The sequence below is a fragment of the Phoxinus phoxinus genome (assembly GCF_949152265.1).
Source record: "Phoxinus phoxinus genome assembly, chromosome: 7".
NCBI classification, from domain to species: Eukaryota; Metazoa; Chordata; class Actinopteri; order Cypriniformes; family Leuciscidae; genus Phoxinus; species Phoxinus phoxinus.
Window position 1 is genome coordinate 37,484,378 of NC_136882.1, and position 414,544 is coordinate 37,898,921.

The 414,544-nt window shown below is 36.8% G+C and overlaps 6 protein-coding genes and 1 long non-coding RNA gene across 17 annotated transcripts in view; 4 read left to right on the forward strand and 3 right to left on the reverse strand.

Annotated features, from left to right (window-relative positions):
- Positions 1–58,216, forward strand: part of rbms1b (RNA binding motif, single stranded interacting protein 1b) — a 91,182-nt gene extending 32,966 nt beyond the window's left edge. For all 3 annotated transcript variants that reach the window (XM_079618661.1, XM_079618662.1, XM_079618663.1), the window contains exons 3-14: positions 13,079–13,137; positions 19,517–19,608; positions 32,260–32,417; positions 35,067–35,146; positions 38,720–38,835; positions 41,184–41,233; positions 42,125–42,212; positions 44,588–44,638; positions 45,853–45,963; positions 49,117–49,197; positions 50,323–50,401; positions 53,492–58,216. In XM_079618661.1, coding sequence (XP_079474787.1) covers positions 13,079–13,137; positions 19,517–19,608; positions 32,260–32,417; positions 35,067–35,146; positions 38,720–38,835; positions 41,184–41,233; positions 42,125–42,212; positions 44,588–44,638; positions 45,853–45,963; positions 49,117–49,197; positions 50,323–50,394 — 958 coding nt within the window. In that variant the 3' untranslated portion in view covers positions 50,395–50,401; positions 53,492–58,216. The remainder of the gene's footprint in view (positions 1–13,078; positions 13,138–19,516; positions 19,609–32,259; positions 32,418–35,066; positions 35,147–38,719; positions 38,836–41,183; positions 41,234–42,124; positions 42,213–44,587; positions 44,639–45,852; positions 45,964–49,116; positions 49,198–50,322; positions 50,402–53,491) is intronic.
- Positions 58,217–60,834: 2,618 nt separating this feature from the next.
- On the forward strand, positions 60,835–69,680 carry cd302 (CD302 molecule). Its single transcript, XM_079617945.1, has 6 exons — positions 60,835–61,339; positions 63,189–63,314; positions 63,407–63,517; positions 66,813–66,995; positions 68,478–68,501; positions 68,713–69,680. The coding sequence occupies exons 1-6, from the start codon at positions 61,249–61,251 to the stop codon at positions 68,913–68,915; spliced, it is 738 nt and encodes a 245-aa protein (XP_079474071.1). The 5' UTR covers positions 60,835–61,248; the 3' UTR covers positions 68,916–69,680.
- A 16,753-nt stretch (positions 69,681–86,433) lies between these two features.
- On the forward strand, positions 86,434–182,602 carry baz2bb (bromodomain adjacent to zinc finger domain, 2Bb). Of its 8 annotated transcripts, none has more exons than XM_079618689.1 (38): positions 86,434–86,648; positions 103,731–103,782; positions 129,769–129,855; positions 133,187–133,375; positions 136,640–136,789; positions 139,790–139,947; positions 142,283–142,501; positions 143,204–143,551; positions 144,840–145,281; positions 146,705–146,974; positions 147,726–147,780; positions 150,890–150,998; positions 151,089–151,190; positions 151,855–152,068; positions 152,535–152,627; positions 153,334–153,395; positions 153,602–153,667; positions 154,242–154,307; positions 154,944–154,988; positions 155,256–155,288; positions 158,858–158,923; positions 159,165–159,305; positions 159,571–159,825; positions 160,850–161,073; positions 162,654–162,728; positions 163,059–163,290; positions 164,197–164,259; positions 164,701–164,845; positions 166,830–167,383; positions 168,619–168,886; positions 169,924–170,079; positions 170,151–170,311; positions 171,241–171,533; positions 175,416–175,551; positions 177,725–177,871; positions 179,633–179,916; positions 180,001–180,144; positions 181,289–182,602. In XM_079618689.1, exons 3-38 carry the CDS (start codon positions 129,771–129,773, stop codon positions 181,464–181,466), a joined length of 6,228 nt encoding a protein of 2,075 aa, XP_079474815.1. In that variant the 5' UTR covers positions 86,434–86,648; positions 103,731–103,782; positions 129,769–129,770; the 3' UTR covers positions 181,467–182,602. The 8 variants fall into 8 exon arrangements, with proteins under 8 accessions (XP_079474815.1, XP_079474820.1, XP_079474817.1 ...); XM_079618694.1 differs by having other exon boundaries at positions 171,241–171,425; XM_079618691.1 differs by having other exon boundaries at positions 155,256–155,282.
- A 12,056-nt stretch (positions 182,603–194,658) lies between these two features.
- Positions 194,659–206,838, forward strand: LOC307001613. The gene is made up of 3 exons (XR_013798275.1): positions 194,659–194,760; positions 206,548–206,617; positions 206,728–206,838. It is a non-coding gene; the product is annotated as an uncharacterized lncRNA (long non-coding RNA).
- On the reverse strand, positions 199,263–387,831 carry tanc1b (tetratricopeptide repeat, ankyrin repeat and coiled-coil containing 1b). 2 transcript variants are annotated; one of them, XM_079618343.1, is made up of 27 exons: positions 387,716–387,831; positions 367,098–367,187; positions 331,211–331,390; positions 319,278–319,370; positions 299,835–299,956; positions 297,646–297,817; positions 292,332–292,592; positions 268,006–268,125; positions 264,340–264,621; positions 263,284–263,435; positions 248,878–249,109; positions 241,448–241,614; positions 235,751–236,358; positions 230,038–230,146; positions 228,215–228,337; positions 224,777–225,013; positions 223,789–223,971; positions 221,344–221,422; positions 211,289–211,422; positions 211,076–211,199; positions 209,739–209,914; positions 208,764–208,896; positions 206,960–206,989; positions 206,719–206,810; positions 205,284–205,430; positions 202,598–202,698; positions 199,263–200,942 (listed from the first exon to the last, which is right to left on the reverse strand). In XM_079618343.1, the coding sequence occupies exons 2-27, from the start codon at positions 367,153–367,155 to the stop codon at positions 199,835–199,837; spliced, it is 5,223 nt and encodes a 1,740-aa protein (XP_079474469.1). In that variant the 5' UTR covers positions 367,156–367,187; positions 387,716–387,831; the 3' UTR covers positions 199,263–199,834. The 2 variants fall into 2 exon arrangements, with proteins under 2 accessions (XP_079474469.1, XP_079474470.1); XM_079618344.1 differs by lacking the exon at positions 206,960–206,989.
- A 7,359-nt stretch (positions 387,832–395,190) lies between these two features.
- On the reverse strand, positions 395,191–400,378 carry dap1b (death associated protein 1b). The gene is made up of 4 exons (XM_079618406.1): positions 400,222–400,378; positions 398,316–398,403; positions 397,843–397,906; positions 395,191–396,391 (listed from the first exon to the last, which is right to left on the reverse strand). The coding sequence occupies exons 1-4, from the start codon at positions 400,280–400,282 to the stop codon at positions 396,275–396,277; spliced, it is 330 nt and encodes a 109-aa protein (XP_079474532.1). The 5' UTR covers positions 400,283–400,378; the 3' UTR covers positions 395,191–396,274.
- A 277-nt stretch (positions 400,379–400,655) lies between these two features.
- LOC307001284 (proteinase-activated receptor 1-like) lies at positions 400,656–410,675 on the reverse strand. The gene is made up of 8 exons (XM_079617580.1): positions 410,525–410,675; positions 407,510–407,575; positions 407,213–407,284; positions 406,837–406,899; positions 406,527–406,598; positions 405,653–405,724; positions 403,993–404,052; positions 400,656–402,922 (listed from the first exon to the last, which is right to left on the reverse strand). Exons 1-8 carry the CDS (start codon positions 410,580–410,582, stop codon positions 401,937–401,939), a joined length of 1,449 nt encoding a protein of 482 aa, XP_079473706.1. The 5' UTR covers positions 410,583–410,675; the 3' UTR covers positions 400,656–401,936.
- Between the last annotated feature and the right edge of the window lie 3,869 nt (positions 410,676–414,544).

The window sequence follows — 414,544 nt, forward strand, 5'->3', positions numbered from 1 at the left end:
GGACTGTTAAATTCACACTCGATGCAAGTCAGCAGCATCTTTGGCATGATGTCGATTATCATCAAAAATATATATGTTGACTTGGTTTTTGTTGGTTTTTTTAATAAAAAGGCACAATTTGTGGTTACAGCGAGACCGCACAAACCTATGGAGCAACATTTAGCCATCTTATTCATTTATTTATAAGTTAAATTTCAACATCAATTTCTGGCTTTAAAATTAAAACAATTATCAACTAATTTGTATTGGCCAGAATTTGAATATTTGTGCATATCTAGTATTTTTGAATTTCTATTTAAACCCTGAACTATGTTCTATAATATGGCTTTTTTTTTTTTTTTTCAACTCAAATGTTTTATAATGTAAAGCAGGGTCAGAAATTTACGGTACTTTTCCATTAAGGTGCAATATTTGCCAACTAGATTTTTTTTTAAACCTTTGTACGGGAATTATCTTATTAAATGTATCCATGTTGTCTACTATACTACACTTTCTATTTCTTGTGTTTTAATGCATTTTTATAAACTAAGGAGTTATGCAACACATAATTATGCCACATATTCTGTCGATTAATGCTTTATTCAATGGTGTTGGATGAAGAAAGAGTCATTGCTCTGTTCTGGGGTCTTAGTATTGTAATCTCACACAGCCTGGCACTGCGGCTCGATGAACTCTCATATTTCGGTCACTCCGTGTCAAGGGCTGGAGGGTGACTTTCCCCTCTAAGAGGTCTGGGATGAATGCCATCAATAAAAGATGAGGCATATGCTGTGTCGCTTTGAGTCCATTGGATGATTTGATGTGATTTTCGAGCAGAATCACAGGACCGGTCCTCAGAGGACTCCTGTGAGTGAAGGCGCTAAGAAGATTGACAGATAGGCCGTACTGCATTGCTGCGGAGAGAAAGGACACTTAGGAACAGAACAATCCAATGTTGTTGGTGTTGCGTCTAAGTTAGGGTGAGTAATTATATATCGGCTAGTCATTTTTGCTGAACATTCAATGCAAAAATATATTAAATCACCATGTTTGTGAAGACTTTTTGAAGGATAGTCAATCGAATTAAATCATTTTATTTTCATTTGAGTTTTGATTTGGGCCAGAAATTGACATGGGATTGGGGCAAAAATGCAAACAAAACGGCCCCCAAATTCAAGATAACGGGACAAAAATACCAACTTTGCAGTGTATAGATGGCTATTGTTGATGCTAATAACATTTTATTGCTAACAATCTTTAGTAATTGGTTAAATTTAAGTATTTGGCATAGTAGACAACATGGATACATTTAACCCTTAAAGACCTAGAACATTTTTGGAGCACCACACATTTTTCTAACCCATTATAGCAGTCAGCATCAAGTGCCATATATCATTTTAAACAGGAGAACCTGAAGTTTCCATCTAGCTCATTTCTATTCCCAATTTTACATTCATTTTGTCTTGGAAAGGATGATTTTACCAGATTTAAGAAAAAACGGTAGCACATTTTTAGTGATTTTTTTTTTTTTATATTCAACTCAAACAAATCCTCCTGAAGTTTGGATTTTGTTCCTTTAGAAAGTTTTACTTGGATATTCTAGATATCCAGATGCAATTTTGACTACATGTAACAATCCCTAAGCAAATATAGCCATTTATTACAACATTATTATAGGCGATTTTTAGTGAAAAGTAGGTGTGTTTTTCAATTTACTGACAATAGATGTGTCCAAAAAAGTTAAGTTAAATAAATAGAAAACATTTTAATAGAACACTGAAGCAAAAGTGACATATATATAAACCAATCTGGGCATGAGGATGGGACTAAGCATCAACAATCATCCCTGTTTGGCTCGGAGAAACAAACCACATGGGTTTCTATGACGAATCAACGCTGATCAAAACCTGATGACGCAATCATATTCACTACGGAGCCTCTGAATGTCCAAACGCGTCCTCTTTACTGGACTTTTTAAAGCATACAAATTGGATTAGCGGTTCAAAAGTTATTAAACATTTAAGATCAATAGTTATTTTTAGCCGGCGACGGCTGTATAGGTCTTTAAGGGTTAATAAGCTAATTCCCTAACAAAGGTTTTAAAAAAATTCTAGTTGGCAAATATTGCACCTTAATTTCTGACCCTGCTTTACATTATAAAACATTTGAGTTGGAAAAAAATAAATGGCATATTATTGAACATAGTTCAGGGTTTAAATTTCTATCTACCGGTACATTTAAAAACGTTTTGAAGCACATAATTTGGCTTCTATATTATAATACGGCACATTCCAACCATGAATATCTAACCTTTTGATTTATTTAGGACACATCCCGCTGTGAATTTCTGCAAGTACTCTGTGTTCCTTCTTAGCTGTCACACGTGCATCAGTCCTGTCCACTGGTCGTGGTGTAAAGGGTGTAGAAAGCTATACTGTTTGCTCAAACCCCAAGAACAAGCGTAACATCTTTAGAGGTGTATAGTTTCAAAGGACCACAAGGTTTGTTTTGGTGCATCGGTAGCAGAAGCAGAGCACAGAACGATCCGGTTACTGAATCTCGGATGGTGACTGGATGAAAGACCACTGATGTGACTTTGAAGTCTCATTTTCCTCCTCTGAGCCCTTCATCAAACTTCCTCCCACTCCACACACACACACACACACACACACACACACACACACACACACACACACACACACACATCAACAAACATCGACTTTGTAACACATTGCCCTTTGTGTTAGCTAATTAGAAGATCTCATTACTCAGGAACAGAAGCAAGACCTTTTTTCTTTTCTTTTTTCTTTTTTTGGCCAAATTTGCTCTGGCCTGAAATTTTAATTGTATCTATCAAAAATAAATAATATATAGCCCTATATATATTATTAATGTATGAAATGCCTAAGAAGTCATAAAAAAATATAATAAATAAATATAAAAAATTAAATATTAGATTTTTTTCTCATACCTAAAACTATTGTATTTTAATTTATTTAGGTATTTGTTTATTTAGTTAATTATTTTATGCAATTGCGTTACCTTTACATGCATTCATACTTGTGCACACTGTTTCGCCCTTTTTTATGGTTACACTTTTTATGGTGTACTTACAGTGTAATTATACATTTACGTATTGAGTAATATCAGTTAACAACATGTACTGTACATACTATAGGGTAGGGTTAGGAATAGGGTTTGGTTTAGGGTTAGTTGCCTTTAATTATGCTTCAAGTTCATGTATTATGTAACAAGTACACTGTAAAATAAAGTGTTACCCCTTTTTTTTTTTACCCAAAGTAGTCTAAACTCCTTCACATCACATTGTAGTTGGTCTTTGTAATAACTAGTAATGACCTGATGTGTCCTGGTCCTGCATCTCAAGCGTCTGCAGTGAAGAGACACATTTATAGGGTTAGTACAGAGTCCAATGTCACTTTGTTTCTTTAAAGGGGTGGTATAATGCCCCTTTCACATGATGTAAAATAAGTCTCTGATGTCCCCAGAGTGTGTATGTGAAGTTTTAGCTCAAAATACCCCACAGATATTTTTATATATCATGTTAAAATTGTCACTTTTTGAGGGTGAGCAAAAACGCACCGTTTTTGTGTCTGTCCCTTTAAATGCAAATGAGCTGCTGCTCCCGGCACAGGGGGCGGAGCTTCAAGAGCCTGTGTCCTTTTACCTCACACACACACACTGAACATTTCAAAAACTTTTATCCTTTTTGTTCAAACCGAAGTCAGACAATAATGGAGAGACTCAAGAAGAAGTGACAACATGTAGAAGCAACAGGACATTTCTGAATGGTTAGTTTGTAAATTTATGTATCTTATGTGTATTAATCTTCTAGTCATTGATTAGCATATTCTGTCTTGATAATCAAATCATGTTCCGGGGGGCGGGGTTTATGTAAATTTTAGGGTTAACCCGGGAGGAATGTCGTGTAGTTCCTACCAGCTGTTTGTTGTAGTCTTTAAAGGATTAGTTCACCTCAAAATTAAAATATCCTAATAATTTACTCACCCCAATGCCATCCAAGATTAATTTTTTTGAGGAAAACATTTCTGGATTTTTCTTAAAAAAATGGCAAACGTTTTGAAGTCCAAATAAATATTATCTAGCGAAACAATAGGTCATTTAAAAAAAAAATATATATATATATATATTAGGGGTGTGCAAAGCAGCCGATATTTGTATCTGTATTTGTATTTGTTGAGGGGGGAAAAGTATTTGTATTTGTATTCGAGTAAAATTCAAAATAGGCGTAAAAAAAGAAAAATAAATTCGTTACACTTCTAATTTACGTTATAGTGTAAGTATTCTTTAATTATATACATTCTAATAATGATGGATATGCAATATTGGTTGATATTTTTCCATAAATCCAGCAATGAAACAAGGAACGTCATTGAAAAGAAAATAACGTAACAGCCTTTACCTCATCCATGGTTAAAACAACTAATAAAATACCATTGTGAACATTATGAAGCCTACATCTTGCTGTCTGCAAAAGACTGAGTAACTTAAACGTACCATATAACTCCCACACATGCATACAATTCGACACAACTAACGTTACACACGCATTTTTAACCGAACGTAAACGTTACTCTGTAAACAGCCTATTGTCTAAATTACCGCGCTAAACAGCTGACGTTACGTAAACAGAGCGAACATGAGAGCACCCGAGTCCAGACGTCAATAATGCAGCGTAATGGAATAATCTCCCGATCAAACTCCGCTTCTCGACAGTTATAAACTGCCTCAGGAACCCAGTTAAGGTACAAAAATCTATTCAACAAAAATAGTGATGGAGTTAAGTGTTTTTTCGCTCAGCCGAGCCCTCTCTGTTGCAGTGTGGAGCAGCCTGCGTCCGTCACTCACTCACTCACTCACTCACTCACTCACTCATCCGGGCGTCGTGCAACTGCGGTCTCATGAGGAAACGCAGCTTTTTGATATAAAGTTTTTCCTACCCCCGAATACAAATATTTTTTACAGTATTTGTTCGAAATAAGTATTTGTAAAAAACACGTTATTTGTGCCTTTCCGAATACCGTATTCGGGTTCGGCTCCACCCCTAATATATATATATATATACTTTTGTTACAAATAAACTACAATTGTTCGGATTGAGCTGATCTGCAACCCGCCGAGAACTACGTCATCACGTTGAAAGGTCACGCTCGATGGCGCCGGCGGAAGTACAAATAGTTTACAGTATTTATATATAGAAATATAGTTTACAAAGCGACTGTGCGAAGACTAAGACAAACTCCCTTCAACTTCAAAATCGTCTGCCATCCTTGTTGTACCTTTTTCTGTAAATTATTAGGAAATTTTCATTTTGAGGTGAACTAATCGTTTAAAAAACGAGTTCTTTAAAAGAAAATATCTCCCTTTGCTTTGACCTTTGAGCGTTGTAACTTTGCAGATGATCAAACCGCAACATTACACACCAACTAAAGTTAGAAAAGTGAAATCATAATCAACCACCCCTTTAAAAAAAAAATCAGCTTTTTATACTGTATATGCATCACCTCAAATAACTTTTCAACTGTATGGCTTGTGATGTTCACAGGCTTGTCCTCGGAGGAATTGAAGCACTGTCTTTAATTAGAAACCGTGTAAAGAGAGCACAGTTCGTCTATGAGGCTCTGGATTAGCGTTGGGCTTTTCACTGGAGGGTCAGTGGTGTGATCGTCTAACCCTTCACTGTATTTAGCTTAATCTCATCCTGATGGCTAAAGAGATTTGTCCTTTGACCTTTCTGATGTAACCTTTTCCAGGGCATATCCCTGGGAAATATGTGAGGTCAGAGGTATCAGTGTCATAACACAAGTTTATGGGGCTTTGAGCATCAGATAATGTTGAACCATGCAACATCCGATGTGTGTGTGGATTTGATCCTCTATTCTTTGGCTGCTTTTTTGACTGCCGATATGATTCTTGTGGGCGATATAGTTACATTTGTCTCAATATTTTTCAGCCGTTTGATGCTGTTCAGTATCTCGATATTGGTGTATTTGCTCTGAAACTGTATTAAACTAAGATTATTTAGCCTTTTTATTAGTTTGTAGCCAAATATATTCAAAATATGTAATGCTTATGAATGTCGAATAATTATGTTGTCCATCAAATTGGACATCAGCAAATGACATGATCAATAAGTCATGACAACATATGTTTTTACATTAATTAACTAATCAAAATAAGTTCATATAACCTTTTTTTTATGAGATTCAACTTTTTTTGAAGTCAGTTTAATGTAATTTAAGTTGAAATGACTTACACAGCTATAGTTTTTTGTTTGTGTGTGTGTGTGTGTGTGTGTGTGTGTGTGTGTGTGTGTGTGTGTGTGTGTGTGTGTGTGTGTGTGTGTGTGTGTGTGTGTGTGTGTGTGTGTGTGTGTGTTTTATGAGATTCAACTTTTTTGAAGTCAGTTTAATGTAATTTAAGTTGAAATGACTTGCACAGCTAAGTTGATTGTAGTTTTTGTGTGTGTGTGTGTGTGTGTGTGTGTGTGTGCACGCTCGTGTGTGTGCGCTCGTGTGTGTGCGCTCGTGTGTGTGCGCTCGTGTGTGTGCGCTCGTGTGTGTGTGCTCGTGTGTGTGCGCTCGTGTGTGTGTGTGTGTGTGTGTGTGTGTGTTTTATGAGATTCAACTTTTTTGAAGTCAGTTTAATGTAATTTAAGTTGAAATGACTTGCACAGCTAAGTTGATTGTAGTTTTTGTGTGTGTGTGTGTGTGTGTGTGCTTGTTTTTTTTAATAAGATTACTTTTTTTGAAGTCAGTTAAGTTGAAATGACTTACACAGCTATAGTTTTTTGTTGTTGTTGTGTGTATGTGTGTGTGTTGTGTGTATGTGTGTGTGTGTGCGCTCGTGTGTGTGCGCTCGTGTGTGTGCGCTCGTGTGTGTGCGCTCGTGTGTGTGTGTGTGTGTGTGTGTGTGTGTGTGTGTGTGTGTGTGTGTGTGTGTGTGTGTGCGCTCGTGTGTGTGTGTGTAGATTTTGGTTGCAACACCTCATGCTGAAATTGAGATTCAAAAATGCATCTCTTTACACATCATGCCACAAATGCTAAATATATACACTTGGCAGCCTAAAAATTGCCACCGTAAAACACACACAGTGTGAATATGATCTGTTACTGGAGTCAGTCCAGTTTGCTTTGTGTTGATTATCCTGAGAATCTTATCATATCCGGATATCGTCTTCATTTTACCATACTCTAAAAACCTAAGTGCATTGTTTATTTGTAAAAAGCATGCTGGGGGTGTAAAATAATTTTTCATTTTTTATTCTCTTCTGTGTGTTACTGAAGATAGAAAAAAAAGCATGAGAACTGCGCTGAGAGGATTTTACTCTCCAAAAAAAAAAAAAAAAAATCCACTTAACATAAGCGCCTGTAAGTCGCATTTTCATGCAAATCAGAGTATGGCTTTCAGGACCCTTTCACCTTTGCATATATCCAGACTAGAATAGATTAAAGAGCCTGTCCTTAAGGAAACGCTGTCTAGTTGGAAATGAACCAAAACCAGGGCAGGTCTCCAAGGGAGGGAACATTCCTCAAACATTCTTCAAGGGTTGTGCGTTCCTACGTCGGGTCACTTAGCACGGCATCCTACCCAGACATGGTGCAATAAAGTGACTAAATAAAAGATATTTCTTCCTTGTTCCTCTGAGTTTTTGTCTTAACCAATGCCATGAGTGACACGAGTTTCCATTTCTGCAACGTCATGAAATCTCATTGGCCTAAATCCTGTACATACCTCAGACCCCAGAGGGTTAAACATCAGATAATTCAATTATTGCTAACAAACTTGAGTATTGTATGCGCTTACGCACTAGAGAAAGCTCTGACAGAGCATTTGATGGATATTAATGTTTAAGTATGTGGATTTTCTCAGGTTTTGTTCATGATGGAGTGTCTCTTTCCTCCACATCCTTACGACACACACCATTCCCATTGGATCCGTGGATTTTGTAGTGACTTTAATGGCATCTTTAGAGTGTTACTTTGGGAACGATAACAGTTTAAAGTTGCTCTTGAGAAAAATTGTGTCATCTCCATCTTTAAGAAGAGATGTGTTTAAAGTCAACAGAAATTTCTAAAATTAATGTCAGTGTTTGTTTGCTCAGAGTGTTTATTTTGTTTCATAGAGTTATGCGATATACATATATATATATATATATATATATATATATATATATATATATATATATATATATATATGTATATGTATCGCGATTAATCGCATCCAAAATAAAAGTTTGTGTTTACATAATATATGTGTGTGTATTGTGTATAATTATTTTGTATATATAAATACACACACATGCATGTATATACTTGAGAAATATTTGCATTTATATACTGCAAATATATTTTTATATGATTTATATTATATATAAATATTTTATATATAAATAACACCTTTTCTGAAATATATAAATGTATGTGTGTGTATTTATATATACAAAATAATTATACACAATACACACACAGATATTATGTAAACAAACTTTTATTTTGGATTCGATTAATCGCGATTAATCGTTTACAGCCCTAAAATATTTATACATAATTTATATTATACACTCTAAAAAATGCTGGGTTTTTTCAACCCAATTTTGGGTAAAATATGGACAAACCCAGCCGTTGGGTAAAATTTTGTCCATATTTTACCCAAAATTGGGTTGAAACAACCCAGCATTTTTTAGAGTGTATATAAATAGAACTATATAATATATAAATAACACATTGTTCTTAAATATATACATGCATATGTGTTTATTTATATATACAAAATAATTATACGTAGTACACATACATATATTATTTAAACACAAACTTTTATTTTGGATGCGATTAATCACGATTAATCGTTGCCCATCCCTTATATATATATATATATGGATGAGCTCATGGATTTTATTTATTTAATCAAGTTTTGTAAATGCATTAATTCAGTTATGGAGCTAGAATAGTCTAAAAATTAATGTATTTACAAAAATAAAACCCATGAGCTCATCCATAAGGTTTATATTTTTGCAAACAGAAATTCACATAACTCACATATTCAAAATATGATACAACCGAAATAAGATATTCATAAATGCATAAGAATATTTGCAACTTTCTGAATGTTTCTATCTATATGATGAATTGATTGTTTAAACTGCATCCTCGTGTGTGTGTGCGGCTCTATATATTGTAAATGCATTAATTGTGAAAATATTTTAGCATCTTTATGAAATCTTTTTTTTTTTTTAAATCCTCATCCAGTATTCGCAAAAGTCTTGGAAATTCATTAGTCTAAAAAGTGTGGGAAGCATGTGTTTGTATTGTAAATCTATACTGTTGTTTTTTAACATACCAATACTCTTATGTTCACCAATAATCTCAACAAATACAGGAAGACTGCGTTCACAGAGCAGCTGTTTGCTTAAGCCGAGTTATGAAGCATCGCCCTGAGCTCGTACTATAGAGATCAATACGCTTCTGGTGGAGAGTAACCGGAGCTGCCGTCAGGCGCTATAATGGGATCAAGACTGGGGCTGAAATGGCAGGTGAAACACCAGTCACATTGTTCTCTCGGTCATTCAATCCGTCTCTCTGCCTCTCCTCCACCGTCTGGACGCTGCAATTCAATTGTAATAGATTTTCAGGGGAAGCTAATGGAGAGCCGGCCTATTAGGACGGGTTTTTCCTCCTGATGGCCTCGTCGTTTTCCGGTAAACCAGGCGATGAAGCGCATAAAAAGGCCCATAAACGCTGTTGTGCTGTCTCTCTGTACACGAGATTAATGAATGACATTTATCAACTTTTCATAACGCGTTGCTAAAACCTAGTGAGCTGCCTACGTAGGCAGCATTTAAAGGGGTCATGAAGAAGTGTTTCAAACATTGGCTAAATAAAAGGCAGCTTCATTTTCAAACGATTAATCGCATCCAAAATAAAAATTTGTGTTTACATAATATATGTGTGTGTACTGTGTATAATTATTTTGTATATATAAATACACACACATGTATTTGAGAAATATTTGCATTTATATACTGCATATATATTTTTTAGGGCTGTCAAAAGATGAATCGCGATTAATCGCATCCAAAATAAAAGTTTGTGTTTACATAATATACGTGTGTGTGTACTGTGTATAATTGTTTATATATATATAAAAACACACACAAACAATCATGTATACATTTAAGAAAAATAGGTTATATTTATATATAAAATATTTATATATAACATAAATTATATAAATGTATATAAATGCAAATATTTCTTAAATATATACATAAATTTGTGTGTATTTATACATAATAATTATACACAGTACACACACATATATTATGCAAACACAAACTTTTATTTTGTATGCGATAAATCGCGATTAATCTTTTGACAGCCCTAATATTTTTATATTATATAGAAATATAAATATTTTATTTATAAATAACACATTTTCTTAAATATATACATGCATGTGTGTATATTTTTATATATATACAAAATAATTATACACAGTACACACATATTATTAGGAAACACAAACTTTTATTTTTGGATGCGATTAATCGTTTCACATTCTTTGTTTAGAATGCTTTAAATTATTTTTTATTTGATATGTGTGTGTGCTTTTAGATATTTTTAGTGCAACAAAAGTAAAAATCCCATTCATTTTCTCCATAGGGGAATTGATTTTGAACTATAACTTTTAAACTGTTAAAGACAGACCTACTGTGAGCTACAAGGTTGTTAATCGATCGTATATGCTTTTGATGAAGCAATCAGGCCACATTATTGTTAACATTTGCTTTTAAATAATCTCCTTTAACACTGGATTTCCTGGTAAAAAAAACAACAACATGATTCCGCTTCGAAATCTCCACCAATCAGAGAATCAGAACAGAAAATTGTGCCAAAATGCCCCCCCCCCCCCCCCCCCACTATTATTATTGTTATTATCACTTATTTATGCGTTTATAAACAAAAGAAATTTTATGTATTATTATTTTTACTTTTTCTTTCACCCTGAATGTATAGTAAAAATATATAAATAAATCACAAAAAAAATTGCCACACTCAACCACACCGAATTACAGTCTCTACACTCTCAAACGATTTAAATATTTGTAGATGCATATTTTGCATTAAACGTTTCTATAAATATAGACAAATATATGGGATTGTTGTCATTAAGTCATTAAGTGCAAGTTTGGTTTGTTTTTTTTCATTGCAAAATGTAAATATATTATCGCCCAGCTCTTCATATTAAGTTGTATATACAAGTATGTATACATGTATATAAGGCATGAAAATATTAATTTATATATAATAATCATTCATTAACATAGTGATTTTCTCCTTTGAAACAATGTGTATTGTGAAAAGTGCTATATACCATTTGACTTTATTACATACACAGTCTTGTATATTTTACTTTCTGTCCCATTTTCAAGCACTTTTCAAGTTTGGGTCCCACTTTAGATTAGGGTCCAATTCTCACTATTAATAACTACGATTTTTCCCTCCATAAACTCCTAATTACTGCATATTAATAGTTAGTAAGGTTATTAAGTTTAGGTATTGGATAGGATTAAGGGAAGTAGAATATTGTCATGCAGAATAAAGCATTAATATGCTTTATAAGTACTAATAAACAGTCAATATCCTAGCTAATAAGCAACTAGTTAATAGTGAGAATTGGACCGTAAATTACAGTGTTACCAAAGTTTGTAATGTGATGTGATTTCTGGTTGGTTGGTTGATTCCTGGCTTTTGACTCTTTAACAAAAAATCCTTATGGGAAAAAAAAAAAAAATTAATGGGAAAAATTCTTGCTGTAAACGTGTCCTGCGAGTCTCTGAAAGCATTGAATTACTTAATTTTTCCGCCACCTAACACCTCCGAGCTTTTGATTGAAGCACGGCTTCCATAAGACACTCGGGAAGAAACGACGGGAGGCAGGAGAAAGACGCGAGATCCTCGTAATTGATTAATATTGGGTCAATTGGTGCAAAAAAAAAAACCTTCACCCCCCCTGGAGAAGCGGAGCTCGAGGTCACAGACTTTAGGAGTCTGCTGTAATTGGATTTCAAATCTCATGAAGGCTTTCCTATTTGTGTTATTAATTGAAAGAGCTTAATGACCCTTTTTTTTTCTTTTTTTCTTGCCATCGGTGGCTGTGGAAGTATTCGTGAGGTCATATTGGTGCCGAGGTACCCATCCTGTGAGGTCAAAGGTCATGTTTTCACTCACATGTGCCTCACAGCATTCCACTGCAGTTTTTATGACCTCCTCATAAATCAATCACGTTTCTGGCTCTGTTAACCTCCAGAGACACTTCCTCCTGCAGATCTCGTTTCTGGCCTATAGAAGTGTGCAGAATAAACCTCTATACAATCAAGCATTGTTAAAGATTCACTTCTTTTACATTTTTTTAGTTTCATAGGCTTGAATCTTAAAGGAGTAGTTCGCACAAAAATGAAAAAAAAATTTTTTTTCATATACTCGCCTTCCTGTTGTTTCAAACTAAATATTATTGTACGACTTTTGTTCGTTCAATTTGCAACTGTGATACAGAAATGCATTAAATATTTTCACAATTTTTTTGCTGGCAATTAAAATTCAAGCAATTTTGGAAAATATATATTTTTTTACTAGTTTTACTTTTAAACTGTATCATCATCCCACTCTAATTCGCACATATAAGGTCATTCATATTCAATATTCATATGCAAATACATATTAGTGTTATTTTAGTATAGTATTTGGTTATTATAGAAATGTTGCCTTTTGCCACTATCTAAAATAAAATAAGTTGTTTTATAAATTTTATTTTATTTCTGTGAATGGTTATTTTATTTCAAGTAATGAAAATATATCTTATGGTTTTTGTTGTAGTTAACAATATTAACCCTGGTACATACAGTACATGTTAAATGTTTAATGTTTCACGTGTTTCGTACATGATGTTATGATTTTTTTGTTGTTGTTCAAACTGAGTCATTTATATCCGTGTGTGTGGGTGTGTGTGTGTATATGTTTTAAAATCCATAACACATCTCTGTTTGTTCTTGTTATAGGTATGGAAAAATCGTATCAACCAAGGCCATCTTAGACAAAACCACAAACAAATGCAAAGGTATGTATGTTCATATTCTGCCCTCTAATGTGTGTGGCTCAAAATCTGTGCAGTTTACGGTTTTGCCCTAAAATGTGATTTCATATTCCTCTGAGAGCTGCTTATTGTATTAATGTGCACACCAACTTTCAATTCAAATAATAAAAAAAAGCTTTATATGGCTGAGATAATGAGAGAACACAGTGCAACAGTGTGGTGATAATTAGTAAAATCCCATTAATTTTCTCCATGGAGAAACTGATTTTTAAATGGTTAGTTCTCCCAAAAATGATAATTCTGTCATTATTTACTCAGCCTCATGTCGTTCCGAACCCGTGAGACTTTCGTTCATCTTCAGAACACAAATTAAGATTTTTTTTTAATGAAATCTAAGAGCTTTCTGTCCCTTCATTGACTAAGGTCTATTGCAAGAACTAAAATGCATTTAAAGATACAATATGTAAGTTTTTTCACCGCTAGGGGTCGCTAACCTCTTACAATAACAAAGGCGTAGGTTTTGATGACGCGTAATTTTCTGCGGAATTATGGAACTTGTCGTCATGCTTCATTCTACCGAATTACCCGCACGTGCTGAATTAATACTCACACGTCAGTTTATTAGACGAATGAAACTTGTGAGGTAACTCTCACTCGCTCTACACTATTACACTAAACTGCATTTGAGTAAGTTATAATGTTATTCTATGTGTTAGTTTGTTGGCTATATGAGATTAGCAGTAATCTAGATCAACATTCGAATATCATACTGATCATATTCTGACATTTCATCATGTTCATGTTTTATAACATTGATTAGTTTTATGTACATTTCCTCACCTGTCTAATAAAGTACATGCAAGAGCTCTGTCAAGTCGAAGTTTGTCGCGGACGCTAGCTCTCGGCATCGCCACGCTGATATTGATCCTCGTTTTAGTTCTCCTTTTTCTCCTAAGTCTGCTCGCCATGGTCCATAATAGGGCTGCACGATATGAGGAAAAGCTGTGATGTGCGATAACATTGTTTAATATTGCGATGACGATATGACTTGCGATAAATGTGATTGTTAACTATACTGTTCCCATGTCTTAGTGCTTTAATAGGTTTTTTGCGTGATGGGTCAAACGTTTATTACCTGCCTGGTTCAGAATATACGATTTTAGCGCGATTTTGGCACGATCCGTTTGACGTATGGGTGTCAAGGAGATTCGTAATAACGACAACGGGCGTCGGGACGCAAGATTCGATCGTTTCATCACGTATAGCGTGTCATAGTGGGCGACAACCTACCTTGCGTCTGCGATGCTTCACGACAGAAAGACTTTAGCATGTTTAATTCTTTAACGGTCCTCCACGACGGGTTGAATATGTGAGCGAGGCGAGACGTGAGTAAGTGCAACAGTGAGTGTGTGTGTGCGCCAGTGAGCGTGTGTGTGTGTGTGTGTGTGTGTGTGTGTGTGTGTGTGTGTGTGTGTGTGTGTGTGTGTGTGTGTGCGTGTGTGCGTGTGTGCGTGCGTGCGTGCGTGCGTGCGTGCGTGCGTGCGTGCGTGCGTGCGTGCGTGCGTGCGTGAGTGAGCGAGGGACAGTGAGTGAGCGAGGGACAGTGAGTGTGTGTGTTTGTGTGTCTGTGCGTGCGAGTGAATGTTTGCGAGTGAATGTGTGTGTGTGACGGCCAGGATGACTGGTCGGAAAGCAACGTGTTGTCTGACATGTTTCTTGTCCACGACAAGATTTTAGGAGTCAAAAACGTGTAAGTTAGTGCTAATCTGAACCAGGCATTATTCATCGTGTCAGGCTGTCTGTTGCGATGTGTTCATCGCGGGAGTTCATATCGTGATGACGATGAAAATACGATGTATCGTTCAGCCCTAGTCCATAATGTTTGAACGAAATAACAACAGCGTGCCACTAGACGTTATGCACTACGCAGTTGTCCACGTCTGTCGCCATGGTTACTATGGCAGTAAATGGTTACTATGAGCGGAAACCAGGGATAACGCAGATATTGCCAGTGACAAGTGAACAGGGATTCCGGGACGGCTAATTATTTAAAATGGGAATTTCTCTGAAATTAACAATCTTTGGGAACTTTTGAATTGTGAGTTCACAACTGCAGGAAATATCACTGTGCAAGTGATTTTTTTATATTTTATTACAAAATTCTTACATATTGTACCTTTAAAGTGCATCTTCTACACTTAAATGTAAACATAAAATAAAAACACATTGCATTATATTACATTCCAGTGTTAATTCATTTGATATTGCCAGCAAAATCATCGCAGTAGTGTGTGTGCAAATGTGTAATGCGACGTGTGTGTTTACGCCCTGCTGTCGTGGGTGTATCGGGAAGCAGATACGCAGTCAGTCTGTCGCTGCTTCCCAGACCCCTCGCTGTTATTCCTGTCCTGGCCTCGCTGTCTTGACTGAGGCCTGTGGGGTTTGTTCCAGGATCTGGCTGGGTTCCTGGGCTTGGCACCTCGGGGCACGCCTGCCCTGGAGCATGTGGCTTAGTCACAGCGCTGTGGATTATTTATGTGCTGAGTAATTTCAGTCAGGCCCGAGGAGGGTGTTGATGGACCGGCTTCACGTCTTAGTTTCCTGTCGTCCAGCCCTTCTCAACCCCGCAGGAATTTTAAAGAAGCCGGATGGAAAAAGTTAACCCCCGAGTATCCCTGTGATGCACTAATGCAAATGATCTAAACCCAACCCATAATCTAACCAACCAGTGAAGCCCGACTTTCACTTTCACATCAAACTGCTAAACAATAAGCTCATTGTATACTTGCAATATTTTCGACGTGATTTAGCGGGAAGTGTAAAAATACGCTTTTCATTTGACTAAAGATCATGTCATTACATTAATTTCACAACCACTAGTTTCACATTTAAGTTGATTGACCCTGTAAAGACGTGGAATAATAACCTAATAATCATATTTTTTTATATGGAACAGTTTATTGAACCTTAAAATATTTTGAGAAATCGAAGTTTCAATATATCATATTTGATACATCAGACTTTTATGGCTCATTAGTATGATGTAGTGAGAATATGGAGCTCATACTTGAGAAGGAAAAACTTAATTTTATTCTAACTGAGCAAAACTGTGCAATTTGGTGCAAATACTGATATTTATATGGATAAAAATATTGCTTGTAATGTAAATCAATGAGATTTTGACATCGGACTGCTTGCATAAAATGCATATAAATATCAGTCGTCACCATATATCTCCCAGTATTACTAATATGTTTTAGTAAGATTATATTTAAAAAGCTGTTTTATGACCAAAGCTCTGTAGTTTTTTTAACACCTGTGCAATGCAATACTATGATGATTGAGAGAATTTAAAAATAAATGTTTCTCAAAAGCCTGATCATATTCGAGACTCACATTTTAACAGATGAACATTTTTACAATTATACTAATCAGTATGACAACAAAAGATAAGCATCAATTTGAGGACAAAAGGCATGTAGTAGATTTTTCAGCAACGTTTTGATCATGTTGATCATTTAGAGGCCTTAGAAATTCATGTATCAAATATGATTCAAAAGCTTTATATGCTTCATTATCTATAAGAAGAAGATAAATGTGTCAATTTATGCTTTTCTGAAAGATATGACCGAGGGGTTAAAGTTGATTAGCTATTTTATTTTTTATTTTACTTTACTTTTTTCCACGAATCAGTTCAAAGTGTCAGTTTCAGTGAATCATTTTGAACCTGATTCAATGAATCATTTGTAACATCACTTAACATTGCTCAAGAAGGCTCTCCATTTTTCATACATTAAAATGTTTTAGTAAAAAATATATATTTAGGAAAACATTGCTGTTTATTTCTCTGTGTTAGATTGACCAATATAAATGTGTTTATATTTATAAATTAGGGGTGTGCCAAAAAAATCGATTCACAGAAGAATCTAGATTCTCATTGGCAACGATTCAGAATCGATCTGAAATGTCCAAGAATCGATTTAATAAATAAATAAAATCAGCTGGCTGTTCGCCTCCATTTTTGTAACTAGCCTATACGGGACGTGAGCGGCAAATCACTAAAACAAAAAGAAAGCAAATGGATGAGAGGGAGATCGTTCGTTCCTACCATTTGCATGTGTTTTAAGTCCTGCCAGTTTAACAGGGCGCGCTTGACAGGGCATAAGAACGAGCAGAGAGAGCCGGCCGCGCGCGCGCACTCACCCGAGCGCTGTCTGCTCTCTCTCTCTCTCCCTCGCGCATATGAATCAAAATCAATTAATACGATGGTGTCGGGAAAAAAACTCTCCAGTGATGAAATGGTTTCTGTGTTGACAAATCTTGTGCGATATCCTAAACTGCCGAATGCATTGCTTGTTTTTTCTGTTTACATTTCATTGTGAATGCTGCTACGTCAGAGCGGCCAAAGCGTCAACAAGATTCCCCGTACTTTTTGACAAGCGTCCTTGACAGGGCGGCCATAGCTTTTTTGCAGCTCAAGTCGGCGGCGGTGTGAAATCAGCCGCCAGCTGCAGACCAACGCACACTGCAGTGCTTCACGAAACTCCCTGCCAACTCCGAGAGGGCAAAAAAAAAAAAAAAAAAAAAAAAAAAAAACTCGGTCTATTGCTTCATCGCCAGGTAGCTTAGGGGTAGGACTATTATTCATTTTGAAAGAAGCACTTTATTTTCATAACTTGTTATTCTTTAAGTTACTGTGTCTGACTGAGAAATATAGATGTTTTTTTTGTCTTCATAGGTTGTGTTCTACATGATATTTGTGGTAAACTGCATCTATTTTCAACCATTTTGTATTATGAAGAAGCACTTTTGTTTTGTTCCAACTTATTTTATAGCTAGATACAAATGAGTAGCAATTGAGAACCAGACAATGTTTTTGATAAAAGGCACTTCCCTGAGAATTGAACTTAATAAATGTGAAAAAGACACTTTAAAGTCTCCGTTTGTCATTCTGTATAGCAAAGCAGATGAGAGTAGATCATGATCAGAAACCCGATTAGAAATCATTATGGATAAAATCGAATCGAATCGTTTTGAATCGAAAATCTTTTTGAATCGAAAATCGATTTTGAATCGAATCGTGGCCTCAAGAATCGGAATGGAATCGAATCGTGAGATGGTAAAAGATTCCCACCCCTATTATAAATGTATTTAACTTCTTGCATTACACATTTTTAATCTACTTACACTACAGTTTTGCTAAAATGTTGGTTCCTCTGATTAAAAAAAACACTCTTTTATGCAATTTCAAAGCTTAAAAGAGTTTTAAATCAGATTTGCTAAACACCATGTGTTTTCTCTTACATCTAAACGATTTGATCTGATATGAAATGATGTCCGTAGCAGAAGGATCATACCCGTGGCTGCGTTTAGTGAGTGTTTCTCTGTCCTGTACGTCACACATATATTTGAGCTATTAGTCAGGATGTTCTGTGCTGGCTGTGTTTGTGGTTTGACCTGTTCGCTGATTAAATATAGGGACGGTCTGAAGGGAGGAGCTGAACGTAAGGACTTATCTCGGATCAGCTTCCTCGTGTCCATTTAATTGTTCTCATTAGAGGAAGCAAACACTGATAGTGCAGCGGTTTTCTCACTCTGGGCTCGGTGATAGATTACTCACAACACACTTACTCACAGATAAGATGCTCTCTTGAACCCGCCTGCCCTTAAAGTGGCAACTGCTGATGTTTTCAGCCACGCTTTGCACACGCAGGTCCTGTGTCCGTTGGCGTTTTGTGCGTTAAAAACGTAAATACCCATCAAATGCTGTCATTTAAGATCTTTTGCAAGCATCTTTAATTTCTGGTGAATTGCATCACTTTTCCTGTAAATTACATAATTTCTTGTCACAATTTTCTTTAAATTTTTAGTAACGGAGTTGCACCTTCCCAAAACGTTTCGTGAAATTACATTTTACATGAATAAATGTGCACTAAATCGATTTATGTTTTTCTGGATGATATGACTGAGGGATTAAAGTTGAATAGCTAATTAAATAGGCAAAAACAACATCTTATTTCATGAATAAGAACGCTAACTTTCTATTCTATTTCTATTCTATTTCTATTTATTATATTATAACTCTTTGGCTATGACAGTGGTCTTATACTTTATACTGTCGTCTTTTTAATATTTTGTTTTATTTTATTTACTTTACTTTACTTTTTATCACCACAGATAATAATAATAATAGAAATAACAGAAAAAAAGCAAAACAGCAATTAATTTTTGGAGGTTAAATTGTATTCCTTTTTTATTTATTAATCAATTATATTCATTAATTTATTTTTGTACAGTTTTACGCTATAGATTCACCCTAGTACGCCTTGTTTTTCAGGTTGAAACTGTGTGCTGTCTCTTTAAAGGTGTATCTAAGAGCATGTTGTGGTTGTGTGTCTCTCAGGGTATGGCTTTGTGGACTTTGACAGCCCTGCTGCTGCTCAGAAAGCCGTCAGCGCTCTGAAGACCAGCGGCGTTCAGGCTCAGATGGCAAAGGTAAGCGCACACCTGAGCACACCTGTTCTTCCTGTCACCTGCAGCTCCTTCTGACACGCTCCACTGAATCCAGGTGACGTCAGCTGACTGTGACGTCAGAGGCAGACGGGTGTGAGTGTGTGTGCATGCATCAGCTTGAGGATTAAGACACACCCTCACAGGTGCAGCATCTAGACAAACCCGATGAATGTTTCAAAGACAAACCTGCCAGGAACATTACAAAAAGGCTAAATTAGAAGAACATCGTGCGAAAGTTCATTTATTTCAGTAATTCAACTTAAAAGGTGAAACTAATATATTATATAGACTCATTACATGCAAAGTGAGATATTTCAAGCCTTTATTTGTTATAATTTTAATGATGATGGCACAATATTCTCATTTTGAATTTGGGGTTTTCATAAGCTGTAAGCCATAATCATCAAAATTATAACAAATAAAGGCTTGAAATATCTCACTTTGCAATTAATGAGTCTATATAATATATTAGTTTCACCTTTTAAGTTGAATTTCGAGTTTCATCTGTAAACATCCTTAAGATTTCTTGCATTGTGACATTTTCATTACAATTAAACACGTTTTCTACCAAATTCTCTTTTTTGCAATGCAAAAAATAAATTATTTTGGAGTTTGGCAGAGTGTTGCTTTACAATTGTGTGCAATTGTACATTCCTGCGGAAGTAAATGATCATGGTGACGTCTCGTCTCAAAGCCTCAGTCCGGGTGTGTCTCATTGCACTCATAGTTCCCCATCACGTGACTCAAGGACTGTCAAATCTAGTGAGCCACCTACATTTTAAGGCATGCTCCTTTCTCTCCCCCCAGTTTTATTTCTAAACTAATTAAAGATGTTTGGTTTCATTGCCGTCTGGTTTTTGTTAACGTACGGTTTATATTGCGAAAATGCATTCTTTTTGTAAAGACAACTTGTATTGACTCTGACTTGTTGTTCTTGGTCTTTTGTGATGATTCACTAACAAGGTAATTAGAGCATCAGAATTTGCATGCGTATTTATTTAAAGGGCAAGTGTGTAATTAAAACTGAATTGCAGTCTGTCTGAGCGTGGGATATGGTTATGTTAAAGTATATCAGTACTGACAGCGTTGTTTGTGCTGAAGATATCATTTCAAGAGCACGGTTATCTGTGTTTAATTATGGCTTTTTCCTAAAGGAGTAGTTCGGCCAAAAAAATTAACGTTTTTTTACCTATAAATGGAGGTGCTTGGACTGATTTTTCATGCCTTCACTCTGGCACAGACATCTTGGCGTGTTGTCCTTGGATGTTTCGTCCTTTCACCTTGTTTATGATATAAACAGATGGTTAGGCATCAATATCTCAGACAGGAAGCCCCTAGAGTAACCTAGTGACATGGCACTGTGTCTGAACCCTTCACTCCGGCTTTGTTTGCAAAACTTGCTTACTATTTTTATGTACTTTATGCTGCCTACATTGTTTTAAAAATATGTACACACTATGCAACGATAAATCTCTCAAAAATATATTGTACTGCATTGTTGTCACATAACTTCATACTTCTTTCTTGCTGTTATTGTATCAGACTTTTTATTTTAGATCCAGTTTTGTGTAAAAAACATCTTGCATTTTATTCAAATGTTGAGACAAGAAAGAGACATTAATGATCATTGCTTTTGCATTTGCATATCGTCGCTGTCGGGCGGAAACCTTGTGTGTTCAAAGCTGCCACACTTCAGGAAATGAAAAAAACCACTGTGAAAAAAAACCACTGTTTTTTTTTTATAATTAAACGATATGTTATCAAAGTTAATATTGTGCCTTTGTATATCCGATTCCTCAGACACTTGCATGTTTCATTATATTATTAACATCTGACCAAAATAAATCTCAAATGGGAGTTTTTTAAAGGTTTTTTATCAGTGAATTTTTGATATATGTGTTTTGTTCATCATTAGAACGACCACATCTGAGGCAGTAAGTGCATCGCAGTAGTTTTTCATCAACCTACAGGTTATAAAGTTTATTGTAGATGTAACTATGTGGGTGCTCAGGTTTTTTTACTGTCATTTGGCCAAAATCTCATGTTATAAAAGATTAATTATTTAAGACCTTATTGGCTATGAATTGACGACAGATGCTAGACTGTGTGTGTGTGTGTGTGTGTGTGTGTGTGTGTGTGTGTGTGTGTGTGTGTGTGTGTGTGTGTGTGTGTGTGTGTGTGTGTGTGTGTGTGTGTGTGTGTGTGTGTGTGTGTGTGTGTGTGTGTGTGTGTGTGTGTGTGTGTGTGTGTGTGTGTGTGTGTGTGTGTGAGAGAGGGTAAAGGGAATGCTGTACTTATTCAAACAACCAGTTGTTCTTCATTTATCCTTGCATTACAAACAAGCAGAGAAGTTTGAGATACGAGGTTCAGTCACAAGCTGTTTTGAATACCTTTCATTGGTAAAATATTTGCAAAACCCACATAGAGATGTACAGGGTGACCAATAGTAATGATTTATGGTAAAAAAAAAAAAACATTATAAAAAAAATAATTATATATATATATATATATATAAATGAGATTTCTTCCCAACAGCAACAATATACTTCTGCACATAGTGTTTTCTGTATTATACTTCAGATTTTGGCATTGTAGGTCATCTGGGTATTCTATGAATACATATAGAAACTTCACATACATGGTATACATACTAAATAGTGCAGGAATAGTAAGAGTAATATCAGAGCCCGTCTACGGAGAGCCTGTTCACTCCCTATTAAGTCCTATTGTACCGAATTTTGGTTGTAGTTCCACCAGAGTTCCACTGGGGGCGATCACCCCCGAGTGCAAAATGAATGGGAGTCTATGGGGCTAGACGGCTAAATTTGTCCCTTTCAGCCGATTGCCGTTGAGAAATCTCAGATTTGATTGTAGGTTTGGCAAGTTAAACATGGGTTATAGGTCGAAAACTGAATGAACGAGTACTTATGTCCTTTCGATTTCTTACAGGTTGAGTTGTTGTTGCCCATAACACGCTAGCATTCTGCTAATGAACGCTGATTGGTCAGTGAAGGACTGGTTACGACCAGAGATACCGCTTGATGGCATCATGGTATCTGAAGCGGGAACAGAATGTATTCTTGCAGAAACTCTTCTAGCACGTGTGTTTACCTGTGTCAGCTGTGCTGGCGATGCCTCGAGAGAAAAGAAAGTGCAGAGCGCGAAAGCACCACAGTGACTGAAGGATTGCCGTAAAGCAGTATCTCTGGTCCTACGATGTGTATGACGTCATTGACATTTTGAAAGACTTTTTAAAGCAAATAAGTGACTCTAAAAAATCTAACACCCAGCAATGTGCAATTTCTTTGCATCTCCTTTCGAATACAACATTCAAATTACTAGACAAAAAAATATATCTTGAGAAAAGTGGATTTTGAGGGGTATAGCTCCATAGACCTCCATTCATTCTGCACTCGTCCTGTGAGCGCCCTCATACGGAATCAGAGTGGAACTGCAACCAGTCAGAAGCCGGAAGTGTAGCGAGAGTGAACCTTCTCCCCTTATTAGACATTCTCTGGTAATATATTCTGAACATAGTCTTCTTACACCCTCACATATGCCATGCATTCCTGTTCACACACTTGAGTTTTTTTCTCTTGTACCATCTGTGTCTGACACACACTTACTCCATACGCATATTCTGTGCTTTTTCTGTCGAAGTCACATGGTTCATGTTGAGTAAATTGTTAGCAGGTGACACACATGCAAGCCCACACACCCTGAAACCAATGTTTCCTGCATTGCTTCATACTACTATAGTATGATATTTCAGACTTAATTATTTAAAAACTTGATGTGTTTTTTTGTGCTGGAAATTGGTATTTGGTGTCTAATGTCAGCTGATCGGCTAATAGGGATGTGTGTGAGATTGTCTTTCCTCAGTATCTGTGTACTGATATCAGCGTAAAGCTCTTAATGCCTGACCTGAGAGATGTAATTCAGCGTTGCGTGCCTGCAGTGGCTCAGCGTCAGAACGCTCCAGCGCTTGAGCTGATCTCCATGTCTGAACAGCCTCGCTCTTTCCGGTAATCTGAGGCCAGCTGCACCAGCCCGGCGTAGCTTAGCCTATAGGTGTATGTAGATTTTCAACACATTTTTTAATAATAGTCATGAAAATGCCATGAAAACCCTGAAAAAACACTAATGGAAGAAGGTGAATGATACACACTTGATGATGCTTCTGCTTAACTGTTTGCTCCAACTTACCCAACTTATGTTTTAATGTAACATGAATTTAAGATTTATGAAGAAATTCATATGTACAAAATGCATATGATAGCTATATATATTTTATATTTGTATTTCTATATTCAAATATTATGCATTTAATATAATATATATTTAAATACATATAAATACATAATTCTCACTATGTACTTAAACCATAAATCAATACTTCATATTGATTAAAATACATGTTAAATAAATACTTGCACAGTAGGGCTATTGCAAACAGAATACATGGATATTTAATATTAACATATTTTCTCTCCAATTTTAGTTTCAATAAAAGTGGTTATTTTATTTTATTTTATTGGCTTGAATTCAGTATGATTAAAATGATTGAATTTCATTAAAAAGTCTAATATTAATTAAATTATACAAAAAAAATGCAAAATTAAGATATGAAATAGTTTCATAATAAGATATGAAAAAGCATCCCACACACACACACACACACACACACACACACACACACACACACACACACACACACACACGTGGTCAGCAAGGTTTTTTTAATCTTAGGCTCAACAGGCAGTTGTTAGGACTATTTACAATAATATATTTCATTATTTATTCCCTGTCATATCAAAGCTGAATCATTCTAATATGCTGTTTTGCTGCTAAAAAAAAAATATATATTTTTTTCTTTGATAATAAGAAAGTTCAAAAGAACAGCTTTTTTTTCTGTATTGTCACTTTTGATCAATTTAATCTTGCATCTTGAATTTTTCATATCATTCTACATATTTCAGTCAATTTTTAGTACATTTTATTCATGCTATTTTGCTTCCAGCACCTTTTAAATAAGCGCTTCCGTATGTCTGGTGTAGCCCGACCCTGATGACCGGGGTTAGCACCGGTATGTGGCTCTTGTATTAGATTTCAGGTCCAGGATACGTCTGTTTAAAAACCACACCAGCCTTTTAGTTCTCCCCTGGAGCAAGCCAAGCACATTGTGAATTTATTTGCCATTCAAAACCGGGCTCATAAAACACCCGCTTAATAGCTACAGTGTTCGACCTTCGGTGTGTAGTTATGGACATTGTCATTTGTAATAGCTCCATCTTTTTATAAAAAAAAAATAAACATTGTTATTGATGACTCTTAAGGATCTCCAGCACTCGTTTGCTCTTCCATCCGTTATCCCCGTGATGGAGCATCGTTCTCTGGGTACGACAGCTCAACGCCGGCCCTCTGCCATTGTTCCTTAATGCTGCTATGCTGATTTTTTTTCTGTCAGCGTATTACTTTAGTAATCCAATCCCGCCTCTCCCTTGTCTACTCTTTGTTCTGCTCATTTTTCCTCCATCTCTTAGGGGTGGAGATTGAACGCAGTAGGATGTTAATGAATATTAATGTAGCGGCCCTTTTGTCCCTGGGGAGAGTCTCTCTCCCTGTTTCTCTTTTGGTTTCTGCTGATGGAAGGGAAACCACGGCAGAAAATCAGTCGACGTTTCGCCGCTTGGATGGGGGGTGGCCGAGAGCCGCATGCAAATGAACTGCTCATCAATATTAATGCTCACCCTTTATTAGCTAGAGAGTGTGGAGAGGGAGACGTGTTTTCACTTTAGCCTCTTTTATGAATTTAATTCACCTGTGCTATGTGTATTTATATATTATCTTAATTAACAGTTTTACCAAAACTAATGAGCTGCCTACCCTAGTCAGCATGTTAAGGCATCGACACAAAGCCTTTCAAAACGTAGGCAGCATTGCAGAGATACAAGTTTCCCCGAGATATGAAGCAAATATGATACCCTGGACCACAAAACCAGTCATAGGTCTTATTAATAGTTAGAGCTGCTAATATCCTAGTGATATGCATGATAATAAGCAACTAGTTAATTGTGAGAATTGGACCCTAAATTAAAGTGTTACCAAGCATACATTAACCACAACACAAGTTATTCATATTCCACTGGTTCTCTCTTGTTTTTGCATGTGTTCTTTGTATGACAGCCTTGATCAAAATTATATCGGCTCAATCTGGTGACCCTGGATCACAAAACCAGTCTGGAGTCGCGCGGGTATATCTGTGGCAATAGCCAACAATACATTGCATCGGTCAAAATGATCGATTTTTCTTTTATGCCAAAAATCATTAGGATATTAAGTAAAGATCATGTTCCATGAAGATATTTTGTAAATTTCCTACCGTAAATACATAAAATATATATTTTTGTGAGTGAATGCAGCACAATCGTGAACATAAATGCACAACTTTAAAGGAGATTTTCTCAATGTTTCCATTTTTTTGCACCCTCAGATTTCAGATTTTCAATAGTTGTATCTCGAACAAATTTTGTCCTATCCTAACAAACCACACATCAATGGAAAGCTTATTTATTCAGCTTTCAGATGATGTATAAATCTCAATTTAAAAAAATTGACCCATGTGACTGGTTTTGTGGCCCAGGGTCCACATATGTATGTAAAGTATATAATCAGCCCCAACCAATGACGATTGACAGGGTTACTTTAATTATATTTGTACGTGTTGCACTGGGTTGCTCCGCCCACAGTCAAATTCTATTTGTCCACATTCTTGTTCCACATAACTCTATATTAAAAATCAAATTCTGATTGGCTGTGATTTTATTGTATATTTTGCTCTAAAAGTCTAGGCAGACAAACTGCTTGTTGCTTTGAGTTTGTTAGGAAGTGTAAATCCCGGGACACACCAAGCCGCGCCAAAGAACTAGCGTATCAAGAGTCTGTTTTCGCCATTCAAAAAGGGAAACCGAAACTAGGACTGCAGATATACACACACCGTAAACAAAACAGCGCTTGCTTACCATTTTGAATATCAATCACGCTGATCACTTTCTTCATTTCCAGTCGGCTCATGTTATTATGAAAATATTCACGCATTCGAATGCTCAGGTAAGATAATGTAGAATTAGAAAAGCCTTCTGTATGTGCCGTCTTGCTTTCATCACTTTTGCTCTTATTCTCGTGCACTGACTCGTTCGCTAAGCTGAACAGCCAATCAGAGTTCTCTCTTACTCAATGACGGTCCGACGCCGATACTACATGCTAAACTGGCCCAATAGAACCCGACGGCATACGACTAAAGCTAAGCCAACCGCTCAAAAACGCTCAAAAACAGCCCGACATTGTCCATCGGCCGATAGTCAGCTTGGGGTGTCCTGGCCTTAAAGGATTAGTTCACTTTCAAATAAAAATGTCCTGATAATTTACTAACCCCCACGTCATCCAAGATGTCCATGTCTTTCTTTCTTCAGTCGAACAGAAATTACGTTTTTTTGAGGAAAACATTACAGGATTTTTCTCCATATAATGGCCTTCAATGGCAACCAATGGTAGCTTGGTGAACTTGCTTACCGGTAACTTGCTTGTTGGACTTGCTTATGTTAATTTAGCATATTTAGCCTCCCAGGTATATGTTCTTTATGCTATTGTGTCGCTGAATAACTGTTAATGTGTTACGCTAACATACCGGACACTATTCAGCCTGTTGTTCTGTGTGCTGTTGTGTAGCTGAATAAATTGCCTTTCCAGATTAAATGTCTGTTCTTGGTCTTGGATTTTGTGAAATAAATTTCTAAATAAATGCGACTTAGGCAAGGCAAGGCAAGGCAAGTTTATTTATATAGCACAATTCATACACAATGGTAATTCAAAGTGCTTTACATAGAAGAAATTAAAATAATCAAAAGAAATAAGAATAATTAAAACAGTTTAGAATAAAAAATAAAATAAAATACAGTGCAAACAGTCGGACGCACAGTGGCACAGTGCTCATTCAGTAAATGCTAAGCTAAACAGATGTGTTTTGACTTATAGTCCAGTGCGACTTATATATGTTGTTTTCCTCTTCATGACGCATTTTTTTGACTGATGCGACTTATACTCCGGAGCGACTTATAGTCCGGGAAATACGGTATATACTTCTTAACCACAAATGCCCCTCTTGTACCATTTCTGAGATGCCTCGCATTACGTCATCACGTTGGAAAGGTCACGAAAAAAAAAATAATAATAATAATAAACGAAAACAAAGATGTTGGATGATTTTGAAGTTGGAGGAGAAAATGAGATGGAGTTTTTCGCCCTTCCCTACCTTTATGAACCGGAGTACACAGACAAATAACTTAATGACGTGACACGTGACCTCAGAGATGGTACACGATGGGCATTTGTGGTTAAAAAGTATATATATATTAGGGCCGGGACTCGATTAAAAAAATGTATCTAATTAATTAGAGGCTTTGTAATTAATTAATCGAAATTAATCGCATTTTAATCGCATATAAATATTTGACCTGAGAACAGTGAGAAGTAATTTTTTTCAAATGGATTTTTAGTATACCATTGAATAATGACTGAATACATAAGCTTAAGCAACAAAATATTGTTTATTTTTGTTCAACCAAGTCAAGCAGACCAGTGCTATTTTTGCCATTAAGTGTAGCAATAGCCGTTCCGAATTCCTTGTTGCACAGCTTGCACACAACCATGCTCTTATCGACGCTTCCATCCGTTCGTTTTTTATAACAAAATGTCCCATCCACGGGGCCAACCAAAGCGGTCTCGTCAGCTTCTTTGTTCATGTTCACTGTGGTTTGTTGTTGTCTGAAGTTATCGTTTAGTTAGAACTGTCTATGGAAGATATGAACGCTAGTTGGTGCTCCAGTATAATCGGTCCGCCTAAACTCATCCAGTGAGAAACGTTCCGCGGTGCAAAAATAAGTGCGATTAAAATGCGTTAAAAACATTTTACGCGTTATTTTTTGTGTAATTAATTAATCTTAATTAACCTGTTAAAGTCCCGGCCCTAATATATATATATATTTTTAAATGAAAATAACCTATCGTTTCGCTGGATAAGACTCTTATTTCTCGGCTAGGATCATGTCGAGACTTTGAAGCTGCACTGAGACTGACATTTGAACCTTCAAACCGTTGGTTTCCATTGAAGTCCGTTATATAAAGAAAAATCCTGCAATGTTTTCCTCAAAAACCTTAATTTCTTTTCGACTAAAGAAAGAAAGACATTGACATCTTGGATGACATGGGGGTGAGTAAATTATCAGGACATTTGTATTTGATAGTGAACTAATCCTTTAAGAAGACATCTATGTAGGCAGCTCACTAGGTTTATGAATAGGGCGATTATTGAATGGCAAGTGTGGATGGTCAGTGATTTCTGTTGTCAGATCTCCAGGTGTGCGTCCGTTAACTGATAAAGTGTGTATATACTGTGACGGAGCTCTGGCAGTGTGTGAATTGAAATAAATGATAAGATCTGAGGGCCTGGTGTGTTTTTACAGGTGTGTGTAACTCAGGTGTGACTATTAGCACCCTTTTAAACTAAAACCTTAAAGGGATAGTTCACCCTAAAATGAAAATGAAGTCATCATTTACTCACCCTGGTGTTTAATGCAATATATATATATATATATATATATATATATATATATATATATATATATATATATCGCCTATAGTCGGGGTACGGTGTTGCAGTGGTTCGGCTCATACTTAACTAATATGAGATATGCGGTCCGCCTTGGACATAATTTCTCTGAAATTCATGTAACATCTGGTGTTCCTCAGGGCTCAGTTCTCGGCCCGTATTATTTTCTCTTTATATGCTTCCTTTGGGATCTATTTCAAACAGGTATGGAGTGTCCTTTCACCTTTATGTGGACGACACCCGAATGTATCTGCCTTTAAAGCGTGAGAATAAGCATGTTTTAAAGCCAATTTTAGACAATTTGGGTGAGTTAAAGCTCAAATTTGTTAAGTCTTAAAGAGAGTAAGTCTGAAATTATCGTTTTTGCCTTGAATGAACGCAGTGTTCATGACTTTGATCTTGATTCCCTGTCACCGTACAGTACCACATGTGTTAGGAATCTGGGAGAGATTAAATCTTGTTTTTATCATCTTCGTCTTTTAAAAGGGTTAAGCCATTCTTGTCTTTAAAGGAGTTTGAAACAGTTATGAATGCCTTTATAGCGTCTATAACGTTTGGATTATTGCAACTCACTGTACGTCGGTGTTCCCTAGTCATCCATCTCATGTGTACAATTAGTTCAAAACGCAGCGGCCCGACTTCTCAAGGGGAAGAGAAAACACCGATCTTGATTTCACTTAATTGGCTTTCCAGTTAAATATAGAATTGATTTTAAAATTATATTATTTGTATTTAACTCCCTTCTGACTTATGGCACCCGTACACACAGTCGAGATCACTTAGATCAGGTGATTCTGAATGACTTATGTTCCCAGGAGTAAACTCAGAAATAGAGCTTTTCCGGTTGTTGGACTTAAATTATGGAACAGTCTCCCGGCTTACATTAGAACTGCCCCAAATGTATACATTTTTAAAACTTCTCTTAAAACATATTTATTTTGTTTGGCGTTTAATTTTCTTGATTCTCTGCTTCTATGAATTTATCTAGAACCTTGCTGTGTGAGAGAGGGTGTGTAAGAGTGAGTGAGTGAGAGAGTGTGTGTGTGTGTGTGTGTGTGTGTGAGAGAGTGTGTGTAAGAGTGAGTGTGTGTAAGATTGAGTGAGTGAGTGAGAGAGTGTGTGTAAGAGTGAGAGAGTGTGTGTAAGAGTGAGTGAGTGAGTGAGAGAGTGTGTGTAAGAGCTAGTGAGTGAGTGAGAGAGTGTGTGTAAGAGCTAGTGAGTGAGAGAGTGTGTGTAAGAGCTAGTGAGTGAGTGAGAGAGTGTGTGTAAGAGTGAGTGTGTGTAAGATTGAGAGCGAGTGTGTGTAAGAGTGAGTGTGTGTAAGATTGAGTGAGTGAGTGAGAGAGTGTGTGTAAGAGTGAGTGAGTGAGAGAGTGTGTGTAAGAGCTAGTGAGTGAGTGAGAGAGTGTGTGTAAGAGTGAGTGTGTGTAAGATTGAGAGAGAGTGTGTAGCTAGTGAGTGAGTGAGAGAGTGTGTAAGAGTGAGTGTGTGTAAGATTGAGAGAGGGTGTGTGTAAGAGTGAGTGTGTGTAAGATTGAGAGAGTGTGTGTAAGAGTGAGTGTGTGTAAGAGTGAGAGAGTGTGTGTAAGAGTGAGTGTGTGTAAGATTGAGAGAGTGTGTGTAAGAGTGAGTGAGAGAGAGTGTGTGTAAGAGTGAGTGTGTGTAAGATTGAGAGAGTGTGTGTAAGAGTGAGTGTGTGTAAGAGTGAGTGAGTGAGAGAGTGTGTGTAAGATTGAGAGAGTGTGTGTAAGATTGAGAGAGTGTGTGTAAGATTGAGAGAGTGTGTGTAAGAGTGAGTGAGTGAGAGAGTGTGTGTAAGAGAGAGTGTGTGTAAGAGAGAGTGTGTGTGTAAGAGTGAGAGAGTGTGTGTAAGAGTGAGTGTGTGTAAGATTGAGAGAGTGTGTGTAAGAGTGAGTGAGTGAGAGAGTGTGTGTAAGAGTGAGTGTGTGTAAGATTGAGAGAGTGTGTGTAAGAGTGAGTGTGTGTAAGAGTGAGTGAGTGAGAGAGTGTGTGTAAGATTGAGAGAGTGTGTGTAAGATTGAGAGAGTGTGTGTAAGATTGAGAGAGTGTGTGTAAGAGTGAGTGAGTGAGAGAGTGTGTGTAAGAGAGAGTGTGTGTAAGATTGAGAGAGTGTGTGTAAGAGTGAGAGAGTGTGTGTAAGATTGTGTGAGTGAGAGAGTGTGTGTAAGAGTGAGTGTGTGTAAGAGTTAGTGTGTGTAAGAGTGAGTGTGTAAGATTGAGTGAGTGAGAGTGAGTGAGTGAGAGAGTGTGTGTAAGAGTGAGAGTGTGTGTGTGTGTGTGTGTGTGTGTGTAAGAGTGAGTGTGTAAGATTGAGTGAGTGAGAGTGTGTGTAAGAGTGAGTGTGTGTGTAAGATTGTGTGAGAGAGAGTGTGTGTAAGAGTAAGAGTTAGTATGTGTAAGAGTGAGTGTGTGTAAGAGTGAGTGTGTGTGTGAGTGTGTAAGATTGAGTGAGTGAGTGAGAGGGTGTGTGTAAGAGTGAGTGTGTAAGAGTGAGTGTGTAAGTGAGTGAGTGAGAGTGTGTGTAAGAGTGAGTGTGTGTAAGAGTGAGTGTGTGTGTAAGAGTGAGTGTGTGTGTATAAGAGTGAGTGTGTGTAAGATTGAGTGAGAGTGTGTGTGTGTGTGTGTGTGTGTGTGTGTGTGTGTGTGTGTGTGTGTGAGAGAGAGAGACTGAGTGTTGCATTGCATGCCATATGACAAGTACCCGATGTCAGACAACCAATAAATTATGAATTATTTACTGCCATTGTGTGAATAATATGTCTGTTAATGAGTATTTTAAAAGATAATTTAATTACAAGTCCTTACATTTTTTGATTAATCTGATAATGTAATCCAAATTACATATAAGTTACTACCCACCACTGATGATCAGTGACGGATAACCAATAAAATGGCAAAAGTTTCATAGTTTTTGTCTCTTTTTCTCCCTGTCACACTCCCAACAGCAACAAGAGCAGGACCCCACTAACCTGTACATCTCGAACCTGCCGCTGACCATGGATGAGCAGGAGTTAGAGGCCATGCTGAAGTCTTTCGGACAGGTCGTCTCCACACGCATCCTACGGGACAGCAACGGGGCCAGCCGAGGGGTCGGATTTGCCAGGTGAGGTCCTCATATCTGAACCCAAATCACCATATCAACTCCTGTTGTCACGCTATCATTCTTTGTGAATTCCCCGATCATGGTTCAAGACTGTAGCGTCGAGCAGGGCACGGGATTCAGACGTCCTGGAAAGCCCCTGGCTTTCTGCCCACCACAACACAAACACCTCAGACCCTCCCATGATGCTCAGTGCCAGTCAGTTGCTTTAAAATATATCTGTGTACATCTGACATATCAGCAAGGCAAAGCCAGGAAACTAAACTCTCTGAACTCCTCTTTGGTAAATTCATGAGACAGTGCAAGTAAAAACTTGTAAAAGAAAGTGTTATTCGCTTTCAAGAAATCTGAACTGGTTGATTTAATCAGAGAAGCAAGTTTTTAAAATAACAACGATATAAATAATGACAGTGGTTTTTAATGATAACACAAAACTTCTGTCATCTAAATTTCTACCCCCTTTTGATGATTTTCAATACAAATCTCTATATTTGTTTTGAAATTGATTTTTTAGTTAAAATAATCTAGGCATTCAGGAAGAATGATATTTAACCATTTTCATTTATATGCTCAAATATGTTAGCCTGGCTAACGCCAGACCCAATTCTCGTTGAGACTTGGGTCTGGGAACCACGTGCATTTTCTCGTATTTGAGGCGTGGTTTACGAATGCCCGGCGCCGTTTATTGGGTGCTAAGAATGTCTATCAAATGTGCCTGTACGTAGCTCATAGCCAATCGTTTCCATTATACCAGATGACGTATGTAGAGCTACAGAAATTAGACAAGGAAGAAGACGATTGGTAAGATATTTTTGTGTAAACAATGACGTTCAGCGACTATTGCCGTTTGTGCAAGATAAACATGAGGGTCGAAGGTATATATGGATATAAACAAACTGCTTAGTTGTGTCGCATAGATGTCGTCATCGTCTTGCTGCTCCCTCCCCGTTCTGTGATTGGTTCCCTAGATGAGGCGTAAATCTGGTCCATGGTATCCAGACTGCCTTTCAGCGTGAATAAAATCGCGCTGCGCAAAGGCAGTATGGGGAAACCCAGGCTACAAATATGTGACCCTGGACCACAAAACCAGTCACATGGATAAATTTTTTAAAATTAGGCATCATCTGAAAGTTGAATAAATACGTTTTCCAATGATGTATGGTTTGTTAGGATAGGACTATTTGTTTACCGTATATATTTGGCCGAGATACAACTATTGAAAATCTGGAATCTGAGGGTGCAAAAAAATCAAAACATTGAGAAAATCTCCTTTAAAGTTGTGCATTTATGTTCACGATTGTGTTGCATTCACTCACAAAAATACATGTTTTATATATTTACGGTAGCAAATTTACAAAATATCTTCATGGAACATGATCTTTACTTAATATCCTAATGATTTTTGACATAAAAGAAAAATCTATAATTTTGGCCCATACAATGTATTGTTGGCTATTGCCACAAATATACCCGCGCGACTCCAGACTGGTTTTGTGATCCAGGGTCACATATAATAAAATATAAAAATAAACAGCAATATTTAAATACATATACATGCATATTTGTATACATTAAAATACCATGCAGCGAGTTATTTTAGTATCATTGAGATACTATTATAGTTATAATAATAAATATATAGAAATAAATATATTTTTAGTTAAAGTTTTAGTCATTTTTATTGTAGTTTTAGTTATTTTAGTACATCAAGTTAAACTAAATTAAAATAATAAATATTGCCTCGGAAGCTAGCTGAAATAAAATAATTATATTACATTTTATTTTATTTCAGTTAAAGGTTGTGTAGGTAAGAATTGTCTAAATAACTTTTTTTCAAATTGGCTTAAACTGTCTTTATATACCAATACATAATTAAAATGTAAGTACTTTGAAAAAGAGAGTATAAAAATTGAGTGACTATAGTTTATTTAATCTTCAAAAAACACAGCTCATTAATTCCATTCGGGACGAAACAAGTGATTGGCTTGCACGACTGTCACTCTCCGTCGCCATGACTACTATGAGCTGTGTTTATTGAAGATTAAATACACTAGAGTCACTCAGTTTTTTATACTCTCTATTTCAGAGTACTTGCATTTTAATTATGTATTGGTATATAAAGAGAGTTTAAACAAATTTGAATAAAAGTTTTTTTTAGACAATTCTGACCTACCCTACCTTTAACGTTTATTTTATTTCAAGTAACAAAAGCGTTGTTTTTTATATAAATATATTCTTAATTTAAGTTTTTGTTTTAATTTACCATAAACACTTGTTCTTTGAACATTTTTTAGTGATGGCACGCATGAATCATCGAATCAGAGATTTAAATTGATTAACTAAATTAAATAGTTTGAAGTGATTCACTGAAATTAATCAATCTTTCCAAGTCTAACTCTAAATGAAATTTAAATGCTGTTTTTAAAGGAGAGATACTGTTAAAACCTCCTAAAAAAAGGCGAGTCTAATGACCAGTGCATTTATACTGCATTAAAAATGGCGTGATCTTAGTTTATTTAATATATTGTAAAAAGCCCTAGTTATGCGTTATATGACTTTTCATTTGACTTGAACACATTTCTCAACATTGACAGGTGGTGTAGATGTTGGGAATGATTCTCAAATGTGTAAACCGATAATATGTTTCTCTAGGATGGAGTCAACGGAGAAATGTGAAGCTGTCATCTCTCACTTCAATGGGAAATTTCTGAAAACACCAGCTGGAGTTATGAGTAAGTGTGTGTCTGTGCGTACGCGTGCTTCACGTTTACTTTAATGGAGTAGTTCACGGAGAAATGAAAATGCTGTCATTGTTTGCTCACCCTCATACTGTTTCCAAATCCTTTTCTTCCACAAAAAAGACTTTTTTTCCCATACAATACGAGTAAATGATGACAGATTATCATTTTTTTGGGTGAATTTCTCCTGTAATGTGTGTTTTATCTCTGTTTGTTTGTGCATAAAAGCACAGCGCGGCTCTGTTCGAGCACATTCATTTATTCTCTGGTAATGATTCTCCTCGGATGGGGTCTAAATGGAAACAGGCTTTCGGGCATGTGGCGCAACCATTCAGCCATACCAAACGGCTCTCGCACGAATGTAGATTCAGACTCGCTGCACGAAACACTGAAAATCTACAAAGCTGGGTGGAGCGAGATGTTCATAACGCTGCAGTGAGAGCTTATTTTATTGGTGGAGGGTTCGTTTGGGGCTCAAGTGAAAGCAATGTGTGCTAATTTTCCTTGAGTGGAATCTCGGCCTTGCGTGGCCTCTCTAAAGCATTTTAATTGGATTATTAGACTGAAATAGTCTCCACTGACCATGTCAGAAAGGAAGGAAGGGGATTATACGAAGACAGCTTCCACATTAGATGCCCGTTCTCCAAGCATTGTGGGAAAGTCATTGTGGATGGAGCCAGGAAGCCTGAGAGGCTTTAAGACGGAAATCTGCGGTGTGTAACTGGTTGAGATTTTGCTTATGCATTGCATGTGCAACAATGAAGCATAGATGCTGAAACTCAAAAATTCAAATATCGTGCAAAAGTTCATTTATTTCAGTAATTCAACTTAAAAGGTGAAACTAATATATTATATAGACTCATTACATGCAAAGTGAGATATTTCAAGCCTTTATTTGTTATAATTTTGATGATTATGGTTTACAGCTTATGAAAACCTCAAATTCAATAGAATATTGTGAAGGTTTTCATAAGCTGTAAGCCATAATCATCAGAATTATAACAAATAAAGGCTTGAAATATCTCACTTTGCATGTAATGAGTCTATATAATATATTAGTTTCACCTTTTAAGTTGAATTACTGAAATAAATGAACTTTTGCACCATATTCTCATTTTTCGAGTTTCACCCGTACATAGTGGGTTAAGTCAAGACGAGGATGTTGTTTATTAGGCACAAAGTTTAGTTGTTTACTTTAAGTCGCACCATGTTGCGACCCATTTTACTTCCATAATCATGAAACATGATATTCAGAGAGAAAATACTTGATTGTATGTCAGGACTTAAGGTAAGGATGAAAATTTGGTAAGGTAAGGTAAGGATGATTATGGTGACATTTTATACATGCACGCAGCCTCCTCCATCTTACGGAGCCTTGATTCAGTTTATCATGCGTCTCTACGCTTTATTACAAATGCAAAGTCCCTCACTCACCATTGCATTCTTTATGATCTGGTGGGTTGGACAGCACTGGCCACCCGCAGAAAACAGCATTGGTATTTTTTTATATATAAAGCCATGATAGGTAAACTTCCAGCTTACCTCTATACCCTCCTCTGTCTCAACTCTGCTAGTTATCAACTACGCTCCTCCAAGTGGTTGCTTTTTAATGTACCCAGGGTCTGGACAGATTTGGGGAAAACTGCATTTTCATACTATGCACCATGGGCATGGAATAATTTGCAAAAATAACTTAAACTGGAAACATTTATTTCAATTGGTAAATTTAAGACCATCATAAAAAATGTGGTAAAGGAGACATGTAGTTGTTTTTCTTGATAGGCCATTGTATTTGAATGATTTTTGCATGATTGTATGTATGCATGTATGTATGAAGTTTTTTTTTTTTTTTTTTAGTTTTTTTTAACCATGTTGTGTTTATGTATGGCTGCTACCTTGTATGTAGCATTTAAATATGCTGTGTTGACTGCTACCTTGGCCAGGTCTCTCTTGTAAAAGAGATTTTTGATCTCAATGAGACTTCCTGGTAAAATAAAGAATCACTGAAAAAAAAAAAATCACTGAAGGATGCACAAATAGTGAAAATAGTCTGATGCAGTAGTTATTTTCTTACTATGGCTGGTCAAAATTTGTAAGGCACTTCAGCGTCTGCTGAATGAATAAATGTAAATATGAATTAATGTAAAATGTAACCTTGATTTGTAAAAAAAAAAAAAAAAAAAAAGGAAAATGACTAACTAAAGCGTTTTTTCTTTAAGGGTGCATGTAATGTTTTAGTCAAATAACATGAAATGCTTTTTTGAAGAGAAAGCACTCTTTAAAAGGGTTTCATCTTTTCCATGAACTACTGTTATACATTTACATTTATGCATTTGGCAGACGTTTTTATTCAAAGCGACTTGCATTGCATTCAAGGTATGCATTTGATCAGTTCATGCATTCTCTGCAAATCTATAATTTCCATTATTGTTTAAAATTATTGCTTTTATTTAAGTGCTAGATGATGAATCTTAAATCTTAAAACAGGTCGAAACCAAATAGATCAACAAAAACAAAATGTAATCATCATGGTATTGATATTGAAAGCCATTTTTGCTTTCCTGTAGCTCAAACCGTAGTGTGTTGGCGCTTGCAACGCCAATGGCATGGGTTCGATATCTCCTAGGGAAAGCAAAATGTGTACCTTGAAATGCAATGTAAATCACTTTGGATAAAAGCATCTGCCATGCATAAATGTAAATGTGATATCTTGTTCACTCCTTGTTTAATGTACTTTTTTTGGGAATAGGCTCATTTTCCGACTCCCCTAGAGTTAAACAGTTTTACCGTTTTCGAATCCATTCGGTTGATCTCCGGGTCTGGCGGTAGCATTTTTAGCATAGCTTAGCATAGATCATTGAATCTGATTAGACCGTTAGCATCTCTCTCAAAAAAATGACCAAAGAGTTTCGATATTTTTCCTATTTAAAACTTGACTCTTCTGTAGTAATTTAGGAATAATCAAGGAACTGTTGCCGTACAGCAGCGCAATGATATTACAAACTTAGTGCCGGTCACGTTGGAAGTTGCTGGGGGACTATTTTCAGGCGCTGTGTAATATCATTGCGCTGCTGTACGACAGCAGTTCTTGATTATTACGCAGGAATGAGAGTATTTCCTAGTCATATTGGCCTAGAAAATCGCAACTTTTCATTTTCTGTCGGTCTTAGTACACGATGTAACTACAGAAGAGTCAAGCTTTAAATAGGAAAAATATCGAAACTCTTTAGTAATTTTTTTGAGAGAGATGCTACCGGTCTAATCAGATTCAATGATCTATGCTAAGCTATGCTAAAAGTGCTACTGGGGCCAGACCCGGAGATCGGCTGAATGGATTCGAAAACGGTAAAACTGTTTAACTCTAGGGGAGTCGGAAAATGAGCCTATTTCCAAAAAAAGTGGAGTGTTCCTTTAAAGTAAAGCAGTCCTACTGTGGTACAACAAAATCTGTAACGCTCAAGCCATGTCTGCTGTCACACTATGATGGCTTTGGTCGTATCATGAGTGTTATGAGTGAGCAGTGAGCATCACGCTGAGAGTTCATGCACCTCCTCCGTGTCTCCGCAGCGCCGTCAGAACCCTTGCTGTGCAAGTTTGCGGACGGAGGCCAGAAGAAGCGTCAGAGTCAAAATAAATATGTGCAGAACGGACGAGCCTGGGCCAGAGACGGGGACAGCAGACTCGTGAGTACTGCTCTTTTGCTCTCGGTGTCCGGATCACTTTTTACAGCCATACATCACCTGCCACCGCTTGTCAGCAAACACACGCACAGCAGAGATGTTACACAACGCTGGTCGTGTGTGGGTGTGTGTGTTTACACAAGCTACTCTAATACAGTCATATATTGCGTGCCATGAGCCACACAAGTGATACTGAGAGTGTGCGTCTCTGTGTGTCTCTGTGTGTGTGTGGGTGTCTCTGTGTGTGTGTGTCTCTGTGTGTGTGTGTGTGTGTGTGTGTAAACTGCTGAGTCACTTGATATTGCCCATCATGACACTCACGCTCTGTCCTAAATCCTAGTGAGCTTCCTACATAGGGAATGTAGTAATGTAGACCTAACCCTAACCCTGATTTGAAATCCACAGCGTATGTGGATATTTTATTTAAAAAAAAATTATATTATCAATATACTTCGGGATTTTTATTAATCATATTTAGGTTTTTTATATATTTTATTTTTATTTTGATCAGTTTGGGATTGAATTAATCATATTTATAATCAACATTTTTCTTGCTTCGTCACAATGCATTCTGAGATTTGTATTTATCAGTATTTTATTATATTTATTATACAAAATTAGATCCAATTAGATTTAATTTTTCACTTTATATGTTATTTTATTATTTTTTTTATGTCTTGAGCCACACTCGCTGACATAATTGAATTATTGCATTAAAGGTACACTATGTAACTTTTGGCCCTATAGCGGTTAAAAACAACAACATCTGCATGCAGTTTGAGGAAGAAGATTGTTTTGGTTGTGCTTCGGCTCCGCGTGACTGTGAGGATGAATATGACTATCCTACTGTTGCTAGGCTTGAAGCGGTCATCGGATGCAAAATTTCACTTTTATATGGTGTTTTGCATATTGTCTTTGCAGTGTGTGGACACAACCACTGTACAATGAAAAGAAAGGGGAGGTTGGAGATTTAGCGGCTCCATGTCAACATTTACCGCTCGTTTTGACAACTAACCTCTGACATCTCACACCAGACAGACACACACACACACACACACACACACACACACAACTAACCTCTGATCTCTCACACCAGACACACACACTCACACACACACACACACACACACACACTCAACTAACCTCTGACCTCTCACACCAGACACACACACACACACACACTCAACTAACCTCTGACCTCTCACACCAGACACACACACTCACACACACACACACACTCAACTAACCTCTGACCTCTCACACCACACACACACACACACACACACACACACACACACTCAACTAACCTCTGACCTCTCACACCAGACACACACACTCACACACACACACACACACACACACTCAACTAACCTCTGACCTCTCACACCAGACACACACACACACTCAACTAACCTCTGACCTCTCACACCAGACACACACACTCACACACACACACACACACACACACACACACACACACACACACACACACACACACACACACACTCAACTAACCTCTGACACCAGACAAACACACACACACACACACACACACACTCAACTAAACTCTGACCTCTAACACCAGACACAGACACACACACACACTCAACTAACCTCTGACATCTCACACCAGACAGACACACACACACACACACACACACACACACACACACACACACACACACACAACTAACCTCTGACCTCTCACACCAGACACACACACACACACACACACTCAACTAACCTCTGACCTCTCACACCAGACACACACACACACACTCAACTAACCTCTGACCTCTCACACCCCACACACACACACACACACACACTTCTCACGCCCCACACACACTCACTCACACACACACACACAGAGACACACTCAACTAACCTCTGACCTCTCACACCCCCCACACACACACACACACACACACACAAACCTCTGACCTCTCTATTTACGGGTAAAAACAAACACACGTGTTGGAAGAAGGATTGATTGATTGATTTTTACCAAAAAAGTTACATAGTTCACCTTTAAGTTACAAAATATCCAAGCAAGTGTCTGTGTCTGTGTCTTTAACACTTTTCTTCATCAAGCTCAGTGTATTTTAGTGGATGATTCACAAGCACAAAGTGGCACAACACTTTGTTTTCCTTTTTTAACACTTCAAAGTGAACTAAATAGTGTAATAATTGTTTTATTTCTCTCTCTCTCTCTCTCTCTCTCTCTCTCTCCACTCTCTCTCTCTCTCTCTCTCTCTCTTCTCTCTCTTTCTCTCTCTCTCTCTCTCTCTCTCTCTCTCTCTCTCTCTCTCTCTCTCCACTCTCTCTCTCTCTCTCTCTCTCTCTCATAGGCTGGCATGACCCTCACGTACGACCCCACCACAGCTGCTATGCAAAATGGGTACGAGACAATAAGAGTTCAGAAAGAAACAGTGTTACTGTAGTATTTGTAGAGTATTATACAACCCCTGAAAAATATTCTGGAATCCCCAATTAATAAATAAATAAAAATTAAGTGGATTTGTTTGAGGTATGTTTCATAAAGCCAGAATGTTAAGTTATTGAACAAAACCTTGTCATATCTGTGATTTGTTAGTTTGCTATAAAGTAAAAAATCTGAGTGAACATCCTCTAAGTTTATTGATTCCATATTTTTTCCCAGGGATTATAGTATTCATTAATATTTTTTTAATTAGCTCGTATTTTTTATATTTTCAGCTTTCATTCTAGTTTATTCGTTTTTGATTCTATTTAGCTTTATTTAATTTTTGTTTCTATTTTAGTCATTTTAATATTTTGACGTAAACTTATATTGCAGTTAATTGCAACATTTCAAATTTTTATTTAAGGTTTTTAGGTTTAAAATCTTAATTTCATTATTTTAAATCCGCTTTATTTCATACTTATTTATGCTCTTTATAAGTTTTGGTTTCAGTTAACAATAACAACACTATTATTAATATTATTTATTACTTTATTTTATAATTTTTTCATAGAGTTGCCATGGCCAAATAAAAAACAAAAAAAGCATCTAATAATAATTTTTATTTCAGCCTTATTTCAATTAATGAGTTATTTTCAATTAATTTAGTTAACAATAACCACACTGGAGAGAGCATGCACTACAAATGCTTGAATGTTTTTAGTTGAGTAAAATAGTCAAGTATTATATATTTATATATATGAACGAATTATATTTACAAATATTAATCTATCAGAAGGTATCTTAGAAGGCAGCTTACTCATACTCAATATATAATTGCTTAAATATGTCCTTTTCATCTCTCTACAGATTCTATCCGACCGCCTACAGTATTACAAACAGAATGATCACACAGGCGCCCATGTCTCCATACATCTCTCCTGTGTCCACATACCAGGTAACACAATATCCAGTTCAGCTCAACAGACCGATCGAGGTCCCAGAACTGTCTCATGCCTGGTTCAGATCACACGATTTGTTTGTCTGTTACGATAGTCACCGTGTCAGATTACACGATCGTTTTTGACTCCTAAAATCTTGTCGTGTAGTGGACAAGAAACATGTCAGACTACACGCTGCTTTCCGACCAGTCATCGCACATATATATACACAACCGCACACACACGCATGCACATTCACTTTCACACACTCACACACTCTCTCTCGCTCACACACAAACGCACTCACTCACACACACACACACACACACACACACACACACACACACACACACTCACTCACTCACTCACTCGCGCATATGCACACTCACTCTCACTCACACACACTTACTCTCGCTCGCGCACATACACTCACTCGCTCACTCACTCACTCGCGCACACGCACATTAGCTCTCGCTCACACACACTTACTCTCGCTCACTCACTCACTTGCACATACACACACTCACTCGCGTACACTAGCTCTCGCTCACATACACTTACTCTCGCTCACTAACTCACTTGCACATACACACACTCACTCGCGTACACTAGCTCTCGCTCACACACACTTGCTCTCGCTCACTCACTCGCACACACACTCACTCACTCTCACTCAAACACACTCTCGCTCACTCACATACTCACTCGCGCATATGCACACTAGCTCTCGCTCACACACACTTACTCTCGCTCACTCACTCTCGCTCACTCACATACTCACTCGCGCATATGCACACTAGCTCTCGCTCACACACACTTACTCTCGCTCACTCACTCTCGCTCACTCACATACTCACTCGCGCATATGCACACTAGCTCTCGCTCACGCACACTAGCTCTCGCTCACACACACTTACTCTCGCTCACTCACTCTCGCTCACACACACTAGCTCTCGCTCACACACACTTACTCTCGCTCACTCACTCTCGCTCACACACTCACTCACTCACTCACTCACTCACTCGCGCATATGCACACTCACTCTCGCTCACACACACTTACTCTCACTCGCGCACACACACACTCTCGCTCACACACACTCTCGCTCACACACTCACTCACTTGCACATACACACACTCACTCGCGCACACTAGCTCTCGCTCACACACACTTACTCTCGCTCACTCACTTGCACGCACACACACACACACACACACACACACTCACTCACTCTCGCTCACACACACTCTCGCTCACTCACATACTCACTCGCGCATATGCACACTAGCTCTCGCTCACACACACTTACTCTCGCTCACTCACTCTCGCACACTCACTCACTCACGCATATGCACACTAGCTCTCGCTCACACACTCACTCGCACACACACACTCACTCACTCTCGCTCACACACACTCTCACTCACTCACTCGCGCATATGCACTCACTCTCGCTCACACACACTTACTCTTGCTCGCACACACACACTCACTCGCGCACACGCACATTAGCTCTCGCTCACACACACTTACTCTCACTCACTCACTCACTTGCACATACACACACTCACTCGCGCACACTAGCTCTCGCTCACACACACTTACTCTCGCTCACTCACTTGCACGCACACACACACACACACACACACACACTCACTCACTCTCGCTCACACACACTCTCGCTCACTCACATACTCACTCGCGCATATGCACACTAGCTCTCGCTCACACACACTTACTCTCGCTCACTCACTCTCGCACACTCACTCACTCACGCATATGCACACTAGCTCTCGCTCACACACTCACTCGCACACACACACTCACTCACTCTCGCTCACACACACTCTCACTCACTCACTCGCGCATATGCACTCACTCTCGCTCACACACACTTACTCTTGCTCGCACACACACACTCACTCACGCGCACACACACATACTCTCGCTCACACACACTCACTCGCGCACACTCACTCTCGCTCACACACACTCTCACTCACTCACTCGCGCATATGCACACTCACTCTCGCTCACACACACTTACTCTTGCTTGCACACACACACTCACTCACGCGCACACACACATACTCTCGCTCACACACACTCACTCGCGCACACTCACTCACTCTCGCGCACACACACACACACACTCACTCGCGCACAGACTCACTCACTCACTCACTCTTCACAGAACCCGTCGTGGAGGACCGGAAAAAACAATTAAACATGCTAGTCTTTTTATGGTGATGTCGTGAAGCATCGCAGACACAGCGTCGGTTGTCGCCCACTATGACGAATCTTGCGTCCCGACGCCCGTTGTCGTTTACGAATCCCCACGACACCCCGCGTCAAACGAATCATTAAGGAACTGTATTTTTATCTCTCAGGTCCAGAATCCCTCCTGGGTCACCCATCAGCCCTACATCATGCAGCATCCGGTGAGTCCCTACCACTGCGTGTGTGCGTGTGCGTGTGTGTGTGTGTGTGTGTGTGTGTGTGTGTGTGTGAGAGTGCATGAGTATGGTAAGCAAAAGTGTGTGTGTGTGTGTGTGTGTGTGTGTGTGTGTGTGATCAGTGATGATCAGATTGCAGGTACTAAGTGAAGCTCAGCTGCATGAATGACACATTAAGCAGGATGTGTGTTTTTCTATTTGAGTGGGTGTGTATAATGTATATAAGTAATGTGTGGTATAATGGGCTTATGATTTTGTATGAGTCAGTACGTATAGAGCTGAGTGCGGTGGATCATAAATGCGGAAACTGTGGCATTTAAAGGCCAGTAATGGCGCTGATGGCTCATAAATATACGGAAGATTTTCAGAGTCTGACTCACAGCGTAAGAAAAGCAGGACTCATCACACACACATCCCAGACAGACCCCAATCTCTGACAGTGTACACTTCACAGATGCCACACACTCTCTGTCCCATTTACTTCATATTAAAACATCACAAACCATCATCTATCATACATTTCAATGAAAACTATGTTATTACTAGGATCTGTTTGGTGGTTGTTTTTAGTGAACATTATTATTTTTTTAAAGCACAGCAGTGAAAATTAGCAACAAAAAAACAGTCGGAAACTTTTTTTCTGTAAGGGAATTATTTTATTTTATGTAACAAAATGTTATTGGTCAAACATTATAAAGACAAAGTGTGAACAGTAATTGTGATTTTTCCAGTACAAAGTTAAAAAAATTAATCTAATATTTATATTTCAGCTTTATTTCAATTAATGAGTTTTAATAATTTTAGTTAAAACACTAAAAACACTAGAAAAAGCAAATTCATACTGCAAACGCCATATTTAAGTTTATTTAAGTTAGTTGCAACGTTTCTTCATTTAAGTTTTTCATTGAATATTTACCATTTTTATTTGATTTCAGCTTGACTTCAATTAATGAAATGTTTGTTTCCTTTTGAAAAGAGCATGCATATCAGCAAATTATTTAGCTTGAAAATACATAGTACACACATATAGAGTAAAATAGTCAAGAAGTATTATTTTTTTTATTTTATAAAATGGGCCAATTATGCAAGGAAGTGTATATACTAGTATGTATGTGGATATGTTCCTTATATGTGGCTTTCTTGCCTTTTTTCTTCCTATAAGTGAATAAATGTAATGTTAATGTCCCGTTCCATCACAGGGAGCAGTGCTATCGCCCTCTATAGATCACTCCATGTCTCTGCAGCCCACGTCCATGATGAGTCCTCTCACTCAGCAGATGGGTCACCTCTCTCTGGGCAGCGCAGGAACGGTGAGCACAACACTTCTCACACTACTGTCTCATACGTGCTGCTTAGTGTCTTCAAAATCTGCTAAATCACTTAAATCAACTGTGTTTCGCCTTTATCCTACAGTTTTTTTTTTGTTTTTTTTTTTAACAGTATACACTATGCCATCAGGGGGGTCGCGTCATATTTTGAAAAGTTTTGAGCATTAAATAAAAGTCCTTAACTTTTTTATGTTCAAAATTTACAAAATGTATATAATGAGCGAGTTCATCATGAATCCATTTTCTAATCCGTGTTTTTGTCTTATCCTGAGGCACTATGGTACTCCTATAATAAGTGTTTACATTGGGACTATTACACAGAGAGAAGTAGTTCCGGCTACAATGTTCTTCCCGAAAGACGCATTATTCTGTTAATAAACGCAAGTTTATTATCGCTCGCTATAGCGCCAAAAGCGTAAAAAATAAAGCCTCACAAATAACATGCAAGTATTGAGGTCCCAGACAGCCGTCATTTAGGAATAGCATATTCTTTATTATTTTTACCTACACACCAGTGTGAATATTTTTGTTATTGCATTTCAAATAGGGCCAATTTATAGGCTTACGTTTTTAAATTACAAAGGGCCTACTGATGTTTTTGTTATTGTATTTTCAATATTATAGGCTATTATTTGTGCATAAACATATCTGGTTATAGTAAACATACCGTTTGTTTGAAAACAACATATTTTGTCATCCTTGCTGCAAGCTTACAAGAGCGATAATATCATTAAATGTGAAGGGGGCCCTAAAATATTTTCTTTGGGAAAAAAAGGGGGTCTCAGACAAAAAAAGGTTGGGAACCAGTATGCACAACGCTAAATATTACAAAGTTGTTAGTTGTATACTGCACTTATGGCAAAAGCATCGGGTATCCGTGGATACAAATGTGCATACTGTTCAGAGTATAAATACTGTATACTGCAGAAATGGTGTGTTAGTATGGTATTCAGAGCAAGAGGTATTATTTATTTTGAATAAGATCATTATTTTGAATAAGTACGTACTTTGCAACCTCTAAAAAAGTGCATTCTATGTTGTATGAATGCGTGTAGTATGAATGTAATCATGTGATCTACCAGCGTCCGTTGCGTCCCTTCACTAGCCGCGTTTCCATTACGCGAATTGAAAATACGCCCGATGGAAACGCGTCAATTCTGCAAAAACTCCCATTTATCACAAAAAAGTTTTTACGCTCGCATTAGTTTTTTTTTTTCAGGCAATTAAAAATAATAATATTTCGCAAAACTGCAATGAAAACCGTTTTTTTGCGCATTTACAGTCACCTGACGTAGTGTGTTTAGACAGAATACGAGACAGAGTTCTTTATTAAATGCATAAAAGACAAAAGAATTGCAGGAATACTGGATTCTAAACCTCAAAGAAACGCCACAATCACGACCTCAAAGCAGAAATGAGGAGAAACACTCAGAAACACTCTCAGTATAAGAGTCTTTCCTTGCCGTTAATGCTTGGATAACACACACACATCTCCTTCCATTAATAATAATGGCCAGTGCGGTGGATGGGATATATATAAACCTACCAACGTCCATTGCCATGATTTTTGCAATGACTTATCACGAGAGGAAAAAAATTAAGTTTTAGTCGCATAACATCGCTTAATGGAAGCGTCATTTCGCAAAATTGCAAAAGTTTTGCGCAAATCTGTAATGGAAACACGCCTATAGTCATACACAAATCCTCTCCCGTGGCCTCATGGGATAGTAGAGTTTCCATCTAGGTCATCTGGGTACTTTTTGCGTACTCTTTTATGTGAATTCGGACATACTATTCGTCACATACTGTTTTTCACCTGCCATAAAGTAGGGAAATATGCAATTTTGGATGCAGCCCATGACTCACCTTAAGCGCCACCTACTGGTGAATTATCAAGTTGCAATTAAAACATAAAGGCCACAACATGGAAGAACATATTTTCTGATAATAATAGTATTGAACAATTTAAAGGTACACTATGTAACTTTTGGCACTCTAGTGGTTAACCCTTTAGAACCGAATGTGTCGTCGCCATTGTACCGTAACTCTTCAACCGTTTGCACTATCAAAACCATTCAAATTGCCCCTGACAGTAGACAACATGCGCTTTTCGGCAATATACAGCTTATTACGGTAATTTCATGCTTTCCATCAGCAAATGACAACGGGCTTTCTGGCAGAGCGGAAAGGAAGGATTTGAACCGAGAGATACGAAGCGCGGCGGGTTAGAGTGTTTTGGATTGCATAAAATAATAAAAGACACAAACAAATACATGGAGAAAGAAGTGGTAGACGGCAGAAGAGGGGACTGGGATGATTTTTAATGAAACTTGGGAGGCGGATGGCCGTTACTTTTTCACGTATCTTTACATGTGGTGTGTGTATGTGTATGTGTGCGTGCCTAATATGACGCATTTGTATGTGTGCGTGTATGAACAAAAGTGTCCTAAATGAAAACTGTGCAACCCAATGTCACAAAAAAAGACTTGTATAGTTGTATTATACTTCATTTTTCAACTTGAAAGTGTTAGTTACTTTCGTTCGTGATTTTTCTATTTTTTTCTAAATAAAAATCGGAAAATCTATTCTCGTTTTTTTTATTTTTGTCTATTTAAATTCTATTTACAAACTCACCACACACAATAATGGTCAATAACTGTAATTTGTTGAAAGCTATATTTTTCTGAAAAAGATGACACCTTGCACATGACACATTGTTTGCAAATTGTTTTAGAATTTTACAATCAAAAAATCAAAATATGTGAAAAACACCCATTTTAGCTTCAGGTTCTAAAGGGTTAATGTACAAAACTGCATGCATTGAAGATGGATTCATGATGTACTCGTTAATTGTTTGAATTTTGAGTAAACAAAACATCACATTAACAAACTTTTACACTGATTCAGCATATAATGGCCAAACGCTGCAAAACAATGTATAGGCCTATATTTAAACATATACAGGCCACACATGGATCATGCACAACAGTTGATCTCAGCAGAAATACACAAAAGTAACCAAATAAAAAACGCTGACAGAATGAGAGCACAAAACACTACAGCAGAAAAGTGTGCAGGTTTGTAGCAGCATATGTTGATGTTTTCTGTGTGTGTGTGTGTGTGTGTGTCCTGTAGTATATGCCAGCCAGTCAAGCTCTCCAGGGGCAGTACATCCCTCCATACACTCACATGCAGACCACCGGAGTCTCAGTAGAGGTAGGTTCATGTCCACACACACTTTCCCAGACACAGATTTACTCAACAACTTTGTGAATTCACGATCACCATAAATGGAGAAAAGTTCAAGAACAGACTGGGCTTGTGCAACTGTGCTGAAATGTTCTCGAGAGTTAAGAACATGTCCTAGGAACATTTCACTCCAAAATCAATGCTTTAAAGAAAAAGCATCCACTATTTTGTTAAAAAAAAAAAAAAAAAACTTGTTTTTAGGACTATCGATTTTTTTTTTTTGTACACTGTGACGTTTTCATGGCAATTAAGCACATTCTCCCTAAATCCTAATTACTATGATGCATAATAATAATAACAATAATAATATTTTATTTGTATTAAAGTATTTATACATTAGGGTAGTATTTTGTGTATTTCCTTTAATTTCTGCAATATTATATTTTGAATATTAAGTATAAAAGTAGGGCTGTAAACGATTAATCGCGATTAATCGAAATCCAAAATAAAAGTTTGTGTTTACCTAATATATGTGTGTGTGTTGTGCATAATTATTTTGTATATATAAATACACACACATACATGTATATATTTGAGAAATATTTGCATTTATATAATGCATATATTTTTTTATATGATTTATATTATATATAAATATAACTATTTTATATATAAATAACACATTTTTCTTAAATATATACATGCATGTGTGTTTATTTATATATACAAAATAATTATGCACAACACACACACATATATTAGGTAAACACAAACTTTTATTTTGGATTTCGATTAATCGCGATTAATCGTTTACAGCCCTATATAAAAGTATTGATTAATATTATTTAATTAATAAATTATACATAATTGTATTGTAAAAGTATTATTTTTACAGTATTACAGAATGGAAAACCTATTATGTTGTTTGTTTTTCAGTGACATGAGCATGTTTTTGTGACCTTCATCCATTAGCGCATGTTAATTGCCATCAAAATAATCAGCGAAAGATGCAGTGAAAAAATTCAGTCATTGATATTCGGACTTATATTATATTAGTGAGATCAGATCTCTGTTCTGATTTCAGTTTTTATGATGACTTGCTTTGATTTGGTGCCTGAATGTGAGAAATTGAAGCCGCATGTTTTGTTGCAGGAGAACAGTCCACAACCTCAGGTGGATTCGTCCAGTGATCATTCACCTTATACCTATCAGCAGGCCAAGTGATGAAGAGGTACTATCACTCACTTCTTCCACTGTTGATCTGTACACACAGATACAGTGCCTAGAATAAGTGAACACTCCCATGCTAAAGTTGAGTAATAAGAGGAACACAGTTTCTGATAATAATAGTATTGAACAATTTAAAGGTACACTATGTAACTTTTGGTACTCTAGTGGTTAATATACAAAACTGCATGCATCTTGAAGATGGATTCATGATGTACTCGTTAATTGTATAAATTTTTGTCAATTTTGAGTAAACAAAACATCACATTAACAAACTTTCAAAGTTTCTATAAAAAAATAAAAAAAATCATATTTTGGAAATTGATCTTAATGCCTTAATTGAAAAAATGAGGAAAACTCCAACCTTTAAGGACACCAGTTTTCTTTTTCTACATTTCTGAATAATGTATCGTAAATAAATAAATGTTCTTCCTTAAAATACAGGGTGCATAAGCCAGGACACCCCATGTTAAATTCCCATAGAGGCAGGCAGATTTTTTTTTTAAAGGCCAGTTATTTCATGGATCCGGGATACTATGATCCTGATAAAGTTCCCTTGGCCTTTGGAACTAAAATAGCCGCAGATTGGCATGGTTTTATATTTCTGTTCGGCTAATAGCTGGTTTGATTTGCATTGAGAGATGATCTTATGGAAAGTACCCCATGCCAATTTCCAAAAGATGATTTTTTTTATTCCTCTTTTTAGTCAACTTTAGCATGAGTGTGTTCACTTATTCTAGGCACTGTACATCACGTAATTTTTTGGGGAGCTTATGCTCTGCTTTAAAAATGTCCTAGAAACCATTTAAACATTAAGGAGGACCTATTATGCCCTTTTTCAAAGTCTTGATTTTGTTTTTGGGGAATAGGTTTTCATGCTTGAATGTTATTTTACATATATTTTTCAGTCTGTCAGTAATGCTCTGAGGTGCGTTTCCCTAAAGCATCATTAGCCAAATGTGGTTGCAAGTTCCATTGACAGACTTTTATTTTGACGGCGCTGAGAACGCCTGAGCACACAGCGCTGCCATTCTCCATCTTCATTAGTTTATGATCCGCTTAACAGTCCTATCTAATATGTTATTAGATAGAACTGTTAAAGAAATTAAGCTGTATATAAAAATGTATAATAGCAGATTTGCCATATGTCACTAGCTGAGCAGAACTTAAAGGTTGGAAAAGGTCCCTCGTTCCATCTATCGCTGTTTTCCATGTTCGTGGAGTAAATATAGGCTATAAAATGGCGGGTGTCAGTGTTTCGCAAGCATCGGCCAATCAGCATACACTTGCGTCACTGGTCATTCCTATTGTGCTGGGTTAAAGCCTACTCAGAAATAGGAGCTTATTTAGTCCCACCAAATGGCGTTCCTAGAACTAAAATCGATCCCAGTTCCTGCGGTGCGAAAGCCCCTTATGAAGCCCCGCCTTCTGAAAGCACACTGTGCTCTGATTGGTCGGCTGGACCGGTGTGTTGTGATTGGTCAAGCGTTTTGAGTGTGTTTGGGAAATGTCCCGCCCCGTACCATAACTGCCAGTTTAACACACTACTAACTAACTCAACCAGGCCCCGCCCCTTTATTATGCGCATATATTATTTAAATGAGGAATATTGTGATGTTTTTGTTCCCGGAAGAACTAAAGAAAGCCCTAATTGGACCCCTTTAATGAACAGAAGTTGTTGTCAAACCCAAATCTATTTGGTATCTTATTATTCACAAAAAACTAACGATCAAAATGAGTGTCTGGGTTCCATGAGGAGGAAGGCTTGTGCATGCGGATTCTTATCTAAATGTTTAGAGGTCATTTCAAGTGTTGATGCATCATCGGTTTACATCTGTTTGTAATGATTGGTCTGAAGTGTAAACCGGTTTAATGCGGTATTAGTTTGAGCCACCTGCAGTCATGCTTTACTGGTCCGTGTGTGTGTGTGTGTGTGTGTGTGTGTGTGTGTGTGTGTGTGTGTGTGTGTGTGTCTGTGTGTGTCTGTGTGTGTGTGTGTGTGTGTGTGTGTGTGTGTGTGTGTGTGTGTGTGTGTGTGTGTGTGTGTGTGTGTGTGTGTGTGTGTCTGTGTGTGTCTGTGTGTGTCTGTGTGTGTCTGTGTGTCTGTGTGTGTGTGTGTGTGTCTAACTTAAAGGGATAGTTCTCCAAAAAAGTACAATTCGGTCCTCAATTACTCATGCACGCCTCATTCCACACTTTTTTATTAGTTTATTATTCGATGGTCAATCTTACTGTCAAGGTCCAAAAAGGACAAAAAAGTATCTTAAAAGTTGTCAATACAACTTATTGGTTTTGACAGAATTTTTATTGAGTTTTATGGAGGAATCAATGATCTAAAACCTGCTTTTGATTCATCCATGGCGTGATTTATTTATTTTTTAATTGTACAGTCGTGAATAAGATTTATGAAGTTTTGCAGACAGGAAGATTCAACCTCGTTTTGTGTGTCAAGGAAGAAAAAAATAAGAGGTTTTAATGAGAGTGAGTAAATTATGAAAAATAAAAAAAAATACTTTTTTTATTGTAAGTTTCATTCATGGAAATTTTAGTTGAAAATTGGTCTTTGATTAAAGACTTTGGAAAATATATTCATTAAAAAATTTGGGGATTGGATTTTTAAAATGTTTTTGACAGAAGTCTCTTCTGCTCACCAAGGCTGCATTTATTTGATCAAAAAATACAATAAAAACAGTAATATTGTGAAATATTATTACCTTTTAAAATGAATTGTAATATATTGTAAAATGTAATTTATTCCTGTGATCAAAGCTGAATTTTCAGCATCATTACTCCAGTCTTCAGTGTCACATGATCCTTCAGAAATCTTTAAAATATGATGATTTGCTGCTCAACAAACATTTATGATTATAATAATTCTTCAAAACAGTTGTGCTGCTTAATATTTAATCTGTGCGGTCAGTTCTTTGATGAACAGAAAGTTTATTTGCATTTATTTGAAACCAAAAAAATGAAACCAAATTGCATTTATTTGACAAAAAGTCTTTTGATAAATTGAATGCATCCTTGCTGAATAAAACTCTAGATGTTTTGTATCAAACTATTGATTTGAAGTTTTGCTTTTCTTCACTTCTAGGGTTGTGTGAGGTTGAGAGAGAAGGAGACGACTGCTAAATCAATAACAGCTTCCTTTGAAGGACCGGCTCTACCGACGAATCAACATTTTGCACAGGTTCTACGATGAGTTCCTTGGTTTTATAATAAAACTACTTCAACTATTTTGGTATAAGTTCCATTAGGTGCAAATCAAGGATTCGTTTCATCAGAGGATGCTAACAAAGAAAAAAGAAAAAAGAAATGAAATGGAAAGTTTTATTTTAATAAGGAAACTGATTATTTTTTACCAAGGATTGTCGCATAGATGCAGGAACTTCATCATGCGACTCAATGTGCATGGATATTATTCTTGTGTTTTATGATTTCAGATTTGTTTTTGTTTTTCTCTCTCTCTCTCTTCTTTTTGTACTGAAGCAGATGTTTGTTCTTAGAGATTTGTCAGCCGGACATCCTGAGAAAGATGCGTTTGTGCTTGCGGTGTGAGTGTCGTTGATGTGTTTTTCTGTTGTGTGCTTCATCTTCGGTCTGACCGATCTGTCCGTCTTATACGATTTGCCTTAAACTCTTTCCCGTACAGTAGCCGAAGAAGAGACGTGCGGCTACTGCCTTGTACATCAGCTGAATAGGGCTTTTTTAGCATCTCGCAAAAAGGAAGATTTCGCTGCGCTTGGATTTCGGTGTTTTGCTTTTTCGGATCTTTTAGAGTACAAACCGTTTCGAGTGACAACATTGATGGAGTTTTTCATAGGATTTAATGTTTTTATAATCAGAGGTGACGATCCTTTGGTTGTTTGAATGTGGTAGAAATTCTGCTGAACGATCACATTTTTGATAATTGCCTTTTACTTTCGTTTATAAATCTCGGTGTTGTAGGTTAGCTTTAGATGAACTCGTGTGGGAGGGGGAGGAGCTTCGACTCGTATTCTAATTTTGGGGGCGGGAGGGAGGCGTGGCCTGTCAGTCAGACCGAAAATCGTTTGATGCGTTCAGAAACGGCAGCGGTTCGGCGGGAGAGCTGAAGGTGTGTGGATTATAGCAGGCAAACGAATCGAGTTTACTTCACCAAAGCGAGCGGATTCTCTCGAGACGGGCCACGCTGAGACTTTTTAACAGACTAGATTGCAGTCCTGGAGAATGTGCCTTCTTTGTACATATGCATTCAGCTGTCTTTAGTCTTCGAGGTGCGGACACCGATAGCGTGAAGGACGATTTGGATCCAGCAAGTGCCACAAACTAAACAAAAACATCACTACAGAGCAGAGACAACTGAAACTGACACGTGGAACGAGGACAAGTTGAAACGACGGCGCTGTTTTAAAACCCTAGTGAGCTCCCTGCATAGACGGCTGCCTTCTAAGGGGGCATCATAACTCATAATTATGATTTGTAAAAAGAAATGCATGCATCATACAGTACAAATAAACTTCAGGAGAGTTTTGCATTGGCATGTTGCAGTAATTACAAAGATTAGTGAAAATTATTAGTGCTTTTTCATTAGAATCAACTATTTTTAGGACTTTTTTAAAACTCGAAATGCATTATGGGATTGCCTTCTCAATGAAGGATATATCTGATGCTGCCTTAGGATTTGTAGGCATCTTAGTGCACTTACTACCCTATTTTTCGGTAAATAAACCGAAATATTCACAAATATTATGAACACAAAAAACGTGTTTTATTTCCCGTCACTCCACAACCAATCCTTAAAATTTAGCGGTATTCAGAGGAGAACATGAATGAAAAACACAAGTATAAAACAAACGTAAATTATAGTGTGCATTCATTATAAACAACATTTAGAATAAATTAAAAAACACCAAATCCTAAAGCAAAACTGAAACTACCAAAGAATCCAAAATGTTTTGCAAACCTGACTTTAAAAAGGCATTATGAAATCTATATTTGTTAAGGAATATTTCCGTATTTGTTATAAATGAATTATCCGTTCACATCATTTTTTTTTTTATCTGCCTCATAATCTTAAATTAGATTGAATTAGAATAACTTAACTTTAAAAAGTCAACGATTGATTTAGAATAACTTGACTTTAAAAAGACATCATGAAATCTATATTTGTTATGGAATATTGCCGTATTTGTTATAAATGAATTATCCGTGCACATCTTTTATTTAAAAAAATGTTTGATGTCCATCATAATCTTGAATTAGAATAAATGCAGCATCTCTTCTCTGATGACGAGGGCGGGGCAACCTGTCACTCACATGAGATCAGCCAATCAATTCTCCATGGACAAAATCAAGCCCCGCCCACAAATGTTCCTGTTCACTTGGATATACGTCACAATAGGGAAGAATAACTAGCGTAAAATAACTTAAATTGCAGTATAGTATAAGTCTCAGCATGTTTCTGATGATAAAAACGGGAAATATGACAGGCAGCTCACTAGGTTTTAGGACGCGGCCTTTGAAACAATAATCGCATCCATTACAGGAAAACATTTTATTTTTATCTTCTAAACTCACAATATACTTTAGTAAGGCTTTATTCATTAATTTGTCTTCCAAAAGACTGTGTTTTTGACCTGGTGGGTCTTGTTGACCGGTTATCTACCTCAGAGTTTTGTTGTCCTCTGTTTTAATTGGTCGGGCTAGCAGGTTCAGCCCGCCCCTCCAGACCAAACGGACCGCTCAGGAGCTGTCCATGTACACTTGATTTCTTTCAGGTTTTTTCTTTTCAGATACTTTGATCCTTTTCTCCTTCTTCTTCTTCTCCTTCTTCTTCTTCAAACAAAAAAAGTTTTTTTTTTATTATTGTTATCGTTATAAGGAAAGTTGTGCGTTTGTTTTAGTGTCGTTTAGCATTCAGATTCATCGTTTCGAAAGCAAAAAACAATGCTGCTTTTCATCACAAGATATTCCAGTAGTCCATAAGAAGTAGACAAGAAAGTGTGTGTGAGAGAGAGAGAGAGAGACAGAGAGAGAAAGAAAGAAAGAGAAAGAGAGAGAGAAAGAGAGAGAGTGAGAAAGTTGAAAGTTACGAGACATCACTGTTGTATGAAGCCCATTTACCACACATAACACAAAAACATTACATTTTATTTTAAGGTAACATGTTACTACATGTACTAACTATAGTAATAACAGTAAATTATGCATAATTAGTATAATAATAATCCATAATAAGTAACTAACCGTAGTAAGTACATGTAGTTAATTAATATTACTCAGTATTTATTTGAGGAAGTGCTATGTAACAACGACATCTTAAAAATAAGGTGTACACTTTACAGTGTAATTATACATTTAATTCTGAGTAATACTAATTAACTACATGTAGAGTTACGGTTTAAGTTTGTTTTAGGGTTAGCTGCATGTAATTATGCACAATTTATAGTTATTATTACTACAGTAACTGCATGTAACGTGTGTAGTAACAAGGACACAGAAAAATAAAGTGTTACTAAATTAAATGTAACAAAAAATCATGCTCTGGTAAATCATATTTTTGGCATAAAAAGTTAAATTATGATTTTAAAAAGTCATATTCATGAGGTTTAAGAGTCATAATTATGACACAAGACTTAAAAAGACGAAAATATGAGATAAAAAGTCAAAATAATGACTGTCAATTTTAAGATGGAAAGATAAATTAATACTTAAGTCATAATTATGACTGTCAATTTTGAGATGAAAAGATAAATTAACACTTAAGACAAGTCAAAATTATGAAAAAGTTGAAATTATGAGATAAAAAGTTGAAATTGACCCAAAAAAAATCTAAATTGACAAAGTTTTTACATTTTTCCTCTGAATTATTTCAACGTTTTAGTAAAATAATTTTTTTATCTCATTTTTTAAATCTCATAATTTAACTCATTTTTTGACTGTCAATTTTGAGATGAAAAGATAAATGAATACTTATGACAAGTCAAAATTATAAAAAAGTTGAAATTATGAGATAAAAAGTTGAAATTGACCAAAAAAATCTAAATTGACAGTTTTTTATTTTTCCTCTGAATTATTTCGACGTTTTACGTCAAAATTATTTTAAAATCTTACTTAGTATCGTAAGTTTGACGTTTTATCTCGTAATTATGACTTGTGTAATAATTATGATTTACCAAAGCACTTTTTCTTCTTATGTGTCAGAAATGGGCTTCCATACTGTTGCTTTCAGACCGAGTCCAGACAGAGTTTAACGGCGTATCCGTGGTGCTCAGCTCACAGCCGAGTCCATTCTTGACGTGTGTGTGTGTGCGTGTGTGTGTGTGTGTGTGTGGCAGCGAGTGTGTTTCTGTGGAGTTCTTGTGTGGCTCATGCTGCTAGTAACATCTGAATCCGAAGTGCCAATCTGTGTCTGGGTCAAAGAGTTGAAAAGAGTTGTTGTGCAGAGAGAAATTGCTCATGAATATGAAAAATCATGTACTAGACAGCCATTAAGTTATATGAAAAAAAAAAAAAGTAATAATTTATGAAGAGAGAAGTTTTGTACAGACTGTTTGAAAAAATAAAACCAATAAAAAGATTTTCATAGAGATATCTATATGAGAGTTGATTTTGTAATTTCTTTCTCTCTGTTTTACGTGCCACACGCTTGCCAGTGGTATCTTGTACGTTCGGTTTATCAGAAACCTTCCTCTGTATATTTTCTTTTGTTTTCTGGAGTGTTTGTTGAAGCCAAAAAAGCTCTTTTTCTCCCCTTTGTTTTCAGTAGATTGTTAATTAAGCTTTATTTCTGTTCATTTCTTTGAGAATTTTTGAATAAAAACACATTTTTGTTTTATTCATGTTGTCGTTCATTCATGTAAAGCATCACGTCACATGCATTACTGTTATTATATTTTTATGGTATTTTCTTTAGACAACATACAAAGTAAATGATGCCAGACCTGTAATTTTTGGATGAACTAAGTTGGTGTTTACCACGTGACCAGTGTGTCCCTCTCTGCAGTTCCTCACTTTGACCAGCAGGTGTCAGTGTCTCCGCTGAGAGTTAGATTTGACACACTGCTTCACTACAGACAGCTTTACCTGAAGGCCAGGTGTGATGCTTTCCTGTCCTCACTGTTCCAGAGACATGGAGAAGAAAGAGCAGAAGCGGACATCTTTGCTCCAGATCCATTAGATGCGCTGTGTACCTGATTGACTTTTATTCAGTAAGGTTAAAAACATGTTAAAAGAATCAAACATACACTGTGATATCAGGCTCCAATTGTTTACTCAAAAATGTTAATTTATATATTAAAACATATCCATCGATCTAATCTACAAGACAAAGCCTAACCACATACACAAATGCTCCAGGTAAGTAATTCACATAAATTACTCTGGTGTGATTTCTCTACAGTCCAAAATTGTTCATAAAATAAAATAAATTGAAACAAACTATAGTTACATTAAAGCATGTAAATTACAGTTTGATATAAAATTTTATGAATTTAACTAACAACAATAAACGAGAGAGAGACATGAGCGGTTACTTGCTGTCTATAGTGTGTGTGTGTGTGTGTGTGTGTGTATACACTATTTATTAAACTTCTATGTAAATTATTGGAAATATTGTGCAGTATGAGTGTCAGCCCTGCATCAGTACAGGGATGTGTTTGTGTATGTTTTTTTTATAAATTAGTTATTGGTTTACTATTTATATTTAGCTTTAATAAATGTATTTAGTTTTAGTCATTTTATACTTCAGCTTATATATATTTCAGTTTGTTTTATTTAAACAATTTTTCATCTATTTTAATATAATTTTTTTCTGATTTATTTCAATTGGCGTAACAATTTTTTATCGTTTTAGCTAACAATAATCACACACACATACATTTTAAAAAAAAAAAATATGAATCCAATTTGTTTTTTGATTTTTCAGGGCATCCTCAAAGTAAGGTTTTCTTAGATTTAGTTCACAATTTTGTCCCCAAACTAAAGCAGTACAAGTAAAAAGAAATAGTATGTAAAATGTGTTCAATATTTATAACTTTATAAACTGTAATCAGTGTCTTCCGGCAACAACCGTAGGCGCGTTCACACGAAAGTCGTTCTGGCGGAAGAGTGACCTCTGACCTGACGCATGACGTAGCTCCTCTTATATCGAAATCCTCTTGACATTTTTCTTTAAAACTTCGTGTTTTCGACTTGCTCTGTCCTCTGCGTTTCCTCGTTCGCTTCTCCAACATCATACGTCAGGTCAGAGGTCACCCTTCCTCCAGAACTCGACTCTCTCGTGAACGCGCGTACGGCCTGTAAAGTGACCATGTATAGGTGATCATTTACATTTACGTTAAGTCAGTGATTATAGTTTATAAAGTTTTAAAAAAATTGACATATTTCGTACAACAACCCATCAGGCACTGGAGTCGTATGGATCACTTTTATGATGGATGGATGCGCTTTTTTGAGCTTCAGAAACTCGGGCAATATTCACTCCCATTATAAAGCTTGGAAGACCCAGGATCATTTTTACTATATAACTCAGATTATGTTCAACTAGGATTATGTGATGGTTTCATTTTTGGGTGAATTTGCCCATCAATCCACGCAGCGAGAGCGCCATCTACAGGACCGTCTGAGATCCACACCAAATATTGCTCTGGCAAATAACTTAAAATTGAAGTAACTATAAATTATTTATCATAAGTTAATAATTTCAATCATTTTTCTTTGCTTTTAATGTTCTGAGTAACATTTTTTAAAGACATAATGCACCTAAAAGGTAGACTATCCCCACAATTCAGTGCGTTTCTTTAAAAATGTGAAGAACAACATCTCAGCACCATGAGCTGGCAATGATCACACATTTATTTTATTAATGTTATTATTATTATTCCACAGACGTCTGGGGAGTGAGAGATTGTTTCATTTCTTTAAACAACTGTAACTCTGTTTATTTTTGCACTATGTGTCTCAGACTTTGATATATAATATTCATAATATTTCCATGCGTGTCTGCTTAAAATGAAAGTTTATATAATAAAGTTTCCTTTAAAATCTTAAAAATATTCCTAAACCGTGTAGTGTTGATTCAATGCCAATAATGCTGAGGTGGGTTAAACACTAGCCTAACTGGCCTAATATATATATATATATATAACTATATATATATATATATATATATTGTAGGCTAATATATATTGTATTTTTTTACATTAATACATTTTATAATTAATGACACTCCCATCTTACTTAATTTTAAACATTTAATTGGGGAAACATTTTCATATGTCCTTTTGATTAAGAACAATCAAATTTTCTGACGTATTTATTATTATTATTTTTATTATGTATCAACGCCACTTTTAAAAAATTAACTTAAAAGCAAACAAACAATAAAGGTGTCATCTCTGTGTTCAGTCAGACTGGTTGTTTTATCTAAATGTGTAATGATGGTATGAGTTCACTGTTGTAGTCACGTGTACATGGCTCTTTAGTCTAGTGCCAAAATAATATCTGAAAGGTCATCGGTCTCTGTGCTTTAATATAGGGTACAGTAATAAAACTTAATAATGCACAAAGTCTAAGATTAGCTATATGTGGACATAGCAATAACAATACCACTACAAAACCTAGAAACAATGCATTTAATACCTTAAGTTAAGTCATTGTTGTGTGTGTGTGTGTGTGTGTGTGTGTGTGTGTGTGTGTGTGTGTGTGTGTGTGTGTGTGTGTGTGTGTGTGTGTGTGTGTGTGTGTGTGTGTGTGTGTGTGTGTGTGTGTGTGTGTGTGTGTGTGTGTGTGTGTGTGTGTGTGTGTGTGTGTGTGTGTGTCGCGTTCAGCGCTCAGGCTCAGCCATGATATCTGCACTTGTTTGAAAACATGGAGTCCAGTTTTCGACATTTTACAGTGTTTTGCGCCGTTCTTCTTGTTCTTACGGGCCGTTTCGCGCGAGGAGAGGACAGTTCTGGCGGTGAGTAGTTTGCGTTAGCGAGTGTTTGATACGCGTTTGAACGCTGAGCTCGTTACTGTATTGTTTGTTTTAATGGCGATGCAAACAACAGGAGTGAAGTTCATCTGAGATCTCCAGTGTTCTTCTCGCCACGATAAACAGTTACATTGTTTCTTTTGAATTATATTCGAAAGTTCTAAAATGGAACGTCAAACTTCTCTTCGTGTCAGTAGCTCTGCATCACAATGTCACGAGCTTTGACTACTAACTTAGCAAGACAGGGAGAAAACAGTCAGGCTCTAAAATTGAAAGGGGAAGCTCCACATAAACGTTGTTTTGTTAGTAATACCTAGAGTTAGTAATAATTATCGATACTGTAAAACTACAATGATTTGGCGCGTGATTCCTCAATGAGCTTTCTGAAGTTTTCTGTCACGTTGTTTTAGTTTTTGGTGACAGAACTTTCTGGAAATATGCAGGGGATTTTAGTCCCCTTTTTTATAGTTTATTTTAGTTTATACTTAAAATAAGAAAATATAGTTGCCAATGGAGTAAGAATTTGAAAACGTACAACTTAATTCAAAAGGGAAGAAAAAAAATAGTTTTCATCAAAAACTCACTTTTAATTTTTTAATTTTACAGAAAATAAAAATGTAGGCTATCTTATAGAATTGTGCATCTCAAGTAAATGTATCTTGATTGTAGAATGTTATTTGTACTGGAAAACAAGATAAAATACTGAGGAAGAGCTTTTTATTTGCAGTGTGCATGTCATTACGTATTGTCTGGTACTATTTTTGATTTGAGAACTTAAGCCGCTATTATTCTTGTTTCAGAACATTTTAAATACAGTTCATAGGTCATGTGAACTACTGCTAAGATACTTTTATGAGGTTTTTATGTCCTTTTTGAGTTTGACAGATGTCACTATGAACTGTTGTTCAAGTTCAAAAATGTCTTAAAGGTAGGGTAGGTCAGAATTGTCTAAAAAAAACTTTTATTCAAATTTGTTTAAACTGTCTTTATATACCAATGCATAATTAAAATGTAAGTACTCTGATAAAAAGAGTATAAAAATCGAGTGACTCTAGACCGTTTAATCTTCATTAAACACAGCTCATTAATTCCATTCACTCCCACCTAAAAACGGGTGCGCGACTGCGCGCACGTGGGCAGAGCCAGTAATAACAGCGGTAGTCATGGCGACGTCGAGTGACAGTCGCGCAAGCCAATCCTGTGATTCGTCCCGAATGGAAATAATGAGCTGTGTTTAATGAAGATCAAACGGTCTAGAGTCACTCGATTTTTATACTCTTTTTATCAGAGTACTTACATTTTAATTATGCATTGATATATATAGAAAGTTTAATCAAATTTGGTAAAAAGTTTTTATATAAATCCTACCTACCCTACCTTTAAGTGTTAAGAAAAAAAAAAGTGTCCTCGCTGAAACCAAATGCTGCATGATATAACACAATCACAGTTAATGTAACCTCTCCGAACCGGCATTGGAGGCGAGTGCACTAACAAGACGGCTATAGACCGCGGCCTAGTGCTCCTCTTGAGGTCAAGGAGTGAAGTTTACTCGCACATCTCTTACTAGCTGGCCTCTGTTAACACTAACCCACCTGAACCTCCCTCCCATAATCCGGGTCACGGCACCAATGTAACCAATCCTGTTTTACTCGCACCGTTCAGATTCGAACCACACCTCTGTTAAACCAGTCCATGACAAATTTGATGTTCGGTGTGCTGTTCAGGTTCAAACAAAACCTCAAATTAGCATAGAAGTGATCGTTTTCATCACTTGTTACCTTGTGTACAAACCTGGTTAGGACTTGTTGAACTAAAAAATGCCTTGTCTGCACAGACTGCCCTGCGGATGGACGAACGTGGTTGCCGTTCGGCCTCAACTGCTATCATTTCGTCCACGGAGATGAGGACGTAGCCAAAAGCTACACTTTTGGAGATGCAAAAGACAAGTGTGGAAGATATGGTAAGTGCTTTTTGCGAAATATAAACATCAAAACTTGTGTATTGTTTTTATACACTATATGGTAGAGTTTAACCTTCCCTTTACGTTTTTAGATCTCTTGACGGTAAAAAGTGCTGAGGAGAATGACTTCATCGTTAATTACAGCCCTTTTGTGTGGAAAGGCAAAATGAACGTTTGGCTGGGAATGTATTATGACAGCGACGGTAAGTTTATTACATACAGAAACACGTCTGCGTCTCAAAACCTAGTAAGTCTCGAAACATCAGAATGATCTTTATTTGATTTCCTAATGCCATATCTTACTGTGAATGTTTCATCTGTGCGTGTTATTTTAGAGAGAAAACCTTTGTTTTCATAATCTTTCATCAAAATGTAATAATCTGATCCACCTCTGAAACCAATTTAAAGGTATTGTCGGCTGACATCACAAACCCCTCCCCTCAAACCATCAGCCTTCATTCTAGACTAGGGGCCTTTCTCAATCTGTGTTCTTGTCTGTACTTGTGTTCTTGTGAAACGTCATCTTTTGTGGCCCAAGTACTGTCCCAATACACAAGTTTGCATTTTGGCAAGAACGGTTAAAAATCCCGGAAGTGTTCTTGACACGTCCATTTTACCGAGGATGCATCGGTTGGTAACTTGTGTGAACTTGACGGCAGAAATATCCCAGCATTCATTTCAGATTTCGAAGGAGAGGCAGGTCAATACAGAAAGTTGTTTTTCTACAATTTCGTACGCTATTTCATCACTAAATTCACTTCTGAGAACATTTGATGCGAGAAATCAACTGTGTAGATTTCAAATATTGGCATTTTTACGAAAACTTATGCCGAATTGAAAATGTGCTCAAACGTTTTCGTAAGTGAGAATCTCCATAAGCGCCTGCGGGTGTTACGTTATAAAGAGCCAACCGTCCAGTCTGCTCACAGACTCGTTTTACCCCACAGTCAAGAGACCATTGCCTTTTACCGGCGTTTTTTCCCGCCGTTGGCTAGTGATGTACACAAACAAACAACAGAAGCAGAATAAAAAGAAGACAGGCGTTGCTTTATTGTTATGAATATACATTACATTGTTGTGTACAGTTGTAGAGTAATCCCTTGATCCCTTGTGTGCTCGTTCATTCTTCCAAGAACAACTAGCAAGAGCGTTCTCCCCAAGAACACAAGTCCGTTCTTTGCGTTCTTGGTTTTGAGAAACACCCTAGGACTGGGCGATAAAAATGACATCGCAATAATTGTCACTATCATTTTCTTCTATAAAAGAATAACAAAAGATCTATAAGTGTTTGATATAATGTTTATGCACTATTGGTGCTTTCAAGTCATCTCATATAGATCGTATTTACGAGTTGAACACACTTGAACGCCACCACAATGTCTTCTGCAACTGCAACTGCATTCTGGGAGTTGTTGTCTTTCATCCACATGAGCCAAAAATAAATTCTGGCTTTTCTCAGTCTAGAAGGCACCAACTTCTAAAATAATTTCACATTTCTACATAAATGATCCAATTTAAATACACATTTATCTTTCCAGCGGTGAAATATCCCTGTAAGCATGTTATTGGACGTGGTCCAGCTTCTCTGCACTGGAATGCAGCTGAACTTCACTAATCTGCTCAAACCAGGGCCGTGGAAAAGAGTTGTTTACCAGACTGTTGATTAGTCAGTCTTTAAGTTTAGACTGTTAAAGGGGTGCTTTGATAAATCTCCACCAATGTGTTTAGTTTTAGAGGATTATATGCCTGGTGTTGCTGATCGTTTGTATAACTTCTAAATGAGTGAATCATGAGTAGCTACTTTCGGTTTTAAACGGTTTAGGCAAACATTTTGGCACCAGTTTCATGTCGTTCTGAGCTCTTCTTTCTTTCATGGATGAATGTTCAAGCTGTTCTTTTGTGTTTGTTCTGAGTCTGACTGCTGTGCCAGGTTTGACATCACTTACACTAAAAATAATATGGGTTTGAATGGCATGAGAGTGAGTACATGATGACAAATAGTCCTTTAAAGTTGCTCAGTCTCTTCATTATACAGGTGAAACTCAAAAAATTCGCTCATTTATTTCAGTAATTCAACTTAAAAGGTGAAACTAATATACTATATAGACTCATTACATGCAAAGTGAGATATTTCAAGCCTTTATTTGTTATAATTTTGATGATTATGGCTTACAGCTTATGAAAACCCCAATTCAAATTTAGAATATTGTGAAAAGGTTTTCAAAATTATAACAAATAAAGGCTTGAAATATCTCACTTTGCATGTAATGAGTCTATATAATATATTAGTTTCACCTTTTAAGTTGAATTACTGAAATAAATAAACTTTTGCACGATATTCAATTTTTAGAGTGTCACCTGTGTTGCTAGTCCATACACAATGTACATGTAAACACACATTAACTTTTCGAGCTGTTTTCCTCCAGTGCACTTTTCACACGTGCCGTCACACAACACGAGGAAATCCTGTTATTTTCGGGGGATTGAGGGATTCAAAGAATACATCATCCACACCCAGAGTTCAGATGCTTTCAAGTGAGAACTATAGAAACATATTCCAGACGCCACATGTGTGCATCACACTGTCTAGGCTTCGTGATGAAAGACTTCACTTAGTTATTGAACAATGAACCAGAGGACAATGTGAACTTTGATCATCTGAATGACCCAGTGAGCGGTGTGCCTGAGATTCAGAAGTGCTGCACTGTTGTTTCCTTCATCATATATTTGCATGTACTTCAAACCTAAACATTTGGCGTCAGGTTTTGTTGAAGATTGCAATTGGGTATCGTAAGTTACTGTATGTCATTGTTTTACAGCAACAAATATGTGCATGAATTATAATTTCTGTTATTTATTTATTTATTTATAATAGAGTATAGCGTTTTAAATTAAGGTTTTGGAGGACCTAATCCTGTCAATCATAACTCCTTAGTTACAATCACAACACGTGTATATGTACAGGTGAAACTCGAAAAATTTAAATATGGTGCAAAAGGTCATTTATTTCAGTAATTCAACTTAAAAGGTGAAACTAATATATTATATAGACTCATTACATGCCAAGTGAGATATTTCAAGCCTTTATTTGTTATAATTTTGATGATTATGGCTTACAGCTTATGAAAACCCCAAATTCAAAATTAGAATATTGTGAAAAGGTTTTCATAAGCTGTAAGCCATAATCATCAGAATTATTACAAATAAAGGCTTGAAATATCTCACTTTGCATGTAATGAGTCTATATAATATATTAGTTTCACCTGTAAACAGCTACCAATCCATATCCACCTTTATTTCTTTGATTTATTCATATTATTAAGCTGTGCAGACGGGCTTTAGTGATCAAATTGTGTCCCGACAGCAAACTTATGTGTTTACATTATATTAAAGGATTATATGATCTTGTGAAATAGATTTCACAGTGAAAGCTATCCTGTTATTTTGACTGAGAATGTGTGATGAAACCAGCATCACTCTCTCACTGTGTCTCTGCAGAAGATGTCTTCAAGTGGCATGACGATAACAGCGTGCTGCGCTACAGTAACTGGGAGGACGGCGGCTCGGATGACACGGATCTGCCTCTCATGGACACGTGTGTCGCTCTTCACTCCAACACCGGGAAGTGGGAGAACATCAGCTGCACGGAAGAGCCAGAGAACGGGGTCGTGTGTCAGACCAGTAAGTGCAGAATTATGAAAAGTGGGATTTTAGCAGCACTGAGATACCATTATAGTATAAGTATATATATATATATATTGAATTGTGTTTTTAGTTTAGTTTAGTTTATTCTAATTTTAAAGTTTTAGTGATGTTGTTGTGTGTGTTTTTGGTCATTTTTAAGTTATTATTATTATTATTTTTATTATTTTTCAGTTTTACTTATTTTAGTACATCAAATTAAACTAAATGAAAATGAGAAATGTTGCTTTGGCAACTCGTTACTTAGTTTGAACTTTAAAATGTGTAAATTCTCCTTTGGCTTCTCATAAAAACCCAAGCTATACACACACAATATACAAAATGAAAGTTATTCTCACAAAAGAGACGCTTATACCCTCATAATTATGAAAAGTGGGATTTTAGTAGAACTGAGATACCATTATAGTTTTTAAATATATATTGAATTGTGTTTTTAGTTTAGTTTCCTTTATTTTTTCTAAAATAAAGTAAAACTGGAAGAAAAAAAAACTTAAAAATGACAACATCACTAAAACTTTTCAATTAAAATTAAATAAATAAAATAGTTTTTTTTTGCTTGAAATAAAATAAAATATCCAAAAACAAGAGGGTATAAGCGTCTCTTTTGTGAGAATAACTTTCATTTTGTATATTGTGCATGTGTATAGCTTGTGTTTTTATGAGAAGCCAAAGGAGAATTTACACATTTAATAATTTAGTAAAGGTAAACTAAATTAAAATGAGAAATGTTGCTTTGGCAACTAGCTAGTTACTTAGTTTGAACTTTAAAATGTGTAAATTCTCCTTTGGGACGCTTATACCCTCTAGTTTTTGGATATTTTATTTTATTTCAAGCAAAAAAAAAGTATGTTTTTGGTTAGTGTTCCACAAATATTGGCTAAACCTTCACAATCTCACCCATGCAATCTTATTACCACGTCACAAACAGTTTTTAACCACACATTGTCATTATTCTGTGTTACAATAATTAAAACTGAAACAGAAGTACTGGGATAAAAGTTTATAGTTCGGATATAAACTGATGTTTATCGGATGTAAATCACCTTTTGAAAGTTACTTGATGCTTCAAATTAATATAACATCAATTACATCGTTACACCAGTAGGTGGCGGCAAGTGACCGTTAAAAAGATATTTCTCATTGAATCATTCAAGAGATCCGTTAAAAAACACGGATTCATCCAGTAATGAAACAAAGTCTTAATGAGCAAGTCATAAATTTTTTTTAAATATAATATCTGTTTCTGAAATTAGTTTTCTGGTTTTAGTTGGGGGAGGAGGGAGCTATAAAATTTCTAGCGAAATCTCACTGCCAATGTGCCATTAACTGTAATAATCTAGTGAGATTTTTGTATGGACAAAGAGTCTGTCTAACTGTCTAAAGAGTCTGTCAACAGAAAATAAATATCAATGCTCATAAAAATTAGTAAATTGACCCCAATTTTTCTGATCTGTTTTTCAGAGGCAGTCTGGATAAGCCCACCCAGTAAGTATGATCTTATTTTTGTAATATTATTTCTTGTCAATGCTATCTTACTCGTTTACTTGCACATGAGGTTTCCTCATTTTTTTCCAGTCAAGACACAATAAATTTAAAAATGTGTGTAATGTTGTTAGTTCCTGATCCGGCTTTTTTCATGTGTCTGGAGCCGTTCTGACCGGAGTGAATGGTGTTGTTGTTGTGATCTCGTCTCCAGAGAACAGTCCTCTTCTCTCCGCGCTGGTCATTATCAGTGTGGTCCTGATACTGGTGGTTTCTGCTGTGATCTGGTTCCTTCACCAAAGAAACAACCCGGATTCATCCATCCTCAACCTGATCGAGTACCACCCGCCCTTCAGATCCCCGTCCAACGATCAGACCTGCTTGGTCGAAGCTGAAGAAATCGAGGAGATGCCTTAGAGCTCTGATAAGGATGATGATGATGAAGATGATGTTCCCATGTTAGATTAAGCAGCAAGTGTTCATGGAGATCGTGAACTCTTCCTCTGGTTCCTCAACTACGGTCCACACAACAGGCGGTCGTAACTCACACGATCTTCTTCTCGTGGGTGGAATGGAGAAATACAGTATTAATGCCATAAAAGAGTTGCTGGGGTTTCATTACACAGCATCTTTCTTTTCTTTTTTTTAATCTCATCTGGTTATTGACTCTTTTTGCTTTACTAATATTTCCTGCATTGTGTCAATTTGCTGAGATTAGTGTCTTTATCAAGCTCTGAAAAGGGCAAAAAATGCCATGTATTCGTGTGCACTATAATCCAGGTCAGTTTATAGATCAGTGTGAGGATGTTTGAGTGGTAATTCAGTGAAATCTCAAATCAAATGTTGTGAGTGCCAAATCTGCCTCTCTTTCTGTTGTGAGATTCACGAAATTGGAAGTTTTGTTGTTTTATTCTCAGTTGGAAAGGTTACAAATACACGTTTGTCACTGCTAGCACTACAGAAGCACCTCGAGTTTTTAGATATGGATACTTTCTGATTGCCAATCACAATATTTTATAAATGTTGTTGTTTTTATGATTTTTGGATTTGCCACTAACAGTCGTCTGTATCTATATTGTTACGAATGATTATGAATGTGTGTCCATACATGAACAACAAGCAATTTCTCAAAGAGAAACTAATCAACTGTTGGTTAAAGCGAATAAAGATTCGTCAAACGTTTGTTTTCTGTTTTTTACTGACCTAGAATTCAACCAAGCAAAAACAAACTCGTCCCATACACACATGAGCTTCGATTTAATGCTGTGTAAGCGATTTCTGGATGACGTCAAGCTCACGGCGACTCAGTGAAACCTCAGCAAACACAGAATTAGCAGACAGTTGCTGAATAAAGAAGCTCCTAAACATACAGGTGAGACTCAAAAATGTGAATATCGTGCAAACGTTTATTTATTTCGACGCATTGAGGTAGTAATTCTTGCAAAAGCGGCCAAAACCAAATACTGAGTAGCCTACAATTCGTACGAATTTTACGAGGTGGCTAATTCGTACCAATTCACACAACGACCACACTCGTACGAATTTGTAAGTTTTTTGCTAAATCGTACATATTTTACGATTTTCCAAAATCGTATGAATTCATACGAATGACCTGACCCCGCCCCTAAACCTACCCATCACGTGGGTTTAGACAAATCGTACAAATTCGTACGAATTAGCCACCTTGTAATCACTCGTACAAATTCGTACGAATTGGTCGTGAGATAGCGTTGGTACATAATGCATGATTATACTTTTCATAGGGCTGACATTTCTGTATTTAAAATAATTTTTTTATTGATTTCATGTAATTTTCTGAGATTTTGAATTTGGGGTTTTCATAAGCTGTAAGCCATAATCATCAAAATTATAACTTTTGCACGATATTCACATTTTTTGAGTTTCACCTTATTCAAGGACCGCTATAAAGCCAAAACAACATCTGTAACCTTAAATGATCCGTTTATCAAAGCCGCTTTGAAACAATCTGCATTGTTAAAAGCCCAATATCAATGTAGATGACTTGACTTAACTATATAAGCAGACGCTTGTGTCCAGATGAATCTGTGTGCTGGATGTGTATTGTGTAATGACTAATGAGAGAGAGAGAGAGAGAGAGAGAGAGAGAGAGAGAGAGAGAGAGAGAGAGAGAGAGAGAGAGAGAGAGAGAGAGAGATCAGGATGAAGTAGGACAGCTAATTGAGGGCAGATGAATTACCCTCTGGGGTTTTTATGCATCACTGTCATTATTCTACCCTGAAAGTGTCAGTTTCTCTCTGTGTCTCCAGCTGCTTCTTCTACACATGTTTGGTCATGTTATGACTGTGACTGCGTAAGGATTTATCAAGTCAGATCTGTATTTAAACCAGTGCAGTAATTCAGTAGCACAATGTGTGAGGTTGATAATCAATAGGTTTCACAGTAGGATCCTGCTATCATCATCATCGTCCTGGAAGTGACATTGTTTTGTTGGGAAAACAACACAAGCACCAACATCAATAAGTATTGTCAATGGATTTGATGAATTCTGAGATGTTTTGCTGTTATAGTTGTTCTGATCATTTTACAGAAAATGCAATAATTTGATATGAATCAGTTTAGTTATAAAGAATGTGCATTCACCATTTCTGATGGGGGTAGGATATAATATATTGTTTTATATGTTAATACATCGTCTTTTCATTTAAATCAACATGGTTTCAATGGTGAAAATAACACAGATCCTCATAAAATAGGACTTGTAAAAGTATTTAGGGTTGTTTACATTTATTTAGTGTGGGGGCGGGTGCGTGCGTGCGTGCGTGCGTGTGTGTGTGTGTGTGTGTGTGTGTGTAATGATAATGCTGGTAGTGTTGGCAATAATGAATTAAACTTTCCATCGGCATAGGTAACTGATCTGCAGCTATAAATGCACATTATTTAAGATCCATGCAAAATAGTTATCTTTGTGAGTAACCCGCTGACGGGTTGTCACTGGTGACCACTAGAGGACGCTGTTACTCGAGAAATTATCCCTGTAGACCAGAGATGGGCAACTCCAGTCCTGCAGAGTTTAGCTAGCCCTAATCAAACACACATGGACAGGCACATCGAGGTCTTCAGGATTGCTGGAGAGATAAAGATGTGTTTTTCAGGGGTGAAGCTGAACTCTGCAGGACCGAAGTTTCGCTTCCCTGCTGTAGACAGAGAAATCAGGCAACAACTGACACATGCATTTTGTGCATAGATCGTTTGAAACAACCTTTGACATCAACAAGAACAGATATGTGTTGTGTTGGATATATTTTCTCCTATAATGATATAAAATGCTATGCACGGTTTAGTTGCATTTAAGCATTGCATATCCACAAGCTGATCAGACATTTTAATTGAATATGCAATAAGTTTCTTCATCCTGATCCTTTCTCTTGTTTCAATGCATTTCTAGATGCATGATATGAATGTCTGTAAATGTGTCCGGTCTGGATCGGGATAGTTCTCCGCACAGGTAAAGAGAGAGAGTTCAGAAGAATGAGCGATACGCCTCTTTGCACAGATTCGCATAGAAAGATAAAGCGCGCTGTTGTTGGCAGGAACTGAAAGCACTTGCCTTGCACATATTTCTAGGGCTTTAAGTTTATGCTGGGTGAATTAGTAATGACTTGCAGTCACGTCAACAACACAAAACCTCAGCAAGATGGAACAAGAAACGAAGTCGCTTAGAAAGACACAAAGTCTGATTTTTATTGCACTTGTGGTAAATAAACAAAACATTAATGACTATATCATTCATTCACAAATCTCAAATCCAATCTTTAGGACAGACTCTTGTCACTGTGAGTAATGAAATCAGATCCATTATTTTTTTTATTTTTTTTTTACACCTGAGATGCAGAACTCATGAAAAGTATCAGATTATAAGTCTTATGAAATAATATTATTTTATGTGGTGTTTTGCTGTTCAGTATGGAAGCTTATTTTCGCCACAGAATAAAAAATACAAAAGGTAATTGTGACTTTTCTCTCACAATTGCGAGTTTACAACGAGTTTCCGCGATTCTGACTTTATAAAACGTAATTCTGTAAATGTAAACTCGAGTTAAAAAGTCTGTGGCGGAAGCAAGCATCCATAGTTCAGACTATAAGTCAACATTTATTTCCATAGCACATTTAAAAACAGCACAAGTGTTAAAGAGTCAGAGATATCAACACACTTACAGACACAACAGCATCAAACACCATATAATGTTGTCAACAGACTGAAGTCAGATTCTTATCTCTTGTGTGGTTTAGACATTGTGAATCATTTTGCAAGTAACTGTCAGGGCAAAGTCCAACAGAAGACACACACACACACACACACACACACACACACACACACTTCAGTTTGTGCTTCCCCTGCATGTGTCTCCAGTCTTGTGAAACTGTTTTGAACATCATAAAAAACACTAGGCCTGGTGTGTGCATGTGCAAAACTCAATATCACAATGCTGGAGCATTCCGGGTGGTTGTCAGGGCATTGCTATGTGGTTGCTAAGGTGTTCTTTGTGGTTGTGTTGGTGTTGCTAGGGTGTTTGGGGTGGTTGACATGTGGTTACTGAAGTGTGCTGGTTGTTGGTTACTTGATTTGTGGTTAAAAGGGTTTTCTGGGTGGTTGTCAGTGTTGCTATGTGATTTCTAGTGTTCTTTGTGGTTGTCAGTGTGTTGCTATGGTGGTTCTAATGTGTTCTTTGTGGTTGTTGCTGTGTTGCTACGTGGTTGCCCGGGTGTTCTGGGTGGGTAGTTGCCACGTGGTTACAAAAAAGTGTTTTCCGATTGGTTGTTGCTGGGTTGCTAGGGTGTTCTGGGTGGTTGCCAGGGCATTACTACTGTATGTGGTTTCTAATGTGTTCTTTGTGGTTGTTAGTGTTGCAATGTGATTTTCAGGCCTTTATTATGTGGTTGCTAAGGTGTCCTGAATGGTTGTGTGTTGCTATGGGGTTGCCAGGGTTTTGTGGGTAGTTGCCATGTGGTTTCTAAAGTGTTCTGATTGGTTGTTGGTGTGTTGCTATGGGGTTGCTTGGGTTTTCTGGGTGGTTGCCAGGGCATTGCTAATGTATGTGGGTTCTAAGGTGTTCTTTGTGGTTGATAGTGTGTTGCAATGTATTTGCTAGGGTGTTCTAGGTGGTTGCAGTGTGGTTGCTAAGCTATTCTAAGAGGTCATTCTGGGTGGTTGCCAGGATAATGCCATGTGGTTTCCAAGTAGGGTGTTCTGAGTTCTTGTTAGTGTGTTGCTGATTGGTTGCTAGGGGATTCTAGGGGGTTGCTAGGGGGTAGCTATGTGGTTTATAATGTGTTTGTGTTGCTAGGGTGTTTTGGGTAGTTGCTAGGGCTGTATGTGGTTTCTAAGGTGTTCTTTGTTGTTCTTGTTATTAGTGTTGCTATGTGGTTTCCAGAGCGTTGTCATGTGATTGTTAAGGTGTTCTGAGTGTGAATGTGTTGCTGTGTATGCCCTATGTGGGAAGGTGTTAAGAGTGATCAATTGTGTTTTTCTATGCAGTTGCTAGGATGTTCTTGGTGGTTGCCAGGGCGTTGCAACTGTATCTGGTTTCTGAGGTGTTCTTTGTTGTTGTTGTTAGTGTGTTGCTATAAGGTTGCCAGGGGTTGTCATGTGATTGCTAAGGTGTTTTGAGAGGTTGTCAGTGTGTTGCTGTGTGAGAAGGTGTTACGCGTGGTCACTGGTGTGTTTATGCAGTTGCTAGGGTATTATTGGTGGTTGCCAGGGCGTTCCTACTGTATCTGGTTTCTGAGGTGTTCTTTGTTGTTGTTGTTAGTGTGTTGCTATGTGGTTGCCAGGGCATTGTCATGTGACTGCTAAGGTGTTTTGAGAGGTTTTCAGTGTGTTGCTGTGTAAGAAGGTGTTACGTGTGGTCACTGGTGTGTTTCTATGCAGTTGCTAGGGTGTTATTGGTGGTTGCCAGGGCGTTGCTACTGTATCTGGTATCTGAGGTGTTCTTTGTTGTTGTTGTTGTTGTTGTTGTTAGTGTGTTGCTATGAGGTTGCCAGGGCGTTGTCATGTGATTGAAGGTGTTTTGAGTGGTAACTGGTGTGTTTCTATGCAGTTGCTAGGGTGTGAAGGGTGTGAAGGGCATAAATGCTGTCAGACTCCAGGCAGCTGAGGATCGTTTGGTGATTTGTACTGGTTTCTCACACTTTCCCAGGGTTCGGCTCGCTGTCTGGACCTCTTAGGACATGACAAAAGCCAGGTCAACAAAGCCTAATTTATTAGAGGAGGACACAATAGCTGCTCTGGGGGAGAGGGGAGGCTCCTGCATCTGTGTGTGAGAGAAAGAAACGGGGCCTAATAATAATAATGAAACAATAGGCAAACCCAAGTGTTTCGTTTGAGTGGCTCCGTCCGTTTTTTTCTTTCTTTCAGATTTCAACTTGGCAGCAGTATTCTTAAAAGAGTAAGTTTCACAAACCTGAATCCTATTAGATCACAAGAAATTATGTTAAAAAATATATATAACATAGATATAGTGATTTTCCTATTTTTAAAGCAGAAAAAATACATATTGTGCCTTTAAAGGATAAGGATAATTTTCTAAGATTTTTTTTTAACCTTCCACTCAAGTTTTTGAATAAATACGTGCATTTTTCAGCAATTTTATGTCTTGTTTGTCATCATTAAACTGTATTACAGGGTTTCAGCCAATCTGCTCTCACTGTATTGGCATTAAGGTATTATAAAAACCCATATCTGTCAGCCATTATTGTCATAACAATAAAGCACCCCCCCCCCCCCTTCCACAAATTATAATTACTATAATGCAAAACAATCTAATTCTCATTACTGTAATGTGAAAAAATTATATATTATTTATATTTCAAATTATTTATGCATAATAGTTATCTACTGCCTTCCATTTATAGTGCTGTCAAATCAGTCAATCGCGATTAATCGCATCTAACATATATATATATATAATATAATATATATATATATATATACACAAACTTTTATGTTAATTATTAACATTAATTTAATTTATTAATTTATTCTGATTTAAATATTGTTTTGTAATACAACAAAAAGTATGCATTACAGAGAATCTAATGAAAATTACAAAAAATAGTCATGAAAATAATGCACAATTTAATTGACCGAAAAATAGATTTCCTGTTATTTATGCAAAAAAAAAAAAATATATATATATATATATATATATATTTAAAAAAAAATCTTTTTTTTTTTTTTAAAGTGTGAAAAGGTTTTGGTTAGATTCAGAAACGTTTATAAATTACTGTTTATTTGTGATGATCTTTCCACTGTTTGATGAATTAATTTTACTCTATAAAAAAAAAAGAATCCCTCCTGCTGCTTAAAAAATATTATAGCATTGGAAATTAACAAATGCATTGCTTTTTTCAAAAGGGATGATTTACGTGATTAATTGAGCTCTTGGTACCAAATGCACGAGAAGCCCGAGTCCTCTAAAATGATGCCACCCGCTTCCACTTTAATTATACGGTGTCACGCGGTGCTTGATTTCTCAAACAGACCTTTGCTTTTGTCTTCCGTCTCCCTCTTTACTTTTTTTCCAGCCGTCTGTTGTCCAGGAGATGGATGGTTTCTGAGGAGCATACATTACGGAGAAGCCTGCCACCATTGTGATTATGGCTGTAATGGCCTGTTTTTGATCAAATAACACCAAAGGCATCTCATCCGCACGTCTCTCGCTGTCTCATGCTGGTGCACGAAGGAGGAAAAGGTTAGCGTTGACCTGACGCAGCTAATTAAAAGGGACAACGATCAGCGGTAATATGACAAGACACAAACTGACAGTTGGCATGGAAATGTGCATACCAGATGCTGTGTGCACACCACCAGACATGTGCCGTTTTCTCACGTCCTTTGTTAAGACAATATGGTGTTTGCACACACGGCATGGCAGATTTGCATGATTAACCTAGAACTACATGATTTTGATTTTACATTTTCTGAAGAAAAAGAGTGGCGCTTACCATGCAAAAGTCACCTGCACAATCGTAGGTTGTTTTTATTCAACAACATAAAATACAAAAGTAATAGGCTTACTCTCTTGTGATTTTGCTAACAAGTCTAACTGGGACTACACAGATTTTCAGAGACATTAAACGTCATCACGCTGTCAACATACTAATCTACTTTCACAGCCTTATTGTGTTTATAGTCACGCTCTTGCAAACTTCTAACTCAAACTTTCAAGGGAAATGTTTTGCCTGAAGCTTAATGGTTGTGATGTTGATGTGGTGTAATTTATTTATATGTAATAGCCTACCAATTTCATAAAAGTTGTGTTCATTTGTGAAGATTGTCATTTTGAACAACATGTGTAAGAATCACAAACTTTTGTTGGTCACAGAGTTTATTTTCTGCAATAATCCAAAGGCCACGATTGGAAAAATCCAGTTGGGTTTTGTTGAGGGAACTTGGGTGGCCTAGAAAAACTGTAATGCTCTAGTCTATAGCTAATAGAAAGCTTTGAACACGCCAACCTTTTGTGACTTTATCTTATTCACCGTATCCCCCAGAGTTAGATAAGTCCATACACACCCTTCTCATCTCCGTGCGTGCCGTAACTCAGTCTGACGCACCCACCGCTAGCCTAGCTTAGCACAAAGACTGGAGGTAAATGGCTCCAGCTAGCATACTGCTCCCAATAAGTGACAAACTAACGCCAACATTTTCCTATTTACATGTTGTGCTACATCTGCGGAGTATGAGCAGTATGCTAGCTGGAGCCATTTACTTTCAGTCGTTGTGCTAAGCTAGGCTAGCGGTGGGTGCGTCAGACTGAGTTACGGCACGCACGGAGATGAGAAGGGTATGTATGGACTTATCTAACTCTGGGGGATGCGGTGAATAAGATAAAGTCCCAAAAAGTTGGCATGTTCCTTTAAAAAAATTAGATTTTCCTCTGAAGCACTTCTGTGGCGTTAGAGGGACAAACACACACAGCTAATCAGGACATAATGAAATATCAAAAATATCATTGAAAGTGAGTTTTCCGTTCACATCTGTATCTTTTGGTCGCGGTAAACTCATTAATATTTCTTAACAATAGTGCTTCTCCTTCCTTTTGTTCTGTTCCCGTGCTCTGCCGTCTCTAGCATTGGTCTTCATCTGTGAGCGTGCCTCAATTACCAGAGCCAAAACAAGCAGGACCATTAAGACGGACGCCCACTGGAAGGAACCAAGAGGATGCTGGGTAATACAAGTCCTGTGATCCTGTACTCATTCATCTTATCAAATCAACACTGCGCTTGCTGTTCACTGGATGATATGTGTTTCCGTTTGGAACATTCCTTAATAGACAAAAAGCCAGGGATTTTCCAGGGTCATATGATAACACTTGATTATTGCAGTGTGTGTGTGTGTGTGTGTGTGTGTGTGTGTGTGTGTGTGTGTGTGTGTGTGTGTGTGTGTGTGTAAGAGAGAGTGTGTGTAAGAGAGAGTCTGTGTAAGAGTGAGTGTGTGTAAGAGTGAGTGTGTGTAAGATTGAGTGAGAGTGAGTGAGTGAGTGAGTGAGTGAGTGTGTGAGTGTGTGTGTGTGTGTGTGTGTGTGTGTGTGTGTGTGTGTGTGTGTGTGTGTGTGTGTGTGTGTGTGTGTGTGTGTGTGTGTGTGTGTGTGTGTGTGTGTGTCGCTGTTTCAAGACAAACATGATCAAAAACAAAATCATATCTGGTTGATTGAAATAATATCCCTAAAATGGATTCTGTCCAGATGGTTCATTTAGAAATATGCATGCATCATGATTAAAGGCTATATGTAAGAATTCTTCATGTATTAATCGTTTTTTGTATTGCCAATGTCAATGTGTGCACAGTTTGTAACGAATCATAAAAGCAAGATGAAATTATAGACCCCAACCTCCTAGATTGTCTATAAAAAGCCTGTAGACTGATTTTTATGTGAAGGTTTCTCTGGGAAAATCCAAAGGATGTGACGTTTACACTCCCGAAAGCCCCTCTTCCGTTCAATGACAAATGAGTCAAATGTTCAGGATACGACAAAAGAGCCATTGTAGCCTACAGTAGCCTAATATCAATGTGTCATGCAAAAAATAAGGGATTTATTCAAACTATAGTCTCACATAGCCAGATATATATAGTCTCAAATATAGCCTACTTTATAATCCAACTATAATAACAGTGTAATTTTAATTACCTCATCTGTCGACATGATGCTGGTGAATCGCAGAGTTGGTGCAAACATCCACATCTCATCTCTATGATCAGATGCTTTCAGGACTACTGTCATTTTTGTTGTGTGTTTATTTTGTTATTGAGAGGAAAGTGCAGCTCATATTTACTAGGCTACTGTAAAAAAAAAAATGGCTACTACTCATAAACATCGCGTGGAGTGGGCGGCGTCTAGATGTTAATTAACAGTATATCACTGCAAAAGTATTCCCAACTCCGTTTTACTTCTAAGCAAAGAACAAAAAATAACCGTGAGTATTTTGGTGCATTGAATCACGTGTTCAGTCTCTTGTACGTTACGTTGTGCACAAGCGCGATCACGGAGAAGGGTATTCCTGCACAACTGGAGGCTGCAGTTTCAGGACCCCAGTTTTAGGACCGCAGTTTTAGGACCCTAGTTTATTGTGACAGCGCCACCTACAGAACTGGATTACCAAAAACACAAATTTAACCCCTTTCGCGGCAAAGATAAAAGATCACATTGTTGATCACATCAGATTGTTGTTCAACATTCATTACTCGTTAAAACATCACACTCTTACTTATTTTATCTGGACAAACTGAGCATCATTAGAAAGATTTAAGACTCTATAGTGTTTATGATAAAACTCAAACAGCGAACACAGAGAGATCTGGGTCTCCTCTTCCTGATTTGCGTCAGTAATGTACGCAAGTCTCATTCGCTGTACAGCTGTCAATCATCTCACGTGGTTCAACGTGACAATAATCCTGCCCTTCTGCATGACGCGGTCCTGTTATCCGTGATAACAAAGCTAAGACACATCTCTTCACCTGAAACAAGAAGCTAATAAATGCACGATTTCGAGTATATGTGGTTTGTGTGTGATTTTCGTGCAATTTTGGGTATTTTCATATGAATTAAGAATGTTTACAGTATTGCCAAGCAAGGTGTAGCCATTAGCTGCATATAAATTGCTTTATTATACCATATTTCAACATCTTTTTATGACTTAAAACCATTTTAAACCGCGACCGGAATATGGTACAAATATCCTATACTCGATGGTGGTTTAAAGTGAGCTTTAAGTAAAAGTTTAATATTAATCTTTTAAATTGTGTCGTGTAGCTTGATGCTACTTGCTCTAATCCACCTGCTGCAGGAGCTATTCTATTCCATAATCTTATTTGTTAAAATATATATATTTTTTCTATTGAGACTTAGGATCAAGGTGGATCTTGATGTACAAACTAAACCACCTGGATCCTAGAACTGCGGTCCTGAAACAGCAGCCGCCGCTATATCATCCAGTTCGGTAGGTGGCGCTGTCACAAAAAACTAGGGTCCTAAAACTGCGGTCCTAAAACTGGGGTCCTAAAACTGCAGCCTCCGGTTGTGCAGGAATATACTACTGGGATCACGAGCAATAATAAGTTGCTGGCTGCAGTTCACTTAACGGCCACCGGTGTCGCTAATAACAAGTGTTTCTGATTTTTACCATTTTTAAATAACATCCACCAGGGGTCATTGTTATATTTTCCTTTAATTCATGTTTTTGGTGAGTTTGGAAAAAGTAAGGGCATGTTTTAGCCATTTTTAAATGTCATCACTTTTTTTTTCTTTTTTTTTTAAGCAGCCAAGTGAATGATTAATTTCTAGATGAATGTCTCGTTTCTTCTCACGTACTAAGATCATTTCAACCCATGTTGATATTTGGTAAGTGCATTGGGGTCCTGATCAACCTGTTTGGGTTTAGTTTGTGATAATGACCAGCTGACTGTACATTTTCTTAAAAATTAGTACAATTAGTAAACAGTTACTACAGATCCCAGGACTCGACGTCTCAAGAGGTCAGAATCTATATTATCTAATATGAGTATGATTTTCTCCATCTAATAATAAAACCTAACTCAAATGCTCTTAATGCTCATCCTGCTTTGATGCCCAATCAAAATGTACTTGCTTTCATTCATTTTCAAATGCATGAATTATTAAAATGCATATGTAAATTGTGCAGTGAAATAAAAGGGTATTTTTTATTTATAAATACAAACACAAAACCACCATTGAGAGATGAATCGTTTGAATATTTGAATACATTATCCATGTCAGCAAGCAGCTGAATAGTCACCCATCCAAATGATACGCAGCGTACAATCTCTTGACAGTAATTAATTCCTGCCACTGTCAGATTCATCCGCAATAATAGAGCAATTACTTTATTTAAGAGAACATTTACCGGAGAGACAAAGCCATAATTACTCTGTTATTGATCTAATGCAGGTTAATAGCACAATATAGCAAACAAATGACGTGATTGTGTTGTGGGTTGCTTAATTTAGAAATATTTTAGGGTCGAAATTTTAATAAATGAAATGAACTGTGTAAATGGTTGTTCACCATCTGCTTAAGAAGAGTGTATATGGGTCATTCCTACTGTATTTGTCTTTCTTTTTTTCTTTCTTTCTTTCTTCATCTTAACTTGTGTAAACAATTATCATCATCCTCCAGGAAGTGACATCATTTTGGTGGGAAAACAGCAGCAATATTCTCAATGATTAAAAAAACTAATTTTGTACTTTTTCTACATGAAGTTATACATTATATTAATCTGATTACTGATTCCAACAACAAAATTAGGCGATTAAAACTGTCAGCATATGGTCCTCTTTCTCCTTGTAATGATCCATAAGCTACCCTGGCTAAATTGTATTGTTTTCTGTTTACGTGTCATATTCGTGTGTATGGCTTAAGTTATGTATATTTTGATTAGTCACTTGTGATTTGTACCCTTTTTTCCAATAAAAAAAAATATATATATATATATATTCTCAATGATTTGATGAAATGAAATCTGTGATGTCTGTGTCACTGTAAAACATCCCAGCCGATTTGATCAAATGACACAACTCAAATTTACAAAAGGTTTGGAAGAACGAGAATGATTAGTTTGTTTTTCTTCAACCTTTTAATTTGTCCTCTTCCTTCTTTTTGTGCTGGATGGTTATTGTTTTTGCTTGAAAAAAAAAGAAAAAAAGAAAAAAAGATTACTCTGCATTCCCTTGATGTGTCTACAGAAAATCAATAACTCTGTCTGCATGGGCTCTGGTGGTGGACGACGATGACAACTGCCATGGACTAATGTGGAAAAATAGGAATTAAAACAAAATAGCTACATTCATTTGTTTTCCATCAGCCTCAGGAGAGATAGTGTGCAGCGTTCCTCTCAGTCTCATTATACTTTCTAATCAAGACTCTTTTAAAAATCCTTTTTAAGGCGACAGGCAGATTTGCCCTTCCCCCCGTTGTGCTGCTGCGCCTCGCCGTCATTGTGCTTCTGCTTATTACTTTACAAATGACCGAGGTGAAGCTGACATTTTCACTGCATGCAGAAAAGCTCGGTATGTATGGCCTCTGCGGTAATGAATTTGCTTTGAGCTCTCGCTTCCCCCTCTGCTTTCCCAATCAAGATTCCCCAATATAATTACAATCACAGCATCTCACTGCTGTCCCCAACGCCACTCCAGAAGCTGAGCTCAGACCAACAACCTCTGTGAAAAGAATACGAAAGCAAAATCAATGAGCTCGCAGGAAACCTGCTTTAAATTCTGCAAGCTGAATAAGGATTTTTTTTTTTTTTCACATCTTTAATTCAGGAGTGACTTTGTCAGTAAATTGGTCTCATACTGTTAAAAGGAGCGAGGTGTGAAATCACAGGCCTTGTGGAGAAAAAACACTGTATCAATATTTTAACAGTTAACTTGGTCATTTTCACCTTCTCATAAATCGACAAATATTACACACCATTTGTGCTGGTAAAAAAACAGTCTAAATATAGCCTATGTATAGGCTTGTGCTCAAAAATGACCCTGGCGCTTTATATTAACATATTAATATATTCATGAATCCAATTGTTTATTGAAAATCAGCTGCAGCCTAAGATGATTTGCTGGTCTGGCCAAACTGGTTTTGAGGGGTTTGGGGCACTTGTCTGCTGGTCAGGCTGGTTTAAATCAGGTGTTCTTTTCATTACTTCATGATATGTCACATTTACATCCATGTTGTCATCATGTGCCTAGTCTCAGCCTCAGACGTCACGCCCACGGAACGTTGGCTAAACGTCTGATGCATATGGTACTTAACTGGAAACACTTCGGGAATGTCGAAGTCGTCATCTGATTGGATGAATTTCATCGGATTTCCAGGGGGCGTGAGTGTCGCGTTTATTTTCGGTCCGCCGGGAAACAAAGCGCAGACGTGTGATTGCGGAAGAAAAACTGTTGTGTTTACATGAGTGACAATGAGCATTTATCAAGATCAGCTAAATGTAGAAAGTATGCGAGGTTCACGGCATAGACTCTTTAAGAGATGTCCAGCAGTTTTGTTTGAGGCACTTAGTGGAGACTTGTTGCACGCCGGTCTGTTGTTGTGGGGACATTTCCACGCCCCGAAACGTGACGCTGAACGAAACGAACTGTAATTGGTTGTTTGACATGTCGGTCAAACGGCCTTATGGGCGGGCCTTGGGCAAAGAAAGCTGCTATGAATTCCAGACCTTCAGCCGTCAGTCTTAAGGTCTGGCTACGCGAGACTATCATGTGCCTGACTACACTTCAGGATTTTTTTTTTGGACCCACCCCCCCACCCCCCCCTTCAAATGCACACGTGACCTTAAACGGATAGTTCACCCAAAAATTTAAATTCTGTCATTAATTACTCACTATCATGTCGTTCCAAACGTCTAAGATTTGTTCATCTTCGGAACACAAATTAAGATCTTTTTGATGAAATCTGAGAGCTTTTTGTCCCTCCATTGACAACACAACTGACACTTTGCCACTTCAAAAAGTTATAAAGAGATCGTAAAACTAAAATCCATTTTAATTGAGCGGTTTAGTCCAAATTTTCTGAAGAGACTCGATGGCTTTATATGACGAACAGATTCAATCTAGGCTTTTATTGACATTTAGACATTGATCAGCGAACTTAAACAGAAGCTCAACCGAACCTGCTTGACGCGTGAGAATAAACCTCTTGCAGAAGCTCAAACGTGATGCGTAACATGAGAATGAACCTCATTGGTTCTTGCTGAAGCTCAAATGTGATGCGTAACATGAGAATGAACCTCATTGGCTCTTGCTGAAGCTCAAACGTGATGCGTAACATGAGAATGATCCTCATTGGTTCTTGCTGAAGCTCAAACGTGATGCGTAACATGAGAATGAACCTCATTGGCTCTTGCTGAAGCTCAAACGTGATGCGTAACATGAGAATGAACCTCATTGGCTCTTGCTGAAGCTCAAACGTGATGCGTAACATGAGAATGAACCTCATTGGCTCTTGCTGAAGCTCAAACGTGATGTGTAACATGAGAATGAACCTCATTGGCTCTTGCTGAAGCTCAAACGTGATGCGTAACATGAGAATGAACCTCATTGGCTCTTGCTGAAGCTCAAACGTGATGCGTAACATGAGAATGAACCTCATTGGTTCTTGCTGAAGCTCAAACGTGATGCGTAACACGAGAATGAACCTCATTGGTTCTTGCAGAAGCTCAAACGTGATGCGTAACACGAGAATGAACCTCATTGGTTCCTGCAGAAGATCAAACGTGATGCGTAACACGAGAATGAACCTCATTGGTTCCTGCAGAAGATCAAATGTGATGCGTCACACGAGAATGAACCTCATTGGTTCCAGATGTGGACAGTAACAAAGTACATTTACTTAAGTACACTTTTTGAGTATCTGTACTTTACTTGAGTATTATTTTTTCTGGAAACTTTTACTTTAACTTCACTACATTTGAAAGACAAATATCATACTTTTTACTCCACTACAGTTCTGTCAAGGTCCTTGAGTAGAAAGTAGTAACGTCAGGGATGACGTTGGGTTGCATTTTGGTTGTAAATGAAAGTCTGGTTGACGTCCGAACTCGACTGATGTTGGTTTCTGACGTCAACCGATTTTCAACCACAATACACCGTTGGAGATTAATGTCAATCTGACATTGGATTCTAACATCAACATGATTTTAATTTTCAACGTTGGGTTTGGTCTTCTAAATGTGAATTTTGCCATTGTTTTGGAGCACACTAGCTTATAGATAACAAGGCTAACATATTCATACTAAAAGCCAAAAAACTGGGAACAGCCAATTGGGTGTCCGAACCCATTGTGGACGTTATTGAGTGACTTATTCAATCCCACGACTGGAACTGTGTTATAGAAATACATGTGATATTGATATGAGGGTAGGCATAGATTCAGAGGCATAAGGTACTGTAAGTATTACATGCAACAATGCAACAATAATAAAACAATGCATTGACATTTACTTTTATACTTAAGTACTTTTAAAAACGAGTACTTCTGTACTTTTACTTAAGTAAACACCGGTCTTTACAACTTTTACTTGTAACGGAGTAATATTTGACCAGTAGTATCTGTACTTTTACTCAAGTAAGGAAGTTGTGTACTTTGTCCACCTCTGATTGGTTCTTGGTGAAGCTCAAACGTGATGCGTAACACGAGAATGAACCTCATTGGTTCCTGCAGAAGCTCAAAAATGACACGTTACACGAGAATGGACCTCATTGGTTCTTGCTGAAGCTCAAACGTGATGCGTAACACGAGAATGAACCTCATTGGTTCACGCATGTCAAGCAAACAATTTTGACTAAACCGCTCAATTTAAATGGATTAGTTTTACGATCTCTTTATGAACTTTTTGAAGAGTCAAAGTGGTAGTTGCGTAGCTGTCAATGGAGGGACAGAAAGCTCTCAGATTTAATCAAAAAGATCTTTAGTTTATTTGTGTTCTGAAGATGAACGAAAGTTGTACGGGTTTGGAACGACGTGAGGGTGAGTAAATGATGAAAGAATTTAAATTTTTGGATCTAACCCTTTAAGCCTGTTGCATTTTTTCCCCTTAAACTGAAATCTCTGCCTCAGACAAGCAAACAAAACTGGTATGGTGTCCTGTGCCCGCTGAAGAGGACTTTACTTAAATAAAGAACATGTCCTTTTCATTTAAATGCATTAGTGTGATCACTAAGGTATAGTGCATGGAATATGAATATTCTGCCACTCATGCATGTTCCAATTGTTCCAAACCGGTATGCTGTATTTAATAAATAAATAAATAAAATTATATATATATATATATTTTTTTTTTTAAATACAGCATACCGGTTTGGATATATATATATATATATATATATATATATATATATATATATATATATATATATATATATATATATATATATAGCTATACATTCCCCAGTGACACGTTTATCAAGCTCCAACAAAAGAAAATAAATAAATAAAAAACAATGATAAAAAAATAAAAATAGATTAAATAGATTAAAATAGAAAACCATTATTTTAAATTGTAATAATCTTTCACAATATTAAAAAAAATTCTGTATTTTTGATCTTGACTTATCTTTGACTTGATAAGCATAATACTTCGTTCAAAAACATTAAAAATAGTAATGTTTCCAAAATTTGACGGTACTGTAGCCTATATATAAGTGAAAATGAAAGGAATGATACACTGATTTATTTTTATTATTTATTTTTATTTATTTATTTAGTTTTTATTAGACATTAGGAGAAACATGAAACATTGACAACTATAACAAGACATCCAAAAAAAATTGTAAACCTAATTTCTTTCTTGTTGTTATCTTTTTGGATGTCTTGTTATAGTTAAATTAACGATGTTATGTTGTGAATAAGCCCTTTGGTGACGTCACGCCGCTTCCTTCAAGTGCAAACGAACGTGAACCGTCACTCTGCCGTTGAAGATTCACACACACACGCGAGCTCTGAAGTCACACACACACACACACACACACACAGCACTGCTGTGATACAGATCTTCACAGTGCTGTCGGACTCTAAGAAACCCTTAGGAAATTATCTGTTTTCACATTATACGTTTCCTGGATGGTCTATATTAAAGTGAAAGCAAAAGGTGAGTGATTGTTTTCATTAATCTGCCGGAGATCGCGCGTCCTCGCTGAGCGGCGCGCGCGTCCGTGTTGGCTTGTGGATAGTAGTTGCTGTTGTTTGCGCTCTGAACCAGATTGTTAAGTCACAAACTCACCAAAAGATGTGTTATTAATCATAATCTGTTGTTAAAGTGATCGATTGTCACATGTTTAAAAAAGTATATGAAGCCTGTCCAAATATTTAAATTAAAACGCGGCTTTTAAATCTTAAAATCCTGGGTATAGTAACGTTAGTTAGTTAACGTTAGTTGACGTATGACAGGCACGTCAAGTGCTCCGAGTTCCTTTGTTTACATTAGCATCATCTTGTTAAAGGCTAGTTTACATGTCAGTGAGGCTTTTCTTCTCATTCAGAACCAATTTTTATGTTAACATCTACATATTTTATGAAGGAAAGTGCATACAGTAACTGTTTAACTGTTCATAAGTGATCCTTTTGTTCGACAGATGGTTTTTTAAGTATAAATATTGCGTCTCTCAAATAAAAAGAGCTTATAGTAAAGCCTAAATATGGTTAAGATTAATTTCTTCCTACCCTCATCTTTGATGTCAACTGCAGTTAGTAGTAGAGGAGTGAAAAATGAAATCGTGTAATTTTTCTTAGTTTTTTTAGCTTTGCTTTCAGTCAGAAAATGTTTTTTAGGACTCTATTGCTAATGCTGATATTTGGTCTTTTCTGTTTTCTATGAATTAGCCTTTACCAGTCAATACAAGCCTTAGCAATACATATTATCTTAAACAAAGCAGCTTCACCGACAAATTGTCTTACTGTCGTAGTGGAAAGGAAAAGACTTAACGTTAGTAGGAGTGGTTTGATTTTACAGATGTTATTCTGGGTGTGATATTGTTCCTTAATGGATGATTTATGACAATATGACTGTCCTCTTTAGATGTAATTTTGTTTTTTATTATTAGATAAGGTGGTAATTATGCATAAATGCTTGATCTAAATCTTCTAATGCATAAACTGTGTTTGTACCTCTTAAAATGCATAATTTTGGAAAAAAATCTGAGTGAGAGAATCTTATTTCTAACTTAAATATACTTCTTTTGTGATAATGATTCAGGCATCAGAGGGTTAAAATGTCCATATTTAAGAAGAAAGCGGCGTGTTTATGTATTGTAAACTCAACAGTTTTAGAAAGTTTTATAGTGATGTGTTGCTTGCTTGTTTGTGAGGAAAGGTTGTTGAAATCTATGGGATGTTGAAATGAGTTATTGAGCCAGATCACCTTGGTCTGTTTGACTTTTGAAGAAGTATTGTTAACATGCCTCCTCTCTTTAAATCCTATTAGATATATTGTATTGTTCGTTTGACCTCTTGAACTTATGTTTGCTTGCATAGGATTCGTCCAGTGAGATATGGTGATCAGACCTTGAGACCTCAAAGGGTGACGTACTCACAAGCCAACAATTCAGATTCAATCCTGTGACCGAGACTTGTTGTCATTGGCCATAAAGATAAAAGTGGGTGTTTTATTGTAAAAAAAATTGCTGTGTCTCTGGATGAGAAAATGTATCATGAAAATGTCAAGGCTTTTTCCCCCTCTATAAACTTTGGGACTAGTTTCATCCAATGGGTTTCCCTCATCCCTCGTCTTTGCCCCCTTTTTATGTTTAATTTTTTTTTGTAAATGCTCGGCTCTTTTGGGTGACCAGCTGAACTGAAGACGCCAGAGAGCCGAGCGTCTTCCTAACAGCATGACATTGTGCTGTAAGCCACGAGAGATCCGTGAAATGAGCTTAAATCTCGCCGTATTTGAGCTCTTTATACCAGCTGTGAATGAAGTCTCAGCACAAGACCGGTTTCAACACTGAAGCTTCACGAAGAAGAGCTCAAATGCATGAGAATTTGCATCTGCGAATAATTTTTTAGATTTTTTTGGGGAGGAAAAACAGCCGTCTCACTTTTGAAATGGGTATTTAAGTTTGAGTCAGTGCTACATTTAGTTAGTTATTCCCCAACACTGCATCAGAACAGCGTTCAGTGGTTGTTATTGATGATAAGTGCTTTAAAGCGCAGTTCTGCGTGGCGTTTCTTTGAGCTAATGCAGGGGAGCAGCTGTATTGCTGAGTGTCTGTGTTCTCCGCATCTCTACTGGGAATGCGCATCTCTTCTCGTCCTCGCTGATGCATCGACCGCGCAGCAGCTGCCTGATTGTGTGGAGATGCTTGGAAACCATTAGTGGAAATGAATTGAAAGAAACCGAAAGACCATGCTCTTTTTTTTTTTCTCTCTCTTCTCTCTGCTTAGACACACACGCTCGGAGACATGGATTATACTAATACATTCTCTCAAACTCGCGTTTTGTAGTGCAAACAAATGCCTATTGTTGCTTTCTGTAGAGCTGCAGTTGCACACAAAAGCGTCCTGTGATGTACTTGTTGTATCTCAGCTGCAGGAAGAATCCACAGCTGTCAGGACTTGTTTTGTGGTTGTACCTTTATTTTGCCACTTGAAAGAAAAAATACAGTTTCACAAACAAAGTCTCTGTTGAAACCAGTTTGGACGCGTTGCTCAGAATCATTTATGAAAGAAAAAAAAACTCTTGAGGTAGTTATTTTGAATATTTATATGAAAATACAAAATAATAATGAATTAACTAATAGCAAAACATGCAAGGTTTAGACTGTTTACTTCAGCAACTGCAAATGTAATGGTTATTTTCAGTTTATGTGTCATGGGAGTTGCATTTCCCTTGATCTTTAGAGATATAAAGACACATTTGCATTAACGATGCATATTTGGAGTTTAGAAAAAGTTTACTCAAGTCTCACGGTGAGGTAAAGAGGAAGTAGTAGATAATATTATTCTAGAACCAACAATAGCAGATGAAGTAACGATAAGAGAAAAGTGTGTCAACGCCTGTACTGTGAGTCTGTGTGCTCATATTTTCTGAATCCTTAGTTGTCGTTGTCGTTTTTTAAATATGATATCTCATAAATTAAGGTCACTATAGCCCAGAATCTAAATTAAAGTTATATTTTGCAAACAAATTGAAGCCTATTTTTGGAGATTTTTATGCATTTAATTAATTACTTATTTGAGACATATTTATTTCATGACAATTAAACACGTTTTGCCCCAAATCATCATTTCTGTAATGCTTTTGAATTTTTATTTATTAATTATTCTTGAAAGGTTCTCATTAGATTCCATTTACAGTATTAAAATTACTGAAAAGAAAATCAATTTTTAATTTAAATCAGTGAAGTCAGTACAACAATACTAGACATTTAGGCTGAATACTTTAAAAAATCTTTCAATATGATATAACATTTATTTTATTTGTAATGGAATGGCATCTGGACATGTTCTTGATCGGTTTCCCCCGCAGACAACCTGATTGTGAATCGAATTAAATATGTAAAGCACACACATACACACACACACACACACACACACCGATGGATTCTGCTTTTGAAATGCTTGACTTAAACAGCTGGAAGACCCGCAACGATGAGGGAAATTAGATTATACTGGCCGTTCTGTGAATTCATCTGGCCAGAGATTCAAATAATAAAGCAGAGTTGCAGTCAGAAGGTCAACGCAGATTTATTCAGAACTGTCATCCTTGAAAGTGCAACAACCGCCCATGAATACAAACCACTCTGCATCATAGTGTGGTATTTAAGGGGATGAAAAATAACACGGTGCCATTTGAATGTGGCGCATGTTATCAGGCTCTGCTCTCCCGACAACATTAGCTCAAGGTTACAGTAATAGTGCTTGAAGCAGCACTTTTAAATGCTATAGCAGAATCCCTGATTATTCCAAATGTTACTCGCATGCATTCATATTGAATTCAGAATGAACATGATGCAGCTTCCGATCGCAGTGTCACATTTGTTTGTTTATCGGCTTTAGTTTAATACAGTGATAAAGCCACGAGATTAGAGTTATTACTATTTATGTTCTGAAACTGACTGGCTTATTGCTTTTATAAAACAGCTGTATAATAATAGAAACCCATTTTTAATTAATAGTTACATTTATTTAAATAAAAAAATATGATTTTGGCACATTTTTTTGCAGTGTTGTTGTAATCATTCACAGTGATTTTTAATTTAATTAAATAAATAGAGTATGTGCTGCGTGTTTCAGAGTGAAGCATGCCACTGTGTACCTTCTTGTAAACGGCTAATAATAATAATGGTATTATTATTATCATTCATGTAATATAATCACGAAATTTTGGCCAAATTGTGCAGCACTAAACCTACACTAGTCACGCAGGATTACGAGGGTTTGTCAGATTAGTGGCTTTTGATCTAAAAATGTATTTGTTTCCTCACATGTCAGTCAGATTATTATTAATGTACTTTAAAAAAAAAAATTCTGATTAAAAAATTTGATCGCAATTTAAAATACTTTTGAACAAAATATATAAAATATTTTATTTTAATTGCATTTTAAATCACAATTTCTATCAGAAAAAAATCCCCAAAGTGTGCAGTCTGTTTCAAATAAACCCGGCCTTAAAGGGATAGTTCACTTTAAAATGAAAAATTCTGTCATCATCATATGCACACACCCTCAAGTTGTTTCAAACCTGTATAAATTTTAAAGAATATTTTGAAGAATGTCGGTAACCATACAGTTAACTGGTCCCATTGACTTCCATAGTATTTTTTTTCTTCCTACTATGGAAGTCAATGGGACCAGTTAACTGTTTGGTTACTGACATTCTTCAAAATATCTTCCCTTGTGTTCAGCAGAAGAAAGATATTCATACAGGTTTGAAACAAATTGAGGGTGTGTGTATATGATGACAGAATTTTAATTTTACAGTGAACTATCCCTTTAAAGAGCACATCAAAACAATCTGTGATTGTCTGCTTTTTAGGGATGCATAACGATTAATCACAACTAATCGTTTGCACAATAAAAGTTTTTGTTTACATCATATATATGTGTGTACTGTGTATAATAATTATGTGTATATAAATACACAAACATGCATGTATAATTTTAAGAAAAAAATCTATTTATATATTAAGTATTTATAATTATATATAATATAAATTATATTTAAATATAAACATGTAAATATTTTTTTAATATATACATGCATGTGTGTGTATTTATAAATACATAATTATTTTACACAGTACACACACATATATGATGTAAACAAAAACTTTTATTCTGCAAACGATTAGTTGCGATTAATCGTTATGCAGCCCTACATGTAATATAATAACAAAATTTTGGCCAAATTGTGCAGCACTACAACAAACCTACACTAGTCACGCAGAATTATGAGGGTTTGTCAGATTAGTGGCTTTTTATCTAAAAATATATGTTTCCTCACATGTACTTTTAATGTACAAGTGGACAGTTTAAAATTGATCAGATGTTAGGGCTGATAAAGATCTAAATGTGATTTTTTTTTTTTTTTTTGATTAAAAAATTTGATCGCAATTTAAAATGCTTTTGAACAAAATATATAAAATATTTTATTTGAATTGCATTTTAAATCACAATTTCTATCAGAAAAAAACCCCCGAAGTGTGCAGTCTGTTTCAAATAAACCCGGCCTTAAAGGGCACTTCCAAACAAACTGTGATTGGCTGCTTTTCTTGATAGTCTTTTCACGTCTTAATGTGCAGTTTTGGGCCAGAATAAGTTGCAAATGCAAACTGGACAGAATTTGCTAATAGTCTAAAGTCTAGATGTGAGAAAGAATAGATTCTCGCTGCTTGATTTTGAAATGGACCTATTATTTCACATCAGTGTTTTGCAAGCAATCATTTAGTCATGGAGGGGAAGTCCATGTAGATGTTTTACTGGTTGGGAAATGACTAATCGCTGTGGTTTTGAGAATGGGGTCATTAGATGAGTCTGAGTCTGAGTCTGAAGGGGGGGGGGGGGTGTTCTTCCATGGCTAGAAAAAAGGGGGAATATTGGGTGTGTTTAAAGCAAATGAACCACAGGGCCGTCAGTAATTAGGGCAGATTTCTTGATGCGAGTTTTGCGTCTGCACTGCACCATCCATCTTTCACTTCTCCCGCTCGCTCTTCCACAATCCTCCTCTCATTAATCAGGACGCTGGACTCCTGCAGGTCTGTCTTCTGCCGAGCCGTTTGGGGGTCTGAAGAAGACAGCGTTTAGAGACCCCACAATGCAGCAGAATAAATGTGGCACGGCTTTGAATGCATAATTTAATATATCTCCTCTTTGTTTCTGGTTAATGTTTTGGAAGATCGTAGACGTGACATGAGTCTTTTTGTGAGTTAAGTACGGTCTCGGCTCAGACGGCACACCCACGGACCGCCCGTGATCCGTTCACTCATGCGTAATGCTCACAACTGGAAAGCGCTTGTTAAAAGTGCGTGCTCAGATTGTGTGACAGCAAGCAACTTTCAGGAGGATTGTGCACTAGTCACTCGCGGGATTACTAGGGTTTGCCTGGTTAGTGGCTTTTAATCTTCAATAGATACCGGTACTTAGTTTTGAGTGAACTCACAAACAATTCAGTTCAAAACAAGCAATGTTTGGTCACTTTAATGTACAAGTGGGCTGAATAAATGGTCTAGATGTTAGTTCTGCATGATTTGTAGAAAAAAAAAAAAAAAAAAAAAAATATATATATATATATATATATAATTTTTTCCCCTTTTTTTTCTTCATCTTTCTCTCTCTGATAATTATTTGCAATTTAAAATTAGATTACAAAATATAATAATAAAAACCCCTAGGTCTGCGTGCTTGTTTGTAGGGCTGCACAATTTTGCCAGAATTTTGGGATTATATATAATTGTATATCAGATTATATATATGTATAATAATAATATTAATAATAAATAAAAATTGCTAAATAAAAACCAAATCAGAACATTTACCATTGTAATTCACTACAAAAGAAACAAATTGAGTAGGCTATTTGTTAATAATAATAATAATATATGATAATTATTAATAATAAATAAAAATGACTAAATAAAAACAAAACAAAAAAAGAAAATTACATTGGTAATTCACTGCAAAATAAAATAAATTTAGTAGGACCTATTTAAGAAAAATATAAGAATCATTATTATATGTCATTATTAATAATAGTTTCATTATGAATAATTCATAAAAATATAAAAATTCTAAAACTTACTAAATAAAAACAAAATAAGAAATTGCTATCGTAATTCACTGCAAAATAAACCATAAGTAATAATAATAATTTTATTTTACATTCACAACTGTTCAATTTCAATACTCTGTTAAATTTTCAAACGTTAATCCATCAAACTTTTATTTTGCCAGAATACCGAAGGGAGAAGCTTCTCTTTTGTTGATAAGCGCTTCTCATTACAAGTAAAGGAAGATGGTGCATGTTTCAAATGCAAGCCATATTGTATTTCTGTTGTATTTTGATGAATTGTGCAGTCCTCCTCCCAGATGTCATGCTGTTAGTCACAGGCCTGTAGTATGTGATACTAGGTTAAGTGTAACACCCATGATGACTGTCTCTCTCACATTTATTTATTTCCCTCTCTCTTTCTTTCCTTCTGTCACGACTTAAGTATCTTGGATGTCACATGTGCTTTGCTCAGGGAGGGACTGAGGCTTCCTGTGGTGTTAAGAGCTCATGTTAAAATGCCATTGCTTTTACCTCTTGTTGTTTGCATGTTTGTCATAGGCTGTCACAGGCAATAATTCCTGGTGAGTAAAACAATGGGGAATTTAACTTCAAATTGGGATTTCAGTGACGACATTTCACTCTTATTTAAAGGGGTGGTTGTCGATTATAATTGCACGTTTCTAACTGTAGTTAGTGTGTAATGTTGCTGTTTGATCATAAACAACATCTGCAAAGTTACAACGCTCAAAGTTCAAAGCAAAGGGAGATATTTGCTTTTAAAGAAATCGCTTTTTAAGGACTACAACAAACGGCTGGTAGAAACTACACGACATTCCTCCCGGGTTAGTGACATCACCAACCCTAAAATTAACATAAACCCGCCCCCGGAACACGATTTGTAGATTATCAAGACAGAATATGCTAATCAATGACTAGAAGATAACTACACATAAGCTTCATAAATTCATCAACTAACCATTAAGAGACGTCCTGTTGCTTCTACATGTTGTCACTTCTTCTTGAGTCTCTCCATCATTGTCTGACTTCGGTTTGAACATAAAAGGCAAAACGTTTTTGAAATTTTCAGTGCATGTGTGTGTGTGTGTGAGGTAATGAAGCTCCGCCCCCTGTGCCGGGAGCAGCAGCTCATTTGCATTTAAAGGGACAGACACAAACAAACGGTGCGTTTTTGCTCACCCTCAAAAAGTGACAACTTTAACATGCTATATAAAAATATCTGTGGGGTATTTTGAGCTAAAACTTCACACACACACTCTTGGGACACTAAAGACTTATTTTACATATTGTGAAAAGGGCATTATACCCCCCCTTTAATGTAGCCTAATAGGAATTATTATGAATAATTTATTTTATAATATATAGGCCTATTATATATTCTGTTTATATTAATTAAATTAATTGTCTTGATATATATACAGGCTATCTGAATATTTCTTTATTGAGTTTAAAAGGGTGACTAAAAATAAATATTCATACATATATGTTTACTAATGCATTTTAATGTGTGAAAAATGACAGGCTTCTGTAAACTTTGTTTTTGTGATGACTTGTTTATGGTTCAAACTGATTCACAGAAACAATTTTTAATTTCTATTAAAACTTTGCATTTCAAAACTTAAATCACAAAATGTGAAAATAGTTTAATGATACTTGGGAAACGTAATGAGCGAATTAAAAGCACACACAAATATTGTGATTATTATTATAATGCAATTGATTGGTATTGCCCAGCACTGTAGAGCACACCATAGATCCTGTCAGATATTTAGTGTCAGAAATTTGGAAAAGTTAAAGTTAATGTTACTGTGAGGTTTCAGTGTTTATATGATTTGTCTTTATGCACTTGCATGATGGTTCAAAATGTTAGAAATTGATTGTAGGCATCCTGACTTTGATTGAGCATGTTGCTGCAAATATATTCACATGTTTCCTTCTAGAATCCACATTTTGAACAGATTATAAGATTAGATTAGATTGAGCATCCAGCAGTGGGAATGGCCACTATGACCAACAGAACCGAGATAAGATCGCTGGCATCGCTGCATGTGTGAACGTCCCATTATTGAGATTGATGTGAAGGTGACCTGTGTGTGAAATGTGCTGCTCTTTGTTTTTTACTCTCCGAAAGCGTGCGGCCTTGTTAATAACCTCTTGCTCACCGCTGCTCTATTGTACTCAGTAAATACCAGCTTTACACCACAGGTCTGTGAGAGCCGTTTACCTCATACACACACAAACACAGGTCTTTTAACTCCAGCGATATCTGATTTATATCTCGCACACATGTCCTATTATTTTACTTGCAAGTTAATCAGAGATTATCCACACAAAAAAATTGAAAAAAATTGATTTTTATATTTCTATCTAATGAAATGCAATCAATAAAATCATAATTTAGGCTACTTATAAAGTACTTTAAAAACCATAGTGTACCACAGTGCTGTACATTTTCCAATTAAATAAAATAGAAAACTAAAAATGTCATATTAGAGAAAGAGATATAAAATAAACACCACAAATCTGCTCAAACTTATGGGCATTAAAAAATGTCTCATTAAACAAATACATGCTTCATTTGCATTTTTATGCATGTGCAATATACAAAATATTGTTTGTCAACGCAATCATATTTTCTGTGGGGCCCGTTAAATATAGATGGTGCTGAAAATCAGTTTTAAAATGATCCTGTTGTCTTCATTGAAGTGAATGGTACACATGATATGACAGTACATATTATTTTGTTATAATCTGATGGTGTTTGACAGGCAAGGAAAAAATGTTTCTTGTTAGAAAATGGAAGAAGCGGAGCTCACAAAAGTTCATTATTTGCTCGTGTTTTAAAGCTTTGCCGGGTTAACATTTCATTGGCGTTCTGTTCTGACATGATGCACTTTTTCTGAGCGTGTACGCGCGCGAAATTTTTCTATTTTCATGAATACAAAAAAATGGTACAATATGAAATTTGGGTGACCCTCCCCCTAGACTTAAAAAATTTGGATGACCCTACTTTTATGTAAGCACCCTCACTATTTTCAGAAGCACCCTCAGTGATTTCTAGAACCGGGCCTGTTGAAGCGTAGTGTATTATACAGTATCTATCTATGCAATAGTTTATTGAGCATTTTCTTTTAACAGTTTTAAATGTCAGTTACTGTGCGCGTGAAGAACAATTATAGTGCTCTGACTCCAGTGTTGAGAGAAACCCGGTAGAAAGTAACATGATGCAGCAATAAAGTCCAGCAAGATAAAGTTGTTTAATGCAAAACCGTAGACCTTTATCTACAGATCAAGTATAATTATAGTAACTTTGAATCATCTTGGAGAGAGTTTTTCATCGTGTTGTTGACTCGTCGTAACCGAACGCGACGCACTGTTTGATGCTGAATGGAGAATGACTGACAGCCGCAGCGGAGGGAAAAGTGTACGTGATCTTGAATTTAATGACTTAAATATTAATTTCTATCTCACATTATACTATATAATGGCTTCAGAACACTTATGATATAGTGCACGACAACTTTATGATGCTTTATAATGTTTTTGTCCCTTTTGTGGGGCTTAACAATAGCACAGAATATACGCACACATTTTTTTTTACATCTCCGTGTCGCGCGACACAACGAATCGATAATAAAATACGTTGCCAACTATTTTAATAATCGATTTTTATCGATTTTATCGATTCGTTGTTGCAGCCCTAGTGTGCAGTGCCGTACAGCAATTCGTTACATCGCGAGACTTGATATCACGCGATACTTTCTGACGCGGAGGCCGGCGGCCCGCCGGCCCAAAGTTGCAAGTGTGGTTTTTCCGCTCACAGGCGCTCGGGGGGTGTGAGACGACCACCATTCAACCCGAAAAAAGTCATATAACTATTCCAATGACTCCGAAGCTGTTCGGCTAACGTAAAAAAAGTTACTTAGAGCACCTTTAAGGACCCCACACGAGAAGGTTTTCGGCTGAAACTGAAAATGTGTCTGGCAACATTTCTTTGGCTTTATTTACCTGTATTCTGCCGATACCCGTCACATTCAAATCAAGATTTAAAAGCTAAATGTGAAGCTCAAGGGAGACGAAAGAGACACTTAATCTGGTAGTGTCACTGTCACTATAAAAATGAGTGATTGACATATTTAATCTTTTGTTAACCCCCTGGATTAACCATTCTTGAATTTCAGATCGGCTGAGGCTCTCAAATGGCAGGTCTTGAAATGAAAATGTCCTAGTGTGATTGTTCGCTGGCATGTTCCCGTCTCTCCAGGAAACGGTGTATCCTCATAATCCGTCATCTCTGTTGGAGTTAAGGTTATAGGGTGGGGTGTGGATGAACAGGATAGTCTCTATTTTCTCAACATAGTTGTTCCTTACTATCGTTATCATGAGTCCTGTCTCACGAGAAGACAATGTGTCTGGCTCTCTCTCTCTCTCTCTCTTTAAACAATGGCAGAGAGACCGATCTGCAACTTAAGCCGTCTCTTTAACGCTGCGCTTCAAAGAGTTCGTGGAAAGAGCTTCTTTTTTCTTTTTTTTTTCTTTTTTTTTGCAGTGACCTCCAGCACTGGATAAAACATCATAAAAGTTCATGAAAGAAATCAAGTCATTCAGTCACACACATTCCGGCAGTTTGTAAAGGCAGGAAAGACCAGTCGTGATGCAGAATGTCTGAACAGGAGACGAGCTCGCGTTGGAAATATGCATGCTTTGTCTTGTGGGGAAATATATGATCACCTGCCTCTGACTAGCAGGTTGTGTTTGGCAGAATCATATATATATATATATATATATATAATGAAAGGCATTTATAGTCTGGTTTCTGCAGGCCTGTTGTGTTGCTTCAGTCAGGTATGACTGACAAAGATATGTGCGTGCAAGGGCCGGGGGATGAACACTAAATGTATCTCAATGTTTAAAAAGCTGAAACATATCTGAAAAGAGGTATCTTTATATGTTTCAGGTTTTTTTAACTATTTCTTTCAAAAACATAATCTTACCGTCCCAAAAACTTTTGAACAGTGTATATGTGTGTGTGTGTATATACTAGGCTATTACAGGTTAAACTCGAAAAATTAGAATATGGTGCAAAAGTTCATTTATTTCAGTAATTCAACTTAAAAGGTGAAACTAATATATTATATAGACTCATTACATGCAAAGTGAGATATTTCATGACTTTATTTGTTATAATTTTGATTATTATGGCTTACAGCTTATGAAAACCTTTTCACAATATTCTAATTTTGAATTTGGGGTTTTCATAATCATCAAAATTATAAAAAAATAAAGGCTTGAAATATCTCACTTTGCATGTAATGAGTCTATATAATATATTAGTTTCACCTTTTAAGTTGAATTTCTGAAATGAACTTTTGCACAATATTAAAAATTTTCGAGTTACACCTGTATTGCTAGTCCATAAACAATGTACACATTAACTTTTCGAGCTGTTTTCCTTCAGTGCACTTTTCACACATGCCGTCACACACACACACACACACACACACACACACACACACACACACACACACACACACACACACACACACACACATGCCTATATATTTAAAGAATATTTAGAATATTTATATTATATATCTAATTTATACATTATATTTATTTTATTTCTATTTAATGTCTTTAGTCATTTTAAAATTTAGTTTAATGAAAACATTGTTCATTTAAACATCCGATCCCAGATCTCTCACCCATATGAACGGGTTAAACGGATGCCTGTTCTAGTATATCTGTGAGGATCTTTAGCCTTCACAATGATTAACATTGCTCAGAGTGAGTTTCCCAGGCAGCACAATGCTTTTCCCCTCAGCTGTTTTGTTCATCTGGTGGTAATTTCCATAAATGTCAGTGTTGAGACTTGAGAGAGGCCATACAGAATGACGTGACTTTTGTAAGAAGCTCATCTCTGTCAGTCTGTCTGTCTCCAGTTTCATTATCTCTGTCTGTCTGTCTCTCTGTGAGTGTCTTAAATCAGCTTGTTCTGTATGATCGGTAATTCGAGACCGTGTCAATGCCTGCAGCTAAATGAAAGTAAATTCAGTCCTGTGTTAAATTAAACAAGGTTCTCTATTTAATGACCGAAGAATAATTGATGCATTGCAAATGCTTAGCCAGCGACATCCATTTCAGAATATAGTGTGTGTATTGTTAGACAGTTTGTGTGTTTTGTGATTTAATACTCAAAGATTTAATTGTAGATAGCCCTTCTTTTCAGTAACATTCACACCTTATTTATAAACTGTCAGTTTTACTTCTTTGTTAAGATGAACATTGTTTCTTCTCACTGTAAATGTGACCCTGGATCACAAAACCAGTCACGAGTCGCACGGGTATATTTTTACAATTTTTACTTTATGCCAAAAATCATGAGGATATTAAAGGAGAACTCCGGTCAATTTTAACATTGAGCTCAATTTTTAGTAAATGTGGAGTGCTGTCAATACAGAGAACAACAACAAAAATCGGTGTTGCCTACACTGTGTTATCCTATTTTTAAAATTTGCACCCTATTGACTTGAATGGGGCAAGTTTTAAACCTGCTTTTATCCTCTTAACATATTTGATGTGTCATTACAAGTGCCCAGCCATGTTGAGTGATTCCTTCAGAGTGAACACGGTGAATCTGACTGCAGGAGATGTGAAAGATATGAATAAAAATGATGTTATATCAGCCAGCGCACATACCTGTATTTAGTTCCTGTTTTCGGTGGAAGTCCAAAGTAGTCGATTGTCGAGTTCACGCGCATAGGTTTAGTTACTATGATCACGCGCGTGAACTCGACAATCGACTACTTTGGACTTCCACCGAAAACAGGAACTAAATACAGGTATGTGCACTGGCTGATATAACATCATTTTTATTCATATCTTTCACATCTCCTGCAGTCAGATTCACCGTGTTCACTCTGAAGGAATCACTCAACATGGCTGGGCACTTGTAATGACACATCAAATATGTTAAGAGGATAAAAGCAGGTTTAAAACTTGCCCCATTCAAGTCAATAGGGTGCAAATTTTAAAAATAGGATAACACAGTGTAGGCAACACCGATTTGTGTCGTTGTTCTCTGTATTGACAGCACTCCAAATTTACTAAAAATTGAGCTCAATGTTAAAATTGACCGGAGTTCTCCTTTAAGTAAAGATCATGTTTCATGAAGATATTTAGTAAATTTCCTACTGTAAATATATAAAACATGTATTTTTGTGAGTTTATGCAGCACAAACGTGAACATAAATGCACAACTTTAAAGGAGATTTTCTCAATGTTTAGATTTTTTTTTTTGCACCCTCAGATTCCAGATTTTCATATAGTTGTATCTCGACCAAATATTGTCCTATCCTAACAAACCACACATCAATGGAAAGCTTATTTATTCAGCTTTCATATGATGTATAAATCCCAATGTGACCCACTGGTTTTGTGGTCGAGGGCCACAAATGATATATCTGCCCACATGCTTCCAAGCAGGTTTAAGTCAGATGAAGAAAGGGGTTTTCCACTCAAAAAAATAAGCTGTTGAACGAACTTAATTAAATTAAGGAAAACTTTTCCACGAAATTGAATTACATTTTTCCAACATTAAATGATTTGTTGTAATCTTGTTGTATGAATTTAAATTAATTTAGTCAATCCTGCTAGATAGTTTAGTCAGGTTAGTTTTTGTCCTGCCTAAAATCGCCAATATAATAATTTTAGCTAATTTGATTCTACAATTACTTCTAATGTTTGATGTTACTAGTGTTCTATTGAATTAAAACCACTTTTTACTTAGTATTATTAATACTAAGCATTACTTGTGCAGTTTTGCAAGTGAGGTTTATTGCAAATAAAGTGTATACTGAGTGCCCACACCCCTAAACACAGTCGCCACTCTTCTGCATAATGGTAACCACACAATTCAAAAACATTACAGAAAGTAGGCTATATATATATAAAATAACGTGATCATCAAACATTAAACGGCATATAAATCAAAACGGTCTAATGTTACTGAATAAAATGTCGACCCGGGACGAGCTACAGGACTGTGAAGCTCTTGATGGACTTGATCGACTCCATCTGTGTTTTAATCATCGTTCTGAATCCGATCCGGATGTAATCTTTGACAAAAAAAATGATTTTCTCAGCGTTTTGTTCAAAATGTTGCTTTATTATTTTATTTTGTTGCTTTTTTTTATCCTCTAAGTTTTTAACATAACTGAACATTAAACACTAACATCTTTCCATTTACTGAAAAACTTATAAAATAACACTTTAATCCCTAAATGTAAGCAGTCCCTTGCAAAGCATGCTGGGAACTACAGATCCACTGCCCAGTTAGATCTCAACAAAAATTATTCATGTACGGTAGTTTTCACACAAATTAATTAAGTAAACTTCCGTTTTAAATATATTAGGTTGATTGAACACAATTCAATTAAATTCAAAATGTATTTGTATAGCACTTTTCACAATACATATTGTTTCAAAGCAAAGATTCAATTAAGTTGTGACAAAATATTAAACAATCTGTAGGGGGACCCCGAAGCAAAAGCTACTTGGTGTTACTTTAAATTGAATTAATTAAAATAAGCAAAAGTAACACCAAGTAGCTTTTGCTCTCGGGGTCCCCCTACAGTTGGGAAACAGTATTGTCTTCTACTACTGTCGTAAAATCTACACATGCATTTGTTGACAAGCCGAGACCCCCGAACTCTGCAGAAGGAGCTCTCACGTCTTGGGTTCAGACTGTTGCGTTGCGTGTGAAATGTCTTCATCACAGGTACAGTGGCATATATGTATTATTCGGTTTAGTTGCTGCTTCGGCCGTGACAACAACATACAGACAGTATACCAGCCGTCAAACAAACGCTAGTTGGGCTCACGTCCGAATTTGAGGAAGTGGGGGAAGTGAGGTATGCCGTAAAGCAGTCGAATATTGTAGTTCTTGTTGTGCTCGGGTTACTACCCGAACCCCGAAGCTCCGTAGTGCCAGTCAAAGCGATACAGACACCATCAGGATATGCCAGACGTGTCATTCAACCTATTGTAAGTCGATGTACCATCACAAGAGTCTTGGAAATATATTATGAAGGTTGAAAAACTACTTGGTGTTGCTTTAACAAGAGGCCAAAATGAAAAAATTGAGTGTACGTGCTTGTAAACATGCGGTTTATTGTCCTGCGTGAAGATCACGATCGTCCTGAATGCTTCTGAAGACTCCCGGTATGTTGTGGTTCTTCTGGTTTGATGGTGACACTAGAATCTCAAGAGTCTTTGGTGCCTTTGTGGTTAAGTCATCGCAAGTCTTTTGCAGTTAATTTGCACCTTTTCTTTTCAGCACGTTTTTCTTTTAAAAACCCTATTGGCTATTATTAACAGGATTGGTTTCGTCTCATGCCACGCTTTTAAATTTCTCAAGTGGGATTTTTGGGTTACACGATTCCTTTGAAAGAATTCACTGACGATGGTTTATTTCAGTAACTTGTGATTTACTCTTTGAAGGTTTGAGATGAGAATGAAGTGTGCCTGTGCTCGAGTGAGAAAAGATTAATTGCAGATATTAAAATAGACGTGGCTTAATTTCCTTTAATACTTCCACGAAACACACCCATATGGTAATATTTAATAAGACGATAAACTGGCAGACTGTTCAGAGGAAGAGGAAGTTAAACAGCGGCTGATTTGTATAAGGAATGAATGCACGCTTTAAATGCACTGCAAATTTGTCAGTAAAAATATCTAAATATCATAAATAAAAAGAAAACAAGATGCATTTATAAGGTTGATGCTCAAAAAAGAAGAGCAATGTTTTAATAGCGTCATACACTGTATTTATTTACACTTTAACCTAGCAATGGATTCCTTGTATTTTAACAATCACACGCTTCACCTTTTAATGAGGAGTGATTATTTTTAGCAGTAATTGTTCCTTTTTTTGTTTCATTCCAGATTCTGATGTCACAGTGATGTCACTGAGTTGAAATAGAGGCCATCATTAACAGTAAGTGAAAGCTCACACACACGCCTGCTCACACACACACGCCTGTTCCCACCATGAATGATACTATAACTAAAGTCATAACTATATTAACATACTGTACACACACCAATGGACCATCATGTTATGTTTGTTTATAAGTCTGGTAGATTCTGATTGGCTGTCAATGTTTTTATCGCTCATCAACATGGAAAAAAATCTCAGAGTATTGGGCCTTATGAAATTCATTGTATTTTTTCCAAATTCAGTTTTATTTTTTCCCATGTTTTGTTTAAATTTTTCTGGATTTAGTTTGAAAGTTTAATGATCCAAAGACATGTCTAATGAATTTAATTAATTACATTTAATAATTGAATTTGAACACTTCCCTACAATTTTGTTAAAATAAAAAAAGTTGCCAGCATTTTTTATAATTTTCATAATATTTTGTTTTTACATTTTTAATATTTTAATATTTTATTTCTGCTTTTACACCACAACAACAAAACGTTTTATTCTTGCTTCATGCATTATTTCTTTTTTATCAACACTTGAATGTGTTTTTTTATTTAAAATTTTTTAAGCAACATTTTGAACAAAATGCTGAAAAATACACATTTTTGCGGATCGGATTCAGAGCGATGATTAAAACACAGACGGAGTCGATCGAGTCCATCAACAGCTTCACAGTCCTGTAGTCGTCCCGGGTCGACATTTTATTCAGTAACATGAGGCCGTTTTGATTTATATGCCGTTTAATGTTTCATGATCACGTTATTTTACATATGCATCTTCTTGCATATGATATCGCTCGTTTCTGCTACTTTTTCGCCTGTGTTTAGATTCGGAGATTCTGTATTCTTTCAGAAGATGCACAATAGCGCCCCCTAACATATAACAGTGGAAACACATACAATTCTGTCAATGGTTGGGAAGCATCGTCTCATAAATAATGGAAAATTCAGTCCATGGCGAGGAAAGAGTTAATTTAACAATAGGACCCATACAAAATGTTTTATTTTTTCAGAAATTCTGTTCTTCAGCTTGAGGCGTTTCATGGCGAGGAAATAGTTATATTTAAATTGCAGTCTTTTTGTGTTTTAATATTCATAGACCACCAGCCCATATCACCATTTGATCAAGTGTACATGCGTTACTTTTGATTTAGGGAGCTTTTTTAAATGACCGGATTCCACGACTCTGTCTGCGGTTTTCACATTGCGAAAATCCAAAACTTTTTTGGTTATAGTTATCGTTGTAGTTCTCGTTTCTTAATGTGATGATACCTAATGCAAAAATTGTTTTCAGTTAATAATAAATATTGAGCTCAATTGTAAACGTGAAAGCCCTTATTTTTATTGTTGGAGATCAGCGAAAGGTTTTTCATAAATGTGCTGTGCTTAGCCTTTGTTGCGCTTTTAAAAACTTAGATGCATTTTAAAGCACTTCTTATATTAAAGAAAGAAAAAAAGAAAGAAAAAAAACCTTTAGATTTGTTTTTCCAATCGTTTTGTGGTTCCTTTGGAGGAATTGTGTTTCTCAGTAAATCACATGGATCTGGCTTGGAGTGTCAATATGAGATGGCAGTGTGGATTTAAAGGGATAGTTCACTTTAAAATAAAAATTCTGTCATCATATACTCGCCCTCAAGTTGTTTCAAACCTGTATGAATTTCTTTCTTCTGCTGAACACAAAGGAAGATATTTTGAAGAGCGTCGGTAACCAAACAGTTAACTGGTCCCATTGACTTACATGGTAGGAAAAAAAAATACTATGGAAGATACTACTGTTTGGTTACTGACACTCTTCAAAATATCTTCCTTTGTGTTCAGCAGAAGAAAGAAATTCATACAGGTTTGAAACAACTTGAGGGCGAGTAAATGATGACAGAATTTTCATTTTAAAGTGAACTATCCCTTTAAAGAGGAGAACATCCCGGAGAAAGAGAAAAGTGTGATTGTGTCACTTGTAATCCTGTAGGTTTTGCAAGAACCCAAAAATACAATCGGCTAAAATAAACCCTGTTGTGAAGCTGAAGAAATGTCATGTTCATGACTGTGTGTTGTATAGATTTCTTGTGTGTGTGTGTGTGTGTGTGTGTGTCCTTTAGCGGCGTCTTTGCGAGTGACAGATTGCTCTGATGCGATCAGAGGAGACGGCTCATTAGGTCAGGAATATGTTGAGCTGTAATGACACGCTCATCACATCGCCAGCGCACACAGAGACGAGAACGCATCTCTAAGGTCAAAGCCAGCGGGTGGCCACACACACACACACACACACACTGCTTCAGCTTAGTAGGTCACTGCCTCGCATTGGCTGTCTGAAATTGAAGGCAGCGGCCTCTCTGCACACTTAGTCAGTGACTTAACAGAAAGCACTACCTGAGGAAACTGAAATATTTATTTGAAGTAACCCTGAGATTTTTTAGTTCATATTTCAATAAATTGACACATTTGCATGATTTCAGTAAGCAGTCACAACAAGTCATGCAGGTAAACAAATACTAACGCTGTGTCCGAAAACCACACGCATACTGTGTATAATAGGCACTACATTTGGTTTGAAACTTGCTTCACGAGCGTTAAAAAAGGGCTTTCTATATAGAAAAAAATATATATTTCTATATATTGTGTTTTACATGATGGTAAAATCTTACAGATTTATGAATGAACCGCTCTTTTAAAATCGTAATTTTATCATTTCAAAAAAATATTTTCTATTTAGCTTTATTTTTATATCGATTTTAGTTTTAGTAATTTTGAACTTCTTTCAGTTAGGCAAGTTTTTCATCTCAAATGTATATTTATTTCAGCTTTATTTCAATTACCGTACATAAAACAAAAGAATTTAATAGTTTTAGTTTTATATAACAATAGCAACCCTATAAATAAAAATTACTATATACTATAAATATATGTACTATATACTATAAATTCAATTACTAGAAATAAGAAATGCATAAAAACATATCTTTTGTTGAAAAAAATAATTTGTAGAATTTAATGCTTTACTCTGTATACGGTAAGATCTGTTATACGTTTTCCCCAATCTCTGTTTGTTTGATGTTTGATGTTAAATGTCATTGTAAACTTTCAAAGTTTAATAAAAAAAAAGTAAAGCCACGTAGACATAAAATAAAATAAAAAGAGACTGCTTGTTTTTCAGCATGGTTGTATCCGTCTTTGTTTGCACTGGATGTGTTCACAGATGTGTTTCGTGATGTTTTTCTCTGAGATGGCCGAGGTCACAGCATAACGTTATGAGGTCCATCTTTGGAGAAATCAATCCCGGCACTAATCAGTGTGTTTTTGTGGTGCTGAAATAAAGGTGGTGTAGTGGCAATATATTCGAGCTGAGCGTGTGGTAGTTGTGGGGCTCAGCTGGGATAAACCCACAGCGGGTCAGGTGAGGTCGGGCTCCTTAAGTAACATGGCAAACACACACAGATAGGGATGATCTGTCGTCCAAACCGGTTCATCTGAAGCTCTTTGGAGTGAAGGGTTCACACGCAGGGTCACCGGCTCCTCTGGTCCGCTCGTATTATTCTGTCTTGTTGGGGGGGGTTTTTCAATGGGGAAGAAGTTTTAAGTTTGGAAACATAAAAAAAAAAAAGTGTTCAGACAGACATTTTAATCGTGTCTGTGATTTAAACTTTTAGTATTAGAAACAGTGTTACAATTGGAAATTTTGATTTGCAAATTAATTCAAACTCTGATTCAGTGATTTATGTCTTCACTCAATGTTTACAGATGGTCTCGGATTCTCTTTTTTTATATTAAAATGTTGTAGAAATATATATACTGTAATATGTTACATACCTGAAAATGATTTTTGAACTTGATATTGAATTGAAGGTGTTTTATTTCCCTTTTTATGATCAGAGGAACCCTAATATTAATTAAATGTTTAACATAAAAATACAATTATATTAAAAATGTAGTTAAAATGATCAAGAAATGTTTTCCACGCAGTTTACTTAATTTAATAATTTTGATGAATATAGCCTACATATAAATATATAGCTCCTCTAATTAGGAAATAAACATGAGCCATTTCAGAGCCAATTAAAGGGATAGTTCGGCCAAAAATGATATTAAACCCATGATTTACTCACCCTCAAGCCGTTCGAGATGCATACCGGTATGTCAATAATTTTTCAGACGAACACATTTTCAGTTATTTTAGAAAATGTCTTCGATCTTTCAGTGGTTATAATGTCAAGTTATGGGGTCCACCTCCTTCAAGTCCCAAAAAATGTGCATGCATCCTTCACAAAAGTAATCCATCTGGCTCCAGGCATCCGTGCGGTTTTGTCGTAAAAATATACATAATTAAAACTTTATAAATGAAAATAACTGGCTTCCGGCCATGGTCGACGCGCGTTCACGGGAGATGGTTGCCGGCGTAGGAAGCGTCGTGATGTAGAATTAACGCGACAGCGCAGCCAGAGAGCAAAACAAAACTCCACTCAGGATTTCTGCGATTTAAAAAAACGTGTATTTAAAAGAAAATGTCGGAGGATTTTGATATTAGAGATAGAGGATATTGAGTTCTACGTTCTACGTCGCGACGCTTCCTACGCTACGTCATACGCCGGCAACCATCTCCCGTGAAAGCACGTCGACCGTTGCCGGAAGTTATTCTAAATTAATACATATATTTAAATATAAATTCTAAAATAACTGAAAAAATGTGTTTGTCTGAAAAATTATTGACATACCGGTATGCATCTCGAACGGCTTGAGGGTGAGTAAATCATGGGTTTAATATCATTTTTGGCCGAACTATCCCTTTAAGAAATATTAACAAATAAAAAGACCCCCAAAGAAATGATTTATAATTTATAATAATTTTAATTAATATGATTATATATTTATTTTAGGACACTATATTGTTACTCTTAAGGCCATTGCACACTGAGTCCGAAATTCGCATTCGAAATTTTCGCACGTTAAAAAATAAATACGACCTCACGTTGTGTCAATCACGCTTGCACACTGCCTCCGAAACTTTCGTCCGTCATAAAAAAAATCGAAACGGGTTCGATTTTCTGCGTTTTTCGCATCCGTAACAAGCAGTTTGAATGGTGCTTTGACAATTCAGAGCCACCGAATCACGAATACGAAAAAACGCATACGAAATTTTCGGTGCAATGGCCTTTAGAAGAAAATGCTCTATAGAACCCATCATGGAATAATTTTTATATGAAATAATGTAATTAAATAAACAGCTCGTAAGCATACTTTATTACTTGGAAAAATATTGAAATACCCCTGTTAAACATGAAAGCATTATGCTTAAGACATTCCTGTTTATGTAGAACATTTATAAGTTGAATTCTATATACTGTAAAAACCCCATTGAATATTTTTTGGTGTGTTTCACAGTGCAATGATCTCTTATCTGAAAAGATGATATGAGCTGCTGCAGGAACTGATTTAAGCAGCATTGAGTAAAACACATTGAAATCGCTTCAACCTCTTGTTTTCTTTCCTCTGTAAAATTGACTCCGGAAAATTCTCCTGCTTTAAGGATGTGTGTAAAACGTCTCCAGTATCATCCTCTCTCCTCTTGGAAAGCTGCATAAACGCCACTTAGTTGGATGAGTGTTGGCCTGCAGCGCTGAGGAGAATATCCCTGCCGTCAGCTCTTCCCAACACTCGCAGAGGTGACGCCAAGGTGAAGGCAGACTTGCAGAATGCTTGGAAATCATTGATATTCTGACTCGCGGGCTGCAAATGGCTCGGCGGCAGATGGAGTCTTTGTCAGGGAAGAAAAATGGCAGCGAGGGAGTAACGGCGCTGTTTCTCCCCCCGTCGGCGGGCGAGAGAGAGTAGGGATGACCTTCGTCACTCAGGGGGATCCAGAACCACTACTTTCATCAATTAGCAGTCTCTTTGTTTACATGAGGAAGTGGAAAATGATCAAAATATTACTTTTTTTAACAGAGGCAGTGATTGTGTGAACACAGGGAAGGGGGTCGTGTCTCTGTGTTTGAGTACAGAAAGGGTTTATTACACTTGATTGATTTAATTTAGTCAGTAGTGAAAGTAGATTTCAAATAGGCTAAGTAGAAACATTTAATGCAGGGTTTGAAATTAACTTTTTCACCGGCAATTCTGAACTTCTACTTGCCAGAAGAAGAAGAAAAAGCGAGAAAATATTTAAAAAAATAAACCAGATTAATACCTCACAGCTATATATATATATCAAATTTAACTACATCACAGCTTCATATATGCATATATATATATATATATATATATATATGCTGTATATAAAAAATATATATTTTTGTTCTGTATATAGGCCTATATATAAAATTTGGATTTCATACATTTCTCATTCAAACAAAATCCTGTCATCCAGCATCTCCTCCCTTCATTTTTAATCATCCTTTTCACCAAAAAATGTAGGTGGTAATTTTGGGAGGACCGATCAATACAGTACAAAGAACATAGAGAAAAAATTAACATTAGCTATGTTTCCATCCACACGTTTTTATCCAAATTAAGTGATATCGAATGAAAAATGCCTTATGGAAACAGTAAAATTTGATTGAATTTCATGAATATCGACTCAAATGAAATGCGTTCGGTCTCATCGGATTGTATCTTGATCGATATACGGCTTATGCGATAAACGCTGATGGAAATGTTATTTGCCGAATAAATAATGAATTGCATTTTTTCTAGCAAAACTTTGTTCATAAATGTTGGCTTGAATGTTGTGCGATTCAGTGCGAAAATGAATGGAAACACCTTAAAATGTCTCAAATCAATTTGATATACCAATTTGATCGCAAAACATCATGTGACGTCATTACACACAGGTTTTTATCCGCTTTAAAGCCGTTGGATGGAAACACACTTTCACCAGCTTTATTCGCATGAGTTGTTTTTCACCGAACTTCAGATAATTCGATTGACAAGTGGATGGAAACTTATAGCTACCGTCTTTTCTGTTAACCAAATGCTTTTTAATCTTCACAATCGCTATTGCTTCAATGCAAATGAACAAGCGCGCCATTATTTGCCATCAAGTAAGCCAGATATGAGCAGCTTCTGTGTAATACACTGTATTTAATATATCATGATGACTCATGAGTTGAGCAGCCTTTTTGCGCTACATCTGTGCAGATTTGGCTTACACGAACTTCCCCATAAGTGAGTAAACTAGCAGCAAATTGGCCAGTGATTTGACAGCGTTACAGTTTTACACGCATTTGACGGGTGTTCATTCCTAACCCTGATTTAATGGACATTTATTTGTTTTTTAGGGCTCAGAGATATATTGAATATTCATAATATATGATTCAGCTGGTTGTACTTTTTTATTTTGGTTTGTAAATATAAGAGCGTTCCGACTCATTTTAATAGCGTCTCTGATTTAAACTTCAGTTGCAAAAAACATTTTGATTCATTTGCATAAATCTGTTCAAACTAATTCATCACTCAATGTTGACAGAATTTTATTTTTCATATGAAAATGTGTTAGTAAAAATACTTATATATTATTAGAGCTTGATTAGTGAAATGTATTTATACGATAGTTTTTTTTTTTTTTTATCTACTTAAAATAATTTAGGCTTGTTTTGAACCGTAATTTTAATTTATATAAATTACAGTTCTTCTAATTTGAGAAAAAAGCTTGAGGCATTTCACAAAATATTAAGATATTTATAGCCAGTTTTGATCATATTTACCAGGGGTGCCATTAATTCTGACCATGACTGTATAATATCGTCAAAAAACAAGCTATATTGCGTATTTTTGGCTATATTGCCCATGCTAAAATAGTTATTATCCTCCCTTTTCCCATAATTTATTGAATGAGAATAAAGTGATGTATATTGCTATTTATGCATTAAATGCGACAGAATTACTTCATGTATACAAGGTTACTCTCATTAAAGTCGTGTTAATCTTTAAACACCTGCGCAAATAATCCTGCTATGTTTGCGTGAAAGACATTACGGGACAGCACAAGTCAAAACATATTTGAAAAGAAAAAGAGCGAATTGTTTGCAGCTCTTGTTTACCCTGTCTTGTTTAACAATTAGCATAATTAATGGGACTAAACTATCCCGATCATTAAACAAGATTTTTAATGGATTACATTTAATGATTTAAAGGCTCTTTTATGGAGTGAAGTAATTACCCAGCATTCACTGTTCAAACACCAGAGCACGGTTTCTGCTGCTGTGTGCAAGGAAACATTAAGCTTGGTGTGCATTTGAAGTCATTTTTTTTTTTTTGCAGTGCAATTCTACTTGTAAATGTGGATGAAAGAGGAAGTTGTTGAGAAACAGTGGTGGTTACAGGTTTGTAATCGTATGAATATGAGTTGTAATTCCTCTGACATCCGTTTTCCAGGTTCAGAAGGGAAAATCGATGAATAGAAACAGCCGTGCGGAGTGCTGAATAACATCTATAATGTAATTCTCTGGTGTAATGTGCATGTATTGCAGGTTGATGGCTGATTTTCATTAGCGGCCTCATTGACATGCACGCTGTGTCCTCCTGCACCAGAATGCACATTGTGTGTCTTGTCATTGTTTGAATATTGAGTGCTATTTTTTCTTTTTTCTCTCTTCTGCTCTTAAATGTGCACAGGTTGCAGTATATTTCTGATTGCATAAAGTAAATGTTTTTTTAACATTGGTTAATGCGGTTGCTGGATTCTTGAGCCGTTGATAGTCTATATAACAATGCTCCTGTTTTCCCAGATGCATGAGACTTGAGGCCACAGGTGACTGACAACAGAGCTGCTTTATATTTAGCACAAAATAGCCGTCCAATCAGATCGCATCCTCCTGAATAAATAATTTCAGACACGAATTGGTGATAGATGCCCTGGGAATTTTCTCTGGTGTTGTGTTATTAATGCGAATCACTGTCAGCTCTGAGATCAGTGAGATGTCTCTTTTATCTGTTGATTTTACATCAGGCAATAGACGAGCTGATGCTATTCGTAATTTGATTTTAAAGGGCTGTATTTTTTAACTGTGCAATGCATCTTAACGCTCGCAGTCGTTTGCGTTAAACTGGCAGTGTAATGTGATGAAGCCTTCACGGTGTAACAAGCACGCAGCGCTCTCTGCTCTTTAGAGATGAATGAGTGTTGGCCAAGGGCAGTGCCAGCGTGTTTGATGGTGTTGATGATTTATGATTACTTTAACAAGGCAATTTGTTCCTTAGCTTTACTTGAATACATCATTGAGCTGTTGACAGAAGATTTTGTAAAATAGACACAGGCATTGCTATGGATGGATTACTGTTCTGCTCCTCAAAATGATGTTTGAGAAGGACAAAGTTGTTCAGGGACATACAATATAAAGATGCATACATTGTAAAAAATTATTGAAATTGTAATGTAAAAGACTGTAAAAATGCAACAATTAAAACCAGGGACATTGCATGTAATTTTACTGTAAAATAGTTACATTTACAGGTTTGGGTGAAGTTTGAACGGTTTTCATTGAAACTGTCTCTTCTCAGTTTTTTCTTATTAGCTATTATAAAGGTGTGTGTGTGTGTGTGTGCGTGCGTATACAGCCTATTTATTTATTTGAGTTTTATGTTACATCTTATGATGTTATAAAATTTTATTATGGGTTTAGGGTCATGTTTGTTACGCTGATGGCATTTTGTATTTATGTTTGTGACACTTATTACTTTAGCTTGTGGAAAAACTACTTCTTTGTTTTATCAAGTGACTTTCGCTTTACCACTGGTGGTTGCATTATAAAGGTACAAAACAAATTGATTTCACTTTTCTAACTTTAGTTAGTGTGTAATGTTGCTGTTTGATCATAAAAACATCTGCAAAGCTACAACGCTCAAAGTTGATAACTAGAAGATAACTACACATAAGCTTCATAAATTCATCAACTAACCATTCAGAAATGTCCTGTTGCTTCTACATGTTGTCACTTCTTCTTGAGTCTCTCCATCATTGTCTGACTCCGGTTTGAACACAAAAGGCTAAACGTTTTTGTAATTTTCATTGCGCGTGTGTGTGTGTGAGGTAAAAGGACACAAGCTCTTGAAGCTCCGCCCCCTGTGCCGGGAGCAGCAGCTCATTTGCATTTAAAGGGACAGACACAAAAACGGTGCGTTTTTGCTCACCCTCAAAAAGTGACAACTTTAACATGCTATATAAAAATATCTGTGGGGTATTTTGAGCCAAAACTTCACACACACACTCTGGGGACTTATTTTACATCTTGTGAAAAGGGCATTATACCACCCCTTTAACATCCGTATGAACAGCAGCAAATGTGCATCTGTTTGGCTGTCAGTAAAGAGAGTGACGTCACTGCGTTAATAACTAGTTGTTCCGTTCATGTAAACTTCGTTGTCTCTGTCTGAATCTTTCAAAGCGTCACTCCTGTGAATAACTGAACTCTGTGTGAACAGAATGAGATGAACCCCTCAGAAGAGGACTGACAACCATCTTGAACTGCAGCTGCTGAGGTTTCATGGCTTCCACTGGAGACGGCGAGATGCTTTGAGGTTAAACTTGATTTACTTTGAACATCTGCCCGAAGCAGGTGTGTGTGAGGGAGTTGCACATCGAGCTTCACAGTATTTCTAGTACTATCAGGAGAGCTTTAACCCAGATGAAAAAATAAATACAGGGATTTCATATGGGATTCACTTCTTGGCACTTATGAATGTAATACTTACATTTGATAAAGATATTTAGGGCCTGAACATTTATTGCTTGTTTAATTGGAGTTAGGATTAGGCCTTACACTCACCACAAATTATTTTTTCTTTAGTCAGTAAAACTCAGCACAAATTATGTTTATCCTCGTTTTTAATGTCATCTGGGTTGTATTGTCTTTGAGCTTGTTGGGTAATTTTGTTGGGTGTCGCACAACCTGTCCATATTCATAATATTCTGTCCTAGAAATGCATGATTTTTTTATTTGCTGTTATGGAGTCCACCACAGGACTGGTAGACTAAATGATAAAGATTATTGAGGCGATTATGCCTTTAATCATGCTTTGGTGAGGTATTGTCTTGCTCCAGTCAAAGCCCAAATTACTGTGTGAAATGTGCAAATAACTAGCACCGCCGTCATGGGAGTGTGCTTCATTTTCTGAGGTTTATTGTTGCAATAAACAAATGAATTTTCCAATTGGTGGCTTTATAAAACAGAGCCTCTGTGATTGTTAAAAGAATACAGGTAACACTCGAAAAATTCGAATATGGTGCAAAAGTTAATTTATTTAAATCAACTTAAAAGTTGAAACTAATATATTATATAGACTCATTACATGCAAAGTGAGATATTTTCTAGTTTCACCTTTTAAGTTGAATTACTGAAATAAATGAACTTTTGCACGATATTCTAATTTTTCGAGTTTCAACTGTAGTTCACCCCAAAATAAATATTCTGTCATTATTTACTCGCCCATTATTTACATTATTTACTTGCTGTTATTTTTCCAGTGGAACAGAAAAGGTGAAATTTCATGCAGCTTTTTTTCCATGTATCCAACAGTAGTTCATTCCAAACTACAAATTCAAAACAAAAATATCCCAAAAAATCTGAAGACTTTAAAATATTGTGCATGGACTTTTCTTTTTTTGTCTGTCATATCTAAACGTGACGTCAGTTTAATATGCAGATTGGTGTGAGAGATGAAATATAGCTCACAAGTCAAATGGATTAACATAAATTATGACTGAAAATTCTTCCCAATTTTTACTTTCATGTTCCATGGAAAATTTCCTCAGTGTTTTTCCAAACCTGTATGTTGCTGAGTGAATAATGACACAATCTTTATTTTCTTTAACAGTCAGAGAGGCTCTTTTTTATAATGCTACAAAAGCTTCTCTTTTTTGTATGTTAGTTGCTCCTTGTTGGAAATCGGATTACATTGACTCCATAACTGGTATCTGATATCATCCCGACTCCCTCATTGTCTATAAAACACTATTTACAAACAGCTATAGGCAGATTTGGGACAATCTTGAAACCTGGATGCTTGCATTATGAACAAACAAGACCTGAACCTCCCTTTCATTTCATGGCAACTGAATACAAATGACTTCTCCGCTTTATGTGAGAACACTATATTATGATTTTCTCACCATATGTGTCATTTAAAGTGAATTCCACTATGGATACAGAAACAGCAGCTTTTTTTTTATCTCTAGTCTAATTAGATCTGTCTGGTTTGCAATACTGTCAGTTTCCAATGTTGAGCTTGAACTTATTCTGTTACCAATCAGAGTCATGCTGAATCTTAACACCAATCACAGTTTGGATATTTTTGGTAATTATGATGATTTTACAGTGCAGTAATTGCACGCACGTGTACTATACACTCGAGCAGCTTTTATGATTCCTACATACCCTCAATTTTTAACCGGTTTTAGGCTTTTTTTGTGTCTTTTTTTTTTTTTTTTGTAGTCCAGGGAGAGTGTACGTTGTGGTTGTTTTTGCGTGTGACATTGCTTTCATCAGAACTAATTTCCACAGATCAAGCTCATATTCTTCTGGGATTTGAATCGGTTGCAGAGTGTAAATTAAAACTCTCTTCAGGAGGTTCTGAGATTCGCTCTTTATTGGCAACACAAAATCATTGCAATAACGAAATTGAAGTCGAGGGTTTCACAAGATGCTAATCTTGAAGAATAAAACCATCAGCTCTGTTCCAGAACCTATTTATCTGCCTACATAATCAGCATTGACTTTTAGTCTATGAGATTTTCTCAAATCTAACAATGTTTTTCTATTAAAAAATATTAATTTTAAAAATGGTTGAATCTAATGACATAGATTTTTTTGTTTTGTTTTTTAACCAGGGCTGCATCCTATCATGTCTCTTAGTCCACTCATGGATTGATTCAGAAGAGATTTTTATTTAGCTAGCATTTCAAATTTTTATTTTTTATTTTATTTTATCTGTATTCAACATGTTTGTCCTCCACATTTCAATGGAAGTATTAGTATTTAACACGACTGCTCTCTTGCCGAACCGAGAGCTTTTCTCTATCACTCTGTTCTGTTTCTCTCCTTCCCTGAGATTCACTCCAGTACTTACAATAATTCAATAACTCATTTCAGCAGTATTTCATGTAAAATGCGTATCCATTTTTCACACATCATCAGTGTCCTTGGATGAGAGCCAAGGCTGGAGATTCATTCACATTCACTCTTTACCTTATTCCCAAACTATTAAATAAACTGAATAAAGAGTCTAAACTAAAATGAGATTATAATTATATGCGTGTATATGTGTGTGTGTGTGTGTGTGTGTGTGTATATATATATATATATATAGACTATATATACACATATAATTCTATATAATTCTATTCAATAGATGCCATTAAATGAATACATTAAATTAGATTAAATACATAATAAATAAAATGCATAAAAATTATTAAAATAAAATGACCAAAAAGAAATGATACATAAAAATAATTTTTAATAAAAGTAAAACAATTTTCTTCTGAAAAGTGTAAATTCTGTTAATATTATTATTATTAATGTCATTTTGCACACATTTTTTCACCACTGCAATGGCTGATTGTTTGTAATGATGCTTCATAATATAATATGTGAGAAATGTATATGATCATGTCTTTAACTTGAGCTCGGACACTAATGCGAATGTCACACTCATATAATCCCCTCCACAAATGTAAAGAGACCTTCATGTCATACTGCTGTTCACCTTGACTTTTTAAATGTATTTCTGTCTCTATGACAGTTCTCGAGAAACAACACAGAAATGATGTTGACTCTCTTGCCTTCTCTATAAATAGCAGGCCTGCATTGTGTATTTGGTCAGCACTGACGTGAAGTGTTGTCCATCCAAACAGCCATGCTGACGTCCTTGGTCTTGAGGTGCCAGGACTTCAAATTGGCCTCACTTAAGTTATTACTAAACAAATAGACTGAATAAACACAGTGTGCAGCCAGTGATGTTCACAGCTGACTGCAATATTTCATGCTGTAATTTTTATATTGTGTTGGGTCCAGTTAGAGCTTGGCGGTACATCAAATACTAGCGATGTTGTCACTATGATGATATAAAATTAGGGAACACCGTGTATTTTGTGATTATGTTAAAAGTCTCGCTTAAAAACATGCCAATTTCACTCCCCTTTTTCGTCTGCGTCTGAAATAGCATACTCTCTCAAGAAGGTACCTATTTTGAATAAGTAATTACTCCATGACCACTACAAAAATACATTCTATATATGAATGTAATCTGGACGTACATGTTATTATCATTTAACATTATCGTATTATCATTATCATGTGACCTACATTGTACCAGCATCAGTTGTGTCGCTTCACTGCAATTCACAAATCCTCTCCCGTGTCCTCATGGGATAGTTAAGTGTCCATCACCAGTAGAAGAAGGTCATCTGGGGACTTTTTGCTACTCTTTTATGAGTACTGTGAATTCACACATACTACTTTTGTCACATTTAGTTTTTCGCCTACTATATATAGTAGGGAAGTATGTGATTTCGGACGCTTCCATGCATATTTTTGTGAGCGCTCTGAACTTTCACTGGCTACAATGCTGTAAAAACACAGAGCATGTGACCAAAATGGCCAATCAGATGTCTTTAAGTTAGTCAGCATGCATCCAGTTGAGAGCGCTCACTTACTGTGTTCTACGTGCTTGTGAATCCTTTCATTATAACTAACAATGTGCAAACACTACGTAAATAAGAGTTACATTGTATACACATACGCAGTATACACAACTTAATTGATTATAACGAGTTTCCTGCGAGAGTTCAGAGCTCAGTAAACTCGCACTGAAGTGATTGACAGCTTCAGTGATTATAAAGGAAGCGTTCTACGCTCTCTTTTTACTTATAACCCATTCACAATTTGAATAAATGTTTGGATTGACAACCGTTTGTAAATGCAGGATTGAAGCAGAAAATGCAATGATTGACCGTGATAACCATGGCAACAGAAACAAATCTGATACTGTATCTCAGAATAAATGTACAATTAAGCTTTTGAGTGTAAATGCAAACTATGAAACCGGACACTTTGTGTAATGTTTCTTTGTTCTTCAAAGAACTTGCAGCAACCACAGCTTTTTGTTGGAAGACTTTTTGCATAATATTCATGTTTTTGCTATAGTTTATATACATGTTTTGGTACCTTTTAAGTACATATGATTTTCAAACTTTAGCAAGCAGTAACTGGTGATGGATGGATTGATTCATTCATTGATTCTTGCATTCATTCATTCTTGCATGCATTCATTCATTCATTCATTCATTCATTATTGCATGCATTCATTCATTCATTCATTCAATCATTCTTATATGCATTCATTCATGCATGCATTCATTCATTCTGGCATGCATGCATTTATTCATTCATTCTGGCATGCATGCATTTATTCATTCATTCTGGCATGCATTCATTCATTCATTCATTCAATCATTCATTCTTGCATGCATTAATTCATTCAAAATTTGGTCCTAGGTCCAGTACACTTTAGTACAGTCTGGGTCCTGAAATAAAAGCATTGAGCTAAACCATTAGCAGTTCCTCCGAACGGTGATATCATCAGCACTTTCTCCTTCTCTCGGTCTCTCCTTCTCACTCATTATTCAGTCTGATTAGAGATCGCGAGTGATGATGACTTGACGTCGGTGTGTTGAAGAGTGTGAGGTGGAGGAGAGAGAACAAGCCCCAGGGGTCATTTTGCTTTTCTGCCGCACTGCAAAATGAGCTTGAACCTTTCCGCTGTGTTTCATTTCCAACTCTCTTTTCCTGTGTGTGATTGCCTGTCATTTATCTTCCACCTGCTTGCATGCAAATCACTTCTGCACAGGAAGTTGTTTTTGTTGTTTTCCTGAAATGTGTCTGTTGACTATTTGCTTTTCTGATTGAAGTATAAATTATGCAAATGATGCATTTGTAAGACTTCACCTTGTTAACATTGACAGAGAGGAATAACGTATCTTTTCCACTGAGCAATATTGAGGGACAAAGCTCGACAAACGGTATCCAGACATATCCAGTCATTTCTTCAGTGATTTCTGTACCAATCAATCATGGATCGTGACTTGAAATGAGTGTTTCAGTGGTTTATCATTGTGACTATATTCGATAAACCCGCCCTGTTCAGCATGTAAAAACAAAACACACAAACTGCTCGGATCAGGTTTTTTGGAGCCAATCACTGATCTTCAATCACAGGAAGCAGTATCTTCCGATCACCGATATCTATTTGAAGCCGCCTTTTTATCATGAAAAATTAGGCATTTTTAGACATTTTTCAAAAAATATGTAATTACCACACCTAAATGTTTGCTCATGCAGTGCATTTTTGTTTTTACAAGGGGGCAATTATTGCACAATAGCTTACAGGCACAAGCCTGATTTCAAAAGCTGAATTGAATTCACAAAAAAGGAAATCGTTAGTAATAAAATAAGAACAAATAAACAATTTACAAGCAGTAGCACAAATAAATAAAATTAGAATAAAGATACAAATCAAATAAACGGTGCTTTTAAGTTTTTTTCCAGTAGTATTGAGGTAAGAAATACTAAAGAAATGTATAGGAATCAAATGTAAAATAATACTGGATGGTTCTGAATAAATTAAATACAGTACAATACAAGTAATTCAAGAGCAGTGGGTGTCATTGTTAATCAAACAACAAAAGACAGGATTATTAGGCTGCTGTCACTTTAAGACCGAATGCACAGATCCAAAATACTGATACACATGCAGTTACTGTTTACGTTCACTTACGACAAAAAACCGACTGTGTTCATGTGCATGCTCAACAAGATGGCAATTTTGTTACGGTAAAAACCATTTAAGCGCAATGTGTTACTCGCGAGCTGTTTGTGAGGCGGCTTACTGTATGTGTGTGCGCTTTGAGTGTGCATGAGCGCGCCGACTCTAGGAGTGGTTTAAACACTGGCAAGACTTAAAAAGAAATGCAAATGAAAAACTTTACTGACGATGCAACTGTAACAATGTTAGATGTTATGGGAAGGAGGCGGGAAACGGCAAAAATTCCAAAGATTTTAATAAAATAAATAAACAAATACAAAAACGAAAGTAAAGACTGCAGTCCCTCACGGTCGACTGATAAAATAGTCCAGGCCTGGTCCTCTCTCAATCTCCACTGTCGTCGCTCCTCATTTATGCTTCCGCTCTTCCGCGAGAGATACGAGACCGGTGCGTCGCGCAGTCATTATCAATCACGCCACTGGCCTCGCGTCATTCTCTCACGGCCCTCGACCTCGTCCTGCTCGCCACAGCAACACTGCCTTGAGTGTGCAAGTGACAAGTCCTCTGTCAACTGTGCAGCAGGTTGCTCGCTTATAGTGCAGACGCGATGTGAAGACATTTGTTTGCATTTTGAGAGGGAAAGAGAGAGCGAGCGTGTGGTGATACACACACACACACACACACACACACACACTGAAAAAGACGATTTCCTAAAAGAGTTCCTCATTTCTTTCTTTGTCTTTCTTCCCAGCAGCATTTTCAAAACACAATCAGAAATTGAATGAAACTTGTTAAAGCAGCCGTGTACTTGATTGAACATCGATCAGTTGCCTTTTTGAGGCTTTTATGGTTCTCAGTTCTCAATTTGACATAAATGCCTGTAATTTAGACTAATTACTCTAATGATCTTTTGGAAAAGGCTGTAATCACACAAAAGACATGGTAATATGCAGCATGTAGTAATTTCCCATCCATTGAATTCTTCGGAGGCAGAGATGAGCAGAATTCTCATTTATTTTCTTGCTTTTGATTAAAAATAAATTGGATGTTTGAGCTCTTGTTTCATGACCTTAATTTGGATCTTCATATTTGCTTATCAGACACATATGATGGTGTGATGTCACCAGAGGCAGAAAAGCAACGCAAGAAGGATGTGAGCCGGTTGTAAACAAGCGTTTGTGTAATCAGGTGTAATAACCCTGGAGTAATTGTGTCTCACAAGTGTTATCTGCAGGTCTCCTTCTGGTTGAGTCTTATGAAACGGTCTCTCTAGGACATGTTTCTCCTCAACATCAGCAGTGGAAAGAAAAATGTCACAAAAAAGAAAATGAGTTTTGCATGACAATTAAGCATGTTTCCCCAAATCTGATATCCATAGGTCATTTTCATTATTCTCAGAGGTGACTCCTTAGATTATACTGTATTAATTTATAATCTAATGTTAATATTTTATGTAGTGCTTTTAAATTTTAAAACGAAATATTTAAAAAATGTACAGTATATGTTTATATACATTTAAAGGTATAAATGTATACATTTTTACAATGTATTCACATAAGATTTTTTGCATTTGGTAATTAGAATTTATGGTATAATTAGCGTGATTTCATTAACAAACGTTTTGAAAAAATGCACATTTTCTTATTGATCGTAAAAACAAAATTCCCCATTTTTCTAAATATTTTTTTATTGCATGCATATATATTATTTCATCTTAATTTCCATATTATTATATATTGAAAATAGCTTATCACCATGTTGATTTATTTTCTTTTTTTAATTTCATTTTATTTCCTCACTTTAAATCTGATAATTTCAATGTGAACTTTTAGAGCTAACTGTAACCTTTTTACAGTTTTTAACTGTAAACTTTTTCTTTTATTTTTATTTTGAGGTGAAATGTGACCCGGATATATTCTTTTCAGATTTTGTGACATTCATCCTTCAACTAAAGTTCTCTCAGTGATTACAGCGCAGAACAGCAGAGCACGGTCTCACTCCAATATTAGGAGTGTGTTCTCGAAGTTCCCTTAAAGTTCCTGCTTTCTGTGAAATGTGGCCGATAATAAATTGGGTGAAAGGAAGCAAACTGTGCAGTGTCAGGGCTTTCAGACTGAAGAGCAATACCACTTTAGAGCAGAGAGCTAATATTGAAGAGAGACTGAAGTGCTATATTCTGAAGTTCGGAGGAGCTTAATGTAATGAAACCTCAGCGCTCGCGTCACAGCTGGTCAGTTGGCCTTATCCTTTTTCTTTTCGTTTCATAAATGAAACCATTTTTGAATAAGATATCCCCCCCCCCCCCCAAACATCCTTGGCCTGTTTGTGTGTTTAGGCCAGAAATAATTGAAAGTCCTCAGATGCGAATGATTGGACAATGCATTGCGTGTGCGCTCTTGAGCTGAACCTTCAAACTCAAGGGGTGATGGTTTCCTTCAAATATCCTGTTTTCCTCAGGCTTGATGTAAAAAGCTTTTTTTGCATTTGGTAATGAGAATTTATGGTATAATTAGCTTGATTTCATTACACTCTAAAAAATGCTGGGTTGTTTTAACCCAAATCTGGGTCAAATATGGACTAACCCAACCGTTGGGTTAACATTTTTAATTTAAAAGTTTAACCCAACTGCTGGGTTTGTCCATATTTGACCCAAATTTGGATTAAAACAACTCAGCATTTTTTAGAGTGTAACAAACGTTTTGAAAAACTGTCTTATTGATCGTAAAAAAAAAAAAAAATCTCCTTTTTTCTAAATACTTTTTCATTGCATATATAAAATTATTTCATCTTAATTTCCATATTTGTATATATTGAAAATTGCTTGGCCTGTTCGTGTGTTTTAGGCCAGAAATAATTGCAAGTACTCAGATGCGAATGATTGGACGATTTTTACATGTGCACTCTTGAGTTTGAACCTAGATAGAGTTCAAATCTCCTGTTTTCCTCAGGCGTGATGTAAAAAGCCTGCAGTGTGTGTGTGAGAGAAGTGTGAGCTTAAAGAGCACCCAGATGTCAGAGTCACTCCTCCTCTGACTTCTTCTTTATTGTGTCTCCTCTCATCTCGCTGTGTGACCCGACCAGCCAGAGACGCGGATGAGCTTGTCTTTGATCCGGTGTAGAGATGTGATCAGGAATAGAGCTGTGTGGAGAAAACTGTCTTTTAACTTGTTTGCTGTTGTTGTGTCTCTTTACCGGTTCAGGTTGTCTGATCCTGTGTGGTCAGAACGTGTGATGATGATGCCGCTTTGATTTGAGTGCGTAATGCTCACGGAAAGATCGTGTTTCTTAGGAACTGATGATAAACTCACAATTACGGCACTCTAAAAAATGCTGGGTTGTTTTAAACCAATTTTGGGTCAAATATGGACAAACCCAGCCGTTGGGTTAAATCTTTAAATTAAATTTTTTACCCAACGTTTGGGTTTGTCCATATTTGACCCAAAATTGGGTTGATACGAGTAGCTAAACCATTATCTTTTTCATCCTTTTAATGTTTTATAAAATGTTTCAGGAACCATCATTCCAGTAGTGATTCCCAATTCGAGTATTAAAATGCAGTCAAATATTGTTTTATAATTGTTCTGCGATATCTAACACTGTATAAATAGCGTTTAACACTTGAATAAAAGTAAAGCATTTTAATACATGAAAAATATTATGAATATTAGATTAATATTTTGCAGCTAAATATACACCTCTAAGTAGTTGTTGTTGTTATTATTATTGTTATTATTATTATCATAACTTTCTACCATAACATAACGCCATTAAAGTTGAGTACACTTCATGTATTCAATGTTTATTACATTTGCTGTGCTTTGTGGTGTTCATTTTCTCTCACCATGTTGGAAAAGCGCTGTGGAGAGCGAGAGAAGTGAGAGACCACGGGTGTGTTATGAAGGGCAGTGGGCAGAGATGAGCGCTGGTGTTGAGCGAGTTCATGCTGTTATACAGTTAATAAATGTCTTTATGGCCGCATTTGCATTACATGGTTCAAGTGACTCGATTCAGATTTTTTTCCTCCCATGTGACACGTGTCCCGTATGACCCTCGAGCGTGTAAGCAGGAACAAAGCACATGGATTCTGATATTCTCAGATCGGTTTCATGCCTCATTGAAGGCTTGACATTCACTTTTTTGCTATCCAGCCGCTGTGGTTTTCCATAGTTACTAGCCACTCAGCATTTTCACTGGCCACAATTTTGCCATAGATATTTTTAATATTATCTCATCATAATTTGGCATCAGGAATATTAGGCTGCTGTCACTTTAAGGCCTTGACGCACGGATCCATTATATTGTTACACATGCGTTTTCTTTCTCAACTGTTTACTTTCATAACTAACAGTAGGCGCATTTCCATTACAGATTTGCACAAAACTTCTGCAAAATAGTTTTTTTTTTAAATGTCGACAAAAAACTATTGCGAAATGACAGCGTTTCTATTAACCGATGTTATGTGTCTAAAAGTCATTATTTTTCCTCTCGTGATAAGTCATTGCAAAAATCGTGCCGATGGACGTTGGTAGGTTTATGTATATCCCAGCCCCCGCACTGGCCATTATTATTAATGGAAGGAGACGTGTGTGTGTTATCAAGCATTAATGGCAAGGAAAGACTCTTATACTTGTGAGTGTTTCTGTGAGTTTCTCCCTCAAATCTGCTTCGAGGTCGTGATTGTGGCGTTTCTTTGTGGTTTAGAATCCAGTATTCCTGCAATTCTTTTGTCTTTTATGAATTTAATAAAGAACTGTCTCGTATTCGGTCCAAACACACCGCGTCATCTACGTCAGGTGTCCTGTAAATGCGCAAAAACTTTTTCCATTGCAGTTTTGCGAAATATTTATTTATTTTTCGAATTGCCTGAAAAACCACTTCATGCGAGCGTAAAAACTTTTTTGCGATAAATGGGAGTTTTAGCGAAATTGACTTGTTTCCATCGGGCGTATTTTAAATTCGCAATTTAAATTTCTGCAATTTGAAGAGTAATGGAAACGCGGCTAATGTTTACGTGAATACTCGCCAAGACCGGCATTTTAACATTATTTTGTGTGTATTTGACTGTTTAAGCGCAAAGAGCATCGAAAAATTTAGTACTGAGAGGCGGCTTTATGTGGGCACACTTTGGGTGTGAGGGATAACTTTGGGTGTGAGGGATCACTCCTGGCAATCTGAGTCAAATTATGTGCAATACACGCAATCCCAAAGCAAAATTCAAGCCCTGTAACACCTACAATATTCACCCGGAGAGAATGAAACGAGTGAGTGAGGGGAGGCGGGTTTGTGTCACTCGCTGTCGGAGAGATCTTGAGGGAGCGAGAAAGCACAGCTGGTATCGTGTATCTGCGCAAAATGAGTATTCACATCACATACTGTATATCAGTATCAATATGTATCGAAAAATCTATATTTTTGACAACACTAGGCTATATGTTTCAATTGAAAAATGTATATGCAGTAAATAACATTCACATTGCCAAAATGCGACTTGTGACTGGTTTTGTGATCCAGGGTCACATTTTGTCTTTGTCCGTTGCAAATCTTACTGCTTTTACTTCCTTTTCAGCCTAAGATTTTCCAGGTCAGTACGTCTAGCTCGGGTTGTTTCTCCAAGTGTATAGTGTAAAAGCAGATATTGGATATTGGTCACCTTTAAAAGAAAATGTAAGCTGGACTGGTCATCAAAAAAGTCTGATATAGTCAACAAATTGAAATTGAACATCAAGACCGTGTGTGTGTGTGTGTGTGTGTGTGTGTGTTGAAGTGGGAAGAGCAGAGTCCACATTAATGCAATTATCTCATCAGCCATCTGCTACAATATAGACCGTGAGCAAACAGAGGTGCAACACTAATGTATACTAACTAACTGAAAGATCATATTTAAAAACATATCCAGGTGGCATTTGATTTAACCTCAAAATCTAAAATGAAAAAATATTATCATTACATTCTCATCACTGTAATACTATATTTTCTAGGGCTGTGCGATATTGAAGAAAAATGCGATATGCGATAACTCCTTAATGCGATATTGGATATGCGATACGATAATGCTTAAAGTGTGTAAAATAAACTTAAGTTATCTTTAAAATATATTTAAAATGATATAACCTACATGTGTTTCACATTCTTTTTATGACAAGAAAGTGAACATCAGCGTTTTACTGTAGCATAAGAAGTGTTATTTTAACATCAGTGTAAACCACAGGGCTTCAGGTTATCCTACATTAGGTTTATTTAATAAAAGATACTGAATCATAAAATATAAAAATAAAACATTGCTTAGTTTTCACTGTATGAATTAAATATATCCTGATACTTATTAAAGCTACGAAAAATGTTGTCTTTTGTTCATGACCCCATTTATTGCAAGCTGTTGCGATATGCATATTGCGATATATACATTTGCGATATTTCGATAAATTCGATATATTGCACAGCCCTAATATTTTCTATCGTTTGTTTACATTATGCATTCAACTTTCATAAAAATGTGTAGTTTAAATTATACATGCATAGCATAATTGTCATGGAAATAATTTCACAATTTAAAGAAATCTTTACAAATTTTAAATAGGTTTAATTTTCATCAAGCAAAAAATAATTCTTTTCTTCAGATTTTGGGGTGAAAGATGGACATTTTGTGTGACATTTCAGTGAGCAGTGACATTTTGAGCTGTACAACATTTCCACGTCATCTGACTAAAGAGAAGCCGGACTCTTGTTAACGAACACAAGCTTCTGACGGTCACATGTGGTCACTCAAGCCTTCGATTCGCCCTGGCTGTTTTCTCTTCCATCACTTTGACTCTATTATGTCCTTTTCTTCACTAGCAGTGTGTGTGCTACATCAACTGTGTGTCAATATCTGTTGCACTCCATGTCAAATTAATTCAGCGGTTTGTGCGCATTAAAGCTGTCGTCAGTTTAAACGGACAGGACAGCCCTCCATTGTTCATTTCCAGTGAAGCCATTCTATTGTCTGTAGTCCAATCTCATTATTATTATTACTAAAAAATCCACTGTTATGACTCGTACAGATTTTTTCAGATCATTAACCAATATGCTGAATTTCGTTTTTTTTCCATTTATTTTAACTAATTAATAACTCATTGTTAGACTACAATAATAAAAATGTAATATGCATAATATATAGAAACTGAGTAATTATGCAATGTTTACTTGTGTGAACACTTGGTTTCTGCTGAACACACAATCATTTGTATTTGATCATAAGTATAAATAAGTATTTGATCATAAGTATAAATAAGTATTTGATCATAAGTATAAATAAGTATTTGATCATAAGTATAAATAAGTATTTGATCATAAGTATAAATAAGTATTTGATCATAAGTATAAATAAGTATTTGATCATAAGTATAAAAGAAGTAGGCCATTAAAAATGTAAATGTCAGTAGAAAAATTAAATCTCTGGCTGTGCTTTGTGGAGAATTTCTTTTATTGTACAAGAAATGTGGAAAAATAAATCAATTGTAAACATTTTTTTGCACCTGTTTGCTCTTTGGCTATTATTTGCAGTGTGTTTAGTTTAAATTTTCATCTAAAGGAAGGATTAGAATCACGTTTAAGATTTTACAGAGGAAAAAGAAAAAGAGGAAAAACAAACCATTATGGAAAATAAGAATATGCATGGAAATTTCATTGGGTCATTTAGATGGAGTCTGTTTTATTTGTGTGTGTCAGCACCGCCCTCAGCCTGGTATCGCTTTTCATATGCAGGCCATGAAAAATCACAAATTATTTTTGCTTGTCAGTCGGTGTGATTCGCTGTAATGCAGATGCACCCGAAGCGATAATGATGCTGACATTTGCATTCTGTAGGAGATGCATCTCAGTGCACTGCTACAAGAGTCAGTGTGTGTGTGTGTGTGTGTGTGTGTGTGTGTGTGTGTGTGTGTGTGTGTGTGTGTGTGTGTGTGTGTGTGTGTGTGTGTGTGTGTGTTCATGTCTTTCTTTTTATAATCTCTCTTGTTCTCAAGATTAAAGAAGCTTTGTTATGATAAAAAAAGTGTTTACATGGCCATTCTGAAGAAAAAATTGTGGTATTATTTCATTTTAAATCTATTTATTTATTTATTTTATATATAATTTGTTAAATATATATAAAAAAAACTGTAAAACCGAAACCATAATGATGTGTGTGTGTGTATATAAATATATCTTAGTTTTTTTGGCATTTCAATAATACTTAATTGAAGAAAAACATTCAAATTGTCATAATGCAAAAAATCGTAATAGTCTTTTTTTTTAGCAGATTTGTTCTAAAAAATATTTTCTTATTTAGTAAGTATATTTAAATTTAGTATTCATTTATTTTCAATACAACTATTTAATTTAATTTGTTTTATTAAATATGAATAAATGTGAAAAACTGTAAAACAAAAATCAATACAATGTATAAATATTTTAAAATTTAAATTATATATCTTAGTTTTTGGGCTTTATAATAATACTATTGTCATGGAAATGGTCATGATGCAAGAATAATCTTAATGGCCTTAAACATAGGCTTATATTTTCTTATTTAGTACGTACGTGTATATAGTTTTATAGTAAAATATAATTTGGCTTTGAAAAAAGTTTTGTCATGATAAAAAGTGTTTAGATGGTGTGAAGACAAATATATTGAGTTTTTTTTAGTTGATAGTTAAAATAACTATCATGATGTATAAATATTTAAAAATTGTAAATCATACTATATCTTAGTTTTTTTTTTTTGCCATTTAAATAATACCTAATTGTCATGAGAAATTTCAATGCGAAAATAGAAGATAGCCTTAGCCTCAAATATTTTCTTATGCATTAAATATTTCTAAATCTAGTTATATTGTAAAATATGATTGGGACATGTTCTTGACAGGTTTTGTGAGATTTACCCATGCATATAAACAATAAATGTGGTGTGTGAGAGTGTGATTGCAGCTGATGGTCTGTGATGCTGCTGTTTTCTTCATTGTCCATCATCACCAGAGACACACGCTGCTGAGCAGTGATGCCAGAACACAACATATGAATGATAGATGCGCTTGTCTGCCGCGCTCATACAAGGCTGTTGCTTCATTTAGACATTACGCCACAGGAGCTCAAGCACTGGAAGATGCTTCTGTTTTCCCACTGATGGCCGTTTGCATGATAATTGATCGATTAGGCTAAACGGATGATGTCTGTGTGATTCTGGTGTGTGTGCATTGATTATTGATTGTTCCTCATGTTGTTTTTTCAGATATGGATATGGAGACCTCCAGTCAGACCTCTATAAGAGCTGCGGCAAACCCAGAAGACTCGCCGGCAACAACACACAGCAAGAGCGGTAAGAAAACACCCAGGTTTATCAAACACAGAAAGCCACGAGCTGGTCACTCACTCCCCTCAACAAGCTCATACAGGTGAAACTAATATATTATATAGACTCATTACATGCAAAGTGAGATATTTCTAGCCTTTATTTGTTATAGTTTTGATGATTATGGCTTACAGCTTATGAAAACCCCAAATTCAGAATATTGTGAAAAGGTTTTCATAAGTCATAATCATCTAAATTATAACAAATAAAGGCTTGAAATATCTCACTTTGCATGTAATGAGTCTATATAATATATTAGTTTCTCCTTTTAAGTTGAATTACTGAAATAAATTAACTTTTGCACGATATTCTACTGTAATTTTTCGAGTTTCACCTGTATTTTCAGTAAAATATGGTAACAATTGGATTGGATATTACTTTGGCGTTGGCTCAAATGAAGTATGACATTGAAAAACATATTTTATCTGTCGTTTTGGTAAAAAAAACTTTAATTTACTCCCTTACATGATTGAGTTATGATTTCAGAATCACGGAATCCAATCATTAAAATGGATTTTACTGTATAGAGTATATAAGAGTGTATAAAAATACTTTGCTATTGTACATTAGAATGTATTTCTCAATAACGTAATAATAATACAATTATTAAAATGTTATTTTTTAAGGAATATCACACAATTTTTCTTCCATGTTTTACTACCGATAATTAATTTGTACTACATATAAATCTAGAAAAATGAATACAAACAACATAGAATAATAAAAAATAAAAAATAAATACAAATATTGTGGCTTCCTATTATTGTAAAAAAGAAAAGAAAGAATGCAGTTTATTAGACATGCTTTTTGATTTTTAAAATGCCAGTAGAAAATGAAAACCTGGGGGAAATTAAATATAGGAAGAAATAAAATGGATATCATAAGACCATTATTTTATTTTTTATTTTTTTAATAAACTAATTATACATGCTTTTTGATTATCAAAATGTTAGTTAACCAGTTAAACAGAATGGCAGGACATTTTTATTGAATTCTTGAAAATGTAAAGAAAAAATTGAAAACAAGAGCAAGCTCTGAGTTCTAGCAAAACATTATTCCGGTATAACCAAGATGACAAGCTCAGTTTTATCAGTGCACACAGCTTATTAACAGAGCATCAGTATGACGCTTTGTAAATGTGTCTCACACACTTCTGACAGTTGCAAGGAAAATATAAAGAGCTGCTTTACACACGAACACTAACAACTAACCTGACTCCTCCTCCTCTGCTGATGACCTCTCGTTTAGCCTGTGCGATCTGAGAGATTCATCAGAGAGATTGTGTCCTTTTCCTAAACACATTATATGCGGGCGGCTTTCAGATTACCCTGACCACAAGGATAATATGCAAATTTATAAATTGTGATTTGTGCTGCTTTTTTTTTTCTTACGTCTACTCTTTGTTCTCTCTCATAAGAAATGCCAAGAGAGAATATCGCACCCCCCCCCCCCCCCATGTAATTACTAGAGGTTTCTTCCTCACTGATGAATTATGTATCCGAATCTCTCTTTTTTACACACAAAAACAATCTTACTCAACCTGTTTAGACCAGAGTACTGTGTGTATATTAGAGTTGATATATTGATAATGATCAATTTCACTCGATCAAAGATAAAATCTTCCCAAACTGCTTGACAAAATCACTCTGTTCAGATTTTGTCACTCTTGAAAAAAAGTTTTCTAAAATGTTAAAAATCTCCATTGACAAAAGTAGCCAATATGTACTCAAAACATTCGCATACTGAATAATGATTGGTCATAATTTTATATTATATATATTATTTACATATATATTACAGACTACTCTATAAAACGTTATATAAATGGACAGAAAAATCTCATGTGCCCTACAACATAACAAATGCTACACTTGAGCTGATCATATTTATAACCTTTAAAGTTGTGTACTATATTGAATCTGAGGATATGAAAAACAACAATATGTGACCGTTAAGTCAATTATGACAAAATGTAAATTTTTGGCTGAATTATTCCTGCGATTTTTGTGAAAGATGATTGTGGTAAAGCAAATACATCACACATACTTGGTGTAATGTATAGAGTAATGTTAATGTAATTAACCCTACACTTAAAAAAACCCACTTTTGATTATTCCACCGCTTGGAGTGCATTAATATTTAAAGGCTGTTTGCAGATGTCTTTGCCTCTTGCAGTGGAGATGAGGAGGGAGGAGGGGGGGGGGGGGGACCAGCCTTTCAGACCTTTTTTTTTTTTTTTTGCCATTTATTTTCACCGTCTCTTCCTGTATCGACAGGCCGAGCCTCAAAGGAGCAGACGTTAAATATGCAGCTCATTAGAATGAGATTCAAAGCAAAGATGTGCTTTTTTTTTTTTTTTTTTTTTTTGCATGTAAGCGGCCATCCCAGCAGCTCGAGGGACAAGGCCCTTTTTTGTGTCCCTTGAAGGGAATTTTTCCTGTGTCCAGCTTTTGTGGTCGCTCTCTATTCTCTGCGAATCCCTCTGGAGTTTAGCCGTAAATGACTTCAGGAAAAATGAAAGCCTAAGCAACGAAGAAAAAGGGAATTCATTGGTTTAGTAAATGTATGAAGGGCTTTTAATTTATGTATGCTATTTATAGAAGCAATGTGCATTACTGAAAAACAGTGACATGAGATATCTAGTCTCGCGTAGACTGATGGCAGAAGGTCTGGATCGCCCAAGAGGACGTTTGACTGACATGTAACGCAACCAATCACATTTAGTTTTTTCAATATAATGTCGATGTTGCTACAATAACACCCCAGCGTGCATCTAATAAATGATTCATTCAAGAACGGTGTGCAAGTTTACTGCAACCGTGGAGCCACGAACTTCACATACTTTTGTAAATCCAGCGTTTCGTCCTGGTAAGCGCTCATTGTCACAGTTGTAAACACAGCGGCTTTCTTCTTTCACGAGGGAGTTTGGCGTCATGGTATTTGTTTCCAGGCGGACCGATAAAGAACGCGACACACGTCTCGTAGACATCCTGTAGAATTCAACCAATCAGATCGCGACTTCAAAACTCCTGAAGTGTTTTCAAGAAAAGTGTGCCATATCAGAGAATGTCTCTGGCCATATGCATCAGACGTTCAGCTAACGGTCTGAGGCTGAGACTGAGATATCTGACCCGTTTTAGTACTTTTATTATTTTTAGTAGAAAACAAAAAAAGAAAAAATTCTCTGTTAAATATTTTGAAATATGTAAATCTACACAAATTACTGTGAATAGTCTGACAGGCTTTATGTATCCGACTGTTACACATGCATGAGATGTTTTATGATTTCTCTCTTCAGGTCATTTGTTCCGAATGGTTGGCAATCAGGGCTTGGGAATTTCTTCAGTTTCCGGTGCCTTTCCCATGATCAATCACCCAGCCTTCAGTCTGCACTCCTCTTCTCCTGTCCGATCTGAGTTCGGAGGTCTGGGAACTCTGGGAATGTCGGCCGCTTTGGCTGCCCACTCTCAGCTCGGCGCTTTACCAGGTATGTGGGCCAAAAGATGTCGTTAGCTTCAGGTAAAAAGATGCTAGCATGTGTCTGTTAGAGCTGCACGGTTAATCGTTAAACCATCACGGCCTCAATTCAAACACCCATGGGATTTTTTTTCCTAAAAGACAATGATTCGTCTGCTGATCTACTGGGATTTTCACTCATAACCATCTCTAGGGTTTACAGAGAATGGTCAGAAAAAGAGAAAATAGGGTGAAAATGCCTTGTTGATGCCGGAGGTCAGAGGAGAATGACCAGACTGGTTAAAGCTGACAGAAAGGCAACAGTAACTCAAATAAGCACTCGTTACAACCAGACGAGCATCTCTGAATGAACAACACGTCAAACTGTGGGACTACAGGATCAGAAGAACTGGAAACTGAGGCTTCAATTCACACAGGCTCACAAAAACTGGACAATAGAAGATTGGAAAAACGTTGCCTGGTCTGATGAGTGTCGATTTCTGCTGCGGCATTCAGATGGTCGGGTCAGAATTTGCCATAAACAACATGAAAGCATGAATCCATCCTGCCTTGTATCAGCGGTTCAGGCTGCTGCTGGTTTAATGGTGTGTTATATATTTTCTTAACACACTTTGGGCCCTTTGTACATATTGAGCTTCGTTTGAACGCCACAGCCTGCCTGAGTATTGTTGCTGACCATGTCCATCTCTTTATGACCACAGTGGACTCATCTTCTGATGTTTACTTCCAGTAGGAAAACACCATGTCACAAAGCTCAAATCATCTCAAACTGGTTTCTTGAGCATGACAGTGAGTTCACTAAACTCGAACAGCCTTCACAGTCACCAGATCTCAATCCAGTAGAGCAGCTTTGCGATGTGCTGGAACTGGAGATTCGCAACTGTGATGCGATCATGTCCATATGGACCAAAATCTCTGAGAAATGTTTCCAGCACCGTGTTGAATCTGTGCCAAAGAATTAAGGCAGTTCTGAAGGCAAAAGGGGGTCCAAAACCTGGTACTAGCAAGGTCTACCTAATAAAGTGGACACGAGCAACACAACAAATACTACCATGAAGTTTAAACGTTATTAAATATGTTGCTTTAAAAAATTAGAAAAATACTTAAAGGTACACTGTGTAGTTTACGTATTTTATTAGTTAAAATCAATGTCTTTATTCATAAATATGTCCTCATTGGTGTAAAATTACCTCTGCCAATCTGACTTATTCTTGTAAGCGAAGAATTTCTTATCTTTATTTACATTGGACGGGTAAGTCCACGGAGGCTTCCATGTCGTTCCGCCATTTTGAAAAACTATAATAGCAGAGAGGGACAAAAAGCACTAGCCTACCTCAACACGTTATCGTTCAGAGCCAGTCTGTGATTCACACTGTAACATTCGTTTGTTCGTTGTGTGTCAAGTTGCAGTTTGTTTAAAATAACGAACCTCATGACCCGAAAGAAAACTCGATGAAGTGCTATTGGAAGACATGTTGTTGACATGTTGAAGACATTGCTTCTTGGTACGTAACCCGTAGTTGCAACATGCATTTGAAAAAGCGAGGCGCTAGAGAGCACTATTCGTTTGAATGCAAAATACTTTTTCACCGCTAGATGGGAGAAATGTATAAAAAAAATATTTTTATAAATTTGTTTGGGCTGGGAGTTAAATGAGAACTGCACATGTTTTTGTGAGCACATGGGCAACATGCATCACCTTTATAGTGCTTTCCATCAGTCCAGCGGTCCACACTGAGGCCATGACATTTATGAAGGCCTGAATGCTTCGGGTCAGAGCTCTGCTTTAACCTCCTGAAGCGGTTTCAGCCCCTCACAGACTTTAAACACTTCATGACACGCAATATTTCTGCCTTAGCCGGAGCAGATGAGCAAGATCTTGCTGGAAAAGAGATCGGGATTAAACATATCTCTTTATTAAACACTGAAACTTAAAAATAGATCTAAAGCGATGCTTTGAGGTTTATGTTTAATACAATGCTAATTGTTGTGTAGGACTATGCTGTACTATTTGTCATAAAGTGTATGTTTACAAGAACCTTGTAACTACTTTTGGAGAAAATAGCATGTGATGTCTGCTTTAGATTTACCATCTTAAGTATGTTTAGACTGAATGAAAACACACAAGCTGAAGAGCTGAGGCCTGTAATCACAAGATGGATTTTCTGTAGCTCTGAATCATTTAGCATCGCTCCTGAATGAAGTCAGCGGATGTTTGTATAGATTTGTTTGCTCACTGAGGATTTATGAGCTAGTTTGTTTGTGGTTATGGCACAGTTGAGGATAAATTAAAGCTATTTTTGTGCTGTTTTATGGACACTTCAAGCAAAGGTGAGGTGCTTATGTGCCGTGTTATTGATATGGATGTATGATAATGAGAACAATATACAGACAACAGCACTTTTTGGCTTTAACACAATGCAATATCCGTTGCTTGTCTTTTTAGTGTGCATGTAAATATGCTTATATTAGGTTTTTAGCACAGAGTGTCTATATAAAATTGCATGTGTATATAATATCCTACTTTATTCACATACATACAGTATACTCACATGAAGCAATATATATTATATAGCAAATCTCAACTGCTTTATTATTTAAAAAAAAAAATCTTAGCAAAATGTAAATATATTATCGCCCAGCTCTTTATATAAAGTTGATTTATATAAGTGTCCTACTTTATCTGCATACATACAGTATACTCGCATAGGGCAATGTATACTTTGTACAATATAGCAAAATGGAAACTATATTATCGCCCAGCACTTAGATGATAAATTTGACTATAAGTGTCCTACTTTATCTGCATACATACAGTATACTCGCATAGGGCAATGTATACTTTGTACAATATAGCAAAATGGAAACTATATTATCGCCCAGCACTTAGATGATAAATTTGACTAAAATGCATGAAAATATTTAGATAATATATAAACATTAACATCATAACTTTCTATAAAGCTGCTTAAATGTGTTTTGTGAGAAATGCTATATAAATATATTTGACTTGACTTTATTCATTGTATTTGATTGGTGTTTTATAGGTGTTATAATTTGGAATAATTTGTCAAGTCTTTTATGAACTAAAGCTGCAATAACAGAAGAAAACTAGAAACTTTGAATGCGGAGTTGACAAATTTTTGCCTGAAAGTAAAAAAAAAAAAGAGTCAGAAATCTGTAGGTTTTTTTAGCCTTCATGCAGTTTAAGGAGAGAGAGTCTCACACATCCTATGAAATGTTAAATTGTATGTGCTCCTCTGTGTTTCCTCAGATTGGTGGCGTTCTGTAGACGCTCAGGGTCAAGGGGCAGCGGCCTTTTTTCCTCATCTTCTGGGTCTGCCGGCATTATTCAGCACATCATCCCTGAACCACGAGCAAACCCTCCTCCAGTCGCATGCTCCCCGACGCACTCCTGCCAAAGGTTTATTAATTACCCCTCGTATTTTTCCATTCCTGAAGGTAGTGAGCTGCTTACCTTAATGGCATCATTGTGCTCCAATAATGAATGCTGATCCATAATATAGGCAATATAAACAGGAGTGCACATAACTTTTTTGGTCTGGTTCTCAAGGGAGCACCTGGAGGTGCCGCTGGTACTCGCACTTTACACGGCACACTTATCCGACAAGCTGTCGTCATCACTTTCCTCCTGACTGCTCTCCTCACTATCTACTCTCTCAACACACACACACAAACACACACACACACACACACACACACACGGAGGTTGCAGCGGAACATGGAGGGAGCGGAGAGCACAGCGCGCGCACACACACACACACACAAAAGGTTGCAGCGGAACATGGAGGGAGCGGAGAGCACAGCGCACACACACACACAAGCATCCCTACTTGTGACATAGCCGAGACATGATTTTGTGTGTGTGTGTGTCCGTTCAAGTGCAAGTAAACGCAAAAGAGGACTCACTCACTCACTCACTCACACACACACTTTCTCCACACTCTCTCTCTCTCTCTCTCTCTCTCTCTCTCTCTCTCTCTCTCTCTCTCTCTCTCTCTCTCGATAACAGCGTGCAAATTGTGGTTTAAAATCCTTTGAATGTTTAAATTTGCAAGACAAAACACGTCCAAACTCCAAATGATAAACTTTCCATCTATGTTAAATTTAGCAGTTAATCCCCGAGTCACAAGCGTGCCGAACCGTGGGGCCTGGTCCATACAGATCAGCTGCGAACCGTTGCACCACCTAATAATTAATTAACACACTTCTCATAATGATTGTCATCTTACCAGAGATGGAGAGTAATCCTACTCCAGTAAGTAAACGTGTCCCTGTCCCCAAAAATGTTGGTACTCAAAAGCGCTTCCCTCCACGTTTTCTGCTGCATAATCGTTTATTTTTACCATGCATGTGCACCAGTTACAGTATGTGCACTCCTGAATATAAATATCCTGCCCTTTAATAATGATCATTTTCTCCAAATACGAAGGAAGAATTGCTTTTATCCTTCTAAAATTCACATTAGCAGAAATTCTGAAATATCCTTTGAAATTAACCCTTCTATATTAACGAGTTTACTGTTTATTTTACTTCTAATCAAATATATGAAGTCAAGTCAGCTGGCATGCACATGTTCTGATGTGAGATGCCATATGCTTGTCTTGTCGACATGTTGCTAATTTGTTTGTACTCACTTCAGTTCAGTGTTTTTTTTTTTGTTTGCTTTCTATTTAATTGTCTCCTGGGCATAAATTAATCTCTGGGTTGTTTGCTTTATTTGAAGTGCAAACTTTTACAGCACCTTTCAAGCATGTTTTTCTTTTTAATAAGTGGGTAACTGTGTTTTCCTCCACACTAAACCTCAGCTGCAGTATATGACTTGTGTCTACGTTCAAGTATTTACTCTGAATCTCTGTCTAGCCTCGGGACTGAAACAGTCTGCTGATGCTTTACTCATGCTTTAACATATAGAGAGCCTAAGTCCCGCCCCTCCGCTTCCGGCTCATGGGACCTTATTTCGGAAAAAATATGTATGGTAGTCAATGGCGAGAGACAACTTACCTTTTTATTCCGTCTGAACTGTGCCCTGAATTACACATATGATGTTTGTCAATTTAAAAGATAATTATGAAAGTCGCAGTTTGTCATAAAACAGAAGAGTAACATTTAGTTTTATGTTAAAATCGCTCAATGAACTTCATCTCTCGTCTCGCACTATACGTCAGCGTTGCTCGTGTGTGTGCAGTCTGGTACAACACACTCCGGCATCACGGCGTAACGTTACGATTATAACGTAAGACTATAGAAAACATGACAGACGTTAGCTTCAGTAAAGTTAGCTTCAGTAAAGTTAGCTTCAGTAAAGTTAGCTTCAGTAAAGTTAGCTTCAGTAAAGTTAGCTTCAGTAGAGTTAGCTTCAGTAGAGTTAGCTTCAGTAGAGTTAGCTTCAGTAGAGTTAGCTTCAGTAGAGTTAGCTTCAGTAGAGTTAGCTTCAGTAGAGTTAGCTTCAGTAGAGTTAGCTTCAGTAGAGTTAGCTTCAGTAGAGTTAGCTTCAGTAGAGTTAGCTTCAGTAGAGTTAGCTTCAGTAGAGTTAGCTTCAGTAGAGTTAGCTTCAGTAGAGTTAGCTTCAGTAGAGTTAGCTTCAGTAGAGTTAGCTTCAGTAGAGTTAGCTTCAGTAGAGTTAGCTTCAGTAGAGTTAGCTTCAGTAGAGTTAGCTTCAGTAGAGTTAGCTTCAGTAGAGTTAGCTTCAGTAGAGTTAGCTTCAGTAGAGTTAGCTTCAGTAGAGTTAGCTTCAGTAGAGTTAGCTTCAGTAGAGTTAGCTTCAGTAGAGTTAGCTTCAGTAGAGTTAGCTTCAGTAGAGTTAGCTTCAGTAGAGTTAGCTTCAGTAGAGTTAGCTTCAGTAGAGTTAGCTTCATTCATTGAGAGAAAAGGTATGACGTCACATGTGCGCCTTTTGGGTTTGTAGTCTTTGTAATGACGTATTTTCACAGTCTTACACCTCAACAGTTTTACATCAAACTGCGACTTTCTTGACTTTAAAATGTATCTTTTAAATTGACAAACATCATATGTGTAATTCAGGGCACAATTCAAACGAGATCAAAATATTTGTTGTCTCTCGCCATTGACTACCATACAATATTTTTCTGAAATAAGGTCCCATGGTGGTCCACCGGAAGGGGAGGGACTTAGGCTCTCTATACTCTGTGACTGTGACATGTTAATAAACACATTTATCGATTATCCATCTATTTACACCTCTACTGTTCTTGTGATGAAAATAATCCTCACTGATTTCACAGGCATCTCACATTCACTGTTTTTAGATGACATGAGCTTGGTATTTGGTATACCCAAAAAATTTTGCCATTTCATTTTCAGCTTAATCTAGTTTACAGTATGTACAGTCACACTGTAACTGAAGATTTGTTTGTTTCATACATGATATTTTCTGATCCAGGGCTGAATGGCTCCGTCAATGGAAGAACAAACTCGAGCTTGGCCTCCACACCCTCTCCAGCCCTCAAACCTCCAGTTCAGACCAAAAGCCTGAAAACCAGCCCAAAACCAGCACTGAACCAGCTACAAGAGAAAACTAGACTCAAAACAAAGGACCAGGTAAGGATTACATGACATTTGATCATCATTTACTCATTACATCATGTCGTTCTAAACCCGTATGTTGTATTTTATAGTGGATCTCAAATGTTTCATTCAGCACATAAGTTGACTTGTGTTAGAAGTGTAAGGCTGGAAGCTTACGCTGCTATTTTGAAGCATTTATCTGACTCCAATATAATTAATCTGACTCCATTAAAGTTAAGTTATTCTTTAAAGGTAAAGGTCTTTCTTAGAACTGATAGGAAAACGTACAGTAGGATTTAACCTGAACGTTTAGATAACGAAAGTTATAATCACTTTAGCTTTCAACATCATCAGATTCTCAAAGACTTTAAAGCAGTCAAAGTTATTTATTAAAGGTTGGGTAGGTAAGAATTGTCTAAAGAACTTTTTTTCAAATTGGCTTAAACTGTCTTTATATACCAATACATAGTTAAAATGTAAGTACTTTGAAAAAGAGAGTATAAAAATTGAGTGACTATAGTGTATTTAATCTTCAAAAAACACAGCTCATTAATTCCATTCGGGACGAAACAAGTGATTGGCTTGCGCGACTGTCACTCTCCGTCGCCATGACTACCGCCGCTATTACTGGCTCCGCCCACGTGCGCGCAGTCGCGCACCCGTTTTTAGGTGGGAGTGAATGGAATTAATGAGCTGTGTTTATTGAAGATTAAATACACTAGAGTCACTCAGTTTTTTATACTCTCTATTTCAGAGTACTTGCATTTTAATTATGTATTGGTATATAAAGACAGTTTAAACAAATTTGAATAAAAGTTTTTTTAGACAATTTTGACCTACCCTACCTTTAAGTTACATGTTTAAATAAACAGACAGCAGAATGGAACAACATACTGTATAGAAAACTTAGTTGCTGTAAAAGCCTCTCTTATAGTAGGAGGTTACGCGTGAGTGGCGTGGTTAAAGCCTTTCTCAAAGATCAACAGTTACCTTTCCTTCTTATACCCTGAGCAAAGCATTGTTAAACATGAGTGGAATACCAACACCGAACCGACAGGAAACTAAAAAGATGAGGCAAATGGGTGGAGATCAAGAGGGGGAGAAAAACATTAAAGGTCCCGTTTTTCCTGTGTTTTTGAAGCTTTGATTGTGTTTACAGTGTGCAATATAACATGTTCATGTTTCACGTGTAAAAATACACAGTGTTTTCACTGTCCTAAAAACGAGCTGATGACTTCCTTGTTCTATGACGTCCCTCCTTCAGAAATACGTAACGAGTTCTGATTGTGCCAGCGGTTCCTGTGTTGTGATTGGACAGCAGCTTAGCGCACGTTGCCCGGAAAGGTCACGCCTCTTACCGTAACGTGGAGATGCATGCGCTCAGTGTTATTGTAAACATGGCCAAACAAAGGTGATTTGACTCCGGGAGGAAAATAATAGCGTCTCGGTGACAAACACACTCTACAAACGCAACTCTTCCTCTTCTCTGTAGGAGCGCAACAAGACAACGCGCCCCTTTTTTTGTGTATTCCTGTGTGCGGAGGTTAGTCAAAAAACTGTTCTAGTGACGTCATTAAAGCAGGAAGTAGTGGATGTAGTCCGAACCGGCCGTTCGCTGGAGGCTTTGAAAGGGGACTTCTGTTAAATCAAATATCTCGCTTGGCATTGAACTTTTGAGCTCAATTTTACAGGTATTATTTATGCTCTAACAGCAACATCACACACTAGCTAAAGTTAAAAAATGGAATCACGAAGAATGGGACCTTTGAACATATTCTCCTCAATGCATGTTTAAGCAATAGTACCTATATTGTATATTTAATATCTCTATTAAGTCCACCACCATTCAGTTCAGTTTATAAGCTGTCAGATGAGACCAAACATGACATAGTTACATATTAGAACACACTAGTAAATAAACAGTATGTAGTTGAAATCATATGTCCTGTGAAGCAAATGGTACAGAGTGTCATTGAGGTGCAAACGACTCCATCCTGTGCCTGGAGTGTCCCAACAGTCCTCAATCAGCATATTGATTAAATCTCTTGCACTAGATAGGCATTAGCATACTGTGATGAGCCACATTTAATTCACATGTATACCTTTACAAGGATTTTTGAAGTACGAAGGCAGTAAAGAGTTCTACCCCATATTTGCTCAGGTACGGTAGATAAACTGTTAATATGTCCCTGATATATGCAGCATATCGTGTCGGTATGCTGCAAAACCACTCACTGCCGCTGACACTTTCTGTCAAAAGAATATCATCCGCCTTTTTTGGGACTATTTTTAGTTTGTCATGTCAACTGGAAGAGTGACAGAAAGGAATTGTTTGCTCCTGTCGACTGACATTGCTCTTCCTGACAAGAAGGTTCATAGCAAAGTGCCAGATGACTCCATCAACAGCGACAGCCAATCAGCATCCAGCTCTGACAGCTCAAGCGATGCTCTTAGCAGCTCTGACTCAGACGACTTGGAGGATGATGATGATGATGATGATGATGATGACGACGATGATGATGATGATCAGAGTGATGATAGTGTGGACTCGGAAAAGTGCGGAAAAGATCCGAAAGGTATCCGAAAGGTATGTGTGTCAGTGAAAAACTGTGTTGTTTATTTTATCTAAAACTTAAACTGTTTATTTTTTTATTTTTTTAAATCAATAATTGAAATTGATATAAGTGAAATAAAATGGGTTAAGTTGAAGTTTTGAAATTAATTAAACTAAAACTGAAATAAAAATGTATAACACTCTACAATAAAGGTCTATTTGTTAACATTCGTTAACAACTAAAATACTTCTAAAACATTTATTCATCTTAGTTGTTAATTTCATAATTTACTAATACATTATTAAAATGAAAAGTTGCTCATATTATTTAATGCATCTGAGAAAACATGAACTAACAATGAACAGCAGTCGAGGTTATTGTTATTACTGTAACTAACATGAACAAAGATAAATACTTTAACTGGATACTGTTTTGCTCATTGTTACTTAATGTTAACTAATGGGAGCTTATTGTAAAGTGTTACCAATAAATTACAGATACATAGAAATTTCATCTATTTATTCATCAATTTCAAAAAATGTCATCTTTGTATTTAGGTTCACATGTTTTAAATCATTTATACAATTTAAGCCTTTTATATCATAAAAAAGATGGTAGTATGCTATTCTGAAGATAGCCTTTGATTTAGTAGACATCAATAATAAATATTATTATAAAAAATGTTATTGCAAAATATGAAGTTAATAACTTAAGTTATTTCACTCTCGTCCCAGCCGCCATCACACATCCAGGCCTTCAGGCCCGCGGAGGAGCCCAGCAAACAAACCAGTGTCATCCAGACTGCAGGTCTAGCAGCGAACGCAAAACCTCTGGCGTTAGTCACACAGCGGCGCAGAGACCGGGACACACCGTCCCATAAAGACCTGCCTCTGTCCTTCACACACTCATCCTCTCCCAAACCACCTTCCCTCACCCCATCGCCGAAGCCTCCGTCTCAGGCTTTCTCTCCCACACCGATCTCCTCCAAGTCCACTCCTCTGCAGTCGGACCGCCTGAAGACGTGCAAGAATTACCTCGACCAGACCCTGCTGACCATTAACAACAGCAGCAAACTCAAACAGGTAATGGTCACTTTATCAAAAAACAAGAATCTTTTTCTTTTATTATTGAAAGATTTAGAACTTTTTTTAGCAAATATGCTTTAAATTGATCAAAAGGCATGTAAACGCATTTATAATAAATTTAATAAAATGTCTATTTCAAATAAATGCTGTTCCTTTGAAATTTCGATTCATCAAAGAAAACATTTTTATCATTAAGCAGCACAACTAACTAACATTGATATTAGAATGATTTCAGAAGGATCATGTGACACTGAAGACTGGAGTAATGATGCTGAAAATTCAGCTTTGATAAAAGGAATGAATTACACTGTAACATACATTAATATAGAAAACAGTTATTTATGTCATACAAATATTTCACAATATTCAATTCAATTAAAAAATTGCTTTATTGGCATGACTACATAATACAATATTGCCAAAGCTTGGAATTTATAGAATAATCATAAAGACATCAAAATAATAAAATATTATAACATTACATGGTGGTGGTTGAGGAGATTCCCCCTTCTATGTAAATCGCTTTGAGTGTCGAGAAAAGCGCTATATATAAATGTAATGAATTATTATTATTATAACTTAAATTTTAATGTACCAATTAAATTAATTGTACAAATTAGCAGTGTCACAAATTAAAATGTGTGAACATTTGATACCACAGTGTGTTAAAGGGGCGGTATAATGCCCTTTACACAAGATGTAAAATAAGTCTCTGATGTCCCCAGAGTGTGTGTGTGAAGTTTGTCATTGAGTTGTTTTGATGGGATTTCTTTATATAAGTTTTCAAAATGATTTTTCCTAATTTCTTCATCTTGTATTGGTCTTGTGGTTTTGTTGTGCTCAGATTATTTCACATATCCCAGAACTGATTCTGATTTCTAATTAAAATGTTTGGTCAGATGGTGTTGCTTTTTCTGTTACAGTATTTTTAATATTACGGTTACAGTATTTTTAATATTACTGTTACAGTATTTTTAATATTACTGTTACAGTATTTTGATCAAACAAATGCAGCTTTGGTGAGAATAAGAGACTTCTTTCAAAAACATTCTGACCAACCATTCTTTATCTGTAGTGTATATCATATGCATAATTCAATTCTCAGCTTGACTGTTTATTACGAAAACAATCTTCTATAATATAATAAAAACAATATATTCTAAATATTGTTTTGAATATATAAGTTGTATATATGCTCCTGTGCAAATCAAGGCAGCGAGTGAATAAGTCACAATGAATGACAGATGAAGTAATTGCATCTCACTTCCGCTCTCTGTCCCATCAGCCATCACTACCTCAGAAGTCGATCAAACAAGCCTTTCCTCCACCGTTGAGAGATGCACAGGAATCACCATACAGTCCGTTCCTCCCGTCTCCTCCTAATGAGAACCATCATCCCGGCGCGGAGCAGGACGCTCCTCTGGCCCTGATTACCAAACCTCGCTGCCAGAGCGCACGTGTCCCTGATAAACCCCTGCTGGGTGCCTCCAGCCCCACATACAACACCCCCATCAACCTCACCACCAGAGAGACCGGTCCGAATGACGCCTCACCCGGTGGCCGAGGGAAAGGCTGTAAAATGGCACAGAGGACGGTGAAGAGAGAGAGGCCGTCATTGGTGGAGAACTTCAGGGGGGCGGAGTCTAACCTCCCCGACAATAAAGACTCCGATGACTCATTAATGGAGGATGAGGATGAAAATGACATTTCAAACGACAGTCTCTCAGGTCAGCGTGATGATTAATCATTCAGATCAAATATTTAATTGAGGTCATTTTTGCTTATCTTTTTAATGAATTATCCCTTCCTTAATGGATTTGAGCTAACGTGAACAGTTGTATTTTTATTAGCTAATGTTAACAAAGATTAATATTAGAAATAATATACAGTATTGCTCATTGTTATGTTAGTTAATGCATTAACCAATAGGACCTTACTGTAAAGTATTATCATCTTTTGCGATAAAAGTTAATTGTACTATGAAATTTCTGTTCAAACTTTTCAAACTCAAAATGTCCGCCATTGTTTTGTTAAAAATATGGTTACACACTTTATGGTAGAGGTCAAATTGACCCAAATTGGATTCACCAAATATTCATACTAAGAAAAACAATCAGGTAAAAACATACCTTGAATATTAATAGTTCTCACATAAAAAAAAGAAAGATTTTTTAAAAACTGTTTAGCAACTATTTTTTCACAAACTGTACATTTTATAAACATGTTTTTAAATATACAAGTAGTGTGGGAAAGTACAATATCATGGGTTCGATTCACAGTAAAATTGTATGGCAAAAATGTATGCCATCAATATTGTTAATTTCTTCCGATAAAACTATCTGCCAAATGCATAAACATAAACAACCTCAGATGGTAGTTGAGAAACCGACATAAGAAAATACATAAAATATTTTCAGATCCTGTGTAGCTGCCTTAAAGCTGCCGTCGGCAACTCTGGCAGATTGAGTGGACTTAAACAAAATTTTGAATGTTTACAACTCTCATGCCCCTCCCCCACTACCAACGAGCAGCCGCCCATCGTCAGTGCGTGTGTACCTGATTTTCTATGAATGCATCCGTCTCTTCAGCATCGATCAACACCATAGACTCGGAGGTAGGCTGCCCTGGCTAATCTATCCATAGATAGCAATAATCGAGGAATTGGAAGCTTGTTATTAGATTTTCTCTCTGCCATCACGCTTCGTACAATCTTCAGGCGAACTTCAGGCGTGTCGTGTGCATGTGATATTGTAACGTCCGCGTCTGCGCGAGGGAGGGGGATCTGTGATTTGTGCACGACCTGTGATTGACAGTCAGATCTCACTGTTTACACCCGATGATCCGGGAGCGGTGGATTTTTGCAAAACAAAATAACACGCTCCAGGTGGAGTTAGAAGCTCGGGTTTTTTTCTAAAACCACCTTATTTATGTTGTTCTGTCGGATTATAGTGTCAATTTCACTGAATTTTATCAAAAAAATGTTGCCGACGGCAGCTTTAACTAGAAATAGAAGCATAATAGACATTTTGTAGGCAAATTCCACAACACATCATGGTGTCAACTTTGCGAGCATGTTTATGATCCCAAATGCCGCTAAAGTGTATTTTTCCATACATGAGTAAACACTCTTATATTATTATAATTTTGCAGATTCTGACAGCAATTTAGACAGTGATTCTGATGATGAGGATGGTAAGGATGAAGAGATGGACACAGATTCAGAAATGGACAGAACGCCACTCAAACTCAACCAATCCTCAGCGTCTGCACTGGACTCCTCCCACAACACTAGCCCCGCCCCTCTCAATCTACAGGTCCATAAAACACCTGCCACAGACACACCAACCACTGTGGCCAACTCTGGGAATTCAGCCAATCACAGCCCTCTTTTCTCATCTTACAGTGTGGGCGCACCCCCAGGTATTGTAAACAATTGTTCTTTTGGATATTAATAACTTGAAATTAAAAATATTTATTTTCAAGTTTATTAAAAAACACTAACATAGTTAAAGTAAAAATTTCACTTTGACTTTAAACCTGCAAGTACACTACCGATGAAAAGTTTGGAATTAATTTTTTTTTTTCATGTTTTTGAAAGAAGTCTCTTATACTCACCGAGGCTGCATTTATTTGATGAAAATCAATATTACAATATTAATTGTATAATATTAATCAATATTAATATGTAAGCAATATTACAATTTGTAATGACTCTTTTCTGTTTGAATACATTTTCAAATGTAGTTTATTCTTGTGATGCAAATCTTCAGTGAGTCTTACAATCTCGAGTCTTCAGTGTCACATGTATGAAAAATATATGAAAAATATAAAGTAGCTGTTCTCAACATTGATAATAATAAGAAATGTCTCTTGAGCAGCAAATCATCATATTATACTGATTTCTGACGGATCATGTGACACTGAAGACTGGATGATGCTGAAAATTCAGCTTTGATCACAGGAATAAATTACATTTCACAATATATTCACATAGAAAACACTTATTTCAAATATTTCACAATATTACTGTTTTTATTGTATTTTTCATCCAATAAATGCATCCTTGATGCACGTAAGAAACGTATTTAAACATGAATGATTCCAAACTTTTGACTGGTAGTGTGCATGTTTCTTGTGATTTTATTTATTTGCTTATCCGCCATGTCCCTAGGGAAAAGGAGAAGAGTCACGGATGAACGAGCACTACGGAAACCTCTAGAATACGGGTGGGTCATGACTGTAAAGCCATATCATGTTACACTGATGATGCATTCATGCTGTCACTCATTTGCAGGTGTTGTATCACTTCTTTCAGGCCTAGATCGTACTCTGAGACATACTGCATTTGCAAAGTTAGAAGAACATTTTTGTAGAACAATACGCTATAGTGGCGTTATTGTAAACTGTCTTCTACAGCTTGAAGAGAATCTTCAATTTAAGTTAGTTAAAGGGTTAGTTCACCCAAAGATGTAAACTCTGTCAGTAATTACTCTCCCTCATGTTGTTCCTCGTAAGACTTTCCTTCATCTTCAGAACACAAATGAAGATATTTTTGATTAAATCTGAGTGCTGTCTCACTCCTCCATAGGCTTCTATTGTAATTGAAACTTGCCGGCCCAGAAAGTTAGTAAAAACATTGTTAAAATAGTCCAAGTGACTACAGTGGCTCAACCTTAAGTTTATCAAGCGACGAAAATACTTTTTGTGTGCAAAAAAACAAACAACAAAAATAACGACTTTATTCAACTATTTATTTTCTTCTGTGTGGGCCTCTGAGTTCACGTAGTGTAACAGCGCAGCACTTCTGGGTTGTACGTCAGAATGGAGGCTCACTATTGGCCGACGCTGGTCATGTGTGTGATGCTGGCCAATCGTGAGCCTCCGTTCTGGAGGCTCTTTAATATCTTAAATTGTGTTCTGAAAATGAAGGAAAGTCTTACGGGGTTGAACAACATGAGGAAGAGTAATTACTGACAGAGTTTACATTTTTGGGTGAACTATCCCTTTAAAGTCAGCATGTTTATAGCAGCTTCCATTTAACAACAGCACATCTGGTTTAATGACAGACATTTGAAGGACTCTCTATCGCCCCCTTGAGTACAGAGGTTTGTTATTGCCGCAGTAATGCAAGAATCCACATGAAGTATGTACACAAGACTGCACACACTTGAGTGAACTACACACACGCGTCATTAACAGCCTTTCATCCGCTGCAGCTGGCTCTCTTTAGAGAGAGAAACCATTTTGGACAATGTACTTTGACTTGTTGTCATTTACACTTTAAGTTACTTGTAAAGAAACACAAAGCCATCTGAGGGGGCAATAACTTATAATCATATTAATCATATTCAATATATAATCATATTTATTTGGATTGAGTTTTTAAATTAATTTAGCACATCAGTATTTGACTGGCACAAAAAAAATAAGATTATGAAATAGTTTTAGTTTGATAAATTTTCTGATACTATTGGATGAGAACAGAACAGAACTTTAACTGAATTGTGCTAAATAGTGACACTATTGTTTCTTCTGTAGAGCTGATTTATAGCTGAATAGAATTTGTTTCATATTTGATGAACTTTGCAACATCGACTCCGTTATTGAACTGAAAACTGAACTGAATCAACACTGTCCTGACTCGAGCTGAATAATGACACTATTGTCTTTTTAGAGACGTTTCACAGTTTAATTTGAATTTTTCATAATTTAAGAACATTAATACTATTATTTTCTTGTTTATTACTGTGAAGCTGCTTTGAAACAATCTGTATTGTATCCACCTTATTTTTCAACGCAAAAGTAAGCTGTTTTCTGTGAATGTGTGAGATTCATTAAAAATGACACAGTGCTGTAAACGGTAAAAAACTACAGTAAACTCTGCTGCAAACCAGTGATTATAATTGACAATACATTAATAAGGTTAGAAATACCAGGTTGCAATAGTAGGTTGCAATATTAACACTTTCTTCTCTATTCTAACTTTAAAAAAAAATAAAATAATAAAAACTGTTGTCCTACTGCTAGTTTAATTGCTTCTATTGTTTCTCATTTGTAGGTCGCTTTGGATAAAAGCGTCTGCTAAATGAATAAATGTAAATGTAAATATCAAACAGCATAACACACTGTTTAGTACAGCTAAAAATAACTGGAAGCGGATGACGCTGGAAGCCAAGTTATAAATTGCTGCACTGCTCTTATGTTAAAAATAAAGTGGATAAAGTGCTGTATAAATAAATGCATCTTTACTCAACTTGACTAATTGCAGTGGTCACACTTTAGTTTGGAAAACGCATGTGTGAACCTGGACCACAAAACTAGTCACATGGGTAATTTTTTTTTTTTTTTTGAGATGTATATATCATCTGGAAGCTGAATAATAAGCTTTCCATTGATGTGTGGTTTGTTAGGATAAGACAATATTTGACCGAGACACAACTATTGAAAATCTGGAATCTGAGGGTGCAAAAAAATGGAAACATTGAGAAAATCTCCTTTAAAGTTGTGCATTTATGTTCACGATTGTGCTGCATTCACTCACAAAAATAATGTTTTATATATTTACGGTAGGAAATTTACTAAATATCTTCATGGAACATGATCTTTACTTAATATCCTAATTATTTTTGGCCTAAAAGAAAAATCTATAATTTTGACCCATGCAATGTATAGTTGGCTATTGCCACAGATATACCCGTGCGACTCAAGACTGTGATCCAGGGTCACATATTCACTTTTAAGTTCATCTTTTGCCTCAATAAACTCCTAATTTGTCCGCAAATTAATATTTAGTAAGGTAGTTGTTAAGGTTAGGTATTGATTTTGTTAACATGTGCTTAATTAGTACTAATAAACAGCCAATATGCTAGTAACATGCACGCTAATAAGCAACTAGTTAATAGTGAGAATTGTTCCCCAAACTAAAGTGTTACCAATGCAGCTAATAAAACACCCTAACTTATTTAACTGAGTTGAAAACATGGTGATGCTAAAGTGTCTTGGCTGGACAAACATGTTTTCCTGCCACTTTTAGGGGAATTCTGCCTATAAATGACTGACTTCTAGTTGTCTCGTTTATGCATGACTTCGCTTTGAGTCTTGAAAACTCTTTCACTTATTTAGTAAAGATTATGTCTGAAAAGGTTTTGGATTTTTTTAGTTAATTAAAAAAAAATCTTGTATAATAATGACTTGCTGTTTTTGTTTGTTTGGTTTTTATTGTATTTATATGATATTTGTATTTTTGTCATTGAATTTGTGCCATGAAAATAGTTTTGAATGCAGACATGGCACTAAATAAAACAATCTGAATGTGAAAACGGTTTCTGTTTGCAGATGGCAGAGAGAGACGCGCATCACAAACATGTCTGGGCGTTTGCGGGGAGAGGTGGCGTACTTCGCTCCGTGTGGCAGGAAGCTCAGACAGTACCCTGATGTCATCAAGGCAAGAGAACCGGTGTTGGACCGGTGTGTGGGCTTCTTAATGACCGATGCTCCTGATGTTATATTAACCTCATGTTCTCACCCCTCACAGTATCTGACCAGAAACGGAATATGCAACATTACACGGGATCACTTTAGCTTCAGTGCTAAAATAAAGGTTGGCGACTTCTATGAAGCCAGAGATGGACCACAGGCAAGTTGCTCCACTGTTTATTATAGTTTTACACGTCAAACAAAAGCTGAACAAATGTCATTTAACTTTCTTTTTTTGGGGAGCAGGGTAATATAGTAGTGTTAAAGTGTGCAGTTTTTTTATTATTAGATAAAAAAATATAATACATAATAAATAAGCCATCTAAAGCAGTGATGATAATAAATGAATAACAAGCAATTTTAGATATAATTGTTTTATTTTACTATAACTACTACTTCTACTAATATTATTATCATTATTATTCTAAAAATTATATTTATTCTCTAATTAACAATGTTATTTTCTTTGGTGTTTTAAATATTAATTTAAAAATAAAAAGCCATCTAAACAATAATGATAATAATAATATTAATAATACTTTTAGATATTAGTCTTCTTATTATTATAATTTTTATTTTGCTATGACAACTACTACTACTACTACTACTACTACTAATAATAATAATAATAAATATAATTATAAATCATACATATTTTTTTTTATTTTTTTTCTAAAAATAATAATTTATTCTCTGAACAATGTTGTTGTCTAATGTGTTAAAGTGTTTTAAATATAAAATAAAATAAGCCATCTAAGCATCTAACATAATTCCCCCCTTTATTCCCTAAATAATTTTCTAAGCAATGTTGTTGTCTTCTTCAGGGCTTACAGTGGTGCTTAATGAAAGAGGAGGAAGTCATTCCTCGTATCCTAGCGATGGAAGGTCGACGGGGTCGTCTGAAGAGTCGGGACTCTCTGAGGAATGCTTCTGCTGACCCGGCTGGCTCTGGAAGGAAAGCCCGAGCGCCTGACGAGAGTGAAGCTGATGCTCTCAGCACCTCTGAGGCCAAACTACTGCGCAAGCTGGAGGCCCAGGGTACCGCTCGCACTAATGCACACATCATCTTATCGCTTTTATTTCAATTTCAGATGTTTTAAAAGATTTAGCTCACACAAAATTCTGTCTTTATTTACATTTTGAAGAATCTTTACACGGGATATTTGCTGTCATTTTTAATGTATGAGCGTATGCAGCCATTTGTGTCTGGCTTCTGGTGTCATCCACTTCCAGTTATTTTTAGCTGTACAAAAACAGCGTGTTATGCCGCTTGAAATTGCATATCATATTATTTTTCTTTATTATTGTAATAATAAACACACTTGTTTGTAATGCAAATAGTGTTACTGTTTGCTGCAATTCTTCTAGTCATTTATAATGAATTGGAAGTCTTGCACATTCAAGGATAATAGCTTGCTTCCTCACTGCAAAATAAGATGGATAGTTGAACTTGTGTAGAATTGCTGATGATAGATTAGCTGTAAAGATCTCCCGTGTGTGGCAGAAATCGCACGGCAGGCTGCTCAGATGAAGCTGATGCGTAAGCTGGAAAAGCAGGCGCTGGCACGGGCGGCCAAAGAGGCCAGGAGACAGCAAGGTGAGCTGGAGGGTTTTCAAATGTTTCTAGTACACTTAGGCCTGTCGCAATAATCAATATATCGACTTACCGCACAATACATGTACAAAACTTCAATCATTTTTGGTGACGCAATATATCGCCCATTATGTTTACATGATAATGAATGTCACCAACATTTTGCCTATCGTGCGGTCATCTTGTCTGTTCTCCGTGTCACAGGCAAAAGTGGGGCTCTGTCAGTTCTTTCATGATGAATAGTTTTTATTCATACACAAAGCGGTCATCAACAGGTGGAAAAAGGCGTCTTTGGGCCGTTTTCCTGACAACTACATACAGTTTTAAAGAACAAGTCCAAATGCACTTGATTTCAAAGCTGCAATCCACAGTTCTGGTGCAAATATAAACGTCACGGCGTAAATAGTTTTAGCAGCAGATAAGGCCTGTTGTTGAGTCGTCTGTGCCTTTCTTCATACGGACATCTGACTGCTAAGCAGGGTTTGTAAAGAGAAAAAAGTAGAGAAAAAAAACAGTGAAAAATCTGTAAATGGAACTACTTGCATTATTATGCTGTTATATTATGATTATATATTCGGTGGCATAAAATGGCAATTTTTTATCGCAATTATTTCTGGGACAATATATCGCACAACAAAAAGTAGTTACCGTGACAGGCCTAAGTACACTATTTTTTAAATCTGCTCAACATGTTCCTCTGAACTTTCAGCAATCATGGCAGCAGAGGAGCGGCGGAAACACAAGGAACAAATGAAGATCCTGAAACAGCAGGTCTGAAATCAGCCGATGCCACCACGTCGTTTCATGCTGACTTGTGTGTGTTTGTGCATGCACAGCATCATTGCTTTTGACACTTCCGAGAAGCATTTACCTTTATGTATTGATGCATAAAATGCCTGTGGCTCTACATTTAATCAATGAAAAAGATTAAATCCAGACCGCATTTAATTTTCTCTCATTCCTGGCTATTTCCACAGGAAAAGTTCAAGAGAATCCAGCAGGTCCGGATGGAGAAAGAACTCCGTGCTCGGCAAATTTTGGAGGTAAAGTTTATATACACTAAAAAAATAACACAAATGTAAATTTTACAATAATTATATACAGTATATGTGTATGTATATATATATATGTGACCCTGGACCACAAAACCAGTCGCGAGTCGCACGGGTATTTGTGGCAATAGCCAACAATACATTGTATGGGTCAAAATTGTCGATTTTTTTTTTTATGCCAAAAATCATTAGGATATTAAGTAAAGATCATGTTCCATGAAGATATTTAGTACATTTCATACTGTAAATATATAAAACATGCATTTTTGTGAGTGAATGCAACAATCGTGAACATAAATGCACAAGTTTAAAGGAGATTTTCTCAATTTTTAGATTTTTTTACACCCTCAGATCCCAGATTCCAAAGCTTATTTGTTCTGCTTTAATGTGATGCATAAATCTCAATTGTAAAAAAAAATTACTCATGACTGGTTTTGTGGTCCAGGGTCACATATATTTATGTATGTCTTATGTTATTTAAAAATATTTTCTTATATTGCATTGTTTTTATTAATATTGTATTATGTATTAAGTGATATACTGTAATGTCTGTTTATGTTCACAGGCTAAAAGAAAAAAAAAGGAAGAGGCTGTCAACGCCAAAATACTAGAAGCTGAAAAACGAATAAAGGTTTTTATTTTAGTAATTGATGCATTTATTGATTTACTGAAGCATTTTATCTCAATATCTGTCTCTTTCACCTCTATCTGCTATATGACCTGTTCATGTCTTTACATGTTTTCTCCCATAGTTTCCAAGACTGATTCCTAATTGGATCAGTTACCTTACAAAAAATAAGAGTAAAGTCAGTAACAGTGCAGGGTCAGATATTAAGTTACTCGGGACAACAATACACAATGATTTTATAGATAACGGATTAATTGTTACAATTGAGAAATTATTTCAGTTATTAAATGATTCAGTTCATATTTGATGACACCATTTTATATGGTTACAAACATTATGTTGGGGCAAAATGTGTGCTAGTGCACATTTTTATATCCATTTGGATGTATTTTTGTGAGATTGAGTGAGGCCCGAGACGGCGCCGATACTCCATTTTACATTAACACTCCGGTGCCCCCCCCCCCGACGATACGCCTGTCAATCAAAACCCAGCCATTTCAATATACTGCGGGAATAAATGCAGAAAATCCTATCTGTTTATGACATCCCCCCCATCTGCATCTCTTTCTCTCTCCCATCCTCACTAATGGAAATAAGGCCGTATTTGCAGTTTTAATTTATTTTTATCTCTGTCTGTAGGAGAAGGAGCTCCGTAGACAGCAGTCCATCATCCTGAAGCACCAGGTATGAGCAAACCGTCTTCAAATCTCCTTCCTTTCACAAACACAAACAATATTTCACTGAATAATGCCTCAAGTCTCCGCTGCTTTTATTCTTTTATATGATTATTTTAAAGGAATCGTTGAGCCAAAAAATGAAAACCGTTGAGTTATCTGTCAGAATGTTCTTTTGTGGCTCAACTGTTCCTCTAAATGCATTATGGGAAATCACTCTAATGGGAAGTTGCATTGATTTATTTTTGTTCTTGCCTTTGCCAACTCTCTCTGCCAGGAGTTGGAGAGACATAGACTAGATATGGTATGGGTATGTTTACTTTTGAACATTTAACACATTGTGAAATGCTTGATTCAGGTGTTTTGCTCCATGTTGCACATGCAACTTAATGCTTGGACCTCGCTCACACTCCTCTTGCATGACGCCCTGCATCTGCTTTCATCTGCTTGCCAAAGGAGAGAGAAATAGGCTTTTTTCCAAAACCTAGTGAGCTGCCTATTTAGGCTGCATTTTAAGGCATCATAAAAACAAAGCATAAGCCTTTTAAGAGATGTTCTTAGACGGCATTGCATATATCTTTTGCAGAGAAGGGAATCCCATGATGCATTGCTAGAAGAATGCATTGGAAAATAAAGTAAATTATAAGTACATCTTAAATATAGTTCATGCAGCTGTGTTATTTTAGTATTATTTATATACTATTTTAGTATTTATTCATATTTAGAATTGTATATTTTCAGCTTTCATTTTAATTTTAGTTTGATTTTAATAATTTTTTGTAGTGCTTTTATCATTTTTGGTTACACTTTATTTTAAGGTGTCCTTGTTACAGTGTTATTATACTTTTAAGTACTGAGTAATAATGATTAAGTACATGCACTTACTGTACGGTTAGGGTTTGGTTTAGGGTTAATTGTGTGTAATTATGCACAATTTATAGTAATTATCTGGAACAAGGACACTGTAAAATAAAGTGTTTCCTAATTTTTTATATATTTCTATTTAGCTTTATTTTTATTTTTACATTTTGTTATTTCAGATTAAACTAATTCAGTTAGTTGCCAAGGCAACATTTCTAATTTCTATTTAAGTTTTTCTTCTTATATGTATATTATATTTTTATTTCAGATTTATTTAATTTAAAGAAAGCCAGTTTTAATCGTTTTAGTTAAAAACAGTCATACCGTACTGAAAATAATTAACTAAAGTAGTTCAATCCCATTTGTTTTACCTGATAGTTATGTTTGTGCTAGATATTTTACATGCAAATTAGAGAGCCGTTTGTTTAGCAACATGCTAAACTCTATTGAAATGAGTTGTGAGTTTAGTGTCCTCTTCACATGTGTGGAGTGCTAGTTATATGAAGGACGTGTAGAGGGTTTAGTTTCTGTTAGGATGCAGCTCACTGTTTTGGAACAGAGTCATAATGTAAATATCTGTTAACAGACATCAGTCACGAGATTTCCACCAGTGCCGGTGGAAGTTGGATTGCGTGTGGCGACCGCGCTGCTTCATATCATCAAGCCTTAAAGGGTAACTGTCGCCAAAATTGAACCTAGGCTCTTTTTGTTAATCTACCCGAGTCAAACTTTCGTGTTAAAGCAGAATTAGAATGGAAACGCCACTTTTAAGATTGACCGTATTTTCGTTTTCGGTCAAAATGCCTTTTGAATGGGAGTGCATGGGGCACTTCTATGATAGCATCAAAATCACTATTTTTAAAACACTAATGCGGCTCGACACAACATGAAACTGTGCTGGAAGTGTCACCAGCGGCTCTACACATGAACTCCAGCATTGACTACATTGTTTGTGTACACAGAGCTTCTAAAAAGAAAGGTTTTGTACGACTCACTTTATCAGTTAGTGTTTCCGGTGGCTGGAATTCTGTCAGTCAAAAGTAGTCGATCGCCGAATGCAACGTAACATGTGGAGAGTAAAGATGGCAAGCGCCTAAAGCTTGTTTCCATGAGATATTGCCATGAGCTAAGTGTATTAAGTTATCATGCTTTTCATTGGAATTACAAGTTCATGACATTTCCTCATATGGAGTCAGTTCATTAAGTCGCATTCGGAGATCGACTACTTTTGACTGACAAAATTCCACCCACCGGAAAGGAACACTAACTGATAAAGTGAGTCGTACAAAACCTTTCTTTTTAGTAAACTCTGTGTACACAAACACTAGTCAATGCTGGAGTTCATGTGTAGAGCCGCTGGTGACACTTCCAGCACAGTTTCATGTTGTGTCGAGCCGCATTAGTGTTTTAAAAATACAGATTTTGATGCTATCATAGAAGTGCCCCATGCACTCCCATTCAAAAGGCATTTAGACCAAAAAACGAAAATACGTTCAGTCTTAAAAGTGGCGTTTCCATTCTAATTATCCTTTTACACGAAAGTTTGGACTCGGGTAGATTAACAAAAAGAGCCTAGGTTGAAATCTGCCGAGAGTTACCCTTTAATCATAAACATCCATTCTGATTCGTGCTTGTTCTTCATTTGTTCGTGATGTTTAACAACACCCAGCCCCTGAAGCGTCTGTATAAACTAAGTATAAAGTGTCACTCAGCAGCTGAAAGCAGTTTTCCGTCTGGATCATTGTGTAATTGTGAACTGCTTTAAAGTCTGTTAAAATCTTGATATACTGAGAAAGTTTGGAGACGTCTCTGGACCCGTTCAGCCTCTTCCTGTCTGTCCCGCACTAAAGACTTCAAGCTGCCCTAGAAACCTGAAGCTTAATCTGTAACACCTGGAATAACTTTCCGCCAGATGTTTAGGAACTGTGACCCGCGCTGGTTAACAGATCTGTTATCGTGGTCTGAAGGCACGTTCACACCAGAATGATAACTATAACTATAACTATAACTATAACTAAGTCAGCGTCCACACCAGCACACAATATCGTTCTGTTTATTTGTGTCGTCTGTCACTTTAAATGCTCAAGCTCTTTAAAGCAAGATGGATTCTGATTGGCTGTCAATGTTTTTATCGTCATCAGCAGGAAAACATCGCTCTGAAAGTGATTTCTCTACGCTGTTATGGTTATAGTTTAGGTGTGGACTTTATAATATTTCGCTGTATTAAGTTATGCTCATTGTTGTGAGCGGCCTTCAGACTGACTGATCTCTGCACTTCTTGCTTCAGCCGTGTTCATTGTTCAGGATACAGTACGCCTGACATCCTTTCTTCTGTCTTATTTTATTCGTTCATTCATATTCTTTCATCTTCACTCTGAATTTCATTATTTTGTTCACTTTCTCTTTTTTCTTTTTTTCTTTCTTCTGTTGATTATTTTTTGCACTTTTCTTTTGTTTTTTCTTTCCTTTTTTTCTCTTTTGTTTTTTCTTTGTCTTATTTTTTGTTTCTTTTTCTTTTTTCTTTCTTTTGCTCTTTCATTTGTTCTTTCTTTCTTTTGGTCATTCTTTTGTTCTTTCTTTCTTTCATTTGTTTTTTTCTTTCTTTCTTTCTTTTTGATCTTTTGTTATTTCTTTCTTTCTTTCTTTCTTTCTTTCTTTCTTTCTTTCTTCTTATAAATTATTTTCTTTAGATCTTTTGGTGTTCCATTATTTTCTTTCTTTCTTTCTTTCTTTCTTTCTTCTTTCTTTTTTTCTTTCTTTAATTTTCTTGTTCGTTCAATTATTCATTGTTCTTTCATTCTTTTGTTTTTATTTTTTCTATAGTTTTATTTCTTGTTTGTTTTGTTTGCTTATTTTTTTTTCTTTCATACTTTTATTTGTTCCTCCTTTCATTCCATCTTGTTTCGATTATTTTTTTTTATCTGTCTGTTTTTGTTATTGATCATTTTAGTTATTTAGTTTATTTGTTTCTTCTTTCGTTTGTTGGTTGTTTCTCTAATGTCTCCGTGTTTGTTGTAGGAGCGGGAGAGACACCGGCAGCATGTGATGTTGATGAAGGCGGTGGAGGCCCGGAAGAAAGCTGAGGTGTGTTACACAGCTCCTTTTATCAGTTCATCATTCTCTCTTACCCCTCCTTTCCATTCTCCATCTATTTGTCTCCCATTACTCACTATTTCCTCTTATGCTCCATCTCATCATCTCTCTTTCAATGTCTCTTTTCTCCTCTGATCATCCTTCCTCTCGATCACATAGACTATGAATGTGTGTGGATCAGTCTCCATGATGGCACACAAGGTTTGTTATCTCTTCAAACATGTTTCTGCAGGAGAAGGAGCGACTGAAAAAGGAGAAACGAGATGAGAAACGATTGAACAAGGAGCGCAAACTGGAGATCAGGCGGCTTGAGCTGGAAATGGCCAAAGAGCTGAACAAACCCACTGAAGACATGTGTCTGTCGGACCTGAAGGTGAATCACACACAAAAAAAACTTAGCCAATTTAAACATTAAGAGGGTAATTTCTGCATTATTTGTGTCATTAAACTTTAAGGAATCAGATTTTGGGTTTTCCTGTAGTTGACAATCAAATAGCATCCATCTATTGCCATATAAACCACATAGAAAGGTCCTAGCAGCCATCCAGCATACAAACAAAACAGATTCATAAAGCTATGCTTCAGAAGCTGAGTCTTGAGATGAATTATAAGTACTTTGTAATTTTGTGCATGTTCAGCCTCTGCCAGCGCTGTCACGGATCGCCGGTCTGGTGTTGCCGGGAGGATGTTTCTCAGACTGTCTAATGGTGATGCAGTTCCTGCGCTGTTTTGGAAAGGTCCTGGGGTTTGACCTCAGCGCTGACGTGCCGTCACTCGGCGTGCTGCAGGCAGGGCTGCTGAATGTGGGCGACAGCATGGGCTTCATCCAAGACCTGCTGGTGCGCATGCTGTCTGCGGCTGTGTGTGACCCGGGACTGCCTCCAGGACACAGGGTGAGAGGAGAGCTGCTATACTGTATGCTTGAATTTGTCTGGATTGCAGCTCTGATCACTGGGTATTGAATGAGTTCACATGTTTGCTGCACAATTGTTGTGTAATTTCAAGCATTTAAGCCTTCAGATGAAAAGATTTTTGAGATCATGAGAAACACACATTTATTTTGATTTAATTATGTATTTGTTTCATGTATTTGTTATTTGTATTTACCTTTTACGCAAAGGGGTAAATAAATATATACACTGTATATTAGTGTCGTCAAGCAATTAAAATTTTAAAAACTAATTTTTAAAAATAAAATAAAAACGGATGCCTTGTTAATTGCGTTAAACATTTTTAATGCGTTAAACTGCAAATAAATAAAATAAATTGCATGCGTTAACACGTTAATGTTGACAGCCCTAATATATTTACTTACTTACTTTAAAAAAGCAAAACAGTAATTGATGGAAATTGCCTGAAATTGAACTTTAAGTTGAATGTTTACAGCACTTAAGATGATAGTTTATTAAATATTTGTAATATATATATATTTCCAAGTCAAAGACAAACGGAGAACCATTTACTGTACCTTACACTTTAACAAATAGTCTTATATATTTTTTGATATATAGTAATTATATTAAATAACAATTTATTTTAAAATCTCCTCATGTTTACATGCATGTTAAAGTCTGTAGATTATGTCTGGTTCTCTCGTATTCCTCACTCACAATCAGTTCCTGCTGCTCTTCTTTAAGCATGGTTTTCTTTGTGGCTTCAAGCGCCATATCTCCAATAAAGAGCAAGAATTCAGTTCAGCCCCTCAGCAGATTTCCTGTGCTAATCTCACATGCGTTCACAGTCTTAATAAAAAGCCTTTTGCTCCCCCTAAGAAACTCCTAAATTAACCGACTTAACCGTGCCTTTCAATTACCATGATAATTCAATTCCCTTTCAACACTATCTTGCGGCCTTTGTCACACCAAATTCCTCATTGTATCACTTTGTTCTTTTGTTTGGGTGTTTTGAACATTTCAGGCAAAGACGGCTCTGGGAGACCATGTGACTAACATCGGCTTGAACCGGCACAATGTCTCTGAGGTGCTACAGATCTTTATGGAAGCTCACTGTGGACAGACTGAGCTAGCATCGCTGGCCGAGAGCTTGAAGACCAAAGCTTTCCAGGCCCACACACCCGCTCAGAAAGCCACTATACTGGCCTTCCTGGTCAACGAGCTGTCCTGCAGCAAGACTGTGGTCAGGTGCGCTCATCTCACTTCATTAGCTCTGCATGCTTATGGTTGAACTCAAGTGTAAAACTGATTGGTGTAGAAACAATTTTTCCTCATAAATTGCTAATATTTTTCAGAAATTATTGCATGAATTGACAAGTAACACTTGAAATTTCAACATGAAATTTACAAGTCGAAAGAACTTCAACCTTTCCCTTAATGTTTATTTGATTTGATTTGATTTTGATTTTGATTTTGATTTGATTTACTTTATTAATCCCCCAGGGGGAAATTCATAAATATGGTTAATATGGTTATTTGTGACCCTGCCTGGATCACAAAACCAGTCTGGAGTCGCACGGGTATATCTGTGGCAATAGCCAACAATAACCAAGAATTCAAGTATGGGTAAAAATTATCGCTTTTTTTTCTTTTATACCAAAAATCATTAGGATATTAAGTAAAGATCATGTTCCATGAAGATATTTTGTAAATTTCCTACCGTAAATATATAAAACATGTATTTTTGTGAGTGAATGCAGCACAATCGTGAACATAAATGCACAACTTTAAAGGAGATTTTCTCAATGTTTCGATTTTTTTTGCACCCTCAGATTCCAGATTTTCAATAGTTGTATCTCGGCCAAATATTGTCATATCCTAACAAACCACACATCAATGGAAAGCTTATTATTCAGCTTTCATATGATGTATAAATCTCAATTTCAGCCATGTGATTGGTTTTGTGGTCCAGGGTCACATTTGTGCATGTACAGTCTCCGCCAAATAGAGTGGATCTGTTCAGAAAACACTTCTTTGTAGTCCTGCCATTATTTCTGTGACTTGGCTACATCGCCATGTTAAATATTTGCATAATACGCACCTACTGGCTGCTTTGGCCCGCCATCAAACAGTTGATCAATAGACATTGTTGGACTTCCAATATCAACACCGTAGTTATCATACATATGATACTGTTTAAAGCTGCTTGTGAAGCCTGAGAAGCTGAAACCCAATTGTAAGCGGCGTTACATTTCCAACACACGGCCAATCACAACAGACTGGGCCAGCTGACCAATCAGAGCAGACTAGGCTTTTCAGAAAGGCTTTTTAAAGAGCTTTTGTGGTGTTTCAGGAAGATGGGGAAAAGAGATGCTGCCGCAATGTACAGTATAAGGAAAAATAATGTTGTTGTTTTTTTTTTACTTTAAATCATGTTCATATTTTCTATCAGACCCAAAAAATAAACTCTGATTCATGGGCACTTTAATATATACGTATAATAAAATAAAAAAAATCTTGTTTTAAATACAGATCTCCCAAAATGTAAAACAAATTTAATTTAATTTTTATTATTATGTAATTTTGCTTCCCGGTAAATTTGTCTTGATTTTTATACAAATTATGTATATGGTTTACTGGAAAATACTGAGTAAAAAAATGGTTATTAGAATATCAACCATTTTTTTTAATTTCCTATATATCATGATATACTACTATTACTGTGATATAAAATTACGATGTACGATTTTGGTCATACAGCCCAACTCTGTAGGTGCTTATAATTATGTTGTGTGTTTAATGCATACGATTTATTTTCTTTGTCACAGTGAGATTGACAAAAACATTGACAACATGACCAACCTGCGTCGAGACAAATGGGTGATCGAGGGGAACCTGCGAAAGTAAGACACTTGTTTACACCGATCACATACACACACGTATTTCCTTCCTCTGATAATCTAAAACACACACTATGGATCGCTATTAGCGTTCATGTAGTGGTCGCTAGTCTTCATGTGGTCCATAATATACAGTTCCCATTTTTTTATGATTTTTATTCATAAACCTATTCTGCTGCAGCGCTTTATTTATACAGAATAAAAACCTACACTTACCTGACATTTCAGTGATGCATTTTTTCTGTGTTCAGGAAATGCAAACCTAGTTATGATGTGATTATTATGTTTTGGTTAAATTGCAATGCATGCTTTATTTTGGCCGTTGTTTTACAGACTAAGGAGCATCTACGCTAAGAGGACGGGAAGGCGAGAAAGCAGTGTTGGAGGAGAGGAGGGTCAAGCCGCCGGTACGCCTGTGCACAGCCGTAAACGCAAGCGTAAAGGAGCGGAGAGTGATGACGATGATGAGGAAGATGATGACAGCGATGAACATGGAGAGGAGGATGAAGACGAAGATGATTTTGGTGGGAAGAAAGGGAAGAAAGCCGAGGCGTGTGAAGATGAGGTAGAGCGTGATCATTGTGTAAAAGTCATGTATAATGATCTGTCTTAGTTACCTTTAGATCAAATGCATGAATTGAATAATTGTATTGCTTGAATGCAATGTTAGTCACTTTAACGTTTGTGACCCTGGATCATAAAACCAGTCACGAGTCGCACGGGTATATCTGTGGCAATAGCCAACAACACATTGTACGGGTCAAAATCGATTTTTCTTTTATGCCCAAAATCATAAGGATATTAAGTAAAGATCATGTTCCATGAAGATATATCCTACCGTAAATATATAAAACATGTATTTTTGTGAGTGAATGCAGCACAATCGTGAACATAAATGCACAACTTTAAAGGAGATTTTCTCAATGTTTAGATTTTTTTTTGCACCCTCAGATTCCAGATTTTCATATAGTTGTATCTTGACCAAATAAGGTCATATCCTAACAAACCGCACATCAATGGAAAGCTTATTTATTCAGCTTCCAGATGATGTATAAATCTCAATTGGAAAAAAAGGGACCCATGTGACTGGTTTTTTAGTCCAGGGTCACATTTATGCATTTAGCAGATGCTTTTATCTAATGTAAATCTGTTTGATTTTAGAACTTCAGTTTCAGTAAATACCCTTTTTTCCACACTGGTTTTGAGCTCTAAAAGTTATACTATGTTTCCATAGAAAAAAAAGAGAGAAAAAAACTTTTAGACTCTTCATTGTCCTACACAATTTCTGAAGGCCCCCATATAGGCTAAGATATTTGCTCCAGTATTTCTGCTGTAATTAAAACAAAGCTTCTTGTTTTCGTTCTTTACCATTAACAGAAACCGCTGTTTTAGCAGCACTATGCTTGAGTAGCATGTCTGTTCTCAGTGTTGGTTGATTTGTCACGATATATTAAGAGCTGTTTTTTTGCAGGATGAAGCTGATCAATCCACGAGCATTGAGGAGCTGGAGAAACAGATTGAGAAGCTCAGCAAGGTAAATGAGCATCAGCAAGAGCTGATTTTTATATTGCAATGTGCTTAAGGGTAAAAAGTTAGAAAATATGTTTGAAATACATGAGCAGCGGTTAGTACACATCCCGACACCACCCACACTGCTGAGAGCGGCTATTGGATGAGTGTGCAAATGTGTGCTGCGCGCTTTATAGAACAAAGTTATTAAGAAAAAGAAAGCAACACACGACAGGCAAAATCTCATTAAATTAATTAAAAACAAATGTCCTCTACAGAGGACAAAAATGAATAGCTGGGTCTCAGGAGGATAACATGCCTATACTTGCTTTACCAAAATGTAGTATACTAAATGTGCTAACAGGACAGATCCACTTGCACCTTTCCAAACATAAAGCAAATATTTTGAGTAAAGAGAGAACAAATATTTTCCTGTCTTAACGATTTTGCCCTTGATTTCTTCCAGCAACAGACTCAGATCCGCCGGAAGCTGTTCGAGGCGTCTCACTCGCTGCGCTCGGTGATGTTCGGTCAGGACCGCTATAAGAGACGCTTCTGGGTTCTGCCGCAGTGTGGCGGCGTCTTTGTGGAGGGGCTGGAGAGTGGAGAGGGTGAGGATGACAGACTGAGATTATGATGTGAAGACTTAAGCCCCGTTCACACCGCCAGCGACTTTGTTGCTGTATGTCGCTAGTCTCTGTACTGTGAAGTCGCTTGTGGGCGTTGGTAGTGCTGTCGCTCTAATGTTATTGGTAGACTGCACGTCTGTCCATATCTATACTACAAAATACCATCACAAGTGATATACAACTATATCATTTTAATTTGACTAGGAATTATGCTCAAAAGAAACGGTATGCTGTTGGGAGAGTGTTTTTATATTACCACAACAGTGTTCAGTGGATTAAATCATTTACTAGATTACCAATCGATCAATCAACAAATTAAACTCACTCATACTGTCATAAATTACTAAAACGTCATTCGAATTTGACAAATAATACATTTTCTTGTCCCTAATAGTCAACATAATGCAGGAGAAACTGTACAATGAACTGCAGCAGAGCTAAACTTGCATCATAAAACTACAACACTTGAACTATAAATGCATGAATTAAACTCTCTGAGACTGTCGACGGTTTCTTTTCCATGCATCATTTTATTATATCCGTAAATGTGGTTACAGTCTAATCATATAAAACAGTGAAATCGCCCTCAAGCTCTTCTATCTTGCCTGCACTCGAGACGGTGACGTAACGTAAGCTCGACGGAAAGTCGTCTTTCCTATTGGTTGTCGCTCGCGAAAATCACTTTTCATTTGCATAAAGTTAAAATTTCTGAACTTTTGCCGCTTGTCTCCTGTCGCTTGACACGCCCACATTCTGTCGCCAACGGTCACGGTCGCTCGTTCGCCGGAAGTCGCCAGCGCTCCATTGAAATGAATGGGATCGTGTCGCTTTGTCGCTGCGTGTCGCTGGCGGTGTGAACGGGGCTTAAGGACTGATCCCTCAGTTACAAGCTTACAGGAAACACCCTGGAAAAGACAGAAAATGGGTGGAATAGTTCACACAAAATTAAATTAGTAATAAAAATGTTTTATTGTAAACTCTTTTCTATTTGAATATATAGTAAAATGTTATTTATTCATTTGAAATTTTCAGCATCATTACTCATGTAATGTCACATGATCCTTCAGAAATCATTCTAATATGATGATTTGCAGATGTTGAAAACGGTTGTGTGCAATTTATTTTTCAGTACTGAAGTATCTAAGTACTTTATTGTCATTGTGTAGCACAATGAAATTACTCTTGTGGCAACACCAAAGGTGCATTTAAAAAGATCAAGAGAAAAATATCAATTTAAAATAAAACAGCACAAGTAGCTAACAATACATGTACGGTACTAAGATACAAATTAATAAATAAATTCAAGATTAAATGTTAATAAATATAAATAATTAGCGTAACAATATAATAAATAAATGCAATATAAAAGCTAAGAAACTGAATCATAATACAATATATTTTTAAATTGCTCAGAATATTGTCAAAATGCCATATCCATTGTTAATGCAAGGGTACCAACACTATTATTATTGCACAGGAGGTTCAGGATTCTTTGATGAATAGAAAGTTCAAAAGAACAGCATTATCTGAAATAGAAAGCTTTTGTAACATTGTCTTTACTGTCACTTTTGATCACTTTAATGCATCCTTGCTGAATAAAAGTATTAATTTTTGACCCCCCCTAAAAAATGTTACAAAAGATTTCTATTTCAGATAATGCTGTTCTTTTGAACTTTCTATTCATACACATACATACATGCATACATACATACATACATACATACATACATACATACATACATACATACATACATATAAGCAATATTATATTATGCAAGAAATATATAAGCAATGTTTAAGCACTATATAAAATATTTTATTATTTCCCCTTTTTTTCAGTTTTGGAGGGAAGATCTTGACTTTTTCTTTACAGTTTTTTATTATTATTTATGTCTTAAGAAATATGATGTTATTGGAACTAACTGTTGTAGAAATGTGCTGCTGCTGATATCATGTGTTCCTTCAGGTCCAGTGGAGTTGCAGAGAGAGCGTGAGAGGTTGAAGAGCGCTCACCTCGTCCAGGTGAAAGTGGAGCCGGCTGAGGAACCTGATGGGAAATACGGCTCCGCTGAGGTGAAGCGTGAGCTCCCGCAGGATCTAGATTCACTAAACCTCTTCCTACAGAAACCTGGCTCCTTCTCCAAGCTCAGCAAGCTGTTGGAAGTGGCCAAGATGTCCTCCGAGGTCTCTCGCCGCCAAAATGGCAGTCCAAAACAGAAGAATACATTAACCAGCATCCCTGATCCTGATCACCCCTGTGTTCTCAACAACACCTACCTCACTAATGCCCAGCAGCAGATCCGCAACGACCAGCTCTACAAGGTCCTGACCGAGAGGAACGCTCATTGGTTCAGTCTTCTGCCACGCTCTCCATGTGACGCCTCATCTCTGACTGAAGCTCCACATTCAGCGCCGTCATCTTCCTCACCACAAACGTCCAATGGCAGAGCCCGATCCCCGTTTGCCTCCTGTCCGTCCAGCACTGCGGGAATCAATAACTTTTCATTAGCAGCACTGCGGGTATGATCGTGTGGACCAGGGATTCACAAACCTTTTTTTTTTTGGTCTAATTTTAAGTTAATATTTAGATAAAATATTAATATAAAATTATATTTTTTTAGTAAGCGTTTTATTTAGATTTATTTGTTATTTTTATAGAGCTGCACATTCAGGTGAAACTCGAAAAATTTGAATATCTTGAAAAGGTTTTCTGTAAGCCATAATCATCAAAATAATAACAAATAAAGGCTTGAAATATCTCACTTTGCATGTAATGAGTCTATATAATATATTAGTTTCACCTTTTAAGTTGAATTACTGAAATAAATTTGCACGATATTCAAATTTTTCGAGTTTCACCTGTAAATAACTTATAGTAATAATAATAATAACATAACATTGTTTTAACTATAAAACTATTTAACTATAAAAATTATAATTATATTATTATGTAAATATATCACTTTTGTAAATAACAATTGTTTTTAGTAATTATATTTTACACTGCAAGTTACAATACTAATATTAATATCTTAAATTCTTCAGTTTCAAGCATTCAAATCCTAAAGCTTTTATTTAGGCTTATTATTATTATTATATTGTTTCAGCTAATTATAAAAATTAACATTATTTCATTTATTATGTAAATAGATTACTGTTGTAAATGAACATTTATGAAGTTCCTAACGGATAAATAAAGTTCATTGAATTGAATTGAATTGTCCTGTAAAATATATATATTTTTATATTTGATCATTTACTAATTTGATTTTGTTTTACACTGAAAGTTACAATACTAATATTTACGTCAATGCTATACAATACAATACTAATATTTATGATACTTAATTCCCTTTTTAAACGTTCAAGTCCTAAAAATTGCCAGTAAAACGTTGTAAACTTCTGTCCACATAAATGCTGGAAATTACGTTAATGTAAATAAAGTAATCCTAGCGCAAACTCCCAAACTGCACATATACTTATTTAAATCACAGCCTTTTGATTTGATAATTAAACTACACTAAGTTGCATTTTCAGTTTTATCTCAATTATTTCTGCAGCCACATTTATTTATTAAACGTTAATGCATGTACAGTACTTGTACTTACTGTAGTAATAACAGTAAATGTTGCGCTCCAGCTGCATTCCCTCATGAAGCTCCCGGGGTTAGCGAAGCCCTCATTTGGGAAACCCTGGTAGGAAAACTGTTTTTGTGTTTGTGCTCTTTGACTATAACAGCTCTTCTGTGTTTGCAGATGAAGTCTGGCGTGCCCGTAATAGATCTGCCGTTCTATGCTTGGTCCAATGGGAATCTGAGTCCAAATGTGACGTTCTCTGGGATTTCCATGGCCCAGATTCTCAGTGGCGCTCCCCCGCTCTCAGAGGGCAACGCAACCGTCAGTGAGAGCACCAGTAAAAGCAGTTCCCCAGAGTCTCCAGTGGAGAAAGCTCTCTCCACATCCTCACCTGCGGTCGAGGTGGCTAGAAATCAGGATTACCCATCACCTGCACCTATTCCTGAAGGTGTGTTATTAAGAGTTTTATTATTATTATATTTTATTCGTGTATGATTTACTTTTTTGAATCAGTTGAAAGTTTCTTTGACTGAATCGATACAAAGTTCTGATTGAAGGTTCATTTACATCATCATTTCAAAATTTATGATATGATATATGAAAAATAGCACCTTTTGAACATCTTAAGTATTTTAGTAAAAATATGTTATATAAAAAAAAAAATTTGAAAGATGAATTTGAAAAACTTTTAAGATGAATTACTGAAATAAATGAACCTTTGCTCGATATTCATATTTTTTGAGTTTCACCTGTATGTACATTTATATATATATATAAAAATATATATATATATATATATATATATACAGTGTAATTTTTTTACACTACAATTTACAAATTTTGGCTCAGTAAGATTTTATAGTTTTTGAAATAAGCCTCTTATTCTAAAATATTATTACAATTTAAATAACTGTTTCCTATTGTATTATATTTTAAAATGTAATATATTCCTGTGATCAAAGCTGAATTTTCAGCTTCATTACTCCAGTCTTCAGTGTCACATGATCCTTCAGAAATCATTCTAATATGATGATCTGCTCAAGATACATTGCTTATTATTATCAATGTTGAAAACTGTTTTTGTGGAAACCGTGAATTTTTTTTCATGCATTCTTTAATGTTAAGAAAGTTCAAAAGAACAGCGTTATTTGTAACAGAAATATTGGTAACATTATAAATGTCTTTACTGTCACATTTGATCATTTTAATGCATCTTACTAAATAAAAGTATTCCCAAAATAAATTACTGACCCCAAATATTTTAATGGTAGTGTATTATAAATTATTAATATATAATATTTTATTTTTGTATTATAACATTATTAGAATTCTTAAATCTACTTTTTTAATTACAATGACTGTTTGATACTCTACTTGAAATAATCATAAGAAACACAATGAAAAATCTGTATATTTACGTTTTTACATTCAGATGTATGTGCATGTGGCCCAGTAAACCTGTGTAAATGCATTTTTGTGTTGTAGAGATGTTGACTGGCTGGTGGAAGGTGACGGACATTGAGGAGTTACGATCCATAGAGAAAGCATGCCATTCCCGAGGGATCCGAGAGAAACAGCTCCAGAAACAGCTGCAGAAACACATGGATTACATCGGCCAGGTCTGCAGCAGGAACAGAGATGGTAGGTGATGCTCAGCGTGTCTGTTTGCAGTGCTTTGAGTGCAGCGCTCTGAGTCTGTGCTCTGTGTCCAGTCACTGTAATCGACGTCTCTGAGCTGGAGGAGAACCAGGTCTCTGAGGACACCGTCCAGAGCTGGTGTGTGGAGGAACAGGCCATGGACATGGACATCGGCGTCCTGCAACAGGTCGAGGAACTGGAACACAAAGTCACTTCAGCCAGTCTGCAGGTTAAGGTACTTTTTGGACATCTTTTGTTGTCTATGCATATAAGAGGATTCACATTTTAACCCTGTAAAGCCTACTGTATCATATTTGATATGCAAATTTTGGCCTCTAAATGATCAACATGATCATAACTTTGCTAAAACACAGTCTACTACATGCTTCTGTCGTCTGATTGGTAGTGTGCATGCTTTTTTTATAAAGTAAAATGCCTTTTAGTATAATTTATGGATTTTTATAAAGTAAATGTAAGAATAACTTTAAATGGTCAGTAATATTTCAAGATGAACACTTATTTGACTGAAGCAACGTTCTTTACTTTCTTTTTTTTTTTTTTTTTAGAAAAATCATGTTCAAATATGTAAAATATGATCCATCAGGCTTTTAAGGAATGTTTATTCTCTAAATTATCATTGCATTGCATTGCATTATATGTTTTAAAACTAAAAGTTTTGATCATTAAAGACATTATTGGGAGATATAGAGTGACAACTGACATTCATATGCATTAAATGTTAGTATCTGCTATACTGTTATAAAGATCTCATTGATTTACTTTACAAACGATCAGAATTTAAATCTTTTTTGCCATATAAATATAAGCAACTGCACCAAACTGCATATTTTAAAAATTATATATATATAAATTTTTTTATATATATATATTTTTTTTTAAGTATGAGTTTCATATTCTCATTATATCGTACTATATGAGCCATAAAAGCCTGATGCATCAAATATGATGCTCAACAAAAAACATGCGTGCATATTTTAGATTATTTAAAAAAAAAAAATTCTAAAGGTTCAATAAACTGTTCCATTTAAAAAATGAAAAAATTATTCAGATTATTATGTTATATGTCAGGCTTTACAGTGTCTGTGTTCTGAACTGCAGTACATACAGTAAAAACGATATGAAAGCATTATGTTTGTTTCACAGGGCTGGATGCATCCAGTTCCACAGTCACAAAGTGAAGACCTGGTCTATCACGAGCACAAACCTGTCGTGGACAACTGCACAGAAAGAAGCGACAAGTCGGACTGTGGCATCGTGCGTCATGTGAACAATCCTCTGGATATGGCAGTGACGCGTCTGGCAGAGCTGGAGAGGAACATTGAGCGAAGGTATCTGAAGAGCCCTTTAAGCAGCACCATTCAGATCAGACTGGATAACGTGGGCACGGTCTCAGTACCGGCGCCTGCGCCATCACCTGCTAGAGCTGATGGTGACGGGTAGGTCATCCAGATTCATGCCAGTTCCTCACTCGCTTCCTCTCTGGAGTCTGCCTCTCTTCATGCTTTACTCTCGCTGTGTGCATCTGTGGGTTTATGGCTGTGGCGTCTACTTCTCATTTACATAGCAACATGAAGCATGGGCATGAGGCACTGTCACAATAACCACAGCCTCATTATAACCCGTCATCTGCTTTACACGAACACGTGCTTCTTGAAAAGGCTTCCACAAAAAGGGTACTAAATACAGCCTGAAACTCAAATAAAATAATAATAACAATAATAACTTCAATTAATTATTTTAGTTTATTATTATTTTCTATTTATAATAATAGTTGTTGTTAATTATAAATATTGTTTACCTATTTTAAAGCTGCAGTCCGTCGTTTTTCCTCTTTGTCGCCATCTCTGTTAGAAATCTGCAATTGCAGTTATTCGCGGAATTATTAACTGTGCGTGGGTAGTAAATCGGCATGAAACAGCGCGGATGAACACAATGTATTGAGGCTGTCGCGTCGCTGTGGATACTGTACTGTCATCAGCAATGTCAGAGTATACCTTTTGAAAGTGTCAACATTAGAATTTTCATCGGAAAATGTCATCTGAACAAGTAAGTAACATTCACTTTTGTTCTGACCAAATTCGGGGGGTGGGGGGAAGCATTGCAGTGGGCTATATCATGCTGATTAAATCTAACGATTGCTTATATCACGTCAACGTGAAAAATATATTTTTTCTGTAGCCAATCTGAAGTCCGAAGTCTTTGGGTTTTATAACTGGTGAATCTCCAGTTGTCACTGGTGATTGTCGCTTTAAACTTTCGGGATCCGCCATACCAAGTGCTAAGCTAAATCTCCACCTCCATCATCCACACACGCTAGCCGGGGACTCCTTCTCTCTGTGTACAGAAGTGACGTAATGACGCAAAGACATGCTCGAAATTCCCGCGGAAATCCACCAGTACCACTGGAATTAAAATCATTATTACAAGCTTACCGTTTTGAATCGAGGTAAGGCAAGCAGATCGTTTTGAACACTGGCTGGTTACGTTTTTTTTCAAAAATGTATTTTTTGATATTTTTAAACCCAAAAAAGTGCCGGACTGCAGCTTTAACAAATGGTCCGTGAAAAGAGGTGCTTTTTTTTTTTTTAGGTGAATTTTTAAAGTAAGATCTGTTGCTAAAACAAGGTTACAAATTCTGCCTAAATTAAGCCATCGCTCAGTTGGGGAAATATCATTTTGGGACCAATTATTGGTTTGTAGTTACTGATCAACTTATATTTTCCATTAAATACAATACAAATATTATTATGTAAATAATTTTATAGATACAGTAATATTTCAAAGGGTTTGCAGACTAACATCTAATAGTTCTCACAACAAAAAAATATGATGATAATTATCAATTTTAGCATAAATCAAGCCATCACAACGTAGGGAATTGAGATCAAATGCTGGTTTGTAGTTACTGACAGTGTTAGTATCATTGAGATACTACTATAGTTTTTATTAATATTTGGAATTTGTTTTTTTATATTGTCTGTTTTCAATTTAATTTAGATAAAGTTTTAGTAATTTTGTTGTGTGTTTGACATGTTTTCTAAAAATATATCTAATAAGTTATATAAAAATAAGTTTTTATTTCAGTTTTAACTTTAGTTATTTTAGTACATCAAGTTGAACTAAATGAAAATTACAAATGTTGCCTTGGCAACTATATGAAATAAAATAGGTTTAAAGGTTTTTTATATGTATTTTTATATATAAGTTTTATTTTATTTTATTTCAAGTAACGAAAATGTTTTTTAATGGTTTTAGTTGTAGTTCACTATAATAACCGTGGTGGTTACTGATCAACTTACATGTCCCGTAAAATATAATGTGAATAATATTTGATAATATTACATGAATAATGATATCAATCTTATTTTAGAAATGATATTAAATAAAAGGGTTTACATACCAACTTCCAATAGTTCTCACAACAAAAATCACTTGGAAAAAAAACTAAATGTCCCATTACTGTTCTTTAAACCGTAATGAGACACCTAAATAAACCCTGTTTGTGGAAAATGCCAGAACACTTCTGAATCTGAATGCTCATTCAGCTTGTGCACTGTGGTTATTATCAGCATGAATGTGGGTTATTGATCAGTTCATGTTTTTCCTAAAAGACAGTCATATCCAGGCTCCAAAATTAACATGCACTAAATCAGAATAAAAATTGCCATACTGATTTACTCGCAAGTTTGCTGGTAACTTAATTAGAAACATGGTTTAAACCAAGTTGATGATAATCTGGTCATCACTGATTCAAGAAAAATACTGCTAAATAATTGCATTGGGTAAGGGCAATTTTTTTCATTAAAAAACAAACAAACAAACATGCAAAATACAATTTCATGGCCAATAAGAAGTATTTATGACATGTAAATTCTGTCACAACTGGTAGAAGTGGCAAGAAGTTAATTTTGGACCCTGGTCATATCGTTTAAAGTGCCCCATTATGCTTTTTAGGATATTATCTTTAATGTAGTGTGTAATATAGCTGTTTGTGAATGTAAAAGGTCTGCAAAGTTTCAAAGATCGAAGTGCAGATAAAGAAAGTGATTGTCTCCCAAAAGAAAGAACTGAATCTGAACTGCTGAAACTCTTAAGTTTGACTCGTCTGTAATTCCAGTCTCACTTCCTGCAGGAACCTAGGTTTGTGATGAATTTGCATAACGCCAGTCTATGGACTTCATTAGCTGCTGTTGAAAAACTTCTACTTTGACCCTTAAATGTAGTTGTAGCTGAGACTGGAAGATTGTGGTTCATGTTGTCGACAACATGGATGCGACTGTTTTCAGCAAATCCACTTTGATGCACTTCAAAACTATGAGACTCGCGCTGGAATTGATTTAGAAAAAAACGGCACATCGTTACTGTTCATATCACTGTGTATCAGTCAGAGCAGAGTAGACCAATCCCAACAGACTGGGCCATCTGACCAATCAGAGTAGAGTAGACCAATCACAACAGGCTGAGTCATCTGACCAATCAGAGCAGAGTAGACCAATCACAACAGACTGGGCCATCTGACCAATCAGAGTAGAGTAGACCAATCACAACAGGCTGAGTCATCTGACCAATCAGAGCAGAGTAGACCAATCACAACAGACTGGGCCATCTGACCAATCAGAGCAGAGTAGACCAATCGCAACAGACTGGGCCATCTGACCAGAGCAGAGTAGACCAATCACAACAGTCTGGACCATCTGACCAATCAGAGCAGAGTAGACCAATCACAACAGTCTGGACCATCTGACCAATCAGAGCAGAGTAGACCAATCACAACAGACTGAGCCATCTGACCAATCAGAGCAGAGTAGACCAATCACAACAGACTGAGCCATCTGACCAATCAGAGCAGAGTAGACCAATCACAACAGACTGAGCCATCTGACCAATCAGAGCAGAGTAGACCAATCACAACTGATTGAGCCATCTGACCAATCAGAGCAGAGTAGACCAATCACAACAGACTGAGCCATCTGACCAATCAGAGCAGAGTAGACCAATCGCAACAGACTGGGCCATCTGACCAATCAGAGTAGAGTAGACCAATCACAACAGACTGGGCCATCTGACCAATCAGAGCAGAGTACGCTCTAGAAAAGGAGGAGTTAAGAGACCAAATCATTTATCAAACGTTTAATTTTATTCTAATGTTCTAAATAACGACTAATTCGAGAAATGAGGTGATGCTGCAATGTATATTATGAGACCTTGTAGGAGACCTGCAAAACAAAATTAGCAGCCTTTAAAGTAGCACAATGGGGGCACTTTAAAAAGATTGTTTTGTCTGAGCGGTGTGTAGTAGCGTAATCTCTCTCTGGCAGGGCTGAGGAAGATGTGGCTCCAGGAATGAGACAGTGGCGTAAAGCTCTCAGCGAGGTGCGCAGTGCGAGTCAGCTCTCTCTGTGTGTTCAGCAGCTGCAGAAGTCCATCGCCTGGGAGAGATCCATCATGAAAGTGGTGAGTGTGCTGAGATAGCGCTGCAGTTTGTGTAGCTTCCACTATGCTTTCGCACCGGAGTAACCTTTTCATAGTTCATAGTTTTAGCGCGTTCGCACCGCAGGAACTAGGAACAATTTTAGTTCTAGGAAGTCCATTTGGAGGAACTAATTTATCTCCTACTTCAGAGTCGGGTCTAAACCAGCTCTATAGAGCTTCTGTAGCCCCGCCTGCGCTCGTTGTCTTTTGTCTTCCGGTCTGTATTTTCACAGCGATCTTACGTATTTATGAATGAACGGCTCGTTTTAAAATCTTCCCGGTCTACTGACATTTGTTAAGACATCTGCTTTAAACATTGCAATCCTTATGATAACTTTCGTTAACTTTTACAATAAGTAAATCCACTTCACCAGCGAATTACTCCTCAACAGCGATGCCATAGAGATATACGATACAGAGCGACCGCAAAAATGGAAGTTCAAAGACAATATTCTAAAGATGGCCGCGCACTTGTCTCTCTGGCGCATGAGGTCTATAGGAACTACCAGTGACGTTAGTGTTCGATGATTGGCCGAACGCACTCGAAACACCAGCACCTGTCATTTTTTAAAAGGCGTAAACCATAGATATACATAATAAAGGCTAGATGTCTTACGGCGGAGTCTCTAACGTCATCACCGGCGGCCATCTTGTCACAGGCAAGCTTTCTGGCGGGCTCTGTGGTTTCTGATGTAAGGCGAGTGATCTGCACGAACACAAATACTCTTATCTCGCTGAAATCTTGACGGATTTACAAACGTTATTAACGTGGCTATAATTCTGGATGCTTGAACATGTTGAAATATATAATATCATAATTATTCATAAGTATGCAGTGTCATAACTACATCTCTAGCGTTTATAACAAACCAACCCGTTTGAAAATCGGTAGAAAATGTAGCAAGTTATGGTTATTTAAAAAGTACATGCACCATTAAAACACAAAGTTATGAGTGAGCGAGCTGACTGTAACAAGATGGCCGCCAGGTGCGGACGTCGACCTCCATTGGCCAGCAGCGCGGACGAGACATCTAGCCTTTATTATGTATATCTATGGTGTAAACACACAGATTATAGCCTATATATTCACTCCAGAAACTAACTATGAACACTGAAAACAGTGATAGTTGGGTCTCTTAACCTTTACACTGAGGAGAAAATCCAACGCAACTTTGAGGGGACCAAGCGAAACATGATTATGTATTTCTGCTCAGTGGACATCAACCACACGGCATACGCTAATAACTTTTCATTACTGTCTACTCGTACTGTCTACTCGTCAAAATAAAAGTCACAGGAAAGCCACAGGAAAGCGTTCCTAGGGGAGCCATTAGTTCTCAGGGAAACACCCTGGTGGCTACTTCCTAGAACTACCGGTGCGAATGCCCCTATTACTAGACTGGTTTGGTGGGTTGTCAGCTTGAGTGTGTGTTATACACACATAATAGGATAGGATAGGATAGACTTTATTAATCCCACACTGGGGAAATTCCTGTGTTACAGCAGCTCAAGTAAAATATCAAATTTAAAAATAAAATACAAAAATATAGGGAATGGAAAATAGAAGAGAATAGAGTAAAATTAATTACAATAATAATAATGATAATAATAAAACCACTATATTCACACAATAACCAACCTTATGTAAACAGACAGTCTACAAACACAGATATAGAAATAAGTATGTGAATGAATAGAGGTAACACAGTTGGAGGTGACACAAAGTAATAGATAAAGAAATATACATAGTGCAAAAAATTGCTCAAATCTATCTGGTGGTTCATAGATCTTGGTTAGTTTAGTAGACTCTGGCACTTTCTGTTGCTTAGCTGGGGACATTTAATTTAATATTTAACAATAATATTGTTCTGCCTGCATTGACACCATTATATGAGAACTGAACTGAGTTGGACGATGGCATCACTGAGCGGCTATATATATAAATTAACTAAATTAATAACTTTTTTACAACAAAAATGAAACATTCTGAGCTTACTTATGATGGACTGTGATGCTATTTTCTTCTGGAAATTAACTTTGTTGCATTATTTTGCTGTTATCTCTGCTTTGAATCAATCTGTATTGTAAAAAGCGCTATATAAATAAAGGTGACTTGACTTGGAGTGAAGTAATCCTGGATGTGTTTATCGCTCAGTACTGTCAGATCTGCCATAAGGGGGACAACGAGGAGCTCCTGCTGCTGTGTGATGGATGTGAAAAAGGCTGCCACACGTACTGCCATAAACCCAGGATCACCACCATACCAGACGGAGACTGGTTCTGCCCGGCCTGCATATCCCAGGTGAAGATCATTAACACTGCGTTTGATGAGGCCTTCTGTCTCTTCTGACCTTCTTTCTGGAAAGTTAATGTTCTTCCAAACCGGTATGCAGGGTCTTTTTTGTAATTGAAAACATGGAATTTCCGAAGAATCTTAACACAAAGCGGCCGTTCATAGGGACTAAAAACAACAAAAGTAGACATGTGGCTTGTGTTTTTAATAATTTACCTGCAGTTCAATGGTGTAAAATGTGGCACAACACATTGATATGTCATTTTTATGTGAGAAATACACTGCCCTGCCAAAAAAAGAAGGAAAAAGAGTTTGGATTTAAATATAGGCAAATGTAGAGGCAATGATAGGATCGTTATTGCAGTGATTATTATGTTTCTAACATGTTAAACTAGCCTGACAAGCCAGACCCACATCAAGATGTTGGGTCTGGGAACACACCATTGGCAGAGCTCATCCGAGGGGCGGGATAAATGGTTGTCTTTCAAATTCCCTCTGCACGCAATAGGCATGACTTAATACCCAGGGATCCCTTTAAGGCGTGTGTCCACCAAAGCGTTTTTAGCCAGCTGAAAACGTCAAGATATGTGCGCTTGAGAGCGTTTTGGCAGCACAGTTTTTTTTCAGTTGAGAGACGCTTCATTGCTATGATACAGAATATCCATTGGTCGGTGTGGTATTAGTCCCGCTCCTCCTCCACTGTGATTGGACGGTGGGGTAAAAAGTGACAGTGATGAGCGCTGCGTTTTACCCAAAGTTGAACATTCTTCAACTCTCGGCGACCTCTAAAAAACACAGAACGCTCAGCGCCTCAGCGTGAAAAAGACGCTCAGCGCCTCGTTACGCTCATGGTGTTTTAAAACGCGGCGCCTTCATTGAAAACAATTGAAAAAACACGCCAGCCACGTGAATAAAACGCTTTGGTGGACACACGGCCTAACTCCAAGTCTTCCAGAGTCGCGGCCAAAGCTGATTGGAAAGACCGCTGTTCGCCAGCGGCAGCCGTTCTTTGTTTTCAAGTAGCAGGGAATTCACGCGGAACCGCCGCAACTCTGTCGCCATTATGTTAGGCCCGCCCACCGACTCTGTACACGATGTGATTGGCCTGACTAGAGTTTGGTTTTTCCAGTTCTCAAGCCAACGGAGAGTTGCTTGACGACACCGGCTGCAGAGTAACATTTGCTGCCGCTAGGGTGCGTCTAGATTTCTAGGCTAATGTTATACTGTATGTTCTGCAACAATTATTCTAACACTTATTGATGGAGTGTGGAGCTTTTCATTTCTTAAACAACCATGTAGGAAAACACACCATGGCCATATTCCAGGATGACAATGTCAAGATTCATCAGGGTCAGATTGTGAAAGAATGGTTGTGAGGGAAATCTTTTTTTTGTATTGACAATGCAAGAGTCCAGCACTCTGTAAAGTCTCCTCCAGCACATCCCAAAGACTTACAATTAATTTAAGGTCTGGACTCATAAGGAGACAATACATGTGTGAAAATGATTCTTCATTCTCCCTCCTAACCATAATAATAAATATGATTACAGTATTTTACAGTAAACATGAAATGTTTACAGAACAAATGTTTGTTTACTTTTTCCTTCCAATTCCCAAGCACACATGCATCCCTGAATATACTTATACATGTATAAAAGCTCCCTAAATGCTACAGAATGAACATCTTAACTGCAATAGTGAAGGGATCAGAGTCTTTGGCTTGTGTTTGGAGATTTTGTTTCCTCACTAAAGCATTTTGGCTCTGTGTAGGCGAGCAGTCAGTCCCTGAAGACCAAGAAGCCCTTGAACCGTTCAAGCGGAGGCCTGAGGAAACCTGCCGAGGCCAAACGCCACAGGAAGACGTCTGTAGCCGGAGACAACTCGGAGGAAGATTCAGGCAGCGCCAACAGCACTCCCAAAAAAGTGTCCAAGGAAATAAAAAAGAGAAGGACGGAGGAGAATCCTTCCCCAAACCCAGCAAAGCAAGAGAGTCCAGCGTGTGTGAAGAAACACAAGACGGTCAGAGACGGCAGTAAAGACTTGGCCATGTGCAGGTACAGTCCCAGAGCCTGAAGCCCTGCAGAAGTGGTTATATTGTGATGTGCATATGAATCAGATGTCCTTGATTTGGTCATTAGGATACTCTTGGCCGAGCTGGAAAGCCATCAGGACGCCGGGCCGTTTCTGACACCCGTCAACTCCAAATCTGTCCCGGGATACCGCAAGATCATCAAGAAGCCCATGGACCTCTCCACTATCAGAGACAAACTCATCAACGGCCAGTGGGTGTCACTAGAATATTAACTAGTCATTTATATTAATGGAGGGAACATATTCAAATACACTCTGCATGGTATTAAACATGATACTGAACGTTTCTGATGCTGAAATTACAGTTAGTAGGGCTGGGCAAAACACATTTCTATAAAGAAAAATAAATATTTCTATATCTTTCACAATATTTTCTGACTTTTGGTGCTATATTTATTGACAATAATAAAATATTTTATTTTATTTTTATAATTTTTTTTCAAGGTTTTTTTTCAATGGAATCAATATTCTAAGCAAACAGTCATTATAGTCAAGTAGATTTAAAATATTCGGCAATAAACATAATTATTATTAGTATTAGTTTTTGTTTTTGTTTGTTCTTTTCATTTTATTATTTTTTCAATAGAACCATAATTTTAACCAAACAGTCATTATAGTCAAGTAGATTCAAACTATTTGACAATAATATTGTATTATTATTATTAATAATATAATAAATTAGATATTTTTATGTATCATTTTTTTTCTTTTTATGTGTTACATTTTCTTTTAATTTTCTTTCATTTTTAATGGAACCATACTTTTAACTAAACATTGTAGTCAAGCAGATTTAAAATAATTCATAGAAAAAGTAAAATGGTAAAAAATCTTGTTAAAATAATAATCATGTTTTCTGCACTGTTTTTAACTTAATAAACAAAAGGAAGAATCATATATCAATAATTTTCTTGAAATGCATCATTATAAAAATACATTGCTGTCGAACCACAATGGAAGTTTTACAAATTTAATGTACATTTATAACATTATAATTAGTTTTTTCTTACCTTGACATTAAATTACAGTAAACTAGTGAATGTATTTCTAACACAACGGCTGAGGGACTGACGGCAAATTTGACTTTCTCTCTGACCAATGTAATCCATCTCTTGATATTTTATTCCCTCTTTTGGAAAGTCAAATAAATGTTATCGTGAAGCAAATGGGAACGCAAAAAATAATATTAGTTGTAGTCTCCGTTCACCACTGAAACTAACTATGAACGATGTGAAAAAGGTCCATATTTACCAGCAAAGTGATTTGTGAATGTTTGATTTAACATTTAGTGTGTGTTGTACAGCATTTTGTAATCACATTTGACCTTTCTTATTGCAGGTACTTGAACCTTGAGACTTTTATTATTGATGTGAACCTGGTGTATGATAACTGTGAGAAGTTCAACGAGGATAATTCCGACATCGGACGAGCGGGACACACGATGAGAAGGTTTTTCCAGAGGAGATGGACCGAGCTGTTGAGGCAGAACTCTCTGAAACCGGCTCTCGACACATGAGACCGGCTCGTTTCACATCCACTGGATGCTGAGGAGTCACCCGGACCAGCGTTACACACCGAATCACCTCATTCACATTGACCTTTGGACACGCTTATATCAAGTACAGGGAACAACTGAGAGCGAGAGAACTTTTATTTCAGCGCTTCGAAAATATCCTTCCACTACCTGTAAATATATTTGGGGATTTTTTTTCTTTTTTTTTTTTAAAATAAACATTAATATTATAGTGAATGTACTGTATTTAATTATTTATGACTTAAAAAGTCTTCACTTTCTAAGAAAAGGCAAAAAACTGCTTCAATGGATGTTTTTCATTATCAAATATGAAAAAAAAAGTAAAATAAAGCAAAAATGTAATGTTTACATAAATCTGAGCTCTTAGGGTGTCAGAAGATCAATTATGATTACATTATAAAACTGCATTCGTGTATGTTTTGAATCACAAAGTCCAAAACGCATATATAACGACTATTAATGTTTAATATTGGTTCTTAATATTGTATTATGTGCGCACAAGACTCCAGGCATCCAGTATTGTTTATGCCTTTTAAATAGTTGTATCTTTTCATATGTTTTAATACGGCAAACCCAGTGTATTGACGACTCTGTGCAGCACATCGGCCGGCCGGGGCACTTTCTGAAAACAGCAGTGCCTTTCCAAACCCACCGTTTTTGTCTTTTAAAACTCCTCAAACCTCAGTCTGAAGTCCACAAGTGTTCATCCAGTGCTCGCTATGCTTATCATCACGATTGCTTATATACGATACAATAAACCGGGTGAAAAATCCCACCTAAAACATATCAGATATGCTCTTTTCTGACTAGCAACCGCATAGCAACACCATTGCATTGTGGCAGCAATATTTGCATGTGCATAAAATGCTGCTGCAATGAAAAAAAACAAAAACAAAAAACTAGTTTACATTATATTTATTGTGAGGTTTCTCTCAGTATGCCTCAGTCAGACACGGCGTCTCCACGGTAGATATCTGCAGTGTTTTTTATGTAACTAAAGTCAGAATACTTGAATTATCTTGTGTAAAGATATTGCAATGAAGGTGTAGCGTTGTGTTTTGTAGGAGTTTTATTTTTCTCTAGTTTGTGTCGAATACTTAATAAAATGTTTTCAAGCAACCTGGTTGTGTTTATATACTGTTGATGCCGCATTTTGTGCATGTAATAATCTTAAGATTAGTAACGGTTTACATCACTGTATTTCTGCATGCATGTCTCTTCTTCTCCTCTCACCTCCATCTTCTCCTACAACAGAAATATGAATCTCTCCATTGACCCGTCAGTGTTTGTAAAGGTGTAAAGCTCTGACATGATCACCTCAGGGGCGTTTATGAGTGGAAACTCACGAATCCCAGGCAACAGACTCTGTCATGTGACTTTCCTGCAGTCATACAGAAAGTGTTTTAGAGGTAATCATTCTCTACATGTACGTTTGCTTATTAACTTATGTATAATATATATTGTGCATGGCTTATTGAGTTAAAATGCTGTATTTACAGAAACTTAAATGTGTTTTTCAGGGTCTTTAACAGCACCTGCATGTGAATCTTCTGCCATCTGGTGAGTCGTTCCTGATCTACATAACCTTTTGAAAATTATTATGCATACTTTGTAATTTAAGGATGTTAGGATTTGTCAGACTTGCAGGAATATGCTTTTGAACACTTTCACTCTAGCCTGATTATTTACACTAGCGGGATCATAAAGGGCAGTAACTAGATTGGGAGTTTGAGTTGGTGTACAGTACATGAGGAGGTCGATGTGAAGTATGAAGTGTGTGTGTAGTTTGGCCACAATATTCACATAAAAAAATTAATCAAATCCATTGATAATACGTATGAATGTTTGTGCTGCAATTTTCCCTCCACATGCCCTAGAGAAGAATACATTAAAGAAGTGGTATAATGCCCTTTTCACAAGATGTAAAATAAGTCTCTGATGTCCCCAGAGTGTGTGTGGGAAGTTTTAGCTCAAAATACCCCACAGATATTTTTATATAGCATGTTAAAATTGTCACTTTTTGAGGGTGAGCAATAACACACCGTTTTGTGTCTGTCCCTTTAAATGCAAATGAGCTGCTGCTCCCGGCACAGGGGGCGGAGCTTCAAGAGCCCGTGTCCTTTTACCTCTCACACACACACACACACACACACACATGCACTGAAAATTACAAAAACTTTTAGCCTTTTATGTTCAAACCGGAGTCAGACAATGACGGAGAGACTCAAGAAGAAGTGACAACATGTAGAAGAACAGGACATTTCTGAATGGTTAGTTGATGAATTTATGAAGCTTATGTGTAGTTATCTTCTAGTCATTGATTAGCATATTCTGTCATGATAATCTATAAATCGTGTTCAGGGGGCGGGGTTTATGTTAATTTTAGGGTTGGTGATGTCACTAACCCGGGAGGAATGTCGTGTAGTTCCTACCAGCCGTTTGTTGTAGTTCTTAAAAAGCGATTTCTTTAAAAGCAAATATCTCGCTTTGCTTTGAACTTTGAGCGTTGTAACTTTGCAGATGTTGTTTATGTTCTAACAGCAACATTACACACTAACTAGAGTTAGAAAAGTGCAATCATAATCAACCAACCCTTTAGAATAAAAGATTACCATGATGGAGTGATATCGAGGCCACGGGAAAACCTGATTTTGATTTCCAATTATTATTCTCAAGAAAACACGTTTTGTTTGTATCTGACATGCATCTCTCTTACATAACTCTTTACATTCATTTAAGACATTATCTAACTCTCTTAAAACAGTGAAACTGTAAAAACTTAAAACTGTAAAAGAGAACTTAAGTTAACTCAAACTGAGTTTGTGTCTTGTGGCTCTTGAATGGTTTAAAAGCATTAGCATGAATACGAGTGAGATCATATAATGTAACGCTAGCCAAAGGATGACGAAAAGTGCGTTAATTGTTAAATATTTTTAATGTGTTAATTCAAAGTGATAAACCTGCTACCGTCTGTCATTATTGTTCATCAGAGAACAAAAGACAACGAGAAAATCATTCACTGCTCTTGACTGAATAACTTTTGTTGCTTTAATAAAAATCTATATTTAATCTATAATTTATTGAAAACTGAATCGTTTAGTAACTATTCAATTTCTGTATATTTCCTACTGGTTAGATCAAATATTAAAAATATACTGTCTTTATGTTGTTTCTACATTAACTTGGAGATTGAATATGAAATTATTACAAAAAATGTGCAATAACCCTATATGGGGCAAAATATTTGGTCCCACTTTAATATTAAGTGGCTTTAAGTACTATGTACTTACATCGAAAAATAAGTACAATGTACTTATTGTGTTCATGTTTTATTGTAAAACACTTTTGCTGCTATTGAGGTGTGCTACGGGTAAGGTTAGGGACAGGTGTGCTGGTATGGTTCAGTTTAAGGGTGGGTTAAGGTATAAGGGACAGGTCAACTGTGTAATTACAAATGTAATTACATAAATTAATTACATCTGTAATTACATGCAGGTATTTTAAATATATAAGTACAATGTAAAAACATGTATGTACACAATAAGTCCATTGTATCAAATTATTAATTTCAATGTAAGTACATAGTACTTAAAGCCACTTAATATAAAGTGGGACCACATTTTTTTTTTTTTTTATGTGTCTGTATGTGTATATATATATATATATATAGCTGATTATCTTTTCATGAATGCAAAACACACAGAGGTCCATACAAATATTTGATTAAAGAATCAGATATATAGTTTATTCAGTCTAACCAACAGTGTGTGCTGTTTAATGTGTGTAACCTGTAGATGTGCGGGACGGTCCATCTGCTGTTTCTCTCCGACGGACAGATGTTCACACACACACACACACACACACACACACACACACACACACACACACACACACACACACACACACACACACACACACACACACACACCTATCTTCATGAGGACATTCATTGACACAATGCAATCTCTAGCAGTTTAGGCAAGTTTATTTATATAGCACATTTCATACACAGTGGTAATTCAAAGTGCTTTACACAATAGAAATTAAAATAATTACATAGATAATAAAAGAAATAAGAATAATTAAAACCGTTTAAAAAATAAAATACAGTGCAAACAGTCGGACGAACAGTGGCACAGTGCTCATTCAGTAAATGCACAGCTAAACAGTGGTAATTCAAAGTGCTTTACATAGAAGAAATTAAAATAATCAAAAGAAATAAGAATAATTAAAACCCTATCTGAGATGGAAGTGATTGAGCAGGTTTGCGGTGCCACTGGACCTAATCCAGGGACGTCCTCTACTGGGGTGGTGTCTCACACCAGTATAGCCCAGTGGGACCCCACAGAGCACGTTTCACTTTTGCTGTTTTAAACAAACAGCGAACCTCTATACTCTCCGTATAGATAATCTTCACTCGCCTCGTCGGAGTGAAGCTCTCCCGTTCCCCTTCAAAATCTCTTCCAATCAGACAGCCCTAAAAATTAATAAATAATAAGTTTACCCCAACCTTACCCATCACGACTAAATGCCTAACCCGAACCCTAACCCTAAACCGACCCGTAACCTCATTATAACCTGATCCCTAAAACCAAGTCTTGACTCTCAAACAGGCCTTTAAAGCGGTCTCAGAAACTGAGGACCGGCCAACATATCCTCACTTTACTTTTTTTGTTCTCACTTCAATGGTCTAAAACTCAAACTGGTCCTCACAAAGATAGTTGTACACACACACACACACACACACACACACACACACACACAGAAGCACATGATCCAGGCCCTCAGATGAGCATCGGTAAAACACAACCGTTGTAAACTCTCCCGGCTGAAGATGATCCGTGTCATGACTCCCTCTGCTGGGGAGAGATGGGCTTGTCCTGATGGGATGTGGGAAAGTCTCACATATCCTGACATTTGTCTTGTGGAACAAACTATTTTACACAACGCCATCCCTCTAAATAACACATGGAAACATGTCAGTTATGGTCTTCCAGTCTAAAGCTTTTGTTGTTGTATTTTTCCATAAATAATACGTCAGAAGTAACAAATATAAACTCTAAAATATTTCAACAGTCAGAATTTACCTTGAATTTGAGCATAAACTGAAACATCTTGCCGTGTGTGTGTGTGTGCGTGTGTGTGTGTGTGTGTGCGCGCATGTGTGTGTGTGTGTGCGCGCATGTGTGTGTGTGTGTGTGTTTTCAGATGGCCAGACAATCAAGTTTCGATTGGCCTCTGGTGGGCAGGATGTGGAACTGAGGATATGGATTATTTCCCAGCATGCAACAGCAGGTACTCGCAGTCATGAGTCGATGCACATTGCACTGTTCCCGTTCACCCAGCACTCAACCCCAAATCAAGTTAAATCTCAATGATTAGACATTTTCTGAAGCACAACTGACTGAACACACTGACATTTAGCAAACATTGCATTGAAACTGGATCAGAAAGTGAGTCAGCATCAGTATATACTGTTATTAATAATAATTTGCTGTGTTGTGTTACTGTTCGGGCTGCAAACAATTACATGCATGCGAGTCAAATATGCCAAAGATCATGCGTAAAATATCAGATTTGAGAAGAAAATGTAGTTTGTTGTGAATGTGTGGCTTAAGCATTTGAGTTCTGTGAGTAAATCATTATTAATGATTGTTTTGCTTCTAATAGTTACATGAAGACTGTAATCTGTGATCCTCAGCACAGGCGCCGGTGTCGGCCTCGTCTGTCTGTCACCGTGGCAACCGTCTCGGCTGACTGTGTCACTGCCCGCTGGGACGCCTCATACACACTTTTGTTTCACACACACACACACACACACACACACACACACACACATGCAGATAAGCAGCAGTCAATCACAGGGGTTGCTGGGATATTGCGTCTCATCGTCTTGCAGGAAATTGTGGATGATGTTTATATTGTGACTGGCGTTATCAGGGACTCGAGCGCGCGTGTGCTTCACGGGTCTTCATAACGCTGTCTGCGAGACTCATTTAATGTAGTTCATCTGAAGTGAATTCTCAACTAAAGTAATTGGTTTAGCCAAGCGGCGTGATGCTGTAGAGCTGTCGCTGCGTCCATCTGTGGTCTCAGTGTGTTAACGGAAACTAATAGAAAAATAAAAACAATTCAAAATATGAATAAAAAACTGTTATAGTATCTCAATTATGCTCAAATATCACTCTGTAGACGACAACAGTCTTCATTACTTACACAGACATAGTAGGACGTGTGCCAAAACCTAGTGAGCTCCCTACATAGGCGGCATCCTAACTCAGAGAAAAGGTCCAAATTACATCCAAATATTATAAAATATTAAAAATCACAGAACGTTTCACAGATAAGTCTAGTCCATATGCATGATTGAGATGTTTTAACTGAAATCTTAAAATACATATTTTTGTATTGTAATACAACGTTTAGTCTCGAGATGTCACTAATGTTTTTTACTAAGACACGTTTATAAAAGATACTTTAATATCCTAATTGAACTAACGCCTAATCCTGGCTTAATCTAAACCCTGTCTGTGAAACCGGGCCTAGGTGAAAAAAATATAGATTTTTTATCAAAATAATTTTTATTGTTGAACTATTTTAATTTGTAGCATAAGAATACAAAAATAATACAAAGTTATCAATATGAAACATTAAAAATAATAAATTAATATAATCAAAATAAATTAATAAAACAATAATACAATATTTTTAAAAGCAAACAAATTTTGGTTTGGCAGGAGTTTTTTTAAATGTCAAAATAATATAGAAAATTTGTATATATTAGAAACATTTCAGAATATATTTATTTACAGTATTTATTGGAATTGCATGAATGCATTTTTGTAATCAACATTTATTCCGTTGTTTTTTTTGCATATTGGATCCATTTTTGTCACAATGCATTATGGGATTGCCTCTTGCATGAATGATAATGCTGTCTTAGTATTTATTATATTAAAAAGCACAGCCTTTTGAAACATCCTTTCCACCAGGACTGCGTGTGTGTGTGTGTGTGTGTGTGTGTTTCTACACAGGTTATAAGACGTCACTGCTGTACATGTGTTCATTTACTTCATCATTGACAGCTGCTCGTCTCAACACATCACACACTGAACAGCGTGAACACAGCTGAAGTTTATGAATTCAATATTTCTTCCCTTTTCCTCTGTATCGTGCAGTGAAGATCATGAACGATGTCAAATAGTACTATGTGAAAGGGACATAATATTTTATCATATTTCTAAACAATGCAATAATTGACAAATTATCACTCGATGTCCCATTTGGCTTGTCTTCACCCTGCAGTCTCATGCCTACTATTCAGTGTTACTTATATACTATTGTAGTATTTATTAATATTTTAAATTGATTTATTTGTTTATATTTAGTAATTTTTGTTATGTGCTAAAAATGTCTTTATTTCAGTTTTTGATTTAAACAAACTTTTTTGCCTATTTTTTTAAGTTTAAGTGTTTTACCTAATATTAAATTTTATTTCAGGTTTATTTAAATTAATACAAACAATTTTTAATAGTTTTAGTAAACAATAACGGCACTTTTTTTTTTTTTTTTTTTTTAAACAAAAAGCACAGGGGATACAAGTATCAAGCACAAAAAGTAAAAATAAAAATAAGGATAAGTCATAAAACTCAAAGTAAAGCAAGGCAGTAGATAAGGGATAGTTTATACATAAAAATAAAATAAAAAGATATATATATATATATAAAATAATAATTCACAAACCAATCATAGAAACTACACATCCAAAAAATGTATACAAGTACATGGGAAATACAAAAAAAAAAAATTGTAATCTTCAGAAAATCAGGAGATAATTTATAATGAAACCAGAATTTAATAACAGCACTGCTATTATTTAAATAATAATAATAAATAAAATGTCATTCCCCAGTTTGGCCAGCAGAGGGAGCTGTGGGCTCAGTTTCTGATCTCCGTCTGGAAAACAGCAGCGCATCATTTCAAAGACCAACATAACCATAACATGCTGGATTTGAACTATAGGGACATAGATCTGTCTGAGCTCAGATGCTGGTGACGAACAACATAATGATGGATTTATCTTTGCTCTTTATTTGCAGGTCTGTTGATAAAACAGTGACGGTATATGACGCGGTGAGTGATTGGCACTGGTTTGTTTTGAAAAATTAATAAGTGCATCTATTAATGACACCAGATATATCAGAAGAAATGTGAAAATCTGTAGTCTTGACCCCTGACCTGCACAGTTGGGGACATTAAATTTAATATTCAACAATAATATTCATACATGAACTGAACTGTGCTGGATGTTAAAACATCACGGTTTACTCCAGAGCGTATATATAAATAATAACTTTTTTACAACTAAAATGAAACATCACTGAGCTTACTTATGATGGACTGTGACGCTATTTTCCTCTGGAAACAAACTTTGTTGCATTATTTTCCTGTTATTTCTGTGAAGCTGCTTTGAAACACTCTGTGGCCTATTGTAAAAAGCGCGATATAAATAAAGATGATTGACAGTTCTTTCTTCATTAACCCTGGCTAAATGAACAATTATGCATATTCATTCACAAAGCCTTAATATAGTCGCAGAATTACCCAGTCAAAGTGTGGGAAAGAAACCGAAGTTCAATTAGAGAATTATGATCAATGGATGATAAAATATTCCCAAACCACGTGATTCTGAGATGCAAAGTAAAGGTTTTGCCAGAGGGCAATCATGATGTGTTTAAAACCTTCATGTGTTGGGGAGAGGGATGTGTTTGTGAACAGCGTGTGCGAACAGGTTTCATATGCAGCCTATAAAGTGTGCTTATCATAAATCTAGCCGTCTGTCTGACTGCCTGTCTCTCTGACTGCCTCTCTGCCTGTCTCTCTGACTGCCTCTCTGCCTGTCTCTCTTACTGTGTGTCTGCCTGTCTGTCTCTCTGTCTGTCTGACTGCATGTCTGTCTCTCTGACTGCCTGTCTGTCTGTCTCTCTTACTGTGTGTCTGTATATCTGCCTGTTTCTCTTACTGTCTGACTGTCTGTTTGTCTCTCTTACTGTCTGTCTGTATGTCTGTCTGTCTGACTGTCTGCCGCCATGTCTGTCTGACTGACTGCCTCTCTGACTGTCTGTCTCTCTGACTGACTGTCTGTCTCTCTGACTGCCTGTCTGTCTCTCTGACTGCCTGTCTGTCTGTCTCTCTGACTGCCTGTCTGTCTGTCTCTCTGACTGCCTGTCTGTCTGTCTCTCTGACTGTCTGTCTGTCTCTCTGCCTGTCTGTCTCTCTGACTGACTGTCTCTCTGACTGTCTGTCTGTCTCTCTGCCTGTCTGTCTCTCTGACTGACTGATTGTCTGTCTGTCTCTCTGCCTGTCTGTCTCTCTGACTGCCTGTCTGTCTGTATCTGCTTAATAACTGATCAACAAGAATACTCACGGCAGAGCTGTGCCATCTATCATCTGCGCTGAATGAGGTTTAATGCTCTAAAAACACTTTCTCTCTCTCTGTGTGTGTGTGTGTGTGTGTGTGTGTGTGTGTGTGTGTGTGTGTGTGTGTGTGTGTGTGTGTGTGTGAGAGAGAGAGAGAGAGACGCAGCATGACAGGTGAGTCTCATCTGCTGCTCAATCTCTCAGTGTGAATCCACAATCTGATTCTGAGTTTATATCTCGCAACTGCAGGGAAAACAAGGCAAAAATATAGTTTTTATTCTGTGGCAGAAACAACGTTCCATTCGATCCGGTTCTGTGCATTAAAGCTCCAGTCCGCAACGTTTTAGGGTGAAAAATTATCCAAAATAGATTTTTGAGAAAGTACATAACCAGCCAGTGTTTAAAACTCTCTGCTTGCCGTAGCTCGATTCAAAACGGTAAGCTTGTAATAATGTTTTTCATGCCAGTGATAGGCCTACTGGTGGATTTTTGCATCATTACGGCTATTGGCTATATTGCGTGTGAGCATGTTGGAGATTTATAGCCTTTTCTCACAGCACTTGATATAATTTAACTTATTAATTTGATGGCGGATCCAGAAAGGTTCAAACGACAACCATCAGTGACGACTGGAGACTCACCCGATGTAAAACGCAAAAGACTTCGGAGTGGCTACAGAAAAAGAGAGACCGCAACCGGCCCGTGATTTTGATGATTATGGCTTCTGAAAACCCCAATTTTAAAATTAGAATATTGTGAATTCATAAGCTGTAAGCCATAATCATCAAAATTATAACAAATAAAGGCTTGAAATATCTCAGTTTGCATGTAATGAGTCTATATAATATATTAGTTTCACCTTTTAAGTTGAATTACTGAAATAAATGAACTTTTGCACAATATTCAAATTGTTCGAGTTTCACCTCCTGTATACCTCTGTCTGTCTCTCTTCTGTAGATGTGTGAGTCTGTGAGTGTGTGAGTCTTCTCTCTGTGTGTTGATGTTTGCATCTGGCTCTGTGGAGAAGACAGTGAATATCTGGAGGATTGGAGATGGAAATGCTCAATGTAAGCACACACAGCTCGTCTGCTTTTGTTGTTTTGTAATGAACCTTATTGTAAAGTTTTACCCATTTTTTCTTGCATGTGTGTCTGCATGAGTGTGTAGTGATTGTGTCTGCGACCCGCGGGCATGTTGGGTGTCCGTGTCCTGCACGTCTAAATCTCTGCCAGTCTGACAGATGACACACACGTCCGGCCATTAGACGGTACCAGCCACACACACACACACACACACACACACACACACACACACACACACACACACACACACACACACACACACACACACACACACACACACACACACACACACACACACACACACACACACACACACACACACACACACACACACACACACACACACATTATGAAGAATCAAATTTTACAAGCAAAAGCAGCTCTGACAGAACACCTGCCGATTTGTTGTATAATGATGGTTTGTGACTTAAAACAATAGTTCACCTCCCAAAATATCTGATATTATTTACACATTAATCATGTCATTGCAAAAAAAAAAAGTATAATAATAATGTTATTTTGAAAGTAACAATCGTTCACATGAGCACAAATACTGCCCCCAAAAGTCCAGTTTTATTTTTATTTTTTAATAAAATCACTATAAAATTTCTAGTACGGCCTTGAACTGCAGTCATTTAATTGGGACTGTCTTTTTCAAGAGATAAGGGCTACCTGTAAAAAAATAAAATAGACACTTTCACTACATAAACATAATTGGTTTACTTGATATGCACCATAAAAAATATACAGCCATATTTGCCATTACATATTTTATGAAAACCTTTTAATGTATAAAAAAATGTCACGCAGACTTCTATGAACATTTTTGAATCGCTCTTCTAAATTCTAAAAAGAATGTTCTGGCTTTCCGTGTTTTCACTGTTATATGGTAGGGGGCGCTATTGCGCATCTTCTGAATGAGTGCATATATAAAATAACGTGATCATCAAAAATTTAACAGTATATAAATAATAAATCAAAACTGCCTAATGTTACTAGACCCGGGCCTATGGCAAGCTACAGGACTGAAGCTTTAGGGGTGTTGATGGACTCGACTCCATCTGTATTTTAATCATGGTTCTGAATGTAGTCTTTGACAAACACGTGATTTTTTTAGTTTGTTTTGTTTTTCGCTTTTTGCTCAAAATGTTGCTTTTTTATCAAACTTACCCACATTCAAGAGTTGATAAAAAAAAAAAAAGAATAAATGAGGCAAGATTTTTCTTTCTTTTTTTTTTTTTGACATATTGCATGTTCAAATATTCATACAACAAAATATTCTGGAGGTAATGAAACTTCTGTAAAAAAAAAAAAAAAAAAAAAAAAAAAAAATACTGGTGTATGAAAACTTTTTTCCAAAACGCTGGCGGGGAAAGAGTTAATATTGCACACTTCAATCACAAACATGAAATAAACTTCAGTTACAGCACAGCATTGAAGTTGGAAAGTTCAAGTCATAGGAGCTAGTAGAGCTACATCTCTGTCTGAACACTAAAACAAGAATCGCGAATTAGTGTAATGAGACAGTCTTTAAAGAAACGTAATGGCCAAATAAAAGTGTATCAACTCCAATGTGGTGATTTTATATAGCCAGAAAAATGATATTATCACGACGCAACCCTAGTGTAGTTTTCTCGCAGTGTGGTTACAGAATGTGTATGTAAAGATATCAGTCATTAAAATGACATTAATTTGTGCTGAATGTCTTTTCACATTTAGCGCCTCGTTCTCTCTTTATTTTCTGGCTGAACCGTTGAAAACGTCAATAAGAGCTTCTCACCATTAGCATTCACTAATAAAACAAATCAACGTATTAAAGATAAAACGGATGAGATGACAAAAATCAGGATATTGAAATCCTCGTGAGTCTGCGACCCGAGGTAGTTTGATCAATACCAGATTCATGAGCGAATCATTCTTCTGAGTCGGATCTTTTCAATGAACCGGTTCACAAAACTGTTCTTCTCGAGTCAATCTATCAAACGTGAACGACTCTTTTGAACATGTCTGATTCATAATGAGTCGATCAGCTGACAGTAAGAGCATTTGAAGTGAACACTGACAGGTTTTGCCTATAATGGAAACGTTTTTGACTTAATTGTATGACGCACATCGACTCTTTTTTTTTTAAACAGCATTTTATTAAAATGTGGCCAAAAAAAAATTCATCTTGAATCATGTTTTGAAATAACCGATTTACAGAAATGAGTCGAACTTCTCAGTTAGGTGCCTTTTGCCACCTCTTTGATCCCGTCTTTACTGGAGACACATAAACAGACTATATTTGTTTAGGTAAGTCAGAGTCTTTTGCGTGTGTAATAATCATAAGACAATTTTGTTTGTAATTCGATTATTTGTGCAGTCCTTGATTAATATTAACTGCATTCACATTATACATGTTTAACACATTATGTAAATTTAAAAATGGGTGAATGTAGTAGCATCATGTAAACAAACAAGATAAGCAAGCCACATGTTTTTTTATCTGTACAAGCACGTTCATATGAATAATTCATCAGGATGAGAAAGGCTTTTTTGGGCTTTGGAAAGGAAGGGACACATTGTTTGCAACATGATGAGAGATGTTCAGCATTGAGGATGATAATAAAGCACTTCCTGTTTGTGTGTGTTGGACAGGAAACTCCAGAATGCTGGTCAGTGATTGGTCAGAGGAGAAGTGTGTGTGTGTGTGGCTCGTGAAGAAGGATTTGAAGCTCTGCTGGACACATTTAGGGTCCACAACATTGACGGGGCCGAAGTAATCTCCTTAAACGGTTAGTTCACCCAAAAATGAAAGTCAGTAAAGACTTGTTTAAAAATGTATAAAATAGTCCAAGTGACTACAGCGGCTCAACCTTAAGTTTATCAAGCGATGAGAATACTTTTTGGGCGCAAAAAAATAATAAGGACTTTATTCAACTCTTGATGTTCTTCTGTGTGTGCCTCTGAGTGAGTTCACGTAGTGTAACAGCGCAGCGCTTCTGGGTTGTACGTCAGAACGGAGGCTCACGATTGGCCAGCATCACACACATGACTAGCGTCGGCCAATAGTGAGCCTCCATTCTGACGTACAACATAAAGCGCTGCGCTGTTACACTACGTGAACTCACTCCAGGGGCGCAACTACCCAGTGTCAGAGGGGTATGCAGCAACAAATTAGGCGCCCCCCACCCCCCAAACAAACAAACAAACAAAAAAGGAAAAAAAGTGTCCAATGTAATGAGTGAGGAACGAGTGAGAGTTAACATATAAAATAAGTACAAAATTGCTATTTATTAATAAAATTGAACTCTGTCCCTCTAGGGGGGTTAGGGGGCATGCCCCCCATCCCCCGTAAGAAAATTTTGTGCTTTTTAATGTTAAATTCATCAATCTGGTGCACTTTGAGAGTTCAAAATTAAAAGCTCCAACCCATATTCAGTGTGCAAATTAAACAAAGAAAAATGCAAACCTCTTTTAGTAACAGTGTCTGTCTAGATTACACTACTACATAATAATAGTTATAATATTAATCCCATGATAGTAATAGCCATATATTGTAAAAGAAATGCACTGAAAAATAAAGGTAACTTTCATAATTAGTTGTGTACTAATTTCTATACTTTACATTAAAGATGTGATTGGGTCAGCCCAGTGTCAATCAAGAAAAGAACCATGGGCCGCTGATCTACGTGTTTCATGAAAAATGTCAGAAAAAAAAAACTAACACTGACTTTTTTTTTTTGACCAATGGATTACACCAGCACTAACCCAGCAATCAGCATCGCCAATTAATACAAATAAATAAAAAAACGAACGGGCCTCCGATGTACGAGTTTTATGGGCTGTTAAGACAAAAAAAAAATATTAGATGTATCGGCCCAAAAAGCACCGGGAATCTCCCGGTAGCCCCGATGGCCATAGGCTATGCGTGGACGTCACACTTTAAATCCTACCTGTTGCCTTTCACCATCCACTTATTTAGCTGCTGGCGCATCAATTGACATGCCATCTCCCTTTTCAGTCTTTCTTTTTCTATTTTTAGCCCCAACAGCTTTTTTTACTTTATCCATCTTTATCTACGACAACTCTACTCGTACCTGCTCGCTCAGCGCTCACAGCGCCCCCGCCCGCTCGCGATATCCCCCTCTTCTAATTCAAAAAATAATCTTATGAGGGCGCCTACTCTAGCCAGTTAGTCCTCTAGTCTAGAGGCTTATATAACATTGAGGAAATGCAGAAATTATTTAGAAACGCACAACAGGAGCTCATATAGAAGATTTTTTAACCATCACTTTGGCGCCCCCGCTGGCGCTGCGCCCCTATGCGCCGCATATAGCGCATACCCACTTTTTGCGCCACTGACTCACTCAGAGGCCCTATAAGTATAATATAATATTTAATATACGCTATTTTGAATTTCTTATTAAAACTTAGAAAATTTGAAAGCTGAGGCTTTGTTTCATATCAAAAGCAGGGTTGCAAATGTGGCTTTAGATTTACTTGGGCAGTGAGAGTGTGAGACAGAGCCTGAAAGTGTGTCACGCCAAATGCTCGAGAGTTGGCAACCCTGATATTGGTTCATAAAAATGAGAACAGCAGTGGCCAAGTTCATCCAACCCGAACACATCCAAGTGTGGAGACACCATTTGTTGTAGGTTTCAGATTGAAAGGGGTTATTAGGCATAAAGGTAAGGTTTTGAGTGGGTTTCAGGGCATAAAAAGAAATAGTAGGCAATCAGTTGTGTGACTGACTAATAAAATCTTAAAGGAGAACTCCGGTCAATTTTAACATTGAGCTCAATTTTTAGTAAATTTGGAGTGCTGTCAATACAGAGAACAACGACAAAAATCGGTGTTGCCTACACCGTGTTATCCTCTTTTTAAAATTTGCACCCTATTGACTTCAATGGGGCAAGTTTTAAACCTGCTTTTATCCTCTTATCATCCTTGATGTGTCATTACAAGTGCCCAGCCATGTGAGTGATTCCTTCAGAGTGAACACGGTGAATCTGACTGCAGGAGATGTGAAAGATATTAATAAAAATGATGTTATATCAGCCAGCGCACATACCTGTATTTACTTCCTGTTTTCGGTCGAAGTCCACAGTAGTCGACTGTCGAGTTCACGCGCGTGATCAGGTAACTAAGATGATTTTTTTTAAACAAATATCCATCAGAGTCGATATTCTCAAAACACCACACAGCACCGTCTGCGGCTGACAGTCTGAGTCTCCACTGTTGCTTAGTTACCTATGATCACCTATGAGTTTGTGGAAAATTGTGATGAAAAACCTTTTTTTTTTTTTTTTTTACAGTTCAATGGTAAAGTTAAACTGCACAAATAAATTAATTTAAAATACAAAATGCAGTAACGGATTTCAACTCATGAAGCACCAAAAAAATTTGCATTCAACATACTATTTGTAACCTTGTAATTAATTGCAGGCCTATACATTTTTCTTTAATTATTTCATATTGACTTTAGCATGCACTCGTTTCATATTCATAAAGCATATTACTGTTTTATATTTATTTGAAAGTAGCTGCACAAATTTTTTAGTTTTTTAGTTATATTTTAGTTTTTATGGCTATAATATTGAGATGATAAAATATAATATTAAACATTAGTGATTGTAATAAGCATGTGTCCAAACCGTTGCCTGCTAGTGTACGCATGTCTGATTTGGACATGTATATTTGTTTTCATTTGTGTATGTTTACAACACTTCACAGGGATTAATAATAATCAAGAAATACTTTTTCCAGTGGGATTTTTATTTCCCGTAGATGGATCATGGCAGAAATAATTCATTTTTAATACAGAATGCAGTAACAGATCGCAACGCATGAGGCACCAATTGCAGAAAAAAATAATATATATATATATATATATACACATTTCAAATAACATCTGCCCATCTCAAACGTATCACTTTTATAGTTTGAATTATATCTTTCTCCAATTCTTTCACATGCATTCAAACTCAGATGGCCTCCATAGTTTCATATTCATAAAACATTTCCGTTTCATATTTATCTTAAAAGTAGCTGTGCAAAAATAACTATATAAAATATATTGCTTTGACAGTTACCAAGCCAGAGGCGCCGCAAATAAATTAACCTAGACAGGAATAACAAGCAGGAAAGAACTTTTCAACATTGTAGGGTAAATCCAAATGTAATATACAAACATACAAACAAACAGACCAGATACAAGTTTAATAACCGCAAACATCATGTCAACCAAAAATGCATGAAAAACTCAAAATACACTTGTTTGTAGATAATAATGGTCTTCACATAAAGGTGTAAAACACACGTGTAATATTTACAGAGTGGAGGTTGTGATCGACGTCTCCACTGATTCAGTGCAGTCAGTGACTTCACGATTATGGCTCATTATGGTCCCTTTTGAAGGGCATAAAAACAGCCATCCTGATGCTCGACTCGCTCATGTCCACAGGGCTGAAAGAAAACACACTTACATCGACTGATAACTGCACCCGCTCAGCCAATGAACAAGTCTGAACTGCACAAAGGTTTTCATATACGGTTTGTGACTGTTCTTTTAAGAATTTATATATAACACTATTATTGTTATTTTTATTTATATCTTTCCACTTCCTACATATGAATTACTTCAAATGGATGAATTGAAACATTCTTTTACAATATGGAAAATAGCAATAATGAAGAATAAGTGTGTGGGTCCAAACTTTTTGACTGTATAATGTAAATCTATGCTTAGACAAACACTACCATTCAACAGTTTGGGGTCGGTAAGATTTTAAAAATGTTTTTGAAAGAAGTGTCTTCTACTCATATGCATTTATATGATCAAAAATACAGTAAAAAAAAAAAAAAACTGTAATATTGCAAAATATTATTACAATTTCAAATAACTGAATTTTCAGCACTTATCCAGTCTTCAGTGTCACATGATCCTTCAGAAATCATTGTAATAGAAGCATTTCTGAATATTATCAATGTTGAGAACAGTTGTGCTGCTTCATATTTTTGTTGATACATTTCTGAGTTCAAAAGAACAGCATTTATATAAAAAAAGAAAAATCTTCTGTAACATTATAAATGTCTTCACTGTCACTTTTGATCAATTTAAAGGAACACTTCGCCGTTTTTTGAAATGGGGATTATTCACCGTCTTTCCTACATTTAGATAGGTGGGCAAATGCATTTTGTCTCAGTGCATTGTTTTAGTTTGGCTTAGCATAATGAATGGAATCGTTTGTTGCCAGCTAGCATGTCCTGAGTAAAAGTGATAAACCCTAAGTAATTATTTTTTTTAAAAGTAATTGTAAGCAAAGGGTGCAGAGATAACACGCAACACCTGAAATCCCACAACTTCCGTCAACATACCAGCGTGAATATTAGCTGGCCCCAGTAGCAGTGCTTCGCCTGTGCTTTGTCCCAATATAGTTCCAAGTCAATATCTGCCTAGGAAATCGCCTAGTCTTAATCTGCATTGCTATTTGTACTCGCTATGAATATGCAGGCCACAAGAAGTCTTTTTTTTTTTTTTTTTTTTTTTTAAATCACTTTAACTCAGGACATGCTAGCTGGCAACAAAGGATTCCATTCATTATGCTAAGCTAAGCTAGTGGCGACCCTGCCAAACTAAAACAATGCATGCACTGAGACAAAAATGCATTTGACCACCTATCTAAATGTAGGAAAGACGGTGAATAAGCAATAAAATAAAAAAAACGGTGGATTGTTCCTTTAATGCCTTTATTTCTTACTGACTCCAAACTTTTGAACAGTAGCGCATACATACACACACACACACACACACACAGGGGCTGGAATCATCCCAGCATCTGAAGTGTGTTTTTGCACGTGAACGTCCTAAACATTAGACTCTATGAAGGATCTCTTTGGTTTGATTGACGCTACATGAATGGTGTTTTCTCGAGCTGAAGCGGGCTGCTTCTGCACACTGTCTGTGAATGAGTGTGCCATGGCCAGAACCGGTTTGGGCTCTTTACGGCAGAACTCTTTCGCATGCAGACTCCCGTTGTGCAGGCCGATCGCAGGACCCTTGAGCTGCTCGTAATACGACCCGGACGGTTTGGCGAACGCAATCTCACCAGACGCCACGAGACCTTCAGTGGAGTGACTCTGCCAGCCTCGAGACACCGGCACCGGCACCGGCGGCTGGAATCGGGCCGTTTTGTCCATGATCCCCATGAAGGGTCGAGGTTTATACTCCACAGAGCCCGTCTGGCTGATTTTAGGTTTGTCCTTGACGCGTACATCCGGGCCTTTATCTGATAAACTGCTGCTGGACGCCAGGCTGCTGGTGGAGCTGGAAACCCTCATGCTGGGGTCTTTTCTGAGCTCTTGAGCTCCACAGGTCACGGACAGGACCGTCCCGTCCAGGGATGAGTGCACTTGGACATGATGAAGGTCCTCGATTTCTTGGCGTCCCGCATCAGTGTTAGAGTTTGGTAACGGGCTGATGTCGATGCCCGGTCCGGCCTTTAACGCGCTGGAAATATGCCGGCTGGGGATCGGGCTCGAGGGCGCGTATTGCGACTGGCTTTTAGTGTTTGTTGGTCGAGAGGAACTCACCTGTGTGGATCCGAGGTGCGTGTTGGTTTTGACTATCTGAGCCTGTTTGCTGGGCTGTAAAACGAGGCTGTTTTGAGCCACAGATTCTCTGTGTGGATGTCGAAGGCTTTGTTTGTGAGGCGGGGAAACCGAGCGGCCGTTAGAAGTTCTGTTTAGCGAGTAGATATTTTGTGACCAGGCCTCGGAGTCGTCGTCCTCTTCCTCCTCGACGCGCTCCTCCTCCTGGTCCTCCTGTGGGACGCTCAGCTCCTGAGGTTTACTCTGACTGCGCTGCATCTGTTTACACTCGTCCTCCACACGAGCCAGCAGACGGCAGATCTCACGGTTGTTCGGGCAGAGCTTGGACGCCTCGTGCAGGTCTGATAACGCCGCGCTGAACTGTCTGTGAGTTCAGAAACACATGAGAACTGAGAAGGGTCAAGCAGACAATTCTGTCTTTGTAAGAGAGACAGGAAAATGAACTAATCATTCATAATCTTTTTCAAAAGAATAATAACACAATACTCAAAAATTGGGTACAAAGTCAATTATTGTTTTTGGCATGGAATGAATTATATTATATTATATACGTAGTATTAAAAATAGTAATAATAATATTAACTCTTTCCCCGTCTTTGATGCAAATTTCCGTCTTTCCGTGTTTTCACTGTTATACGGTACCTGATCATCATATTGCATGTTCAGATTTTCATACAACAAAATATTCTGAGGGCCATGAAACTTTTGTGAAAATGATCCAAAAAAACAAAACAAAAAAAAGTTATTTTAATTTCGTAATATTTCACAACATGACTATTTTTACTTTTTATCAAATAAATGCAGCCATGATAAGAGACTTCTTTCAAAAACATAAAAAAAATATTCCAAAATGTATTATTGTAATATAGTTAATACATGCTGGAAGTGACTGTCCCCACCAGGATTTTTTTTTAACAAAAATCATTCTTTATAATTATAATCTTCACTTCATTCACCATTTTGGATGGGTTTTGTATTAATTATATTACATAATAAAGTCGAACGTTTGGAATATTTTTTTGAATGTTTTTGAAAGAAGTCTCTTATGCTCATCATAGCTACATTTATTTGATAAAAAATACAGTAAAAATAGTCATGTTGTGAAATATTACAAATTAAAATAACTTTTTTATTTGAATATTTGAATAATTTTAATCCTGTCTTCAGTGTCACGTGATCATTCAGAAATCATTATAATATGATGCTCAACAAACATTTATGATTATTATCAATGTTGAACACAGTCGTACTGCTTCATATTTCTGTGGAAACCGTGATACTCACTCTCCCCCAGGATTATATGATGAATAGAAAGGTCAAAAGAACAGTGTTTATTTGAAATAGACTCTTTTGTAACATTAGAAATGTCTTTACTGTCAAGTTTGACCATTTTAATGCATCCTTGCTGGATAAAAGTATTAATTTCTTTCTTTCTTTTTTGACCCCACACTTTTGAATGGTAGTGTATCACGGTTTACACAAAAACATGAACAGAGAACACTAATATGAGCTGCAAATGTGACTACAAGTGTGGACTACAAAACCAGTCACATGGGTAAATTTTTTGAAATTGAGATATATACATCAATGGAAAGCTTATTATTCAGCTTTCCATTGATGTGTGGTTTGTTATGATAGGACAATATTTGTCTGAGATACAACTATTTGAAAATCTGGAATCTGAGGGTGCAAAAAAAAACTGAAACATTGAGAAAATCTCCTTTAAAGTTGTGCATTTATGGTCACGATTGTGCTGCATTCACTCACAAAAATACATGTTTTATATATTTACGGTAGGAAATGTACTAAATATCTTCATGGAACATGATCTTAATATCCTAATGATTTTTGGCATAAAATAAAAATGGATAATTTTGACCCATACAATGTATAGTTGGCTATTGCCACAGATATACCCGTGCGACTCGTGACTGGTTTTGTGATCCAGGGTCACATATTTCATGCAGTTATGACAGTAGGTTTGAAACCGATCAAATCTAGTAAAGACGGTCTTCTGACCTGCTGCTGCGTTTGGCTCTGGCTCTAGCGTAGTACGCCTCGTAGGATTTGGGTTTGAGCTCCAAGGCCTTTGTTGCAAACTCCTCAGCCAAGCCAAAGTCCTGTCAGAGAGAGAGAGAGAATCAGCCAGAGTTGCTGAATTTAGATTCACACCACAGGACTGCTGAATAGCTGTAAATCGGTCTAAATAATAGGTGATTTAATTAATGAACTCTTCAGTTGTTGTTCATTGTGTCATCAATCAAAGGTGCGGGCTGGAAATTGGCTCTGTATTGCGTCGGGACACCTTTTGGAGCTGGGCTATTACTTCTGAATAGACCTGCGAATCAATTCAAGCCCTCAGAGAGTCATTTGCATCTTTCTCGTCTTGCTGTGTCTGACATTTTGAGCGGTGAAAAAACACAATCTGATTGATCCAGATCAGGAGAACTAGGTCTCTACACCTCGGCACACAATCTTGCCATGAAGCATAATAAGAATAATTGATGATTAATAATTATTAGGACTGTGAATTTCTATCATTTTAATTAGGGATCATCCATATCGCAAAACCTATGTGGGGAAAAATCCAAATAATAAATGCTATTTTATTTTATAAATAAATTTACTGTGATTTTTGGAATTTTCCTTTTTTAATATATATATTTTTTATTAAATTTTCTGCATTGTGATTGTTAAAGAGGCTGTATGTAGAATTCAGAAACCCTTGTTATTAGTGACACCGGTGGCCGTTAAGTGAACTGCAGCAGCAGATTATTGATCGCACTTGTGCACAGCGTAACGTACAAGAGACTGAACATGATTCAATGCCCTGATATACACAACTACTTTGCTTAGAAGTAAAACGAAGTTGTAACCTTTGCAGCGATATACTGTTAACGAACATCTAGACGCCGCCCATGTGACGTTTAGATGAATATGTAAATATGTGCTGCGCTTTCCTCTCAATAACAAAATAAACACAACAAAAAGCAGTTGAGAAAGCATCTGATCATAGAGATGTGGATGTGTGCACTTCACCAGCATGCAGTTTTAAGTCTCATATTAATCAAGTGACTAAAACTTGTTTTTATCATTGAGAAATATAGCAAAGATTCATCCTTTTTTTATCCTTGGATGATGCTAAGAAACTCATTCATGTTTTTATCTTCTCTCATCTTGATTATTGCAATGCTATATTCAGACACTGGCTTACCTAAGGGTGCAATAGCGAAGTTACAATTGATACAAAATGCAGCCAGAGAACTAATGAAATTAAAAAGGAGAGAACATATTACACCGGTTTTAATGGAATTACATTGGTTAGCAGTTCATCAAAGGATCGATTTTAAGGTTCTTTTATTTGTTTATAAAACTCAGCACAATCTGGCACCTTTATACATTTCAGACTGTCTGTCAAGATATGTTCCAAATTGTAGATTAAGATCCTCTAATGCTAATCTTCTGGCACATTATACAGTCATAAACGATCAGGTGGTGCTTCTTTTAGCCACTATGCTCTAAAAATGTTGAATTCTTTACCAAATGAAGTGAAAGAGGCTACTAGTATTCATATTTTTAAAAGGCAGGTTAAGACATATCTTTTTAAAGCTGCTTATCAGTACAACAATATTATGTGAAGTTGTGTACAAGTCTGTTATTTTATCTGTTATTTATTTTAAATTACTTTATATTGACATTGTGTGAATTTGTTTATATGCTTGTAAAGCACTTTGCGTTGCATTCCATGTATGAAAAGTGCAAATAAATGTTTATTATTATCATCATGTCAACAGATGAGGTCATTAAAATTACATCGTTATTATAGTTTGATTATTAAGTATATTTGAGGCTATATATACTGTATATATATCTGGCTATGTGAGACTACAGTTTGAATCAATCCCTTTTCATTGCATGACACATTGACATTACAGTACAGAATGACTTCGGCATTATCCTGAACATTGTATAAGCATTAGTTTTTTTTTTTTAAACGTCAGCGTCACTTCCTTTGGATTTTCCCGGTGAAACCGTCCCGAGTCCTTCACATACAAATTAGTCTAGAAGCTTTCATTGAGAACATAGGATGTCGGGAATGTCTTGTTTTTTACGTTTCGTTACAAGATGTTCACACATAGTCCCAAAAAAAACCTTAACTTTTTCTTACACTCTTTTTTTGTTAACTTAAATAAATCTGAAATAAACGTATTTTAAATAAAACAATATAAACAAAAAAAATGGACTAATATTAGAAATATAAATATAATATAAAATATAACTAACTAAGATAAAATAAGTTCTAGAAATACAATAAATTACTAAATCTAAAAGTGAAATAAAAATAAAGCGAAATATAAATAGAAAGAAACTAGACAAAAAAAAAAAAGACTAAACCTTCACTAACTTTTTTTTACATTAGCCATTTTTAATTTTAATTCAAAATATAAATATTACTGACACTGCTAGTCTGTTGTATTTTAAAACTTCATTGTGTGGGTTGTAAAATATGTTTGATAATTGATGTATGGAAACCTTGATGTCAGAATTTATATCAGAATTCAAAATCTGGATGTCATCTATGTCTATCTCCTGATGAATTTAAAGTTAAAATAATCAGCCGACTGTTCAAGCGAGGCATAAATAAAGGCGTGCCGGTGTCCGGTGAGGCATGTGTAATGATCTCTGATGGATGCTGGTGTCTTACATTGGTTTTCCGGCGACAGCGGGAGAGATTGAGGTACAAAGACACGCGCAGTTCCTTAAAGGCCTTCAGTTCGTCACCGAATCCCTCTCTGGGAAACTTCCTCAGCGCGTACTGATACCGCTGAGCCGCTTCCTTCATCTTCCCTCTCTGAGGAGAGAGAGAAAAGAGTCATCAATCACTCCTTCCAGCTGTGCAGATCATCCTGACACAAACGTCAATCTGGTAAATGTCACACACACATCATCTGCTCATATATGCTCTGATAACAATCACTCAATGTGTCATAATTTCCAGTCCCATATCTCCTGGATTAAAGCTCACCGCTCTGACAAGGCATGTGGAGAAAATCATTCCCATTTTTATTTTAATAAGCATTCAGACACTAATATCACATATCAAAACTCATGTCTGGAATACTTAATTATGATTGGTCAATTGGTCACCTATATATATATATATATCAAAGGTCGCATTAACTGTAAATTTTCCGTTTTCCAATCCCATTGACGGATTTTTTTTTAGTATGTAGTTATGAAAAAATGTGAAGGCCGTCCGTCATTTTGACAGATTAATAAAGGGGAAGGGATGAGCGCGTTCACTCACGATCCGAGACAACTGTTCAAGATAAAAATGACGCTCAGTCTGTTAAATTTTCTTTTCATAATATAAATAAATGCATAGCCTATGCTTGTCTTGAAAGTTTGTGAATAAAAATGAAAATGTGAATGAAAACAGAAGCTGTTTAATGTCTTATTATCATTAAAATATGAAAATTAAAATGACGGGCAATAAGATTATGACAGACTTTTTCAGTAGCAGTATTGGTGATAATGACCTTCATTTATAAAAAAAGATGCTATTAAACAAATATTCTATTTAAAAATCAGTATGTTGTTTCTACATCAATTTGGAGCATTTAATGTAATTAATCACACCCAACATAATTGTTTCTAAAATCTAATACACTCGTAAACAGAGAGGATGTTTAATTTACAAACCATGTTCCCTCCAAGTTTAAATGAAGATTATGATCTGTCTTGTTTCATATAAGTTAGTTTTTCCCCCTCCCGCTTCTTTTATATGGGCACAATGTTTATGAACGGCATTTATTGCCTGATGTGTTATTGTTCCCATTATTTATTTGCTGTCACAGATGGAATTAAACTGGAGTCTATTAAACTTGGGTTCATGTTTACTTTATCTTTTTTTTTTCCTGATGTGTAATTGTTCCAACATTGTTTGTAATCATTATCCACTGTTTCAGATGGACGTAAACTGGAGTCTGAGGACTAATTCTTTGATTGTTTAATCACCTGAAGACCTGCAGTTGAAACGTTTGTCAACTTTATCTTCTATCCATAATAAAAGATTTTTAGAGCGCAGACCTTTTTGGCATTTTAAATCTATTGACAGCTAAACTTGAACCTGTCCTTACCTTATACAGCAGGTTTCCTTCCTCCATGAGCTTCTGCAGGAGGATGATGAGGATGTCGGGTTTGGAGGTCGCCATCGCCCAGGCTGCGTTACCTTGGATACACAGAGAGAGAGAGAGAGAGAGAGAGAGAGAGAGAGAGAGAGAGAGAGAGAGAGGTGGTCCGTTACATCAAACCGCTCTTTAAAAACAGCTTAGGAGAAGAATGTAACTGGCGTGAAATAAAGTTACCTAAAGAGTGTACCTGTTCGATCATAAGGTGACGTTCTGTAGCCTGATGATGGTTTTAGTGAAAGCAGTTAAAAGAGAGAAGAATGAAAAACAGCAGAAAGAGACATGCAAAGAGAAAATACAGCATCATACATTCAGCTCAGTCACACCAGACGAGACCGCGAGTCTCACTTCCACACCAACACATGTTTCCACTGAAGAAAACTGGGCCACAAACACTGGCTTCAAAACTACATCATATAAATCCCAAGCTAAGGTTCATGAGGGAACTGCAGGGTGCTGATGGAAAGATAATAATTTAATAAACATATTTTTTTAAATAAAACACAAACAAATATTTACTATTTAATTTGTTTACCTGCATGTCATGTGACCATCATGAGATCAGAGAACTGTGAACATGATGTTAAATTACTGAAATATTATCTGATAAACTTAAAAGTAAATATTTTACATCAAAGGGGTTTGGCTGACAAAAAAAGTTTGTGAATCTCTGATGTAAAAAGCGCCTTTGACGGACACTACGGATCATGGGTTGCACCAATAAGGATTAAGATTAAATCTAGATTAAATAAAGTTTATATAATAATTATGTTGCACCAAACTTTAAACTTTGTTTAAAAATGAGCAGACTAGCATTTAAACCATCATGTTGTTCCTGGTTTTAATTCACATTTAAGATAGATTAACTTTGATCTTGTTGCTCCATTACTTTAAACTCTGAAAGTAAAACGCTGCATTATGTAACTCTCAGTTAGGGATTAACTTCAAATGTACAGGTCAGGAGGTTAAAAGGAAATGGAATTGTAACACCGTTGCGGTTTAATTACAAAAACGAATCAATCATGGCAGACAAAATTACTCAGATGAAGGTTTTAATCACAGATTAGAATTTTAATCCGTGATTTGTTAATCTGTGTTTAAAATTAAGTGTTGCAACATCTTGAATTAAAATAAATTCGAGATTAACAAATCCTTGATTAGCTCTAAATGTATAATCCTTATTGCTGCAACCCATTATTTTATATTTACTATATTATAATTCATTATATTTTATATACTATATTTTTAGTTTTAAGAATGCAAGGGCTTTAGATACTGCTTTGGATGCGACTAGCTTAACTTAACTGAACTTTAAATTATAAAATGTAAATGATAAAAAGCGTTTGACATTTGTGCTGGCTACTGTATACAGGCCACTAGGGCACCATACAGACTTTATCAAAGAATTTGCTGATTTTCTATCAGAGTTAGTACTGGTTGCAGATAAAGTACTAATTGTTGGTGATTTTAATATCCATATAATGAAAAAAGATGCATTGGGATTGGCATTTAAAGACAATATAAACTCTATTGGAGTTAGACAACACGTGTTAGGACTTACTCATTGTCATAATCATATTTTAGATCTATTATTGTCACATGGAATCAATGTTGATCCTGTTAAAATTCATGACATCTTATTTATTTATTAAATTAGCTCGTCAGTGGAAACACACACACACACACACACACACACACACACACACACACACACACACAAGGGTCTGTGATGCAAGAGCTTCAGGAGGAAAGATGTGATTGGCTAATAAATATCACATGATGATAGTGGCCTATTGACAAACGGTCCATTTCAGTGAATCAATTCAAAACTGTGACTCAATAAAAAGGTGCCTTGATTCTATTTGCTGTATTATACTTCTTTCAATTATGTCTATTATGACTGAAAAACATTTCAGTCATAATAGGCCATCACACTTTTTAATTTCAAAGCAAAATGTATCATCATCAGTGTCCAGTCGAAGTGCAGATCTCACCTAGTTTGGCTCCTTTCTTCAGTAAGGTCAGCACGACGGAGGTGTTTCTGCAGCCGATGGCTCGATCCAGCGGCCTCATGCCACTGTAGTCCACATGCTCGATCACAGCACCCTTCTCAACCAGATAATGAACCTGCAAAAACACACTTCAAATCATCAGTCAACCTGTGGCCATGATGCTGTGTTAGAATGACAGATTTTCATTACTTCAACACAAGTTTCATGAAAATTTGGGGTTAATCAGATCATTTTTAAAAAATAAATTAATACTTAAATCAGCAAGAATGCATTAAATTCAACAAAAGTGACGGTAAAAATCTATTTTAAATAAATGCTGTTCTTTTGAACTTTCTATTTTTCATTAAAAAAAGTATATAAAAATATAAAGCAGTACAACTGTATTCAGCATTGATAATAATAAATATCAGTATATTAGAATGATTTCTGAAGGATCATGTGACACTGAAGACTGTGAATAAAATATATTCACATAGAAAACAGTTATTTTAAATTGGAATAATATTTTTTACTGTAAATTTGATCAAATAAATGCAGCCTTGGTGAGCAGAAGAGACTTCTTTCAAAAACATAAAAAAAATCTCGCCAATCTAAACTTTTGAATGGTAGTTTATAAATAATGACCTTTTATTTTTACTAATTATGGCTATTTATTCCCCGATGTGCCTTTTTTTCTCACAATAGTCAAACCAATTGTTATCCATCAAAATAGATTTTAGTTTCACCAAACAGCACCACATTGTCAGATAACTTTACCTTCAAATCATATTGTAATTCTGCCTCCTGTTTATTACCAATTCAAAATCTACAGCAGAAAAACTCTTCTAACAAACCTGATTTCTTTCATAATCTGATGCATCAGTCCTGCGACTTCACACAACCGTATCTCACAAATAAAAAGAGCCCCGCGACCTCCATGAGCTTTAATCGCGGCTCTACAATCTGTTATTCACTTACAATGTCTGCGTCTCCGTAGAAGGCTGCCAGGTCCAGCGGTGTGCGTCCATTCTTGTCTGAGTGGTCGATAACTGCACCCTTTTCCACCAAAAACTGAACGACGTTCTTGTGTCCTTTTAAACATGCCCAGCTGAGGGGAGTTAACCCTTCCTTGTCCACCGACGCTAAAGAGGCTCCTGGGAAAAGCAGAGGATGTTCGTTTGACCTCTTGCTGGAAACTTGCCACTTTATCTCAATAAGTGACTTTCAAACAGCAGGTTTGCCCTTTTACTTAATTTTAAACATCGACACTGTTATTGAATGGATCTGAATCAAAATTGAACTGACTCAAGCTGAATAATGAGAATGTTGTGTCTTTATAGCTGAATTGAACTTGTTTCATAATTGATGAACTGCAGTTATTGAACTAAACAGAATCGACACTGAACTGACTCGAGCTGAATAATGACTATACTGTCTTTTTAGAAAATGTGAATTTGTGTCATTATTGAAGTTGGCTGGATTGATTCTGTTATTTTTAGGGCTGCTCCTGACTAATTATTGCTAATCGAATAGAAAATTCTTTAATTTCAGTCATATTATGATATTAATTTAATCACATATATTGGGGGTGGCATTGAAAAATGGTTTGAGTTTCAGGAAAAATTAAGAATATTATAGATAATACTTCTAAAATTGTTCTACATCGCAATCTCGATTCAAACACCCACGCAATCTTATTCCTAATACACGATTGGCCTGCGTCTATTAAACCTTTGGAAAAATCACACAGAAACATTCAGATCTGTGTTTGTCATCATGTCGTGTTTAGGTATGAAGCTTCTTCACAAACGAAGAGATTATAACGACAGCTTCAGTGATTACAAAAAAAGAAATTCAGTCACAATTTGAAGAAAACGGTTTGATCTGTGGTTTATAACAGAGAACTCAGATTGTTCACACCGGAACGAAAAAAGGTCGCAAAATGAAGTCTGAAGCTCAGTACTGTAATTACCACATGGTCTTAAAAAGTTTAGTCGACTGTTAGGGGGCAGCCCTAGTTATTCCTCTGTTTATTACTGTGAAGCTGCTGTATTGTATAAAGCACTATATAAAGAAAGCTTACTTGACTTTATGTTGCAAGGCAACTTAAAAGGCAACAATTGCAAAAGATTATGCAGATTTCCGTTTTAAGACTATTTCCGTTTGTTAAATAGTCTTAAAGAAATTTCTTTAATTTTTAAATGCACTGTATGTGTCAGTTTGTGTCTACTTGTGCTGCATCCAAATTGCCCATAAGGGATCTTAATAAAGCTTGACCTTGAAGAATTCACAGTGCATTTGCGCATGCCACTCACCTTTAGATAAGAGGAATTCGGCCGTGCTGAGATGCCCCTCACACGCGGCCACCATCAGCAGTGTGCGCCCCTGTTTGTCACTTACATTCACATCTGCCCCATGTTGCAGCAACAGATCTGCAATCTGCAAGATATACATTCATTAAAAAAAAAAATTCTGGAGAGGCACTCAAAGACATATGACTGCTGTTTGTGTGTCTGGCAGCGTCCCACCTGCCAGTGTCCCTGTCGAACTGCGCAGAACAGGGCACACGCTCCTCTCCTGTTCACCTGCTGAACCTGCGCCCCCCGCTCCAGCAGGAACTCACACACCTCCACCTTCCCCCGTCCTGCAGCCGCAGTCAGACCTGTGAAGAGCACGGGCATTCGTTATATCGGTAACTAAAAACAAAAACATTTTTATTTCTTGAAATAAAATAAAAATCGCTGAAATAAAAGCATTTAAAATTACGACATTTCTCACATTTTTCATTCTAAAATAACTAAAGCAATGAACTACAACATAATAAAAACTGTACTGAGATATTTTTAAAAACAAAACAAAAACACAAAATTACTAAAAATTTAAGTAAAATGAAAATATACAAATAAAATCGAATGAAAAAAAAAACCAATAGAACATCATCGATATTAAAATAACACTGGTAAACAGAAATGCAAAAAGTTACACACTATTTTAATTTATTATTAAATAAATAGTGGTGCGTATAATTTTATGTTATAGTTTTTGGGGGAAGTTCTATATAAATACATTAAATGGACTTTACAATCATTGATTTAATCATTTTCTAATACATTATTAAAATCAAATGTTAATGTATTAGTTAATGTATGTGAACTAACATGAACAAACAATGAAGAGCTGGATATGTATTAACTAACATTAACAAAGATTAATAAATACTGTATTGCTCATTGTTAGTTCATATTAGTTAATACATGAACTAATGTAATAGTTACTGTAATACTGTTAATGTAATAAATAAATAAAATAACATTTAATTTAATTATATATAATTATACATAAATAATAATATATGAATAAGTATAATATAATATAATATATAATATAAAAAAGTAGAATCTAGTAATTAACGTAGAATCTAGTAATTAAAATAATTCTAAGACAGCATGAACAGCATAATTGTATTTAGTTTATGGTTCCACGCTATATAATCTATATAATCTCTACTTGATGCATTAATATTCAATGTGCATGACAGGTGTGTGTTAATCTGCATTTTACAGTTCATCACATCAGGACTTATAGCACTGATTCCAGAACTGATGACAGTATTACAAAATAATAATTATTGTAATATTATAAGGTTAGTAAATGCTTCAGCCAGAGAATCTGAAGAGATCACTCATAGATGATTAATCAGAGCACAGTCTCTCTCCTCATAACGAACAGACTGTGTTCTGGAAGCTTCTCTCTGGCCAGAACATTCCTGTCGGGTCTGACCGGGTCGTCTAGGACACCAGGATAGATGATCACATGACTAACAGCTCTCTGCAGTTTGAGTGAGATTAAAGGACCGGGACTCTACACAGCCGGAGTGACAGCGTCCATTTGGAGAAGACGCCTGTGCCATTAGTGATGTCTTCAAGAACCACAACATCCATCCGTACCGAAGCGTGATGCTTTTATTCAGAAGCAGAAAGATGGAGTGATGCAAAGATACAGAGAAGGACGCATCATAAACTAACCCAGAACATGTCTTAAGGGCTTTATATTGCTCTGGTGTTTCAGGATCAAAATGAAAGTGTTACACCGTGTCCTAACTACACGCGACGCGCGATAAAATGCCTCTTTTCCATGTTAATCAGAGTTTTTGTCCTAAACAGCCGCGACGGCGATGACTCTAGTATTTTAGAAACGGTTTGTATATTTCTCAATATCTTCAACAGCTTCTGGTGCCGTATTCTTCAATTCATAACCTTAGGCATTCTACACAATATTTTTTTTCCATTCCTATAGTCAAAAAAGCAATAGGAAATAGAGCATTTATATTTAAGGCTCCTTCAGATTGGAATAACTTACCTTCAAACATTAGATCTTTAACATCACTATACATATTTAAAAATGATTTGTCTTCTTATTTTGATCTAAATTGTTCTTGTTTCAGATGCTGATATACCTGCATATAATTTACAAGTTTATATATATATATATTAGGGCTGTCCGTTAAACGCGTTATTAACGGCGTTAACGCAAACCCATGTTAACGGCGTCAATTTTTTTATCGCGAGATTAACGCCTAGCAAACTTTGTTGTTTTTTTTCACATGCTTTTGCAGCAACTAGTAACGTTATTAAAACTACAACGCCACACCGGATCGAGCTAGACCAGAAACAAAACAAAACAACAGCACGCCGCACACACTTGTTTGGGCTTGCGAGCCGCCAAAGAGTGGACGAGAAGCGCAGCGCCGAGCCGCGTCTAGGACAACGGAGCGCGTCTAGCACATCGGACGCGCACTTTCTCCGTTTATGGCCAGCAATAAAAACGCAGAATGGCGCCGCCGGTGTGTGTACACTCATAGAGAATAATGTGTTCGGATTTTAAATACGCGGCGCTGCGCTTCTCGTCCGGTGTGCGACTGCGACCCTCTTTAACGTTACGTTTTGAGTGGATGAATGATGAGCGCGAGACGCCGAAATGGATGCCAATACGATTCTGAATGGAAAGTTTACTTTTAAAAAGTTGCCAAATGAGTTAGTTGACAAGACCAAAGTGATCTGTGTGTTTTGTCGTTGTGAACTGAGCTATCATCGCGGCACGTCCAGTCTAAATAACACTTGATGGCCAAGCACACACACACACACACACCGCATGATGCGATCTCAGCACACTCGTCACTATCAGTAACGTTACCTCGTCAGTATTTCTGTCACCCTTTTATTGATGGACAGAGTTACATTGTGTGAGAGATTATTTGCTCCAAGTGAGAATGTCAGTGTGGAATTGAACAGTATATGCCAATCTTGTTTTCAATAAAAAACATTTGCACAAAGCAAGCCGATCCACTTTTCCATGTTGATAAGAGCATTCAAATGAGAAAAAATAATGGGACAAAAAGAAATCAAGAGACATTTAGAATAGATAAAAATGTGCGATTAATCGCGAGTTAACTATGACATTAATGCGATTAATCGCGATTAATATTTGAATCGTTTGACAGCCCTAATATATATATATATGCTTTTGTTGACAAGTATTTGTTCTTAGCCTATGTGTGGCTATTAAGTGGTTGTATTTACTTAAGTATTTACTTTTTTCTTACTGTGCTGATTGTGGTATTGTTTGTTTTATTATTTTATTGTAATGTGTTTTGATTTGTTCCTTGTTTTGTATGGTATTGTAAATTAGGACCCCCTCGAAAACGAGATGGTTCATCTCAAGGGGTTTATCCTATTCAATAAACTTATAATAATATTTCTGCAATAATATAATCTAATAAACAAACACTGATAAACAAAATAATATTTGAATATCAGTGCTCCAGCTTTGTAGCTGTAAAAGCAACAATGGATAATTCACCTCAGATCTTGAAATTAAACAAATGGAAACAAGAACGTTCAAACTGTGAACAAAAAAGTGTATTATTTGACAAAGATTGTTTTAGAAACTCAGCCTATGTATTTTTAATAATGTTTAAATAGTGTAATATTTGTGAATTTGATTATGTAGCTACTTATAAATTTTCTAGCGATTGCCGTGAAGATTACTCTCTGGTGCCGTGCGCTCGCCGCGAGACTCCGCCCACACGCTGTTCTGATTGGCTGTTGGTTTTGATTGATTTTTGATTGATTCTTATCGCATCGCGTCTGGTTAGGACACAGTGTTACTCTAACAGTATTCACACTGATCCCATCCAGCCGGGGGTAAATCAGTTGATCTGTCCATGTTTTCTGGTCATGGTGTTTCGGTCGTCTTTAACTCCAGTCGTGTTTCATCAGGCCTGCGAGCTCATATACTCGATTATTTGCTGCTCGAGAAACAAACCAGACAGAAAGAAGCCAGAAAGCTCTCTTTTTATATCCACAAATACCAACAACAAACAACAGTGAACTTTCACACGCATGTCACACGTGACTTGTCCAGGCCACGTGTGACTTCAAAAATCAACCGAAAACAATAAGAAATTACATTTTGCTTGAAGAAAATCAAGCCTATTTTCAGAACCATAATGCAATTTTACATTTTCATTACATTATTTTGATTACAGTTAAGCAGGGTTCACCGAAACCAAGCGGCATCAGTATGGACGTCCCACCTGGGACTGAGACACAGCATCTGCTACCCTGAGCTGTCCCACACAATCCCCCACAATGCAACTGTATAAACAGCGGGAATCTGCAGTCTGGATCACACACAGCATATCTGACACACATCAAAGGGCTCAAATCATGAGAAATCAAAATCTCTTTGATCTTACGTGATAAAAGAGTTCATTGTGCTGTGAAACACACTGACACTTTCACAACTCAAAAGTTCTTCCACATTAAAAAAGATGACAGAAATCTATCTATCTATCTATCTATCTATCTATCTATCTATCTATCTATCTATCTATCTATCTATCTATCTATCTATCTATACAACTACCCAGAACATATAGCAACCACTTTGAAATACTCTATCAATTAAACATGCCAACATTGCCCTAGCAAACACCCAAAACATAGCAGCTGCCTAGCAACAACCTAGAACATTTTAGCAAACACCTTGCAATGCCCTAGCAACCACTCAAATACTGTGACAACACCCTAGCATTCATTTAGCCCCCTAGATAGTGCAACTTCTGATGACAACACTGCAAATTCTCATTGACATTTGCTCACACAGCAGAATCCACCCTGTGCTGTTAAATCTAACATTTAGTAGAGCTGCTCGATTATGGGAAAAAAAATCATAAATCACGATTATTTTGGTCAGTATTGAAATCACGATTATGTAACACGCTTATTTCACATGACTTTGGGAACGTGTTGCATTTATTAAAAAGACACCTTTCAACAATAAAAAAAAAAAAATCTAAATTTGAACATTTATTGTACCTTTTGAAATATTAAAATAAATAATATAACAGATAATACTTCAATAAGTATTTTAATAATTCCCGCAGGTCTACCACTTATAATGCGGGAAATTCCCCCGCAAACATTGATTCACTTTAGATTGTACGAGTAGCCTAAATTAATCCACAGAGATTATAAAATCAAATCAAGCGTCGAAACTACACTCTCGCGTTTAGTCTGGACATGACGGAATTGTCACTTGCACAAACGGCCAGCATTGCATCATAACCAAAGTTGATAATTTTCACTTCTTTTTAAGTCTTATCAGTTTAAACACAAGCTGAGAGAGGTTATTGCTTCGGGAGCGGCGAATGTGTGCGTGTCATTCAGAACACAAGACAATTGTACTATTGTACTATTTTGGTGATCGTTATTACTCGAACTTCAATTAATTGACTGTTCGCAAAGACCCGCCCCCCCTTAGTTACTGTCGCTATGTCCGACAAGCTACGCCGCTCTCACACACACACCATGTTCTCACGCAGTGAAAAATACATCACGGAGCAGAGAGGACACTGACAACACAGTGACAGACAGACCAGTTTACTTTTCGGTTACTTTTGATATTAAACATTAAAAAAAGTCTCACCTTTCAAATTCATTAAAAAAAAGAAATTTAAACAATAAATACCGCTTTGTGGCTCTTTAATGTGTCTGACATATCGCCGTGTCGCCTCAGTTAAAGCTGCTCATGAACCGATCATCTCTTCCTTCTAGTTCATTTATAGCATCAAATAAACATGAATGAAAATCAGAAGGAATGTTGTTTTAACCGCGGAAAGGCGTCAGTACACTCCGCTTCTCAAGTTCAAGTCCTCCCATGTTAATCCACTAACTCTCCTGACTGCTTTGTCGGACAAAATGGCAGATGGCGAAGTATGATTGGTCAGATCACCTGTCAATCAAGCTCCCTGCGGAGGGTCAATTGCACAGCCCTAACATTTAGTCTTTGAATTTTCATGAAAAATAACTAACATGATTATTGATATACATTTCTTGATATAAAATGCTGTGAAAACAGGTAAAACATGCGGTTCTTCAATTGATGCAGTAATGTGAAGAGATTCATACTCAATTGCTTTGTTATAAAGGAAATGCATCAAACGAGTCAAATGAGGACGACTCTCCGTCTATCATAATGTTTTCAGCATTAAGCAGGACTGCCATTTCAACAATGTAGAAACACAATTACTGTATGGCCTTGATAAACAGCAACACATAAACAAAAGCCCAGCAAACAAAAAAGTTCACACACATTTCAACAGGAGAAAACAGGAGTTATTCCTAAAGCCTTTTATAAAGCATCTGCTGAATCCAGAGCGCTCGATAGAGAACACAAGAGGAATGTGTGTCTGGAGGTCCGGCTTCAAGGAGGTCTGATAATGGAAGTGCCCTTCATCTGAGCTCTGTTTGTTAGTGGGATTGTGTGGAGACAGGTTTGATCCTGGTCTGAAGATTAAAGAACACAAGAGCACTCAGAAGAAATGAACATCTCTGCTCTTCTGGTGCTGAACAGCAGGTCGTATCAGTCTTGAGACTGTCTTAAAAAAATATATACATATATATTTTAAAGAAATTACTTCATATTATTTTGTGTATGAAAAAAGTGTTGACTACTGGTCTTTAAAAATATATATTTTATAGATATTACAGTCTCAAAAGAGCAATCTCTAATGCTAAATTGCTAAAAGATATTTATATAGGATTTAATTCATTTTCATGACTTTTACAAGCCTGGAAATGAATAATAAATTAATTTATTTATTCATTATTGTAAAATATAAGAAAATACATTTAATTTTCCCCCCAATGATTTTTCAGGCCTGCAAATAAAAAATTATACAAATAATAATACTAAAAAGTATACATAAAATAAACAAATAAATAATTTATATTTATCGTATATCTAGTTTTAATTTACATTTAATTGATTTAACTTAAAAATATATATATAAATAATTTAAAAATAATATATTAAAAAAACAGACACTACCTCAACTTCAGTGTTAATTTCAAACCCATGTTAAAGGGGTCATGACATGAGAAACCAAATTTGCCTTGATCTTTTGGTATATAAGAGGTCTTTGTACCATTAAAACATCCTGCAAGTTTCATAGCTTAAGACTTCCTCCCCATTATAAACGAATCATTTATTTAATCAAGCTCTAAATACAGCTCGTTCTGGATCCATGGTAAGAAGTGAAAAAAATCCCAATATGATGCTGGCTTTGCTAGAAAACTGTTGCTCAAAGATAAGTCCGTGCCGACTATTCTGGGCTCAACAACGACGACGCAAACTTACTTTTTATCACTGGCTAATATAAACACATTTGTATAAGAGAATCTTGAAAATATGTCGCCTGTCTAGGCCTATGTACATGTGATAGAAAATTAAAAATGTTGCCTTTATCAATGCTGCATCTTCAAAGATGGCCTGTCTGTGCATGCATTTTTGTCCGTGGTACACCCTATCATGTCATTGAAATTAGTTAAATAATGTTAAACTGTTAGCAAATTAAGCTATAGGATAATTATGCAACAATAATCCGTTTTCAAGTGTCTCGGGTTACAACTTTTTTATTAATTCAAAATAGTTTCACTTTCCATGTGGACACGGGCTGATCCAGTCTTCGTTGTTGTGGTCATGATTCATTTTCCTCTGATTCCGGCTCAAACATATAAGGTTTTATCATTGCATCACCCGCTAATAAACAGTTGCGCCGAATCCACAAATGTTGTGGCTGGGGGCGTTAATAATTGATGCATAGGCACTGACGTTAGCCAATCATAACAGTGGGCGTTAACACTGAACTCTTAAAGGGGAAACACCCCCAAAACAGACTGTTTGAATCAGAGGATGAGAAACAGGGTGGGAAAAGGTCATAAATCACTACATTTTAAAAGTTTTTTGTAAAAAAAACTATAGTAATACTATAATTGCACCTAAGGGAACATAATAATAAAATTAAAAAAAACATGTCATGACCCCTTTAAGTGAGAAAGTGTCTCAGGGTTTCAGAGGTGAACGGCTGTCTGAGGAAAGAGCTGCGATGCTTTAACACTCTTATCTGTTGAATCTCTGTTTGGGTTCAATGTCAATGTCCCTGAGTTTAAAAGTACTCCTGTAGTCTGTTGACTTCCTTAATGCACGCACGCACACACGCATCCTGCAACTTTCTATCTCATACTGTAACTAAAAAAACAACAAAAAAAATCTCACCAGTGAAAACAGAGCATTCACTGAAACTAAACTATAAAACGTATGCAACTTTCATGCACCAGACGGATTGATGAATTTCAACACGATCACCCACATTTGCATGTCACGTATGTATACCTTGAATGCAATGCAAGTCTCTTTTTAGATTAAAGCATCTGCCAAATGCATAAATATGAATATTAAAGACCGCAGCAAAAAATAAGACTTTTAATAAGGGTAAAAGAGAGGATGCAAAACACTTCAGTGACATCATGACACATCATGTTTTGAGCAAAACTTCCCAGTGACATTCTAAGTGGACCTCAGGAACAATAAAATTAAATAAAAATGCATTATAAAAGGCCATTAAAGTGACAGCGCTCATACACTCACAATACAGCGGTATCTCTTCCTTTACAGCGGCACATAAAGTCCCTGGAGTTCAGGCCACCGGATGCAGAGATGTGTAATGAATTAAGATGAATGTTCACGTCTGACCTCAATGGACTCATGACAGCAGCCACATCTCAAACACACAATCTACAGCAGACAAACCTTAAACATGCCTGAGCAATGTCTCAAATAATCATAATCAGGGTTTGAAATTATTATTAAAAGTTCATTTATTTCAGTAATTCAACTTAAAAGGTGAAACTAATATATTATATAGACTCATTACATGCAAAGTGAGATATTTCAAGCCTTTATTTGTTATAATTTTGATGATTATGGCTTACAGCTTATGAAAACCTTTTCACAATATTCTAATTTTGAATTTGGGGTTTTCCATAAAGGCTTGAAATATCTCACTTTGCATGTAATGAGTCTATATAATATATTAGTTTCACCTTTTAAGTTGAATTACTGAAATAAATGATCTTTTGCACGATATTAAAAATTTTCAATTTTTTTCCTGTTTAACAGAGAACTTACATGAAATGCGTAAATATTGGTTGTCACTGTATATATGCTAATAATATGTTTTAGTAAGATGATATTTAAATGCTTAGTTTTATGATCAAATATCTGTATAGTTTTAAAACATAATGCAATGCAATACAATACAATTACGACTAAAAGATGAACAAATAAACGTTCCTCAAAAGCCTGATGTATGGCACTTTTATTTTTTAAGAGTGTTGCTTTTAAATGCAGTTGACAGATAAAAGGGGATTATTGGAAAAAAAATATTGGTAATGGTGTCAGCTGGAGAAAATCACTGTTAAAATGTTGCTTATTGGTATTTGCCTCTGATTGCCTATTTAGTGTAACTCTAATAGCGATATACCAGATATTTACTGAAACAGCCATGACTACAGAACCATGAAACACATTGAAATGTGGTAAATTTGAACCACTGCATCCCAACAAATATACGTCTTGATATTTTCAGCCCTTTTTACTATATTATTTATATTATATATATATATATTAGGGCTTAACGATTAATCGAAATCCAAAATAAAAGTTTGTGTTTACATAATATATGTGTGTGTATTGTGTATAATTATTTTGTATATATAAATACACACACATGCATGTATATATTTAATAAATAAAAAAATTATATATAATAAATAGTTATATTTATATATAATATAAATCATATAAAAATATATATGCAGTATATAAATGCAAATATTTCTCAAATATATACATGCATGTGTGTGTATTTATATATACAAAATAATTATACACAATACACACATATATATTATGTAAACACAAACTTTTATTTTGGATTTCGATTAATCGCGATTAATCGTTACAGCCCTCATATATATAAAATACCTTAAAAAGGCCCATATAATAATAAAATGCTTTTTTTTTATTTTCTAGTCTTTTCTTGGTATTTTCTGACAAAACATCTACAGACACCTACGATCGACTGCAAGCTTCCCACTGACTGTAATTCTGACTCCTGTCCTGACGGTACAGAAATAAAGACATGGTGAGAGAAACAAGAGAGAAAAACTGAACGTACCTGTTTCTCCCCACAGTGTGTCATGGGTATCAATCTGCACCGCCAGTTCATTATTCAACATCAACAAGCCTTCCAGCACCTGCCAAAACACCATCTCACAATAAATCAAACGCAATACTGGAACAAAACAGCAAACGGAGACTCTGAAACGTCCCCAGTGGGCAGCATGCAAGACTTAGGGACTGAAATCAGGGTTTAGAAAGCGCATATGAGAGTAAAAATGGGCTTTTGTGAAGTTACTCTCCAGTGTCTGGAATTGTGTTTTTTAAAGTTTTGTTTAAATCAATATTTTGGAATTTTAAGTTACATTGCTAAAGTAACAATACTTTACTTCTTCTGTCATAAGAAATTAATGTGTAACAAAAATAATGCAAACTACAGTTTCATGGCTGGTTCCTTATTTTCTTCAATTTACACACTACTGGCAAGATTTGCAATACGTTAATTGGGGATCTTAACTGCAACCATGAAACTATCTGGGTTGAGCAATCTATCTGATGCTGGCACAATCTCAACACAAAATAAAACACACAAGAGCTTAAGGGTTAAAGGCTCAAACAGCTGGACATTAGAGACCGGTCTGTTGCTATGGATGATCTGCCATGTTCATCTGCATCCTCACATCATCTCACACACACACACACACACACACACACACACACACACACACACACACACACACACACACACACACACACACACACACACACACACACACACACACACACACACACACACACACACACACACACACACACACACACACACACACACACACACACACACACACACACACACACACACACACACACACACACAGTCAGTTCGACATTTATATAAGTGCATGCACATTAGTTGACAGGTGCACACAAATGCTTTCAAAGAGGTCCTATTATGCTTTTCTGCATATTTTTTCAATTTTCTTTAGTGTGCAATTTTGCGGTTTGTCTATGTGGGATAAAGTGTGGATAATTTATGATTGCTGTAACGAAATGCATTCAATAACTACTACTTTCAAATTACACAAATTCTTTTCTCACTTCGACACAACCTCGATGTACCGACAGGCCAATTTTCACATGCTTACAAACTCTTTTCAAAACTGTTATACTGAAGTTCAAAACCTAACATAATACAAAACTGAGTAAGACAGCAATTTGCTATATTGCTATAGTAATAATAACCCATTGCAATATATTCTAAATCTAAAAAATACTATCAAAACAAGACATAGCCGAACACCTATACAGGCATAAGTCTTTTAATTTCATTAGCATCTATACAAAAGGGGAAACATTGACCATGTGACATTGACTGCAGTTACTGAGTGTGATTCTTGTTTTGCTGCCCGTTGTTAGTGTTTTTAGGTCATTGTTTTATAAGTGACAGTGTGTTTGCTGGATAACAACATTTGTTAGTGTTATGGAAGAATGAGTAGACATGCAAGACGTGTTTTGATAGTTTTAGTGCATTTTAAATGTAAAATGAACTGCTGTGCCGAGCTGAAAGTTGGTTATGAGAAATGTGTGAAGGAGAGTTTTGAAAAAGTGACCCAAGTACTGTGAAATTGATCTTATTGATTGTTTAAAAAAAACTAAAAACTGTAGTATCATTGATTTGTCTGCACTGACACCATCAGATAGAGCTGCTTTTTGGCAGAATCGAATTTCTTTCATAATTGACGAATTTTGCAACATCATCACTGTTATTAAACTGAACTGAATCAACATTGAACCGACTTGAGCTGAATCACTAAACTATTGCCTTTTTAGAGATGCTTTACAGCAGAATTTGAATTTGTCTCATATTTGATGAAGTTATTTCCCTGTTTTTTAACTGTGCAGCTGCTTTGAAACAATCTGCATTGGATAAAGTGCTATAGAAAAGCTGACTTGACAAATGGTGAGATATTCATTAAGGCAACAATGCCCCTGTAATGAATTCCTCTGGCTTTTTTATATCCAACATTTGTGGTTGTTTTTGCAGACACTACTGTCAGATAGTTGAATGTTTAGATAATATAAAGTGTATAAAAATCAGCTCTGAAAACACTGATTGTGAAGAAAACACCCACAACAACTCCCAAACAGTGAATAAATCAAAATCTACTGCTATGGTTGACAACATCGAGTAATCAAAATGATACTGTATTCTAACAGATCATTTATTGTGTTATGAGATCTTCTGCATTATTTACAGCTGCTTTTTATTTTTTTATTTTATATGTACCAGCTGTAGTTGTTCAGTAGCAACTAGTGTAGTTGAGCATTTATTAATTATTTTCATTAAATAAATGACTCAAGTGAAGCATTTGACACAAAATGGGCGACACGCTGTGCATTTTTTAGTGGTTAGAAAAACAAATTGCCCTCATAAAAGGCAGAAATGCATCTTATTAGAAAAGTTTTGCCATTGGCACGTGTGTGTGTGTGTGTGTGTGCTCACATGAATGTGTCCCATACTGCAGGCCGCTATGAGCCCCTGCTGCAGGGCTTTGTTCTTCAGGCTCAGGTCATGTTGACCCTCACTGCTCCAGCTCAGCTCCAGCAGACACTCGATGACCTCTGAATGACCCCGCAGGGCTGCATGCACCAGCGCACACTGGCCACTCTTGTCCACGTGGTCCACCTGACCACAAACCACATGTGTAAATTAATCAATATGCTTGTAACATAAATGAATATATATGCATCTCACAGAAAAGTCTCAGGTTAGCGGTATCGATTAAGAGTCAAGAGAGAAATCAAAAACATATATATTTTTCTTTTTTGTATTTCACATCTTCTCTAGCTCTAGCTTGCTTCCTAATCTAGTTCTCTAATAAATCTTCCATTGTATTTTAGATTTTTTTTTGCCTCTTTGGCATGTTGTTTTTTAACTCGCTTTGGATAAAAACATCTTCTAAATTCATAAATGCAAAGTGAACCCTGTTTACTTAATACACGGTTCTGCTGTTATTGGGAATGTTTTATTTGTGCATATTATTTACAATGGCAAATTTACCAATTCAACTAATCGAACGTGAATGTGTGTGTATTTATACATAATAATTATACACAGTACACACACATATATTATGCAAACACAAACTTTTATTTTGGATGTGATTAATCGCGATTAATCTTTTGACAGCCCTAATATATATATATATATATATATATATATATATATATATATATATATATATATATATAAAGGAGGTTGAAAGTAATGTTTTTTTGTGAAAAAAAGTAACTATGTTATGGAGAAGATCATTCAGCTAATTTATGAAAGTGAAAAGTAACTTGCATAACTCAAATATTAATAACTACATATACAAAGTGAAGCATTTCTTTACTCATTACATCAGAAAAGTAATCTAATTATGTAATGCACATAGATTGTAATGTGTTTCCCCTAACACTGAAAATAAATATATATATCTATACTCTACCTTGGCTCCTCTCTTACAGAGAAGACTGACCAGCCCCAGATGACCAGCGGCCGCGGAGTAACACAAAGAGCTCATGCCGTTCTCTGAAACCACGTCCACGTTTGCGCCGAACTCCAGCAGCAGCGCGCCCATCTCCTGATGACCCAGGTGGGCCTGGACACAGAGGACCGGGGCGTTGTTCAACACCTCCGTACGGTAGTTGACATTCGCTCCACCCAGCATCAGCAGACGGCTCACCTAGAGACAGATACGAGACCGTTTAGAGACTGACAAATGATGTATGAGAGCTCAGATTGTGTTTATTATGAAGACTGCAAGACATCATTTAGTTTTCTTTCAGACTCTTCAACCAAATCCCTAAAATCGACTTTGATTTTCAGTCGTTCGGAGCTGTCGGTTGTCATTTATCTTCAGCCAGCCCTCATATTGTGTCTTTCTTTGTAAAACAATCCCTCATCCTGTGTTTAAAGTTCACTATGAACAAACTGCTGATTGGTAAAGCATGCTGATCACAATTCACAGACTCATTAAGAGCTCCAGCGCGAGGCGGCACATTGTGTCCCAGTCATTAATCAGCCTGGATTCTGCTTTTGATAAGCGTATGAATAACAAACGTTTAATCAGCAGCGGCTGCGCGGCCCCAGAGGCTTGAGAACGCCTGGAAATGAAATTTGTTTTATTTAGCAAAACCACATGAGAATGTTTAGACTCCACCTTGAGGAATAGAGAGAGATGGAGAAGAAGAGGCGAAAGATAAATATAAAATACAGCTGCACGCAGCAATTATACAGGGGCCAAACTCGACTAACATTCACTGAGAGAAATGTAAAGAATTCAAGGACGACTCATTTACATTGAGAGGAGAAGAAAAACATACAATACATTTTACAGTTTGGTACAAGCGAGTTAGCAGGAACTGAAAACACCATATTTAATCAACTTGCAATGAAAGAGTTGAATGGTTATGAGAAAAAGAAAATAAAAAAATCCACATAAGTAAATACATAAGTAAAATTTTAACAGATGGTGGCGCGATTTACTGTGATAAATAAAATGCAGCATATTATAATATATAGCATTCAAAATTTAAAATGTTAGCATTTTTTATGACTTTTAAGCACATTTCCCCCAGAAATCATTCTCATAACACCACAAATATAACCATGTACAGTATAATATATATATTATATATATATAGCATTTATATATATAATAGTATTTGTTGCATTGTCATGAATTTATGGTGTATTATAGTAATTATTCATTAAAAACTCAAAAATAAAACATATTATTGCATTATTATAATTCTGATTTAAAGGGTAAAGTGCTTTTTTTATCATGAAAATGTCACAATGCAAATTTTAATGGACCTAAAACCAGAGGCTAGAGAAAGTTCATTGCATCTGTCATTGTGAGCAATGTGTGCTTGCAGTCTATAGTGTCCAAAAGAAGACGCATTGGGAGGAAGAACCGTAAGGACGAGGACATATAAGATGAGGATGAAAATAAAATCACTTTTGCTTTAAGCTAAAATCCATCATTCCTGCTGATAATTGCTCTGGAGTCTCAGTGCAGCGGCCATCCTCTATTACACACAGTCCAGCTCAGAGGAATCATCTGGATGACTTTACTTTAAATGACCTAAAACTAAAATGGTTTGGTAATTACTTAAAATGTCAAGTGTTCTTTCCTACATTTATCGGTTCTCTTTTTATAATCTTCGCATCAAACCGATGGACTGAAGACATGTGACATTAATCTGACAGGATGTCAATGTTTGATCAATACAGACAATCACAAGATTGTTTTGCATTACAGCAATGGGAAATTGTATTCAATTATCTCAATGTCAGTCGAAACTTTCTACTATCAAACTCAGTGTGTTAAGAAGAGCTCATCAGTGCTTGGGTCAGTTCCTGTTTGTCAAATACAGTTGCTAAAAATTCATTTACATACACACATCTATTATATAAACACATTATTGAATAAATGAAGTGACATGCCTGAACTATATCTGAACGCTGGACTTCAGCAGCAGTTATAATGATCATGTCTCATTACAAATGTTTGCATAAGGAGCTTTAACAGGGAAGATGAGTAGGGGGTCAAAGGTCAGAGGCAAACACTGCATTCTAATTGGCTCTCTTTGAGTATTATGTGTAGATACAGTTACACATCAACACCAGGTATTATATGAAGACCACAACAACAAACAGTCTAAATGCATTTAAAGGTACTACACTATGTAAAAAAAAGAGTCAATATATAGTTTATGTCACTCGCCAGTGTGTGTCTCATAATATCCGTTAATAGAGAAAAGTTGCTCCGGTTGCTTTGACGTGTGTCTGGTGTGAGAGGTCAGAGGTTAGTTGAGTGTGTCTCTGTGTGTGTGTCTGGTGTGAGAGGTCAGAGGTTAGTTGAGTGTGTGTGTGTGTGTGTGTTGTGAGAGGTCAGAGGTTAGTTGAGTGTGTGTGTGTGTGTGTCTCTGGTGTGAGAGGTCAGAGGTTAGTTGAGTGTGTGTGTGTGTGTGTGTGTGTGTGTGTTGTGAGAGGTCAGAGGTTAGTTGAGTGTGTGTGTGTGTGTGTGTGTGTGAGTGTGTGTGTGAGTGTGTGGTCAGAGGTTAGTTGTCAAAACGAGCGGGAACTGTTGACATGGAGCAGCTAAATCTCCAACCTCCACAGAGTCACCCGTTTTAAACAAACGCCGAGCAGAGGAGAGTCTGCTGGAGAAAAGAGAACGAGACAGAGCTCGTAATAAAACAAGAATCAACATTGGCGTGGCTTTTTGGAGATGGTGAGAACTGAGGGATTTGAAATGGTGTAAAAGTGACGCGGAAATGATGGTGTTTTATTGCTCTACAGTTGATATCGGTATTTTATTGAACAGATAAATTGTCATATGTTGCTCTATAACAGAAATCAACATCTAAATTGTTTATCCCAGGTTTCACAGACAAAGTTTAAGTCTAGTCCCAGACTAAAATGCATGTTTGAGCTGTTTTAACTGAAAGCAACTTGCTGAGAGCAACAAGAAACTTGCATTTTGTTTCAAGATGCTCATCAGTATTGTTACATAACAGTATTTTTTCCTAAGGCACACTTATAAAAGCTACCTAATTAAACTAAAGCCTGATCCTGGCTTAATCTCAGCCCTGTCTGTGAAACCAGGCCTAAATCTCTTAAACCCAGTAGTGAATGTTTTATGAGCAGTAGAATAATCATATTCATCCTCACAGTCACGCAGAGCCGAAGCACAACCGAAACAACGTTCTTCCAAAAAATACATGGTTTAGTTTTTTAACCGATAGAGGGCCAAAATGTTAGATAGTGTACCTTAAAAAAAGTCTCTTTATGAAAGAAAATTCTGAAACTTGAGTGGAGAAAATTAATGGGCAAAAAAAATCTGTAACCAAGAGCGCTGAAACCAGTGTGTGCTGACCTTGACATTGGGTGTGTAGAGGTTCCTAAGAGAGGCCAAAGCAGCGGACAGACCATCAGTGCTGCAGCTGATCCATAAGGCCTGAAGAACACTGGACGACACACCGGTCTTCTTACTCAGACCCTTCAAAGGAACACACACACATCATAAATATTATATATAATATTATATAATAAATATTTGAATGATACATTAATATGTATTAATATTATAGTTAACATTATAGAGGATATTATTCTGTAAAGGTGAAGTTTGTTCTGCAAATGTTACATTATAGAGTCTTAAGAGATGAATAACAGACAGAGAGGCTGACAGATAGATAGATAGATAGATAGATAGATAGATAGATAGATAGATAGATAGATAGATAGATAGATAGATAGATAGATAGAATGATCGATTGAACGATAGATAGAATGATAGATAGATTGAACGATAGATAGATAGAACGATAGATTGATTGAACAATAGATAGATTGAACGATAGATAGAACGACAGATCGATTGAACGATAGATAGAACGATAGATAGATTGAACGATAGATAGATTGAACGATAGATAGATTGAACGATAGATCGATTGAACGATAGATAGATTGAACGATAGATAGAACGATAGATAGATTGAACGATAGATAGATAGAACGATAGATAGATAGAACGATAGATCGATTGAACGATAGATCGATTGAACGATAGAGAGATTGAACGATAGATAGATTGAACGATAGAACGATAGATCGATTGAACGATAGATAGATTGAACGATAGATAGATAGATAGAATGATAGATAGATTGAATGATAGATAGAACGATAGATCGATTGAACAATAGATAGATTGAACGATAGATAGATAGATAGATAGAACGACAGATCGATTGAACGATAGATAGAACGATAGATAGATTGAACGATAGATAGATTGAACGATAGATAGATAGAACGATAGATCGATTGAACGATAGATAGATTGAACGATAGATAGAACGATAGATAGATTGAACGATAGATAGATTGAACGATAGATAGATTGAACGATAGATAGATAGAACGATAGATCGATTGAACGATAGATAGAACGATAGAGAGATTGAACGATAGAGAGATTGAACGATAGAACGATAGATCGATTGAACGATAGATAGATTGAACGATAGATAGAACGATAGACAGATAGATAGAATGATAGATAGATTGAATGATAGATAGAACGATAGATCGATTGAACAATAGATAGATTGAACGATAGATAGATAGATAGATAGAACGACAGATCGATTGAACGATAGATAGAACGATAGATAGATTGAACGATAGATAGATTGAACGATAGATAGATAGAACGATAGATCGATTGAACGATAGATCGATTGAACGATAGATAGATTGAACGATAGATAGATAGAACGATAGATCGATTGAACGATAGATAGAACGATAGATAGATTGAACGATAGATAGATTGAACGATAGATAGATAGAACGATAGATCGATTGAACGATAGATAGAACGATAGATAGATTGAACGATAGATCGATTGAACGATAGATAGATTGAACGATAGATAGATAGATAGATAGATAGATAGATAGATTGAACGATAGATCGATTGAACAATAGATAGACAGATAGATAGATAGATAGATAGATAGATAGATAGATAGATAGATAGATAGATAGATAGATAGATAGATAGATAGATAGATAGATAGATAGATAGATAGACAGGCTGACAGATAGATAGATAGATAGATATATAGAACGATAGAACGATAGATAGATAGATAGATAGATAGATAGATAGATAGATAGATAGATACCTTGAAGATGTGTGCTTTCAGGATGTGGTGGCCCAGCTCCATAGTCTGCTGTCTGTTTAACTTCCCCTCCTGCCTCGACAACATGAAGGCCATCAGTGCATGTCCACTCCTGCAGAGAAACACACGCTGTGTGAACGCCTGTCCCACAACACACACATTTATGACGGAATAAGATGAGGAGTAGCACTGAGAGACAGAACCAGCTGGCAAAAAACACTCGTGTCTGCCCAAAAACACAAACACAATATAATCCTGCTTTTATTTCCAGCTCACTCTTGCTATTTATTACACAGTATTTTCCTAAGTTTAATCAAAACACTTATTCTCATTCATGTCCTTGATGTGAGCAAAAGGGTGAAGGAGGAATTTGAAAATGCCTGTAAGCTTTTTAAACATGAGACTCTTAACATAATTTTGTAGAGATGTGGTTTTTAACATCAAGTTCTTGACTGCCCAATGTGAAGACCATTTAGATTACAATTTAATAAAAAAAAAAAATATCTGTTTAATGTTAAGATGTTAAGTGGACGCCACTGGCCGATTAAATATGCAGTGCTTTGAGGTCATGTGCCAATAACGTTGTTTAGTTCACTAACTGTGTGCATACAAGAACATTTTCACGTCAGCTTCTGCCTTTATAAAATCAGATCCCCCCCCACGTTTTAATGAAGGATCAATTCCATGTCATTTCGGGTCAAATCTTTTAATCTCTGAGATCAAACGAGGTTCTTGTGAGGTAAATCTTTGGTTAAAAGCTCTGTATTTGATGCAAGGCTCTGTGTTGGCATGCGTTGGGTCGGTCTGGAACGCAGGAGAATGGTGGAATAGTGTTCCCCAGCTCTCACTGGTGTTAATTAACCCAGCTTCATTAAAAGGCCACGCATGAATGCAGCTGGCTTTAATCAGCACTATATCTCCTCTACATTAAACTCATTCCGTCTCCTTTCTTTTCTCCCTCTTTAAGCGGCGGAATAACAAGGCAGAGTCGCAGGGAACTTTTTAGAAGTCCCTCTTTTTCAGAGCCAGCTTTTATAGCCCGGACCTGGAGAGGGTTCAGGAAGGCGAGTTATGAATAGGACACAGACGAGCCAATCAGAGCGCTCAGACACAAACTGCAATGAGAATAGGAGAGGTACAGAATCCCAATTAGTCTAAGATCACCACAGCTCATCAGCATCTGTACCAAACAAGTGACTATATATATATATATATATATATGTGTGTGTGTGAAGCGCTTTGAGTACCCAGAAAAGCGCTATATAAATGTAACAAATTATTATATATATATATATATTGAATGGTGGCACATGATTCAGAATTATTTTTAGCATCATTTTGATTAATTTTTTTTAAAATGACTACTTAGTTTTTGTTAAAGGATAATTCCGGTATTTAACACCTTGAGTCTATATTGGAGTTTGTTTTGGATGAACAAGAGTGGTGGACAACATTTTTTTGACAATGGTTCCTCTCTCGAGTTTTTGACTATAAAAGAATTGGCCATGGACCCATTTAACATTGGAGTCAATGGGCATGTCCGAAAATGTAATTAAAACAGCCAATAATATTAGTTTACAAAACTGTGCAACTCACCGAGTGATTAGTGGTGTTAGTTGATGTTCCAGAAACAAAAAGTGTTGCGAAATACAGTTTCTGTCGTGTTTTATTCGTCATTTTGTAAAATCCCATTGTTGAAAAAATAGTTCCACTATAGCAAAATAAACGGATTGGAATCATATATTGTGACGATATATTGTTTATAATCATCAACGAACACCACTAACCACTCGGTGAGTTTAACAGTTTTGAAAACGAACATTATTGGCTGTTTTAATGACATTTTCGGACATGCCCATTGACTCCAATGTTAAATGGGTCCATGGCCAATTCTTTTACAGTCAAAAACTCGAGAGAGGAACCATTGTCAAAAAAATGTTGTCCACCACTCTTGTTCATCCTAAACAAACTACAATATAGACTCAAGGTGTTAAATACCGGAATTATCCTTTAAGCTTTAATTTTATTTTGAGTTTTTTAGATATTGATTTATTTAAATTCATGAAGATGTTTTGGGTTTTAGTAACGTCTGACTATTATCAAAGCTTGACTAGTAATTTATTTCAAAGTAATTAAATAAGAGGAAACGGGATGTTGCACAGACATCTTAAATCAGCGCTGGCTTTCATCATCTCATCAAGGAGATCACGATATTGCATTAGCCGACTGTGAAGAAGACAGATCTGGAATCCCGCACACATACACAAGCACAATCTGCCTGTATCAATCAAGAAACTCCTGTTCTTATTTTAATGAAGTCAGTAAATTCAACGGTGTCTGGATCTTAACAGATGAAAGAGAACAACATCCTCAGCTAAATATCCGTTTAAACATACAATATAGTTCATACATCATAATGAATAGAGCTTGAGACTTTCATCTGAATTTATTGCAGGACTTAAGAGTGTTAAAGGTGCAGTGAGCGATTTCTGAGAAACGCTGTTAATAATTAAAATCACCAAAACAAACACGCCCCTACCAAAAGGATCACACCCCTATCTTGATAGCTCCGCCCCCATGTTTATGAACACGCTATGCAACACAGGAACCTCCCCCCTTATGAGTGGACACGCCCCCTTACTGCTGATTGGCTACACGTGTGTTTTAGTGCTCGGGCAGATTCACTTCACAGTTTCTCAGAAATCACCAAGCGGCAACCTCCCTGTCTCTCTCTTGAAACCAACACGGAAGTGAATTAAACGGCAATTCGTCGACTGGCCGCTTGAGGCTGGCTGCAGAAGGGAGTCAAATCTGTATCTCCCGCATGTTAAAATGCCCAACTTTACAGCAGAACAAAACATGTTTACAGCCTGGTTCTCTCTGTGGCTTTGGTCTATAAAGCTAACTTTGCCCTTCATAACAACTGTGAGGGGGGTGCATTTTTTTATAACTCGCCTGTGTAGTTGATTAATATTTAAAGTTCTGCAAAATTAAGGGTGTGTCCACTTTTGAGTGACAGGCGGATTCCCGCTGATGTAAATGCTAGGCGGTTAGCCGTCACTTCACTTCAGCAAATTCCAGCTGCTGAATTTGCCATCTCTGCCGTGTTTGTGCTTTTATTCGGGATTATTTCATATAATTTAATACACCCATTACCTCGCCCACGGCTTTAGATTCCGCCGTTTTTCGTCGAGTGTCGTTAGAGAGAACAGCCAGCGCTGTATTCCAGTCGTTCTCCTCTGTGAACATGCACTAATGGATGTGATGTCTGACAATTTCGTTGCTTTTTGGAGTTTTCAGATTTAAAAACGTCTATAGATATAAAGGCTACACTCGTTCTGCGGTGCCGTTGCTCTGGGACAGATAATAACATGCTTATGTACCGTCAGATAAAATCCTGTAGGTGTGTTTCTCCGTCCATGCAATAAATGCACATCCTTGAATGAGCACGTATTTCTAGCGCATTTACTTGAACTTCACTGGTAATATATCTATGTTTTGACCCATTTGAGAATTGAGATGCGGCCAAAATCAGAATTTAAAATGGACTGAATAATAAAGCTCTCTACGAACTTGACGAGCGATGCCGCGCTGACGGACCATAGACTGTAATAAAGAGTGACTGACATGTATGCACATAATCACGGTCACACACACTCTCAGAGTAGCCTAATATTGTAAAGTTACTGCATAATAAATTTTCAACAAGCAGAATAACTTAGCTGCACAGAATCGCAATACACAGTCTCACTTGTAGCTATGTCTTTTAACTATTACAATATTTCGAAGGGCAAAAACAGGACCTTTTAATTGCCATTCAGATTTTAATCATCAACTGTCAGTGTCACTTTAGCGCGAGCCCGTGTGCAGTCACAGACTTGGTACTGTGAGTAGCATATAGCATTAGCTCCCAAGCCTGCTAACTCCATAACGTCGCGCTAGGTGGGCGTGGTTTCAGATAGCCAGGCTCCTCAGCTCCGCCTCTTTGCCCATATTCTGTTATCCGGGAGTGACGAGCTGTGACGCGAGGCCAAGATGGTGACGGCCGGCTCCGCCCACTTTAGGCTTCAAAAATGCTCTTCAGAAACCTACGGGTGACGTCACGGACACTACGTCCATATTTTTTTACAGTCTATGGAAATCACTTACTGCACTTTTAACAGAGCTGTCAAATTCAAGCCTTACATTAAGTGCTCTTTAATAGCCAAAGTGCACAAGCTCAGAGACACAGTGTGTATAATAGTGATATTATGCAGCTTTTGTGATTTTAAATTTTTTGGGATGAATTTGCTCCTGGATTTGCATACAAATGCAGACGTGAATATTCAATAGTAGAGTCAAGCTCTATATTAAAGCGACTGAATATTAAAGAGATAGTTCACCCAAAAATGGAAATTCTGTCATCATTTACCGTACTCACCCTCAAGTTGTTCCAAACCTGTATGAATTTCTTTGTTCAGCTGAACACAAAAGAAGATATTTTGAAGGATGTTTGTAACGAAACAGTTGATGAAGTTGATTTTTTTTCCATACTATGGAAGTCAATGTGACCCATAACTGTTGTGTGGTTACAAACATCCTGAGGGTGAGTAAATTAAGACAGAATAAAACATTTTGGGTGAACCATCTCTTTAACAATGCATTTGCAATGATTTTGCAGGTGATGTAAAATTAAACAGCATCGTGAACACTGCAATCATTTTTTCTGGTCATTAAGTTGTTATATGACTGTGTCATCAGACGTACAAGTATGAGAGTGTAAAGACATATTTCAGTAGAATCTCTCATTTAAATTTTGCATTAGAGCCGTTTCATTTAGGAGTTATCAATGTTTTAACTAGATACATCTATTTGGCTAGAATGACTGTTTGAAATGTTGAATTGATGGTTTCTAAATACATGTATGTGTGTATATATTAGGGCTGTAAAATGATTAATTGCGATTAATCACATTCAAAATAAAAGTTTGTGTTTACATAATATATGTGTGAGTCCCGTATATAATTATTTCGTATATATAAATACACACACCATATAAGTACGGTATATATTTAAGAAATATTTGCATGTATATATTGTATATATATATTTATATATAAATAACGCATTTTTCTTAAATATATACATGTACGTGTGTGTATTTATACAGTATACAATGTCACAGTTGTGTCTTGTTGTCACTAGTCACATGTCGTTTTCCCGCCACTCCTTTGTTTCCACGGAAACCCTCATTAGTTAATCGGTCACACCTGTTTCCTTGTTAGTCTTGTCAGCTGTGTCTCGTTTCCCTGATCTGTGTCCTTATGTATTTAAGCCCTGTGTGTTGCCTTGTTCTTTGTCTGATAAGTGTGTGTGAACCCTCTGCCCGCCTTCTATGTACCTGTATGATTTATATTGTTGTTAGTAAAAGTTTGCATTGGAACTTTAGCTTCTTCTGCCGTCCTCCGTGACAACACACATATATTATGTAAACACAAACTTTTTTTGGATGCGATTAATCGTTTCACAGCCACCCACCCCCACACACACACACACACACACACACGCACACGAGATAGTCAGCTATATATCACCCAGCCAAACCAGTCAACATTACTGTACTTAACTATGTTGTTTAATCATACATAGGAAACCGTAGTCCAGTTTTTCCTCCACTCTCTCAAGTTCCTGCAAGACATTTTTTGCCAACGCCAAACTGCACAACACTGAAGCTCACCTGGGGTCACACATGAAGTCCGAACTCTCTCCATCCGCTCGCCACACCAGCCACTCTCTGAAGGACGGGTGGCAGAACATCCGAGTCTTATCCCTGCGTTTGATGAGGAAACACGAGAGTGTCTCCATCCTCTGCTGGAAGTCGTCCCACAGCAGCTCTCCTCGCTCGCTGCCCGCGTTCAGCGCCTGGAACAGCTGATCATCCGTCATGGGGTGAAGAGACGCCAGCGCCACGTTGAGGACCGGCACAGACCGCTCAAACGCAGAGTTAGACATGAACTTCATGTTGCACTGCAGAAGGTAGAGCTCCGACAGAGAGACGGGAACCACCTTGTAACTCGCGCTCTTGATGACCAGATGACCCTTCTCGAAGAGGTCAAGGGTCAGTTTGAGGTACAGGTACGACCCCTGGCTGCGGGAGGTCAGGTGGGAGCTGACTTTGCCCACGATGACGGGGTCGGCTTTGCCATTGAGGGAGATGTTGTTGAGTATGTTCTGGCTGCCGTTGATGCGGTACTGTATGTAGGCGTTCAGGTCCGTCACGATCTCCTTGTTGTCTGAGAATTCGTCCAGGCTGATCTTGGAGAAGGGAAGAAGACTGGTGATCTCCTGTAAAGACAGATCGGGAATGTCATGACGTGTCTCACAGTGGAGAAATACATCCAGTATGTTGCCCATAAACCTTAGGGTGTATTCACACCTGTCTTGTTTGGTTTAATTGAATCAAACTCAAGTATGTTTCCCCCCTTGGTGCGGATCTTTTGGGCAGGTGTGCAATCACACTCGGGCAATCACACTCGGGTGTGGACCAAACAACCGTACCGAGACCCAGCTGAAGAGGTGGTCACGGTCCGGTTCCAAATGAATTTTGGTACGTTTCGCATTTCTGTCCAATGAATGGATGACCTTAGCACACGTGTGGTTTTGTTTACAAATTTTGCTTTACTTGCAAAAAGGGCAGTGTGAAAGCGAACCACACCAAACAAACAAAAAATCAACATTGTATTTGGTCCGGACCAAAGCAAATGAACTAGCGGACTTTCCTGGTGTGAATACACCCTGATTTAGACAGGACTTGTATTCCCAGAGGCGGTCAATTTATGTTTTGGATTGTTCTCCACCTGTTGACGTATACAGTATGAATTTAGTTATTTTTTTCTTCCATAAATGCTAATGGGAAAAAAAATAGCTTGATTTTAGTTCATTCTTTTTATTATTATATATTTTGCAAAAGACAAATTCTCATTAAAAAAATTTTTTTCTAACATTCCAATTAAAATCCTTCACACAAACATTAAACAGTAAAAAAAAAACTATTTAAATGTTAATTAATAACACTTTTTTTTACATGGTGAGAAAAAAGACTGAACAACTCAGCTTCAAACTTTTTGTAATTTCAATTTAATATATAATATCCTATAATATTTATATTCGTTTTAACACTGAAAACACCAATGGAAATCATATTGAGCATTCTTTTATAAAAAAATATTATTTTATATTGTTAAATATTTGTTTTTATTTGCAGAGTTTTTAGGCCTTGAACTAACGCTTATGTCAGGAAAACAAAATGATTAAAAAATAAATAAATAAAATAACTGTAAAAATCTCTGAAGTGGTGTACCAGGTATTTGACAATTTCAAATAATTAAATCATTAAGTTTGTTTCATTATTTAATAAACTGTTATTTTATAAAATAACGACTTTTATAAAATAAAATGTACAGTATGTTCATGTTTCTCATGACTAAAAGGCAAAGCACAGGTTTGCCATCATATTTTGATAATGACTCTTTTATAGATAACACAATAATGTTTGATAGAATGACAGGAAGTCATGTAACCAGACATGACACAAACTTTGATAGACACTGAAACATGGTTTATCCAGACATCACATTACTGACAAACACTTAAAGGCTACACACATACACACACACACACACACACACACACACACACACACACACACACACACACACACACACACACGTCGATAGGGCCAATAATGCAGCAAATACAGTACCGCAGTGGAGAGAGAAAAACAGAATGAATTTTACATCACACACACAAGTCTCATCCAGCCACTACACAACACACTCCCCGTGAGACGTGTCCTGCTACCTGGAGAAACTGCTGGATTCTGCTTCAAAGACATTTAACTGTCACCATCACAGACAACTCAACAGATGAAATCACACTACAAACCTGACAAAATCACTGATTATAAGTTCAATGATCAAGGCATGTTTTTTTCACACTGTTCTTTCCTCAATAAAGAACCATATTTAATAATGTACATGCATCTTTAAAATAAAGCAATGTTTACCTACATATATTTTCACATGGATTATAACCCTGTAAAGCCTATCCTATTTTATACACAAATCTCTAAAGCTTCTGAATGATCAACATGATCAAAACTTTACTAAAAACCAGCCATCAATCGACTAATAAAAACAACTAATTATTCACACATTTTCTGTAATAAATCGCAATTAATCACACCTAACATTAAACGTTTTAATTAGGGCTGTCAAAAGATTAATCACGATTAATCACATCCAAAATAAAAGTTTGTGTTTACATAATATATGTGTGTGTACTGTGTATAATTATTTATATAAATAAAAACACACACAATCATGTATATATTTAAGAAAAATTCGTTATATTTATATATAACATATTTATATATAATATAAATGATATAAATGTATATACAGTATATAAATGCAAATATTTTTTTAAATATATACATGAATGTGTGTGTATTTATACAGAATAATTATACACAGTACACACACATATATTATGCAAACACAAACTTTTATTTTGGATGCGATTAATCACGATTAATCTTTTGACAGCCCTAGTTTTAATATATTTTATATTGTAATAATTTCACATTTAATCTCCAAAAAAAATAATCTTTTTATGAATGAAGGTCATTATCACTGATACCAATACTGATACAGATGTCTCTATGAAATAGATGTTTTGCTCAATTTTAACCAATAATTATATCCATTTAACATTACAGTATAAATGAAAACTTTCAATTTTAACATTTATTAGACTTTAAAAATATAAAAACTTTTAATTTAAGTGATCTTAAAACAATCTTCACATAAACCTTTTATAATAATGTCACAATTATCTGTGCTTTTACTATATCTATAGTTTTTTTTTCTACTGGCCCAGTCAGACCGGTTCTTGCCCGCCAAAACACACAAAATGTAGATTTTTCAGACTATTATTGCATATGTCAGGTTTTACAGGGTTAATTAATCAAAATGTGGACACTTTCATGAACATATTCTCTGAGTGATGATGCAAATGCATCATTGAATCATTGAACTGATTCAGTGATACGCACAGTTTGAAATGATTCACAGAAATGAATCAAACATTGCTATTTAAGTATAAACGATAGATTATATTACAACCTATTACTACAAAGTTTTGTGTCTGATGAAAAAAATGATTTCTTTAAAAAAAAAATCTTACTGACCCCAAACTTTTTAATGATATTGTATGTAGGTAAATATTTGTGTGTATTGTTATATTGGTGCATAGAAATAAAAAACATATTACATATGAATCTACCTTGTGTTCATTTAGTAAAAAACGGTGTTGAAGACATGCCTTTATTATCTGATCTATTTTTAGTTCATTTTATTGCTTACATTAAACATTTTAAATTTACTACGCTACAGTGACAGTAAATAATAAAAAAAATCTCCCTTTTAAACCATTTCAGAGCAAATACATAAATATCCAGATGCATAACAAATAGTCAAAAGGCTGAAAAATATCGGTCAGTCCTAGACTGGCTCTCCTCACTTATAGTGACAGCTAGACGGAGAACGCATTAGGAGACTTTCATAAGTACAAAAACACACATTTGTGCTCGTGCTCTCGCTCACACACACTCCAATCTGCCGTCTGACACGTATCACGCAGTAGATGATTCTGCTCTGCTAGTCGAGCACTACCTTTTTCAAGCTGTCAAAACGCCGCCAGCACGAACACTCTCTCGCTCCCTTTTCATTTCGGCCTCCTACTGTCTGCATTACTGTCTAGCTGTCACAGTCTCATTTAGAGGGTCAATGTTCCTCATTAGAGCTACAAGATTCTCCTGCCCAAAGTGACAAGACGAGGTGGAGGAAATATGAAATGGTGCACATAAGACCAAACCTGATCTGAGCGCATTAGAAGAATAAGGGTGAATCTGACAAAAACACTTCTCACCACCAAATAAAAGGACAAAATAAGAAGAAGACGATAGAGTGTGTGTCCCCCTCTTTCAGCGGTGCTGGTTTTGGAAGTATTTTTTCCATTCATTCCTCCCATAGGGATTTCAAATCTCTGGTAAAGCGTTACTAAATAACCATATTTAAAACTTTATAACTGGCTTATGGTAACGGACGAACGCGAGTGTATTTCAGGCGGAAGAGTGACCTCTGACCCGACGCATGACGTAGGATCACTTTTATGATGGATGGATGCACTGTTTTGGGCTTCAAAATCTCAGGTACCATTCACTCCCATTATAAAGCTTGGAAGAGTCAGGATATTATTTCATATAACTCTGATTGTGAAAGATGAAAGTCATATTTGCTAATTTTTGGGTGAACTATTCCTTTAATGAAGGAAAGAACTATGAAGCATTGTGCACCTCATAATCAAGGTAAAAATAATGGAGAAATATAAAACTACACATTTAAAAATGTTGATTACATGTATAAAAACGATATATTTAAGTATTTTGCCGTAGAGAGATCGGCTGGATTATGGGCGGAGCTAAAGAGATCTAATGCCGCACTTGTGCTTGTTTCGATTCTCTGATTGGTGGAATTTTGTCTACAGCATCATGGGTAATGTAATCATGGGTTTTCACCACAAATTCCGCTGTTAAACACGTTCATTTAAAAATGTTGATTACATGTATAAAAACGATATATTTAAGTATTTTGATAGCGTAGTAGAGAGATTGGCTGGATTATGGGCGGAGCTAAAGAGATCTTATGCCGCACTTGTGCTTGTTTCGATTCTCTGATTGGTGGAATTTTCTCTACAGCATCATGGGTAATGTAATCATGGGTTTTCACCACAAATTCCGCTGTTAAACACGATAATTAAAAAAAATAAGCTGAAAAAATAATGTGGGCTGACGGCTTCAGTAGAATACCATTGATTAACAACCTTGTAGCTCACAGTAGCTCTGTCTTTTAAGGTTTATAAGTTATCGTTTAAAATCTATTTCCTTATTTTTGAGTTTTTAACTTCCAGAACACTGACTGTTGCACTTTATTTTTCTTTAAGCAAAATATAATGTGTATTTCCTTTTTGATTTGTGGGTGAAATATGACAGCTCTCAACAGCCAATAATTCACTGTGCAAAAAACATTATGGTCACAACAAAACATGTTTATACTCACTGCAATAAAAACTGTATTTAATGTTGTCTAACTCATATTTTCTTATATATTTAGTATTTTTGTTCATGGTATTTGAAGATTAGAATCATACAAGTCTTTGTATCGATCTAATTTGACAACCTTTATCATCAACAACAAAATGTCCTTTTAAAAGTGGAAAAAATGCATTTGGCATTGCTGACCCACCAGAACATGACTGGGTCGTGACCTGCTGCTTTAAATCTCCCAGATAACAGTACATATTCATGTCTCACCAGAAGGCTTGTTCTCACGGTGACGATCAGTTTGAGCCAGTTGGGGAACTTGGAGATGATCTTGGTGATAAAGGAGGCGACAGTGTCTCCATAGTCTGGTTTGTGAAACTCTGCCTCATTCAGTCCGTCAATCAAGATGATGCAATCTTCCTCTGGTATCTTCCTCTCTGATAAGACAAAATTAAAAACATTAAAATACAGAATAAGCAGGAGCCTTCAGTAATCTGGATTATATGCTTAATGCCAAATTGCAAGGCGTTGAGAAAACAGTGATTTATTATGGTTCTTTGTTATGCATGACACGAAGCAGAGCTTTTATAAAAGTGCAGCAAGTGCAATATGATAAAAGACACCAATGTTCAATAGTTACATTTATTAATAATAACGGCAGCACTTTAAAATAAAGTTTCATTTGTTAACATTAGTTAACATGAACTAGCAAAATGTGTTTGTTAATGTTAACATTAGTTAATGTACTGTGAACAAGTGTTAATTTAGTTTTATTATTATTTTGAATTAACTTTTCATGTTCATTTTAGTTAATTTTTTAGTAATTATGTGCTTTTTTTATCTAGCTATTTAGGTTCAAGGTTTTTATATTTCAGTTTTAGTTTACTTATAGTTATCTATTTCCAAATCATACTTTTAGTGCTTCACTATTTTTTTATTTCAGTTTATTGCCAAGGTAACATTTCTAATTTTAAGTTTAAATTTTATCAACTAATATTTATATTATATTTTAGCTATATTTAAATTAAAAGAAATGTTTTAACATTTTATTTTACCAATAATAATCCTGCTGTGAACTAACATGAAAATTAACATTTTTTATCAACATTAACAAAGCTCTAAAAAATAAATTGTTATTGTCATTGTCAAATATGTCATTATTAGTTGATGTTTGTTAATGCATAAAAAAACTATTATTTATTCTAACTGTACAGTTCTTTGGTCTAACTGTATCAGTTTATGGTCAAGAAAAGAAACGTGCATTCATTTAAAAAAAGGTGGTGACCGATGAGTTAATCCGCAACTTCAAATGCAGCTTGCTTATTAATATGGCTTAATAAATGGTCATACACCAATAAAGAGTTAAAGAGAGAGCATAAGCACAACTGTAAATCCACTGAGCTTCACCACTAAGTCTCGAGTGTACTAATGAAATCTCTCATGTAACTTTAGATCTGTGTCTAGAGTCCAGCTCTAGATGTGCAATGGATTCTTCTTTCCTTTGAGTTATGTGATCATTATATTTATTCTGCAGAGATCCTCATGCTACAACATGAGGAAATGTCCATGCAGATGAGACTGACTTCAATAATTCTCAAATAAACAACTTAATAAAACAAATCCATAAAATATTAATCTCTCTGCTACAGAATAAAGATTTATTTTTCATTTTCACAGCAGCTGTGTAATGATGAGCACAGATCAGTCCACTTCACAATTAAAGTCTCCAGATGTGGAAAGTCTTTGTTTTGCCTCAAATGAAGCGTCGCCATCAGGAGTAAATTTAATAATTCATTACACACGAGATCTGAGCGACTTCCCAGAGCCGAACAGTAACAGCAGAATAACACCGAGACAGAGAAATAGTTCTTCAGTGAGCGACAGATCAAGTGCTGCACTTCCTCAGCTTTGAAATGTTATTTGAACGAGGAATATGGCCGAGCAGCATCCATAAACCATCTCTGCTTTTAAACCTCGGCCACAAATCTCTGCGCTGACTTCATTGCATGACGGAGAGCTTCAGGAAAAACTCTTCCCCTCAAGTCAGTTTCAATAGTGTGTGGCTGGAGTGGACATTCAGAAATATTTTAATTCTTTACTTTATTTTTTGCCTTATTGTACAAGTAAAATTTCTACAATTCTTAAAACAAGATCAATTAACTTGAAGCAAGATCGCATAACGCATTAAGACTTAGACGTTTTATGATGTGTGTATATATTATGGCTTACAGCTTATGAAAACCTTTTCACAATATTCTAATTTTGAATTGAAGCCATAATCATTAAAATTATAACAAATAAAGGCTTGAAATATCTCACTTTGCATGTAATGAGTCTATATAATATATTAGTTTCACCTTTTAAGTTGAATTACTGAAATAAATTAACATTTTTCCAGTTTCACCTGTATAAACAGTATACAGTCGTGGTCAAAAGTTTACATACACCTTGCAGAATCTGCAAAATACTAACACAATACAGCAGCAGGTTTATTAGGTTGCGGTCACTTTAAGGCCCCCTCCACACTACTGCGTTTTCGTTTAGAAACGGAGACCTTTTGCTACGTTTGCACCTCCCGTCCAGACTACAACGGCAAAAACGAAGACCTAAAACGGAGAAGTTTAGAAACGCTGCCGACCCTTTTTTGCGTTTTGAATCTCTGGAGGGCGTTTTAGTGAAGACGGTCAAAACGGAGGACTTTAGAAACGATGACGCAGAGGCTCACGCTCGACTCTATGATTGGGTGTCATCAGTCATGGCGTATCCTTCCCTGATTCGTCAGCCACCCATCACATGACCCGTCCCCGGAAGAAAACATACAAAAACAGCCTGGACTACGTAACGTTAGTGACTGCAACATGGATGATGAATTACAAGCGTTACTGACTTTGATGTCTTTGCTAGCAGCTGTTGTACAAGTAAATTCTGCATTTTACAATGCTATATCTGCCTACATGCACCTGTCACGTGATCCGCGTTTTCAGTCGTTTTAATGTAGACGGAGATCAATTTTAATACACAGCTAAAATGCTGGTGTGGACGGAGATCGTATTCGTTTTAAATCTCCGTTTCTAAACTAAAACGCAGTAGTGTGGATGAGGCCTAAGACCTGACGCACATGACACAGAACTGACACATCCTATTTTCTCTCAACTTTTTACGTTTATTTAAAGGGGTCATGACATGGTTTTTTTTATTTTATTATTATGTTCCCTTAGGTGCAATAATAGTATTACTATAGTTTTTTTTACAAAAAACTTTTAAAATGTAGTGATTTATGACCTTTTCCCACCCTGTTTCTCATCCTCTGATTCAAACAGTCTGTTTTGGGGGTGTTTCCCCTTTAAGAGTTCAGTGTTAACGCCCACTGTTATGATTGGCTAACGTCAGTGCCTATGCATCAATTATTAACGCCCCCAGCCAGAACATTTGCGGATTCGGCGTATTTAAAAAGTAGTTTAAAGTTTTAAACACATTTCTTACAGTTAGCGTCGTCCTTGTTGAGCCCAGAATAGTCGGCACGGACTTATCTTAGAGCAACAGTTTTCTGGCAAAGCCAGCATCATTTTGGGATTTGTTCTCAAAACAGTCATCCTTCAAATGTATAAAAAAAAAACGCTTAAACTAACACTGCCGTGACTGGGACATCCGCAAAAAATAAAGTGCATCCATTTTTCCCTTACGTCTGGATCTTTCGCAGCGTATTCAAAGATGTTGTTTGTCCACAGCCAGGAACAGCACATCTGCGGCGTCGTCATTTCCCTGTACACAGACCCACTCGCTGTCCGTCGACTGAACACTTGTGAGGCGCGCGGCGCGACAATGATACGAAATGAGCGTAGTTGTCTTGCGCTTAAAGCGTAGTTGTCTTGGGCTGGAGGCGGTCATATGCAAACGCTGGTACGTCACTTCGTACCGTGACGTCACTTCTTACCATGGATCCAGAACGAGCTGTATTTAGAGCTTGATTAAATAAATGATTCGTTTATAATGGGGAGGACGTCTTAAGCTATGAAACTTGCAGGACGTTTTAATGATACAAAGACCTCTTATATACCAAAAGATCAAGGCAAATTTGGTTTCTCATGTCATGACCCCTTTAACACTTTTAAACTTTTAACACTCATTTCAGACTGCGCTTACGAGGATGCTCGACTAAATGGGAATTTTGACAATTTTGTGGGGGTTTTTGTCCGTTCAAGTGTGAAATAAAACTCAAAGCACGCCGGACCAGTATAGATCTGAGTTTGTTTGTTTTTTACGTCTTATCACGCTTGAATGGTTTAATAGCACTTGGATGAATGTAGTAGGTCTGTCACTAAGGATTATTATGGTAATCGAGTAGTCGGACGATTATTTTGACGATTAATCAAGAAATATGACTATTTGTGTGGTAATAAAAATAGACCTAAGCAAACAATAGCCTTTAAAATGGCTTAAAATACTTATATAATAACAATGAGGCAATAATCTTTGGTTCAAATAAAGTAATAAAATAAAGTAATAATATGGTTTTATAAAACAGAACTGTTATACTGCATAATCTAATATACATAACATGCAAACTCAGAGCAAGAGTTTAAACTTTTATTTTGAAATCGCGATGAACTTAGAAACATATTGAGGTATTCTGCTGTTGGCGTAGGTTTTTAAATGGTTTACCTTTATAATCTGATGAAATGGCCCACATTGCATTCCCAAATGATCGTTATAAGCAAACCAAACTCACAGCATAATCAGAGATGGAGTTTAAGACACTGCACGCATGTAAATAATAACAGTTCATGTGGAGCAGCATCGCTCTGAGACGCACGTAGCCTACACGCATGTAAATAATTAAAGCGCATATACTGTATAGTTAACCAGCAGGGCATATACTTATTTGTGAATTCACAACAGCATTATGCTATAGTATGGCTTTTAAATGGTTTTCATACATCGTGCAGCCTTAGAAAACGGTCTAATAATGTGGTTCATGGATCTTTGGAATGTGCCACTAAATATATATATTAGATTTAAGCTTATAACTTTTTAAGCATATAGCGAGAGATAAAATGAAGAAAGGAAAAACTATATAAATATAAAATAATAATGATTAAGATTTGTATTTTATTTTTTTATCAATGCAGGCAGAGCTTAAGATTGGTTTCCATCTGGTTTGTCTTCTCTCCTCACGAGGCTGTATTGATCCAGAGCGTCTTCCATTTCCATCAAACAAACACAGGGTTTGTTTATCTGCGTCTGAAATGCACGCTTTTACAATAAAATATCGATCGAGCTGAGCAAAAGACTGGACCTCCACATAAAGCAAACCACAATGACCTTGAGATCTCCGAGACTCAGAGCTTTAAGAGCCAATAAACGCAGGATAAACCTGTAGAGGATCAAGAGGGAAAACAGAGGCTGTAGTTGTTTTGTAAGAATGTAGAAAAACTATTGTCATGAAAATTATTCCTTTCCATTATTATCTTTTTTATAAACCGGAACGGGTTCTCTATTGTCAAACACATTATTCTTTTTGAGGAATAAATAAAGTCAGTCTGAGTCTAGTTATATATTAAGTCCAATTGATTTAATTCATCTCATCGATTCAATTTCTAAGAAATAAACGTGGGCCAGTACATGAGTGCATGTGCTAACAGCCTCGGGAAAATGGATTCTCTGCATTTAATGCAACAACAAAGCAAATTCACCCCATTCATATAATCGGACCATCTGCCGAACATTAAACATATGACATCCCAACTCATCCGGTTTAATAAAATGCGTCATTTCATGATGTTCACTTCTGTCCACATAACCTTCTCTGAACTGTAACGGATGCAGGAGGAAGAGAGCCAGAGGACAGGCCAAAAAAAACACTCAATTATGAAATTAAAATCCACGACATTTGGAACCCATATTGGAGTACATAATGCACTGTATTTCTGAGTGAATTATATTGTTTTCTTTGCAATATTGTGCAACTGATGAATCATTCACAACAAAACCACAAACATGTTTTAAAAGGTACAGTAAGTAATTTCTGAGAAACACTGTTGAAAGTGGATCGGACCGAGCACCAAAACACACTTGTAGCCAATCAGAAGTAGGGGGCGTGTCCAGTCATGATGGGGGAGAGGAGAGAGTGAGCCAATCAGCTGTAGGGGGCGTGATCACTCATGATGGGGGAGGAAAGAGTGAACCAATCAGCAGTAAGGGGCGTGTTCACTCATGATGGGGGAGGAGAGAGTGAACCAATCAGCAGTAAGGGGCGTGTTCACTCATGATGGGGGAGGAGAGAGTGAACCAATCAGCAGTAAGGGGCGTGTTCACTCATGATGGGGGAGGAGAGAGTGAACCAATCAGCAGTAGGGGGCGTGTTCACTCATGATGGGGGAGGAGAGAGTGAACCAATCAGCAGTAGAGGGCATGTCCACTCATGATGGGGGAGGAGAGAGTGAACCAATCAGCAGTAGGGGGCGTGTCCACTCATGATGCGGGAGGAGAGAGTGAACCAATCAGCAGTAGGGGGCGTGTCCACTCATGATGGGGGAGGAGAGAGTGAACCAATCAGCAGTAGGGGGCGTGTCCACTCATGATGGGGGAGGAGAGAGTGAGTCAATCAGCAGTAGGGGGCGTGTCCACTCATGATGGGGGAGGAGAGAGTGAACCAATCAGCAGTAAGGGGCGTGTTCACTCATGATGAGGGAGGAGAGAGTGAGTCAATCAGCAGTAGGGGGCGTGTCCACTCATGATGAGGGAGGAGAGAGTGAGTCAATCAGCAGTAGGGGGCGTGTCCACTCATGATGGGGGAGGAGAGAGTGAACCAATCAGCAGTAGAGGGCATGTCCACTCATGATGGGGGAGGAGAGAGTGAACCAATCAGCAGTAGGGGGCGTGTCCACTCATGATGGAAGAGGGGAGAGAGTGAACCAATCAGCAGTAGGGGGCGTGTCCACTCATGATGGGGGATGAGAGAGTGAACCAATCAGCAGTAGGGGGCGTGTCCACTCATGATGGAGGAGGGGAGAGAGTGAACCAATCAGCAGTAGGGGGTGTGTCCACTCATGATGGGGGAGGAGAGAGTGAACCAATCAGCAGTAGGGGGCATCTCCACTCATGATGGGGGAGGAGAGAGTGAGCCAATCAGCTGTAGGGGGCGTGTTCACTCATGATGGGGGAGGAGAGAGTGAACCAATCAGCAGTAGGGGGCATGTCCACTCATGATGGGGGAGGAGAGAGTGAGCCAATTAGCAGTAGGGGGCGTGTCCACTCATGATGGAGGAGGGGAGAGAGAGAACCAATTAGCTGTAGGGCGCGTGTTCCAGCGCAGTGGGAAGGCCTGAAAACGGACACCGAAGTTGCATGGTTTCATATGTGAGTAACATTGGTTTTGCTATGTTTCCCATAACCAAGATATGCTGTTATTGTAATTTTAGCTATAATAACAAGACAGTTTTGAGTATCATTGTTTGTCTGGAGCTGGTGTGCTGCAGGCGAATAACAACAAACTCTTCCTGCTATAAACTCTTGTGTACTGCATATTCATTTCGCTTCAGCTATGATAATAAGACATCCACTCATGCATTTGAGCAATGAAGAGAGGGGGTGTGTTTGTTTGGTTGATTTCAAATATCAACAGTGTTCCTCAAAAATCGCTTACTGCACCTTTAAGGAAGTGCATGGTGTTGGTGTTGATTTCGGTTGTGTTCCCGTACCTTTGCGCAGGTTGATGAGCGGTTGCAGGATCCCCCTGCGGAAGGCACCGATGGGGTCCTGCACACAGGAGCGCAGACTGAGCATGCTCTGTAGGTGTGTCTCTTTCAGCAGCAGCTCTCTGTATGCGGTCAGCTGATGCGCTCTGCACAGGAGAGCAGACACACTGTGCACAAACTCAGGGACCAGACACGTGTATGTGTTATCAGCCTGGCAGTAATGATACGCCACCACCTGCAGAGTGAGAGAGAGAGAGAGAGAGAGAGAGAGAGAGAGAGAGAGAGAGAGAGAGAGAGAGAGAGAGAGAGAGAGAGAGAGAGAGAGAGAGAGAGAGAGAGAGAGAGAGAGAGAGAGAGAGAGAGAGAGAGAGAGAGAGAGAGAGAGAGATGTGTGTGTTTAAAAACGAATCAAATTTACATTTACAATCATGGAGCATTTGCTGTAATTTTTATATAGACGTATATTGCCAAATCAAACTCTATGCATTTGCTCTGAAATGTCTTTTTTAAAATCAGAGGAACAATTATTTTCGACCAAACAATCACTGTATTCAAGTAGATTATGCAGGTTTTTTTTTTTTTTTTTTTTTTACTAAATAAAAAGGGTTTCTGCAGGTTTTATTAAGGTAAATTTAAGACTTTTTAAATATTTTTTTTTAAAAGACCATGTAAAGAAAAAGTAAGGTATACATTTTGAATCGCTCTGCTCTCATCAACTAGAATATGGAAATATTTTTTACTGTACCTTCTGATCACAGCAACAACAAAAAAAAGTGATGTTCTTTCTCAGTATTGTTGTCTTGTTTTCCAGTGCAATTGTCTAAGATTCTTAAATCAAGATACATTTACTTGAGATGCAAATGACAAAATATTAAGTCTTGTTTTCTTTAAATAAATAAAAAATTAAGCACGTTTATGATTAAAAATGAACAAAGTTCTGCCAATAGGCTCAGAAAAATCCACTTTATTCAAAGGGAAGTTCTCATAATAGAGATATCATGAGATATTTGTTCTTGTTTTAAGCAAAAAAAAAAAATTCAAGAATTTTTTCACAAGTAGATGTATCAAAGATGTTTAGATATTTGTATTGGAAAACAGGACAAAAAGTGGGAAGATGCCACATTTAATGCCATGACTTCATGAATTTAAGACTTTCTGCTCTGATTTAAGACCTTTTCAAGGCCTTAATTTGTGTAAAGGCGAATTAAGACTTTTAAAGACCTTTTATGACCCGTAGGAACCCTGAATGAGAATATTTCATAATTTTCCATGAATATACACAGATTTAACAATAAGTTTTAAAAAAATCTTGAAAAAAAAAAAAAAAAAAACCTACAATCCAGTAATATAATATAATGCAACTGCCATTTTTTAGCTATCCTGTTGTTATCAAGAGCAGTGTGGTATGATGTTTGACAGATCAAACCTTTTTAAAACATTATTTTTTTATTATAGGGCTATTATTATTATTGGCTGCTGAACTGAAGCTCATATCCCGACAGCATGTGGTCTATGAGCCCTTGAGGAGCTGCTCTAAACTCATGTTGATCTAACACTGCAGCCAAATATCATGCCATGTTTGCTCTTGATAAATAATGCAGGGCACAAATGAGAGTTTCAGCCTCTTATAGCCAGATCATTTCTAACCAATCATTGCCATTCTCTACATCCAATAATCTTGCAACTAAAGTTCAGCAGCCTAGCAGATAAAAATGAGAGGATCTTACACAGATGGAGGGAGAAATGGACAAACAAACATAGGGCCCTATGATTTAATGCAGAAAACGAGGACGGAATCCAGTCATAAAAACGGAAAAAGCAGGTCATTACACTTAAATCAAATCAAAATATAGACTAGTGTCTGTGAATATTAAAATGCAAAAAGACTGCGTGTCTTTTTGTGAGTGGTATCATTTTGAGATTATCACAATTTTTATCCATTTTTTATTTTAATAGTAAAGCTCTGTTGTGCAGCACTTTGTTTGACAAAAAAACATAATAAAATTAGGAAAATAATAAAATGATGATGTTTTATGCCTTCATTTAATTGCCAGAAAAAAAAGGAAAAAAAAAAATTAAATAATTCTTGGTTATTACAATTTAATCAAAGCATTGATATGGAATCTAAAACACTTAAAACAGAATTGATTAAAAAATAATGGGGGGGGGGGGGGGGGGGGGTAAACATGTATTTTTGTTAAATAAATTGTTGTTAAATTGTATAAGTTTCATGATTTCAATTAATTAGACATGCTTTTTGATTACTAAAATTTCATTTAACCATTAAAATTGAGTTCAAAAAATTTAAATGGGATAAAACTGATTCCAGAAAAATGAAAACGGAAAAAAATGGATTTTGAAAACAATAAAACAGAATAAAACGGTTTTCATAAGGACCTACAGATATCATGAAGTGAGGCACAAAACATAAACTGATTTCATTAGATGTCACACACGGCTTTATCAATGTTTAAAGGCAACAACAGGGAAGATCCTAAGCAAATGCAGGTGAGTTTACCATAAGAGTGTTTAGAGACTTCACTCCTTGATCTGGGATAAAATCACTGTAATGCTCAACCTCACGCAGCTTATTTCTTTATTCAGTTCCTCCTGTGAAAAATCTCACAAACCCAAAAGGAATTATCATATCTAAGAGAATGCATTAAGTGAAATATTTCTCTCTGAAGTGAAGTGATGTCCTAACAGCAGAGTTCACTGAAGTAACGCTCAACAGTTGTGAGAAAGCAAGCCCTTCTGAGGGTCCCTCTTAATTTGTCCTGATTTATTATTGAAACCTCCATTTGACAGATGGGGATATTTCCCATTTGGACAGTTGGGGTTAATAGGAACGGCACGGTCTTCACCCTGAGATGAGGTCTGGGAGAAGAGCATCAATCTAAAGCTCCTTCAGGTGGAGGGACCATTAACTCGCTCACTTTGAGAGAACACTTCAAAGCGCTGGTTTCAGAGCGCACATTAACAGGCTCAATCTCTTGATTGCTGTGGCTTTCCCTCGACCCTTCGACACGCTGATTAGACAATCACCACATAGGATTTAGACAGCAAAAGAAATCTTTGGTTTGAGACACTCAGCAACTAAACCATGAGCAGAACTGTAGTGCATGTATGATGTCAGACCATTCGTCACTGGTTTCTTTGAGATTTTCCTATTGTGTTTTTATAATGAGGTTTTTCAATTTATGAGTAAAGTAAAGCCTGTGGTAAACATAACTTGATGATACTTTGACTCACACCCCCAAACTACCTTATTTACAAACCCCATAGGAAAAACGTGAATTATGTTATGTTAATTTTTGAAAATGTATGTTTTTAATGAGTAACTAACTTATTAAAAACTTAAGTTTAAAAAAATTAACATAACATAATTCACGTTTTCGCTATGAGGTTGTGTAATTTACCTTTGTAGAAAAAAAACATCAAAGCAGGGCTCGACATTAAGGCTTGTCCGCTTGTCCGGGACAAGTGGATTTTTTTTTTTGTAGGACAAGTGGAAGTGAAAATTAGTTGAAAATTAGTTGTTGTGGACAAGTTAAATTTCAAACAAAATAAAATGCCATGTTACTTCACGTTATGTGCCACTCACTACGTCTATTTTACAGATTTAATTTTACCGATTTGAAACGAACACATTTTTTCCCCCACAATACATCAAACCAGCGTCCAACTCAGAATGCTTCGATTGGCCAATCAGGAGTCGGTCCAAGTTGAATTTTTTTTACCTGCCTCAAAGCGCCAGGAAAAGTCACTTTACAGTTATATACCAACAGCACCATACGAATTAAAACGGGAATGAAAATTTGTAACCAAATGGAAATTAATTCGACTGGGTTATTTATGAAGACGGAGTAATGTTCTGTGGCGTACATTTTTATTGGTTAAATGTACATAGTTAAATATTAGCTAATGTTCAGATGTAAAGTAACTACACGTTTTAAAGTATCCCTTGGTAATTCAGCCTCTGCCAGGAAAAAAAGTGGCATTTATCAAAAATAAATGATAAAATTATAAATCTTTACCCGGACAAGTGACTTTTGTGCATGGACAAGTGAAACATAAATTTACTTGTCCGAAGGGTCCGAAGAACAAGTGCCTCAAAAAGTTAATGTCAAGCCCTGCAAAGTATAGTCAAGTTATGTTAAACATATGGCATACTTCTGGAAACACTGCAGGATTTTCAAAGTCATCATCTGATTGGTTGAATTCTACAGGATGTCCGGGAGACGTGTGTCGCGTTCTTTGACGGTCCGCCTGGAAACAAAGATGCCGTGATGCCAAACCCCCTCATGGAAGAGGAACACCGTCGTATTAGCAACTGTGACAATGAGCGCTTATCAGGATCAACTTAACGCTGGATTTTCAAGTATGTAAAGTTCACGGCATAGAGTTTTACACATTGTAGGACCATCGACGTTACATTTTCACGCCTCTAAACATGACGCAGAACAAAACGAACTGTGATTGGTTGCTTTACATGTCAGTCAGACGGCGTCTGGGCGGTGCTTGGCCAATGAAAGCTGCTATGGACTCCAGGCCTTCTGCTGTCAGTCTGAACTGGCTACGCGAGACTAATGCAAATGTGACGTTGACGTATCCAACATGCCCGCACATTAGCTGATGGATCGCAGGAGTTTATCTGAGGATATGTTACCATCAGAGGTGTCAAAAGTATTCACATTCATTAATCAAGTAGAAGTATAGATACTAGGGTTTAAAATGACTTCTGTAGAAGTTGAAGTATCAACTCAAGCTTTTTACTCAAGTAAAAGTGTAAAAGTTCTGGTTTCAAAACTACTTAAAGTATAAAAGTAAAAGTAATGTAAGGAAAAAAATGCCATTAAGGACAAAACAAAAGCTCTCTCTCTCTCTCTCACACACACACACACACACACACACACACACACACACACACACACACACACACACACACACACACACACACACACACACACACCCCGCGATTGTCATACAGTATATTGTAAAAACGTCTGTCCCCATATTAATATTTGACGCAATTTGCCCCGTATTCTTGAGCAGAAACTGTTGATTTCTCCCTCGCTTACCGCATCTCTCAGTTTCCTTCGGAGGAGTTTTGGCGCGTCGCGAAACCAAATGTAACTACAGCCTCTCACAAGTTAGAATGAAAACACAAGGCCAATCAGTTAAGCGATGTGTGTTCAGGAGGCAGGACTCAGATCTAGGCTATTAACCACGTGTGTTATTGGTCATTTTTTTGAACGATGACAAGCCGAAATGAAATAGGAGTAACGAGGCTATTTTTAAAATGTAAGGAGTAGAAAGTACAGAAAATTGTGTGAAAATGTAAGGAGTAGAAGTAAAAAGTCGGCTGAAAAATTATTACTCCAGTAAAGTATAGATACCCAAAATTTCTACTTAAGTAATGTAACGAAGTATTTGTACTCTGGTTACCATGGCCGGTTATATCCAGAGTGGTGTGTGTTTTGAAACAGCGAAAAATGCAGGTTAGTGTAGAACCGCTACTATTCAGGAAATTTACTAAACATTTTTTTTTTTTTTATGATTAAACACCTTGTTGTCAAAGTTAGTATTGTGGCTTTATGTATCCGACACTTGCGTGTGTTGTTATATTATAAAAAACATTTTTTGAAAGAAAATGCTATACATATTCAAAGAACCAGTTCTTTATATACCTTGCACTGAAAGCAAGCAGAGACAGCCTCCAAAATGTGTGTGTCGCTTCATTCACAATTGAGGCATGTGGAGATCCTGTATGAGGTTTTGCCGACAGTTTAAGGATCCACTAGAGTTACAAAGTTTAGTCACAAGCTCTAGTATAAAGTTCAACTGAAGCTCTGGTATAAAGTATAGCCAATTTTTTATTTATTTTTTTATAACGTTATCAACCAGTATTTTTTCTAATCAAACCGTATTCAGAACAGTAATGTTACAGAACAAAAACGCATGAACATAAAAACGTTAAAATACTGATTCTGCTTAGAGTGAATTGATATATATATATAAGTATAGTATAATATGCGACCCTGGATCACAAAACCAGTCATAAGTTGCACGGGTATATCTGTGTCAATAGCCAAAAATACATTGTATGGGTCAAAATTATAGATTTTTCATTTATGCCAAAAATCATTAGGATATTAAGTAAAGATCATGATTTATGAAGATATTTTGTACATTTTCTACCTTAAATATATAAAAAATTTATATATTCTTTCAGCAAAATCACAAACATAAATGCACAACTTTAAAAGGCAATTTTCTCAATATTTAGATTTTTTTGCACCCTCAGAATCCAGATTTTCAATAGTTGTATCTCGGCCAAATATTGTCATATCCTAACAAAACATACATCAATTGAAATCTTATTTATTCAGCTTTCGGATGATGCATAAATCTCAATTTAAAGAAATTTACCCATAAGACTGGTTTTGTGGTCCAGGGTCACATATAATATAATATAATGCAGATGGCATTTTTGTGGTTCTTAGGCAGAATATGTTGAAAGTCAAAACTCTGTGTGTGTAGATTCACCGCCTGTGTGTATAATTAAAAACGGGTATTAAAAAGGTTTTAAAACGATAACGTTAATCAATTCTCCATCAACACAGCGCCAACTGCAAATATGTGAATTAATCAGGCAACAAACTAATGTAAAGAGCTAACATGAATCAGCCTGCGCTTATGTGACGGATGCATGCAGGGATTGATTGGAATACACACAATTTCTTTTGCAAAGTTACACACAATCATTTGTTAAAAATGTAGCATAACACTGGAAACCGATTAGCGATGAGCCTCTAATTAAGTGCTTTTGTCTTATCTGTGAATATGTAATTTGCCGCTGTCTGCTGTGCGTTTGCCGTCGTTCCCTGAGTCTCGGCGCCCACATGGGTGCAATTCTCTTTAAATGCGACCAAATGACCACCCTGCTAACCTGTTGCCATGGTAACACTCGAGGGACGGCAGGTCCCCCGGGAAACACGGTTGATATATCATTTAGCTCACATTGTGTTTGACAGAGGACAGCTCGCCCTATTAAGACGGAGATGTACGGAGACGCAGCAGAACCGCTGAAAGCCAAAGCACTGCGTTTCAAGCCTCTGAGATTCAATGCAATATTCCATGAAAACACATCAGAGAGACTGATGTCCCTCGAGAATCTCAAGTCTAAAGAAAACCGCAATGAAAGAGTCTGTCTGAAATAATGCTTACGTTTACCTATAGAAAACACACAAGCTGTGATGACACAGATGTATCAAATTTATATCACTGTATGTTGCATATACTTACAATATTGTTCAGTATAATAGTTTAAATTTGGTGAAGAACCTGTAAATTTAGGATTAAAAAAACACATTTGCTAAATTGTCAGTTTTAAGTTGGATGCTTTTACAGACTGAAATAAATAACACTAATTCATTAATTGAGGGTCTAAACGCGTGGTTCAAGTTTGTATGTTTATACAAACTTCATGTTTTTATTGTTGCAAGAAAACAATAAAGTATATTTTAACAGCTTAAATATATTATTATCTGTTATTTTAGTCTTATTAAAAACAAAAGTCCTTGACATTATATCCTGTATAAGTGCATGAAGAATGTTACACAAAAACAATCATGTTTCCAGAATCTGACTCAATCTAGAGGAGGTCACTGAACTAGTGCTAGTTTATGTATTCAGAGAGCGAATGCAGAGACCACTGAGTTCAGCAACACTGAGAGAAATAAAGAGGGTCTTCGGGTTCACGCCATCTCAACTTCAGTCCTCTGCATTTCAAAAGCTTGAAACACGCCGTTCCAAACAACAGCGCTGGCATCGCTCCAGTCCCTCCTCTATGAACTTCAAAAGCAGAATCAGACATATTGAAGCAACACGCATCCTGAGAAACACAAGACTGGGATTCTCTCGTTCCCCACAGCGAGCTCTAATGAGGAATCGAAGACTGCAGGATACAATATTTTCACAAATTTCTGAGAAATTATACTTGTATTCATCGAGGATGCATTAGCGATCCTGGACCACAAAACCAGTCACATGGGTCTTTTTTTATTTTTTATTGAGATTTATACATCATCTGAAAGCTGAATAAATAAGCTTTCCATTGATATATGGTATGATATGACAATATTTAGTCGAGATACAACTATTGTAAATCTGGAATCTGAGGGTGCAAAAAAATCTAAACATTGAGAAAATCTCTTTTAAAGTTGTGCATTTATGTTCACGATTGTGCTGCATTCACTCACAAAAATACATGTTTTATATATTTACGGTAGGACATTTACAAAATATCTTCTTGGAACATGATCTTTACTTAATATCCTAATGATTTTTGGCATAAAAGAAAAATCTATAATTTTGACCCATACAATGTATAGTTGGCTATTGCCACAGATATACCCGTGCGACTCCAGACTGGTTTTGTGATCCAGGGTCACATTAAATTGAACAAAAAAGCATCAAATGACAAAAGACAGAAAAAAAAAAATCACTCACTGCTCTTGACTAAGTAACTTTAGTCGCTTTAATAAGAATCAGTGTATATTTAATTCATACAGTGAAGACTATGCAGTGCTGATTTTCAATTTCTTATATGAATGCTACTGTTAAACAGACCTACTGTAGCTGAACATTTTAAAACACTGCTTATTTAATTTGTATCTTGCATCTTTGTTCTAAAATTTAATAACAAATATATGATGATGAAGTGAAATAAAGTTAAATAAAATGTTGGCACACCCCTATTTTGGCCTAAATGGTCTGCCATTCTTTTCTCTTTTATGTTTTGTGAGCTTGTAAGGCAAATTTAAAATAGAGATATTAGTTTGGCTGTGCTGCTCAGTGACTTGCAAAACAGTCTTAAAACCAACATGAAAAAGAATTGAGATATGATCGTGGATTGTGATCCTGTCCTGTAGGGCTGGGCGATATGACCAAAATCTCATATCACGATATAAGTCATCTCATATCCCGATAACGATATATATCACGATATAGTACCTTTTCTGTAAATTCAATCAATTAATAATTTATACATATAATTACTACATGGAAAATACTTTTAGCATATATAAAATAAAAGAAAAGTTGATATATATATATTGAGTATATATTAAGTATATCCTCAAAAATGTTATATATATATATATATATATATATATATATATATATATATATATATTTTATATTCTCAAAAAAAATGTAATATAAAATATGAACGAAATTTAAAACACTTTTCAAAAACAAATGATTACAGGCCCAACATAAAATATTGCTATATAAAATACCAAATGTAAAAATTCAATGGAAGATGTTTAAAATGTAGCAGAAATCAGGGCTCTGAACCTGTTCAATGAACGAAAACAAACAAACGAAATTTTGACAGGAGCATAACCAGAACCGGAAACCAAATTAAATTTAATCGTTCTGAACAGACCGTTTATATACTGTCTATGGAACAGAGACACGCTTATTTGAAATGGCCATTACCCGGTTAACAACGTTATTTTATCGTTCTGTTAACTATTTTAATTTGCCAGTCAACCAATCATGTATTCAAATAGTACAGACTGAGCAAATGTGATATTGACGCGCATAGCCTATCCAACGTGAGTGAAATGCCCATGCTCAGCTGTCAGTCATCATTGATAAGTCGCAATGGGAATGCGCTGGCGTTAGTTTTCCATACTGTATGTCACCAACTGTCAAAAAATTAGGCCTACATTTCAGTGAAAATGAATAGCAGGTAATATGCAACTTTTTGTTTTTTGAAACCAGTGAAAATTGCAGGATAGTGTAGAACATGGATCCACACTGTTCCTGTGATCGCGCCGACGCTTCACGGCACGCGCACACGTTATTGCATTGCTAACTTGACATAGCAGCATGTTCATTATCAAAATATAATAGTCAACCAAACATAAAGAAATTTTACCAAATCATGTTCAGGCTACAGAGGTAGCCCCTCATTTAGGAACGAGCTCCTCGGTTCGGTTTGTCCTGGCTGGTCCTGCTCGGAAACACCCGGTTCTATCACCCTTCACTCGCCATGTTATTCACGTTTCTGCCTGCATTCTCATCGCGGCGTGTAAGATTGCAGTCCTCCAAATGATGAAAAAAGTTTTGCCGTAAACAATGTTTTTTGCGACACCACGATATGAACGATAGAGCATAATATGAATCGATAGACTTTTTATATCGTCCATCCGATATATATCGTCATATCGCACAGCCCTACTGTCCTGTAATAAATTGTGATATGATATTTTTGCCATATCGCCCACCCCAACATCCTCCACCACTAACATGTCAGTCTGAGGGGAAATACATCATCACACTGATCGCCCGGGTCCTCCATTAAAACAGCTGCGGTAGAAACTGTGACATCACCACATATTCATCACAGTCCATTAGCAACATTACTGCACAAGCTCGTGTGCTCTTCGTGAGTCTGCATCAAAACAAGCATCGTCTGCAAAGAGGCATCTCAAAATATACCCGAAAGCAGGAAAAAATACAACTAAATGAAACTAAAACACATTTCATTTTTGATTCGTCTGGTCCATGCATTGTGCAAGAGAGAAACTACATCAGTGACACGACTTTGCAGTTGCATAAAACCCATTTCTATGAACAAAACAAATCTGAAATCATCTGAGGACTCAGAATGAGCTGCTGCCGGGGAGAAATAAAGCGTTCTGCACAAACTGTCTAAAGCATAAGAGCCCATTATATTAAATGCCTGAAAGAAGGTCACAAGAACATAGTTTTAAATGGTCAGTGATTGCCTAAGATGTTTTAGCAAGTACATAACTTACATTTAACAGTTATATTGATGTAATGTAAGCATTTTCATTTTGAAAAACAATGGAAATGATTACAATTTTAACAGCAAGCGAGCATATGTCAGATTGCATGCAGCACATGCACAGCAAACAAACCAATCGGTGAAAGTTTGGCTGGTTAACACGGTCCAGTTACATGCAGTAACTGCACAATTCTGCTGGCAAAAACTATAAAGTTGCATATAATAAGTATGTCCAACTTTTTCTGCATGCATACAGTATATTCATGTAAATTGATATATACTCATACAGCAAATCTCAACTGCTTGACTGCTAGTATCATTGCAAAATTATATCATCACACAGCTCTAATCTACTATATGCAACTATGAGGAATGAAGATTTTAAGATATTATAAACATTAACTTTATGATTTTCTGTAAAGCTGCTTTAAAACAATGAGTGTTATGAAAATTGCTAGACAAATTTGACTTGACGACATGAAAAAGCATTTTAGCCATTGAAGGCCATATAAATGTACCGGTAAAAGTATATTGATTAAATTAAATATATTCTATGCACATATTTCATTATAGTATAGTAGATGGATGTGCTTGTTCTCTTTGAGAGGCTCTCAAAGACATTATTTACATCCATCTGCTGTCATTAATGTCAATTGTTTTCAACAAAACAATATCCATTGATGTAAAATTTTATTAATTAATTTTGACCCCAGGCAAACATAGACTTCAATTGGCACAATGTAAATAAAAAGATAATCAACATGTTCACTGATTAATAAACTAGTTCATCAATTGTGACACACATGTCTTAGATAAGACGCTGTCAGCACTGTAGATCAGGCAGAGGTTGTGACCCTGCACCTGTGATTCGGCTCCAGCACACCTGTGCGGTTTCATTAGGACCGTAGCTGAGAGATCCAGCCAATGAGCCGCCCACTTCAATACACGCCTGTGGGAAACGTTTCTATACATACAAGAAGCTAAAAGATATGGCTTTGTAGCTTCTCTGGGAGGATCCTGTCCAATGACCACAGTTTATATACTAATCAACAATCAATGCTGGAATGTGTCAAATCAACATGGACTGGATTTCAAGCTTTGTTTTGGTTGGTGCGGGTAAATATGTATGCATCAGTCCTGAAACACGAGCTTCAGCCAACATTCTCTCAGCATACAGCTCATTTTCTAACAGAAAATTAAATTATGGAGTGGCTGTCACAGATCTAGGTTAGAGGTAAAGAACAGTTTTTCACTAAATGAACGCATTGAAGTATGATCTTTGATAATGTTCTTTTATATGTACCAATATAATAAAACAGATAGCAGTATTTACCAAACTATACTTTTACTAAAACATTTCAATGCACATATAATGCCAAACAGAGTGAATGAAGATGCAAAATAATCATTGAATCAGGAGTTCTGATTAAATCAATTCATTAATACGAGATACCGATTCCCTGAAATTAAAGGGGTGGTTTACTGCTTTTTTTCTTTGCATGATTGTGTTTATGGGGTGCAATATAACATGTCTTAGTTTTTTTTTTTTTTTTTTTAAGCCTTATTTTTCATCTTTTCATCTTTCATCTTCAGTAAGCCGCTTTCTCCTCTGTCATTTGAACGACCGGTTGACTTCCTAATTCTATGAAACCACTCCCTCAGTAACAGGCAATGGGCTCAGATTGGTTAGCTGGGCCGGTGTGTTGTAATTGGCTAAACTGCGTAGTGCACGTTGTCCGGAAACTTCACGCCCATCACCTTTACGGGCGAAAGTTGCATGTGCTCCGGTCAAATGTAAATAATGGTGTCTATACTGCCGTCAGTTTGAGCCAGAATCAGACCCAGAAAGCGGCAATGAAGAGAGTCAAGCAGAACCTCCCCAAACACGGCTCTTACAAAACGTTTCTGAATGGTAATTTTTTTATATATTATTATTCTATTCTATTCTATAATAATTTTGATACTTGAAAATCGAAAATGCCACTGCTGTTTTTTAGCTTTTGAGATACGGTTTTCTCCTGATTAAACATTTAATATAACTGAATAAATGACCGAGTAATACCGCAGCTGAAGTTTGCTGTTGCGATTACATATAATTTTTTTTACTTTATACACGTGTGTCTTATACACACAAAATAGCATCGAACTAACTGGCTAGTGGCTACTATAAACAAACTAGCGTTGGCATTGGCTTACGTTCTTGATCAAATCGAAAAATTACATCATAAAGTATACATGAAAAATACATTTACAAAATTAGTACATAATTACAAATTCAGGTCCAAAATGTTTGTACGCATTTGTCATAGACACACGAAATAGCGGCTACTAACGCCAGCGCTGGCATTTGTTTACGCCCCTGATAAAACTAAAACATTACGTCTGAAATTATACATCCTAATACATTTAAAATTATTAAGTCTTACTTACAGGTTGTGGTCCAACAACTGCTGCCTCTGGTTTTAAAGTTGCAACTGGTTCATGTTTTAGTAACAGTTTCTTGTTTAATCCGGCATTTAATTCGTGGAGATTCTGGAAGCTGTCTTCCGTAAAATGCGCAGCACATAAAAAAAAAGGCACCTTTCAATGCAGAGAGCTAAATTACCATTGTAATTTTCAGGAACATAATCAAACATAAATTTTAGCCATTGTTGACGAACTACAGCGTCCGTAGGAAGCCCAAACACAGAAGACCTGACTAAAAATAACACACTTTAGACGGCATGGCTTCAGCTCTCCACTATGACTCTTCCTCTTCGACAAAGCCGCAGAAATATGGCCATGCCCCTTTTTTTTGCATATTCCGGAGGGAGGGTTGATGTAGATGTATGGGTTAGTTACGTATAAAACCCGGGAAGTATCTCGTTGTAGTCCCATTCGAGTCGTTTTTGTAGGCATTAAACTTCCTGATTTTTAAAAGATGATATTTTTAAAAGCAACTTTGCAGATACTGTTCATGCACCAACAGCAACATTACACACTATTTAAAATGAAAAAAAGTGAAATCGCAATCAACCACCCCTTTAATCAATATATAATAATACAATTAATCCAAAAAGCAAAACGAAGGGAGTGGAAATGGCGAATGAGCTAATATGAGTGATCCTCTGCAGCCATCTACTGGTTATAGTGCTAATTTCATGTAATTTTTATGTTAAAAGTGTTTGTTTTCCACACCGGTGACAGAAATCCTCCAATAAAGCCTGGCACATTTTCCATGTTATCTCCATGAATGAAAATGATAAATGTAGAGGATCTTTAAAGATAATATTATTGCACAAATTTAGAGTTAAAAAATTAATCAAACTTACGAAATCTAAACACTGCTTTTTAGTTTAAATGAGGGAAACCATTTAACACACTCTCATGCTTAAAAATTAAGGATTGTGAAATTCGTCTAATAAATGGCCAAAAAAGTGCATTCAATTTATTATAATATTCACAATGCTGATTAATTTTGTTACCAACAAGATCATCACAAACATGTCATGACTATTCAGTCCGAGCACTAATGCAAAAACAAATGGAGTAATGATGCTTATGTGAGCAAAGCCAGTTTAAATCTGGTTCCTCATGAAAAGTACCTTTGCAGCCAGACGTCTGACGGCCTCCTCGCGGCGCCGCTGGAGCTCAGGTGTGCTGGGACAGCTGCTGGTGCGCAGGGTGTTGGTGGCGCTGGGCGGGGGGGTCGGCTGAGGAGGTTGACTCAGAGGCAGATCTGAACTCGGCTCCCCACCTGGACAATATCCACATGAGCACAAACATCACCAGCTGTTGTTATGCTACTAAGACTAAGAGTCAAACATCAATACACAAACAACTCAACTCAATACACAAAGACCATTATTTATTGTTTCTTGCATTTAAAAAGTCTGTGTAAACACACATATGGTGCATGTATCATGTCGTAGATTACATGCCTCACAGAAAAATCAAGAATTGTGTTAATAGAACTGTTATGATTGTTCAGTTGAGATTGAAGTACACTAACTTTCAAAGGTTAAACATGTTTTTTTAAGAAATTAATATTTTATTCAGCAAGGGCAAATTCAATTGATCAAAAGTTACAGTAAAGACATTATAATGTTACAAAGGATTTCTAAATCAAATCAATTCTGTTCTTTTGAACTTTCTATCCATCAACGAATCCTGAATTTTTTTTCTACAAAATATTCAGTAGTACAACTGTTTTCAACATTGATAATAACCTTGAGCAGCAAATCAGAATATTAGAATGATTTCTAAAGGATCACGTGACCCTGAAAACTAGAGTAATGATGGTGAAAATGCAGCTTTGATCAGAAATAAATTACATTTTACAATATATTCCCATTGAAAACAGTTATTTTAAATCATAATAATATTTAACACGTTATTACTTTGATGAGCAGAAGAAACTTCTTTCAAGAACATAAAAAAAATCTTACCAACCCCAAACATTTCAACTTCATAGTTTGAAGGCAGTGAATGCATAAGAAGGCTGAAAATGTGTTCATAAAACCAATCTTATGTAAACGGTCTCATTTAATTCAATGCAACAATTTATGTAAGAATGGTGCATTTCATGAACAATGCATTGCTGCTCTATCCAGACTCAGGCCTGTGAGCATGTGTGTTGTGAAACAATGTTCAGGACTCACTTTTCGGAGATGCGCTCGGGCTGTTGGATGCGATCTGACGCATGCGGCCGCCATGGCAACTGAGGGCCACCAGGCGGGAGATGATGGCGGTTTTGCCGAAGCCCACGTTACCCACGAGGATGGACCCGGAGCTCTCGCCTGATTCGCTGGGCCTCAGGTCATCCTCGAGCTGCTGGAACAGCCAATCACGGCCCACGAACACTGAGTCAGTGGTGATGCTGGGAACCTCGAACAGCAGTGGCTTGAGCATGATGTCAGTGGGCTTGTACGGTGCAAAGCGAGCTGCAAAACACACAACACAGGTTTAATCATATGCAAACAAATCAGGCAATCAGGGGTTGCATGTTACATGTATGTGGTTTGTCTTAGTTTAGGCTTTATCTTCATGTCCTATGTTAGTCTGCCGCTGACTAGATCTTGCTTAGAAGGAAGGATAACACTTCATAAAAAGCTATTTTCCTGCAGCTAATGTTAAAATACCCTCAATGTCGCCCCTGAGGGAGTTTTTATTGTGCATGATACAAAATATATAAGAACACAATGATCCCATAATACAGCACTGTGACAATACAGTATATTATGAACTTTCATCACTTTTTAGTAGCTGTTTGTGTGAATATGAAAGGGATCTGCTAAGCCAGTGGCAGTAAACTGTGTGTGTTGATGCGTCACTGACACTAGTGTCATATATTAACTTTTATCATAGTGTTTCTCAATCATTAGGGCACCTTTGACATAAAATAAAGATGTCAAAGTGCTTGGTAAAGGCTTTTTGAGTTGCTATTAAGTAGTGAAGCTCTCGGAGTAAGTGAGAAAGTCAATTTGAATGACGACATGAATGTGATTTTTTTTTGGGGGGGGAATTTGTTGAAACTGTTCCATTTACACTTGGCCACATAAATGTGTCTCTGCAAAACTAATATAAATTATACGATCTTCAGTTCATGTGCAATATGCAAATTTAACGGAGTTCACGTCAATGAAAGTAGCAGACATGAGCTGTGTTTTATTTATCATCAGCTAATTTCAAGATCAAAGACCGCAATGGGAGAGAGAGCGCCATCAGCACTGCTCAGATAATTAATACTTTTAATAAAGATGATTGTGTGTTATTTACATTTAAGGCAGATTACTGGCCACTATAATTCGTAGAACACTCCACTTAACTAACTTCTAGAAGAACATGAAGCTCTGGCCATGGTCATATTATGATCACACTGATGATGCTTCCTTTTCAAACAAGAATATTTTACAGAAGTTCTGAGTTTATGTGAAATCTTAAAATGCACCAGAAAGAAAAACAATTATCATAGACAGCCTTATAAAAAGCCTGTGCAGTAAAAATAAATAAATAAAACTAAACAAAATAATAAAGAAAAAAACAGATATGATGCTGGTAGAGCTGCACGATTCTGGATAAATTGAGAATCATGATTGTGTGCTTAAAATTGAGATCACAATTCTCCCACGATTCGGAATAGACAACTAAACAAAATAACGTCCTTTATTAGAGGTTCTGACAAAATGTTAATTGTTTCATAACTTGATAAATCCGTGTTTTTGAATGAATCTCTTGGATGAATGATTCAATGACAAATACATTTTGAACGGTCACCTGTCACCACCTACTGGTGTAACAATGTAATCGATCCAATCATTATTTGAAGCGTCAAGTTACATTCAAAACATGATTTACTCTATTTTGATCGCTACAGTAGATATCCGAACTATAACATTTCTCTTGTTCAGCAGCAGATTTGAATGTTCGCTGTGATCGTGCTCGTCAAAGGTTTGAACAAAGAGTCGAATCGTTGTCATTTAGGAATAAGATAATAAGATTCTTGAATCTTGGTGATTGAATCGAGATCACGATCTTTTAATGATTAACCGTGCAGCTCTAGCTGCTGGTCATGCTTAAATAAGTCTTCAATAAAATACTGACATGTACAAAGAGTGATATTTAATATACAGACTATATGTAAGCATGTCAGCATTGCCTTTCAGATGAAATTGAGTCTTGAACACCTGCACGAAAACACTCTCAACCCTCACACACCTGACACTGAACATGGCCTGTAGAAACTGGAATAAAAATCACTCTGATGCTGATGAATCTCTGTCATTGGCTGATTGAATCAAACCTCGGATATCTCTCATTATTCATTTGAACATTCAACAAGGTCAGAATAGCAGCGTAACACTGACACACACGCAGCAGCTCCTGCAGAACACACATTAGCTCGACCCTCGGGGTACACAGGCGTTTATATAAGAGAAAGAGACAAACAGACGGACTGAGAGGAAAAACACATGTATTTAAAGATGTTCTTTTGCATTATTAATGAACTTAACTATTTAAAACACTTATTTTCACCACAGGAAGTGTATGGAGAGTGTTTCCTTATTCACATCCAAATTCTGAGTGAGTAAACAGATCTATACGGAAATATCTCAATCTAAACATTATATGAGTTTTTACAAAAAACAAATCAAAAGAGCACCCGACTGTTTCAGACTAATTTCACAATTATCACAATGAATAAATAAATAAACACACCGGCTGACGATATATATCGGACGATTTTTGATCGATTAAAACCAGCGTCATATTGACCATAGCATGAAAAAGCCAGATACCAGCGCTTTTGATTAATTAACTGCATGAAAGCACTTGAGTAATGAGTAATGCACAGATTTATGCTTTTTAACAATGTTGTTCAAAAAAACCTGATTACTTTTGATACTTTATTTTAACCAATTATTATTGCCTCATTGTTTATTATTATATATGTATTTTTAAGTCATTTTAAAGGCTATTGTTTGCTTAGGTCTATTTTTATCACCACAATTAGTTTTTACTGATTACTCGATTAATCGTCAAAATAATTGACCAATTTCTAAATTATCCAAATAATCGTCAGAGACAGCCCTACTGGCTAGTATACCTTAATCTATGCGGTTTTGAACTGCTAATTAAAAACATGATCAAAACAGTAATCTACATTTTAATTACAAAAGTTATATCGGTATCGGAATCAAATAATTATTTTTGACAATTTAAACTATGTATAAAGTGCAATATATAAGGTGTCGTCTAAAAAAAACACCTTTTCTTTAAATCAGCATAAAGGAACAACAAATCATGATCCATAATATTGAAAATGTGAATAACTGTCATGCAAATTATGAAAATGGGCTAAAAATGGGCAAATTATCCTAAAAATGGGCTTAATTTTTTTAATGCTAGACTTTTTTCGGTAACACTTTACAATAAGGTTTCAATTGTTAAAATTAGTTAATGTATTAACAAACATGGGCTAACCATGAGCAATACATTTGTTATTGTATTTGTTAATATTTATTAACATTAGTTAATAAAAAATACAGCTGTTCGATGTTATTTCATGTTAGTTCACAGTGCATTAACTTATGTTAACAAATACAACTTTTGATTTTAATAATGCATTAGTAAATATTGATATTAACATCAACAAAGATTAATAAATGCTGTGTAGTTCATTATTAGTTCATGTTAACTAATGAAACCTTATTGTAAAGTGTCACCCTTTTTTCTGTTGATTTTGGGGTGAAAACGTTCATAAGTTTCATGACATTCTTAAAGAAATAGAGAAAAACCCAGCACACATGATGGGATTGTGACTGTACCTTTGTCGTGTGTAGCTCTGCCCCCGGTGTTGTGCCAGGGCAGGCGGATGGAGGTGCGCAGGGGGGTGTTTCGCTGTTCATCAAGATAGCTCAGATCCTCCAGCTTAGTGGAGCTTGTTGCTGAAAAAGAGAGAATTGCAAAAACTGAAAAGGTTTTCACATAAGCATGTTTAGATGCAGACCAATACACTGATAATAACTTCCAAAAATCAGCTTATTGAATTAACCCGTTGTCCCGGTTTACATGCAATCCAATATCCCGGCAATGCAAGACTTTATTAATAAATCAGGTTATTCCACCGTAGTGACATCAAAACATAACCATTCGTGTATCTGTCTCTGAGTATTTCATGTGTCATGTCAGTCGTGATGTTAAAGAGTTTTCCAAAATGTCAGATGGAGACTCATATTCCCCTCTCCTGCATTTACAGATGCAATATTCTGACTAATGTACCACTTCTGCATGAGATGAGAACACATTTGGATCATTTCTTGAGTCAGAGTTAGCGATATATTTCCTTCTCCTTTACTGTGAAACACTCGCTCTGTCTGGATGCACTTAAATCCGCAGTAAGGACACTTTCCTGTCACGTATCACTCATGCGCACTTCAATAAGGTGAAGGAAGACGGGTTAATGTGTTTACAAGCCGGCAAAATCAGGGAGATGGGCAAAAATATCGGTTTATGCTTAAGTTATTTATGACCATGTTCCTCTGTTAAAGGAACATGGGTTAATGCATTTACATGACCACATGCATTGTCGGCTTATTGAGCATAATCAGGTTAAGAACATGCATGTAAACGCGCTCATTGGAGGAAAAAAATTAGACAAATTGATGCCATAAAAAGAGCATGCATATGAAACAGACGCCCATAACTCTGATTCAAGGCCGGGTTAAAGGTCGCTGACCGCAGCATTGGCATTGACCTGTCTGACATAAACGAGGAACCGTGCAGACAGAGAGGAAGATGACATCATCCTGAATGCAAATCACGAGCAGCGACCATAATAAACACTGTAAAGAATGAATGGGCGAACGGAACCAGGTCACCGAGCACACACACACACACACGCGCGCGCACACACACAAGATAATTCAAAAGAGTCATTACCCGTTTAAAAGAATTGTTCTGAAAAAGAGAGACAACTCAACTTATTTCTACAATGCAAAAGTTAAATTGTGCAATATTCCACGTTCTTCAAGCTGTGTGAAAGAAACGTGCCGGTTCAGTGTACGGCCTCTAATGTGCATCCATGCATCACCGTCTGAAACTACAGCACCAGCAACCTGTTTGCTCTGAAACTACTTTCCACCGAAGCTCTCGGTACTCACAGACTGAGGTGCATGCGGACTCGTTCTTCAGGCACAGACAGACGCAGCCCCGCAAACCTCTGTTTCTCTCTCTCTCTCTCTCCTCAGGACACCTCCATGTTCACACACACCGCATTCAACTGGTGAACGGCTTCACTGCATCGCTCAACGCATCCACAAAGCATCAGAGAAAAATCCCTGCCGCAGCTCTCCGCTCCGCAATCCAAATGAAAACAGGAGAGGGATGAAACCGAGGAGGTCTCTCTCTCTCTATCTCTCTCTCGTTCTCCTACAGAGCGGCTGATTACAGTTTGAAGCGGGCAGCCGGGGGAGAAATCATCTATGATCCTCCTGAAGAAAGAGAAAGAAAGCTAATAAAACAGGCGAAGAACTGAATGAAGAGAGGAGGGAGCCTTCATTGAGGAGACGGGTGACGGAGGGAGGTGGGATACTGGAGGTGTGGAGAGAGTGAAAATCAGCTGCGCCCCTTTCAGCTTTAAAGAGCCTCGCTCAGAAAAAAATTATTCTGTGGTCAATGGTAAAAAAAAAATTAACATTTCTACCTGAATAAACAAGTTCAGGCAAGATTTTACAAAGGTAAATTCTATATTAGTACTCAATTTAAGCTTGTGGAAATTAAAGTGTAAATATTAACATTATAAAATTAAGTAAAACCTACTCTACTTTCTGATACTGGTGTTCCCCATCACATGCACTTAATAAGGTTGCATTTGTCACTGTTTTCCAGCTGTATTTACACTGTTTTATCATCGCTGTTGTTGTTAGGTTTAGTAACTTAATGTTTTGTGGCATCTGGAGTTCACAAATTACACATTCATACTGAAAAGTTGTCAATAACAACATACAATAACAAAATTATTGTGTACTGTGTATCAAATGGTGAGGTCTCTGTGTTCGGGTGGTACCACATTACTTTTATTATATGATTCTACATAATGTCTACTGTATTGTTTACTTAGATGTTCTAATTTACTTGAAACAGAGTATTGCAAAGTAAACTTCAACTTAGTAGAAATTACTCAACAATTACTTAAAATTACTTATTTTCTTTGTTAATTCTACTTAAAGGTGCAGTGTGTAATTTTGAGGTTGCGAATCGCAACCAACAGAAGTTACGGTGGCCGACAGGAAAATATGTCGTCATCTGAGACATGAGAGAGTAGACATGTCTTTGCAATTGTTTGTGAAATTTAATATAAGCAATTTCTGAGTTAATCCTACACCACATGTTTTCAGTGATGTTTAAAGGGAAGATGATTGTCAAGGTGTTCTCAGTGGTTGCTAGGCAGTTGCTTGAGTGTTCTATCAAGTTTCTAAGGTGTTGCTAGGCTGTTAGAGAATAGGTTGGTAGAGAAATGTTAGGCAGTCACTAAGATGTACCAGGGTGTTCTGGCTGGTATATGGTGAATAATGGGCTCATGAATATTAATGATCTAACATTGCTAGGTAATGTCCCTAGACTGTCCAGTCATGTCACCTAATTGAAATTCACGAGTCAGAGGTTTACAACGTACGGTTCATAAACCGGTCCTATGCAGATGTGCGTGAGGTGTACAGCCGTGCATGTTCTTCACTGTTTTGGCATTGAGATGCTATATTAAGGCCTACATCTGAGCATATTCCCCCATTAACATTTTAATATGAATATGTATAAAAATACATTAAAAGATTTATCTATCTAGATTATTTGATAAAATAAATGTGTATTCAGGTTATATATTTCATCAAGATGGATGGATGGATGGATGGATGGATGGATGGATGGATGGATGGATGGATGAACAGACAAACTATGGATGGATGGATGGATGGGTAGATGAACAGACAAACTATGGATGGATGGATGGATGGGTAGATGAACAGACAAACTATGGATGGATGGGTGGATGAACAAACAACCTATGGATGGATGGGTGGATGGATGGATGGGTGGATGAACAGAAACTATGGATGGATGGATGATGGATGGGTGGATGAACAGACAAACTATGGATGGATGGATGATGGATGGGTGGATGAACAGACAATGGATGGATGGATGATGGATGGGTGGATGAACAGACAAACTATGGATGGATGGATGATGGATGGGTGGATGAACAGACAAACTATGGATGGATGGATGATGGATGGGTGGATGAACAGACAAACTGGATGGATGGATGGATGGATGGATGTATGGATGGGTGGATGAACAGACAAACTATGGATGAATGGATGATGGATGGATGGGTGGATGAACAGACAAATTGGATGGATGTATGCATGGATGGGTGGATGAACAGACAAACTATGGATGGATGGATGGGTGGGTGGATGAACAGACAAACTGGATGGATGGATGCATGGATGGGTGAATTAACAGACAAACTATGGATGGATGGGTGGGTGGGTGGGTGGATGGATGAACAGACAAACTATGGATGATGGATGGATGGGTGGATGAACAGACAAACTGGATGGATGGATGCATGGATGGGTGAATTAACAGACAAACTATGGATGGATGGGTGGGTGGGTGGATGGATGAACAGACAAACTATGGATGGATGGATGGGTGGATGGATGGATGGATGGATTTTTTAAATTTTGAAACAAGTTGCCAAGGCAACATTAACCTTTAGTAGGTAACATCTTTACTTTTATATAGTTTATGAAAATCAGTGTTACATGAATTTCTTTGAATTTCAATTCAATGTTAATGTTCTTCCTTACATTCAAATTCAAAGTTTAAAACCTTAAATTCAAAGTGAGCAAAACGCACTTTTACCTGTTTGAAATAATATCAGGTGCTAAAACTATAGCAAAGTATAGCAGAACTGTGCGTTTACCATGAGCCAAGAGAGTTACAGTAGACTAGTACTCTACATATTTTAATATCTGCTGACAGGGACGTGGGCGAAAAAAATGAGGCTCCGGTGCCCCTGATAACAGCAAAGTGCCTCTGCTACGGCATTTCATTTACACAGAACCAAAGACTAATTCTTAAACTTACTTAAAACTTCACCACTAATTCTTTCACTCCCGCACAAGCCCTGCTGTTGCCTTTAGAAATGTAAATCTAGTTTACACTGTGACTCCACTGGTCAAGTTACCTCCGCATATCTGATGCACAACATGCAGAACAGGAGACTGCATATGGATAACCCATCTGTGTTTTAAAACCTGAACGTCTCTGCATCTGTGTGTGTGTGTGTGTGTGTGTGTGTACTTGAGCTCCAATAAAAATGGCTGATAAACAGTGAATCATTCCACAGTGGCAGAGCTAAACCTCGCTGAGAGAGAAATCTAATCAGACCAGCTTTAGTAGAGGACTGGCCCGTGACCAGCTCCACAGATTACACCCTATTCCCCTGCAGACAGTCCAGTAATCTGCTGTACCCTTGTTTACTGAAAGGACCCCATTGATGAATATGCATATCCCAAATGATGTCATCACTTGAATAATCATCAGGTCAAACAAGTGGGCCTTTTGAGCCGGGTGCCGTTCATGCATCTCGGAGTGATGTTAATTAACACGCTTGATTCATGTTCATCAGTCGAGTCTGTTGAGACACGGGGTCAGACACTCCTTCACTGCACCATCGGGGATGAAGCTAATCGATAGAAAAAAACAACAACACTAAGTCAGACCCTCAGGACTCTGTGTTGTTACAGCATTAATGAGTGATGTTAACAAACAAACAACACACGGGGTAAAGGTTCGGCTGGTTAATATTGGCGTTAGCTCAGTAACTACACCAATATTTACTGTGCATTCTGACTATTTGCAAGCAAAATATAAATCACAAATTAATTTACATTTATGCATTAGGTATATTAGGTATACTTTCATTATTAGGTATAATGCATATATATATATATATATAAATAAAAATCAGCCAATCACATGGCATCAACTCATGATCAAGACGATCTGCTAAAGTTCAAACTGTTCAAGACACAAGAATGGGGAGGAAATGTGATTTAAGTGACTTTGAATGTGTCGTGGTTGTTTCTGCCAGATGGGCTGGTCTGAGTATTTCAGAAACTATTGATTTACTGCCATTTTTACTCATAACCATCTCTAGGCAATGATCTGAAAAAGAGAAAATATCCAGTGAGCGGCTGGATTGATCTATGGGTGAAAATGCCTTGTTGATGCCGGAGGTCAGAGGAGAACGACCAGACTGGTTAAAGCTGACAGAAAGGCAACAGTAACTCAAATAAGCACTCGTTACAACCAGAAGAGCGTCTCTGAATGAACAACACGTCAAACCTTGGGACTACAGCAGCAGAAGAACTGGAAACTGAGGCTTCAATTCACACAGGCTCACCAAAACTGGACGATAGAAGATTGGAAAAATGTTGCCTGGTCTGATGAGTGTCGGTTTCTGCAGCAACATTCAGATGGTCGGGTCAGAATTTGGTGTAAACAACATGAAAGCATGGATCCATCCTGCCTTGTATCAGCGGTTCAGGATACTGCTGGTGTGGAGGATATTTTGTTGGCACACTTTGAGTATTGTTGCTGATGTCCATCTCTTTATGACCACGGTGGACTCATCTTAGGATAAAACGCCATGTCACAAAGCTCAAATCATCTCAAAATGATGTTTTATTAACAAGGTTCGGGAGGAGCACGTTCAGATAATTAACACAGATAATTAACACAAGTGGAGAGCACTCAGCAATCAATGGTAATAGGTATATATAGACTCAGCAGTCTCACCTCATCCCATTGACAGTTTTTGCAGCATCCCTCCACCACGCTTCTAGTCCTAAACACTTACATACAGGGGGAGTACTCTGGGTTCGGGCCGAACTCCGAGCTCGGAGCCCTCCCTCCGGACAGCACGCCAAATACGCATTAAACTTTACCCCTTCAAATTATATGTAAGTGTGAACTCGTGAACTGGTTTCTTGAACAGTGTATAAGGTATATACGGACCAAAATCTCTGAATGTTTCCAGTGCGTTGTTGAATCTATGCCAAAGAATTAAGGCAGTTTTGAAGGCAAAAGGGGGTCCAACCCTTGTGTGTGTGTATATATATATATCAGAAATAGAAACCGTCAGCGTGCAACAAGTCGCAGTACACGCTTATGATTATAATAGGAGCAATCTAGCTCTGATGCATGCCTAGTTCTGCAACACAAAAATGAATAAATCTTATAGCCAAATGTGATCTTTAAACAGTTAAGATGACGACGGTCATGCAACTTTAAGAGCACAAAAACAGAGAGAGATGGGAAAGCATGTGGTGACACTAAATATGACAAGATGAAGGTGAAGTGCAAGTTTCGCTTAAACAAACCGTGAAATTAGATACATACATGGAGTACTACATAAAAACGCTAGTTACGCATGTAACTGTGGTTCTGTGAATTCTGGATGACCGCCAGAGGCAGTGTAAACACTATGGATTATCGCAGCGCCAGCCAGATAGGTCGAGAGAATATACCAACAAAGTCACGTGGCGTGACGTATGCTGAGCCCTGGAGGTTATAGGCTACAGTAGCTCAGCACTCTACCTCGGTACGCCTTTCTCGCGCATTCCGAGTGACTGAGAACTCTGGCGGTCATCCAGAATTCACAGAACCACAGTTACATGCGTAACTAGCGTTCTGTTTCATTCTTACTGACCGCCAGAGGCAGTGTAAACACTATGGATGACACATACCAACATAGTCATGAGGAATGCCACCCACCTGATGAAATTAAGGCTGCTCCAGAAGAACCGCAGAACTAACGGCATGATGAGCAGCAACGTTGACTTTATAAAACCGGGCAAACGTGCATGGAGAAGTCCAGGTAGCAGCAGTGCAGATATCCACCAGAGAAACTCCTCTGAAAACAGCCCATGAAGATGAGATGGCCCTAGTGGAATGGCAAGTTAGTCCCCAGGGCAGTGGTCTCCCTGCTGCCTTGTAAGCCAGTGTAATGGTCTCTACTATCCAGTTCGACAACCTCTGCTTCGACACTGGAGCACCTTTCTTCGCACCACCATAGCAGACAAATAACTGGTCCGTCTGTCTAAATTGAACAGTAGAGTTCACATAATACTTCAAGGCACGAACAGGACACAAAAGTTGGGCACTTGAATCAGACCCTGAAGAAGTCTGAAAAGACGCCAGTTCAATGTGCTGATTTATGAACTGAGGAAGAAGGACCTTCGGAAGAAAAGAAGGATTGGGTCGTAGAACCACCCCGGAGTCATCCGGTAACCAACGCAAGCACGGTTCGCTAACAGACAGCGCGTGCAACTCACTGACCCGTTTCGCAGTAGCAATAGCTAACAAAAAAGAAGTCTTCAAGGACAACATTTTAACGTCAATGCCTTGCAAGGGCTCAAACTGGGGTGAACACAGGAATGCAAGCACAAGTGACAAATCCCACACAGGAAAACTAGGATTCCGAGCAGGGTTCAGACGGCGCGCGCCCTTTAGAAAACTGCAGACCAGACTGTGAGAGCCCAGCGAAGAGCCGCCAACTGGAACATGATACGCAGAAATCGCAGCAACGTATACTTTCAACGTGGAAGCTGCTTTTCCTTCCTCCAGTAAGCGTTGAAGAAAGCTTAAGATATTCGGGATGTCACATTTTGCAGGATCAAGCCCTTGTTCCTCACACCATGTAGAAAAAAGCTTCCAACGGGAAGCATAAATCTGCCGTGTGGAAGAAGCCCTGGCATTAGAGATGGTGTGAATAACAGCAGGGTCACAATGCTCCAGGGAAGGATTTAGCCCAATGGCCAGACCCAAAGCTGCAGACGTGCCGGGTCCGGGTGCCAGACACTGGCCTCCAGCTGGGAGAGGAGGTCCTTCCTGGGGGGAAGCTTCCATGGATTCCCTGTCAGAAGTCTCAGCAACAAAGGAAACCATGGTCTGGCTGGCCACCGTGGTGCCACCAGCAACACTCTGTGCTTGCGCAGGGAGATCCTGTGCAACGTCTCCCATAACAGAGGGATAGGTGGAAACGCATATAGCAGGCAGTTCGGCCATTCGTGAGACAGCGCATCCTGGCCCAGGGGGCTGGACACTTCTGTTCTTGCGAACCATAATCGGCAGTGGGTGGTCATCTCTGAAGCAAAAAGATCCACCTCTGCTCTTCCAAATCGTAGCCAGATCTCCTGCACTACAACTGGATGAAGCCTCCATTCTCCTGGGTGTACTTGATCCCTGGAAAGAGCATCCGCTGTCTGGTTGCACACTCCTGGAATATGAGCTGCCCTCAGTGAAGCGAGTCGTGGCTGACACCAAGTCAGGATCTCTTGAGTCAGCTGCAGAGACCTGCGGGATCTCGTGCCGCCCTGGTGGTTCAGATGGAACACCGTTGAGGTATTGTCGGACCGAACGAGAACATGGCGGCCTGCCAGAACCGGCATGAAGTACTTTAGGGCCAAGAACACTGCTCTTAGTTCTAGCAGGTTGATATGTTCTGTGGCCTGGATCGGTGTCCAGCGCCCGAAAATACCCCTCCGATTCCACGTTGCTCCCCATCCTGTGAGGGAAGCGTCTGTCGTGACCAACTCCCGACGAGAGGGAACAACACCCAGGGGCACTCCTGCCTTCAGAAACTCTAACTGTCTCCACCGCCTCAACGCACATATGCAACGGTGAGAAATCACAACCAGTCGATGGCGATGCCTGGTGGGATCTAGCCGCAAACTGTTGTTCCATAACTGGAGTGGCCTGAGGTGGAGTAAACCCAGGGGAATCACCACTGTAGCCGCTGTTAACATCCCTATCAGTCGTAGGACCACCTCGTACTGCAAAGACACCCCCGGGCGAAAGCGAGCCAAAAGTTGCAGAATGTTCGTCACACGTTCCTGAGACAGGGAGGCAGACATTAGACAGGAATTCAGGGTCATTCCTATGAACGTAGTGGTCCGTGATGGAATCAGACGGCTCTTTTTCTCGTTCACAGAAAACCCCAGCTTCTGCACATGTCTCAAAAGCAGTCTGGAGTCTTGTACAGCCTGCCGCTCTGTTGGGGCACAGAGAAGCCAGTCGTCCAAATAAGGAAGAATACGCATGCCTCTCATCCAAAGAGGAGACAGAGCTGCGCTCACACACCTTGTGAAGACGCGAGGAGCAAGGGAAAGGCCGAAGGGTAGCACTTTGAACTGATAGGCTTGATTCAGGAAACTGAAACGCAGAAACTTTCTGTGATGTACAGCAATTGGGACATGAAAGTAAGCATCTTTCAGGTCGACACTTACAAACCAATCGTCTGCAGTCACAGACCGAAGAACATCGGCTGTGCGCAGCATTCGAAAAGGAAGGACCTTCAGGAACAAATTCAGAAGCCTCAAATCGAGATTTGGGCGGAAACCACCGTCCTTCTTCGGAACAAGAAAATATGTTGAATAGAACCCGTCTCTCTGAACGAGGGGATGAACTTTTTCTATGGCTCCCTTCTCTAACAGTGAACAAATTTCCAGAGAGAGAGCCACCGCGCGAACCGCGTCTCTGACAATCGTAGGAACAATTCTTGAAAATCTGGGAGGCCGACGTCGAAACTGTAGAGTATATCCCCTGCTCAGAGTCGCCAACACCCAGGGGTCTGCTGTGTTGGATCTCCAGTACTCCAGTTGATCTATTGAAAAGCGATCGACCGCCGGCCTGGCTGTCTCAGGCTTTATGTGTGCGATTTTTAGTGTTCGCGGGGGGACGCTGACGGGGTCCTCCTGGAAACTGTCGATGAGGTGGGCGAAAAACTCTCGCCTCTTCAGGAGCACGAGGTCTCTGAGGGGGCTGTGACTGAGGTGTAGCATGCCGGCGGAAACGCTGCTCCGATGTGGCATAGTGCTGTCGGGTCTGAACCGCTGGCATCCTAAAGGTAGGGTTGCGCTGCACCTGTGTCAGTTGACGAGTAGCTTCAGACAGCTTTATCCTCTTTTCCAACAGTTCCGGAACATTTGGACCAAAAAGATGCCCGGGAACGAATGGAAGTTCTCTCAAGGTTTTCTTACAGTCCTCCGGCAGTCGTGCTTGGGCAAGCCACACTTGGCGGCGGGCTGCCAGAAGCGTGGCTGTAAGACTACCCAGCTCGCGGGTCACATGGCCTGTTGCCAACAGAGCAGTTTGCAGAAACTGTGAAACAGAGGGATCCGCATTCGCAGGTTCCAGCGTACTGGTGGCAGCAAGAAGTAACTGGCAGATTGTGTTTTCTGCTCGAGTAATGTAGGCAACAGACTCGTATGCCTTTTTCAGCAAGGAATCCGTACGACCGCATTGCGCACTGGGACATCGCACATTCCCTCGCAGAGCCTCATCAGGAGACACCACCAAAGCTGCCACAGGCTGCTCTATTTCTGGAGCACGACCCACCCCGATAGAATCTGCTTCAGCCATAGATGCTAGCGTTCGAGCAATCTTAGAGCGCCGTTTAGGCGGACCAGAACCAGTGAGAGCATTTGAGAATTCAGCCACAAAATCCTTACATGGTGGCATGGCAAAAGAAGTTGCTGCTGTGTTCTGTCTGAAAAACACATTTGTTTGGGCAGATTGGACAGGTGACTCATCAAGTCCTAGACGAGCAACTGCCATTCGAAGCACATCCAAAGTATCATCGGAGGAGGACTGGGCTTGTCCAGACGACTGAACTGAACCCCCACTAGACCCCTCCGCTGCTGGGTAACCAGTGAAAACAGCCTGAGGTGATGGTTGTGCAGCAACATCCATAGTATCCCCATGATCGTGAAAAAAGGAATCTGAAGCACTTGTAGAAAGCACATCAAACTCTGAACGATGAGAAAAACCAGGGAAATCAAGAGACTCTTCCCCAGCTCCCTGATTCTGAACATTCTCATCCTCCTGTGTCAGCTTCACAGGTGTAGCAGATGAGACAGGCTGAAGCGAGTGAAGCAGACGTTTCAGCTCTGCCATCTCTGAAGAAAGCACCGACACCGTCATAGAAAGTGAACTTTTCTCAACACGTGAATGTTCATCACCTCGCGATTTGACTTTCTTAGATGGGGGGGGAGCACCAGCTGCCGCCGACGCTTTGCGCTTCCGAGTGCGTGAAGGGGCTGCATCCAACTGCCCAAGTTTCACTGTCGAATTAGGGTCTAACTCGGCAAGACGGAGCTGTCGTTCCGAAATAGGCAAAAGGCTGCAGTGCATGCACGGGTCCGTGAGAGCATCTCGCAGATGTTGAACACCCAAACACGACGGGCAGAAGTCATGACCGTCGTCAGGGAGAAGATGATTAGGGCACAGCTTACAAGTCAGTGGAAAACCAGTGGCGATCGAGCTGTGAGCCATAGTTACTCGTTAATAACACCTTCGGATAGCACCGTAAGGTTAAGTTGAGCGGGATGAAAAAATAATAAAAATAAATAAAACAATTACCTCGGGCAAACCGACAGGTAATACCAACAAATATCTCACGAAAAAGAAAAAATGTCTAAAATGGCCGGCGGATTGAACCGATGGACAAATAATGTAACATGGATTCGAGGAAAAAACAGTCTGAGTAACGTTAGATATGTCAACGGGAGACCGTTAACTCAGTCGCGGAAAACACAAGCCACCGGATAGCACCGAGAGGCACAGAGTGTTACCGACGAAGTAATGTTAATATGACTCACCAAGCGCTGTAAAATAAATCCAAATCCTTGAAATTGCGTAGACGCGCGCTGTCACAGCTTGTGAGGACGAATCTCGCTGCTCTTGTAAGCTGCACTTGACAGCGCGAATAATCACTCAAAAACAACCTATCTCAACCAGGCGAGAAAGCGAAAGAGGTAGAGTGCTGAGCTACTGTAGCCTATAACCTCCAGGGCTCAGCATACGTCACGCCACGTGACTTTGTTGGTATATTCTCTCGACCTATCTGGCTGGCGCTGCGATAATCCATAGTGTTTACACTGCCTCTGGCGGTCAGTAAGAATGAAACAGAACCACCATGGCAGGTTATGAAGTATGTTTTTAAGAGGAGATGGGAGGCAACAAATAGTAATATTGTAAAATAATAAGTGCCACATTCATGCTGCCAACAAAAATATCAATATGGTTAAATCTCCATAAAACACGTCAGGGGCAGGATTCAAAAGAAAAGAAAAAATGTGTAAAAAACACAAAAAAAATCTATTTTAGAACCATTAGGCTTTTTATTTTTGCCATAAAACACCAAAATAGATAGATAGATAGATAGATAGGTAGATAGATAGATAGATAGATAGATAGATAGATAGATAGATAGATAGATAGATAGATAGATAGATAGATAGATAGATAGATAGATAGATAGATAGATAGATAGATAGATAGATAGATAGAAGGCTGAATAAATAAGAGATAAATTATTTATGTCTCCCAGTTCTAGTGAATCTAAAACTGAAAATGCAGCAGTTCAGTCGAGCTGAACACAAGTGGCCACAGCTGAAGACACCAGTGATTCCAGATGCACTGTCACCAAAGCAAGCGCTCTGTTCTGGATCCACCAGCTGTCAGGAAAAAGACAAGCCACAAACAATATAAATGTGCACGGCACGTGTCATTTCCTGGGACAGCAGCCACAGCCACAGAGTGAGACATTTACCCACAAACCCAACCCAACCCAACCTCTGAGTCCACAAAACACCACACAAGTGATCACTGCAGAAGACCTGTACATGTGACGTGCTGAGAGCTCACTCTGAGTCCTGCAGGAGAACTGAGGCTTCAGAAGCGATCTGACCTGAATAGAGAACAGGGTTTAAAAAAGTTTCTTAATTTGAATTCAATTTGAGCTGAGCTGTACTGCAATTCAAATTTGAATTTAAGCCTGTAGAGTTTAAATGACAGTCAAGTTTATAATAATAATGCATTTCATATATGTGACCCTGGATACAAAACCAGTCACATGGGTATATTTGTGGCAATAGCCAACAATACATTGTATGGGTCAAAATGATAAATCTTTATTTTATGCCAAAAATCATTAAGATATTAAGTAAAGATCATGTTCCATGAAGATATTTTGTACATTTACTACTGTAAATATATAAAACATGTATTTTTGTGAGTGAATGCAGCACAATCGTGAACATAAATGCACAACTTTAAAGGAGACTTTCTCAATGTTTAGATTTTTGCACCCTCAGATTTCAGATTTTCAACAGTTGTATCTCGACCAAATATTGTCATATCCTAACAAACCATACATCAATGGAAAGCGTATTTATTCAGCATTCATGTATAACACTCAATTTAATAAAATGTACCCATGTGACTGGTTCTGTGGTCCAGGGTCACATATACATATATATAGTGAAGAAGAATAGAGGGCAAAACCTGAACGTGAATGATAGGGGAATGTTGAATACTAAGAAGAACAACACAGAACTGCATAAAAGTGTCAGCAAACCTCAATATTCACCCTGAAGACCATGTTTCCACAAAAACTGACTATAGAAAACTTCACAAAGCTAAATCAATTAAAAGAGCTTCAATGGCTAAATATTTAATCTCAGACACTATGGCTGTGTTGAAAAAATCGATTTACCAATTCTGAATCGATTTTCATATTCATTTCTAAAGATCGATCCGTAACTCAGAGGATCGATTTAATAACAGGCCTACATTTTCCCCATAAACACACTGAGACATGGCGACCGGCGGCGCTGCTAATGCGGTTTCTCTGAATCCACTTGTTGACAAGAAAGGAGGAAGGAGCCGTTCACATAGCGCATTTTTTGCGCGTGCAAATTTTCCAGGTGCGCCTCTGTTCATGGTTGCATAGCAACGGCAGACGCAACGGGAAAGCACGCGCTTGTGGAGAGGAGAAAGCGGTGCAAACTGCGCTCTCCATGATGACGAGGAAGTATCATCAAAACATTTATTGATTTCTAGCCCTTGCATTAGCTTTACTACTAGATATATTCATTGAGATGAGAAATAAAAAGCCGCCCTGTACAGCGATGATCAGCTGTTCGGCCGAGCTTTCCATGTTGTTACGGAAAGGCCGCTGTTTTTTGTCACATGACCTGTTGAGATGCATTGAAGTGCTTCTCACTGAATTTGCACGCGCATAAAACGCGATATGTGAACGGCCCCTAAAGTGGTATCGTGTGCGGTTGTATCTAGTTTAAAAGGCCTTTTAAATATGAACGCAGTTTTGGATTAAATAAAAGGACAGTCAAGTCAAATAAAACACGTTTTATCTCCTGTTTAGTTGGTAACACTACATTAAGATAGGCTACCATTCATTAACATTAATATGCCTTATCTAACATCAACACATTGAGTGAACAATACATTTTTACAACATTAATGTATGTTTGTGAATGTTATTTAATACAAACACTTGATTGTTCATTAACAGTTAAAACTTTTGATTTTAAAAATATAAGATCGGATCAGATCGGATCGAATCGAATAATGATAATCGATTCAAGATCTTGAGAATCGGAATCGAATCTTGAAATTTGAATCGATACCCAGCCCTATCAGACACTACTTCTAAAATGTGAAAAAGATGGTGTTATGATCATAAAACCAGTACAGTTGAAGCACCAAGATGAACTTAATCTTCTTCCCTGGTCAGCTTAATCACCTGACTTGAATATGTACAGGGGTCGGACAAAACTGAAACACTGGCCAATAAAGTGTTGGAGGTTTCACGTCTTTATATGCGCTGTCTAACAAATATTCACTGATTTTACATTCCATCAGTAAGAGAAGAGTGTGAAGGTTGAATCAGCAGAGCAATAGCACAGCTGTTCATAACATATTGCAATCAACACAACATAATGGGAGACATATCAGAGTTCAGAAGAGGACAAATTATTGGTGCGCATCTCACTGGCTCACGTGTGAACAGTCTTTGTGGTGTATCAATTCAAAAGCTTTGGTATCCAGTGTAAAAGTTGACACACCACCACTAAAGACGAACCACTCCAACAAGAGTAACTGTCGACACAAGAGGAAGCTGTCCGAACGGGATGACCAGGTACCGACCCAAATTGTATCCACAAAAAAGAAAAAAAGAAAACCACAGCTGCCCAACTCACTGCAGAATTAAATGTGCACCTTGACTCTCCTGTTTCCACCAAAAGTGTTCGTCTGGAGCTCCACAGAGTCACTATTCATGGTCGGCCTGATATAGCCAAACTTTTTGGTCACTCGTGCCAATGCGAAATGTTGGTTTCATTGGTGCCAACTATGGCTGCACGCTATTGAAGAAAAGTGTGATATGCGATAACTCATTAAATAATGTGATATTCGATATATGATAATGCTTAAAGTGTGTGAAATAAACTTTAATTATCTTTAAAATATATTTAAAATTATATAACCTAACCAACACACTTGGTTCACATTCTTTTTGCTGCAGTGTTTTACTGTAGCATAAGAAGTGTTATTTTAACATCAGTGTAAACCACGGGGTTTAGGGCTTCAGGTAAGCCTAAATTGGGTTTATTTAACAAACAGAAAATGAATCATCAAATGTAAAAATAAAACACTGCTTAGTTTTCACTGTATGAATTAAATATATACTGATTCTTATGAAAGCTAGAAAAGTCATTCAGCCAAGAGCAGCGATTGATTTTCTCTTTGTCTTTTATTCATGACCCCAGTTATTGCAAGCTGTTGTGATATGTATATCGCGATATATACATTTGCGATATTTCAATATATTGTGCAGCCCTAGTGCCAACAGTGCGAATCTTGGGCTGTGGACAATGTGAAATATGTATTGTCTCGGATGAGTCCACTACATCTGTGTGAGTTACGGTGTGGAGAAGCACAAAGAGGAGTGAAGCACAGCGGTGGATCATTGATGGTTTGGGCTGCAATATCATGGCATTGATACTGTGGCACTGCCAACGACTACCGAACAGTTCTGGAGGGCAAAGTACACCCTGAAAGAGGTGCCTTGTTTTAACATGATAACACACAAATACGCACAGCAAGACTTGTGACAGAATGGTTTGATGAACATGAAAGTGAAGTTGAACATCTACCATGGCCTGCACAGCTACCAATCTAAATATTTTTGAGCCACTTTTGAGAAAACGTTTCCTCCACCAGCATCACATAGTACAAGAGGAATGGCTTAAAATCCCTCTAGCCACTGTGAAGGACTAGTATCTGTCATTCCTGAGATTAATTGATGCTGTATTGGCCGCAAAAGGAGGCCCTACGTCATACTAATAAATTATTGAGGTCTAAAACCAGGTTTTATTGTCCAATCCCTGTATGTATGTACAGTATGTATTAGGGGTGTGCCAAAAAAATCGATTCACAGAAGAATCTAGATTCTCATTGGCAACGATTCAGAATCGATCTGAAATGTCCAAGAATCGATTTAATAAATAAATAAAATCAGCTGGCTGTTCGCCTCCATTTTTGTAACTAGCCTATACGGGACGTGAGCGGCAAATCACTAAAACAAAAAGGAAGCAAATGGATGAGAGGGAGATCTTTCGTTCCTACCATTTGCATGTGTTTTAAGTCCTGTCAGTTTAACAGGGCGCGCTTGACAGGGCATAAGAACGAGCAGAGGGAGAGAGCCGGCCGCGCGCGCGCACTCACCCGAGCGCTGTCTGCTCTCTCTCTCTCCCTCGCGCATATGAATCAAAATCAATTAATACGATGGTGTCGGGAAAAAAACTCTCCAGTGATGAAATGGTTTCTGTGTTTACAAATCTTGTGCGATATCCTAAACTGCCGAATGCATTGCTTGTTTTTTCTGTTTACATTTCATTGTGAATGCTGCTACGTCAGAGCGGCCAAAGCGTCAACAAGATTCCCCGTACTTTTTGACAAGCGTCCTTGACAGGGCGGCCATAGCTTTTTTGCAGCTCAAGTCGGCGGCGGTGTGAACGTACAGTCAGCCGCCAGCTGCAGACCAACGCACACTGCAGTGCTTCACGAAACTCCCTGCCAACTCCGAGAGGGCAAAAAAAAAAAAAAAAAAAACTCGGTCTATCGCTGCTTCATCGCCAGGTAGCTTAGGGGTAGGACTATTATTCATTTTGAAAGAAGCACTTTATTTTCATAACTTGTTATTCTTTAAGTTACTGTGTCTGACTGAGAAATATAGATGTTTTTTTGTCTTCACCGGTTGTGTTCTACATGATATTTGTGGTAATCTATTTTCAACCATTTTGTATTATGAAGAAGCACTTTTGTTTTGTTCCAACTTATTTTATAGCTAGATACTAATGAGTAGCAATTGAGAACCAGACAATGTTTTTGATAAAAGGCACTTCCCTGAGAATTGAACTTAATAAATGTGAAAAAGACACTTTAAAGTCTCCGTTTGTCATTCTGTAGCAAAGCAGATGAGAGTAGATCATGATCAGAAACCCGATTAGAAATCATTATGGATAAAATCGAATCGAATCGTTTTGAATCGAAAATCTTTTTGAATCGAAAATCGATTTTGAATCGAATCGTGGCCTCAAGAATCGGAATCGAATCGAATCGTGAGATGGTAAAAGATTCCCACCCCTAGTATGTATGTATATATATATATATAATTATACATATTATAATGAATCATTTTCATTTTATATTATTATAAATATATACCGGTACATAGATAAAAAGTTATGTTGTGAAGCTGTATGGCAATTTGTTTTGAGAGTGCTGAAATAAAGTTTAAACAAATAAGTCTAATCAGTAGATTTGATTGTCAATTATGTTGGATTAATGAACTCCTCTGCTGCGTGACTGTGTTGAACTTCTTTTCATTGTAATTCAGTAAATTCTTTCAATTATAACTCCTATTCAACATCCTGTTCGACGTGACCAATTCAATTTAATTCAATTAAATTCCCTACTGATGAATTGAACAGGGGCCAGTTCTTAAATTGTGAATAGTGGCCGGCCCATGTGTGCAGAACCATCTGGATGGATGGATTAAAGATGCTCTAAAGTTTCTGGACTGAAGCCTCTGCACAGCAGATGAAATCTTAAGCATGCACTTCTGCCGAGTCTCCGAAGACCACAGAGCAAAGAAGAAGAACGGCAGAATTTCAGCTAGTCGAAACACCATCTGCCTCGGTCTCTTCATCTTCTGAGAAAGAGAGAGTGTAAAAGCGGAAGAGAGTCGGCATAGATGCTTCCTAACTGCTCCCTCATATCAGTACAAGTCCTGTGAGGAGCGACAGAGGGTTTGATATGTTAAAAACCCTTGCAACCCCTCCACTTATGCATTGATTCAAGCAAACAGCCCTGATATATTACACAGCACTCACATGTCACTACTAAGAACTACTTCACCAAAACACAAAGTATACTTCCTGGAGCTTGACAGACATATGTACTATCATCTTAAATCAGAGGTTTAAAAATGCATTTTTAAACCACTTTTAATATTCAGTTTGGCTGCACTGACACTATCAGATGAGAACAAAACTCAAACTGAATTGTGGACACTGAATAATGACACCGTCTTCTTTATTTACTACTGTGAAGTCACTTTGAAACAATCTGTGTTCTGTGAAAAAATTGTGACTTGACTTGACCATCATCTGTCATGTACGGAAAGATCAGCATTAAGATTCTTCAAATATTCCTATCTTCCTTCAGCACAAATTCTGCTTCTCGGCTGTATTTCAGACGGTAAGCACACTTGGCGTGCAGAAGGTGAGGAGAGATGTTCTGCAGACGTGTCCTGCTGTGCGATAATACAATTATAGATTTATGTCCGTTATTTTTGGAGGCTCACGGGCATTAAGAGGGCGATCGAAGAGACCTACCAGCAAGAACATCACAGACCTGGCTTTTGTCTGACTGCATGTGTGCATGTTTGTCTGCGGGGATGCGTGTGGCAACATGTCCAGCTGCCGTGTACTCATGCCATAAAAGACACTTTGTTTTTCATCATCCACATTTTAAATAGCAAATCAGCTTAATTAGCTTGAGCTCTTTGCTTTCTTGATTCTAATTAAACTCATGTAGTGCCGACAGTTGGTGTGTGTATTCACTGTTTAAGCTTGTTAAGACAAAGACAAGAATCAGAATCAATATTACTATTTTTTTTAAACACCTGATGTTAGATATTAAACAAACAACCATAAAATACACTACCATACAAAAGATTGGGGAATTCTGTTCTTATGCACCTTCTATTGATACAAAAATCCTGAAAAAATGTATCATGGTTCCCACAAAAATATAAAGCAGCATAACTGTTTCAACATTGATGTTTGTTGCGCAGCAAATCATCATATTAGAATGATTTCTGAAGGATCATGTGACACTGAAGACTGGAGTAATGATGCTGAAAATTCAGCTTTGCATCACAGGAATAAATTACAATTTTACAAATTCACATAGAAAACGGTTATTTTAGATTATAATAATATTCACAATGTTTTTATTGTATTTTTGATCATATAAATACAGGCTTGGTGAGCAAGAAAGACTTTTTAAAAAATCTTACTGACCCCAAACTGTATATCCTGACATTTTTCAGCTTTATGACAACTTTTGACCTGAATTGATGTATATGCTCAGAGACAACACCATAGCAAACATACAACAGATCTTCAATTAATCATTCATTCATTCCAATGGACAGTTTTGAAATGAATCTCAGAATTGAATCCAACTCTAATATTGTTTCTTCTATTGAAGTTTAAATTGCAGACACTAAAACTCATTCTTAAGCCATAAAGAAAGTCCACACAAAGGCAGATGGAAATGTTTAGTCAATACACTGCAAGTGCACAAAGCTGCTGAACATATTTAACATGCATTATTGCATTACTGTAGTGGTACTCAAGGGGGAGATGCAAACCAGATGTGCTATTATTAAAGCAACTAGCTATAAACTGTTAGTATTGACAGGTAATAAATGTTGACAGCTTAATTAACTTGGAAATGACAGCAGAAGCCAAATTAACACTAATGTCCACTACACTTTCCCTTGTGGCAATGCTGAGAATGCAACTCTTATAATACTTGATGCATTATTGTTTTGAATGCAAGAAATCAAGTGTTGCGTTAACCATGCGCTGTCACACTTGTGAGTCATGTGACAAGGAATAAATTGTGAAACTGATCTACTGTAATTACACTGTTTTTACGAAGCTAATAGCCATTACACATTACAAATATATTGGGAATATCAATACATCGCACAACTCTACATTACAGAGAGTTTTGCACACACTCAAAAATCAAGTTCTTTGTTGTGTGGCTCTTACAATCTCGCTTGTAAGATGAAAATTCATATGTGAAAAAAAAAAACATACTGCACGTCGTGCCACATATTTGAGATTTCTGCGATGCATAAGAGCCGTCGTGGATTGACATGAGCGAGATTTGTGACTCATTCTAATATGCGAGTGGTTATAATGGGGTCTTTGTTTTCTGCGAGAGCAATAGAGAGAGAGGGAGAGAGAGAGAGAGAGAGAGAGAGAGAGAGAGAGAGAGAGAGAGAGAGAGAGAGAGAGAGAGAGAGAGAGAGAGAGAGAGAGAGAGAGAGAGAGAGAGAGAGAGAGAGAGAGAGAGAGAGAGAGAGAGAGAGAGAGAGAGAGAGAGTTCAGTGTAGTCTTAATGAGCTGTCCAGTAAATGGATCGGTTGCCTGGACACAAATGAAGTTCGGTCTCAGAAATTAAACGGAATGATTATTCACTGAGGTTGAGAATCCCAGACAGATATGACTAAAGCAGCATCTCCACTGACAGCACCATTTACTCCAGAACACTTAAATGGACAGATCACAACAACAACAACAACAAAAAAACTATTCTGTCATCATTTATTCACCATAATGCCATTCCAAACTTTATGCTGTGAAGATCCATAAAGGACTAGACCAATAATTAAAATATAGTGCGAATGGAATGCACTTCCTGTGTGAACGAACCGCCACTAAAAGCTTAGCTCTAGTACCACAGTCCATTATGACGTCTTCACTGACGGCTTGGATTTGAATGGCGAATATCAAGCGTAGCGTCAGTTCTGGCAGGTCACGTTAGTCAAGTTCGCATAAGCTGACTGTCAGCTGATCCACATCTACCTATAGGAATACGACGCCTATCACCGTATTCATATATAAGCTGCTTCAGTATTACCAGTAGCTATCGCGTTTCTCAGGAGCTCATTACCCTCCTCCCTCCCCAGCTCCACCTCTCGTCAGTCAGGATTTGGCATTCTGATTCCCCTTGAATCAAAATAAGTTATTGAATTATGTTGTACTTTAAAATCTTGAATTAATTATATTTGCATGCATTCATGTTGGTTCTGTTCGGTCTACCCTAAGGGGGGTTATTGCTGCTCTTATACATGCTAGGCTGCATGGATGCACAGGGAGTTCTCGCCCAGAACAGAACCATACCGCCAATCCAAACTGTATGCTAATTGTCAATCGTATTTGACGATAGTGGTCCTGACAGAAATTCTATTAATGTCAATCTGAGAACTTTTGTAGACGTTTAATCTTTTTTTTCTCTCTCTCTTTTGACAAATAAACATCCATGAACTTTCAAGACATTTGTGATTACTGGGTACAGACTTTTCAATTTCGATTTCGACAAATCCATTAATGAATCACTTCTACTGATTTGTGAACTGGTTCAATCAACTGAAAAAACAACAACAACAACTCAAAAGAACAGTTGTTCATAGATTCAGTTTATCGCTCAGTTTATGGCCAGCAATATTGTTATGTTTAAGGACATTATGAAATTAAGATAATGTCTGTATACTACATTATGATTGTCCTGTACAATAAATACAATCGTTGCTTAGTCTGCAGTCTGAACACTTTACCTCAGGGCGTACGTTAACTGAATTAATTGAGAATCTCACCTGAAAAAAACGATAACATCAGCAATTTTTATTCATGCAGCTGATTTCTGTAAATTAATGTAAAACTAAATGTATCTTGCAGCAGAGGGTGAAGTTAGTATACTAACGACAATATGGAGACAAATATAATGTACATTTAATATAAAGCTATGTAAATGGTGCGGCAGGATTTTGAACAGGGTCCTGAGCCGTTGCTGGGCAGTGTGTGTACACCCAGAAATAATAATGTGTTCGAATTTTAAAAGACGTGAAGCTGCGCTTCTCGATTATTTGATTATAGATTATTTGTTAACTGGATCAACCATTTGAAAAGAATCAATTTAAAAGAACAAATCAGATATTAACATGGTTTGTGAGCATTTGTTTCTCTACACAAAAGCAAACACACACACACACACATTTAGAAAAAAAATACTGAAAGATGGTTTTTGAATGTCTGCATTCTTCTGCCAATAGAACATAAAAATACTCTGTCAATGTTTACTGCAGCGCTGAATCTACTCGGCATCAATGCTTAGGACCATTGGAAATGATCTAATGATTTATTCACTGGCTGAATCATTCCGAGTGGTTCTTGACTCGCTCAAAATGTTATGTTGTACTTGAGGCTTAAATCAATATGACAACATGTAGTTAAAGATACATATTCAGAGAGCAGAATTGATGGTAATAAATAAATAAAACTCTGCTACCAAAGCATTTAAAATGATTTGTTATTTGTTTTGAATAAAATAATTGTTAATCGAGTCATTCAAGTATTAGAATCATTAAGCAGAATGTAAATTGGAACCTGAATCATAAAATTATTTGGCTACCATCCGATGGTGTGTGTGTGTGTGTGTGTGTGTGTGTGTGTGTGTGTGTGTGTGTGTGTGTGTGTGTGTGTGTGTGTGTGTGTGTGTGTGTGTGTGTGTGTGTGTGTGTGGTAACAACACATCGGCAGCTGTGAAAGTAGTGAGGTTACAGATCTATCAAACGCTCAGTAAAGATTAATGCTTTATTCGCTGAGGCCAAACAGGGTGTGAAATGAGTAAAAGCAAGCAGGTGTACAAGATGAAGATTTGAACACACACACACACACACACAAACACACACACAGACACACGCACGCACACACACACACACACACTTAAACTGCCTAAAGAAAACATACACTAACCTTGACAACTGCACATGCTTTATGATGCCAACCGTTTTTTTATTGTTTCATGTCGACTCGCTCAGTTTAATGACTGGCGGCTTTTTATGAGAAGCGTTTCTGCACCTTATCTCGCACAACATACACACACATCAAAATATACCAAAACCAAACACACACATTCATCTCTCTCACCAACACCTGCTTCTGCAGACATCAAAACATCAGCGTTCATCGCCAGCATTGGCTTCTGAGAGAACTACAAGCCTCATGATCATCCAAGACAAATCTCAAATGTTCCAGGTTTTATTGTGCACGAATCATTAGTGCACATTATTCCAAAGAAAAAATATATTTTATTAAAATATTCTCCTATTAAAAATGGTGTATCATGTTTAATTTAAATGCAGTACAACAAATATGATGTATAAAGACTTTCCAATTTCAACAATATATTTTTATCAAATTACACCAATGAAAATGCTTTGCTTGCATTACAGAATTTTTGTGAGAAACGTGCTTTATTGTCATGAAAATAATGTCCCAATGCAATATTTAATGTTCAAAAATGTCTTATTTCTTTCTCTTGATTTTGGTGTGAAATGCAACATGTTTTCGCGAGATTCACCCAACTGACAGAGAAGTGGGAAAGATCACATGATCAGTCGGACCAGCCTGAGGAATGTGGATCTGATGCTAAAGAAGCCAGCCAACAACCAAGACACACACGTGCGTGCAGGGTGTTCTCACACACACACACACACACACACACACACACAGACAGAGAGAGACAGACAGACAGACAGACACACACACACGCACAGAAAGACAGACACACATACGCAGACAGACAGACAGACAGACAGACACACACACACACACACACACACACACAACAGCTGCCCGACGTATCTACTTCCTCAAGGAGCAACAGGAGAAAGAATGTATGTCCTGATAATGTGCTCTCTCACAATCTCCTAAAGTGGTGGCAGTGTCTTCCCATGAGTCTCTGCTTCCCTTCATTCCAGCAGTCACGCGTCAGTCATCACCTCAGGAATCACAGGACGACCCTGATGGTAAATACAATCAGCTGTTGTTTGGATCTCTCTTACCTGCGACTGAGTTGGGCCGAGGCATCATCAGACTGGACGAGTTCTGCGTGGGATAGTGGACGGGTCCCTCAGAAGTCTTCTTAGCCACGGAGACGGTCCCGGACGTTGACGCTTCTTCCTCGGCCACCGGAGAGCACGTGTCTGCCCGTGTGGCCGTCTGTGCCAGCACATGCTGAGCACTGATCCTTATACTGCCCTCTTTACCCCACTCCAGACTGGAGCCGCTGCGGTCGTCATTCTCTGAGGAGCTGGTGATGGTGGCTGGACAAGAGAAACAGAGACAAGAATCACACTTCATTCTGATTCATTCGTTGAAATTGATTCGGATTCAAATCAAAAGCACAGAGAACATTTCTGACAAACAACCCTCAAGTTGTTCACCATCTTGAATTGTTTGGGACACGACACACTTTATTTTGAAATTATTAATAACATGTAAATCACATTAAGTAATCCAGATAGCTGCTTAAATATATATACCACACTATAAATGAGGTCATTCAAATTAGGGCTGTGCGATTAATCAAAGTCGTAATAAAATCGCAAGACGGGGGTCTAGAAACGCGTTTTTGAAAAGTTTAACTTTTTTTTTTTTACCTTGAGCGCTGCATAGAAACGCTGTCATGCTCGAGATGCTGCAAAAGACACGAGTGCAACGGTTAAAGACGTCCGTCTACCGCGTTTACATAGAAAAACAATGGCACAGGTCAACCAAAAATTATAATACAGGCATTTGCAAACAGCACAACATTTGAAAAGAGTTCAAAAAGGCATAAAGAAATAAACAACGTCGACATGTGTAATTTATGCAAAGATATGGTGCCCACAAATATCGTCAATAAGACAAGTATGTGTGTAAGCAGTGATTAATATTGCAATGTTGAGTAAAATTTAAAAAAATTGTCCATATCGCACAGCCCTAATCAAAATGTCAACAAATAAATAAATAAAATGTTGTCAATTAAAATAATATAAACATATATTATTTATATATATATTCATATATAATATATATTTATTAATATAACTTAAAAATATATATAATACTTATTTTATTTCAGCTTATTTTAAATTGCCATGGTAGCATTTCTCATTTTATTTTAGTTTAACTTGTAATACAACTCAAATTTATGAAAACTACATACATAGACATAAAAAATAAATATAAAAATGGAGAATATAAATAAAAACTAATTAAAAATATTAATAAAAACTAATGTGCGAGTATATTTTGATGCAGCTATTAGTGAGCAGGACATATGTATACTGTATTGTCAAAGTGACCAGTCCTAACAAACTAACAAAAAACAAACAAGAAAGCAGACAAACAAAATCAATCAATCAATCAATCAATCAATACTTTTTTATCAATGTGGTCAGTGCAAATCTGCAGCATGTAAATAATATAAAGTAAAAAATGTCCCCTAAAAAAGGCAGATTGAAGAGTGGCGAACAGGAGAGCATGTAAATGAAAAAAAGGTCATGAACAAAAAAAGATGTGGGATAGACGATGAAAGTCAATCTCAGATGACCATCATAACTTGCGTCTGTGCCGTGATATTACTGCTGATAAACACTCATGAGTCATCACTGACCTTATCAACACATTCACCAGATCGTCGTTTCACGCCACATTTAGTATGCTGCTAATGAGCATTAGCCTAGTTTCATCTCCCTCACTACCTCATTAAAAACTGACCAGTACCAACACACAGCATCGGGAAGGATGTTTGTGTGGATCAGTGTCTACTGTACAGGCTAATAACTCTCTGCCTTTTTTATTCAAATTAAAAATAAAGAAATAAACAATGAATAGACAAAACACACCAAAACAATGTACAAAACTGAAGCACTGAATCAATAGAGATAAATGAGTGTCTGAAGTCATGCACGTGTTTGTTCAGTGATTTGAGGGGGACGGATGAATCTGTGGGTTTAATTTCAGCTACAGAGGTTATTACAAAATAACACGCGTGACAACAGCTGCATGTGCCATGTGTCGGTCACACACACACACACACACACAAGCTTATACAATGGGGTCTAGACATCTGAAAGCGCTAGCCTAGCTATTTTGCATTAATCCCTATTTTAATACAAAATGCTTTTTGTATTTTAATTTTTTTGCCATGCGTCTCTTTTGCTTTAATGAAGTGGCACTGGAACTACATGATCCTGATGATAATGTTCTCCAGCATGATTTGATATGAGCCAAAGAACATCCTTCAACTGAAGAAGAACATCTGACCCTGTACAAAGCAACATGAACAATGACACTAAGTTATTTACATTTGATTAGCCACAAAGCACAGTTTTCATTATCAAACTTTTCGAACAGAGGATGGACGGACAGACAGACAGACAGACAGACAGACAGACAGACAGACAGACAGACAGACAGACAGACAAATTAATGATGATGGATGAATTAGGATGAATTGGATTAGGGCTGTAATCAACCAAAGAAAATCTTGCTCGACTGAAGTCGTGAAATTTTCGACTAAAAAGCGACTAAAAAAACTTGAAATGAATAAGCTGTGCACTGTGCGCAGTATTTGGTAGCCTTGTTGTCCGCCTAAATGAATTATAAATAAACATACAAAAATTGTAGGCTATTTGCAGTATATTAAATCGTTTTTTACCTAATTATTTTGCAATGAAAGGAGTCTGACACACGAGTCGTTGCATCACGTGCACCCGCCCAATATCATAGCCTATGATTTCCGAAAATAGTACTATGTTGTCAACTAGTGATATCATCACAAGAACTTTTGAGGAATATGCAACATAATTTAGACAATTGTTTTTGTCATATGTATTATAATAACTGACAGACACTATCATTTCAGCCGCGTGCAGCTCGCACAGAGCGAGGCTGAACACAGGAGGTCAGCTTCACGGCTGAGACACGAATAGACTATTAACTTAAAGCTTTTACTCTTAAACACAAAAGGCACATCAACTTTAATAAGAATATTTATTAAACAAAAAAATAAAGCATAGGGCAAACCTTCTAGTAGGCTACTTTCCTCAATCTGTCTCTCTTCTCCGGTGGGTTGGGCTAATCCAAAAGAAGTGAAAACAAGGGGGGTGTTCAGAAGACAGACTGTTACCTGTGAAACAGGGGTGCTCTAAAAACACCCCCATTAGCAATTAGTGCTTTCCACCTGATGAAATGAACACGGCAAAAAATCCACCAATCAGAATTTTGGTCGAGCCAGAGCGTATCGACCAACAATCGACTGGGAGATTACAGCCCTAGAATGGATGGATAGATTTTTAAAATTCCAGGATTTTTTTTAATTTCTCATAGTCATAACCATTTAGATGCATCTTTTTCATTGTCAGCATAACATCACAAATCTCAGATTCAGTTATTTCCAAGTTTAAATGAAAGAAAAGCAGCCAGATGTTCAAAATGGTTTCAAACGTGTAGAGCTCACTATATATGTGCACTGCACACGTCTCTAAACAGCTGTTCGCCGCATCATTACACTGTTTCTGAACTATTTCTATCTGACAAAAGACTTCACAAACTTCAAAGTCAGGAGAGCATTAATCACATCCTGAGCGGGTCACACAGGCCAAACACACTCCTCTACATCAACAAACCAACAGCACCCGCTGGCAACATGTTCCAGACCTCCTTCGCTCGTCCTAAAACTCTGTGTAAAGAGCGAATGACACTGGCAACGGGCCTGATGCACCAAACACCAGCAAAACAGATTTCTGGAAACATTCCCAAAACAATTCTTCAAAATTCATGCAAGAATGGATTTTGGAGATGTGTTCTGCTTCTTATGTGTAGCTACGTCAAGAAGCCAAAATAAACATCTTGCAAGCACTGAAAGCGAATTAAAACTGACTATAATTCAGGGTCAGACCTGATTTCGAACTACAACTTTGTGGTATTAATACATTGTCTCCAATATTTTCTCACAAACTTGGACTGCCAGCCTGTAATGCTGCATAATTCATAGAGAAATGTTTAATCTTTCTATCGGCAACCTAAAAAAATGTAGAGCGGAGCTCAAAATCGACTTTCTGAAGCGGCCAAGCTGCATCAACACCTCATCTTGCGAACACCCGCGTTCAGATCTACAGGCCAACATGGCTGTGATTTCAGCTCGCTCTGAATCTCCACAGAGATGCCACAGCCTGTGCAGCAGAGGATGATGGGATGGGGGTGTTTTAATGGGGTGAGGAAGATGCAAAACTGGTGATGGTGTGGCAGATTTTCAGTTATTGAGTGACACAGAAATGCTCAGGTCATATTTTACCCTAAAGTTTTTTTTTTAAATAAGCACATTTTCCCAGCATTTTACCATTGCCATAATGTGGAAAAACATAATGTTTTAATGTAAAAAAAAATATTTATATCAATCATTTAATTTGGTACATTTTATTTCACAATTTAAAGATAGATAGATAGATAGATAGATAGATAGATAGATAGATAGATAGACGGACAGGAGATAGATAGATAGATAGATAGATAGATAGATAGATAGATAGATAGATAGATAGATAGATAGATAGATAGATAGATAGATAGATAGATAGATAGATAGATAGATAGATAGATAGATAGATAGATAGACGGACAGGAGATAGATAGATAGATAGATAGATAGATAGATAGATAGATAGATAGATAGATAGATAGATAGATAGATAGATAGATAGATAGATAGATAGATAGATAGATAGATAGATAGATAGATAGATAGATAGACGGACAGGAGATAGATAGATAGATAGATAGATAGATAGATAGATAGATAGATAGATAGATAGATAGATAGATAGATAGATAGATAGATAGGAGATAGATAGATAGATAGATAGATAGATAGATAGATAGATAGATAGATAGATAGATAGATAGATAGATAGATAGATAGATAGATAGATAGATAGATAGATAGATAGATAGATAGATGGACAGGAGATAGATAGATGGATAGATAGATAGATAGATAGATAGATAGATAGATAGATAGATAGATAGATAGATAGATAGATAGATAGATAGATAGATAGATAGATAGATAGACAGATAGATAGATAGATAGATAGATAGATAGATAGATAGATAGATAGATAGATAGACAGACAGACAGACAGACAGACAGACAGACAGACAGACAGACAGACAGACAGACAGACAGACAGACGGACAGATGGACAGATGGGCAGAAAATAAACAGATAGATAGACAGACAGACAGATAGATTCTTTCACATTATAGTAATGAGAACTTGTGGGTAAAACTTGTCTTGATTTTAAGCTGGGACGTGTGTTGGTCTCTCACCAATGATGCCGCTGTCTTTGCTCTCGAGGGTGGAGCTGGGGCTGGTGATGCTGATGGTTCCACACGGCCGGCTGCTGTTACTGTTTAAAGTGGAGCAGGGGCTTTCTGTGCATGGAGACGCCGTGCTGCTGGTTAGAGTCGAGCATGGACTGATTCCCTGATTTACTGGACACTGCAGAGAGAACACAGATATGCTGATGTTAATGCAGTTCAATGATGCAAACACTGCTAGCTTTATCTTCTGGTATATGGAAGGGTAGAAGAGAGTGAGAGAGTGAGAGAGTGAGAGAGAGAGAGAGAGAGAGAGAGAGAGAGAGAGAGAGAGAGAGAGAGAGAGAGAGAGAGAGAGAGAGAGAGATAACAGATTAAAATGCCAACAGTGAATGTAAATTTTAATGTACAACAGCACACATCTAAATCAATGTTTATCTTCATCCAAATAAAACCCACCAGAAGAAATAAACAGCTAATAAGGCAAAAACCTTGAGATGCCATCAGAACCTCATCCAAAGGCCTTGTCACCTGACCTATTACATCCACATTCACAATTTCAAGAAACTTACTGACACAACATTCAAACATGAGGGTTTACAGTGGTTCTCTGTGTCATTTCCTGTTTTAAAAGTTTCTTGTCAGCTGACAACAAAATGGCTCCTGCATGTTGATTACGCCACACTGATATATAAATAGGCATATTAATATTTAAATATAAATCTACTTATTGCTTATTAATATCACCAAAACACTTTAAGGTTTTTGGCTTTTATTTATTTATTAGGGCTGTTGATTTGATTTAATTAATTAGTTATGGGTAAAAAATTATGCATTCAAATTATGAATGCATTTAACGCCCCACCCCAGACCTACATGGGTCATCTTACATTTCATACAGTTGATTGGTGACGAACATGAAGCAGAGCAACAACTCACTGCGTGAAGACTAGAATGCAATTCCTGAATGAATCAGCAGTTTGAACAAATTGAATGAATGAATGAATGAATGATATTTACCGCCACCTACTGGCAGTTTTAGCTTCTTATTTAGAGTATTATTTCATTAAAAAATTAATATTCCATATTCATTAAAAAAAAAAACATGAAAAGGTATAGTTCACCCAAAGATGGAAATTCTATCATTTACTTACTCTCATTGCCATTGCAGCCTAAATGTTTGTGTATTAATATAATCTATTTTGAATCAAATATAATATTTCTTTCTAAAGCTACTTTTTGTCTATATGTCTATTTGACGCTTTTCTCATTTAACACAATAATGACTTTAAATTATCTTTTGAGGGGCAATTTCTCAGCCAAATTTGATGTGCAACTAATTTGCGATTAATTCAATTAATTAATCACCACATTGTGTAATAAATTAGATTAAAAATTGTAATCACTTGACAGCCCTATTATTTATTTATGTTTATTTTATTTAAATTTTTTACCCTCAAACCTGGCATTCTTGACCCACAAAAATAATTTCAGACTTCGAAAACATTGTGGAAGTGTTTTTATTTATTTATTTTATAACATAATAGATCTACACAAAATTAAATTAAATACCGTCACATTGACTGTTAAACATCCTGGATTAAACAGATAAAGTCCTTCTCTCACAGACCAACAACCTAAACCAGACCAAACACCAGCAGCCCCTGTGACTCATCACTGTGAGTCAGTCAAGGTCACAAAACCAGATAAAAGTTCCTTTAAAACAAACTTCCAAAAGGCAGCCTGATGAAACAGATTAAATACGTTCACCGAATCCCACTGGACAACATCGTCCAAGAACACACAACGCAAGCCAGATCATTAACAACTCTCAAAGACACACATTGTTGCTTCCTTCTGCATGTGATTCCCAGAGCGACGAACGATTATGATTTATTAAACAAAAGCCTTTCGCACATCAAGGGCGTTCGGACCGCCTCAGCCTAATCATCTGAAGACTAAACGAAACCCTGACAGAACAAAACTATTTCTGGACCAGACCTCAAGTTTCTCATCAGCAATGCAGCGGCTCGGAGCAAACGGGAATGACTTACTGTGGTCGTGCACAGACACACTCCAGCTCTGAAACGCTCTTCATTGTGTCTGTCTCACACTGACAGACAGCAACATGCAGCTTTAATCCTTGCAGTTTTCACTGTCTCCCTCTCTCACTCTGGCAGCAGCTGCGGAAAAAATACCTTTTTTTCATTCTTGTCGTCCATAGGTATGCGCGTGGAGCCCGGGATGCCTTCGCCCAGCAAGAACCCCAGGCGTGTCATCAGCTCCTGAGTGGCGGGGGAGGGGCCTGGACCGGCCAGCTCTGAAACACAGAGAGAGATAGAGAGAGAGAGACGGGTGAACGAGAGAGAGAGAGAGAGACAGACCTCACGGATCTGCGCAGACACACACCAGCGACTGCATCGCAGTCATTCAGAGCCATTTGCTGGAACATTCAGACTCATGCAAATCATTGTGAACCCTAAACTGACTCTTATTTATGGTTTTTAATTCAAGTTCGGGGTGTTATTGTAAATTATGCATCTTATTCTGAAGGAAAAACAATCCATTTTGCTCCACAACTTTTTAAAAAGTCACTTAATGTCCCCCTGCAGACACTAATTGTATCCCTAATAACTCATCTTTTTTAAATAAAATGTTTTTTTTACACCCTTACCTCATTGAGTATGCGTGAAACCATGAATATGCTTATTAGTTCCCGCCTCGACTCACTCACACCAGCTCGAACCTGCTCCACTTTCACACAGTTAACTGAAGTAGTAAACGCTATACAATGGCAAGTGGCAATCTTGTATTAATGGTTATCGCTATGCCATTCATTGCAGTTTTGAGAATGAATCCTTGTGTCAACTTATAATCACTAAAACGTTAGTCACTTGTTCATCTTGTTAGTCACTTGTCAAGTTAGTCACTTGACGTTCATCGCGATCTCACAAAATTACAAAAATATATAATCAATAAAGCTCTAGACTGCACAACGAATCTATTATTTACATCGTGTCAACAGTTTGTTTGTTATAATGAGAGGATCCGTGAGCGTGTAAAACTCTGGCATTTTGAGAGGCTCTGATTGGCCACTGCGTTCAAGAGATCAACAGATATGTCTGTGATTGGCTACATTGCTCAACGCTGCAAAAATACGTTGTAATAAATAGAAACCTTTGACCAGACATGAAAAGCCCCGCTCTGCAAGTTGACTGTAGGAAACGGGGTCTGTTTTAAACCGCGTTTTTGAAGCTGTCATTTCAATAAGAGAAAAAAATCAGCAATGGTGTTGACTGATGAATTTGCTCAGGGTTTGTCTTTAAGCATATTATAAACACCAGATAGACATTTAAACAACATTAAAAACATGATTTTCTTTGATAATTCAGTAATATTATCAGTTTGACCACTGACAGATGAGAAGAAAACTTGAATTGAATAACGACACTTATCGACACTTAGTTGCTTATAGCTTAATTAAGTTTGTTTCATAATTGACCGTTAGCAAAGACCCGCCCCCCTTAGTTACTGTCGCTATGTCCGACAAGCCACACCATGTTCTCACGCCGTGAAAAATACATCGTGGAGCAGAAAGGACACTGACAACACACTGACAGACACAGACCAGGTTACTTTTGATATTAAACGTATTAAACAAAGTCTCACCTTTCAAATGTGGTCATTTTTGAAAAGAAATTTAAACAATAAATACCGTTTTGTGGCTCTTTAATGTGTCGTGACAGATCGCTGTGTCTCCTCAGTTAAAGCTGCTCGTGAACCGATCATCTCTTCCTTCTAGTTCATTTATAGCATCAAATAAACATGAATGAACATCAGGAGGAATGTTGTTTTAACCGCGGAAAGGCGTCAGTACACTCCGCTTCTCAAGTTCAAATCCTCCCGTGTTAGGGTGTACTCACACTAGGCACGGTTGCCATGAACCGGGCCCGAGTACGATTGTCCCCCCTCCCCACTCCCCCTCTGGCCTGCACTCACATAGGGTTTCAGCATTCGTGCCGGAGCACGCTTACGTCATTATAATGAGACAGTTTCGGGATAAACAGAGCGGCGCTCTCTGAACACAATGGAGTCCATCGCTCTGTTTTCTTTGTGGATAATTTTGTGTCGTTTGGTCCACGGTGGTCTACAGCCCTCTCACAGCCTGTTGTTAAACAGATGTGTCGCCTTAGTGGCGCGAAAATTTTCACGTAATCGTGCTGCTCGTATGAGGAGGTTTGCAAGGTACCAGCTGAAGTGCAGCAAGGACTTTGCAGCTTTGATTACGGACTACAGTTCCCGTACACAAGTCCCGTTCCGTGCTCCAGCACGGTTAGCGCTCACACTGCATGCGAACCGCGCCCGAGTCCAACTGAACCGTGCTCTGGCCCACCTCTTCCAAGCAGGCCAGGGCCGGCTAATCGAGCCGCGCCTGGGCATGGTTCGGAGCACTCACACTAGTCAAACGAACCGCGCTTTGGTGGTCAAACGCACTCGGGCACGGTTCAAACTGGCTAGTGTGAGTACACCCTTAATCTACTAACTCTCCTGACTGCTTTGTCGGACAAAATGGCGGATCAACTTGATTGATCAAATCACCTGTCAATCAAGCTCCCTGCGAAGGGTTATTTGAACTTTACACAGTTATTGAACTAAACTGAATCAACACTGAACTGAATTGAGCTAAATTATGACACGTGTCTTTTTAGAGCTACTTTACAGCTGAATTTGAATTTGTCTCACATTTGATGAAGTTTGCATCAATTAATCTGTTATTTTCCTCTTTATCACTGTGAAGTTGCTTTGAAACAATCTGTATTGTATAAAGCGCTTTAAAAATAAAGGTGACTTGACAATGTAAAATATGCATATTTTTCTAAAGGAAAAAATAGAATTATTAGCTTATAATTATTGTTTTAAAATTATTATTATCTTTTTTTTTATTATCAATTTTAGAATTTAGAATGAATTACCAACTTACAAATCCCCTGAAGCCCGAAGATCTTTCTTAAATCAATACATCTTCAAAGATTCATATATGTATACACACATACCACAAACAAAATTTACTTTGAAAATACTTTTTTCAAAATGCAAGAAATTTCAAGTTAACTGTTGATTCAACAGTTACCATTCACATCAGTAGAAGAATGCTGAGAATCCAACAATTCAGTTTACATTTACACCGTTCCAAACTGTATTCGTTTTATATGAAACCAGCTCGGAATAATAAGAAGCATCGAATCTTGATTCACAATCCTATACGAAAGACCAACAACATTACTCCGAAAACTCATACAGTCCACATTGCTACTGGATGTTAATAACACACTCTCATTAGGATGTGGCAGCTGAACACATCTTTAACACTGACAAACACTGAATGACAAAACAAAAGGAAGAACACAACAAAAAATGGGTGTGAGAAAATTAACCATTAAAAGACTGAACAAGCCTGAATAAAAGAGAAGAGAATTAAAGAATGGAGTATGAATATAAAAAAAAAAAAGTGACAAGCATTGAAAAAACAAATGAATAAAAATAGCTGCAACAAACACAAACATAGTGTTAATGTGCCTAAAAAAAAGTTTATGAGCAATAACTCAAATTTCAGTCTGTTCCTCACATAACTCTATCATTTGACTTACAATAGAGATGCATAAAGATACATACAAAATAATAGAATAAAGGTTTGAAACAACATGAGGGTAGGTAAATAATGACAAACTATGTTATCAGTCTGTATGGAGTGAAAGCAGAGGGCAAGTATGAATATGTTATCATGAGAATGAACAGATGAAGGGGAGTTTGTTATTAATCTCTATTTTCTCATTACCCTTTCATCTCTCTCATCTCAGTGCCACACATATTAATAACAAGAATTCCTGTAGATTCGGTGCGTTTCCACAAACCTCTCATTCGGCACACAAGTATGGGGTCTTTCTTTTCAAAATATTATTCACAAATGCATAAGCAGATTTATATTTGCAAACAGAAGTTTATATATTTGCAAACAGCCATTCACAAACCCATTACCTAAATTATATCCACAAAATACGATTTTTTTAATATGCATAATCAAAATTCACAAAATAAGATTCACAAATGTACATTGCACATATGTGCAAACATACTTGTGTATTTATGGATTGTGGTGTGCATTTGTAAATCTTATTTTGGAGATGTAAATTTAATTGCGCATTTTCAAAAACTGCACGATTTCTGAATAAATAGAGATTCGTATTTTTTGTTTAAAAGAGAGATCACGATTCTGAAAGGAAAGCTAAACAAAATAACATGTAATTTAATAGAGGTTCTGACAAAATGTTACTTTCTGCAGTCTATATTTTTTATATAAAAATTATTAATTTTAATGTTTGAATGAATGATTCAAAGACTCGCTTATAAAGAATCCAATCGTTTCATTCCTGGATGAATCAGAGTTTTTTATTTGAAGCGTGAAGTTACCTTCAAAAGGTGATTTACTGTATTTTGATCGTAGACATACGTAGACATCTGTGTTTATACCCGAACTATAAACTTTTATCCCAGTACTTCTGTATAAATGTGAATTATGGTAACAGAAATAATGATACTGTGTGTTTGAAAAGACTCTTTGTGAAGCGGTTTCATACCTAAACATGACAAATACTCTCTCTGGGTCAGAACAGAGATGTCAAAGGTTTAATAGACATTAGCCGAATCGCTGTGCTTTAGGAATGAGATTGTGTGGGTGTCTGAATCAAGATCGTAAATTTTTAATGATTAATCGTGCAGCTCTAAACACCAAATTGAATCGAATCGTGAAATGTGTCAATACCCAGCCCTAGTTGAAGAGCATTATCACTTCCACAGATGTCATCTCTTGACATTTAGAAAAAAGAAAACAATGCACCAGCCAAAAACCCTCTCAAAAGTGTTTCGATGTGTTCTCACCGTCTGCTTTCATTCATGCTTGAGCGCAGCAGGGGCACATTTACATGCTCCCCAAAACCCCACCGCTACGACACAGCTCAGCGCCGGAGGACATTTCAGAAGAGCTCTCGTCTTCCGGAGAAAAGCCAAACAAATGCTCCTCGTTCAGTGCAGGCAAAACATCTGTTACTGCGAATGCCAGAGTCAATGCAACAAGCTGTTAACAGGTGCCCTTTACACTGCCCGCGGCCCACACCCACGCCATGTTCAGAATCAATAATTAACGTTGAATTCATGCTTTAATTAGCCGTGAGGTCTTTATACGGTCATTTATTTCAGTTGTCCAGGTTCCGAGTCGATTTCTGCTGGAAAAAAAGTCATATGCTGTCATAAAAATCATACTGTACCCCGATTTCTATTTGACTGATATATATATTTAAGAGTGCTTTAACTTTTTTCTTTTATTATTCAATTTAAACAGTCATTGCAGTTTAGCGGATTCAAAAGAGTTAATGTAAGATGTAAAATACTGAAAAAATCTAGTTAAAATAATAAAGGAATGTTTTTCCATGTTGTTTTTCACTAAATGAACACAAGGAAAAATTATATTAAACCATTTTAATGTAACTATACAGAAATAAACAGTGATGATGCAAATGAATTACCGGTAGTAAATCAGAGTTTTGAATCAATTAATTAAAGTGGACAGACTGAACGGACCATTTTTAGGAAACTTAAAAGTCAACTAGAAAGCATTAAAACATAAAAATTATGATATTTACGATATATAATGTGAATATTTGACAGTGCAGATATTTAGAGAAGATGATCCTGGCTGCTTTGTCGGACAAAATGGTGGATGGCGAAGTATGATTGGTCAGATCACCTGTCAATCAAGCTCCCTGCGAAGGGTCAATTGACGCCGGTAGGTCACGTGATAATGACAACATGGTGGATGTAGTACTTCAGGATTAGATTTATACTATATAGATAAAACATACTTTTTTAACTCGCGAAGTAAGTTCAAATTTAAGTGTAGTATCTACTCAGACAGTACGTGATTTCGGACGCAGCGACAGAGGTTCATGTAGATTAAGGAAGGTCTACAGAGAATTGCCTCCCTTCCAGGGAATACGCCTCTGAACAAACGCTACTAATCATGGGAGAAGAAGCAGGATAGGAAACACTTATGCAGCCACATTTACATCTTAAGCAATCGCCATTTTCTGCCATGATGGAGTGGCCAGGATCTCCGTGACATCATGATCACTGGACAATCCTTTTCTGTCTCTCTTTCTACAGTGGCTAAACTGATTAGGCCTTCAGCGCTGACTTGGTTTAATTTCCACGCGTGTGACACGACTCGTTCGGTCTCTCTCAGATTCCCTCACGCTGATGGCGAGACAGGCCGAGCAGTGCTGGGTGTGGTAGAGAAACAAGAGGAACTCTCTCAACCACTAACACTAAACATAATATCAAATGAGCTGCCATCAGAACTAAATCAAACACACGCTTATGAATAAAAGACAACAAAGCTGTTACTCATCTCTTAAGTGAGCAGGAGGTACAATAAAACTCTTTAAACACATCACATAGGCCATCAACAAAGTCTGGTTCACAATGCAATCGCAGTCTGTACAAGTGAAGCAACCAATCACAGTCGGTTTTGTTTTTTTATGCCATTGAGTGCTGAGTTTATTTGAAAGAGACAAAACCGCCACAATAAAATGGTGAAATAGGAAAAACCTATTAAAATAAATGCACAACATATTTGTGACCCTGGATCACAAAACCAGTCTGGAGCCGCACGGGTATATCTGTGGCAATAGCCAACTATACATTGTATGGGTCAAAATTATAAAATTTTCTTTTATGCCAAAAATCATTAGGATATTAAGTAAAGATTATGTTCCATGAAGATATTTAGTAAATTTCCTACCGTAAATATATAAAATATGTATTTTTTTGAGTGAATGCAGCACAATCGTGAACATAAATGCACAACTTTAAAGGAGATTTTCTCAATGTTTCGATTTTTTTGCTCCCTCAGATTCCAGATTTTCAATAGTTGTATCTCGGCCGAATATTGTCCTATCCTAACAAACCACACATCAATGGAAAGCTTATTTATTCAGCTTTCATGTGATGTACAAGTCTCAATTTTTTTTTTAAATTGACCCATGTGACTAGTTTTGTGGTCCAGGGTCATATACAAAAAGATACCTCCTGTATATTGGGTGAATCTCACACAATTTGTTAAAATAAAATAATAATTGCGGCATCTACCTGGATCTTGCGATTTTCACAAGTGCTTTCTAGTTTTGTGTGCAGACGGTCTGTAGGACTGTGGGTGGTCTAGGCGTGTCGTCTGAGACTGAGACTACACACTGAAACATATTCTAAACAACTGACACTCATAAGCCATCTTTACTTTGAAGAGCCGTACTAAGATCACACCTGGGCGTTACTGTACAGCAGAAACATATTCAAGAGATATAATGAATGAAAATCCTTTCATTTACTCACCCTCATGTCATTCCAATCTGAATTTCCATAAAATAAAAGTTAATTGGGATGTTGTCAAGCGACAAAATGGCAAAGCAAGTCATAAAAGTAGTCCATTTGACTATCATATTAAATTAAATCAGTTTTGGAAAAACATTAGGGTGAGTAAATGATGGCATTCTCTCATTTTTGGGAGAACTTTTCCTTTAATACTCTCTGTTTGCTTCTGGGAACCCGCTGTAAAACTCTAGCTTTCATCAGACAGACGTATTAATACACAAACACCTTCATAAAACGGGACTATTGCTTAACATTAATAATACAGAGCACCTCATAAAACTGAGCACATGAGAGTCATGAACAAACCAAACATGTTTTATCTTCCGCTGGAACGTTTCAGGACGGGGCTAAAAATAGTATATTGTGTGGCAGAGAAAGTGTACGCGTGAGCAGGTACCAGTCGTGGCCTTGGGGAATGTGACACAGCAATGACATCACGCATGTCCACCGGCCCGCAGGCGAACATGAACCAAATTTATCCACATCAGACTTATAGATGTAGTACAGGGAGGACAAACGGAGGATATCGCCAGTGTCCTCTCATATACAGGAGCAAAGCTCACGTTAACATATAAAGAACCAAATGCAACTCTCTAACACACACCTCTCTCTTTGTAACTCAAACATCAACAGTTAACTTTAACAGAGTATATAAAAAAAAAATATATATATACATGCAATACAACTTTAGCTGATAACCACAACACGCCTGTGTGTCCGAAAGCTCAAGATCTGCCTGTAAATTCATGAAGTGAATAAACTGGTGCACTTTTTTTTATAAAACAAAAAAAAATTACATGCAAATTCCAAATAAAGTTCTGTAAAACAAATGTGTCACACAAACGTGCACCCAGATCATAAATTATGTGTGTTTTTACACAAAAGCAGCATACAGAACACTCCACTCACTTTCACACACGTCTCTTTGTGTTAAGATGGTAGCGCTGTTAAAGGGATAGTTCACTTTAAAATGAAAATTCTGTCATCATATACTCACCCTCAAGTTGTTTCAAACCTGTATGAATTTCTTTCTTAAGGAAGATATTTTGAAAAATGTCAGTAACAAAACAGTTACCAGGTCCCATTGTCTTCCATAGTAGGAAAAAAAAATACTATGGAAGTCAATGGGACCTGGTAACTGTTTTGTTACTGACATTTTTCAAAATATCTTCCTTAAGAAAGAAATTCATACAGGTTTGAAACAACTTGAGGGTGAGTATATGATGACAGAATTTTCATTTTAAAGTGAACTATCCCTTTAACATATCCAGACCAGCTGAAGTCGGCATCCATGTTTTAGTCCCTATTAGTGTCAATTTTTTTTAAATGTGATGCTTTGACCGTAATCTTAAAAACCTCTGATTGGCCATTGTACTCACGTGCTCATCAAATATGTCTGTGATTGGCTACAATGATGTGCTTCAAAAACGTTGTAAATATACATCAATGACGCTCTTCAGCGAGTGCTTACACAGATACACACGGGAGCGTTTGAAAGCATGCGTCTATCAGTGGACCGGTGCTGCTTGTGCTTTCAAACACTTTCAAACACTTCCGTTTGCTCTCAAACGCTGCCGTACGCTGATCATTGTAGCCAATCACAGACATATGTGCGCGTGAACACAATGGCCAATCACAGGTGTTAACGAATCTGCTCAACAGCACTCAAAACTTATTAAAATTTCAGCACCGACTTGGTACCAAAGTTGGTACTTTTGACAACACTAGTCCCTATGAGCCTCAACCACCCACATGATCTCTATGACAGCCAATCAAGTCCAATCAACAACATTCTGTGCTTAATTAACGAGCTGTGAGAGGTGGTGGTTATGTTAGTGGTGGGTGGCAGGTATGACTATTAATTCATAACAACACGGCTCTGTTTGTGCAGAAACGTTCAGAACAATGCCATTTTACATACAGTATCTGAGAGTAAAAACAATGTCTGAGTAAAAGCAAACTATCAAGAAGTGTGCCTCAACTGCTCTTGCTTTAGGACAACAGTGGAGAAAGTCAACAAAATGTCCTAAACAAGAATACAATCAAATAATATAAACATTAATAAACTGCACTGGCCCATCAACATGCAAATTGAAGAACATGACATAAACTGAACAGAAAAAAAAACTATTTTGGTTTCTATTAGTCCCTTGAATGTCAATAATTTCATGCTTTTAGCAGAAGATAAATCACTGCACTGTTCTCTTTTCAACGTCTTAATTCTATTGCTATAGTAACTAAAAATTATTATATAATTTGGCATTATTTTTCCCTACTGTCAGTGACCCAAAGAACAGACCTGCCACTTATTTATTGGTCATGAGTCATGAATAAGCATTTGAACTAGAGAACTAAAGAAGTAGAAGTTTTCACATTTCAGCGAGAAACCCATTTTCAAACAGCCTTAAAACACTGAGAGATTCATAACTAATGTTTAATGTTCTAACGTCTGAAGTTCTTACCTAAATATGGCATCATCTAAGAGCCAGTGTCAGATTTTTCAAGAGTCTACCTGCGGGACAGGAGTTTCAATGCTAAACGTTGTTTGAAAGCATCTCATGAAGCCTCGCAGGTTTGAGTTGGAGATCTCGAGAGGCCATCACAACTGTGTAAACAACATTTATGTCCTTCATTGGATTTTCTTGATGGTGGTGTACCTCTCAAAGTGAGTTCTCTCCTCAGAAGCTTTTCAGACGCAAGAGCAAAACACACAAGAGACACAAATACTGAGATGAAATTAAGTTTCTCCCACAGATATGAAGAAATCAAAGCGACCCAAACTTTCTTTCGGAAAACCATGACGAGACCGCAAGTGCAGGTCAAGATAACCTGTGAGTGTTTGTGAACGATCAAACACACATGACCTCGCATGAACTACAGTTCATCATTCAGTAACAAACAAGAGGATCAGACAGATCAGGGCTCCAAACAAAAAAATCAAGTAAGGAGCCATTGGCTCCTATAGGGGAAAAAAACAGGCGCCAAATATTTTTTTTAAGAGCCACATAACAATGCATTTACTTTTAGTCACCCTGTTGTGTGCATGTCTCTCCTCTTCTTACAGTTTCAGCATTTTCATCTTGTGAATGTTCTGGGAACTGAAGCTTATTTGGGAACTGAATATCACTTCCGACTTATGAACTATATACAGTCAAATATTTTTTTTTATATAATAAATTCCCGCAGCTCGCATGCACGAGAAACTGCACGTGCTAACGGTGCAGTCTGTGGAGCATTCTTCGCGATTATGTGATCGCGTGCATTTTTATGCTTGTTACTGTCCCCGTGTTTTCTCACAGTGTCTTTTTTTAAAAATGGTTAGTTCCTGTAATGAACTCCGTTTTCCCCGCTATTTCTTTGCCCGCTCTTGAACAAAAGTCACAAAAAAAAATTTGTGTCTCGTGATCATACTTCAGTAGGGCTGCACGATTTTGGCCAAAATGATAAATCACGATTATTTAGATCAATATTGATATCACGATTAATTATCACGATTATTTGTTGATTTGTCACATAGCCTAATTATAACTGCTTTTTACATTCATATTGTGCTACATTTCCTGCTAATGTGCATCAAAATAAAATGGGTCCTCTTATTCACCAAAATTCAGTGCATCTCCAGAATAAATAAAAATAAATAATGTATTAATATTTTAAATTGTATTTATATTTTATATACATTGTATTTATAATAATTATTAGGATAGACTAGAGATATTATCTTCTGTTATTATTCTTATTCACCAAAATTCAGTGCATCTCCAGAATAAATAAAAATAAATAATTTATTAATATTTTAAATTGTATTTATATTTTATATACATTGTATAAGATATTATCTTCTGTTATTATTATTATTATTACCTATTATTACATGGCTTGGTTAAATTCTAATGTAGAATGCAGTATATTATTTCTTGATAAGACACAGTTGCCATGAAAAACAGAGCGTTGTCATGGACACGGAAGCAATACAATCGTTTTTAAATCAATATTTTGTCAAATTATTGATTTATTTGGAAGGTACCCATGTAAGCGGGATCCCGATGTCAGTTAATAAAATTCTGTAGTTGTTATTTGAAAGGTCTCTTGTTATTTGAAGTCTCTCGCGCACTATTGCTCGCGCGCAGACACTCTGTCTCATCTCGTCCAGTTCGCTTCGCTTTTGTCCAGTCCGGTCCGGCAAAACATTCTAGTTTCTACATCTAGAAACTAAGCTGTGCGGTGCAGGGAACAACTCTGATTATTGGCTCGTCATGGAGCCAGCGCTAGATTGGCTTTGCAAAAAAAAAAAAAACTTTCATATCGCGTTCTATGAACAGAATGACGCATTTAAAATATCGCATATTTTTTGTTAGCAGGTGTGTCATGCAGTCTGGTCTGGTATAATGTGTCTGGTGATTGACAGAGATGAGGATTGCTTGAAGAAGTCCAATATTTTTCGCTTTGACATTTTTTTTCTGCCGCGAAAGGTGACATTCGTTTTACCCGCTCATATTTTGGCGCTTTCACTCAGTTCACACAAAGCGTCTCATTTCATGACGTTAACAAAACAAATGAAGCGATAGGCTACTGGTTATAAAACATGCATGTATGATGCAGATTTTACAATCAAAGGGAGTAAATTTGTATTGTCGCCAATGGCGACCTTGGCAGAAATTTCACTCGCAAATAAATATATTTGGTCGCAAATGCGACCATTTTAGTCGCAGTTTGGAGCCCTGCAGATAGATAAGACATAAGATATAGTCAGACGATAGACAGACAGAACGATAGATAGAACGATAGATAGAACGATAGATAGAACGATAGATAGAACGATGGATAGATGGATGGATAGATGGATGGATGGATAGATGGATGGATAGAACGATAGATAGATAGATAGATAGATAGATAGATAGATAGATAGATAGATAGATAGATAGATAGATAGATAGATAGATAGATAGATAGATAGATAGATAGATAGATAGATAGATAGATAGATAGATATCTCAGTTTCAGTGAGAGAGTAACTTGCACTGTTGGTCATAAATAATGAAAAACAGCAAAGTAATATCAGTGTCACAGGGACAAATATCTAAGAAATAACTCATTGGAAACATTTATGCATGGTAAATATTTTCCATCTGCAGATATCTCCAGTTTGCCCCTGGATATACATAAAATGACTCTCTGAAATAACTTTGCTGTTTAAATATGTCACGACCGAAGGGCAAAAACCAAAACAACATCCTCACCATCATGAGAGATTTTTACAGGCCATTAAAGCTGAACAGGACGGTATGGAGGAAGCAGGAGTGTGTGTGAGATCTGCAGGAGTGTTTACAGAGACAGAATGTGTGTGTAAAAGCAGCTCTAATTAAGAGCTGAACTCACACACACACACATACACAAACACACACACACAGCAAGAGCTTTAATGAACACATGATGAATGCAGATCTCTCCGCTTTACGGGAGGAAGTTCACAACCTACAGAAAACATGCAGATTGAGGGGAGAGAATTTTTGAGGGAGTGTTTTACGCCCAAAACACACCCATTAGTCAGCAAGAGAATAGGGGCAACCCTTTTAGACCATGCGCCGGGCGCGCCGACCATTTTTCCCGTCGTTAAACTAGCAAAAGAGGATTCAGACATGACCCTAGTCCACTTGAACTTTGGACCATGTGGTTTAGATAGGGCCCTATGAAATCCGTTTAATTTTTTCCCAAATTCCGTTTTTTCCATTTACATTTTTGCCAATTCCATTTTTCCGTTTTAATTTTTGGGAATTCATTTTTTTTTTTACCCTTTACTGTTATTTTAGTCGTAAAAAGAGTGTGCTTTTAATGTTAATGATTAAAATGTACACAAATAAAATAGGAATGACCTTAAATTTATTTTATACATTTTATTTTATTTTATTTATTTTATAAATTAATTAGGGATGTCACGATACCAAAATTACAGTAGTCGGTACCGATACCTTTTACGGTTCTCGGTACCAATTTCGGTACCACAGCAAAATCTGTTGGAACTATTTTTCTATTTTATTTAACTATTTGAATTATATTTTTATTAAATTCAATTCATTGACTTCATTATTTATGACGGTAATCATAAGTAAATAATAGATATAAGCATTGAAGGATACATGCTGTTTAAACGTATATTGCTTATAAAAACATCAAGTGAAAAATAAGCAACCTTCTATGCACACATTGGTACAACATGCCTAATATAATTATTTCTGTCAAACTTTTATTTTGACGGGTTGCCCAGAATACCTTTAAGTTTCTGTTTCTGTGTCTGTGTGTGTAAGATATGACGATAGTTTTTCTCAAATTAAACAGTAACGTTTTCATGGAGTGACTCTCAGAGCGGCTCTTTCATTTCATCATGTCCTCATTATATCATGAGGCAACAGAGACTGAAAACAGCGCGAGCGTCACGCGTGCTTCAGTGTGTGTGTGTTTGTGTGTGTAAGGTAAATGAAACCTGCGCCATTCAGAGACAAGCAGAACATGCAGGATTAATATTTAAATAGTCTTTTTGCGGTTTAATATAAACAGACACTATATATATTAGTTGTTTATATCGGCTACAGTGCTCCTAGTAAAAAAGTTAATTTGAAGCCCTGGGCTTAAACACGGAAGCGACTGAAAGCAGCGGAGCCTATTAGTGGGTACCGGTACTACAGAATTTCATTCCAAATATGTACATTCCGCGTTAACACTAGATTCCACGTTAATTGGCCAATTCCGCGATTCCGTGATCGCGGAAATTATAGGGCCCTAGCTTTAGATCAGGGCCCAAAGTGTTGATGAGTTGAAAAATCAGTCAGAGCACAATGCATAATAATGCAATGCAAGAACATGTCTACCAATAATTGGTATGGTAGTGAAAGAAAAAATATGTCAGTACAACAACCTTTAAGTTTATCAACGCAAACAGCTGATATCAGAAATGAAAAAAATGGATTTCTGAAAAAACTGGATGGAACTGAAAATTAAAAAAAATTAATGAATAACTCCATTATTCAAAGATGTTTTTGTTAAACTAGCACACAAAAACCATCAACCACATTAGATTTGCTCTTGGCAGCATTTTTCTGACCCACCTTTTGCTAAACCGCTTTGGAGCGCTCGGATTCAGGTGACGAAGGAAACAAGTGCGTGTTAAACAAACGCCTACTACACTTTCAGTCAAAAAGCTGAAAGTCTGGCAGCAGGACAGAGTAATTAACCATCATTATGAAGTACACACACACTGGGGCTAATTATGCATTATTAATTCTATTAGTGAAGCATGCTGACTAATTCCACATGACACTGTTTTGCTTTCTTCCTACAGTTTTCCTGAATGTTTGGGAGATGAGGCGTGAGAACAGACAGAGCCTTCACATTCTCAGGAAGGTTGGGAAGTCTTGGGAATGCCGAGAGCTGTTTTGTGTCCTGCTGTTCTCTGAGGTGGGAAAGGGAGTCGTATCCGCTTACGCTTACGGAGATCGAGACCTGCAGGCCGTAGATCCACCGCAGACGCTATGATGCCTTTATAGTGCAACTGGCAAATTCCTACTGAGTTCGGAAACATCATTATGATGTGTGTTCAAGTGAGGGTTAAACATTTTTTTACTTTTTTATTTTGTCAAATTACAAAAATGTAAGGTGTAAAACTAAATAAAATAATAATATAACAACCTAATAATTTCACCTGTGCATGTGTGAGAAGAAGTTAAGGTGGTGTACACACATACTGTACATTGAGCTTATGAATGTTTTCTGTGGTTGGAATTCTGTTGAACATTACATTAATAAATTCAACAAGTCTGTGTACATTTACAAATTTGTGTAAACACAATTAAAGGGTAAAGAAGGCTTTAAAGTCGGCATGAAATCAAAATTGACCCTATTTACTTTGTTAGCGGATATTACTAGTCTTGTGGTGAACAATTAATCCGTGCAAGTTAATACAAGGAAAAAATTGTTTGCCGAAGTTATCTTTAATCAAAGTCTGAAAAGTTACTTCCGGGTCTGGAATGGTTCTTTTTCTGATGACATGGGCTTGACGGCTTGGGTTGGTTAATCGCTTAACCACTCCCTCAAACCGTTACTCTGCTACGGGGCGAGAGATGGAGAGGAGGAGCGCTAAAGTAAAACCCTGCCCCCTGTTCAATATTCCCTTTCACACGGAAATGCGTTACAACACTTGAGAAAAGTCGTTTGCAACTTCAGGTTCACGCGGACTTTAAAATCAGAACGTAAATAAATAACTTACTAACTTACTATCCTCAACTGATTTAACAACAATAACTAAAATATGAAATTAAAATGCATTCGAAAAATATTTATGAACAATCTCTAATTATTTACTCAAATTAAAATATGAAGTTAAAACATATAGACAGATATCTACAGATATATAGATACTACATATAATTATATGTCCATTAAAAACTAAACTGCAACTTACAAATGCACTACTAAAATTTACCAAAAATTAAACTGAATAAAATTAAATATTAATATTTTAATTTTAAAAAAAAATCTAAACTATAAAAATATTGGTGTAAATTATGTTGTTCAATCAAGTAGAACATTTCTTTCCCTCTTCTTCTCCAGTAAACAAATGTTTAAGCAATAGTGAAACAAAATAATGGTAATTTCCCAAACACCAGTTGACCAATCACAACACGCTAGTCCAGCTGACCAATCAGAGCTGATCAATCTGACATTTTCAGAAGGAGGGGCTTCATAGAGACAGGAACTAAATAGAGCGTTACTGACAGACTGGGAAGAGAGGAGCCGCAACAATGGAGAATCTAGGGAAAATAATGTGTGTGTTTTCTAGTAGAGCCCAAAAACAAAATCAAGGCTTTGTAAAAGTGCATAATGTGGCCTTTTTAATTGACACAACCTCAAATGGGAAAGTCATGGCTCACAAAACACCTTCCTCCACTGGTGACTATACTCTCATGAATATGATCATTCCAACACGACTTGAAGACGATGTTAAACTGAGCCTGGGGGAAGGTCTGGAGATGCTATATATAAACTCTCTCAGGGTTAAAATAACATGTGACAGTCCCCCATGTAAACAGTGTTGACCCTTATATGTGTCTGGAGGTAAAGCGGAGCTAACTGGGGTGTGTCATTGCGGTATGACAGATATGCAGTAAATAAACCAGGTTATATTGGTCCTACTTCAACAACCTGAACAAACCTAAGAAGTTCGAACTATTCACACAACTCCAAAGCATTTCAACATTTCAAATACTAACCAACACAAAGAGCATGTTCAGAATATTTTATAAAGAAAAACAAGTTGTATGATTTCCACAATGAAGAAAACTTCAGAATCCAGTCATAAGAATTTGCTTAAGAACACGGAATGTCACGAATTTAGTAAAATTTTGGATGATTGAATCAAAACTATCATCAGAGACCCACAGACACTCAAAGGTCTTCACTACAACCCGACAAAATAAAAGTTTGGTTTAACTTGACATTGTGACAGAAATATATTACTACTGTACATCAGAATGTACTTCTAAAAGTAATGATAACAATGCAGTTTATTAAAATAATATTTTTAAGGAATATCACACAATTAATTTCAACCGTAAATATCTGTTGTGCAGCACTTTGTTTGCCAAACAATTAATAGAATTGTTCACATGTTATTTGATTACATTTTAAGTTTAAAGTTTTATGCAAAAGATTTAGGTTTCATGAATAAATTTGATCACCACCGTTCTTAATAATACACTATTAGAATCCAGAAATTGTCAAATTATATTAGAATCCATTTTTTTAGACATCCTTTATGATTATAAAAATAAACCATTAAAACAGAACTCAGAAAACACAGAAAAAATAAAAACGGATTTTATAGGGCCCTAAGTATATGCAAAATGAGCTTGATTTGATCTGATATTTCTAGTGTGAACTGAATGTGACTAACCACAATTCTCCTTTTTTTTATATATATATATTTATTTTTTCCTTTCTCCTTCAAAATAATCAATTTTACAACCAAATTACAACTAGACGTCGTCGATCACTAAATTAAACTTTATGTTGAAAGACATAAATGTTAATCTACAGCACCACAGTAAAAGAAATCCTATTTTATACCCTATTTTACAGTAGCATCAGCTGTCCACTGCCTAGTCATCCATCTCTGACGCCCTGCAGTGCGGACACCTTCTGATGACATCATGTGACCAGTGCGATACAGTGGTGTGCCACAGACAGCTGGCATTCGACTGGCGCCACCCTGTTGCACACAGTTGTTTGGAGAGCTCTGATGTCTCACATGCTCCTCTGACCAACACAATCCTGTGTCCAGTGATATGAAGCTAAAGATACACACACAAACAACACTGCCAACTCTATTCCAGCTCAGCACAGAAACTGCACTACATGCAACTGACTACACACATGCATGCATACACACACACACACACACACACACAGTTCATCACCAACACACTGGCAGAGAGACAAGTGTGCACATACTGCTTGTTATATATAGTGTGCTTATTCTGCACACACACACACGCAATTATCTCAATTCAAAATGCATGAAGCAAATATAATAATGCATGCTGCTTTGATTACATGCATAATTAAACACAGAAACAAACATGACATTTCCACAGAAAGCGTCTTAAAGGGGTCAGGACATGAAAAATGACATATCAGAGGTCTTTGTACCATTAAAACATCCTTCAAGTTTCAGAGCTTAAAACATCCTCCTCATAATAAACAAAGTATTTATTTAATCAAGCTCCAGAAACAGCTTGTTTTGTATATTGCAGGACCTGTGCTGTCACACGGGCAAATACATTTGCATATGCCCACCTCCAGAGCAAGACATCAATGAATAGTTATACATCATCTTCACACCATAAGCCCCGCCCACTGGCATTCAGTCGCTTAAAGGGATAGTTCACTTTGAAATTAAATTTTGGTATGTTTTTGCTTACCTGAAGTGCATCCAAGATGTAGGTGTATTTGTCTCCGCAGTAGTTTCAATTTTGATATTTTTAGGTCAAACCGTTCTTGTCTGTCAGTCATATAATGCAGGTATATAGGCACTGTCTCCAAAAGCATGCAGAGAAAAGTCCAAATTAAACAATTCCCCATCGTAAGTGCACATGGATGGCCTAAGACACAAAACAAGCGGTTTGTGTGATAAAACGAACAGTATTTATATCGTTTTTATCTCTTTTACACAACCACGTCCAAGTGATCTGTTTACTTAGTCTGCGCAAGCGACGTAGAGCGCCGTAAGGCTCCGGAAGTGATCTCTCGAGCGTGTACGTCACTCATTGTTTACACCAGAACCTATGCACAGAACAGAGATTGTAGGTAGGACGGCTAATAGAAATGGTACTAGTTTGCGCTTATCCGGGATGTTTAAACAGATGTAAAAAAAAATACATTTACGTAAGCTCGCGTGAACTCATCCGGGAGACCACTTCCGGAGCCTTGCGGCGCTCTACGGCGCTTGTGCAGACTAAGTAAACAGATCACTTGGACGTGGTTGTGTAAAAGAGATAAAAACGATATAAATACTGTTTGTTTTATCACACAAACCGCTTGTTTCGTGTCTTAGGCCATCCATGTGCACTTACGATGGGGAATTTTTTAATTTGGACTTTTCTCTGCATGCTATTAGAGACATCTCTGCATGCTTTTGGAGACAGTACCCATATACCTCCATTATATGACTGACAGACAAGAACGGTTTGACCTAAAAATATAAAAATTGAAACTACTGCGGAGACAAAGACACCTACATCTTGGATGCACTTCAGGTAAGCTAAAACATACCAACATTTAATTTCAAAGTGAACTAACCCTTTAACGGCTGACATTTGCCTACACTGGAAGTCGTGTCAAAAGCAAACAGAAGCCATTATAATCACTGATGCTGTCTACACTGACACAGTATACAGATGCACGTTCAGTTTCTGACTTACTGCCATTTTTCAATAAATTGCCATAACTGTTTCCAGGTCTGTGTCTGTGGGAACCCTGACGTCATCAACAATCTTCTCCTCTAACCAATAAAAACTGAGAAACTTGATTCCGACAGCAAGCACAGACACACACACACACACACATCTGAAAAGAATAGAAGCATACGAGCATGTTTCTTCACTCACCAGTCGTACCGTCGGGCACCTTCCTCAGCGACGACATGAGCGCATCTCCAGGAACACGAGGACCCTCCACATACTTGGGCTTTCTAACGGGTCCTTTAGAGCAGAAAGAGAGAAAAATATATAATCAATCTGAGACAGAAGGGAGCGCCGGCGTCTGACTTCTGTGACTCGGGCTGCCCATGCCAGCTGCATCTACAATCTCCACAGCTCTGGGAATGTAAACTACAGCAGGAAACCAGCACAATTTAACTCTTAGGAGACGGGTGTGAGATCTCTGAGAGATAGTGTGTGTTGCTCCCACCAAATCTGCTTCTCCATCTACTCATGCTTGCACACATTTTAAGAAAGAGCCTCAGTCTCTCTTTAAAGACATTAAACGGCTTTCCCAAACAATTTTACTTGAATAATGTGACATTTTAAAAGAAGAAAAAAAAAAGTATGCTCGGACTTGATTTTATCCATTGATAATAGACTGGATTATTAAAAATGACATACCAGACTGAAGTCAGCTGACAGATGGTGAGAGGTTGAAAATGTTCAAAAGTTTGGGGTATTTAAGAGTTTTTAATGTTTTTGAAAGAACTCTTCTGCTCACCAAGGATGCATTTATCTGATCACAAATACAGTAAAAACAGTAATATTGTGAAATATTATTACAATTTAAAATAACTGTTTTCTAAGTGAATATATTTTAAAATGTAATTTATTACTATGTTTTAAAGCTGAATTTTCAGCATCATTACTCCAGTCTTCAGTGTCACATGATCCTTCAGAAATCATTCTAATATGATGATTTGCTGCTCAAGACACATCTCTTACTAATATCAATGTTGAAAACAGCTTCATATTTTTGTAGAAACCGTGATTTAAAAAAAATTCCAGGATTCTTTGATGAATTGAAAGTTGAAAAGGTTTGAATGGTAGTGAACGAGGCCATTTTAATACACTAGTTGTCAAGGTGGTACAAATGCACATGCAGTGGTTTGGACCACAATAATGCGTTAAAAATCAGCTTCAGGTTTGAGATGAAAGTCGAAGCTCTGACACAAAGAGCGCTGAAGGTCATGCAATCCTAAAGGGGCAAATTCCTCTTCGTTGAGCATATAAAAGAGAAATCCTGCTCGACCCCCATAAAGCTTGTAGGTTTAAGTACGTTCCTCTGTTTATCATGGAAAACCCTGCAGAGATCAAAGACCCCGGCGGTCCGTGTACGATCTGACCAAATAAAGTCATGGAGTAAAGAGCAGCCGCTGGCGACGAGAGCCCTTAAATCTCCCGGAGACATCCATCAGAGATTCACCGGTTATAGAGATTCACCAATCACCTGCATGACTTTGACCTCCAGGAACCAAACACAGCGCTCAGAGATGACAAATGAAACAGCGATGTGTGTAAAGACAGCCATAAATCAGAGCTAGATGTCCTGATGATACAAGAGAATGTGTTGAAGTCAAGATGAAATCATAACTGACTCTATTTACGTTCTTCATGTGCATTGCTGCTCTTATTGTGAACAATATGATACGATGAGAACAACGGTCTTCATAATCTTTGTGAAATATCTTCTTTTTGTTTATGACCTCACAAATCACTCCTGGCTCAAATCTGATAATCAACACTCATTTTTCAGTCAATTAAAAATGTCAACAGTTTCTTTGTTTTGTTTAAAAATAAAAATAAAGTTTTGTTTGTCAAAAATAACTAAAACAGATAAATAAATAAATCATAAATAAAAGTATAAACAAATGCATAAGTAAATAAATAAACCAAAATAGGTGTGACTTAAGTGTCAAAATACATTTTTGAGGTTGCATTAATGGAGAACATTCCTTACTTAAAAAATAATATATTAAGAGCCAACCAACTAAGAGTGTTATTTAATATCAATATCCCTTCATATTTGAACACAATCTAAGGGAAAATGTTAAGGGAAGCTGTACCTGTATCCAGTGACTTTTATTGTATGAACAAACAAACATCTTCTGGATAAATTATCCCTTTAACTAACACACACACACACACGTACGCGCACACAGACACACACACACACACACGATCTTCTTCAGCTCTCATGGTAATTTACACTGCCATCTATGGACACCTGCAGTGAAATGCAAACAACATTTCACAGTCCATTTCTTTTAGAATAAACAGTAACTTTTTCATCCATATGAGATGCATGTAAACAAAAACAAGCCTTTTAACTTGCTGTCAGTGGCTCAGGGACTTGTATGTTTCTTCAAACTATTACTGACGTTTTGATATTTTCTTTCATCTACCTAAGAAAAATGTACCTTTTGTCATCCTTTACTCGTTGACATAATTGTACCTTCCTTTCCTTCCAAATCTGTATGAATTATTTTTATAATTGACACAAAATATGATATTTTGAAGTCCAACTTTGGACCCCCATGACTTTTATCGTATGAATGAACAAACAAACCACCTTTTGGGTAAACGATTCCTTTACCACAAATAAAAATAGAGTAAGAAAAGATATTGAGACCAGAGATATCAAAGCACAGGTTTTATTTTATATTTGATTACTTCTGTGCGTTCTACCACATTTCTTTGAATGTTTACTTGAATACTTGATTCCAGAAAAAAATAAGCGTGAATCTTTATTTTATTATTGCAATTTGTTTCTGTGTTCATCTTAATACTTAATTGAGAAAACAACTTGCTGGCTATGTGTACGGTGTTGTTTTAACTTTAATCATTAGTTTTGCTGTTGAATTAAAAATGTCACTGCTATAAACTAATTCATTTGGATATTGTGATATTCCCCTGTCAAGACCAAATATAAATGAACATACTTTCACTGAACGCCCCCTCATGTATTTCCTTCGTATATAATTCATGTACAAGTTTAGGCTTCAGTGGAAAGCGAATAAATCCACACACACTTACTCACTCACACACATCTGTGATTAAAATGCATGAGTCTCATCTCTCTGGTGGAGATCACAAACAGGTATTACTCAGTCTGAGGTCCAACGGCAGATCTGAGACGCATGCAAATAAAGAGCGAAAGAATATAAACGAGAGGAAGAGCATGAGACAGGGAGAAAAAGAGGAAAAACAACAAATCAATCTGTTCTAAAACAGTGATAATGATGCTGTCTTCTTAGATACTTTCTGCTGGCCACATCGAATCAAGAAATGACAGGGTCTGCAAATGCTGCTCAAAACGCCATGTTCCTCACCAAATGAATGAGAAGGGTTAATAGTTTAAATAAAGAGCTAGTGGGACTGTAAAATGAGTCGATTGATCATTAAATTGACCCTTTGCAGAGAGTTTGATTGACAGGCGATCTGACCAATCATAATCTGCCATTTTTGTCCGACAAAGCAGTCAAGAGAGTTAGTAGATTAACATTGGAGTGTACTGACGCCTTTCCGCGGTTAAAACAACATTCCTTCTTATGTTCATTCATGTTTATTTGATGCTATAAATGAACTAGAAGGAAGAGATGATCTCTAATATAGTGAAACTAATATAATATAGACTCATTACATGCAAAGTGAGATATTTTAAGCCTTTATTTGAGATTTATTTGATGATGGCTTACAGCTTATGATAACCTTTTCACAATATTGTAATTTTGAATTTGGGGTTTTCATAAGCTGTAAGCCATAATCATCAAAATTATAACAAATAAAGGCTTGAAATATCTCACTTTGCATGTAATGAGTCTATATAATATATTAGTTTCACCTTTTAAGATGAATTACTGAAATAAATGAACTTTTGCACGATATTCGAATTTTTCGAGTTTCACAGAATGTGTAACTCCTGATGTGACGCGCTCTTCCGTAACAACGAGCTGAAACACCACGGCAACTAAACCCAAATAATTCACAATGTTTTATTACAATAGTCTTTAAAATGTTATGTAATATGACAGTCCCAATCATAGTTATTATTAGTCGTGCATTGCTGTTTGAGCTGTCCGCGCTAAAGCTGATCACTGGCGCGCTTTATACAGCGTTAATTCTAAACCAAATGCATCCTTTATGAGATAAATCAGATATATATTCCTACACACAAAATAAATACAATATTAGAACTTACTTTTGCACAAAATAATTTTTACGAATGCACACGTAAACTTAGTCATAAATGTGTAACGTTTTAACATGAAATGGTCCCAAACATAACGCTCGCTTCATTTCTACTCATATTTGATTAGCGTGTTGTTTTACCTGCTTAAAACAATTGATAAGTAGTATTGATTAAATTATTATTATTGATATAAAATATCATATATACAGTGGGGCAAAAAAGTATTTAGTCAGCCACCAATTGTGCAAGTTCTCCCATTTAAAAAGATGAGAGAGGCCTGTAATTTTCATCATAGGTACACTTCAACTATGAGAGACAAAATGAGAAAAAAAAAATCCAGAAAATCACATTGTAGAATTTTTAATGAATTTATTTGCAAATTTTGGTGGAAAATAAGTATTTGGTCAATAACATAAGTTTATCTCATTACTTTGTTATATACCCTTTGTTGGCAATGACAGAGGTCAAACGTTTTCTGTAAGTCTTCACAAGGTTTTCACACACTGTTGCTGGTATTTTGGCCCATCCTCCATGCAGATCTCCTCTAGAGCAGTGATGTTTCGGGGCTGTCGCTGGGCAATTCAGACTTTCAACTCCCTCCAAAGATTTTCTATGGGGTTGAGATCTGGAGACTGGCTAGGCCACTCCAGGACCTTGAAATGCTTCTTACGAAGCCACTCCTTCGTTGCCCGGGCGGTGTGTTTGGGATCATTGTCATGTTGAAAGACCCAGTCATGTTTCATCTTCAATGCCCTTGCTGATGGAAGGAGGTTTTCACTCAAAATCTCACGATACATGGCCCCATTCATTCTTTCCTTTACACGGATCGGTCGTCCTGGTCCCTTTGCAGAAAAACAGCCCCAAAGCATGATGTTTCCACCCCCATGCTTCAAAGTAGGTATGGTGTTCTTTGGATGCAACTCAGTATTCTTTCTCCTCCAAACACGACGAGTTGAGTTGGTACCAAAAAGTTCTATTTTGGTTTCATCTGACCATATGACATTCTCCCAATCCTCTTCTGGATCATCCAAATGCTCTCTAGCAAACTTCAGACGGGCCTGGACATGTACTGGCTTAAGCAGGGGGACACTGGCACTGCAGGATTTGAGTCCCTGGCAGCGTAGTGTGTTACTGATGGTAGCCTTTGTTACTTGGTCCCAGCTCTCTGCAGGTCATTCACTAGGTCCCCCCGTGTGGTTCTGGGATTTTTGCTCACTGTTCTTGTGATAATTTTGACCCCACGGGGTGAGATCTTGCGTGGAGCCCCAGATTGAGGGAGATTATCAGTGGTCTTGTATGTCTTCCATTTCCTAATAATTGCTCCCACAGTTGATTTCTTCACACCAAGCTGCTTACCTATTGCAGATTCAGTCTTCCCAGCCTGGTGCAAGTCTACAATTTTGTTTCTGGTGTCCTTTGACAGCTCTTTGGTCTTGGCCATAGTGGAGTTTAGAGTGTGACTGTTTGAGGTTGTGGAAAGGTGTCTTTTATACTGATAACAAGTTAAAATAGGTGCCATTAATACAGGTAACGAGTGGAGGACAGAGAAGCCTCTTAAAGAAGTTGTTACATGTCTGTGAGAGTCAGAAGTCTTGCTTGTTTGTAGGTGACCAAATACTTATTTTCCACCATAATTTGCAAATAAATTCATTAAAAATTCTGCAATGTGATTTTCTGATTTTTTTTCCTCATTTTGTCTCTCATAGTTGAAGTGTACCTATGATGAAAATTACAGGCCTGTCTCATCTTTTTAAGTGGGAGAACTTGCACAATTTGTGGCTGACTAAATACTTTTTTGCCCCACTGTATATAAAACAAAACAAAAATCAATATGCCTATGGAGAAATTGAGAAAATAAAATAGATTTTTACTTCCTATAATGCACATGAAAGAAAACATATTGGATGAAGAAGTGATTTTTTTTTTAAATATATAAAACATTTGATATACAGTTCAAGTCATTTAGAATAATCAATTTCTCCATGGACAAAGTGAAAAGGATTTTTATTTCTGGAACTTATCTTTTGTGCTTTACTCATGTGGGTAGATCCACATAGACTTTAAAAGACATGGAGCAAAGTCAAAGACCTCATGACACGTTCACATTTGAGTCGTTCTCCCGAGACACAAGATCTTCTGTACGGACAACAAAAGCCACGGGAAGAAAGAGCGACGTGACAATACTCCTCTTTACTCTGAAATATCATCGGTCTGTGAATCATGTATTCAGACTGAAGTGACGTCCACAGATGGAAGTTGGCTTTTGTGAAGTGCAATATTGAACAGAGGCGGTTGTCATCCAGATCTGCTCTGAGGCCGTTTTATTACGCTGGCTGGTCAACGCCACACCAACGCCACTGATGCTAATGTGAGCTCCAGTCCAGCATGTTATCAGCCGGATCATTCTGGTTCTGCAGAACTTTCTGAACTCTGAAACCTTAAAAAAAAACTGAATCCGCTTGTGCTGCATTTTAAGGCAGTATTTCTATAAAAGACAAATGATCTGATCAAACTCAGACATTTAAACTTGAGGAAGTGAAGATTATTCTCATATTTTAACCCGCTTATGTTGATATTATTAAACTGATTTGTGTGAGTTGTGCAAACTGGATGAATGTTTTAGAGTGACGCAAACCACCAAAAAACACCATTAAATCTATTGCTAATATTTTCTTTGTGCTGCTGTTTTACCTCCAAAATGATGTCACTTCCTGTAGGTGATGTTATATGGTACTTTTACAAAAGACTAAAAATGGATGTTATAGTGATATTGACAACACAAGGAAAAATTATTTATCAAAATGTGTCAAAAAAATTTGTTTAAAATACTTTGATGACAGACAGACAGATAGACAGACAGACAGACAGACAGACAGACAGACAGACAGACAGACAGACAGACAGACAGACAGACAGACAGACAGGCAGGCAGGCAGGCAGGCAGGCAGGCAGGCAGGCAGGCAGGCAGGCAGGCAGGCAGACAGACAGACAGACAGACAGACAGACAGACAGACAGACAGACAGACAGACAGACAGACAGACAGACAGACAGACAGACAGACAGACAGACAGACAGACAGACAGACAGACAGACAGACAGACAGACAGACAGATAGATAGATAGATAGATAGATAGATAGATAGATAGATAGATAGATAGATAGATAGAACGATAGAACGATAGAACGATAGAACGATAGAACGATAGAACGATAGAACGATAGAACGATAGAACGATAGATAGATAGATAGATAGATAGATAGAACGATAGATATAATGATAGAACGATAGATAGAACGATAGATAGAACGATAGATAGATAGATAGATAGATAGATAGATAGATAGATAGATAGATAGAACGATAGATAGAACGATAGATAGATAGATAGATAGATAGATAGATAGATAGATAGATAGATAGATAGATAGATAGATAGATAGATAGATAGATAGATAGATAGATAGATAGATAGATAGATAGATAGAACGATAGATAGAACGATAGATAGATAGATAGATAGATAGATAGATAGATAGATAGATAGATAGATAGATAGATAGATAGATAGATAGATAGATAATAGATAGATAGATAATAGATAGATAGATAGATAGATAGATAGATAGATAGATAGATAGATAGATAGATAGATAGATAGATAGATAGATAGATAGATAGATAGATAGATAGATAGATAGATAGATGCAGTGCAATCACTGTAGATATATTGAGAGTATTTGGTATGGTAAATATATAAACAGAAATAGACACAAACACATATCTTGAACACCGAATCAGATCTGTGGTAACAGTCGAACATGCTGCATTAATATAAGCTGTAAAAAGGAAAGCGTCTTTTACAAAAAGTCTAAACGTCTTTTACAGATCCTCACGCAACCACCAGACTTCCTAAGAGATACTCCATCTCCATTTCCTCTGAAAACCTTCTCAACATCTGCTAAAACTATCCAGCAACTCACTATATATCACTGAAAAGACTCAAACGAATTCAACAGGGACTGGACCAGGAAGAAAAAGTATTCTTGACCTTAGACCTTCAGAGGTTTTGAGAGTAATATCCCAAACTCTCCAGCAGAGGTCAGTAAGGAGGCAAAGCGAGGAAACTCCTGATGAAAGCAGCACATAATATGTGCCAGCCTCATGTGATATGGCTTTAATAGGATCAATAACTCGCCGGTTTGGGGAAGTAGCGGTTTAGCTTAAAAGCGAGCCGCCACAGTTCAACGTTATTACTTCAGCTGTGAGGAAATGAGCTCCAGGACCGAGGTAATGACGCAGAGTTCAGGATCTATTTGAAGGCGTTTATACGGTCTGAGTTTGGCTGAACTCACATCACTGCACCTCCCAGTGAGCGCAAGCAAATGGAGGTTGAGTGTTGGATTGTGAACATTTTCTGTCATAAATTAATTTGTTAACAAACAAATATTCATTACTTCAATGAGCTCATTGTTTCTGCCTTAAATTATTACATTGTTTTAATTAATAGACTTTTAGCTAACTGTGATTTTGTATATGTACATTTCTGAAATACATAACTTAGACAGTTACTTCTGATAACAGATCACTCTAAATTTTAATGTAGACGAATGCATTTTCTGTAAAGCTGCTTTGAAACGATGTGTATTGTGAAAAGCACTATACAAATAAATGTGAATTGAATTGAATATTATCATGGCCAAGAACCATTTATACTACTGAGATCGTACAGCTGGCATGTTAATCCACCAATCAAACTTTGCTTGGTTTTAAGTGATGGTTTGTGGCAGATTTCATCAAAAGTGGTAGTTTGGTAAACATGCAATGTTTCATTTAGTTTTACTGCTAGCGTACATAAATCATGTAATGTAACTCAGCCTCAGTAACTCAGAGTCTCTTCACTTCTGACATAGTATCTTTAGGAAGGGGTGTGTGTGTGTGTGTGTGTGTGTGTGTGTGTGTGTGTGTGTGTGTGTGTGTGTGTGTGTGTGTGTGTGTGTGTGTGTGTGTGTGTGTTCTGCCCCCAGTCCTGCTGTTCAACACCTCCTCGTGAAGATCTGAACATCCTCTCTCATAAACACACTTACACACAGACTCCCTCCAACGGTTAAAGGAGTCATATGACGCTTCTTAATGTTTTCCTTTAGGTTGTAATGTATATCTGTTTGTGCATGTATAAGATCAGCAAAGTAGCAAAGCTGATAGTTTTCCATAAAGGGATTTATTCTATCCAACAGAGAACACTGATCCAGACCCGCCTAAAACACCTCGATCCAAGTCCAGATGTAACTTCCTCAAGCATCCACGTCACAATGTGAAATATAAGCATGAGAAGACGAGGTTAGTGTTGTTGTCATGTCACGAAGACACTGTGTGTTTGGACGCGAAAGCAGAACCGAGGATAATCAGATGGTTCTGATGGATCGGCTTGATCATCCGCATTTTCAGAATCCGACTCGGACTCAAACGGATCCGGTAAAACCGACGTCATTAACTGTGTTTACAAACGCTTTCGAAGTCTTGGAAGCTGAAACTCACGATTATGGTACAGTGCTATGCATAAGTGAACACACCCATGCTAAAGTTGCCTAAAAAGAGGAATAAAAAAATAATCTTTTGGAAATTGATCTTAATGCCTTAATTAAAAAACACTTAAGGACAGCAATTTTCTTTGTGAATGAATAATGTATCGTAAATAAATAAATGTTCTTCCTTAAAATACAGGGTGCATAAGTCAGGACACTCCATATTAAGTTCCCATAGAGGCAGGCAGATTTTGATTTTTAAAGGCTTAAACACACAATGACAAAAATGAATTTGATTCGTTTGAATGAGCTGATTCTTTGTGTCAAATTTTAATGTATTAAAATTCTATTTATCATGTTTTTTAATTAAATAATTTCTCAAAAAACAGTTATCTATGGCATTTTCCTACATATTAAAGTGCTTTAGTAAAATATTTAGATTAATATTGTTATATTAGTGAATATACACTTCTGTTGAAAAGTGTGGGGTCAGCTAGACGTTTTATTTTTTGAAAGAACTCTCTTCTGCTCACTAAGGCTGCATTTATTTGAACAAAACACTGTAAAAACAGTAATATTGTAAAATATTATTACCATTTAAAAATAACTGTTTTATATTGTAATATATGTTAAACTGTAATTTATTCCTGTGATCAAAGCTGAATTTTCAGCATCATTCCTCCAGTCTTCAGTGTCACATGATCCTTCAGAAATCATTATAATATGATGATTTGCTGTTCAAGACACATCTCTGATTATTATCAATCTTAAAAACAGCTTTAATTGCTTAATATTTTTGTGGAAACTGTGACACATTTTTGTTCAAGATTCTTTGATGTATAGAAAGATCAAAAGAACAGCATTTATTTGTAATAGAAATCTTTTATAACATTATAAATGTCTTTACAGGAACTTTTGATCAATAAACATCCTTTTGAAATAAAAATAGTGTAAATGAAAAAGATTAAATATGATTTTATAGTTAATTTAAATTAACCTATAGTTAATTTAAAACTGCATATTACTGTCCCAGCCAACATTTTCAAGATCTGTGGGTGTAAAAACAAAAGCTCAATCTCACGTGTTTCCGATGTCTGTAATGAATCCCTGAGGATCTCGTCCTCCAGGAGGATCTCATTTGGACGTTTATCTTTCTTTAATTGTCAAACTAATGAAATGTGCAAAGGGCAAATCGAGCATGTCGCCTGCTTCCGGTGCCTTCAAAGGATCAATCCCCTTTTCAAAGAGAGGTGCTGATACAAACACACATGAGGGCCAGATGTGAGCGAGATGCCAACGTGACCACTGAAAGATTTCAATCCTCTGTGCTAAATCCTCTAAAAACAACCAGCAAACCCTTTTGAAGATCTCAGCTGCTCATGACCTTGTCCTTAACACAGAGATGGTGTGGAAAACACCACAGACTGTTGACATACACACAAACACACACACTAGTGTTTGAATGTGCTAACATACCAATTCAATCAAGATGCATATGAACTAACAGATGCTTAATTTGACCTTCTAATTCACATTCATAATAATAAAGACAATCAGAGCTAAACAAATACACAAAAGCACACATTAGTAGAGTTAACAACTGGATTAACCATCTAAAAACGAAACGTCTCCAATAAAAAGTAAAATATTAACTTAAAATACCATTATTTTGTGACAATTAAATACCTTTTCCCACCAATTCTGATCATAATTTAATTTTATATCAAAATGACTGAGACACCCTAAAATAATAATTAAAACGTAAATAAATATATTAATAGTAGGAGTAGGAGGACCGTTCAAAGTTATTGTATGTTGAATGACACATATTTATATGTATTTGTGTCAGTTTATTGTTTAAAATCATCCTTACATGTGCATATCCTGGATGTTTAACGATGTCACGCGTGACCACATCTCCAACGACCGCATCTCAGAGATGGTACAAGACGGGCATTTGTGGTTAAAATGTATATCATTTTTATTTTATTTTAGAAAATGACAGATCGTTTCACTAGATAAGACCCTTATTTCTCGGCTGGGATCGTGTCGAGACTTTGAAGCTGCATTGAGACTCACATTTGAACCTTCAAACCGTTGGACCCCATTGAAGTCCATTATATGGAGAAAAATCCTCAATAACCTAAATTTATTTTCGACTGAAGAAAGAAAGACATGGACATCTTGGATGACATGGGGGTGAGTAAATTATCCGGATATTTTTATTTGAAAGTTAACTAATCCTTTAATGTCATATATGGGGGTTACTCTCCCAATAGTCTCAGAAGAGTGAGAGGAGAAGAGAAGAAATTATTATTATTTTTTTTAACAAACATCCCACCTGGAGACTTCTTGCATGGGCGAGCTGCCATCACGTAGTTGTGTCGGGGCAGGAGAGGGGACGAGGGCAGAGACATGGAGACTCCTTTAGCCAGGCTGAGTTTGAGGCCTTCGTCTGTGGGCGAGTATGGATGAACACCCCCGGGAAACCTCCGCTGGGAACTGAGCAGGTACGGCTCTCCTGATCAGACACAAAGAAAACACTTGTTTAAGTCAGGTCCTCTTGAACAACAACAAAAAAAGCATAAATTGACAGCAAAATCATTGCAAATATATTCTAAATATATCCCAGCTGCGGTAGCATCATCGTAAGTGTGGCTCTTCATGGAGCAGAACTTTTAATGACAAACTTCAATGTTGGCTTGACAAAGCCAGGTCTGAAAGTTTAAAATAACTTTGAACAGCTTGAGGTTTGAAGGTTTTACGCAGAGAAAGTAAAAAAAAAAAAATTGCTTGCATGATTTAACACATTGCTAACATGCTTTAACATTTTGCTAGCTTTTTTTAATGCATTATTAACATGTTGTAACATATTGCTAGCATTATTAGAATGTTGCTAACATGTTTAAGCATGTTGTTTACATAAGCATGCTGCTAACATGATTAACACATTGCTAGCGTGTTTTAACATGTTGCTAACATGAATAATCCACTTCCCTGCCTCAGTGAAACTGACACTCGTCCAGCAATGACGCTGGAGGACATTGATTCAGTCATCTTCATAAAAACACCGCTACTGAAATGTGTCAGAATCCACAAACGGTTTTCACTGTAATCCCTGAACACCATCAAGGGAACCAAAACTAATTAGCAGAGCTCAATAATAATACAGAATAACGTGTCTCAAATGTATTTTTATTACAGGCTATTCACAGCACAGATTAAACCCTGCGTCTTTTCTCCATCTTAATGTTTATTATTATTATTTTCTTGCTTTTAATGTTTGGAGAAGAGCTGCCGTTAAACTTAATGAGCTGTGATTGTTTTACGCCACTAAATGCTTTTGGGGAAACTCGTCTATTTGCTATTATCAGAATATAACACTACATTACTTGTGGAGTGTTTAGTGTACACTGCCTACTTTTAAAATAATACAATAAGAACTACTTTTTTTACATGCCATTTATAAAATGGATTACGCAAAATAACATTTCAAACAGTAAGTTGCTACATAGTGGTTACATGACTTTACAGTAACAAAATTAATGCAATTTTGTGTGAAAATATCATAAGATATAATAAGTATTGCACATATGTATAATAATATATGTACATATAGTTATCTTGTGTCTATATAGGTATATGACATGTATACCATTTGTATGCATTCTTATCAAGTTAATTTTATTTAGTCATTTAATTTTATTTATTTTTCTCTTTCCTCACATTTGTGTGTTATGTTACGTATTCAGAACAACATGTATGACTTGTAGTTATAACATTCAGGAATGAGGGCAATGTGAAGTCTTGTTTCAACATATTGTATTGCTGTTAATGGCTCCCTGTTTATGTAAAGCTTAATAAAGAATAAAAAAAAAGAATAAAAATTGTAATGCCTCTACAAAAAATATTGTGTATTAAGTATTGCATTATTATGACAATAACGTGATATACATACTGTATATATTAGAGCCGGGACTTTAACGTGTTAATTAAGATTAATTAATTACACAAAAAATAACGCGTTAAACATTTTTTACGCATTTTAATCGCACTTATTTTTGCACCGCGAAACTTTTCTCACTGGATGAGTTTAGGCGGTCCGATTATACTGGAGCACCAACTAGCGTTCATAACTTCCATAGACAGTATATAAACGATAACTTCAGACAACAACAAACCACAGTGAACATGAACACAGAAGCTGACGAGACCGCTTTGGTTGGCCCTGTGGATGGGACATTTTGTTATAAAAAACGAACGGATGGAAGCGTCGATAAGAGCATGGTTGTGTGCAAGCTATGCAACAAGGAATTCGGAACGGCTATTGCTACACTTAATGGCAAAAATAGCACTGGTCTGCTGGACTTGGTTGAACAAAAATAAACAATATTTTGTTGCTTAAGCTTATGTATTCAGTCATTATTCAATGGTATACTAAAAATCCATGTGAAAAAAATTACTTCTCACTGTTCTCAGGTCAAATATTTATATGCAATTAAAATGCGGTTAATTTCGATTAATTAATTACAAAGCCTCTAATTAATTAGATTAATTTTTTTAATCGAGTCCCGGCCCTAATATATATATATATATATATCATAAGATGAATAAAATAGTGATTTATAAAATTTGCATGCGTCATTACTTCACACTGTAGATGGAAGATGAAGTTGAATACAGTTTCACACACAGTGTGGTTTTTTGCATACTGCACATTTTGATAAAAGTACAAGGTCATTCGGACATTGCTATACATTCAATGCAAGCACACATACTATTTATTGAAGAAACACAATGATAGTGCGTTATTCTGACCAAAGTCTCGATTCATCTTTACTCACACTCACTCTCTCCCACTGATGAAGAGCAAAACAAAGATATCTGGTGTTTGAAAAGGCGAATAAACGATGAGGAAAGGCAGAAAACAGGAAGTCAGCGTGGCCTAGTCACACCCCCGCTCTCTTTCAACACACACTGGGGTCACGAGCGTCTGGTCAGAGACAGGATGAAGTAGGATTGCATTCACTATTTCAGTTTATCTCAACTCGAGTGTTGGTCCCCAATCGGCTGAATGGAAAACGATGTAAAAATTGCAAGAAAATATGGAAAAAAAAATAATAATAATTGTGCAAATAACAAGAAAATGTGTCCAATTTATGTCCATTCAAAAGTAATATGTACCAATTATTCCACATAATTATTTATTATGCACAACAACAACAAAAAAAGAGTCAAATATACAGTTCTGCTTTTGCATATTTTACTTGCAGCCTTGTTACTTGTTATATCTTTTCATGATTTGACGCCACTAACGTGGAAAACTCATGCAGTGATTTGTTCTAGCTCGTTGTATCAATCTGTAAAAACAACTGTTTCCAGACAGGTTTCTGCATCATGAGGTTTGCATTCAGTGAACATGGACATGCCACCAGAGGGCAGGCTAACGAGTGAACGAAAGCCTTTAAAGCCCTGTTTAAACCTGGAATGCATTTTGGTTGATCAGATCACAATTAGAGGAGGGAGTGACATGCACGTTTACACCTGTTGTTTAAATCAGTCTCTTTCGTCCACTTTCAACCACTTCTGGCCTGATTTCAAGGGGAAGATCTTTCGATCTAATGGACGAATTAAATTCATGCAATTTACATATGAACGCGACCGGAGACGACGGAAAAACATACGGAGAGCAGCAGCTTTAGTTTCTGATCTGACAGCTGCAAGATCACGAACGCTAGTGTGTGTTAGTTATAACTCAGGAATGGTGAGAGAACATTGTGATTGGTAAATTTTTTGTCGTCAAACCAAACTTGAGTCTCCAGCTGACAAAGTTTAAATCCCGTCTGGTTAGCGCACTTCCCATAATGTTAACGTATTAAGTCAGTAGGAGGAGAGTCTTTTGTGGCTGTTTGAACACATTCGAGTGGTCGAAAGTGGACAAGCTCAAAGCGTTTTAGACCCCGTTTACACCTGAATTTAGAGAAGTCCACTTGTGATCCGATTGGCCAAAACGCATCTTAATACCAGCTGTAAACAGGGCCTAAGATAATGAAACTAGTGAAGTTTAACCAAGGTGAGAGTGAAATCATGTTATTTGCCCAAACATACTGTTTTATCATTCACACCATGTTACCCAAAACAGATGTGAATCTTTCATGTTTGAAGGCTTGGCACAGAGAGACTTCTGTCATGAATCATTTGCAAAACTAACTATAAATTCTACAACTCTTTCCTTCCTTGAGACAGAGAGACAACAATGATGAGATAACGCACAAAATGTTGCTAGTTTTAGTGAGTTATGAGAAACAGGTGAACACTTGTATTTTAGCACTTGTCAAACACAATCGTTCTCTGAAAGCTTCAAAGTGCTTTAAGTGATAGCTGTAAAAACAGAGAAAAGTGATTTCAAGCCTCTTTCATTGAGACACAAAACAATGCCGAAGTCAAGTCGAGGACAGAGATCTTTTGTGAAACTCTTGAGTCATTCTGTCGAGCAACAGACCAAAACACTGAGATTGCATATTTCAGACAGAAGGATGTACTCTTCACGTCACATGCTAGACGGATATCTGGACTGCTCTGTCATTTCCTAAAACCACGGATTGGAAAACAAGGGACGCCACAAGAAAAAGAGCTAACAGAGGAGCTAACAAAGCAACTGAGAAGCTTTGTTACAAAATCTAGCAAACAGAACGGTCTACTTCTGTTTTACCTTCTAAGAAAACAACTACGAAAACAACAAACTGAAATCAACCCTCATAAATGACACTGTAGTCAAATATCGCTCCTCATGGAAAACTCACAGGAGACTCGCAGCAATACTATAATCAAGCTAATTCAGTCTTTATTTTTAATAATACTAGAATCCAACCACAGCACAGTCACTTCCCACTTTTAGTGAAGAAACGTACATGTGCACGCCCACCTAACGTGCTATTGGACATTGAGCTAACATATGCATTGCATATATCCTCTCACATCATAGGTTGAATAAGAAAATTTCATTTTTGGTTGCCATGCATCGCATCCTGAAATAACTCGCTGTATGACCCACACAGACAGGGTTTTTTTTTTTTTTGTATACTTACAAATATTTATTTTAGTTAATTTATTTGCAAAGTAGAAAAGAAGACGCACTATGCATAAATAACTTTTATTTGTAAATAAAAGTTATTTATGCATAGTGCAACCTCTTTCCTACTTTACGAATTCTAATTATCTATGCCAGCACTCTTAAAGTTTATAAACATATACCGTACATTGAGTGAAGCCTGCTCCTATCCTCACTTAGTTAATTTATTTGCAATATTTTTAACTTTTGTTTTAGTTTTAAGTTTGTTTTCCAGCTAATATTTATATTTTCTTTTATTTATGCTTTATTTCAAGTACTGACAATCTTTTAATAGATTTAGTTAACAATAATAACACTGTAACAATTGCAAAATTCTTAAATCCCAAAAATCGCTCTTTCAGTCTATGCTGTTTTCAGTTGATGAGTAGTGAGTAAAATCGCAATAAGCTTTGTGCTTTGTCACTTCTATTATGAAACAAAGTCTCAGCTTTCAAATACAGTCACTTTTAATACAAAATTCTAACAATAAATACTGTTTTGGTGCTCTTTAAAATGCTGTAGTGCCTTAGTTCAAGCGGCACGTGACCTGATCCTCTCTCTCGCTTTACTACTAGTTACAGCACCAAATAACATGAATGAACATTAGAAAGAATGATGAAAGATACAGTACAACTTACCGAAATCTGTATCATATCGCATGTGAATCTTGTAAATTGTGTGTCAATGCCCAGCCCGACTTAAAAGTTAACATAACTACATTAACTTCCTTTAGTATGCCTTAAAATGCTACGTAGGCAGCTCACAAAGTTAGGTAAAGCGCATGACACGAGCTGAATCATGGCAGGCCAACCACAGATGGCCATCGAGGAACTAAAGGGCAGACAGACTGAAGCGAAAAGACAGAAAAGTAGAGAGGAAAGCAGTTTGAGTGACAGTAATGTAAACTTACCCACCCTAAATGAGCTCTTTGGGTCTAAAGCAAACCACACGCACCAGACCGACAACTTCAGCTGCACTGAAACCCATGAAACCAAGCCCAACTGATTATACTGGTGAACGGACAACTGATTACAACCTCTCCAGACTTTCCTAGCCAGTACAGACTGAGGCTTCTAACTATAATAGTCTGATTATATTTTAAAAAGGCTCTGATTAGACCAGGATTGATGTTTAATAGATATCATGTATAAGGGAGAGGTTGTGGCTTTATTTATCGTGAAACCTCCAGCTAAACGCAGCAATCTAATATTGGTGCATTTGAATAAAAATGATCAAATATCATTCTTCAGTGGAAAACAGTGAAAAACATTAATTGATTCCTTGATTTTTACTGCATTTTACTTTTCACATTCCCCTTAGTTTTGCACGTTCATGTGAGAGTATTGCGCAGTGTATTCTGGGTTTTTAATCAAGCTCGCGAAAATGCTTGGTTTTAAGGGGTATATACCACTTCCCATCAGCCCTACCCTCGCCCTCGATCAAAACGAGAATTGGGATATCCGTCTACCCGGCTTCAGACAGACAGACAATTTAAGCCATTTTAGAGCAAAATACCTCTTGATTTATTAAATAAAGACAAAAATATTCTGAGGAGAATAGCTTCAGATCAGATGTGAGGGTGTATCTTTGGCTTCTGTGAGGTTGCGAGAGAAATAAATCTGGCCTCAGGAATGCGAGTCGTCATTGTTAAAGCCTGAAGAATAAAAGCCCACCAGCCCCTGTTTCACCTCCGCCCGCACACACACACACACACACACACTGAACAAAGGGACGTAACCTTGAGAGGGATGAGCCCTATTCAGACACAAACAGCCCTTTAGTATTCAGACTCTGTGGCTCAGCTTGTCACACATACAGTAAAGCGCCTGTGGAAAAGATCCGGAGTCACAGACGGATTCTGCTGGATCTGTTTGAGTTATATTACTGACCTGTGGAGCGCGCAGATTTACTTGAATTAATGCATTAGTTTGTGATCACAAGCTCTACCGAACGTGTACAGGACATGTGTGCAAAAATTATGTTGTGTGTGCATCATCAGCCGGATAATCTGAGAATAATTCATGCAGATTCTCTTTGTTAAATCCACAAAGGTGACTGTCTGAGAGATTTAATGAGCGACTGAAACCCTGGAGATAAAAAAAAACAGCAGAGGGAGATGCAAAAGAAGAGAATAGGATAGAGGAGGAGGAGGACAAGAGAGACAGAGAAGAGAAAGAGTAAGAAAAATGAAGAGAACAAATGAAAAGTTGAAGAAAACAAATGAAAAGTTAAAGAGAGAGAGAGAGAGAGAGAGAGAGAGAAAGAAAGAAAGAAAGAAAGAAAGAAAGAAAGAAAGAAAGAAAGAAAGAAAGAAAGAAAGAAAGAAAGAAAGAAAGAAAGAAAGAAAGAAAGAAAGAAAGAAAAAAGAAAAAAGAAAAAAGAAAGAAAGAAAGAAAGAAAGAAAGAAAGAAAGAAAGAAAGAAAGAAAGAAAGAAAGAAAGAAAGAAAGAAAAAAAAGAAAAAAGAAAGAAAGAAAGAAAAAGGAAGAAAGAAAGAAAGAAAGAAAGAAAGAAAGAAAGAAAGAAAGAAAGAAAGAAAAAAAAAAAAGAAAAAAGAAAGAAAGAAAAAGAAAGAAAGAAAGAAAAAGGAAAAAAGAAAGAAAGAAAGAAAGAAAGAAAGAAAGAAAGAAAGAAAGAGAGAAAGAAAGAAACATTAATGTGTCTGGATCACACATGCTATTATCAGACTTATTCAACTCATTGTCAACAATAGAAATACAGGCTTACAAACACACACACACACTTTCCTCTCATTCACACACTCACAGCTCTCTATAAAGATTCATTGAGATGCCTGATGCCTCCGTCACTGACAACACAACAACAGACCCGATGACACAACACTGCATCACACACACTGAGACGCTTGAATCTGTGCTTCTATCAGCTGCGTCACATCCACTAATACACTCATGCTAACAGTTTGCTTATGCTTTCAACAGTGTATATTTTTCACAGCTCAGACTCAGACTAACATATATAAACATGACAATTCACCTTTGGCTAAGCCCCGCCCCCCTTAGTTACTGTTGCTACCTCCGACAACTTCATCTGGGCTCTGTTTTGGTATCAACATGGCTTATGCTGTGACGGCTCTTCCTGCTGAAATTTTATCAAACTTTTATAAAGCAGCAAATAAAGTGTCCGATAGAAGTAGGCAAAAGTGTCTGCAGTGTGCGTTTGAAGGCTTTATTCAAGACATACGGTGAAACGCGAGCAACAACAAGGCATCAGGCAAAAGCATAACGGTCACAGTCAAAAAATGAACACAGCATATCCTAATCGAGACGGAGGCTGTGACCAACAATATCAGGAGCAACACTGTTCATGCAAAGCTGGGTAGGTCTCTATTCACTTCTATAATCGTTATTATTTACAAAGCAAACGGACTACGCGAGTATAAAGCTGTATTTATTAGCAGAGTGTGCTATAGTATCAACAATTAGGGCAGAGAACCGAAATCATAAATCTAAACCAGCATAAATCTGTCTAACTAGTATAACTTCACAGTAAGGTTAAAAGCTAAATGTATCTTAGAGCAAAAGTGAGCTTGTTGATCCTGAGGGGTTTCGCTGACTGAGAGGACGTCCACACAGTTTAATCCAAAGACGACACTTGTCAGGATTTTACTTCGGTTTTGGGAAGGGGGAAAAACGGACACCCCCTTCCAACCTCTCTGGGAAACGCGTATCTGTGTTACAAATGCCCCAGGCACAACGTTTAACCATATTTTTTATAAAACGACAACGTAATAGCCTGCCGAGACCAAAAATATGAGCCGCCTGCGTTGAAGTCAATGGAGCGCTGTGAAAAAGTGTCGGACCCTCTGTGGGAGCTCGTTCTTGGCTGCGCTGTGATTGGTCAATATACATTCTAGGGCGTGGCTTAGCCAAAGGCGAATTGCCTATAGACATCCAGTACACTAGGAAATATCAGGTAAAATATTACAATTTAAATTAGATTTAATTATATTTACAAATATTTTGGGTAATTTAATAAATTATTAATTTAAAATTACATATAATATATATATATATATATATATATATATATAATAATTATATAGAATTAATAATAATTATATATAAATACAAATATATGTATTTTATAATATATATACATACATATATACATAATACACATACACACACAAATTATGTATGAGATGTAAACAAAAATTCTCTAACTTTTGTCATCTGCCGCTTTAAATGCTCAAGCTCTTTATCGCAGGATGGATTCCGATTGACGTTAAAGTGATTCCAATGATATCGTTTTTCTGTGCCGTTATCGTCATAGTTGTGAATGATAGTTGAAATTATGGGGCCCTATCTTGCACCCAGCGCAATTGACTTTGAACACCGACGCATGTATCATTCCTATTTTGCACCCGCGCACAGCGGACTTTTCCCTCCACAGATGCACGTCGGTAAATTAGGAAATGAACATGCGCTCGCGGGGGCGGTTCGGCGCAAAGAGGAGGCGTGTTCCGGCGCAAAACTGCCCTGGTGCTATTTTCCAGTTTTAGAAAGCAATTGCGCCACTGATCAGGATAAAAACAGTCTAAAGACAGTGGCGCGTTGCGCGTTAGTGATGTGGTATTTTAAGGGCGCGTGCTTGGCCATAATGTAGTGTGTTAACGCGCATCCACTTTGATTCTCTAATAATTATAAACAGACGCAGCAGTTTTCATTTTTGCAAATCATACATTATTACAAGGAAAAATATTAACACACGAGGGAGCTTGTGTCCGTGAAGATGTGAAAAAGATCTATCTAGATTTAAAAAAAAAAAATCTAGATTAGGCTACACATTTACCCAAATGATACGCCTGTTTAACCGAAGCTAATTTGGGTGGGTTTCTCCCATCATCCCCAGTGTCACTTCTCTGTGTTTTACGGTCCTGACGAGAACATCGGTCTCTTTGGCTGTGAACTGCTCCTGGCAAACCCGCCGTTATAATAGCAATCCGCCGTGGAACAAGCGCGCCGGCTCTTAAAGGGAATGTGAGAGGACGCTCTGATTGGTTTATTTCACGTTACGCCCAAACCACACCTATGAATAATGAAGCTACTTCAGACCAACACATTGTAGATTTGCGTCGGGCGCAAGAGTCGTTTATCCGCCGGGAAAATAGCAACAGCGCCGGGATCCGCCCACAAAGTTACTTGCGCTTTGCGCTTTGACACTTGCGTTTCAGATCGTTAAAATAGGGCCCGATATCTTTATTCTTCAAGTTATCAAGTATAAAATAATTTATTTATAGCTATAGACTACAGTCCCAGGAATTATTCTTACTGTATGTTCCAGTGATACGTACTGAATTGGGAAAAAAGGCTTTTAAATTTGCTGCTCCCTCTGCCTGGAATAATTTAACTTAGGGAGCTGGTTTCATTGATTGGTCATTTTCAAAGTAGTTTTAAACGATTTGGAGAATGAAACATCGGGCTGTAGATGTTTTAACTAGTTATGTATTGATATTGAAATTTGATTGGATTTGCTTTTGTGTGTATATGTGTATGTATTGATGGTAGTAATGGGCGATATAAACGATATGCGATATAAACGATACAAAATTGGCCTACGATAGAGATTTTAATTCTATTGCACTATCGCGATAATGCATGTTGATGACACAATCTACCCGCGAAATTTAGAGCCACGAGCTGCAACCGGCTGAAACGCATCATATTCGTTGTCATCTTGAGTAAACATGGCTGACAGCGAAACGGAGGAGCTGGTGAAAAAGATCCGTGCAACATCCATTATTTGGACTTGGTTCGGATTTAAGCCGTCCAACGAGCAGCAGCAAACTATACAGAGTGTGTGGGGCAACAGTTCGGTAACACACACGACTAATCTGTTCTTCCACCTCAAAACGAAACATGTCACTGAATACCAGCGCGTATTCACAAAATAGTGGTGTAAACACAAAATCTCTGTGTGTGCCGGATTTTAAGATCCGTTGTTGTGTTGCTTTTTAACTGAGAAGGCATCAGTTTTTCTGCTCTTTGCATCTTTTGTGTGCTTTAAAAAAATAGCCAAACTAAAACTACATTTGATTTGGAGTGCCTTCTGCACTGTTCTGCACTTTTTACTGTCTATGGCATGAAACTACTGTAAATAAACTTTTATACTTGAAGCATTTTCTTTAGTTGACGTATAACAGGAGAAACTCGAAAAATTAGAATATCATGCAAAAGTGAAACTAATATATTATATTGATAGGCTCATTACATGCAAAGTGAGATATTACAAGCCTTTATTTTTTATAATTTTGATGATTATGGCTTACAGCTTATAAAAACCTTTTCACAATATTCTAATTTTGAATTTGGGGTTTCATAAGCTTCTAGCCATAATATAAACATTAGGGCTACTTAAAGTCTAGTGTACTTGAATTTTATTTATCTGCAACATTATGTTGTATAATTACAGTTTTGCACAATAAATGTTCTCAAAACTACAAACACTGTTTCTTTCTTTCTTTCCTTAGGGTCTGTGTAACCTGTTCTGAAATGGTTTTATTATAATTTATATATCGTGATATATATCGTTATCGCAAGAGGCTGCAATGTATATCGCAATATGGATTTTAGGCCATATCGCCCATCCCTAATTGATGGATGTTATCTGTTAAACTCAAACCAGTTGTGTCTGTCAGTCTTGGCCAGGACGCTCTTGTAAAAGAGATTCTTAATCTCAATGTGCTTCTTTTCCTGGTAAAATAAAGATTATAATAATAAAAGTTATCATCCTTGATATGAAAATTGTATCACCTTAAGTCTTAGAAGTCATTGTCTCTGAAGTGCACATATAATCCCTTGGTAGGCAGCAAGCTAGATTCTGGAAACAAGAAGGAGAGGCAAATTCACTCGGCAGAAAATAGTCTTAATACGCTAGAGATATTAAAGCCAAGAGCACGTCACTGAAACATCCTCTATGGGAACATATTAGGAAGTTAATCCGACGGGATGCCACAAGTAGACAGACATCTGAAGTCAAATCCACATCGGAGTCAGAGCAGCTCAACACCGGAGGAACAGTCTAGAGTCTCTTTCCCAGCGGCTCGGAGACCGGGGGGCACGACATGTTCCAGTTCTCTTCATAACTGGTATGGGAAAAGAAGCCTTACCCACATGCCTTTATATGAGAAAGAATGTACTCGGAGTCAGCTGGTTTATTAAAAAAAGAGCACTTTACTTGTGGCCACTGATATATCACCAAGGCTAATATAACGGCCGATATTTGCCATTTTTTAAGTTTTTCTGTTCAGCCGATGTGGCGGAAGACCGACTTTATTTTGAACACCAGCGTGTCCGTTCTCGGTCTTCATTAGTTTACCATCTCTGTTTAACAGTCCTATCTAATACGTTATCAGATTGAAGTAAAGAAGAAAGTAAACTGTATTCAAAAAAGTATTATAGCGTTTGCTTTTCTATTATTAGTAATAAAAAAGGCAAATACTATACTTTCACATTTACTGTTTTTGGTCAAGATCTTGTATGGTCAATGCAAGAGTCCAGTACTCTGTAAAGTCTCCTCCAGCACATCCCAAAGGAGACAATGCATGTGTGTAAATGATCCTTCATGCTCCTCACAACCATTCATTCACAATCGGAGCCGGATGAATCTTGACATTGTCATCCTGGAATATGTCCATAATGTGTCTTCGTTCTTACATGGTTATTTAAGGAATAAAAAGCTACACACTCCATCAATCAGGGTTAGAAGAACTGTTGCCAAACATAAAACATGCTAGAAACATAATCACCGCAATAATGATTCAATTATAGACTCTTACACGTTTGCCTTTTTAAATCCAAACAGAGAAATGCCGGGCAGTGTATATGTCACTTTTTGTTCGAAAATCGATTGCACAATCGATCGGACCAACCAACACAAGTTTCGAAAATGAAAATAGGGAATAGATTTTAACGGCTCTCAGGACGCAGAATGCGTGGAACTAGGTTCAGCGTTGCGCTTCAGATACAACGCGATTTGCGCGACTGAACTTTGACCGCGGCGTGCGCACCGCTTGGTCGACCCAGCAAAAAAAAATTGTTTGACATTTCTAATCGTGAAAACAGCCATGTTAAAGCCTGCAGTAATGTTTTTCATTGATGTTATGGCAGTCCACTCTGCTTTTCGAGAATGTTACACTCCTGTTTGTAATTGTACATGAAATTTCATGCCAATAAATCATCAGAAATATTGTGCGTCTCAAGTGCACTCTTTACGTTCGTCCTAATGCCTGTTAGTTGTCCGTGGATTGGCCTATATTTGGCGTTGAAAATGGAAACGTCTTTAGACATGGAAAATCGATTTTACAATCGATTCAATGAACACTTATGTCTCCAAAATCGAAAGGAATTTTTCACAAAAGTGACAGCCCTAATATATATATATATATATACCGTATTTACCGGAGTATAAGTCGCATCAGTCAAAAAATGCGTCACGAAGAGGAAAAAAACATATAAGTTGCATTTATTTCCAAATTTATTTCCCAAAATCCAAGACCAAGAACAGACATTATCTGGAAAGGCAAGTTATTCAGCTACACAATAGCATAAAGAACAACAGCTGAATAGTGTCCGGTGTGTTAGCGTAACACATTAACAGTTATTCAGCTGCACAATAGCATAAAGAACATATACCTGTGAGGCTGAATAGGCTAAACTAACATTAGCCAGCGAGTTCAACAAGTTACCGGTCAGCAAGTTCACCAAGCTCCCGATCTCATTCCTCAACACTGAATACATTGAGTTCTTCATCGGTGTTGCTTCTGAACAACTCCGCTAACTAGAGCGCCCTCTCGCGGCTGTAGACGGTAATGTTTTCTCTTGGTTCATCTCAGTCAGTATGAATTAATTTTGATATATAAGTCGCACCTGACTATAAGTCGTAGGATCAGCCAAACTATGAAAAAAGTGTGACTTATAGTCCGGAAAATATGGGTATATATATATATATATATATATATATATATATATATATATATATATATATATATATATATATATATATACATACATAAATAATCCAGTCTATTCCACAAATTTCATTTCAACCTAAAATCAGCACAGAAAACGCAGAATAAGTCTGTAAATTTGGCAAACGCTTCGAGCTCAGGGAGGAAAAAACCTCAAGCTATCATCGAGGGTGAATGCAGTCTGTCACATGATAAGTCTCAGGTCTTCAATAAAAATCATTCCACTACAAAACATGACCTTACTTTACTGATGAAAACATCTCCACAAAGCTGTTTTACAGATATATGCAGCTTAATGGAATCGTTAATGGAAATCTTGATTTACTCACCCTAATGTTGTTCCAAAACCGAATGACTTCGTTGTAACATAAAGGGAAATAATCTGATTAATGTTCTAGTTCGATCAAACAACTCATTCATAAGAGTCAACTCAAAACAACAATTCATTCACAAATTGGACATCACTACTTCCATGACAAGCAAGGCTGGATGAGAGGATTGAAGGATTTTCAGTTTCTGTTCCACAGAAGAATAAGGGTAAGTAGATGATGACAGAATTGTACAATTTTAAGTGAACTATCCCTTTAAAATATAAAAAGCTAGTTATTAGTATTGGTTAACATCATCCTAATCCCTGCTTTTAAGAACATATTTAAAGGATTCACTCACAATAAGCCACATAAGCCGTGAGGAGTGACGGTAAGAACTGAGATTACTTCACTTTTGAGCCCCTAAGAACACAACAGTCGGGTTCGAGAAGAAAAAGCTGATTTGTTTTCTGCAGAGGGAAATTGATTTTTGGTGCTAATGTTTAATCCTTTCCGGACGGACCTACCATGAGCTCTGAGGCCGTTCAGTGATGTTCGTGTTTAAGTGTGGAAGAATCAGAGATGAGCGGCATTAACACAGACCATTAAGCAGAGCGTCGAGTGCAGCTCAGCGAAGGTCACGGGAACAACAACACGACTGCATGACTGGACATCAGGAAGACACAGATCAGATGCTTTTAATGGAGCTGCATGAAAGCCAAGTGCAGTCCACATCAAACCATATACAGTAAAGGTGAAACTCGAAAAATGTGAATATCGTGCAAAAGTTCATTTATTTCAGTAATTCAACTTAAAAGGTGAAACTAATATATTATATAGACTCATTACATGCAAAGTGAGATATTTCAAGCCTTTATTTGTTATAATTTTGATGATTATGTGTGATTTGCTACTCAAGAAACATTTCTGATTATTATGAATGTTGAAAACAGTTGTGCTGCTTCATATTTTTGTGGAAACAAGATTATTTTATATGAATAGAAAGTTCAAAAGAACTGTATTTATTAGAAATCTTATTTTTATTTATATTATTTTATATGTAAATAGTATATATTTTGTATTCTCTTTTTACATTTATTTTATTATCAGTGTCAGTGTCAGCTTCACCAATTCAAATTTGTGTGTGTGTGTGTGTGTGTGTGTGTATCGCAATAAATCTCCATCTGATACTAAAAAAAATACATCTTTTGTAACATTATTAATATATTTAACGTCACTTTTGATCCATTTACTGCGTCCTTGCTGAATAAAAATATGAATTACTTAAAAACAATTCAACCATACTGACCTTTGACGTTTGAACGGTTGAACGGTACTGTATATTGTAGGCATTCAGTTCAGTTTTGCAATGTGTCTAATCTCACAGAATATTATAATATTATAGTCTCCCACTGTCCCGCCACATCAGGATGAGAGTTTGCAGGCGGTGAATGTGAATCAGAGGAACTATTAACCCCCCACAACTATTTGAAGACAATGACGACGGGTCAGTAGTTCAGCCTGGCCTCTGACTATTCATCTATACACAAAAACTGTGTGAGGCAGAAAGAACCTACTTAGAGCTGAAACATACAAACACTCACGACGAGCACTTCATGGGGTCCAAGCATGGGAATTGAGAGCTTCTTTTCTCAATGAATCCATTAACCATTCTTTTGTATACAAAACCAGGGTTTCCCAAACCGGATTCTCCCTGAAAATCAGCACAGAATATCCCAAAAAAAGGTCTGTACATTCATGAGTCGTTCCAACACACTGTTAAATTGATATACTGTCCGTTCCTGTTTCTCTAAACAACAGAGTAATGTTTTGCAGTTCAACCTCCCATGGCAGCGCTGAGCCAAGATATCCGTGTAATCCTGATCGGGAATGACATCACTCCTGTTCCCTGCCAAATATGAGGTGGCCGTATTTGTTTAGCTTTTTTTGTCCCCCTTTTCTTTTATTCTCGGGTTTCACAGGCGTATCCAAGGTCAGGGACACCGGCGTGCTGCACTCGGGACCTTGGAGGAGAAATCGGGGAAATGAGACGTGCTCTACTGGCCAGAGCTCTGGATGACATCGTGCCAAATGGGAATGAAAGGCAAGTGATCAGGAAGTGAAAACGTATTGACACATAGCCAGACAGTTTAATTAAACATATATATGTGTGTGTGTGTGTGTGTGTGTGTGTGTGTGTGTGTGTGTGTGTGTGTGTGTGTGTGTGTGTGTGTGTGTGTGTGTGTGTGTGTGTGTGTGTGTGTGTGTGTGTGTGTGTGTGTGTGAAAGGATTAGACAGGAAGAGACTGTCTGACCAACATCAAAAATATATAAATGTTTAGCTCGTTTAATTTCATTTAAAATGTATTGACACATTGTCAGACTGTTTAATAAATAAAAAAAATTAATAATAAATAAAGTTTTTATTTATATATGTGTGTGTGTGTGTGTGTGTGTGTGTGTGTGTGTATGTATAATAATATTTATTTAGCTCATTTACTCACAAAAAAGCTTGACTATATGATGTAAAAAAAAAACTGAATAGACTTGGTCTGTTGACTCTGAAATCACATTTAGGCGGTTCAGTGCAGCATAAAAAAAAAAGAGATCTGTGATCATTATGCAAAAGGAAATTGAATGCTGTGGCATGTTAATGTGTTATAGTGAATCCTGTCATTATCTCTACGCTCCCGCTGTTGATTTTGTCTCGAGGTGTGATGGCTACCTGCCAGATTTCTTCCCCAATGCATTAATCTCTGACAGAAAAAAACAGCAATAATTCATCTTACAGAATGTAATAAGATTTAAAAGGCTTGTGACATGAGAAATTAAATTTTCCTGCTTAAACACCACGTTCCAAAACTACCAAAAACCTTCTGACGTGAGGCTGGCAATAACATTTGAACACAGGTCTGCCAAAATTTTACATGAATACATCATGAATCTGTCACAACATGAGGCCGTTTACACAGAAGTCAAACAGATACAGTAGTAAATATACCCGTCTAATTCTAATGATTAGGAAAAGAATGGAAAATGGTTATAAAAAAAAAAATGTTGGTTAAAAAATTTAAGAAAAAAAAGAAAAAGAAATAGCCCATTAATTCTAAAGGATTATAAATAGAATGAAAATGGTCATGATTAAGGTGGGCAAAAAAATAAAAAATAATCAGAGCTTAAATAAATTAAAAAGATTAAAAGCTTAAAAATTGCAGGTCATCTCTTGGGTACCGGTATGTTATTATTATTATTTTTTTTTTTTTTTTTTTTTTAAGTAAGAATATAGTATGTTGTATTGGCTTGTCAATTTGAAAGAGATTAAAAACAAAGAAAGTGCTTTTTGGGGAAGGTTTGTACAGTTGCATACACAGAAATGTGTTTTTTAGTTTTACTGCAACAGTATAAGTGAGCATTTGTCCTGCACACTTTTTAAAGCATGTGATGTTTTCTACTGAAGACAAACATCCAAGCAAATTGTGTTGTTTGTGATTTTCTGTCATTTTTTACAGAGCTTTGATAACACCTCCCATATAGAGTAGGTAATGCGTTACTATACAGTATTACACTGCAGGTGTGTAGTGTTGAAAAACTCAAATATTTACAACTTAAAATGTTTTATATTAAATAAGCTAATCCATTATTAATTAAATACTTCACATATCACAATATCACATTATTTATTCTCTAATGAATGATATCCATCAATGCATTCATGTTATGAAACAAGTGAAATTCAAAATTAAAGACTCAAAGTGGTAAAACTAAAGTTATAACTAGTTCCAACACTATTCTGATTGAATAAGCCACATTGCCTCTGGCTTGCTTAGTTGTGGACACTTAAAATTTAACATTATCATTGATTTGACTGTACTGACACTAGGGCTGGGCGGTATATCGAGTTTGTACGATATATCGATATATATTTTTTAGGGCTGTCAGTTAACGCGTTATTAACGGCGTTAACGCAAACCCATTTTAACGGCGTCAATTTTTTTTATCGCGAGATTAACGCCTAGCAAACTTTTTAATTTTTTTCACATGCTTTTGCAACAACTAGTAACGTTATTAAAACTACAACACCACACCAGATCTAGCTAGAAACAAAACAACAGCACGCCGCACAAACTTGTTTGGGTTTGCGATGCGAACCGGCCAAAGAGTGGACGAGAAGCGCAGCGCCGGGCCAACTCGTATCGCACATCGGACGCACGCTTTCTCAGTTTATGGCCAGCAATAAACGCAGAATGGCGCCGCTGGTGTGTGTACACTCATAGAGAATAATGTGTTCGAATTTTAAATACGAGGCGCTGCGCTTCTCGTCCGGTGTGCGCCCCCTTTATATTACGTTTTGAGTGGATGAATGATGAGCGCGAGACGACGAAATGGATGCCAATAAGATTCTGAATGTAAAGTTTACTTTTAAAAAGTTGCCAAATGCTTCAATTGACAAGACCAAAGTGATCTGTGTGTTGTGTCGTTGTGAACTGAGCTGTCATCGCGGCACGTCCAGTCTGAGATACCACTTGATGGGTTGCGCTGATGCGTTTCTCCGCCCACTCGTCAATATCAGTAACGTTACCTCGTCAGTATTTCTTTCACCCTTTTATTGATGGACAGTGTTACATTGTGTGAGAGATTATTTGCTCCAAGTGAGAATGTTAGTGTGAAATTGAACACAGTATGTTGTTTTCAATCAAAAACATTTGCACAAAGCAAGCCGGTCCACTTTTCGAAGTTGAGGAGCATTAAAATGAGAAAAAATAATGGAACAAAGAGACATCAAGAGACATTTAGAATAGAAAAAAATGTGTGATTAATCGCGAGTTAACTATGATATTAATGTGATTAAAGGGCACCTATTATGACATTTAAAATGTTCCTAATGTTGTTTAGGGAATCCCCAACAACAGTTTTACGTGCATGCAATGTCAAAAAACACTTTTGTTGTCGTATAATATGCATTTATTTTTACCTGATTTGCTCACCGACTCCCAAATGATTCGTTCAACGACTCGTTTTTCCAAACCCCTCCTTTGCGCGACGCTAATCTGCGATTGGTCAGATGACCCAGCAGTGTTTACAGAGATAATACTTATTGTTTAACACGGAGTACAATGACGCTTTTATCAATTCAATTGTGTTATAATAATGATTATAGTCCACTGCTTTGTAGTTTGTTGTAAAAAACTAAAAATAAGATAAAGAATTTAATGTTATGTTAGCGAGCATAGCCCAGAGTTCATATTGTAAAAGCACAATCAGTCTTTGTTTGCGTTAGCCCGATGCATAAACATAACGTTTTTACAAAAAAAAAATGCAGTTACGTTACTACGAGGTATTATTCTATTCTTTAAGACAACTCCGAAAACAACGACAAACACTTCACATATCTCAATACAATTGTCATTGAAGACCTAGAAGCTAAACGGTGCTTACACAACAAACAAAATTATTATTAAGCATGCTACATAAAACATAAAAGCAACAATTATTAATAACACTTACAGGTTGTGATACGGAGGAGGAAGCTGATGCAAATACACTTAGAAATGAACCTTCCTTCAAAATCAGCCGGCTCGCAAATCCAAGTTTGAGTGCATTTAAAAAGCAATCATCTTCAAAATGGCGCGAACAAAGCACAAGGCTCAGACTATACTTCTGTGGTATAGTTGTATATATGAATTGTAGCCACTTAGTCTTCAAATGCTCCTCCTTGGGCAGATGAAAAAAGTTGGCTTTTGAGTCGCACTTCAGAACACAGCGTCTCGTCGCCATGATGTTTTCCCTGCTGGCCTTGGAGCGCAATAAGTGGGCGTATCGTATTCAAATAACTTGACAAGTTGACGTCATCTAGTCAGAGAAAAAGCTTCGGTCTTCTAACGATTCATAAAAATGACTCCGAGTCGACTCTTACTTTTGAAAGACAATAACTTTATATACGGTGCACTTTCATATTTCAAACTTTGCAGGATGTTTTTGTTCACTTGGATCTATGTTAAACACTCTATGAAAGGCAAATTTCAAAATTCCATAATAGGTGCCCTTTAATTCGCGATTAAATATTTTAATCGTCTGACAGCCCTAATTTTTTTTAAACGATATGGAATCAGGCGATACCGTTTATATCGATACAGTAGTTTGATACGAGCACATCTGAAAAATAGCGGAGGACGCAGAAAAATATACATATTGCTAAAATATTTGTTGTTGGAGACATTAATGTGCTATATGTGGAATTTTAAACCTACTAAGTGTTTTTATGAAAGTGACCATTATAATGGGGTAATCATCAAATGCAGGCTAATATAATTAGTGCTTTTGTTAATGCTTTTATTTTCATTTTTTATTTGAGCCTTTAGTCAATTTAAAAACAAAAGCTTTATTTTTGTTTTTAGATTGTAATGTTACAATGTTAGAATGTAATGTGATTTAACCACCTTTTTGCACATAATATATTGCATAGCCTAGATTACATTCACTATATTTGTTTCCATATTCTTCAATATCAACATTGTTTGTAGGATAACATTGGGCAGGATGTGAAATAAAAAAAAAATTTGTATAAATACAGATTTTCTTTATCCAAATAGAAAAACGTAGAAAATACATATATATATATATATCGTATATCGCCATTTAACCCAAAAATTCAGAGATATGAATTTTTGGCCATATCGCCCAGCGCTAACTGACACTATCGGATAAGAACTGAACTAAGCTGGATGATGACATCAGTGTTTTCTGATTAATTATCAGGGCTGTCTGATTGGAAGAGATTTTGAAGGGGAACGGGAGAGCTTCACTCCGACGAGGCGAGTGAAGATTATCTATACTATGGAGAGTATAGAGGTTCGCTGTTTGTTTAAAACAGCAAAAGTGAAACGTGCTCTATGGGGGCCCATTGGGCAATACTGGTGTAAGACACCACCCCAGCAGAGGACCAGTGGCACCGCAAACCTGCTCAATCACTTCCATCTCAGATAGGGTTTTAATTATTCTTATTTCTTTTGATTATTTTAATTTCTTCTATGTTAAGCACTTTGAATTACCACTGTTTAGCTTTGCATTTACTGAATGAGCACTGTGCCACCGTTCGTCCGACTGTTTGCACTGTATTTTATTTTCCAAACTGTTTTAATTATTCTTATTTCTTTTATTATCTATGTAATTATTTTAATTTCTTTCAAATTTCTTTGTAAAGCACTTTGAATTACCACTGTGTATGAAATGTGCTATATAAAAAAACTTGCCTTGCCTTGCCTTCTGCAGAACTTCTTTATAGATGAACTAATTTAATAATTGATTGTTGTTTAACTATCCGTTGTTACAACGGAACTGAATCAACACTGAACTGACTTCACATGAACTATGACACATTTTTCTTTTATATCTGCTGTATAGAAAAAATGAACTCTGTTTGCATCACTGAATCCGTTTCCTGTTATCACTGTAAAGCTGCTTTGAATAAATAAATGCTATAAATAAAGGTGGCTTGACTTGATTTGACATTTTAAGCAGATGTAAAAACATTAGATGTTCATATGCCCATGTCATCTGTGTTGTAGACTACATTTACACCGTGCATCGTCACAACTACATCAGTTGCATTCCATAAAGCGAGTTTGTAGAGTAGTTTCTGCTTAGTGTACTTTTTTTTAATAAAAACGTTGTGGATACCGCAGTATAAATGGCATAGAAGAATCTCTACCATTGCTTGGTTCACTCCGGTCAGACTGAGCCCTGAGAAAACAAAGTTTAAAAATACACAAAGAAATCATTTGAGGAAGACCTGCGCGAGAACCAGAAGCCTCTGAACACCCAAGAGGCAGCTATTAGCTGGGCGTTGCTGTAACCGCACACACACACACACACACACACACACACACACACACACACACACACACACACACACACACACACACACACACACACACACACACACAGTGTCTTTCAGGTGTGTCCAACCCAGCTCTCACATTACCAGACTAGCAGAACAACAGCTCCATGGGAATGGACATGAGTCAGGGACACACTCACGACGTCTGTTTACAAGACCTTGGCAGTCAACAGCCGGCAAACTCACTTACAACCTCTCACCTTTCCTTTTTATTCTTTCACTCATTCATTGGCCGTCGGTGCATATTAATACACACAAAAGTGGCATGGTCCAATGGGATTGGATTGCATGCATCACAATATTTGCCAAAGTTTGGTATAGAAATATCCAGTTGCATATTGTGCACGGGCATATTCTAGTATACAATGCAGGAGTAGTCGGGATAAAACCACTTCTCTTCTCAATCTACATGACATCACTAAGATCTGTCGTTCAGAAAAATGGCTTTTTCCTATCACTGCTATTCTGATGACACACAACCCTCATTCCAGCTAGATGATCCGATGGTATCTGCTCGTATATCGGCACTTATTGCTGGATGAAGGACCACCACCTTCAACTCAACCCTGCGAAAACAAAGGGACCAGTTGCATAACATAGAGCTATTATGTTAACACAGTGTCTTAAGATCTAGTAAGACCCATTAAATGTTAGTCAAGGGGCAACCAGTCTTACTTTTCGGTATCAGATTAGGCCAATCTACATTTTTATATTACTAATTTTAAAAAGTTATAAACGGTCTTAAAGAAAAAAAAAATTATGTCTAACTTGTAAGACTAGTCTTAGCGGTTTATGCAACTGGCCTCCTAACTGCTTGTGGTCAACACTTCATCACAACTTCTCCATTCAGCTAGATTTCTTCAACCATAACTCCCTTCAGGACAGCTAGGACCCTTTGTGATCGAAGATCAGACCACATTGCTAGAACTGCCCGGTACTGCAGATTTGCCTTACACCGTGTCCTAACCAGACGCGATGCGATAAGATTCCAGCGACAAATAATTTGTCTGTCCACACTCGACGCGACGCGACTGCGAGATGCGTCAAAATCAATCAAAACCCACAGCCAATCAGAACACCGTGTGGGCAGAGTCTCGCGGCGAGCGCACGGCACCAGAGAGTAATCTTGACGGCAATCGCAAGAAAATGGATAAGTAGCTTCATAATCAAATTCACAAATATTACACCATTTAATAATTAGCTATTAAAAATACATAGGCTGAGTTACTAAAACTTTAACTGAACTTGTTTGTTCACAGTTTGAACATTCTTGTTTCTATTTGATTAATTTCAAGATCTGAGGTGAATTATCCATTGTTGCTTTTATAGCTACAAAGCTGGAGCACTAAATGATATTCAAAGTCACATGACACGCTTTTAACATTAAATAAAGCACATAAACAGTGCCTGAGATTATCATTGCCACATTTTGAGTTTGTTGTTCCAGCCGTGACCGTGACTGTGACCGTGTCGCGGCTGTTTAGGACAAAAACTCTGACTTAACATGGAAAAGACACCTTTTATTGCTCGTCGCGTCGCGTTTAATTAGGACACAGTGTTATACAACATCAGGATGATCAGGCTCTTCCTACACAACTCCTTGTCCAAGCTCTTGTTCTATTGTAATGCTCTCTTGGCAGGCCTTCCAGCATCGCTGTCAAACCTCTGCAACTGATCCAGAACTGATCCAATTCTATAATGAACCAAAGAGAGCACACGTCATACCTCTCATAAACGTGCACTGGTTGCCAATAGCCACTCACATCAAATTCAAGTCACTGACGTTTCCCCACAGAACAACCACTGGCTCTGCTCCCTTTTACCGAAACTCATTACTTCAGACTTACGTGCCATCCAGAAACTTGTGTTCTGCAAGTGAACGGCGCCTTGTGATGCCATCATCTACACAAAATCACTTTCACAGACCTTTATGTGGACTGTTCTCTGCTGGTGGAATGACCTGCCTAACTTCTTTAGCCATTTTCAAGAAACACTTGACCCATTTATATTAACACTTACTATTCTATATCTATTAGGGGTGTAACGATCCCCACATATCACAATACTGAACTCACGATACGATATTATTGCGATACTCCAAGACATATGGTAAAAGGTTAAAAAAAAATTACTGTTGATTAAAATGCTAAATTTGGTATTGCATTGTGAGTGTGGAAATGAACAGGCTTGGACTTGGTGCTGGAAACCCAAAGCACAGGACAATAGAGACACCTGAAAAACAATATTCATGATTCTGAAGCTGAAAATACAGATTTATTTTAGACGAATATGTTTGCACTCTGACTAGATGTATTTAAAATAATAATATATTTAAACTTTTTACTGGTAAAATCAGACATTTGGCATTATCAGGACCCACAAATATTCCCCCATTGCATTATTATACATTATATTTAGTAGTTTAATGTAGTACTGACACAAAAACTTTGTAAACTTGAATTTTTTTCTCACAGTCATTTTTATTTTGCGTGAACTATCCACAATACATGTTGCATTTTTGTATTGAGATATATTGTGACACGACACCCCTAACATCTATTTATAAAAATGTACTGTGCTAGACTAACTGGGACTGGTCACATCACTTGCATATTGTTGCCCTATTGTTGGTTTGACTCCTATTGCGCTCCTCATTTGTAAGTCGCTTTGGATAAAAGCGTCTGCTAAATTATTAAATGTAAATGTAGGTAGTAGATGGTCAATGTGAGCAGGGCATTATGGGAAGGCTGTTCCAGCTGTCTTTCACCTGTGGTCCTTACTGGTCTCTCAGGTCATCTGGGGTCTTATGAACGGGGCCAGTGTGATTTAGGGGGTTTAAAACACACCTGTGGCTCCTTGTCTGTGCAGACATGTCCATATCTGTCAACAAACCGTCTCTAAAAACCACTCTGACGCAGACGAGATACAGGTACAGCATGATGTTAAAGGCCACAGCTGGGTAACAACATCACGGGTGGAATTTTCCAGGAGGTTTCTCTTTATTATCCTTGGATCAGTGGTCTGAATAAAAGGGGATGGTCGGGTGTAAAGAAAAAACATTCAGGTCCTGAAATATCTTAGGTAAAATCAAGGCTACAGTCAAACACACTTTCATGTCAACCAGCAGAATACACATAATTATCTTGAAATGCTTTGCTAAATTTAACAAAATTATGCTAGTACTAAGATGCTATATACCAAATGCATATGCATTCCCATATGCAGATTTTATCTATACCGTTTATACTTGCAGGGAAAGGTCATTTGCTTGGTTTGGAGCTGTTTTTGTTGGCGAAATAATGTAACTCACAATATTAACTTCTTGTTTATTGAACTGATGTATAAAATCAGTATCACATTTGCAATTGTGCAGATATTCAGGAAGAGCCGCATGCCTGCTTGTGCGATACTGCTTAACCATATCGTATAGAAATATAAGACAAAAAGGGGCAATTCTTTCTCCTAAATTTTGGGGTCATTCTAACTAAATTTTTATTGCTACATAATGTAGTGAAAGCGTGCACTCTCTCAGGGCATTTTTGTTTGTTTTTTTGCAGAGTGAGTGACATACTTTATCATATCAACTTCCACATCATTATAACAACAATTGTGCTATTACCGTATTCATATCGCACATTCCTACCAATCACCCCTGATGCTTTGGACAAAATGTTGCTGGGAAAGGAAGCAAGAAAACCAGTAGGGGTGTGCCAAAAAAATCGATTCACAGAAGAATCTAGATTCTCATTGGCAACGATTCAGAATCGATCTGAAATGTCCAAGAATCGATTTAATAAATAAATAAAATCAGCTGGCTGTTCGCCTCCATTTTTGTAACTAGCCTATACGGGACGTGAGCGGCAAATCACTAAAACAAAAAGGAAGCAAATGGATGAGAGGGAGATCTTTCGTTCCTACCATTTGCATGTGTTTTAAGTCCTGTCAGTTTAACAGGGCGCGCTTGCACGAGCAGAGAGAGAGAGCCGGCCGCGCGCGCGCACTCACCCGAGCGCTGTCTGCTCTCTCTCTCCCTCGCGCATATGAATCAAAATCAATTAATACGATGGTGTCGGGAAAAAAACTCTCCAGTGATGAAATGGTTTCTGTGTTGACAAATCTTGTGCGATATCCTAAACTGCCGAATGCATTGCTTGTTTTTTCTGTTTACATTTCATTGTGAATGCTGCTACGTCAGAGCGGCCAAAGCGTCAACAAGATTCCCCGTACTTTTTGACAAGCGTCCTTGACAGGGCGGCCATAGCTTTTTTGCAGCTCAAGTCGGCGGCGGTGTGAACGTACAGTCACTCAGCCGCCAGCTGCAGACCAACGCACACTGCAGTGCTTCACGAAACTCCACGCCAACTCCGAGAGGGCAAAAAAAAAAAAAAAACTCGGTCTATCGCTGCTTCATCGCCAGGTAGCTTAGGGGTAGGACTATTATTCATTTTGAAAGAAGCACTTTATTTTCATAACTTGTTATTCTTTAAGTTACTGTGTCTGACTGAGAAATATAGATGTTTTTTGTCTTCACCGGTTGTGTTCTACGTGATATTTGTGGTAAACTGCATCTATTTTCAACCATTTTGTATTATGAAGAAGCACTTTTGTTTTGTTCCAACTTATTTTATAGCTAGATACTAATGAGTAGCAATTGAGAACCAGACAATGTTTTTGATAAAAGGCACTTCCCTGAGAATTGAACTTAATAAATGTGAAAAAGACACTTTAAAGTCTCCGTTTGTCATTCTGTATAGCAAAGCAGATGAGAGTAGATCATGATCAGAAACCCGATTAGAAATCATTATGGATAAAATCGAATCGAATCGTTTTGAATCGAAAATCTTTTTGAATCGAAAATCGATTTTGAATCGAATCGTGGCCTCAAGAATCGGAATCGAATCGAATCGTGAGATGGTAAAAGATTCCCACCCCTAAAAACCAGGCGTTTCAAATAGTTTGGTTTTCCCTGCCTGCTTAATATTTCACTAACCGGTCAGTCTGATCCCCCATAAATAGGCCCAGAGACGATTAGAGCACAGCCCGAGTGGACCAGAGAGATTCAGGCTTCAGGTTTCAAGCTCTCACATGAAAAACAAAGATATGAGACTCCTGAGTAAATGTGCTTGAAGAATGTTTCAAGGGAAATTAATATCCTGTCCACAGGCCGACCTGGAATCTCAACTATTCTGAGAAAAATTCTTGTGTTTAGACGAGAATTAGATGAGAACGTGATGAGAGGAAAAGCTGTAGATTTCACAGAAACCACCAGTCAGCATCCATCAAGAATCGTAGGAAAGACCTCAACAATTTCAGAAACCAGAACACAACAAAAATTTCAGACACAACTAAAAATAAACTAGAATAGAAATAACTCTCTCAATAAAATGTGCAATTTAAATGTTTATATAGAACTTTTTGTTTGAGGGCTGATTAATTATTGATTATTAATTTCTTTTCTTCTTTTTTTATAATTTAAAAAAAATGATTATTAAATAAAGTTTTTATTTATTATTATTTATGTTATTTAATATTAAATTACATAAAACAAATTAATGATCAATAATTAATCAGCCCTCAAACAAAAAGTTTTATATAAACATTTAAATTGCACATTTTAATGAGAGAGTTATGTTTGAAATAAAAATAGTTCTGGTTTCTGAAATTGTTTAGATCTTTCCTACGATTCTTGATGGATGCATATTGAAATCTCTGATATTTTATTGCATATTTTTGTGCATCACTAGCGAAAATACAAAAATCTGCAATAAAATATCAGAGATTTCAATATGAACTCAGTACAATGAAATTGAAATATTTCTCACTACATTCCAGACAATAAAAAATAATAGTAAAAGTCTATTATAGTTATGAAGTAATCAATTTAAACTATTTGAAAATAATATTTTATTTTAAAATATGCACACATTCACTCTTATTCGTATGTCTTGTCTAATATGTAAAAACTAAAAAAAAAAAAAAAAAAACTGTAAAACTGTCAAATATTAAATGTTTAGCTACTTGCATCTTACCACACACTCTAAAAGTGTAGTGTTGGAATTCACACTCGTCTTCTGTGTAAGCCCCACCCGCTTTGATTTGATTGGCCATCTCAGTAATTTTGACATTGACGAGCGATGTTAGACCGATATGGCAAACTAGCCTAAAATGTAACTTTTAAAACTTTTTGTGATCCTAACAACAAAGGAAGCAGAACAGCATCAGGAATATCAAATATTGGGAGGGACAAATATTGCAGTCTTTCCACTAATATACTAATAAAAAAAATTATATGGTTCAAAAGTTCATTTTTTTCAGTAATTCAACTTAAAAGGTGAAACTAATATATTATATAGACTCATTACATGCAAAGTGAGATATTTCAAGCCTTAATTTGTTATAATTTTGATGATTATGGCTTACAGTTTATGAAAACCTTTTCACAATATTCTAATTTTGAATTTGGGGTTTTCATAAGCTGTAAGCCATAATCATCAAAATTATAACAAATTAAGGCTTGAAATATCTCACTTTGCATGTAATGAGTCTATATAATATATTAGTTTCACCTTTTAAGTTGAATTACTGAAATAAATGAACTTTTGCACGATATTAACATTTTTCGAGTTTGACCTGTATACAACCTATATCCGGTCCATCTTAAATTACCCTCACTCTCCTTGGCAAAACCAGAACAACCTGAGATCTTCAAAGAAAGCGGTGCGTTCCAGGCCCTCAGTAGTTCAGCCACAATCCAACCAATCTGACCACAGCCAACTGTGTCCACTCAAACAAAAGCACTGAGACATGCGCTACCAACTACACACACACACACACACACACTCAAACACACACACAGCTGAAACAACAGTGCTGGTGAAGCGCCCAGGTCCTGACTGCATTCAGGTCACCAAAGGTCACTGCTAGACAGAAACGGCTAAACACTGTCATGCTGCTAATTTATGATCGTCCTCCTGCTGTGGAAAACACACAAAGGTTTTTCGGTCTTGTACAGACAGTGATTAAAACGAAGAAGCACTTCACTAGGATACTTGGACCACATTTTCTGCTGATAATAACATTTACTCAAGAAGACCTCACCAGTCCTGCATTCCTCAGCTCCTCAATGCTGTTACCGGGAAGCTTCCCAGAGATCAAACACACTGATCAATAGTTCACGTGTCCTTGTGATCGTTTGTGTAAGGTCATTGCACTACCAGTCAGCACAATAAAAACAAACACACACGCAGAGTAGAAGCACAGGTCTACAACTCACTGACGATTCTGATTATGTGTGCGAGTCTCAGTTTTTATCCTGTGTTTCTAATCTGATTATTAATGGGCGGTTTTCACAGCATGTGTTGAGTGAAGAAGCCAGTGTGTAGAGGCCTTAGCTATAGTTTAGGGACAAAATGTAAAAAGAATCAGCCATTGTGCAGCCATAACAATTTTAACACAAAGGCATGATTAAAATGGAATGATAAATTATGGTGTTTAGCTCAGAGCAGTTTTAGTGCAGTGATGGGACTAAATTCAATTCAATGCAAACTGAAAAACAAGCTGGACTTGGACTTTAGAGCTTCTAGATCATAGATGCATCAAGCCAAAAAAAAAACATAAAAAAAAAAACCTACAGACAAACTAGGCCTGAGCAATTTTTGGCAATATTCGATATATACATCTTCGCATTTGCTCTGACAGTGGCTGAATTTCTATTACAAACTCAAATGAATGCAGTCAAATCAGAAATATAAGTCACCATGCCCTAGTTAAAACACACTGAACGTCCTTCCAATAGTTTACGAGGTCAAAGGGCAGAGGTTTGGTTGTGGTCCCGCAAAATGCCTCGGGTGAAACTGATCTGCTATAATGAACTTAAAATGTCAACGTTATGTTCAGATGTGAACCTGGAGATTACGAGGCATCGCAGGTGAACAGACCTCAAAGGGTTTCCTTCGTGGGCTCATAAAACTGTCTCTTCCCATGGTGCACTGCAGTAACTGGAGCACATCTGTGAAGCTGCCAGGGCTCAAGTCCCAGATCAAGATTAAGAGTGGACATTTTGATGCAAAAGACCATCACATACTTCAAATATCAAATAAATATTTATTTATGTGGAGGACAACACACAAACTCAATTTTAATATCATGTCATTAACTCTACTATGAGAAATATAGTGCCCTATGATTTCTGCAATGTGGAAAATGTGGAATTCAGTCATAAAAATGGAATGTATAGTATAATATGGAATGTCACAGAGTTATGGAAATTGCAGATGAGGAAAATTATTGGAAAATTATGGATGAGATGACTAAATCAAAAGTAAGACTACAATTATTCAAATCAGGACTTACTACAAAACCCCACAAACAACTTGAAGTTGTTTGAAATGTATGATAATACAGATATATATTACTATTGTATAGTAAAATGTACTTCTTAAAGTAATAATAATACACATTTACGATATTAAAACATAATTTTAAGGAATATCACAACAAAAGATAATTTTCATACAGTAAACCTCTGTCGCGAGGCACAAAGAAAATGCAATGTTGTGTTGTAAAGGACCTGTTAGATTTTCATTTGATTAGATTTTAAAAGATGTATTAATTATTTTATTTATTTGATTATATCCATTCTTGATGATAAAAATGTATTAAATAAAACACTGAAACCAAAAAAATTAAACAAACAGAATGGGAGGGGTAATGTAATTGGGGAAAAAATAAAACTGGTTTCATTGGCCCCTAGCAATACTATTACTTGAATGTTTGCCTCAGAAAACACCACAAATGAATCATTGGGTCTAATTTAACAAGAACATCGTAATCCATTCAGTAGCTGAAAATCATTAAGAACAGTGACGAAGGCTGGAAATGTGACCTTTACAAGCCAGAGAGCTGATCAAAGACTCTGAACACCTTTAAAACTCAAAGCCACAACCGGAATACTTTAAAAACAGGATGAAAAAGACAAAACCACAGACATGTGTCAGATGTGTGGAAAGCCCTTCGATGTGGTGTGGATCAAAATGGAAAAGGCAACCTCAAGCAAAGAAAAATGCATGATCATGTTCACGCCAGCTAGACTGGAAAAAATAAAACCTGCACACACACACACACCTACTGAACTTATAAGTGACCGATTTGGAATGCTATACATAAGCATGAAGCTCATTGAAAACTCGACTGAACTAAAATTCAAAATTAATACTGAAATAAAAAATAAATTAAACCTAAATAATAAATATTTAAACAAAAGAATAATCATAGTAAATGACAAAACAACAATATTTCCAAAAAGTTAACTATAATTAAACTATAAAATGAAAACTGAAAATATACAAATAAAAGCTAATTCAAAGTATTAACAAACAAAACTGTAATAGTAATAAATACATAATACCAAAATAAGACTCTCAATGCAATACTCTATTAAACATAAAAATATACAGCACACACAACTATTGAGTCTATTTGGATTACTAAAATTATTCTTTATAAGACTGAGCTACTGTCAATACTTTTTTGCCTTATATTTGGGTGAAGTATAAAGCCCCTTTCACACAGAGATTCCAGAAAATACACGGATAATGTGTACTGGGATCGTTTGATTTTGGTTCATTCTCACTGCCAGTGATTTTCAGGGATCTGTGAGTGAGTTCACACACATCCCGGTAAGATCCCGTAAAGACACGTGAAGTCAGGATGAGACATGTAACGTACGCGTTGAAAACATGTACACTTGCGCATTGCGTACCGGTCCACAAAGCTGGCGAGCGCTCTCAGCTTCAGCGCGGATAGTGAGGAGCTCCTGGTCTCTGCTTCGTTCCAGTTTGCAGACATTTTTTCGTTCTTTCTTTGTTGATGACGAACACAAACTTTCTAGAGTCACGTGATGGAACGTGCGTCATCACTACGACACACCCCTTACGGCAGGGGTGCCCAATCCTGCTCCTGGCTATCGACTGTCCTGCACAGTTCATCTCCAACCCTAATCAAACACACCTGCCTTTAATTTTCAAGTGATCCTGACGTGCTCTGAAGACCTTAAGTGCTCTGAAGACCTTAATTGTTTGCTTCAGGTGTGTTTGATTAGGGTTGGAGATGAACTGTGCAGGACAGTCGATTGCCAGGAGCAGGATTGGGCACCCCTGCCTTACGGCATGAACCTGGCTTTTGTTCACACAGGGCGCGTTCCGGGAATGATCCCGGCAATGTTACTAGGTCCCCAACCCGGGATCGATGCCGGCATCAATCCCGGGACGTGTTTGCGTTCACACAGAAGGCAATTTCCCGGGATCAACGCGCTGTGTGAAGGGGGCTTATGATGTATAGAGCTTGTTCCAGTCCATTATGGGATTGTCAACTTCCCCAAAGGATGTGATGCAAAATAAAGCTGCATGCTTTTTGAATAGTCATTTAATGTTGGGAGTGTGCCTCTGATTCCCTAAAATGTGGCCTACGTAGGAAGCTCACCGGGTTTTGGAGAAGTCAGAGAGGGAGGAAAAAAATATATTGAAGGGCTGATTTTGAGATTGGAGATTGTGTGGGATAATGGCTGTGGTCTTTGGCTTCAGGGAAGAGTTTCCATGATCCCTCTCAAACTCCCTGGAGAGCCGCTGCAGGCCAAACCGGCAAGATTTGCTCCTCTACCGTGTAGTTAAAAAAAGATCAGGGCTTTCTCCTTTACTCATTACGGTTACAAATCACCAAGGGCCCGTAACATTTAAGGACAAGGCAGACAATACTAAGTCCATATTCCACAGACACTAACTGTTAAACCTAAGAGTCACATTAGTCAAGAGCTCTGTTTGAGATCTCTTCCAAAACCTAGATTAACTAGACAGAAATGTAGGGCATCTTAAGCACATTCCAGACACAAAAGCTGTTCCAAAAAGTAGGCAGCCTTCTAAGATTCCTCATATTGTTCAAATTCTAAAGACTACCTATAACTATAACAATAACTATATTAGCGTCCACACCAGCATTTGTCCACTCAAGTGCAAGATGATGTGAAAGAGAGATAATTTTGTCTGTCTGAGACTCGGCTTTCTGGGCGAGCACTTCAGATGTTTGTGCACCCAAAACTTTCCACACAGTGCGCAAGTAACGAAATGAGCCCCCTTTCGAGTCTTCTTGAATATTGTCAAGGCTTAAACTTTAGTGACGGTGAAGTGCTCATATTTTTTCATGTCCATGCATTTTTAATTAATAAAAAGGTTACCGGCCAACTGGCGAGTGACACCGTTTTATATATACTCGCCAATGCCGATTTTTACTCTCATTTGGCGCTCGGCGAGTGTTAATTTTAGGCCCTGTATATACAGCGGCAAAACTAATCGTTAAACAGTCACAATCTGTTTGAACACCAGAATGCACTCGGTTAGGGCTGTAATCAACCAAAGAAAATCTTGGTCGACTGATGTCCTGAAATTTTCGACTAAAAATTACGTTAAGGAAAAAAACTTTAAATTAATTAGCTGTGCACTGTGCGCTATAGGCTGAACATAGAGCGCAGCTTCACGGCTGAGACACGAATAGACTAGGCCAATTAACTTAAAGCGTTTACTCTTAAACACAAAAGGCACGTACACTTTAATAAAAAAAGAATATTTATTAAACAAACCAGATCAAGAGCAGAAACTAAATAAAGTGCACTGAAAAATAAAGCATAGGCTCAAAAAAACTAATACAAACAGTGGCACAGCGCATTGCGCATTAGGCTCCAATCATTTATTCCCGTTTTCTATTTTTTTTTAAATGCTGCCACACTGCCGATGTCTTTGTTGACATGTTAGAAGAGGACAGACTATGAATTAAACGCTCTCACAATTAATTAAATAATATTCAGCAAACCTTCAAGTAGCCTACTTTCCTCAATCTGTCTCTCTTCTCCGGTGGGTTGGGCTAATCCAAAAGAAGTGAAAACAAGGGGGGTGTTCAGAAGACAGACTGTTATCTGTGAAACAGGGGTGCTCTAAAAACACCCATTAGCAATTAGTGCTTTCCACCTGATGAAATGAATGCGGCAAATCTGATGAAATGAACGCGGCGAAACTGATGAAATTAACGCGATACTAATTTTGGTCGAGTCAGAACGTATCGACTGGGAGATTACAGCCCTACACTCTGTGTGCATGTTCTCTCACTCATTTGCTTACTGACAACATAAGTTCAGCACTGGCACAAGTGATGTATCCGTCAACAGGTCCGATCCTCTCTTACACTGGCCGCGGGCCACCTTCATTGTCAAGCCCTACTCAACATTCGAAGGTAGTGTGAAGGCATCAGTAACTCAAGACTGAATCTGAGCACTAAAGCCTTTCAGAACGGCAATATGATACTCAGTAAAGCGAAAAAACAGCCTCGACAACATGTGCTGCTATTCATCTCGAGCTTGCAGTCCACATTTCCCAGCCGGCCTGGATGTAAAAAAATATGCCACTAATTCCCCACCGGGACGTCATCAAATGAAATGACAAGCAAAGCGATTCCAGCATCCACCACATCAAGAGCTGACAAAACATGTCATTCCTTATTCAAGGCAACAGCAGGGATGGAACGACGGGAACCGTCCCAGTGGGATCAAGAACAGGAGAAAGAGAGAGAGGAAAAGGATAGGCCCGGACCTGTGACTTCATGAAGCATTTCCGGCTGAGAGACGAGGTAGGCTGTCTGTCGTAATAAGCAGAGCTCTAAATCTAAAAGGATGAGAACAAATACAGCAACAAAGGAAAAAATAACAAGTCTAGACTAGTCATATTAAATCCTCACACTGAAAGCTGAATGAAAAGAATAAAATGCAAACGTCAACAGCTGCATTTTCAATGAATCCTTGCAGCATTTTGGCACAAATTCATCTGGTTACTTGGGAGAATCTAGTCAAATTAGACAGACACCAACAACTACAGTAGATAAAAGAAAATATGTTTTTGTTACAGAGCCTCGAATTTACATTGGATTTGAGGCAACACCAAAATAGCATAATGAACAAAAGTAAATTAATGTGCTTACAATGTAATAGCACCCATGAGCTGTGAGTATGAGAACATCAAACAACCTGTCCAGGTTCAGATCTGTCTAATTTGATGAGCTTCTACCAAATGACAGATTGTATAGTATAGTTTTACTGGATGATCACAGCATCAACAACAAGTGTGTTCACTGATGCAGAGACATCAAGAAAAAAACGGGTGTGTAAAACAGGATTCATGCATGATGAACATGTTCGTACAACTGAAAACAACATTTCAGGGAATCAACCATTGTAACGCTGTCTTATGAGGTTTCAAAGGCCCCATGATGAATTGTCAATGATGTCAGTAGTTTAAAGCACAGATAGTGATGAGTACAGTACATGACAGCACATGATCTTCAGGAAAACATGAAAGTAGCTCACTAGGTTTTAGAGCACAACTACTTGTTTGTGTTTGGGTCTTCCATCTTAATTTTTGCTTTTACGTTGAAGCCAAATCACCATAAATATTTCCATAGCAACATCCCCATTATCCCAGGGAATTGAAGTGTACACATACAGTACACACACCTCCTAATTTTCCCAGAGCGTTCAGAGCTCCTGCACACCTGTTTCCACAACACTGACATAAACCAGAAACCACATCATAAATCCCAGTGAATAAATCCCACACTTTGATCAGGTTCATGCTGACATCGCCCACATTACATCATCAGGCATCCCGAATCTTGTTCATGTACCGCCACAATTAGTACATATTTACATGTCTACTATCTTCTGATGGGCTTTATTTGGTATGAATCAACAAAGTAGCTGCAATTTGACTCATTCAAAAGTAAGACATCGATGACAAAAATCTGCAGCCGGTGATTAGAGGAGCAGGGTTGGAAACGAGGCATTTCTTGATTTGACCCTAAAAAATATCATAATCCGTTTTCATACCTGCATCCTTCTTGTTTTTCCCACCATCCCTGCTCTTTTTCAGCACGGCCTTGAACATGGCGTGACTCCAGGAATCCCTTCACGATTAAGCTGTGGAAACACGAGAGATTTTTTACATGAAGTAGCAGGTTTGTACACAGTTGGTTTGGTAAATTCAGAAGATCTTACAGTCTAGAGTTACACTCCACCCTAGAGAAAATTCTCCAGAGACCTTAGAAACACATACTTTGACTACATGCTCTTTAATATCCCAGGGGCATTGATTTTTATTAAAGCTAACACAGATTTACACTTTCTTTAATGGAGGTCACATTGCTTGTATCATTGGAAAACGTAAACTATATTATTATCGCCCAGCTATAATCTGTTGAATGTGACTGTAAGGCATGAATACATATAATAAACATTAACGATTAACATCACAATTTTCTGTAAAGCAGCTTTGAAAATTATTTGTGAAAAGTGCTACACATAAATTTGATTTAAAAAAAAATTACCATGCCTTTATCGTTTACGTTTGCTACACCACCTATCATAAAAATATGAAGTATAAACATTTTAAAACGACAATAATCTAAACAATGAAATAAACTTAAACATTGAACCTCAGCAATTGTTGTGTAAAAATGCTGACAAAAATGTACAACAATTCTGCCACTAAATGTTTTCTTAAATGTCAGTGTACTTGTTTACCAAGAAGACAAGTGTCAGAAAATAGTTTGAGATGAAATATAAGATGTGTATAGTGTAAAAAAAATAAAAAATCAAGGTAAACATCACTTATGAACAGAATATTTTGATCAAATGCCATTTTCAGCGCAGAATGCTAATTTCAGATGTGATAGAAAAGACATCCGTTGGTTCAGAAAAGTGATGGTTTAGATTAGAAAACAAAGGCAAAATTTATAGAATTCTTGTGTGATGCATTTTCGTTATTAATAGACAAATCAAATAAACTAGTGTGTTTTAAAAGGGCCAAAAGAGCTCTGAAATGTATAAATATCCTAGGGAAATAAAAAATAAAATAAAAAGAGCATAATCTAATTGTATATTTTATTTCTCTGTTTGGCAAGATTTTTTCCCACAGTCGAGTCCACCCACTCCAACGTGTGATCGCTGGTGGGCCGGCATGGAAAGAATTCTTCAATATTTGCACAGAGCGGCTCTGCTCCGCTATCTTGTTATTCCGGAAAACAAGCTGTTGGATTCCCAGCATTCCACATCTAATTGATGCTAAACGGCTGAACTTGGGCTTCTCGTGCCACTGCTCATGATAGCGCTGAGGTTCCTTCACCTCTCAGAATTAGCAGCACAGGTCAAACACATTACAGCACGTCTATTTATCCAGTTGGACTGTTTCTGCGCTGTAAACTTCACTCGGGGTGGGTCTTGCTGTTAGTTTGTTTAAATTAAACAGGAAGGTGACTGAACACAAATACATCAGGTGTGTGTGTGTAACACATTATTATCATTAATTTCAATCCCTGGGGGCAATGTATAGAGATGGGAAACACAATTGATTTTTCGATTAATCGTTTTTTAAAATGTGGTCGATTCAAAATCGATTCTCAAAGGCCACAAATAGATTTTTTTCCATATTTATTTATCTATCACCAAAAAGCCAGTATTAGTTTTCCTCCACTGTTTATAAGCCTTGTAGCCTCCATGTTACAGCGAATCCTGTGAGATTTGATGCTAGTTTTATCTTAAACATAAAATAACCTAATCCTGATTGATCAAGGCATGCAAGACTGTTCTGACTTGTCAATTTTCAGCATACATTTTTCATCTTGTATCAAAATCCTGTCTATTCATTGTATTTAATATACAGGTGTGTGGCTCTTAATTTCTTTTTATTCAAAAAATATAGGATTTGTATTAAATCTGTATTCATTGTCGAATCGGGAATCGAAATCGAATTTAGAATAGAAATCGAATCGAGAATAGAAATCGAATCGAAAAACATCTGAAATCGATACCCAGCTCTATGTTATAGTAGAAAGAAATAATGCTTAAGACACTATTTGATCTATATATAGTTCTTTTTTAGGTTTTTATTGTATTTATTTATATAGACACAAATAAAATAACACTTTAACGAAAGAAATAGTACTTAGACAATATAATAATGACAATAAAGCCATGATAGCTATAATAAAAGGAAAATAATGGTAGCTCATTCCAGTTATGTAGCCTACCTATTAGGAAAGTATTTTGTCTAACTAGGCACCATATTCGAATGTAAGCTAATGCTTCTTTATAACAATTATCTATCTACACGAACCTGAGGATGATGCACTTGACTTAAAAAATGTCCAATCAGGAAATTTTATTTCTCTTCAAAATTACTTCTTTAAATTTTTTCTCAAATCCAATCTATTTTGAAGTTATTAGACTATTTTCTATACTAGGTCTGGACTCAGTGGAAGAATAGACTATCTACCCATTTTCCACATAATTTGATACATTTCTCAAAGAGATGATTCATTGTTATCATAGATTTCATATGTTGGTCTGTTTGTTTTATTTTTGTACTACCAATGATTTTCTCACCACCTCCTGAGAGAAAACAGCCTTGCTACAAAGACTAGTGGTAACAGTGAAATAAAAAGTGTGCCTGACAGCTCTGCTCAGATGAGACGAGACAAGGTGAGGGTCTGAATCTGGAGTCGTGCTGAACTCACAGCAGACACCTCAGCATTGAGATCAAGCATGAAAAAATCCTGCCGGTCTCTCCCCGGGAGACGAGCGAGCCTCCCGATCCGCATCGATTCAAGCTCTTGGATGAGAAGGCCTGCTGCGACCTCATCCAGAGTGAGAAGTCAAAAGTTGAGGAGAGATTCGGTACAGAAACAGATGCGCTTATATTTCAAAAGAAACGCTGGACCTCAACAAGAGGCAAACAAATTGGGTTCACGCTGCTAATCTGGTTGAAAACTGGCATCTGCAAGCAGCTTTTTTTGCTGAGTTGAAAAAAAGCACTGTAAATAAGCTCAAATATTTTTGCAGATTATATATAAATGCTATAAATACAGTTACAATCACACATTCCTCCCGCTTACAGTTTCAAACATTAAAGTGCTCCTATTAGAAAGCAAATGCACATTATCATACCTAAGCCTCAGAAACTTCCTCAGGTTTAACGACATTCTTCAAAATATCTTATTTTGTGTTCAGCAAAAGAAAGAAATTCATACAGGTTTGGAACAACTTGAGGGTGAGTAAATGATGACAGAATTTTATATTTGAAGTGAACTAATCCTTTAACTAATGCATTCAATTACTTAATAGAATACAACTTTTAAATGTAAAAATGTATTGTACAAAAAAAAAATGTATTAATGCTGTTAAAATCTATATACACTGCTATGAAGTATTACAATAAAGAAAATATAAAAAAATAAAGTTTGTGTGGATTATATCCACACTTCTACAAAATGTACCCGAGACAAACTCAGATCTGAATGTGATCCGTCTCCATTTGAGTTTTTCCATCCTGGCTGTTGTTCCTTTTACAGGATAGTGAAGTGAACCTCCTAAAAGACTCAAATGTGCAGCACATGCGAGCAATTACAGCAGCACGTCTCATTCCAGATCCAGACGCCCTCTCTCACTCCATCCATCTCTGAAGCAGCTACGAGCAAAACTGCTGCGGACAGACTCCTCAAGCTCTTAAACGGTGAGAGGAGGGAACAGGAATTCTGCCACCTTCACAATCAAGAAGAGCTGGCTGATACATGAGTTATCTTTCAGCCTTTTGACTTTGATATTTATCTTTCTCAGCTTAGAGCTAAAAGGGGTGAATCTGGAATCTTCATTTCAAACAAAAAGCCAGTAGATTCAGTAAAAATACAGTAAAAATCTAGTTAAAAGTAATCAAGGCAGTGATTATTAAATGAAAAAATGGAAGAACAGTTATATGCACCAATATAACAATACAAACAGCAATATTTAAGCCTACATATTTTTTGCTATACATTTTAATATCTGAAAAATGCCACATTTTAGCCTAAGTAATGCTTTAAATTAATCATTGGATCAGATTTTTAAATCAATTCAGTGAAACTCTTTGTAAATAAATTAATCAAATTAAACTACTCTGTTTTGCAACTTAAGTTTTAATGCTATTAACCCTAAAGAGTGCCGTATTATATTCAAAACACACATTTTTAATGCATCTGAATTATCAATATTATGTTCCACATACTTTCTGTCTTCTGATTGATAGTTTACACTTGTTTAGCAAAAACTAAGCTGTTATATATCATCTTACTAAGACATATTTATATGCATTTTATACAAGTAGTCTGCTATTATATAGACGTAACAACTGTTATAAAGATATCATTGATTTACATTACATTATACTTTTTGGCCATATATTTTTTCCTCCTCAAATATGAGCTCCACATTCTCCTATATCATACTATACGAGCCATAAAAGCCTGATATATCAAATATGATAAAAACACATATGCAAACTTTTTTAGATTTTTTTATTAGTACGTCTAAAAGTTCAACTGTTGTCTAAAAACTTAAACTGTTCAATAAAAAAAAAAAAGTAACGTGGTTAAAACATCTCGGCCACTCGAGTCAAAAAAGGATCACGAAACTAGTGAAGGTCAGACCAATCTGCTCAGACCAGACTCAAGGTCAGGCGTTTCTGAAGGGTCTGAAGACTGAACCATAAAGACTGACAGCGAGAGGTCCACATGTCCCGTCATGGATTCCCTCACATCTGATCCGACCCAGGAACGAAATTAAATCAACATGTGGCTCTCTGACTGAAAAAAGACTTTGGCAGAACAATCTCAACCATGCAAGATGAAGATACCATATCCTGAGGAACGGGGAAAAGAAATCCCATGGACTATCTTCTCCACAGGAATGACCATGTGGCAGGGCTACAGGTATCTGGGCTCTATAAAGCAGCTTTATCTCACACTTGCTGCTCCAATGACTTGACTATCAGCATTATCTCAGTGAGCCTCTCAGCAGCCCATTACACACTGAAGCACACAGAGACCCTCAAAGCCTGAAAGTTACTTAAGAGCAAAGCAAAGGAAAGCACGCTGCTTTAAAGGTGAAGCGTGTCATTTTAGCACCAAGGGCCCTATTTTAGCGATCTGAAACGCATGTAAACGCAAATAACTTTGTGGGCGGATCCCAGGCGCTGTCGCAATTATACCGGCGGGATAAACGACTCTTGCGCACGACGCAAATCTAAAGTGTGTTGGTCTGAAGTCGCTACATTACTCATCGGTGTGGTTTGGGCGTAACATATAAACCAATCAGAGCGTCCTCTCACATTCCCTTTAAAAGCAGGCGCGCTTGTTCCATGGCGGATTGCTATTATAACCGCGGGTTTGCCAGGCGCACGCAACTTACATGATGGTAACGCTGATTTCGAGTCTTCAGAATTTTGTTTCCTGGTTCTTGACGGACAACCCACTTTATCAGATGTCCTTATATACGATGTGTCTCGCCACTATTGATCAAACAGATTTGACCCGTCATTACTACAATTAGCCTGAATGATTTGGGTAAATGTGTAAGTAAGCTAGATGTATGCCTATTTTTGCCACGCACTTCACTTTTAATTTAAACAGTGTATTGTGGAAGTTCAGAGGAACAACAGTGAAACTTTTCCCTGGGTTCTCCATTTATTCTTTTCATGACCACCTGCACTAAACTTGTTTCTAGTTAAAGATCTCGTTTCCACCATGTCACAATTCTACCCCACCTTATAAAAACACTGCTCAGCTAAACAATAGACAGGTTGAAGAGTTGACGGTACCATCTGCAGTATTGTTCTTCTGATCGCCTCTGGCTTCTTCTACACACACACAAACACACACACACTGAACCGTCACAGCCCAGATGAGCCCTGTGTGTCCTCGAGACTCTCACAATTACAGCAGGTCAATCTCAACCGCCGCCAACATCCACACACTTTTCCATTCTCTCGCTCTCCAAGCAACTCTTTTCAATGAGCTATTTGACATGAATGATTCCTCAGAGTCCGTGTCCGGCGTCATGACAACCACGAAACCAACAGAGTCGGGCCTGCTTCTATGACAGGTCATCATTACGACTAACCTGTAGCCTACATTTTCCTGTCCCATCATGCATGCATGGATTATGCATATGCATTTAGATAAAATACTAAAACCATCATTTTTAAAAGAAGACTTTAACTTAATATGTTTTTTATTTTTTTGGATTTTAAATCATACACTCTAAAAAATGCTGGGTTAAAAACAACCTAGGTTGGGTTGAAAATGGACATATTCAGTGAATGGGTTGTTTAAAATCAGCGGTTGGGTTAAATGTTTGCCCAACCTGCTGGGTAGTATTATTTAACTCAGCTATTGTTTAATAATGACTGTATTTCATGCTTAAAATTAACCCTAAGTATGTTGAAAATTAACATTTATGAATACGTTTAATGAATAATAATAATTAAACAATAAGCATTTATTAAATTACTTATTGATAAATGTTCACCTTTTGATTATTATTGTTGCCTCTAGTTATTTTTTTATTTACAACCTATTTTCTGTTCATTTTAAGCCAGCCATGTAGTCATTTAAAAAAAAAAAGAGTTGGGTTAAATAAAACTGCCCAGTACCTTGGGCAAACATTTAACCCAACAGCTGAGTTAAAACAACCCATTCACTGGGCTTGTCCATTTTTAACCCAACTTGGGTTGTTTTTAACCCAGCATTTTTTTAGAGTGTATAAGTTACTTTGGTTTGAATGGATGATCGTCATGTCTGCATCATGTGACTTCAACAATGAAAACCTGGTCACTTTATTCTGAAGAATTTCTTCACTTTTTACTGTCTTTATTCAAAATGTTTCAAACAATACATGTTTTCTTTGGAATAGAGTTTTAATCCATAGTTAAATTTATCCCCTCAGTATCACTAGACCAAAATCATCTTAACTAATAAAAGATTTGATGAATTCTTAAAAAGTTAAAGAGCTGAAAAAGTACTGCATAACAGGAACGACATATGGCAAGAAAATGACAGACATCCTTTTCTGAAATGGAGAATTTAATAGGTGAAATTGCTATAATGGTCAGAGACTGAGAATAATGGACACGTTAATAGGAACCGTTAAATGCCCATTGACAAAAATAACCAGAACAAGATAACAGGTGATTGCAGACGGAGAGAAGAATTCTTCACCTTGAAACGGGAAATGAGCAAGAAAAAGACAATGAGCAACTGGAGCGGGCCGTATCTCAGCTCTATAGACTGCCATGCATTCACAATGACATGAAAGGAAAAGAAGAACAATAACGTTTTTAATACGAGTTTACTTCAGTCCATAAAACAGCTCTGGGAAACCAGGAAGAGAAGTCTGGGAAACTGGAAATATTGCATCTAAATTATTCATATTCACTCTCAACAAGAGAGTTAAACAAGCAATGCTATCATTCATCACTAAGAAAAGGTGATATTCTGTACTTTTGTAGCATTTTATTGCTCCACTTTTAAGAATGCAATTAATAATTATAATACCAGACCAAGGCAAGTATAATTGTACAATAGGATCCACATCCACTTACATTTAATTTAATTTAATTTAATTTAATTTAATTTAATTTAATTTAATTTAAAATTTATTGAATTTAGGGCTAATTTAATTTAGGCCTTATTTAATTCAAATTGATGCATGCATAAATTAAATTAAATTAAATTAGAGTCATCTTTTTGCTCTTGAATCAGTGACCTGGATCTGTAAACACTTGAACTTAATCCAACCTTCTGTGGAAAGACAGAGTTTCCGTTCCCAAATGACAGGAATGATCACAGGTCTAAACAGAGCACAGACAACCCAGAAACAGGCGGTTTTCAACACCCCGAGTCAAATGACTCACTCGCCTCTTCAGGGCAGAAAATTAAGTAATGCTGACACCGGTAAGTTTAGATTTGACTCAGGTAGAGTAACTCTGTCTCACACTAACATCCTCTCTACTTATATACATGAGAAGATAGTATAGGGAATTGAAAATCGATTCCAATTCTGAAATCAGATACTTAGGGTCAGGAATCGGATACTTGGTATAAAATTGAAATTTCGATTCTGCTTATCGATAACTGCACATTTTAATGTGGTTTTAAACCTTCAAACGGAAGAAGAGATGAAGGAGAACTCAATTCGACAGGCCGCCTCATATACAGGTGAAACTCGAAAAAATTTAATATCGTGCAAAAGTTAATTTATTTCAGTAATTCAACTTAAAAGGTGATTGCTATTTATTGTAAATAAATGATTAAATATTATTTCAGAGCAAATCCAACAATATTCTATCTACATATCTAGCATATCTATGTTTGGTATAACTATTATATCAATCTATTGGATATTTTAAAAAGCGTTCATTGAAGCCGTTGATATATCTGGAATCACTTTCAATAAAAACTTCCACATTTTTGTCATTTAATAAATTCAATATGTGTAATACTGTGGAAAAATATACAGTATATGCATTCAAATTCCTACTAAACTTTACTAAATACGAGTGATCGCCTAATGCTTTTCAGTAATATGGTTCATGATTTATAGGAACTTCGTCAAATTATTCACCTGAACTATTGATGACAGAGGAAGAAGAAAGTGTGAGAAAAAGCAGACACTCTTCTCTAAACAAAGTTGAGACTTGTTTCACTGCAGTTCACAGTTGCACCTGAGGCTGTGGAAACTAAATCAACCTGACAAGACAGCATTCATTCACTCCAATACACACACACTATAGAAAGACAAAACACTTCATCCTTCCTTCACTGGAATTCAATCCATACGGTCTCCACCTGCATTAATGCATCACGTCATTATCAGGAGAAGAAGATTGCTATAGGAAAAGATTATGTAATAAGAGAATCAATCGTCATTATTTAAGGCCTTCAAAGGGATCAGCTACAGAGATGTTGGTTACTGTTATCTGACTGAAGTCAAATATTAACTTACCCAGTAGAAAGTCTCCTGGCAATCTCTAACTTGAGAACAGCAGATATACACCCCCTTATTTCAGAGCAAAGCTGGGTCATAAATAGATTTTAAAAAGGTATACATCTCAACATTTTTCAGGATATTGATAATATATTTTGGTAACACTTTGGTTCATTAGTTAACTACCTTAACATGAACAATACTTTTATTAATCTTAGTTAATATTAATTTTAACATTTACTAATACATTAAATAAAATTAAATGTTGTATTTGTTAACATTAGTTAATGCATGTGAACTAACATGAAAAAACAATCAACATATGTTTTTTTTATGAACTAATATTAACAAAGATTATGAAATACAGTAATAAATGTATTGCTCATTGTTAGTTCATGTTAGTTAAGTATACTAATGTTAACTAATTAACCTTATTGTAAAGTGTTACCTATATTTTATACAGGCCTATCAACAGGAACTTTTATACATAATTCTTTAAACTTTATACTGCCAGCAAAAATATTGTCATAGGCTAAATATATTCAATAAGTCACCCAGCTCGACCTAAAATCCGCTCTCAGTGATGGAAAGTTAAGCTGAGAGTCATAAATGTGAGAATTCCCCCACTTTCGTCATCGGAATTCCATGAGACTGAAGTGCAAATGAGTAAATGTGAAAGTCTGACATGCACGACTCGTCCGCTGATAAACACATCACAGGTGAACAGCTACGACAGCTGACAGATAAGAGTATGGGAACTTACTAGCAGGTCAAGAGCGGTGCAAATGGGTAGGCATTGAGACTCAAAAGAAGAGGAACTAATATGTGAATCTGGACCACAGAACCAGTCTTATGGGTCAATTGAAATTGAAATGTATACATCAATGGAAAGCTGAATAAATAAGCTATGGTTACTATTTGAAAATCTGGAATCTGAGGGTGCAAAAAAAAATCGAAACATTGAGAAAATCTCCTTTAAAGTTGTGCATTTATGTTCACGATTTTGCTGCATTCACTCACAAAAATACATTTTTTATATATTTACGGTAGTAAATTTCATTAGGATCTTTAATTAATATCCTAATGATTTTTGCCATAAAAGAAAAATGGATAATTTTGACCTATACAATGTATTATTGTTGGCTATTGCCACAAATATACCCGTGCGACTCGTGACTGGTTTTGTGATCCAGGGTCACATATAGGGCTGGGAAAAAAATCGATTTGATTTAAAAATCGAGTTGGTAGGTCAAATCGATTCATATTTTCAAAAAATCTATTTTTTGAGATTTTATTTCTCCCTCTCTTCAGTATAGCGTATAATTAAGGCTGGGCGATAAATCTATTAACTCGAATGTGTAGTGTACGTCGATATGTTTGAATGAAAATCTGTTTTATCTATAAGTATAATATCCGCAGACGCTCCCCTCTGGGCTCCCGTAGTTCCGGACGCGCTCAGCGCGTTTGCCATAGAGCTACACAAACAACATGGCAAATGAACAAGACCGCGGCTGCACAAGCACACCCGCCAAAAACATTCACAAACTGAATCTGCAGGGCTGCCAACTCTCACGAGTTTACCGTGAGACTCAGTTGTAGTTCAGACTCAACTGCTCAGCCGCAGTTGTCACTTTTCACTCGCTCTCACGCCACATCCATTTCTCACGCAGAGAAAATCGCGAAGCAAAGAGGACACTGACAGAGAAGGTTACGGTACTATTAATATAAAACAAATTCTCAGCTCTCAGATTCTGTCAATTTAATTACAAAATTCAAACAATAAACACAGTTTTGGCGCTTGCAAATGTGGCGTGACAGATCTCAGCTCTAGCGGCACGTGAACCGATCATCTGTTAACTTAGTTAATATACATAAACACGAATGATCAATAGGTAATTTCAAAGATACAGTTCAACTTACCAAAATGTAATAAAATCGATCGATCAAGTGTTTTTCAACCGCAGACAGAGGTCCATAAACACTCAACAGCTTAGTCACGTATAACGTTACGTTCACCTCAGGAAAGCCATTTAATAACCATAGCACGTTAGTTGGACTTAAACAATTGTCTATAGAGAGGAGTATTTTGCTAAATATGATAACTATATTACATATTTATTATATTTTTACCTATATCATAAAATAATATAACGTTGTCATTATAAAAAACGCATTAAAATAAATTTGATATGTTATTTTTAACCTTTAATAATAATAATACCAGCTGACAGGGCTCTGTATGTTTACAGTAGGTGAGGTTTTTTTGGAGGAGAAAAATTAACATAACACATTAACATATCTACTGTACCTAATATTTATCCAAAGGAATCGATGTTGAATCAAGATCAGAATCAAATCACAAGAATTGAAATTGTGACATTTGTGTCAAGCATTAAACAGTAGCATACAGTCAGTGTACCATGTAAACATTGTGTTGTCACTAAACTTAATAAAATTCTGTTTAGGCACCAACTGTTTTGACAATCACAATACACTTATAATTGTGATGCAAGTTTTTTTTACATCCCCACCAATCCCAATCCACCCATTTTATGTTATGTTACATTTTCACTGTTTACAAAGACAGGGCCTGCCATCTTGGCTTGTTGTTTCTGCACTTTATATAATTAAATAAAGCTAAAACTTGTTTTGAACAATTTATTTGTCATCTGCAGATTGATTTTAAATAGGGGGGAAAAAATCGATTTAAATTGATTTAAATCGTAAATCGAATTTTTTGTGAAAAAATCAGGGATTTTTTTTTAGGACATATCGCCCAGCCCTAGTCACATATGTCAATCTGAAATGAAGAATGAGGTTGCACATGAAACGTTGTAAATGTTTTACGTCGAAAAGCTCACTAGCGCAAAAATCATGGACATCTAAATATTTGTAGTGAGTAAATTATAATAGATCTAAGCAAATGTATAATGACAGACATTGAAAAGCAGCTGTTCTCTTTTGTGAATAAAGAATAACATGACTGACATCTAAAACAAGAAAAACTGGCCTATTCACAACTTGGCTTTTACAAGTTCCGTTTTATACAACATTTACAGTAAATCCACAAAGCAATTATAAAACGAAACATTTTCCCATCACAAAGAATTCAGACTCAAACTTGTATCAATTATTTACGGGATAAAATAAAATAAATATTTTTTTTAATTACTTTGACAAATTGAGTATTGATTTATCGAGACTACACATGACCCAAAGAATACGAAAAACAGGCTTATGACTTTAGGTGAAATTATTGCAAGAATCTTTATAAAATGTTCTGACTAGTAGGTGTCACTATAACAATATTTAGAGATTAATAAAAACAGATTTACTTCCGAACTTCACCTCTGTGATAGCAACTGTATTTGCAGGATTGCAGAAAAAAGTCTGCAGGTTGAAACAATAGCCCCTTTCACACATACTGTCTTTACTGGTAAATTAGATGCGGTAAGAGATCATGTGTGAACGGGACCTTTTCAAATATACAGGTAAACTAGTTCCGACAATTGAATTTACCAGCAAGGGAAGTTGTAACATTACCACTAAACAGAGGTGGAGAAGTACACAACTTCCTTACTTGAGAGAAAGTACAAAAGTTTTCATTTTTTTAAAGTACTCAAGTATCAACGGTAAAAAGTAAATGTCAATGCATTGTTTTATTATAGTTGCATTGTTGTATGTAATACTGAATCTATGCCTGCCTACCCCTCATATTAATATCAAATTTATTTCTAGAACACAGTTCCAGTAGTGGGATTGAATGTGAGATTGAATAAATGCACTCAATAATGTCCACAATGGTTTCAGACACCCAAATGGCTGATCCCTCAAATAGTGCCCTATTTAAAGTTTTTTGGCTTTTAGTATGAATATGTTAGCCTTACTGTTATCTATAAGCTAGTGTGCTCCAAAACAATGACAAAATTCGCATTTAGAAGACCAAACCCAACGTTGAAAATGAAAATCAGGTTGATGTCAGAATCCAAAGTCAGATTGACGTCAATCTTCTTGACAGAAATGTAGTGGAGTAAAAAGTAAAAATTTTGTCTTTCAAATGTAGTGAAGTTAAAGTAAAAAGTTTCCAGAAAAAAAAAATACTACTCAAGTAAAGTCAAGATGCTCAAAAAGTGTACTAAAGTACAGTACTCAAGTACATGTACTTTGTTACTGTCCACCTCTGCCAGTAAATTACCGATATATGCGCTGTGTGAACACGGAATGAAGATTATCTGTATACAGAACGCGCTTACGTAAGAAGTAATTTGGGCCAATCAGAAGTTGTTGAAAGACCAACGGTTCTGGGCCATTCATAAAATTATGACGCAGATGATACGTTAACTCATCACTGTTTACAAATGTCTTCAAATTGGAGTGATACCAAAACTAAAGCATGCACTTGTCAGTGAAGTAACTTCATAAAAGAGCATTCTACTTGTAACTAATAAAATGTGTTTAACAGAGAGAGGAATCTTATAAAACATGCATAAAGTTGGGTCTTCACCTTTAAAGGGGGGGTACAATGGTGTTTCATGTATTCAGAGTTGTTTACAGGGTTAAAGAGATGGATTCTCATGCTAATAATGGCCAAAGTTTGAAAAGTTATTTTGAACGAATAACAGAGAATTTCTGTGCTGAAAATCATACTTCCGGATTGCAACACGTTTCGGCTGGTTTTTTTCTATCGTAGATCTAATGACGTAGACCAGAGTGGAACTCCTTATATGAGCATTGCTCTCGGAAAAGCGCGTTCACGCACACGTCGACCAGAGGAGAGAAAGACCGCGCTCATCGACGCATAGACATATATCTCTATATAATATCTATGCATCGACGCGCTACTACCGGAAATCATCATCAGCAGCGCTAAATAGGAATGGTTGATGTCAAGAATGTCTCCAAAAAAGTGTGTTTTGGGATGTGAGGGAAAGTTTACCTTGTTCAGCTTCCCAAAGAACCCAGTGTTACTGGAACAGTGGATGCAGTTTGTATTTCCGGGACAGCAAAGGAGTGTGGCAAGTGTTGTTGTGTTCTGGTCATTTCAGTGACGAATGTTTTATTAACAAGGCCCAGGTCGTCGCTGGATTTGCAAACCAAATACTATATATATATATAGTAATATGGCCTACCGCACCACGATCGATAATAAGCAAACCTTCCCGGGCGCTCCCGCTTGACTCTATAGCTCCGCCCACGCCCAGAATCAAGGACCTCGGCTTTTTCCGGTTAGAATCGGAAAGCTGTATTTTTATTTTATAAATATGATGAAACTAAAGACTTTTTGGAGATATGAAGGACGCACTATTACTCTATAGGTACTCAAGATTAACATGAGATTGACTGAAACTAAGTATTTTACCCCCCCTTTAAGAAAAAAAAGCATGGGTCAAACTTGTATGACCTATACGACATCTGGTGTAGCCACTTGATCAAGTCTAGTTTTAAGAGTGATAAAGAGTCTGTTTGTAATTTCCGGATTCTTGCACATATTCCACTCTTCTTGCCACTTATTTAATATGTATCGATTAATAATTGGTCTGATATCTGAGGGAGGAATTTGACATTCATTAACTTCCTGATTAAGAGCTTCCTTAGCAGATGCATCAGCTCGTTCATTTCCTGAAAGTCCAACATGGCCTTTCAAGAATTACGTTTCTGAGCCAAAAGATGATGGTGGTGTAAGAGGGTTCGGCTGGTCAGAGGACTTTTCCACCACCAAACAGTGTGCCACAACTTATAACTTTCTTCTAAATGCTTCTACATGATGCCATACAGAGGAACAGCAGAGGAAACAGAAGTTTAAAAAATGTCCACCTTTAAAAACAATAGGGATTAGACTAGGGATTAGGGGTGGGGAAAAAAATCGATTCTTAGATGCATCGCGATGCGGACGTGGACGATTCTGAATCGATTCACAAATGCCAAAAATCGATTTTCAAAAAAAAAAAACGGAACGCTAAAGACGGAACTCTGAAGCGTGGAAACAATATTGTCAAAGCTTCCACCCGGCTTGGAAAGGGCAAAGCGCATTACACAATCAATTGCAACTTTTATTGCCAAGGATTTGCATCCAGTCGTTGAGAACCAGGGCTTTCGCGCTATGTTGCACACTTTGGAGCCGAGATACAACGTCCCATCTCGGAGATATTTTACAGACACAGCGATCCCCACACTCTACAACAAGACCAAAACCGAAGTCATGGCATCACTGAAGAAAGCGGGTAGGATAGCTGTAACATGTGATGCGTGGACATCCGTATTTTATGTTAATAGAGATTCAGAATATGTTGAAGTTTGTTATAATTTGTTATTGTTGTGATTTTTACTGTAGTGAATTTACTGTTGTGAAATGGAAAATCAATAATCGAGAATCGAGAATCGTTAATAATCGAAAATCGACTGTAATCGAATCGGGACTTCAATAATCGTAATCGAATCGAATCGGGAAATCAGACAGATTAACCACCCCTACTAGGGATGTTAACCGATGACCGTTTGACCGTATCAACGTTAACCGATCAAAGTTGTCGGTAGTCGGTAAAAAAAAAAAAGTGATTTCTAAATTAGGCTATTATAGACAGTGGACACTACTACTACAGTTAGCCATCTCATTCCAATATCTTTTTGTGTGAAGTGAAAAAATCCCTCGCACTCAATTTTTCATAACTCGCCTGTTTGTACTTAATAAACCAATAAAAACATGTGGCGCGAGGTCACAGCGTTTGGCTTCGCGCGCTCACAAGGTTTGCGAAAAGAAAAGGCTATAGGCTAACACACTCGAGGTTAGAGCCAGGGCAGACGACAGGATGAAGCGTGCAAAGAAAAATAGTGTGTGGGACCATTTCGCCAAAAAGAATGACACAGATGTAAGTTGCAACTTGTGTGATACAGCGCTTAAATATGGAAATACATTACATCTACATTTCAGTGGTAACAGATAAGGTGATGATGATCATCATCTTTCTTTATTATTGTTAGCACTACCTCAAACTAAAGCGGCGTCTCTTCGGTTCGGAGCTGTCATTTTCTTAAATGAGCCGCGGCAATGTTTCAAATGAGCTTCTAACGTTAGACAAACGCCTTTATTTTCAACGCGATCACCTTGTACCCAAACCATTTCAAAACTAAGGAGCCATTTGTCCTCCGATTACATACAAGCTCCTCGGCGCCGCGTTTGCGGGACTCGTGTTTCGTGCTGTAGGGGATTTTTAAAAAGTGACGTGAGTGGAAGGGCGGCGCCGGGGTGTGTGTGTGTGTGTGTGTGTGTGTGTGTGTGTGTGTGTGTGTGTGTGTGTGTGTGTGTGTGTGTGTGTGTGTGTGTGTGTGTGTGTGTGTGTGTGTGTGTGTGTGTGTGTGTGTGTGTGTGTGTGTGTGTGTGTGTGTGTGTGTGTGTGAGGCAGAACGGCAGAGAGATGCGACAGAGTTGCGAAATTGCAGGTGTGGCTCGAAATGGCTGTTATTTCAAATAGCGTAGCATATTTTAAACTAATCGGTTAACCGGTTTCAACCGGCTAATGAGGCTCGGTGGTCGGTCAAGAAATGTTTTAGTTTTCGCCATCCCTAGATTAGACACTACGTTCGTTCGGCCCGTAGAAATGATAGACCAGTAAACTACAGTGGCAATAATGGGGAGGAACTCAACACAGTGGCAACAAAAAACATCTCACTCTTATGTTTTCTCTGAGCCGTCATGGCAGTGCTCTACATTTCACAGCCTGGTACAGTTTATTCTGCACATTCCCACATAGCGAGCTCACCGCATGTCCAAAAACGACAGCTCAACCAAAACACACACAGTGCTGTGGTCCAGTATAAGTCACCTAACTGGTGCAAAGGAGTCTGTAATTCTAGAGTAACAGACCTCTGACTAGACTTTTGTAAAGTCTGGTTACACACTGCAAAATGTAGATCTGGGTCAAGAACTGTCCGCTTAGACAGGATTAGACTGTCTTAACTGACATGTAAAATGACCATCAGTGGTCATTTTGTTTCTAGAGGCTTTTCATTTTTATTTATTTGGATGGGACATTTATTTTTTTAATAAAAAATAAGTGCAATATTGATGAACATACAATATAAGTTGAAGTAAATACGCCAGATTTAACACAAAGCTAATTTCCATCCGTAGTCCCAGACATAGAAAATTAAACAGAAAAAAAAAAAAAACGTACATAATAACTAGCAGAGATAGAGAGCTAAAAAGAATTGAAAGTATCGATACATTACTTGATAATTATATTTTTATACGCCGGATTTAACAATGCTAATTTCCATCCGTAGTCCCAGACATATACAAATAAAAAACATACATAATAACTAACAGACATAGAGAGCTAAAAATAATTAAAAGTAGGCCTATCTATACTATATAAAGCACTTGATATAATAATTATATTTTAAAATGCCTATATATAGACATCCCAAAGTGCTTGTTATAAATATATAAATCTACCTATCTGAAAGTGCATATTTTAAAGTGCCTATGCATAGTTCTTACTTAATGTTTGCAGTTTGGGCTGTATCCAGTGGGTTTATCTGAAATAACCATAATATCTAGGGAGGTAATGATATATATATGGTTCAATGCATTGATCAGATGACTAATGTTATAATGTATTGATGTAATGCAGAAAAAAAATCAATATACATTTTTATATAAGATATACTAGAATGACTTGTTTGAGTTTTAACAACTTTATTTTTGAAATGTCTATTTTATTTGTATTATTATTATTTTTCAAGTACCTCGTTTTGTTGTGGATGTATTTGAAAACTAGATTTACACATTTTAGAGAGCACAGAAGTCTGAAATCTATGATGATCTCATGTGCAACTTTTTCATTATTCCATAATATTTAAAAACTTGAGATACAGACTGTGTAAAATAGGTACATAATATTAATATCTATCGATCTCAGATGCCTGAATCTAATAGCAAATGTTGCATCGATCGCAGGCTGAAATAATCAATGTCAGAGATCGTATTGTGATGATTTACACCCTTAATATAGTAAAATAAATAAAATAAAGTCATGGCTGTAGCCTATATAAGTACTGAATATACAGACTAAAGAAAACAAAGCTTGTGGATGTCCAGTTTACCTGCGTCTAAGCACCTCAAACCAAACTGAAATTGCACACTTCACCTTTGACCTTAATTATAATACCTCATAACTAGTAAGATATAATCAAACTTAGAATCCTTTAGAACCACAATCGAGATAAACATAATCTGTGCTCGGAAATACAGATCATTTAAAGCGTTGCGACCTCCCACAAAGCACTAGAATTAGTTTATTATTTCCAGACTGACAGCATCTGAGTGCCCTGCTGAAACACACACACAACACAGCTTTTGTTTTGGACGTAACACAACCCTCTCCCTGGCCACTAGCACAATGTTATTAAATGAGTGTTTCCCTGCAGGCCACCAGAGTCACCCCCAGAACCATAAAAACGTCCCATCATGATCTACAGCCTGACAACCAGTCCCTGGTGCGGATGGAGCCGGTGAGGGCAATTAAGAAATCCCGCTTTCATTCCAGTTGGCACCGCAGAACCATTAGCGCTGTGTGTGAGAGAGAAAAAACGACATTTGTTTTAAGCTTCAAAGTGCATTTGTGCCTCGCAGCTTTTATTAAACAAAGCCAAACAGAGATCGAAGGATCAAGGATGACTTTTGAACCTAAATCTCTACAGGTGTGTCGTATTGTGAGTCTCACAAACTTTCCGAATCATTCCAGTGGATCCTCTCTAGCGCCGAGCACATGGCTATACTTCAGCAAAGCAGATGTGCAGCATATAATGGACATATTGTGAAGACATGGGCTCAAGACATCCAGTCTTTTCATGGCCGTTTGTATCAACGACTACATGTGTTTACATATGGTACTACCAGCACCTGTTATTGGCCAGCTGGCTGTGAACCATGAGACGGGGTTCCCACACTTTTTGACTTTCCATGACTTTTTACAGTCGTTTGTGATTAACAGAGAATAATCACTGTACAGAGATTGCATTAAAAAAAAAAAAAGACAAGAGCTGAGCATAACTATGTATAATATAGACTTTACTTAGATTACTTTTTGAGATTTTTTACGTTTTAAATCACAATTTTAAAATGCACACGTTTTTCATGACCGTGGGAACTTTGTAGAATAAATCCATGGAAAGCTTTCCTAAGGCTAGGGAAAGGAGTGCCCTCTTTCAACAGCACACATTATGACTCAGCATTAAAACTCATTACAAACCCTTTTGATTTTAGGCCAAAATGTGACCTGGACATAAGATTCAACTGCAAGTTAAGTATCATGATCCCGATTTCTGCCTCTCTATGATCCTAGTTTAAACTGCCATGATGAGTAGTGGGCCATTTTGAATTGAAAAAAAAAAAAAATTGGTAGGCTATCATATTAATTGTAGATTAAAAGAAATGTATTTTTCCTTTTGATTTTAGGCCAAAATGTGACTTGGACATGAGATTCACCTGCAAGTTAAGTATCTTTGAGTACCCTAAAAAGTGTTGTAAATAAAATATTAGGGATGCACAATATTTATCAGCCCAATAAGAAAATTTGGCCGATATATTAGCTAATAAATAATGAATTATTCCTTCAGCTGTGACACTTCAGATGCACACTGATGGTTTTGAATTACTTGAAATATTATTGAATCACTTCAAAAAGGAAAATATGGGCAACGTGTAGCACAGATCTGTCATCTAGGCTACATCAAATTATAATGATAACATTATATATCATTTTGTGCTTGGGACATGGCTTTTGATAGTGGCCATGGGTCTTTTGTTTTTGCAATCAGGCTCTCAAAAATTATATAAACATTTGGATTTAGATTTATCGGCCAATATATCGGTTATCGGCTTTCATATCGGTGCATCCATACAAAATTATTATTATTAAGTACACTAGTCAACACTTATTCATTACTAGGAAAAATATCCACAATTTAGAATAATAAAGTCATCAAAACTGTGTAACACAATTAGAAGTTTATATTCACTACTGTTTTTGTATGCTAAACAAATGTAAAACATGTATAGTTGTCTGCATAACCAATTTCAAGAATTTAAACAGAACCATTTAGATTAAAAGTTTTGTTTAAAACAACAACAATGAATTCAGTGAAGTGTCAATCATCTGTCAACCGTTGGACTGGTAACGTTACTAATGTGAATGGAAGAGAGTCTGAGAACGGTATCTATAATCAAAACACACAAAAACTATGTGGAAAAGCGCATTATGAACCCATGGAGAGATTAAATCCCACCACACTAACGTTACAACATCCGAAAGTGAATTTCTGCGACCCACAAATTCGTGAATTCCCATTATAAGAGCAGATAATCCCAGCAGGAGACGCCAATAATCCAACTAAATGTGTCAAAGAGATTTCAGACAACATTTAAACAGTTCATAAACCACAAACACACCGGTATTCACATAACAGAGAAGAGGACAAGCCCCGGCATATTCCCGTTTAATCTGAGATCGGGAAGCGCGAGCGAAACAAATTAACGTTAACGTTAGATATCAAACTCCAACTTAACTCACGAGCCTTTGAAAATGATGTGGGAACACTTTAAACACTTCATTAATATCCACCGGCCATCTCTGAAGATGTAAATGCTACATTACCTGATTTATGTCATGTATTATCCGTCAGGGAAAAAGTTTTGAGCCGCTTCTTCTTTCCTCTCACAGACAGAGAGTTTGGAAGCGCGCGCACGGCTCCTCCCTCACCGAGCGCGCGCGCTGAGGTCATCACACGACGTCAAAAGTAAAAAGTAAACGAATGTTTACTATCAAGGGGGGGTTTCTCGATAGTGAGGTGAGGTGATGCTAGAACCGATGACAAAAGTTATCTAATTTAACATTTGGATTTATAATTTTGTAATTATATATTTTTTTTAAAATGTTAACGAATTACTAATAATTACACTTTAATTCATAATGACCTTTAATAACAAAAAAACTACTGAACATTTCCACAATTATTACTCAGTAAAATTCATAATAATAATCTCATTAAACCATGTTAGCCTTTCGTGACAACATGCCCCAATAGCAGGCATTATAATATATTCTGATTAGGAGAACAATGTGAAGTGATCCACAGTAAATAAATTCGTATTTATAATTGAAAACGAATTTAAAACATAAATACAAATTAATTCAAATTTAATTTATAATGAACTTTGACGTCTACGACAAAGTATGTTAACTATCAAGGGGGTTTTCTCAGAAGTGAGGTGTCTTAATTGTTGAGCACCGATTATTTGATTGTTTAATCACGATCACCTGAAGACCTGCTTTCTATATAGTTATTGAGAATAAGTGAAACTGTCATGAAGGCAAAGAGCCGAAAAGCTAGCTTTTGAAATGCTAGCACTGATGACAAAAGGTATCTAATTGACCTTCTTTTTTTTTCTTTTCTTTTTTTTTTATAACTAATTACATTTTTACATTCATAACCTTTGGTTACAAAAAACTACTGAACATTCCCACAATTATTGCTCAGTAAAACAAAATGTTCAATAAAAATTTACCTCAATAAACCATGTTAGCCTTTCGTGACAACATGCCCCAATTGGGTTGCATTATAATAGCATTATATAATAGCTGTTAGCATATGTGCTATGGACAGTCATAAGCTTTTAAGCACATAATAAACAGAAAAGAATATAACGCCTCAATTTATTTAGTTTGGGCTCTTGTTTAAAAGTAATTCCAAAGTTAATCTGTCCCATCCTAAAAATGCTGGCTTGTTTTGACCCAATGTTGGGTCAAATATGGACAAACCCAAACGTTGGATCAAAAATGCAATTTAAAAATTTGTTTAAATTTGACCCAAAATTGGGTTAAAACAACTCAGGATTTTTTTAGAGTGTATGTTTCTTAGACCTAAAACCCGGTAAACTGATATTATTGAGGTTTTAATCATCATAAAGTGATCATGCACTATTCAGAAGTGTGACTGGTATCTCTGAGAACCCGTAAATCTTACATTTTCAGTTTTGTTGATTAAAAACTGCACAGGGTAAAATAGTGTGACTTATAGATCAAACTTCCCCAGTTGATTAATCACAGTGCATTAAGACTTTCCTGGACTGAAGATATATCTCTGTGTAAAACCCTTCAGAATACAAGGATTCAAGTACACTCTAAAAAATGCTGGGTTGTTTCAACCCAATTTTGGGTCAAATATGGACAAACCCCAAACGTTGGGTTAAAAATGTAATTTAAAAATTTAACCCAAAGGCGGGGTTTGTCCATATTTGACCCAAAATTGGGTTGAAACAACCAAGCATTTTTTAGAGTGTGCATTCATTCTTGAATCTGAAAAAAAAAAGTACATTAAACCTTGTTTTTTTGGAAAATGTTTAGTCAGCCTGACATGAACGAGAAGCATTTGAAAGCCAGATTTACCGCAGGAGAGATGCTTGTGTGGAGACATGTTGAACTGCTGTTCCAGAGGTTCTGGCTGGCAGTGGATGTGAATGTGATGAAGTCTTTAATGCAGTTTGACCTTTGCATTTTACCGGGATCCTGTGGGGAAACACTCATGTGGTGAGTCTAAAATAGACCCAGATCTCCACAGCAGCTGTCCTGCAGATGTTTGTAATAATGAGAGGTTGTAATTACAATTCAAAGTGAACTGGATATGCTGTTGAGTGAGTGAGTGTGTGATGTTCATTAATGTTTTTGCGCGCTGACTGAATGCTGACACCCTGCGGTACAGAGAGGTATTGCAACAAAACCTGGGAATGAAAATACCTGTTGCAATATAAAAAATTATATTACATTAAAAAAAACATACATTTACTTTTACAGTTTTGTTTAACACACACACACACACACACACACCACAAATCATCTTAGTCAGCAGCTGATGACCAGCTATCATGATGGATTCACATTCTCAGACTGCTGCGGTGAAAACTCTCAACAGGTGTGTGTGTGTGTGTGTGTGTGTGTGTGTGTGTGTGTGTGCGTGCGTGCGTGCGTGCGTGCGTGCGCGCGCGCGCGCGCTGTTGACTGAGATGATTTGTGATGTGGTTATGTTCCCACATGAAGGCTTCAGCTTGTGTAATGCGTAACGTTAAAGAGGCACACACACACACACACACACACACACACACACACACACACATATATACACACACACACATCTAAAGGCTCTGAAAGATCTTCAACATATGGTTAGTTAGATCACATGAAATCAGAATCACAGTTATGTGCCATTTACTCCGTGTCTATTAGCTTTGATGTCTTGCAACATCAAAAGTAGAAAATATTGGTGTAAAATAAAAGCCCAAACTTTTAATAGGAAATACATTATTGTTTGCAATAGCACTCTTACAGCAGAATGAATACACTGCATGCACATTTTTCACAAAACCTGAAAATGTGCATACTGTAAAATACTGCATTGCATTTTTTTTTTCATTTTGGGGAAACTTTAATTAATATAAGTGCCTTAAAACAAAACCATTGTTTTCTATTTAATTTCAAGACATCTGGAATTACTGAAAATCCTTAAGAATTTAAAAAATGAAAAGTGAAAGATTATTTAGTTTATTGAAGAAATGATATATTATTTATTCCTCAATTTCCTTTTAATAGTTGTGCTTATGTTCTTTAGAAACATAATTTGGGTTTGTCTTGCCCTATTTTAATTAGGTTAAAAAAGAAAAAGAAAATGCGCTAGATTTTCTATTTGGAAAACCTATACATCTGGCAATATGTGCATAAAATACTGTATTGCATTTTTTTTGGGGGGGGGGGGGGGGGAATTTCCTTTTCATTTTCAAAGTTTACTTTGACATTAATGTAATTGCCTTAAAACAAAGCTTTGTGTTTGATTCCAAGACATTCGGAATTACTATAAATCCTTGAGAATTTCCCAAATGAAAAGTGGAAGATTACTTAGTTTATTGAGTTAGTTTATTTATCAAGAAGACTTTTCCTTTTCATGTAGCTGTGCTTATGTTCTTTAGGAACATAATTTGGTTTTGCATCACCTTTTTGTAATTAGGTTAAACTGCAAGAAAAAAAAATGCAATGCACTAGATTTTTTTACTTCCAGTGTGACAAATGAATTAGAAGGAGTATAATATAATATCAGCAGTTATTTTCAGCATATCTTTCTTGATTTATTATTTGTTAAAAGTAAATGCTGTGTTTCTTTACGGACATTGACAAAGCATGCTTCATAAGTACAGGTTCAGGAGCTGGATTTGCATATTGGGAAATGTAATTTGAACTCAGCATAGGGTATAAAACGCTGGAACAAATGTAATTTTGTTAGAAAGCGGCTCACACGGGGACATATGAGATTGAAATATGCATTGTAAAAATACATGAATGCAAAACAGCTTGTGATGTGAAATATATCAGGCATTAGAATCAGTGTGTGATGGAGAAGGACCTCGTGCCCTGAGAGATGGAGAAAGGGATTCATTTGTGGGATATGTGTAAGCCTCACGCTAGGCAATGCCTTCATAATCCCTGTGCATCTCTAATCCGCATACAGGTAAACCGGGATCTTTGCATAACTCCTGATATCATCGATTTATGCAGCCGCAATCTCTATTAGCTCAAATCTAGAAGAGGAGGAGGCATGAGGAGAAAACCACAAATCTCACAAAAAAACATCTGGATCATATATGCTATAAGGAAAAAGAAAACGTTATATATACATTTTTTATTTCAAGGTTTGTATTAAGAAAACATAGCCTTTTTTTACCATTAGGCCTAATATTTACACGACCAGTCAAAAAATTTGGAATTGACCATATTTACTTTGTTTGCCAAAATTGATCGTTTTGTGGTGAACAATTCATCCATGCAAGTCAATCCACACAAAAAAAAATTTTGGCTTCGTAATTTTTAATCAAAATCTGAAAACGCCCCTCCGCTCTGCATTGGAGGACCTTCTCTGATGACGTAGGTTTGACGTTCCCTGATGACGTAGGTTTGACGTTCCCTGATGACGTAGGTTTGACGTTCCCTGATGACGTAGGTTTGACGTTCCCTGATGACGTAGGTTTGACGTTCCCTGATGACGTAGGTTTGACGTTCCCTGATGACGTAGGTTTGACGTTCCCTGATGACGTAGGTTTGACGTTCCCTGATGACGTAGGTTTGGCGTTCCCTGATGACGTAGGTTTGGCGTTCCCTGATGACGTAGGTTTGACGTTCCCTGATGACGTAGGTTTGACGTTCCCTGATGACGTAGGTTTGACGTTCCCTGATGACGTAGGTTTGACGTTCCCTGATGACGTAGGTTTGACGTTCCCTGATGACGTAGGTTTGACGTTCCCTGATGACGTAGGTTTGACGTTCCCTGATGACGTAGGTTTGACGTTCCCTGATGACGTAGGTTTGACGTTCCCTGATGACGTAGGTTTGACGTTCCCTGATGACGTAGGTTTGACGTTCCCTGATGACGTAGGTTTGACGTTCCCTGATGACGTAGGTTTGGCGTTCCCTGATGACGTAGGTTTGGCGTCTGCTTAAAGGATTAGTTCACTTTTAAAAAACCTTTTTCTGATAATCTACTCACCCCGATGTCATCCAAGATGTCCATGACTTACTTTCTTCAGTCGAAAAGAAATTAAGGTTTTTGATGAAAACATTTCTCCATATAATGGACGTCAATGGGGCCCAAACGGCTCAAGGTCCAAATGACAGTGTCAGCGCCGCTTCAAAGGGCTTTAAACGACACCAGACGATGAATACGGGTCTGATCTAGCGAAACTTTCGCATTTTTAAAAAATAAATAAAAAAGTTGAAGTTTTATAAGCACAAATGCTCGCCTTGCTCTGTTCTGTGATGCGCGTTCGTGACGTCATGTAATACGCGATTACGTTGAAAAGGTCAGTGTCAGAGTCATTGTTTACAAATATGCAGGAGGAGGACCATATACACATATTCAAATGTCTTTGTGTCAGTTTATCGTTTAAAATGCTCATTTCGTATGCGTATTGTTGTAATATTAAAAAGCCTAAAAGAAAATTTTCGGTAGCACAGAAATTTTTTACTTTTCATAGAAGCGTGACCTTTTCAACGTAATCGCGTATTACGTGACGTCACGAACGCGCATCACAGAACAGAGCAAGGCGAGCATTTGTGCTTATAAAACGTAAACTTTTTTATTTATTTTTTAAATGCGCGAGCGTTTCGCTAGATAAGACCCGTATTCATCGTCTGGTGTCGTTTAAAGCCCGTTGAAGCGGCGCTGACACTGTCATCTGGACCTTGACCCGTTTGGGGCCCATTGACGTCCATTATATGGAGAAATGTTTTCATCAAAAACCTTCATTTCTTTTCGACTGAAGAAAGAAAGACATGGACATCTTGGATGACATCGGGGTGAGTAAATTATCAGCAAAAGTTTTTTTTAAAGTGAACTAATCCTTTAACATCCGTAACCACGCCCCTCCAACTGACAGTAGACCTGCTGAATGAAACGCCTACTTTTCTAGATCCAATCAAAGGTGCTAGTTGGAAAAAAAGCCACGCCCACTATTTCTCCTCATTTAGTATTCCGTTTCTCTCGGAAATACGTCACAACACTGAGATAAAGTCGGTTGCAACTTCCGGTTCGCGCGCACTTTAAGATTTAAAAAAAAAAAGTTTTTGAAAGAAGTCTCTTCTGCTCACAAAGAATAAATAAAAACAGTAATATTGTCAAATATTATTAGAAATTAAAAGAACGTTTTTAAATATATTTTAAAATATAATTTATTATATTTATTCCATATTCCAATTATAACTTTAGTCCTGTAGTCATATTTCGAGAGCATTGACATTATTTTGACAATTAACCATAATGCATATTGAGAATTTGGGTGAAGCATGCTTTTTTTTAAAGTTGCAATTCTGTAAACCCTAACGCTCAAAATAATTAATTGGTTTGAGTTGGACAAACTTACATTAAACTAATTAGTTCAGGCAAATTAACTTTTATGAGTATTTAGGACTTTCTTTTTCTTTCAAGATCACAGAACTGATATATTTTAAGTAAGCTGAACTGTTTCCCTTTAGAGTGCCATCAGCAAAGCATGCTGGGAAATAGACATCCCAGCCGTTTCAGTGAAACTTAAGTTCGTCTAAATTCAAATAAATAATTTCATAAAACTCAAAACAATGAAAGAGTTCAGCTTACTTAAAATATATCAGTTGTGAGTTTTATGAAATTATTTATTTATTTAGACGAAACTGAATTTCACTGAAACGGCTGGGATGTCTATTTCCCAGCATGCTTTGCTGATGGCACTCGAAAGGGAGAGTAAATGCTAAAATTAAGTTTAATATAATTTTTTTTGTGCAACATTAATGTTAAGTGGGAGATTTAGAGTGATTAATGTTTTGTTCTAATTTAAAAGAATTTCTGTTAATGTTGGTTTTAGGATAGTAACATCATGGTGACGAGTGGAGCATGAGCTTGATCTGAGAGCAAATAATACTGTTATATTGTTGCTCTCATACAGCAAGTGCTTCTGTATAACATGCTATTGCTAGTATGTTAGATTAGCTTGTTAAAGTTTATACTAAAAGTGTTCACATTGAGATTACATGAAAGTTTTAAGATAATTGTATGAATTAGTAAACCCAAACATTTCAAGTTAAGAACAATTGAAATGTTTAAGTACAAAATAAAGATCTGCTAGTTCTGCTTAAACTTTGAATTTCATATCTTAAAAAATTTGAGGCAATTGATTGCCTTAAATGTTTTGAGTTCTGCCAACTTATTGGGGTTTACAGTGACAATTTATATTTGTCTGCAAACTAATTTCAAGCATCTAATAAGAAACCTTTCTCAAACGGTGCAACACAAATTCAGTCAAGCATATCGTAACGTTGATGGACAGTGCTTCTGATCCTCCTCCTCGAGACACAAACCCAGTCTCATTTTTGGCACCAGGCCCGTTCACACACTCAATAGGGGATCTTTTGTGCGGTCTGCGTTAGACGCCTAAATATACAGCAGACTGACAGCTCAAAGACACACACACGCAGCGCTTCTTCACAGAGAGCATCACTTCATGAGCAGAGCTTTAGACTCAACACAAAACACGATTTATGGGACACATCAGATAAAAGGCTCAATCCTAATATACAGTATATTTAAATAAATTCAGATAAAAACTCAGTTTCATTAAGTGAACATTGGGTGGTTTTTAAAATATTTCACTTTCCTGTGTCCTCAATATTACTTTCCTTTCCTTTCTGTTAGTGTCATGTACAGAATATGAAATAAAACTTAAAACATACACTGAAAAAAAAATTGCTGCGATTATCACAACTTAAAAATCGAACATTGTTTCAACTTTAAAAAGTACGCGTTCATGCTTGACTTAAAATATTTAGTTAACTAGTTAAGTTGGATATTTGAGTTCAACAAATTTTAAGTTGTTATAATAACCGCAGTCACATTTTACAGTGTAGCTGATAATCAAAGTTAACATCCCTGTGCAAGTTCTCCATCACTTTCACAATGAGAAATAACTATAGATCTTTATGAATATCCATATTTTCTTGCCATAAATAAGTGTGAGCTTGATTTAAAAAAAATTCTGATAAAACTTTATAGAAATGCAATTCTGAAACGTATTAATTGTACATCTTTGTTGAAATGCACAAGAGGAATGACAAGTTTGTTCAGAATGGCTTCCTTTTGTAATTAAAAATGCTGCCTAACGCCTTTAAACTAGAGGTAATTAAATAGGCTTTTAAAATAAATTATAAATGACTCCACCGCCACCTAGCGGTCATGAAAAGAAAATACAGCGACCGTTTCATTTGCTGGAAAAGTGAATTTTACTGGTATAAAAGTCTCATTTTGTGAAAGAGTAGGAATTGAAAACTGTTTCAATGATTATCAAAAATAGTTTCTAGAAACTCCATGCATATTAATGCTACAATTAAACGGCAAGCAATCACGTCAGTAAAGCAGAAGCATAACTCTTTACAACATCTTTAATTCAAAATGGGTTAATGAATATTCCACAGCGCAAGCACAAAACTGCAAAGCTACAAAGATTGCAACACAACCTGAAGAAAGTCACATAACAGTAACTTTGTTACAAGGCTACCAAGTCAGGTCCATGATGCTCAACATTCCCCTACAAACACACTTCCTGGTTGTCTTCTGCACGTCACATGGTCAGAAGCGGAGGCCATTGTGGCTCAAAACTTGCGCGGCTGTTGAATGCAGGGGATGCGCGGGACGTGCGGTTTCTCCGCGCTCGGTCTGACTCGGCTGTGTCGCACAGACACTGGAGTCTCTGGGAAATCATGACCAAACTGCAGCAGGAAAACATTCATGTTAAATATGACACGTCATTTCTGAAACAAAAGGCATTTTTACTTTAATAAACTGACCAAACGACTAACAACCTCAAGATATTCCAGCCTCTATGGCTAATGTCATGGCAAAATCAAAGTAAAACTTTTTTATTAGACTACGAAAAAGTGTAAATTGAATAAACAAAATAAAAATTAGATGCATTACAAACAGATAATAAACTAAAATATAAATAAAAGGTGAATATATTACTGAAATACACAATATAAATGAATAAAATGGAAATAAAAAAAACAAATAATAAACTAAAGTATAAATAAAAGGTGAATATATTACTGAAATAAACAATATTAATGAATAAAATGGAAATAAAAAAAAAATAATAATAAACTAAAGTATAAATAAAAGGTGAATATATTACTGAAATAAACATTAATGAATAAAATGGAAATAAAAACTCTAAAATTATATAAAAGATGAATATATTACTGAAATACAAAATACCAACATTAAGAAATAGAAAATAAGTATACTATTAAAATTTAATAAATATGAAAATATAAACCTACAATAATAATAATAATAATACCAATACATACATTTGAAATCGATAAAAAGAAATAGAAGAGTATACTATTAAAATATTAACATTTAATAAAATGAAAATATAAACCTACAATAATAATAATAATAATATTAAACAAACCTACAATAATAATAATTAAACAGAAATACATAAATTTGAGATTTATTTAAAAAAAAAGAAATTGGCTTATGGACTAATCTTAATGTATTGTTATTGTTGTTACCATTACTGATACTATCATCACTATTATAAGACACTAAAACTAACACTACTATTGTCGTCATGATTATCATTATCTTCGATAACACTAATATTGATATTTTATTATTGAATATAAATAGACAACAATACTAAGCCCTTTTTTCCCCTTCCTTTTATCTCGTTATTATTTTGTTTTTGTTCTTCTCTCTTCTGTATGTATATGTGTCACTGATTTCTTACCTTGTATGTGTTACTGTTTTGTTAATAAAATAAAATAAATAAAAAGATACATAAATAAAAAAAGATTTGGCCTACTTTGTCATTTGGTAGTTGCTATTTTACTAGCTGACAACCACTCGTTTGGAAATGTGAACACTTGCAGTTGATGAGTTAATTCAGTGTGAATCCTATTTTGACTAAACTCAACTTAATTGAATTAATGATCATGTCCTAGTTTCCACTCTCACTCCAATTAAAAATTGCAGAACCAAGAATATACTGAAAACGGCAGCATCTGTGAAGCACTCGCAAACTACAGTCACAGAAACGGCATGATGTCTACTACAATAAACTCTTCATTTGCGCAGTCTTAGGCTTTCTAAAGCAGCAGTGCACTATGGGATTGCGATGCTAGTGATATCTTGTCATTAGGGTGCAACAAACCTTCTCAAGCGGCCCGGCCAGGAGAAGACTCAGATGCTGCATTCTGGACGGGGTCGGCAGGGACCTGGAGAACAAGATTAGTGTGAAGTTATCTAAAGTGAGAATGGAAACTGCATGGTTCTCTGATTTCATGCAAAGCACTGAAACATTTTTAGTAACACTAAATGCCTGCAGTAAGAATAAAGTTACTCCCCCCATGCATCAGTTCGACGAACCACTTTCAATGCTTTGTTACGGACCAGAATGCAACATAAAAAATAAAAAACGCAACCACGCTATGAATGTTACTGCCAGCGTGTTCAGGAAACCACTGCACATTCCAGCATAGCCAAAGGCAGCAGATTTTCTATGAAACATGTTCATTAAATGTGAACAGAGACTGAAGGGAAAAGGCATTTGAAAAACAGCTGAATTTTATTTCAACTCAGAGTCAGAAAGACATCAGCATCTTTGTTAGGCAGAAAACACTGTACCTTGTTTTGTCAAATTTCTTGGTCTCCTTTTCCACATTTCCACTATCATCAGCGTTCTTCTTCACGACTCTTTTTCCTCCTGCTTTCACTGAAGAAATGCACAATTCACAGTTTCAGTAGAAATCACAAAATTATCACTGTGTTAGGAAACCGTTACAGCTTTTATTCACCAACACAGGTTGTTTAAGAACATTTCCATATCATATCAAATTTCTTTAAAAGAAAAAAAAAAGCAGATCACACTTGATCAGAAGTCACACTTCATTCCAGCTGACGTAGGAACAAGATAAACACCACAAATCTGCATTCCCAATAGATGGATGCTTCTTTCTCACAAATCAGGAGTTTTTTTAGTCCTGTAAGCATCATCTCAGTCCATTGGCCCTGTTGTTCTGGATATTTGGCAGGTCTATCGAGGCCCTGAGGGTGAGCGTGCAAATATTTGCTCAATAAAACAAGCCGCCCACTCAAATCAGTCAGTGAACGGTACAATGAGGGAGTGTTCAGTCAGTGCTTGCAGTTTTAAAGAGCCCAGGAGATTGTGAAACGCTCAGGTAACTAAAAATGGCATTGGTTTTCATAACAGGCGGTTTGTTACCTTTAAAGCTATATGACGGCCCTACTTGCACATTACTGTCACTAGATTGCACAAGATCCTCGATACCAAGATTGTGGACAGATGTGTAACTTCCTCAATTCACTCTGAATAAAGACTAAAAAGGAATTGAGACATTTTTACAGTGAAAAACAATAAAAAGCAAAACACACGTGATGCAGTGCATTGTTTTCTAGAAGCGGTTTTTAAAAACTTGCTGTATTTTTATGTAGTGTGAATAAAAGGGGGTTCTCCCAAAAATGAAAGTTGTCAATTTACTCACCCTCATGATCCAAAACTGTATGAGTTTATTCTGTTGAACACAAAATATGATATTTTAAAGAATGTTGTAATAAACGGTTGACGACACCCATTGACTTTCATAGTAGAAAAAAAATACTATGGAATCAATGGCTACCGTTAACTGTCTGGTTACCAACGTCCTTCAAAATATAATGTGTGTGTCAACTGAAGAAACTCATACAGTTTTGGAATAACAATTTTAATTTTTGGGTGAAGTATCCCTTTAAGAGAAGGTTGACCGCCATCTTGCTGTATTTGTTTACCACTCGCGCATGCTGCTGATGATTACGTTTTATTGTATACTGCGTAGTAGCCTACGATTCAATATTGTCATCATCGTGCAGTCAACATACATTTCGTACCCAGGTTTATTAGATATCCGTCGTACAGTGTGATTTGTAATGATCTTCGAAATCGCAGTAGCAAAACAATAGTTTTGAACGGTGAGTGGAATCTGACTAACTTGAACGCCTCTGATTGGCCATTGCGTTTAAGAATTCAACAACTATGTCTGTGATTGGCTACATTGCTCATCGCTGCAAAACACACGTTGGAAATAGATTCATTTGACGTTCTCCAGAGCGAAAACAAAACAAATACGCACTCGAGAATTTGCCAAATCTGTTTCGCCAATATATTATTACAGCATCAACTGAGGGTGCTATTGCTCCGTAGAACCGGGTCTGGTGCACTAATCGTATTAAATCACAGTAGAGGTAGAAACTGAAACTTAAGTCATCCGAACTCACATCCTGTGACACATAACGTTAGTAAGAAAACAAGATCTGATGGTTGTTTTCCTCCCAATGCACAGTGCAAAAACACTGCATAAACTACAGCCGCAATAATAGGCCTACATTCACAAAAATAGCATGCAATTAAATAATCTACATTTAAAACGCAACGTTAAAATTAAATATCAAACTACTTATACAGCGCAGACAAAACAAGAAATGATTAAAATAGGCTACTTTTAAAAAGGTTTCATATGTGACTAAATGTGCAAACCTGCAGGAGGATGACCAGCTCTTAGCGAGTCTCTCGCTCCAGTTTTAGAAAGTTGCACCATTTTCAGTTTTCTTCACAACAACGACACAAACACTCTGTTAGTCAATCCGCCCACTCGCGCGCTTTTTATACTCTTGGAGACCTCACTGACGTCACGGAGGATGCGCGTGCATGAGACCGCACGCAGCAATAATACACAAATGCAAAAAGTGTTGTGCCAGAAGACTATGAATATGAAAGCGAGGCTGTGAGGGGAAATATTTACTTTGTTTTTAATGGCATCCGCTGTAAAAAGAAAAAGCTGTATAAAAGCTCCCAGATCACTTATAATTTTCACCAGTTCATATCCCCCCCCTATATATGCACACGTTTTGGTGTAATTGACTTTAGGAAATAGCTAAATATCTAATGCATGAAACACACAACGGCATATATATGTGTCTACCAGAATAGTTTATTTACATTGGGTGGACATATGGATGAACAAGATTGCTCAATCACAGCCTCTGTGCAAATGCAGAACCATAATATGTCAAATCAATAATCAAATGGTAGGCTATTACAGGTTTTATTTATTATGATTATATTTCATTTATTAATATAGATGGATATGGGTGACATACATTATACCGGTATATATGTATGATAATATACAGATAATATATTATACATTATAAACAGTGCTCCAAAACCTTCACTAGCTATATTGCCAATACAGTGCATGTTAAATAAGTAATAATTGAATAATATATGAGTGCATACAGGGAAATTGAACACTAACACATCATGTAGGAACACTTCTTTCCATGTCGGTTAATACTGGCAGATAAATACAGTGTAGTGAACTTGTCAAGCAAGAATATGGCAGTTGTTGTTTTAAGAGAGATCTTTAACTCCTTAAGTGTCACGGGCCCAAATGCATTACATATTTAAAATTGTAATATCCTATACTAAACCTAAACTAATATTGACAAACTATATATAATTTGAAAGCTTACAATCTCTAGTTTTCATATTTGGTGACAGATTTTCAAAATAAATTAGAGAGGAGCTGTAATTTATCAATTTGCAACAATAATATTTTCATACTCCTTAGGTGTTCAGTCCTTTATTTTGAAATAGTGATGAACATGAAAAATCATGAAAGAATGGTAGAAACCTCAGTTTGTTTTCATGCCAAGAGTTCAAAAGATAGCATTTGTTCAATTATTTTAGAAAAAAAGGTCTGAAAATGTTTTAGAAATAAAGAAAAAACACATATGGAAATGGAGGCGCCCTTATATGGGCAGTAATGTCAACTAGTGGCGAAGTGTGGTACTGCGCCCAAACTAAATCTCAAAAAAGCTCATTTTTTGAGATATCAACCTAAAATTTAAAACACAACTTGTTCAGATTTTTGGCTTTGATTTTTGTGCAGTTTTAGAGTCACCAGGGTTTTGAAATATATATATTTTATATAAAATATGAAATATGAATTTTTTTTTTTTTTTTCATAAACTCAAACTTCTATAACTTTTTTTCTGTTAAACTTTCTTAATTTATTTCACTTCTACAAAAATCTGCAAATTGAATTACTTTCTTTGAAAAAGAAATCTTGCATTCTTGAATTACAACCATTTAAGTTCGGAATGTGCATTTTCATGTATATTCAAAAAAAGGGGGGTGACACTTAAAGAGACTTTTGTTCTCTATTGTGCTGCAGCTGTGATAGCATTTCATGTGTTTGCTCTTTTCGCTCTTTTTGCCTTTCTGCACCAAAACACAGATCTCATTTGCTGTCTGCACTGAGACGAGCCGTAGTAGTACAGAAGAGGATCCAGAAAAACACTTGCGCTCCCCAAACACACAGCCAACAGGTAAACAACATATGATGAATCTCCCTCCCCGATGTTTCTACGTGTAGCTAAAAGGACATAGTGGTACAACAGGATGCCATTGGTTGGAGCAAAACACACCACAAACTCAATCAGCACAGCGATAGCCATAATCACAGCTTTCCTTCGAATGCCTGAAGGTGATGATGTTGCTGCTAAGCATTTAGTCTTTGCACTGAGTACATATATGATAGTAAAGTAGCTCACTAAGGTGAAAACCAGTGGCAAGAAGAAGTAGAGGCAGGACAGAATGGAGAATAGGTACACATAATACAGCTTTGATGGGTCGTTATGGCGCAGTACATCATGACAAGTGACGCCCACATCCTCAACCTTGAGCGTTTGTCTCATTGAGAGAAGTGGCACCGTACCAGTGAGCGCCAGAAGCCAGGCCAGCACACACACACACGTGGCTTTCCTTGCGCTCCTCCAGGTTTGAGAGATGATGGGAAGCACCACAGCCAGCAGTCGGTCCACACTTATGCACATCATCAGAAGTATGGAGACGTACATGTAGCAGTAGTAAGCAGCACTGAGCACACGACACGCCACCTCACCGAACACCCAGTCTGAAGCGTTCAGATGGTAGTGGATCTTCAGAGGCAGCAACAGGGTGAAGAACAGGTCCACACACACCAGGTGAGACATGTAGATCACCGCTGGTTTCTTGGCTTTAATTTGACAGGTGAACGTCACCAAGGCCAAAGCGTTCAGGGGCAAACTAACGAGGATGATGAAGATGTAGAACGAGGGCATGACGCGTGTGACTATCACGCCTTTGAGAAAGTCAGCCGACTTGCCTGAGACGATCCACGTCTTGGAGGAATCTGGTGAAAGATTGTAGTTAGGCCGATATTAGTGTTGTCACAGTACCAAAATTTCAGTATTCGGTACCAATACCAGTGAAAATCCACGGTTCTTGGTACCAATTTTGGTACCGGAACTTAATTTAGATTAAATTTACATAATTAAAGTGAATATACTGTTACGGAGATGGAAACTGTTGTATTAAAAACACTTTACAATAAGATTCCATTAGATAAAATGACCTAATAATAAACAATAGGTATATACTGTAGCATTTATTCTCCTTGGGGTAATTTAAAAATGTACTAATACATTTTTAAAATCAAAAGTTTTATCTGTTCATTATTTAGCTAATGCACAATGAAGATGAAGTGAACAAACATGAACAATCAAGTGTTTGTATTAAATAACATTCACAAACATTAATGTTGTAAAAATATATTGTTCACTCAATGTGTTGATGTTAGAAAAGGCATTAAGTAATGTTAATGAATGGTTATTGTAGTGTTACCAAACTATACAGGAGATAAACGTGTTTTATTAGACTTGACTGTACTTTTATTTAATCCTAAACTACTTTTTATATTTAATTTTAAAAGGGCTTTTAAACTACCCAGGTACAACCACACACGATACCACTTTAGGGGCCGTTCACATAAGTGCAGTAGCCTATATTGTGCGCCTGCAAATTCGTTATTTCAAATGTAGGCGTGTGGCTTATAATAGAAGCGACCGTAACAACATCGGAAGCTCGGCCGAACAGCTGATCATCGCTGTGAATATATCTAGTAGTAAAGCTATTGCAAGAATACTGGTGAAAGGTTGTAGTTAGGCCGATATATAGGCCAATCCCTGCAGTCAGAATCTGTAACCAGCACAAAACACAATGAGTGAAGGTCATATACTATTAAAACATTAAAAAAAGTAAGCATGAGATTCACCCCTAAACATTACCATCACTGGGGTCAGGTCAGGTGTAAGCGGACAGTACAAAAACTTTAATGAATGAAATTATACGAGTTTATACACATAAGCCACCAATTCTGCAAAACGTAAATACAAATGGTCATGAGACTGTGTTGCATATTACCGTTATACGCTGTTGAAGAGTTATGGTTAGAGTAGCAAAGATGCGGAATGCAGTCATAATCTGTAATCAATACAAAAGACCGTTAGTGAAAGCTCTCATAACACCACCAGAGAATAATTAAGAGAAAACATTTGGACACATTTGAGAAAAGAGTTTCTATGCTTTGTATCCGAAACAAATTATAGTAGGCCTGCTGATACGAAGTATGATACGAAATTCTCTTGATGTGGGTATACAACAGCCTGTGCCGATTCGTCCTTCGCTGCCCCTATAATTCACATCATTGTGTGATGTATGAACAGCTGTCCTGGCTTGCTCAGCCAGATCACAATATCATTGGCTTCAGCTCATTTTTGAATATATTTACTTTTAATATCCATATTATCTATCACAATATTTAGTGCCTTATAATTCACAATATAGCCTTCGTCACAACGAACAGTTCTTCCTTACTGTCCCTAGAGTGAAGAGAGAAATTGGGAAATATGCATTCTGTGTTAAAGCCCCTCGTGACTGGAACAGTCTTCCTGCATCCATTCGCTCGCTTACGTCTTTTCCTCTGTTCCGAACTGCTTTGTTAACACATCTTCAGAATACTTGTCTTTGTTTCTAGCATTTCAGATTTAGCATCGATATGTGTCATGTTATGTATGTGTGTATATATGAGTGTGTTTGTGTATGTAGGCTACGTGTACATATATAGTGATTTTATTGTTAACTTTGTCAGTTATATTGTGGCTTACTTTACTCTATATGTGATGGGTGGGGAATGGGATAGTGAGAGCTTGTGTGTGTGTGTGTGTGTGTGTGTGTGTGTGTGTGTGTGTGTGTGTGTGTGTGTGTGTGTGTGTGTGTGTGTGTGTGTGTGTGTGTGGTGCGTGTGCGTGTGCGTGTGCGTGTCCGTATGGTGCGTGTGAATGTGTGTGAGTGTTTTTTTAATTTCATTTTTATTTTATTGTATCTACTCTGTTGTTTTGCTGTTCTAAGTTGTTTGGACATGATCCGGAGGACCCCCATGAAAACGAGATGTTTCATCTCATGGGGTTGATCCTCTAATAAATAAATGTTTATAAATAAATAAATACATTCAATCCGTTCATCATATAAAGCGATCACGTCTCTTTAGAAACTTTTGACCAAACTGCCCAATTATGGATTAGTTTTACGATCTCTTTTTGAACTTTTTGAAGCATTACACTGGTAGTTGCGTAGCTGTCAATAGAAGGACAGAAAGGTCTCAGATTTCATCATAAAGATCTTCATTTGTGATCCGAAGATGAAGGAAAGTCTTGTTTGGAACAACATGATGGTGAATAATTAATGACAGAATTTGCATTTTTGGTTGAAACTAACTCTTTAAATTACCTGGTGTAGGTTCGACTTTGAACTTAGGTCCATAGGCTTCCAACATAGGTAAAATAATACGCTTACAGTAGTCAGAATCGGTAACCAGCACAAAACACAATGAGTGAAGGTCATATACTATTAAAAAAAAATGTTTTAAGTAAGCATGAGATCCACCCCTAAACATTACCAGTACTGGGGTGTAAGCGGACAGTACAAAAACTTTAATGAATGAAATTATACGAGTTTATACACATAAGCCACCAATTCTGCAAAACGTAAATACAAATGGTCATGAGGTTGTGTTGCATATTACCGTTATACGCTGTTGAAGAGTTAGGGTTACAGTAGCAAGATGGATGCGGAATGCGGTCAGAATCTGTAAACACTACAAAAGACCGTTAGTGAAAGCTCTCATAACACCAGCAGAGAATAATTAGGAGAAAACATTTGGACACATTTGAGAAAAGATTTTCTATGCTTTGTATCCGAAACAAATTATAGTAGGCCTGCTGATACAAAGTATGATACGAAATTCAATCCGTTCATCATATAAAGCGATCACGTCGCTTTAGAAACTTTGGTCCCACTTTATATTAAGTGGCTTTAAGTACTATGTACTTACATCGAAAAATAAGTACAATGTACTTATTGTGTTCATGTTTTATTGTAAAACACTTTTGCTGCTATTGAGGTGTGCTACAGGTAAGGTTAGGGACAGGTGTGCTGGTATGGGTAAGTTTAAGGGTGGGTTAAGGTATAAGGGAAGGGTCAACTGTGTAATTACAAATGTAATTACATAAATTAATTACCACTGTAATTACAAACAGGTATTTTTAAAATATAAGTACAATGTAAAAACATGTATGTACACAATAAGTCCATTGTATCAAATTATTAATTTCAATGTTAGGACATAGTAGTTAAAGCCACTTAATATAAAGTGGGACCGAAACTTTTGACCAAACTGCCCAATTATGGATTAGTTTTACGATCTCTTTATGAACTTTTTGAAGCATTAAATTGGAAGTTGCGTAGCTGTCAATAGAAGGACAGAAAGGTCTCAGATTTCATCATAAAGATCTTCATTTGTGATCCGAAGATGAAGGAAAGTCTTATTTGGAACAACTTGATGGTGAATAATTAATAACAGAATTTGCATTTTTAGTTGAACTAACTCTTTAAATTACCTGGTGGAGGTTCGAACTCTGTGGCTTCCATCATAGGTAAAATAATACACCGTCGCTTACAGTAGTCAGAATCTGTAACCAGCACAAAACACAATGAGTGAAGGTCATATACTATTAAAACATTTTTTTTTCTTTCATTCTTCTTTTTTTTAAAGTAAGCATGAGATCCACCCCTAAACATTACCAGTACTGGGGTGTAAGCGGACAGTACAAAAACTTTTATGAATGAAATTATACAAGTTTATACACATAAGCCACCAATTCTGCAAAACGTAAATACAAATGGTCATGAGATTGTGTTGCATATTACCGTTATACGCTGTTGAAGAGTTATGGATAGAGTAGCAAGATGGATGCGGAATGCAGTCAGAATCTGTAATCAATAGAAAAGACCGTTAGTGAAAGCTCTCATAACACCACCAGAGAATAATTAGGAGAAAACATTTGAGAAAATTGCTTTCTTTACTTTTAAATTTGTTGAAAATTATGTATGACTTGCACTTTTCGTGTCCCGTGTGAAACTGCCGTTATGTCGAAGTGGTATCCCAGACAGCAACATAGTGTCGGCCCAGATCCGGCCCACATCTGGGCTGTGTGGAATCCACGTGTACCAGATGTGGGCCGGATCTGGGCCGACACTGTTGCTGTCTGGGATAGGCTACCGGCCCAGTTTATGAGCGACCCACCTGGAATACTCTCGTTTCTCTCGTATCTCTTGTCTTCTATCACATAGTCTTTACACAGCCAGCAGTCAGAACCTGTAACCCAGACAAAACACAATGAGTGAAGGTCATATAGGCTACTATTCAAACATACAGTTATTTAAAAATAAAGTTAGCATGAGATTCACCCCTAAACATTACCACCGGTGTAAGCGGACCGTAGCCTAGCCTACAAACATTTTTATGAATGAAATTATACGAGTTTATACCAATTCTGCAAAACGTAAATACAAATGGTCATGAGATTGTGTTGCATATTACCGTTATACGCTGTTGAAGAGTTATGGTTAGAGTAGCAAGATGGATCCGGAAGGCAGATATAAGCTGCTGTAATCAATACAAAAGACCGTTAGTGAAAGCTCTCATAACACCAGCAGAGAATAATTAGGAGAAAACATTTGAGAAAAGGCTTGCTTTGCTTTTTATCCGAAACCAATTATAGCCTAGCACAGGGGTTCCCAAACATTTCCACGACGACAAGGCCCTCCAAATACCACTAGATTCTGGCCAAGGCCGCCCTTTTGCAGGACGTGTTACTGAACCCATCGACAATGCTACAGCAAATGTAGAAATAAATAAATAAAACATTAGATTATGTGATGGTGTTTGATACCAGCCAATCAGAAAGATTATAGAGATGCACCGATTACAATTTTCTAGGCCATTCCGGTTTTTCATTGAGTTTGACCGGCCGATACAGATTTTAGCCGATTCTGATTTCAATTTTCTACCACTCTACAGCACACACAAATATTTATTTTCTATATATTTGTTTATATAAATATTTTATAAATATAGCCTATCTATAAATATTTTTAAGTCTTTATTTTATTTTCTGACATACAGTAGCCTACTCCAGTTCTTGTTAAAACACACTAGACATGCAAATAATGTGTAGTGTGTTTTTGTGTGTAGGCCTAATCATATTTATTTTGTCCATCAAAAGTGTGCTTTCACTTTAATTGAGCGTGAGCAGCGCAGCGAAACCCGCGCTTTACGCTCCTGCTCGCGGTGTGATGCACGCCGAAAAGAATACGCGAATACAAATTCACGAGGTTTCCTACATGTGCGTTCCGTCTGCACGTGTGATGTTGATGCTGCGCGAGGTTAATCATGCACCGCCCGAGTGCATTTGACCGGCATAAAATCGACATATCAGACTGACCGGCCGGTCGCTTAATCTCTAAAAGATTATCATTAAAAGTATAATGTTCAGATAGGCTATATGCGACAAATTAATATTTTAATGCTATTTCATAACAATTCTCATAATAATGTACTTTTTTTAACGTTTTTTTTTTTGTTGCGTTTTTTTCTTCCAATTTGCTGCGGCCCCCCTTGGCGGCCCATGCTGATACAAATAGGGCTACATCATATAAAGCCATCACGTCTTTTTTTTTTTTTTTGTTGTTGACCAAACTGGATTAGCTTTAAGATCTCTTCAGAGGCAGACAGAGTACACAGCTTCATTACTTGAGTAAAAGTACAGATACCCCTTGCTAAATTTTACTCAAGTACAAGTAAACTGAAGTACTTGTTTTTATGAGTATCAAGAGTACAAGATTTTCGAAATATTGCATTACTACTGCCACAGTGCTTACATTTATGTACAGAAACGTCCTACATGGAGTTATGAAAAATGTTAATGTTGAGACTGTAAAGGAATTTAAAGTAAAATCAAGTCATTTTCATCTTGTTACCATGTTGCTATAATAAACATTAAATAAAGGCAAATAAAGGCAATACAAGGCAATAGTACAATGGCAACGCTCTGGCAAACCTCTGCTAGAGTTTTAATGGATTTTTTGCACCCACATTTAAAGTCCGCGTGAACCGGAAGTTGCAAACGACTTTTCTCAAGTGTTGTGACGCATTTCCGAGTGAAAGGGAATATTGAACACAGGGCAGGGTTTTACTTTAGCACTCCTCCTCTCCATCTCTCGCCCGCAGCAGAGTAACGGTTTGAGGGGAGTGGTTAAGCGATTAACCAACCCAAGCCGTCAAGCCTATGTCATCAGAAAAAGAACCATTCCAGACCCGGAAGTAACTTTTCAGACTTTGATTAAAGATAACTTCGGCAAACAATTTTTTTCCGTGTATTAACTTGCACGGATTAATTGTTCACCACAAGACTAGTAATATCCGCTAACAAAGTAAATAGGGTCAATTTTGATTTCATGCCGACTTAAGAACATCAAAGCAAATGCTCAGCTTACATTAATGTGTAATATCAGACAAGAAAATTCAGCTAACAATTGTGTGTACATGTGAGTTTCTCTGTTTTTTCATCAATCAAATCAATAAACCTAAACCAGCAAAGAAGGCAATATAGCAATGTTCTGACACACCTCTGAAAGCTGATTGCTGATAGGCTGTCCCAATCAGTGGCGCCTGCACAATCCAGTCACGTTTGAGAGGGAAACAACAAATTGAGGGTTTCCAAGATTTTTATTTTTTCCTTTATTTTTTATTTTTTTAGAAGAAGTAACGGGTACTCAGTACTCACGGTTATGGATAGAAATGTAGTGGAGTAAAGAGTACAACATTTGCCTCTCAAATGTACTTGAGTAAAGTCATGAGTACTCCCCAAAAATGATACTCGAGTAAAGTACAGATCCCTCAAAATTGTACTTAAGTACTGTACTCAATTCTATACACGGGTTTCTGTGCAACGTCATCACATAGATGCGCGCGCATTTAAGAGGCAGAAAGCAACACTCTTTACGGCTATATCTAGCAGAAGCAGAGATGACACGGAGCTGTTGTGCTGTAAACTAACCTAAATAAATAGAGTATGTCAGGTTTTTATGATTCGCAAACTTAGTTGGACAATTTCATACTAGTCAACTAACTAACGTTTTACATAATGTTATATTAATATGCAAATGAAACACAAGCAAACAGATCCAACTCTGAAATTGCAGTTTATTATTGAGTCAACAAGAATTTACAAACAATGCGAAATCTACGTTAATTACAATGTTCTTTTACAGAACTCGGCATAACATATGGCGGTCTTGCCTCTTGGATGCGCGCGCATCCGGTATTGTTTGTATACAAGAAACCTGTGTAATATACTCTATAGCTGTCAATAGAAGGACAGAAAGGTCTCAGATTTCATCAAAAGTATCTTCATTTGTGATGCGAAGAACTTGATGGTGAGTAATTAATGACAGAATTAGCATTTTTGGTTGAACTAACTCTTTAAATTACGCATCAGCAAGATATTAAATTACAAGTCACTTTTTATGCATATTGATTTGATGATCTACTAACCGTTATTGTTGGAAATTGCAAATAAAAGCAAGATTATTTGTATCCCCATGATGATCATCTCTGTCTCTCTATCGTCAGACGTTTACTCCAAAATCTTCAGGCACTAGTGGATTAGCGACGAGCCAGAGCCGTTCATTTGAATCTTTTCACTGAAAAAAAAAAAAAAAAAAAACAGACTATTGAGACTATTTGCTAATCGTTTATTTTTGGAGTGTCCCATGACAAAAATGTTTTTGGATATAACTCAATAATTACTTACAAAGAAATATGATATTGTTTATATTATAATGTTTGCATGGAATCTGAAACGTTTTTCATTTGATGCCAGGTCAGACTCGAGTGGCCATAGGACATTTCTCTCGGGACGCGGAAAGACAGTTTTTACAACTACTGGTAAATAAATGTACATTTTGTTGGGCAATAAATCCCCCATAAAAAAAAGTCACAAAGACAGTATCAATGTTTTTATACAGCTGTCTGTGTAATGGTAATGTGTAATTTGTAGATGAGAATATAGTCAGTCTAATATTCATTTTAATTTTTAATTTGTATGTGCAGTATTATTATTATTTTTAGCTGTGTCTATTAATAATTTTGATTCTGGAATGTTTGCTTAAAAGTTTAGCAAATTATTTCTTATTTAGGCCTATCTATTCCTGTTGAAACATGAGTAAAGTAAAAAAAAAAGAAAAAAAAAGGGGGGTGACTTGTAGGGACTTGTGCATTAATCATAAAATTTCAACTTTTTTTTTTAAACTGCATATTCATTTTCTAAATAGCCTACCTACCCCACATCATTAGGCACAAACCTCCAACAAATAATATTTTCCCACCTCAGGCATATTCAGATTTAAACACCTATTCTCAACCCTGTAATAGACGAGTTGGTTTAAAAAGGATTTTGCTTTAAAACAAGCATCTACTGCTCATGTGTCTCTCATAACAATTTAAAAACTACAAATGTCACATTTATAATAATTTTCACATTTTGAAGTTAAAAAGACAAATTGTGTGTTTGTGCACTTTTTCTATATATATATATATATATATATATATATATATATATATATATATATATATATATATATATATATATATATATAAAAATTCAGTTTAGATGCTCAGCTATAAACCTAATAATCACAGCTTCTGTGAAATGAAAAACATCAGTATATTACATAACAATATTAGATAATATTACCAGGTTTTAATCACATTATTTGCAATTGCAGAGTAGCTATATCATAATCGATAAACATAAAAAATATGATTTAATCTCCTAAGGAAGGATGGGAAAAGTGTTCTTAGATCTTACATATTTCCTCAGGGCCGAGGCAAGTTTGAGCAAGAAGTGCTCAGAGATAAACTGAACCAACAAGCACTGTCAGTTTTATTATGAACAGTGTGTTTATAAAAGGAGGTGCAACAGATTTTGCTTTATGAAAACATATATTTACCACCGTTAAGAGAGTTTTATAAACACATTTGGCATATTCTCACGGTTTAAGTTCTGTTTTGAGTTTTCAGTGTGTTCATGTGTGACTCATGTGTTCATTGATTTAATCCCACTTGTTCATTACTGTCGTTATGAGTTCATTTGATGTGTCTAGTTTCCCTGATCTGTTCTCTGTGTATTTAAGCCCAAATGAATCTCTCATACATGTTTGGGCAGTGGTTTTTATTAGTCAATAGCGAGTATAAGGTCGAGTCACAAGTTTTCAAAGTCTGAGAACTGCTGTTGTGTTTGGCTGTTTGACATGATCACATCGTTGCTATTATCTGGGGAATGTCTATCAGACACTGAAGAGAGAACCAGATGCTGAATCAAAAAAGACTCAAATATTCAAAGAGTTATGTAAATATTTAAGTTGGAAGACAGTGACCAGACAACAGAAGCATAAATCTAAAATTGTTGTGACCCAGGGCCTGTTTTAGAAAGGAGGTTAAGTAAAAACTCTGAGTATGTTAACCCTGAAATGAGGGAAACTCTGGGTATAGGAGACACATAAAAACTTTTTCACATCATACCATAGCCTACACCACTCATATTTCTAACTATAGGATTGGAATTTTTTTTAGATCTTTCAATTTGGATGAATATAAAAATAAATGTAAAGGCAGGTCCGATTTGCTATCAGAAGATTCTATATCCACCCATGGTGGGCAGTCTTGGGATAAAAAATAAAACATAATAGTGTTAAGTTGGACAGCCCAATAATACCAAAGAAGGTTAGGACACTGTAGGCCTCCTCTCTCATAAGGCAAGTACAAGAGTGTCAAACGAAGTCTGGAAGCTCTGTTATTCCAGATGAATTTAGAGAATAATGTTTTAAGTCTCCGAAAAAGAGGTTTAGGGGGAGGGAGAGGAATGTTCTGGAATAGATATATAAATTTTGGCAAGATATTCATTTTCAAGATATTTATTCGGCCAATTAAAGATATGGGTAAGGACATCCATCTTTCTATAGAGCTACTAACACTATCAAGGAGTGGATCATAATTTTCTTGCACAACTTCTTCTAATTTTGGTACAACTTCTACACCCAGGTATGTGAAACAATCCACAATATTAAAGGTAGCAGTATATTTACCAGGTTTCTGTCTGTCAATTTCGTTTAGAAATAGAATGGAACTTTTAGAATTAATAATTTTGTATCCAGAAATTTCTCCAAATGTATTAATAAGATCTAATAAAGCAGGTATTGATGTATCAAGATGTTTTAGAAAAAGAATTACATCGTCGGCGAATAACGCTATTCTACCCACTAAACATCAGACGTCTATTGGACAGGCAGATCATGTCTATATTGCGTCAGTCGGTCCAAGACCAATTTTTGACCTTTATGCAACATGCAATCTAGGTCTGCTATTTGGACATCTAACCATGACCCCACCTGGACGTCAATATAATGTTCAATATTTGAACGCCGGAATAGGTAATTTTCTGGATGTTATGTGGACGTCTAAGACAGGTGCAGGAAATTGACATGATCTAGGTTTGCAAAGTTACCTCCAAATGAGGTCTTTTCTACGTCATGTTTGGAAGTCAGATTTTGGTTCCCTGAAGGTGCAGACTGTGACGCCATGTGGACGTCTGAGACAGGTGCAGGAAATTGACATGATCTAGCCCACTAAACATTGGATGTCGGATAGACGTGCAGATCATGTCTATATTGGGTCCGTCGGTCCATGACCAATTCTGGACATCTATTCAACGTCCAAACTAGGTCCACAATTTGGACGTCCAAGCATGACCCAACTTGGACGTCATATTGACATTCAACATTTGACCTTTGAAATGGGTCATTTTTTGGACGTCATTTGGACGTCTATGAAAGGTGCAGGAAATTTACATGATTAATATATAATATTTTTTTATTTACAAATATCAACATGATTAATACATATATGAATACAGATTATTAATAATTATTTACGATCGTTTTCCAAAAACTCCATTTGATTGTCTCAGCACCAGGTGATATGACGCAGTTTAATATAATTTTCCTGTAGCTCAAACAGTAGAGCATTGGTGCTTGCAACACAAGATCATGGGTTCGATTCTCAGGGAAAGCAAGAACTGATAGGAATATAAATGTGTGTAAGTCACTATGGATAAAAAGCATCTGCCAAATGCATAAATGTAAATACAATGATACAGAAAATACGTCCTCCACCCTTTTGAAACATGGGACTACAGTTATAGAAGTTGTATAAAAACAACGTAAATTTTTTCTAAACTTGATGTTGAAAAGACGTCCACAAACGACCACATTTGGACTATAAATAACCCTTACACGGACGTCCTACGGATGTCAACATTAGACGTGCGGTAGATGTCGAAAAAATGCGTTGTCTGGCGTCACAGTCTGCACCCTCCTGATACCGACATAGGACGGACAAGCACACCGTTGAAACTACGTCATCTGGAGGTAACTTTGTGCAGGGGGTATGTTCTATCTGTTTAATCCTAATGCCTGTTAATCCCACATGTCTTTTTACCGCTATTGCAAAAGGTTC

Bases quoted from the DNA above. Each gene is read 5' to 3' on its own strand.
- cd302 (XM_079617945.1), top strand. From the start codon at position 61,249: ATGGAGTCCAGTTTTCGACATTTTACAGTGTTTTGCGCCGTTCTTCTT. The intron at 63,518-66,812 runs GTAAGTTTATTA...GTGTCTCTGCAG, and splicing joins AATGTATTATGACAGCGACG to AAGATGTCTTCAAGTGGCAT. The intron at 68,502-68,712 runs GTAAGTATGATC...TCTCGTCTCCAG, and splicing joins AGTCTGGATAAGCCCACCCA to AGAACAGTCCTCTTCTCTCC.
- baz2bb (XM_079618689.1), top strand. From the start codon at position 129,771: ATGGATATGGAGACCTCCAGTCAGACCTCTATAAGAGCTGCGGCAAAC. The intron at 154,989-155,255 runs GTATGAGCAAAC...TCTCTCTGCCAG, and splicing joins CCATCATCCTGAAGCACCAG to GAGTTGGAGAGACATAGACT. The intron at 179,917-180,000 runs GTACAGTCCCAG...TTTGGTCATTAG, and splicing joins AAAGACTTGGCCATGTGCAG to GATACTCTTGGCCGAGCTGG.
- tanc1b (XM_079618343.1), bottom strand. From the start codon at position 367,155: ATGTTCAAGGCCGTGCTGAAAAAGAGCAGGGATGGTGGGAAAAACAAG. The intron at 297,818-299,834 runs GTATTTTTTCCG...TTCTCTCTGCAG, and splicing joins ACGACAAGAATGAAAAAAAG to TGTCCAGTAAATCAGGGAAT. The intron at 268,126-292,331 runs GTAAGAGAGATC...TCTCTTTTTCAG, and splicing joins TCGGCCCAACTCAGTCGCAG to CAACAAGCTCCACTAAGCTG.
- dap1b (XM_079618406.1), bottom strand. From the start codon at position 400,282: ATGGTGCAACTTTCTAAAACTGGAGCGAGAGACTCGCTAAGAGCTGGT. The intron at 398,404-400,221 runs GTTTGCACATTT...GCATTTCTTCAG, and splicing joins AGCTGGTCATCCTCCTGCAG to TGAAAGCAGGAGGAAAAAGA. The intron at 397,907-398,315 runs GTACAGTGTTTT...CTTGTTCTCCAG, and splicing joins AAGAAATTTGACAAAACAAG to GTCCCTGCCGACCCCGTCCA.
- LOC307001284 (XM_079617580.1), bottom strand. From the start codon at position 410,582: ATGATCATCATGGGGATACAAATAATCTTGCTTTTATTTGCAATTTCC. The intron at 406,900-407,212 runs GTGGGTCGCTCA...TATTGATTACAG, and splicing joins GAGAAACGAGAGTATTCCAG to ATTCTGACTGCATTCCGCAT. The intron at 406,599-406,836 runs GTAATATGCAAC...TGCTGGTTACAG, and splicing joins CTCTTCAACAGCGTATAACG to ATTCTGACTACTGTAAGCGA.